At 40.3% G+C, this 424,168-nt stretch overlaps 1 protein-coding gene, 1 non-coding gene and 1 pseudogene across 7 annotated transcripts; all 3 read right to left on the bottom strand.

Annotated features, from left to right (window-relative positions):
* Positions 1-718: 718 nt before the first annotated feature.
* TMTC1 (transmembrane O-mannosyltransferase targeting cadherins 1) lies at positions 719-265,040 on the bottom strand. 6 transcript variants are annotated; one of them, XM_057702301.1, is made up of 20 exons: positions 264,593-265,040; positions 241,655-241,832; positions 231,655-231,728; positions 228,435-228,611; positions 223,917-224,123; positions 146,740-146,821; positions 144,549-144,652; positions 125,674-125,863; positions 97,639-97,760; positions 82,844-83,011; positions 74,904-75,017; positions 61,183-61,326; positions 37,081-37,189; positions 19,834-19,936; positions 17,630-17,765; positions 16,652-16,838; positions 15,639-15,776; positions 13,860-13,982; positions 10,610-10,687; positions 719-6,237 (listed from the first exon to the last, which is right to left on the bottom strand). In XM_057702301.1, exons 1-20 carry the CDS (start codon positions 264,892-264,894, stop codon positions 6,097-6,099), a joined length of 2,877 nt encoding a protein of 958 aa, XP_057558284.1. In that variant the 5' UTR covers positions 264,895-265,040; the 3' UTR covers positions 719-6,096. The 6 variants fall into 6 exon arrangements, with proteins under 6 accessions (XP_057558284.1, XP_057558285.1, XP_057558287.1 ...); XM_057702302.1 differs by having other exon boundaries at positions 16,694-16,838; XM_057702304.1 differs by lacking the exon at positions 223,917-224,123.
* A 73,214-nt stretch (positions 265,041-338,254) lies between these two features.
* LOC130834252 (U6 spliceosomal RNA) lies at positions 338,255-338,361 on the bottom strand. The gene has a single exon (XR_009048635.1). It is a non-coding gene; the product is annotated as a U6 spliceosomal RNA (small nuclear RNA).
* Positions 338,362-391,400: 53,039 nt separating this feature from the next.
* On the bottom strand, positions 391,401-391,845 carry LOC130833997 (zinc finger CCHC domain-containing protein 10-like; annotated as a pseudogene).
* Between the last annotated feature and the right edge of the window lie 32,323 nt (positions 391,846-424,168).

Below are 424,168 nucleotides of genomic sequence, written 5' to 3'. Positions count from 1 at the left end.
ATATTTGTTGCAGAGACAGATTTCACTAGTATGCAGAGAGAATGTGAAGGATGGAAGCAGAAAGAATGAGTAGAGACAATTTATTCAAAAGTTTGTCTGTGAAGGACGTAAAGAGATGCGGTAGCAGCTAGAGATACAAAGCAATAAAGGAAGGATTGTTTTCAAATGATCTTTATGGTACCTACTTGTATCTATGTTTTAAAATAGAACAGAACTGACAGGAGCCAGAAAAGGAAGAAGTTAAGAAAAAGAAAGAGGTTAAAGAATGGAATGAAGTTCTAGAGGAAGCTATCTATCATCCAGGGCTGAGGGCCCTCTTCTTCCATTGTAGCAACAGAAGACAGGGGAGAATTGGGAGCAGGTAAGTTGTTAGACAGAGTGCAGGATCCTGAGGGAGTACCTGTTTTCTACCTTGTATTTACTCTGTGAAGAAAGAGGTGAAGGCATCTCTTTGGTAAGATGAGGGGAGGAGATCTGGAATGGGGAAGTACTGAAATAGTCACTTCGGGATATGAAAAAGAGAGCAGACACAAAGCACACAGAACAATACAATGAATGAATGAGTGAATGAATGGGGAAAGGAACAAGGATGGTCTTTTTTCTTTTTAAAGCAGGCACCTACTGGTGACATGGATTTCAGTGGGTTACTAATCACCGAGCACTTGAGAGATTGAAACGAGACATAATTATTTTCATCATATTTTATATAAAATAGACATTTACATAAATTTTTATTTTGGAAAGATCTAGGCAAAGTGTACATAATCAGACTTAAATGGGAGAAATACTTTATGGGAGATACAATTCTAACTGGCACAGCGAGAGTAACAAAAAATGTATGTTTATATACAGCGGATCAAAGTAGGGAATAAAAGCAGTATGAACAAAGAACACGATGCAGCTATTTCCCTCTGACAAAAGGAGGGATGGGTAAGTCACAGCAAGTCAGATGATTTCCACGTTACAAAAGCAAGCCACGGCTTCTACAGGTATTTTAATTCCTTTGGAGGAAATTTTTAAAAATCTTTTTTTCCCCAGAAACATAACAAGATCACTAATTTTTATGAGTACAGACTGCAAAATAAGAGTAGTTAACCTCCGCCAGTTTAAAGCACTTGGGCAGATCAGTCAGCTTTAGGGTTGTGTGTGTATGTGCTTTGCTGCAATGACTATCATGAGAATTTCTAAAGTGAAGGGCAACACTTAGTTATCTCTTCAGAGGCAGAGGACTTTCCATTTGGATTCAGGGGACTCACAGAGCTTGATAGATCCATATAACTAACCACTTCTCTAATGAACGATGAACGTGACCCAGACACATGGAACTCGTCCTGGGTGAGGAGCTCCGCTGAGGAGAGCGGGGCTAGAATAGAGATCTCCTGATTCTTAGATATCGGTTCTGTTGTGACATTTTATTTTGCTGACAGTAAACCACAGCTTAGATTGAAGTTATTTTATTTCTTCTCTTTAAGTGATATGGCTACCAAAAATAAGGAAGTGCTATTTTTGGAAAAACTGTTCAACATATTTTTCACATCAAGAACTTCAAGAATAATCATAAAAAGTTGTATTTGCCCATATTTTTGGCATTGTAAGTTTTTCTCTTATTCAGTTACAGCCTAAATACAAGATTTGACAGGTATTTACTCTTTTAAAATGTCAAAAGATGCCATTTAGATAGTTAAGTTTTGCTATTATTGGGAGATACCAACATACAATTTAATCAAAGTAAATGTGATTTGGAAACCAAAAAAAAAAAAATTAAAACAAACAAAACACCTATAACTATATTTGCTTTGAGTGTTATTACGAATATCCTATGGATTTATTGATCTAAGGTGCAAATCCATCACAAGTTAGAGAAAAAGTTTTTTTTTTCTTGAAAAAAAAAACTCATTCTAATGAGTACAGTTAAGAAATAACGAAAGCTAACGTGTAACCTAAAGAAAGAGAGAGATAGAGAATACGGCTCTATGTCATGGACTCTTCCATGAGTCATAAAAAATATAAATTTTATATTTGGGGCACCTCATGTGATACGTGCCAATGGCAAGGCAATTCCTCTCCATCTGAAAACCAAGAGTTCTGTAAATATAAGGTCAAATTATCGTCCAGTTGCCACAAATGCAACACTACCTCAGCCAATCCATCTGTTGTCAATCTTGGAATGGCAGCCTCAACCAACCAATTGTGCTGTTAAGTCATTCTTTTGACTTCTTTGGCTGATTTTACTCTAAATTTAAAAGTGAAAACTGTAAAAGATTATAAACATCTCCTTGTAAAAGTCATAAACCCTTATGAAAGTTATTAGCCTGCAGCGGCTGTCCAACCCTGTTGCATATTAGAAGCAACACCTGGGCGGCCGGTGTCCAGGGATTCCCTAAGGTGTGCACACAGGTCATCTTTAAGTCCACTAGGGCCGAGAGTACCTGTGTGTGTGAGGGGCGAAATCTCAGCTCTCGGCGAGATCTCAGCTCTCGGCAAGATCTCAGCTATCCAATCTGAGGGGCCTGGAATGTTTGAGGCAATATGAAACCCACATTTGCTTTTTATTCCCCCTCAAATTAGTTTTTTTCTGTTGGTTTGTGTGGAAAGGTTTGCATTTTCTCATATAGTCTTGTTGAAAAGCGGTTGCACAACTACTGCAAAACCCTGCACCAAAGGAGCTCCCACGTGCTAGGCATGTCAGACTTGTACCCTGGGGGCTGTGAAGTACTGTGGGGAGTTGGAATCAAAGTGCTGAAAATCCTCTTTGTTTTGTGATGGGCTTCAAAATAAGCAGACCTAGAAGAATATATCTCAGGATTCCCTAAAATAAAATTTCTTTTCCTCCAAGGTATCTGAATCTTTGGTTTAGTTCACTTACGTTACATCACCGAACCAAGTTTTACGAATACCGTTAACAGGTTGAAAACATCTGAATCAGTTTAAAACTCCTGAACAATTCTTAAGGTTAACATAAGCTTGTAAAACCACTCTTGTGGTTGTGAAAGGACTGCCACTTACTGGAGAATTTGAAGGCAAGGAGAACTGGTTCTAGGTCGGACAGAAGGACAGGATAGATAGACTAGCAACAGGAGGGGAATATATGTACACAAGGAACTCTTAAGTGTAGCTGAGACGAAACAGCCAATGCTGCTCAGGGTAACAGCCACAAATGGAACTCTGCTCATTAGAGCAGGTGTTCAGCTAGACTGAAGCAACTCCTGGCTTCTCCTCAGCCACCTTCCCTCTTACCCATGACCCAGTGCAACATGGAGGTGCAGGACCCCTTATTCAAAAATTACTAAGAATTTCAAGCAGAGCATTCAACCAAACACAAGGTGCTTCTGAGTGTAGGACCCCAGGGGTCTGCAGAGACTGCACATCCAGGAAGCTGGCCCTGCAATTCCATCTCAGAAAGGGGCTGTCGACTCACAGCCAAGCATGCTTTTGTTAAAGGGAACCTGGGTGCATCTCCACCACCAGCCAGGGCCCCCCATTTTTATTTTGATAAGGATGAATTCCACATATTATTTCCTGTTACAAGGACAAATAAAAATAGTTATAAAATACCCTTAATATCTTTGAAAAATAATATGTGATTTATTTTCTTATAGGCACCACTCAACAATGAAAACTATTTCATTGGCCACATCTAAGTGACAGTATTAACTCAGGACAGAAACATCTGATCCAACAAACAGTACTTTTAATGTTCAAAGAGATGCCAGTGTGTGCAGACAGAATGAGACAGAATGAGAAAGACAGAGAGAGGGAAGGAGAGAGAGACATAGAAGGGACGGGGGAGAGAGAAGAGGAGAGAGACGGGGAGAGAGAGACAGAGAGAAAGCACCCAAAAGAAGGCAGAAAAGGTCTCCTGAAAGCCATGTGACCCTTTTCTCTTAGCAACTTTTAGGCTGTAACAGCCATTTCAATTATTGCAACAAATGTACTCTCCTATCTTCAGCAGCCCTTCAAGTAAGGCATAATTGCTTTTCAAAATTTGGGAATGAATCTTTTCCATTAACTTTCTAAGTATGAGTTTTTGTTACAAATTATTCTAAAAAGTTGTAATTAAAGTCCCACACATTTTTAACTAGGGCTTCATGTTTTTCATTTTGGGATGGAGTAGTTATTTTACAATAAATACATTTCTTGATCTTAGAACTATAGAAGTGTAATTTTGCAGAGGGAAGAAAAATATTTTACATGAAATTTTGGATACATTTATGATATAAAACATTAAAAGACTATTAGAAATGGAAGATCGCAGTGGTAATATATACATCACTGGATTACTGATACATGCAAACAGAGGTATGCTAATTCAAATTCTGTAATCCTTTGCATTTAAAATATTCCTGGCATCATCCCTTTCCAAAGAAGTTTTTCTTCCTTTTATCTAGATTTACCTTGACAAAAAAATAGTATTAACAACAGAGAGAAGCAGTGCTCTCTGATACTGGGGTGGAAAGGAAGCAGAAGGCTTCTTGCTGTGGCCTGAGCATGTGACATACGTGGGCCTTCAGGCTACTACACGTGTCCGACACCTGGCCTAGCACCAGGAACAGCACTGCCCAAAACCAAATTAGAATCACATATTCCAATTTCTTCAATTCCAAAATATAGTCCCACCCAAACACTGAAGGCTGATTCCTAATTTCTTTAGCTGTAGCAAGTGAATAGTCAAGACAAATTTTTTGAGGGGCTGTTAAAACGTAACTACTTTGTAATTTATAATTTTTGTATGATCAGTTGTGAAAGCTGCTATTAAAAGCACTACGTCTAGAGAAAAAAGTGTGTATATATTAAATATTTTATAAGTTATGAAATAAATAACACTAAAATACAAATGTCAAATTGTAAGTTCAACTTTGCCATCCCTAGCTTTTAAATATAAATATATATATTTTTAAATTATGAATTTAGACTTTCTTTCCTAGCTTTTTGAGCATTCTCCATGAAACCTCCAAAATTACAAATACAGAACCAAGAACTGCAGGTTCTATCATTCATGTTTTAAGCACAGAATTCTCATTAAGCCTAGAAAGACAAACCGATAGAGCTCCTTCCTGTCTATTTAGACTCTATGAAGATTTCTGTAGTATACTGTAAAGATTCCTCAATGGTTAAATATATTTTCAAAAAATAATAATCTCAGAACATCTGAATGCTAAGATAATAAAGTAGAACATTTCTCTCAATATCTTTAATATTTCTCCTGTAGAATATACTATTTTTTCTCCACCAAAATACTAATATATTTGGAGGCGGAAACATTTATGATTTTCAAAAGCACTTATGAAATCTTAGAGCAGAACCACCACTCTGGTAATACTTGCAATAAAATTAAAATAATTTAAAACATTTCCATAAAGAATCAGGGATACCAAGATCCTTGGCTTTCCCCTAGGAATAATATCCACATATAATTCCAGAAGCTTCCTTTAGATATAGCAGACAATGGGAAAACAGCTTGTGTCAGAGTGGAAATTAATTTACTTCTCAACAGGGCTCTAGCAATATCCTCAGAGGATATTAGATAAAGCTGGCTTAACAATAGCCCCTTTCCCCATATATTCCAGAAGATTTAACAAAAACTATTAGATACTCAATTCTAGTTCTGGAGAATTAAATCAGCTACCTCCTGGCAGAATTTCCCAACTGGTTTATCCCAGAGGATGTATCCTCTCTGAAATATCTCCTCTCATAAAGAAGAGATGCCATGCCCTCATAGCATTTCAAGCCTCTATTTCTGGGACACAAATGTCTACCTTAGGAAATGGAATTAGATTCCCAGGTTGGAAAAGCGGACAAATGTATGAAAGGAAATCCGGAATTAAAGCAATCAAAAATCTGTACAACATGTAGTTGCTGTTTTCCTTCCCTCTCAGGCCTCCTAGCCCTTGCTCACTCTTTTTGTCTTCTTCCATGGAAATGCGAGTCCCCAGCACAGGGTTCCCAGCAGGTGTCCCAAAATGTGCCACCCTGAACCCGGGGTGAGAGGAAAACTTCATTGGTTGTGCCCCAAGTGATGTGACAGCGAGGCTTCTGTCACACTTCATCCTCTTCCAAAGGCACCAGCACTGTCCCTAGAGACCGGGTCAAATGCTGCTATGTTTGATCCTTTTCTCGAACTTCTTGTAACCTTTTTTCTAGGCGATCCAATTTGGCGAGGTTTTCCTGCAGCAGTTTGCTGTCTGGAACCAGCTGTAAGGCTCTCTCGTAATAAGCTCTTGCAGACACGTAGTTTCCCTGTCGAGAAAAAGAAAGAGAATAATTATACTCTGATCTCTCAGACCACTTGCTTGAAGAACGGGGAGACTAAGAAACAGAACTTCTGGCCCATTTTAACATTAATGTCCTCATGAGGCGACCCTGTCTGCATGGGTAATTTTATCCTTATCTGTGGATGCTTTTGCAGAATTCATTTGTTTTAAGTATCAGACCAGATGGAGAATGTGAAGGATAAGAGTTCTACCATGAGGTTAAATGGCAGCAAAAGATTTTCAATTCTGTTCATACAGGGTATGAAGCCATTATTTCACAGCGTTCTCAGGGTTAGCACGATTCCTTTGTAATCAAATGGAGCCAAGGCCCTGGAAATTCACATTGAGAGGGATGGGGGGAGGGGGGGACTGGGTCAGGGGAAGGAGGAGAGGTGTGTGTGTGTGTGTGTGTGTGTGTGAAGAAGAGGGAGGCATGTTTTTGGAATTACAAGAGTAATGATTAAAAAGTAAATCATTTAGGAATGCACTACACCTATTTAGGGGTATGAAGTGTTTTAATCTTCACATTAAAACATAAAAGCAACTTTTGCCTAATACAGGCTTTAATGAAAATGTAAGTTTTTACAAAATGAAAAGAACTGATAATAAATAATATGGAGTCAGATTTATCCCATACTCAAGACGTGTGACAATATACGTCTGCTGTATCCTCTAAAGGCAGGAGGGAAGGTGTGTCACTCCGAACGTGCTAAGGACCCCTGTCTCCACCCTCTGTTGGCCCCCTTCTGGTTTGTTCAGTGCCTCCCTAACTGGCAACCACACATGCCTGGTCCCAGACGGTCCCTGGCCAACTCGTCAGAATTACTAACGTCTTTACAGCCTCTTTTCTGCCACTAAATGTATCCCCTCTGCCTAGTTGACCCTCTTTCAGAACTGGGTGCTGCCAAGTGTCAGAACCAAGATGGGTAGAGACCCCTCCATTTCAAAACACTGTGAGTTTGCTCTGCTTCGTTCTCAGGTATAGCTCCATGTGGATGAAAACCAGTTACTCTCTAAATTTACATCACAATTTAAAGTAGTAACTCTTGGGGTGAAAGTACTCTGTAGTAAGAGCAGCCAGTATTGGTTGGATGCCTAACGACCTCCCAAGTGAACGAACATGTGTCGAGACCCCAGACACCCCCTGACATACAGTGAGCACTCAATCTGATGCTGTCATTATTATTATTATTAAATGACTATTTATGTGTAAATGAGCAAACACTGTCTATTTCTTATGATATTCGTTTGTCACACTGGTGAAAAGGAGAGTAAAGTGACAGGGATCCGGGGGCCGGCACGTGCACAAATGAAAACATTTCTGATTACTAACACTGATTCTGATAAGAGGCTAAACAGAATTCTGAACAAGTGAGAACCTGGATTTAGCTACATGACTAATATTTTTTAATTCAAGTACCTACCTTCAGAGTGTCTCCTGATGTTTATGAAGCATAGCACGTACATGCAGACAACTGAGCATCTGTGGCTCTTAGATTTTCCTCAAACTGTGTTCCTACTGCGGTTGATTTTGAACTTGTTTTCCCAAGAGGCTCCTCTGAATTCAGGCCTCAGCTTGGCGTTAGGCATCGCCTTCTCTGAGCACTAGCTTTCTCTGTCCATTCACACAAAATCTGGTCATAGAGTTATTTTCTCTCCCTCAAACTGCTCTTTTCTTGATGAAACTGGAAGCCTTATTTTTTTTTTTTTTAAGTTAAATCCCTTAATTCAATGTCCCCAGTTTCTAAATGCTAGGTAGGGAACCTGAATTACCCAGTTTCTGGCAACGTGCTGTCTCCTACGAGAGCCACTAGTCACATGCGGCTATTTAAGTTCAAGTTAACCATGATTAATGAAGAGTCGACTTGCTCAGTTGCACCAACCACATTTCAAGTGCTCAACAGCCACATGGAGCTAGTGGCTAAGGCCTTGGACAGTACAGACGTAGAACATTTCCATTATCGCAGAAAGTTCCATCGGCCAGTTCCATGCTAGAAAATGCATTAATGTCATAAGGCAGGACTGAAGATAGTACTCTGTGATATGGCCCAGTTGATGCAACTCTTTGATTATAAAGCATGTATTGTAGCCTTTTTGGTCCATCCATTTCATTTTATATAAAACTTCATGAAAAACATCATCTTTTATTGCCAAATAGTATGAGCAAGTGTCAAGTCTCTTCTTACGTCTGTTTATGTCATCTCCTTGCAAAGCCTTATTCCAGCTCTCACCCGTGCCACAGCCCTCAGTCCTTCCTAAGCTTCACCAGGGCTCAGGCAAGGAGTGGGGCCCAGGAACGGGATAACACTGCCTGATGCACACACCTCCTGGCCGTGCAAAGGTCACAGAAAGTTCATGGTTGTTCTGGAAGGCCTCATAATGATAATCCTGAATCCTAATGGTGACATCAAAGTGACCACATCCAGCCATGTGCCCGGTCTATATATCTGTACTGGTTTGCATCATATGAATTTACATTTAAAATTAAACATTTTAAAGTTATTAACATGGCAAATTTTACACTGTTCAACCTAATACATGATGTCCACAAAGATGAAAAGAAGATAAACTAATTTTTAATCAGTGTGTTTGTTAAGTTTTGAAAAAATACACTCAATAGATCCTTCTTCAATCCCCATTTACCTTTTCAGGGAAAACACCTCTAAATTTAAAGCAATGAGTTCATTTGTTAATTTGAAAGAGTTCAATAAATATACAATTTTCTTTATTTCCAGACTTTATGAACACTCTTGAGTGTATTTATTGTACTTTGTCTAATTAACAGTTGAACCCATTTCTTTAAATGCAGGTGCACTCCATCTAAAAACATATCGAGCATATTCTTTGAAAGTGCAACTAATATATTATTTAAATATTTAAAGTTATTGTTACTGTTTTTAAAAGTAAATTCATTCTATGTTTCGCAACTAGATGTTGCTAGACACTCTAGAATGTCATTAAGATCAGAGTTCGGGTTATTGGGCTCTGGTAAATGTCATGCTTGGATTGACCATCTATGTTCCTCTTATATCAAGGCTAATAGTTGCAGAGTAACTATCCCATTATCCCCTCCCATCTGTATAGTCATGGGTCACCTTTTTCTTTTGTTGTACTTCTGAAAGTGACCAGTTTCCACTTAATTGTAAGCCCTATTTAGCCTTTGTTTAAATTCTAATCACTATCTCACTATTTTGTCAGGGTAAAGACTGACAGAAGCCTGAAAATAAGTTGGCTAATCAAGAGTGATCCTTTAAAACCAGGTCAGACCATCGCATTTCTCTGTTCAAAATCCTCCAAGGACCCCAACTTGTTTGGCATAAAAGCGGGAGACCTTATAATCCCTTTCAAGGCCTTGCATCATCTGGCCCTGTGACCCCTCTGACCTACCTTCTATTATTTCCTCTCACTTGCCTCCTCCCTAATCCTCAAATACATTGGCACACTCACGCCTCAGGACCTTTGCACATGTACCTTCCCTATTTTGCCATGTGGCTTGCTCCCTTCAGATCTCTGCTCAAATATCACTTTTTAACTGAGGCCTTCCATAACCACCTCAATTAAAAATTCAGCCCTTACCCGCAGCACTCCCTATTTTTTTTCATTCTTTTATTCTCTATAGCACTTATCACCATCTGATATATTTCATGTGTGTATGTGTGTATGTGTGTGTCTATTTATTTGTTGCCTGTTTCCCCTACTAGAATGTCAGCTCCATGAGGACAGGAATTTTTGTCTTACATGTTCGTTGCTGTATTCCAGGTACCTAGAAGGGTACCTGGCACATAGGATGTTCTCTATAAATGCCTGTCAAACGAATGAATGGATGGATGAATGCCAGTGAATCCTTGATTTCATTATAAACAACAGTCCTCCCAAGGGTAATTTCCAATTATTCACTCAGGGGTAGCTTTTTTTTTGAAACCAAACAATCAGCCGTGTTTTTCAGTAGGTTAGGAAATAAAAGATACGTTAAGTATAGGAAATAATAAGACTTTATCTTGACAGTAAGTTAAGCTGCAGGAAAATAAGCTACATTAGTGTAGCTCCAACAAAACTTTAGTTCACACAACAGATTTTATCTGCTCTATGGCAATACTTAAGTACATATGATTTTCTTTATGATAAAACCATAGAATCTAATTTATATAGATTTATTTTTTAAATGGCTTCATGATATTCAGTATCTAGATAATGCAAAATGAACATAAACTATGCTAATGTTACTTTTAAACATCTATGTTTTCAGTATTCAAATAATTCAAAGAAGAAATTAACACGTTTCTCAATCCTTCACGAGAGAAGAAAGAAAAAACACACAAGGAGAACTCAGATGACATGGAAGTGGATTATTTTCTTACCTTGATGTGCTGGATTCCACCCATGTTCATCCAGGCCTGTGCTTGATCTGGATTTAGTTCCACAGCTGCTTTGTAGCTCTAAATATATAAGAAATACCTTCAGGCTGGGAAGTGAGAACCCATCTTTAACACGGCAGGATATGGACAGCATTTTCTTCACATGTGGAAATTTAAATGGTTAATAAAATGAACAGCCACTTCTAGTTCACAGGTGTTCCTTTATTTCTATTATTTTTCAAAGTTGATGATGCCAAAGTGGAGGAAACTGAAAGGTGTAATTTCCTTACAGAGTTAACCTCTGCACTGAAGATGCCTGCCAGGAATCGAGGTGATTTCTATTATAGTGCATCATCTCTTGCTGGCCTCAATCTGCAAGAAAATGGTGCTCTTTGGCCTTTTTCACTATAAATGGAGTTTGTAAGAAAAATTTTTTTGTAATCATAGAATCTTAAGAGTAGTTTCCTAAATAGCTTAACCCTCTCACCATATCACTGATGTGGTTACTCAGCCCATGCTTACATTCTTACAGGGACTGGTGTTCACTGTCTCTTTAAGGACATCTATTTTACTAGGGGACAGCTTTAGTTCTTAGAAAGCCTTTCTTTTTTGCTGCCTTACGAAAGGACTTCAAATGTTTGAAGAGTTACTTATTTCTCAAATACTCTTTTTTCCTGAATAACATGTATCCCATCAAATGTCATATCTTTGAGGTATATTTTTAATATTTTGTATGTTGTTTTGCATCAAAGGGTATGCTTACCACTGAGTCTTGATTTTAAGAGTGGTCACCTTCTGCAGAGCAACTAAGCCTGTGCACCTACTACTGAGCCCATGTGCCACAACTACTGAAGCCCATGCATCTAGAGCCTGTGCTCAGCAACAAGAGAAGCAACTACAATGAGGAGCCTGTGCACAACATCGAGGAGTAGCCCCCGCTCGCAGCAACTAGAGAAAGCACGTGTGCAGCAACGAAGACCCAATGCAGCCAATAACATTAAATAAATAAATTTATATATAAAAAAAGAGTGGTCACCTTCAATAAAACGAAAGGTTAAGAGTACTGCCTTCAGTTACTCTGTGAAGCTAAGTATCCACGTGTGTATATTAATGCTCCTTGCTATTTTCCTTAGCAAGAACCTGCTGGAACAGATTCATGAATAACCAGAATCTGTCCATTGCTCCTCTACTTCAGTTTGAAGAGAAAGAAGCAAATGTTAAGAAACTACATTCTTAAAAAGCTGCTAAAGTAAACTGAAGGGTATGTTTTGTGGACTAAATTTTATCTGCAGAGATGGGATGTCATGTAGAAGTCAAGAGCCTGGATTCAATCCTCCTCCAACCTCCTACCGTCTGAGTGACCTCGAGTAAGTTACATAACCTCGGAGTCTCAGTTTATTCGATTGTAAAACGGAGACAATGACCATGCCTTTCTCATATGATTGTTGTGAAGATTAAATTACGTAATACACGTGAATTATATATAAAAAGCTAATATACTACAGCTGCTATTATTGGCCAATAGCCCTACTCCTACTCTTCACAGATCTAGCTACACTATCATGATTACTTGATTCATTGGTCAAGCGACTAGAAAATACTTTTGTTTTGAATATAGTATATAAAGATACAGATAAAAGTAGACACCATATAAATATTCATAATTAAATGTTAATTGTTAAATTGTCATGTTAGTTATAAAAACTAAAGATATACAGTTCTGAAAGTGTTCACAAGGCAGAGAAGAATGCACAATCTCTGCTTCAAATATGCCATTTCTGTTTTAAGCATTCACATTCAAATGAGTTTTTCCAAAAAACTTTACATGTATCTTCCAATAATATTTTAAAAACCATTTACTATTTATTTTTAGAAACAACTTTATCATCTGAAATTTTACTTTTTCCCACGATACACGTAGTGTAATTTTACGATTTCATTAATTCCAACTTGTGGCTTTACCCAGGAAAATGTATGGTGTTCCTGTAACATTTCTATTCATGTTTATAAATGTCTTTTTTATTTCAAATTGTGTCATCAACTGTACTCCAAAGCTATACACACTGAACACCACTATAATGCAACATACTACGTTTTGGAACACAGAAGGAAATTGTTTCTTTCCACAAGGAAAAGTCCAATCTAATTAAGGAACTAAATCACCTGCAGGCATATGTACCCGGGGAGGGGAGGGAAGGGGGAGAGGTGGAGAGGAGAGAGAGACACCTAACAACACAATGATATAAGACATTTTCAAATGTCTGGAAGAAACAGTGTTTTAGGAGTTCAGTGGAAACAAGGTCACTGGGAGGAAGGATGGTCTGGAGGGCTTCCTGAGGGAGGACACAGGCCTGTGTCGGTAGATGAATGGGAATCTGTAGGGGGTTGGGGGTGGGTGGGGTGGAGACAGTGTTACAGGACACGTGGAACGCCAAAGCTCTTCAGGCACTAGTCCAGCTGAAAGAGAGGGTTACTGAAGGCAAACAGAGAGAAGAGTGAGTGATGGGAGGAGAGAGAGAGGGGGAAGCTGGTTTGAGGGCAAAATGTGGGAATGCTTTAAACATCAAGTTAAAGGTGATAATTCAGAAAAGAATGCATAACAGAGGAGAACAAACCTGACTGCATTTTGAATCTATTTCTTTAGCTCTAACCTTAGTTCTCTGTTGCCTGTGCTTAGTCATGCTGGCCCTGCACCTTTGTAAAAGAATGTTGCCTATAGTCAGAGATATACATGAGAGTCCATTCTCAACCTCTGACCTTTAAAGGTATAACTCTTTTTCATTTATATAGAGATGAAAAGTTACAAAACATAGAATAATATTTGTCTTGCTGGAGGTTTACAGGAACATTGTAACCAGACCTACTGGACAGCTGTAAAACAAAGGATTCTGGCACCAAGAAGTTTCCAATCAGCCCCACCCCTTCCCGTTTTAGTATTAAAAAAAGCCTGAATTCTAACTCAGGCAAGATGGTTCTCTGGGACACTAGTCCACCATCTTCTCAATCTGCTGGATTTCTGCATAAAATTGCTATTTTTTACCCCCCCACCCAAGCCCACCAAAGAAAGAAAAGAATGCAGGGGTATTGTGGAACTCCTAATAGTCAAAACATAACATTATGTCAGTTCATCAGAGAATTCACTCCACAAACATGCCAATGATCTTAGCTTTTATTGTATATGCTTCATTAAAGATTGAGGGAGTATTAATTTTAAACCATGAATTTAATAACAATTTTTTTAAGCATTTTATACCTCAAAAGCTTTGTCAAGAAGGTTCTGCTCTCTTAGTTGATTTCCTTTTGTGAAGAAAAGTTCAGATATAACTTTCGGGTCCTTTGGTTTCAGCTTGAGAGCCTTGTCGATAGCATCAAGTGCCTGTACACGTTGGAAATTAAGACACAATAAATGTAGATTAGATAAAGAAAAACTAACACACGATAACATCTATACTTTTTGTTTCTGATGTATTAGCTAGTGTGGTGAGTGACAATCAAAACACATTCTTTGTTATCTCTGATGTTCTCATCAAGGACTAATGTAGCCCTGACAAAATAATTTCCCTATACTCCCAGCTTCCTATTTATTAGTGACAATGAAATGTCCCGGATCACTTTACAGGGAGGCTGCGTGATCCTGTTAAAAGAAAACAAGATCTGAGGTCGGATGTTTTGCCCTGACCATATGTCCATCTGGCCACTCCAACAGCCTCCTCTTAGGGCCCTGGTGCCCACTCTGCCCCCAGCACCCACTGCCCCACCTCCAGCAGCCAGAGAGCCCTTCAAAGCACAAATCTGATATGTTGTACTTTCCTTAGAACCCCAAAGCTGGGACTCCCCTGGTGGCACAGTGCTTAAGAATCCACCTGCCAATGCAGGAAACATGGGTTCAATCCCTGGTCCAGGAAGATCCCACATGCCACAGAGCAACTAAGCCAGTGCGCCACAACTACTGAGCCCATGTGCTACAACTATTGAAACCCATGTGCCTAGAGCCCATGCTCCACAACAAGAGAAACCACGGCACTGAGAAGCCTGCACACTGAAACAAAGAGTAGCCCCCACTCACTGCAACTAGAGAACAGCCTGTGTGCAGCAACGAAGACCCAACGCAGCCAAAAATAAATAAATAAATAAATTTATATATATATATAATAAAAAACCCCAAAGCTTCTTCCAGGATAAGGAACAAAACCCTTGCCCTGGTCCCAAGCTTTGGGGTTGAGTCTCCAGAAACCTTGATGGCTGCATCTCACGGGCACCCTGCTCCCTCAGGCCCATTCCTCAGACAGGCCACTTATGGTTGACACAGGGCCTTTGCATGTGCTTTTTCTTGCCTGGAATGCTATTCACTGCCCCTTTTTGCTTAAATAACTCCTATTCATCACTCAGCCCTCAACTTCACATCCCTCTGCAGGGACCCTAACCACCCAGACCACGTGGGTCCCTTGATTACATGCTCGTTAGGGACCATGCTGCCCTTCACAACATCACTGGGCACAGCTTTGATTCCACACTGGTTTTGTGATTACTTGTTCAATCTCTGTCTCCTCTTCGACTGTAAACTCCAGTTTACAGGGCAACGTTTTCTTTTTTTTCCATGCCATTTTATTCCCATTGCCCAGCACATTGTCTGGCATATAGCAGGCATTCGATAAATATTTTATTGAATCAGTTCATGTATTTACCAGTTATGTGACTTTTAAAATGGAGAGAAACAGTACAGTTGCAACACAGGGCCACTGACCTGCCTTAAAGGGTTGTTAGCATACAGATGTTAGTCTTTATCTTTGTCGAGTTAGCTGAGAGCAAATGACATAATACCACATAAACTCTTCAGAACAAGGATGAACCAAGAAAATATCCTCTCAAGGGGACATCTTAGGAATCAAGTAGGTATCTGTGAAAAGTGCCCATAAAATAGGACGATGCTCAAGACTGCTCAGCCTTGTGAGCGTGCAGGCTGGAGGGCCATTCAGGTGCAACCTATTTTCTACCCATGAACCCAAACAACTCCAAACAGTGTCCTCTCTACCTTGTCGTGCTGCTCCCTCTTGCTGTGGATGGCGGACAACAGGCGATAGCATTCCAGGCAGCCGGTCTCCTCTGACACAATGTCATTGGTCATCTTTTCAGCTTCTTTTGTCTGACCCATCACGGCCAAAACCTGAGCCTGCAAAACCACAGTGACCTTGGCTTAGAAGGCACTTGGTTATCACCTTATCAAATAAACCATTCAGGAAACACTTCCCACAAAAGTACTCAGCATCTCCTTGTGACCCGCAAAGAGGGCTGACTACCAGAGTTGATAGGCTTTAGCCTTCCGTTGTTTCTGTATTTATTTAGGCACGTGCCTGCATTTGTGTATGAATGGCAGGAACATCAAAGCTATTCAGTGGAATGACTTGTGCCTCTTTTAAAAAGCTGACTATGTCAAAGAGAAATCTTTTCCTATGGTTTCAAAAGAACACTGTATTTATAACAAGATAGCAAGTTTGTTTTACTGCAAATCTAAGGAAAAGGAAGAGTAATGATCCAAAAACTGAAACCAAAAAACATTGTTGATATTAATTTTCCTCAATTTGAAAACTGTACTGTGGTTATGTTAGAGAATGTCCTTGTTCTTAGGAACTATTTGAGAAGTATTTAGAAATAAAGGGTATGAGATCTATAATTCTCACGTCTCAAGAAAAAATATCATGTATGAACAACATGTATGTGCACATACACATATCTAAATATGCACATACATATGTGTACATATACACGTACATACACACACGAGAGGGTGATAAACAAATGCATCAAAGTGCTAAAAATTCATGAATCTGCGTGAAAGACTATATGGGAGTTATTTAAAATTCTTGCAATTCTTGTAAGTTCGAAATTATTTCAAAACAAAAACTTACAAGTGTTTTTAGCATCTGCATCTTTGGTGAACGGCTCTAGCGTTGGCTATATGAATATTCATAAATGGACACAGTACAGCATTCTAGCTCCCGTTTCGCGGCTTACTGACTACAGCTCCCGGTATTCCATGCCATGCACCTGTTCCCTGCTCCATCTTCCTTCTTTTATCTGTCTACGCACCAGTGCCAGGCGGAGTTCCCTTTGGGACGGCTGCAGGGCCACGGCTTCCCGGTAAATCTGCAAAGCCTCTTCGTATCTGCCCGTGTTGTAATAGAGAGCTCCCAACGGTGATAATATCTCAGCTTTGCGTGCCACCTGCAGGGCGCTGAATGTTGAGAAAACAGACACTTTTCTTCTAATGGGTACATTTCCAAAGGTTGAAACTTAGATTTAGGGACCACTCTCCATGATGTGAGACTCTGATCCCATGTGGTCTTTGTTTTTATATCAAGATGAATGTTACAAAAAGATCACGGTGCCACCCTCTGACTATAAGAATATCTCTAAACATACGGACACCGAGGGGGGAAAGTGGGGGGTGGGGTGTGGGGGGAATGAATTGGGAGATTGGAATTGCCATATACACATTACTAACAAGAAAAAAAACATCAAATTTTACACTTTAAATATATGCAATTTATCGTATGTCAATTATATCTCAATAAAAGTTCTTAAAAAAGAAAAGAAAAAAGAAGAACGTCTCTAGTGACCTACCAATACGTAAACTGAGCCCCAAGGATCTTTCCCATTTACAGGGATAGACTCCTTTTGATGTGCACACAGTTCTTCACCTCGATCCATTTCTGAAACTGCTCTTTGTAGTTTGGCTTGTAGTCCTTAGCTTCAGAAAGCAACAGACTAACTGAAATGGGAATTAAATTCCAACCTTGGTTTAGCACGACGTTTTAACCAGCCGGCAAAAAAGTCATTAATTGGGATATCATTTACCCCCAAAGCACCGTTTATTGTACTCTTCTCTTTGGAGAGGAGGATCTGTATTGCCTGCATTGGCAAAATATGCTAGTATTCTGAGAGCATCTGTTCCAACTCACTAATTTGATGGTTAATTGCAGAGGTCTCTGGGTGACTTACAAAGTGGAAAAAAAGGAACTTTACCGTTTGTACCATTCTTCAGCCACACTGTTGTCTCCCAATGACCTGTAGAGTCTCCCCAGGTTCACCATGGCCACATGATGGCTTGCGCTGAGTTTGATGGCCTGTTGGTAATGGGCCACCGCCTTCTCTGGAGAGCCTGCAACCAACCGGTAGGTTGGTAAGAGCAGAACATGCCTTAATTATAAGACACACAAATTCTTTCATTTCTCTTCTGATGATCATTTTTCTTACAGCCACACCACCAATTATTCAGTTTGTAAGTGAGCTCACATTTTGGCTTCTCCTTGCCACTGCCGAACTTTGGACCCTTTCACTATTCATTTTCACTTCCAAAGAAATTAATAATAAAAGAACAATGAAAACTAAAACCTATTTCTTTTATTAAATGTATTATTTTAGTCAACGTGTTTTCTGACCATCGCCCTAGCTAATATGATGCTTTGAGATGATCAGAGATTGTTAGTTATACAAGATATTGTTGCTTCTCGATATACAAAAAGTGGAATGAGCTATTATAGAAAGAAAGCTGTCCTGAAGCAATTGCTGAGGGTCTGTCACAATTATGATTATACTACAATCTAGTGACTGAGGCACTGCTTTAAATAAGCAGGTAGCTGCTGTATTTTGAAAACCTCTTTTTAAATCATATGGTTTTGTTTAGATGGTATTAATTGAATGGGACTTTTAAAATAATAATAATATCACCTTGCATTTGTCCAATGCATTGTATATTTTAAAACACTTTAATTAAATGATCTCATATGGTTTTTGCAGATATGTTGATGTTATTTAGCTTCCTTTTGATAGCATTTAGTTGCCTCTTTGGATTTAAAAGATACTAAAAAATATTATCATTTTACAGATTAAAAACATAGAAGTGCAAAGATATTAAGAAACTTGATAAAAAATCCCAGGGCAAGTGAGGATAAAGGCCAAAACTAGAATCAAGTCTCTCCAGTATGATAAGGTCCCCCAAAGAAGCTTCCTGGTGAAATTACACGTAAGTGAAGGAATTGTGGAACAGTCTGAAGTTCTACATGGTGTGGGATGTTTATTACCTGCCCAGACATCTTCTCAAGTCTATCTTCTTTGAATGCAAGTTTGACTAGGAGGTGCCGAAAGAGACTCTACGTATGTATAAGTCTGTGTACGGGTGACAGGGAGAATTTCACCCAGTATAAAAATGTGAATGCAGTGGGAGTGGTGGGAAGGTATATAGCGTGGTCAGTGAGATTTTTGGGGGCTGGGAGTTGGGATGGGATATTTTGTAGCTGAAGTGAAAGGAAGAGGGCTATACCAGGCCAACAGGAGGTCTCTTCTCCCTTTTTAAAAAATCTTTGACACCTAATTTATTATTATGTTGCTAACGAACCAGCAGGTGGCACTATGAAACAATTTTACCTGCAGAAGGTAAGGGATCTTTCCTAGTTGTGTCGGAATGTAAATTTATGTTCTATGAAACAGAAGGGCTTCAAATATTTTAGAAAATGAAAACCCTTTTCAAGCATTTCATATTGACAAAATAATTAAAATTGACTCTTACTGCAGGGAAGGTAGTCTAATAGTCAATGAGAACAAAGTAGTGTTTTTGTATTAAATTCAAGTATCTTTTCATTCTTTATAAGTATTTGTAACATGCCAACGGTATGTGGGGCACAAATCATAAAGAAAACAGAATCCCTGCCCAGTACAGTTTTACATTACATCAAGTAAGTGTATTTTATATAGCACTTGTCCTACAAGAGTACTCTCAATTATAATGGTACAGTTTCTGTAGTATATATCACATAAAGAACAATTCTGGAGACTTTCTAATCAGCTGTAGAAAAGTATTTACCTTCCGCCAGTAAATAGATTCAGAGGCAGGTTCTGCATCGTGGTAGAGAACAGTTCATCATCACAGATTTATAAACTTCTATAAACGCTTTTTAAGGAGACTGCTACTCATTAAATCATCAGTCCTCTGCCACCTGCGGAGTCTTCCTTAGCGATCTGATTATAAGAACTGGGCGGAATTTGCTGAACTGAGCTTGAAGATTTAGAGAAATGACAGCCCCAAAGTACAATGTGACTGTCAATGGTGCGAGCTTCCTGCCAAGCCCAGTGAGTCCTACTTTTGAGGCATTATTTGGGTGGTTTCCATTTAGCTTGACAGATAGCATTACCTCATTTCAACAGAACAGGTTCTCTGTAATCTCACTTACCAGTATCAACCAAGAAAACTCCATAGTTGTTGTGTAAGTCTGCGCTATCTGGGCAGTTCTTTACTCCAGCCTGGTATATTTCCTCAGCTTCCTTAAATCTCTCCTTTAAAAGAGAACAAAGGAAAATACATGAGAAAGTTTTTTTAAAAAAATCAATAGTAAACTGAATAACCGAAGTGGGAAAAGCAGGAAATAATTTACTGAGCATCTGCTATGTGATAGGCACCAAGATCAAACACGATGTCCTTTGAATTAAAGTCAGTGCCACCTGCGCACATACCGACAATTCACCCTTGTGCTGAGTTCCTTCAGCACAAACCAGCTGATGTTTACTAAGAGGTGACATCTGGAAGGATTTGCCCGACAGGTGGAAAAAGCCTCAAAATGCATGTTTGAATGGGATGCTCTCCACCCCAGTGACTCTCTGGATGAAAACAGATGATGCGTTCACATAGGAATGTCTTCTGAGGTGGCAATCTCGCTGGGGAACAGGGAGGCCTGGCCATGTGCCTAACAGCGTCACTTGTGTAGCTGGCTCCCTTACCTACACTGTATGATTTATTTGGGGAGGTGTTTTGAAGGAAGTGGGGGGCAGGCTGATGTTGATTATGGGAGGGCTTTGCCTTGTCCTTTCTTTACTCTAAATATTTCTATAGCCCACCAAACCATTTGTTACTTTCCTATCCCCCTGCCCTTTCCATCTCTGAGCCGTTCCCTCCAACAGGAATACAGGGCCCCTTAAAGGCACACCTCCAACTCTCCCCTTGGTGGCAGGACCCAGATCAATTGCCACAGCTTCAATGGACTGTTTTCTAATTGCTCTGGTTTTCCACTCTAATGACCCACTCTAACACACTTCGATAATTCTTAATTAGCTTTTAGACACATTTTCCACAGCCATCTGAGATTATCATGTCACACTTTCTTTTACACTATAGAACGTAACACCTAATTAATGAATCAAATGAAATGAAATCACCTAGGTTCTAATAATTACTCACAAGTAAACCATTTCCTAGTCTCCTAGTGCTTCTGTGAAGGTCAAGTGAAAGGCAATGGCTTGGCATAAAACACACAGAAACTTTTCCTTTCATGTGCTCTGATCATGGACACTGTCCACGATTTTACCAGAAGTTACTACTACTAAGCATTCAACCAGACACAGGAAAAGGGAACGCACAGCATCGTTTTTCTCAGATGTGAGATCTTAAGCTTGTGAATAAAAACGCCCCGAGTGTTGAGCAATAAGCCAAGAAGCCTCAATCTGATTTGACCCAGAAAGGTGAAGACATTGAAGTCTCTGTGGAATGACCAATGCCATCTCTTTGAATCCACAGATTTAAGTACCATTTAGGGAACAAGGTGAGGTTTGAATCTGGCAAATTTCTCTTATTTGAATTACAAATCCATAGTCCAGCAAAAATGGATTTCCATGTTTCTAAAAATGTGCTTTCTAATTGCCAAGCTCAACAAATTGTCAAACTCAAAAAATAAAAAATTAAAGATGAATGAAAAAATCTCAAAACATCTCCTTTCAAGCTATTAAAGAAAAGAAAAGCTTTCTGAAGATATCACCCACTGAAGGTCTAGCAAACTGGTGAGTGTGCGTGTTAAATGGAGACAGGCAAGACACAAATTACTTAAGACTCCAGTCGAAATAATAGAGAGTAACACTGGGTATTTATTCATTTACCCATTCATTCAGCACATGTTTTTTGTAATTGCTAAAAAAAGCATGGCACAGTGATTAAGAATTGGGTTGTCATATAGAGTTTCCTCAAAAAACTAAAAATAGAGTTGCCATATGACCCAGCAATCCCACTCCTGGGCATATACCCAGACAAAACTATAATTCAAAAAGATACATGCACCCCTATGTTCATAGCAGCACAGTTTACAATAGCCAAGACATGGAAACAACACAAATGTCCATCAACAGATGGATGGATAAAGATGTGGTATATATGCACAATGGAATATTAGCCTTCAAAAACAAATAATGCCATTTGCAGCCCACATGGATGGACCTAGAGATGATCATACCAAGTGAAGTAAGTCAGAAAGAGAAAGGCAAATACCATATGATATCACTTGTATATGGAATCTAAAATATGACAAAAATGAACATAACTACAAAACAGAAACAGACTCACAGACACTGAGAACAGACTTTTGGTTGCCAAGGTTGGGAAAGAGGGTAGGGAAGGGAAGGAATAGGAGTTTGGGATTGGCAGAGACAAACTATTATAGATAGGATGGATAAATAACAAGGTCCTACCGTACAGCACAGGGAACTATATTCAATATTCTGTGATAAACCATAATGGAAAAGTATATTAAAAAAGAATATATATATGTATAACTGAATCACTTTTCGGTACAGCAGAAATTAACACATTATAAATCAATTACGCTTCAATAAAATTAAAAAAAAAAAAAAAGAATTGGGCTGCCAGTGCTTGGCTACATGGACTGGAATCCCAACCCCACCATTTACTGTCCCTGTGACCTTACACTTCCCCTCTACGTACCCAAGTGTAACAAAGGGATAGCAACAGTCCCTATTTCAGAGGATTGTTCTGAGGATTAAATGGACTTAAAAAGGTGAAGCCCTTTGAACAACGCTTAAAAACAAATAGCACTTTGTCATGTTAGCCTCTACCCTGCTTACTACTACTAGGAGTAGTATTTCATGAGCACATTTAAAAACAAAGACGGCATGAGTGTCAAACACGAAAGCGGGTCAAATGGTGACACAAGAAACTCATGATTTTCAGGAACTGATTACCGAGTTTGGGATCAGCTAGGGTATTTTTTTCTGGTTGCCTCTAAGAAATTGTTCATTGACCTCTGCATCAGAAGATGATTAAGAAAAATTAAAAGGAAGAACACCCAAGTTAGTTATTTTTTTCCCCATATAGAGTTAACTAAAGAGATTTGATGGAAAGGAGTTTGAAACTGTTGGCTAAAATGCCACGTGGACAGGGTCGTGATGCCCGACGTGGTGGCAGGAACAACGCCAGGGCACCTGAGCTCAAGAGCATCTGTACTTACCTCTTTACTACACTGCTCACATTGAGTTGTATTCCTTAATTGATTTGTCTTTGAGCTCCTTAAATGGACGTATTTCGTTTAATTCACCCCCATGTCTTTGGCATCTATCTCCCAGGGATATAAGTAGTATCACCACCCATGAGCCAAGTACATAGTGAAGACAGAAGAGTGGATGAGGGACTTCCCTGGTAGCGCAGTGGTTAAAAATCCGCCTGCCAATGCAGAGACACAGGTTCAATCCCTGGTCCGGGAAGATCCCACATGCCGCAGAGCAACTAAGCCCATGTGCCACAACTACTGAAGCCCACACACCTAGAGCCCATGCTCTGCAACAAGAGAAGCCACCGCAATGAGAAGCCCTCGTACCACAACGAAGAGTAGCTCCCGGTCCCCACAGCTAGAGAAAGCCTGTGCATAGCAACGAAAATCCAACGCAACCAATAAGAAAATAAATAAATTTATTTTAAAAAAAAAGAAATGAAGAGCGGATGAGATAGACAATCCTGTCCACACGGACAGCGGAGTGAGATTCAGGCAAGAAGATGACACTGTGATGTATGGAGACAGTGTCACGAGATGAGAAGCACAACGTGCTTTGGGAGGCAACCAGGAGTGACACCCAGACTGGTGTTTACACAGACAGAGCCTCTACACCTGCCATAACCCGAATGCCCGGGAACACCCGTTACCATGAACACCAGCAGCTGTGTAATATGAAGATGTGCATGAAGAAAATCTGTGGCTACTTGAGGTCTTAAAAACATCCTTATGACTAAACTGTGGGTGAGTTGAAAGGTGTTTTACCTGAAAGGAATAAAAGTGACGTCCTCACATTCTAAGCTGCTTAAGTCAAATACAACAGTTTTCAAGTGCAATTACTCTTGTATATGATTTAATTTTACCTTTTCCCCACATTCTTGCTGCTCCGAAACAGGCAAAGAGTTCACCGTTTTCATCTAAAATCTGTTTTTGGATTTATGATCTGGGTCTCCACTAGAAATGCAATTTTCAAAGTCTAAAGAAGCAATGGGATTTAAAAGACCATCCGTGTCTAGAGCAAGTAATCACAGTCCTGTGCCTTTGGTAACCCCCAAGGGCAGTCTCAAGACTGGCTCTATGACAAATGTTTTCAAAATCTGTCTTTCTTGTCCTTTCATTTGACGGTAAATTTCAAAGAACGATTAACTCCACTTATCAAAAAATGAAAGGGAAACACCACTGCAGGAGAAAAATACCTTCTAGATGTTTACTGAAAACAAATTCCACCTCTCTGGAAGGACAGTGCATTTATCTTAAAAAAGAGGAGTATCCCCTTAATCCCTCAAGTTCAGTTTCATTTACCGCATCTGGGTAGATGTCCTGACCTAAGCTTAACTCCCAGTCTCTACTGACTTGTGAGATCCAGAGGAAATGAATATAAGCTATTTATAGGACAACTTTAATTAAAAATGCTTGTGACCCAGAGAATGGTTCTGACATATAACACCGTCCTCAGAGTCCCCAACCAATGGCTGCCTCAGCATGCAACTGGCCTTCAAGGGCAGTGGTTAAAAATGGGCAGCCCACAGCCGTGGGCTCCTCTCCAAGGCTCAAAAGCATTTTCAGTGAGGTGGCAATCAAATAGACCTGCGGAAGAGAGAAAACACGGTCAACATCTCCGTGTTTTACACACTGTGATTACCGACGTGGCATGTTTTTTACCTCAAGGAAGAGAAAGTGAAAAGCAGATCTGAAAAAGGACCTTTGACTGTAATTTACTCTTTGGGGCCAACTGATACATTTGGAAAAGATTTCTTATATTCAAGTTGCATCAACCAGGAGGACAAACGGACACGGGCTCAGTGCAGCAATCTTCAAACTTCTTGGTTTGCACTCTAAAATTTACTGAGGACCCCAAAGAGCTTTGTTTATGTGGTCTACATCTATCAACATGTACCACAACAGAAATGAAGCTGAGAAATTTTTATTTAATAAACTAATAAACACATTATTTACTTAAAACAATAAACAAACATAATACATTTATAAGAAAATACATTTTCCAAAGCCAAAAAAAATCAGTGAGAATAGTGGCATTATTTTCTACTTCTCCAAGTCTTTTAAATGTCTGTTTTGATAGAAAACAGCTGGGTTCTTGTATCTACTTTTGTACTAATCTGTTTTTATACGTTTTTTAGTTGAAGTGTGTGAAGGAACCCAATCTCACACCCATTTAGCCGGAAAGGGAAGAATATTTTCATACTCTTTTCATGATCGTGAATATATCATGTAACCTCTAAAGAACTACTGTACACTCAGGGGAGAATGAGAGTAAGAAAGGCAAATTACTTGTTAGTATTATAAAAACTGCACAGGCCTTCTTGGACCTCAGGGGTCCCCGGTCAACCCTCTGTGAACCACTGGCATAACGAGTGGCCTATAACACGTTCTTACTATAGGGCATGTAGAGGGTGTGATGTTCCAAAGCAGTGAAAGACCTACAGAGACAGGGCTGGAAGGTTGTGCTCTGACATCACGGCCGTGCATTTGAGCTGCTTTCCAGAGGTACTTTCACTCTGGCCAATGATACAAGCACACAGAGCTGTCAGGTATCTCCCCATTAGCCAAATGACTATTACAAACCTGAGGAGTGTAGGACCACTGGATGTTTAAACTCATGTCAATGACTTCACTAAGCAACTCTCTGAGACACAGTGGCACAGGGCTTCCCTGGTGATGCAGTGGTTAAGAATCCGCCTGCCAATGCAGGGCACATGGGTTCGAGCCCTGGTCCGGAAAGATCCCACATGCCACGGAACAACTAAGCCCATGCACCACAACTACTGAGCCTGCACCCTAGAGCCTGAGAGCTGCAACTACTGAGCCTATGTGCTGCAACCACTGAAGCCCGGGAGCCAAGAGTCTGTGCTCTGTAACAAGAGAAGCCACGGCAATGAGAAGCCTGCACACCGCAATGCACCCGGAGAGAGTCCGTGTGCAGCAATGAAGACCCAATGCAGCCAATAAATAAATAAAAAATAAATAATAAACAATAAATAAATAAATAAAAGACACAGTGGCTTAAAACATTAAGCAGAGATTCGTGCTTTCTCACCCCTTCCTTTGCTTTTACTTTCTTTACAAAACAGTTCTTCCTCCATCAGTCATCGACATGGCCGTTTATGAGAAACGTGCTGTCAGTGTCTGATGTCTAATTCTCTTTTTCATTCAAGTGAAATGAGTCAATTAACTTGGCATTCCTCCTCACCAAGGACATGTCAGGCATTTCTAATCTTGAATGTTCTCATCACCCAGCAGACTGTGAACAACATCACCCTGTGACAACTTAGAAAGAAATGATCACTTTAAAGAGGAAATGCCAAGAATCATAAAATAAAAGTTAAAGTATGAAAAGTGTAAGCAACCACAGGTGTCCAAAGACCAGGAAAAGAGTAGGGGAAGCTACATTTGCAGCTTTCTCCAGCTCCAAACTCTTCTCCTGCCCTTTTGTCCTCATCCTCTGCACTTTCAGGCAACGACTTTCCTCCCATAAGAGGAAGGGATCTCACACTGTTCCCCACCCCATAACCTTCACGTGGTCTATTTCCTGTAGTCAGAAATCTTCTCCTAATAATTTTTATCTTGTTGATATCTGTTGATTTCAGCAATTTCTAATACTTGGTGATACCTAAACGCTCAATAAGTATGTGCTGAATAATTAAATCAATAAGTTATAAAGGTCAGGTCAAGGTGACCTGACCACACATGCAATGGTATATGTGCCTGAATCTACCCGAATGATGGCACTTGTCAAAGAAGAGAAATTGACCCTGGACCGCTCTTATTTTTGATCTATACTCCTAACTTATATTTTATTGTTCCAATTCTCTTTTCATTCTTGTATCAGGTGAAGTCATATTCCAAAATATATAAAAGAAAAATATTTTAAGTGTTATCAGATTAATTAATTGAGTTTTTCAATATGCTATAAACCTGCGGCTAGCAATAATTTACGGTGGATCGAATCATTATGCTAACTTCATTTCCTTTACTGCTAGTGTGATACAAGCTATATAACCTATGGCAAGAGTAGGCTGGTTAAAAATGATGGTGGGCTTGTAAATGTTTACAATCCTATCTGTGAAGCTGGAATACAGCCAGTTCTCAATGCTAACAGAAAACCAAAAGAGGCTAGTGAGCCAGAGACCACCCAGACTTTGAATCTCAAGGTTTATTTTCTATTCTGTTTTGACTTCCATGCTGCAGGAGACACAGAGGGGCGACTTTAGATTCTTTTATGTACCTAACATCTATGACAAGTCATGCTCCTGGGCTTCCTGTATCACTTTTCTTCTCCCCTCCCACTTGACCCCTTGTATACCTAACCTCATTAACTAGATCCCATTCCCACAGTCCAATCATGGGACCCCAGCATCACATGGTGAAAGAGCAGTGCAGGAGAAGTCGAGTTACGGGGCTCCAGTCTTGGTCCTGACACAGTTATCTGTATGACCTTGAGCAGCACTTAAGTCTGTGCACCCCATATTTTTATCTACAAAAGGAGAAGGTTAAAAATTCTTTAAGCTTTCCAGCCCCTTACACTGCTCTTCATTTTCCCGTCAGAGAAATCATCTACTCATAATGTGGACTCATTTATTTGAAGTCCTAAATCTATCTTTCCAGCCCTGATCTCTCCCACTGCTATCTGTCCACATGCTCTTTCCATTTAAATGTTCCAGTAACATTCAAGGTTTCGAGGCTGCACACTGCTGGTGGCACAGGGTACTGGTACCGCTCTTTTAGAAAGCACTTTAGTAACACATCTCAAGAGTCATGAAATATGCTGGTACTCAGGAATCTATCATTAGGAAATGATTCAAAATAGTGTTTTAAAAAAGCCATAAAGAAGGAAAAGTTCACTCACACACACACACACAAAAGAACCCAAACGACCAATGGTTGGGATGTTATGACATAATTCATCATTTTCATAAACGAGTCAGCAGCTATTAAAATGTACTTACGAAGGCCATTTAGCACCATGAAAATATGCATGATATTATACATAACTTAATGGCAAGTGAAAAGAACAGGACATAAACTATATGTGAATGCTAAGCATGAAAACAAAAAACACTAACTTGAAAAGATACCTGCACCCCACGTTCACTGCAGCATTATTTACAATAGCCAAGCTATGGAAACAATCTAAGTGTCCACTGATGGATGAATAGATAAAGAAATGTGAGATTATATATATATATAAAACAGGAATATTATTAAGCCATAAAAAAGAACGAATTCCTGCCATTTGCAACAACATGGGTGGACCTTAAGAACATTACGTTAACTGAAATAAGTCAGGCAGAGAAAGACAACTATTATATGATCACATTTATATTAAAAAAAAACATGAAAAAATCATACTCCCTGACTTTAGAATAGCTACAGTAATCAGAACAGTATGGTACTGGCACAAAAACAGACACATGGATCAATGGAACAGCATAGAGAGCCCAGAAACAAATCCACACACTTATGGCCAATTAATCTACAACAAAGGAGGCAAGAATACACAATGGAGAACTACAATCTCTTCAAATAAGTGATGCTGGGAAAACTGGACAGCTACATGTAAAAGAATGAAATTAGAACACTCCTTAACACCATACATAAAAATAAACTCAAAATGGATTAAAGACCTAAATGTAAGACCAAAACCCATAAAATTCCTAGAGGAGAACATAGGCAGAACACTATTTGACATAAATCTCAGCAATATTGTTTCAGACCTGTCTCCTAAAGCAAAGGAAAGAAAAGCAAAAATAAACAAATTGGGACCTAATGAAACTTAAAAGCTTTTTTGTATGGCAAAGGAAACCAGTGACAAAGTGAAAAGACAACCTACTGAATGGGAGAAAATATGTGCAAATGATATGACCAATAAGGGGTTAATGTCCAAAGTATATAGACAGCTCATACAACTCAGCAGCAAACAAACAAACAAGCAAACAAAGAAATGATTAAAAAATGGGCAGAAGACCTAAATAGACATTTTTCCAAGGAGGGCGTACAGATGGCCAATAGGCATAGGAAAAGATGCTCAACATCATTAATTGTCAGAGAAATACAAATTAAAACCACAGTGAGAGATCACCTCACACCTGTCAGAATAGCTGTTATCAAAAAGAACACAAATGGCAAATGCTGGCGAGGATGTGGAGAAAATGGAACCCCTGGACAGTGTTGGTAGGAATGTAAAATGGTAGCCACTGTGGAAAACAGTATGAAAAAAGCTTAAAATTGGGACTTCCCTGGTGGCACAGTGGTTAAGAATCTGGCTGCCAATGCAGGGGACACAGGTGCGATCCCTGGTCCGACAAGATCCCACATGCCATGGAGCAACTAAGCCTGAGAGCCACAACTACTGAGCCTGCATGCAGCAACTACTGAGCTCATGCTCAGCAACAAGAGAAGCCACTGCAATGAGAAGCCCATGCACCACAACGAAGAGTAGCCCCTGCTCGCCTCAACTAGAGAAAGCCCATGTGCAGCAACAAAGACCCAACGCAGCCAATAAATTAATTATTTTTTAAAAAGTTAAAAAAAACCCTTACCACCCCCAGGATCATAGATACAAAGAACAGATGGCCAGAGGCAAGGGTAAGGGGTAGGTGAAATCTGTGAAGGGGGGCAAAAGACACAAACTTTTAGTTATAAAATAAGTAAGTCTTAGGGGTGTAATGTACTGCATGGTAACTATAGTTAATAATACTATACTGCATATCAGAATAAATCTTAAAAATTCTCATCATACGAAAAAAAAATTTGTAACTGTGTATGATGCTGAATTGTGATGATTTTGCAAAATACACAAATATTGACTCATTGATTATGTTGTGTACTTGAAACTAGTATAATGTTATATGTCAATTATACCTCAATTAAAAAGATAAGTAACAAAACAACGGACAAAGGATTAACCTCCAAAATATACAAGCAGCTCATGCAGCTTAATGCCAAAAAAAGCAAATAACCCAATCCACAAATGGGCGGAAGACCTAAATAGACATTTCTCCAAAGAGGACATACAGATGGGCAACAAACACATGAAAAGATACTCAACATCACTAATCATCAGAGAAATGCAAGTCAAAGCCACAATGAGGTATCACCTCACACCGATCAGAATGGCCATCATCACAAAATCTGGAAACAACAAATGTTGGAAAGGGTGTGGAGAAAAGGGAACTCTCTTGCACTGTTGGTGGGAATGTAAGTTGGTACAGCCACTATGGAAAACAATTTGGAGGTTCCTTAAAAAACTACAAATAGAACTACCATATGATCCAGTAATCCCACTCCTGGGCATATACCCAAAGAAAACCATAATCCCAAAAGAAACATGTACCATAATGTTTATTGCACCACTATTTACAATAGCCAGGACATGGAAGCAACCGAAATGCCCATCAACAAATGAATGGATAAAGATGATGTGGCATATATATACAATGGAATATTACTCAGCTATAAAAAGGGATGAGATGGAGCCATATGTAATGAGGTGGATAGACCTAGAGTCTGTCATACAGAGTGAAGTAAGTCAGAAAGAGAAAGACAAATATTGTATGCTAACTCACATATACGGAATCTAAAAATGGTACTGATGAACTCAGTGACAAGAACAAGGACGCAGATACAGAGAATGGACTGGAGAACTCGAGGTTTGGGAGGGGGTGGGGGGTGAAGGGGAAGCTGAGACGAAGTGAGAGAGTAGCACAGACATATATATACTACCAACTGTAAAATAGATAGCCAGTGGGAAGTTGTTGTGTAACAAAGGGAGTTCAACTCGAGGATGGAAGATGCCTTAGAGGACTGGGGCGGGGAGGGTGGGGGGGCAGTCGAGGGAGGGAGGGAATATGGGGATATGTGTATAAAAACAGATGATTGAACTTGGTGTACCCCCAAAAATAATAAATAAATTTAAAAAAAATAACATAAAGGCTACTACAGAGCAGGAAAAAAAAAAAGATAAGTATATTACAAAAGACTTGCAGGATATTAAAAAATGATGATATTTGTTGTTTCCAGACATTATGGGTGAAAGTGTATTTTATTTTCTCTGATTTTTCCATATTTTCCATTATATTTTCATATTATTTGCATAACTGAAAGAAATGTTGCAGCTGATTTCATTTCTTCCCTTCCTAAATCTGGCTTCTCCCAGCTTCCCCATCTGTCTCAGGGGTCATGCATCTTCTCAGTCCTTTAGGGCTCTGCTCTGGAGTTCTTAATTTTCTATTTTTTTCTCTTTCAGCCTTCACATGCAGACAGTTCCTAAGTACAAAAGGATTCTTATTCCACAATAGAGTCTATCCATTCCCACACGATCTTCCTAAAACATGGCTCTCAACTACTCACACCAGAATGCATTTAAAAGCCACCTGCAAAATACTCCCATATTTCCACAAGATTTTCTTCCTCACATGTTTAAAACACTTTTCTCAGACACTTAACTTTGCTTCCTATTACCTATCAGCGTCAAATCTGTCCTCCACCGTGGGCCTGAATGTGCTCCACCATATAATGTGTTTTCAATTCATTGACCTACTTTTCAAGTTTTCCCTTCTCCAATTCTCTACTGTGTCCGAACAGATTTACCTGCTACCTTTAAGTTCCAACAGAGTAAGGAGCCCAATATTAGTTCCAGGCAAAGTCTAGAAAGGATTGTTACACTCATAGTTTTATTGCCAGTGAGGAGGGGCAATGGTGTCAACAGGTAGCAGCAAGCGTGCAGTAGGGCAGGGGATGCTGAATTAACCTTGTTTCCTTTTTTGACAGAATCACAACCTTCAATCAGGGGAAGGATTTCAGCAGGTGTCAAACAAAGTGTCTCAGAACATCCTTGTAGACAAGACTGAGAGAGAGGCGAGTTAGATGATAATATATTCAATAAATTAATCCAAAGTTAAACAACTGTACTTAGTCTTGGGTAAAATTGAGGTCAACCTCTAGAGAAGACTCTACAGACACAAAGCAGGGCTTCCTACCTGTTACTGATCTCTGCAACATTTTTTTAAATCAAAATAATAACGTAACCAAAAGCTATTCTTATTCATTTGTCAACTGAAATATCTAGAAAGGATAGCTGATAAAATGAATGGTAGCAAAAAAAAAAAAAAAAGACCAAAAAGTCCTAGAACACCTGAAATTGCCGGCTGATATAAAGAACTTGAAATAACAGCTGAAGATGAATCCTTTTATCCAGGCTTATAAAACTTGCCTGCAAACTGAGTGAGACCCAGATTAACAAGCATTCACATTTTTTAGGGATTTGAGTTGACTGTATGTCCAATGTGAGCCAGAGTGTGAGATGCTAAACAGCTAATATTCCTTTTAGGGTGTCATGCGATGGAAACAGAGTCTCTAGCCAAGGAAGTATTTCTCTTCCACCCAAAATTAGTGAACCACAGTTCAAGAAGCCAGTTCCATTTGGGAACCCTTCTGTCATAGAGAAAACGGACAGTACTGAGCCTATGAAAAGCACACAAGCAGAAAAAAAGTATTTGGAAATCAGGGTAAATTAGAAACAAGTTGAAAGAAACAAGTTTAGCATCGAAAAGAGTTGTTCAGAAAAGTGACAAGATAGTTGCGCTCTTAAACTGTGCTCAATAAGCTTTCCATTGCGCCCAGCCCAGAGGGAGCAAATCACAGGATTGTAGATTTCAGCTCCATATACGAAAGGGTTCTCTGACATTAGTTTGGCCCACAACCACAGTGAGCATAGGCTGGGCACGTGTGCAGGTGGTGGCCCTGGAAGTTGACCGGTAAGTCAGGGAAGCGTAACCAGTGTGTTACAGACTGACCAAGGTTTGCAAGCATTGCTTTTATATCCTTCAGGCCCTTGAAATTCTGGAATGCTGTTAAACACGATGGTGCCACCAAGCAAATGAATTCATTTGAGACCAAAGGATGTGAAGCCAGGCGCCTTGCTTGTGCACCTGAAGCATCCTTTCATTAAAGAATTTAAAACATGAAGATGAGATGTTGAAAGTCAGAGAGCGAAAGTGATCCTGAGTTATGTGCAAAAGCAACTAACTCTGATGTGAAAACCAATTGCCCAAAGGAGCAGCAGAACCTTTCAAACTTTCAATCACATTCTCAGAGTTCATAGCATTTTACATTCGAATCTAGAGTAGGAAAGACTGGCAAAAAATGTGACCTCTGTATGTAAGGAAAGATCATGGTCATAGTCATAATTTGTTTTTCTTAAAACTTGTTTATAACGTCAACTGTGTGGCAGGCAATAACTTTACATTAATTTGCCACTGAGGTTCTCAAAAATTAAATTAATCTTGTAACAGATTTTAAATAAGGCATCTGACACTTCTAAAATATAACTGGGGAAAAAGTATATATGTTGTCCTTTTTAAACATATATACTATATGTTTTATAGTATATATGTCTATAAAATTTGTTAATAGTAAGAATGGAGTAAAATAAATTTCAATGTCACCAAACATCATCATCATTTTTTAAAAAGTAACTTTCGTAAACTTGGAGTTCATCAGTTTAGAAAAGGAATACAACTTGAAACTTCTGGATACAGTATTTACCTAGACAAACAGCTTCTCACAATATTAACACGTTAATACTTTGTATAGAAACAATAGCACTAATTAAAGTGGAGTCAAATTATTCATGAAAATATTCATTAGCACTTGGTGTTAAAGGAGGTAGTTTTAGACACTCTTTAAATGTTAGATCCATAAGAGATAGTAAAGGTAATTTAGAATAGTTATCAACTTTCAGATTTGAAAACGGAGGCTCAGAGAGGTAAAGCACTCCTCACCGGAGTCTGCACAGGTGAGGAAGTGGGGTCTGTACGTAGTCTATACTATGAAGTGGGGTCTAGAACCAGGCTGTTCCATTCACTGTCAAATGCTCCTAATAGCACAGCACAGGGGAACTGACCCCCAAAGTGCATTAAGTCCAGAGATGCTGTGTGAATGCCCACCTGCTTTATACAGTGAAGTATCCTAAGCCCTAGAGAAGGAATGGGCATACAAAGAAGACATGGCTTTTCTTTCTTTCTTATTTAATTAATTAAAAAAAATTTTTTATTTATTTTTTATTTATTTTATTTTTTGGCTGCATTGGGTCTTCGTTGCTGTGTGCACGGGCTTTCTCTAGTTGTGGCAAGTGGGGGCTACTCTTCGTTGCAGTGCGCAAGCTTCTCATTGCAGTGGCTTCTCTTGTTGCAGAACATGGGCTCTAGGCACACAGGCTTCAGTAGTTGTGGCACGTGGACTCAGTAGCTGTGGCGCATGGGCTTAGTTGCTCTGCTGCATGTGGGATCCTCCTGGCCCAGGGATAGCATCTGTGTCCCCTGCATTGGCAGGCAGATTCTTAACCACTGCATCACCAGGGAAGTCCCAACGTGGCTTTTCTTAATGAAACTTGCAGTCTTGTGAGGAAAAAGACTGACAAACTGCTTAAATTGTAGTTCAGATATTAATTCAAGAAATAAAAATATATGATTGGTTTGTGAGTTGATGCTGTTCCCAAAGATGTCATAGGAGCTCTGAGGAAGTCTAACTCCCCAGGAGATGGGGAAGTGGATGAGTGTTGGGGGAGGAATGAAAGTTGAATCTTGCAAAATGGGGAGGATTTAGAAGGAGAGAAAGAAAAGACGGCATTACAGGAAGACGGAACTGTGTGAATGTCTGTAAAGAGCTCCCCCAAAACAACACACTGTGTCATCACTGGTATTAGGTGAGTGACTTTTTCATTTACCTTCAAGGTAATTTTTATCAAGAAGAGCACCTAAATGTTTATTACCTGTCCTGGCCAGTTGTAAGAAAAAGATATGACTGGGAACTCTTAGTACAATGCTTTACTTATTCATTTACAGAGAAACTGAGACAGCTTTCAGAAACATATAACACAAATTGAATAAAATAAATTATTAAGGAAAATAATAAACCCAGTAAAAGCAGCACACACAGAAAAGCAGCCTATCCCAGATGCTGGTTAGTCGGAAGTGGGACCAAGGGGGATGACACCAGAATTGATTTCCTTAGCATTTGTAAGGTTCTTCATACATTAGATGAAAAATAAAGCAAAAACTTGTAATTCAGGAGCAGGCTAGCCGATCCTAATACTGAGACATGAGAGAAACCTCTCCCTTGGGCCCTCATCTAGAAGGCACTGAACGCTGTAGCAGGTGCTGGCCTCAACCCCATCCCAACCCTGCGGTTAGAAGGAATAACTTCACCTGGCTGTTCTCACACTGTCCCTCACTGGAGGACAAGAGCATAACGCTGAAGGCACAGTTCAGTGAGGAAACAGCACAGTGGCCCATGTGCCCAGCCCTACTTTATTTTTTTTTTTAATTAATTAATTAATTTATTTATTCAATTGGTTGTGTTGGGTCTTTTTTGCTGTGCGCGGGCTTTCTTTAGTTGTGGCAAGTGGGGGCTACTCCTCATTGTGGTGCACGGGCTCCTCACTGCCGTGGCTCTAGGCGCGTGGGCTTCAGCAGTTGCAGCACATGGGCTAAGTAGTTGTGGCTCACGGGCTCTAAAGCGCAGGCTCAACAGTTGTGGCGCATGGGCCTAGCTGCTCCGTGGCATGTGGGATCTTCCTGGAGCAGGGATCGAACCTATGTCCCGTGCACTGGCAGGTGGATTCTGAACCACTGTATCACCTAGGAAGTCCCTATTCACTCAGTATTTGTTGATTGCATACAATGTGACAGACACAGGGGGAAAGCCTTGAGTAAAAGAGACAGCCATTCTCATGGAGACTGGCTCATGGGAATATTCTAGTGTTGGGAGAAAGATCACAGACACATAAATGTATGTTAGGTGGTGACAAGTGCTCTGGGGAGAAATCAGCCAGGGCTAGGTGACAGAGCACAGGCGGGGCGGTGAGGGAGTTGTTCTGAAAGGGTAATCACAGACGGCCCTCTAGTACGGAAATATTTGGGCAGAAACCAGCGTGAGACGAGGAAAGTACTCTAAGATGTCTGGGAGGAGAGGCTGCAGACAAAGGGCCCAGTTGATGCAAAGGCCCTAACTTCACGTGTGGCTTGTCTGAGTAGCTGCAAGACACCCAACCAGGCAGAGGCAGGGCAGGGTCTTCCTATGAAAATGGAGCTAGGATGTGGTGAGAAAAGGACATAATGATGGAATCAATCTTTCCTTCAGAAAACTCCCACAGGGTCTGCTTCAACATAAGCCGAAGGCAGCTGAGGACTGCCGTGCATACTATAGAACACGACCATCCTCATTTTAGATTAAACATTGTGCTAAAACATGCATTACAATCACCCACTACAGACATGCAGTTTTGTCTAAAGCCCACCTACACTATATGGAGAATATCAGAGCAAGACAACTAGGCTTATCATTTCTGACACTTAAATATCCACTGAAAGTCCTAATTTTGTTTCCTGGTGAAATCTCCAAAGTTTTTGAAATGCAAATTGCACCACTCCATACCTGACAGGCAGCATCAAACCATTCATTATATTTAAGTCAATGCTGCAGGGCATCTTTAGAAGGTGTGACGTTTAATTTATTGGCAATCTGGCAATTGTGTGATAGTAGAATCTACCTTCTATTGAGGGCATTTATGTGTGTCAACAGAACTATACCATCAATTTAGAGAAGACAACTTACATTTGTTTTCCCCACAGCAGGGGGCCTGCACCCAGGACACCAAAAAGTGGGATCAAATGGTTTAGTGAAAAGAGGGAGAGGAATCAAAATACCCCTCTTTTTCAACTCTGTGATCTTCTAACAGGTATCAAGATATAGGATCTATAAGATTACTGGTAATTAGTTGCATGCCGAGTTCAGAGATCTTAGTCCATTAGCAATTCCCCAGAAAAATATGATGTGAGTAGTAATAAAACTAGCAAATGTCATGTATTGTTCTCAACAGATTTTGTCCCAAAGTGATGGAGAAAAGAGCAACGGCCTATAACGGAACCTCTCTGTCTAGAGGCCACCTACATACACAAAGAATACTGGAGTGAGAAAACTAGGTCTGTAATTTCTATCAAGAAGAAAACGGACATACTGATATGTTGACCAATATGAACTTACAAATTAAATGATATAAAAATCTGTGTCATATTAATTGATACATTCAATAGAAACATTTAAAAATATTATGTGAAACTACACAGAAACAATTACCTGCTCAGCCAATAACGACGCTAAGCTTGAATACGCATCTGCGAACTCTGGCCCGTATTTAATGGAATCCTTCAGGAAGGTGATAGCCTCTTCCTTTTTCTCCTGAGACCTACAGATTATAAGAGGGGAAGAAAGAACATATTTTAATAAAACTTTGTTTAAATCCTCTGATGAGACTTGAAAATCTCATTTCTCTTAGCAAAGATTATCGGATTCACTCTGATTTGACTGCAAATAAATTAAACTATACTTCCTCCAGGTGCTAACAAGTTTCTGTCTCCGAATTCTCAATGGAAAGAGATGTTAAGAGGTACGTGCTGCTGCAGGGTATTCCCTGATTTCTCTACCTTCCATTTCCTGTTCTGCACTTTTTGAGTATTTTATTTAAAAATTTACAAGTTTATTAAGCAGAAAGTTTGACCTTCAGAGGAGCAATTTTGGGTGCATGACCTATGGCAGCCAGTTTTCAATGATGTGGAGAACAGTTTGGGCCCTTGCAGTACTAACCGCACCACTGCAGGCTGGGCTCCTAATGGGGGCTGAGCCACCTATCAGCAACGAGCCAGCCAAGCTGCCCATATTCATCGTTGCTTTCATATCTAAGAGAGATACCTTTTACATATAATTTGTGCAGTTAAAAGACACTGTGACTACTGGCTGGCAAAGAATGACCAGCTGTTTTATCCTCATATTTTTATTGAAAACTGGGCTGATGGTCTTCTTCACTTCCATCTTCTCCCAGTGATTACATTTTTGATTTAAAGAGGACTCACGGCTTCAAAGTTATTACTATTATTTTGGATGAAAGTTCTCTTTCCTGTTAGTGCCATGGGTGAGACACTGGGTCATCAGCCTGATATCAGTATCTCTGAAGCCAAAAATGAACACTGGCAGTGATCAACTTAGCCGTCAGTACAATTCCACGAACATGGACCACTTGCTGAATGCTAGACACTGTGGACTTCCCTCGTGGCACAGTGGTTAATAATCCACCTGCCAAAGGGTTCAATCCCTGGTCCAGGAAGATCCCACATGCCATGGAGCAACAAAGTCTGTGTGCCACAACTACTGAGCCTGTGCTCTAAGCCTGTGAGCCACAGCTACGGAAATCCACGTGCCTAGAGTCCATGCTCTGCAACAAGAGAAGCCACAGCAATGAGAAGCCCGTGCACTGCAAGGAAGAGTAGCCCCCACTCACCACAACTAGAGAAAGCCCACGTGCAGCAACAAAGACCCAACACAGCCACAATAAATAAATAAATAAATAAACAATAAATGCTAGACATTGCAATTGGCAAAAGAGGTGGAATGAAGAGTAGCACCCCTGGAACTACAGAGGGCACACAGCCTGAGGGTCCCCCAACTTTCCCAGTTACCAATACTGAATTGTGTGCTTATGTTTTTACTACGTAGGGCCAACAATTATTTATTCAGCCATGAATATGTACCAAATGCTCTGGTCAATTTTCACATAACATCATTAATTTAATTTTCCCAACAATCCCACATGGCAGGTATTATTGTCCTATTATACTCATTTTTCTAATGAGAAAATTTGGACTCAGAAAAGTCAAGTGACTCACCATGTTCACGTAACCAGTGTTCTGAGTCAAGATTCAGTGCTCTTCCATCACACTATACCTGCTTATTCTAACTACTTAGAAATTCACCTCCTATGAGCTTGATGCCCGAAGCGTGACCCACGATGACCCAGTATCATCAACATCACCTAGGAGCTGGTTAGCAATGTAGAGTCTCAGGCCCCTTCTGGATGTAAAGAATCAGACCTGAGTGTTAAAAAGATTCTCAGGTAATTCATACTCACATTGCGATTTCAACAGCACGGCTCCCTGAACTATCAACGGCAGCTGGGAGTAGCTCCTGATACAGAACCCCAGTGTAGGGCTTCAGGCTCTCCAAGCGCTAGAAGCAACATGCTACAAGGCAATTTTACCTAGAAGACAGTCTCCTATCACAGTCCTTGAAAAAAAAGTCATGTTTCCAGCAGAGATACTGCATTTACTACCATTCAACTTAGCAAACATTAAAACATTTATCATTGTGTTAGCTATTTCCCGGGGGAGGAGGCTGTCCAGCTATCCTCTCCTTATTGGGGTCTAGCTAACTTAAACTGAGCTACTCTCGATGCATAGTCCTGCCCTTGATATCAAGGTGTAACACCTATGTCCTTAAGTGGCTCATCTTTGGGATGTGGCTTTAAAGTCGCATGGTTATAAGAAATTTGAATTATAGCTCTCTTAGTGCTGCTTTCTTGTCGATTCATTCACTTAGCTGACAAACATTCAGAGTGTCTATAAGACTCTATGGAAGTCCACTATGTTTACATACACTTGGGTTTCTATTAGAAAATATATTCTTGAAGTAATTCTTCCATGGGCACATGTTTTTAAATGAAAACATCTTTAATCCTGGTAATTTAACTATTGATTTCATGGTTAGAAGAAGCCTTCCTCCAAGGATTTCATAAATCTTTATTAACATTAATTTGGAATTTTTCCCAAAATCCAAAGGAAGATACGGATTTAGGAAATTAAGGTTGAAAATTAAGCCCCTCAGGACATAATTTAGCTTGGATATTCTTCAAGATCATCAGAGAAAAAGCCACAATTGGAAAGCAAAAATTTAATGATTTTCATTTGTTACGACTCACAGCAGTTAGTATTAGAAGGACAGCCTAACCTTTTGCATATAAACTCAGTGAGATTAATTCCCAGTTACTACAGTCCATGAATCTAAATACTTGAGGTTGTCCATTCACATTCATGCGACATCTTGGAAAAGTTAGCATCAAAGTCATTCAGAGGGAACTCAAACTCCTTATGAAAAACTGTACTTTTATTAATTCTCGAGGGACTGACTGACTGATACACTTTCAAAAAGCATCTCATCATTTAACTTCATGTGGTACATAAGCATTACAAGATGCAAAGACTGGGGCACGTGAGACTTTTCCTCTTGGCTCTGCACTCTTGCACTCCTGATTTTCCCCAGGATCCTTTGAAAGTCATTAGACCCCAAGAGGGCTCAGGCACATGCCAAGCTGACAGATATTTTTAAATGTGGACACTAAGTGGGGAAAGTGAGGGGGGTTGGGGGGGATGAATTGGGAGACTGGGATTACCATATATACATTACCAATAAGGAAAAAAAATCAAATTGTACACTTTAGGTATATGCAGTTTATTGTTGTCAATTGTATCCCAATAAAAGTTTTTGAAGAAAAAAAATAATAAAAAAAAGAAAGCCCAAGGAATTGATAAGTGGTAATTTTATTATTGTTGTTTATATTTCTGAAATGGAGAGGAAGAGCAGGGAAGATATATTTCTTCTGTAGTTTCTCTGTTGCTCTCCCTTTGGTAGGAGTTTATGAAATTGGTGTGGTTTTGACACAGGAACTTACAGCAAATAATCACCTAAATAGAGCCTTCCTTGGTCATATAGTAACATAATTACCACGTGAGAACTGAACTTAATTTCAAGCTGTTTCTGAATTCGACAGCATCCTTTTCGCATCTGCATTACGGCCCACATTTCTTTGCTAATTATCCCATATTAAACAAGGGCAACATTCCTACAATTCTACTGGATTATTGCAGCCTAGAGTACATCTTACTCAGTTTTGCTTGCTAACACCTTAGTTCACGTCCTGTTTCTAGTCCTCTCTTTCTCCTCCTTCTACTATAAACAGACAATTAAAAGATACATTTTTTTTTCCTAGAGCACTACTCTCAACACATTCCCTTACATAAAAATGTTCATTAATGCCCTACTGTTTACAGAAGGACTCTTACTTAAACCCTCTATAATATGGCTCTGACCCATGTTCCAAACATACCCAGTGGTGTGGACTAGTGGGTACTAGTCCAACCAGACTGAGTGGCCTTTGGCATCTATTCTACAGAACCTAAGAGATCACCACTCCACTGCTTCTCTGACCTCACTGTAGGTTTAAAATCACTTGAGGTGCTTTTATAAAGGCCGTGGTGTTCCGAGGTTGGGCCTTTTCATAGCTCTCATGATCCCCTCATCAAAGCTCCTAACAATGCAACACAATCAGAAACCATATATATATACTAGTTTTCTTAAATCTTAATTTTCTTTTTGAGTCTCCATTAAGGAAAAAAGAGAGCAGGGGAATTGTTATTAAAAGTTCTGTTCTGGCCTCCAAAGGGGCAGCTGCCCCTTGTTCTTCAGCTCAACATTCAGAGGAGTAACTGGGCTCGAGCCTACTTGGGTTTTGCAAGGTCCTAACACAGCACCTGAAGGGCTCACCCACTGCCTCCAGCTGGAGGCTGGGAATCTATCAGTGAGTGCACCACATGCACAGGTTTTTAAAGCTTCATGCTTCACAGGAGTTTTCTGCTGAACACTTACTCTCTGCTAAAGATAGAGTAAGTGATTCTTTTGCATTATTTAATTCCCATTAAGCATTATGAATTATGCAAAATTATTTTCATTATACCAATTTAGAAAACAATACTAGTGGATTGCCTCATCCACCAGAGGACAGACAGTAGAAGCAAGAAGAATTACAATCCTGCAGCCTATGGAATGAAAACCACAATCACAGAAAGATAGACAAAATGAAAAGGCAGAGGACTACGTACCAGATGAAGGAACAAGATAAAACCCCAGGAAAAACAACTAAATGAAGTGGAGATACGCAATCTTCCAGAAAAAGAATTCAGAATAATGATAGTGAAGATGATCAAGGACCTTGGAAAAAGAATGGAGAAGATACAAGAAATGTTTAACAAAGACCTAGAAGAATTAAAGAACAACCAAACAGAGATGAACAATACAATAACTGAAATGAAAAATACACTAGAAGCAATCAATAGCAGAATAACAGGCAGAGAATGGATAAGTGACCTGGAAGAGAGAATGGTGGAAATCACTGCTGTGGAACAGAATAAAGAAAAAAGAATGAACAGAAATGAAGACAGCCTACAAGACCTCTGGGACAACACTAAATGCACCAACATTTGCATTATAGGGGTCCCAGAAGTAGAAGAGAGAGAGAAAGGACCTAAGAAAATACTGGAAGAGATTATAATCAAAAACTTCCCTCACATGCAAAGGGAAACTGCCACTCAAGTCCAGGAAGCACAGACAGTCCCAGGCAGGATAAACCCAAGGAGAAACACGCCAAGACACATAGTAATCAAATGGACAAAAATTAAAGACAAAGAAAAATTATTAAAAAGAACAAGGGAAAAATGACAAATAACATACAAGGGAACTCCCATAAGGTGAACAGCTGATTTCTCAGCAGAAACTCTGCAAGCCAGAAGGGAGTGGCAAGATATATTTAAAGTGGTGAAAAGGAAGAACCCATAACCAAGAATACTCTACCCAGCAAGGATCTCATTCAGATTCGATGGAGAAATCAAAAGCTTTACAAGCAAACAAAAGCTAAGAGAATTTAGCGCCACCAAACCAGCCCTACAACAAATGCTAAAGGATCTTCTCTAAGTGGGAAACACAAGAGAAGAAAAGGATGTACAAAAACAAACCCCAAACAATTAAGAAAATGGTAATAGGGACATACATATTGATAATTACCTTAAATGTGAATGGATTAAATGTTCCAACCAAAAGACACAGACTGGCTGAAAGAATACGAAAACAAGAACTGTATATATGTTGTCTACAAGACACCCACTTCAGACCTGGGGATGCATACAGACTGAAAGTGAGGGGATGGAAAAAAAAGATACTCCATGCAAATGGATATCAAAAGAAAGCTGGAGTAACAATACTCATATCAGACAAAATAGATTTTAAAATAAAGACTGTTACAAAAGATAAGAAAGGACACTACATAATGATCAAGAGATCAATCCAAGAAGAAGATATAACAATTATAGATATATATGCACCCAACATAGGAGCACTTCAATACATAAGACAAATGCTAACAGCCATAAAAGGGGAAATCAACAGTAACACAATAATACTGGGGGTACTTGAACACCCCACTTACACCAATGGACCGATCATCCAGACTGAAAATAAATAAGGAAACACAAGTTTTAAATGACACATTAGACCAGATGGACTTAATTGATATTTATAGGACATTCCATCCAAAAACAATAGAATATACTTTCTTCTTTTTTTTTTTTTTTTTTTAAGTGCAAATGGAACGTTCTCCAGGATAGATCACATCTCGCGTCACAAATCAAGCCTTGGTAAATTTAAGAAAATTGAAATCATATCAAGCATCTTTTCCAACCATAACTCTATGAGATTAGAAATAAATTACAGGGAAAAAAACCCAAAGAAAACACAAACACATGGAGGCTAAACAATATGCTACTAAATAACCAAGAGAGCAGAAATCAAAGAGGAAATCAAAAAATACCTAGAGACAAACAACAATGAAGACATAATGGTCCAAATCCTATGGGATGCAGCAAAAGCAGTTCTAAGAGGGAAGTTTAAAGTTTATTTCTTGAGGTTCCTACCTCAAGAAACAAGAAAAATCTCAACTAAACAATCTAACTTACACCTAAAAGAACTAGAGAAAAGAACAAACAAAATGCAAAGTTAGTAGAAGGAAAGAAATCATAAAGATCAGAGCAGAAATAAATGAAACAGAAATGAAGAAAATAATAGCAAAGATCAATAAAACTAAAAGCTTGTTCTTTGAGAAGATAAAATTGAAAAACCTTTAGCCAGACTCATCAAGAAAAAGAGAGGATCAAATCAATAAAATTAGAAGTGAAACAGGAGAAGTTAAAACGGACACCACAGAAATAAAAAGCACCGTAAGAGACTACTACAAGCAACTATATGCCAATAAAATGGACAACCTGGATGAAATGGACAGATTCTTAGAAAGGTATAACCTTCTAAGACTGAATCAGGAAGAAATAGAAAATAAGAACAGGCCAATGACAAGTAATGAAACTGAAACTGTGATTAAAAATCTTCCAACAAACAAAAGTCCAGGACCAGATGGATTCCCAGGTGAATTTTATCAAACATTTAAAGAAGAGCTAACATCCATCATTTTCAAACTCTTCCAAAAAATTGCAGAGGAAGAAACACACCCAAACTCTTTCTATGAGGCCACCGTCACTCTGATACCAAAACCAGACAAAGATACTACAAAGAAAGAAAATTACAGACCCATATCACTGATAAATATAGATGCAAAAATCCTCAACAAAATACTAGCAAACAGAATCCAGCAACACAGTAAAAGGATCATATACCAGGCTCAAGTGGGATTTATCCCAGGGATGCAAGGATTCTTCAATATATGCAAATCAATCAATGTGATACATCATATTAACAAATTGAAGAATAAAGACTATATGATCATCTCAATAGATGCAGAAAAAGCTTTGGAGAAAATTCAACACTCATTTATCATAAAAACTCTCTAGAAAGTGGGCATGGAGGGAACCTACCTCAACATAATAAAGGCCATATATGAATAACCCACAGCAAACATCATTCTCAATGGTGAAAAACTGAGAGCATTTCCTCTAAGATCAGGAACAGACAAAGATGTCCACTCTCACCACTGTTATTCAACACAGTTTTGCAAGTCCTAGCCATGGCAATCAGAGAAGAAAAAGAAATAAAAGGAATCCAAATTGGAAAAGAAATAAAACCATCACTGTTTGTAGATGACATGATACTATACATAGATAATCCTAAAGATGACACCAGAAAACTACTAGAGTTTATCAATAAATTTGGTAAAGTTGCAGGATACAATATTAATGCACAGAAATCTTTTGCATTCCTATATGTTAACAATGAAAGATATCAGAAAGAGAAATTAAGGAAACAATCCCATTCACCACTGCAACAAAAAGGATGAAATATCTAGGAATAAACCACCTAAGGGGGTAAAAGCCTTGTATTCAGAAAACTATAAGACACTGATGAAAGAAATCAAAGATGACACAAACAGATGGAGAGATGTACCATGTTCTTGCATTGGAAGAATCAACATTGTGAAAATGAATATACTACCCAAAGCAATTTGCAGATTCAAGGCAATCCCTATCAAATTACCAATGGCATTGTTTTTTATAGAACTAGAACCAAAAAAATTTTTAAATTTGTATGGAGACACAAAAGACCCCTAATAGCCAAAGCTATCAAGAAGAAAAAATAAATAAATAAATAAAACAGAGCCAGAGGAATCAGACTCCCTGACTTCAGACTATACTACAAAGCTACAGTAATCAAGACAGTATGGTACTGGCACAAGAATAGAAATGTAGATCAAGGGAACAGGATAGAAAGCCCAGAGATAAACCCACACACCTATGGTCAACTACTCTATGACAAAGGAGGCAAGAATATACAATGGAGAAAAGGCAGTCTCTTCAATAAGTGGTGCTGGGAAAACTGCATAGCTACATGTAAAAGACTAAAATTTGAACACTTCCTAACACCATACATAAAAGTAAACTCAAAATGGATTAAAGACCTAAATGTAAGACTGGACAGTATAAAACTCTAAAAGGAAAACATAGGAAGAACACTCTTTGACATAAATCAAAGCAAGATCTTTTTTGAATCACCTCCTAGAGTAATGGACATAAAAACAAAAATAAACAAATGGGACCTAACGAAACTTAAAAGCTTCTGCACAGCAAAGGAAACTATAAATAAGACAAAAAGACATCCCTCAGAATGAGAGATAATATTTGCAAATGAATCAACAGACAAAGGATTAATCTCCAAAATATATAAGCAGCTCATACAGGTCAATATCAAAAAAATAAACAACCCAATCAAAAAATGGGAAGAAGATCTAAATAGACATTTCCCCAAAGAAGACAAACAGATGGCCAACAAACACATGAAAAGATGCTCAACATCACTAATTATTAGAGAAATGCAAATCAAAACTACAATGAGGTATGACCTCAACTGGTTAGAATGGGCATCATCAGAAAATCTACAGACAATAAATGTTGGAGAGGGTGTGGAGAAAAGGGAACTCTCTTGCACTATTAGTGGGAATGTAAATCGATATAGCCACTATGGAGAACAGTATGGAGGTTCCTTGAAAAACTAAAAGTAGAATTACCATATGACCCAGCAATCACACTGCTGGGCATATACCCAGAGAAAACCAGAATTCAAAAAGACACATGCACCCCAATGTTCATTGCAGCACTATTTACAATAGACAGGACATGGAAGCAACCTAAGTATCCATCAAAGGATGAATGGATAAAGAAGATGCAGTCCATATATACAACGCAATATGACTCAGGCATAAAAATGAACCATGGGTCATTTGTAGAGACGTGATGGACCTAGAGACTGTCATAAAGAGTGAAGTAAGGCAGAAAGAGAAAAACAAATATTGTATGTTAACACATGTGGAATCTAGAGAAATGGTACAGATGCAAGGCAGAAACAGAGACACACATGGAGAGAACAAACCTATGGACACCAAGGGGGGAAAGCAGGGACTGGGGCGGTGAGATGAATTGGGAGAATTTATATGGATGAAACAGATTAATAAAAATTTATTTTCAAAAAATAAATAAAAATTAAAATTAAAAAATAAATAATGCTAGCAACTACCACCTCAATAAAAATAAAAAACATGAGATTTGGAGAGCTCACACGATTTGCCCCCAGCACATGGCTAATATAACATTAGAATTTGAATTTGGAACTTCCAATTCAGTGCATTCCATCACCAGGCCATGATTGGCATTTCTGCATCTATTCTGTTAAATGTCATGCACTCTGTCTGTGACCATTACTAGGTTGTAAGCTCCTTCATAGGTAGGACTCATGTTTTATTAACCTTACTTACTTCTTTTATCCTAGACACTAGTTAAGTTGATCTGTACAAACAGAAATTCAATAACTGCTAAATTATTTTTTAAACCATGGTTTTACTCTTTTCTTTATTCCTAGATCTTTGTAAATCTCCTTAAATAAGTTGTTTTTTTTTTTTTTAAACAGAAGAGAATGATATAATTATTTATTTTATATCTCTGTTTCTACAACTCTTTCAATATTATAGAAGTGGTGCTAGGAATAGAGAAGCATCCCAAGCCTTAGACTCATAAGAAAATTACGAGTATAGTTTCCACTTACTGAGCACTTCTTATTTACCAGGCACTGCTAAGCAGCTTCTCTACCTTAACTTTGCATGGTAGCTAAAAGCACCAACTCAAAAACCAGAATGACTGGGTTCTGACTCGACCTCCACTGTTTATTTACTAGCTGTGCTTCCTTAGGCAAATTATCTGCTCGCCTTGTGTCTCTAGCACACAGTAGGTACTATATATTTTGGCTTTTATCAGTTTATTCATGTTTCTAAAATTACCCATTAAAACCGATATCCCCCCTTCAAAAAATTAATTTCTAAAATCAAGGAGAATATGGCGTTTTTGAAATTCCTTTCTAAGTAATATACTTCCACATTTCAAATTATTCATAAGAAATTTAAGTTAGAGTGAGTTTTTCCTGTGTCTGGTCTGATACCACAAAGGATTTTCAGTACAATAGTCGTCATTAAATACACAAATGAATATAGCATTGCACTAAATGCAAAATAACCCAGTAACTGAAACAGAGTCAAAACCCCTGGAAACCTCATTGTTAGGCAAACGCCAAGCTGAGGAGGCCTAACTGGCAGATTGAGACAGAATCCACTCAGCTGATGTTTGAGCCACACAAAGGAGTAGGTCTTCATTTTGCAGGGGTGCTCGCTAAAGGTGAATATTTAAGCAAGAAAGGATCAGGAGCAATTGTGAGCCTCTTTTTCAGCCATGCCAGGAAAGCTTCTTAGAAAAGAAAGTTTTAAGCAGTTATTTCCATGTGAAAAAGGAATAACAAGAGAGGCAGAAAATTTCAAATAGACATTACACAATTCTTAATAATGGGAATTACCTATGTATTCTGACAGTACAGATCACCCCTGGGCCAGCATTAGACAGTATTAAAACTCCCTAATGCATTCTTTTTGGCTCTGTAATAGGCAATTTAGGGAAATCCAGAGCCCATTATCAATGTTAGCACCCTTAATATAGGAATACTCTGTTGGCCGTTTAGACTGAATTGACAGGTCGATTCAAAAGGGGGAAAATATGAAAACAACATTTTCCTCTGATTTCACCAAGCATGTGATACAGGTAACCAAGTCCACAGGTTGTTTTTCTCAATTCCAGAGCAAACGCTTGAAGTAAGTAGCTCATAGCAGGTGAATAAATTGACAAAATGAAACCTCAGTACCTCTCCTGTCCAATTCGGCACGGGTACACCTTTCATCTGGAGTCACAGAAAGGAACACGCTGAGTCCCTCTGGAAACTTATGTCACACTGAGGACACTGAGGTCTGTCTGAGCTTCTGGGAAGGGTTCAGCGGGCACCGATGGAACTATTAGAGATTCCTGGGGAGGTGGGAGAAGCAGGGAGGAGTAAACGGCTCCTGGGTAAGGTAATATTTACTGCCTCTCTGCAACCTGAATGTCCTCATCTGCCAAAGAGAGTCACCAGCTGATGACTGACAATCCTCTGTGACCTAGAATATTCTATCTTCACTTTCTCCTTAGATCAATTGTTCTCAAGTTGTAGTGCTGAGGTAAGTCTGCAGTAGGGCCAAGGAATCATTTTTCTTAATAAGCCCCTCAGGTGATTCAGTTGAGGTTGGTCTTCAGCCTATACTTTAAAAACTCTGCCCTGGTTATTATGTGGTCTGCCTGATCAGTGGATCCTTGATAGAAGGCTAAATGTAACAGGATGAGGAAAGCTTAAAAAAAGGAGAAAGAAGACTTTCTGGAACAATCGGAGCCAAAGAGAAGCGTCCCAGTGGCTGGTTGATTTGCCCGGATGAGTGATACTCCTGGATGCCAGGTGATGTGGGGAGGCTGCAGTGGGGGTGCCCAGAAGGTGACACTGCAATTGCAAGAGGCAGTTTTTGCTCTCGTGTAAGCTCTGTGGTGAATGTCCTCTTTTGCGCATCCAAGTCTTAGCTGTTGTGTTATCCATACAGGCATCAACAGAAGTAAAAATCTCCTCATATTCTGCAAGCAAAACTCTGCTCCCTTGTCTCCCCCAGGAACTTCCAAAAGGCTGAAATTCCTGAGAAGGGGTTCCTGGGACCAATAACATCTTCCACATGGATTTCTTAAGAGAAATATTAAGTAGAAATTAGATCTTGTTCATAATGTGCAAATTTTGCCATTAAACATTTGTAGTTTCACAGGGAATTTTCCTTTCGGTTACACTGCAGTGGGACTGTTTTTCTCGTGTGTTAAGCAACAACATTTGCCTCATCTCACTTTCCTGGCTCGGTCTCACTGACAGATATTTAGCAAAAGCAAACGGCTTCAGCACATTTTCTTTCAGTAATTAGGGACCTGTTAAGTTTGTCAATTTAGAGAACTTTTTGGATTCCTGTGTAAAATCTCATGACACATTCGTTTAAACTGAAAGCAGATGCTTGCTTTGAAAAAGTATTGACATTCTGGGAGAATTTAGGAAATGCAATAACAGAAATAAATGGATTTGGCAATTCCCTTGGCAGCAGTAAAGTTTCCTATTAACCACAGTGTGAACTTGGCGTGCTGGGCAGTCTCTTAACTACCATTCCTTTGTTGGGGTGTTGTGTTGATGTTGGATTCAGAAATGATGTCTCTCACAAAGGGAAAAGATTGTGATTTTGAGGGGAGGAAAGGAGTGCTGATAGACCTTTACCAGCTCCTCTGAAAAAGTGAATTGTGAAAGTCGCATTGTGAATGTCTGACTATGGCTCTCTTTTCAGAATACATGCTCTTCTGTGGCTCTACTGTCTTTCCTAGTAGAAGGAAAAGAAGAAAACTGGACCCTACCCCGCGTAGCCTCTTTTATGTTCTAGTTTACTGGGTGATGGAATAGAAATCTAGTTTACAGGCACTTGCCCTAGTTTTTCTGCTCAATTCTTTATGGAAGTCACATAGGAGGACTGTCTGGAGGACAGGTTCATATACGTGGTGGTGAACAATGAAGTTTTTTTCAATTCAAAACCATACTCACGGACTTCCTAGGTGGCGCAGTGGTTAAGAATCCGCCTGCCAATGCAGGGCACACGGGTTCAAGCCCTGCTTTGGGAAGATCCCACATGCTTTGGAACAACTAAGCCCGTGTACCACAACTATTGAGACTGTGCTCTAGAGCCCGTGAGCCACAACTATTGAGCCCATGTGCCACAACTATTGAAGCCCACATGCCTATAGCCCGTGCTCCGCAACAAGAGAAACCACTACAATGAGGAGCGTGTGCACCACACTGAAGAGAAGCCCCCGCTCGCAGCAGCTAGAGAAAGCCCGTGTGCAGCAAAGAAGACCCAACGCAGCCAATAAATAAATAAATTTATATATGAAAAAAACAAAAGAAAACAAAACCATGCTCACTATAGTTAGAATTATGAGAGTAGATCCCCTGCAAACCCCCCCCCTCTCCCAGTGGGTTTGCGGAACAAAGGTCACTGCAGCCACAAAGGGAGGCAGTTGGGTACCCGCCCTGCCCTGTGCGGTGTGGGTGGTCTTTGATTTCTCTCCCCAGCTGAAAGCTGAGGAGGGGAATGATGGACAGTTCTGACGCTGTCTAGTCACAGAGCTGCGGACATGCAGACATGGGTCACACAAAGACCTCACACAGGGGCCCGCACGGAGGAGACCCTGAGGAAAGGCTCTTCCTGGGTCCCCTCCTCCCTTGCTCCTTTGGGTCTCGAGGTCTGTATCGGCTTAGCGAGGTCCCTGCCCTGAATCCCGGCAGCAGAACGCCTGCCCCCACCCCCACCCCGCATGGCCTTGCCCCTGCACGTGTGGAGCCAGTTTTGCACCACGTGTGCTTGGAGGGGGGTTGGAGGGGGAGGGAAGACGAGTCCCAAACCAGCATCTCTTTCAAAGCACATGAAATATTTATGCTCCGTGATTTGAAGGGAAGCGGAGAAGCAATGTTCCAGGGTGGAACCTGGAAGGGAAGGCAGCTGAGACTAGCCTGGTTTGGCCAGGATGCATTTACCCTGTAGATAAAGGGTCATTTTGATGATGCAGAGGAATGCACGTCCCTGGTTTTGGCTCAGGCAGGCTGCTGTCTAAACCCCGGCTCTGCCCTCACCAGCAGCATGACTTGGGTTAGATGCTCCACCTCCTTGAGGCTCGGTGGCCGAATCTGTGAAAGGTGCACGTTACTCTCTAGCTCTCCAGGCCCCGGTACCTGCGCGCATGCGCAGCGCACTTAGCAGAGAGTCGGGCATGCGGGATGATGCAGGAATTGTTGGCTCCATGCCTACCTGCAGCCTCACTGATTTCTCAGCAAAGGCAGGATGCTGACCCAAGGTAGGATGGCCTCTGAAGAGAAAAGGGACTTCCAAATTCCCTTCTGATCTTCCATGTACATTTCAGTAAAGAGATCAGAAACTTGGAATCATGGCTAAAACCATAGATTCTTGCAGCTAAAGAGCTTTACAGAATCACCTGGTCCCATCTCTTATTGTGAAGAGAAGGAAGCTGAGTCTCAGCGAGGTTGAATATTGCCTGAAGCTGTTCTACAGCAGGAATAAAAAATGTATTACCTACTTCTGATTTATTATTAACTTTATACTAAGAATATGAGCTTCAAATTGAAGTGAGAAATTATATCCCTGGGCTAGTAATAATTAATAATAACTGAGGCTTATTTCATCTTTATTGGGGGCTAGGTCCTACATTAAGTACTTACACACATTCTCCTGTTTAGTACTCATGGAGGACCTGGTTACTAGTATTATTTTTGCTTTATAAGTGAGTGATTGGAGGCATTGCAAGATCAAATCGTTTTGCCAAGGTCACACACTACTATGTGGCAGAGCTGAGATCCAAACTCACTAAGCTCTACAGCTCCTAGTCCTGAGGGCAATGGTCAACGAGGCCACGTGATGTAACTGAATGGCTGGCTCTAGAGGTCCCACTTCACAGCTCATGTCATGTGACCCCCCTCACTATCTCCGGGTCTGTAATGGGGCAGAGGTGCCGGGCCTCTGCAAGCCCTCAGTGGGCAGGTTCATGAGACGTGAGGAAGCCCTTTGTAATCTGTCATTCAAGTGTCAGTTCTGGTTCTTTTCCCTTGGAGGAGGAGAGGTGGCAGAAAAGTTGAGGGCAGACAGCCCTGCAACGCTGCCCAGTAGACAGGGGGCACCACAGGAAAGCACCACGGTGGGCTCTGCATGAGGAAGGAGGCTGGCGGAACTAGTAGGATGCCAGCAAGAGGGAGGGAGCTTTAAAGGCCTCCTTCACCCTGCCAAGGTGCTTCCTGGGACAGACCCCCAGAGGCCACCGGCAAGCGTGGGCCCGAGGGGACACAGACAGCACGCATGGTCCTCTTTCTGTCCTTTGCATTTCTCCTCCTGGTCTACACAGAGCATCTGTAGATCTGAAAGTTTTTTGAGTCTCTAACAACTTATATTCCGAATTGAGCCTCTGTGTCTGGGCAAAGTTGATCTCCTCCTGGATTTGTGATAAAAAGTTGATGTGCCTGGTCCCCTAAAGTAAGACACTATAAGTGAGAAGAAATTTTCAGTGAATACCTGCACTTCTAGTAGTCTTTGAATTGAACTCTACCTTCTTTAAACTATGAGTCAAGAGTTGTTCCAAGTCATTCCCCAGCACAGGAGCTTAAGGGCACCAGATTGCAAATCAGGCCGGGAAAGATTATGCGAGTTAAAGTGTTGGGAAACTGATTTTCAGGACAGAAAAGACCACTGAAAACTGCTATGCTTGGCAAAGCAGTCTGGCCTGTTTAATTATCCTGTCAGAAATATTTATGCAAGGAAAGAAAATGATGGCCTTAAAATGCCTTCAAGAGCATATACACAAAACAGGGGTCCTTTAAAGCTTGCTCTTCCTGACAGTACCTCCTGTGCAGAACTGTCTTCTGGCCTCAGGAGTGTTTACTGCAGCCATCACAGCAAAAGAAAGGATTGAGAAAAGGGACCCTTCCTTCTTCCTTGCAAACTACACCATGAATTTAAAACAAATCACTCATGCTGAAGTCATTTGTAATCATGGCATGACTGAGAAGAGTTTTAGTGGGGGAGAGTTACTTACAAAAATATTTTAACAATTAGCAATCTGTTTATATACAAATAACTCCCAAATCTTGAGAAAGTACGTAAACATTCCTATCATTTCCCAGATAACTCAGTTTTGTACAGACATGGAATATAAGATGATAAAATTCAAATGAAACAACATTTTGGGTGAACTAGGAGAGCTGTTACTTTAAAACCTTTGTAATATTCTCTCAAATGTAGTTTGCATGTTTCTATTTCTCAAATAGTGACCGGGGTCAGTTTGGCTGGTGTCTGTGTTCATACAGTGTGAGGGAGCAGCAGAAAATAAGGAAGAAAGTGGCAGGATTATAGGAAATCCTGAATGTTCATACATTTGGACCATCTGTGTGTATGATGGAGAATCAATGAAATTTAGAGGAAGAATGGAAGAGCTGTGGATGGTGGAAATGAAAAAGAAACATGATGTGTTAGAATACAAGAAATGAAATAAAGAGCTTTACAAACAGTGGGAGGGGATCTCCTTGGTGGTGCAGTGGTTAAGAATCGCCTGCCAATTCAGGAGACACGGGTTTGAGCCCTGGTCCGGGAAGATCCCACATGCCACAGAGCAACTGAGCCCACACGTCACAACCACCGAAGCCTGTGCGCCTAGAGCCCGTGCTCCGCAAGAGAAGCCACCGCAATGAGAAGCCCGCGCACCACAATGAAGTGTAGCCCCCGCTCACCACAACTAGAGAAAGCCCATGGAGCAATGAGGACCCAATGCAGCCAATAAAACAAACAAACAGACAAACAAATAATGGGAGGTCAACAGGATCATATTCTTCACTTCAGAGAAATCAAGGGGAGTGAGAACCCAGAGAATCTTTGAATTTCACAGCTGATGTTAAGAGGACAGCTCTACCGGAGGCTGAATGAACAGGTGGGGGTAAGGAGACACACCAAGTGCTAACCATTCTTCTTACCAATTTGATCAGAGAAAGCAAGGAGTGAAGAGAACCACTTGAAGGAGTAGCTGATGGAGACATTCCCCAAGGGGATGTGGAGCATGTAGAAGTTTGTGGAACAGGAAGAATCTGAAGACCTAAGAGAATGCCCATGATAACGGACAGGGAATGGCAGAGAAAGAGAATCAAGAACACGTGGATTTTACACTAATGACTAATGGCTAAAATAAAAGAGACTGATGACACCAGATGTCAGTAAGGATGCGAAGCAAGTGGACCTCTCACCCACGCTGGTGGAGTGAAAAGCAGCACGAGGACTTTGGAGAATTGTTGATTTGGCAGGTTCTTAAAACCTTAAAGATACATCTACCCAGAATTCTACTCCTAGATAGTTATCCAAGAGAAATAAACATACAGAAACTGGGACATGAATAATCACAGCATGAATATTCATGATAATTCAAACCTATCCACAAACCAAGTATCTACCCACAGGAAATGGATAAACAAATTACAGCATATTTATACAATGAAATACTACTCGTCAATTAAAAAAAACATGTAACAATATGGATAAGACTCAAAAAAATCATGCTATGTGAAAATATCCAGATGCCAGAAATATATGAAATGTTCACCTTTAAATGAAGCTCTATGACAAGCTAAAACTAGTTTGTGGTGAAAAAATTTGAACAATGATTGCCTCAGGGAGGGAGAAATTTATTGGAAAGAGGCATGAGGGGTTTTCCAGGGTGACAGAAATGTCCTATATATTATTTTGGGGGTATTTACAAGAGTATATAAAATTGTCAAAACTCACTGTACCAAACACTAAAGACTGTGCATTTGGGGTATTAGTTATGCTTCAATTTTAAGAAAAACATAAACACAGGTGTGAGCAGTAGGCTTATTAGCGAGGCAAGACAATTCTTTCTCCCCAGAAGAGCAAAAGAAGAGGGCATCTATAAATGTGGGAAATGAGGTAGGAAGAAGGGAAGCTGCAAAAATTCACCTTAAATGACTTGAATATTCTTAGTAAAAGTAAAGGATTATGTCATCTTCCGGGTGTGTGTACAAGCACTGAGGAGGGGAACAAAGGGTACATATATTAGGAAAACAGAAAATATTTGGGAGGTATTGTAAGACCATAAGAGACGAGTTTGTAACTGCTCTAACCCCGATCCTATTTTTTCCCCCACAATGCTGTAAGAGTCCCATACTCAGATGTATGTTTTTACCTCCAACACTTGAGAGACTGGATGAAGGTCTAGGACACACATACAGAGACACTGCATCTTGAAGTGGGGGTGGTGCAGTGAAAGATAATGTTAGATTACATATAAAAATAAAATTAGTCATTACAGTGGTTTTCAGTCTCTCAAAGCTTGACACTACCTAACAAATCTTGTACTTGAGTATTTATTTAATTGGGGGAGGGAGTGATTAGCGAAAAATGCTTAAAATGGTTCCTGGGTGGGAAGGGGAGTGATAATGAGAAAAAGCTGAGGTCTTGGTCTGCCTACAACATGCAGGCAATGGGCGGTACCTTGAGTTGGAGGCACAGTTGAGCAAGTAAATGATGGTCAAGGCCTGAGTCTAAGCCGATGTCGCATACATTAATGAAATAGATCAGATAAATGCGAGACGGGATTATACATTACAAACATAAAAATCAGAGAGAACAGAGATTCTAACAGTGGTAAAGAGTAGGGCCACTGGGAATGAAGGAGTAAGAGGGGATTAACACTTGTCCCAAAAGGAAGGCATGTCAATGTCAAGCTCTTAAAAGAAGAGACGTGAGCACAGACAGAGCTCAGAGGTGACAGGTTGTTATCCCACGACCCCCTCCAAGGGTCAGAAGGAGTGACAGAGTGGCGAAGGGAAGGGTGGGAAGAGGTGATAAGTTAAGGGCAAAGAGGAACACTCTGGAATTCAGGCACTAGAGAATGAGAAGGGGTGCACAGTCCAAAAGCCATGGCATGGCCATGGCAGTGAATGGAAAAGGGAGAGCCGCAGTGGCAGGTGCTGGAGGGAAGGCAGCAGAGGAACTGGGGGATGCATATAACTGAATTCACTGAACCGAATTCACTGAAGGAGGCAGCACAGCTTGGAGAGCAAGGCAAACTCATCGCCCTGGTGCCTGAGTCCCGGCAGACGATGGGAGAACGTACAAGACTGTGACACGGCCCCGATGAGGATGGCGATGGTGTTAACAAGCTGTTGGCCTGGGCATCACAAGAGCTGGAGAAGGAGACCTGCAGAGAGACGGGTGAGCTGCATAAAGACAGGGGAGAGAAAGTGCACTGGGGTTAAGACTACAGGTAAGTAAGGTTGGCGGTAACGCGGATGTTAATAGGTCATGTGGGGGAGGGGGGGAGCTAGGGAGGAGGATTTCACTCCAAGAGGTGGATGCAGAAGTTGTCCAGCCAAAGGTGACATCCTAATGTGGTGAGAAGGACCTCAAATAGTTTTTCTTTATCCAGTGGGCCGGCATTTTGGATTCTCTGGAGTTTCAGGTAAAAGGTAGAGAAGGGGAGAACTCCTATCTTGAGTGTATAACCTTCCTTTTTATGAAATAAAATGTAGCGTGGCTAGTGCCAAGGTTATGAGGAAATTTACCCCAAATATTTAAATTTATTTCAAAGTTAACGGTTTTACCCTTCTTTCTGCATCCTTTTATTCTTTAGAAATTCAATTCTCTAAAGGATCAGACTAAAGAAAATAAAACGTATACTGTTATCAAGTTCACCTTCTAAATAGGTCAACTTTGGACACTGTATTTCATTTTGTTCTGACTTTTGATTATAAGATTTACTGTAACACTCACATAACACCCATATCCTGTTATGTGAATGGAAGGTAATTTTGGCAATGGGAGGGACAATGTGATTCTTTAATATTAAAATATTCTGTTTCAGTTACAAACACCAGATACTATTTTACCCAAGCAGTCACAGAAGCATTTTCCCATGCCCTGAATTAAAGTATTCTATTATGTTCTCTTGAGCCATCAGGGACTTCTGCTCTTTTCATCCATAAAAACTTTATGCTAATTCTGCCTGTCTTCTTTTACATTTTAGTTTCCAAGCAAAGCCAACAATAATTAATATAAATTAAGAATGCTGGCATGGAAAGCTGTTCCTTATCAATCTGTCACACTGTAAATGTGCTGCACAGAATCATAACAGATTAGCTTCAAAGTCCAGGGAAATGGTCATGAAAGAGGTCAAATATATTTGGATAAGAGTCAGTGACATGCACTGCTGTGAACAGGTCTAAAGCTGTCTGTCATATAACTCCAAGAATTCAAATGGAATTTGTCCTCAGTGCTCTAAGGTTTCTGGGAGGCTCTGACAGAATCACAGCTTATTTAGAGCTTCTGGCCTGGACAAAGACTCATTTCTCTCAAAGTCAAGGTCATTAATAAAGGTCTGTGATGTCCAATATAGCAGCTGCTAACCACATGTGGCTAGTGAACACCTGAAATATGACTAGTCTCAGGGATGCTGTATGTGCAAGACATACACTGTATGTCAAAGATTAATTATAAAAAAGAATGTATACTATCCCATTAATATTTTTACATGTTCAATTTAAAATTAATTTTTATACTAATTACATGTTAAAATGATAATGTTTTGGATATGCTAGGGTTAAATAAAATTTATTATTATTATTTGTTTCACCTTTTTTTATGTTTTAAAATCTGGCTACCTGAGAAATTTAAATTATACGTTCTGGCTCTCATTCTGTTTCTGTTGAGCAGGGCTGTCCTGGGCTGTATCCCAGTTTTGAGATGAGCTACAAGGAGGCAGTAGAGTGTGGTGATTAAGGGCAAGCGTACTTGGTCAGAAAGTTTGAGGTTCAATTCCCACAGATTCTATTTCCTCGCTAAGGGATCTTGGCACCTAAATTATCTTCTCCAAATTTTAGTTTGCTCCTTTATAAAATAGGAAAAGCGATAATGCCTTCCACTAAGGGATGATCAAATCTAAACTGCTTATATCTAAGGAGATAATCTGGGTTCTTAGAATGACATGAAGTTCTAGGTTACAAAAAAGAACCCAATTTTAAAAAGTTAGCTGCCTAATGAGAAATGGATGGGGTATAAATCTTAAAGAGTAAAATGGATCAAATAAAGACATATTTAAAATATTCTTATCCTCTTTATGCCTTTGACCCATTGCTACTCAGAAGCAAAAATATATTAAGGCAAGCAGAAGTAAACTCCAAGTCTAAACGTGGATTAGTCCTGCTGTTTTCTGGGTCACTTCTCTCTGCTACTAAAGCACATAATGGAAACAAACTTTACTGTTTCCTGATAAAAAACAGGAAGGTCCTTCCTCCCAAAAGGCAATCACGTGCCATTTAATAACTAAATATTAAGTAATGTTTGGATTGGAGAGCTATTTGGGCAGCATGGGTAATGGAAAGAGAGTGGGACAGGGCAGGAGATCAATCCTGGGTCAGTCACAGCCTGGGCCAAGGTCACGTGAAATCTCCCAACCTTGGTCTCTTCATCTGTAAAATGGAGATGAGGATGAATGCCTCTCACAATAGTTTTAAAGATTAAATAATGGATATAAAACCCACTTGTCTGTAAACAGGAAAATATTACATAAATATTAGCTACTATCATGATTTTATTCTACTGGATTCTAAGCCTCATCTATACAGAGAGCCACTTTGCTCTCTGCTTAATGGGAAAGAGCAGAAGGTAAACAAGGGTGACTTTGCACCCGGCCCTTAACCTCTCAGGACCGTGGTTCCTATTCTTCCCTATCTATTTTAAAGAGTCATCAGGAGGGCTTTATTATTATTTCTGTTTAAAAGCACTCAGAGTCTTATACAAATGTGAAGCATTGTTGGTTTGGATAATCACTGAGTTGATTTTACTGAAAAAGAGAGAAAAGCCTTATGCTGAGTATCTAGGAGTCCCTCCTACTGTGAAAAGTAGCCATTGGTATGCTCCAAAAAATATTGCCTTGTACTCTTAGCTCACATACACTAACTCAAGGTAATAGTCAGAGGCAATAATAGGTGAACTGAAAAAAGGACAGCTGCAGCATGCATCTCTCCTTCAGGTCTGGGCAAGATGAAATTTAAAAGCATCTCTGCCATCATTTTCAAGTAAAGGCGCATCCAGCACCGCGTGCTAACCGCAACTGCAGGGTATCATTCCCAACAAGAACTATCATTTCATACCCAGGCCATCAAAGCTGGCTTCAAAAAAAATACTCATCTGCACTATTTTTAAAATCAGTACTGTATAATGCTGGGATCCCAAAAGACATGAACAGGATTTGTCCACCCATCAAGTTATTTGGGCTCTAAGGTGGATGACTTTTAAAAATGAGTCCTTAGAACTTCACATTAACAAATAAGAGCTCATAAAGATCGCGGAGCAACACAGACGCACCCTACTGACCTGTAAATAGTTATCTACAATAACTAGAACGCATTTCCCCACATCTTTTGATCTGCTATTATTTTTGAAGAGAACTTACTAGTACTAAAAGGCTTTTCTGTCACAGTGTGTGCTTCTTCATTTTTAGTTGTTTTTCATCACCCTCAATTTGTATAAAATTTTAACAAGCTATCTAATTTTTTTTTGGCTACATGGCCTGTGGGATCTTAGTTCCCCAAGACCAGGGATCGAAACTGTAACCCCCTGCAGTGGAAGTGTGGAATCCCAACCACTGGTCCATCAGGGAATTCCCTAAACTATCTAATTTAAAAAATTAAGTTCATTTAGTTTTTGCTAATTTGTACTTTTATTTTTTCATTTTAACTGTACTTTCCTTGCATTTACTTATTTTTTGTGTAGTATTTACTTGATTTTGAATTCCAGTATACGGATAAAGCCATTCTTAAACAAAACTTCAGACCTGGGATGGCACCCATCACCTTATGTGATCCTGGACTGTTCTGTGATTACTTTACCCAACGCTTCTGTTCAAATGGGGTTAAATAAAAACATGCATTAACACATGTGCACGCTAAGAAAAAGGACCCATATCGCCACACATGCATAAAATTCAAGGAGTAAAGAGGAAGGTGAAGAAGATGCATCCCCTGAGGTACTGAGGTAATTAAGCCAATCCTGTTGGGGAGAGGATAAAAGAGCAAAGCAAACCATCAGCCCTAAAGGTACCAGATGTGCTCTCAGAAGGTTAGAGGCATGGAAACCAATTCAGTGAGTGCGTGGACGGCCACAATCGAACGAGCACAGATAAATGCCTCACTGCGTTCTGATTCTAACCATGTTCACCCTTCTATTCCCATGTCTGATGTTTCCATCAGTTTCTTTAAGTGTAGAAGTTAAATTCCAGGGCCGCCACCATTTCCACCATGATTATCGCCACAGCTACCACTGCCATCACCGACATGCCTAGACTTTATGTTAATAGAAATACAAGATGCAGAAGTACCCCTTTGTCTTCAGGGAGACTAACTGCACTATCGGTCTCTTCCAGGGCAGGGGGTGAAAAGCAAACACCAGTGATTATGACTGGGAGGTCTTCCCAGAGCAAGAGTCACCGCTGCTAACCGCAAGCAAGCCTCACTTCGTTTCTTACCTACAGCACAAACTGGGCAGGAGCTGTGGTTAGGCCTTCTGGCTACCCTTATAGAGCGCGCTGCTTTTCCTAGACCAGCACGTTCCCCAAGGTATATTCATGAAACTCTTGGGAAATGCCTACCAAAAATGATTGACTTTGGGAAATGCTGTATTCCATATTCCCTTCTTGAATATTCACAGGGCATTTAGCATATTGAAGATTCTTGCAATAAAGGAACTAATTAATCTTTGCTTAATTCAGCATTTCCTAAGTTTATCTGACCATGTAACCATTCCCTCTTTCCAGTCCTCTATAACCTTCGAACATCTCCCAGAACTAATACCTCCAGAGAGACACTCTTTTTGACTGAAAAAGGATAGAATTAATTCAGATGAATACTGCATCCTCCCAAAGCTTGAAAACCCTAACTATTCTGCGCTAGGAAGAGAAGACAACACCACAACCAAATAAGTGTTGAAAAGAGAAGGATTTCTTGAAATTACAAGGTCTTCTGATCAAAGGTACATGTTCTACTTACTTAAGGAGATTCCCGAGATTGAAAAGAGCCCGGTTGTGCTGTGGATTTAGCTGAAGAGCCCTCTGATAGTACATCTTGGCCTCTGCTGTGTCTCTGGTTAGTGTTCCAAGGTTGTTCAGGGCACTTGCATGGCGTGGATACAACCTGAAAAATTAGAAATATTAAGCCCCGACTGTTCAGAAACGTCTAAGTTTTTCACAATTTGCTTGTGATCACCCCCACCCCCCAGGTATGCCACAACCAAAATGAAACAATGAATTCTTCCTTTATTTTAATGGTATGTCTATGTCAAATCTGAATGGTCAACTATTTGTGCAGCTGCAGGCACATAACCATGGCAGGAAAGCACATATGTGACACATGGTAGTATAAGTAAATTACCCACAAAGAATGCACAAATAAACAGTATGCAAATCTACCAGGGTTAAATAAATTTAGCTTGGAGGCTACAGTTACATTCGACTTTCTTCAGTAGAAAATCCTCACTGCCTCAGGTGCTGAGTTTCTGGCCTAGCTGGACGGCGGACCAGCTGCCTGTATAATGCCCACTATTTACACAAGATGTTGGGAGTTCCTTGGATGAGGGATCTTCATGAATATATCTGAACTGGAGTATCAGCAAAACCGCCATTATTGAGAAGGTGATACAAACAGCCCCTCAAAAACTAAATTTTCTCCTTTGGATGGCTGTCCCTCCTGACTCTCTTTTTCCATTTTATCTCATCTCCCCACTACTGTAACTTGGCACCACCTGCTCTGATAGAGTCTGGGAGTGACAATCCTGACAAACACTTAAAAATTTAAAAATGCACAAGGAAGTGAAAATAGCAACCCTAATGTGCAAAAGCAAATATAAAGGAGGATGGCATATACATCGGCAAACCAAATTTATGCTGATTAAAGAAGGAAGAGAATCCATTTACTTCCTTAACTGGAAACTATAAGGAAGGCAAATCAGCGCTGCTGCATAATACATCGCTGAGTTGTTTCTGCAGTGCTCAGAGCGGACATAGTTAGTCATAGAGGGGGTGCGCTCCGTCTCTGTCACCCAGAGGATTTTGAATAAGCCTGTGGAGCTGGCTTCTAATGTGGGAAAGTCAAGATAATGCCCGAGTAATAAAAACAGGATCTGTACTTGTCAAGTCTCTTGACAATCAAATGCCACACTTGGCCCCTCCCGGCCTGTTCCGTACCTTCTAAGATCAACTTAATTTGGGGACAGAAGGGGTTCCTATTAAAAGGCCAAGGAATACAAGCTGCAAAGCTTTTTTTTTTAAATCTCTGCCTAACCCAGAGTTTCCTAAGTTTATTGGACCATGTAATCCTCCCTTCCCCACTGCCTTATGGCTCATCTGTGAGCATCCCTCAGTATTCCAGGAAGACACCCTGTGCAATGCTCCTCTTGACTGACGAGGGACAGAGTCAATTCAGGTGAATGTTACGTCCTCTCAAGGCTTGAAAGCCCTGATTATTCACAATAGTTTTGGAGGCTGCTGGGAGAGATACACTATGAGAGGAAGTTGGGAAACACACACACACACACACACACACAGTTGTTTGCTTCTCTCTGGTCACCTTTAATTAGCAAAGACAACCTGAGGGTACCTGGTACCACTCCCCTAACACGAACCCTCACAGTTCCTGGGGTACACAAGTCCCTGATGCTCTCTCACAGATGCCTCTATAGGACATCAGAGCTAAGAGAAGACACCCTCGTACCACTCATTCCATGCCCAGAACAGCCTCCTGGGAAGCTGTGTCTAAGAATGACTTTGGGAATTGGTTACAGAGAGCATATCACAGCCAGGACTTAAATTCTTTCAATTAAAAAAAAAAAATTTGGATGTTGAGCAAAGCTCTGACTTCCAAAAGATTTAAGGGGGTGTCCAGTGAACATGGTGAGAACAGTTCTTATTTTTTTCTCTGATGACAAACAGCAAGAGAAAGCATCCTGGGGACCTCTGCCTTCCCAGAGGAGGTAATTTCTTAAAAGTTGGTCTTTTCCTTATTTCTTTAGGCACTGGAGCCCTCAAAATAAATGTCTGAGGTGGGGACTTCCCTGGTAGTGCAGTGCTTAAGAATCTGCCTGTAGATGTAGAGAACGGACTTGAGAACACAGGGTGAGGGGGTGAGGGTGAAAGGGAAGCTGGGACGAAGTGAGAGAGTAGCACTGACATATAGATACACTACCAAACATAAAATAGCTAGTGGGAAGCTGCTGCATAACATAGGGAGCTCAACTCGATGATGGGTGATGACTTAGAGGGCCGGGATAGGGAGGGTAGGAGGTAGTCGCGGGAGGGAGGGGATATAGGGATATATGTATAAATACAGCTGATTCACTTTGGTGTACCTCAAAAACTGGTACAACACTGTAAAGCAATTATATTCCAATAAAGAGTTAAAAAAAAAAGAATCTGCCTGCAAATACAGGCAACATGGGTTCAATCCCTGGTCTAGGAAGATCCCACATGCTGCAGAGCAACTAAGTCTGTGCACCACAACTACTGAGCCTGCGCTCTACAGCCCGTGAGCCACAACCACTGAGCCCATGAGCCACAACTACTGAAGCCTGTGCACCTAGAGCCCATGCTCCGCAACAAGAGAGGCCACGGCAATGAGAAGCCCGCACACCGCAACAAAGAGTAGCCCCTGCTCTCCGCAACTAGAGAAAGCCCGTGTGCAGCAACGAAGATCCAATGCAGTCAATAAATAAATAAATAAATAAATTTATTTAAAAAATAAAAAAATAAATGTCTGAGGTGAAAGCACTAAATATAGGAAAGGAAGGACAGTCTAATTCAATGAGAGCTTCTACGATGGGCTCCATCACGACACTGCCCTCTCCTGCTGGTTCTCCAGCCCACCTTTTTGGACTTGATCACCACCCCACCTTTTTGGACTTATCACCACCCCACTGCCACTTAAAGGAATGGCATGCGTTGATATAATAATTTCAAAGTTCACTGAGTACAAAAATGTTTCTCTCTCTCTCTCTTTTTTTTTAAACCAGAAACAGAACATAAGTCCGCACTGAACTCTCAAAAACAGAAACGAGCAGTGAGAAGGGAAGTAAAGAGAAACAAATGTAACTAGTACCAGGGAAACAGAGGTCTTCAGAAAGCCTTGTGCTCCCAGAGGCTCAGGACACGGCTTGGTGTTCCCGCCCAGGCTGTGAAGAAGCTCTGGGTGAACACAGTCCCAACCTGTCCAGGAAGGGGGCTGCTGGCACCTACAGCCCCCTTACTGCATCGATCACCACTCACTGCCCTCCACCTGGAAAACCTGTGATATTGTTTATTTCTGGTAACAGTAAGGATCTGCTAGCAATATCCTCTCTCTCTGATTAGGTTCACCTAATGATGAGCAAGCATTGCATTATTTATGAAACAAAGCTGACTTTCATAAAAAGGATTCTTTAAGCAGGTCAAGAAAAAAATATCACTTTTAATTTTGTTTTTTATATAGATGTAGACATTTTCTTAAAAGATATACTCTTCTCTTGTTTACTTAAGACCTAGGCAAGGACAAAACTTATTTTGTGTGTTTACTTTTTAATAAAATTGTTTAAATGAGCTTGGGTCTAATTCAATCCTGAGGTCTCCAGGAGCGGAATTTTCTATTAGAAAGATGAATAATTTAAGAGATGTCTATGTTGTTACATCAATTGTCAGGATGAATTGTGTCTCGACTTTGATATCTATAGGTGTGTTTTACAAAAGTTCTGGCAGTGATTATTTTCTTCCCTAAAGAGCTCGACAAAAGCATCACTGGACTGGAGGAGAGTGGTGTTTTTTTAAGACCAGTGTGAACAGTCACTGGATTTTCTTTCTCAGTCTCACTCAACATTTATATTGTATATGGGGGCTCTCTTGCTATTTCCTTATTATTATTTTTCTTTTAATTTTACTGAGTTAAATTTTTAAAATTTATTATAGAGAAAATGTGTTATATTGTCAGACAGTTCTGGGGCATAAGAAAGTTTACTCTTTCTCTTTAAAAAAGAAATCTAAGTATAGACATACAGTTCTATGAGCTGAAGAGAATATTTTTCAAGTATTGTAGGATTTATATTCTTGATAAACATACATCCATTTGAGCATTTAAGGGCTTCTTACTTTTTATCTGGTGGCCTTTCCTTAAGTGCTTTCCCATACACTATCTCATTTAACCTTTTAATTCTTCAAGTAGAATTACTGTACCATTTTACAGCTGAATAAAGGGAGGATGGGAGAAATTAAAGAAAAAATAAATTACTTTTTTTTTAAAAAGAAATATTTCAGAAGCAGTTGTGTTCTTAAGTGTTAAAAGTCGGATGGTTCCTGTGAATCTATTTACTTTTCCCAAACAATCCATGGAGTCATTCAACCTTCAGCAAATAAATATACTGCTATCAATTAGAGCTTACATTTAGAATAATTTCCCCTTCTATCCTTTGGCCAATCCATTCAGCTATGATCCTATAGGAACTACTACTCAGCAACAGAAGTGAAATAAAGTCAATACTCAGGAAACGTGGCTGAGCTTCTTGGCTGGGAAAACTTGTCTCCCGCCACACAAAATACTCATGGGATCTCTGAAAGGCATAGTATAATGCAAAGCTATTTGAAACCAACAACATTAAGTAAGTGTATAAGGCACAGATACATACTCTCCGATCTACTGTTCTTAAGCTTCAATCTCAACTAAAGATCCACAGAGATAAGATGTATATGACTAAAGTTTAATTTTATATTTTATTCAGTCATTTACTTTAAATTTTGTACAATCTGTTCAAAAGTTAAGAATGCTGTTACTTTTTCATTGTTTGACTACCTTCTAAGGCATTTCATTGTTTAAGCAAGACTGTATCACGTGCTCCAGATTGTAATTTCCTTTTGGAATATACACACCCTGATTTATTTGCCTGATTTTCATTCCACACATTAATTTATTTGAGGTTAAGTATGCGAAGGTCAGATATTTATTTTCCATTTCCTGTTGAGAAAAAAAATGAATCCAAAAGAAAAACATGACTGGGAAAAAAATTCCACCATGAGACCTAAATTTCACTGAACTAAAACATACCCAAAATAAACTTCATTTTAGGAGTCTAGCTGTGGCATATTTTCCATCATACTAGTCCCTGGCACTTCTCAAGTGACTGGTTTCTTCATGTTATAAAATTTGAATCATCATGCCATTAAATTTCACCAGAATGACACTGATCATTTATCGATCTGCTTCTTTAATTGTCTGAAATCGCCAATGACCCCAGCAGAGAGTTTTGCCACCTTCTTTCGGTACCCTACTCCTTCCCATGCACTAGAGAGCCTTGGGAAAAACTTCAAGTGCAATTTTGGGAAATATGACACACTCTTCAGTGAGGGGCCAGCTAAAGTATCCGACCTCTCACAATGGATGACCTCCAGTAGGGCTTTGCCCGGTTGATTTTTCGAGACAACTTAGAGTAAAACCATGCCCTCAGGAAGTGACTGCTATTAAGTGGCTGAAGTTTCCTGATTCCTGAGAATTTTCCTCTGGAAGTTGGGAAATGTATTGAATTAAATACTTCTCTGCTCTTTCAAATAGAAAATAGTGAACATAATTTAACTTTTCTCAAGGGCTTGGGGTGGCCATGGTGAACTTTGGTTTTTGTGGCAGATGAAGGGGAAACTCCTTTGGTGGAGTGGACAAATACCTGCGTTTGGGGTCAGAAACCATGGCCGACTTTCTTGCTGTGTGACTTTGAACTTAGGTCTGTGCTTCAGTTGCTCTCTCTGTAACAGTAAGGTCCATAACATATCAACCCTCTGTGTGAACAAATGGGGTGGTGGGTATAAGATGCCCACCATCGTATGTGACACACTCCATACAGCTGATGTTCTGGGGTTGGCTACAAGACCTCTGGGTAGGTGTACCTGGCTCCCTCCACAGCCCCGATGAACCCACGCCAGCATGAAGCCTCCAGCTCTCCTTCGCTCCAAAAAATCATTCTCCTCACTGCTGTCAAAGGCCTCTGACTTGCTTCCATCAGTCCAAATAACCTCCGTAATTTCCTCATCGCTAACCCAGTGAACACTCAAGTCACCTTGTATCCATCTGCTTCTCCCGCACTGTGGGTTCTCGGAGGTGAAGGATATCTGGCCCTCTCCATTTTAAGAATACAGCAATGTTGCATGTCAAGCACTCACTCCAACAAAGCCTGTCAATCTCTCATCATCAGAAGCAAACGATCCCCAGAGGCACCAGAGCAATTTCCTCCAAGCCTTTCTGATAGGCTCACCACCAAATGGAATTCCAGACACGTGCAATTTTAAGAGCTACATCCAAGGTTATAAGGAGATTCAAAGTCTTTTGTGACAGATCAATGTGCTCGTAGAATCCTTATTGCAATAACACTTTGTAGCATGAATAGCGCTCTGGCTGTTAGACTGACTTAGGGAAAAAGGCAGTGGAGGGCAGGAAGAGTGTGTCCACGAAACAGGTCATAACTGCCGACCAAGGGCATCACGAGGGGTGGGGAGGGAAAGGTGTGTATATCCTGAAGACCCACCTCGGAAATCAGGGGTCGCCGCTGGCAGGTAATGGACAGCAGCTAGGTGTGTTACATGTGTGTAAGCATTTCAGAGGGTGAAGACTGCAGTGGAGACAAATGAAGCAAAGTAGAGGAACAGACTATGCTGGGGTTGCCAGGGAGAACAGGGAAGGCCTCATGGACAAGATGATATTACCTGGAGAGTCCTGAAGGGAAGGAAGGAGACAGCCATTCAGAGAAGGAGGGAAAGTGTTCTGGGAAGAAGCAAGGACTGGTACAGAGGCCCTGCAAATAGGTGTGAATGAAAAACATCGCCTGCCGTATCAGTACTCTAAGGATGCTGCAGCCATCCAGCCACTGCATCACAGCAGCCCAGGTGGTGAGCCCCCTGGGAATTCGGGACAGAAACAGGATGTCCGTCATCTAGCGGTCAGCAGCTGCAGACACCCCGATGGTGCACCCTGGGAAGACTCAGGGTGAGAAAGCACAGAATACTGGCCCCAGATGCTGAGGTGCATATCAAAGGGGTGATTTCAGTAAGCCCAGGCTCTTGCATCTTCCCATACATAGAAAAGCGCTAAATTCCTTAACTTGAGATGTCTGGTTTTCTTTAATTAGCAGTAATCTTTTGATGTTCCGACTACCTGGTCTTCATTGCAAAAACTCTTATATATCCTGATCCCCTACTTGCATCTGTGGAGCAGTCTCTCAGTTATCTGAGATGCTGTGTCCCAGGCTTAAGTCATCTGTTCTGTCCGCTGAATCAAACATAACTGTCAACTTTCAGTTTGTGCATTTTTTTTCAGTCTACATAGGAACGTGATGACTGGTGTGTGCCTGGAGCCCTGCACGGCTGGAGCTGAGGTGGCAAGAGGTGTGGTAGGAGGTAAGGTCTGAGAGGCCGGGGAGCAGATGGTGCAGGATGTGGAGACCACTGCGGGGGCCCAGATTCTCACCATGACTGAAATGGACTGTTTTGAACTGCCCTAGTTTTCTAAATGACATGTTTATTACTTGGATTTACTGAATAAAACTGCTAAACTTAACACAAAATATACGTAGTGAGAATATAATTTCATCAACAAAAAGGAACAAAAGTAATTTCAGTTGTGCTACTGGAATGCATATTTAGACATTTATAAATGAAAATACCACACCAGCAGGAGAGCCCATCTCCACTTGTGAAACATGGTTAACAAATGGTATTGGAATTTTCATTCTTTCCAGAGATACATGGCAGCGGGTATCTTAAGCCCACCTGTAGTCATGAGGGTTATTTTAAATGTTCATGCAAAATAGCCTGGGTAAAGAAGGACTTTTTAAATAATCATTAAATCCTGACTTAAAAATAAATGTTCAAACTCTACCAGTTTTATAGACAACATTTTTCAAAGGAATTATAATAAGCTTATTGACATACTCAGGACATCAATGAACACTGAGTTAATTAGACATAGCTAGATTTCTTTACACTCTAATGATATGCTTTCTTCAATAATCATTGTCTTATTACTTCCTTTTTCCTGCATACACTTATAATAGTCAAACAGAGTCTCTTTGCAGATTTCCAGTTATCCACACAGGAGGGAATACAAAGAATGATAGCAGTGGGGACCGTTATCATGACACATCTCTATTTTATGCATTAAAAAAATTCCAATCAGAAAGATTTTAGCTTCTCCTTTCCCGTGCGTAAGCCAATTAAATAACAATTGGAGACTTCTTTTGTACAGGAGTTTTAAAAGCACATTCCTTTCCTTTTAGTTATGTCAATAAAAAGAGCCTGGTCAGGGACTTCAACCCCTTCATGAACAGTTTCCTTTCCCTTCAGATTTTCTATTTAAAACGTCAACAACAGATACACTAGGAGAGGACAAGGCTCCTGTAAGGGTACCAAGGCTGCCCAAACACACCTGAGTTCCTTCAGGGCAGGGTAATGCATCTCCTACTCAATAGGACTTATGGGAGGGGGACATCTTAGATGATTTTGGTGTACTTCATGTGAAATCATACCTGTGAAAAGAAAATAAGCTATCTGGGTGACTGAGGATCACAGCCCTTTTATAAGGATGAAATCCTGCACGGGGCTGACATCTAACCACTTGGGACGCGTCAGCTAATCTGGGTGTGGTGGGGGCTCATGATGGGGGCTGCAAGAGGACATCTAAGTGAACAAATGTTCAGTGGAACATGGGGTAATTTCCTGCTGACAGCGGGGGGATTTTTTTGCCCCACCTAACAAAGGTGAACTCTGCTCTCACTCCCAGGTTCAGGGTTCCTGATGGCCAGCCCATATTAACCAACCAGTGAGTGAGTCTTGGAGGGAATCTGAATACAAAACGGAAAAAAAATTTCCATGGGACTCTACCACCTATAATGAAGACTCTTTCAAAACAGTCTCTTAACTGTGTCATCAGATTTCCAGATGTTCTCTACTCTCCGTAAAACACATTGGTAGATGCCTACAACTTAATCAGCTTTCTCCATGAGCCTGAGCCCTTCTGCTGCCTTACGTTAAGCTCTAGGACCGCGAAGAGCCAGCTGTGCTTATTAACAAATTTATTCCAATTGCTTATTGCAATTGCACAATACTTTGCAAACTGATAAAATATAAATGTGAAAAAGAGAGTTGTAATTTCTATGAAAACTAAAAAAATACTCTGGAAATACCCTAAAAAGGGATGTTGCTCAAAAAACTGCTATTGAATTCAACGTAAGGTTAACTGTAAAGGACTGGAGGAGAAAAATCTCAGATAGTCTTTAAATTTTTATTCCATTTTAAAGTATCAACAGTGATCACCACAGAAATGAATTATGGTTGTGTTTTCTGCAGATTCTGGACTCTTACTCAAAGGAAAAAACTTGGTTTGACACTAGAAGAACTGGTGAATGCATATACATGTAAAATTTTAGGGTACAATAAAACGTTAAAGAGTGCATAATTTCTGGGACGTCCCTGGTGGCGCAGTGGTTAAGAATCTGCCTACCAATGCAGGGGACACGGGTTCAATCCCGGGTCTGGGAAGATCCCACACGCCATGGAGCAACTAAGCCCATGCACCACAACTACTGAGCCTGTGCCCTAGAGCCCGTGAGTCACAACCATTGAGCCTACGTGCCACAACTACTGAAGCCCGTGCACCTAGAGCCTGTGCTCCACAGCAAGAGAAGCCATGGCAATGAGAAGCCCGCTCACCACAATGAAGAGTAGCCCCTGCTCACCACAACTAGAGAAAGCCCACGCACAGCAACAAAAGACCCAACGCAGATAAAATAAATTACTTTAAAAAAAAAAAGAGTGCATAATTTTTGATTCACTTTTAACTAACTTCTTAAGGTCATCAACATGCTACTGGCCAAGTACACATTCAATATCTTCTGCACTTTATTTGGGCAGGGTCCCTACCTGGGCTTACTGGGTGAGTCACTGCACGGGAGTTTCTGTATAGGAAGAGCTGAATGGCTGGGTGGACTTTCTGTTACAGAAGGTTGACCAAAACCGCCTGCCCTAGCTTTAGTAAGTGCTTGCGTGTGTTGTCTCACAACAGGAGGTCCCAATAAGGAACAGGGTGCTGCCACCAAAAACTAACCAGGAGAATTCGGGAGGGGCCGAAAGCAAGGAGGAGACACCAGCCCATAATATGTCCTGCCAACCTCCCAGAAACCCTCAGGCTAGACTCTATCTCGGCTGAGAGATACGAACAGCACCAGGAAGGACCCTGAGTCAGACCAAATGTGGGCATGAACAAGATGACTGGCCGGAGACAACCCGGAAACCCACCCCATCACCATAAAACCCCGGACGGGGAGCCACGGGGCAGAGCAGTCCCCCTCGGCTCCCTCACCCTCCTGTTCTCCCCCGGGCGCCCCTTCCCAATAAAGTCTTCTGCTTTGTCAGCAGGTGTGTCTCCTCGGACAATTCACTTCCGAGTGTCAGACAAGAGCCCACTCTCAGGCCCTGGAAGGGGTCCTCCTTGCAGTAACATTTCTACTCCCTTCACATGAGGGAAAAATGGTAGAAACCTCGTCCAGGGTAACCGGACGGTCAGAAAGCTTTGGAGGCACGTGGCAGTTCCACCCGTGCTGTTCTGATTTTCCAGCATATAGAATCCCAAACTTTCTAACACCCCAATAGGTATAAACGTGAGAGCTGCCCCTCACAGAAAGGAAAGCTTGCATTTGTGTTTATGGAGGATTTAAGAAAAGTATTCTGACAGCTTTCTTTGAGGGTCTGGGTCTTAATCTGACTCTATATCCTCAGCTGCAGCATTTTTCAGGGGAGATCTCCCTGTAGTACAGAAATATAACACACCAGGTGCACCCCAGTGGAGGAGGCAGTCAGTGATATTTCCACATTTAAAAAGTAGACTAAAGTTACAAAGCAGAAGAATATTCGTGTCATATATGATTACCAATTCAACAGAGTGCTATTTTTAGAACTGTGAGCCAGCCAAAAAGGTATCCGTATAGATACAGCCCTAAGGACTGATGTCACCATTGCCTTCGGAATCTCTACAGTCATTACAACAGGAATGAACAACAGGTGGGACTGATTTCAGAGACCACCGCCTTTACCCCTGCGTTTCCCTAATCATTCTCTTCCTTGCTGTGTGCAAATCTGGAGAGCATCAGATACACCAAAGCTGAAGCAGGGTGGAGCAGCTGAGAGGGCGAGGAATCCCTGTGTCAGCAACCTCCACAAAGAAAGAGTTATAGCAAAGTGAGGGCAGTCTTCCAGTCACCCAGGAGAAATAAGCATCAAAATGATCAACAGTCCCAGTGTTCTCCTTTTCTAATACAAAGAGTAACAATCTACTTAATTAAAAACAAAAACAAAAAACCACATCCACTGAAAATTCACCATGGAGGTATCCACACAAAAATGATGATACTCTAAATCAGACGTATTTTGAGTCTGGTCTGAGAGGATAACATATTTCACTAGTTACTATGCAGTATATTTTTAGCTTTAATTGTCTTTACTCTGTTTCTCAAGGGACAAGCTTGTTCCACAAGCACAGTTGCTGAAGCAAACATTTATTTTTATTGTTTCATGGGAAGCAAGCGGAAGTCCTAAGTAGCTACTGTAATTCTGTAAAATCAGCTGCCAGAGAATTTTGCTTCAATTATACCTTTGCCCCAAGCTGTGCCTTAGGGTCTGTCTTATTTTTCTGTCTGAACTTGACAGAAAATAGTCTGTTAGAATGAAACAAATTTACAAAGATACCGATATACTTCCCTCCAACCAATATTTTTCAGGCAAACTTACTGCTCTTTTCCCTCCCTTTAAGACTGCCACCTAAAATCCTGAAACACTAATTAATTATTAAAGCCAAAACACACATTACTGCTTAAATGTCCCTTGAAGGAACATGCCTTTTTAAAAAAAATTGTTGTTTTATGTTGAGCACAGTTGATTAACAATGTTGTGTTAGTTTCAGGTGTACAGCAAAATGATTCAGTTATACATATACATGTATCTATTCTTTTTCCACCTGTTTTCCCATTCAGCTTATTACAGAATATTGAGTGGAGTTCCCTGTGCTACATAGTAAATCCTTGCTGGTTTTCTGTTTTAAATACAGCAGCGTGTACATGTCAATCCCCAAACTCCCAGTCCATCCCTCCCCCCACCCTTCCCCCGTAACCCTAGTTCATTATCTAAGTCTGTGAGTCCGTTTCGGTTTTGTAAATATGTTCATTTGTATCACTTGGGGGGGCAGGGCATGCCTTTTTAAAAATGACATTTCCTCATTTCAAAAATAATACATGTTCATCGTGGAATACCTGGAGCACAAAAGAAAGTGTCAAGAAAAAAATTAAACCATAATCTCACCTCCCCGCCCCCGAGATAAGCACTATAAATACCTGCATACGCCGGCCGTTAGTGAAAACAGAGAGTTCGTCATTAAATCTTGAAAAATGTCTTTTGTTTCTTAATAAAAACTTCTTTTCCTCAATAAAAATCCCTGTTACAATTATTCCTCTTGAACTTATATTTCTTGTAATCTTTGGAAAAATATTTCATAGGGAACTTGATGTGTAGAGTTTAAAATCTTTGCCATACTGAACACTAAGTAACAGGTCCTAAAGTCTAGAAGATTTCGATTGATGAACAAATACTTACGCAGAACACTGTTCCAAAGGATAACTTTAAAAATGAGCTGAGTTACTTTAAGGATGACCTTTCCAAACTAAGCCTTGAGAGACTCCTTGCAGGGTACTGCAGTGAAATGTGTGACTTGTTTGGTACACACATTTTAGAGCATGTCCCAAAGGAGAACGGTACCAGAAAATTCAACCAAATATGGGACACACTGTAGAGGCATGAAAACCTCTTCAAAAAACTTCTGTGAGCTTCACATTATTCAATAAAAGGGAGGATCTGCCCACACTGGGAGATTCTGAAGCTGTGATTAGTGATCATGTCTCCACACGTTCCAGGTTAAATACATTTACTATCTGGGACCTTTCAGGGAAGACCATCCTGAAAGTCAGAGCTGCAATTTAAAAGAGCACCGAGGAGCAACACCGACAGCTGGGGGTAATGCAGACCTTAGATCCGAATTCCCTTTAGAAGTCACCTCCAAGGCCATGTCTGGTGTATTCTCTTCCAGTGGATGAGTACAAGGAGAGTGCCAGGGCTGTCCGTCCATATTTTAAATTCTTTACCATTTTTAAAACATTAAAAAAACATATACTGTGTATATATTTATGTATATACATACCTTATTAACATATTTCCAACATGGTAATCAAGGGGCTTCTCATTTTCTTTCTATTTAATACAATTATCAGAGTATTTTATTTCTATACTTAAAAGTCTTTATATAAATCTTCTTAGGTATTTATATAAGGAGGGAAGCCTAGGCTGAGAAGAATTCACTGGAATAAATATTCTGAGAACTTTTGAGTATGTTTTTGAGAACCAACTCCTGTTGGTCTGTCTGTATGTATTCAACTGTCACTTCACTGCATGATGTGTAGCAATGGAAAGTTTTACAAGAAAACACCAAAAGTTAGAAGCAAGGTAGACCTATAACAGACTTGAACTGAGCCAAGAGATTTGGAGTCTCAGATCTATACCACCTCCAAGGAGATGTTCACTGCCCAGAGAAATAAACAGCCTCCCAAATCTGGGAGGGGTGAGTGAAATAAACGAGGGCCTGAAAAACACAACAGCCGACACCCATCTGCTGCTTACTTGAGGGCCGTTCGGTAGTGGTAGATGGCTTCCCTGTTCCGACCCTGGTCCTTCAGGAAATTGGCGTAGTTGTAGTGAACCTTGGCATTGTGGGGCAGAGTCTGAACTCCAGACCTAAAAATTAATAAATTTTAAAGAATGAGTAACAAAGAGTACTGCTTAGGAATGCTGTCAGTTTCTTTCACGTTTTACTCAGTTTCATGACCCTGTATTTGAAATGTCCACTGCATCCATCAAAGCCGAGTCTTCCGAACTTTGTGGATTACGTGAGTTACTAAACACACTTCTGTGGAAAACAGGGAAGGCAGCGCAAAACTGTGCTCAACTAAACAAACACGCTAACTGCACAGGAAGCAGAGGTGGCAGGACGTGGTGGAGATGATTCTTTGGGGGAACAACCCCGCATGCTCAGGTGAATTCAGTTTTTTCCTTCCGTCCTTCACTTACAGCCTTCCTTTTTTTAAGAAACAAAATTGAGGTTGTTTATAAAAATAAATCATTACAAGAGCGATGACTGTAGACTGGCCTTCTTATTTTATTGGAGATAACCCCTTCCCATGTACTAAGCCAGGGCTAATGTTTTAAAAAATAAAGGCAGGTATAATTATTCTACAAGTTGCAGACAAGAAAAGGAGGTTTTGCTCAGAAAGGTTAAAAACTGTGCTTAAGTGGCGAGTGTATTAGTCCGCTTGGGCTGGTAAAACAAAATACCTGTGGAGTCCCCAAGGGTAACACTGAGGCTTTGAAGATGATGCAAGGAGCAAGATCTGTTGTCATTTGCAACTGCCTCGCAAAGCCACTCTGCACAAGATCAGACAGCTGGTAACTGGCAGGGATGGAATTCTGACTCAAGGAGTTTGCTTCTAGAGTCCTTATTCCCTCACCTGCAAGGAGGTGGTAGCAGGGGAGTGATGAAGGGAGATGCGTTTGGGGGCTACTTGGAAAGAAAACTGGAACTTACATGGGCTAAATGTGGGAGGAGGACAGGAGACGAGACAGAAGAAAGAAAGGATAACAACTATAGTTTCTGGGCAACTGTACTTTCAACACACTGCCTCGTCTAGGTGACATATTTTCATTTAATTTTTCAGTTAAAGGTAAGAACTCTAGGGGAATTCCATACAAAGTGTTAAACCTGTTAGAGAAATACGTCAGGGTATTATAACCTTTGCTGAATGCTGTGGAATTAACAGCCCCTAATGTTATAAACCAATAAAAAAATCATTTTTAATTTAAAAAGAAAGAAATAAAAATGTGCAAAGGCAAAAAAAAAAAAAAAAAAGAAAAGAAAACGGAAAAAAGCCCAGTCCCTTAGGACCAGCAAAGACTGTCCTGCTTAAAATGCACTGGCTGAGCGCTTGAGGACCTCTTCTGAGGAGAGAACTTTCAGGGAGTGTGGGAAGCTGGAGGCCAAGCCAAGGGCAACATCATGTGAAAGCAGCAGACTCTGACTTACACAAGCTGCTTCAGGACATCAAAAGCACAGCAGTAGCTCGGATGTTTGTTGTGTGTGAGGTGTGGCTGGAAACGGACTGTAGGTATGCATCAAGGGCAGTCAGACCCCAGATCCCTCTCCCTACCCTGCACATCCAGGTGACTATTTTCTCTGTTCTTTTCCATCCCAGCAAAAGACAGGACGTTTACTCTCTAGAAAAGCTGAATCAGAGAAATGCTGCAGTCAGGAACAACAGGCACAGCGGAGGGCCGGGAGAAGATGGAAATATGCATCTGAACAATGGAATCCTCCTAACCCTGTCGACCCGTGTAAAGCTCTGAACATTGGCAGCCAGGACTGGACTCCCAGGGAAGAAACTGGAGGAATCCTCTCACTGGAAACCGACTGACCCAAGACAAACGATTTACAAACGCTGCTGCATTTGGGCGCTCCAATGAAACCACTGACCTCCTTCACTTACGCTATGGTAAAGCTCACCAGCTAACACACAAAGCTAGAATTTCAATACAACATGTCAAATGGACATTACCCAAAGTACATTTAGTCACGGGGGCAGGACCAAGGTCAGAGTGATAGTAATGGCTTTAAAAAAAAATCCAATTTCTATGGAGGAAAATGTCTGATTTTTCTAACCAGAGCTAAATAGTGCATGGTACGGGGAGACTTTAAAGATAACTTTGATTTCAGCACAGATACAACCGGCATATTTATTGGAAGTGATCCTTCCTTCCGAGTGATTAGCACAGTCGCTCTGTTATGTTTCAGTCGAGCTCAGCCTGTGGAAACGCATCCTTGCTAAGACAAGGGCATTGCTCAGTGATGGCGGAGGAAGTAATAATATTTGTAGCAGGCAGGCAGGCACGGGTGGAGTAACTGAAATCCTAAAACACACTGCTTTTCCCACTGTTGTTTTTGACCTTTACGTTCCGTCTGTGATATTTTATTGCTATGTTTTTCCAGTCTCTCATTTTACAATGAACAGTTTGGGAAAAAAGGAAAATAAACAATTGACCAGAGGCAAAACCTTCCATGTCGCTCTGACTGGCCAGCTTGCCCCTGCTTCCTTGCCTCCTCAGTTTGCTTTTGGGATGCTGTGATTTAGTCATCCCAACTGTCTTAACAGAACGTGCAGCCTTACACATATTTACTCCATAAGGAAATGCAGGATTCATAAGTTACGGGGCTGGATCCCAAACCCTATTAATACCTACAACAAGGACTGTGAATAAAAGTCTCCCTTTGAACCCAGGGTCTTAATTCATACACTTTGCATTTCTCCCTCACACCTCTCATTTGCAGAAGACTTGAAAAATAAGATATCAAGCTACTTCTAGCAGGTATCTCTCCGACTCTGCAGAACATCAGTTTGTTTTGTTGGCATGACTGGAACAATAGGTCAGGAGAATCATCCCCAAACTCCTGATTAGAAAACAAACATTAAAAAAAAAAGAGTAGTGTTCAGCCAGAGGTTAGCAGGAAAGGAAAGTGAGGATGTGTGGCTCTCCTCAACGGGGACCCTGCTTAACCCGAAGTTTCCAACGCCACCCTCGGGATGGCCAGTGCTTCCAGAGGCTCGTTTTGAATCAAGCACTGAGCTAAGCGTCCGTGCCCCTGGGCTATCTCTTTCCACCCCTTCAACAACCTATCAGATGGTAGTATTATTGTACCTCCCATATTGCAGATGAGGAAAATGAAGCTCAGAGAGATTAAGACCATTTTTTAAGGTGACAGACTGAGTAAGTAGTTGAGCAAAGATTTCAGCCAAGGCCGATATAAGGTCAGAATCATTTCTGAAGTTGGTCAACATTGGATAAACCGAAAAGGTACCAGGAGATGCTAGAAACATTAGAATTTCACAGTCACGATGCTTATATTACTGGTAAACAAACTACGGCCTGATGGGCCACAGACACATCAGTGTGTTTACGTTTTCACATGGATGTCTTCAGCCTCTTTCCCGAGACAATGGCAGAGCAGCTGCAAAAGAGACCATAGGGCCCACGAAGCCTCAAATATTTACAGTCTGGCCTTTACAAAGGAATCTGCCAGTCCCTGGTTTATGTTCTCTGCCCTGGGAGGTCTGCTTATCTCTCTGGCTCAGCAATTCAGAGAGGAGGAAAGAAAAATGTGTTTCCTACAGAGAGGAGGAAGATCTAGGCCATAGATCTAGACCACCTTAACTGGTGGTCCATGAATCACGTAAATAAGGTCATGAATGGGATTCAGAGAGACCCCAAACTGGATGCAAAAGAAGATACGCTGAGATACGCTGTCTTTGTCTTTCTAAGCATTTTGAAGATTTGGGGCCATGGGAAGAAAAGATTTCATCAAATTGTGTTTGGTACTATTTACTACAAACACATATAAGCGTCTAGGCTGTCACTAGGCCCAGCTGGAGCCATGCAGTTACCCTCTCCTCAGGTTAGAGAGCAGGACAGTCTCCTGTCCTAAGAACTAAAGAAAATGTATCTTGCAGCTATGATTATGAACACTTCTCACTCTGTCTCTGTCTGTCTCTGTCTCGCTGTCTGTCTTTCTCTGTTTATACTGGGCTGAGCTTAGGTTAGAAAACACAAAGCAAAGGGGCTTCCCTGGTGGCACAGTGGTTAAGAATCCACAGGACTCGGGTTCGATCCCTGGGCCGGGAGGATCCCACATGCCTGTGCGCCACACCTACTGAGCCCACGTGCCACAACTACTGAAGCCCACACACCTAGAGCCTATGCTCTGCAACAAGAGAAGCCACTGCAATGAGACGCCCACGCACCGCAATGAAGAGTAGCCCCCACTGGCTGCAACTACCAGAAAGCCTATGCACAGCAACGAAGACCCAACGCAGCCAATAAATAAATAAATAAATTTATTAAAAAAAAAGAAAGAAAAGAGAACACAAAGCGAAAAACAGGTGTGGTGAAATTATGTATTCTTTGGCTTTTACATCAGGTTTGGATTCAAACCCTGGCTCTTCCTTTTCACAGCTATTTCGGCTTGGACACTCTCTCGCTGAGCCTCTGATGAGACCCAAGTGCTGGGTTCTTATGCTTTTGTGTGTGAGGTTTTTGCCAACAGAGGTACAAAGCTGTGAGGGGAACTTCCATCTGTACCTCCTAAAAATACATCATTCAATGGGATCTTCTTTATGAGAGGAGGCCTCAGCTGGAAACCCTGGAACTTGACTGAAATTTGGATTTTCTCTAACACAAAGGTCTGTCTTAAGATATTCTGTAAGACTGTTCGTAGTATTGCCAAGCAAAACCACTCCATATAATTCGAGAGGCCTCAATGAGACCTAGGACATATGACCTAGGACAGTTGATGGGTTTATAGTTTGGAAGAGAGGAGAAAACAGAAAAAGGGCCTCTGTCAAGGACATCACCTTATTTAGATCTACTGCAACTTTTTCTTACTTAGCTGGCCAGCTGTTGGCTTTGGCCATAATGGCTACTTCAGGTTTTCCTTATCCTTCCATACTAAGCTCAGGTCTCCCAGAGAACAGTCCCTGAAAGCTTGAGTGAGTCCTAGTCACCTGACTGTACTTATAAAGCATCTTGCTCTGTCTCTACCACCTGCTATATCATATTAAAACATGTCCATGCATCTGACTCCTAACAGACTTCAGGCTCCTCTAGTACCTCCCCTCACCACCCCCTTCTCTCTCATGTCCTAGAACACAGTGCAGAGCGATAATCTGAAAACCTTACAGAGTGTTTATCATGCTGCCCTGTGCACCTTTTACATACTCTTTTATTCTTATGGTACACCCAGAAGATAGACATTAGCAGTATTCTAAATTTTAAAAAAATTTTCTTTTTTTCCTTTTCTTAAATTTATTTTTTAATTAAAGTCTAGTTGATTTACAATGTTGTGTTAGTTTCAGGTATACAGCAAAGTGATTCAGTTACACATATATATACGTTCTTTTTCAGATTCTTTTCCATTATCGTTTATCACAGGATATTGAATATGATTCCCTGTACTATACAGTAGATCCTTGTTGGTTATCTATTTTATATATAGTAGTGTGTATATATTAATCCCAAACTCCTAAATTTTAAAATAAAGAAACTAAGGCATGGAGTGGTTAAGTAACTCACCCATGATCACACAGCTATTAAATGGTGGAACTTGAAGCAAAGCCAGAAAGTCTAATTCCAGACCCCCACCAACCGCTAATCCTATCCTGCCTCCAAGATTCTCAGTAAATGTTCAACTGATTTGAACATCACTCAGGAAAGATGAATACATATAAACATCTGGTCTCAAAGGAAAAAGAGTCAACTTAAAGTCTCAGATTCTTAAAAGTTTTCTCAGGACATAAATAAATTACAATAGGCAAAGTTTTCTAAAAACTATTGATAGCTTTGATTTACACATTACACAAAATTCCGTTTGATCACCAAAGGCCTCTCAAGGCACAAAGTCTCTTTAAGCACATATGTGGAATGGCTGTGTTTCAGAAATCAACTGTTCGCTTCCTACGTGCTTCCATCTAAAAAAACAGAAGCCTCTGCAGCCAAGGTCAATGAGCTTTCTGTTTTTCTGTTTTTCTTTTTTTAAATTGCTGGCATCAGCTGCACAGAGTTTGAACACTAACTTGTTATCCTTGAGATGAACCGCTGTCTGCCAAAATCCATCCCCAGAGTTGCACTGTTTAAGCAGTAAACATCATTAGACAACACAATCGCTCTTAGTACCTTTATTCAAGGAACAGATTTAACACAGGGCAGAACCATTTTAAAGCTTCTTATAAAAGCCCTGACTATTTAAAGTGAAAGAAAAAGTGAATCAAGCCAACAGAGACTGCGAGGAAGTTATATTCCTGAACTTCCATGCCCCTGTGGTTACAGAATGACCCCAGCAGTGGGCAGTAAGAGGGAACAAGTCCACTGTGCTCTGTGAGAACTGCACTTAAGCGGGGGCTATGACAGGGACAGAACAGAATCTGAAGCCTAAAAGTGGAAAACAATTCATAGAAAAAAATCCCCAGGGCAACAGGTCTCTACAGTACCCACTGAAGTCATGACGGTGACAGTGATAATGCTAAAGTAATAATAAACTAATAAGACGTGCATGCCAGACTCAACTTTTTCTATTAATTACAGTTCGACTGCCAAACAGCAAATCAGACATATTGTTTTAAAATAGTAGCGGAGTGCAGTGACCACCTGTCTTATTCGTTCATTCATTCATTCCTGGCAGCCCAGAGTCTGTGCCCTTTTCCAGTGCTTGGGTTCCTGTGGGGATGTCCCTCTTGCTGAGACATCCCAGTGGAAGCCCAGGGGCTCTGCCTGCCCTGACTCCCCCCATGGAAGTCAGGGGAGCGTCTCTGGCCAGTTCTGTCTTCTCAGTGCCCTGGTGGGGACAAGGGCAGACACATGACCTAAGCTCAGGCTTAGCCAGAGGGCTCTATTTTCCTAGGACTGTGATGTGAAGAGAGAAAAAACCGGGGTAAGTTTACCCTCCATTCGTCCCTTTGCAGGTGGGCAGGTCCCCTCAGGACAGGCTGTCCAGCACCTGTTTCCTGCCTGCTAACAGGCCAGCTTTTCCTCCCCTGCTCCCCAATGCTGTGTGCTCTCCTATGCTCTTCCCATGGTTTCTCCTTTTTAAAAGTGATTCCAATTCTGTTTCAGTTGTTTGCCTCCTAAGAATAAGTGTTGGGTACCAGCTGATTAGGGAACCAGATAGAAACCACATTGAACTGGCCAACTGAGTCATACGTGAGGACAGAAGCTGGAAGGCGGCAAAGACTGGGGAACCCTGGGAGATGGGGAAATACTGCTGGGAGGCCAAGAGTGGCTGAGCCGGGGAGCCCAGGAGAAGGTCATCAGGGCTAGGACATCAGTGAGACAGACTAAGCCCAGTAACACAGCATGATGAGTAACCCAAAGGATGTTTCTACTTTACACCATTTAGGGCTATAAATTGGCATTGTTATATTCAGAAATAGCTTCTACACCACACACACACAAAAAAACTACCAGGAGATGAAAAAGTCTTTCATTTCCTTGTTCACAATTGATGTTCAAAATAAAGTGACTAGATTACAGATCACAACTTAACATCCTGGAATATCCTAAAGAAGATGTCCTGCATCCCTCTTCCTTCTTGCTGTGTACTCGCCTTTCCCATTCACTCAGCTGATGAAATTAGACTTATTGTTTCAGTTTGTTTATGGCTGATTTTTCAGCCCAGCTCATTATCAAGACTGTTTCCGTCTCAATTCACAGACCCCAAAAACCTTCCCACGAGTCTTATTTTCATTCATTCACTTAGAATAAGCTCCCGTAAAACTTTATATAATACCAATGCAAAAAACTAAAGTTAAAACCCAAAATAAAATGACATTTTCCATTTAAAACTTTACTAAAAAACATTTCTGGGTTAAAAAATAGTGCCAGACCTATGTCACCTCACTTGTTTGGGAAGCAAATACGTAAGCAAAGAAATACATCGGGAGAGGGTCACTTTATCGCTCCAGTCATACCTGAACAGGGACTCTCTCGACAGCCAAACTTCATTGTGTTTCACGGTTTTCCAGGAGAAAAGCAGCAGCAGCAGCACAGTGGACGCGCTCAGGGTGGTGGCCCCACAGCGATTCCCCCACGCGCACAGTTTGCTCAGTCCGTGCACGACGAGGATGCAGTAGCCCATGCTGGAAGACAGGGCGGGGAAGCAGGTGAGTCTGAGGGTGCGGTGGGGGTCCCTGAGCAACCCGTCCCATGTAACTAACTTTCAAACTGAGCTTGTCCCGTGGTAGAAAAACAGACAGGACCCCCGTCTGACGCAACGTGTCCACGTTAGTGTTGAATGGGCTCCAGCAGCACCCTGGCTAGTTCTCCCGCACGAGGGGGAAGAATAACAGGTTCATCTTGCAGGCTCACACTACCTTGGATTTCAGCAGCTCAGGCATCCAGAAAAGTCCATCATGTGTGTTCTTGGGCCCCAAATGGACCCTCTGACCCAGGTTCTCCCGTGTTCCTGACATTGTCTAACTCTATGGACACCACACATGTTCAAATTTGGACCCTGAGGCTTTGTGGGAGACACTCCCCAGGGTCCTGAGAGGGATGTGGTCACCAAGGGGCATTGATCTCAGTCTCTGGAAATGTGCCTCCTAGTGTGTCTCCCGTCAAAGTCCTTATGCTGAAGGAAGATCCTCCCACAGGCCAACTCCTGAGCCTCGCAGCTTGGAGCTCATCACATACAAGCTGCACTGATCAAATTCTAGTGCTGACTCTGGCCCAGCTTTCCCAACAGACACCAAGAATCCCTCATATTATGTGAGGGGGACTTTGGCACGCTGATATCACATCTCTAAAAGCCTCTGACTTGATGGACGGAATGTGGTCCCTCACATCACCTCTGCATCTGCAGAGAGGCTTCCTGCCTGCCGACTGGCCTCACAAAAACACCAACATTTAGTTTGTACTCATTATTGCTCTGTGCATTTGAGTCAAAATGCATTTCTTTCCAAAGATGATAATACGAATTATTACAGAATATTTTAACAACGAAGCAAGCTTGTGTAAGGAAATCCTGTATAGTCAGACACGAATGCTGTAAGAAGCCCTAAATTAAGGTAGCTCATTTACCTGTTCAGTTATTTACTTGCTCTCTCTCTAGTATGTGAGTGGCAGTATGGTGGGCACTAAAAGTACAATTGTGAGTAAAACACAGGCTATGTACCTGCCACTGCTATAGGCACCAAGAACCTATCAGTGGACAGAACAGACCATCACTCCTACCCTCTTGGAAGTCACACAGATGGGAAAACAACCAATAAGCAATAAAACCAGAGTAGGTCATATAGAATATGATACATCAGTCAGAGGAATATCAAGCAGAAAAGTGACAGAAAGAGACCACGGTGGGAGGAAGGTAAGGTTTTCATATGGTGGTCAGGAGAGGCCTCATTGAAAAGGTGACACGTGAACAAGGTGCTGAAATGCAGGGGGTGAGCCCTGCAGGCACCCACGTCCCCAACGCCTGCTCTCTTCTCCCCTGGCCTTCATAAAGCACCACCACCACCGTTTGCTGAGCACATCCTCTACGTGAGCCCAGTTCATCCTCACATCCCTGGGGGTCCCCTGTGAGCAGCGTTGAACTTGTGAAGACACCGAAGGAGAGAAGCGAATGGATTTCTGAACTCAGTCACACAGCTCATGCCCAGTAGAGCAAAGACAAAAACCCAGGAATTCCGGAATCCAGAGCCCACACTCCAGCTGCTGTCCTGACATTGATTGGGCTTCTGCCTTGACTGGCCAACTCCTGCGTTCCTCACACCTTCTCACACAGCTCCACCTACTTCCTTCCCAGTCACTCTGTACACAAAATCGCAGGGGTTTAACCGACTCCTTGTAGGAAACAGAGCTGCCATCTGGCAGAGCAGTGGGGAAGGGAAACACTGGGACTCCAACAACGCCAGAGCTACGGCCACAAAGCAGCAGTAGGAGAGGCTGATGAAGATGACAGCAACCGAATGAGCTATTTCTTACGTTCGCATGTTTGCTAAGTGCTTCCTACGTGTGGGGCACTGTGCTAAGAGCTAGGATTGGAACAAGGATAGTAAATATATTATCTAATTAATGTATTTACATATATTAATCTAATTAATGGCTTTAAATACATTATCTAATTAGTAGTATCTTCCATTTCATCAGTGAAGAAACTAAAGCTTAGAGGACTTACGTAACTTGCGCACAGCTCCAAAGGCTAGGAGCAGAGTCAGATCAGAAGACCCACAGCCCTAACACTAGGCTATAATTCAGGAGTCAGCAGACTTCTTCTGTAAGGGGCCAGAGAGTAAGGATTTCAGGCCATACGGCCTCTGTCCTTCCCACTCAACTCTATCTTTGTAGCAGGAAAGTGGCCATCAACACTTATGTAATAACGAGTGGGCCTGGCTGTGTTCCAACAAAATGTATTTATAAAAACAGGCAGTGGGCCAGATTCCACTCACAGGCCACAGTTGCTGAGCCCCGTTATAGCCGAAATGAAGAACACCATTCCTTCCACTCAGCACAGGCATCGGCATCAAGTAACACGATCATTTTTTTTTCAGAAGTCCTTGTATTGACATATGGTTTAAAGAAATGTTAGGCCATATAAAATAATCTCCACTTAGGTTTGCAAATTTCTTAGAGGGTATCACATTCTTAAAACCTTGAACACAATATCAGAGATTTAGATGCTTCTCTATCATGACATTTCATCTTTCAACATCTGCTTGACTGCAGATCTCAGCCACAGGGGGTAGGACTGCTCTCTCCATCACTGGGGCAGGGCAAGTCCTCATTTTGAAAGTGGAAAATCAAACAAATGAGAAACTACATACTTTTCGCGCCTCCAGGGCAATGAAACCAGACTCCAGTTTGGTCTGGTTAACTTGGTTAAGGAAAATGCGGGCTCTGACCAGCGACCCCCATGCAGAGTACAAAGGAGGCAGCGCAGACCACTGACAATTCACAGCATCATAACCTGGAGAACCAAGAGCCCAGCTGGCTGCTGAAGGGCTGAGCTCAGTATTCACATGCATTTTTCAAAGTATGCAGGAGAAGCACCATGGCTGTCTCTGAGAAAGCAGCACAGAAATGCTCTCTCGTTCATGGGCCACAGGTATCTCCAATTTTGAATGGATTTTATTGATGAGCTGCTCAGCATGCAGTACTTATAATAAGTAAAGAAATTTGCATCTCTCCCTTAAAAGATGCACATCCAAAGGGAATTGAATAGGAAATGTGAATCAAGGTCTGTCCTTTCAAATGAGAATAAAAAGCGTTTAAACCCACGGTTTGAGAACTTTGTCAACTGTTAATCATCGTGTAAACAGTACAAATGTACTTTCAGGAACCTTGGTAGAAGCTCTTAACTGATACAAGAACAACATTTTCCTTTCCCACTTACATCAACCTGGAGAGACGACAATTTTCTATGACCAGGCCAAGCATTTTTATGAAGTTACCTATGGCTTCACGTTTTTTTTGTTTTCTTCAAGAACTTTCACTGAGATACAGTTAACAGACAATAAACTGCATATATTTAAAGTGCACAACTTGATATTTTTTTTCTTATTAGTAATGCATATACGGCAATCCCAATCTCCCAATTCATTCCCCCCCAACACTCCCCACTTTCCCCACTTGGTGTCCATGTTTGTTCTCTACATCTGTGTTTCTATTTCTGCCTTGCAAACTGGTTGATTTGTACCATTTTTCTATATTCTGCATGTGTTAATATATGATATTTGTTTTTCTCTTTCTGACTCACTTCACTCTGTATGACAGTCTCTAGGTTTAGCCATGACTCTACAAATGTCCCAGTTTCATTGCTTTTTACAGCTGAGTAATATTCCATTGTATATATGTACCACATCTTCTTTATCCATTCATCCTTTGATGGACATTTAAGTTGCTTCCATGACCTGGCTATTGTAAATAGTGCTGCAATGAACACTGAGGTGCATGCGTCTTTTTGAATTATGGTGTTCTCTGGGTATGTGCCCACTAGTGGGATTGCTGGGTCATAGGATAACTCCATTTTTAGTTTTTCAAGGAACCTCCAGACTGTTCTCCACAGTGGCTATATCACTTTACATTCCCACCAACAGTGCAAGAGCGTTTCCTTTTCTCCACACCCTCTCCAGCATTTATTGTTTGTAGATTTTCTGATGATGCCCATTCTAACCAGTGTGAGGTGATACCTCATCGTTGTTTTGATTTGCATTTCTCTAATAATTAGTGATGTTGAGCAGCTTTTCATGTGCCTCTTGGCCATCTGTATGTCTTCTCTAAAGAAATACCTATTTAGGTCTTCTGCCCATTTTTTGATTGGGTTTTTTGTTTTTTGGGTTTTTTTGATATTGAGCTGGATCATGTTTTGTTTTAATTATATGCAACAAAGAGAATCTTTTTGCTATTAAATAGAACTGAGATTCTACCTTTTAACTTAACAAGTTCAAAAAACCCACTAAGAGTATCTATAAATAGCATTAATGACACAAGACAGACACCTTCCTCCTGATTTATTACTCTAAAAAATGTCCAACTTTAGACAGTTTAAATGAAAGACATCCCTAGTTAACTTCACAATGATCTACTGAATCCCCATCAGGCAAATTATCTGACCTGCAGATCTTATTCTGGTCTCATGAATGTTGACCCCAAATGGTTAAACAGTGAAGCCCTGGAACCGTAAGCCCCAAATAGGTGTTTGATGCTACAGCACAGGAAGCACCAGGGAGTCAATGGTGGCTCCTCAGATCAGATTGAACCTGGAAGCTGGCAGCTTCTTTGAGCCCAGACTCCTCAGTGTCCCTATTTCTTGCCTTTTCTTTTTTATCTCAAACATTTGATGGATGGGGAAATTTCCCAAAAGATGGAATGTATTTGGATGTGAGAGTTTATTCATATTCCAAGAAAAAGGCATCTCTTTTGCATTATCCTTAGTTCCCCATCCTGGGGTGCTAGGCTAGGTATGAAAAGCTTCTTTGTATTTACTTCTCCATGAACAGATCTGTACTGTTCTTTTCTCGGCATATCTATGGAACAACTGGGAGAAAAATGCCTTTTCTTTCACCTTCTGAGAACCTGCTAATTCTCTTTTACCTCTTTGAAGATGAGATGCTTCCTCTCAACCTCAAAGTTCACGTACCAGTTCTAAAATTTATGAGACCTCCAGGGGTAAGTAAGGCAGGGCTCTGGATCAGAAAAAACCCTGTTTGCATCTCAGTTCTGACAGTGTTGCTTCAAACAATTTCAGACAACTTATTTGTTACCCCGTTCCTAATTTTCTTATTTTGTAAAAGTAAATAATAAGTTTACACTGTATACAATTCATAACACTAAACAATAAATGATAACATTATATTATAATAATAATAATATTAGGGCATTTTTTTCTGCTAGACAGAGTATAAGGCAGGAAATGTGCAAAGTTTACATGTATTCCAGGTGGAAACAGATAACTGTACCTCGCTTCTGTAAATGTGGTTAAGGCCCCTAGCCCACTATTAGGTTCAGTGGAACAAAAGTGTTCTAGTGCAGACTTTAAGTCTGGGGGTTCCCAGTAAGGAAAAGGATTTCATTAGAGAATAAAGAGTGTAGGACTGGGTCAAGAGAGCTGGGTTCTTCTCTGACACTGATGAGTTCTGTGCCACAGGAGATTTACTTACAGAGCCTTATTGGACCTTAGTTGTTTGTATTACAAGGGCTTAAAGTGCCTGCCTTAAAGACAGCTTAAAATACAGCCACCCTGAAAGGCTGTTGCTTGGGGTAAAAGAAAGAATGTATGTGGATGTGTTTTGTGAATTGAATACAAGGTACCAGTGTTCTGGGCAGTGTCTATGTGTTCACATGTGTATTTACAATACTATACTGCACTCTACTACATCAATAAATTATGTGGTAGATCTGTAAATACATCTCAAGAAACCTAGTTTATCAAAGTCCAGACTGACCGAACCTGTCTAATTTACAGGTCAGTTATAAGTCTTTTGAGAGCATTCATAACAAAAACACTCTTCAAACTTCAAGCTACGTTGTTTGCTTCTGAAAGATATGATTCACATGTCACTTTTATAGAACAAAATGCTGCAGAAAGTGAGATATGCTGGCCGTGTGTGAAATACATGTAGCCATGGACTAAGTTAATGAACATTCACAGACCCTAAACACAAAAAGCACTAAGCAAATCTTCCCTTAGAACCATTTCAAATCTTTAGCCTGTCTTTGTGAAAGTGAAGGAAATGCAAACTATAAACTCTTTGGTGAATTAATGCGCAATAAGGAAGATTTTGTATTCCGTTTTGATAAGAAATAAAACATTAACTGTTTGGAAGTTCAGGCCGGTTTTTAAGGATAGAGTACCATTTTATTCCTTTGTGCAGGCTAAGCACTGGGTATGTAACAGGGACTGCTTCAAGAGTGACTGAACACTGCGGATGAAGGTATCAGAAACTAACACGGAAACAAAAGTGAACTTAAAAATGAGTCAATCCAAGTCGGGCCCAAAGGTGACTTATCCCCAGGACTGTCCATACTCAGGGTGCAGTGTCCCCCTCACAGGCGCCTTCACCCGAGCCTGGCTTACTTCCCTCTCAGGCTGGTGCAAGTGGCCACAACCAAATTTTCTATCTGGGCCTGAGAGGCTGTTTGGCCAAAGCCAAACACCCCCCAAAGAACTCTGAAAAGTCAGAAAAAGAACCTTCTCAACCCTCCTACAGCATCCTCAGCTCCAGGACCTGCGTTCTACCACTTCTTCCACAAGCCACCAAGTTCTAGCGTCGAGCATCTTCACCTTTGAAGCAGAGACTTGATGGACTAGTGGCTGTTGTTCCCTGTCTCTTCCACTGCGATAACACAGACCTGACTGCACAGGCTGTGTCATGTGTCCAGTGTTCTTTAATTTTCTATAACACTCTCAAATGAAGCATCTATTGTTCTGGATATTATGAGAAAACAGAGATACAAAATTGGTGGTCCCAACTCTCGTGAGGGCAGGACAATTCAGGTTTCTAAAAGAGTGGGGAGGATATTTTAAGATTACTAAAATTTGTATAAGAAGTCACTGGTTTGAGATGTATTTCCAAGTGTAGACTCCAAGACATAAAAAAAAAAAAAAAAAAAGATTCACTAATAACGGGAGGAGGGTCTCAATGGAAGGGAGGTTGAAATGGCAATACTTAGGTCCACCCACACCCCTCCAGGTAGGTGACTGGCTGTGGGCTCGTCTCTCCTCCACTCCCACAGGCATATTTCATAACCTCCTCCAGTATTCGGTTTCAGAACACTAGCCTGCTAAGCTATGGTTGTTCACTTTTTAAAAAACTGAGATATCAGTGACACGTAACATCGTATCCGTGTCAGGTGTACATCACCATGATTTGATATTTCTATATATTGCAAAATGATCACCACGGATAAGTCTCGTTAACATCCATTAGCTCACAGTTACACAGTCTTTCATTCTTATGATGAGAACTTTTAAGATCTATTCTCTTAGCAACTTTCAATCACACAGTACAGTATTATTAACTATGGTCACCATATTGGACACTTCATCCACAGGACTTATTTAAAACTGGAAGTTTGTGCCTTTTGACACCCTTCACCCATTCTGCCCACCCCCACCCCCTGCCTCTGGCAACCACCAATCCGTTGTCTTTGTCTATGAGCTCAGTTTTTTTGTTTTATTTTTGTTTTTTGTTTTTTTTTTCTTTAGGGTTGTTCACTTTTGAGCACACGAGGCTAGAAAAGAAACAAAGAGGTTTGTTGAACCAAAGAAGGAGGAACAAAAGGGCCAGGAAAGGAGAGGCCTACACTCTGTTGCTTTGAATTCCTTCCACTTTGATTCACCCGGTCTCCTCATTTGTACAAGGTAGATTGAAATAATGACTTACAATTACCTAGCATAGTTTACAACATTTTGCACATATGTTATTCCATTCAGTCTCATCTAAATTCAGATTCCACTCCCCAAATTTTGCTTTCAAATCCTGGTTTCCAAGACATTTGCTGTTCTTCATTTAGGGCTCAGACATAAACATTCATCTTTTATAACTAACGGGGTTAAATAATATTAAGGCCATGATTCCAGTCTAGTAAATAACTGTTCAGGTTTATCCTCACTTTGTGCCATTGGCCGAGCACAATTAATTGAGCACAATAGACTGACCAACTGATCCTCAGCCCCTGAGCACAGACCTGCTCTCAGCTCATTCATTCTCACCACTGCTCTGTTCTATGTGGATCGAGAGATCTACAATCTCCAGTTTTGTAACACAGTCAGTTGAGCCCCTCAGCAGTCCTACTGCTTCCTTCCTGCTCATGAGACTCACACGGCACTCACCCTCACAATGACCTGGCGACCATCACCAACTCCTGTGCAGCCCCAGGACCCTCCCTACCTGGGCCCTGCCCTGGAGAGCAGCCCTCACTGGACAAGGTCTACCTCCTAGATCTCATGCCTCTTCGGAATTCAGGTCTCGAGGGGCTGAACACACTGAAGTCCACTCTTCCTATCCTTACCCCATGGTGTTCTGAAGAACAACTTTTTCTTTTTTTAAATAAATTTATTTATTTATGGGACTTTTTTTTTATTGGCTGTGTTGGGTCTTTCTTGCTGTGCACGGGCTTTCTCTAGTTGCTGAGAGCGAGGGCTACTCTTCATTGTGCTGCACGGGCTTCTCATTGTGGTGGCTTCTCTTGTTGCGGAGCACGGGCTCTAGGTACATTGGCTTCAGTAGTTGCGGCACATGGGCTCAATAGTTGTGACGCATGGGCTTAGTTGCTCCGCGGCAAGTGGTATCTTCCTGGGGCAGGGCTCGAACCTGTGTCCCCTGCATTGGCAGGCAGCTTCTTAAACACTGCGCCTGCAGGGAAGTCCCTGAAGAACAACTTTAATCGACTTTTGAAAACCTGGTGTAGGAGGACAGAGGGACTCAACGCACTGGACTCAGTACTGGCCACCCTGTGAGCAACCTCACCTGTGCTTTGAGCCCGGTTTAGATACTAAGTTCAGCACAATTCCTAAGTCTCTCTCTACGACTTGACACGGATACACAAACGTCTGCCCTGTTCTCATGGCTGCAACCTGTCCCGAGAAGCTGCCTGCACCATCGGCCCCTGCACGGGGCACTTGCCATTGCTCTTGCCGTCCCACCCCAGTGGTCAGGCTCCTGTTTCCTCCTGGCGTGTACTCCTTATTGCCGCCTGCCCACGGGAACTTCTGAGCAACACGTGTTCCTGCTGCTGCTGAGGACACCCCATCAGCTCATGGAGGAGGCCCCGTACCAGTGCTGCCTGGACCATCCCCTAGTGCCCACTGCCAGGCCCTTCAGAGAGCCTGTCCTCCTCCTGCCTCCCCCTAGGGGGACACGTCTCCTCTTCCCTACTTGGGCATTTTGCTGAAACTGAGCAGACACAAGCGGTCCCACTCCAATGCAGGGACAAATACGTGTTTCAGATCTTAAGAGGAAAAATTCATGCTTTCCACAAGGTTATTCGAAGTCACAAAGAGTTGAACTCTGGAGCTGAAAGAGACCATGCAGCACGATGGTAACTGGAGTTTAGATTCCTCAAACCAGCAAAATGTCGAAAAAGGGGGAGTGCGGTGGGGGAGGAGGAACTAATGGAGGGTGATACTCCCCCTCCAGCTCTCATCATGCAGGAAGAGAAAGGATATTTTAATACCAAAAAATATAGGAAACATATCATTTCACAATTTTTAAAATGCATAGATTTAACTTTGTGAAAAACTCACCACGTTATCTTTCTTTCTCTCCTCACCCAGCCCCCAGTTTGGCCACAGGTCAGGGACAACGGTGGCAGGGAGAGCGAAGCAATGTTTGGGGACGACCAGGCAAGGCCGACACTCAGGTTTCACAGAGAGTGATTCCCCAGGACGGACAGGCGGTGCTGGTTCCCAGGTCGGTCTTCCTTCTGCTGGATTTGCTGACGTAAGTTTTTATTGATATCAAGTTACGTCTCTGATGGTTTGAGTATTTGGCAAAACCCTGATTCACTCTCAAATAATCATCATCTCTTCCAGCAGCTGTGAAGGAGCTTATGCGTAGACAGCTCATCAGCAGGGGTCCCCAATGTCAGATAACAGGGGCAGTGTCCCTTCACAGGTGACGTTTCTCACTCTGCATGCTGAGCAATCGATACTGCAGTACTGTTTCAACAGCAACCCCTCTAAGATTAAACATTTCATGTAGAATGACAGCTGTGATTTGAAGGTATTTCTCAAAGCTGAATATGGAAAAGAGTTACCTTCCTTCCATTTCTCCATGTCTGATGCGTCTGTTAGCTTAGGAACTACACAACACAAATGGCATCTCTTTCTAAGAGGAGGGCAATTTACAATTTTTCTTTCTTCCCTCAAACACATGTCATCTAACTTCTCCTTCTGTGGTCCCAGTTATTCTTGATCAGTTCTGTCCACGTTATTGGTTCTGCCTTCACTTAGTCCTATCTGTTCTTCTGCCCTCTCCGCTCATTCATGTTTTCTTAAAGCAGCTTAGGAATTTGCTCTTTGGCACTGAAGTGAATAAATCACCCTTGATCTGGCATGTGACTGGATCTCTGATCACATTCTATGATTCTATTTGAAAGCTCGCAACAACTATTTCTGCTTCATAGATTCTAAGAAATTTCAGTCCTTTGAAGCATTCTAATGTGGTTTTTATAAAATACAAAAAAAAGTAGCCATTAAATTATATGCTTCTCTTGAGATAAGAATAAGAGATCAAAACTTCTGTGAAAGAATGATTTAAGCCCCAAACTCTCCTGCCTGTTCAAAAAGGACATCCATAAAACTGACATTTATCACCAGAAGGAAAGATTATTCCAATCTCTTTTGGTGGTAAAACTCTGACCCTAAAGTCCTGCAGTGCTAAATAGACAGCCCATTTCTTTCCCTTTTATCCACAGATTTCAAAGTGCAAGTGAGACGCAGGTGATATTTTGGGTCTCTGCTAGGTTAGGATGGAGGGAGAACAGAAGCCGAAAGATTTAAGTGGCTCGTTCATTGTTAGGCAGAAAGGCGGAGGATGGAAGAGCACTGTTGGTCCAACTGATTCTAGGCTTTTCTTATAAAATGACCAAACCAGCCCCCTGGGGCTGCTGGGACTCGCCCGGGCTTCAGTGAGGATGGACATGACCTCCGTGGTGTTCACGGATGGGATCCCAAGGCTGGGAACTGGCTCCTTAACCTCAACATTTAATGAGTAGGAAGTTCACCTACCAGTTGAGCTTTTTATTTCATCTTCCTCTTGCTTGCTGAAATTTTCGAGACAACACAGATTTCCAGCATGAAGTTGATGATCCGTATTTTCAAGAAGGTCACCGTGCACACGGTGTACGTTTTCCTCAAGGCACATGGGTACAAAAGCTGTGGACAAATGGCTCTTTCCTGTCAGGGTCAGTAATGGAAGGAGAGCCATGGAGAGAAGACTCCCGTGTGTATAAAAGGCTTGGACACATTCTTCAACCTCGTGGAAGCCAGCATGTAGGTTTATGAAATGCACTGGGCGTCAGCCAGAGAGCTCTGGCACCTTCCAAGGGATGCCTGCAGCATTTGCAACATTCTCGGCAGCCCTGAGGAAGATTCCAACAGCTTCCTACCCAACTGTCTACCGTTCTCCACTGAGATGGGGCAGCGGGTCTCTGCTGGGTAAACTCTTTCTCAGGGAAAGTCCCCATTTACATGAAAATGGTCAACATGTATAAAGTGGCTCCAATAAAGTCGTCAGAAACGCTCTAAAGCCACAGCACAGAAATTTCCACACGTGGGCTTTGATTTCTGACTCAGTTGCACAATTTTACGTAACAACTGAATCCTAAGCCCTAATTAAAATAGCTCCCTTGTGGTGCCAGTTATGACAATGACCGTGAAGGAAGGCTGGAGTTTGTGTCTCTCTCAAAAACTCCTCGGCTTCCTCCGACCCTGGCCTCCCAAAATCTGAGCTAAACTCTCAGGTTTGTGCTCAGACCTGTGTACCTCATCTAGTGACCTACCCTCTTCATTAGCCTCCAGGACCATTTCCAAGGGGCAGGAGACATCGCCACCTCCCTGTCACGTGGCCTTGGCTGGGGAAAGAGGCCTGGCTGGGCACAGTGGTGACATGGACGTGACTCTAGGAGATGCCGGGCAGTAAAGACAGACCGTCAAAAATGCTGGCTTGGCATTAGCACGACGACGCATGGATATGGGAACTCAGAGAGGAAAAGACAGTCATCTTTTTAATGAAGACCAGTTTCCTGAAATTGATTTTGGAGGACTCTACACCAAGTTTGCCAAATGCAGCAAAATCTAAAGAGGTTCTGAGAGGCAGGTACTTGCTCTTGGTAATACTGATGTTTTCTTTATATTTCAAACTTTTATTTTAATCCAAATCAGCTTATTCCTAGTGGAGAAAGGGCAGGGCATGACTCTGTGTATTTTCAAGAACAGAAATGGAGTCAGGGAAAGGTCTACATGAGATACGGCAGCACAGGAAGAGCCAGAGCGGATGTGATTCTGTGGGTGTTTGAAGGACATACCTACCTGGGTAACAGAAATCCTGACTTTAAACAAGACAGCTCACAAATGGCTGACGACAATATTATGGGTTTCTATAATGTTTACCTGAGACTCTTTGCCAGAAGAGTGAAATTTAACCTGTTTAAAATTCCAGCCCTTTATTTCCTCAAAATTTTTCTCTTGTATTTGGATTAGAAAAGTTCACTGCACATGCGCTCAGAACACCAAGCGCCGAGGCTTCAGATCTCAGGACTCTTGAAAGTATCAAGTGTTGGTTTCCAAATGGAGCTGAGCTGAAAGTACTTTACTGTGTTCATATAGTCTCTATCTTTTTCAATTGAGAAGAATGCTAAGATGTTACTATCAGAGAAGCAATGTAACCTGAAAGGAGCCAGATCTGTCAACAGACAAGAATCTATATTCTACTGCTTTGCCACTTACCAGCTATGTCACTTAGGCAAGTTACTTAACCTTGAGCCCAGGTTTTATTTCTGTAAAATGGGTATAACGGTATCAACGACCTCAGAATGTTGATATCAACAATAATAACATATTGAACATGTACCATACAAAGCATTTTATAAGTTTTTATATGACCATCTTACTTAATGCTTACAATATCTCACTGAGTTGGGTGCTATTATCTTCATTTTACACAGATGAGGAAACTGAGGCTTCAGGACTTGACATTCACGTCACACTCTGACTGCAGGAACATGCTGTGACCCACCACATGCAGCACAAATTAATTGATAAAATCAATATAACGTGCTTAGCATAGTGACTGACACATAATAAAAGTTCAATAAAAGCTTTGATACAATTGATGTTTACAGAGTATGATATTATTTTAAAGAACATCTAGACCCATTAAATGTTTAGAGTGAAAGATGCCGTTTTGGTTCTAATCAGCAGTTAATAAACTCTTTGACAGGAAAAAAACTGAGATTCACTTATTTGTGCAGGCTCAGATATAGTACTGCATGCCTGGGATAAGTGCTCTGTGAGCATCTGTGAAGTGAGGAATGAATACAGATTCCACTTGGAATCGTGAAGCCACTCTCAGCTGCTCTAAGCAAAAACCCATCTAGAACAGGCACTGAGGTCCTCCTCTGCCCTCCATATTCCTTCGTGTTGGCAAGGCCTCACAAGCCTGTCATCTTAAGGCAAAGAAACTGTGTTGTATTTCTGTCCTGATCGAACAGTTTTTATCAACAAATAATCTCCTTCCCAAATTGTGCTATAGACGCATAAAGAAAATTAAGGGCCACCCTCTCCCCAACCAAGTCAAAACAAGATGCTATAAAGTCTTAAAAAAGCTGTGAGGTACTTAGCTTGAGGGGAATCAAAGGTTATGAAACTCATTTCTAATTATATGCATTTTAAGCTTCTAACTCTATATCCATAAATGAAATGAAATTTTCTTACTTAATACTTAATTTTATTTAAATTAAATTTAAAATTCACTTACATTTCTAACTCAGTATGAATAAAAATAATTTCCTGATAATATTTTGGTTTAATGTATTTATTTTGTTGCATTTTAGAAAAGTTCACTCTTATGTATAATTCATAAAATTAGGAATTAATTTTAGGAAGCTTCATAAAAATCCCTATTTTAAAAATAAGAAAACATGGGTGCAAAAAAAAAAAATCTTCATGTCCTGCTCAAGGTCACACAATGGATAAATGGCAGGACCATTTCAGGGACATTTTCAGGCTTCTGAAAAGAAACATGGCCTTGGAATGCTGACATTTGAATAAGACAAGAGAACAGACAAGCTTCAGCACAGTTCAAATACTCAGAGCTAAGTGGCATTATGTAATCACACATGTCTGAATGCCCTTTATAACTTTTAACCAATTTTTTTCTCAATGACAAGTTTCCTTGAGATTGTCCCCATTTTTAAATTAAATAGCAAAGAAAGAGAGACAGAGAAATAAGATAGAAGCTAATGAAAATCATGCTACTTAACATAATAATTTTATGCAAATCAACAAATATCTCTAGAAACTTACTATAATTATGTTTAATAAACATAGATACTTGAACAATGAAGTCGTGGTAAATGATTGCTGCTAAAATCCTGAATATACTCTGGTCAATACTCTCATCCAATTTCCTCTGTGGCTGTTTTTAAAGCTGGGATAATAAGCACCTTGGCCCCATAGGGATCCAACTGTCATACGTGCAAAGAACGGTCTCTCTGGAGCCATCAGTGTTGGTCTCGTAAAGAGGAAACCAGGAGCAGTAATTACCTAGGCATGTATAGGACTCTCTCGGCCACCACGAAACCCACCCTGAAGAAGAGGTTGCTGGCTGGGATGAACGGGAAAACCAGGAACAACAAGCCCACCAAAACTTCCCTGTGCTCCAGTCTCTGAAACACACAATAGTGGAGGACAAATTAATCTGGGTTTAATTCCACTTCAGTCAGCATTTAAGCATCTCTTTCATTTCCAAGTTCTCTTTGAAGGAATGAATAAATTAGACCAATGGAAACCTTTTCATCAGTGTGAGGAATTCATCAGAGAAAGCCCTCAGGCTAAAACCTCTGGCTCGTGGAAATATTCACATGTACCCCTGACACACATTTGCCACCCAAAACACCTGCTATTTGCATGACACCATCAGTGACCATTATGCCTGTTCTGGGCCGGCCCTACAGCAACACTACTTCTTGGTCTAGCTCCTTTTAGAGTCCCTGTGCCCCCTGGCAAGTCCTCCAGGGAGCAAAGCAGCTGGGTAGGATCAAGCTCACTAAGGCAACATGGAGAATTATTGTCCTCTCAGAAATAGAACACATTAAAAACAAAACAAAGAAAAAAACCAAGAAAAAAAAAAAAAAAACCCACACAAAGCCCACCAGGAGAGGCAAAACAGGAAATTAAATGCAAATGATGAAACCTGGAGCACCAGTGAGGGAGATCATTTGAGCTGAGGTGTTTTTAGCATCTTTCAAATTAAGCCAGTAAGCATGTATTTATTTCCTGAAAGTTTTTGGAATCAAAATTCATTACAATAATTCATTAAGCTGACAGAACACCTTTCTCTTATATTGTATATGTTAATTTGTAAAGATTTTTGTCACTTATAATTAACATAAAAAATTTCTGTTTATTACTAATAATATGCTGTAATGGGGCACTGTAAAAAGTAGTTTGCATTTCCAAATAGAGACATTTGAAGGGAAGTCTATTTAATACAAACCTAAATGTACTGGATGGTATTATTTTTTCCTTTTAAAAAAAGTTTAGGAAGAAAACCAAATAGAACTCTCCATATTACAGTTTTAAGTTTTTCTTATAAACATATGCAATAGCCTATTACTTTCAATAATTATAAAAGACTAAACAAAAGAATTTCAAAAACAGATAAGACTGCCTAATACAAACTACTAATACTTTTGTAGACAAAGTAAAAGATTTTAAACATCTTAAGACATTTGTCACCTGGATTTTATTGAAATCTTTATTTTGCTGACTACAACATAGTGAATAATAAAACTTCTGAGAGCAATTCCATACGAAAAAATGTGATTTGGACAATTTCCCTTAAACAACTAATGGTTCTGTAAGTAATGATCTCATTTTTCACCTAAAGTAATCACACTCTTTAGAATTAAAAAGTGAAAGAAAAAGAAAACAATTTGCATAACAACTCTTCAACTCAAATGGATGCAATAATATTTTCTATGACCCAATTAAATTCAGGGAAGAAAACAGGTGAGAAGTAGCAAGTTCATTATATTTAAAAGCTGCAAGCTACCTCTGTAATTTAGACCATTCTTGCAGTTTACAAAGCATATTTCAGCCCAAGAACTGAAAGTTTATATAATTTTTAAAAGAACAAACACCCTCATAAGAATTCTGTAATATGAAGAAGGCAAATATTCTTGATGAAGTTGAAAATAAATCCCTGAGAATGAGCGTCTTGTCGAGGGTTCCTCATGAACTCTGAACCTATTACTGATGTTCTCTTTTTACAGGTGCACTTTTATTTTTCAGAGAGTTGACTTTTTTGGACTCTTCAAAAACTGCAAGTTTTGTAAAATTTTTTGCACAAGTGTTAATGTGTCTTCCCAAAGAGATCTGTAAAGAGAAATACCCCCTATTAATTAATCCTGAGAATTGAGACAAGGGCAGGGGTTAATAGAATTCCGACCAGGTCATTACCCATGTCCCTGGATTGTGTTTTACCCAATGAGCCGCCTCCCCGCCCCCCCGCCTCCCCGTGGTTATTCCAGGACAGCCCTCACTGAGGACCTGAAAGAGGCATGGCCTTCGCACCCCCAATGTCACCCCTCCTTGCCTGACCAAAGGCCCTTCCTCACTGTGGTGGCCTATACTTATGTCCTTTACTCAGCAGAACCCCGAGCCTGGGGAGCCAGCAGGTAGGGAGGAGGCGGGTGTCCGGGGAGCTCAGAGCCCCCCTCCTCCGCCTCCCTCCTCAGTCCCGGAGCCCCTGCAGCGAGCAGTCCCCTAAGCGCTGCTGCTTCTGCTGCTGCTGCTGGGGACGCGGAGCTGGGGCTGCAGGCTCCAGGAGCCGCCTGTGCTCCCTTCGTGGCCCTCATCCCAGTGGTAATTACGTATTTATCTGTGTGCTCACCGTCTTTCATTAATGTCTCCACCAGACTCTAAGCTCCATAAGGACCGGGAGCTGGTGAGTTGTGTTCAGTGACGCCTGATGTGTGCTCAGCTCCATGCCTGGCACTTAGTGAGTGTTTAGAAATATGTAATGAATAAATCAATAAATGAATAAATATTCCAGGTGAGAGAGAAACTGGGTGTGAGAAGGGAGAGGAGGCAGAGGGCTTCCTGGTGGAGGGGACAATCCAGGTTTGAAAAATGAATGGATGCTCACTAGGTAAACACGGTGGTGTTGGGAGAGCAGGGAGGTGGTCACAGTGAGATGCATTCCAGGCAGCAGATACAGAATGTGCAAAGCAGGGAATAACCCTGTACATGTTGGCAGGTGACAAATCATGAGGGTCTTGTGTGCCCTGGGGGAGCTGACTTCTACCTACAGGCAAAAACTATGGGGTAAAGCAGCCCACATGCACAGAAAGAAAAGCAAGTCAGTGTCCAGAAGCTGATGTCTACGTTCAAGTTGTGGTCCTGCCAACATCAGTCACCTTGAGCATGCATGTAATTAGCCCTTCCCGGCCTCAACTATCAAATCAGGTAAGTGAGGCTTGTGGCTCAAGCGGGGCTGGACCAGCACAAAGATTTCTTGATCTGAGAAATTCCAAGACATTGGAGTTGTGACTTGTGAGCTTAGAGGCCACCACTCTGCACTGTTACCAGAGGGCTGTCTTACAGGGTGTTTCTCTTTGTTTTCAAAAACATTTGACTGAAGACAGGGGCACAGTGCCCAAACTCAATGAAGTTTCACTATTTATCTCAAGAAAAATAACGTTCATGAAAAAAATTCTTGATTTTCAAATTAAACTGACGATAATCTTCTCTCCTCCCCATTCAGTCAAGAGAGATAGAAAATATTCAAGAATATATTTCTTTAAGCTTCAAGTGGATCAGCCAAAAAGAAAGTTGTAAAGTTAGGGAAAAAATATGTCATGAACGTGGTTGAATTTCCCAGAACGAGAAAGACTGGGAGAGAATCCAATTTTGTATCCTGTGGATCACAGATGTGACAGAGTTGACTAAATAATTTATAGTTTCCTTCAGCCTAATAGATTCAGATGAAACACAAAATAGGAGTGGGGGAAAAAGGGAAAATGTGTGACATTTTCCAAAGTACATAAAGTGCACTTATTACTAGGAAAAGAGGCAAATGGAAATTTATTCCAAATGTACTAAGGGATGAAAAACCATGAGAATTAAACAGCCCATAATACAGCCAACAACAATACACGTTATTTGTCTGGTTAACTGTGCGACTTCAGACAAATTAATTTACTTCTCTGAGTTTTAATTTGATGATCAAAAACAAAAGAAAGGTTCCTGATACCTGCTGTGTCTGTAGGAAAGATGTGTGATAGGTTCACTCTGATAGGCGTTAGGCTTGACTGTTTTCTGGCTCAGGAGGATACAGAAAAGCGTCCTCCTGAGCTGTAAAGAGACAAAAATCCCTTAACACACCTCTCAGGGTGCCCAGAGAATCACTTGGCCACCACTGGCACAGCCACACATCTGAGAAGCTGCTAATGGAAAAGCAGTGATCTTCTCAGAAAAGCAAATTACCTCAGGGGAGCCCCAGCTCCAGAATCTGAGTCTAGCTTGGTGGCTTCTGCTTTATCCCATCCCCTTCCTACTCTCAATCTCCTTTTTAAAGAACGGGTCATAGATGGTTCCCTGGCGGCGCAGTGGTTAAGAATCCGCCTGCCAATGCAGGGCACACGGGTTCAAGCCCTGGTCCGAGAAGGTCCCACATGCCGGGGAGCAACTAAGCCCATCTGCTGCAACGACTGAGCTTGCGCTCTAGCGCCCTCGAGCCACAACTACTGAATCCATGTGCCACAACTACTGAAGCCTGAGCGCCTAGAGCCCATGCCCCACAACAAGGGAAGCCACTGAAATGAGAAGCCCACGCACTGCAATGAAGAGTAGCCTGTGCTCTCTGCAACTACAGAGAGCCTGCACACAGCAATGAAGCCCCAATGCAGCCAATAAATAAAAATAAATAACATTATATATTAGAAAAAGAACAAGTCACAGATGAGGAAACATACACAAGCAGGCACATACACACACACACACACACACACACGTGCACGTGGCCAGCATCCTGTGGGTGGGCGGTCATGAGAAGAGGACCCTCCCTGTCCCATTCAACCCCGAGGACGTCCACTGCAGGCTGCTCCCTTCCATAGCATCAAAGAACAGGCCTCATCATCATTCCTACCATCGTATTTTCTCTCACCTCTGAACAGGTTTCAGGTAAAGAATACAGTGCATTTGGCATGTTCTCACCGTTCTACGTAGAGCGCAGTTATATTTCAATCCTAAAGATGTATCTGGCAGCTCTAGGCCCTGGCTGTCTGCATCTAATTTATCAATTTTCAGGGACGCTGATGACAGTTAAGCTCCCTCCTCAGACCCAGGAGTAAGGCATTTCCAAGCTGACAACTGGCAGGGCTGCATACTTATCAAGCCCTCTTTTCTCATCTGTTGATGGGTCTACTTCCTCCATTAGACTGTGCCTTCCTTGATGGGAGTCACTGTCTCACTTAAATTGATCCAGATACCTGGCACATACACAACTGGCATTCAGCAAACTGGGTTGCAATAAGAAAGATCAGTGATGGAAGCTACATACACATCACTGGGGTTCATTTTAGAGACTTCTCACGAAGGACAACTTGCACTTTTTGTAACCCTCTGAAACAGTATTTGCAACATTAATTTGGGGTGAGAAGTCTTTAGTCCTTGAACATTCAAAGTATCTTATGATGGTCCGACAGAGCTGATGGAGAGCAGTGAGGCACTTTTAATCAGGATACATACATACCTTCTATGTCTCTCTCACCCCATTCATTGCTACTAACTACTACTTGGTCTCGCAAGGCTGTGGGACTTTTGTGCTCAGGAAAAATGACATCTTTCACATTACTGAAATTCAGTTTTAATTTTGTGAATATTTCAATGTATTAAAATATGCAACAATTGATCACTATTATTATTATTATGGAAGTTCTTTTTAATTGAGGAAGACAAGTTATTTAATCAATTGAAATCTCCGTTGCTTTATCTTACTGCACAGTAATGCCTCATGTCCTGTTCTGAATCCCCGTAACCGAGCCAGGGGTGCTGGGGGATGAGCTGGGCTCATTCTCTCACTAAGTGACTCCCAAACAGCCACCCTGTAGCAGGCAACCCAAATTTATGTTATTTTAAAAAGTTCTACTTAATCTTCACAACAATTCTGTGGAGGTGAGGATTATTATCCCTGATGTAAACTCTAACATCTGAGACCTCTGGGTCCCTCACAAATAGCTGCAACTACAGAACAGCAAAACGGTATCACATTATTTCTGTGTCAAATTTTCCTCAAGGCTGCATAGGACTTCAGGTCTCCTGCCTGCAGAAGGGACCCTGGGCTCTTACGGTGCTGCTTCTGTATATTTTAAGAATTTTTTTGAAGCCCAAAATCACTATGACGGTCCAGAGGAAATGCATCGGTGAGTCTCCACTTGAGCAAATCGGAGGCTCAGGTTTATTTAAATTATCATGAGCTTTGAATCTACACAAGCCCTTAGATGCTCTCAAATGATGATAATACAGACTGCATGAAGGGGATGGAGAACTGTCTCAGAACACCAACAAGACCAGCATGGGAAGGGGCCAGCCAGAAGTAGAAGGACAGGAAGAGCTTGGCTGTTTGGGGCAACGGGATTCTGTCTGAGCGCTGCACAAATGTACCTTAGAACTTTTCTTCCCCCTGGGCTGCCCTCTTGTCTATTTGACCTTCACTGTTGTCTGTATTTTCCTTTGAATTTTACAGCCCCTCCCTGCTCCACATCTGTCTGATGGTGGCTCAGTTTGCCTCTCTCCAACCACAGCTCCTGTCTGGGAATACTCTCCATGGTCACAGCTCTTACCTAATGTTGGTGACACTTCCTTTCTTTGACACTTCAGGCCATCTGGTAGGTGCCCCTTGGCATGTTAACTCCACTTTGCCCACATCACTGCCAAAGTTCCTTCATTAACTAACTCTTCAATCACCCCACTGGCAGTGCCCTGTGTACCCTGCCAGGGCTCTGACTAATAGATCAGAGTGAAAAAGCACTGGGATGGAAGCAGAGATGTGGATTCTAAAGAAGAGTCAGGGACTTCCCTGGTGGTGCAGAGGTTAAGAATCCGCTTGCCAATGCAGGGGACACAGGTTCGAGCCCTGGTCTGGGAAGATACCACGTGCCGCGGAACGAAGCCCATGCACCACAACAACTGAGCCTGCATGCTACAACTACTGAAGCCTGCGGGCCTAGAGCCCGTGCTCCTTAACAAGAGAAGCCACCACAATGAGAAGCCCCCACACTGCAATGAAGAGTAGCCCCTGCTCACTGCAATTGGAGAAAGCCCGCACACAGCAACAAAAACCCAACACAGCCAAAATAAATAAATAAATAAATAAATAAATAAAATAATAATAATTTAAAAAAAATAAAGAAGAGTCAGAACTCTGGCTTTCGTGAACTGATAGGAGCTGGCTCAGATCACCCCTGACTTGATCCTATCCTTGCAATGTTGTATTTCCATCATGTTTCAGCCTTGGGTGAAGTACCCTTTTCTGAGGCCACAGAGATTATAGACAGTTTTAAACGTATAACAACAGTAAAGACAGATACCCATCTGAGAGAGTTTTTTCTGGCAAAAGATATTGAGACCACTCTCTCAATAGTTGGAGAAGAGAAAGTTCTGAATTTTTACTGCTATTGTGATATCAAATGCAACAGACCACTTCTTAATGATTCAAACAAGATCTAGAATCTGAATTCCATATCAGTAACACAGCACGCAAGAGGAATCTTGGGACAGTTCTAAGAGTAAAGAGAATAAGCAAAACTGAAAGCTGATTCTCAGAGCCTCAGTCACAGTTGCCAAATGCCTTGGTGATTTTACAGTCCACTGGGCCCCTAAGTTAGGCCCAGTGCCACACTGAGAGAGGCTGGAGGACAGTCTGTCAGCGTCGTGAACACAATTCACATCTCACGTGTAAGTGGGGAAAGGTACCACTTGCAACTTTTTTCTTCCCTGGTCTGAAATCAACAAAATAAGCCAAGCTGGGAGAGAAAATAGCTCTGATTCAGGATCACAGTAGTGTAGCTGCCAAGCCACACTCCACTTGGCTTGAGCTGCTGCTATCACTTCCTGGTTTTCATGTGCTCTGAAATGTACTCATAAATGCACAGGGAAAAAAATTTTTAAAACAGGAAATGAATGAAGAAATTATACCTCCTCAGAGACACACGCAGATTTGTACACTGTCTTCTCTGAGCCAATTTAAACACTCCTTTTCCCACTCCAAGCTTTCTTCACCATGGAGGCCTGCCAGATGCACTAATGAACAGACAGCCAAAGGCAGATTAGAATCAGAGCATTCATAAGCCGACACTGTTGATTTCTGGTCATTGATCCTGGACTTCATCTTTTTGCACTGTTTTGTTTTGTTTTGTTTTTCATCAGTAGCCTGAGTCTTCAGGCCAACACTAGTTCCTGGGATGGAAACTTCTTATCTCCCAAGAGCACACAGTTACGTTGTTTCAGGGTCAAATCAGGTGGAAGAGGGATGCTCTCAGGTGGTTTGACCCAAGTGAGAATAATTCATAACTTTATTTGGAAACGTGTGTTACATTCTGTGTAAGTGTGTTTTTCTTAAATGTTTTTTGTTTTAAAATTATATTTATTTATTTATTAGCTGCATTGGGTCTTCATTGCTGTGCACAGGCTTTCTCTAGTTGCGGAGAGCAGCGGCTACCCTTCGTTGGGATGCGCGGGCTTCTCATTTCCGTGGCTTCTCCTGTGGCAGAGCATGGACTCTAGATGCACGGGCTTCAGTAGTTGCTACACATGGGCTCAGTAGTTGTGGCTCGAGGGCTCTAGAGCACAGGCTCAGTAGTTGTGGCGCACGGGCTTAGCTGCTCCGAGGCATGTGGGGTCTTCCCGGACCAGGGATTGAACCCATGTCCCCTGCATTGGCAGGCAGATTCTTAACCATTGTGCCACCAGGGAAGTCCCCGGATTCTTAACCACTGGGCCACCAGGGAAGCCCTGTGTAATTGTGTTTTAAATGTTTAAAGAAAAATAAAAGCAAAAATCTTGTAAAAGACACTTTAGAAGAGGCATGACTGGAAAATATCAGTCTAGTGCAAAAAACACCATTCATTTTAATAATCAAGCACTAGTAAGGAGTTAAGGGAATTAAGTAAATTAGAAAAAAGTTGTTCAAGAAATCTTTTCCTGGTTTGAATGAACTATTACAAGAATTTATGGAGACATGGGAGAAGTAGAGAGTGAAATTTCTCTCTATCTGTGGTTCCGAACAAAAATGGAAAAAGCACTTGAAAGCTGTGTATTTAAAAAAAAAAGAGTGAGGAAGACTAGAGAGATGAAAGGTAGGGGCAAGACAAGATCTCTTCTAAGGTCATGTTCAACATATAAATTATTACACGTGTGCTATGGGAGAGACCCACGCAGAGGGGGAAATAAAAGCCACCTGGTGAGCTGCAAATGGTAGAGCGTAAGGGAAAAACAAGTGTCTCTCAAGCACATACCATATGCCAGACATTTAACTTAGACGGTCCCACTGACATTTCACGATAATATTACAATGTAGGTAATTATCCCCAGTCTTATAGATGAAGAAATTGAAGCTCAGAGGACTTAAGACACTTATCTAAGTTCATCCAATTAGTGAGAAACAAGGGTTTCAAACTGAGGTCTGATTCACCCTAAAGCTGGTCCTCTCCCCACAGTCCATGTGGCTTTGGGATCCAAAGGCAAGGTCAAGTGTGTGTGCATGGGGGTGATTTCAGCCCTTTCTGCCTCTTAGTTTTGCAGCAGAAACACACAGAGCAGATAAGACCTAGCAATGTGGAGGTTACCTAGTAAGGCACTGCTGAGCTAGTCCAGAAATCTCACCTCTGAAGCCTGTGACAGAGGGCAACACGGAGTCCCTTTGCCAGACAAATGCAGACACAAGTATTCTACAGTCTGCAGGGATGCAGCAGGATACACGGCACGGAAAGTGTGTTCCTTGTCAAGTATTCTGTTTCAATAAATGGTTTCAGGTGGCCACCTACTCACTGACAACCAGCCTCTGGAAGAGCGGACACACCCACGTCCACAGCCACAACAGGGGAAGACACAATTTGCTTGACTGATCTTAGTGTCTGAATTGTAAGTCAAAATTATATTTAAGAAGACTTGAGGGAAGGATAATGATTATTTTTGATATAAAAAAATCAAATACTGTGATGAAACGGCCCTTCTTATTAAGGAAAATAAGAGAACATTCATACTCTAGTGACCACAGAGGCGTAAGGCACAAGCTGAGTGCACAGAGGCCTTCTCAAATTTCAGTCCACACGTGCTCTGTAGTTTATTGCTCTAGCCTCCATTTTTAATATTCAGCTGCTTATCTGTGAACTGTTTAGGTATAAATCTTGCAGGAATGTTATACTGTGAGAACCACTTACTCTTTCCTCATTTGTAACCTCTGAAATTGTTTACATTTATTCTTTAATTGAAGTGTAGTTGATGGTCATAGTCTATAAGTTACAAGTGTACAGCATGGTGATTCAAAATTTCAAAAGTGATACTCCATTTATACTTACAAAATACTGACAATATTCCCAGTGTTGTACAGTATATCCTTGTAGCTTGTTTTATACATAATAGTTTATACCTCTTAATCCCCTACCCCAACGTTGCCCCCTCCCCACTGGTAACCACGAGTTTGTTATATTTTTAGATTCCACATGTGAGTGATATCATACAGTATTTGTTTTTCTCTGATGACCACTCACTCGTAACATCTGTGATATTCATATTTACATCAGGTATTTGCTCAGGAGGGTAGATTTAGAAAAGCAAGAGTGGTGTTACTCTAAGAGATATGTGTACCTATGTGTTGAGACCAAAGCTATCTGGGTGGACTGAGGAGAAAGGAGGAGCTGGGGGCAGGCACGAAGACCCCCATCAGATACCTCTGGCTTCAGGGGAGGCCATGTCCAGAGGAGGGCCAGTGGTGCACTGGACAGGGAGTCTGTGGGACCAAGGAGAGAAAAACTGTCAGCAGAAGCTCAGTCTTGTGCCCAAAGCCTGTCCAGAGCAGAGAAGGGAAAAGGCCATCGCTTAGGGGTCCAGGTTTTCCTTCATGCTCCCTGCATCCAGCTCTGGCTAGGGAAGCAAAGATGACACAGGTGATGCCACCAAATCTTCAACCAGGAACTATAACTTAAAATGACCTCAGGTGGGAGGGAGGCAGGAACAATTAAGCAACGTTTTCTCTCCGTAAGAATTCAATTAAGGGGACTTTCCTGGTGGCGCAGTGGTTAAGAATCCACCTGCCAATGCAGGGGACACTGGTTCGAGCCCTTGTCCGGGAAGATCCCACATGCCATGGGGCAACTAAGCCTGTGCACCACAACTACTGAGCCTGTGCTCTAGAGCCCACGGGCCGCAACTATTGAGCCCTCGAGCCACAACTACTGAAGCCCATGTGCCCACAGCCCATGTTTTGCAACAAGAGAAGCCACTGCAATGAGAAGCCCACGCACCGCAACAATGAGTAGTCCCTGCTCACCACAACTAGAGAAAGCCCGCATGCAGCAATGAAGACCCAACACAGCCAATAAATGCATACATACATACATTCATACAAAGAATTCAGTTAACAACCAGGATGGATTTAACCTTGCTAGTGAAGTCATGTGTAAATTTAGCTTTGATGAAGAGGAAACAGAGGCAGAGGATAAATTAGATGCATTTTCATAAATAGTTTTGTTTCTATGGAAATTACATGCCTGGCAGAAGTGGTCTTCTACCTATGGCTATTGCTCAAATGTTTCTAAGATGTTCCTCTGCCAAAACCTTCCAAAGCAGGATGCTATATAGACTTATTTTCTGTTAAGAAAGAGACAAGAGTTTTACTTTTTCACACAGTGAGTCACACTCACTCAGAAGTCTGGTTCATCTACCCACCTGGGACTGTCACGCAGAGGACAGTCCCATCCCTCTGTAATCTAAAATGAATAAGGAGAAGGAACCACAAAAATACCACATGGTTTCACACAGTAAAGATGCAATATTTTAGAGCAGCGTTTCTTCAAGAAATGCTTCATCATACTTTATCAAACAAATTACAGTTTAGCTTACTTCAAGGTTAGAAGACATGAAAGCAGTAAGAAATTTAGTAGGCTTCTCTCAACAGCTAAAAAAAAAGTGAGTTTTACTTGTCCAATTGAGCTTCTGACCTGCTATTAATAATGGATTTGATTGCTGTTATCCATCAATGTACTTATCCCAAATCTTCTATAATCAAAATATGTTGGATCTCTTGGATAAGACCCACTTTCCTGCTTCTGAAACATATGGCGATAAAAGCCTGATGGATCATTCTGTTTTATCAGAAGTTGTTAAAAGCTCTTTTTCACAAGTAACTGACATGATTCAATAATGCTCTTCCCTTACCTGTACATCTGAACAACCTACCTAGACAGCCTAAAAGGGCAAATTTAATGGACTAATGAATGTATAACAAAGGATGGAAACAAAGGCCCTAGGTTTTTGTTTGTTTTTTTTTTTCAAGCTCTTTATTGGAATATCATGGCTTTACACTGTTGTGCCAGTTTTTAAAATAGTATCAAATACTTGTAATTTTCCAAGCTGAGACATTCCAACAACTATTATCATTGCTTCATTAGGCCTCCCTTTCACCAAACAGCAAGAGCATAAATCTCTGAAGTGTAGATAAGAGAGAAGCAGCATAACATGATCTATATGAGGCCTGACATAAAAGTAAGAATTTAACCACATATCATTAATTGAGAGTCATTTTTCCCTTGGGAAATTCTTACGAGGTAGAAGAAGAAATCTTTTAGACGGAAAAACAAAGGGTAAAAGTCTTTCTCCAACAAGCCATGGCATTGAATTATTCCTCAAGTGAAGACACTGTCTGCGTGAGCACCTAAATCTCATCAGGCAGAAAACTAGAGTTCACTGGCCAAAGTCAGCCACATCAAAAGGGACTGTGGTGCCTTGGAATGAAGAGCATTTCCAAGGCAGTGCCAGGGAGGCTGACGTTAATAAGTGTTCTTCCCAGTTAATCACTTTTTAACACCAAATGCCAGGGGACTGGGTCACAAACAGACTAGGCCAGTTTGGCCATCAAAAGTTGCCAGGTCCTTCTGTAAATACTGCTGGCCTCTGGCAATCGGAGCCAGACAGGACACAAAAATGAAAGCATGTTTTACGTGAAATTCTGCCTAAAATGCAACCATTTATTATCAAACAGTCACACACTGGCTTATCCTGAAGCTCCAGGAAGCCTCCTCCAGCCTTCCTACAAGAATCTTCCATGAAAGGAAGATTCTACTTTCCACTCAGGTAATGCACAGAGTACTCTGTCAAGCACCTTCTTTTTAAATCAACAATGAAGCAAATAAAGATAGAATTTTTAGCTTTCTCCAGGTACGGGGAGTACTACCTGTGCAGAGATACCTGCCATGTCACTTTGGTCTCACCTGGGAAACTGTCACTTCATATATGGACGAATCAGCTACTCATGGTGATCTTCACTTCCCCAAACTCTGGCATTTCATGGATGGCCATGCAGTGTCCTCATCCCATCATGAGCCTTAGCAGTCACTGTCATTGCATCAAATACCCACATCCCAATTTCTAATTACAGCCTCAATCGGATGAAAACCCAGCCTCCAGGAATCTGTTCCAAGGCCCTACCTTCATGTGCTGTTGACTGCTGGAAAGTATAACTCTAAAAGGAATGGTTTCAAAGGAATCCTTTTGCAGGTGGTACTGCTATAGGGATTATAATATGAAAACTGTTCTGTTGATGCTGTGGTGGTGGCTATTGTTTTTCACAGTACAAATATGGCACCAAGAAGTGTTCAAACATGGCCCAAGAATGGACTCTCAAAATTCACTTAGCCACCCACCCTGATATCTCCAAGTCAATCCTTCCCGAAACATGCTACCAGAACACTGATCCTACGAGACGGCCCTAAAAAAGGTTCCAAATTCAAATAAAGTTGAGAAATGCCACTTATTATATACCCCATTTAAAAAGTCAAAAGGCTGCTTAGAGCACGTAAATTTTTGTGAAGTCCCTCAGTAAAGAAAAATGTTAACTTCTCTAAACCTAGTGCTTCTGAAACGCAGAATGTTTTTTATTATTATTATTATTATTAGGCTACATCAGGTCTTAGTTGTGGCATGCAGAATCTTTCGTTGTGGCACATGTGCTCTTCCTTGTGGCACGTGACCTTCTCTCTAGCTGTGGCTCGCAGGCTCCAGAGTGCACGGGCTCAGTAGTTATGGCACACGGGCCTAGTTGCCCCTGCAGCAGGTGGGATCTTAGTTCCCCAACCAGGGATCAAACCCAAGTCTCCTGCATTGGAAGCTGGATTCTTAACCACTGGACCACCAGGGAAGTCCCTGAAATGCAGAATCTTTATTTAGAGTTGCCTTACTTAATGACCTGTAAGATGCCAGAACATATTTTGAGAAATGCTGGTATAAACTGCTCAAGCAGAATGAAGTTAAAAAGAAAAGTTTCCAACTTAGGACTTCCTATAACCTGTCCCCAAAATCATCTCACTGTCTGCCAACAGAAAAATTTCCCCACATCTCTTCTACAGCCTTCATGCTACAGTTGAAATACATTTTCTGTTGTTCATCCTTCAGAGGTGTAGAATAGATGATCTCCATTTTCCATGTAAAAAATCACTATACATTTAGAGAACTTTATCAAGCCTTCCACCAGCATAGCCTTGGCTCCTGCCAGAGCAACTCTTGAGAGCGGGATGGTTTCTAGGCAGGGGAGAGGCATATTTCTGTTTAGAAGGATAATTCTCTCAGAGTTGGGGGGATGGACTGAAAGTGGAGAAAACCAAGCTCTACAAGGTAGCTACTGGGTTTTCTTCTATTTTTATTCTCCATACCCAGCATATTGCTTGGAACCAATGAATGATCAATACCTTAAATATTTAATACTTTTCCTCCAGGCTTTTCCTCTCTAAATCCACCCTCCTGCACCTACAAATTTATTCTGCTTGTCTCTAAATACCTTGTCAAGTTTTAAGCCCAGTCTCCATCTCCAACACACAGCTAACTGCTGCTAACTGCAACTGGTTAAGCTACTCAGACCCCCAGCCTCTGCCTATGAGACACACAAAGGAGAGGAGCGTCAAGGATACTACAGGACACTCCGCCTAATCAGTGTGCTTCCTCAAAGTATTCCTGATAACGTCTCCATCCTCAGCAGTGCGTCCCTTGGTAGTGAACCATCACTGATTACTCATTCATGCAACAAATACGTATCATTGCCTTCTCTTCTCGGTCCCTTTGGGGACTGCGCTTACAGGCCATCAGTTAAAGAATTTTGCAATCAATCACTTCCATCTCCTCTGTGTTTTCCAGGCGCTATTCTAGGCTCTTTGGCATATCTCAGGTAGCAAAACAGATGCAAACACACACAAAACCCTGCCTTTCCAGAGAGGAAAAAAAAAGCGTCTGGCGAGGGGTATCTGAAATATAAGGTAGGTGGACAAGCAGGGGGTTGAAATGCTAAACATGGTGGACAGAGTACACCTCACTGAGAAGGTGGCAATTAAGCAAAGACTTGCAAGAGATGAAGGTGTCAGCCACAGTATTCGTTTCATAGGAAGACATGAGTTCAAGAAGAAACAAGAAAAATAATGGGGACAGAGCATGAAGAACCTTGTAGGCCATTATAAAAGGTATGACTTTTACTTTGAGAGAAATAAGGAGCCACTGAAAAACTTCAAGTGTAAGAAAGCCAGGATCTGATTTACATTTTTAAGAATCATGGTGGTCACTGTATTGAGAATAGTCTGGACCACCGGCACTACGGGAGAAGCAGCCCGACTAGTTCGGAGGCTATGACAATAATCTAGGTGAGACAATGGCTTGGGCCAGGGTGACAGCAGTGAAGGCAGTGAGAAGTGGCCAGATTCTAGATATATTTTGAAATAAGAGTTGACAGGATTTATTGATGGGTTGAATGTTATATCAGAGAGCAAGACAAGGAGGCAACAAGAAAACCCCAAGACTTTTGGCTTGGGCAACGAGGAGAATGCACAACGTGGCAAACACAGTCGGGGAAACAACGAACGGGTAAGTTCAGGAATGAAATTTTAGAATGTAGACCTGAAATATTACATGGAAATGCATTTACACAATACTTTCCTTCCTGAACAACCCCAGGTCCCACATGCATTCTTGCATTTATTCTTATTATATTTTAGGTGAGAAAAAAGTTTGAAGGCTCTATTATCAACATTTTGATGTGTAATAATGTAAATATAGAAACATTAAAGCTCATTGTGACAAACTAGTTTTCTTCCTAATACTGTATCCTGGCTCTTTAGGCAAACCTTGTGTAAAAGTAAGTAAGGCATTTTAGTTTAGTTTTTTTTTTTTTTAAACAGGGGAGTGATTTTCCCCGGATCGCATTTATCACATCTGTCTTCCCTTTACAGGCTCCTTGGGCATTGTACTTGGAGTGAACCACCTAGAGAATCTGGCAATCAGTCACTTCAGTCTCCTTTGCTTTTTCCAATTTGGTAAGCGATCTCCAATGGGTTTTCTGTTTAGAGGAACTTGTTTTAGCTGCTTTTATTTTTGGGCGTCCTAATTACATATTTCATGGTTTTCTTCAAACAACAGGAAAGGCTATGCTCCTTTAAACAGAAATGTCATGTTCTCAGTGGAAATAATAAGGACAGAGTGGCTCCAGGAGTTACAAAAGTGTCTTTTGACCTTTTTAAGAGTTTAAAACAGTCAGAAGCATTGCAAGGCTAAGTGGTAATGAGTTGCTTTTATGAGAATATGAATCACGAAGTTAAAAGAAATAAGTAAAATGTGTTAAAAATTAAGATCATCACTCAAAAGGTGACAATTTTTCTGATAAAAGCAAATAATAATATAGACTATAAAATCTTGCTGAGAATCATAAAGCATTCAATCAAGAAAAATAAATAAAGCTGTTACTGATGTCCAAAAATTCCTTTTTTATCATCATGCATCTATCTAATCCTTCCATTAAAAAATTCAGTGAGTCTTCCAACTAAGGTATAAACATCAGAGGGTAGGTAGGTCATTTTCTTATTAAAGAGTGTGACTTGTGAAAACGTAATTGCCCTGTGAAGGTAAAGAATAAAATAAATTATTTAATGTGCAAAAACTCTGGCCAGAACCAGATCAAGCGCCACGCTGAGCAGTACAAGCGAACTGTGTACCACACAGAGCATGAGAAGGGTCTGCATGAGGTGCAGACGCAGCACAAGGAGACCTGACGTCCCAGGTGAAATACTGGTAACGGACAACAGAGAAAGCCTTCGGGAGACTTGCACAAGGGCCTCTGATTTTCAAGTAGCCACTGAGTAAACTGTTGCATCTCCAATGGCTATTCTGTCCCAATACCCATCATTGAGTGGAAAGGAGAAATCTGGTAATGACAGTAACAGGTTTCAAAAACAACAATAAATAAAAAAATCATTCTTTTCTTATATCTTGCTTATTCTGGTAAACTTTCAAATACCCGTAAAAACATCTATCATATTTCTATAGTTTGGAGGGTAGGTGACAACGCCAGTGTTCTTTTGTAAATAAGTCAGTAATATTTGTCACTAGTCTCTTTCTCTTGATAAACATTCATTTTTCTTAACTAGAGAGTTTTATGTGAGGATTCTGCCCTTCTATCACATGTGAACATATCTACTTCCAAATTCCAAAATATGCTTAAACATTAAAAACCTGCAAGCATGTTACTACTATTAGCTCTTAGGTCACGAATTTAACCCCTGCTACCTAGCATGGGAGAATAAAGGGAGATGGGAGGGCCAGGATCAATCTTTAGAGTATTACAAATATTTTCTGATGTTTGAAAGCCATGACTGTAAGCTGAAATATATGGAATTAAAAAAAAAAAAAAAAGCAGTCAACTGGGTGACGTTTTTTTCAAGACTGGTTATTTCTACCAAATGCAAACAAGAGCCCTTACTGTCTTCCTAACTTTGAGCTGTGACAAATTCTTGATGATGGTGATGGTGACGAACTACAAACACAGCCGCCAGGTACTCAGTGCTTCCCACGTGCCGGCCACTGTGCGGAGGGTCCAGTGTGGCGTGCCGTGGTTCAACCTCACGCTGACTGCGCTGCAAGAACAGGGCTGAACAAGGCGGGCTCACAGGGGTCAGGGGCAGAGCCTGGCCTGACTTGGGCCAGCACTCATCTCTCCACTGTGCAGCCTCCTCTCATGCCAGCCTCGGGACTCTGGATCTGGAACTTGGGGCCGTGCTGCTCCACATCTGGGCTGCCTCCCACTTGAAGCCGGTGGTCATGAATTTAAAGTAGACTACCAAATGAAATGACAGTGACAGAACGTGAGTCACCATTTGGCAAAGCAGTGATGTCAAAGTATGTGAAGAGGCAGTAGCAGTGGATCTTTAAATGTGTTCCACTTTAAAATAAGGTGCAAATTCATCCTTTCTGTTCTCCAACATCACATCTGATGAAGCAGTAAGCTCATTTCCCAACTTTCATCAGAGATATAAACAGGAATCTCAGCTTTTGAGCACGGCCAAAATTGATGACGGGTACTGACTTGGAAAACTGTGACACAGGTAGCAGGACATTATCACCACAGGTAAAAAGTGGCAGGTGGACAAGCCAGCTGAGGGTAATAAGAAGAGGCTGCAACAACTAGGCTGGCCAAATTTGAGACAGAGTGACATCCCAGACAATGGTTCCTCCCAAAGAACTGGGGGTACCAGAGAGATGGGCCATGGCAAGACATCCCAGGGCCTCTGCTATCAGCGATTGCAGGGGTCCCAAAGCAGGACAAACTGGATGGCTTGTAAACAGATGGCTGAAAAGATTGGACCTGTAATAGTATGACGAGGATTCTCAAGAATTGAAGACAGAAAAAGGATGGAGAACATGAAATTTTCAGGGGATGAGAACTGAAAAGAGAAATGTAGGCCAGGAGAAAAGAAAAGAAAAAAACCCATCAATATTGGCACAGAGGCATTCATCATTAAATGCAATCTTCATTCCTCAAGTTCAATTTTATTTTACCATTTGGTATATTAAAACACGATGCTTATTTTTACCAGGTTTCATAATAGCTATTCTGGAATTTAAAAAGAATTATTCCACAGTGATCTATGTGACACAATAATGTCTTAATGTACTATTTGGCTACGCTAAATGCAAAGTAATTTCCAGAAGTCTGAGAGCATGTTCACGTGTATGAATCTATGGTAGTACAATGTTCCACACCAGAGGTCAGCTAATTTCTGTGGCTCTGGGGGAGCTGAATAGTTGTGACAGACTGTGTGACAAAACCGGAAATATTTACTATCTGGTTCTTTGCCAGAAAAAGAGCAAAGTTTGCCATCTCCTAGTCTTCCCTATTGTATTATATTTATTCTCATAAGCTCCTCCTGTTCCAAGTACTTTTGAGAATGAGGTAAGACTGTCAATGAGAAAATAACCACTTTCCAATCTTCTCTCCTTGTTGAGATGTGTGGGTGTTTCAACGAAAGAGAGATCTGAGGCTGACAGTCTCTGTCTCTCCCTCTGCCTGCTCCTTCATCAAGTATGTTGAGGGAGGCTGTGATACACACTAGCATGGAGGCTAATAAGGGCAAGGCCGGGAACAGGCATGAAGGCAGAGCCCAGCGGGGAACGCAGCCGCCTCTCGCAGGAGGAGAGGCAGGACCCCCCCGCCATCCCGCCTCTCTATTCCCAGCAAGCTGCCGCTGGTGGTCCCCTCCACGGGTCAGGCTGCACATTCATTCCCACGCAGACCTGGGAGTTTGACTCTTTTTCCAGGGCCCAGAGGTGGGGCCGATGATCTGTGCTGGTTTCGAGGAAATGAGGTAGAAGACTGTGAGTGAAAGAACTGGAACAAAGCTGTGAAAGTGAAGACAAACCAAACCAAACCAAACCAAACCAACCCTTAAAGCCTCATACCCGGGAGAGGGGACCTCCACTGCTTCATATCTGTTCCCAAAAGACATCTCCTTGCTGAGGTCATTACCAGGAAAGCTGGGTATCATTAACTTCCCTCTTTTTTCCTCAGGTTTTACTTTTACAAGCATGTCCCCATATTATAAAAGATATGAAAAAAAAACTTAACATCTCAAGATAACTTGTGAGAATGTAATACTCAATAACAAATAAATTACTCTTAAGTATAACTTAGTGGTGTTTCCTCTGTAACACAGGAATCACATTAAAGGACACGGGAAAAGGGCAAGAATAAAGAGTAGGACCAATGGAATTAACTCCTTTAAACAGTCCACATGAATCCAAGCATTCCTGACATATGTCACTATTTACTGCAAGTCAACAGTCGGATGCACAGTCTGTAAGAAAAACCCAGGTGCATTTTCGGCTTATGGTTCTCCTGCTTTATGAACACTCGACTATTCACAGAAGAGAATGGAACACCCACCTTCGCGGCTTCAGTGCTCTTCTACTGTACATACATTGTCCCCATCACAAGCGAGAGCAAGTTTGTTCACTTTAAAATTCATTGTTACAAAGAATTCTATCCAATCATGAATTTCTGGATTGTTCTCTACATGAAGTAATATAAGCTCAACTGTATTCCCCATGAATGAAGGGTGTGAATAGGAGGAGGCGATGGAGAGGCACAGAATAAGACAGATTCCACATTTAAATTCTCAAAGATGCAAGTGAGCTCTTTTATGATAAATAATAAACTACTTCCTGAGGTCTTAAATTTCTTATGCCGTGAAAATAGGACAAGGTAGAAACAATCTTTAAATTAATTCTGCAATTATTTCTAGAGAGAGAGAACTCATAGATGTTGAGCCCTAGTTCTCCTACTTAACCCTGGACCAAAGCTTGTCAAAATTTAAACAGCTGCTCTCTGAGCTGCTTATCTAGAGGGAAACTCCAACTGGCTGTGGAAGTGGCCTGGAAGGGCCTGCAATTTATAACAGTATGTAACTCAATCTATTTGTATAAAAGAGAGAATTTGTCTTTGTTTTCAGTAAGTATAAAAATGTACAAAGTACAAATGTTCAAAGAAGGCCTGCAGAGGGTTGGACTTTGGGCAGTGTGGTTGGGGGCTGGGAAGTAACGGCTGGTTGATTTCTTACATGTGGTAATTTGTAGCTTTGTAAAATCAAAATATTCTCCAGAAAAATTCGACTGTCAATATGATTGTATCAGGATAGATTATGCCCCCCCTCCTTCAGTGCCCTGGGGTTGATAACAAGGTAGGATAAGAGAAGTGATTTTGGTAAATTGGAGGAGAAACAAAGATTATAAGCATATATATTGGCCCAAAGTTATGCCCTGCCCCAAAGCTGGGTAATATCAACAAATGAAAGATTTGTGTCTCAAGATGCTTTATGGACTCTAAGGCTTCCCTGTTCCTTCAACCCTCACCTCCTACCTTCCACAAACACACACAGAAACATCTAAATTCTTTACAAAGGATCTGAATTCTTTCCCCATCTTCTTCCCCTCCACGGCCAGGTCTCATCAACAAGAAAATCAGACAAAACCAACTAACTGAACAGAACCAGAGACCTGTGGGAAAGGTATGGCAGAGAAAAGGTAGGCAGAGGCTTCAAAGACCTAGGCTTGATCTTATACACGCGCGCGCACACATACACACACGCGCGCGCGCGCGTGCATGCTCTCCATCATCTCCTGGACATCATTTCATTTGGCTCTACCCTTGGCCCACTCTGCTGCAGCCGTGGCAGCTCCCCTGCTGTTCTGTGAACACTCCCGTACTTTCCTGCCTCAGGGCCTTGGCACCTGCTTTCCTTCTACTTGCAATACTCCTCCCCCAACAGCCAAATGGCTCATTCCTTCACTTCCTGTACGTCTCTGCTCAATATCATAATATCTGTGAAGCCAGCCCTGGCCTCCTCACAGCTCTTATCCACACCTGGCACATGACGACAAATTTTAAGTGTTTAAGTGTAAGCTCCACGTAGGCAAGACCTTCCTTCTCGTCACTGCTGTAACCCTGGCAACAAGTGGACACTCAATCAACATTAAGAGAATTAAAGAGGAAGAAGCAGTGAGGCTCAAGAGAGCATACTCTCCCCCGAAAATAAGCCAGGGGGGCTTTTGTACGAGGGAGAGTCAATCAAAGGTGAAAACAAAAGAAATATTTTCCACGATTCCCTGGATTCAATGCCTATGCTTGTTTATCCAATCATTTTTTCCCCTTGGTAATGTATCCTATGGACTTGCTATCGCAAAATTTAAGAAAAGAGCCAGGGCTTATAGAACAATTTCAATCCAACACATTGATGCAGTACACACATCATTTGGAAACATTCTAGGTAGAGAGAGCTGTGTTTATTTTGCTGACAGTACTGCAAACATTTCATCCACAGTTCCTTTTTAGCACAGAAGAATGTCCATAAAGCAGGACCTCTATTTTTTATAAAATCTTAATTCTACTGTTTATTGTCTTGGAGTCACAGCCCTTAGGATCATGTCCTTAGTAACTAATCACAACATAGAATAAATAGGATTATCCCCACTTCAAGAGGTTACTAGGAGAATCTGACTTTTAAGACCTTCCAATGTGTAAGTAGATCAAGAACAGAGAGGCAAGGCCACATAAACACGAGCTAGATGCCAAACCTCTGTCTCCAAACTCTGAAAGAAGAAAATGTAGGAAGTGTGAGTCACCTCCAAGAATTACCAGAGGCTTTAGTTAATGTTTGCAAAGAATTTTCAAGATGAAAGCCACCACAGAAGAGCTAACTCTTACTATCACCACAGCTGGAATGCCTTGCGAATGTTTTTCCTGATGCAGTACAGTGATTTTGGAACAAGTTCCACAAAAGAAAAGGATTAACAGCCTTCCAAGGAGGAAGATTCCATTCATTCATCACATTATCAAAGACACTCTGGGGAGGGCCACAGCACGCCTGTGAGCAGGGCCTACTGCCATCATGGAGGTCTGTCTTTAACATAACCTGCCCAAGGTGACAGCCTGCGGGGACTCACCACTCCCTTTAATTAGTTGGGAGGGAGTCAAGAAAACCCCTTCCTGACATACCAGTCCAGCACCCTACCACATTTGCTCCTGCAGATCAGTACCAATAGAGCAGTGTCAAACCACACGGAAAGGCCAGATGCTAATAAAACAGATCTCATACTGACCCCCAAACATTTCATACCAGTATTGAGTATGGTCTTTTTATAGGCTTTAAATATAGTTCACTTAAACAAAAGGTTCTGCATACTAAAATCGAAATAGAGTTTCTAACTTTTTATGATTATATTCATTTAGATAACGTATATTGAGTGGCAAACAATAAAATTTAGAAGATAAATACTGGATGTGGCAAACTCCTGATGGGAAATATGGCACTGAACAAAACAAAAAAATAATCTCTGTCCTCATGGGACTTATATGCTCTAGTTGGGGGAAGCAGACATGACATAAAATAACAAAATTATATAGCATTTTAGAAACTGGAAGTACAGTGAAGAAAAAATTCAGTGAAAGGGAGGTAAGATGTGGAGCAGAGGGTATGTGATTGCATTTTAAATAGGGTAGTTACGGTAGGCATTACCAAGACGGCGAAATGTGTGCTCATATGAAAATTAACTCAAAATGGATCAACAACATAAATCACAGAGCTAAAGCTTTAAAACTCTTAGAAGAAAACAGAGTGGGAAATCTTTATGACCTCGAATGTGGCAATGGATTCTCAGATTTGACACCAACAGCAAGGAATAACAAAAGAAAACAATATTTTAGACTTCATTACATTAAAAACTTTTTTGCATTAAAGGACATTTTCAAGAACGTGAAATGACAACCTAAAGAATGGGAGAAAATATTTCCAAATCATCTCTCTGTTGGGAATTTAATATCCTGAATTCTTACAACTCAACAACAAAAAGATAGCCCAATTTAAAACAATGAGCAAAGAACCTGAATAGACATTTCTCCAAAAAAGATACACAGATGGCCAATAGGCACATGAAAAGATGTTCATCACTGATCACTCAGGAAATGCAAATCGAAACCACAATGAGCTACCTCTTCACACCCACCAGAATAGTTTTCAATAAAATAATACAAGATAACAAACATTGGCAAAGATGTAGAGAAACAGGAACCCCTGCACATTCCTGGTGGGAAAATAAAAGGGTGTATCCACTGTGAAAAACAGTTTTTCAAAAAGTTAAACAGAGTTACCATATGACCCAGCAATTTCACTCCTAGGTACATACCCAAGAGAAATGAAGAAGTATGTCCAAGACAGAAACTTGTACAACAACGTGTATAGCAGCATTATTCCTATTAGCCAAAAGGTGGAAACAGCCGTAACGTCTATTAACAGATGGATGGATAAACCAATTACGGTATACATATCCAATGAAATATTATTCAGCCAAAAAAAAGAAGAGTATTGATACACACAACAACTTTGGATGAATTTCAAAAATACTGTGCAAAGTGAGAGAAGTCAGACACAAAAGGTCACATATTGTATCACTGTAACTATTGCATAATTTATTTTATAACCAGAATAGATAAATCCATAGAGACAGAAAGCAGATTAGAGGTTACCAGAGAATGAAGCAGGGAGCGTTTGGGAGTCATTACTTAATGGTATGGGGTGTTTTTAATGAAATTATGAAAGAGCTCTGAAATAGAGGAGGTAAGTACACAACGTTGTGAACACACTAAGGGCCACTAAATTGTACACTTTAGGTGGTTAATTGTGTGTTATGCAAATTTCACCTCAAATGAAAAAACAAAAAAAAAAAATCTTCAGGGTCTCATATTTGTGTTTTATATTCTACTTTAAGTTCTGTATTCATTCTAGCCTTGAATCTATTTGTAACATTTTAATCTTTTTTTTTGAAAACACAGCTTTACTGAGATACATTTCACATACAATAGAATTCACCTATTTTATGTGTATATTCTTGTGAGTTTTGGTAAATGTATACGCAGTTCAGCAACCAAAACCACAATCAAATTTTAGACAACATTCCACACCCCCAAAAGTTCCTTCGAGTCTTTTTTTACAGTCCATTCCCAACCCCTGGTTTTCTGTCATTAAAATCTGCCTTTTCTAGCCATATAAAATCCTAGAAAAGGCAGAATTATAATGACAGATGTTTCATACGAATGGAATTATGCAGTATTCGATCCTATATGCCTGGTTTCCTTCACTTAGAGAGTATTTGAGGTCCATTTATGTTGTTTTACGTATCAGTTTGTTCCTTTAAATTTTTCAATAATTTACCACATTAAGTTTATCCATTTACAAGGTGAGATCACTAGATAATTTTTAATTTTCAGCTACTATAAACAAAGCTGCTATGAATATTTACTTGTAAGACTTTTGTACGGACATAAGTTTCCATCTCTCTTCAGTAGATATTGAGGAATGGCCTTGCTTATTTTTATGTCTAACTTTTTAACAAACTGCTGAATTTTCCAAAGTGGCTGAGCCATTTTCCATTCTCACCAGTAATGTATGAGGGCTCCAGTTGCTCCACATTCTTGGCCAACACTTAGTATTGTGAATTTTTTTAATTACAGTCATTCTATATGGTGTATACTGGTTCTTCGTGTGGTCTTAATTTGAGTTTCCCTAATGACTAATGATGCTCAGCTTCTTTTCATGTATTTATTAAACTTTGTATATCTTCTTTTGTGAACTGTCTATTTGAATCTTTTGTCCATTTTTAATGAGTTGTCTTCCAATTATTGAATTCTAAGAGCTGTTTAAATATTCTTTGTAGGTATATGTTTTGCAAATATTTTCTCCCAATTTGTAGCTTGCCATTTGATTTAATTAATATCATCTTTTGAGAAGCAAAGTTTTTAATCCTGATGATGTCCAATTATCAACATTTGCACTTTCGTATCCTAAGAAATCTTTGCTTAACCCAAGTTTACAAAGATTTTCTTCTACTTCCTTTTAGAATTTTTGATGTTATTTAACTCTTTTGTTTAGGACTATGATCCACTTAGAACTTTCTGTGTATATAATATGAGGTAAGGGTTAATGTTCACATTTTTTTTCCTTATAGATAATTCGTTATTTCAGTATCTTATATTTAAAAGACTATCTTTTCCCCATTGAATTACCTCGGTAACTTTGTCAAAAATCAATTAAGCTTATAAGTGTGAGTTTATCTTTGGAATCTGAATTCTATTCCATTTTCTACTGACTATTTTTTCCTGACTTCGGGTCACACTCTCCTATTTCTTTACATGCCCAGTAATCTAATTAAAAACCAGGCATTGTACGTCATATATTATAGTGACTCTCTATTCTACGAGGGTGAGTCAAAAATTATCCACATTCTGGCTGTAGAATTTATTTTAACTAACTTTTAAGAAAAGACAAATACATCATTTTTCGACATAATCTCCCTGCTTTTCAAAACACCTTGTCCATCTGTCAACAAGCTTTCGTATTCCCTCCTTAAAAAATGAGGGAATTAAAACATTAAAAAATGTTTTAGGCTGAGCTGTGAGCGATGAATGTACCACTGTCTTCACTTCTTCAGAAGTGAATCTTGTCCTTGTAGGGAAGCTTTCAGGGGACCAAACAGGTGAAAGTCTGATGGAGCAAGATCAGCACTATAGGGAGGATGCTTTAAGACCTCAAAATGAAGTAATCCACGACAGACTTAGGTTTCAAAAAGTCTGTGTGAGATGGGTACCGAAACAACTCACGGAAGAGCATAAACAGAAGCGTTTGGATATCTGCACACAAAATTTGGACCGACACTCTAAGGAAGGTAAAACCTTCTTATAAAGAATCATTACTGGTGACGAGACATGGACTCATCACTAGGAGCCTGAGAGTAAAACGGCAGAGTATGAAATGGAAACATCCTCAATCACCAACCAGGAAAAAGTTCAAAAGTCAGACATCAGCTGGAAAATTGATCTTTCTGGGATTCTCAAGGGCCAGTATTGGAACATTATGAGGAAAAAGATTCAACAATCAATAGTGCTCATTACACTGAGATGCTTATTGAAGAGCTGAAGCCTAAACTTTGGATTAAACGCAGAGGACCGCTATCCAAGGCACTGTGATCCTGCACGGCAATGCACGTCCACACACTTCTGCCCACACTGTCGACACTGCAAAATCTTTATTTCGAGGTCTTAAAGCATCTTCCCTATAGTCCTGATCTTGCTCCATCGGACTTTCACCTGTTTGGTCCCCTGAAAGCAGCCCTATGAGGATGAAGTTTCACTTCTGAAGAAGTGAAGACAGTGGTGTATTCGTGGCTCACAGCTCAGCCTAAAACATTTTTCAATGTTTTAATTCCCTCATTTTTTAAGGAGGGAATATGAAAGCTTGTTGACAGATGGACAAAGTGTATTGAAAAGCAGGGAGATTATGTCGAAAAATGATGTATTTGTCTTTTCTAAAAGTTAATTAAAATAAATTCTGCACCTAGAGTATGGATAATTTTTGACTCACCCTTGTATTTTGTTCTTCTGAAATTTGACGGTTTCCTGTTTTAATTTATGATACACTTACTTGCCTGGACACAAGCTGAAAAATCTGTTTCTATGTAGAGAGCTGAAATTTTTGCTCAGTGGGGTTTTATTTGTTTCTTTCTTTTGCGTGGATCTCTGGGGAATCTCTCCTGTTCCTGCATAGCTTTGTGATCGGCCAATGATTTCAACAGAGATTATACCCAACTCAAGTCAGTGAAGCTTCCATCCTCTGATGCCCAACCTGTGAATGGGTTCAAGAATTCATTCAAATTTGCAGCAAATAAAGTCTCCCCAGGCTTTCAGTTTTGCTCGCACTTTCTAGATATCCCATGTGCACAGGTCTTTTTCTCACTCATCCGTGAATGTGCGGAGAGTGTATTATCTCAGCCCTTCTACAGCTCTCTCGCTTTCAAAATCTCCCCCTTAAATTGCTAGCTGCTCTGTACTCTCCTGAACCAAACCAGCCAGTAAACCTGTGAGTTTTTCACACCAGATCTGGGGGGATGGGAACATCTTCAGGCAAGAAACATCTTACCCAAGGCAGGAGCAGTTTTTAATAAGTAAATATTTTCAAGTTCTTTGCCATCTTTGATCATTTTTGAAATGGTTACATTTAACAATTTTTTCCATATCCCAATATTTTTCCAAGTTCCCAATATTAAAACTTTTAATAAAATTTTTGTACTATTACTTTTTTTGAACTGAGAATCATTCAACCAACTTAGGCAGGCATTCATTAGTGTAAGTAGAATCTTAACCATATTTTAAGTACTAATGCATATGTTATCATTATCTCATTTATCATTACATGAAATCAAATGAATTACATCAAAAATGAATCAACAACTGCAGGAAAAAAATTTCTCATTTGCAAACATTGTAGCCTTGGTTTATTAATTCCACTAATACATTACCTTTCTGGAAAATTTTTAAATACATAAAGTTTTTTCGATGAAAGAGCAAATTCAATTTAGACCCACACCCCCTAGCAAAAAAAAAAAAAAAAAGCATTACTGAGTACCTCTCTTGAAATGTAGAGTGCATTTGAATCTTCAGAAAATTACCTTGAAGGCTGCTAAACAATGAAGGCTCAGTAAGGCCATCACGACTGCCAGAAGGACGGTGGCTAAGTTCCGAGCGTCCCATATGGTCTCTACCAGAGGAATACTGCCCACCTGCCAGTCATAGCACAGGGTAACAGGTGCAAGCAGAAGCCACACGTTGAAGGCCAGGAGGTAGGAATACGTAAGGAATCTACAAAGAGAGGAAGAGTCACTGAAACTCAACTCGAGATCCATGACATTTTGCAAACATTCATTCACCACGTTTCTATTAAACAGCATTTCTATAGTATCGATGTTATAGAAAAGACAAGGTAAGATGGAAAGACATTCATTCATTTAGTCTTTCAGTTGATCATTTTGGAATACATCTAATAGCTACTAGTCACTGTGGTATGTGCTGGCCTTTCAATGATGAATAAGACCGAGTTTCCATGACCTATGTTTAAAAATTATCATATAAATAAATATATAACAACTGAGATAAATGGTATAAAAGAAAAGTTTGATGAAAGTATATGACTTGAAATGCTGCCCTGTTGGGTACAATTCCCTGGGGAAGGAACATTTGCGCTGTCCCTTTTTAACAGTGCCCAAAATCCTGTAGTAGACATGAAAATATTAACCATTTTATAGCAGAATTATCCATGTTGAACTATTTCAAAAAAATTGAAATATTTATGGTAGGGAGATGAAGAATCTTATTCACATACCGAGGGGTTAGCCTTTAAGAGGACGGAAGAACAGCTGTCCTTGACAATAAGACAAGAATAGCCAGGTGGACCTAGGGAAGGAAAACTGCGAATGGGGATGTTACCCCTGTTTCCTGGCTGTGTCTAGGCACTAAGGCATTCTAACTTACCCCCTTACTTTCAGCACAGAAGAAACAGAATTTATTTTAATTTTTTCAGTAAACTCAAATTCATTAAGTTGTATTCTAGAACCCTGAAAACTGCAGGACTTACAGCACATAACAAAATCCATCCAAACCTCTGCACTAGGGGATGGCCAAACTCTAGGATGGCTCTAGCAGCATGAGGCCATGGCCCTGGGATGACCCCAGCGCCTCCATTAAAATGCCTGCCTGAGAAAGGTCATCATTGCCAGGAGAATTTACCCTTTTTTTAGCTAATCCCTGACAAAGACCCCTGACCTCCCTTTCTTAAACCATTTACTACCAAGGACTTACAAGTGGGACTATGTATCTCTTACAAGTCAGAAGTCCTTCTCAAGGACCTGGGAGTTGTTCCTCTACTATGTAATCATAAGCAGGACAGAGGGTCTCCCAGACTGTGGGGGTGGGTACAGACGCCTAACTCTCATAACTAGCGGACACAGCCAAAACGCACTTAGACGATCGATCCTTGGTAATTTTTTACTTCTCTGACTACCAAGCCCCATTTTGTGCCCTTCCCCCATTCTCTCTTTAAAATTCCCAGTCCCCGCTGCACAAATCAGAATGGAGCTCAGCTCTTTCCTGAACTCTCAGTAGTTACTGCATAAAGTGTGTTCTTACTGCTCTGATATCCAGCTGTGTTTACCTGTGGCACTCCACATGGGACTAAACCAAAGAACTAAGATAAACCCCCTGTCCTCAAGGAATGTAAAACCCAATAGTGAAAATAAGATATACAGAATTAAAGAGGTAAAAGGAGGTGAGTGCCATGAGGGTTCAGGATGTGAAGAGAAGACTTCCCTCATCGTTAGATCCTTCTGAAGGATATCTTGGATGGGCAAAGAGGTTGGATCAGATAATTTCTATGGATAATTACTTTCCAATGTTAAGAGTCAACTCACCTTGAATTCCTCTCAGTAAGCAGCTCTGGTTTAGAACCCCTTCCCATACCTTTCCAAGTTCTCTCCTTTCCTTTCCTCCTCTCCCTCCAAGGCGGGCAGCAGAAAAACCATCAGCAATGACAGCAGAGGCTCAGCCTCCACTCTGAAGCCCCAACAGAGAAACGGGTCAGAGATTTCAATGGTGTTTCTCAACACTGCCCTCTCTGTTGCTATTTTAAATAAAATATTAATTGTACAGATAATAGATTCAGGCAATGATTATAAATGGCTGCTGAAATTATTAGGGGAAAAGCTGATGGCGTATTTTACAATGGATGGATCAGGCTAAATCAGGTGCCTAGAACTAACTAATTAATTCTAACATCACAGAAAGGGACAGTAACAGCCAGAGTCCTCCTGATGGACACACACACACCACCATCTATGAAGCAGTCTCGTCAAATAAAAAAGAAACTCGAATCTAACCAAGCCCTTTATTACCAGTTTACATCAAATACAGAAAACACCAAAACACGTTCAATAATACCACAGCGAGGCAACGTGTTAACTCCAGCATGTTACAAGTTTCATGGAACAAATGACTGCAGTTTCTTCAACAAATACATTGCAATGGGAGGGGAAAAAAAGGGGAGAGGGCACCTATAAATTGAGACTTAAGAGAGACATCAAACAAAGTGTAGATTTTGTTTTGCTGCTAATTCAAACCACTATTAAAAATAACTTCTTATGAGACAGAAAAAACTGAAATGCTGATTGGATATAAGATAATAGAGAATCATTGTTAATTTCCAAAGTGTGATAACAGCATGGTGGTTCTGTCCTTTAAGGGTCCTTGTCTTTTAGAAGTACGTACAAAAATATACATATTTGAAGTGAGATGATGTCTGGGATTTGCTACAAAATGATGGTTCGAAGTAACAGGGAAGAACTGGGTGAGGGTATGAATAAAACAAGATTGGCCATGAACTATGATTGTTGAAACTGGATAAGGGGCATGTGGGGGTTCTTTATGCCATTTTCTTTACTCTTGTTCATATTCAATATTTTTCATAATAAAAACAATTTTTAAGTAGTGGTAAAGGCAACAGAATTCCACCAGGGATCCTTTCTTGTCTTATGCCTGGTTGCAGCTTGACCATGGAACAGTTGCAAACACTATGCAGAAACTTTTATTTTAATGTTCAGTTCACATTTTGACCTTGCCCTGCAAGTTGTTTTCAGTCTTTTATATCTTCTAGACTTGCAATACCATACTGACAAAAAACAAATATTAAGAATAACATTTTTTTAAAGTTACAATCTCAACGGTGTTACTTACATATTTTTTTAAAAGCTCAACTGTGACTTTTCACATAGATTAAAACCAAAACAGGTTAAAAAAAGAAAAGTAAACCACAGAACTAAAAGAAACTTCCCCCTCCTATAACACTAGGAAGGTCAGAACTATTAACTCAACCCAAGACTATTAACTTAAACCTCCTTAATTTTTGTTGAGGTATAGTTGATTTATAATATTATATTAGTTCATGTGTACAACACAGTGATTCAAAAATTTTATAGATTATACTCCATTTAAAGTTATTATAAAATACTGGCTATAGTCCCTGTGCTGTGCAATGTCTCCCTGTAGCTTATTTATTTTATACACAGTAGTTTGCATCTCTTAATTCACCATCCCTAAATTGCCCCTCCCCCATCTCTCTCCCTACTGGTAACCATTAGTTTGCTCTCTATGTCTGTGAGTCTGTTTCTGTTTTATTTGTTCATTTGTTTTATATTTTAGATATCACATATAAGTGATGATATATAGTATTTGTATTTCTCTGACTTATTTCACCAAGCATAATCCCCTCTAGGACCATCTAAGTTGTTGCAAATGGCAAAATTCTATTCTTTTTTATGACTAAGTAATATTCCATTGTACATATACACCATGGATTCTTTATCCATTCACCTGTTGATGGACACTTAGGTTGCTTCTATATCTTGGTTATTGTAAAAAATACTACCATGAACACTGGGGTGCATGTATCTTTTCAACTTAGTGTTTTTGGTTTTTTTGTGATATTGAATATATGCCTAGGAATGGAACTGCCCTTTTTAATACATATATATTTTCTCCAGAAGCTCAGAGACATCCACCTACCTTTTGTGCATATGAATTCAGATAAATGTTGTAAGTAAACTCTTCAAATACAGTTTGAAATACTGAAAAAGCATTGGAAAATTTTTGCAAATTTAAGCACAAAGAAGCCACTTGGAATCACGCCAAAAGCTAATCACATTTGAGGGGGCTAGTTGAGCTAGCTGTAATCAGCAACTGATGTATTTCTTTTCAACTCACTGACTATGAATTACACATTTCAAACTAATCACTTTATTTCTGCTAAAATTTCAGAAATAAAACAGTCTGTTGAATCTCTCTGTCCTGCTGGGTTTTCTTTTTTAAAACAGGGGCAAAAATAAAATGAATTATTTACCAATTTTCTACCATGAATTCCAACAGGAGGAAAGCTACTAGAATATCTGGCCAACAAAATGGAATATACAGCACAAAAAGCCAGGAGTTCAGCTTAACCAATTTAGTCATGTATTTTCATCGATAAGCCAGGAACGAATGAAGAGGTTTCAGGACAAAACACAGGAGAGGGAAAATGAGGCCGGTGGGGAACTAATCAAATTGTGGTGCTCTTTAAATCTAACTCCTGGGCTTCCCTCGTGGCGCAGTGGTTAAGAATCCTCCTGCCAATGCAGCGGACACGGGTTCTATGCCTGGGCTGGGAAGATTCCACGTGCCGTGGAGCAACTAAGCCTGTGAGCCACAACTATCGAGCCTGCATGCCACAACTACTGAAGCCTGTGCGCCTAGAGCCCATGCTCCTCAACAAAAGAAGCCACCACAATGAGAAGCCACGCACCACAATGAAGAGTAGCCCCCGTTTGCCACAACTAGAGAAAGCCTGTGTGCAGCAACGAAGACCCAATGCAGCCAAAAATATTAATTAATTTTAAAAAATCTAAATCTTGATTTTAATCGAGAAAAAAATTTAGCATTAACTGCTAAAATATACATAGATTCTGTTCTTTGTCTTTGAAAAAACCTTTTTGGCTAAGAAATAACATGAGCCTAACATATTTCCCTGTCCTAGGAAGACGCCTATGATAGGTATATATGAAAAAATCATGCACTGCAAGCAGACACGTGCAGCACTTGTTTTATATTAAAATGTTTTACTTTCCTCTACAAAATCCCCCATCATTTCATAAATACAGGACATTGGGTGCACTGTATACACACTGCACCCTCTAGGGAAGGGCACTGGCTAACCCTGTATAGCCACAGTGTAAGCCACAGTACCTCCAGCATGGAGCACCCCACCTTGCCCTGACTCTACGTCTGTCCACTGGGTTCTGGGGATCTATCTTGCCCCTCCCTAGGCGGTCCCTGATTTCCATTCTCACAACTCCTGTATTCCACTGATGCTTCAAAAGGGTCTCCACAGTCTCACAGCGTCGCAGCAACAATAACAGGCCTTTGTATTTAGAACCTGCTTACGTCATCACCACCGTCTTCTCCTGCTTATGACCCTCTCTGGGACGAGGCAAAGAAAGCCATTTTCTGAACGAAGTTCTCAATGAACAGGAGACCCTCACCTGAATTCAATAAATGTTGAATAATTACTCTGTGCAGTTTTACAGGTGCTGAAGGGTGATGAGAGCTAGCTCCCGGCCTCCACAAGGACATTTCCATGGCATCGGTGGTGAGAAGACTTGCACACATTTCATGGCTAAGTAACAGTGAAATACAGACACCGAATTTCAATGGAGTTCTAAGAAATGACAGACTAATGAAAAACAGAGGATTAAGAAATGCCCTCCTAGAATCTATGCAGAATTTAAATGGGTGGAAAGATGGCAGATAGAGAATCCAGGCAGGATCCCCAAACAAAAATGGCTTCAAATCCTAAATGAACATGACATTTTTTGAGGACAGTTAAAAATACGGGTAAATTAAAGTACAGAATTAAAAGTGTGTAATATACAAATGATAAAATGACTCGCTAAAATGTCTAAAATGACAAATATTATGCCAAGTGTTGGTGAGGATGTGGAGAAACTGGAACTTTGAAACACTACTGTGAATTGATTATAGCATGTTGGAGCAATTCAGGCAGTTTCATTACAGTAGAATAAATGCACACTTCATGATCTAGCAATTCTACTCCTAAGTTCCTACCCAACGGTGCAATACACGTACGTCAACCAAAAGGCATTTACAAGATGGTTCGTAGCTGCACTATTATTTTTTTAATTAATTAATTAACTAATTTATTTATTGGCTGTGTTGGGCCCTCGCTGCTGCATGCAGGCTTTCTCTATTTGCGGTAAGCAGGGGCCACTCTTCGTTGTGGTGCACGGGCTCCTCATTGCCGTGGCTTCTCCCGTTGTGGAGCATGGGCTCCAGGCGCATGAATTTCAGTAGTTGTGGCACACAGGCTCAATAGTTGTGGCTCACGGGCTCTAAAGCACAGGCTCAATAGTTGTGGCGCACTGGCTTAGTTGCTCCGCAGCATGTGGGATCTTCCTGGAGCAGGGATCAAACCCATGTCCCCTGTATTGGCAGGTGGATTCTTAACCATTGCACCACCTAGGAAGTCCCCTGGACTATTATTTTTAAAAAATTTTTATTGAAGTATAGTTGATTTACAATGTTTCAGGTATACATCAAACTGATTTAGTTATATAAATGTATGTGTGTATATGTGTGTGTGTGTATATGTGTATGTGTGTATACGTTCTTTTCCATTATGGTTTATTAGAGGTATTGAATATAGTTCCCTGTGCTACACAGTGGGTCTTTGTTGTTTACCTATTTTGTATATAGGAGTGTGTATCTGTTAATCCCAAATTCCTAATTTATCCCTCCCACCTTTCCCCTTTAGTGGTAACCATAAGTTTGTTTTCCATGTCTGTGAGAGTCTATTTCTCTTTTGTAAATAAGCTCATTTGTATCATTTTTTTACATTTCACATATAAGTGATATTATATGGTATTTGTCCTTCTCTGTCTGACTTTCTTCACTTAGTATGATAATCTCTAGGTCCCTCCACGTTGCTGCAAATGGCATTATTTCATTCTTTTTTACGGCTGAGTAACATTCCAGTGTGTGCGTGTGTGTCCCCTCCTCTGGCAGTGGACGTTTAGGTTGTTTCCATGTCTTGGGCAGCACTATTATTAACAGCTCTAAACTAGAAACAACCCAGATGTCCATCTACAATAACATCAGTCCCTCTATCGTTGTATTTCCATTGACTGGAAATCCACTCAGCAATGAGGACGAATGCAACAACATGGGTGAATGTCACAACGGGTAACGTGGAACAAAAACAGATGACACAAAGGAAAAGGAAACCAAGGAAAAGCACTTATCGACCAGGATGCGGTGACTGGACGTAGGACCTGACCCCCAGCACACGGGGCTGGCACAGAAAGCCACAGGCAGTCCCAGCTGAATGGCTGGTGTGGAAGCTTGTCTACGGCCCTCATCCCTTAGCTCCCTGGTGGCAACAGAGCAGAAGGTGCCCAACAAGTGCTGTGGCCTGCCCTCAGGGCATGCCATCGTGGGGCAAAGGCTCATAAGTAGAACTGAATCCCTGATGCTTTCGTACCTGGGGACAGAGATGGAAGACCATTTCCAACTACTCATGAAATAGCAAGAGACACGCAAGGGGCTCTCCAGCCAGTTTCTCACTGTGTTTTGTTTTTAAAGTTCTTCTGGATTATAAGGAAATGGTCTCATCAAACCAGTTAAAGGAAAAGTTATTTGTTAAATTCCCATAAGAATCAGAAGACAGGAAATTAAGAGTAAAATCAGACTTCTTAGGAACCAGAACCAGGCAGCTACAAGCAAGGTAGGCTTCTCTGCAGGTCCCAGGCTGCCCTGCCGCGCTCAGCCTCTGCTCCCCCTCCTCCCTCTGCCCAGGGGCTCCTCACTGGTGCTTCTTATAATTGCGGCTAAAACACGGCCACCGGGCTGCCCAGCTCTCCTTTCCTCCTGCCTTCACACACCTGTCGCTGTGGTCTTCAGAGCCTCACTCTCAGCTTTCAAGTTCCTGAGAGCAGCCCCTGACTGGCTCACTTCATCTTTTGGAATCAACTCTCACAGGTTGGCCGAACTCCAATTCCTGATCTTTCAGGTCCCAAAGAAGGTGTCACTTCTTCTGGCAGCTTTCCCTGTGCGCCCCCCGCCCCCCCCCCCACACACCGGGCCAGGCTGGGGTCCCCGATATGAGCTTCCGCTGCCTCGGGGATCACACGCTGCCCTGTAACGTCCCATTAATGTGTCTGTCTTCCCACTAAAAAAGAAGCTCCTCAGGGACAGGGTGGAGTCTTAGTTATAGTTATTTCCCCAGCAACCAGCTCTTTAAATAGACAGGTTTTCAGAAATTAACCTGGTAGTAAAATAACGCCTAAAAATCTGGAAATATTTGAATTTGATACTTTTATTTTGCCCTGTGGCAACCATATATTTTTCTAGTCCCATAAAAGATAACTGACTAGGCTTCCGGTTGTCCAGGCTGGTAGCTAAAGGGCACAGACTGAAGACTCTGCCCTCATGCAGCTCCCGTGGCACCTCGTGCAGCCCCCTTGGGCACCTCGTGCGATGCTGGCTCCCGGGACACCGTTCAGCAGTGAGGAGTGTCTGAGTAAAGGCACTCACTCCCCTCACATGTCCCAGAGCATCATTATAAAGCTAGGTCAGGCTTACTTTTTCTTATTTGGCATTAAACTGCAATGAATACAGTTCAAATGAAAACTTGTCACCATGGATAAACTATACAGTGAATCTGAAATGTCACTGAGTCTCTTCGACCTTTTTAATGCACCATTAATACAGTTATCTTATGAACAAAGACAGTCTTCTCAGAGCAGAAAATATGAATTTCAACATCCAAGACAGTCAGCAACAACTTCTTACCCATTTCTCTGTAAGAAGGTAAATAATTCCTTATGCAAAATAAATATTGGGTTCATCTCTTACCTAGAGTCTGTTTCTCTCTATAAAGCATTTAACATCTTTATTTCAAACCAACATACTTTCTTCTCATCAAGCGCAGGTGTAACTTACACTGAGTACACGTACTGACTGCTGACCATACCTCAGGTGCGGTCCAGATTCCACACGGAATCCCGGTGGTCTGCTAACCAACTACATCCAGCGACACTGAACATCCACCCCCTCAGCACGTACAGCATTTTCTAGCTTACAAAATATTTACATGTAGGGATTATTGGAACCCAGCTCAGTCTCTATGAAACAGTGTTACCCTCATTCTTGCAGCAAGGGAAACAGCCTTAGAGAGGCGGACTTGTTCAATGCCCTGCGAGAGGCCCACAGGAGACTGCACACAGGACAGGGTTTTCTGGCTCCACATATAATGTAGATAACTGAAAGGAAACGTTATTGGTCAAATACTGAAATTTCACGGAGAATCACCTGCCTGAGATTCTGACTTATTCCTTGAATAGTGCAACCCGGATAAACTTGAGCTTTTATACAAACAAAAAACACAAAACCTTAAACTTTTAATGGAAGAATAGCTGACAAACTTAAAACCAGTGTGTGATCTGCTCTACAGCAAACAGATGACTGCACTGACGGAAAGGTCTGTTAGAGCAGCAGATAGCAAGAAATAGAATCCTTAAATTAAAAGCTTGGGTTTGGCGTTTTATTCATTGTGAAAAGTAATTTTTGCCTTTATGGTGCATTGTTAGTAAAAAATAAAAGAATCTTCTCTCTGATTTTTATCAGCTTCTCGTGGATTTAATTTTTTTAAGACTTTTTTTGACGTGGATCATTTCTAAAGTCTTTATTGAGTTTGTTAAAATATTGCTTCTGTTTTATGATTTGGTTTTTTGGCCACGAGGCATGTGGGATCTTAGCTCCCCGAGCAGGATGGAAACCACACCTCCTGCACTGGAAGGTGAAGTCTTAACTACTGGACCTCCAGGGACGTCCCTCATGGATTTAATGTTATAATGGAAACATAATAAGTAAGTTTAAAGGATTATATATTTTCTCCAAGCAGTAAAGTATCAATAAGTGATCCAGTCCAGCTCTTTCCAACCCTGCTCCCTAGTCCCGAGGTAGAATTTGCTGCTCCACAGGCTCCCTCTTCTGCCTTCCTTCTCTTTCCTCTTCCTTGTTCTTCTCCCCTTCAGGGTCCATGACCAATGAGAGGAATTATTATTACACAGTGTCATTCCAGGTGGGGAAACTACACTCAGTGACCTTGATCATCTCTTTCATCCCCAAACTATTTTTCTAAGAATATAATGCAAAATACACAATGGGGTTTAAAAATCAGAATAACTTCAGTTTCATTTCATGTATGAAAAGAAAAGGCCCTGCTAGTTGCTGAAGCAAGAACAGAGCAGTGCCTTTTGCCCAGCTCTCTTTAGGCAGAGAGTGGTTTTGTTTGCGTTAAAAAATAAAATAATTTAAATTTGCATTCAATTTGTTCAGAGATATGTTATGTTATGAGATAGCCCCCATGCTAGGGGCTTTAAGGGCTATAAACATTAAGTAAAACAGAGTGCCCTAAGGTTGTAACAATCAAAACCTAAGGTTTTGTGCCTGTGTGAAATTATCAACTGAAAATAGGGACAGAAAAAGAAGCTTCTTTAGAAGGAGGATGTTGAGTTCTATCTTAATCTCATTATTTCATATCTTGATGTCTTCCTAGAGAGTAATACAAGCCTTTGCCTGCATGGCTGAATAGCAGAAATAGATCTACCCCCTTAAGAAGATACATTCCACCTGCTTATCCAGGGTCACATCTCATGAAAAAACATGATTCTGAGAGGAGGCCTTATATTCCTGGAAAAATCCTATTTTATTTATTTCCTGGATTTGAAAGACAATCATTTTCAATATTAGAAAGGCTATACTTCTTCGGTCAAGCATATACTGCTTTATGTTCTGTCCCCTTCGTATCTGGTGAGACAGAAAACCAGTTACCAGGCAGCAGGCAGGCGCCTCAACAGTGAAAACAACGTTCTCTCTCCTGCAGGCTCCAGCCCTATGCCCAAGCCATGCTGAATCCGGGCTTTTGTTTTCACTTTTAATCCAAGATCTACAAAATTGAATGTCAAAGTACCACATTTCTAAAGAGACACGTGTAGACAGACGAGTAAATTCTGGGCTAAGTGAGAAGTCTCTGACAGAACAAGCTGCACACAGACCTCTTCCACCACTCCTCAAGCGCAGGTTCACCAAAACCACCGAAGCAGCATCTTTGGGATTCACAAGTGTTTCTGAGACACAGGCAGGTTTGGCAACCTGGGTGGAGTAAAATCATGAAGCTCGGGGCAGCTGAAGCCAGGGCATCATTTTGGGTGGTAATTTATCAGAAAAGTCAGGAGCACCCCCGGTCTTGGTCCCTAAAGGACATTTTTTTCAGATGGGACTAAGTTAGTCGTCACACCAAAAGGGGGAGTGCAAGAAAAATCCCTCCACCACTCGGAATCAGCTGAGTAAAACACGAGCTGTCAGACTAAAAGAAAGCACCCAAAGCAGAGGCAGAGGAAGGCTGCAGAGTACGCTGGGTCTGCTCACCTGCCAGCCCACCCGCCCTTCTCCTAGAGCCAAGCCAGGAGCCCCTGCGCCTGTTCTAGGCCCGTGCTATCCAACAGAAATATAATAAGGGCATGCATAATTTCAAGGTTTTATTAGCTAAGTTGAAAAGAGGAAAATGAAACACAGTAAATTAATTTAATAATATATTTCGTTTCAAGAATATATACTCAAAATACCACTTCAACATATATATATAATTTATGGGATATAAGCAATATAAAAGTATTAATGAGATATTTTGCATTCTTTTATTCTTACAGAATTTGTCTTCAAAATCCCGTGTATACTTTATTTACACGTACAGAGCACATCTCAATGCAGACTAGCTGGTAGCCTCACGTGGCTTGTGGCCCCCGGAGTGGACACCACATATTCAGACAGTCACTCTGGCCCTCAGCACCCCCCTCCACCTCTCCCGACACACCCTTGTTCTTGGTTTAATCTTTAATTTGGGATTCCCACTCAAAACCCATCCATAATCCTTGGCTCTAGCCCCCTTCTACATTCTAATCCAATTTCAAAATTTTCCAATCTCAGATTTCCCAAATCACTACCCTCTTTTGTTTTGGTTTTCTGTCTCTCTGTTTTAGGACATGGTTTTCATCTCCATTCACTCCCTCCTACCTCTGGTGAAAACTTCTAGCTCTTGTTTCTATAGAAACTCCATGTGAGATGGGAGGGATTTGGACGTATGAGGGCAAAATTTTCTTAAACTTGCTTGTCGAGAAAAAGTTGTGCAATCAAAATACAACATTTCTTCTGTTCTTCAACTTCTAATGAACATTTTCTTCTCAAATCAAAAGCAGAAACATGTACAATTCAACGCCATATCTTTCAGCCGACCCACACAAATCTCAATTACAGATTAAAAAAATCACTGATCGGTCACAAAGAATCAGTATCAGTTAATGCAACCTGAATGTTTGGGGTAAAATGGAAAGGTAAAAGATTAAGGGCTTGCAAATGTTGGAGAGGGTGTGGAGAAAAGGGAACTCTCCTGCACTGTTGGTGGGACTGTAAGTTGGTACAGCCACTATGGAAAACAATTTGGAGGTTCCTTAAAAAACTACAAATAGAACTACCATATGATCCAGTAATCCCACTCCTGGGCATATACCCAAAGAAAACCATAATCCCAAAAGAAATTTGTACCATAATGTTTATTGCAGCACTCTTTACAATAGCCAGGACATGGAAGCAACCGAAATGCCCATCAACAAATGAATGGATACAGAAGATGTGGCATATATATACAATGGAATATTACTCAGCTATAAAAAGGGATGAGATGGAGCTATATGTAATGAGGTGGATAGAACTACAATCTGTCATACAGAGTGAAGTAAGTCAGAAAGAGAAAGACAAATATTGTATGCTAACTCACATATACGGAATCTAAAAATGGTACTGATGAACTCAGTGACAAGAACAGGGAAGCAGATACAGGGAATGGACTGGAGAACTCGAGGTATGGGAGGGGGCGGGGGGTGAAGGGGAAACTGAGAAGAAGCGGGAGAGTAGTACAGACATATATATACTACCAACTGTAAAATAGTCAGTGGGAAGTTGTTGTATAACAAAGGGAGTCCAACTCGAGGATGGAAGATGCCTTAGAGGACTGGGGCAGGGAGGGTGGGGGGGAATCGAGGGGGGGGCGTCAAGGAAGGGAGGGAATATGGGGATATGTGTATAAAAACAGTTGATTGAACCTGGTGTACCCCCCAAAAAAATAAAATAAAATAATAATTAAAAAAAAAAAAAAAAAAAAAAGATTAAGGGCTTGCTGCCAGTGTAACCCGAATAATGATGACCCCCTCACCCCATTCTGTATAGACTGTTGATTGGACATGGCCAATGGACAAAAATTAAAAGCCAAATTATAAATGGCTTCAGAACCACTGTTAACATACACTGTATCAAAGTATAATTTAAACAATATTGAAAACATAATCCTGTACAAATACACAGTGAAGACTAAACATTTAGATAATTTATTAATAAGGGAATCAGACACTTGACAAAGTCAATTTAAAAGAGAATTTAAGTTAGGCAAAACCTTCCTAGATATAACAGCAAAGGCGTAAGTAACAAAAACCAAAACACAGATAAATTGGATTTTAACAAAATTAAAACCTTTTGTGCCTCAAAGGTCACCACCAAGAAAGTGAAACCCACAGGAAAGGTAAAAAATGTTTATAAATCATATCTAGAATATATAAATACTATATGTATAATATATAAAGAACTATTATAACTCAATAATAAAAAGACAAATAACCCAATTAAATACTGGGCAAAGGATCTGAATAGACATTTCTACAAAGAAGATATAGAAAGGGCTACTCAGCACATATAAAGATGCTCAACATCATCAGTCATCAGGGAAATGCAAATGAAAACCACAGGAAGATGTCATTTCACACCCACTTGTATGGCTATAGTTAAAACAACAATGACAACAACAAGACGGTCAGAAAGACACGTGTGGAAGAGGATGTGGAGAAACTGGAACCCTCACAGACCGCTGGCAGAAACGGAATATGGCGACACTGCTTTGGTAAGCAGTCTAGCAGTTCCTCAGAAAGTTAAATACGGAGTTAATATATATGACCTGGCAATTCCACTCCTCAGTACACACGCAAGAGAAATCAAAACAAACAAACAAAAACTTGAACGTGAATGGTCATGGCAGCATTACATGTAATAGCCAAAAAGTGCTACTGCATGGAAGCAGCCCAAATGTCCATCAACAGATGATGGTAAAATAAAAAGTGATGTGACCGCACAACAGCATACTACCGCAGAATAAAAAAGAAATAAATGTTGACATATGTATGCTACGACACGATGAATCTTGAACACATTTTACTAAGGAAAAGAAGCCCATCACTAAAGAAAGTACATGATATGGTTCCATTGATGTAACACGTCCAGAATAAGTAATTCTATACAGATAAAAAGTAGATCAATGGTGGCCTAGGGCCGGGGGACTGCGGTGAAATGGAGAGCAGCTGCTAACGGATGTGAGGTTTCTTTTTGGGGAGGTGTTCTAAATTTGATTGTGATGATGGTTGTTGCATGGCTCTATGAGGATACTAAAAACCACTGAATTGTTCACTTTAAATAGATGAACTGTATGGCGCATAAATTATATCTCAATAAAGCTGTTTTTAAATACTGATACAAATTGAGTATATATAAGAAACATATAAGTATACATATGTATCGATATGTAAATTAAATTTGAAAAACAAGTTTTCATAGTTCATGAAAAAACAAAAAGGAATGAGATTGGCAAATTAGGTACAAATTTGTTCAATATCTTTCAAGGCTATAAAACTAACATTTGAAATTTTATTTTCTACTTGAGAGAAAAGAAATAATCACACCTGTCAGATTTCCATACGTAAAATTCTAACTTGACAGTGATAAAATATAGTAAATGTAGAAAAGTCAAGCAAAGTTGTATTCCTCTAGCTTTGTTAGTCAATGCTCTCTACATGACAATAAATGCCACAGTCATCTTTTGTTTTGTTCTCATGTCTTAGAGAATTTTTCTTAATAAAGGTTTCTCCTGAGCATCACCACAATGATTCGGCATCTCAGATTTGTGAGGCAGAAAATGGCAGGGTACTTCCTGTTAGCTAAACACATGGGAACAGATCATCTAAAGGAGAAGGAATCTCAGAACTAAAGCCACGAGAAGTCACCTGAAACAAACCAAAACACAAAGAGTTGACCAAGCAACTCTTAAAACCTATTAGGATATTTTTAAAACTACAGGTAATTAATAACTCGAACAATTATTAAGGGAAGAGAAAGCTAGTTTGAAAACTCTCACCAGATAATAGTTATTATACCTACCTTAAAAGAAGATATCCTTGCAAAGATGCTATGTAAAAGTTGTTCAGTTTACAAATCCAGTAAAAGAGGTGAAGCAATGGGACTTCCCTGGTGGTCCAGGTGGTAAAGAATCCACCTAGCAATGCAGGGGATGTGGGTTCGATCCCTGGTCAGGGAACTAAGATCCCACACGCCACGGGGCAACTAAGCCAAAGTGCCTCAACTATTGAGCCTGTGCGCCTCAATTAGAGAGTCCAGGTGCCACAACTACAGATACCACACACTCTGGAACCCATGTGCCACAACTAGAGAGAAGCCTGTGCACCACAACGAAAAGCCCATGTGCCACAACTGTGACCCAATGCAGCCAAAAATAAACAAATAAATAAATAAAAAAGAAAACTAACTTACCGACCATATCTGTTAAAAAAAAGGGTGGGGGGGGGGCGCTGAAGCAATAATGAGACCAAGCGACACAGCTGACTGAGAAACCTCTGACTGGTAAAGACAGACTCACAGAGCCAGCCAAATCACAGCTAAACTGTACAGCTGACAAGAAGGAAAAACCAAAAAAAAAAAAAAAAACAGAATTGGAAACAGACTAAGGTAATCCAGTTTAAGAATCATCATTGTACCAGAGGTCAAACAATTATACAAGCAGAGCAGAAGCTTTACTCAGGAAAGGAATTAAGGACAATTTTCTAGATGCTTAAAAGAGTCAGTTGTAATGCAGCTATCTTAGAGGAATGTGAAAAGTCATTTATAGGGACTGTCACTGAAATGTCCCAAGGCATCTGTGTATTTTAAGTATGAAACACAAGAACAGAAAGATATGTGTTTTTGTTGCTGTTGTTAAGAGGAAGAATATAAAAGTGTTAGGATATTCTGTTCTATCACTTTACATTGATTGAATTGCCTAAGAATAGTCACTCAGATGGATTCACAGACAAAAAGTCCTGGATGAAATGTGTATCAGACCCCTCAGAAAAAAAAAATATGTAAATACCTTGGAAGGGAAAGGCAGAACGTGGCAAATGACTGGCCCAGGGTCCTAATTCTGCCAGAGGTTCCACCAAAGAATTTTTTTGACCACCAGCAGGAGTAAAAAAATGCAACCTGACCCCCCTGGCGGCTAAGATGGTACAGACAGGAGGGCAGTGAGCCAGAGACCAAAGGCACCTTGTCCTGACACCAAGGACAGAGGGGCAGGCACGGGTTTGCTGATGACAGAGCTAGGAACGAAACGATTGGTTGGTGAGTTGAGATCAATATGTTCTTGTTCTCCTCTGTCTGTCTCCTTTGTGCAACTTGGCTTTTGGAGACTGTACACTCGGGGAACAGGTTGGATCTAACTATAATGACAAGAATAAACGCTCAAATTCAGCAGACATGAAAGCTTGGAGGGAGACCAACTGAGGGCTAAGGGAAACAGAGCCAGAAGCAAGAACAGGATCTGGCAAAGCTGGCTTTTCCTCTGAAAGGCAGCAAATAGCTATTGAAGGAGCTGCAGAACCTGACACAATTTCTCAATGAGCTAAAAATATCCAGACAAGGAGCCCTGGAGATGTTGAAAGCCAGTGAAAGAAACCCAAAAAGGACAAGCAGATTGCAATATTAACAAAAAGCTGGGCTACAGATGTCAAGCTTAATGAATGGACAAATTAAACAATATTTTGAAAAATATAAAACATAAGCAACAATTTATGTCTCTAGACTACCTCAAAGGGATAAGCCAACACTAGAGGCTGTATACCATATGGTTTCTGAAGCATATTCAAGATTTCTTTTAATTCAAATAGATGTTGCAAGTAATGAAAACAATTGTGGGGACTTCCCTGGTGGCACAGTGGTTGAGAATCTGCCTGCCAATGCAGGGGACAGGGGTTCAATCCCTGGGCCAGGAATATCCTGCATGCCACAGAGCAACTAAGCCCGTACACCACAGCTACTGAGCCTGAACTCTAGAGCCCGCGAGCCACAACTACTGAAGCCCACACACCTAGAGCCCGTGCTCCGCAACAAGAGAAGCCACCGCAATGAGAAGCCCATGCACCACAGCGAAGAGTAGCCCCTGCTCGCTGCAACTAGAGGAAGCCCGCTCACAGCAAAAAAGACCCAATGCAGATAAAAAAAAAATTAATTTAAAAAAAGCAATTGTGACATATTTATTCTAAAAATGGGTCAATCAAATTGGAAGGTATCCTTTTTTTCTTTTTTAAGTTTTTGGCCACACCCCACAGTATGTGGGAATCTCAGTTCCCCGACCAGGGATCAAATCCACACCTCCTACATTGGAAGGCAGAGTCTTTGTTTTATTTGAATCTTTATTGGAGTATAATAGCTTTACACTGTTGTGCCAGTTTCCGCTGTACAACAAAGCAAATCAGCTGTATTTATACACATATCCCATTGACAGATGAATGGATAAAGAAGATGGGGCACATATATACAACGGAATATTACTCAGCCATAAAAAGGAATGAAATGGAGTTATTTGTAGTGAGGTGGATGGACCTAGACTCTGTCATACAGAGTGAAGTAAGCCAGAAACAGAAAAACAAATACTGTATGCTAACACATAAACATGGAATCTAAAGAAGGCAGAGTCTTAACCACTGGACTGCGGGGAAGGCAGAAGGTATCCTTTCTCGGAAATAGTCTTTAAAAAGAAAGAAAACACTAAGAACAAAAAAGAAAAACATACAATGCAAACACAGTAGAAAATCAATTAAAATCAATTAAAACATATCAAGTAAATGAGTGAAATAAAGCAAAGATTATTGCCTGGCTTTATAAAAACAAAATTCAACAATCTCCCGTCCCGAAGAGATACAAGTAAGCTGAAACATAAATGTGCTATCAGTCAAGGTTTAAGATTTATTATGCCTTTGCAAACACAAAAAAGGGATTGTTACTATTACAAAAATATTAGATACTAGAACATAAAACTATGAAAATTTAAGAACAGTACGCCTTAATGTATAAACATTACACAATAATATATCCTAAAGAAAAGTTATGAAAACTGTCAAATATAATTATATCTGAAAGTGTCAGAAGTACATCACAGAAGATTGGATAAGAAATTAAAACCCTCTCAATGAACAAGATCCGCTGGGAAACATCACTTCTTGATCCACTACCCTAAATCTTGCAAGCACAAACGGTAAGATATAATTGACTGAATCTTAGCAAAAATTGTTGTTCATTTCTGTTTGCCACTTTCAACTTCCCCACTGATTTTAATCTTACAAATATCTATAGCGTCCAATCAACCTCTACACACCTCTCAGTGCGCTGTCCTGTAACATCTGCCACATGAGTCACTCAATAGATATTACTAATAAGTGCTCAATAAAATGCCTGTTGAGTAAACAAATATATACCAATATGCGAACAATACCAATAATATTGACAAAACAGCACCATTTGTTGAAAAGAATTCCAAATGTCTAAACAGTAGTTTCTTTTCTTCAAGCACCCTGAATAGAACACAACCTTTCTTTCTTTAAAATGCAAAGCCAACATATCATTTAAGATTATTTAAAACAATCTGATAAATACCAAGTAAAGTTAAAAAAAACTGATTTCTACTGACCTTGTAAGAATGTAAGGCGAAAATGAAGCTGGATTATCCTGCTCTGAGAAGAGGGGCATAGATCCTCCCATTATCCACAAACGGAAGTACAGAACAACAACCACCTTCAGAGAAAAGAAGATTCGGTAAGAAAGTCATTGTTTGTTGGGAGTAAGCCCCACCTTTCCGGAGGATACTTTCAGGTGCTTTACAAATACTTTGTTCTACAAAACTTCTTCTAGTGCGCATGTCTATAAAATCCTAACATTGAAGATAAGTGGGAAAGATGGGAACAGTTGGGGGTAGAGGGAAAAGTAAACAATGACGGTGGTGAGAGAAAGGCAAGCACATCTTAGTGAGAGCTGTCAGTTTCCAGCACTAATGAGCTGTTATCCACTGGTACCCACCAAAGGCCTTCCATCCACCTGAGGCCTCCCAATTTGCCCAGAATCCCACAGCTAGCAAACGCAAGATCCAGGAGTTGGACCATGTCAGTGGTCTCCAATGCCCAGTTTCTTAACCATTCCTCTCACACAGCCTTGTGAAAGTTAACTTAAACAAGGATAGATGATACTTCTGTGTCCTGAATAAAAACATTTGGAAATGCTCCAACTCTCAAGTGCCCTGGAGCAGACCACTCATGCAAGGGTTATTTCAACAATCCCAAGAAATATCTTGTGTCATTCAATGGAATGTTATCACTGAATGGTGCTATCCTGTTGCAAAAGTGCATAAGAAAACCAGAGGCCAGAGACACTTCTGTGAGGATGAGTTTTGTTTATAGAAGAATCCACCCACACAGATCTTATAGATGTAATTCTCATTTCAATAGGACCAACTATGTTGTTTCTGTTGAAGTCAGAGGGAAATCTTTGCTTCAATAAAAGCTAAAAGATTAATTTTGGGAGGTAGTTAAGGCTGGATATTTTCCCATGAATATCACTGACATTTCACGAATGCTTTTTATGTAAATAACCTCAAATCCAAAAACCTAAAATGAATGTATTGTGCAGCCAAAAGCATATCAGCAGTAAATAATGCCTAAGCAGCGATTAAAAATCACCTTAACACTCACACAAACTAAATTTAAATTCTTAAAGATATTGCAATGGAAAATGTCAACTATAAAAGTAACAGGAAAAGTATCCTGAAGGAACATAAATTCCCTAAACTACTGAGAGGGAACAGACTATATCACCCCAAAATATGCCACTTTGGCATGCAGATTGTTTTGAGCTGAAGGCAATTAAGATCCAAGGAACTCAGCCAAAGCTTTTTACCTCCCCCTTAGCTGCCTAAAGGAATGAACTGCCCTGTACCAGGAAGTGTAGGGCATCACAGCAATCATGTCATGTTCTTGCATTCCCAAACAATACTAAGAAAATACATCACTTCTGAAATGAATGTTGACTCATCCTTACTCTATGCAAAGATACTGGGGCATCCTTTAGAAAAATCTTTTGCCTCTTTTGCTAAAATTGTCCACTCAAAGCTCTCACCTCCTTCAGTTTTTGCATACTCATCTTCTTGCATACATGTTTTAATACTGACTAAAAAATAGCATTAATGGCTAACATTATAATCCAAAAACATTTTCATAAATTCTAGGCCTAACCTTTCAGAGGTCCTGCAACTTTTGGTTTGTTCTAGAATCCAGCTGTTCATGTTGTAAAGAGGTCCTGGCCATCCCACTAGAGAGGGCGGCCACAGGGAGAGGCTCTAGAGGTTGAGTTAGTGAGGTGACCTAGTCTGGCTGACAGCTGAACGAACCTGCTTGAGTAACCTCAGCCAAAAATCACGATGAACAGAAGAACCAGCCAGCTGGATACTGCCCAAACAAAAGCATTTAGGGCAGCTCTACGGTGGTTATTATTTTAAGCCACTAGATTTTTGGGGTGGTTTGTTACGCAGCAACAGATAACTGATACAGGCAGGTTTAGTTGCGGAGACAACTCAGCATCAGCACCTTGAAAGGGACTCATAAAATATTATAGTTCCTACTGTTGGTGTCATTGAGTTCACATATCCCTAGAAGGCTTCCATACATACATTCCAAAGCTTTGTAACATTAATGGCATGTAAACTCTTTGATCTTAAGATAAAATTGTTAGATGCTACTGCTAATTCTATAAAACAATCTGGATCATGTCTCTGAGTCAAATTAAGGTGAAATATTTCTTATCAGATATTTCAAAAGCAGTTATGTACTTACATAACTTATGACCAAAATGGCCCTTTTTAAGAAGGGCCTCATGGAAAGCAGGAAGTTTCTATTGCTGCTTGCAGTCAGATACCTGAAACAGAAAAGAGAAAACATCCTAAATAAGTGTCAGAGTCCACACGCATAAAGTTTTCCTTTCAGTGTGAATGCACTAAAGCTCAAAAGAAGGCTGGAAAGGATCACAGCTAAGAGCATGGCTTCTGGAGCCAGACCACATGGTTTCAATCCCCCAGCTCTGCTGCCTACTGCCTGGATGATCTTGGGCAAGTTTTCGATCCTCTCTGTACATCTTTCTCACTTATAAAAGAGGGGATAATAGTGGTATCTACTTCACAGGGAAGTTGTGAAGAATAAGTGTGATAATATATGGAACACAGCCTAGCACAGTCTGCTATAAATATTACTATCCCACCTCATCCCAAATGACCCAGGCATTCTGGCAACTATATTACGCGAGTCACAGGGATGATTTTAAACAAAATAAGAGTTCATTTGCCTACTGAATGTAATTTGAGAGGGACAATATCTTCCACCCACAAAATAGCTCAGAAATGTCCTACTTCTAAAAAGAAAAGGATGCTAAGGTTGTGTAAGGTTAAGTAATTTATCCAAGGTAACAATGCACTGGTGATCAGACCAGAGTTCACCCATATGCAACGGATAATTTCCTCACCTGCCTATGACCTTTGGAACCATACTAGGTTACAAGAATGTCACTTCTAGAGGGGCAGCAACTTATGTGGACCCTGCAGCTGCCACAGCTCACTCACTTGTACAAAGTGGGAGCTCTATATATGCACACAGAAGACACGTGATTGGCTGGTTTTAATAAAGACGATGAAAGGGAAGCAAGAGGAGGCTGTCAACAAACTTCAGGAAAACCTAAAGCAAGTCCTTTTCACCTACAGGCACATTTCTATATTTTAAAGTATAAAGTGTAGGAAAAAAAGTCAAATCAAACCACATAACCCAGTAAACATCTCCCACCTCATCCATATTTCCCTTGCCTTTTTTCATTTTTTTCCTTTATTTTTTTAGGAATAGTTTTTCCTCAAAGGAATCCTCCCCTAGTATCTCTTAAAATCTGTATTTGAATGTGGTATCTTCACACAGCAAGGATGTCCTGTAAGGAGAGAGATCCTTTTGCAAGACCTGAGTGGGTTAGTATCTCACAAAGAAACATCTAACTTGACTGCTTCCAAGACACATGTGGTTCCTGTTTTGTAACAACTAAATGTGTCCAAATGGCACAGCAAGGAGGACTCAGAGGCAGGTCCCTTCCTTCTTGCTTCCCTCTTCTTCTTCCAGAAAACTATACACGCTGTCAGCTCTTAGCAAGCCCTGGACTGGATCCACCACAAGCACACATTTAAATCCTTGCTTCTCCCTTAGCTTCAAAACAGACTTTGGCAAGGAGGAAGGCCAGGGATACTGTCAGCTCTCATGATGCAGGTGCATCGTTTCTGTCCCGAAATGGGCTTTAGGGAGTCCACCACTTCCTGAGACTATACACGAGATTTTCTGTATATTTGCATCTGTGCATTTCTTTGAGGCCAAGTCCTTGGCTTTGATCTCCAGTGTCAGCTAGGTCTGTGATTCCAAAAAGTTAAAGCACTGCTACGTGCATTTTCTCAGCCTTTTCTCTACTATCACTATCATTTTCAGGCCAACTCAACAAAAACCAGCTCTGGATATTCCTGCTATTCCTTTACAGGATGTGGCTAAGTGGCAGCAAGAAGGGAAAGGGGAAGGCAGTGTGGGAAACAAAAGGGTTGCAACACAGCTGAATGAAAAAGTCCTTCTTGGGTTGGTCTGCTTTTAGAAGCTTCACTCCTCAGGTTCCCTCTCTTGCTTATTTATTTCAACACAGTAGAAAAATTAGAAGTGGTTTCCTTTATATAAAACAAATCACAGGGTTTCAGATGTTAAAGTTAGGTTAATTCAATTTTTGTTTCACTGAAAGCTCACTATGATGGTTATTTCAGTGAGATATATTTATAAAGTGTTCCTTCATTTAGAAATTCTGCCTCCATGAGAAATTCTATTTCCTCAAAAAGTTAAATTAAAGGTACCAAATAATTTACTCTTAAAATGTAGCATCCCAAAGCAATGAAAGCCTAGAATGATACAGAGAGCAGTGGTTGAAAAAAATAACCTCCTTTCAAGATTTCAATTTCCAGTTGTTGACCAAAATTACATGAGAAAATAAAACAAAATGATGTGGCTCCCTTTTTCGGTAGACACTAGGTCAGAGGCTGAGATTCCTAAACTCATACAGAGAGAACTCTAAGAGCTGAATTTTCTGCAACTCCTCTTCCTCCCCCGCCTAAAACAAAATCAGACAATGGCATTTTCCCCCCTTAGTCCATAATGTCTGTGAATTAGAACCAAACAACAACAAATAATAACAATAAAAATAGCAAACAATATGTCAGAAACAAATCTAAGTGATGTAAATGTACTAATTTCTTTACAATTTCTTTGTAATTTCAACAATTCCTTGAGGAAAAAAACATTATAATTCCTCTTCAATAGAGGAGGACACTAAGAAACTAGAAGTAACACTTAACCATAATATCAGATTATCTCAGCTACTCATCTCAATCACAAGCTAATATAGCTGAGCATGCTTTATAAACACAAGGAGCTACACAAATGCCATCACTGATAAGTTTCAAATTCAGTCAAATTCTCCATTGTTTTCCCTGCAATGCCAGAGAACATGCCAACAGCAAAACCAAACCACTGAGGAAACCACTAGAATGGGAAGCAAGGGTCCAGGGTTCTATTCTTGTGCTTCCAACTAATTTGTCGCATGACTTGGTACAAATCTACAGGAGCTTCATTTCCTTCCTGTATCAATGATGGTTGGACTAAATGCTTTGATTTTCAGTGGCCTTGGCCTGCAGCAGCCTGAAGCAGGGTTTCAGTTCCCTGCCAGTGATTGAGGTTGGGTCATGGCGGTGGTAGCATGGAATTCTAGCCACTAGACCAGTGGTCAGTGACAAGGCCCTGGCTCTACGGCTTTGCAGAAAAAAAATTCCCACCAGTTTTCCTACGGAAAGTAGTGAAACAAGTAAAGTATTTATTAGGGAAAAAAAAAGATTAGTACATGTGGACAGACACACAGGCAGGCTCAGAGAGAGAGTTGCGCCCTCATGGCAGTTTGAATCACTTTTATGGGGCATTTCGTCCGTTTCCTTTGACCAATCATTTTGATTTGCCTGGTTCAGAGTCCATATTTGGTGTATCTCAGGATTTTCCCACATGTGCATGTACATCTCTTAGCCAAGATGGATTCCACCCAAGAGGCCTATGGGTAGGTTTGGCCACTCCCCTTTTGACCTCCAAGGAGCCTTTCTGCACACGTGTAGTCGGGGGAGGTCTCCTGACTTCAAGGATGAGGAATATGTGGTCTCATCTTCTATCTGGGCAGGGCCCAGCGTCCTCTCTCAATTGTCCTGTTATTCCCATCTTGGAGTATCCCATCAGTCCACATCGTTTGCCCTCGGGGCTCATCTGTCTCCTGCCTCAGTTTCAGGGTCCCTTTCAGGTTCAAAATATTATGATCCTTGGATGTTCTTACCAACTGATGACATCAAAGATGACAAATAAAGGACAACATAGAAAAACCTACTGAAAATTTTAAAAAGGAATATCAAGCAATTAGGGTGAAGTAAATACTAGTTGATCCCTCACTTTTAAGTAGATCCTTGGTAATTTGCTGTTGCACATGAAAAAATATGTGAACAGTAGTTTGGGGTCTTGGCATCTCCAAATTCTGCATTTTTAACAATTTCTGATTTTAGGCAAATAAAAGCAAAAGATCAAGATTATCCAAAACAAATTTCCTAATGAGTGCAACTCACACCCCAAGTTTTCTGACCCCCAATTTTTTAAGTACTAACATCCACCTCCTAAGTTGATCATGTTCAGATATTCAGAGCTAACTGGGACTTCTTCCTGAAGTTACCCTCCCTAGCTACTCAGTCCTCAAATCCCATTGAGAGGTCTTAGCTCTCACCAGCCACCGAAGTTGTAAACAGCTTTTTTCAGGAAAGAGCTCTGCATTTGCAAGGAAGAGCTCTCTGCAGGAGGCCCCTTTTGTCTTGTCACTTTAGCAAAGCTATATTTTAACTAACCTGGGGCCCAAACGCACCTTTGGAATCTTTTGATCACAGGATACTTTGCCTAACCTGTTGGTTCTTTCCTTAGATCAAAGAAATAGAGATGAAGAAGAAGTAATTAACAGACTAGATCTCTTCCCTAGCTTCCCCTTCAGTAATCTCACAAACAAACTGCATGAACAAGGTAGCGTCTAAAGAAAATGCTAAAGAAAGATCACAAGGAGTCCACAAGCCTGCACACGGTGGGGATGGCGATGACTCTGACCCCTTACCTCAGTGATTAACTGAGATTACTTCCCCTTTTTCTCTTTAATAATTTTCATGGCCGCATGGAATCTTCAGAGACTGTTTAGGGACACAACTCCGCCCCAGATTACTGGCTTTCTGATTAAAGCAACTTTTCTGCTTCTACCAGCATTTGTTTCTCTCCTATCCAGATCTGAAATCGGTAACAAATTCACCAATCTTGAGGGTTAAATGAATGCTTATTATTTTAAGTTACTGAACTTTGTTAACACAGAATTATTGTGTTACCAGCTAACGGATACATATAGCAAAATGATCCGTAAATGCTTACTGACCCAAATTGAATTTCAAAAATATTCATCTGCCTCCACTCAACTGCTTTTCCTTATCTGTGTTTTCCTTACTCTCCAGTGCTAGACCAGGTACAAAATAAGAACTCACAGTTTGGGGTCTGGACAGCGAGTTGGAGGATTCCTGGTGGATTAAATGAGAATATTATATTAGACTTTCCAGCCCTTCTCAGAAACCTGATAATTTTTGCCTTAATAACAGTTCCAGTAGCAAACATCTCAGCTGCAAGTTACTACCATTTAACAATGTGCTAATAAATTGGAACTTTCCTGGTGGTCCAGTGAGTAAGACTGCACTCCCAACGCAGGGGGCCTGGGTTTGATCCCTGGTCCGGGAACTGGATCCTACATGCATGCCACAACTAAAGATGCTGCATGCCGCAACTAAGACCTGGTGCAGCCAAAATAAATAAATAAATAAATATTAATTTTTTTTAGAAGAATCTTTTAAAAAAATATATACTAATAAATTATAAAAAGCTATATACAAAATTCCTTCTAGAATACCTGTCATGCCAATTTAATTTCTCCTCTTTCAGTGTAGTAAAGATTAACAAAGGGTCACATACTATGACCAAAAAAAGAAAGAAAGAAAAAGAATTTGAATTCAGAGCTTTTTAGAACAGGAGTTTAGAAATCCTGCTTCTCTTTGAAACGAGAGAGGAAAGATCTTTCAGCTGACCAACATAGCAAAGACACAACTCACATTAGAAAAGATGAAAAGATTAACAAAAACAACAAAAGAAATTAAAGTGTCTTTGGTTTCTCTCTTTGATGAACTCTCCTTGAACCCATAAAGTGTCTCATCTACATCTTAATAAACAATGGCATTCTATAGAGGAGCAGACCTACTTTTGATGTCTTCTTTGATATTCAAATGCAGATTCTAAAGGGAAGGAGCTATTTTAAGACAATAATGAATTTCTAAGTTCAGTCTACTCAGAAACCCAAATTGACTTTCAATGCTCCATTCTGTGGCTGTGGTAAAATTTCTTCTTGAAGAGGGGCCTCAGCACTGTATGACAATGGTACTGTGTCCACACTGAGGTCCATAACAAAGAGCAAAGTGCCCAAAATCCCAAAGGGGGAACAATGGACAAAACTTATTCAGGAAGTTTCTGAGATATCAGATTTAGAAACAGATGGGAGGTTTCCAAGTAGGTGGCGAGACCTGTTCATAAGGATAAATAAGAAAAGTTTGTGTTGTTATATCTATTTAGCAGTATGATTTAGGTGTTAAATTTCTTCTTAATGTACTTTAATTTTATGTTAATTGGTCATTAATTTAGTGCATGTATAAAATCTTTCTACTAACAAGAACATTTAACTTGCCAAAATAACAACTTATTACAAGAAGATGCATATTATGTATTTGTATGGCATTTTCTATGTCAAAGGGCTTTTCAATCCAGTCTAACGTTTAATCCTCGAAAGATCCAAATGAGGTTGGCAGCACAGAGAGCACTGGTACCATCTTGCAGATCTAGACCTAGTGAGCAGTGAATCCAAACCAGAATTGACTTTCTGATGCCAGATTCCATGCCTTTTAGCTGTATCTCTTGGTCTCCTCTCCAATGATGCTGAAAGACAGCATTTGCTACAGGGTTTCCTTTATTCCCATCAGTCCAAACTTGCTGCACACCAGAGTCTCTAAGAAACCCATGGAAATGAAATCACTGTTACTTGCAATACAAATCTGTGCTGATACACAAGTAAACTTTTGCACTAAGAAAAAGATTAAAAACAAACTATAATCATACTTTGTGATTTTATCCCTTTATTGGGATAAACGGACTGATAAATTAAGTACAATTAAGCCAGTGAAAAAGAGTATTTGATAACCTGGTAAACCGAAGAAACACACATGCTGTTAACAATAATAACAAAAAGAGTAGTGAAAGTTTATTGTGCCCCAGGCACAGTTCTTATGTGTACAATCCTTAGCACAGTCCTATAAGATGTACACTCAATATCTTTCTCTTACAAGGAGAAACTGAGGCATTCATGGTCAAGTAACTTGTCCCAAATGCCCACAGGTAGTAAGCAAGAAGAGTCAAAACATAAAACCAGCCTGTGCCCTTAACCACCAATGCTCTGCTATCTTTCAATCACCGCCAACTAAATCTGTTTTCACCCTCCAGGAGGATGCTTAAATTTCAAACACTACTCTCAGAAGTACAAACATATCAATAATACGTTTTAAAGGATGTTAATTCAGGATACCAGAAGATACCCGATCAATTTAGGAAATTAACAAAAAGGCCACTACAATTACATCACTATGAAAAACATCAAGCTATTCCAACAACAATATTTAATTTTTAATTATATAAGTTTCAGGTGGACTGCATTATAGTTCAACATCTGTATACACTGCAGAGTGATCACCACCACAAGCCACATCCATCACCACACAGTTGTCCCCCATCACCCATTTCCCCTACCCTCCAACTCCCCGCCCCGTAACTATTAATCTGTTCTCTGTATCTATAAGTTTGTTTTCGTTTTTTGTTTGTTCGTGGTTTTTTAAAATTCCACATGGTTGAAATCATACCTTACATGTCTATCTCTGTCTGACTTATTTCACTCAGCAAAATACCCTCAAGGTCCAAATGGCAGGATTTCATTCTTTTTAATGACTGAGTAGTATCTGATGAACACTTAGGTTGTTTCCATATTCTGGCTATTGTAAATAATGCTGCAATGAACAGAGGTGTGCATAAATCTTTTTGAATTAGTATTTTTGTGATATTCAGATAAATATCCAGAAGTGGAATAGGTGGGACATATAGTGTTGGGTTGGCCAAAAAGTTCCAAAATATCACGTGGAAAAACCCAAATGAACTTTTTGGCCAACCCAATAGTTCTACTTAATTATTTTGAGGACTCTCCATACTGTTTTGCATAGTGGCTACACCAATTTACACACCCACCAAGAGTGCACAAGGGTTTCCCTTTTCTCCATTTGTTGTATCTTGTCTTTTTGATACGTCATTCGAAGAGGTGTGAGCTGATATCTCCTTGTGGTTTTGATGTGCATTTCCCTGATAATTAGTGATGTTGAACATTTTTCCATGTGCCTGTTGGTCACCTGTAGTCTTCTTGAGCAAAATCTCAATTCAGATCCTCTAATTTTTTAATCGGGTTGTTTGTTTTCTTGCTGTTGAGTTTTATGAGTTCTTAATACTAGCTATATAATTTGCAAGTATCTTCTCCCATTCGGTAGGTTGCCTATTTGTTTTTATGATAGTTTCTTTCACTGTGAAAAAGCTGTTTGTTTGATGTAGTCCTGTTTGGTTTTTATTTTATTTTTTATCTTGCCTTTGGAATCATATCCATAAAATCATGGCTAAGACCAATGTCAATGAAGTTACTACCCATGTTTCCGTCTGGGAATTTGATGGTTTCAGGTCTTACATTCAAGTCTTTAATCCACTTCGACTTAATTTTTGTGCATGGTGTAAGATAATGGTCTAATTTGATCCTTTTGCATGTGACTGTCCAGTTTCCCCAACATTTATTGAAGAGACTGTCCTTTCTCCATTGTATGTTCTTTGCTCTTTGTTGTAGATTAATTTTCCATAGATGAGCGGGTTTATTCCTTGACGCTCAATTCTGTTCCATTGATCTATGTGTCCATATTTGTGCCAGTACCATGCTGTTTTGATTACTATAGCTTTGTAGTATAGCTTGAAATCAGGATGTGTGATACCTACAGCTTCGTTCTTCTTTCTCAAGATTGTTTTGGCTAATAGGGGTCTTTTGTATTTCCATACAAGTTTTAGAATTATTTTTTTCTAGTTCTCTGAAATATGCCATTGGAATGTTGATAGGGATTGCACCAAACCTGCAGATTGCTTTGTGAAGTACAGACACTTCAACAATATTAATTCTTTCAGTTCCTGAACATGAACTATCTTTCCATTTTTTGTATCTTCAATTTCTTTCATCAGTATCTTACAGTTTTCGGTTTACAGGTCTTTTACCTCCTTGGTTAAATTTATACCTCAGTATTTAATTCTTTTTAATGCAATTGTAAATAGAACTGTTTTCTTAATTTCTCTTTCTCATAGTTCATTATTAGTGTATTAAAACTACCATTAGTGTATTAAGAACTATTTTGTATATTGATTTTGCACCCTGTAACTTTACTGAATTCATTTATTAGTTCTAACAATTTTTTGGTGCAGTCTAGGATTTTCTATGTATAGTATCACATCATCTGCAAATAGTGACAGATTTACTTCTTCCTTTCCAAATTGGATGCCTTTTATTTATTTTTTCTTATATAACTGCTCTGTTAGGACTTTCAATACTATGTTGAATAAAAGCAGCAAGAGTGGGCATCCTTGTCTTGTTCCTGATCTTAGAGGCAACACTCTCAGCTTTTCACTGTTGAGTATGATGTTAGCTGTGGGTTTGTCATATATGGCCTTTATTATGTTGAAGTACATTCCCTCTATACTCACTTTGTTGAAAGATTTTATCATAAATGGATGTTGAATTTTGTCAAGCACTTTTTCTTCAACTAATGAGATGATCATATGATTCTTATCCTTCATTTTGTTAAAGTAGTGTATCATGTTGACTGATCTGCAAATGTTGAATGATCCTCACTTCCTTAGAATAAATCCCACTTTATCATGGTGTATGATCCTTCTAATATATTGTTGGATTCGGTTTGTTAATATTTTGTTGAGTTTTCCATCTATGTTCATCAAGGATATTGGCCTGTAATTTTCTTTTTTAGTGATGTCATTGTCTGTTTTTGAAATCAGGATAATGCTAGGTCTGTAAAATGCGTTTGGGAGGTTTTCCACCTTTTAATTTTTTGGAAGAATTTGAGTAAAGGTAATAAATTTTCTTTTAATTTTCCAGTGAAGCTCTCTGGTCCTGGGCTTATGTTTGTTAGAACCTCTTTGATTACTGTTTCAATCTCCTTGTTAGGTAATGGGTCTATTCAGATTTTCTATTTCTTCATGATTCAGTCTTAGAAGACTGTATGTTTCTAGAAATTTATCCATTTTTTCCTACTTTGTTGGTGTATAATTGTTTATAGCAGTCCCTTATGGTCCTCTGTATTTCTGTGATACCAGTTGTACCTTCTCTTTCATTTCTGATTTTATTTTTTTGAGCCCTCTCTCTTTTTCTTGGTTAGTCTAGCTAATGGCTTATTGATTTGGTTTATCTTTTCAAAAACAGCTGTTTTGTTGATCTTTTCTATTTTTTTGTCTTTATTTCCACTCTGATCTTTATTATTTCCTCTCTTATACTAATTTTGGGCTTCATTTGTTCTTCTTTTTCTAGCTCCTTTAGGTGTAAAGTTAGATGGTCTGCTTGGGATTTTTCTTGTTTCCTGAGGTAGGCCTGTATTGCTATGAACTTTTCTCTCAAAACTGCTTTTGCTGCATCCCACAGATCTTGATATGTTGAATTTCTGTTCTCATTTGTCTCTAGGTTTTTTATTTCTCCTTTGATTTCCTTGATGGCCTGTTGGTTATTCAGCAGCATGTTAATCTCCACATTTGTATTTTTTTCTTCTAACTGATTTCTAATTTCATACCACTGTGGTTGGAGAAGATGCTTGATATGATCTCAATCTTCTTGAATTTGCTCAGACTTGTTTTGTTACCTAAAATGTAATCTCTCTTAGAGAATGTTCCATATGCACTTGATAAGAATCTGTACTCTGCTGTTTTTGGATGGAATATTCTCTACATACCTAATTAAGTCAATGTGGTTTAATGTATCATTTAGTTTGATGTTTATTGATTTTCTGTCTGGATGATCTATCTAGAGTGTTAAAGTACCCTACTACTATTGTATTGCTTTCAATTTCTGCATTAAGTCTGTTAATATTAACTTTATGTATCATGGTGTCCTTCTGTTGGGTGCATATACATTTATAAACGTTATATCTTCCCCTTCAAGGGATGTCCCCTATGTGGGCTATGTGTCCTCTAGTTGAGGTGGGACCATGGCAGCTGCTGCAGTGTGCTAGTGGGTGGGGCTGGCCCCCAAAACAGTTGCAGGTCCTGGCAGGCTATGAGGCTTGGCAGAGGTGCAGGTGCAGGGCTCTCAGCAAGATGTATGCACTGGTGCTAACAGGTTAGATGGAGATTTCCAAAATGGCACCTGCGAGCACCAGTATTAGCAAGGTAGCCAGCCTGAGGTCATAAAAACAACCTCTACCATTGTCTCAGTTTCCAGGAGCATCCCTCTCTGGCAGATGCTTCAAGACTAGTAAGTGGGTCCCCTTCACCTATGTCCCAGGCTTTTTTTTTAATCCATTGTTTTTAACTAGAGTGAGTCTATTTGCAAGCCCTTTAAAAGCAGGTTTCCATCCTCTGTAGCATTATGGCTTTCCTGGATGTATTCCCTGTTGGTTTACTTTTTTTTTAATTAATTAATTTATTTATTGGCTGTGTTGGGTTTTTGTTGCTGCACACGGGCTTTCTCTAGTTGCAGTGAGCAGGGGTTACTCTTCGTTGTGGTGCGCGGGCTTCTCATTGTGGTGGCTTCTCTTGTTGCAGAGCATGGACTCTAGGCATGCGGGCTTCAGTAGTTGTGGCACATGGGCTCAATAGTTGTGGCTCATAGGTTCTGGAGCACAGGCTCAGTAGTTGTGGCACACAAGCTTAGCTGTTTCACGGCATGTGGGATCTTCCTGGCCCAGGGATCAAACCTGTATCCCCTGCAGTGGCAGGCAGATTCTTAACCACTGTGCCACCAGGGAAGCCTGCCATTGGTTTTCAAAGCCAGGTGTTTTGGGGCCTCATCTCTCCTGTGCAGAATCTACGGATTGGGGTACCTGATGTGGAGCTTGGATCCCTTGCTCCTCAGCGAAAAGGTCCAAAAACTTTATGATCCTTCTGATTGTGCATTGCCGCAGCTGGGGTGTGGTTTTCCTTTGGCAAGATTGTATCTCTGTTTCTCCTACGCATCTCAACGCTGTCCTTTCACCCTTTATCGTAGAGACTGTTTATCAAGTTTTCTGGTCCCTTTCAGAGGGAATTACTCCCTATGTAGTTATAGACTTGTTGTGTCCATGGGTGGAAGTGAGTTCAGGATCTTCCAATACTGCCATCTTAAACCTTTCCCCGAGCAATATGCAAGTTAACAAGCAAAATATTGAACACTAGAAGCAATATATGAAAGGAATAAATGCACACATTTAACATTTAAATAACAGCTAACATTTATTAGGTGAATAACATAGGCCAGAAACTTTTCTAAATACATGTATTAACTCTTTAAACACACACACACAACAACAATAACAACAAATAACAACTATAAAGCAGGTGTTATATGTATACTCGTTTTATAGATGGGAAAACTGAAGCATAAAGAAGTGAATGAACTTGCCCAAGATCACAAAGCCAGTAATTAGCAAAAGTGGGGCTTGAACCTATGCACCTGGGTGCCCTAGCCCACATCTCAACACTACACCACCCTTTCTGTACTTTCTGCACAGCCCCAGGGACAGGTGCATGTGATAAAGGACTAAAGGAGTTCAGAGAAGGAAGAAATCAACATGGGCTGGAAAAGGAAGGACGGCTGCAGGGAAGAGATGAGACTTGACCTGGGCCCAGAGGGACAAAAGATGGGAGAGCAGGGGAAGGCAGAAGGGGCCAAGAGGAGAGGTGCCCACACAGCTGCACAGGGACTGAAGTGAGCACAGCCTGCCCTGGGCAACGAGGGCTCCCTGAAAACACAGCAGAGCAGGCTCTACTCCTGTACTTGGTGCACTCCTCAGTGTTTCAAAGTCAAGTGTCTGAAATCTGAATAAAGAAAAGCTAAATTGAAACTGTAAAACCCTGATGGCTGAACAGCAGTAGAATATCCCTAAGTATGGTTGATGCTGATTGATGTTGATCCGTCTGCCTCTTGCTCAGCCACCTATGGGCAAAGTGGTCTCACCCAGGCCTCCCTTGCCCCTAAGCTTGCTTACCGGGTGTCACCCTTGTCACCAGGGCTCTTTAAGTACCTAGAGCAGAACTGCCTCTCCCCATGGTCCCAAAGCTGACCTGCTCCCTAGGTACCCAGGACACAGACGGAGCCACCACTGCTGATGGGAGAGGCCATCTTGTGTTTCACGTCAGCATCCTTTCTTGGTCTCTCCTCCACTGTTACATCCATGTAGAACACAGGCCAGGCTGGCCCAGCTAGGTGTCTCTCTCTCTCACTTTCATGCTTGTAACCAGGAGAGTAACTTAGGCTGGGGACTGTGCTACAGAGCCAAGCAGCTTAGATTTAGAGCAGGGAGAGGAGAAAGTCTCACTTAAACTTTTACAAAGCCACTTTCTCCAATCCAGCTTTCAAGCTAAGGTCCTGCATGGCCTACTCCCCCCCACCCACCCCCGCCTCATGCACATGCTCTGTGGCAACTCATAACAGAGAGTAAATCCAGAAGCTCTCAAGCACACATGGTTCCGAGCACTGAGTTCACGCAGCGGCCAAGGAGGACATTTGGCAGCCTGGGCTTCCTGCAGACTATGGCTCCTGAAATAGATCACCTCCCTGCAGCACTGCCCTTGCTGTGGTCAAAGGCCTGCAGCAGAGTAGGTGGCTTAAGAAAACACAACACCATTCACAGGGACATAAACAATGTTGACACAGGAAAAGAGAAACCTATTCTTGGTGAAACAAACATCCAGAGACAGCCCATTTCCCCAACTCCAACCCCTAAAGCCCTTTATATTTGAGGCAGGAGGACTGACTGTCAGAGCTGCAAGGACCAGAAAGCTGGGGTCAGTCATTCCCGCATGATTTTGGCAAACGTCTTTAAAATTCACTATTCCTACAAGAATCTTACTTTGGGGGATTCAAATTTTATTTCCCTTGGAACTCCATTTTTTACATTGAGGAAAACGTAATATGATGTTTATTAAAAATTCAAAAATTTTAATGCTTCAATTCTCAGCAATTTGGTTTTGTTTTTAAATTCCAAAGCTCATGTACACTGAAAGCTCCTGTGACAGCTATAACTAAGATTTCACAGTAAAAATAAGAATCACAGTGGTTCCTAGCACAGAGTACACGTAACACAGAAACAATCATTATTCAGATAACCGTCAGAGTTTTAATGTTTGCATAAAATGCCTACTGCTATTGCATAAGTTAGGAATCTATAATAGTTAAGTCTATATTTTTTCAAATGCATATTTCTTTTGGTTATATAACTTTTGAAACTTTCTCCTAATATCCTTCTAGACCTAAGATTTCCTTTTTAAATCATAATATAAAAAGCCTAAGTAGAAAAGTTGCCAAAGGAACTAGAAATTCCAGTCCCAGTCATATTATTCATACATATATTCATATATTTATATTTATGTTTTGCTTATACTTTCCAAATTAAACATTTAGAAAACAATGTTATAATATCACAGTTTGCTAAGTTTTAATTATCTGTGGATACGATGCCTTGGTTGCCAGGTAAGATCTCTGTGGGTCCTTCATCCTAAGGTGCTCTTGATATCACAGGGGCTGCTGTGCCTGGTGAACCTGGGAGGCGAGGCAAGCCCGTTCATCTCCCTAGGTCTCGGGTACCTCGACCATAAGATGGGCATCATCAATTCTACCCTACAAGGTTGTTGAAAGGATTTCAATGAGGTGAGGGTATATAAGGTGGTCGGCACAGTGCCCAGCTCATAAAGGCACCCAAAGTAGCCGTTATTATAAGAGTGACCACAACTCAGCTGGAAATACTAAAACCCTATTGCTTTTCCTTCATGGCCACAATATAAATGTGAAGAAGCTCTCTCCTTCTTGGAAGGAGAAGGGAAAGAAACAAAATATTTTCCGAGAAGACAAAGCTTTCACTTGGCTTTCAGCATTCTTCTCGTTCACGGGGCTCCTTTAATTCCACTTGAACACTGAAGTCAGATAGTCAAATGCAGGCTGTTTCTTGCACGAAGGAGTTTACTGGAGAGTGGCACTGAGGGGACTGAAAGGGCTGAAGTCCAGCTCACACTCCACTCAACACCCGTGCACCCTGGTGCTGCCTGAACCTGCCGTGAGGAAGGGGGCTTTTCCTAATTCACCCCAAAGAGCAAAAGGTGTCCTGACTCACACACCACCCACCCACCACACCCTGTGCCCAGCTGCGGCCCTGACCCATTATTATTTAATACCCACTAGACAGCTTCATTGTCCTAATGACTTCCAGAGTGACTTGTTTAATCTAATGTTTCCATTTCCTTTGCAGCTAATTTCATTTTCTCACTGACATACTATTACAGTGTTGCTATATTTCCAATCACCAAACCACCTGCAAAGTAACTTAATGTTCAATTAAAGAACAGCGCTTCTTTCTGTCTTAAGGCAGCTGAGTTTCCTTTTGCAGATTCAGCCTGGTGTTTTGCACAGAAGGCATTAAATTCATCAAAATGAAATTTTAAAAATCCTAATCATATAAGTCTTAACACTCCCTTTACAAACCCCACTGATATAAGGGCCCAATGTGACACTGCTATTTTAGCAAATGCATTTTTCCTGTCCTATACTAAACTTAAGCCCAACTAAAAGTTTCCTGAAAATTGTCTAGTCTGGAGTTTCCTGAGCCTAGAGATTTTCATACACAAGGCTGGACTGACATCAAGTGTGACCAACCAGTCCAGTCTTCCTAGCACTGGGGAGCTTGCTGGGACATGGGACTTTCAGTGCTGAAACTGGGAGTGTCCTGGGAAAACCAGGAGGAGGGGGCCACCCTGCGTGCCATCCTCTAGTAGGCTGGTGGAGTACAGTGGAATAAAACGCCAAGGAGCAACCAAACCATACGTCCTGCAAAATTAGTTTTTTTTCCCTCGCTCTAGACACACACACACACACACACACACACACACTCTCTCTCTCTCTTAATCCATGACTCACTGTTCCTTATAAGTAAGAGTTTAATCAAAAACAAGTATTTCTCTGGTGGAAGATATCTACTTATTGGTTGAGCTAACGTTAATTCTGAAAACACGAGAACTAGAATTTTCTCATCCACATTTTGCAGCTGTCAGACAAATCTTTTCTACTTGGATAAACCAATATAAGGTATTCTATATGGTATCATTTTGTTAAAACAACAAAAAGGAAGAGAGAGCGGGAAGAAACAAATGTTTAACAACCACTAAAACTGTACCCAGTCCCCTGTAAGTGCAATCAATGGACTTGTAACAACTGTATTTATGGGACCATAAAGCTGCCTGGTTGGTTGTAGTAGAGGCTGATATTTTAAAGCTAAATTCAAATCAAGCTTATACCAGAAATTACAAAGAATTTGACAATCTTGATTTTAAAATACACCATATCTATAAATGGTACCTAAAATGATCAATCTTAGCTGTAAACAAACAAAAGCAAACATTCTAACAAAACTAAAGTTCCAAATCCTCATAACCTGTAATTTTGATACATTTATTTATACTCTGCTATAAGTAAATGTCATATATCCATCCTTATTTTTAAATATTGGTAAAATTTAGTTTAAAAGTTTATGAAAGTTTTTCTATTTTACATGCCTCTCCTTTTTATTGTCTTTTCCTCATATGCAAGGTTTAATGACTACAGCATTATTCAAAATCATTCTCACTCTCTTTATACACTAAAGTTTCAATTTCCTGGAACCTGCTACTGTCAACAACATGTTAATAAAGCCAAAAGTATCAACAGATTTTCCCACTGTTTGGTGATCTCCTACTCATGTAGAAGAACTACATAATAAAAGTTAAGTAAATACTTTAGACTGACAGAAACAACAGACATTTATCATGAGAAGAAGAAACTCCAGAAGAATCTATTTTGATATGTCTTTTGCCCAAGTTAGGAAACCTGATCCCTGCCACAGTCAGCAACCAACTTCCAGGGGTCTCATCTGCACTCTACCTTCAAACCAAAGAAAGGCCATCTCTCAGGGTGAGAGACTGGGTACAGCCTTTTCAAGATGTGAGGAGGTGGCAAGCAGTGCTAATTCTATGAGGCAGGTTGTGGGAAGACATTCAGGAGCCTTTCTGAAACCCTGAAAATGTTAAAGTATGTGGGCTGAGCGATGGGATTCAGAATGTCCTGCTTGAGCAGTGGAGGAGCTGAGGGTGTGGGGCGTGGAGACTAAAATCACCCTGTTTGGCCCTGAAGGATGGCTGGTTAGCCAGAGACGGGTAAGATTCCTCAAGGGAGGAACAACCTAAGACAGGCACAGTCCCAGAGGGGCCAACAGGGGTGGGGCACAGACCCCCAATATCTGAGAGAGGTCTCCTGCCCCCAGGGCTGTTTTGCTCTCCACCCCCAGCTCAAATCCGCACCTGCTCAACTCCGACCCAGGAAGCAAACAAAGATCATTGCCTCAGTCATGTGAGGCCTTTGATTGTTTATGGGTGTAACCTGAGAATGTTAGCAGAAGAACTCAATAAAAGCCACGGTGGGATGAGTCAGCAGGGCTCTTGATCCCAGAGGTCTTGAGCCCCCCCCCCCCCCACTTTTCTCTTCAGTCTGTGTCTGTGTCTTCTTCAAGCTTGCGGCACCCGTCACTCACCTCGAGTCGCCGAGCTGGTCTCGGCAGCAGGTGATTAAGAATCATGCCTGATCGCAAATTCCCATACCAGCACTTTATGAGAAACTGATAGGTGGGCACCCACAGGAGGCCAAATGAAGCATTTCCTGGACTTGCAGGAAGGAGGCCTAGCTGGGCTCCACCAGCACGGACACCTGGGGGATCAGTAACTCCTGTCAGAGCTGGCTGCTGGGCCACAGTGTGTGAAAAAGAAGAAACATGTTGTCCTCATGTAATATGATTTGGTTGAAGAACAAAATAATACAATTTTAATCTATACTGTATGAGCCACTTTCTCACAACTGGATGATTTAACTTTTCATTTGCCAAAGACAGCTATTTCCATTATTATACTCAAATTTAATAAATACTGCAATACTCAGAAAACCTACGAAACAACCTCATGATGGGATTAGTGCCCTCATCAGGAGAGACACAGGAGAGCTGCTTCTCTCTCTACTTCCTGTTATGTGAGGACACAACAAAAAGACCATCTACAAATCAGTAAGCCAACCCTCACCAAGGACTGAATCTGGACTTCCTGGCCCCCAGGACTGTAAGGAACCAATGTGTCTTATTTAACCCACCTAGTCTATGGTGATTTATTATAACAGCCAAGCAGACCAAAGCAGTACCAAAATATTAACAGAGGCTACCCTTGGGTACTGATATTATGCATATCTTTTAATTTCTTCTTCATAATTTTCTGTAGTTCAAAATTTTTTAGCAGTTAACATGAAATACTTTTATAATCAGAAAAAAAGTCAGTGAATTCTATCATTTAAAAAAGTTTTTTATAAAGAAAGTTAAAAATATGAAAAGATAGAATCTTCAAAAGCCAATATGAGAGTTAAGGGCTGAAGAGCAGACAAAAAATTAAATTACTTGGGCTACTTCAGTAATTCTTAGGAGCTGCTGTACTATAATAACGATTACCCTAATATACGGCTATGGGGTAATCTCTAGGATATATTATTCAGTGAGAAAAAAGCATAAAATATGCTACCACTTATTTAAGATGGGAGGAGGGAGAGTTATTTATTTTAAATTAAAGCTAAACCAAACCGAAAAAGAGAAGGAAAAGCAGAAGATAAATAAGGAAAAAAGAAGAGTTACCTGCAGATGGAGGGAGGCAACAGAGTCGAGAGGACTGGGATAGACCTCTCTGAGTAGCCCTTGTTTTGTAGATTTAGAAGCAGTGTTTATATGATTACAAAACAATATCAAAGCCAAGAAAAAACAAACCCTAAAAATCAAAAGCAGCATGAAGCAAAGGAGCCATAACTATACAGAAAGGAACGATATCAAATCAGTTTAAAACAGAGGAGAGAACAGGTGTTTCCAGGTCTAGGGTAGAAAATGGATAAGATGAACATGGAATATCTGGAATATCAGGGAAGACAACTGTGGCTGCATCAAAAGGACACAGGGATCAGCCTGGAGAAAGCTTCCACTGACCAAAGATGGACATTTGAACATCAACAGAAATGAAACTGGCAAATAAAGCATAAGAATCAGGCACCTGTCCTGTATTGCCTACAAAAACAGTACCCCTAGGGTAACTAAATATTTCATGAAGGAATGTTTCTCTTGGTAGATATTCTAGCTAATGAATGAAGAGAGAATGACAGAATTAGAATAGCACTATTTTCCCATCCCTACTGAAATAACGGATCTAGGCATATGGCAACTCATACTACAAAAAAGAAAAACAAGCAGAATTATTTACTTTCTCCTGGAAGTATACAACACCACCTACAAAATATTCTTGCCCAAAACAGAAAGCCTGAATGCAATCAACCCTCTAGATCTAGCTCTCAATTTACAGGAAATACAGCAGATAGAAGAATACATTAACTGACATCATGGAGATGCACTCCGCGAAACACAGACTGGGAAGCATCACTGAACAAAATGAAGAAAAAAAAAAAAAGAAAGTAAAAAACAGAAACAAAAACAAAAAGCCACAGAAAAAGTGAGAAGGAAAAAGTCTCTGTAAGAGGATAAAATCCTCACTTTAGTAACCGCCAGCTAGCAGACACAACTAGCCTAAGTGCACTTACACTGACCAATCCTTCATAATTGTCCCTTGTCTCCACTCCCTCCCTCTCCCACTACACCTCATCCTCCCTCTGAAATGTCCAATCACCTTTGCACAAACTGAAATGGAGCTCAGCTCTTTCCCCTACCATTAACAGTTACCAAAGAAAATCTGTTTTCACTACTTAAACTAATGCTGGCTGTGTTTATCTTTGAGAAAAGGAGAAGAGAAGAGAAAAGAGGAGAGAAGAGAAGAGGAGAGGAGAGGAGAGAAAAGAGAAGAGAGAGAAGAGAAGAGAAGGGGATAGAAGAGAAGAGAAGAGAAAAAGAAGGAAGGAAGGAAGGGAAAAGAAAAGAAAAGAGAAAAGAAGTGAAAGAGTAGCAACTTATGGATTAATAGGGATTTTAGCAGCAAATCAATCAATTGTAGTGTATAGACACTATTTATATTCTGTTTAGAACAAACACGTGAAAAAAGGGGAAATGTAACCCCTGCCTATTTGATATTAAGAATTAGTGTTCTTTTAGTTATGACAGTCCTATTACAGTTCTGTTTAAGAGTCCTCTTAGAATCCTAGTGACATATGTATGCACTAAATATACAATATCTGTGATTTGCTTCAAAATAATTTCAGGGTGTAAAAGGGACTGATAATTGTTGACGGTGAAAAATGTGTACATGAGGGTCCATTATTCTCTTTCATCTAACTCTGAATTTGTTTGGGAATTTTCCATAATAAACAGGTTTTTTTTTTTTTAAATTAGGATAGTCATTTGACAAAGGACTAGTATCTATATTATATTTCTATATTATATTAAGAACTCTCCAAATTCATCAGTTAAAAAAGTTTTAAATCAACAAGCAATCCAATTAGAAAATGGCAAAGGACATGAAATGATATTACACTATAGAATATATGTGGATGGCCAATAAACACATGAAAAGATGTTCAATGTCACTAGTCATCAGGAAAATGAAAATAAGACCAGAATGAGATAACATTGATACCACTTCACATTTATTACAACAGCTAAAATAAAAAATAGTGACAATACAAAATGCTGGAGAGGGTCCAGAGAACCTGGACCTCTGCATTGCTGGAGGGAATATGAAGTGGTACAGTCAGTCTCCAAAACAGGCTGCAGTTTCTTAAAAATCTAAACATATACTTAGCCTACAAGTTAGCAACTGCACTCTTGGGCAGTTATGCCAGAGAAATGAAAGTTTATGTTGACACGTGTCCTGCACATGAATGTTCATAGTAACTTTATTTGTAACAGCCCAAAACTGAAAAAAAGTCCCTCAGTAGGTAATGGTTAAACAAACGCTACTAAGTCCACATGGTATGTCCATACCCAGCAATACTACACAGCAACAAAAAGAAACAAGCTATTGACACACACACCAACTTGGATGGATCTCAAAGGCAGTATGCTAAAAATAAATCTTCAAAGGCCATATACTATATAATTCCATTAGTATAATGTTCCTAAAATGGCAAAATTATAGAGATGGAAAACCGATTAGTGGTTGCCAGGGTTTAGGGTGATGACAGGGTAGAGGGTAGGTATAAGGTATAACTACAAGAGACAGCATAATGGCCTTCTTTGTGTTGACAGAATAATTCAGTATCTTGATTGTGATGGTGCTTATATGAATCTATAGACATGATAAAATGGCTCAGAACTACACACATACATTGTACCCGTGTCAATATCCTGGATTTAATATTGTACTATAGTGAGGTACAGTATAATCTTTGGGGGTAACTGGGTGAAGGGTGAAAGGGACCTCTCTACCATCTTTGTATCTTCCTGTGAATCTCTCAGGTATTTTAAAATAAAGTTTTTAAAAAATCAAGCTAATCTAATTCTAAAGTCCATGTCCGTTTCCCTGTGTCATGCTGCCTCATCAAAGAACATTAAGCTCAAAGCATGAAAGGTGTTAAAAAAAAATCATAGATTCAGCATCCACAGCTACCTTATTTTGAAAAGCTTAGTACAAGATGGATTTGGTTACTGTTGTCAGCAACTGAATTTTCAGAACTCCTGTCTTCCTTCCTTTAATATATAGAATTGGGATTCAACTGCCCAGATGGTCTACAACTGAAATCAGTGGAAACTCTGACTTTTAAGAAGCAAAGTCAAACTTATTTATATCTCTCTTCCCAAAAGCATCCAGAAACTTAATGTAAGACCCACAAAAATAGAACAGAGAAGGTGTGTAAAATTGGGATAAACATTGTTATACTAAATCAGAGACAAGTAATTTAAAGAAAACCTTCAAACATCTGAACCTAAATTATACTCACCAAAACTCCACATAAACCTCAACAGCTAAACATGTCTATACATATAGTCAATTGTGTGTAACATAAACAAACACTAAATCATGATCTCTCTTGCCAGGGTGTTTCTGAAAAGTACTGCAAAATGTACTGTACAATCTTCTCTTCTAGATAGTTCAAGTTCATGGAAAGCAGAAAGTCCAACAAAAGATGAGAAATAAGAATTTAACATACCTGAAAAAAGCAAACCTTGAAATAGCCTTTCCTAATTATTAAAGAACTACAATGTTTTCGCTAACAGTGCAGCTAGTTAGTAAACTGAAAATAATTTATTTCTTATCACTTTAAATAGAAAAAAGACAGCACTGGTGGGACAGAATGGTAAAAAAAGAAACACCCAGTCTATTTTCCACCTTTATTCTTTTTCTGAATAAAATATGGGATTCCAGTTTTATGCTGTTGACTAGTTAGAGAAAAAGAAGGCTAAAAAGAAAATTTGAACCTCCAATATTTGTGAATGCTTAAAAGTTTGAGCAAAACTAATAGTAAATAATTTCAGCCAGATTTTCTCATATTAGAGGAAATATATGGAGTTTATCTCATTTGTCTATGTACATCACATCCAAAGATAACAATTATGACAACAAAAAAAATGGCCTTGTCTTTCTTTTTAATCCTACGTTAGTCCTAAATTGCTTTGAACACATTCATATCCAGTTCATCTTCTAATGTTAAGATATATCAGACTAGGATCATTGGGAAATGTTTCATTTGTGTATTTTTTTGACCTTCTTTCTCACTCTGCTAGATATACTGCTCAGACCTTGGTGTGAATGGCGTATAGGATCTCTCTTTCTAAAGTCAGATAGATCTGGATTCAAACATTGACTTTGCTATTTCCTAGCTGTGAGCCAGAGAAAATACAGTGAGAGTACTTAGCACATGGCATGCCTCCGCCCCAAACACACACGGTGAGCATCATTTTCCAACACTGTTATTGCAAATGACAGGCTATAGTGAACATAGAGAATTTTCCAACTCACTAGTTACATAGAAAATGTGTTAACAAGTCCCTTTTTATTCAGATATATCATGCCATTTTCAATAAAACTCCAAAAATGCTCTCCTTTCTGTTACAAACAGCGCTTTCCAATGCCATTTGGAGAAACTAGTTTTTAGAAAGAGTAATTGGGCATAGGATGAAAAGACCACCTCTTCCCAATACATATTTTTATTTTTACAACTAAAATGTACTCACAGACATTGTGAATGAAACTTAATTCAACTCAAGGAAAAGATTTTCCTAACTAGATAGCAAGAATATCATTCAGCAGCAGCAAAATAAATCAACTAGTACCATACTGTTGGCACAAAGATCCCGAAAACCAATTCCCAGGCACAGTATAAAATAGTCTATGTTCCAAAATTTAAAACTGCCCTATTTATTTTTATGTAACTTTTCCTGTGCTTGTCTGTTTAAATGCAATGGTATAGTATCTGTTTCCAAATTTACTTTACAAAGAAAAACCTCCCAGAAAGACACAGTATTAAAACTGATATTAAATGCAATGCATGAAGATTTTTGTGTTTCAATATTCATTTTCGCTTTGCTACCTAAATTAAAACTAGTTTTTTTAAAAAAGAAAAAAGTAAAGGAACAAAATCTCATTCTATATAACTATGGTTTCCAAAAAACTTTCACAAACCTGACCACTGATTTTTAAAAGTGCAAGTTACTGTTAAGGATCATTATTTCCTATTGAAAACACACGGTCAACAAGAAAAGACAGAGAAGTCTGGTAGGCAATACAGCAAATAATACTGCTAAGAGGCTTGGTAAATGAGTACAATTATTTATGGAAAACTGCTCTTAATGTTATGCTATACATGCCAACAACCCTGACGGGGAGCCACAGGACCAAGATTACAGTCAAGCACATTCAAACTTTCTAAGCCTGCTCCCTCCTTTATAAACAAAGTAGGATAGCACCTCCAGGAGCTGAACAAACCATTCTTTCAACTCATGTTTATTACAACCTAAAACTGTAGACTATGTTATACAGTAGAATTATTTAAAAAAAAAAAAGGGAGTTCACTTTCCATAGCCCCCAAAGCTCTATTATCATCCATTCACCAATCAACAGCTATTGAATTTTACTAAACTCAATCCACCATCTGCTCAAGTCACTAAGTTAAAACTTCCACTAAGGTCCCCAAACAATCCAATAGCCTAACCCACATGGACATCTTGCGTATATGTGGCACTGTTTATCAGACCTTCTTTCTCAGAAATCTCTACTCTCTTGGGTTCTTTACCTCTTCACCTCTAGTTCCCCCATAAACACTTCTTCATTTCTTCTGAAACTCTTCTGTGCCTTTTCTCTTTCCACCCCAAAAAATGCCATTCCCAGACTTCTTTCATTACCATATTTTATCACATTAATAACCACAATCACTAAATGATCTCATTCAGTTTCAGGACTTCAGCTGTCACAGATATGCCAACACCTCCCAACAGTGGTCTACTGGTAAACTGGCTCTGGTGGGGAGACAAGAAGTGGACAGAAAGACTTGACTCATACCATTTGCTGATTGATGTGGTTAAACACTAAGTCCCTCCATGACTTCAGTGCAAGCCATCCATGTGATGGCACTACAGACAGAGTTGGGAAGAACTGTGCAACCTTGGCTCCCTGAGCCAGCAGGATGCTCCCATCTATGGCACACATCTGCTCTCCAACCCATATCTCCTGCCAGGCACCATCCCTGAGCTTCAGTTTCACACATCAAACCTTTTCTCCCGGGATTAGGCTTTTCACAATTTCAACTTGAGACAGGCTGGGCCCTGGGCCCCTTTGTTGCAATGCTTGCACCTGGACAAACGTATCCTCGAGCAGCAAAATACAAAAAAAAAAAAGCTATAAGGGACTGAATATGGGGCAAATTATAAACAAGACACAAAAAGACCAAAAACCCAGCTACCACTTCTGAGGAGCCAGGAGCAAAGGCAGGGTACTGTGCATGGCCCCTGCACCTGGCACACCAAGGGGGTGGGCAGACCACCTAAGCCTCCTCTCCCGCCCGACTCCTGGACCCACCCCTACCCTCACCCCACGTAAGGAACCAGTTCATTCCGCCTTGGAAGCAAGCAAGGGAGCCTGTTACTTGTTTTCACTGCCTGGTGCTGCAGCATGAGTCCCAGCAAAGCTTTGCCTGAATGTCTTGTCTGTCCTCTTGTCAATTTCTATTGATTAAGGAACCCAAGAACCCCAGTCGGTAACAAACTCATTTCTCCAATTAAATTAGAACAACTGGTGACAAGTCCCATATCACACTCTTGAAACTCCCTCCACCTTTCTGATTCTACCAAGAAACACGGGTCTTAGGTGACCCCCAGAAAAGGGGTTGCCAGACGTCTGCTCCCCACTGGGGAGGGGTCCAGCAATTTGCCAGTTCTCTGGTGCCATCTCTGCCTCTCTGGGCAGCCTGCAGAGGTGCAGGTCCTCTGTCGGAGCAGCCAGCTCTCAGGTGTCCATGTCCCTGCCCAGCCAGGGTGGCCCCTCGTCAGGAAGGGGCGGAGTCTGGACCTTCCCTAAGCCAAGTGCCTCCAGTTACAGGATACAGCACACCTCTGCGGTGCTGTGCACGTGCCTCTCTTTTACTACTTACAACCTCTTGAGGTTAGGACTGTCCTCTTCTCATAGATGAGAACACTAAGACTCAATAACTTGGCAAACCTGCTAAGTCACAACTCAGGAAAATAACATTATATTTTGTGACTGATTACCCCTTCCCTCCAGTACCCATTCTTCCCATTTTTGTAGTAACAGAAACACAATTTTTAGCTGGACTCATCATTGATCAACTGAAAGATTAACACGTCCCAACCTTCCTTATGGCTACATGTGGCATACGACTAATGAGACATAAGCACAAATGTCAGGGGACCTACTAAGAAATCTTCTTAAGGAGTAGAGAAGAATGCTATTTGCGTGCTACCTCGATCCTGTCACCTTGAACTTGGGTGTAATGGCCAGAGGGCTAGCAACTATTTTAGACTTATCATAAGGGTGAGCCCTGAGACCTATAACCTAGCAGTCAAGAAGCAGAGAACTTGACATAACCTGGCAGAACAAAGAGAATTAGACAACTCTGTGAAGCCTATTTCTAGGCTTCATTTAAATGCAAGAAAAATAAGCTACTATCTTGTTTAATCCGTGGGTGTGTGTGTGTGGGGGGGGTGTGTGTGTTGTGTGTGTGTTGTGCGTGTGTCAATGTGTTTGCAACATATGCAGCTGAATTTCTACCAAATACACCCTTTTTCTAGTAAAATATATACAACATGGCTGCCTCTGGACCCTGAGCTTCATTTCTCCGCTCTCTAACTCATAACTTTGACAACGACTTTTAATACTTCCCTGAACAGTGAAAACTTAAATGTAATTGAAGAGGAAAGTTAGAAACTTACACTCAGCTAAAACAACTCCATGCTTGTATTGCTTTTGTGAAATATGTTTGCTGCCCTGAGAAAAACAGAAAAACAGGATGACCTAACAATTCAGTGTAACTTTAAGATGTTTTGCTAAAAAATGGAATGTTCTGCACCTGCTCTTGTAAATTTGTTTGGAAACTTCCATGCTCTGTAAACATGTGCACTATAAAAGTAAAGCTCACTCGGAGTACAGGGCCCAGAACTTTGGAGCGTTAGCTTGTCTGGGGCCTCCAGCTTAATAAATCTGAGTTCTCCAACCCTCCGAGTGTGGTGCTGGGTTTCTCGACGGGCCGATTTTCTGCAACATAATGATGCAAGTCTGGGCATTTTAAAATTAATGATCATCATCTTCCAGGATTGTTATGATGAGTAAGCGAGTACACGTACCCCCTCCCCATGTTCCCATAATCTGTCCTCTCTCATCCGCCATGAAGGAGCCGCTTCTTCCAGAAGCCAGTCATTCACCAACAGTTTGCTCGGTTGCCAAGGTAAATGGCTTGAATCTTCACATCTCTATCGCACAATAACAACTGTGTTCTTGAAAATGTTGTTGACTATGACAGGACAGATCACTGCATATTTATCCAAGTCCTTTACCTGAACAAGACTGCATCTCCCAACAGCCACTCACACACACCAGTGTTGGTCCTGCTTGATTTTCTAATGGATAATGGAATGAATGCATAGCTTGTGAAACCAATTCCTCCCATACGACAATCTGCTAAAGTGTCTACTGTCACAATGCATACTAACTCATCTCATAGCCTCACAGAGAATATTTTTGTAATGGGTGGTAAAAAGGCCTTGGTACTAAATTCTAGTAAAGACAGTAATAGACTCAGAGGAAGTAACTGCTCCAATCAGTGCACTCCTCATTTGAGATATATTGCTTTTCTTAGGAGACCAGATGGAAGGAAAACATGTGTTCACATCTCAAAACAGGCTGAACCAAGCACCAGGCAATATATTAGATAGGAATCTCTTTATAATCTCAATTACTAAGGCATATTGCTTTTGCATCTTATATATGAGGTGTGACAATAAAGTAATGAGGAAAGTTTTTTAATTTGGTTCATAAACTGGCAGTGATGGAAAGTCCAAAATAATATGGAGGAATTGCAAAACGGATGAAATAAGTTTACAGCCAAGATCATTCATTTAAAATATATGACACTCATGGAGATATGTAAGTTCTGGTCTCTTTATTAAAACTACAGTCCCAGTACTTGATCTTCACAGCTCACATATACACACATGTTAATTTGGTGACAAACAAAATTAAACACTGAAGAATAGGTGTGTTTTCCTAGTTTTTGAGTTTTTTAAGAAAGTATTTCAAATGTCAATATACATTTTATTCAACTACGTTTTAGAAAAATCTTTATACTACCCTTACAGACCAGGATTAAGTAGCTGGTTTAGGATGAAAACTCTAAGTTTTGGATTCTCTACCATGACTTTTCAGCTGACCATCACTTGAAGCCAAAACTGAGAAAACTATTCTCAATCCTTCAAGTATTTGCATTCACAGGGGAAACACCTCAGGAGGTTTCATAGGACACTATGATTACGTGTTGTGTGTTAACACTGCCTGAGCCCAAAGGTAAAAAAAAACCCTATGCCCCCCCCCAAATCAGGTACTCGGGTCTTCAATGAAGGCAGCAGAGACCGCGGAAGGGCGAGAGTGAGTGGGCTGCACGGACGCACATGCGTTAGTGGGAAGAAAGGACGTGAACTTCGGGGATATTCAGGCTCAGCACTGTGATGCTCAGATGGACACCAGTGGCCACAGAAGGCCTGACACCGTGTCCAAAAGGTGACAGCTCACTAAAAGAAAGAGCATAACAGAAGAAGGCCTTAATAAATCAAAGAAAGAAGCTATGAATAAATGAGAATGTGCTCTCTTTGCAGAGACTAGACAAGCATAATGGATAATAACTCAAAAGCAGTCTTAGTTCCTGAGCACATTTTGATCTAAATTGATGACACTGCCATTACCGTAGACAGAGAAAGTTAAGATTGTTACCAATAGTTCTAACGTACTTATGTGTTTTTTAGCTTAACTGATACTATTCTAATATGACTCAGCTTTCCAAACAACACAATTTTTTCTTTTTAATACACTCTTCCTTCTCCTGGTCTTTCCCATAATCATGTGTGTAATTTATTATAATTTCTTTCCCTCACCATCCTTTTTATTTCATTTTTTTCTCCTCAATTCCTCTTATACCTTTTGTTTTTCCTATTGTGTGTTCTATGCCATTCTTCATTAGGAAAAAAAAAATTACACAATTGAGTCTTGGAGACCAATGACAGGAGTTAAGAACCAAAGTTCACCTGAACAGCCTTAAAGGACACATTCAATATCGTTAATCATTAGTCAAAATGAGATACCACTTCACAACCACTATAGGAATATTGGTGAAGATGTAGAGTAACTGAAACCTTCTTACATCACTGGTGGGAAATGTAAACAGGCACAATCAGTTTGTAAATCAGTTTTGCAAAAAATGAAAACATGAACTTACTATATATATAACTCAGCCATTTCCCTCCTAGGTATTTATCCACTCCTCCAAAAAGATACAAATAAAAACATATGTCCACACAAATACTTGTATGCAAATGTATACAGCAGGATTATTCATAATGGCCCGAAATGAAACCATTCAAATATCCACTAACTGGTGAGTGGATAAACAAGACGTATAAACAAAACATAATTGAATACTATTCAGAAATAAAAACTAATGAAATAATGAAATATGCTATAACATGGGTAAACCTCAAATATTATGCTAAGTTAAAGAAGTCTGATACGAAAGAAAACATTTTATTATTGTATTTACACAAAATGTCTAGAAAAGGTAAATCTACAAAGACAGAAAGCAGATGAGTGGTTGCCTGGGGCTGGAATTGAACTGACTGCAAATAAACACAAGAGGTCTTTCTGGGGTAGTGGGAATGTTCTAAACTAGATTGTAGTAATGTTTGCACAACTCAATAAATTTGTTTAAAAGATTGTAACTGTATGTTTAAAATAGGTGAATTCCACTGTGTGCAAATTAGGCCTCAATAAAGCTTTAAAAACATAAGTATACCATTTTTCATATGGTAGTGATAAATGTTACTGTGACAAGTATTTATGGAGTGAATTCCATTGTAAAATTAGAGAGAGATTTTCATGAAAAAAAAAAATCTGACAGCCTGAGTTGGAAAAGGTGTTAAAATGCCCAGGCAGATTCATAGCACCTTGGATGTGATACTTTAGTTCTCTTAATATTTATAGAGCAGACTGAATTATCATCTTCATGTAGTATATATACTTCAGCTTATAAATTCATCAAATCTAAGGCTTTAGGTTACTGACTGCATCTTTTTATATTATTAATAGATATAAATAACCTATTTTACAAAAATGCTTTCACTTATACATCAAGCATTGATGGCGGCTGACCTAAATTTGGCATTTTTTCAGAAAACTGGTGGTATTCTTTCCATGTTCCCATTATTCATGTATATTTTTATGCCTCTGTGATAAAGCTTTCACACTGTACTGTCATGGTCCATCGCATGCCTGACTCAGTATAGTTATGTAAGCTTCCTGCAGGCAGAAGCAGTGTCTCCATGGCTTGTGTCACAACTAACACACCACTGCCACTGAGCCTATCCTGTACGTATTAGACTCCTGTGGCTGCTGCAACAAATGATCACAAACGTGCTGGCTCAAACCACAGAAGTTTATTCTCCCACATTCCTGGAGGCTGGAAGTCTGAACTCCAGGTGTGGGCAGGACCACTCTGCTCCTGGAGGCTCCCAGGGAGAACCCTCCGTGCGCCTCCCAGCTTCTGGGTGCTATCAGCATTCCCTGTCTTCCCCGGCTTCTGACCACATCACTCCAAGCTCTGCCGCTCCAATCTCACAGGAGCTTCTCCTCTTCTGTGTCTTATGAGGACACTTCTCTTCGGATTTGCGGCCCACCTGGATAATCCCAGGTGACCTCATCTCAAGGTAACAATTATATTTGCAAAGACTTTTCAGGAATAGAGTCCCACTGACAAGTTCCATGGATTTAAATTAGGACATATTTTCTAGGGAAGCCATCCTCTCTTCATTATACTACACAATCTAAAGAGTAACTGAAAAGTCTTTTAAAGAACTTGACAACACCCACGTTAAAATAAAGCAGCTTTGCCACCCTACTGATTAACTTTTGACTGGAAAATCGTTCCCTTTTTTTTCACCTATGTCTTCAACCTAAATTCTGGTAGTAGATTTTTCGATGGCATTGACTAAAGCAAGCTTTTCCATGACTGAAATAAATATAATTCACTGAAGCATGAGCTAGCTGCATATCATTCTCCCATGCTTTCACTCTTTTCAGATTTTTCCCTGTGATTCATAGCAGTTATTCTCCATGGTTCCTATACCTTTCCAACGGTGTTTTTCAAAGGAGGTGTATTTGAATACATCTTGGACTGAAATGAAGTATTTTCATTAACTGAGGAACAATACAGAAAGAAATTTTGCTCTTTAGTCTCGATATTTTATCATAGTCTTCAGGATCAGAAGCACTGTTATCTCAGTCTTTTATATATGTATTAGTTTGCGTTTGGGGAAAGGATGTGACCAGTTACATCTAGATCTGAGTCACCGCAGTTTAATTGAGTATAGAGTTCTACTGCTTTAATGGGGAAGAAAGGAGGGAACAAAAGAATAACATATTATTAAATGTTTTAAAAATGAGCCAACGGCTTTTTAAACCTAACTTCTGGGTGTGTCTAGAAATCAAAAACAGTCAACTTTGACTTTAAATGAGGAATCTTGCCAATATTGTAATACATTTCTACTCTTTTTCACCTAATCTTTTTTTTTTAATATTATTATTATTATTATTATTAGGCCGTGTTGCAGGACTTGCGAGATCTTAGTTCCCTGGCCAGGGATCGAACCCGTGCCCCCAGCAGTAGAACTGTGGAGTCTTAACCACTGGACCGCCAGGGAAGTCCCCATCTAAACTTTTAAAGATACTGAGAAACTCAAAAGAAATCTTTTGGTCTGCAAAGATTTGAGGCAATTACACCACATCACTTCTCTATTTGCAGATGATCTTGAATCTTCCCATAATACACATTTCCAAGGAAACTAAAAGAAAAAGCCATGGATCTTAAATTTCTTTTAGAGCTCCTGCCTTGTTTTTTTCCAAAGATAGTACACGACTTCTTCCCAATTCACGTGATTCAAATACAACATACATTAAGATGAAAATAAACCTAAGAATTAATCATGTGTTAAAACCTACAATTTTTATTTGCTTACTTTTCTTATTAAAGAGAATGAAAATTTATTATGTTTTATCAAGCTACAGCTTTAATTTTTAAAGCTTATAAACACATATGTTAACGTTTCCCTAGGATCATTACCATGCTAGATTAGATACTTAAGTTCTGCTGAGGTTGGCCAAGATGATAAAAAGAAAAAAAAAAAAAAAAACCCGTAATATATGGAGAAGGTATTTTGTGCAAATTAATGTTACTTATTTTTAAATGTTTAAAATTTTCTTTTTCTTATTTCTAATTTGCATTAGAAGAAACTTGAAGAACTTAACTTTATTAATGAGTGACAGGAAAAATATTACCCTTATTTAAAGAAAGATAAAATGAAAAGATGTAAAAGATAAAAACCACGAGGGTCTAAAGAAGTACACTTTTAAGTTTTCTTAGAAATCACACACATGCACTGTAAAAACTAGAACTAGAAGTTCCATGCAAGCAGGAGACTTCATAGCTTTGATTACCAATTTATTCCCAGGACTACCTGGCAGATGGTAGGTTCTCACCATGTATGTGCCAAGTGAAGGGAGGAAGAAATGAAAGAAACCAAGAGCACAGTCGTGTAGCCCTAAGCCTGAGTACCGGTTCCACTGTCTACGACACACTGAGTTTCACTTCACTCATCACTCTGCACTTGGAATAGCCCCTGTCCGGAAAAGCCTGCCTCCCTGGATTCTATCGTAAGCCTCTCTGCGTTCCCAGCGTCCACCACGGCACCCTCTCACATCTCAGTCAGTGTCCGAGGAAGATGACAGTGAGGGGGGCCTGGAAAGCCTTCCCTATATTTAAGGGGTGCAGTGTCTACACAACCACCTTTACAAATAAGCTGGCATATGTGTTCCACCACATCTCCCCTAGAGATGTTTACACATAAACTGTCCTCTTTCTTCCCATGTTTTTAAGTCATAGAAGAACTTCGTAGAACACCAGGGAGAGACGTTTGTTCTTCAGCTGTTCCAGTGTCTCCACTGGGTGACCCCCACCCCCACCCCCACAAACACAGTCATACTTCAGCATGGAAACTCTTGACTGAAATTAGACCTCTGGTATACATCCTCACCATATTATCAAATCCAAGTCAGCATCTCACAGTCCTGCCAGAGTATGGACAGACCGTTACCATCACAAAAATGTGAATGGTCTCTCTCACTTATCCTTGGAGCCCTGAGGCCTCTCTATAGGATCAAGAGCGAAACTGGGAAGGAAGGGGTTAAAAATCTCATTGCTGGAACCAACCCTCTACTCTCCAGCTGTGAACAATTAGGCAGGTCAGCATTCCCTCCAGGAAACTCCTTTATGAGGATGAATGGGAAACAGAATTTTGACTTTTTGATAGGTGGGGTTATAAATCTACCACCAAGACTGGGAGGAGATGAGAGTTTAAGTGAACAAGTTTGATTTTTAATTCTGGACCCCACAAGATGTTCAACTTAGGAATGCCTTGTTGCCTTCCAAGGCGGAAAGGGGAGGAGATGGAGAAACTAGGTTTGTACTTTCTTTAAACAGAATTATATAAAAAGACAGGTAACAGCTGTGCAAAGCAAGGCCCTTAAATATTCATGCTGTGTCAACCTGGAAGTATTTGCTCATGCACAATTCTGCCTTTTTCATGGTTAGTCACGATTTTATGATTTTCTCTGAATTTTGTATCTAATTTTTGCATAAAAAATTTACTCTTTGACATAAAAATGAGTCATACAGCTCTAAGAAAATGGTAAAGGTGAAAGCAACTTAATTTGAGTTTTTCAAAGGAGGGCATACCAAGAACCTGGATTCAACTACAGATTAATTTAAAATCTTTCCAATCTCTTCTCCATGAGGCAGAATCCTTCTATTTTTCTAATATAAAGTACAATTTTTCTAACATGGGAATTACCTGTGTGCCTTTTTTTTTTCTTTTTGGCTTCTAAGACTTCATCATCTGATGGCAACAATACCCAGAACACAGGACAATGCATTCATTGAAATCAACAACAACAAACATACCAAGCAGTAAGGACTGCAGCCCTTTTTAAATTAAAAAAATAAACAGTCTGAACAGATAGCCAGTACTCTGGATGCACAAGATGCAAACGTGGGAGGAGAAAAACAAAATCAGGAAAAGTGCCTTTTGAAAGCATGAAAAAGTCATGTGAGGGCCTCAGGTAATCAGTGTTTTTTTAGTTAAACGTAGCAACCTAGAAAATCTTTCAAAAGGGAAGAATTTTCTCTTAATTGATTAAGCCCAGAAAAAGCTTGAAGTCTGTCATTATCAGGAGAATGTTTTTTTAAAAAAGCAATTATTTCACTGTAAATTTCCATGATTGGTGTAAGGATTCATACAGCATTTTACTGTTGGCAGCATCCAATTCAGCCTGCAAAATATGGTAAACTTTTCTTTTTATTGACTTAACATAATTTGATGGAGAACCTGGTTAGTTTTTCCAAAGTGTTGCTAACGTGGATTAGATTTTGCTCAACCCCAAGCTGCATTTTTTTGCCAACAAAAACCACAGTGAGACAATGAGAGCTGTACAATCCCCAGAACTTATTCTGCTGAAAAGGACTAGCAATTGTCCAACCCAGTCCCCCATTTTATGCTCCTGGCTGTCAGTCTTCGAGATTTCTTTTAGCGGAGTTTCTCTTGGCATAACTTGCTGTTATATTTTAATAAAGCATGTAAATATTTTCTCATCAAACTGTCATGGTATTACATTACCATAATGAGTGACAGAATCAAAACCCAAAGAGAATCCCAAACAGACAAGAATGAAGCTGAATCTAATACACTGAAATTTAACTGGACAATTTCTTTAGTATCCACATTTAAGGCTTTGTAACAGGTAATGCGCAGAAGTGAAGGAAAATGAAGCTTAACAGGAATGTAAGATCTTGGGGGAGGGTGCTGCTAACAGTGCATTTCCTGTGATCCTCAAGTGGTCTGTCTGTCTGGACCCAAGACTTGACAGTAGGTTATGAAGAACAGCAGAATTTGCACCCCAAGACAGGCCACTTTGGTGTAAGAAATATTTTGAGCTGAAGGCAACGGAGCAGCAGCAGATGTTAGAAAAGCTCCCTGCCCTCCCCCTATTTGCTTAAAAGCAAGACATACACTTTCAAAGGTGTGCTTCCTCCCCTCTCTACCAGGAAGGACAAAAGTTCATCACTGTAGGCAACTTTAGTCCCTTACCAACCTGGAGACGCACAGAGGAATCTACATGACAACCTTTACTAACTGGCCTTTCTTTACCATTAGTTTCCTCTAATATATTTACCTTCCCAGAGTTTGCTGCCCTTGGAACTCTAAAACCGCTTTCCTGTGTCCTATCATTTCTCTCTGAATTTACTGTTCTCTGTTGAAGATGCTATATAAGCCAGAGTTCTAAGTAACTGTTTTGAATTACTCATTTTTCCTTGGGGATCTCCTATGAATACATGAGGTATACGTGTTAATAAACTTCTGTTTGTTTTTCTCTTCTTAATCTGTCTTGTATTATAGGATCTCACTCAAGAACTCAGAAAAGTAGAAGAAAAATTATTTTTCCTCCCACACAGCTGCATGAACAGAACCCCAGCCAGTGAGAAGAGAATGCAAGTTCTACTCCTCTTGGAGTAGAATTCAACTCTGGGCACCTTGCTTCTTAGAAATGTTGATTAATTACAGCATATCTAAGGAAGAGAGACCAGAATAATAAGAACTGGTATATGAAGAAAACTGGTTTATGGAGAATGGCACATGGAATATGGAAAAATGGCATATGAAGAAAAGCTAAAGAATGTGAAGGTGTTTCTCCTTCAAAAGAAATGATATAGGAGGAGAAAAAGCTGCCTGAAGATATCTGCAGAACTGTTGGCAGAGGAAGGATGAAACAAATTTTCCTCACCCCAGAGGAACTGGCAGCCTCAGGAAGTAGTGAGACCAGGGTTGTTCAGAGTTTAGAGTAGAGGCCAAACACAGATGGTGCTACACTGAAGACGGTGCTATGGGAGGGGTCGGCTCTATGACTGCCAAGGTGTCTTCAAATCCTGAGAGTCTACAATTGATCCAATGGCCAAGCTCAGGGAACTCTTCTCCGGTCCCTAGTTGCTAGGTCTAGCCCGCCCTAGAGAAACCTCAGGATGTGTAGGGTTGACCCCAAAGAATCATTGTCATGTGTTCTACTTCTTACATTACTGAAGATTCTAATCCTCAAGATATGTCTGCTTTGGGCCAGAAAAAAAGCATCATATAAACTCTAAAAAGCTGTAAAAAAAAAAACTACTAATTCTCTTTTCCCATTTTCACTGGTTCCCCTGGGGCCCAGGATGTGTTTCCTACAAGTCTCCCTAGGCTTCCCAGAAATAAAAGCAATCTACTAGGGATGCTGGCTCAAAGGCAGGCAGAGAATTTTGTCACCCCACCCATCATGTCAGCATATGGTACCCAAACCACCCACCAGCATTCAGACAGTGCCATGGGTACACAGGGAGCACTTCATGGAGAGGGTGAATCTGACCTGAGCCCTGCAGGAAGAGAAGGGTCCAGAAGAGACGGGGCGTGCATTTCCCAAAGGGCAAGAGCTTCCCAAAGGGCAGCCAGGGACATTAAGGCAGAGACAAGAGTGAAGGTAATACAATCCCCTTTGTGGCTCCCTACATGTTGAGACATAAAGGAATTGCACTTTCCTCCTGCCCAGCCATTACACACTCACTTTACTTCTGCTCTAAAGGAATGAACAGTGTATCTCGGCTCCGGAATGTGTCACACCACCAGCGAGGTCAAGCCATGAGCGCCAGGATTTAGTCTGAAGGAATTAATTTACATTTTTGGCTTCCCCCTTGAAATGTGGGGATGTGAAGAGGTGATTCTGGAAGCACTTTCACAGAGTTTGGAGCTGATGCTTTCATCTGGAACACCAGCTCCAAGAACCGTACACCATGTGGAGGTGACAGCCACAAAAATAACTTTTTCCCACACTGTGTGGCTAGAAGCAGTTCCCATTAATTCTGTTAATTCTGTAGAGGACATTCCACGTAGGTGTTTTTGGTAAACGTTATATTCTGGGCTGAGGTTTCTCTTTCAACGACACAGTTTTGTTGATGATGACACCTGGGTATATGTTTATGTCCAAAAAAAACCAGTGGGCTTTATAAAGAAGGGAACGGTGGAGAGAGAGGCCTGAAAACGGCAGTGGAAAGATATGTTTCATTGCATGTGGGAAACATAGGTGTTAGGGTGAAGGCGGAAGAAGGCAACAGAGCACAAACCCTAAAGAAGAGAACTGGTTCAGCCTGGAGGCTTGGGGTCCTATGGGGACAAACAGACCTGGTGGCAACCATCACTCGGCAGAAGATTCGCTCCCCACAGAATCGCTGCGCTTTACTTCGTGGATCCTGAGAGGTGGCGTGGGAATATGCTGGGGATTGTCTGGTTTTAGAGCCACGCTGCAGCCCACCCCAACCCTGCAGCAGGCGTGGGAATGCCCCTTCCTGCGAGCGCTTCTGCCCCAGCAATCATCACTTTGGTCCTCGTGAAGTCCCCGAGTCATGATGTAGCTTGGGCGACATATATTCTGCATTCCCTTTTAGAAAAAGGCATGCTTAGCTACTCTGTGCAATTCCTTTCAGAATCTTGCCTTATGCTCTCTTCACTCCCACCCCGCGCCTGGACACACAGACACCCCCACCTTGCCCTCCTCTGCTCAGGCTTCCTGTGCTACTAGGCCAGGGTTCAGAGGGCCACTACTACTCCCAGCAATTCCCTTTCTCCTTTTTGAACGCCACTTCCCCAACACAAATCACCAAGAGCTGCGAGCTCTTCTTCACCCAAGCCCTGATTTTAAGAGAGGCAATGGAAGACAGCCCAGCAACTAGGAGAACTCTGCAGACTCCTCTGTTATCCCTGGGCCAGGCTCTGCACCATGTGGCCACCCCACCTTTCCTGCCGGTCCTATTCTTCACTTGGGTCTGAACTGTTCTCTCTGCAATTCTCCCGTCCCCCATGTCCTCCCCTAGTCTCACCTCCGCTGACACACCTTCCCTGTCTGGTGAGCAACCCCCCAATCGCTCACCTCCCACAACACTTGACAACGGAGAGGTTTCAGATACATCCTCTTGCCCCCTCTGCTGCATTACAAGCTTGCTGAGGGTGAGGATCAAACCCCACAGCACACAGAACTGAGTCAAGCTCTCAAATTCCTGGTGATTCTTTATTCACAACAGATATGAAATGAACCCCTGTTCAGACACTGGGCTCTTTGAAGTAACACAACGATGTCTCCGTTCAACAATTACCGCCCCAGGTGCTTTCATCTGCCAGGCCGGTGTCCCCAGCACTGGGGGATACATCCGAGTGGAAAGCAGACACAGGCCCTGACCTCTAGCAGCTTTCAGTCTCCTGAAGGAGACATCAAACAAACACATAATTCTGAACCATGATAACAGCTGAAATGGAAAGACATAGGATTGCATAACTACTGTATACCGAGGTGACCTGATATAAGGGCACATGGCCTTTGCTTTTGTACAGTACCTATACATTAAGGATTTAATGAATAAGTGGATGAATACGTACAGTTAAGGGATGAGAAATTTAAAACAAGAAAGGTAACAAAAATTTAATGTACTTTATTTACTTAATAAATACATATGAAAGGCACAGAGAAAATCCAGTTATAATGGACACTGAAAATCATAGCAACAAACAACTTGGTTGGAAGTTACTTCAGAGACCACCTGAAACCACCAGAAGTGGTTCCTAACCACTGGGCCCCTCTGACAATCTGAAAACAAGCCGAAGTTGCATAGATCTGCAATGGGATGCTCTAAGCCCCTGGAACCAGTTAAGGACCCTTAATTTAATGCTACTTTACCCATAATCCCACTCAGGACAGGACCACACTGCACATTTCCAAGCAGACTCCAGTGGACCCAGATTGGCAGGTCCTTTGGAAGACTTGGGTCAGCAGAATACATTCTAAAGACGAGATACTTTCCAGGTGAGAGCACATGCACACACACACACACACACACACACGCACACACACACACCCCAAACCAAACCAAACATACATCTAGAATCCATGTAAAAAAGTTTTAGTGCAATACCTGGTGTGCTAGGAAAGTACTTTGGGCAAGAGAGTGAAAAGGAATAAAAGAAGAGAAAATATTTCCACATTAGACACGGATAAGGAAGAACAAGTCATTCCCATGTTCTACTTTTTAAAATACAAGTACATTCAAAAACAATTGTGAATGAAATACCTCAACACTTTCAAAAGGGAGAAAAAATGGAAGAGAAATCAGAGAAAATCTGCACCTCCTGGAGACGGCCTCCCGTTCTCTGCCCTTCTTTACTCTGCAAGAACTAAATGCCAGACGAACAAAGCCAGTCATAACTGGAACACATCGTGCCAGATATGCAGGTGCCTTCTAAGATGTGTTTAAAATTTTTACAATGCCTTCACAGTTACATGTTTTTAAAAAAATGCTTCTACTAACGTGTCCTGTTCTTTTCTGCTCACTAACCTGTGTGACAGGCTTCTCGAGGTTTCTGCTCTAGTCTAATGACACAGTGGAGACAGCATCCTGAAAAGCCAGAAGTGTGATCTGATGGCAGAAAAGGAGTCTCCCTGTCATCACAGACAGAGACAATCTACAGCGTGAGGGCAAAATACCTTGAAACTCTGCTAAAGGAAACGTTGCCAGAGGGACAGAGTCAGCCAAGGCTGTCCTGCTACTGCCCCCTGTCTCACTCCGCGCTGAAACACGTCTCTCTTCACCTCCAGTCAGACAGAAGTGAGAGTCTGTTTTCCACTTGTTTCCCCCATTTCTACTCAACAACGTTCTTTACTCCAGCAGCTGCCACACTGCTAGCTGGCTTCCAGGCCGAGCTACTCCACACGCAGCCCGCACCCCCCTGCTGGGGTCTGAGGAGAATCGCCAGGCCCGTTAGGACACAGCGGATGCCTTATAAATCATCTGGCTGCTGGGCTGCCGCTACACGCCAGTTAGTCTGCGGCTGCTCTTTCCGCAGCCATCGAACCACACTCCTATCTCAGGGATGTCTCCGCAACCACGTGACTGAGACGCCAAATGATGCTGATGCCAAGGGTCTGTCACCAACCTGGACCTCAAATGACCTTGGCAAAACCCTGAACCCTTAGAAGACCATTCTGACAGAAGAAAATGTAAAAGTTAAATATTTTACAAGGTAAGAAGGGGACATATTTACACAGGCACTAGTTTTATGTGATGACCTGGAAAGGAACACTATAGAGGATTATGAACGGGTTTCTATGAGTTCCTGTGCAGCAGCACTGTGCTTTCCTTTCCCCTGAGACATGTCAATACTACCTACATTACCCTCTATATTCTAATACCAAAACTCATGCACAGTGAACTGGAATACTGGTGTCACTGGTTTAGCGCAAGCTGTGAACAGCACATAGCAGCGTATTTCTAACGTTGCCGTAATGAAGTGAGGAGGACTGAATAGCTGGAGCAGCAGTGGGAGATATCCAGGGATTTGAGGCTTGGGGGCAGGACCTTCAGAAGCTGTTGGAATTCTGCAAGCACCTGGCAAATGCTCTCAGAGTCACTTTGCAAAGCAGCGCTGTTTTAGTCTGTTCACTGGTATCTGGGAGGCTTCTCATGGGAGGTCACTACTCCCTAGCAGAACATGGACTTCTTCTCAAACAAGTCCTACCTGGAAGGTAGGTAGGTAGGTAGGTAATCCTACCCCCTAATTAACCAGCCTGCCCATCTCGGAGCATTCATTTCACATCAGGCGGCATTACCACCAATACTACTGTGGGACAAGCAAATTGCTTTTACTTCAAGACATTCACTAAACACTCAAGTATTTGGCCAGGTTAGCATCTCAAGAAAAAGTTTAATACTCACATGTGCTGCTGTCTTAATGACAATTATTCTTTTCCCAACCTATCACCTCCTTTTTATTAAAGTACCAATTATCAAACAATTTTCATCTGAGGACACCTTTCATTCAAAAATTACTGAAGAAACCAAAGAATTTTTGCATTTTATATCTAAAAAGAGAAAAAAATTTAATTTTTAAGCCTTAGCAATAACAAAAAACCCACTGCCCATTAACATTTTATTTTAAGAATCTACATTTTCTAAGTCAAAAAAATTAGTGAAAAGAGTAGAATTTTTTAAAATATTTTTGCAAATTTCTTTAAATAGCTGCCTCAATTGAAGAGAACAGAAACTAAATTTCTGTATTTCCTTCCACTTTAAATCTGTTGCTATATGCTGTTTTGGTGGAAGTATCGGAAGAAAATCTGTCCTTCCTCAGTTATAGTTTGGAAAAGGGAGTATTGTCACAGTTTTTTAGGTAATTGTGGGTATCCTTTGATACTATATCACTCAACAAGTGTTAGTTTCTTAGAGCTTAGTTGCAATGTAGAATCCCCTGGTCTATCTTGAACTCTGAATAAATCCTTTACCCATGGTGATGGTTAATTTTATGTGCCAAGTTGGCTAGGCTATGACGTCAAGTTACTTGGTCAAACACCAGTCCAGATGTTGCTGTGACGGTTTCTTTAATATTTAAATGAACAGACACTGAGTAAAGCAGATTAACCTCCATAATGTGGGTAGGTTTCATCCATTCAGTTGAAGACCGTAAGAGAGAAAGACTGAGGTCCCCAGAGAAAAAAGGAATTCTGTTTTCAGACTGCAACATGAAAATCCTTCCTGAGTTTTCCAGCCTTTGCACTCAGAACTACATCAAACTGTTGCCTGAATTTCCAGCCTACTGGCCTGCCTGTAAATTTCAGACTTACCAGCCCCCACAACTGCATGAGCCAATACCTTAAAATAAATCTCTCTAGCTATAGCTACACACACACACACACACACACACACACACACACACACACACACACACACACACACACACACACACATCCTATTTGTTCAGTTCTCTGGAGAACTCTGATTAATATGCCCACGCAAGATTTTGTAACGATATCGTGCACTGGCCATTCGAAAAATATTAGGTTACTGAATTACACAAATTTTCAAAATGTTTACACATTTCACTATATAATATCTTGAAAATTCTATTTGCTAATACCACAATCAATCTCACTGAAAGCATTTTGGTATTGGAAAGTTTGTTAAGCTCACAATGTCAGTTTAAAGTTTTCCAAATTCTACTTTCTCGGGGAAACTTGAATTTTAACACTAGTAATAAATACTGTCAGTAGTTTTCTTTGAAGTATCAGTTTCATTGCTCCTTTTGGAGAAAAATGCCTATTAAAAACCTGAGACCGAATAACCACGGTTTGTCAGTAAATCTTTCTACTAAAAACAATGTTTCATTTTTAAAAAGTGGCTGTATGGCTTTCCACTCAGATGATCACAGGATACTTCTCCTCCAGACATTGCCCTCCAGTGCACAGCAGAAGTGCTTTGTGCAGACTGCCAGTCTCATCACACAGAATATTAAAAAGAGATATCCTCAACTGTTGGGGTGTAATACAAAAATAATTTTCACTGCTTCATCAAGAACATTCTTGAGTGCAAACAGAATTTTTTTTAAACTGCAAGTGTATGGCAGTATATACAATGACCAATAGCACAGTTTGGTGTCACTGTCTTGATCTGTGACAAGAGGCCTGTTGTTTTACAGCCATTTGCACTGTCAAAGCAAATATCAACACAGTAAAAAAGGCAAAGACTTTCTTTTACTATTATGAGAATGGTTTGGACCTCACAGACCCTCTAAAAGAGTCTGGGGCCTCCTGTGCATCTGCAGAGTACAGTTTAAGAGCCATAGAACTGACCTGCCCTATCCCAAGCTCAGATACCAACAAGGTCCAGAGAGGACACTCAAGCTGGCATGTAGATGCTGTGCATGGGAAGTTCGGGTTCACACTGCTCATGGAAAAGGGAGAGCCCCAGGAGCCGTGATCTCTAAACTGGGGTACGTGGACCAGAGTACACAAAGACGCCCTAGAATTGATTCCCTTCAGAAGCCGTGCAGTCCAGATGCCACTTCTAGTTCTGGGTCCACCTTTCCTTTCCCATTAGTCCTGACTCTCTCTTTGTAAAAGAAATGGTATCTGTTTTACAACAGCGCACTGTCTGGATGGTAAATCTTCTCAGGGCACCCAACAAAAGTATAATTAGAAATGTTGGTATTGGTGTTGCAAAAGAAAAGGACTACAAAGACTGGAGAAAAATCATTTTGAAAGTGAAGTGGTTTCCAACTGAATGCTTTCAACGAAACTAAGCAGGATCTAACGGAGTCGTTCACTGCAAGATCATTTTAAATGATATTTGATAAAAGATCAGTAAGAGATTTTTTGGGGCATGTAATCCAAAAGGAGTTCAAGGAATTGAGAAACTTTGTTATACTAAAATTCTTTTCATTCTCATCTATTCATCTGTATAAAAGTTTTCTCATTCTAAGGATATAAATGAAAAATTGAGATAGCCATGATGCCAGATTCTTTCTGGCAACAATTACATTCATCATTTAACACATGAATTGATTGTGAAAAAAATCTTAAAAGATACCTCCATCTCATTAAAAGATGTATTTCCAATAATATTTGAATCTTCATTTTTAATAAAGTATGAACACTACAATATTTATTATGAGCTAGAAATTATTCTAAGAATTTTACATATATTTACTCATTTAATCCTTGTAACATTTGTGTTAGGTTAATATTATACTTAATTCCCATTTTACAAATAAGGCAACAGAAGGTATAAAGCAACAAGAATTGGAACTAGGATTTAAACTCTGGCTCCAGAGTCTGTGCTTTTAACTACTATACTATACTACTTTGATACATTATTTAAAATATTTTAATAAACTGAATATTAATACCTAATCCATAAATTTTAATACTTAGAGATTACGGACATGGAAAAATTTTAAATCATATTAATTTATTTGCAGGTTTTTATTGCAAAGAAATATGAAACAGTGATTAATAAAAACATAAAACTGTATTACATTAGAATGAGATCCTGTAAGTCAAATGGAATGGAAATATGAGTTCAAAGTGGAAAAGAATAATGTAAAATTCCAAATGATAAGAGGGAAGCTTAATGATGTGTTTTAAAAACGTATGATAGTTGGTAACAAATCACTTTTAGCATTTATATTCCATTGGACATATTTAAAATAGGAACATAACAATTTTTTTAAATTGCCAATATATATAACATACAGGAGATTGCAGTCTTTGTAAGTGCCGAAAACTTATGAAGACAAATTTCAGGTGCCAATCTAAATGTAGAGGGAGTCCATGGTTTTTCAAAATTAATTTAGAGAGTATGTGGCTCAAAATGTTAGAATACTGTCCTTGACGAGGGATAAGATTGAAGAATCATCTTCTCGGCCTAAAGAATCTTGGTAGAATGGTTTGCAGTCCACCCACCATGTGTGACGTGAACTCACCAAGGATGCCTCAGCCACAGCTGCCAGCCCTGTCTGTTTATTTACCAACTGTCATTCCACTGGGAATGTGACCAGCTTTCTTTACAAAGTTCAACGCACTTGTGTTCCTAAATAAAAGCTAGATAAATTTAACAATGTCTAAGAGTTTGAAGAGACTTAGCAATTATATTCTTTAGTGTAAATGCTTCATATTAGATACGAAGTAGTACCATCCTGTAATCTTCACTTTCAACTTGATAGCAGCACAATCATGTGGTAGTTATTATGGGATGTTAAAACATTTGTCATATTGAGATTTATAATTCCTTCTATAAGTGGAAGGTTGTGCACTTCATTATAAACTAATGGCCCAATAATCACTCTTCAGTTAGGCAACATGTATGTAGAACTTGCAAGTGATTTATGAGTAAGTGCAATGACAGGCACTTACCAAAAAGAAATACTCTATAATACAATGCAGATCACCTGCAAGAAATTAAACCACTCAAACACTGTTTTCCCAATTACTATGCATGTTCTCAGTTACAATGTCTAAACAAGTACAGGAAAGTTCTGTTTTGCACAATGGTGGAGTACCCTGTATTAGTCCAACCCTCCCACGAAAAACGACTTTAAATTTTGTACTCAATATCAAAAATAAGTGAAGGCACTGGAGAGTGCTCAAAAGCAGGCAGAAACCAGAGGGAAATCAATACTCTGAAGAAGGGACAGCACTGTTGTTTTTATGCTATGTTTTTTTCCTGTTTTTTTTTTTTTTCCTACATTCTTCATCTGAGGGGAGGGAAAATCAGCTCCGCTCTGTAAAGCAGCTAAAACTCTGATAGAAGCCCCTAGCCCTACTAGCTTGAAGAGCTGAAAGACAGAGTCAAGACAACCAAGGTAGCTGTAAAGTGGGGGAGAATCCCATAAAGAAGAGAGCCACAGAAGATTGTCCCAAATTCTTTGTAAAAACTCTGCCCAGACCTCTGGCTGGCATCCAGTATACACATGCAAAGCAGAACTCCAAACAGACCAGTCAAGGCTGTTAGACTGGAACAGAGATTCTAGCTGCCATCCCATCCCAGAAGAAAGGGCTGAGAAGTTTGTTTAGCCATGTTAACTGTCTAATAAAATGAAAAACAAAAAACAAAAAAAGCAAAAAACAGCACTCTTTAGAGGAATATAAAAGAATCTAGAATCTTTATACCATGCCATTAACAATACAGGATACGATCCAAAATCACCAGCCATATGAAAAACAGACCTCAGAACAGAGAAGGATTTTTTTTCTCTATTTCTTCAGAACAGAGAAGGATTTGCATGATAGCTGCAAATCGCAAAGGAAAAGATTGATAAATTCAACTGCAATAAAATCAGCCACCCTATAGAAAAAACTTGGCAAAGTACCTGAAAGGGTACTTCACAGAAAAAAAAAAAGTGGCCAATAATAATCATATAAATATATGAATAATCTCATTAGCATTTAGGGGGAAATGATTAAAACACTGAGACAATATTTTGCAATACACCACTTTGGCAAAATGCTAGTCTGACAATATTAAGTGTCGACAAGAACATGGGGCATTAAGATTATATGTGCTCTGCTGAATGCAGTATCCATTGTTATAATCAGTTTGAAGGAATATGGCCTAATTAATGATGAAGATACACATGCCCTACACCCTGAAAAATGTACTTTGTAGGAATACAACCTACGTGAATCCACATGCATATATATGCGCTAGACATGCAATGAATGTTTATAAAAGCACTATTTGCAATAGAAAAAACTGGGAATCCAAATTTCTTTCCATCATATTCTACATAAATAGTGATAGAGCCATTACACAGTTTATACAGCATTATACACCATATTATACAGTTGTGGAAATGAATATAGCTACCAGTAATAACAAAGATTAATCTTAGGAGCACAATGTTGAGTGGAAAAAGCAAGTTCCCTAATAATATATATTGTATGACACAATTTACACAAATTTGTTGTTTAAGGATATAAATATATGTGATAAAACCATAAAGAAAAGAAAGGGGAAAATAAACACAAAATTCAGGATAATGTTACCTCTGAGGAGGTTGGGAGGAGAATGGGTTGGAGGAAGGATGCCCAACTCAATAGGAACCACTATATTATTAATTCTTTATACTTTCAATAAATTTTAATAAAATTCTTTAATCAAAATTTAACTTTTAAAGTAAAACAAACAGAAAGATTATATAAAAGTGAACCAAAAAACACAAGCTAAAATGCCAGAGTTCACATTTTTTATTACATATGACAACCTTAAATTCATTATAAAACTTGGCTGTATATCTGCCAAGTTCTTAATGTAGTAATTTCTCATTTTGAATTACCAGTCATACAATAAAGGCAGAATTGAAAGACTACCAGTGAATAATTGTGTTTATAAAACAGAAGCCAGATAAACGACAAAAGTACTATAAAATATATATTCTTTATGTCTGGTTCATAATTAGTTATATGCCCTAAAGAGACAAGATGCTCCATTAATAAAGTTTTTGTCATTCCGGGAAAGATATTTATTTGATCTGCTACTTCACAATCGTCTACCATTTGCTGTAGCATTCAATCGTCCATGAATAGCATTTCAAAGTCATCACTGGAGCTGACTTCTGGAGGAAAACATTTAAGACCCCCAATTGTTAAAACCCCATTTTCAAATTCAAAACTTTACTTTTTAATTCTGCCAATGATATTTCAAAGAAGTGCATCTGAAACCAAAAACAGGCTGTCTGCTGGAAGCAGAATTCCATCCTAGCCTCTCAACTTTTTTAAGACTTAAGCCTTTACAAACAGACCCACCTAGGCTCAGAATTCCACAGCTCAACTGAGGTGGTTGCCAAGTATTTGGCCTGAGCGGAACTAAAAAACATACACCGTGTTCTAGTTCCTCTAACACTGTTCTGGGAAACAACAGTGCAGTCCCAGGGGACACCACCCACCCCCGCAAGCCTGGGGGACCTGCAGCCTGCACTTTGGGCTGCGGAATCAGAGATGCGGAGAGTTAAGGAAGGAGGAGGAGGAGCAGCCTGTCTCATGAAAACATCCGAGATTTCTGTCCCCATCTCTGCCTGTTCAATATCTCAAATCAGCTCACCAGCTGTATTTGATATCTTTACCATAAGACACAGCAATTAACATGCAAGCTGCTCTTTATAAACATCAGGGACATTTCAACACAGTATTTACTAAGTAACAGAGATTTTATGCCATCTCCCAATCTTAATATTAACCCAGAGTAGTGCTCCCTAGATTTTTAATAAAGCCGTCTGCCACCTAAGTCTGATTCTTTAAGCTCAAGAGGGAATTAGACAAGTGGCCAACAAGCATATAAACAGAGGTACAGACCAAGTGTGTTCCCCCAGGAGGGCAGCCGGCCGTAGCCTCTCTGCAAGTGTTTCGGAATCCTTCCTGACTTCTCTACACTCATCACAAGCGTTAGAATGATATCTGACACTACTGCACCTCTTATTCTTTAAGGATCCAAAATCCTATCTCTGGTAAAGTGCTGGCTATACCAACACGATGCTCTCCAACCACAACAGGAGTATTTACTAGGTGTCAACAGCACAAAATAAAAACATCCCAGAGAACAGATCAAAAAAAAAAAATTAGAAAGCCAAGTAAAGCAATATCCTCAACACAGAGATTATTCACACATAAAGACTTGTTTATATTGATAAATTAAATGTACACATGATTATCCCTTCCAAATATCTACATGACTTATAAGTAGCACTAGATGCAGTTAAAGAGATAATGAATCATGTAAACATGATAACAGGACAGCAAACATCCTTCTCTACAACCTTCTGGAAGGCACTGCTGAGCACAGCAGGGGGATAACACTGCTGCTCTGCCCTAATTAGTCTGACAGCATCATCAAATGCAAGTAAATCACCCAAAATGTCAAAATATGACGAGGAAACCATACACGTAGTGTTGCAGGAGCTCTGCATCTGGAAAAAGTCAATGCGTGATTTATTGAACGTGTGCTCTAGCACCGCAGGATCAAAGCAAAAAAGGAAGGAAAAGAGAAAAACGCTCAGTACTGTGGTCCCAGACTGATTTTCTGAAGCATGAAGTCTGTGATTTTGCATACTGTATATACAGCTGTGGATCACAGTGAAATGGGAGCCCCAGATCACAGGTAGAAAGCTTGGGAACCAAGACACTGTTGTGAATGTTTGGTCGTGAGAGGGTTTGTCCCTTTCCATCCACAGCAGTGGCATTCTCTAGTTAATGCAAAAGGAAAAAGAGTCGGCAAAGTACGCGTTTTAAGCAGAGCACTGACTCTGCTTAAAATTTAAGACACACAATGTTAAGCGTCTTCTAGGCGTGTCCAACAGTAGACACACTTTTAAAAGAATAAGGAGCTTTATTAAGCTGCTAGAGGCTGCTTTACAAGAATACTACAATTTGGGGCTCTAATTACAGGAGCAACAAAAGTGGCACAATGTGGTACCTTGAGCATCAGGCTCCATTTTCAGATCCAGCCCCCTAATCAGCCGTGACAGACAATGAGAATCCGGAAGGCAGAAGGGAGCGGCACTAGATGCTGGGAGACTGCTCGGTTCTAGAAGGAAACAGCTGATAGCGGAGCACACCTGTTAGGCCAGAAGCTCAAGAGCTATCGCCTGAACTCAGGCCATGGGGAGGAGGCTGCCCACACCAGCTCCCCTCTACGGCCTCCTAGGCCATCACGACCAGGACAGCAGCACCACAACAGCTGGAAGGAGCCTCCAGTCTGAAGTCACGAGATGCCGGGGTTTGCAAGCTTGGCTGGGCCTCCTGTGACACATCAGGAAAAGGAACAGCAGAGACACAACTGAGTGAGAGTCTTACCCTTAGGACGTGGACTCCACTTCTTTAACTGCAGGTCTTCCATCCCTCACTGCACAAAGCAGATCAACAGCACTTGGGAGAAATGCAGATTCTCAGGCCCCATCACAGGCCATCTGAACCCAGAACGGTTTTTAAACAAGCTCCCCCAAAGACTCCCACGCACGTTAAGGTTTGAAAAGCACTGCTGCACACCACACTGCTTAACTCTCTTAAATCCAGCAAAGCACAGACTCTACAAACTGCCTGGGTTCAGATCTCAACTCCTTCACTTACTAGCTGTGTGACCCTGGGTAAACTCCTTAAAGTCTCTCAGTTTCCATCACCTGTCACAATCATTACAAGACCTATCTCATAGGGTTCTTGTGAGGGCACTCAATGATTTTAAATTATTACTCTAACTACGTTAAAATGTCTACCTCCTCCTCTGTCTCTGATGGACTAGGGAGCTCGTTGGTGGCAGGGCATCTCACCCATGTATTGCAAAGCTCTCCCATTCGTCCCCCAGCCACCTTTAGCAGAAGGCTGGCCTGTATGGTCTACAGGGGTGAGCCCTGACCCTCCAGGTCACCGTGGGGAGCAGTGGGGAGCCCTGGACTAAGAGGAAAGTCTATATACTACCCAGACTCCCTCCCTGCAGGACTCTCTCTTCCCAGGTTCTATGTGATAACTGCTCCTCGGCTGTTACTGCCCTCACCTGTGTAAACAGTCCCTTTGCAAATAATTCTTCCCCTGTTGTCCTAATCTGAATGAGCCACCTCTTTGCTGGTGTGACTGACCAATACACCACGTCTCCATGCATTCATCCAATAAATGGTCCTGCATGTCAACCCTGCCAGACCCCATGCCAGTGGCTGAAGATACAGAGGTAAAATGCAAACGACAGCCAGGCACTCGTGGGATTTATATGCTGGACCTCATACCGTGTCTGACACAGAGAAGATACCCTTTTAAATGGATAAATATAATTTCCTCTTTTCATTAAAACTTTTCCTTCATCCTGTATCAGAAGCGCTTGCCACAGGGCACCCCAAGAGGCTGCTGGTTACATACAGCAGACACGCCAGCGCGCACTAAGAGAGGGCAGGGGATCAGCCGGAATCGGGGGGAATCGGAGCTGCACGGAGGCCACAGCTGAAACCAGGGCTACATGGACTCGAATCCAAGTCGACTTATTTTCATTGAATACAATCGAAGGCTGTGAAAGTATTTTACCCAAGAAAGTGAGACAAAAAATAAACACAGGAAGGTGAGTTTTGCAGCTTTTCCCTCAGATCAAATCAGTGCAAGCAGCGTAGCTCCCATCACCTGCCAAAGAGGAATCCCCCGCACAAAGATCCTGGCTGGTGATTTTTTAAAAAATGTATTTCGTGGAAAGCAGCCACATTTCTTAGCAGGCAGATGGATTAAACCAAATGCCTTATTAGGAACATGTGTCACTTAGAATTCTGAGCTTGAGGCTTTGCAAAAATCATCTTTCCAACACCTGCTTGAAAGTTTCATTAAAATAATACCCACTCCTTAGAGAACAGGAGATGCTACTGATTCTTTGCTCCCACTCTTCCCTCCCCCAAATCGTCAGATTTGCTGCAGGCAAGCAGAGACTCTACACTCAGAACCAGCTCTGAGAAGGATCACCAAAGGTTGACAGCATTGCCACCTGCAGCAGAGGTTGGTGGGGATTAGCACTAAGACAATGTAATTATTTCCTGATGACAGCAATAGTTTTCACCTGCTCCTCCTTCAGCTGTTCCCACATTTGAATAAAGGCCAGTAAACCTGTAATAATGCTTCTTAGGGTCTAAAACCTTAAAGGTCCACTTAGTACTGATTCACTTGGGATACAAAAAGGGGAAGAATCGTAATGAGGAATTCCACTTCGCATCTGTGTAAAAAGGGGGGAAGGCTCTCACTTTGTTGGTATCTTGTTAGAATCTTTTAAACGATACGCACGAGTTTTTTATTCCCTGCTTTACGCAAGGGATTTATGCAATGAGTACTGGAGGGCCTCCTGCAAGGACCTTCTCTATGAACACTAGCTGAAATAGGACTGGATTCTACATATTCTTGAGGAAGGTCATGAGTGGAAATTTGGGGGAAGGAGCAATTTGTGAGTAGTAAATTCAAATTAATGAAAATTGATTTTCTGCAGTTTTCTGTCAGGGAACTCTAGCTCTCACTAAAACAGAACTTAATTCAACAAGAAATGGTCTGAATAATAGTCTAAAAGTATAGCAAAGTGGATTTTTTAAACAACATAATAGCAAAGCAATGGAGAGTAAAGTTCACGTCCTTGGAACAAAAAGAAAAAAACAAGAAAAAGGACAGAAAAAACTCTTCAGAAACTGCTCCTTTTTAAGCAAATACTATAAGAAAATATTGTAAAGTCTCTGAATCCAATATTAACTTTATTTTCCTCTCCCATTTACTTGAAAGATAATAACCAAATAATACTCATATATAGAAAACATTCATGCTTGGAATCCATTAAAATACAAAAAATGGAAAATGAATTGTATAGCTATATAATTATACAAATGTACACAGGTTTTCCCAGTCACTTTCGTTTCCACTTTTTGTTATACATTTAAAGATTTGGGGCACACAGTTAATTAATTCTTCTTCTAAACCAGAATATCAATTCCCATGTGGTTGCAGTATATTCTTCCTATTCTATACAGTTTTTCCTGGTTATTACTTTCTTCTTTTCCTCTCTCTTTTTTTTGGCCACACCTCATGGCATGTGGTATCGTAGTTTCCCCGACCAGTAATCAAACCCGTGCCCCCTTCGGTGGAAGTGCAGAGTCTAAACCACTGGAATGCCAGGGAAGTCCCAGCTTGGCTATTATTTTCTTTTGCTCATTCCTTTTAGTCTCCTACATTCAACTTTACTCTAATTCCCATAAACGAGCATATGCACTGTGATTATTTCCTTGGATCAGATTATTCTTTTCTTTGAATTGGTCAAATGAAGAATATTTACTCCATATTGTGTATGCAGAGGGTATGGTATTAAACACTGTTGGGATTAAAAAAAAAAAACTCACACTACAAAAGCTCTGAAATCTTTTTGAAAAGGGCATGTATAACAAAGGTTGCAAATACCTGGTAGCAAGTGATAACTGCAAAATCAGTACATTTCTTCTTTTTTTTTTTTTTTTTTTTATTGTGGCACACAGGCTTAGTTGCTCCGCGGCATGTGGGATCTTCCCGGAGCAAGGATCGAACCCGTGTCCCCTGCATTGGCAGGCGGATTCTTAACCACTGCACCACCTAGGAAGCCCTGCAAAATCAGTACAGCAAAACCAAGTGCAAGGGCCTCGGGACAAGGGGCAACCAGAGGAGGCCGCACAGCTCAGGAAAGGGCATTCGTTCAAAGGCAGGAAGAAACTACCGCGTGATTGGAAAAGGAGAAGGCACGGAGGTGAGTGGCCAGAAAGGAAAATGATGGCAGCCCGCAACACAAGGCGTATTTCAGTGGAAATGAGGAGAGCCATTTGGCTGGAATATACCTTTCCAATAGGAAAGAATCTGGAAATGGCTTCAAGCCCATCAGTTTATCTTCAATCAGTCTATGAACACCAAGGGCAAGGTACTATGGGAGATTCAGGGACTGCCTCCAAGGCCAAGCAGATCCTGTTCTAAACCTGGTTCTGCTGCCTACCACCCTGGGTTTCCACAGCCATAAAATGTTGAAAATAACAGCACCCAACTCAGAGAGATTCTTTAACCAGTAAATTGTAACACTCTTCTCACAGTGCTTAGCACATATCAACAGATTAAAAAAAAATTGTTTTTAAGTATGCTCCTATTATTAGCTACGTTGAGGGGCCTGGATCTCTTTGTGTCACTATTGGTATAGAGTGATGTGATCCATCGCTCATCTGGCGGAAGGGCCATTGTCCCAACCAGAGGGAAGAGGCCACTCTTCCCCCAGGCCCTGTGCACAGCTCTCTTAACAGAGTGTAAAGTCTACCCAACAACAGAGATTTGAACCGACTTCTAACCCAGCTACAATGCTCCATCACACCCAAAGGCCTCCAGAACCAAGATCCTACCTCCGTACCACCGACCTACAGCCAGAGGTTCCCATACACTCCAACATCTGCTAACCTTCACACTGCAGTGAACATGGCCATGTGGCAAGAAAGACCTGGATCCAAATGCCAACCACATGTGTTCCTCCTGACAAGCTATTTCTTCTGAGCTCAATTTTCTCACAAGTAAAACATGGAAATAATAAAACCAACCTGGATATGTTTTTATGAGGCTTAAACAAGATAAGTAAAGCAAAAGCAACTAGTACATTATTTAACACAGACTCCTAGGCACTGATTATTATCAAGTCAACACTGAAAACAACTCTAAGAGGTACATGCTTGTAATTATTCACATTTTACAGGTAAAACTGAGGCTCAAAGAGATTAATTTGCCAAGTCACAGACGGCACGGGTGGCGGAGCTGCATCAGAACCAAGCAGTCTCCAGGCTTCCCTGGTGGCACAGTAGTTAAGAATCCTTCTGCCAATGCAGGGGACACGGGTTCAAGCCCTGGGCCAGGAAGATCCCACATGCCACAGATCAACTAAGCCCCCGTGCCACAACTACTGAGCCTGCGCTCTAGAGCCCGTGAGCCACAACTACTGAGCCCATGTGCCACAACTACTGAAACCCACGCACCTGAGCCCCTGCTCTGCAATAGAAGTCACCACCTGCGCACCACAACGAAGAGTAGCCCCCACTCATCGCAACTAGAGAAAGCCTGTGTGCAGCAAGGAAGACCCAACACAGCCAATAAATAAATAAATAAATAAATATTTTTTTAAAGAAAGAACCAAGCAGTCTGACTCTGCAGCTGCCTCACTCTCTCCCCTCATCTTCTCAGAACCCTAAGAGGGTAACCACACTGACCAGTGTCAACCTCACCAGGCTTGGGACTGCCTTGCCCTCACTCAATCACTGTGAGAATGTCTTTGGTTGACACAAAAGCCACAATCAAAGGGAAATCCTTAATATCCTCTAGGAAGTTGTTTTCTTATTATCACATTTTTTATTCCTAATACAAAAGACTAATAGCCATTTTGATGGTATAGATAGGTCTTAAGAGTTAAGCTAAGGTCCCAGCTGTTACCACACTCATGTCTCTTTTTCTTCCAGAATTAACATATTTTGATAAAAATTTCCATCTTCTGAACACATTCTGCCTTCTCCTCTCCGAGCTGCAACCTGACAAAACTTGCAATCAGGTTGGCTTTATGCCTCAGTGTGAGCTTACATTTCTTGTGAGCTACTTCTCTATTCACTCCTTATCAGTCTCCCCCTCAGTTTCGGTGCCATCAATAATTTTTCTCTACTCAACTCATCATGTTCTTTTCTTCACCTGCTTCAATACCGCTCTGCTCACTCTATTGTTTCTCTTGAGAAGCTTTTCATTCTTTGTTTTGACAACCCAAGGCCATTTTTTTCACTGCAGTTTCCACAGAACACAAATACACATGAAGCTGTTATTTTCCTTTGAAGACATATATCCAACACTTCACTGGGGAAAAGAATTTGCTTCTGATATTACTGCTGTAGTCTTTGTGCCTTTTCATAACGCAAAGATCCCCTGTTCTCTTTCACTTAACCCAGGAACTAACGTGCCCTAAAATATATGTTGGTACATCTGCTTTCTCACCCAGGTGACAAAAGGCATCTATTTAAACTAGGATTCATTCTTTTCCTAATCCAAAACTGCCTTCTGTCTTTTTACGTCTTCACCTGTCTCTTAAACTTTAGGAAGGAACAAGTGTGACATCCACAGGGATGATGTGTTTCTCCTGACACCCTGTTGAGTTTGCCTGTCTCTAATAAGGCCACACGCCTTTTCTAACTTGAAGAAGAGCTGGCAAGCTCTGATTTTTTTCATATGGTTGAAACTCTGACCCCTTCCCACAATGTCAAGCCTTCCCCTGGGTTTCCTCACATTGGGCACGCCCTTCCTTTGAGCTGCCCCAGTAAGCAGATGAGGGCCTGAGCCAAGAGGCCAGAAGACTGTAAGTTATCTTGACAGTTCTACAAACCAAACGGAGAAAAATATATCTATTATGAATCATGTGACAGAGAAATCTGAGCAAAAGACTTCTAGAATATACAACATTTCCCACGCTTTTCATGTTGGACTGCCACTAGCCATTTTTCATTTTTTTAAAAAAAAGCTCATTTTTTTAAAAAGTAACAATTTTACTTTACTTTCCATGATCGGTTACTTGGAGTTTTTACTTTCTTCTTTTGCTTTTTACAGCAGAAGCCATTACAGCAGATATCTTTAGGAGGCATGAATTCCTCTGCCTCAAGGCATCTATTTGCCCTTTAATCTGTGATTAAGGGGATTACCTAGGACCTCAGGGGCAACTCCAAGTTTAAGTAAATAGTCAGAACATAATTTGGTAGATCTGTTTGTGTGAGCTCTGCTTCTCAAAAGTATTTCACTTCTGTCATAAGAATTAGCCTATTCCATGCTACTTAAAAATATCTAATTGTTTAACAACCAATCGGATACCCACTGTGTTCTCATTAAACCCCAGAACTAAGCTGCGTCTGGACTGGCTGAGCAGAAGTAAAGGCCATGAGAGAAAGAAATACCAGCCCCGACCCAGAAGGCTGGATCCTCACGATGGAATGAAGGCATATAGCTCAGCACTCTGCAAGGAGGCACCACCCCTAGACAGACAGCCTGATCACTTTTTTTTTAATTTATTTATTCATTTATTATTTTTGGGGGGGTACACCAAGTTCAATCATCTGTTTTTATACACATATCCCCATATTCCCTCCCTCCCTCGACTCCCCCGCCACCCTCCCCATCCCAGTCCTCTGATCACTTTTTGAAATTAGGAGATTTCTCACCAAAACCAGCTTTCTCTCTGCAGAGGAAAAATGGAGTGAATTGGTTTTAAGAGCAAAGACTCAGAAGCCAGGCTGCAGAAGTGTGATTTCCAGGTTCTGCATGTATTATGTGGGTACGTTATTTATCCTCCCTGTATCCACTATCGCATTGGTAAAATGTGGGTAACAAGGGCGTCAAACAGCACATACAGTTGCTATGTGGATTAGGTGAGTTAATATAAGTAAACCTCTTAAAATAGTGTTTGCATATAGTAAACCAGCTATTATTACTAATTATACTCAGTACACTCTGGAAGGTTAATTATTGGAATTCAGTACTATATCCGATAAGAGAACTGTAACCTCATCATTTAGCAGGTGTTCAATAAATACTTGTGAAATTACACTCATTGAAGCGATGACATTTCATAAAACACTCTAGTATAAAAGTTGACGGGCATGGCAGAAAGTTGACTGTACCTGTAACTCAGGTGCAAAACCTCAAAAGGTGAGATGAATATTGCTCAAGTCACTCCCTGCGTTATCCAGACATTCCAGATAGTCTTCAGGCCTGTCACAGACTATGACTGAAGCAGATCAAGACAAGGTGACACCTGGAGCTTCTAATGTGTATACAGATCTTCTAATTCATTTTCTATGTGGAAACTGTATGACCAGATTAACCAGAGGCTGAAGCATAATTCAGGTGAAATAGATATGGAGATAAAAAAATAGCCTATATACACAAAACATAGGACAGTCATGCCCCTGAGGAGACAGCCAAGAGAATGAAACCAAGGGCAATATTAAGGTAGATTTCAGCTCTACCAATACAGCTTCATTCCTTAGGGAAAGCGGAAAAAGGGCTGGAAATAAATGTGGCCATACACAGTATGCATGTTTGTTATATTATTTTTTCACAGTCACCTTAATATTTTACGTTTCTCAGACCAAAAATAGGGAAAAAATAAAAGCAACATTTAATTACTTAAATTGTCTTTCCTAAAAAATAAAAATAAAAAACTAGTCACCAAAAAAAAGTGAAATGATGGTGTATGTAGAAAATCTGAAAGAACTGGCAAAAAACTGAAACTAATAAGCAATTATGGCAAGGCTGCAGGATGCAAGAGTAATATACAAAAGTCAAATGCTTTCCTATATACCAGTAATGAACAAGTGGAATTTGGGGATTTTAAATTAAAAACACAATACCATTTGCATTAGCACCTAAGAAAATGAAATACTTTGGTACAACTCTAATAACACATGTACGAGAGGTACATGAGGAAAACTGCAAAACTCTGATGAACGAATTTAAAGAAGAACTAAATAAATGGAGAGAGAGCCCACGTTAATGGACAGGAAGACTCAATGTTGGCAAATTTCAGTTCTTCCCAAATTTACCTACAGATTCAATGCGATCCAATCTAAATCCCAGCAAGTTATACTGGGGATACCGACAAACTGATTCTAAAGTTTATATGGAGAGGCAAAAGACCCGGAGTAGCCAACTCAATACTGAAGGAGAAGAATAAAGCTGGAGGACTGACACTACCCAACTTCAGGACTTACTACAAAGCTACAATAGTCAAGACAGTATAGTACTAATAAAAAAAAAATTAAACAGGTAGATCAATGGAATGGAATAGAGAGCTCAGAAACAGACCCACATAAATACTGTCACCTGATCTTTGACAAAAGAGCCAAGGCAATACAATGGAGCAAAGACAATCTTTCCCAAAAATGGTACTGGAACAAGGTAACCTGCATGCAAAAAAAAAACCCCAAAAAACTAGACATAGATATCTTATACCCTTAACAAAAACTGACTCAAAGGGATCACAAATTTAAGTATGAAACACAAAACTATAAAACTCCTGGAAGACAAAATAGGAGAAAACCTAGATTATGGTGATTGGTTATAGTGACGACTTTTTAGATAAAATACCAAAGGTACAATTCATGTAAGAAATAACTGATACACTGAACTTCACTAAAATTAAAAATTTCTGCCCTGTAAAAGATAATGTCAAGAAAATGAGAGAACAAGCCACAGACTGCAAAAAAATATTTGCAAAAGACGTACCTGATAGAGGATTGTTACCCAAAATATACAAAGAACTCTCAAAACTCAACAATTAGAAAACAACCCAATTTAAAAATTGGTCAGAGACCTCACCAAAAAACATACACAAATGGCAAATAAGCTTATGAAAAGATGCTCCACATCATATGTTATCAGGAAAATGAAAATAAAAACAACAAGGAGATACCACTTGTTAGAATGGCCAAAATTCAAGACACTGACAACACCAAATGATGATGGAGGCTGTGGAGCAACAGGAACTCTCATTCATTGCTAGTGGGAATGCAAAATGGTCCAGCCGCTTTGGAAAACAGTTTGGTGATTTCTTACAAAACTAAACATGATTTTACCATCATGACGCACCAAACTGTACTCCTTGGTATTCATCCAGAAGAGTTAAAAACTTATGTCCATACAAAAGCTTGCACACAGATATTACTGCAGCTTTAGTCATTACTGCCAAAACTTGGAAGTGACCAAGATGTGCCTCAGTAGGTGAATGGATAAATAAACTGTGGTATATTGTGACAATAGAATATCATTCAGCACTAAAAAGAAATAAGCTATCAAACGATGAAAAAAAATGGAGCAAACTTAAATGCATATTACTAAGTGAAAAAAGCTAATCTGAAAAGGCTATATACTATTTGATTCCAACTAGATGACATTCTAGAAAAGGTAAAACTGTGGAGACATTAAAAAGATGAATGGGGGAGGGGCTGGGAAGGGGAGATGAATTAACAGGTGGAGCACAGAGGATTTTCAGGGCAGTGAAAATACTCTGTATGATATTATAATGATGGATACATGTAATTACATATTTATTCAAACTCATAGAAGGTACAACACCAAGAATGAGCCTGACATAAACTATGCTTGTGGGTGATACCATATGTCATCCTTGGCCACAGAGGTACCATTCCCATGAGTGATGTTGATAATGGGGGAAACTATATATGAGTGGAGGCAGTGGGTATATGAGGAATCTCTGTATCTTCCTCTCAACTTTGCTGTGAACCTAAAACTGCCCTAAAAATAAAGTTAAAAGTTAAAAAAAAAAATCTAATGACTTACTAGTGTACCACCATGACCACATAAATTTAAATCACTTTGGCTTGTTCACAGTGACTGCTTTCACAGATACACATTAACTTTGAAAAGTCCCGAACAGAATTCCATAATGCAATACTACCTCATGCTCACACACACACACTCTCTCTCTCTCTATCCTTCTTTCAGAAATCCCATAAAAAAGAAGTTTCGCTACAGAGGAACACAACTATCCAATAGAAAACTCGGCAGGTATGATAACCAGGGGCCCAGGATTGCCTCTGTCACTGAACCACTAGCTAATGGTTGCTTCAGAGAGCTTTTGATGGTATTCAATGTCTGCTGACAGATGAAATGACACACCCCACCCGCATTTCATCTTAAGGTGAACAATGTCCACGTAAAAAGTACTGAGCTGCGTGCTCTAAGCAGAGAACTCCTCACTTCCAGGGTGCTGATGACATGGCTGAGAGCCAGGCAGAGCATCAGCGCCCAACATGCAAAATGGGGACAAGCCACTCTGGTTCCAGGAGACACAGAGGAAAGAGAAACAGATTAATGCTCCCAGGACACTTCTGCTTTCCCCACAAGAGTCCTTGCTAGAAGTTTCTCATCAATCCTTGCAGGAAACATTGTACAGGGCTTGAGCTCTCCAGCCTGGGGCAGCCTACACAGAAGAATCGTATGCATGTGGATTCAATGCTAAATCTTCTACTTAACAGTTGAACAATGCTGTGCAAATTATGCAAGCTCCCTTGAGGCTTGTCTTTCACATATGAAAATGTGGTGGGAAGACCTAATTCCCAAGGACACGGTGACAGTTCAGGGAGCTGTTCCATGTTTATCTCCTGGCTTGTACTAGGGTTCCATATTGGCTCCTGTTGCTCTCAACTGGAGAGAGGAAATGAATAATTAAGCCAAACTCAGAAGACATTGAAACAGACAGCTCATCTCCCCCAGGCCCAACTGCAGAAAGACTGGACATCTTCAGATTAGCGCACAATCGTAAGTACAATTGGGTGCTTGTGTCGTACCCAGGCTCTGTGCTGAACTCTTTTCATACTTCCTGCCACTTATAATAATTGTTACTAATTATTCCTATTTTATACATGTGGCAATCAATGAATCTAAATTCATACTGCTACTAAAAGAGAAATCAGGGATGTAAATCCACTTTTTTAACTCTAGGATCCATGCACCTAACCCCTGAACATGCCACTGTTCCATCATTATTAAAGGAAAACAAGGAAATAAACTCTAGAATCACTTTTGGAGAAAACTGCATCAACAGAGGCTTTCAAGTTAGCATACTATTTTCCTCACGTGAAAACTAAACTCTGTTTCTTACATTCAAGCTCCTAGACTAAGAGTCTGACATACAGACTTGGTCAGAATTTATCTCTGCCAAAGTGAATCCTTGACAGCTAACAGCTGCAGTCTGATGCTGAGCTGTGCTTGCTACATCACTTCTGAAAACGCAGTCAACATTAGGTTGCCAGAAAAAGATCCTTATTTTGCATCTGCTCATTTTCTCTGCCAAGTAGAGAAGCAATTATCTGCACCAATACAAAATACAACTGCTTGGGCATAATACACATAAGAAGCAAACATGATTTTAATCAGAAACTGGAAGTCAAAATTACAAACTTAACATACTGAATGTATAATAGAAAGGGATTATCACCTCCGTGAAGTTTCCATTAATTTCAGTTCTTTGGAGGAAAATCATAAATTGAAAAGGCTTAAATCAATTAAGCTGTGGATAAATAGCATAGCTTCTCCCTATCATGAGCAAATGTACTCTTACGTCACCTGTCAATTTTTCTTAAATATGAGAATTCTTCCAAAATTACAAAAATGTGTAAAGAAAATTTTACACAAGATACAATCTTAAAAGACAAAGAGAAAATACTGAGCTTTCACAAATATGCAGGATTCAATTACACTAAAAATCTCAGAACTATTGCTTTTATATTCTCAAAAGTGTATTAATTAATATCAAGTGGTTTGAATTTTTAAATCTTCACACTTTAATAATATGTGCCATCTGGCTTTATGATCAGATTTTTCTTACTTATGAATCTAAAAAAGAGATGAGCCTGCCCTGCATGTGCTGCCCTCTGTTTACAGGAAGGCAGTTCCTTGGCCTCTCTCCCAAGTTTCTCCATGATGGGGCTCCTGCCCACCTTCCTAGCCTCATCTCCACTACCCCTGCCCTGAGCTGCCTGCAGTTACACACACGCACTGTGTGCATGCACACACACACACACACACACACACACACACACTCTGCAGGTACAGGCCTCTCTGTTCTCCCTCCTGCTGTGCTTTATGACTGGAAGACCGCCCTCCCTTTCTTTCGCTCAAATTCTCATCTGTTAAGACTCAGTTGACACCAAGCCAGTTAGAAACTGAGCACTAAAACCACAAGAAACTAAGTTCTATCAACAACCAGTGAGCTTGGAGGAGGAACCTAGGCCTAGAATCAGCTCACAACCCAGGCAGACACTTGACTTCAGCCTTGCAGGACCAGGAACAGAAAACTCAGCTAAGCCACAGCCCAACTTCTGACCTGCAGAAATTGTGAGATGATAAATTATTTAGGGCTTCCCTGGTGACGCAGTGGTTAAGAATCTGCCTGCCAGGAGACAGGATTAAGATGGTGGAGTAGGACGACATGCACTCACTTTCTCTTGCAAGAGTACCGGAATTACAGCTAAATGCTGAACAATCATCGACAGAAAGACACTGGAACTCACCAAAAAAGATACCCCACATTCAGAGAAAAGGAAAAGCCACAATGAGATGGCAGGAGGGGTGCAATCACGTTAAAATCAAATCCCATAAATGCTGAGTGGGTGACTCACAAACTGGAGAACAGTTATACTGCAGAAGTCCACCTACTAAAGTGAGGGTTCTGAGTCCCATCAGGCTTCCCAACCTGGGAGTCCAGCAACAGGAGGAGGAATCCCCAGAGAATCAGACTTGGAAAGCCAGCGAGATTTGATTGCAGGACCTCCACAGGACTGGGGGAAACAGAGACTCCACTCTTGGAGGGCACACAAAACAGTGTGCTCACCAGGACCCACCAGGACCCAGGGGGAAGGAGCAGTGACCCCACAGGAGACTGAACCAGACCTACCTGCTGGTGTTGAAGGGTTGCCTGCAGAGGTGGGGGGCATCTGTGGCTCACTGAGGAGACAGGGGCACTGGCGGCAGGAGTTCTGGGAAGTGCTCATTGGCGTGAACCCTCCCAGAATCCACGATTAGCCACACCAAAGAGCCTGTAAGCTCCAGTGCTAAGCAGCCTCAGGCCAAACAACCAACAAGGTGGGAACACAGCCCTACCCATTAGCAGCCAAGCAGATTAAAGTTTTACTGAGCTCTGCCCACCAAATCAGATTAAAGTCTTACTGAGCTCCATCCACCTAGCCCTACCCACCATCAGTTCCTCCCATCAGGAAGCACGCAGGAGCCTCCTAGATAGCTTCCTCCATAAGAGGGCAGACAGCAGTATCAAGCAGTAGCAGCAGTATTTCGTCTTGTGGAACTGAAAACCACAGCCACAGAAAGAGAGAGAAAATGAAAAAGCAGAGGACTTTGTACCAGATGAAGGGACAGGATAAAACCCTAGGAAAACAACTAAATGAAGAGAAGATAGGCACCCTTCCAGAAAAAGAATTCAGAATAATGACGGTGAAGATGATCCAGGACTTTGAAAAAAGACTGGGTGCAAAGATCGAAAAGTTTACCGAAGACCTAGAAGAAGTAAAGAACAAACAAACAGAGATATGCAACACAATAATGGAAATGAAAAATACACTAGAAGGAACCAATAGCAGATTAATAGAAGCAGAAGGGCGAATAAGTGACCTGGAAGACAGAATGGTGAAAATCACTGATGTGGAAAAGAATAAAGAAGAAAGAATGAAAAGAACTGAAGACAGCCTAAGAGACCTCTGGGACAAAGTTAAACGCACCAACATTTGCATTATAGGGGTCCCAGAAGGAGAAGAGAGAGAGAAAGGACCTGAGAAAATATTGGAAGAGATGATAGTTGAAAAATTCCCTAACATGGGAAAGGAAATAGCTACCCAAGTCCAGGAAGTGCAGAGAAACCCAGGCAGGATAAACCCAAGGAGGAACATGCCAAGACATATAGTAGTCAAATGGACAAAAACTAAAGACAGAGAAAAGTTATTAAAAGCAGCAAGGGAAAAAGGACAAATAACATACAAGGGAACTCCCATCAGGTGAACAGCTGATTTCTCAGCAGAAACTCGGCAAGCCAGAAGGGAGTCGCACGTTATATTTCAAGTGATGAAAGGGAAGAACCTACAACCAAGAATACTCTACCCAGCAAGGATCTCATTCAGATTCGACAGAGAAATCAAAAGCTTTCCAGACAAGCAACAGCTAAGAGAATTCAGCACCACCAAACAAGCCCTACAACAAATGCTAAAGGAATTTCTCTAAGCAGGAAACATAAGAGAAGAAAAGGACCTACAGAAACAAAAACAAAACAATTAAGAAAATGGTAATAGGAACATCCATATCAATAATTACCTTGAATGTAAATGGACTAAATGCACCAACCAAAAGACAGAGACTGGCTGAATGGATACAAAAACAAGACCCATATATATGCTGTCTCCAAGAGACCCACTTGAGACCTAGGGACACATACAGACTGAAAGTGAGGGGATGGAAAAAGATATTCCATGCAAATGAAAATCAAAAGAAAGCTGGAGTAGCAATACTCATATCAGATAAAACAGACCTTAAAATAAAAAGTGTTACAAGAGACAAGAAGGGACATTACATAAAGATCAAGAGATCCATCCAAGAAGAGGAGATAACAATTATAAATACACATGCACCCAATATAGGAGCACCTCAATACATAAGGCAAATGCTAACAACTATGAAAGAGGAAATGCAAGGCAGAAACAGAGACACAGGTGTAGAGAACAAACACATGGACACCAAGTGCAGAAAGCGGGGGGGGTTGGTGGGGGCTGAATTGGGAGATTGGGATACCAAATTGTACACTCTAAATATATTGTCTGTTAACTGTATCTCAATAAAAGTTCTAAAAAAAAAAAAAAGACTCAGTTTGCACCAAACTTCCCAGGCTGGCTAAGGTATCCTCCCCTGTGAATCCCATAATTCAGGGTACATACATCTTCATCACACTTGCCACCCTCAGTGAGATTATCTTTTTATTTGTATGACTTCCCCACTGGGATGTAAACTTATCCATGCTGGGCCAATCAGAGTCTCTGTTTTTGAGAATCTGGAATCAGAACACATTAATTCCAGTCCATCTTTTACAGATGAACTGAGAGACTGCATGAAGCTAGGACTGAGGCAGCCCTGCACTCAACAAATTAAGAAAAGTCAGTCTCTAGGAAGAGGAGGAAAGGAAAACAACATGGATTTTAAAAAAGCAAAAGAGATACCATGAATCCGCAAAAAGATAAAAAATAAATGCTTTGAGTTTGCCAGTTCCTGTGTCCAGAAACCAGGTTCAATACGCAGTTTAGGGTGCCATTAGAATCCAGTGTATCTTTCTAATGAAAACCTCCATCTTCTTAAAGAAGTTCTTTAAATATCTTGTTCTTTATAAGCAAATGATCCCTATGCCATCTGTATGTAGTATTTAATAAATGTTTATTCATTAAATGAATCAACAAACCGTCTCTGAAGAGTCAACAGGTATCAGTTTGCAAATGCACAGCTTTGATGACCTCTATGATGGTTGAAAGTGAAATATGTATAAAGTAAAATTTAACCTTTCTTAATACTGATATTTCTCATCAATACATTTGACTTAATTTCTAAAGTTAAGTAGTCAAGAATTCAAGCTAGAAAAGTAAAAAAAAAAAAAAGGCAAAATGAACACGAGTGAAATGTCCTCCGCGGTCTGCTTAATCACTTACGAAGGTGTCTCATTATCATATCTCACTTTGGGGTCAGCCTCCGACTCTCACACAACTTCCATCTATGTGCAAGCCAGTGGAGTGCAGTAATTAAAAGAGAAAAGAAAAAGTGACAGCATAGTTTCTTAAGAGTTTGACCAAATAGTCAGATACAGCACCAAATGACAAGACCACCTGTCTTCCCTATGTCATTTCACAGATAAGAAAAACAAGCATCCAGGGAAGTGAAATAACTGGCGCAAGGACCGCAGCAAATCACAATCAGAGTAGAACTCAGTTTCCCCCCCATCAAGGCCATGGCTCCTTACATTACTGCCATGTCTTCACGTCCAGCACTGCCTGGGAAACAGCTCTTCTCTTTTGAAGAATTCAGCAATTCCACAATGTTCAGATATTTCAAAAACAGCAATGAGGACAATGATACAAGTTTTATTGTTCAAGACATCATGTACTCTTAGTCATCAACTATTGTTACTATCACACATGTATTTTCTGATTAAAAATACCTGGAGATTGGTACCTAATCTCAACGTATCTTAACGGCTTCCCTATCCATTATGGCTATAAATTATGTGCTGTAAAGAAGAGAGAAACAAGGAACATTCCTACAGCGTTCGTGGAGGACGATGTGCTGTCAATGTGCCGCCACTATGGAGAACAATATGGAGGTTCCTTAAAAATTAAAAATAGAGCTACCATATGATCCTGCAATCCACTCCTGGGCATGTATCTGGAGAAAACCGTAATTCAAAAAGATACATGTACCTCAGTGTTCATTGCAGCACTATTTACAATAGCCAGAACATGGAAGCAACCTAAGTATCCATTGACAGATGAATGGATAAAGAAGATGTAATAGATTTATACAATGGAATATTACACAGCCATAAAAAAAACAAAGAAATATTGCCATTTGCAGCAATATGGATGGATGTAGAGGTTATTATACTAAGTGAAGTAAGCCAGACAGAGAAAGAAAAATATCATATGATATCACTTATATGTGGAATCTTAAAAAAAAAAAAGATACAAATGAATTTATATACAAATCAGAAATAGACCCACAGACATAGAAAACAAACTTATGGTTACCAAAGGGGAAAGAGGGGAAAAGGATAAATTAGGAGTTTGGGATTAACAGATATATGCTACTATATATGAAATAGATAACCAACAAGGACCTACTGTATAGAACAGGGAACTATACTTAATAATTTATAATAACCTATAAGGGAAAAGAAATATAAAAATATATATATATGTATAACTAAATTGCTTTTCTGTACACCTGAAATAAACACAACATTGTTAATCAATTATATTTCAGTTAAAAAAAGTGTTCAATAAAAAAATTTAAAGAAGAGAGAAACAAACTGTATCGAGAATATATGTACAGTCTCTCCCTGACTCTACATGAAAACCAAAAGTGCAGTTTTATAATTAAACAACTTTTTAAACCAAAATTTTTTCATCATAAATGCAGTATGGATCATAATTCCTTTCACAAAGTGACATTCCTTTCACAAAGAAAAATTACTTAAGGGAACCAAAGGTAAAGTACAAGAAGAAATCTATGATAAAGACTTACCTAGCAGGAAATGAAAGCACTACCACTTGAAAACTGAGAGCATGTCTAGCTCTCAGCATAAGACACAAACACTATTCCTTCCTTCCCTCCGTCCAACTCTGGCTGGTTGTTTGCATGCATTTTTTTTTTTTCTGAATTATGATATACTAATTGCCTTCATCCCCTAAAAACCCATACTATGTTCCCTTTAAATACTTCGCAAACACTTTCAGAGGTTAAATCATTAAAAGCAAATCTTTAATGCCAGGCTCCTCATGGAGACCGCTGCTTAGGGTGATTTTAAAATCAATATGCATTTTCTAGATTATATATAAAGTAGTGAAGATCATGGTTTGAATAATGTGAATAGCATTAAAAATTTATAAATCTACAACATGAAACATCTTCCTATATGACTATAAGGTCATCATCTAAAAAACTAGTAAATTGTCTTATTTGATTTTTCAACCTAATGATTTGTTTATTAAAGTGATGTTTTATTCAACAGTAATTCTAAATACATCAAAAATTTTTACTTAAAAAAAGTCTACTGTTAGCCTCAGAAACTAAGAATAATGCTACACATGCAACTTACAAAGACGATGGTATTCACCGGTTAAGAATAAGCATTAACACAAGCATTATGTTTTCCTGCTAAACTTTGAGGAAATCCATCTTCGCAACAAGAATGATTTTTTTTTTACAATCATTTTCCTCTAAAATACGGTAAGCTCATAAAAAGAGAGAAAATAAGTAAATACCATAAACAAGTCAAATCAAGATTATACCACTTCTATAAACAGAGCAAAGGAAAAGTGACCACTATTAAAAGATCTCTAAACAGTAATTCTTAGTGTGCCATAGTGGCTTTGGCATAAAATAAGCATGGTGGTAGGGAAAGGTAAGTCCTAGCCCGACCATTTATGAAAAGCCACAACTAAAAGCCATGTTAAGCTCTTTTCATACATTCATTCATTTGTTCCTCTTAATATGCTCATCAAGCACCTTTTCTGTATTTTTTCAAGCATTTACATTTTCAACATTCTGTCACATTTAATCTAGAAAGCACAGTACCAGTTCAAAACGTGTGGCAGACATTTTTCAGAGCAACAAACTGGAAATCCCACCAAATTATCTGCAACCATCATGATCTACTGCCTGCTGTAGAATAATGTTCCTGTGAAAGAATTATTTATGTATACCCTGAGTGTTTACAATGTTAAGATGAACAGATACTGCTTTTATTGCAATCACTCCACAACTTCTCATCAGGCTACATTAAAAAAGATAAATTTTTAAAAAAATGTAGCTGGATGACAGCAGCATTAACTAAAAGAGCAAAGACATTGGCAGCAAACTCCCTACAACACCCTAAGAGCCCTACCTGTGTTCTGCAAAAGAAGGGAGAGATGTCTGGTGTCCTGGAAGTCACGCAAGCTCTAGCCCACACAGGCCAGAGGTTGAGTATCCGTATGGTAACTGATGAGCTGATGGAAAACCATGAGGCCTGGCATCCTCTTCTAAGAGCCTACTGTGACAGTGACAAAATTGAATGCCAACCAGAAATGCCTACATTCTGATAGTTTTCTCTTTCAACATATGTCCCCATGCATCCAATTGGAAAGCAGATGCCTAAGCTTGATTGCTCTACACTGAGAAAGGAAAGAACTCATCATCTGCTGACTGATATTCACAGGGGATAGAAGATTGCCAAGAATCAGTACCCAGTCAAGATTAAGCAGAATGAACCAGCAGCTGTCAGCAGCCAGGAACTCTACCAACTGCTATCCATAAATTAAAAGGAATTTTGCCTCCTTAGCATGTGATTTATTTGGAAGAAGCTTTTAGTTCTAAGTTCTGAATGAAGCCAAGAAACACTTTACTGAAATGATCCACTTCAGTGCTGAGTTCAGTTCAAGAAGCAAAGCAGATTTCAGTAAGCTTTCAGACAAACTCATCAAAGTAATTCCTGCTTTACCATATACTCTTGGTCTGGTTCAGAAGGAATAACATCACCCTCAACCAATGGAGAGGAAATGGTAAGAGAAAAAACTCTTCACTAATTCTCTAACTTCTCTAACTCTCTTCCAATTCTCTATCCACAGAAGACAATAGCTCCCTGGTAAGTTCCATATTTAAAAAAAGCTATTTTTTTTTAAAGATTTATTTTATTATTTACTTATTTATTTTATTTTTGGCTGCATTGGTTCTTTGTTGCTGCACGCAGGCTTTCTCTATTTGTGGCGAGCGGGGGCTACTCTTCATTGTGGTGCGTGGGTTTCTCATTGTGATGGCTTCTCTTGCTGCAGAGCATGGGCTCTAGGTGTGTGGGCTCCGTAGTTGTGGCTCGTGGGCTCTAGAGCGCAGGCTCAGTAGTTGTGGTGCACGGGCTTAGTTGCTCTCCGGCATGTGGGATCTTCCTGGACCAGGGATCGAACCCGTGTCCCCTGCATTGGCAGGCAGATTCCTTTTTTTAAAAAAAACTTTTATTGAGATACAGTTAACAGACAATAAACAGCATATATTTAGAGTGTACAATTTGGTATCCCAATCTTCCAATTCAGCCCCTCCCAATCCTCCCCGCTTACCCCACTTGGTGTCCATGTGTTTGTTCTCTACATCTGTGTCTCTATTTCTGCCTTGCATTTCCTCTTTCATAGTTGTTAGCATTTGCCTTATGTATTGAGGTGCTCCTATATTGGGTGTATATATATTTATAACTGTTATCTCCTCTTCTTGGATGGATCCCTTGATCTTTATGTAATGCCCTTTCTTGCCTCTTGTAACATTTTTTATTTTAAAGTCTGTTTTATCTGATATGAGTATTGCTACTCCAGCTTTCTTTTGATTTTCATTTGCATGCAATATCTTTTTCCATCCCCTCACTTTCAGTCTGTATGTGTCCCTAGGTCTCAAGTGGGTCTCTTGGAGACAGCATATACATGGGTCTTGTTTTTGTATCCATTCAGCCAGTCTCTGTCTTTTGGTTGGTGCATTTAGTCCATTTACATTCAAGGTAATTATTGATATGGATGTTCCTATTACCATTTTCTTAACTGTTTTGTTTTTGTTTTTGCAGGTCCTTTTCTTCTCTTATGTTTCCTGCTTAGAGAAATTCCTTTAGCATTTGTTGTAGGGCTTGTTTGGTGGTGCTGAATTCTCTTAGCTGTTGCTTGTCTGGAAAGCTTTTGATTTCTCTGTCGAATCTGAATGAGATCCTTGCTGGGTAGAGTATTCTTGGTTGTAGGTTCTTCCCTTTCATCACTTGAAATATATCATGCCACTCCCTTCTGGCTTGCCGAGTTTCTGCTGAGAAATCAGCTGTTCACCTGATGGGAGTTCCCTTGTATGTTATTTGTCCTTTTTCCCTTGCTGCTTTTAATAACTTTTCTCTGTCTTTAGTTTTTGTCCATTTGACTACTATATGTCTTGGCATGTTCCTCCTTGGGTTTATCCTGCCTGGGTTTCTCTGCACTTCCTGGACTTGGGTAGCTATTTCCTTTCCCATGTTAGGGAATTTTTCAACTATCATCTCTTCCAATATTTTCTCAGGTCCTTTCTCTCTCTCTTCTCCTTCTGGGACCCCTATAATGCAAATGTTGGTGCGTTTAACTTTGTCCCAGAGGTCTCTTAGGCTGTCTTCAGTTCTTTTCATTCTTTCTTCTTTATTCTTTTCCACATCAGTGATTTTCACCATTCTGTCTTCCAGGTCACTTATTCGCCCTTCTGCTTCCATTAATCTGCTATTGGTTCCTTCTAGTGTATTTTTCATTTCCATTATTGTGTTGCATATCTCTGTTTGTTTGTTCTTTACTTCTTCTAGGTCTTCGGTAAACTTTTCGATCTTTGCACCCAGTCTTTTTTCAAAGTCCTGGATCATCTTCACCGTCATTATTCTGAATTCTTTTTCTGGAAGGGTGCCTATCTCCTCTCCATTTAGTTGTTTTCCTGGGGTTTTATCCTGTCCCTTCATCTGGTACAAAGTCCTCTGCTTTTTCATTTTCTCTCTTTCTGTGGCTGTGGTTTTCAGTTCCACAAGATGAAATACTGCTGCTACTGCTTGATACTGCTGTCTGCCCTCTTGTCGGCAGGCAGATTCTTAAACACTATGCCACTAGGGAAGCCCCAGAAAAGCTACTTTAAAAGAATTTGGAGCCCAGCTTGGGTAAGTCAACCCAGCAAAGAACATTAAAGGCACATCAATGACACTATCCCAATAAACACAGTTCAAAATTAAGAAGCCTGATGACACTGACAGTTCTTTTCAAAAATAACTTTTTAAAGTTTTTAAAAAGAAATTTCCCGCTATTTCCATCTTTCCTATAGCAAAACAGCAGCATTTGTTCACCTTTCCCAGTAAAATGTGTCCTCCTCCATAGGCTGAAAAATGCCTGCAGCAATCACCCACCTCCCTTGTCCAGTGCCTTCCCAGCCACTGAGCATGTCTGCAGTTCAGTCGCACCAGGAGCCACTACAGGGTCTCAGTAAAAGACAGTTCAGCACATTAGAAAGAAATTGCTAAACTATGAAAAAGCTCAGGCATGTATGGGCCAAAGGTAAGAAAAGGATATCCTTTGGATATTGGGTCCAAAATTTTAGGATCATGGGTGTAAAAAGTTATAAAGTTGTTTAATAAGAAATACCTTTAACAATAATTATGGTTGTTGATTTGGCCAGAGTCTTTATAAAATACAGCCTGAGAGTTACTCCTCCCTTGAGTCCACCACCATAAGGTGTCAAATAAGTTACAGTGATCTGGCTGCAGCTACCTAAGAACTACATCTAAAGACTGGAGTAGTTACACCATTGAAGGAGAGACAGGATTGCATAGCAAAGTGTGGCCCCGCGCATCTTTAAACAAAGCAAAGGAAATGAGGAAAAATGATCAGCAACAATGAAAGAATTTGCAGTTTCTTTAAAATAAGATCTTAATCCATATCTACTTCCATAGGATAGTCTGTGTTCTTAAGGTGGATTCATCACTGAGGTTTACACTTACATTATGAGATTTTAAAGTAGGGGAGGGGGATTTATTAATATGAACCCACAAACTTTACTTTTAACTGTTGGAGGTATTTTCTGTGTAGACCTATTAGTATACTCCACCCCTCTTTCATTCTGTCATTTCATTTTTTAAAGCAGTAACTGAATGAGATTGAAAACAGCTCATCTGAGATCAGTCAACCAAAAAAGGTATGTAAAATGGTGAGGGGAGAACCCAATTATCCATCAGGAATACAAGTTTTCAACACAGATTTTTTCCTGTCACCTGAAAATCTCATTTCACTAGTTTACTAAGTTACTCTCAAAGCTGACACGAGCTGTTAATAATAATCTGAAACACATCTGCCCTACTCACAGGATCATATATGTGCAATGAAAGTTCAAAATCCTACTTCAGGAGTTTGCAAAGCATTTCTTACTTTAGGGAAAAAGAGTACAATGCAAGGTCTACAGAAGTGAAGCATTAAAACGACACTGAAAAGATCAGGGATCCATGCCATCAGTGAAGGTAAAATATTTATATGCTGCCCTAAGTCCCCTGAATTCAATTACCTCACAGTTTCACTTGAGTGCCAACCTGTTCTCGAGTCTTAACCTTGCCTTAAGTTCTCGATTTGCATGCCTCTGTGCAAAGTATACAAGAAAAACTTTTAAGACACACTGAAGTGAAAAACCTAAACACGGTCTTACCCACAAAGATAGAAAATGAGCCCAATTAAAATAAAGATACCATGATCATCATCCAACGAAGCTCCATGAGGGCAGAGCTCTGTCTACTTCACTGCCGTTTATTCACAGCACCCAGAATGGCTCCCGGCATGTAGGAGGCACTCAGTAAATACTGATGGGTGAAGGAAGGAATGACTTATCACAGCTGCTGCAGAGCAGCACAGTGAAGGGGAAAGGAGCAAGAATTCATTGAGCCAAGAACTGTCTTCAACAGCAGTTGTAACCATCGTCATTTATTTTTTTAATGTTTTTTAAAGTTTAATCTTTTAATTTTGACAGTTCTGGTATAATTTTCTTTATTTATTTATTTAATACATTTATTTATTTATTTTATTTTGGCTGTGTTGGGTCTTCATTACTGCGCACAAGCTTCCTCTAGTTGCAGCAAGTGGGATTCATTGTGGCACGTGGGCTCCTCACTGCCATGGCTTCTCTTGTTGCGGAGCATGGGCTCTAAGTGCATGGGCTTCAATAGTTGCAGCACATGGGCTCAATAGTCGTGGCGCATGGGCTTAGTTGCTCTGCAGCATGTGGGAACTTCCTGGAATAGGGATCGAACCCATGTCCCCTGCATTGGCAGGTAGATTCTTAACCACTGCACCGCCAGGGAAGTCCCACCACTGTCATTTAAATATGAAATCAGCCAAGTCTATATATGAAAAATGACTACGTGTAGTTACAGATATAGGTATGACTTACAAGGATAAGAGTTCAAGCAGAACTCACTGAATTTTCTAAGGTGAGAGGGAAAGGGTATCCACGTACGAACGAACTGGATGTAATGAAGAGGGTGGGCGGAAGGAAGGTTTACACACGAAACATGTCTCATATCACACGGAGCAATTGAGGAAAACGTGGTATCCACTGAAATTCCATCTGATTCCAGAGTGTATACCCTAAGTCCCAGGTTCATTGCACTTGCTACCTGTAAGCCAATTACTAAGTCACACAGAAAAACAGGTAACTAAATAAATGACTTACAGTGGGATTTTTCCCTGGGTTGGAATTTTTCCCCTGTGTTTGGTAACTTCTGAAAATATTTTACCTGAGAGTACTTACACCAATTTTTGACAGCCTAATGCCACGCATGCAATATAAATATATACCAGTAAACAGTCTTAAAGTTCAACCAAAAAAAAAAAAATCCCATACAAACTCATTCCTTTGAGTCTGCATACTGCAGGTTCACCAGTTTCAGGATATATCCTGGTTTAGAAACCCACACGGGAATAATAATATTCATAATACTCAACTGCTACTAACAATGCTGCCAGCTGCCACACTGAATGGCCACAGTGCACCACGTACCTGTTTTCAGGTTTATTACCTGTGCTGTAGCTTTGAGTCCTGACAAGCAATCTGAGAGTAAGGTGCTATTAGTTGCCACTTTTGGAAATGAAAAAACTGAGGTTTACAGAGATAAAATAACTTGTCCAGGCTCAAGTAAGTAAAAGAGCCATGATTTAAACACTATCTGCAGAGAGCTGCAGAATGAAAACATCGCCTCTTTGAACTTTTATTTTATTTATCTGATCACCTTCTGACAAAAGGACAAGCATAGTTTTTAAAAATAATTTTAATACTAATCAAATTTATAGTCAAATATATGACATCTTTCCTTTCCAGAGAAGAAAAATATATAACAACTTTGCTCTCCAAAGAGGGATAACGGTCCTTCTTGCCCACAAGCATGTTAACTTAGTAAGAGGCTGAGCCAGTTGCAACTGTGCTATGTACTGCTCTCCAGGCACCGTTCTTTCCAAATTAGGTTGGTGCTCGGAATTTTTTTTTTAAAAAAGCATACCATCTAATTCAATGCATTAGCATCAAAACCCTATACTGAAGCAAGTCAGGAGGTGCCTCATTTGTGGACCCAAGGATGCCTTCAAGAATCCTTCTAGCCCTGAGAGTTCAATAGGGAGGCCAGCTCCACAGAGCCTGAAACAAGTGCCCTGCCTCCTCCCCAAAGCCAGTCCTCGCCTGGGACTCTGGACTTCAGAGCATAGCCAGTGGGCAAAGCACAGGATTAGGGGTCAAACAGCTTGAGTTCCAATCCTGATCTTACCACTTACTAGCTGTGCAAATGTGTCAAATGATGGTTTAACCTCTAAGACCTTCCATTTCCACCTGATAATGCAAACTATAAGATCTACCCTAAACAAATGTTGTGATGGTTGCATGGGATAACACGTGGGAAATACTAGCTCACTTCCCGGTACACAGGAGATGGATAACAGATGCAAAGTTTTCTTCCCCTCCTAAAGGACCCTCTTCACTGGAGTGTTGGAGCTGACGCACATTGGCCTGTAAGATACGGCTATTAAATTTTCAGGAATTTTGCAGGCCCGTTATTAAATACAGCCATTATTGAAAATTAAATTATATAACTCATAATAAATTATATATACTTAAATGTATAGCATATATGTTTATATTATATTAATATATATTATATATCTTATAATGAAATAAATTATATAAACTTAAATCATGCTAAAAACAAAGATAATAAGTACTCAAAGCTCATCACCTCCTAATTAGTTTCCTTCATTTTACCTATGCTCTTGAGGTTGTTTATGTCTATTGCCTGCGAGGCAGTGGAAACGCCTCATGATGGCGGGTGATGGCCCACCTCTCCCAACTCCACGTCCAGCAATGTCACAACTGTAACTTGAAATCAGCCACGGTAGGACTATTTACGTGGCAACTGGCCAACACAGCAACTCAGGATTTACTTTCTCTGGAGAGCCAGTCACCTAGCATTTACCAGCGCGCACTGGTACTCATCCTCATCTTGTTCCTTTCTGCTCCTGCATCTTCCATCTCCCTGCAAGTTATCTACAGGCACACACACACCTGTTACATGTAAAATAAAAATGAAAACAAAAACCTAGCACCCCTCTGGCTAACATCCTTTGCCCCATTCCTTCATTGCCAAATTTACTGAAATGCTCTATTTATGCTCAATTCCAGTACTTTCTTTCCACCCCCTCATTAATCTATTCATTTCACAAATATCTGAGCAACTACTACTGGCCAGAAACTAGGAAAGGACCTGGGATACAAATGTGATCAGAACGGACCTGGTCCCTGCCCTGGTGGAACTCAGTCACACTGCAGCCTGCCTTCTATCCCTCCTTAAAAGTCTCTGATGCGCTATTAATCCTTCTTTCTCCTCCTGTGCCTTCCTTAAAAACATTTACAACTTTCCCCAAATGCTTTGTCTTCTTTACCTTCATGCCCTGTTACAAAAAAACGTTAAGATGTCCTCAAGGTTTGGACTATTTATCCCTCTTCTTTCTTGCTCAGGAATGTCATACATTACTGTGATTTTACCCTTTCCCAAATCTATTTTTCCTCTAGCCTTTCCATCTCAGAAACTGACACTACCACCCACCCAAATGTTGAAGCCAGAAACCCAAACATCCATGTCTTTCCATCACCCATGCACCCCAAACATCAGCAAGTCCTGTTAGATCTGCATCCAAAACTTATCCCAAATCCACCATATCCCTGCATCCCAGTCTCTATCACCCTCAGCCAAGACCCTTTCTCTTCCCCTCAGTCTGTGTGAAAGTCTCCCTGCTTTACTCTTGTCCCTAAATCATGCACTACAAAAACCCAGTGTGAACGCTTTTAATAAAACCATTTCTCTCCATGTTAAACAAACAACAACCAAAACACCTTCCAACGTCTCCCCATTCCACTTGGAATAAAATCCAAACTCGCCTCCATGGACAACAGCTCTTCATCATCTGGGCCTGCCCAGCCCCTGAGCGCGCCCCTTCCCGTCCCCACTTGCTCATTACCCCAAGTCTGGACGCTCTGTGCAGATCTGAGCGGGGCTGGCTCCTCCTCTCATCCATGAGGATGCAGGGGGCCTTCCCTGACCAACCAACTCAGATTCGTCCCAGCCTGGCCGGCCCACCACTCTCCATCACATTGTTCATTCCTCGCTGGTTACTCAGCGCGTGTCCTCCTCTACAGAAGGAAAGCTACACAGGGACAAGGACAACCCTGGTGCCTGGAACACGTCGGGCATGCGGTGCACACTCAACAGGTCTTTGCTGATGAATGAATAAATGGAGCACAATGCAAAAGACAGATAAAAGCAGGAATAATGGGAAGCAAAGACCCCGAAAAGAGGGAGATTTCTGGGACTGTGCAGAAGTACAAGAATAGCAATCTGCTGCTTAACTGCTAATAGTATGAATCAAATTTCCACTTTTATTAAATTCTGACTTGCCCATGGCTTGAGCTATTTTAGCAGCAAGCTAATTTAGTGAGAGTACCTGTTCTGATAAATCTGTTAATTTTCATGGCTAGGTCAAAAGATTTAAAGAAAGAAAGAAAATCTCATGCCTTAAAGAAGATTTTCCTGCACCCTGAAAAACATTTCTGAAAGGCACTGTCCCCTGGGCTCCCTCCCATACTTGTGCTCTAATAAATTCCTATCACACACCAAGAGCAGGGAGAGACAGAGCAAGGGAAGGTAGAGCTCTCCTCCCCCAGAAAACCGAGGGGCCTGCTCTCCGATGCCTAAGGGCGCTTCCACCAGGGAAGCAGCAATATGTTTGCACTTCCTAATTGAGGCGTCAGAGACCACAGCAGACAGAGGGGCTTCTTCTTGCTTCTTCTATCTACTCCTTTCTCACCTGATCTAATAAAGGGAAGGAAGGGAAGCAGGAAGAGAAGGAAGGAGGGAGGAGGGAGGGAGACGGGGAAGGAGAAAGAAAGGAGGAAAGAAACAAGTGCAGGGGGCTTCCTAGGTGGCGCAGTGGTTAAGAATCTGCCTGCCAATGCAGCGGACATGGGTTTGATCCCTGGTCCAGGAAGATCCCACATGCTGCGCAGCAACTAAGCCCGTGCACCACAACTATTGAGCCTGTGCTTTAGAGCCCGTGAGCCACAACTATTGAGCCCATGTGCTGCAACTACTGAAGCCCGTGTGCCTAGAGCCCATGCTCTGCAACAAGAGAAGCCACAGCAATGAGGAGCCCATGCACCACAACGAAGAGCAGCCCCCACTCACCGCAACTAAAAGAAAGCCCACGCACAGCAAAAAAGACCCAACACAGCCAATAAAATAAATAAATAAATAAATATATATATATATATATAAAAAGAAACAAGTGTGGGGGTGTCACAAGGAACCGACTCGGGCTTCACTCCCCCAGTGATCACCCCATGCGACAGCTGACACCGGATGGTGGAAACACGCAAGGTCAAGGAGCCCCGCCCAGTACCTCATCAAGGACCACACAGCTCGAGGAGACACAGGGAATCCACCGCTCTTGGGTTCGGGTGGCAGTGCAGCGTGACAGCCACCCCAAGCTCCTTTGTGAGGGAACCGCGGCTGCTTCCCATTCTCCCGAGGAGGGTGCGCTGGCGGTGCGGTGGGCGGGAAGCTCGCAGGCTGCTGAGCGCTGCGCTGACGGACCACCCCATTGCTCCTAATTGTGCAGGGAATCGAGGGGAAACAGAGTCAGACAGAATGACAAGACTTGCAACAAGGAACAGCAGTCCCCTGTCCCATTCCCAAGGCCTCTTTCCTGGAAGTAACCATTCGCAAGTCCTTTAGCTCTTCTGTTTCTGGTATTTATCACAATATTTTTAAAATAACATTAAACTATAATATTATTTCTAATTTTAGAACTTGGCATATTGACTTGCTACCACAGAAGATGAGGACTCAGTCCCTCTTATGCGGTCACCAATACACACACACACACACACACATACACACACACACACCCCCTCTTCACTTCTCATCCTCCACATATATTTCTCTCAAAATACATATAATTTGAATTCTTGTAACTCAGTTGAAGTGATATTCAAGATTTACATTATTATGATCGTGTAAAATGTTCACAGCTGATCCACCCAATGTATTCTCACATTTTCTTCTGTGAATCCTCTGAGATATACTTCGTAACCACTAGCTGGGCAAAAATTTAAAAGGCTAACACTACCAAGTGCTGGGGAGAACGTGGAACAAAGGGGATTCTCATCCACGCGGCAGTCATTTCAAGAGCAACGTCTCAGCCTCAGCACAATGAATGTGTATCTACCTGTGGTCCCAGCAACCTCACTTCTGTGGTTACGTCCTAGAGAAAGCTGCAGGTGTGTGCACACAAAGGTTTACTGCAGCATGGTATACAAGAGCCAAAAATGCAAAGATAACCTAAATTCAAAAGCCAGAAGGATGGATAAACTGTGACAATTAAATACTATACAACGGTTAAAATGAATGAACTACAGCCACGTGTATCCACACTGATGGGTCTCAAATGTCTAATGTTAAGTGAAAAAAAAAAGCAAGTGACACCACTTACATAAGGTTTGCAAATACGTAAGCAATGCTATTTGATATTTGGTGGCATATACTTATGAAGTAATAACATGCAAACCATCCTAGAAATGAAAAGGGCCAAATTCAGGATCATGGCTATTTCTAGAGAGAGGCGGTAGGGACTGGGGTCAGGGAAATTTTTCAAAAAGAAAGAAAAATTTAACTTTCAGGAGCTGATCTTTCACTGAAAATGTTTCTTCCTAACAGTGATGTCAAATAAAAGAAATCTCACTCCATTTGTGTGGCCCAATCTTAAAATTTAGGAATAAACTGCTCTTCATGTAGGAGAGCGCTTCCAACACTTGTTTCTGTTGTTTCTTTCCTGTTGCCTGAACCACACAAGGAAAAGACCTCAAGAACAACCTAGTGCCATGATGTTTATTCTAAATTAGCACATAAGAATTTGTGTGTATGTTACTCTAGGAAAAGGGGACACAATTATGTGAGATGCTCGAAGGGATCAGGACCCCCCCCAGTACACGCAGATCCTCTGGGCTGGTCTCGGTACGGAGGTGAGCCCAGGCTCTGAGCTGCTGATGTCCGGGAAGGTCTCCAGGTCCCTGCCCTGTGTGCTCCATGGAGGCAGGAGTGCTCAAGGGGAACCCCGTGGCTCTAGAGTCACACAGACAGAAGTGCAAGTCAGGGATGGGTGACTCTGGAGAGGTTACTTTCCATGTCTGCATTTTCTCCTCTGTAAAACAAGGGTAACAATTCTGAGCGATAAGTGACTTGGTACCTGTAAAGGGTAGACCCAGTGCCTGGCACCACACAGCTTGAACTCAAGAGATGCTGTTACCCACCGGGTCTCCCTGTTACCCGCTCTCAGCTCCCTCTCACCACTTTCACAACTCATGTAATTACTTATGTCATGTCTGTCTCCCCTAGTATTGCTTTTTGAGGGAAGGAATCTTATCTGTCTTATTCTTGGCCAGGCACAGAATGAGAATGTGTAAAATGGGTGGATAAAAGGATGAAGGAAAGAATGAATGCCTCCACCTGTACAGAGGTGGTGGTTGTGAGAGCTAAAAGTTACTAAAACAAAACAAAACCTGAGAGCTAAAAACAACAACAGCAAAAAAGCAAACAAAAAACCCCCGCAGGCTATGAGCTATGCAACTTCCAAGCTACATACCAGCAGTATTATTTTTTCATGGAACTTTTAGCAGCTTGATATGATGAAGGTCAAGAACAATTATTAAACGAGTAAAAGAGTCAATTACGCTCTTTCAAAAAAGCCTAGCTCAACAGTGACCAGATGAAGGAAAAAGGAGTGCAGGCCACCATGGGCTGGAGAATCCTAAGACCAGAGGAGATATGACTTCAATGATGAGTGCAGACAACAAATGCTGCCTGCCAACAAGTTATCAGCCACTGCAGCCTCCCTGGAAGGCGCTCCCTGATGGGAATGCAGGATAGAGAAAAGCAGGATAGCGACCCTAGAGAGCTGAGATGCATATCAAAGGAATAATTTTAATGAGCCCAGACTCTTGCATCTTCCTACACATAGAAAAGCACTTATGTCATTAACTTAAGATATCTGATTATATATATATAATATATAGTTGTTGGTTTTTTTTTCCAGCAAAAATTCACACATCCTGGCTCCTCCCTTATCTCTTTGGAACAGTCCCTCAGAGCTATCTGACAGGCTGCCTTCCCGGGCTACAGTCCTTAGTAATGGCCCCAAACAAAACGTAATTCTCAACTTGCAAGCTGTGGGTTCTTTTTTCAGTCGATATGAGGTTAAAATATCTCTGGACTAGACCAAAGGGGAGGGTCTACAGTCACTTGCCACATCCTTCTGCTGTCAGTAAAGCAAAGCAGAAAGATGTCAGGAGGCAGATACAAAAAAGACGCAAGAAGCAAGCGGCAAGCCAGAGGGGTGGATAGGCTGCTCTCTAAACAGGAAGGTCAGCAATGCAATTACTGCCGTGGGTTGAGAGGATGTGGAGGAACGGCATTCTCATATAAGCCTAGGCAAGGTCCTTTGGCTCGCAGCTTTCTTGGCTTGAGCTTGGGTCAAAATGGTAACTGGGCTCCTTCCTTTTACACGCCTTGGAGGTTTACAGGGAGTCGACAGAGCACTAAAATCTATTTAAATTATCTCCAAGTACGCCCAGGCAGGTAGGTGATCAGAATGTAATGACTCATCTCAGCTTGCTGCCATTCAATAGCACTGCTCTTATCTTTATGTCAAGAAGTATAAAGAGGTAGGGAATGGGATAAAAAGGCAGGATTTTTTTTTTTAAGACAAAATTCTTCATTGGACAAGGCCAGAGAATAAATCAGCTACATTTATGGAAAGTTCAAACGTAAGGGCTTATAATTACCGAAAAATGGGGTCTGCATGTCAAATTGTTAGTAATTATGGATTTGATAGTGGAAGAAAATTACAGTTTGTGCTTGAACCTATAATATGTCTTAGTCATTCTTATCTATAATGCACAGGATAAGATGAATATGCCTTAATTTTTTTTTAATGAAAACAGGCCACTAAATAAACTTGTTCTTTAACTTGATTATGATGTGTAATTTTTCCTGTATGGTTTAGACTGGCCATCTGTGGAATTCCAAAAGGCCCCTTCCAACACTCTTTCCATAAAAGCATCACCCCTAGAGCGAGTAAACAGACTGTAATTTAGCAGTGTTCTGTGATGGATAACACTCATTTGAATGCAGAGATCCAAGGCAAGCTGTTAACAAACTGTTACCATTTGTAACCACTCCCCTGTGTGAATCAACACTTCTCATAGTATGCAACCAAAACAATCTAGGGATATAAACTTGCAATTAGCATTGACGCTTTTCAATTCCAAATTTGGGGCTCACAAAAACTTTATAGTCCTCACTGATTTTCATAAAGGTATGAAAAGTCTGAACACATATAATGCATTTATCCTAAGGAAGTAAGCCTTCCTATATTATGGTCTAAGATGAGGTTACATTTAACAAAATGTTATAGCTCTATTTTTTTGTTTGTTTTTTGTTTTCTAAAAATATGTTTTTATTCATTCAGAAAATATTTCTCTTTTTTTTTCCATTTTTTAAGCTCTTTATTGGAGGATAATTGCTTTATGCTATTGTGCCAGTTTCTGCTGTGTGACAAAGTGAATCGACTGTATTTATACGCATATCCCCATATCCCCTCTCTCCCTCGACTCCCTTCCACCCTCCCTATCTCACCCCTCTAAGTCATCACCCATCATTGAGTTGACCTCCCTGTGGTATGCAGCAGCTTCCCACTAGCTATCTCTTTTACATTTGGTAGCATATGTATGTCAATGCTACTCTCTCACTTCGTCCCAGCTATACCTCTATTTTGTTAATGAAAGTTTGAAAACGACTGATTTAAGTAATTCTTCTCTGCACATCATGCACTGCTTGACAGCAAAACTTTAAAATGACTTACGATTTATCATGATTGTGGGATAAAGAAAAGAGATCGTAAACCAAGCACACGCCGAACACCGTGATGCCCGTCTCTTTCACCAGCATCGCGCAGGTCCCCAGAAAGAGACTGAGCAGCAGGAAGAAGGGAGAAGCCGTGGGAGGGAAGCATTCCCCAGCACAACACTGGTCCACACTCCTGAAAAACAAGGGTGAGTTCCATTTACTCTACCAAGAAGTGTGGTTTGAGGATAAGATCTAACGCCAATTTCATTGTATTCTAAGCAAGCAGGTGAGCAAAGATTTTTTCAAGAATGTTTACCATAGTGTAACAGGGAAGAGCTACATCGGACTCCATGTTAGATCTGTTTGTCTTACATTAACCTCTATATTCTATTGCTTTTGCTACAAGTTTAGAATGTTGCTTTACAGCCTGAAATATAGAGGATAGCCCATTCTCCAGCCTCTGACCTTTGAGGGTGTAAGGCTTTTCCATTCATATAAAGTTGCAGAACAGAGAATAACATTTGTCTTGCTGGAGGTTTACAGGAGCATCCTGACCTGACCGACATCCACAGCTGCAAGAACAAAGGATTCTGGCACCAAGAAGTCTGCAACAACCAACAACGCCCACTTTCCTTTTTAGTATAAAAGAAGCCTGAATTCTAACTCAGGCAGGATGGTTTTTTCACAGACACTAGCTTTCCATCTTCTCAGTCTGCCGACTTTCCAAATAAAGTCGTATTCCTTGCCTCAACATCTCGTCTCCGATTCATTGGCCTGTCGTGCAGTTAGCAGAGTGAGCTTGGAATCGGTAATAATAGGATTATTTAAAATGTGCAAAGATGGGAAAAAGTAAATGCTCAACAATACTGAATTTCGTTCATAAATTACGGCATATATAAATTATGGTACATTATAGCATATAACAAAGGAACGCTAAAACCCATTTTAAATGCTACCACAGAGGTATATTTAGGGACATGGAAAGACGTATAGGTGAATATACTTTAAGTGAATAATACAGGTTACTAAGCCACATGCATGAACTCCGGAGCCAGGTTCCCTGAGTTCAAATCACAGCTCTGCTGTTAACTAAGAGGGTAACATGGGACAGGTCAACTGCCTCCCTGTGCCCCAGTTCCCTTATGTGCAACATGGGGTCACAGTGTTGCAGGGAAGATTCAGTAAATGACTTCCTACATGTAAAGATGTAAAGTGTTTATCATCATTATTATTATTTTTTTGTGAAGGTGTTTTACATGCTTCTCTACAAAGAAATCAACGGATATATAACAAAACACGATCATCACTTCTGTGGTGAAAATACAGATATTTTTTCTTTTCTTCTGGCTAATCTATTTTTTTTTAATTGAAGTAGAGCTGACTTACAATGTCATATTAGTTTCTAAACTGTAGTTTTAAATTTATTTTCCATGATAATGTATTTGCTAAAGCTTTTTTCTTCTCAGCATAATTTTCAGCAGGGATTTTCTAAAACCCTCCGGTTGCGGTAGTCTTTTTTCACCTTACAAAACAGAATTGGCCCCACACTAAGCAACCTCGCTGTTCTTTCCACAGGTGACACACCAATTTGCTCGTATTCCTTTGAAAGCCAATATATCTGTAGTTGTGACGTCCTACGCTTACTATTACTTCTTGGAACCATTACCTAAATTATACGTGAAAACTGTAGGAGACAGGCTTTCTCTTTGAAGCTGGTTCATAGCTTAAATTACGCAAAGTACGAGTGGCCTGCACAACAGAAAGCTGTGACAGTGCGACTGCTGATCACACAGGTACGGGTATGCTGCAGGCACACTCACGTTCCCAAATTCATCAGCACACAGGAAAAGCCTGCGAGATCATGTTCAAGCTCAAAAGCGATTACTAACCTTGTTCTAACACCAGAGCAAACAGGAAACAACTGTTGAATTTGGGTTTACATTTTTAATATTTTCACAACACTGTATAACTAGCAACGCAGCAGGAGGTTACAAAGCCAGGACTAGAAGCCTGGTGCTATACTAAGAAGGTGCTATACTAAGAAGTTTTGCTTTAGAGTCTCCGCTCCTAGAGCAAAACTTCCTGAAGCTTAATTCAGTTCATTCTTGATCCAAGGTCTAAACTGGTTTACAACGAAGTTTCTCAATTTCAGCACTACTGGTATTTTTAGGGAAGGTGATTCTTTGCTACAAGGGCTGCCCTGCACCCTGAAGAATCCTTGGCCTCTCCTCACATGCCAGTTGAATTCTCCAGTTGTGACAAGCAAAAATATCTCCAGATATTTGCAAATGTTATTTGCAAATGATATTGCAAATGTCCCCTGGGGCAAGGTGGGCAAATTTGTCCCATATTAAGAACCACTGGCTTAGAACAGTGCTCCTCAGAGTCACTGGGCTTTGTAAGATTACAGGCCAATGAACTGATCCAAAGATCAAGGTGCACAAATCCTTAACTAGGAATCCCTCCACGAAGCAGAGCAACGTGCTTCACTGACCCCCTTTTTCGGGTCACCCTGAGTCACCTGACCCCATTACACTCCTTTTTTGACCCGCCCCTTCCCTGTGTGCATAGGTCACAACTCAGGTGAGAATCTGATGAGCTGGGGGGAGAGGGGGTCATATAATGGGAAACTGTTTTATTGCTTTTGTCTCCCAAAGCCAGAAGCTTCCAAATTTTGATAAAAGAATGTGCAAACTGGAAAATTAGAGCTGAGAAATACTACTTTCAGTTCAGCCTTGCTATTTTAAGCTTCGAGCTACTTTAATGAGGATAATAAAAAGGAATAAAAAAAAAGAAAGTAGGACCAAAATGAAAAGGAGAAATTAAACAAATCATAGTTAAATAGAAGAGAGGACTGTACCCAGTATATTCTGGCTCAGAGCTAAGATTTCAAATTCCATTCTCAGTAAGAAACTACAAGTAAGAGGAAACAACAAGTAAGAAGAATCAAGAAGCAAGAGCTTATCTTCCCAGCACTGGGCGAGCAGTCTTTTTAAAAGGCCATGACACGGTTCAGGACGCAGCTGCAAGAGAGAAGAGCCTAGCCTTCGGTAAGGAGAGGGTTTCCTATCCCTGGTCTCCAGGAACTCATGGGGCATTTCACTGCCAAGAAGCCTCCCTCCTCTCTCAGACAGGAGCTCAGAGTATACACACACACACACACACACACACAGAGCAGAAACTCCCAGGGGAGAGCATAACTGTAAACAGATAAGGGCATTCTCAGCCATACATACCTATTGTAGGAGAGAAAGGCCAACAGAAACAGCAGGCATGCCAGCACATCAGCTCTGCCAACAATTCCAGCCACCTAGAAAGTTTGAAAAAAGAAAAAATGAAAACCTCAGAAAACACTTTCAGAGACCCATAACAGAAAGGTATTTGTTTTTAGAGGAATGAAAGGAATGATAAATTAAAAAATGATATACAACTAACCACTTCTGGTTATATTTAACGATAATTTTAAAGAAGGAGAAAAAAAGGAAAGAAGGGGCAAGATTTTCATGCTTAACTTCATTTTCAACCTTTCATCTATTGAAGATCAATTCACAGCATCAAAGTATATTCATTTATTGGTTTTTTCAAAAATACTTTTTTGAGCAATGACTGAGTACTAGACACTGCTAGTCTCTGGGCACCAGACTTCTAATGGAACAAAGGATGCTTACAGAGCACCAGGAAAAAATAAGACCAGAATGGGGATGAGTATAAACTCGGGACCGCTACACATGAGCGTGTGTGCATGTGTTTCTTAGCAACGCCACCAGAAGGGTCTGAAAGCAAAATACCCCAGTAGCAAAGAGCCACCCTGGCACTAACCACAGGCCATTGCTCTACTGAAGAGAACACGGGCCCCTTGGAGAAGTGGTTGATTCCAGCGCTGAGGCTCAGGAGACACAAGAGGAGCCTGGATCATCTTCTCATGTTAGAAAGTTAGAAAGTGCTCAAAAAATGACAGGTGCATGTCAATAGGACACAGAAGCCAGTAACAATGGGCTCCCATTGACCAAATATGCAACAATTTGAACGTCATAATAAATAAGGACAGTGATAAATTATAAACCATTGTAAAAATAGACATCTATGAGTGCATACTGATAAATATATGGATGGATGAATGAACGAATGTATACATACATACACAAGTACAGACATACATTCAGTAAGCAAGTGAATGGGAAAGAATGGAGAGCTCTTCTCTACATTAAAAAGCCAGTTAATAAATGCAGAGGGAGTAGTACAGTTGGAAAATAGCCATTTTCCTTCCAGAAGAGCAAGAAATATCACAAAATACCAATTCATGTCAAGTCTAAAATGTGAAAGTTTGATGAGGCACAGAGCTTCAAAGCATTTCCTTCCAATTACTTATTATCTGAAAAAATTAAAAGAATGATGATACTATTGAGAAAATGTAATACATAACATTACACTTTGACTGAGCAGTCAAACTTAACCTCACCAATACAGGGCACATGAATGTGGCCTGCATGCCTCTGCAGGGGGTACCCTGGAGTATGTGGTATTGCAGCCAGGGATCCACTACCTGATTTAACCTTGAGAAAACATCAGACAAACCCTGGATGAGGAACATTCTATTAAAATATATAATATATTTAATACAATATAACAATTCTATATTATTTCATGACATTAAAATTTAATACCTTCTAGTTTATATTTTATCATAATTAACTATAGTACAACTTATAATCTATCATAATATATTATTGCATATAACATATTTTCATGTTACATATATTATACCTACAAATATATGCATTATGTATTTCTATTTTATATACTATATTTCATACTTACCCTCACATTATGTACTTACATATATTATTTTATCTATGATATAAAACTTTAATGTAATATACTACACATGTAAATCATGTTATAAATTATATAATATAAATTTTATTATATATTTATATTATAATTACTTAGCATAACAAATATCAATTACAGTATTATGGCAAATATATTAATAACACTGTATATTATATATCCTAATATAAATTTTAAATTACATTTAAAGATATAAATAATATAAGACACTGAAGATGACTGTTCCAAACTTAAGACTAAAGGAGGCTAAAAAGAAACAGTGACTGATGGTCTTGGTTTTAGAAAATATACGACTAAATTATTAAGGTGTAAAGGCACATGAATTATGCAACCTACTCTCAAATGCTTCATAAAACAAATCATATTTTTACATATTGAAGGAGAAAGAGTGGAAGGATGATAAAACAAATGCTGCAAAATGTTAAAAATTGGTGACTGGATAAAGAGTATACGGCCATTACATTTTTTAAGCTTGAAATTATTTTTTTTAATGTGTTATGTCAGAAAGGGACTGAAATGGAAGAGCGGCAGGGGACAGATGGCTATTTATAAATCTTTGTATTATTTTACTACTCAAAACGTGTGTACATTTCTCTTAATTTTTTGAAATCCAAGAAATAAAACTGTAAAGGAAAAAAATGGGGTATGGTTCAAAGAATGCTTCAAAGAACAGGTTACATATGAGGAAGAGTTCCCAAGGGAAACCAGCCGACTTGACATTCAGGCACAGAAAACAGCCTCACCCAGATCACAGAGGACCTGAAGCCCATGGTGTGCCGGAGACTCAATCAACAATCAACAGCAGGACATAGATTTCTGGGAAATATACCTATAAATACCCTCATATAGGGGCTTCCTAGGTGGCGCAGTGGTTGAGAATCCACCTGCCAGTGCAGGGGACACGGGTTCGAGCCCTGCTCCAGGAAGATCCCACATGCCACGGAGCAACTAAGCCCATGCGCCACAACTATTGAGCCTGCGCTTTAGAGCTCGTGAGCCACAACTATTGAGTCCATGTGCTGCAACTAGTGAAGCCCACGTGCCTAGAGCCAGTGCTCCGCAACAAGAGAAGCCACAGCAATGAGGAGCCCGCACACCACAACGAACAAGTAGCCCTCACTCACAACTAAAAAGAAAGCCCACGCACAGCAAGAAAGACCCAACACAGCCACTAAAATAAATAAATAAATAAATAAATAAAATACCCTCATATAGTTAGCAAATTTTGCAGTCATAGAGGAGAGGCAAGGACACACGCATGGAGCTAGACCATTCAAGGCTTGAATATAGGCTCCTCCAGCCATCTGAGGGAGACTCAACTTTGTTATCTTCAAGTTCTGAGATTTGGTTTTGCTGTCTTTAAAATGAGTATTACACCCCGTACTGCAGGGTACTGTTGTAATAAGTGAGATGATATGTATAAAGTGACCACTCAGTGTGGATGCCCTTCTTTCTTCTTTTTCCCTGCAGAGAATGGCAGTGAGACTCAGCACGGAGACAGGTTTTCCTGTGTGACATAAGGAAACCATCTTTTTACTTTAAGGTTTACACATATGATATTTTATGTTAACTTTATTAGATAACCCAATATATCTATTAGTTAAAATTAAATTAAAAGTCATTCAATTATATACCTGCATATGAATTGACAGCAAGTCACATAATTGAGAAAACTTCTAATCTAATCCACACCAAGAGAAACCTGGACGTGGCCAAAGACCCTCACTGGTGGGACAGAACTGAAAGCCCTTCCCTAACGTGGCTGTTCGGACCACACACCGTGCATTGATCCGTTAATCTCTAAGGAACTTGAGTGCCAAACCAGGACGTCTGCATGACTCGAGGGAAGCAGGCAGTGACAGTGTGGTTTCACCTCAGTGTCAAGGCCCAGCTCAGACTCACAGTCTGTAAAGCAGCAACTGCACACGGTTCACTTGTGAAGCCCAGGTCTGCCCAGTCCACACGGCCGCCTCTTCGAGCACTGAGCTCAGCGGCACGTGCAAGGCCTCTGGAAGGCTAAACAGAGAGCCCAGCTCGCCAGCAGCCAAGTCCTGGGATAAGGCCAGGCACCTGGGCCCAGAGGGACACCCACCACAGCACAACTCAGACAACGGCGAGACTCGCGAGCTGATGCTGGGTGCAGCAAGCTGCAGGGAGGCAGTCACAAGCCAGGTGAGCATCACGAATGCCTTGAAGGCGCCTGAAGCCCCACTTCTCGAACTGTAGTCAGTTAGCTGTGCTGGGGAAAAATGGCAGCACGCGCCAGCTGGATGTGCCCAGATGTCCTGAAGGTGGTGTCCCTTGGAGCAGAAGCTCAGAGCGGGTGTTGAAATGTCAGTGCTAACACTGGAAGACTCTACTGCCAGCAGTCACCAAACACCTACTCTATATCCCTGCTAAGCTGGGGTTTCTGGGGCAAGGGGGTTAGTGTCTTAAAAAGAAGGTGCTTCTCAGCAACTCCTCTATGTCCAGACCAGACAAACACTGTGAGTCAATCTGTCAATATTGCCTTGTTCAGCAATTGCATTTTCACTCCAGTCAACAAACATTTCCCAAGTGCCTCCTATTTGCCAGGTATTATGCTAGCTGGAGGGATAAAACCTGCCCCAAGGAGTTAACACCTGGTGGGGAGTCAAAAGAGGGTATTGAGATGATACAAGAAAAATACATGTATCATAAAGAAGAGAAATCACAGCCATGAGAAGATGAAGGGATTAATTTGGGCGGTAGGATCCAGGAAGGCTTTGTGGAAAGGCTGGCCTTATTCACTGAGACTTAAAGGTCAGACAAGGAAGACTTCAGAAAAGCGGGATGTGAATCCTGGGCCAGAGAGGGAATGCAGAAGCATTCCAGGCAGAGGAAAGAGACGTCTGAAAGCATATGGGGTGTTTCTGGCAGGGAAGGCATAAAGTGATGAGAGCATGGAATACATGAAAAGGGGGGGGAGCGGCCAACAGGAAGCAAAGATGAAATGTTAAGTTGGAGCCCCTTGGGCTTGATTCCAAGACAAGGCAGGCTGAACACATGGTGCTGGGAAGTACAAGAGGACTTAGTCAAAAATACGACGAGATGGACAGCATGGATTTCTGCCCTCAGACTGAAGGTTTCCATCACCACCAACCGGGTAGTTGTAACCTGGGAAATGTATTCCTTTAACAAATATTTCAAACATTTGAAAAAAAAATCAGTGGACAAAATTGAGTAGAATTTAGATAATGTGACATTCAGATCTCCTAGTCGGCTTCACAGAATCACAGGTGGAAACTGCCAATTAGGACTTAATTTGCCTCCAAAACTTGTTATTTCTTGGACTATCCCTCTAAGAATTTGTAGAAAGTATACCGTACACATAAAGTTATACTGGTGTCAGACTGAACCAGGAACACACACTTAACACATGGCAGCAGCTGAAAGCCAGACTGGCTGATTAGATCATAACTGATTTTCTCCCAAGTATGCTAACCTTCAACTCCAAGTATCAGCGCTCCTGCTTTTGCTTTTGACTTAAGTGTATTCCTTTAAACAGTAACGTCTCTATGGTGACTGTTAAGTTTTAAGTCTCATAGGAGAATTACAATGATTTTCCCCATTTTCCCAATTTCTCTACTGATTTTTCTCACGATTCAGCATTCAGAAAAACATAAACTTCCCAAGAAGTATACTGTCAGGAAACCCAAGACTCACAAGGCCTTCAGTGAGGAAACTCTGGGTCTGCCTTATTCACTGCTTTATCCCTGTACTGACTGACTATATCAGAGCCACCCAAATATTTGTTGAAAAAGTAAGTAAATAAATGAATTTGTTCCTCTCTACTTAAATTGGAAATAATTTTCCCTTCGCTGGAATTCTAGTTTTATTACAACATATTGCTTTGTCTTGCATGTATTTATGTGTATGCTCTTTGGCATTTCTAAGAGCTTATGAACAAACTGTGGGGAGGGACCCCACTGTCCCTCGCAGAGGGCCTGCACCAAACAAGTATTCATTAACAATTTGTTGATTACATAATTAAGAAAGCAAATCCTTAATCATATCAACATGTTTAAATTAACCCCCCCCCCATTTAAACCCTTCATCCTTCCTGCCATAATTTACGGTTCCATATTTGTTCTTGCGTAACAAAGGGAAGATACATCCTACTACTCCTTCTTTCCCCACACTATGGTCTTTTTTTTTTAAATAATTTATCACTGCGTTTTCATAACACACACTTCTTTTTTTCTATTTCTCTGTCCGTTTTAGAAACCTGAACTAATATCTATAATTAAATAACGGTCCTTGATTTTACCTTCCAGTATAGTTTATTATGTAAGTCAAATTGCTTTGCCTTCTTATGCCTCCCCCCATCTCCTTGTGAATGCAAAGTTTCTTTAACATTTTTCCCTAAATAAACGTCCAGCTCTCAGGCTCCTTTGTCCCCATAATTGTGTTACCATGGATTTTTTTTCGATTAGTACAAAAGCTGGTTGAAACCCTTTCTTAAAGGTCACTTTGCTAACAGGATTTTCCTTTTTCCTTAGAATTCAACCTAACTCTATCAGCTCATGACCACACTGACCAAGGTTACCTGCATTTTATGCTCTCCCTCTCTGCAAGCATAGAATTAGGACTGTTCTTATTCAACTCGTTTGTTCTTTCCTACAAAAATTTTCTCCAAGACACTCTAAGCATGAATTTTTAACTCTACTTAAGAAACTGTCAGTGATAAATGGAATATTTGTAAATGGAATGGAAAATTTATAAATGGAATATTTCCTGTCATATCAATAAACGAAGGATGTCACAGTCATCAACGACTGCAGCCCTCCAACTGCAGCCCTCCAACGGGAGCTTGTGAGTCGCGAAAACTCAGGGCTGAAAAGACTACCTGCCATCTAGCAGCCTTCAGACTGCAGCCACTCCCTGCAGTGAGCCCTCAGCAACTCAGGATGTGCAAATACAGGCCCCAGATAGCTCAGGTGCATATCAGAGGAGTGATTTCAGTGAGCCCAGAGCTTGCACCATCCCATAGTGCTAAATTCCTTAACTTGAGATATCTGATTTTCTTTAATTAACAATAATCTTGGGCTTCCCTGGTGGTGCAGTGGTTAGGAATCCGCCTGCTAATGCAGGGGACACACGTTCATGCCCTAGTCTGGGAAGATCTCACATGGCGCAGAGCAACTAAGCTTGTGCGCCACAACCGCTGATCCTAAGCTCTAAAGCCTGTGAGCCACAACTACTAAGCCCACGTGCCACAACTACTGAAGCCCACTCACCTAGAGCCCATGCTCTAGAAAAGAAGCCACCTCAATGAGAACACTGCAACAGAGAGTAGCCCCCGCTCACCACAACTAGAGAAAGCCTGCCTGCAGCAACAAAAACCCAATACAGCCAAAAATAAATAAAATAAATAAATAAATTTATAAAAAAAGAAAACAATACTCTTTTGTACCTGTCCTTTTCTGCAAAACTCCTATATATCCTGGCTTCTCCCCTCGCCTCCTCAGAACAGTTTCTCAGAGCTATCTGAAATGCTGTCTCCCGGGCTGCAGTCCTCATTTGGCCCCAAATAAAGTTTAACTCACAACTCTCACATTGTGCGTTTATCTTTTTTTTTAAGTCAACAACAGGAACATAACATTGTTGATGGGCTTAGATTAAAACACTGCCCGTGATCCAGTGTCACATATTCTATACGGTGAGGAGCAGGGTCCTTGATTATTTCTCTTCACCTAGCAGTAATATTGAAGCCTTATGTATCGCCCTCATCTTTTAAAACTCATATCTAAAATTTTTCATCATAATTTTAAATACTTCAAAGGATCTAACTTTCTGTGCATTTTAGAAACTGACATTTTAAAATAAGGCCATAATGTTACTGTTTTAAATGTACCAGATGAACCTGAAACATAACACAGCAATTTGAAGCTCATCATCTTCCATTTACACAGATATGAACAGGATCTTCTTTATTTTTTTAATTAATTATTTTATTTATTTATTGGCTGCATTGGGTCTTCATTGCTGCACCCAGGCTTTCTCTAGTTGTGGCAAGTGGGGGCTACCCTGTTGCGGTGTGCAGGCTTCTCATTGTGGTGGCTTCTCTTCTTGCAGAGCACAGGCTCTAGGCATGTGGGTTTCAGTAGCTGTGGCACATTGGCTCAGTGGTTGTGGCTCACGGCTCTAGAACACAGGCTCAGTGGTTGTGGCACATGGGCTTAGTTGCTCCTCAGCATGTGGGATCTTCCCGGACCAGGGATCCAACCCATGTCCTCTGAACTGGCAGGCAGATTCTTAACCACTGCGCCACCAGGGAAGTCCCGAACAGGCTCTTCTTTAAATGACAGACATTTCACATCCTTTCCCCTTGAACTCATATTTCCATCTTATTTCCCCCTCAGCATTTTCTCTTTATGTGTTATACAGTTGCATTTTTAAATATTCTATTTATTATATCTCTTTGTAATACAAATACATATTCAATTAAATTTATTTTTTAAATTTCCTGTGATCAAAAGCACCTAAGTGCTGAATTGTTAAATACATCATAAATTAGAAAAAGTGATAAATTATTAAATATAAAAAAATACACCTCAATAATACAGGTGTAGCAGCTTTCTTTTTAATAAACTCAGTTATCTATGACTGAATATTATTTTTTGTTAGAATAAGAAAGCATACAGCATGAATTCTATTCATAGCTCTTATATTTAAACACTGTTCACATAAATGAGGACAGAAGTAGCCATGTTACAGCAGTGACTTAATTCTTTGAACACCCAAATTATCTGCAGAATCATAGTGATCTATCACCTTGCAAATGTTTAATGATCTACCAGCTGACAACTCTATCAGGTTCTCCTTTCACCTGGTTGAAAGCAAATAAATGAAGTGCACCAATCATTAGAGTTACCCATCACTAGATTCGTTTGTTTTCACAGTTTCTCAGAAGTACAGCAAAAAGGCTTGACCAAGACTTTGCAAAGACGACAGGCACCGTGTTCGGTCCAAAATACTCAGAGAGGGCTGGGAAAATTACCCTTAAGAAAGTAATTTTTTATAAAATAATTTTCTTCTTTCTCATTCACTCTAAATGTCCTTGTGTAAAAACCTGGAGCCTACAGATTTAGAATTTTGTTTGTGGCCAATGTCCATCACATGGCCTGCCAGTCCTCATTATCAAACCACGTGGCCAAATCACGCTTCCTGTGTCAAATCAGGTGAACCTGTTATGCATCCCCATGACAACCATCTCACAGGCCACCAGACCCTACTTCTAATGCCATGCTGCATTCTTCACAGAAATATGTATAGACGGGAAAGGACAGGAAGCCCTACTTGGGCTTTATGATGCCTTAATCAGAGGAGACTTGGCCGACACCAATATAACAAAATGTTTCATTGTGAGGTGCCTGTTTGTACCCCTGGGGCATAGTAAGATTCTGATATATGTGAGATATTCCTTATTTTTCTTTAAATAAGAAAAAGGCAACTGAAAGGGGAACAGGGCAAGGAGAATCAACTTGACACCTTTCCCCCAGGTGTGACCTCAGACCCAGATGTAAACTGTAGGATGTGAACTGTAGGAAAGTATCCGGATGCAGTCTGAGCCTCCGGACACAATTCTTTTAAAACAGTAGTACCCACGTACCCCTTAGAAAGTCTTCATCCACCCTTAGCAATACACATAAAATAAACCAGCTGTGGTCATTGAGATGTGAAACAAGGTAGCTGGATGACACCATCTTGGTGCATGATTAAGTCCATATTTTTTTTTCAAAAATAATTTTTTATTAGTTATCTATTGTACACATATTAGCATATATATGCCAACCACAATAAGTCCATATTTTAAGTAAGACCACAGATCTAAATTATCTGCACTTTGCAAATAAATTTCTCATCATGCACCAAATAACTACAATTCACACTAAATAACTTGGGAAACTGCTGGTAAGGCTCCTAAATGGGTCTACCTTGAAGAATATCAGTTCAACTTTTTGTCGTCTCCCCCTAGCACTTACAGTTCTGCATCATAAGTATTATAAACATAAAGCAGAGTGAGAAAAGGTTAAAAAATTGTAGAGCAGGAGCAATGACAGCATGACACATGCCTCAAAATGCCCCTTGCTGCGTACAACACATTAGGACTTAAATTTTCCGCAAATAAAGAGCTGCGGTCATGTATTACTACCTGTAATAATAACTGTGGTTATTTAGAAAAGCAGTTAAATCCTGGAGGTGCAATAAAGGCCATCTGAACATTCAAAAGGAAAAGTTGTCAAGCAGAATGATTTATATATAAAGATAAACACTAGCAGAGCTTTAAATTCACATTGTTTCGAAAAGGGGAAAAGATCACTTTTTTGCTTCATTATTTCATTGAGTTCCAATGACACTCACCGCCTCTGTGTGAACAGGATGCACAGCAAAAAGCAGCGCCGTAACAAAAGCAAGTCCACGATTCCTAAAGACAGTTTTGTCACAGGTGTACATCAGCATAAGGGTCACTAGGCAGTGTAAAATGACATTCACTGCATGGAAGTAGAACGGGTTCATGCCAGTCAAAAAGATGTTCAGCCTGTAAAAACAAACAAACCAAAACGGAATTAGCTACAAACAGAACACAAGCACAAGGAAGGCAAAGGGAATCCATCATTTTAAAAGATAAGTTATTCGATTAATTATTTTTAAATGATTTCCAATTTCAGGTTACTCTGTATAGACTATAAATTTTTTCCTATCTAAAAATTTTGCTATCTGCATAAATCACCGCAAATGCAATACAATATTACTTCAGAGAACTCTGTGGCCTCACTAAGAAGGCAGGCAGACAGGCGTGCAACCCCTTTTCCCTCACTCCCTGGCTGGTACAAATGCCCCCCCAGTACTCCTGCTTCACTGCCACCCCTTCCCAAGCAGCTGAGTGTTCAGAGGCAAGTCCACAGTGCTGCAGGTTGCAGCCACGGCCACCAGAGGTGAGAAAGACACCAGGAAACGGAGGCTGTGGTCAAGGTTGGGACAAACCAGGCAAGACCGTGTTCTCTCACCCACAGTGCCACCAGGAACCAAATTTCCAGATTATGCACAAGGAATCACTGTTGACTACCACCCCACAAAGGATCTTCAGGGCACCTACCCACTATTACCAGCTGTAGCTGAAATTACAAGGATGAAAAAGAGCATAGCATTTCAGAATTTGAATTAAATGTTTTCTAACACAAATTCCACTCTATCTCAGAATCTGAATTCTAAGTTTATGACAAAGAAACTAAGAAGAGAACCACATGGGGCTTCCCTGGTGGAGCAGTGGTTAAGAATCCGCCTCCCAATGCAGGGGACACGTGCTGGATCCCTGGTCCGGGAAGATCCCACACACCGCAGAGCAACTAAGTCCATATGCCACAACTACTGAGCCTGTGCTCTACAGCCTGTGAGCCACAACTATTGAGCCCATGTGCTGCATCTACTGAAGCCCGTGCGCCTAAAGCCCGTGCTCCACAAGCCCATGCTCCACAACAAGAGAAGCCACTGCAATGAGAAGCCCGTGCACCACAACAAAGAGTAGCCCCTGCTCTCCACAACTAGAGAAAGGCTGTGAGCAGCAATGAAGACCCAATGCAACCAATAAATAAAAAATAAAATAAATTAATTAAAAATGAGAGAGAGAGAACCACAAAGAGAAGGGAAATTTATTGTTCAACATTCAAAAACACTTTCCGGAGAACAGAAATGCACAATAGAGAGACTTCTGAAGGTAATCTTTAATTTAAAAACAGGACATAATGTCCCCAATTGAATCTCTGGGGTTACAGAAAAAATACCATTGCATAGGGAATGGTTCTCTTGGGAGAGCATACACACCGTAAGTGGTATCGCCTATCGTGGCCCAGCCCATTTTGCTGAAACAGTAATCCCACATCTTTATTCTCATGCTCTTGATGGGCTTGTCTTATACAAACACCTCCTCTTTGCCAAAAACAATTCAGAATCTACAAGTCAGCTTTAGGATGGCATGTGCATATTCTAAAGACTGGACTTGGTTCATGCACAGCTTTAACCAACACAATTTTAAACATCTCAGGCTTTATTTGGACACATGAATCTAAATGTCATAGTTACTAATCGACTCAATTTTCATTCGCACTGAAGTACACATGGTCCTAACTAAGCCTAGAAAAATGAATTGCTAAGAGGCACCCAACTTCAGGGCTCCAATGCAAGAGTTAAGACAACCGTGCTGGCAGACCCATGAGTCCGCACACACCCAAGGGGGCATAAGATAGAAGCCCGGGGTGAAATACATCATCCAGAGGGAAGGAGGAGAGGGCAGTGGACGAGGGGGCTGGCAGGTCCAGCGAAAGAAGGGGGGACAACGCCCCTTCCATTCCAGTACAAGAGGGCACACGTATGGCAAGAGAGCCACTAAAAATAAGAAAGCTCGGGATGGCAGAGCTGTGAGAAGGACAAGACCAAGTCCCAATCCTCTGGGAACGTGGGTGCAGTGCCCTGACGACCCATCCCCCTGAGGTTGATTTTATACTGTTTGCCACCTCATCAGACTGAGTTTTCCAGACTAGCTAAGCCATTCATTGAAAATTCACTCACGCCAATTTCAATGAGAGAAAACAGGCCATCTCACATGTGGTAGCTGGGTGTCCAAACTGAAAGGTCTCTAGGTTGTCAACACATATCAAAGGCTTTAAAACTTACACATCCTTTGGCCAAAAATTCCACTTCTAGGATTTTCTGTATGGAAATAACCAGAAAAGTATACAAAGATATATATACATATATGTGATAAGAAATACATATTTTGATCTTTATCCCAACTCCTGGTCAGAGACCCCAAAACCTTTGTAATTTCCTAGGCATGAAGGTGCTGGGAACATCTTTTGTTTTAATATTTGGTTTCTGCCCCCAAGTTCCTGGCACCAGGCTCCTAAATTCCTTGCAATTTCCTAAGAGATAAGAGCACTGGGAGCACCTTTTGTTCTAACACTTGGTCTTTGGCCCTGGTTCCTGACATCGAGGTCCTAAATCCCTTGGCATTCCCTGGGATAGGATGACTTCAGGATGGGGGCTGGTCATGAGAAAGACCACGCAGGGTTGGAAGCTTGGAACTTTCAGCCCCACCCCCATCCTCCGGGAGGGGAGAGGTGAGGGAGGCTGAGTTAATAACTGCGAATGCCTGGACTTCCCCGGTGGCACAGTGGTTAAGAAGCCTCCTGCCAATGCAGGGGACACCGGTAGGATCCCTGCTCCGGGAAGATCCCGCATGCCGTGGAGCAAGTAAGCCCATGCACCACAACTACTGAGCCCACGTGCCGAGAGCCCGTGCTCCACAACAAGAGAAGCCACCACGATGAGGAGCCTGTGCACCACAATGAAGAGTAGCCCCCGCTAGCCACAACTAGAGAATGCAATGAGGATCCAATGCTGCCAATAAATAAATAAATTTATTTTTTTTAAGTAATCAATTATGAACTTTAAAAAAATAATAATCGAGAATGCCTATGTGATGAAGCTTCCATAAAAATCCCTGAACTATGGGGTTCAGAGAGGTTCCAGTTTGGTAAATACATCAAGGTGCCAGGAGAGTGATGCAGCCCAACTCCAAGGGGACAGAAGCTCTCGCACTCAGGACTCTCCAGACCTTGCCCTATGCATCTCCTCATCTGGCCGTTTATCTGTATCCTTTATCATACCCTTCTTTATACAATAAACTGGTAAACATAAGTGTTTCCCTGAGCTCTGTGAGCCATTATAGCAAATTATCAAACCTGAATGGGGGGGGTGGTCATGGGAACCCCCCAACTTGTAGCCAGGTCAGACATAAATGTGGGTAACCTGGGGACCCAGTCCTTACGACTGGTGTCTGAAGTGGGGGAAATCTTGTAGAACTGAGCCTTAACCCTGGAGGATCTCATGCTAACTCCAGGTAGACAGTGTCAGAATGGAGTTCAATTCTGGACACCCAGCAGGTGTCGGAGAATTGTTTGGTGTGGGAGTGAACCCACACATCTAGTGTCAAATGTCCTGTGAATGTGAGTACAGGAAGAAATAGGAACTTTCCTGTCAATGTACAAAGATGCATCTCACTGTGTTAATTATAAAAATGGCAATACAGAAAAAGCAAGACATCTAATTAACTATTCCCACAGATATTATACTTTAGACCATAACTCTGGATTACAAATAATAGCACTGTTTTTAAAAAGAAGACAAAAGACTTGTTATTTTTCCAATGTATTTGTTATTCCACCATTTGAAAAGTAAAAAGCATCATTAAAGATGTTATTACTGTATTAGCACACTTTTATGGGTACTTCACATACATTCCTTTCCCCTCCCAAAATGATATAAAACCGTAGGCATGAGTCACCTTTGTTTCCATATGCATCATATCTGAAAATATGCAGATGTTATCCATATAGATTATTTCTGGAAATTGGTTAGGACAGAGTGCTTGGTGTTTTAAATGAATTCAATTAGATCCCAAAATATAAAAATAAACTGCTGAATGGGAAACCAGTGTAGTGATAAGGTAACAGTGTGAAAGCCCCTCACATGGTACCTGAAACTGGTGAATCTAAGCTTTGAGAAACCACCAAAAATCAAGAGTTAGGAGAATTTCCCAAATGTCTAAAAAGATGGAGCGTGAATTCTCCAAACTATAGATAAGGGAGTTTAAGATGAAACGATGACAAAATTTTAGACTTTATCCTATTTGTATGCACTGGAAGAAGGATCTCTGATTCTGAGAGCCAATATGACTTCACAAAAAGGGGGTTTAGTTGATTAACCACACATGTTAAGAGGAGAGTGGATGTGACAGACATCTCTATTTTAACAAAGGCATTTAATAACAGAATCTCTCAGCATCTCCTCGCATACGAAACAGAATAAAATAGATTTGCACAAACACAAAGAGTGGTGAATAATAAATCAATGTCTCCTTGGATGGAGACCTCCAGGGTATGTCACAGGGCTCTGATAATATCTCTGGTCTGTCCAATATTTTTATCAAAGTCTTAAATGAATCTATAGTGTATGCTAACCAAGTCTGCAGAAGACCTGGGAAGGAGAGTTACTTTACTGGGAGACTGAGTTTCGCAAAGAGTTTAAATGCCTGAAATTGTTAGTTAATTCTAACAGGATTAGATAGAATATGGATAACAGTAAAGACCCACATGTGGACATAAAAGAGAGCAAAATACTTGCAATCCAAATTAAAACTCTGCACATGGTATTGTCTAAGGGCTGTTAGTTTACCGTAAACTCAAAGAGTTACTGTGTCCTGGTTATCAAAACAGACCAAACCACCAACAGAGAGCCCAGGAAGTGCCTAAGTGAATATCCTTCATTTCTATTCACTCCAACAGATATTTATTGAGCACCTACTAGTTGTCAGGTATAATGTAGGGCCTGGAAATACAAACAGAAGACATGGCACCTGCCACCAAAGAGTTGATAGCACAATAGGAGAAAGAAAGAAAGATCATTAACAGTTAGCGAGAGGGACTTCCTAGGTGGCACAGTGGTAAAGAATCCGCCTGCCAATGCGGGGGACATGGGTTCGAGCCCTGCCCTGGGAAGATTCCACATGCCGTGTGCCACAACTATTGAGCCTGTGCTCTAGAGCCCATGAGCCACAACTACTGAGCCCATGTGCTGCAACTACTGAAGCCCACACGCCTAGGGCCTGTGCTCCACAACAAGAGAAGCCACTACAATGATAAGCCTGCGCACCACAATGAAGAGTAGCCCCGCTCGCAGCAACTAGAGAAAGCCCGTGTGCAGCAACGAAGACCCAACGCAATCAATTAATTAATTAGTTAATTAATTTTTAAAAAGAAAAAAAAAGAATGCCTCATTCTTAATAGTTAGTGAGAGAATTCTAGCAGTAGGAGAACCTACCAGGTACAGAGATAAGGAAAGGGAACATGAGTGGTATCCAACGTGGGGCAGCAGCCCCTCAGGGAACTACTTCAATGCTGGAGCATCTTCAAAGGACAGCTCCAGGATGCTGGGGGAGGAAGTCTCAAAGTGATGTCTCAGGGAGGTAGGTTTGAGGAAATGGGGGACACTCAGCCTAGAGAAAATGACAGAGAGAAATGATACCAAGCTCTCCAGAGGAAAGGCTCTCTGGCATATTTATGGCTATATCCTCAGTGTCTAGCACAGTGCCTGGTGCATGCTTCTCACATGAGAAAACAGGTGATTTTATATAAAATTTTCCAGCTTCTCTTCAAATATTAGAAGACCTGGCAACTCTGGACCTCCATGGCTGCATGGAAATACAGGTGCCCATCTACGTGGTTCAGGTGCTCATAATTGGCTGCAGAGTCTGCCCTGGGAGGCAGACTTCAGCTCAAAGAAAGACGTAACATCTAAAACTAGACTCGGTGTTTGGGATAAGCAGGAACGTCCTCACAGAAGCCTACCTTAAATACCGTCGAGAGAGAACAGTCTCTCAGGTTCCACATCGCCCTGAACGTACTTCCACTAGAGCATTTAATCGGTTTTTTGAAACTCTTTTACTGTGTGAAAGGTTATGACTCTCCATGGCAGTGACTCAAGTCTAGTTTTGGGCCCTGAACCTGGAATTTCCCTTGTATATAGAGCAAGTAACATTTAAGAGGGCTGCCCGTCTACTTTATGCCTGGGGACAATGTGAAAATTAGCCACCACCAATGAGCCCATGGGCCAAACTATTCTGATTATCCCCGCGTCCCCGTGCCCGTCAGGTAAAGGCTCTCACCCAGCCTTCAGCAGCGAAGCTCTGCCACTTGGCCTCCGGAACTCCAGGACCCATCACCCCCACTGGAGTCGGAAAGCCCACCTCTGAGACAGCATCTCCCACATCACCCTTGCCCCACAGAAAAGACCCAACGCAGAGCTTCCGAACCTGGCAGGCATGCCCTCACTCGTGCATTTCTCAAGGTCTCGGTGAAGGGAGAAACACCTGGCCCTCCCAGGGAACGCAGTAGAGGGTGGGAGCGAGGTGTGTGCAGACGATGTGATAAATGCACCCCAACATTCCTACGTCGGCGAACTTCTGGACTCCTTTCTCTACCATGCCAGGGAGATTTTGGCAACTCAACATCATTAAGCATAGACTCTCACTGAGTCCCAGGGGTTCCCAGGATTCTCAGTCACCAGTGAGCTAGTTACAATCACTGATCCCTTGATCCCATCCCAAGATATTCTAAGCCAGCAGATCTGAGACGGGGCCCAGAGATCTGCCCTAAGCAACCTAGTGATTCAAGACAGGTGATACCCAGTTGGAATGGCCATCATCAAGAAATCTAGAAAAAATAAATGCTGGAGAGGGTGCAGAGAAAAGGGAACTCTCCTGCACTGTTGGTGGGAATGTAAATTGGTACAGCCACTATGGAAAACAGTTTGGAGCTTCCTTAAAAAACTAAAAATGGAACTGCCATATGATCCAATAATCCCACTACTGGGCATATACCCAAAGAAAACCATAATCCCAAAAGAAATATGTACCATAATGTTCACTGCAGCACTATTTACAATAGCCAGGATATGGAAGCAACCTAAATGCACATGAACAGATGAATGGATAAAGAAGACGTGGCACATATATACAATGGAATATTACTCAGCCATAAAAAGGAATGAAATTGAGCTATATGTAATGTGGAGGATAGACCTAGAGTCTGTCATACAGAGTGAAGTAAGCCAGAAAAACAAATACCGTATGCTAACTCGTATATATGGAATCTAAAAAAATGGTACTGATGAACCCAGTGACAGGTTAAGAATAAAGATGCAGATGTAGAGAATGGACTTGAGGACACAGGGTGGGGTGGGGGGTGAAGGGGAAGCTGGGAGGAAGTGAGAGAGTAGCATAGACATATTTACACTACCAACTGTAAAACAGATAGCTAGGAGGAAGCTGCTGCATACCACAGGGAGATCAACTCGATGATGGGTGATGCCTTAGAGGGCCTGGTCAGGGAGGGTGGGAGGGAGTCGCAGGAGGGAGGGGATATGGGGATATATGTCTAAATACAGCTGATTCACTTTGGTGTACCTCAAAAACTGGTACAAGTGTGTAAAGCAATTATACTCCAATAAGGAGCTTAAAAAAAAAAAGACAGACGACACTCAGAACGATGATACATGGGTCTCAAAGCTTAAGGTAAGGCTGCATGCAGTTGCCACACTTAAGAAAAAAATCCAGCTTTCTCAGCAATAACACAACATACATTCTTTCCGGGTAAGAACTCTAAACCGGAGAAAAGAAAAAATTAAATGTACCCCTCATCTTCTGTTTTTGGAGTCTCAAATGATAGGTTCTCCAACACTTTCCTGGTGACTTTCCACAGCCCAGTACTAATTCTCCTGTCTTCCTCCATCACCATTCATTCTCCTTCTCATCTTCTGCCTTCATGACAGCTCTCAGATGCTTCTAAGCGCTTTCTATGGTCTCTTAGATCATTCAGCCAATAAACAACAACATCTGGTTCTTCTCGTTTTTCCTCTAAGGCGAATCCCTTAGGCCCTTCTTCATTTTGGTTGCTCTTCTTCTGCATTCCCTCCAGTACCAGGAATAAATCAGCAAATCATCACCACTTCATGTATCTAAAGAACCAAAGGATGTGATTCCCAGGCACCAATGCAAACAAAAGTGCAGAGGGGAGATGGTACCCTGAGGCCAAAGCAAAACACATGTTCTCACCCAGCTCTAGCTCCGAGGAAGCTGAAGGGAGGGATCAGGCAAAGGGGGGGTGGTCAGGAGGAGGCGGTTACAGTCACTACTGTCACATACGTACTCTGAGTGGCCACTGCAACAAAGAAAGGGTGAGGAAACTGAGGGCAGAAAGATCAGTAACCACAGAAGGAAGCAAGTCCCAGAAGAAAAACTCTTCCAGAAGTGAGTCAGCAAATAAAAATTAACAGATCAACACCAAATATAATCTATTTAGTTATAACTATAACTGAGCTGTCAATTTTTAGCAAATTCTTTTTCTTTCAAAGATACGTATGTTTGGTGGAGTTCCTAGATGCAATCAAATTCCAACACCGACTACCTGACAGCGTCCCCCACAAGACTCCCCTCACTCCAGACACCAGCGGTCCCCAGGCCGCCTGCACTTCTGACCAACTGGAAACTTGAGTGGTTTAGAAGCTCCCTCCCAGGAACCTGGGAAAAGACCAGACAAATTCTCTCTTGGGCAGCACTTAGGGAGAGGAAGTCGCAGTCACCTTGAGAAAGTATTTTCAGGTCCTTATACTTCATTTAATCCAATATTTCCAAGTATTTCATGTCTATCTCATTGACTGGAAAAAGAAAATGACCTTACCTTACAGATAGCAGGACACTGGCATGGAAGACCTTTTGCTCCCCTGAAAGCAGGGTGCAGAGAGAACCCTGTGTAATTCTGGGGTTTGCCTCAGAAGGTGAGGCTGCTGTGTCCAGCCTTAAAGTGTACAGCAGGCACCCCAACCATTACGCTTCAACACAGCACACAAGCGCGTGGTCCCTAAATGCTAAAGATCTCACTCTCCACAGAGGGTCACAGTCTCAACAGAGCAACACTGCCCCTTTCCGGACCCAAGCTGCCCCTTAACCTCCCAGTAAGCAGGGCCACTGGAACTCTCTGTGTGTGTCCCGCAAATTCCTTGCCTGCTTCCACTTTTCTCTTTGACAGACGAAGAGAAAAGATACATAAGCCAAGAAACAGGTCCAGCAGACGTCTCCCTCTGCATTATAAAGGTGTACCCCTACCTAAATGTTTACCTGAAGCAGTCAGGCATTCACACACATGACTGATTCCTTCATTCTTTAACCAGTAATTCACCTAGCCCCTACGGTACATGCCAGGCACTATGCTAGGTGCTTAAAACTCACCTCGTGGAGTTCACACAGTAGTGAGAAGAGATAAAAAGCCACAATGATAGGTGATGCCAGATAACAACGAGGGCTACCGAGGCAAAGAGGTTAGGAGAGCAGTGTTGTGGTCCGAGCGCGTGTTGGAAAAGAATTTCCAGACACAAGGCAGAATGCAAGGAAGACAGAGTCTATTAGAGAGAAGGGATGCTGCGAGAACAGCCGGCCAACTTCCTGGAAGCCAGGGAAAGTCGACCATGAGCATGGGTTGCCTGCCTGTTTTTATAACCAGGGAACCTGCAGTTATCTGCTGACTGGGCAGAGTAGGTATACTTTTAGTGTGCTGAGCGGGAGAAGAAGGGGGCAAATATCCTTCCATATATGGGATGCGGAAGGGACAGGGCCTGCTGCTCAGGAGGGCTCTGGGACATTGCAGTGGTTACACTGCGACAGAGGGATAGGAGTCCTGTAACTCTCTGTTCGGGCAATACTGGCCCTTTGAGTTTATCTTGTTCTTTGTTCCTTGGAGCACACCACAAGAAGGAGAAGAAGGATAAAACACGGAGAAGCATCCGCTATTTTTAGATCGGATGGCCAGGGAAGGCCATTGTGATGAAGTGACATTTGAGCAGAGACTGAAGGTGGTGAGAGGGGAAGGCATGCACAGAGCAGGGGAAGAGCATTCCAGGGAGAAGAAGCAAGTGCAGAGGCCCCTGGCGGCAGCAGCTGTGGCCTCTACCAGGAACACAGACTCGAGAATGCTGGCATAGGTAGGATGAGGTAGAGACGGACAGACTAGTGGTCAGAGACACGGCGGGGGTCAGATCAAACAGGGCCTCCTACAACAGAAACCATCTCCTATCATTTAGAAAAGGAACCCTGCCATCACTGAGGCATGATCAAGCACTCCTCACCCTCCTCTTTAAGTGGGGTGATTATGTATTTCAAAGTTAGGAAAACCATGAATGTAACTCCAAAGGATGATAGAAAAAAACATTCTTAATTAAAAAAGAAAAAAAAAAAAAAAAAGACTGCTGAAGCAGAAGATGTTTTCCAAGCCTTCACTGATTTGAGGAAATCATCTATAAACACCCTCATGGGGCTTCCCTGGTGGCACAGTGGTTAAGAATCCGCCTGCCAATGCAGGGGATACGGGTTCAATCCCTGGTCAGGAAAGATCCCACATGCCGAGAAGCAACTATGCCTGCGTGCCACAACTACTGAAGCCTGTGTGCCTAGAGACAGCACTCCACAAGAGAAGCCACCGCACTGAGAAGCCCAAGCAACGCAATGAAAAGTAGCCCCCGCTCGCCGCAACTAGAAAAAGCCGGAGCACAACAAAGACCCAACGCAGCCAATAAATATATAAATTAATTAATTCATTAACTTAAAAAAACTCTCTCATAATACAGAAATATGTTCCTCTCATTTTCCATCCCTCTTACACCACCAACCAGACTGTGGTATAAAGGCTATCTCAGTCTAAAGCACATCCTAACAGGCAAGGATCATAATCTCCTCCTCTTTGGGTTTCTAAGATAACTTTAGTTTGGCATGAAATTTTCAGAGGCCTTTTTTTTTTTCTTTCATTTTTCTCTATAAAATCTTTATTGCCTTCAAGTACATTTTTCCTTAGCTACATTCATCACTGAACATCCTAGACAATCTAGTCAAACATCCTAAACAGTCTTCACTTGTCTCCTGTCACAGACTTAGAAAACAAAATTATGAGTCTTGTAGCAACAGACCATGTCAAAATGAACTCCCATAGAGGTCAAATCAAAAGGAACAGAACCAAAAGGAACATGCCTCCACTTCTTTTAGGTTTGGGGCATAGGAGTTAGAGGTGATTTTCATGGCTGACACATCATTTGTGACCAAAAGGTGCAAATTGATGCAAAAAAAAACTCTCAAGATCCAAACATGAAAATGTTGCAAAGCCTTACAGCTACACATATTAAGATAATCTATTTTTTAACTCTTGACATTTTAAACCACCCACCTTCAGTCATCTGATTTATATTACCATCAGAAGCCTTCAATAAAATAAAACTTCATAGCAAGCTAGTAGAATACTATGATTTAATAGCCTAAACATGGAAAGGGAATCAAGGTCATTTAATTTGCCTTCACTTCCCCATCTTTAACATGGAAAAACCACTGGTCCTTTCTTGTTGAAGGAAGCTTCTCCTTGCTTCTTTTTTTTTTGGCTGCATTGGGTCTTCGTTGCTGCACAAGGGCTTTCTCTAGCTGTGGCGAGCAGGGGCTACTATCCATTGTGGTGCAGGGGCTTCCCCTTGCGGTGGCTTCTCTTGTTGCAGAGCATGGGCTCTAGGCGTCACGGGCTTCAGTAGTTGTGGCATGCGGGCCCTAGAGCTCTCGGGCTTCAACAGTTGTGGTTCTCGGGCTCTAGAGCACAGGCTCAATAGTTGTGGTGCACGGGCTTAGTTGCTCGATGGCGTGTGGGAACTTCCCAGACCAGGGATCGAATCCTCATCCTCTGCATTGGCAGGCAGATTCTTAACCACTGCACCACCAGGGAAGTCCCCTCCTTGCTTCTTGATATGGAATGGCACTGCTAACCATCCAGCAGGAGCTTCTTCTCAAGAGAAAGGGGGAGGGAGGAAATAAAATTTAAAAAACTAAGCATCTTTTATATCAAGCAAGACCATTTTTCAAGGTGGGGATTATGGGCATTATGAGGTTTGGTTCTGTGTCAGTTCAGTGTCTACAAAGTGACTTAATGTGCTTCTCCTGGTTCCAGAGTTAAAAACACATCAAGGCCAGTGAAGGGTAAAGAAGGAAAATAAAAAAGGTTACTGCTGCAGATTAAGTTTTCACAGATGTTTTGATCCTGCGCTACAACAGTCCAAAAATATTCCTGTGTGCTCTTGGAAATGAGATTATGAAAAGGCTGAATAGATTTGACTAGAGACAGAAATTCATTAGAATTCTAAATTCACTTCAAGCAACACAAAGAAATGATCATTTGTATCAGTTAAAGTTTGATCAGAGAAGCAGAACCATCAGGAATGATACAGCAGAAGGAATCTGCTACAGAGATGTGACCTTTCACAATCACAGAACTCCTTAAATAGCCTATGCGAGGCTGCGGCTACTGTGTCTACAGCAAGTGGAAAGCCAGCAGGGCAGGCATTCAAGAAGGAAGGATGGGCTTGAAGTAGAGGAAAGGAGGGAGGGGCTGGAACCCCCAAAGATGAACTAGAATACACTTCTGTTTCTTGCAGCCTCATAGGCTCCAACCTGAACGTTGGGAGTGGCTCGCAAATAGGCCAGCAGTCTCCACAGAGCTGCACACACACCTGTACTGTGATTCCAAGTGGCTAAAGGAGAGCTGCAGAATTCCGGAAGAGCTCCAGAATCAACTACTGTTGCACACCACAGCAGGTTACGCAGCAAGCCCGGGACAGCGGTGAGCTGTGACACACGAAAACCTACACCCACCTACTGAGTGGGGACAGGGCTGCTACAGAGCAGGACCCTACGTGGCCTTCCCAGGACAGATCCCCCCCCCGCCCCCATGTCCTCCAGCTGCCTTTTGTCTGCAGAAAACCTTGAGTCAAAGAAAATATTTAATCAGAGAAATGAGAAAATGCAGAAGCAAAGGAAAAGCTGTCAAACAAGACTTAATAATAGTTTAGTCATTAAACAAAGTCAAGGGCCTTTAGTTCCTCCTCAAGGGCTACAGACAACATTCTGAGCCATATCCTTTGAGCTGTTTCGTAAATACTGAAACCCCCACCAGGCGGAAGAAGTTAACTACGTGATGACCAGACCGTAACCATGACATAAACCACCACAATTCCCAGAAATGGCCTCAAAGAAACGGGAACAAACCGACCCTGGAACTGAAGACTAAGTGTATTTAAAGCAAGATGACCCTGATCTGACCACCAGCGCATGACCAATTTCACGGTGACTGTCAGAGCTGACTGTGCTGTTCCTGCACGTAGCCCCCTCCCCGCCGCCTATACATCCCTGAAACACCCCTGTAAAAGCTCTTGTCCGCGGATTGTCAGTGGGCAGTTGGCCTTTGGACATGGGTCCACCTTCTCCTCCAGGTGCCACCTCCAAAATAAAGCAAACTTTCCTTTCCACCAACCTTGCCTCTCAAGTCTTGGCTTTCCAGCAGTGAGCAGCAGGAGTGCACTTGGCGAACATGGCCACTTTGAGGCAGGCTGGGACCTGGGAGCCTTCGCAGAAGCGCTGCAATCCTTGCACCTGGAAACACCTCTCCTTGAGCAACAAAATACAAAGAAGCTATATGGGACTAAAAGTAGCAGCCTGCGTGCTCAGTTAGGGCAAATTCTGGGCAAAAGATACAAAGAGACCAAAAACCCAACTGCCACTTTTGAAGAGCCCTGCGCGTGCCCCCTGCACACACCACTTAACGGAGGGGGGCCACCTAAGCCACCCCTCTGGCCCCACCCCTGGACACACCCTTACCCTCACCCCACCTCCGGGAGTGAGAACAAGCAAGGGAACCTGTTGCTTGTTCTCATTGCCCCCCCACAGAGGAACCCCAATCAAGCCTTGCCTGAATTTGTCTGACCTCTGATCAATTTCTATTGATTAAGGAGGCCAAGAACCCTGGTCAGTAACAACTTCACTTTCACTTTCCAAACCTCAAAGAAATTTCTCCTGTCCAACTCTCGCCCAGTACAACACAGGAAAGGAATTTCTAAGTGGCAGGTCCAGTTAGCTACATTGATATGGTACAAAGCCACCACATCTTCATAAGCTGCCTTCACTTTCCATTGTGCCCTGCCCTCCAAACTGACAAAAACAGACATTCTAATAATCTATTTTCTCACTTCAACTTCAGCCCATTTCTTATGTGAGAAAAACAGTGAATAGTATCTTTCTACCCAAGCAAGGACCTTTATAATAGCAAGTATTACGGTGCCTTCCCTGGCAGTCCAGTGGTTAAGACTTCACTGCAGGGGGCACAGGTTCAATCCCTGGTTGGGGAACTAAGAGCCCACATGCCCTGTGGTGTGGCCAAAAAAATTTTTTAATTAAAAAAAAAAAAAAAGCGTTACACATTTTTTTGAATAAATAAGTTTTTTATTTATTGTTTATTCTTAAGGGAATTTCTAGCAGTCAATATGTGTGACATTCACTCCTTAATCGAAAACAATAAACTACTATTTTTATTTAAAGAACTTTTACTGAGATACAGTTAACAGACAATAAGCAGCATATATTTAGAGTGTACAATTTGGTGTCCCAATCTCTCAATTCATTCCCCACCAACCCTCCCTGCTTTCCCCACTTGGTGTCCATGTGTTTGTTCTCTACATCTGTGTCTCTATTTCTGCCTTGCATTTCCTCTTTCATAGTTGTTAGCATCTGCCTTATGTATTGAGGTGCTCCTATATTGGGTGCATATATATTTATAATTGTTATCTCCTCTTCTTGGATGGATCCCTTGATCTTTATGTAATGTCCTTTCTTGTCTCTTGTAACATTTTTTATTTTAAAGTCTATTTTATCTGATATGAGTATTGCTACTCCAGCTTTCTTTTGATTTTCATTTGCATGGAATATCTTTTTCCATCCCCTCACTTTCAGTCTGTATGTGTCCCTAGGTCTCAAGTGGGTCTCTTGGAGACAGCATATATATGGGTCTTGCTTTTGTATCCATTCAGCCAGTCTGTGTCTTTTGGTTGGTGCATTTAGTCCATTTACATTCAAGGTAATTATTGATATGGATGTTCCTATTACCATTTTCTTAATTGTTTTGTTTTTGTTTCTGTAGGTCCTTTTCTTCTCTTATGTTTCCCGCTGAGAGAAGTTCCTTTAGCATTTGTTGTAAGGCTGGTTTCGTGGTGCTGAATTCTCTTAGCTGTTGCTTGTCTGTAATGCTTTTGATTTCTCTGTCAAATCTGATGGAGATCCTTGCTGGGTAGAGTATTCTTGGCTGTAGGTTCTTCCCTTTCAACACTTGAAATATATCATGCCACTCCCTTCTGGCTTGCCGAGTTTCTGCTGAGAAATCAGCTGTAACCCTTAAGGGAGTTCCCTTGTATGTTATTTGTCCTTTTTCCCTGGTTGCTTTTAATAACTTTTCTCTGTCTTTAATTTTTGTCCATTTGACTACTACACGTCTTGGCGTGTTTCTCCTTGGGTTTATCCTGCCTGGGACTCTCTGCACTTCCTGGACTTGGGTAGCTATTTCCTTTCCCATGTTAGGGAAGTTTTTCAACTATCATCTCTTCCAATATTTTCTTGGGTCCTTTCTCTCTCTCTTCTCCTTCTGGGACCCCTATAATCCAAATGTTGGTGCGTTTAACATTGTCCCAGAGGTCTCTTAGGCTGTCTTCAATTCTTTTCATTCTTTTTTCTTTATTCTTTTCTGCATCAGTGATTATCACCATTCTGTCTTCCAGATCACTTATTCACCCTTCTGCCTCAGTTCATCTGCTATTGGTTCCTTCTAGTGTATTTTTCATTTCAGTTATTGTGTTGCATATCTCTGTTTGTTTGTTCTTTAATTCTTCCAGGTCTTCGGTAAACTTTTTGATCTTTGCACCCAGTCTTTTTTCAAAGTCCTGGATCATGTTCACTATCATTATTCTGAATTCTTTTTCTGGAAGGGTGCCTATCTCCTCTTCATTTAGTTGTTTTTCTGGGGCTTTATCCTGTCCCTTCATCTGGTACAAAGTCCTCTGCTTTTTCATTTTCTCTATCTTTCTGTGGCTGTGGTTTTCAGTTCCACTAGACGAAATACTGCTGATACTGCTTGATACTGCTGTCTGTCCTCTTGTGGAGGAAGCTACCTAGGAGGCTTGTGCATGCTTCCTGATGGGAGGAACTGATGATGGGAGGAATTGATGATGGGTAGGGCTGGGTGGGTGAAGCTCAGTGACACTTTAATCTGCTTGTCTGCCAATGGGTGGGGCTGTGTTCCCACCTTGTTGGTTATTTGGCCTGAGGCTACCCAGCACGGGAGCCTACAGGCTTTTTGGTGGGGCTAATGGTGGACTCTGGAAGGGCTCACACCAATGAGCGCTTCCCAGAACGCCTGCCACCAGTGCTCCCGTCTCCTCAGTGAGCCACAGCTGCCCCCCACCTCTGCAGGCAACCCTCCAAAACCAGCAGGCAGGTCTAGTTCAGTCTCCTATGGGGTCACTGCTCCTTCCCCCTGAGTCCTGGTGAGTACACTGTTTTGTGTGCCCTCCAAGAGTGGAGTCTGTTTCCCCCAGTCCTGTGGAGATCCTGCAATCAAATCCCGCTGGCTTTCAGGGTCTGATTCTCTGGGGATTCCTCCTCCTGTTGCTGGACTCCCAGGTTGGGAAGCCTGACGTGGGGCTCAGAACCCTCACATTAGTGGGTGGACTTCTGCAGTATAACTGTTCTCCAGTTTGTGAGTCACCCACCCAGCATTTATGGGATTTGATTTTAACGTGATTGCGTCCCTCTTACCATCTCATTGCGGCTTCTCCTTTGTCTCTGGATGTGGGGTGTCTTTTTTGGTGAGTTCTAGTGTCTTTCTGTCGATGACTGTTCAGCAGTTAGTTGTAATTCCGGTGCTTTTGCAAGAGGGAGTCACAATAATCTACTTTTAATAAAAATATCAGTTTGAGTTTTGTACTGGGAAAGACCCTGTGAAGAAGGTGAAGAGCCAAGCTATAGAGTAGGAGGAAATATTTACCAACCACATATCTGATGAAGGATTTATATCTAGAATACATAAGGAAATCACAAAACTCAATATTTAAAAAAAAAAAAATCCCTTTAGAAATTGACAAAAAATATGAAGAGAAAGTTTAACAAAAAGGACATACAGAAGACAGACACATGAAAACATATGTAACACCATCAGCCATTAGGGAAACGCCAATTAAAGCCACAATGAGATGTCACTGCACACCTACTAGAATGGCTACAATAAAAAACAGTGACAATACCAAGTCTGGTGAGGAAGTGGAGAAATGATTATACATACACTGCTGACAGGATGGATGCAAAACAGTTTGTCAGTTTCTTAAAAAACTAAACATGCAACTACCATATGACCTAGCAGCTGTACTCCTGAACATTTATCCCAGAGATACAACAAGTGATGCTCAGATAAAAACCTGCAAATGAATGTCTGTTGCAGCTTTATTTCTAACATCTAAAAACTGGAAACAACCCAGATGTCCCTTAACATCTGAATGACTAAACACACTGTGATACACCCATTCAACGGAATATTACTGAGCAATGAAAAGGAACAAACTATTGATACATGCAATGATCTGAATAAACTTCAGAGAATTATTCTGAGTGCAAAAACTCAAAGGTTACACCTGCTATGGTTTTAAATGGAGCATTTCTGAAATGACAAAATTATAGAGATGAAGTACATATTGACTGTTTTTATTGATTAGGTGTCTATAGCTATGATAGGAAAACATGAAGGTTCTCTGTGATAGAACTGTTCTATATCTTGACTGTGATGGTAGGCTCACGTGATAAAACTGCATAGACTAAATATACATTCGACAAAAAGAAAAAGAAAAAGAATATGTGTAAAACTGGTGAAACCTGAATAAAAGCTGTGGATTGTATCAAGGTCAACTCCCTGGTTGTGACTGTGTACTACAGTTAACACAAGATGTTACCACCAGGGAAAATGGATAAAGGAAATGAGGGATTTCTATATTATTATTTACAGCTGAATGGGAATGTACAATTATCTCAAAATTAAAAGTGTTTTTTTAAAAAATGGGTTTGCAAAGCATATAAACATACTACAAGAAAAGAAAAATATAGGCTAATTTCCCTGATGAACACAGATGCAAAAATTCACAACAAAATACTAGCAAACCAAATTCAACAACACATTAAAAATAAAATCATACACCATGAAGTGGGTTTTATCACTGGGATGTATAGATGGTTTAACACACACAATACAGTTAATGTGATACACTACATTAACAAACCAAACAATAAAAATCACATGATCATCATAAATAGATGCAGAAAAAAACACGATGAAATTCAGCACACTTCAATGGTAAAAAACTCTCAACAAACTAAATTTATAGGGAATTTATCTCAACATAATAAAGAAGATTAATGAATAGCCCACAGCTAACATCATACTCAAAAGTGAAAAACTGAAAACTTTCCCGCTAAAGTCAGAAACAAGGCATGAATGCCCACTCTTGTCACTTCTATTCAGCATAGAACTGGAAGTCCTAGGCAGAGCAATTAGGCAAAGAAAAGAAATAGAAGGCACCTAAATCAGAAAGAAAGAAGCCAAATTATCTGTTTACAGATGACATGATCTTCTATGTAGAAAACCCTAAAGACGCCACCAAAAATCTATCAGAACTAATACACAAATTCAGTAAAATTGCAGAATACAAATATCAACAAAGATCAACTATATTTCTATACACAAAGAATGAATCATACAAAATTGAGGAAACAATCTCATTTACTATAGCACCAAAAAGAATAAAATACTTAGGAACAAAGTTAACCAAAGAGATGAAAAACGTATACACTTAAAACTACAAATCACTGATGAGAGAAATTAAAGAACACACAAATAAATGTAAAGACATCCCATGTTCATGAATGCGAAGACTTAATATTGTTAAAATGTCCATATCACCCAAAGCGATCTATAGATTCAATGTACTCCTTATCAAAATCCCAAGGCATTTTTTAAAGAAAAAGAAAAAAATCATAAATTTCATATTGACCACAAAACATCCTGAATAGATCAAGAAGAACAAAGTTGAAAGCACCACACTTCTGACTGCACAATATATTCCAACGTTACAGTAATTAAAACAGTACACTATTGGCATAAAAACAGACATATAGACCAATGAAAAAGAATACAGAAATTAACCCACATATATATGGTCAAATGATCTTTGACAAGGGTTCCAAGAATACCCAATGGGGAAAGGATAGTCTTTTTGACAAATGGTTATCCACATGCAAAAGAATGAAATTAGACCCCTATTTTATAACATACACAGAAATCAGCCCAAATGTATTAAAACTTTAAATGTAAGACCTGAAACTGTAAAACTCCTAAAAGAAAAACATAGAGGAAAAACTTCATGATGTTAGGCTTGGCAATGGTTTCTTAGATATGATAAAAGTACAAACTATAAAATCAAATTAGACAAGTGGGACTATATCAAACTTAAAAGCCTTTGCACAGCAAAGGAAACAAATCAACAGAGTGAAAAGGCAACCTACAGAATAAGAGAAAATATTTGCAAACCAAATATCTGATATGTTATTAATATCTAAGAAGTATAAGGAATTCCTACAACTTAAAAAAAAAGAAATTAAATAACCTGATTTTAAAATGGTCAAAGAACTTGACTGGACATTTTTCCAAAGAAGACATACAAATGGCCAACCGGTACATGGAAAGATGCTTAACGTCACTGATCATCAAAATCTAATTATGCTGTAAAGCAATTATATTCCAATAAAGAGCTTTAAAAAACAAAAAACAAAAAAAACGCAAATCATGTGCTAATCATGCAAATCAAAACCACAATGAGATATAACCTCATTCCTGTTGGGTTGGCTTTTATGGGGAAAAAAAAAAGGTAAGCAATGGCAAGAATGTGAAAAATTTGAAATCCTTGTACACTATTGGCAAGAAAGTAAAATGGGGCAGCCACTATGGAAACCAGGATAGACGCTCCTCAAAAAATTAAAAATACAATTATCATATGATTCAGCAATCCTACTTCTGGATCGAAATCGGGATCTTTAAGAGATATATGCACTCCTGCGTTCATCGCAGCATTATTCACAATAACCAAGATATAAAAACAACTTAAGTGTCCATCGCCAGATGAACGGATAAAGAAAAGTGATATACATATACATGATGTAATACTATTCAGCCTTAAAAAGGAGGAAATCCTTCAATGTGCAACAACATAGAAGAACTTGGAGAGCATTATGCTATGGGAAATAAGCCAGTTGCAGAAGTCCACTTCTGTGAGGTATCTAAAATAGCCAAACTCAGAGAAACAGATAGTAAAACAGTGGTTGCCAAGGGCAGGGTGAAGGGAGAGGGCACCAAGAGTTGCTGTTCAACAGGTATATAGTTTCAACTATACTAGTGTGAGAGAACTGCTGTAGAACACGGTGCCTATAGCTGGCAATACTATACTGGGCGCTTAAAAATTTAAGATGGTAGATCTCATGTTAGGTGTTCTTACAAAATATTAATTAATTAATTATTAATTGAATGTTTTAAATTCTAAACATTTTTGCTCAAACAAGCTTAAGAATACGGTTAAGGCAGTCTGCACATATTTCAAAGGCCACTTTGTTTTCACCAATTATCCAAATAAAAATCATAAAGAGAGGACCTATGTAAAGTTCCCAGACCAATGTTTGGTTCACAGTGAATAGTTAACAAATGTGATTTTCTGTCCCTCCTTGTAACAATTTTCAGAGTTGTGTGGGCCTAGCATTGTTAATGTCATCCCTTATACATGCCCAGCCTCATGCTATTGCACTAGAAGATGCAGTTTCACCTCTGGTGACTGTGATGAGAAAGCCTCCACGTCTTACGCAAATCAATGCCTGTGAGTACAGAAAGATTAGTTAAATTTCCCTTTCCAAAGAGGCACTATTCCTTTCCAGTCAGTGCTCTGTTGCACTCAGGATCTGCAACTCAATCTTCTCAGGAAAAAAAAAAAAAAGTATATCTTACACAGCCCGTAAGATACACTCTACAAAGAGCAATGCCTCTTAGCAACCAGGCTGCTGTTTATAACCAGTGAGCATCACAAGTGAAGAGTGGCCCCCTGCTCCCTCAGTTTTCCTTCCCCTTTGCCCTGTTCTGCCCAACACCTGCTTTCCTCCTCATCAATGGCCTTGCCTCACTGTCTATTCCTTTCCTCCCCTCCTCTCTCTTCTGTCCTTGCCACCTCCTATACGAATTTAAAAACAAAAAAAATTTTTTTTACAAAGTCAAGAAGTGAAGATACTCTTCCCCACCCTCCACCACGTGGGCACAGGCATTTGACCCTGATCTTTGTATACCGAACATGTTCAGAGCAGGGACCTAGATGGTCTCCGTGGCTGTTACAAGCCCAGCACACCTCATGCTATGAGCTTCCACACCTTAAATCAACCAACAAATCTCTCCGTCATAAATGAAAAAGCAGGTCGATTTAGAAGTTACACACATGTTGTGCCACCTAAGAATATGCCATTTTAAGAAACATTTAGGTTAAAAAAACAGGACTGAGCAACTTATTAGCTGAGGTTATCCTTCAGCTGAAAAACAAAACCACTTTCCAATAGGATAAATGTTTATAAAATACTCTCTTCGGAGTTAAATGTGTAATTTCCTCACCCGCCTTAAAACATTCAACTTTCAGTTGAATAATTAAGTCCAATCGCTCTGGTTTCCTTTTCTAAGTCAACAGTCATCTGTCAAGAGCCCTCGGCCTCCAGGTCTGGGCAGGCTTTCCAAGGCTGCCAATACCATAAAGACGAGTTCATATTACACCCGCTGGAAAAGGCTTAAAAAGCTGATGATACTGAACCAATATTACTTCAACAGTTTTGTCCGGCACATTTACAAGCTTAAATGCTGAGCCAAATTATAAGGGGTTGAGTCAAGCTCGCGACGCGCGAGCCAGCACCTCCCTGGAATCAGCCGTTCTCCCCTTCCACCGGAAGGTAGCCCTCTGTTAAATTCAAGAACACACTCCAGCCCGCAAACACCTGGCGTTCTCTCCATTTCCCTTTGCACCTTATTCACACCTAAAATGCTGAATCATGACTCCGAGGTTGTAAAAGAAAAACTACTTCAGCTGGGACGCCAGGATCCCCAGAGGATCCCACGCTTTTCTGCCTTCCTTTGCTCTGCAGCTTTCAAAGCCTCAATCGCGAGCCCTTCCCGCAGACAGCGGAGGCTCACGGAGCAGCCGAGGCTGCGGGTCGGGAGGGCACCTCTGCCAGCGGTCCTGCTCCTCCCCAAACCCACGCAGCCCCGGCAGCCCGCCCCTCCTAAGGAGCTGATGCACTCCGCATCTGCAAAGCTGACCAACAGCCGCCCACGAATCCCCAACTTGGAAGCTTCACCATCGCAGCCACCCGCCCGGAGCTCGCGGGGCCCGCGCCGGTCCCACAGGGGCGAGGTGTGCGGAGGCGGCTCCCCCAGTCCCTTCGCAGCCCTGGCCCCCGAGACCAGCCCGCCAAGAGCGCAGACGCTCGGGAAAGTCGATCCCAACTCGCAGCCCGCGCCTCCCTAACCGCCCCGGGAGCCCGGAGACGCGGGGCCGAGCACCACGGAGCACAGGGGCGCGGGCAGCCTGGGAAGGAGGGAGGCGTGGAGGGGAAGGGGCGGCAAGAAAAGAAACGCCCCCCAAGCCAGTCCCGCAACTTCTCCCAGCCCGGGTTGGGGGTGAGGAGAAGCGGCGGCGGCTGCTGCGAGCTCGGGGGTAGGGACTCACTTGAAGGTGAGGACGCAGAGCGGCCGGTAGGACTTGTGGCTGGTGTTCTCGGCCATGCCCTTGCCCCAGAAGTCGTTGGCGAAGATGCCCCAGCGCAGCGGGGCGCCGGGCCGCACGTCGGGGTTGTGGACGATCGCCCACACGTCGTCGTGCACGAACTCGCCCCGCAGGGAGCGGCCGTAGCACAGGCAGCTCGCCCCGGCCAGCAGCGCCGCGGCCCCGGCCCGCGCGAGTCCGCAGCCCCGCCGCCGGGAGGGCGCGCGGTCCCCGCCGCCGCCTCGGGCAGAGCCGGTCACCACCATCGCGCCGCCGCCGTCGCCGCCTCCGCCCTGGCCTCTCCCGGGCGTCTGGCATCCTCCCCGGCCGGGGCCCGGGCGCGGCGCGGCGGCTGCCCGGAGGCGGGCTCGGGCATGGTCCGCGGCAGCTGGACCGGCCGCCGGCGCCTCGCGCTCCGCCGCCGCCTGAGCCGCCGAGTTGGCCCAGCAGCAAATAAACAGCCGTCCCCCCGCCTCCCGGGGCCATCGCCACCTCCTCCGCCCCACTGCGCATGCCCCGCTCGCGGTCGCCTCCGCCCCCCAATCCCGGGACCGGCGCCACTCCCCCCCACGCCCCGCACCCTCCGCCCGCGCCCCGGCTGGGCGCGCGCTCAGTCCCCCGGCGCCGCGGTCCCGGGCGGCGAGAGTCCGCGCGCAGGTGGGGCGGGGTCGCGGGGCTGCCCGGCGCGGCGGGGAAGGGGCACCCGGGGTCCTGTCCGCTGTGCCCGCGGTGCTCTCCGCCCCCCAGCATCTCCCCCAGCGGGCTCGGAGGAGGGCCTCCTGGCGGCACCTCAGGCCCCGGGCCCGGACGCGCTTAGCAGGGGCGCAGCCTCAACCCGCCGCCCGCCCGGCCTCCGGGAGCGAGCAGTGCGGCCGCCGCCCGGGACGCCCCGGCTTTTCGGCCCCGGGGACCACAGCCGCGGCGGCGCCCGGGCAGAGCTCCCCCGCCCCCTCCGCAGGGTCCTTCCCGGGCTTTCCGTCCCCACCGCCCCCTGTCCCGCGGTGGCAGCCTCGGGGGTGGAGACCGCAGGGAAGTGGCGCTTCCGAAGCGGCTTTCTCAGAGCCGAGAGAGGGTCTCCCTGGCGGGGCTTCCTGCCCGCCCCGCCCCGGTTTGTTCCGAGGAGCCCCGGCTGTCTCCTCTTGCCGGCCGTTACTCTGCTCGCCCTTGTAGAAAGTCTCACGTTCGATTTTTTGGTTTGGGTTTGGGCGCCGAATTGGCTTCTGAAGCATTTCTCCTCGTTTTTTACTACAGCTCTTAAAACAATCCGGGAGATGCTAAGCAAATTACTTTTTCTTCACGTCTAAGTGGATCGCTTGAGTCTGCTTATTTCCTACGCTGTGAATGTGTTTGAACTCTTCCCGCTAAATCAGTACGATTCGAAACAAAAACAAAAGCCAAACTGCTCTAAGGCCTCTGACTTTGGCTCCCCATCATCCTGTTTCTCTAAAAGATTATTTTCTTTTTTAAAAAACACTAATTATATGTAAATAAGCTAAGTGTACCCTTGTGATGATTTTCTCCAGGTTTGGAAAACCTGTTAACTCTTTGAGGGCCGTTGTAAATTTCTGTTGCTGTGTATTATTGAAGTCACCAGGAATTTGACACATCCCGATAGAGAAACTTGAAATATATACAGAATTCGCCATATTCTCATCCTTCCAAAACCCTTAAAAGTTTCGATGATCTAAAATAAATAAATAAATCTTTTTTAAAGTAGGAAAAAAGGCTTATACTAACTGAATGTGTGACTCTTCAGGACACCAATTTATTTTTTTAAAAATTTAAGATCTATCTGAGCGATTGAAAACTCAATGAATTAAGATGAGTATATTCCAAGTCAAGATGTTTTATCCATTTCACTTTGTTTTTTAGTGACTTGGAAATTAATGACTGAGAAATGTGTTCATCCTTGCATCAAAACTTTTTAACGCTGGGTAGCTTTCATAGACAGACCCCGTTAATTTAATAAAAATATGTGAAAGTATAGGTTGTGCTACAATATGCTAAATACTGAGCTGGATGGGCAGAGCTGCTCTAATTGTGTATGTTTGTGTGTGTGTATGTGTGTGTTAGATTAACACCATAAAAGTTTAACAACTTTCTGAGTTAATAGCTGAGTAAAAGAGCGAACTTGTCCTTGCTGAAATAATAGTAGATGTAATAAGCCAATGTATCAGTCCTTACCTACAATTAATAGAGGCTTTGTTGATACAATATCTTAGTCCAAAGAGTGCCTCTAATTGTAGATTTTTATAGAGATCAGACATTTCCTCCCTTAAATCACCCTTGTAGGAGGCACAGCCTGCCCTCCCCATCTTTTCTGAGTTGTTTTCTTTTTTAGAGGAAAACAAGTATCAGAATTCTCCGTAACAATAGAGAGAAATAAAGAAGGACAAAGCTGGACTCCAAAAAGACAATAAAAGGGAGAAAAGATGAAGGAAACTTCTAAGTGGGATTCCAGGTCTCTGAGCACAGAGAGTTTCATCCAGATTTGCTCTAGACTGACTGGCATCTCCATTCTCTTTAGTTCGATGATGAATTTGGATTAACATACTTTAAAATAATGAGATACCTCAAGTCCTCTCAAGAACAAACCAATAAGGAAACACTTTTTAAAAGTAAACAGTACCTTTGCAGCCCCATCATTTCCTGATCCAATACTGTTCTGTGTTACAGAAAAACAGTGTATAAGTGTCGGTGTCAGAGATAGAAGGTCTACACTGATAGGCCAACTCATCATCCCTCTGCTTCTCTCTTAAGGTGTAAAGCACTCATCCTGCCTAATACAAAGGCCCAAAAGCAAATTAACTCTTGTTACTTAGTCTCTGATTATTTTTAAAGGATTTCTAATTAGAGTAATACTACCCTCTAAGACACTCTCTGTCCAGGCAGCACAATTTAAAACAAATTATTACAGAAGTGCCTTTCTGAGGCTTATATACATGGTCATTCTTGAAAATTAAAGTGAACCATAGTTCTGAAAGAAATTAGGACACAAGTGAAAATAAATCAAGGGCAAGTAGATAATTTAATAAAACATTTCAAATTACTGTCCACTGTGCAGTTTCAGCCTAATACACCCTGTTCAGTTACCCAGATATAAAGAAACTGTTGACTGAAGTAAAAACTCACAGTGTGAGAGCTGTGGGTTTTAGTTTTATTTGTGGACTTACTGAGGACTATAGCTCTCAGATAGCTCTGAGGAACTGCTCAGAAGAGCTAGGAGGGAGGTCCACGTACACGTGATTTTTGGCTGAGAAGTACGTGCTGAAGTCAGACAGAGAAAGAGAAATATCATATCATGTCGCTTATATGTGGAATCTACACAAATGGTACAAATACACCTACTTACAAAACAAGTTGAGTCACAGGTGTAGAAAACAAACGTGGTTACCAGGGAGGAAAAGGGGGGAGGGATAAATTGGGAGATTGAGATTGACATATACACACTACTATATATATATTCAATAGAATAGATAACTAATAAGAACTTACTGACTAGCACAGAGAACTCTACTCATTACTCTGTAATGACCTATCTGGGAATAGAATCTAAAAAAGAGAGGATATATGTATATGTTTAACTGACTGACTTTGCTGTACAGCAGAAACTAACACAACATTGTAAATCAACTATACTCCAATAAAATAAATTTAAAAAATTAAAAGTCATCAATTTAAAAAAAGAAGTATGTGCAATCAAGCACAGATCTTTGTAGAAGGCTACTGCTAGTCACAAGGAACAGATTTCTCAATAAATGATTTTAGTGCTTTTCTAAATATGGGAAGATGCGAGAATTTCGGCTCATTGAATGTTCTGAGGGTACCTAACTTTCTGAGGGCTTGTTCTGCCAGTTTTCCCAGAGCACAGAGTGCCTCATCCTGAGATTCACTCTGAATTCCTTTCAAGGTGAATTGTAGGTCAGTGACTATAGTGGCTAATTACTTGATTTTTTTATAGAACTGGATAGTGGGCAACATTCTTTAGTTGGCAGGTCAAATGTAATGTTACAAGACAGAAATTCAGGAAAAGCGCTAGTAACATCATTTATATCAAAAAATAGACTTTAGTTGTTTAATTATTTAACTATTACCTGTTCTTGAAGAAAATACAGAAAAATAGAAGGAAAAAAAAAGGAAACTGAAATATACCTACCCCACCGCCTCTTGGGCTATGGTAGGACAGGCAGCATGCACTCTAAGAAGTTGACCCAGCACCTGGCAGGGTAAATGTGGGACATTCTGGGGTACCACGTGATCTGGGGAACGGCTGTGCCCGGACCTGGGCCCAGACGAGTGACAGCATTGTTGACAGCAGCGGGGGCAGCAGCCCCAGGAGAGAGGAGGGGTTCCGCTGGAGGTAAACTGGCCTTCCCTTCCATCCCTAGAGCGCAGCTCTATGGCATCTGCACAGAATTAAAACTGAAGAATATAAAAAATTATCTGTAATCTTGCAACTTCTGGCTCTCAGGCAATAAATTTTGTTAACAAATTACTACAAGACAAAAGCATACACATGTACATTGCAATAAAGCATATGAAGTACTTCCTAGACTTCAGAGTCTAGAATCCCTAGTTTTGAAAACTACCACAACATTGCAAAGCATATATCCATAGTCTTAGAGGTGGAAATTAAAATGTAAGATTATTGTGCACAACAGAAAAACAGTATTTTGGTATGAATAAAATTTTAATTGCATATATTTTAAATTTACATTTGAATTATATACAAATCAAAAAGTCACTTTTAGTTTCTTGTACAAGTTCCACAACTTACAGGAAATAGAGGAAACACTAAAATGCCATCATATAAATTTATATTTAAAATTAATTTCAGACTTACAACAAACTGATTTGTATGAAGAGTTAATTTTTTTAGAAAAATTATTCCATGAGAATCATCAGCTCTAGAAATACTGCATTTTGAAATAATTTATCAGAAATTTATCCCAATGTTGTCACAGCCTATAAAATATTAATAGCTCTAGTAATAGTAATAGTTAGATCAACAGAAAGATACTTCTCAAAATTAAACAGTACCCAAAAAAGTCTTGATTCATAGCATTTGCTGAATTTCATGGTGCAAATATTCTAACCACAGTTGATTTCATTCTACCAATGCAACAGCACTGAACACAGAGATGGGAAGAGACGCATGACATTCTACAGAATTTTCACCACACGGGTACAGTAGATGTAGATGAGATTACAAGCAGACTAATAGTAAAATGTAGTAAAATCGTTAGAAAATGAGTTCTGAACATTTATTATCTTTGTGTTTAATCTAATTTATATAATTGTAAGTTTATATAACTAAACTTTTTATAATGGCTGCATTTAACAACCAGCTTACAAAATTCCTAAGTATTTAACAATCAGTTTTTGTGAACTAGTATGAGTTGACTCTGGCACAATTTCGGATGAAATAAGATTGGCCGCTATTGGTATCATCATTTTAAATTTTAGTGATAAGTACGGGCCAGGGCAGGGAGTTTATCACACTTGTGTAGTGAGGAATTCACCTAAACAGAGTTCCGGCCTTCTCTCTGGGCTACTAAGAGAGATTTTTAGGTCCCTGGAATATCCTGCCTGCCAGGGGGATCTTTGCTGGGGGCTTTGGGTACCAGACAGCCTAACAATGCAGGTTATGATGAGAGCTGTGGGTCACACAGTATCAGTTCTGACCTCTGGGGGAACCAGAAAGCAAAGATATTAGCCTGACCTCTGGGAGGGGCTGATGCTTATAGGTCAGCCATCCAGGCAGTATGTGATAAGCCCCAATAAAAACTCTGGGTACCAAAGCCTCCAGTGAGCTTCCCTGGTTGGCAGTCAACGTACATATTGTGACACATTAATGCCAGGAGTGTGACATGTCCTGGCTTCTAGAAGAGGAGACAACAGGAGCGCCACTTGGCATTTCTCCTGGACTCTGCCCCGTGCACTTCTTTCCTTGTTTAGTTCCATCTGCATTCTTTCCCTATAATAATTCAGAGCCGTTGAGTATAACAGTTTTCAGTGAATCCTGTGAATATTTCTAGCAAATTATTGAAATTGGGGGTGGTTTTGGGAACCCCCCCTAAACTTGCAATTGGTATCGGAAGTGAGGGCACTGCTGTGGAGACTGTGCCCAAAATGCCCCTTAATACTATTTTTCTACTTTAAAATTTTTCTTTAATACAAAATTTCTTCTTTTCAAAAATGTAATAGCTGTCAGCCAAGAAGGATGGAAGAAACAATAGGTACCCCCAAAGCTGTAACGTTAAACTCTCTTTTTATCCCCACTTAAAATCTTCAAAGCCTATAAAAATAAATGAAAACAAAACGAAAAGAAGGAAGGAAGGAAGGAAGGAAGGAAGGAAGGAAGGAAGGAAGGAGGGAGCAAGGGACTGAGGGAGATAAATGAATAAAGAAAACCATAAAAACCTAGATCCACTGTGTAAATGCTGCTGGGGATTAACTTCAGGAACTCACGTGTGATTGTCAGTTTGTAGGGGATGAGGCTCAAAACTAATGACTATTTTCAAAAAGAGAGAACAAATAACGCAAAGCATCTGAATGTTGGCTGCTCTATATGAAATATTTATTAGTCATCACTATTAAGTGTTTTATGTTCTATGCAGTCCGGTAAAATTTTGTTTAAATGTGTTTAATGTGTAACATTTACTTATGTTTTATTAAATCATAAAAATTATTTTGCTAAGAAATTCCTCACCTCACAGATGGTCCTGAGGTCCACTTCCTGCCCGTCTCTTTAGAGGGTCTGGGCATAATAAAAATTAGTAGGTTCAGGACACAAGGGACTTAATAAAATACCTGCAAAAGCCAATGACTTTGCTTGCATCCTATATTATTAAAGAAGTTGGAGAACCTACCAAGCCAGTTTTTCTTTGCCAAGAAGTAAAGATTATGTCTGGAGATGAACAATTTCCCTTGAGAAATAACAACCTCCTATCTTTCCTCACTGTGCTGCTAAGTCTTATTTCTTGGCCTATTTTTCCACATGTGAATTAATCTAGAGGGATGTGAGTGAATCTTTTCAGGCCCCACTGCAGCTGACAACAAAAATGAAAAATGTCCTTTGGATTTTATTGTTGGCCATGTTTCTATGAATGAGATAACCAGAGGGTTTTGTGGCAGTGGTGGTGATGGTGGTGGTTTTTAAATAATTTTGTCTTCTTTGTACATCTTGGACGAGTGCTGAATATTTTGGCCTTTCCAGTTAGAGAGAAGACAAAGTAGAGGATTCTTGCTTCACAGTCTGTTTCACATACCCTGTCAATTTCATTTCCTCTTATTTCAGTGATTTCATTCTTTCCCTCTTATGTAGTTGGAGGGATTAGGAGAGCGTTTTATCCACCAGACAGACCTTTTTCTAAGAGAATGAGAATTATACCTACCATCTAATCAGAGTGTCTTGGTAATGCTGAATAGCTGACCAGTTTGTATTTACAGAAACACCCAAATGCTGGGTTTTTTTTCCTTCATGCTTGGCCCCAAATTCAGATAACAGCTACTGGGAGGCAGTATCACTAGTGACAGTGATGCCAAACTCAGTAAACTTGCCATAAATCCTCCTGCTTTCTATGCTCGTGAAAAAACATGACTGATCAATTGTGATAGCCTTGCACATGAACTCCAGATGCAGTCTTAGAATCCGTCTCAATACAATCCTCCAGCTGCCACTCTGTGGACAGGTTGGCCTGTGAGTCAAAACCGCTCTATTACCCCTGAGCCAGAGGAATATGGCTGCCTGGAGGCATGGAAACTAAAACAATAATGCAAAAACATAAACATTAAAGTTTGGCATTACTAAGTGTTTTCGTATTTATATACAAATATAAATGTGTTTTATAATATATATAATCTCATACATGAAGTAAATACATATATAATTTTTTAGCTTTAGATGTTATGACTTCCATTTGAATAAATGTATTTCTGCTTAATTTTTAAGTAGGTCTAAGATTATACCTCTTGTATTTTGGGGTGTTTTTTAGGCGGTTTCCATAAGAATTTTCACTATTCTCAAAGTATATTACCAACTAAGTGAAAATTACCACACAAGAATTAAATTGCCACATTAGAGTATTTCTATGAATAAGATGCCTAGAAAATGTGAAAAATCCATGAAAAATGCTATTGAGAGCCATTTATAAAGGAAGTCAATAATTTAGGCACAAATAAGTGTCCTAATGGCTAATCCAGTTTTAGCTATAATTTATCATCTCTAAGTCTAATCCTGAGTTTTATTGTCTGCCCCCAAACTGAGAATTACTTGTTAGTGAATAAAAGAGGATTCCATTTAATCTGTGTCCCCTAGAAGTAGCACAATATTGATGCTCCAGCTACTCACAGCTGTTCTTGAAGGAATCACTCTATTTTGCTTCAAATGGTTTGGTCAGGACATGCACAGAAAACTGGGCCTTTCTCTGTCCAACCAGTAATGTACAGGGTTCCAGCTTCCTAGCCTGTGAAAATGCCTCAGAGGGCGACTGTGAAGATTGAATGAACTCAGTTAAGAGCTTTGCCAAGTGCCCAACATAGTGACACGTAGTAAGCGTGCTCAGTACCAGTTAGCTATGATGAAAGATTATGATAATGGTGGCGGTGGATTTTCTCTCTCTTTTCTCTCAGTGATTTCTTGCTATTTCGATTTTTCTCTGTTATGGACAAATCGAAAATCTGCTGTTAAGCAACTGTTAGATATCTGCTTCCCAATTCCGACCATTCACTCATTCATTCATGCATTTTGGGCATGTGGCACTCAGCCTAGCTTGGGTTTACTCTGGACCACCGCAGTCTTTCTTGCTCACTGTTGCCTCACTGCAGTTGTGGGATCAAGATTATGAACCTTCTCAATTTCTGGTGCCAGAGAATCCCTCCATCACCAATGAGTCACCCAGCTGTTCTGTTGTTTGTAATTTGGCTGCCGGGATCAAATTGCTTCCCAAGGAAACTTTAATCATTTTTCTTTCCAAAACTTTAATCTTTAACATCACAGGACATAAATGTTTAACAGTTACTTCACAGGAAATTTTTTAGATTTCCCCAAGGTTACAAAGGAATTACTAGCAAAGCTATTTGGCTATTTTATCACCAATGCGTATCCCTTTCTTCAATCTGCTTAAAACACATATTTAAATCCTTGTGAAGCTGAGTTTATAGTGAAAATGAATTAGCGAAAAAATAAGAAGGTATTGAAAAGACCTATTTTTCCCAGGATATTCTTTTCTTAGGATTTTCAAGGAAATGTTCGCTTTCTTTCCTTTAAAGTTTCAGGTCTGGAACTTGCGCTCCTTTGCTCTATTGGTTGTAACTCTGAGGTAGGAGACAGTGAACCGATATCCTTGTACTATCCCTGGGAAAGTAGGAGTGTCATGGGGATAAAAAACCATAGACTTTTCCTCCCAATAGTGGAGGACTAGAGCCAAGGATACATAGAAAATCAGACTATACAACAACACTTGCCTCATAGCAGCAGATTTTTAAGAGGAGAGAAGTACGAGGAAAAGACAAAGGATGAGCCCAGCACTTGGGGCCCTTTTTGCCCCAAGGATGAGTGAGAGGCAGAGCCCAGTGTTGACATCCTCTGGGGACCAGGAAGGAGTTCAGTTTCCACCAAGAACAGGTGCGCTGGTGACCCCAGCTATGCATAGGGATGGGGCCCTGTAGAAGGCACCCTGGAAATAAGAGGAACTGGAAGTCTACCGCCACTTCTGACTCCAGTCCAGCTTCTAGGGATCTTGATCATCTCGGTAAAGGTGAAAGAAAAATTTTTACTGACACAACCAGGAAGAGTTTATCACCAGAAGACCGGTATTAAAGAAAACGCTAATGGGTGGTCTTCCAGCAGAATGAAAATGATTCCAGATAAAAGTATAGAGATAGAGGAAGAAAAAGAATGCAATCTAAATGGTAAATGTGGCACTATGTGATTAAATCCAGTTGAAAATTGCCTGCTTACAAATCTGTAAAGACGGAAAGTAGATTACCAGTTGTCAGGGGCTGGGGAGCAGGATGGTGGGGAGAGACTGCTGCTGAGCATAGGATTTCTTTTTAGAGTCATGAAAATGTTCCAAAATTATATTTTGGTGATGCATGCACAGTTCTGAGAGTACACTAAAATCCATCAAACCTTACACTTTAAAATGGTGACTTTTACACTATGTAAATTGTCTCTCAATGAAACTTTTCTTTTTTTAAAAAAGAAAAAATCTATGCCATCAATAGCATGTAAATTAAGAGGGGGTACTTGGAATTGAAGTATTCTGAGATCATTAAATTGGAAAGAGGGTAAATTAGGAATTAGTCATTAGGCTTTATAATTATGTTTTATTCTCATTCTATAGGAGTCTCATGTCATATCACACACAGACACACACACACACACACACACACACACACACAGCACACACCCACATTTTTTAAAAAGAATAAAAGGCAACTAAGCCAAAGAGGTTAGTACTAAGAAACGATCCAGTTTTCCAGTCAGTTTCTTCTTAAAGAAGCCCTAACAAAACAGTGATGTGGATTCCAGGTGGACAGAGTGGAAAGATAAAGTTTTTATGTTTTCTGCCTAAAATGGTATATGTAAGGCAGAGGTACAGGATGAATAACCTTCGTAAACACAGTGGACAGATCACCCCAAACGATGAAAAAATGTCTTAAATAATACAACTGACAGTAGGACGTCTAGAACTTACAAATATTTAAACTTTTATAAATGTTTTACTGTTGTAAACCATTTTCACTGGCTTTAAATTACCAAAAGCTGGACCAGCACTGTTCTATCTGCCCCTGGAGCTTAGTGAATTGCCTGCACACAATAACAAATCAGATATGTGTTAATTGGTGGCATGGCTAAATGTTTGAATACATTCATAAATGGACAGAGAACAGGGTATGCTGAAGCTGGATGTTCAGGGTTTCCTGCAGGTAGGAGGGAAATTTACTTTTTTCTTTTTTTTTTATTACAGTGTATATCATAAATATCTTCAAAGCCTAGAAAAGCAGAAAGTGACATATTTATAGAATTTTATAAATTTCTAAGTGAAATCGAATTGATCCACACTCTGGAGGTAGGCAACAGTTAACACTAGAAAGGCAATGCAATTTCTACACTGTTACTTCTTCTGAGTGATGTAAATCCCGATTTCTGATTTAGAACCACTACTACCTACTTTTTGGAAGGAATCTCCCAAGGTCAGCGCTCTTCCTCCAGACAGCTTTGCCTAAAACTACTGCAAACCTTCTCAAAGCTCCAAAGATTTCTTACTTAAAAGAAGAATTTAGAGAAGAGAAACTTTAATATTAATCAATACCTACAATTTAAGAGCTTTTTTTCTTTACTCTTCAAGTGTGAAAGAGAACAATTCCTAATATACATTTTTTGCTGTTTTCCTAATTATTGTTAAATGGTTTTCTTCTTATATAACAATGTTGCTTGAATGTCAAAATGAACTTGGTCCTTGTAAAATACGATTTTACCAAGCTGTCAGCCCAGCTTCAACTTGAGGAGTTTGAACTCAGTAGAAGCTTTACTGTACCTAAATTACATCTCAGAAGAAGCTAACTCAAAGAATGCCAGTTCTGCCCCATGGGGCTTGGCAGAAATAGAGTCCAGGCCTGGCTGGGGCAGTGGTGGGAGCTGCCGCAAGGCGGGGTCTGCAGCATAGAGAAGAGTGGAGGAATTGAGACAGAGAAAGGGTCTAGAGCCAAGGTTCACAAGAGGAAATGCCAGTGGTTATTTCAATGCAGGAGCCAGAAAATCAGAGTCCTGGAATTAAATGGAATCTTGGAATAGAAAGGGAGTTGGGTGTTTGTGCAGAAAGACAAAAGCAGAGAGAACTCCAGTACCTGCCACCAGGATATACTTTGTCTCCCTAAGGGCTGTGGTGAAACCAGCCTTCACTGACCTGCTAGCTCTGTGCAGGGACTCTGGTCCTGGGACATCTCAAAGATACCCAGTGGCTTCTGATCAGCAATAAGACACTGCTTAGAGACAGATGGGGAAATTGTTCTGGACAGGGAATTCTGCACTAGAAATAAGGGTCATAAAAATGAGATTTCATTCCACTGAGGAATTTGGAATCAGATGGTTGGTCTTAAAAAAATTAAGCAGGGCTTCCTAGGTGGCTCAATGGTTAAGAATCTGCCTGCCAGTGCAGGGAACATAGGTTTGATCCCTGCTCCAGGAAGATCCCACATGCCACAGAGTAACTAAGCCTGTGTGCCACAAAAAAAAAAAAAAAAAAAAAGCAAAAGTGCCTAATTTTATGATTCTTGTGACTAGAATGATATCATCAATGGAGAATGAGCTTTGGCTAGTGATGAGAAAAAGGGTTTAGAAAAACATAAGTAAGGGCTCATTAGAAAAGAGTAATGTTATGTTTACTTAACTTTTTTCTATATTCTGCTTTAGTTTTATTTGTTATAGTATGATGTGTAAATTAATGTTACTTTAAAAATATTTTATGTAAGTAATACTGATATTGTATTAGCCAAAATCTGAAAGGGTTATACCCAGATGTAACATTTAAAATTCCATCTTTAATGACTCATGAGACACGGGCAGTGGCCAACACTGTCCAACCAGAACAGGACCCAGCCTTGGTTATGGGTCCAGCTTCTGGAAGCCCTCCTCCGTACTGGGCATTAACTCCTTATTATTAGAGAGTTAGGAAAGGAGGTCCCAAGAAAGGGGCCAGGCTAAGGCAGTAGAGGGATTCTATTTACCATACCTTATGGAAGTATTTAAATATTTTAACAACCTGCTTTACAGTGCACCCTGATAACATCAGGTCTGGTTACAGGTCACTGGGGATTGAATGCCAGACCAGTCACTAGCTATGTGGCTCTGGGCAGGGTTACATAATCTGTAAAGAGTACTGAGGAGAGGATTACAGGAGCTAATTCCTGTAAAGTGCTAACAGGAGTGTCTGGCACACAGTAAGGGCTCAATTTAACCAATATTATCTATTCTTTTTTACAAATTAATTAATTAATTAATTAGCTGTGTTGGGTCTTCATTGCTGCTCACAGCATTTCTCTAGTTGCAGTGAGCGGGGGCTATTCTCTGTTGTAGTGCGCGGGCTTCTCATTGCGGTGGCTTCTCTTGTGGCGCACAGGCTCTAGGCGCGCAGGTTCAGTAGTTGTGGCTCACGGGCTCTAGCGCACAGGTTCAGTAGTTGTGGTGCACAGGTTTAGTTGCTCCATGGCATGTGGGGTCTTCCCAGACCAGCAATTGAACCCGTGTCCCCTTCATTGGCAGGCGGGTTCTTAACCACTGCACCACCAGGGAAGTCCCTGCCAATATTATCTATTGATAGTGGTTATCTGGAATACTGTCCAGACCAGAAAAAATAAATAAATAAAAGGTTGTGATTGATTAGCAGTGCACTTCACAGGCAGGGAAAGGGTCCTGGCAATAATAAGTGCCACGGGTTTGCCGACTCTATTCTAGCCCAGCCCTAATCCGCCCCCCACCCCCGACCACAGTACATCTCCACAGCATCAGTATATCAACGACAGACAAAAGGGAGAGCTCTCACAAGTCCCTCTAGTTAAGTCCCAAGCAAAACTCAGTGATGTAAACACCGGCCACTCTTTTTCAGTACCGGTTGTGATAACTGACAACTTCAAGCTTTTGTCAGGTCAGCGTCCCTTAGTAAACCTTGTTCCGGGTCACTATTTAGAAACCTTACAAGTTCTATTTGTTTTCCTAACCCATCTTTGTGTTCCTGAGAGTTGATTTGGGAGGTGAAATTTCCCCAAAACTCTACCTACTGGAGGTGACAGTTGTCAGCTCTGAAGTCAGAGATGGCTTGAAGACTGATGGGGGCCTGATGCAAGGGGTGAAGAGGTGACACCTGCGATTAACCTCTGTGGAGTCTGATAGAATCATTTCATGGCCTGTTGACACCTCCCAGGCCAAACGTCTTCATCTGATGTGTATTCTCATTATAACCCAAATTCTTGTGCATATCTTATAGAATGGAGCGATTTCGCTAAAGATAATTTGGGATGTTAGTGGCTACTTTGGTGAACTCTTCTTATGATTAAAATTATTCATCTTAGACATAACTTAGAGCAAAAGGGCAAGACAATTTCTAGTATTCACTGCATTGCCTTTTTTCAGTGGTAAAGACCTTTTAACCAAAATTCTGACTTCAATATAGCTTCATTAAAGGATTTTATCTTTCGTCCAAAGCTAATGAAAGATGTGGAAAAACTTAAGACCTGTTGGTTCAACTAAAATCTTGTCATTTCCTATCCCCACCCTAATTCTTCTTCCTTTGAATACTGCCCCCAGCTGCCAACTCTTATTTCTCACTTCTTCCGGAATGCTTTTCCCTTTCCCCCAAAACCCAATGTCCTAACACATGCTTCCGCTGTGTTTCCATCCCCAAGGTACAAGTTCTTCTAAAAATAAGTTCACCAAAATAGGAGTAGGAAGAGGTAGAATTTAAGCAAAAGGCTTTCCTCAGGTCCCGAGAGAAAAGATTCTACACTGCTGGAAACTAAGAATACCAGCCTCCTGAACTAAATCAACTGGAACGCGTTAGTAGGTTCTTGAGATTCGAACGTTTGGCTCTAAAATGTGGAGTGGAAGGCTCGGAAAAGGTTCTAGCTACTCCTGGTTTCTTCTAACAGAGTAAAAACAGTAGAAAACATAAGATGGGGGACAAGGCTTATTTACTAGGGCCATACTAGTTGCATTTCCAGTAAAAACTGAGTTGATATTAACCTACTTTATTAGCAAAGAAAGGGTAAATCCTTGGGAAATATTGAAAAATATGTTTTCACCTCTCTCTGACAACATTCTGGATAAATACACAGACAGTTGCTTCTGCTGCATTATCCTCAATTTTGTGCATGGCTTCTAGCTAGAGACTGGGAATACCGTATACAAGCAAGGGCTAGAATTGAAAATTGTTTCCTTAATACACCCACCAGATTTGGCCAAACATTTTGAGATGTTCTTAGAACAAAAGCAAAATGGCTTTGTAAATTCAGTAATATGGCACCTGACTTTAATTTTTTCTCTTAAACTTAGAAGAATTACCCTTAACTATTAAGGTCAAACTCAGTTTTATTATAAGTGCTACAGTGCTGATAATACACCCAACTGCTATGTTCATCCTCAAAATCAATCAAAGACTACAACGCTAGGCATTTCTAACTGTCCTCAGACACTCCTCACTCCCATATTATTAACCCTACACTCCAAACACATAAATACCAGACCCTGACCCCAAACAGCAAAATACTGCAAGAATAATTACAGTACTCTTTCTGGAGCTAGAGACAACACGGAAATAAAGGATAAATATTGAGACTCTTCACTTGTTATCCTCAGAGACTTTTTCAACTTTATCAAGAAATCTGCTGTCCTTAAGGGATGTCTATCTAGCTGGCAAATTTCAACCATCTTAAACAACACCTATAACCCCAACAGTATCTAGAACACTATTCTCTAGAGTACCATTCTTATGTAGACATTAAGCCTTTACTTGTTTACTATGCTCAAATCTGGTTTATGACTCTCAGGTAATTTTTGGAGACTTTCACATATTTCAGATCCCTCCACATTCTGTGGACCATATCTCATTGAAGTGTGTATCCAGTAACTTACAAAATGAAGAATGAACTATATACTCCACAGATTTATCAACTTGTTATGCACAGTTCTACACTAGGCTTGATACAATTGGAAAAGTTGTCAGAAATAGATTATTTAACTTGGCCAAGGTTATAAAAGACACTTCACAGCGAAACACATAGTATTGGATAATCCAATTGCTTCTGACTTTCTATTAGCTAATCTAGGCAGCGTCTGTGCCTTTGCCAACAATTTGTGAGGCACTGGTCAGACAGAGCAAGCGACCTCCAAACTAAAGGAGATGGTGTCTGGATGTCCAAGGTGAAACCCAGATGGACGCTGGGAGATGTATTCTTGGCTTGGCTTCACTGGTCTGGGATTGTGTCTTCAAGGTGTTCTACAAAGGCGAATCATCCTCCTGTGTGTTCTTCATGTATGTTACAGCTCCCCAGCACAGAGCAAGCGCTGCCACACAGCTACTGTCATTTGACAAAGGGATTAACAAGGCCAGGTCCTGTTCTACTGCCAAACTTTTATTTTGAGATGCAGAATCATCTAGAGATTCTGACAGTATTATAGATCTTGAGCGAGAATGCTTTTGCGGCCAACCTCTGGACTCCTCGGAGAATGGCTAAGAGGGGTTCTAAGAACTGCAGTACCATCTTTATTAGCTGTGCAATAGCAATCTCAGAATGTCTTATGATTCACATAACACTTCCTTCTTCACCCAGAACCTCATCTCGCCTGCATTAATCCTGGCCTTAAGATATCACCTCAGATTAAGCAGACTCAGCCAGTTTCTGCTATCCTGCCCTGAGACCTTCTCAACTAAACCCGTAAAACAAATTAAGCCCTAAGTCAGCAGATAGAAAAAAATAATAAAGGTAGTAGCAGAAATTAATTAAATAGATTGAAATAAATCAAATTAATTGAATGATTATGTAATTTAAAGCACTTCCATAAAGAAAACTCATGGCCCAGAGGATTTTACTAGTGAACTCTATAAATACTTATGGGTGGCATAGTAGCAACACTGTAAAAAAATCTTTCAGAAAGTAGAAAAGGAAGGAACACTTGTTAGTTTTTTGGGTTTTTCTTTTTTTAAGTCTAGAATAATACTATTATCAAAACCAGACAGATATTGCATGAAAAGAAAACCAGAGACCAAAATTCCACATGTACACAGATTCAAAAGTACTGAATAAAGTATTTTGTCAATTTTATCTATATATAAGAAAGTAAAATATCCTGATTATGCAATGTTTATTCCAGAGTGCAAGGTGGACTTAACATTAGAAATCAATCATGCAGTTAATGTAATTCACTAGATTAAAATAAAAGAAAAAAAAACCTGATCATCTCAAATGTAAGAAATTCTCAATAAATCAGGAAAAGGAGAAAACTCCCTCAAGTTGATAAAGTGTGCCTACATACAAACTATAATCACCACATTCAATAACTAATGATTGACCATTTCCTTCCTAAGATTGGGCACATTTCATGGATAGTCTTTTAATGGCTTCTACTGAACATCATCGTCCCTTCTAGTGCGAAAAGGCAACAAAATGAAGTAGCACAAATACACATTGGAAAGGAAGGAGTAAAAGTGTCTTTGTTAGCAGATTACATGGTTTTGTATACAGAAAATCCTTAGGAAGTTAGAAAAAGCTACTAGAAATAAGTGAATTTAGCAAGTTCACATAATACAAGCCCAAATTAAAAAAAATTATTTCTAAATATTAGCAAAAAAATTAGATAGTAAGTTAAGAAGAAAAACACCAGTTTCGATATCAAAAAATATGAAATAGGGAGAAATTTAACACAATATAATCCAGATTTGCAAAAACAAATAAAGAAAAAGACCCAGAAAATATTGCTGAGAGAAATTAAAGACCTAAATAAATGAAGATATATATCATGTTCATGCTCGTGGATTGATAGATTCAATATGACCTAGTACTAATTCTTTACAAATTAATCAATAGATTCAACACAATTCCAATCAAAATACTACAAGACACTTTTTTGGGGGGGAGGAGTAGATTTGACAAACTGACTCTAAAATTTACATGGAAATAAAAAAGACAGAGAAATCAAACAATTTTGAAAATGATGAACAAAGTTGCAGGAATTCTACTATCTGAATTCAAGACTTCTCATAAAGCAACTGTTAAAAAGATGCAGTGTCATATTGGCCTATATATCAGAGTCCAGAAATAGACCCCCACATATATGGTCAATTGATCTTTGACAAAAGTGCTAAAGTAATTTAATGAGAAAAGATAGTCTTTTCAACAAATAATGCTTGAAGAATTTGATATCCATAGGGAAGAAAAATGAACATCAACTCTTACTTTACACCACATACAAAAATCAATTTCAAATGGATCATAGACCCAAACAGAAAGCTGAAATTGTAAAAGTCTAGGAGAAAAACAAGAGAAAAAATCTTTGTGACCTTGGGTTATGCAAAGATTTCTTAGAACATTAAATAAAGAACTATAAAGAAAAAAGTTGCACAGACATATATATACTACCAGCTGTAAAATAGATAGTCAGTGGGAAGTTGTTGTATAACAAAGGGAGTCCAACTCGAGGATGGAAGATGCCTTAGAGGACTGGGGCGGGGAGGGTGGGGGGGACTCGATGGGGGGGAGTCAAGGAAGGGAGGGAATACGGGGATATGTGTATAAAAACAGATGATTGAACTTGGTGTACCCCCAAAAAAATAATTAAAAAAAAAAAAAGAAAAAAGAAAAAAGTTGATAAATTAGATTTCATCAAAATTAAGAACTCTTACTCTTTCAAAGATACCATTATAAAAATGAAAAGACCACTTACAACTGGGAGAAAACATTTTCAATACATATATTGACCAAGGACTCCTTTGTAAGATATATAAGGAAGTTATGATAAGATAATCATTACAATTAAAAGTTGGAAAAAAGATTTTAGGACACTTCACGAAAAGGTGTTGAGTGGCCAGTAAGCACGTGGAAAAGAATCACGGAATCACTGGAAAGTGCAAATTAAAAACACAATGAAATACCACAACACATTCACTAGAAACTAGAAGGGCTAAAATTAATAAGTGTTTTATCAAGTGTGGCAAGAATATAGAATATGTGAAACTCTCATACACTGCTGATGGGAATGTAAAATGGTACAAGCAATTTTGGAAAATAGTTTGACAGTTTCTTATGAAAAATATGACAGAAGTTCCAGTCCTAGGTATTTACCCAAGTGAAATAAAAATATATAGGCACATAAAAGATTTGTACACAAATATTCATAGCAGCCTTGTTATAGACTGAAACTGGAAGCAATCCAAATGTCTATCAATAAGTTAGTAGGTAAACAAATTGTGGTATATTCATACAATTCAATACCACTTAACAATAAGAAGAAATGAAATACTGATAAATGCAACAGTGTAGATGAATATCAAATATATTATTCTGATTAAAAGAAGCAAGACACAAAAGTACATACATTATCATTCACTTTATATAAAATTTTAGAAGTGACAAACCCAATCTATAGTGATTGAAAAATAAATCAGTGGTTGCCTAGGCGAGGGAGTGGGAAGTAGGGATTAATTGGAAAGGGACATAAAGAAATTTTTAATGAAATGAGTTATATCTTGATTGTAATGAAAGTAATGAAAATGTTTTATATCTTGATTGTAGTGGTAGTTACCTAGATCTGTACATTTGTCTTTGAACTGTCCTCTTAATATGGGTGCATTTTATACTAGGTAACATATCTCAAAAAAGTTTTAAAAATAGTTAGTTGGCTGAACCATATGAAAATTCCAGATACTCAGCCAATTTTGACCTATAAAACAACTTTACAGATAGTACAGTCTAGTTTATAAATGCATGAAGATATTATCTACAATTAATTCAAATTGAATTAAAAATATTTTTATCATAAGTAATATTTGTGTCACAATAGGGAGACTTTCTAAAAATGAACAATATATGGACCCCTCCTTTAAGAATCACTGCTGGAGGCACACTATTTTTGATGAGTAACTGAAACTGATAAGAAAAAGATCATTGAATGCTATTTTTATTGTAAGTTTTAGGATCTCTCATACCTAGTTACTTCTGATCAGCTCTACCTGAGTCATATAGCCCCACCTACTACAATGTAACTCAACAAACATAATACCATCAAGGATATGTCAGAAGACGGTTTAAAAACATACTTTAAGTAAAAAATACATGTTTATTTTCTCCTTAGTAGAAAACTAGAAATACTAATTTCTTTGGATGAAAACAGAAAACTTCTAAACAAGAGTTATAAAAAGCATTTAAAAATCAAATTTCAAGGTACCCTTGTTGACAGCATGTGAAACAACATCACTTGCCTTGTTTGAAACCACGTTTTCAGACACAATTACAACAATGTAGCCAATGTAGTCAATTTCCAATATCAGCATGAAATTCTTGTTTTTCATGTTGTTTTGTCCTTTTGTCTTCATGTTTCTGCATTTTTACTGTGATCAAGAAATCCTTCTGGGTGGTTCAGTGGTAAAGAATCCGCCTTCCAATGTGGGGGATTCAGGTTCAATCCCTGGTCAGGGAACAAAAATCCCACATGCCTCAGGGCAACTAAATTCATGCACTACAACTAAGAGAAGCCTGCATGCCACAGCTAGAGAGCCTGCAAGCCGCAAACAACAGGGCCTGTGAGCCCTGGAGCTCACGTGCCACAACTAGAGAAGAGAAAAACCTGCACACCGCAACTATAGAGAAGCCCACATGTCACAAGGAAAGATCCTGCATGCCGCAACAAAGACCTGGCACAGCCCCCCCCCCCCCAAAAAAAAGAGAAAAGAAATCCTTCTGGAAAAAACTATCAAGGTGCATTATTACAAAAATAGAATAAAGAATTGAGAAGTAAATTACTGTGACAGCCTGGAAAACAATGACTACATAGTCAGCCTTTGCTCTTTTTCAATTCCTTCTTAATATTTTCCTTGCTGACATCCAAGTGGTTATATTAATTGTCAAGGAGTGGTTACTTTCTAAAGGGCAAGCCAACGTATTTGATTACCCTAGAAGCATTTCCTATGAAACTGGTTTCTTGTAGGATTGCCAGGTAAAATATAGTACGGCCAGTTAAATGTGTATTTCAGATCAAATTTTTCCTATAAGTATATCCCATGCAATATTTGTTTATTGTACTAAAAAGTCTTTGTTACTTATCAGAAAAGTAAAATTATCTGGGTGCTGTGTATTTTTATTTGCTTTATCTGTCAACTCTATCTCTTGTTCTTATAATGATTAATTTAATCCAGTGAAATAATAGTTTATAACCCATTAGGGATTTTGGAAAATATACTTAACATATTCCTAAATTAAAACGGGGCGGAACAAGCTAGGAGGGTTCCTTTCTTATCTTTCAGTTATATTGTTGATATTTTTTTCTGGATAACAAAGGTTACTCATTGTATGGATAAAAAGTAAGCAATTAAGTAATAAAACTCATTTGTATATGAAGAAATATCCAATACCCCATTACTTCAGTAAGGGCTGTGATGACTCTGGACTGCACATCCCCCAACTTCCAGAGAAGAAAGAATGTCTTCTCTGAAAAATGTTGACAGGAACTCCATTTTAATTTCCTTTGGAAAATTCCCCACGCATTTGGCTCTGACGCTAGGTACTCTGTTTGTTTCTATTGCAGTAGAGTTCCATGTTACTTTTATCTGAAAGAAGAAATTAGAAGGTAACATCCAGGCATGAAGATCTGGTGTTTACTTGGACTACGTCATTAACATTTCCAACTTGTTGAGTGCTTTCCATGTTTCTCAAAGGTCTTCACCCTCTGAACGCTGATGGATGGCCTGACAAATCCTTCCAGGCTTCAGCTGGTGTAATGTGAGCTCAGTGCCTGGAAACAATACAACAGCAATTTTCTGAGAGATTTACCTGCAAAAGAGCCAGCAACATAAAAGCCGTTTTCAGTTTCCCACCCAAAGCCTCTTCTTTTCTGTCAGTCCAGGAGGGGTTTGGGAGGGCTGGATCCTGTCAGGTTAATCGAGGGTGACGTTAACTGCAATCTCAGCCGCTGCCGCTGTGATGGCTCCAAGGGAGGGACCACTGGAGCAGGAATCAGAGAGCAGGGCTGCGGGCTGACCAGAGTGGAGGCTTCGTGTCATGTCATGAACAGCAGAAGCAAAGGCTGCAGGGGTTGGGAGACGTCAGAGATTTTCTCTTGAAAGCTGGACGGGGTTGTTTAGTCATGATTTGACGAGCAATGGTTCTGGCTGCAGCAGCAGCTACAAACCAAGGGAAGGGTCCTCCCCAGTTAAGCCCATCGCAGCTGAGCCAGACTGTCTGAAGTTCATGCTGGGTGTCCTCCACACTACTGCATCCTCAGAGGGCTGTGCCTCCAAACTGGGTCTCTTTATGTCACAAGCAGGGATGTGCATCCTGGACTCAGTGCCCTAAAGAGAGTCACGCTGAGGAAATCTAGACCAAAGGGATGTGAGGGGTTATTCACCAGTGAGATTTTTGTAACAGTGTTGTAATAGGAATCAATAACTTTAATCCTGAAGAACCTAGGTTCTGGGTCCCCCATCCAAACCCACAGCCCATTGGATACTGTCTGATTTTAAATGCATCAAATGATGACAATTCTGCCTCCCATTGCTATTTCTTCTTTGGTAACCTAACAATTACATAACAGTGTACTTCCAAGTTTCAGCCAGTAATCTGTAACTATTCCAAATGTTAAATAACTATAAACTTAAATAAGGTCTCTGGATGGCCCCAAAAAGTAATGTTGGAAAAGTCTCTTTTAATGGATTTTTGGCTCTCACAAGGAAACAACCTATATTTTCATGATTTAAAAACCTAATATGAGATTAACTTATATGATGCTATGATGTGATAGAGAAATTTGCCGTGCCTTATTACCCCACAGGGGATGGAGACATTATTAAAGATGGAAAAAGGGCTATTAATCCAGGAGGCCTGAACTCCCTTTACGTCAGGGCAAGATTAGGAGCCTGTGTTAAACTCCCACTCAAGATGGGGAAGGAACAAGGAGATGGTGGGGGTGGGTGGCGGGGTGAAGCCAGACCTGAGGACAGAACTGGGTTCTCCTGAGACTGGAGGAAACAGATAATTGAAACCAGGCCTTTAAAAACCATAGATTTTCACTGGTGGACACTGATGTTCTTCAGTCCTGCACGTTGCCCCAGAAGGTCACAGGACAGTGAAGGGATGCACAAGAATCCCGGGAAATGAACTCATCCCGGGAGCCTGGAAGTAGCAAATGCCCCAAGCAAAAGGACCGTGAATAGAACACACATCCATCTTAGCGTGGAGGATGGGCCAGAGAAGACAATTCCCCATCCAAACTGCAGCACTATCCAGTTTTCCATTCTGATGCTCGACCACACCTCTGGCCTTGGCCCAGTCATTGCCCTCAAAGGAACAAAGTGTTGGACACTGTCAACTTTGCCTTGTTGGAAGCAATGCTAGGAAGCCCATCTGGAGCCATCTTTCCAGCCAGAACTAGAAGGCAGAGGACAGGCTGGCCACCGGGCAGCAGCAGACTGGACTTCAGAGGCTGTGGCTCAGTGTCAGGAGCTGTGGGAAGCACCTGGACACTGGCCAGATATCCTGAGGTCTTTCCAGAGAGAAGCTCTGATTGTGCTGGCTCAGCCTCCCATTTCCTGTCTAATCTTCTTCCTGGCATCACCTGCAGGCCTCTGCTGGAAGTGGTGCTTTCTGGACTGATTGGTCCCATTAAATGAGTTTCAGATGGTGATTTTTCTCTTTAAGGGATGAGCGAGCATTTTTATAAGATGTATCTCATTTTACTAACATCACTAATTTCTTTGCTTTCTTGCATTCAATCCATCATTTCACTTCAACTGTGGGCTTCGTTAATGAGCCACTGATTCCATCTTCCAGATCATTAGTGAAGATGTCAGCTTCTGACTGGACCTGATACCAGCTCCCAGGGCTCAGTGCTGGCTGCCCTGAGAGCTCCCCAGAGAGACATTTATCACTCTCATATAGGTGCCTTCACTATTCCAAATCGATTTTAACTTATTTTGCAAAAAACACTTAGGATGTTGTAAAAATTAATGCTTTCCCAAAGAACCCCTAATTTTCATAAGATCAGAACAGATGGCCACATGATACAGCATAATACACACAGCCACAAAATCTCGGCCCCCAGTAACTAGAGAGTACAGGCTCATTTATCCACTCATTTTTGTCTCTGGAAGAACAGAAGGATTATATTCTTCTGCTATAATCCTCTAGGCTTTTTATGCCTTTCCAGCATCACACTTTTCCATTGATTTACCTTTTCTATTTGACAGAAGCTTCTTTTTTTTTTTTAATTAATTTTTATTGGAGTATAGTTGATTTACAATGTTGTGTTAGTTTCAGGTGTACAGTAAAGTGGATCAGTTTGACAGAAGCTTCTAATTTCAGTTTATCTACTTGTTTAGTATTAGGGTGCTTTAGGCAAACCAGTAGGTTACTGGATGGAAGTGAAACTTACATAGGTGGCTAAAATTTAACTTTAGAGAAAATGATGTTCTTAATGGCTTAGAGAGCAGGCATTGTTTCCTGTGGCTTCCTGACTTTACACACTCCCAGTGTAAATCAGGTTCTAATTATATGAACTAAATCAAAGAAAATGATCAAGTAAATGAGGTCAATTTGTTTTTATTGTTATCCCTAGGTGCCTAGTTACACAGAGTATTCAAGTTTCAACACCAACTTTTACTTTTTTGCCTTGGAATTTCCTTCTGAAATTCAGGAAAAGAAAAACATTTTTCTTCCCTCTATTGAGTTTTTTTTTTTTGATTAAAGCAGGATATAAAATTCTATCTCTACCATCACTGTAACTTGCAAAAAATGTTTATGGAGGTACGCTGAAAAGAAAACCATAAAATGAAAGGTTTGGTTTGTCGGAGTGGCAAAATTGAAGATAAATTTTTCTCTATTTTAGTATGATTTTATTTAGTACGATTAGTATAATGTAACCTGTAGTGTACTGTTATATAACCAGATGATAATAAGTGTATTTTCAAAGCTGTGAGGAAGAGTGATGTTTAAAACCTTTGGGGAAATCGTTTCTTTCTGTTTGAAGTCCGAGCTGAAAGTGGATCTCCCATTAGCCAAGTGGTATGTCATTTCCTGAGCAGCACCATTAAGGATTTTCGGGCAATAGGATCTCTGATATTACTGTTTAATCACTTCATGCCAAGTAACATGTGGGTTGTATCATGTAACTCAAAAATTATTTTGGAAGGTAAGATGCCAGTGGATCTTTGGATGCACTTCCAAGTTTTAGTGAGGATTATTTGATTTAGTATTGTAATATAGTATAGCATAGCATTGTAGAATGAATACATATATATAGTAGAACTATATATATATATAGTAAGAGTTGGAGCACTGACTTTGAGAACAGCATAGTTTCAAATCCTGGTCCTGCCACACATTAGCTGCATGATCTTGGGAATATTTATATAATCTCTTTGAGCCTGAGTATCATCATATGAAATTGTGATAATAATACCTACCAATTTTTAAAAAAAATTATTTATTTATTGACTGCTTTGGGTAGGCCCTGCAGCATGCATGATGAGCAGGGCCTACTCTTCATTGCAGTGTGCAGGCTTCTCATTGCAGTGGCTTCTCTTGTTATGGAGCATGGGCTCTAGGCGCACGGGCTTCAGCAGTTGTGGCATGTGGGCTCAGTAGTTGTGGTGCACGGGCTTAGTTGCTCCGTGGCATCTGGGATCTTCCCACACCAGAGCTGGAACCCATGTCCCCTGCATTGGCAGGCAGATTCTTAACCACTGCACTACCAGGGAAGTCCCTATACCTACCAATTTTGAGAATTAAGTGAGCGTATTAGGATTCTCCAAAGGAACAGGAATATCTCTGTATCTATCTATCTATCTACACACAGAGAGAGTCCAAAAATCTGAAAGTGCAGGCAAGTAGACTGGAGACTCGGGGAAGGGATGCAGTTCAAATGCAAAAGCAATCTTCTGGTGGAATTCCTTCTTTCTTGGGAGAGGTCAATGTTTCTTCTGTTAAGGCTGCCAATCAATTGGATGAGGCCAACCCACATTATGGAGGGTAATTTGCTTTACTCAAAATGTACAAAAAAAAAATTTCACTCACAGAAACATCCAGCAGACTGAACAAATATCTGGACACTGTGACCCAGCCAAGCTGACATATTAAAATGAACAACCACAAAATGAGGTAAGCTTTGTAAAGTGGGAGAAGCAGATAGTAATAAACATTCAATACAAACTTCTCATTATTTTATGTATCCCAGTGGCATAAAGGATAAGGACAACATTGCTGGTTTTAAGAGAAGTTTTTTGCTGAAAGTTTCTGATAGGAATCATCTGGTATGTGGCTAAGACGAGGTGGAGCAATGGCCAATTTCCTGTTTAAGACTGGAGTTGTCTGTAACCCAGCAAATTAACTACTCTATTTCACAAAGGAAAAAGAAGACCCTGGAAGGATGTGCAACTACAAATGCTCATATCACTAATATAAAACCAAAGAGAAGGTTTTTAGCAAACCAATGAATAAAACAAAACAGAAACACACTCATAAATGTGGAGAACAGACTAGCGGTAACCAATTGGGAATGGAAGGAGGGAAGGGCGAGATAGAGGTAGGGGATTAAGAGATGCAAACTGCTATGTAAAAAATAAATAAGCACAAGAATATATTACACGGCACAGGGGAATATAGCTATTTCATAAATGGAGTATAATCTATAAAAATATCGAACCACTTTGTTGTACACCTGAAACTAACATAATACTGTAAATCAACTATACTTCAGTTTAAGAAAAGAGAAGGGGTTTATGATGATTCATCAATGAGAAATAGCTGCACTGTCCTAGCTCTGGAGTGAGGCAAGCTCAACACCACAGTGAGACGTAAGTGCGTAGTCTTTGTCTTGTATTTTTCTCTTCCAAACCATACACAAAGTGAACAACCAAAAAGATATTCCAAAAGATATGCCCCCAAATAGTGCAAGTAGAGAAAAGAGTACTAGATAAAAACGTAAATGCACTGATTAATACTGTGGGGAACAAACTTTTATGATGTTAAAGTTTCCTACAAGTAAACTCAACATAAATTTCATTCTGACAGCTACTGGTAATGATCTTGCCTGGATCTGATGTGTTTCAGACTTAGGAGAGCTCAGCAAAGATACTCACATGCTACCTGTGCACCCCTCCCCCCCAAAATAAAACCATCTATAAAAATATAAATGGCAGTCAATAGGATACAAGCAGTAAAAGTAAAAGAGACTACAGGTGTTATAAATGTAGGATTCATTTTTAAAAATTTTAAATGAGCTTTAATGAAAAGTGCATTGACATGGAGACAGAATCAACACTGCTTGGATGTTTCCTTTTAGAAATGTTTTCCTTTTTCTATTGGGAAATGTTATAAGCCAGGTTTCCTATCTTGTTACATAGAGAAAATAATATGACCTGTCCTACTTTCCAGAGGGGTTGTGATTGTCACAGACAGCAAGATATGTGAAAATACTTCTAAAATGAAATGATGCAAGTGGAGTTATTATTTTTAGTATTAAAAAGAAAAGAGACAGTGTAAAGAAATGGGAAGGGTAAGAGCTTAAGAATCCTTTTGGAGGCTGAATATCAACTCTGCCTTTCTATACAGTACTTGCGTGACTGTGAGAAAGTCTCTTAACCTCTTTGAGCAAAACCTATGAAGCTTTATATACTGAAGTTTCCAGGTGTGTGTATGCTTGAGATATACGTGAATGTGTGTGCAAGCACATGTAAAAAGGACGGTGGGGTGGAATGGCTGCACCAGTGGTATAGTGAATGGAACATAGTATTTAACACAGGAATTGCTAAAAAAGAACATTTTCATTTTTCAGGGCCAAGAATAAAACACGTTTGTGGAAGGGAGTTACAATACGTCAGAGATGGTGGGAGGAAAATAAAGGAGGAAAGCTGGGAGGGGCTGAGTTTAGACTAGCAATGAAACTGGACAGAGGGTTCAGGAGGCCAGCTCCCCGCATCTCATTAGGAGGCAGTTATTAGGGCTGAATGAAACCACAGTAGCTGCAAGCATGACAATCTTTCTCAGACAAATCTCAGAATGAGGAAAGCAAAACAGAACAGAAGTAAAGTTCTAATGACTCTTGGGACTCACTCTGAGATCGAAGAGAAGACATGCGTGAGTTTAAACAACCCATAGGTGTACTTCTTGGGTGACTGTTTTTAAAGTATTGTCTCTTGGCCTCAAATGCACCCGTCTGTAGTCAGCCGCGTGATGCTGGGTCTGGGACTCTGCAAACCACGCCTCTGTTTTGCTGGCTGATTCCATGTTAGGCTCTGTTTGCCAGTAGGGGGCACCAGAGGGAGAAGGAAGGTTGAGGAGGAAGCAAGGATTGCTCCTTTCTGTTTGCTTCCCACCAATTTTCCCGTTCCTGTGAGTGTCACCCTCCAAATGCTTCTTCACCTTAATGGTGGCAGTTTCTTCTTGTAAATACTTAATACTTGCAGATCCAGATCCATAAGACCCCTTGGAGACTCCTGGGCCAGTCAGCACCCACCCACCTTTCAGGTCTGGATCCCAGACCCCTTCTCTGAGCTCAGACATCCTAGACCCAACTGAACATGCTTAGTCTCCCCACTTCTCTTCAACATCATCCTGGAGGTCTTGGCCATTGCAATAAGGCAAAACAAAAGAAGAAATAAAAGAAATACAAAAGAAAAATGATCAAGAAGGGAGACATAAAACTCTCTCTCTCTCTTTGAAAATAATGTGATTGTTTCTATAGAAATTCCTAAGAATCTATAAAACAACTACTGGAACTAGAAAATGAACTTGTCAAAGTCACAGGATGAAGGTTAGTATACTAAAAATCAGTTATATCTTTATATACTACAGCAAACAACATGAAAATAAATTTGACTTCCATATACAATAGGGACTTCCCTGGTGGCACAGTGATTGAGAATCCACCTGCCAACATAGGGGACATGGGTTCAAGCCGTGGTCTGGGAAGACCCCACGTGCCACGGAGCAACTAAGCCCATGCGACGCAACTGCTGAGCCAGTGCTCTAGAGCCCACCAGCCACAATTACTGAGCCTGCGTGCCACAACTACTGAATCCCGTGTGCCTAGAGCCCGTGCTCTGCAACAAGAGAAGCCACCACACTGAGAAGCCCACACAGCGCAATGAAGACCCAATGCAAACCCCCCCCCAAAAAAGAGAAGACTTCTACATACAATAACATCAAACCCACAAAACCCTGAGGAGTTATCATTCTGTCATATAGGATTTAGTACATACTTTTGATCAGGGAGAAATAAGGGGTGCTATCTTGCTCAGCCAGAATACATGGGTTGTCTAGGAATCAGTGCGTTGAAAAGGGTATGGTTGAAGATGGCGGAGTAGGAGGACGTTCGCTCACACCCTCTTGCAGCAGCACCAGAGTTACAACTGACTGCTGAACAATCATCGACAGAGGGACACTGGAACTCACCAAAAAAGACACCCCACATCCAGAGACAAAGGAGAAGCCACAATGAGATGGTAGGAGGGGTGCGATCATGTTAAAATCATATCGCATAAATGCTGGGTGGGTGATTCACAAACTGGAGAACAGTTATACTGCAGAAGTCCACCCACTAAAGTGAGGGTTCTGAGCCCCACGTCAGGCTTCCCAACCTGGGAGTCCAGCAACGGGAGGAGGAATCCCCAGAGAATCAGACTTGGAAAGCCAGCAGGATTTGATTGCAGGACCTCCACAGGACTGGGGGAAACAGAGACTCCACTCTTGGAGGGCACACAAAACAGTGTGCTCACCAGGACCCAGGGGGAAGGAGCATTGACCCCATAGGAGACTGAACCAGATGAGCCTGCTGGTGTTGGAGGGTTGCCTGCAGAGGTGGGGGGCAGCTGTGGCTCACCAAGGAGACAGGGGCACTGGCAGCAGGGGTTCTGGGAAGTGCTCATTGGTGTGAACCCTCCCAGAGTCTGCCAGTAGCCCCACCAAAGAGCCTGTAGGCTCCTGTGCTGGGTAGCCTCAGGCCAAACAACCAACAAGGTGGGAACATAGCCCCACCCATTGGCAGACAAGCAGATTAAAGTTTTACTGAGCTCTGCCCACCAAATTGGATTAAAGTCTTACTGAGCTCCTCCCACCCAGCCCTACCCACCATCAGTTCCTCCCATCAGGAAGCACCCACGAGCCTCCTAGATAGCATCCTCCACAAGAGGGCAGACAACAGTATCAAGCAGTATCAGCAGCATTTCGTCTTGTGGAACTGAAAACCACAGCCACAGAAAGATAGAGAAAATGAAAAAGCAGAGGACTTTGTACCAGATGAAGGGAAAGGATAAAACCCCAGAAAAGCAACTAAATGAAGAGGAGATAGGCACCCTTCCAGAAAAAGAATTCAGAATAATGATGGTGAAGATGATCCAGGACTTTGAAAAAAGACTGAATGCAAAGATCGAAAAGTTTACCAAAGACCTAGAAGAAGTAAAGAGCAAACAAACAGAGATATGCAGCACAATAATGGAAATGAAAAATACACTAGAAGGAACCAATAGCAGATGAACTGAGGCAGAAGGGTGAATAAGTGATCTGGAAGACAGAATGGTGAAAATCACTAATGCGGAAAAGAATAAAGAAGAAAGAATGAAAAGAACTGAAGACAGCCTAAGAGACCTCTGGGACAATGTTAAACGCACCAACATTTGCATTATAGGGCTCCCAAAAGGAGAAGAGATAGAGAAATGACCCAAGAAAATATTGGAAGAGATGATGGTTGAAAACTTCCCTAACATGGGAAAGGAAATAGCTACCCAAGTCCAGGAAGCACAAAGAGTCCCAGGCAGGATAAACCCAAGGAGAAACATGCCAAGACATGTAGTAGTCAAACTGACAAAAATTAAAGACAGAGAAAAGTTGTTAAAAGCAACCAGGGAAAAAGGACAAATAACATACAAGGGAACTCCCTTAAGGGTTACAGCTGATTTCTCAGCAGAAACTCGGCAAGCCAGAAGGGAGTGGCATGATATATTTCAAGTGATGAAAGGGAAGAACCTACAACCAAGAATACTCTACCCAGCAAGGATCTCATTCAGATTCGACAGAGAAATCAAAAGCTTTCCAGACAAGCAACAGCTAAGAGAATTCAGCACCACCAAACAAGCCCTACAACAAATGCTAAAGGAATTCGCTAAGCAGGAAACATAAGAGAAGTACCTACAGAAACAAAAACAAAACAGTTAAGAAAATGGTAATAGGAACATCCATATCAATAATTACCTTGAATGTAAATGGACTGAATGCTCCAACCCAAAGACACAGACTGGCTGAATGGATACAAAAACAAGACCTATATATATGCTGTCTACAAGAGACCCACTTGAGACCTAGGGACACATACAGACTGAAAGTGAGGGGATGGAAAAATATATTCCATGCAAATGGAAATCAAAAGAAAGCTGGAGTAGCAATACTCATATCAGATAAAATAGACTTTAAAATAAAAAATGTTACAAGAGACAAGAAAGGACATTACATAAAGATCAAGAGATCCATCCAAGAAGAGGAGATAACAAGTATAAATACATATGCACTCAGTATAGGAGCACCTCAATACATAAGGCAGATGCTAACAACTATGAAAGAGGAAATGCAAGGCAGAAGTAGAGACACAGATGTAGAGAACAAACACATGGACACCAAGTGGGGAAAGCGGGGAGGGTTGAGGGGGAATGAACTGGGAGACTGAGATACCAAACCGTACACTCTAAATATGTGCTGTTAATTGTCTGTTAACTGTATCTCAATAAAAGTTCTTTAAAAAAAAGAAAATAGAAAAGGGTATGGCTCCTTTCATTTTCACACCAAGTAACCCACTTTGCAGAGTTTTTACATCCTTATCTACAACTTCATTTCCAAGATTTGGATGTCTTGATTTCTAAAAGAGAAACTCTTAGAGCAGTGGTGCCATGGAACTGGAGCTTGGCTCCGCTGTTGTATCTTTTTGAGGGCCTCTTACCACTACATCTGCAGGCAAAGAAAAGAGTTGCCCTGCTAGGTGGTTGACCCTGATTACCAAGAGGAAATTCAATTGATGCCAGAAAATGTGAACAGAGAGGACCGTTTCTGGAACACAGGGGGATTCTCTGTGATGACTATTAGTACCATCATGTCCTATAGTAAAAGTTAACTGAGGGCTTCCTTGGTGGTGCAGTGGTTAAGAATCCACCTGCCAGTGCAGGGGACATGGGTTTGAGCCCTGGGCCGGGAAGATCCCATGTGCTGCAGAGCAACTAATCCAGTGGGCCACATCTACTGAGCCTGTACTCTAGAGCCTGCAAGCCACAACCTTTGAGCCTGCAAGCCACAACTATTGAGCCCACGTGCCACAACTACTGAAGCCAGTGCACCTAGAACCCATGCTCCGCAATTAAAGAAGCCACAACAATAAGCCCATGTACCACAATGAAGAGTAGCCCCTACTCACTGCAACCAGAGGAAGCTCATGCACAGCAACGAAGACCCAACTCAGCCATTAAATTAATTAATTAATGTTAAATAAAGGTAACTGAAAACTATTTCAGCCGATAAAGGAAAGAGCCACTGAAGATTCAGACTTTTAGGTAAAGAACCCTGACCTGCCTGGTAAAGGAGGAAACATGAGCTATGTGATGAAAGAAGGAAGTTATAAATATCTTCCACAGCCTGTGCTGAGTTACACAAATGAGTACTGCGCAGCCTCACCTGGGTTCTTCATCATTTGCTACTGTTGTGTGAGTGTGTGTGTGTGTGTGTGTGTGTGTGTGTATGTATCACCCATTTCATTCTACTTTGTCTTTCTTTTCCTTATTATTTAATATGTCTTATTAAGGGTTAAATCTATGACAATATTTAGGAAACAAAATATATAGATGTGAATGGGGTTGAAAGTGAGGTATGATTAATGTACTTCAGAGATGACTAGAAATTATCTGCAGCATGGATTCTACACACCCCGTTATGTGCAGGGAGAAACCATTAGTATCTATGTTTTTTTTTATCTTATCTTTTTAAACTTCAGCTTTGGAAACACATGATGTATTAGCAAAACAAGACACCTGTAATTTTCGAAGTGGATAAATGTGCAAACATTAAGATTCATTTTAAAAAAGCACGGTAAGGTTACATGATCAAAAAAAGTTTGTTGATCATGAGGTTAGAACATAGTTGTTTAGAAATCAGGACTATGGCTTTGCTCCCTACTTAGTTCCGCAGATAGGAACACTCTGTCCCAAAGCCACAGGCTGTGCTCACTCCACCATTCGGTACTATCTTATGATGGTACCAGGTCAGAAACTGAAGGTGCCTCAGTAGAACATGTTTCCTGCTTAAACAGTGAACCTCCATCATTGGCATCCGATCTGATGGCCAGTGCTTACACACGCTGAATGAGTGGGTCTACTGAGGTCACCCACCTTAGTGGGTCAGCTCCTAGGGGGCAGTGCTCTGGTCTGATAATTAACTCTGACTCCCACATTCTATCTAGCAGAAATAATCTACAAATGACACTTCAGAGCTCCATCAGCAGAGTGATGGTGGATGTTCACAAATGTGCTGAAGGATCACACAGCCACACTGCCTCCTCAGTCAAACCAGAAGACTGCAAATAATTTCCACCACTCAGTTTTGTGATTCTTAAAACAATGCAGCACTGTTTTAGAAAACAATTTCATTAACTTGAGTACTTCCTGTAGCCAAGCCTGGCACAGTTTTCTGTATTTTTTTTGTTCCATCCTCCATCCAATTTTTCCATCCTTGTCCTCATTCACTGCATTCACCTATTCAGTGAACATGCAAAGCTTATAAATGAATAGAATGTCAAAGTCCTCACTTCCATAACGTATCTATAAAATGAGAGAATTGAACTAGAGTGGCCTCTAAAATTTCCTAAGAGAGTTAGAGATCTGTTTCAAGTTCTCACCCTGGACATCCTAAATTGCCTTCAGATTGATCAAGTTAGCCAAACTCGCAAGTTAAAAAAAACAAAACTAAACTAAGTCCCTTGTTCTCAACCCATTTCCTTCTTCCTGCCCAACTCTCCTTAAAATGTTACTGGATCTAGATCCTGAAACATCCTCACGGTTATTACCTATTAACAAGCAGGACACCAAGACAACAAGACGCTGCTTTGTGTGCAGAGCTGACCACCAGCTGCCTGGAACAGCCTGTCTGAAGATGAAGGACCCCCTTTATTTCTACAGACAAAAATTTTCTCTCTCAGAAATAATTGATATTGTTGACAGATTGCAACTTGTAAAGGCACTGCTCAGCAGGGAAGCTATTAGGAGAAAAAGCACTTCATTTCTGAATCAATTGGATAACAGAGATCAGAAATTTTTAGAGAAACCAAAAATTGTTTCAGGTGATTCCAAATGACAGAGGAGCTTTCCTTGTTGATGAGAAGAGGCACATTCACCTAAATGGCTGCCAACACGCAAACACATCCACACAGTGTTATATGCCCTAAGATTTATCTTAATAATCAGACAGCAATCTTCCATCCAGGAAGCCACTCAGGAGTGGGACACTTCCCAAATCTCTTAAATAAATCTCACTTGCTAAGACTCTTCTATTTCACATTTCTGAAATAAAAGTTACTACTGTATCTTTGTCACATATCCATTATTTTAATTAGTTTTCAGTCCCCTAGTCCACCGGTTCCAGTATTCTTCCTGGTCTCCAAGCCAGATATAAAACCTCTTAAATCTACTCATCTAATATTAACACCAATACTGGTAACTAATCACTTAATTGTACTCACTGGTTAACCAGTCCTTCCTTAAGCCAATGCTCATTGAAACACTGCAATTACCCATGTAAAGTTCTTCTGTATGTGTCTGTCTGTAGAAAGGATATGCAGTTTCTTCACCAGAGTCAAGAATCAGGGAAAAAAGATTGAGGAGAAAAGGCCATGGATTATGGGGTAAAGCTATTTCAACTGCTGTACTTATTGTGGAGCGGTGATTTTTTTTAAACAGGAGGCTTGTTTTCTTTGACATTTGGAAAGGGAAAGAGTACAGGTGGGATAAGAAGTTAATGGATATTTATGGTTTTCAGTTAAAATGGATTATGTCGTATTGAGACCCCCTGCTTCCTCTAAACCTGCAGTGTCAGAACATCCTTTTGAACAGGGTGGAAAATAAACAGCTGTGTGAGCACCACCATCTGGGTAGGCTCTGGTGATAACTTCCAAACTCCTCTTAGCATCCTCTAAAAGATACTTTAAACACATTCAGGTGCTTCTGAGTAAATGCTGTGGGAGTTTAGAGGATTTCAGCAGCTCCTCCTCTCTCAGTCAGCAAGAATTTTCTGCTAAAGATCTGCGGTTACTTTAGTACTTTGCAAACACTAGCGAATGAAAGCATGTCAGCACTGCTTCCCAAGCAAGCGTCTTTCGGCAAATGTTTTCAGCTAGCGATGGGCTATTTGCTCACTGTGAGCGCAGCGTTGAAGTCTCACAAACGGCCTTGCTGGCTTTTCCAGGAGAACTGGAACTGGAGAGGTTCTGGCTTCCATCACTGATCCAGGGAGTTCAAAGATTGGTTATGGAGATGTCACCCAAATGGGAAAGCAGGTGATTGGCTTAATAGAGAGCTTTTGGTAATTGGAGATCTCCAAAAGCACTAGCAAATCCAGCTCAGTCCACAAAAAAACCCACTGAAATTCACTGGGGGATGCCCTGATTTAAAATACCAAGGATGTTCTGAAGAATTAGGTCCTTTCATATACAGCTGGTAGAAGAGTAAATTGGAACAACTATTCTGATAAAATGTATCAAAAATTTAATTGTGCATATCATTTGACTGAATAATTTCTCTTCTAGGAATTTATTCTAAGAGTATAATCAGAAAAATATGCAGGATATATGTATAGAATTGTTTATTGTGGTATCATCATTAAAAGCAAACGGAATGCTTGCATTAGGTGGTACTTTGTTAAATAAATTATGGTAGCTATCTGCAAGGGTTTATCTGACCATTAGAAATGGATGAGGTAATCACAAGATGGTCATGATACACTTTTAGGTGAAAAAAGTGTAATGTATATGTATGTAAAACATGATTTCATTTTCAAGTGACTAGATAAATAATTGAAAGAGCTTTTCTTGGCTTTCCTACTCCCAGTACCATGTTCTGCATGATTCACTGTTCGACAAGACAGGTAAAATCAGTAGGATATATCTATATCACTATTGATATCTACTTATCTTCTATCTATCTATCTATCTATCTATCTATCTATCTATCTATCTATCTATCTCTCCATCATCCATCTATCTATCCATCCATCATCTATAAGCTATAAATAACGGGGTTTGTTACAGGGCATTGGCTTCTGCTGTTTCAGGGCTTGCTTAAATAGGCATATAGCCTTACAGAGACTGTTGAAGCAATCCCCCAGAGCGGGGCTGGAATTTGATGTTCACAGGACAGACCGTCAGGAAGAGCAGCTCACCGGCAGGCTGGAATCCCACAGGGATGAACTGAAGCCTGTGTCTGTTCTTGTTGCCGCTCCTTGCTGATAAGCATATCCTGCAGAAGGTGGGGACTTTTGTCGTGGAATCGAACACATACACCTTCAGCAAAACTGAAGGACAATTCAGGGGAAGGTGGAGCATCTATAGGCCCAGGAGCTGCTCACTTGAGTGAGAGGAGTCAGCAGGTCAGCAACCATGTGTATCAACTATAAGTGGCTCCAGCTTCCCTTCTGCCTGCTAAAAATCTTGCGAGATTCTCCCTTGTGACCTTCGTTATCCAGAAATACACAAGCAGAATCCTTGGATATGTATCTCATGGAAGCCAAGTGGACACATTGCAAAGCTATCACAGAGGCCAAGTTGGAATGTAGCTCAGGGTGACAACCCAAGGGCTGCCTGCTCACTGATCCCTGACTCAGTTCGGACACACTTGTTCACGCAGCCCTGGGTAGGCAAGAACTGCCCACATAGTAAAAATGGTTTTCTCTCTGCCGGTGACAGGATTGAGCATTCAGAAGTTAAAAACATCTGTGGTGCTTGATAAGACTTCACTGTTTTTGACAATGACAGTACAGATCACAATAAAATAGTGATTGTCCCAAGTGCTTTACATATATTTATTTATTTAATTTTGACATCAAACTTTACATTAAAGATGAAGAAACTGGAACACAAAGTGGCTAAGCAACTGGCCAGAGAGCAGCTATTACGTGGCAGAGTCAGGATTTTAACCTGAGGTTATGCTGTACTATTTCTCCTAGGTAGCTACAAATTGGTGTCTATCATGAAAACCCTGAAACACTGCAAAATCCTTACAAATCTAATACAGTATACTTATTCAAAATAAGTTGTGTTGAAGCATAACTTTCAAAATGGCCAAATCATCATTCTCATAAAAATACAAAATGAGCTCCTGTTAAATATTTTATTCAATTCATTGATAAATGAGGAAACCAGTAAGATATGAAAAATGAGTCAAATGAGAAATTAACTTACAGATATTTATATTCTGTACTGGATATAATTCATTTGCATTGCTAGGAACAGCCATCTTTTGCTTTGCCGTGGACAAGAAATGCTTGCCTTATCATCAGTTTTCTATCCAAGTAAAACTCCATCACTAGAGGTTTGTGAAGAGCCTGGTTAAAGACGAGCAAATGTCCACACCCCGTGGAATCAGATAATCCTTGGAAATTCTGCTAAGCAATTCCAACAAGTACGTCATGGACACAGTAATCCAGTAATCTCTCTTGTCCATTTCCAAGGCTTTGACAACATTTCTGACAAATGAAATAAAACTTCTTCACTGAATTAAAATGAACTATTCATAAAACATTCTAGTTATTCCAAATTGTATTTTAACTGTCAAATTTTCTAGGGCTCCTTCCTATTCTAAAATTCTGTGATTCTAAGACTTCCCTGGTGTTGCAGTGGTTAAGAATCCACCTGCCAATGCAGAGGACACGGGTTTGATCCCTGGTCCAGGAAGATCCCACATGCTGTGGAGCAACTGAGCCCATGCGCCACAACTACTGAACTTGTGCTCTAGAGCCCGTGAGCCGCAACTGCTGAGCTCATGTGCTGCAACTGCTGAGCAGACGCGTGTCTAGAGTCCATGCTCCACAACAAGAGAAGCCACCGCAATAAGAAGCCTGTGCACTGCAACGAGGAGTAGCCTCCACTTGCCACAACTAGAGAAAGCCTGTGAAGACCCAACCTAGCCAAAAATTTTTAAAAAATAGAAATAAAAAAATAATATTCTATGATTTTAAGTAAATGGACATTCCCTGAGTCACATATTATTAGAATAATATGATGGTAATTTTATTTTCCTGTTTTATTATAGTAGGTATTATAATTTTGGAGATAGAGGAAAGTTTCATCAGGGTAAATTGTTAAAAACAGGTGAGGAAACAAGTAAAAGAAAAATTAAAATGAGAAAGTGAGAATAAGAAAGATGGGTGAGGGCGTTGAAACATATGTGAATAATATAAAAAAGTTTTGCAGTGAACCGTGGTCTACAGGTGTTCCAAGAAGACATTGTGATTATATTTATTTCTTTGCCAAGAATTTCAAACTATTGACTCAGTGTTGCTGAGTCTTAGGTAACTGAGCCAGTGAAGTTCACCTGCTGGTATGGGGTCTGTGGGAAATTAAACATTCTAAGATTCCAATTAGGCCACTTAAGAGGAATGTTTTGTGTGATTACAAAATGCAAAGAAGAAGAACATACTATGTTAAAAAAACAAAAGTTCCAAAAGGAAGAATCCCACCATTGGGTTCCTTCGGAAACTTCTGAAAGGACACTGCTGACAGGCTGGAAGAAGCTGAATAGTTAAGTGCATTAGAAAACAGCCTCTGCCCCAGTACAGTGGGATGTGTGCCTGTATTTTGCGATGACTCTGGTTTCACAGGGGCTGTGCCAAGGAAGAGACCAGAAGCCCGATTCTCCATCGGAGCCCCGTGAGTGAGCGGGAAGAGCCCATTTGGAAGTGCTGGGCTGAGTACGCAGAGTACCTGAACTGTATTATCGCAGCCCTAGAATTGCCCAAGGAATAGTTCAATTCTGAGAGTGTTAGATGGTTATTTTAAGAAGACTTTGAACTTCTAGTAAGATGGTCATTAGATAAAATATTAATCGTTTAGGGTGCTTTAATCTCTCTCATTATACAGTGAGCAGGAATTGAAAATGGCTTAGCCCCTAAATCCATTTAACCTTATTTGCAGCAGAAGACATCAGAATTCACTTCCACCTTACCATTCTGGCAGTACATATGTGAGGCTTCTGGCTGAGCTCTGAGCCAACCACCAGAAGAGGGGCCACACACTTAAGTTGCTTTACTTCATATTTCGGGACTATGAATTAATACAGAGTAAATATAGCTGAAGGCATAAAAAACAGTGTTCAGGCTGTTGTGGATTAATCAGGAAAGGCTGGCTTGTCGTGTTAGCAGAGCAGTAATACTGAGACTAACACTGATTGTACTCTTACTATAAGCCTAACACTGAGCTCAACACTTTAAAAGCATCTCATTCAAGCCTTAAAACAATTCTATGAAGCAGGTTCTGTTGTTAGGCTTGCTTTGCAGATAAAGAAACTAGATATGGAGGGTTAAAGTCTTCTCCATAGATTAAAAAGAGTGGTCTGTCATGTATCTAGAAGCAATTTTTAAAAATAGAGCTTGAAGGTAAAAATTTTGGGAGACAACTGCTGAAAGTCACATTCAGTAGGAATAGGGGATGCACACCCCCTAAACAGATTGTAAAACCGATTGTTTCACTCTGTCTCCATTACTGAGATCTGGCTTCAAGCCACCATCACCTCCTTCCGGGGCTCCTGCACTGGCCCACAACAGACAACTCCACGGGGTCCCTTGCCTCCCCCACCCCAAGGCAATTTTCACAGTGTAGCCAGAGCGTCCCTTGCAAAAGACGAGTCTGATGTCGCCAATCCATCGATCAGTATTTGCTAAGTGAATGCATGGAAAGTGCACTAGCGTCCACCCGTGTCAGAGAGCTGATTGTTGGTGAAATGAAACGGGGGAGAGGAAGAGAAAGAGAGAGAGAATAAATAGTGGAGACTGAGCCAGGAAATGACATGGTAAAAACTGAGAAAAAGTAGTTCCAGAACCTTTGTGTCGAATATGCTGGCAAAGAGGGAGGAGGGAGGAACGGGGCTGCCCTCCAGGGTGGGGCCGATGCGAGTGGCCGGGGCTGCGCGGCTTGACAAGGCGGCTGAAGCCAGGAGCGTTCTCTGAGAGACGGTTCCGGGGTTTGGGGAAGCCTGCATGAGAGGGAAAGGGAAACAGAACCGTGCACCACCATCTCATGAGTCTCGCGGACCAGCACTGAGGAGGCAACAAAGCGAAGAGGTCTTGGTGTGTTATTTCTTGAGCACCTTAACTATCAGGCGTTTCAAAGGCAATCTACTTGCAGCCAGCTCCCATTTTATCAAGCTCTTCTACATTTACGCGGTTCCTAAAATAACCCAGACTTTTATCTAGAAATCCTTTCCAGCAATTTTAAAGATAAAATTTCTAAAGCTCATTGATGATGAAAATCACTGAAGCATCCATTTATTATGTTTAATTATTTCAGTAATCTCAGATTTTATCCATCACGTTATATTTGTATTACACATAACCTCAGAGTACAAATCTTTGCTTTGATTTAATCCTCATATTTAATTCTGCCAGTGTGAATGATCACTTCACCTTAACTGCTGAATTTTATAAGAAGTTTTGAAGAAGTACTTCCAATGTATGAAGCATATTTTTTAAACTCCCAACTTGCTGGGTCCAGAAAGGAAATGTATAATGTTGTGTTCACCATGGCTGTCTATTGTAGATCAGGAGATGGCTCAGAAAAACAAATATTACTGGATGCTCACAACTGACCAGGCAAATCTACACGTCCCATATGCATTATTTTTGGTCCAGTGAGTTTTGTTTCAATTCTTTTCCTGCTATGTCTAGTTTCACAATATGATTAATAACTGAACTTTCCTTGTCTTCCCCAAAGTTGCCTTGAGAGTTTTCGGTATCAGGTTTATTCATTTACTGTAAGGGCAAAACAAAAATGAGATCTGCAATGTAAATATTGCTGTTAAAAAATGAGATATTCATCATTAATTATGTTTTAATCGGTTTTTAATGATAGTACATAGGACAGTTCTGTATGGTACACACACTTTTTACCCATACTTTTGAGATAAAAGCATTGCTTGTGAAAAGTATCATATGAACATTACAAACTAAACCCTCTCTCTAGGTTAAAGACACCAAGACGGTATCTGGTATAGAGAGTATCAGTTCTCAGAGGGACCACTCTCAAATGAGAATCATTTTCACCAGGAAAAAAAATATTAACTAGAACTTCAATCTTAAAATAGTCATTTATACAATGAATATTGGCAGCAAGTTGTTTCAAATGATCAACCGGAGAAAACGTTGGACGTTTCCCCTCCAAATTTTCTTACAACCCAATGGAATTTTCTCTAAATCTTAAAGCATGGTTACTTGCGGCACGTCCTAACTTACTGAACTAATAAGCATTATTCAAAAACCCATTCTTGCTTTTTGGAACTTCAGACCTGGGGCTGATGTGGGGCCACACTGCCGTCCTGAGACGAGAAATCCATCTGTGTCTCGCTTTGGGCATGTCTGAAAAGGGCAGTTTAATCCAGACTCTTCATAGGCTTCGGAGGGCTTTGGGGAGAGGAGTCTAAGCGGGTCCTGGTGTGCATCAGGACTAAACGCTTGTCTTGGCTCAGTCACTTGCTGGCCCAGCTGGGCCCATTCTCTCCCTCCAATACAAGATCAAATACACAGAACTTTTTTTATTTCCTTTCATCAGCTAGGTCTGCTCTCATATGCAGGCTTGCTGATGTGGTTTTCAATATATTTGCCTGGAATACTCTTTCTGTCCCCTTTGAACCGAGCTAATACCACTTGTCCTTCGTGTCTCAGCTTAAGTTACTTATTTCATCAGCAAGTCTTTTTCTGCCCCTGATATCTGTCCCATAGGTCCCGGGAACATATATGTTATATGTGTATTGTCAGTAATTTCTTCAGTGTCTGCTTGATTCTGCTTAAGAGTGAAAGCACTGCAAGGGCAGACACTGTCTAACCCTAGAGCCCAGTACGGTGCTTGGGGGGGGCCTGGGTGCTTAATAACTCCTGAGCGAGTGGACGGATGAAAGGTTATCTGTAACCCTAGCTACTCATAACTTTGAGACTCTGTGTAGGTTATTCAAAGAGTTAAAAGAGATAATGTACGTAGAGTGTATCACTCCCCAAATGACAAGATTAATAAATGGAAGCTGTCTTTGTCCAAGTAGCTCACACACTTGGAGTCATGATGAGAATGATAATAGGAAATTTAAGAAATCGTTGGAGCCAAACAAAGACCACCTCAGAATGCCTAGCTTAGAGTCTGAAGTGCACATTTTTCCAGGAAATTCTAAGCTCAGTCGCCATGGCAACTAATGAAAACAAATGTTGCTGCCCCCTTGTTTTAAGGAACACTTTCCAACGTTGTCTTTAGTGTAGAATCCCACTTCTCAGTTAAAAATATTAAGAAGCACAAACCTACACCTAAAACCAAAGGTGTAGGTGATGTGTTTTCTTGTCACATCCCTCCCCCCCCACAACCCCCCCCCCCCCGCCCACTGGAGGGAAATGGCTTAAAAGGCAGAGATTGTGTCTTCTTGTATTGACAAGACACCTAGTCCAGAAGGTACCATTTAGTAAAGACTCAACACATCTTCGTTAAATGAAATTAGCAAGGGACTCCCTTGGCGGTCCAGTGGCTGAGACTCTGCTCTTCCACTGCAGGGGGTACGGGTTTGATCCCTAGTCAGGGAACTAAGATCCCACATGCTTCACTGTATGGCCAAAAAAAAAAAATTATGAAAATAATTTTGGCTTCCTAAAATAAACCTGCAGATTCTACTTGAAATTCAGGGTAGTATTTCCAGCTATCTACTGCTCTTCTCCATTCAGATGCTCTGTCTACTACCTAGGACTCAGCATGTCAGACGTGAAGTGTGTTATTCCCACCAACCCACAGCAGATTGGCTCCCTTCTGTACCATCCAGCACATTCCCATGGTATCATGTTTATTATAGAAACCTTGGACTTATTCTTGTGTTTCCCTTTGCTGAAATAATAGAACATCTACATACAATCTGTCCCAAATTCAGTAATTGTTTCAGGGCGTCACCTCAGGGCTCAATCATTAACTCCCAAATAAACATCTCTGTGACGATCTCCTCACCATCACACCTGTAATTCTTCCTAGATTTGTTTCTGTGTCCCTCCCTTGCTCAAGAACCGACATGGCTCGCTCTTCACTAATACATCCAGAACAGACTCCTCTGTATGTTTCTTGGGGTTCCTATAGTGCGTCTCGAACAATTTCTTCATCTTTATTCAGTACTTCCTCACTGTCCCAGTAAGGCCCACGTGCACCATCATAGCTCTCCTCCACCTCTCACGTGAACACGTATGCTGTGTCCATTTCTATAATGCCTTCTCCCCTCAACCCCACTTTTTTTTTTAAATTGGAGTGTAGTTGCTTTACACTGCTGTGTCAGTTTCTGCTGTACAGCAAAGTGACTCAGGCATACATATATGTATATCCCCTCTTTTTTGGATTTCTTTCCCATGTAGGTCACCACCAAACACCAAGTAGAGTTCCCTGTGCTATACAGCAGGTTCTCATCAGTAATCTATTTGATACATAGTAGTGCATATACATCAACCCCAACCTCCCAGTTCATCCAACTCATCCCTTCTCGCTTGGCAGCCATACGTTTGTTCTCTACGTCTGTGTCTCTATTTCTGCCTTGCAAACAAGATTATCTATGCCATTTTTCTAGATTCCACATAGATGCATTAATGTCCGACATCTGTTTTTCTCCCTCATGCCCACTTAATCACATCTCACTTAAATTGTTCTTGGAGGCCCAATTAAAGTCCTACCCCATCCTTGATCTGTCCAACCTCACACTGTTCTTCCTTTCTCTGAATCTGCATTGGAGTTATAGCCGTCATCCTGTAATTTAGGAATTAATTCTCCTCTGGTTTTTTATTTTATTTTTTTATTATTTATTTATTTACATTAAATTTTTTTAATATTTAATTTTTTAGTTTTTTTTACAGGAGGTCCTTGTTCATTATCTATTTTAAATCTAGCAGTGTGTACATGTCAGTCACAAACTCCCAATCTATCCCTCCTCTGGCTTTTTAATATTCTTCCATTCCACACACACTTACAAGTCCACATATGCCTGTGTCATTGGGCTGGTCGCTAGATGCACGTAGATGAATAAGACCAGCAAGACAAAGGTCCTGCTGTTGAGAAATGCTGACGTGGGCGTGTGGTGTGTTACCAGCCTAGAATACTGATCTCGTCACGCACACCTCTTCTTCTGGGACGTGTCTCTTCACCCACTGAACGAATCACATGGAGGCATCGTTTTCTTTTGGAACCTGCTCTTTCTTCTCAGTAAAGACTCTTAAAACTCTAGCCACAGTTCACTGGAACCAGGTGGAAAGCCTACTTAAGTCTGATCCTTTGGTGTCCTTGGATGTTTTGAATCTCCATAGAGAACCAGTCTCCGTCATTCTGACTGCGGGTTCTGTAAGGGCCTGAGCCACAAGCCAGCAGCGGCCACGTTTCCCTGGGAGGGAGAGAGAATGCGGGCTGAGCCAAGGCTGCTGTTTTCACGGATGTGTCCCCAAGGCCAACTGCAGTTCCTGGGACAAAGTGCTTCATACATGTTGGATGGGTGATGCATGAGATTTACTTAGCGTCCATTGTGTGTGCAGAACCTTACATCACGTGCTGTGGTACGAAAACAGAAGAAGCAGGATTGGGATTAACATACAGTAACATATTTGACAACCATGTGGTGACTGTTTTCTTCATTTCCTGATGAAGAAACAGAGGCTCAGATGGTTAAGTAACCTGCCTGGGTTTAACACAAGTGATAAATCACAGAGCATGGAACACAGCTCACATTCGGGTCTGTCTGTCTCCTAAGTCTATGCTTTTTCCACTACGCTATTCTTGTCTTCTCAAAACTTACAAATTTGTTGGAAAGATGAAACATACAAACATTAATTAACTTGAGAATTGGGTATGCCCTCCGGATGTTCACTGATCAAACAAATGCCGTTTACGTTTAGGGTAACTTGGCTGGAAAGTCCGCATGTCCCAGGACCTACCACAATTGCAGACTGTAACTTGATCAGATTTGGGGTTAGATGATTGGTTTTGGCACTGCTAATTAATAAGGCCTGCCAAAAATATAATTGTAAACAGAAACAATGTCTGACTATAATACGAAAAGAAAGCAAAGCATTCTCTACATTACTTACATTACTATACATTCTATAATAAAGAAAGTAATATATTCTAGCATTCATTCAAAGTGTGGTGTGGCTAGAGAAGTGATAATAAAGAGGTGCTCCTTATCACTGGGGTTTCTGGCAAAACTATCACCTCATTTCTTTCTGGAATATATTATACTGTTTTTGTCTCTTGTGGTCTATTCTTATTTCATTACCGACTTTTGTGTATAGCATGTCTGTTTGTCTAATTTTCTCTCATTTACAAATTCAATTCAATTTCTGTTTAAATGGTTTTCAGGCTTTCTGTTTTCTGTTGTGGCTTAAGCCACAACATGTGAGAGAGGGGCTTGAAGAGAATCAGTGTCAGAGGAGGAACAATTGCTTGAATCCTATCCTCAGAAGAAAGAGAGAGTGTGTGCTCAGGATTTTCTGTTCTCCAGGCTTCCTTAAGGGAAGCGCAAGTTGGGGGATGAAAAAGGAGCTGGTCTACTTCTTGGTGTGGTGTTTGTGTCAATCAGAGTTCTTTGGCTGCAAGCAAAGAACCAACTCTGAGTATCCTGCAGGAAATAAATGTATTAGTGGGACAGTGGGTAGCTCTGGGGTCATCAGAGAGGGTAGAGAGGGAGCCTCAAGAAGGGTCAGGATCTAGGACAACCCCAGAAGTTTGTCACAGCAATGGCTGAGTATCTGCTATTTTTGTTGTTTGTTTGTTCAGTCTTTGCTACACTGCATTCAGGATGCAACATTCCAGGAAAAAAAATCAGACTGTTCTGTATGAGTCACTCTTCCACCCTTGGCTAGATGAAGGCAGGGCAGTTTTAAAGACCATTAGTGTTATTCAGAGGAAAGAATAGATGCTACACAACAGGAAAATGGTAAATACCCACTGCATCCCCTCTCTGACCCAGCCCTCCTAATGCCTCTGCTGAAGCTGCTGTTTCCAGAGGCATCTCCCAGAGACCAGCGCTTATCACGCCAAACCTGCAGTTAGTTGCTCTTTCTCTGCCTTTTCCTTTGTGTACAGATCTGAGAAGTCCTGAGGAGGCTGTATATCTCTCACAGCCTCGCGACTGCCCTAATTCTGCAGAATAAGAGTAAGTTTCTGAATATTTTCTGTCTGTTGCAAGCAATGGAGTCTACTCATTCTGTCAATTACAGGTAGTCAGTGTGAGTAGTAATTCTAGTTTTCCATTTCATTCTCTTGCTATTGGAGACCTGCATGTGATGACCTGGGATGGGTCAGTGTAGCTGCGTACCAAGGACAGATCCACTCAATCTAACAAAGGTGACAGCTTTGAACTGGTGTTGAAGATGTGCAATAATTGTGTCCCATTGTGCTAAAGACTGGGATTAACACTTCTCTCTGCAGTTATCAGAGACACGCTACCAAACACAGTCCTGTTTTCTTAGTGCTCAAATTCTCTGGTCTTTCTGCAACATTTGGCATTGCTGACAATTTTCTGTTTAAAAGTGTTTTCTCTCTTCTTGTAATCTATCCTGCTACCTTTCTGATTGTGTCTTCTTCTGTCTTTTCCACTTACTCATGTTTTTTAGCATGTTTTAAATGAGAGAACAATAATTTCTAATTATGGTTTGAATATAGTTCTCAGTAGAAATATCAAGTATCCCAATAGGAAAAGAATCTCATTGTGGGGCATCGGGGTTGGTTAATGTTCATATATCTTGGCAAGCAGCTGCTGGCATCTTATGGTTTACTGTTGTGTCCTAGGTCTTCTTTCATCAAAAGGAGGATCAGGCTCCAATACCCCCAGAAAGGTCATAGTGAGACAGGCAGGAAAAAACTGAGGCTCTAGGCAAATTCTTGGAACAGACAATAGAACCTAGGCAGAAAACAAGGAACTTGTGCTGCATGGAAGACACTTGGACATGAGGTGGACCTAGAGGGGAGAACAGGTAAGAGTGACTTGCCACCCAGCTCCAGGATGAGATCTTGGAACAGCTTGGGTACCTTCTGTCTCAGAACCCTCAGATGAAAGAAAGATGGTCAGAAGAGGAGGAGGAAATGTATTTGGAGGAAGATAATAGATGAATTTTATAACATACAAAGCTGACAGAGAGCTGCAAAGGAGAGAGGCTCAAGCTGGCGGTCTTGGTCCAAAGTGTCCATTGTTCAATCATGTGATGTAGTGTGGCTTAACAACAGCCTTCTTGACAAAGACTTTGGGGTGTTTGTTGGTGGTAAGCGCAATATAAATTCTTATTATGTTTTGACTTTCCAAAAATATTCATCATAGATGGCCATTCATCACAGTAGAATACCTCCAAGATCAGAGGTAATAATTCTGCTCTTCGTTGCAGTGGCCAAATACCACTCAGAGTACTGCCTTCAGTTCTGATTTGGAGGAATTTAAAGAAAAAAGACATTCAGAAAGGGTTAATAAGGAGAGGGAGATTTCTTAAAACAACATTGTAGGAGAAATTGAAGAAAGCGGGGGTTTTAATCAAGACAAAAGAAGATATAAAAGTAATAACAGTTGCCTTCAAGCATTGCAGAGGCTCCTTCCAGTATTGCAGGGGGTGTCATATGGCAGAAGAATTAAACCTCTTCTGTGTTGCCTAATCTGTAAGTAAGAAATATACGGAATTTTCAGGGAGGTAGATTTCAGTTCAATATTAGAAAGAATTTTCAAAGAGGCATAAATACTGAAACATGAAATGAGTTGTTCAGGAGGACAGCAATTTATGTCACTATTGCTGTTCAGCATGAATATTTGAGTATTTCATGAGTATATTAGGACTCTTGTGGTTGTGACAGAAAACCAATTCAGGCTAGTTCAAGCAAACAAGAAAACGTACAAACATATGGTTTTAGCAAGCATTTCTTGAGTTCCTACCATGTATCAGCAACTGTCCAAAATCCTGGGGATACAGTAGCTAACAAAGCACACAAAAAGCTCAAATATCTCGCATCTCATGCAGTATACATTCTAGTAGGGAAACATAATAAAAATGACACAGGCTGATATACATGTCGATATCCGTGTCTATCTCTGGCTGTATATCCACGACTACACGTTGTGCAGTTTGTATGATGCCCAGTAGAGGGCCCAGAGGAGAGGGCAAGCGGGGCTGAAATCAGATCTGGGCTCCACAGCCACACCCTGAATCCCAATGGGCTGCATTGTTAGACTGGAGGAAAGGTCACTGTTTCCTAATTTGCAGCAAGGCACCAAATATGTCATTTAGGACAAAAAAATAAAATATAGAGTGTATTAGATCATAACAGCACTGTAAAGAAAGTTAAAGCATGAGCAGACACACAAAGAGAATGGCCTGTTGGTGGAGTGCTGAGGATGCAGAGATACAGTGATGAAGGCAGTAATAAGAAGCTATGAGCTTGAGAGAAGAGTGGGTCCAGAGAGGTAGTCTAGAAGAAAGGCAAAGCAGGAGACGGAGGACTGCAGACCCAAGAACTCATCAGAGCCACTGTGGACGTCTACACTTTGGGGTGGCTCCTTTCCACCCCTGACACCTGCCCCAAAGTGGCTGTTGGACCATTAGACCTACAATTGCAAATAAACAAATAAACAGCTATGAATGGATTTCTGGTTCCTGTGTGTGCAGCAGCTTACATGTCTCTCCCTGTTCTTTTCTACAATAAACATGCATAACTGATAGCCTGACCTTGTCTTTCTTCCCAGAAATCTAGAAGAAATCGACACAAGAATAAGGCAAGGAGGAATCTGCCCAGTTAAGACATTAAATGAGAGCTGTCTGGATCAGACCGCAGACAGTACAGGTCATCCCCTTAAAAGATGACGACTGTTTTTCCAGTAGCTCCCTCTCTCATGGCCTGACTCTATGACCTTAAAGAGATTTCTTATATGACCTCACGGCAGCACCAAGCCTGCTTCGGACACTTGGATTTTAGGATGAAAACTGTGAAACACTGTGAACAGAATTAGAACAGAGAGAAGTCAATAGAATAAAAGAAGGAAGGAGGTTTATATACGGAGAAAAAAAAAAAAAGAAAGGAGCATTTAGGACCAAAAGGACTTATGTTTTTTGTGTGCCTGGTGGCCTTACATAGTTTTTTTTAAAGGTAGATTCTAAAGCCTATTGTCATCCACCAAAGCCTTGGAAACAAGGTGATGGGCCTGGAATGAGGCCAGCAGGATTCGTAACCCCACCCTCTTAAGCCAAAACAATACTGACAGGCATGAAATTGCTATTTATGAGGTTATAAGTCCTAAAAGGATATATTGTATATATAAAGAAAAATGCCACCCACAGAGCTGATTCTTTTCCATGTTTAAGTTTAGGTTGAGAAGCTCTGGGGTAAGAAAGCCAAACTTTTTGGTTTTCAAGTCATATTTACAATTTAGCCAGAGTTCAATAACCACCCTTTTTATACAGTGCTTTATAATCTTTTTTTGAATCATGGACCCTTTTGAAAATTTTATGAAAACTACTGACCCTCTCCTCTGAAACACACACCATTTTGCGTAAAATTTCAAGGAACTTACCATGGACACAGATGAACAAAACAAAAGCAAACCTCTAGAATATGAAAGGTTGGGTGTATGCTGTATGCCGAGAGCTATTCAACAGGCTGGCTGATTCCGCCGATACCACTTTCTCTGACCCTTTAGTTTTTGTTCATTTCCTAAAGCTGCTCATAAGCATAATTTGTGCCTTTGGAGAGGTTTTCTAAAAGGACAACGCTGGAAGAGCCTGGCTAGAAATGATTTGCAGGGTGCTTCTCGAGAGGAGGGGCAGAGAAATGCTAGGTGGGAATGAACAGTGCCTTCCATGTATTTCTCTCTGCCATCCTAGCATGGAGGCTGCCTCAATCTAGCTTTTCCTCTGTTTCATTTTAATAAAAACATGGAAGTTTAGATATTTGAGATTATCCATTTCAAAACTTCTCCAACTTTTGTGCATCAGAATCACGAGGAAGTATTGCTTTAAAAAAAAAAAAAAGCTCCATCCCCACAGTTTCAGATTCAGTTAAGTATGAAGTGAAGTGTGGCCTAAGACTTTATTTTACAACAAGCTCTCAGGTGGTCCTGATGCTGCAAGTCCTAGGACTACATTAGAAAGGCACTGATTTCATCTATTTAAAGATGAGGAGCTGAGACTGGCTCCATTTCTACCCTGAAGATGGACAGGTCCCTTAATCTTTTGTGCCTACCTCACAAAACTCCTGGTAGCAGTGAATGAGATGAGATTGGCAAATGCATCAAGCTCATTCCTGCCTTAGAAACTGGTACTCGCTGCTGCTCCTTTAACCAAAAAAAAAAAAAAAAAAAAAAAAAAAAAGAATTGCTCTACTCATATCACCACATGACTTTCTGCCTCACTTCATTCAGATCTCTGCTCAAATTCTCTCTACTCTCCCTTTCCTGACCAGCCTGTGCAAAATAGATCCCATCACCCTCTACTTTCTTACGTCACATTAATTTTATTTCCAGCATTCACCTCGACCTGAATCACATTAGTTCATTGTCCACGAGGATTCACCACTGTGACTCCAGCCAGAACTGGGGGTGGACCGTGAAGGACCCTCAGCAAATATTTTTTGAATTGATGAAGTAAAGTAGTCTATAGCATACATTTTATTCTGCTTTCTGTGTTTATAGCCTTCCTTGAAATTATAACTTTTTCTTTATTTTCCAGACTTCTGCTTCAGCACTATGATTGTAACAATAAAGTTGGGCAACAATGTTCAGACACAAGGGAGGTGAGAAAGTATTTATTTAAAATTATGGAAAAAAATTAACTTAGAGTAATTAATTAATTAAAAGTGATTTATCTTAATGCAATGCAAATGCTGCTCATTAGTCAACGTGATTGGGAGACTACAGTAGTCAAACAGAGAAGTCCATAAATGACAGGGGTATCTCTTTAGAAGCTGAGGGGAAATTGGTATTCTACTTGATTGGTTTCATTCATATATATGCAATAAATACATATTTATGGGTGACCTGCCACATTCCAAGTCCTGTTTTAGGCTAGGGATATAGAAGATAAAAAAGTGGAAAAAAAAAATCACTGCTCTTAGAGAGCCTTCATAGTAGTGAAAGTGAAGAAAAAATATGCAATATAAATATATTATGTAGTACATGAGAAGAAAATAAAGGCATTGGGGAGAAAAGCATGGAAGGAGGGATAAGGAATGTATGTGTGTGAATGTGTGTGTAAAAATTTAAGTAGAATAGTCATGAAAAACCTCATGGAGAAGGTACCATTCAGAGAAGACTTAAGTGAGGGAAGGGAAAGAGCAATGCAAATACTTAGAGGAGAGTATTATGGGTAGAAGGTAGGATGTGCAAAGGCCCTGAGGCAGAACCATGCCTAACCAGTCAAGGGAACATCAAAGAGGCCAGAATGGGAAAGAGGGCAACAAGTAGGAGATGACATTGAAGAGGGGAGGGGACCAAATCACCTGGGCCAGTGTAGGCACTGCAAGGATGCATAGCCACTGGTGTGTTCTGGGGTTAAAACTCAATTGTGAGCTGCCTAAAATTGTGATTTTAACAGCATTAAATGACTGCTGTGTTGAGAAGCTTCCTTGTGTCATATCTAGGCTCTGGACTCCCCAGATAGAAAATCTGACTCCAGAGATATTTTTTAAAAAAATACCTAACTGTTTCAAATTTCTCTCCAGTTCTGCCACAACAATTCTCTATTTAAAAATATTTATTGATCATCTACTAAAAGCCAAACATTGTGGGTGACTTTTTTTAATATAGAAGGACAAAGAAATGAAAACTGCCATTTATCAAAAGCCTTTTGTGTGCCTGCCGGGCGGGGTGCCTGGCGTTTTACCTCTGCTGTCTCAGACTCTGTGCTGTCCTAGAGCTCTGGGTTAGCAGAGAAAATAAACAACGTGCGGCAATAACAGCGAGGACTCTGTAGAAGGACCCCGACCTTACGGATAAAGCCCCTGGGGCTTCCTGAAGCAGAACAGGTCTCTGACAGGGACCCCACCGAGTCCTCACCAAACCCGGAGCGCCGCCGGTGGACCCAGGGCAGCGTCAGGGAGGAACCGGGGGTCAGGGCAGCGCAGGCCAACCTGTGCGGGCACCACGGGGGCCTTCGGGGAGGAGGGGACGACAGGAGGCCAGGGCTGTCGGCTGGATCCAGATCCTGACGGGGTCTTGCAGCCTCAGGGGTGGGCAGGAGGAGCCCCTGAAGACTCCAAGAGGGGACAGCACAGCAAAGCCACACGTGCGTGCCTCCAGGTGGGGAAGTGTCCTGGGCTGCAGACCGGCTCCTGGTTGAAGAAAAACAGAAGAAGGAAGGATGGAGATGCTGTCTATTGGGAGCTCTAGTCTGAAATGAACTTGTGTTGGGACAAAACATTTCAGGCTAACTTTTAGGCATAAGCTAACTTTTCAAGTTTCATCTGTGTACTCTAACGTCTGTCTAGAGAGAGCCAGCCAAGTGGGAATTTTTATGTTGCCATGAAGGCTGTGATCAAGAGAAAATTCCTCAGGGCAGACAATTACATCAACATGTTTTTCTAATTTATATTTTAAAAAGTACAAGTGTTCCCAAAGGTCTGGTGACAGACATGGCTTCTTTAAATATAGTAAAGTCAAACAATCTGCAAACAACTGCCAGCCTCTTGAAGACTCCCACCTTGTTCCAGATTTAATCAATTTTTAAAGGCAATTACGTTTAGAAATTTTAAACTTGCAGCTAATCAATCTAAGGGAAAACAGAGTTTACTGCAAAAACACTGCAAAAATCCACCGCCCATCATACGGCCCCTCCCGCCCCTCCCTCCTCCCCCCCCCGCCCCGTCCTTATTTCTTTAGCATTGAGTCTGGGAGATCCGTTCACATCACCAAGGATGTGGAGGAAAACACCAAGTAGAGGAAGGTGCAGGCAGATGGGAGGGTGCAGGCCCACAGAGGGAGGGAGTGGGGTCTGCAGTCAGAGGCCCAGGTGCAGATCCCAATTCCAATCCTGTCTCTTTCCAGAAGCGCACACACACATACACGTGCACACGCACACAGATATACATAGACACGAAAGCCTATACACACAAGAACACATACACACATATATTTATTTCTGTATCTTTCTATATGTGTGTATATTAAAAACCCTGAGCTCACCTTCTGACATCTGTGATTCTAATCCCACATCATGGGGTCTTACATTTTTTAATCTGTCACTTCTTTCAAAATTTGTGTACCGTTCCTGTGCTTTTCGTTTTTGGCTTTACAGTACACAGTCAAAATACTGTTTTCCAAAGTTGCTTAGGTATTTTTTCCCTACGCCCCTTAGTGGAATTACATTATTCATTTGTAATACAATTAGTTTTTTTTTTATTATTATTTTATTTTTTTGGGGGTACACCAGGTTCAATCATCTGTTTTTATACACATATCCCCATATTCCCTCCCTTCCTTGACTCCCCCCACCTCGAGTCCCCCCCACCCTCCCTGCCCCAGTCCTCTAAGGCATCTTCCATCCTCAAGTTGGACTCCCTTTGTTATACAACAACTTCCCACTGACTATCTATTTTACAGTTGGTAGTATATATATGTCTGTGCTACTCTCTCGCTTCGTCTCAGTTTCCCCTTCACCCCCCGCCCCCTCCCATACCTCGAGTTCTCCAGTCCATTCTCTGTATCTGCATCCTTATTCTTGTCACTGAGTTCATCAGTACCATTTTTAGATTCCGTATATGTGAGTTAGCATACAATATTTGTCCTTCTCTTTCTGACTTACTTCACTCTGTATGACAGATTGTAGTTCTATCCACCTCATTACATATAGCTCCATCTCATCCCTTTTTATAGCTGAGTACTATTCCATTGTATATATATGCCACATCTTCTGTAACCATTCATTTGTTGATGGGCATTTCGGTTGCTTCCATGTCCTGGCTATTGTAAATAGTGCTGCAATAAACATTATGGTACAAGTTTCTTTTGGGATTATGGTTTTCTTTGGGTATATGCCCACTAGTGGGATTACTGGATCATATGGTAGTTCTATTTGTATGGTGCTGGGAAAATTGGACAGCAACATGTAAAAGAATGAAATTAGAACACTTCCTAACACCATACACAAAAATAAACTCCAAATGGATGAAAGACCTACATGGAAGGCCAGACACTATAAAACTCCTAGAGGAAAACATAGGCAGAACACTCTATGACATCCATCAAAGCAACATCCTCTTTGACCCACCTCCTAGAATCATGGAAATAAAATCAAGAATAAACAAATGGGACCTCATGAAACTTAAAAGCTTTTGCACAGCAAAAGAAACCATAAACAAGACTAAAAGGCAACCCTCAGAATGGGAAAAAATAATTGTCTATGAAACAACGGACAAAGGATTAACCTCCAAAATATACAAGCAGCTCATGCAGCTTCATACCAAAAAAGCAAATAACCCAATCCACAAATGGGCAGAAGACCTAAATAGACATTTCTCCAAAGAAGACATCCAGATGGCCAACAAACACATGAAAAGATGCTCAACATCACTCATCATCAGAGAAATGCAAGTCAAAGCCACAATGAGGTATCACCTCACACCGATCAGAATGGCCATCATCACAAAGTCTGGAAACCACAAATGTTGGAGAGGGTGTGGAGAAAACGGAACTCTCCTGCACTGTTGGTGGGACTGTAAGTTGGTACAGCCACTATGGAAAACAATTTGGAGGTTCCTTAAAAAACTACAATTCGTTTTGAGTTTGAGTTTTTACTGTTTGTATTCCATTTTGAGTTCTCCTATATACTCTTTGATTTTTAATTACTTATGTGTTCATTAAGTATGTGAAACACAGTCATGGTTCTAAGAGTCAGAGCTGTGTAGAAACTCAGGATCAGAAAACCCTCTCCCCTGAGTCCCCACTGCTCTGTTCCCATTCCCTCAATTTTGCCACTCCATTCTCTCCTGTTCTCTGTAGGTAATTTCATTAGTTTTCAGTTTTTCCTTTCTGTGTGTCTGTTGTACAAGTGAGCACGTACAGGTGTATAATTTCTCATATCCCTTTTTTTCTTACGTAAAGGGTGGCATACTAGATATACCCTTTGTATTTTAGTCAATGGAATTTTGACAAGCTGCCAGGGTAATTCGGCAGGAAAAGAATAGTCTTTTCAACAAATGGTGATAGAACAACTAGATATACATTAGGAAAATAGAAATGAAACTTGCCCTTTGCCAAACCATACTATGACCTCACACCATACATGAAAATCAACTTAAAAGAAATCATGGATCTAGATATAAAAATGAAAACTATAAAGCTTCTAGAAGAGATCATACGGAAAAACATGTATGACTTCATAGTAGACAAAAAGTTCTTAGATAGGCCAGAAAATCTTTGTTATTTGAAGCTTCTAAAGTTGAACTAATTTGCTACAGCAGCAATAGAAAACTAATGCTGAGGGCATAGCAAACAAACAGAACAATCACCAAAAAATTTTTAAAGAAGCTACTGCTCTTGTTCATGTTGTATCCGTGGGAAACCAATAGATAACAATTTTCCTCACAGGAGTTCAGAGCCAATTGCAAGTTAGACATAGAAGCTGGGCAGTGAAGGCAATATTAATGTAGCATCTTACTTGTGAAGTAGATATTGGAGAATAGGGCTTGGATCTGCTAGTCAAGTGGACTTGCTAATACTCCCTGCTCTCTTTTTGAGACCTTGGAAGAGCCTACCCAAAGAAAAGTTTTTGCTCTTTAGAGCACAGAACAATCTCATGCTAGGAGAAGTCAGAAGAGTTGAGTCAGAAAGGTAAGTCAGAGAGATTGGAATGAGAAAGATTCAACATGCTGGCTCTGAGGTGTAGGGACCTCATGCAGGGACCAGAGAGAAGTCTCCAGAAGCTGAGGGTGGCCCCTGCTTTGTAGCCCTGAGTACAAGTTGACTGCTGACCAATGGAAGACTCAGTAAAGCCTCCAATGAGAGATCACTGCTCAGACGTTCCTCTGCAATGAAATCAAACACTACTTGAAAAGGGTTTTATCAGTGAAAAAACACTCTACTGTGTGAAAATAGAAGTAGCTTCAGGATGGAGAATACTGGGTGATCTTTTCAACTCTGCTACTTGCTCTGGCAGTGAGAACATGAGGAAGTCCTCTCTCTGAGTCCACATCTTAAAACAGGAATTACACTGTATGCCTAAGCCCAGGATTTATGCAATGATCTAATGCAATAATGTGAAAACGCTTGGAAAATTAGAAAATGCTATTTAAAGTTATCATTTTCATTAATATCATTAAAGATAATATCCTACCATTATTAAGCTTCTAGAACACGGTGTAGGTCTTTTAGACACATCTCAGCTCTTCACTGATACTTGAGTGTCATTTATCATATCTGGAGAGCAATTTTCTAAATGAGAGATACTTTCTCTTTTCCCTGGTCACTGGCCATGGCAGGTCTACAGAGAACTCTATTTCAAATACACAGCTGATGTGAAGAGTGACTAAGAAAATGAATGCATCTTAAGGAGGAAAACACTGTCATGTTCAAGACCAAAATGAAATGCAGCAAAAAATCAGAATAGCTGTCTTGATTTCTACCTGTGATCTGTTGCAAACACGTGAAGAAGCTTCAAAGTTTCATTTGCAAGTCTTGTTTTTCAAGCTTCTGAGAACATTGTGCGTTTTACACAAAAGTTAGCAATTATTATCATGCCAACTTTGAGGTGCACAATTGAGACACAGAGAGACTGAGTTCAATGTAGTTAAATCTTTTTGATGAGATTCTGTTCATAATTATCAAGGGCCATGATGCAAGGAGCACACTAAAGTTTAGAACTAGAATTTCAAATTACATATCTCAATTAGAGGAAATGCAGAGATAGAATTAATTTCCTTCTCAACAAGTTGACCTTGAGCCTGGGATGTTGGAGGGAGAAGATACAAAAGCACACAAACATAAGAAAGATAGGCGCTGGGATCCCAGAGACAGCAGCTGACTAATAGAGCATCCTTGAGTTCAAGAACAAAAAGTCACAGAGGGTATATAGCCTGCCAGTTCCCCTGGTCATGGTGGACCCTTTCTAGGAAAATCTGTGTGATTTTTGTGTTCACAAATAAGGAGAGCATTTGCAAAGATGATTATAGTGTTGAGAATTTAAATTATGACAGAAAGATGGAAAGGAGTACTGGAACTCAGTCTAACGTAGAGAGTGATGAAAGAAAATGGGAAAGTAATTCTCTTCATGTGAATAAAGAGCTCTTGCCCTATGAATAGTGCCAAGGGGAGGGGTTCATAGGAAGATATTGAAAGGGAATGGTTTAAATTTTAAAAAATACAGTTTTTTAATGTAATATGCAAATGAAATATTGAATGTAATGTTTTAATGTAACATTTTAATATAATATTTAAAATGTAATAAGGAAGGATGTACATCTGACATTGTAAGCAACAAGCATTTATCAAGTGCCCAGTATGTGACCCCTTTGTTCAAGGTGCTCACCACCTGTGCAGGGAGGTGGTGAGAACTGTGTGGGCAGCGCTAGGGGTGGACTGAACATTCTGCTGTGGAAAGAAAAGGGATCCTAACCCAGGAAAGATGCTATTTTGAAGAATGTGTCAGCCAGGGAAGGGCATTCCAGGCAGAGGGAGTAGCATGAAGGCTTGAGATGACGTGGTGTGTTTGTGGAACTAAAACACAGCTCAAAAAGTGCAGGCAGGTAGGATCCAGGGCAGCATAAAGTTAAAGTAGTATAATTTATTAAGTGTTGATTTGTGTGATCTATGCTATTTGCTTTTGTACATTATCTTGGTTAACCCTATGATAACATTTGGGGGATAGTTTTATTAGTCAAGATAATTAATTCAGCCTGAATATATAAAACCTAAACTCTCAGCTGCTATTGTTTTCTTAGATGGAAAACAGTAAAAGTCTGTTTTCCGTCTCATAAGGTTCAGGGTAGGCCAGGCAGCCTTTTTACTTCTAGTAGCCATGACATCTGGAATGTGTAGCCTCCTGGGCCACCACGGCAGAGGAAAAGAAAGCCAGGGGAGGCACTCTGCTTCCTAGCTGCTTACAGTCACTTCTACTCGCCATCAGTGGGCCAGAGGTCGTCACAAAGCCCCGACCTCACTGCAGGAGAGGCTGGGAAGTGCAGAGAAGCACATGGGTATCTGGTGAGACAAACTGCCCTGCTCTGGGCAAGTACTTGTACTTGTTATTTATCACTGCATAACAATATTCCCACAGATCTGGCCGCTCAAAACCATCCACATCTATCATCTCACTTGCTGTGGGTCAGGGGTCCAGGCACGGTTTAGCGGGATCCTCTGTTGAAGAGTCTCGGCAGGCTGTGATCCACATGTTGGCTGGGATTGGGGTCTCGTCTGTGCCTTGATTAGGGAGGGTCTGTTTCCAAGCTCACATGGTTGTTGGCAGAGTCCACTTGCTGGTGGACTGTTTGACTGAGGTTTTCAGTTTCTTGCTGGCCGTTCAACCGGAGGCCTCCCTTAGTTCCTTGGCACTTGGGCCTTCCCAATACGGCAGCTTCCCTTTTCAAAGTGAGCAAGGGATAGAATCTCCCAGAAAGGCTGATGCTGCAGTCTTATGCAATGTAATCATGGAAGGGGCATCTTGTCACCTTTACAATATTCTATTGGTTAGACGCATTGAGAATCTCCCCTACATCCAAGCGAGTGAATTATACACGGTGGGAGTACCAGGGGGTGAGAACAAATTGGGAGCAATCTTAGTCTATTAGTAATAGACTAAGTACTATTAGTATGTCCCTCTTCATCAGAAAAAGAAATTGGGCCACAGGGTAGTTAAAGGATTTGTCTAAGTCCTCACAAGTAAGGAGAAGAGCTGGAATCCTGGTCCATTTGTTTCTAAAATCCATAATTTTAGCCACTATACTACTGGATTATGAAGAGCTTTCTATTGTGAGAAGAAGGTTGGATTTTATATTCTGCAGATACTGGAAAATAACAGGATCAGATTGTCATTTTAGATAGATCAGTTGACTATTGGATTGGATTTGGGAAGGTAAGACTAACAGCAAGAAGCAATTTAGGAGATTCTTACAAGAGTTTAGATTAGAGATGAGGGCTGAGGGCTTCAAATGGGACAGTGATCAAAGGGATGGAGTAGAGAGGACATACATGAGAACTACTGGGGATGTGGGTAAAATTGGCAGAACTTGTGGATTCAGTTTTGGTGACGAGGCAGAGGGACTACTCAGGGATGAATCCCCAGATACCTATCGGCCAGAATCAAGATCACCTCTCATCCTCCTGTGGTACCACCCTCCTCCTCATCCACCACGCTCCACATGTCTTGCCTTGTTTCTGTTTTTAGGACACATCAGGTTTATTCCACTTCATAGCCTTTGTACTTCCTGGACGATGCTTTCCCTCAATCTCACTGTTAGCTACACCTCCTCTCTTAGGTCTCACCATTCTGGGTTTTACTGTACGCACAGCATAAACCATTATCTGAAAAAGTCTTGATATTTTTGTGTTTGTTTATTTGCTTTCTTTCCTTGTTAGTAACATAAACTCCTGGAGTATGGAGACGTCATTCGTGGTGTTCATCTCCGTGAGCCCAGTGTTAAGAACACTGACCTGTAGTGAGGACTCAATGCCTGAGACTGAGTAAATGAAGGATGGACTAGGAATAAATGAGGAGAAAAGATCATTGAGACCAGTTAGAGGCCCAATGAGGGGTTAAGTGGGAGAAGAACATTAGGAATTTGGGAGAGTAACATGCGGTAGACTGTGAGGGAAGACTGGAATTCAAAGTTTCAGGGGAAAGGGGTTGGGAGTAAAAATGTCCACAGTGTGACCATCGGGATAGGTAGCTGACATACAGCAGAGGTGAAGGTTACCAGAGTGTGAGAGACCAAGGGCCTGTGAGACCAGGCTGCTGGCTCAGAGCTCTGTGTTCTGGGCAAAACATTACAGCAGAGGAGGGTCCTGACAGACTTGGAGCACAGTGCTCAGGTCTGATGATGGAGAGGAAGGCACCTGGACCCGACAGGGAAACAAAGACAACAGTGATTGGGTGGGATGGTAACTGCTCCAGACGGGCAGGGGATTTTTCATTGTGGTAGACCTTGCTGGTGCTTTTAACAATAATCCTACAAGGTAGGCTCTGTTGTTATGCCTCTTTACAGGTGAGGAAAGCGCAGGGTGAAGGAATAAGATAACTTGCCCCAGGTCACAGAGCTGACAAATACTGGGTCCTGGATTCAGGTCAGACAACCTGAGTGCAGAGCCAACCTTTCTAAGCTGAGCGCAGTTCAGAACTCGGGACCCTTGACTGCTCAGTCCCAGATTTATTTCCAAGAATCAGAAAATTGTATACCTTAGAGAGCAACAAGGCTAACCCACTCCTATAATTCATTCATTCATTTGTTCCCAACTGTTTGTTTGTTTATTTATTTACTTATTTATTTTGACCGCACCAGGCAGCTTGTGGGATCTTGGTTCCCCGACCAGGGGTTGAACCTGGGCCCTTGGCAGTGAAAGGGAGGGGTCCTAACCAATGGACCGCCAGGGAATTCCCCTCGATATTTATTGGGCTCCTGCTCTGTATCAGGTACTGTTCTTATCATTTTACATTCATGATCCTTTCTACCTTCGCATCATTGTCAAGAAGTATCATTGTCCCCAGTTTATAAAGAAGAAACTGTCTTAGCCTCTCCCGTAGTGCTGGCTATAAAGTGAATCCTTCACCAACTCTAGCTGAATTTACTTGACTTGAACACATTTACAACAAAACTGGCTGAGTTGAAGGATGCTACCTGCACAAGTCCTCAGCCTAAGGCCTCTGTTCCCTTAGTACTTTCTTCTTTAATTCTAAATGCTTCTGTTTAAGTACCATCTATGAAGAAGCTGCAAAATTTATTCAAATAGAACCAAAAAAATGATGGTTCAGCAGCTTCTAGTCCAAAAAAGTGTACATTTCTCCACCCATCAGATTATAGAGGGACAGATGCCAAACTTTTATAGATTTTTAGTTCAACCAAATTAGTGTCTCTTCTCTCTGCTTGCCAAACGCAAAGCAGACTCTCTTTACCCCAGTGAAAACTTACTTGTCACAGACATCAGCCAACCCCCTAAAGATTCCCAGAAATCACTGTGATCTCAGCAACTCCTGTTCCCTGAAGACCCTCTCTAGCTTGATCCTGTGCCCCTCACTGTCATCCTTCCCTCGAGCCTCTATTGCACCTTCTGGGCCACTGTAAGGCACTACACAGATCACTAAGACACAGGCTTTCAAGGACAGGGACAGATAACCCAATTGTCTCATGTCATTACTAGAGCCCAAGTCCCAGCAGGAACATAACAACTTGCCTGTTTCTCTCCCAGTTATTCTACATGGGGTAGGGTTAAAAGGACGATGTAGGTGAGTGTTTCTAGATTTTCTCTCTGCCAAAGAAATTAGGCTCTGTTTTTGCCACTGCTCATTTCTGTCCCCTCCACCTCCCCTGGAGAAGGATTCACTGACTGGTCCTATGTTTGTTGTGAACCAGAATCAAGATAATGGGCTGAGGGATAAACACCCCCATTCCTATGAAACAGTAGTGAAAGCGAATGCGGGACTTTCTTTTCCAGAGGCTCCTGAGAGTGAGGAGCTGGCACTGTGAAAGTGTGGAGGGATGTGACGGTGATGAAGAGCTTGGGGTAGAGGCTGGGAAGGGGGAGACAGAGGGGTGACTAGGAAGAGTTGTGGAGGACGAAGGCAGGAATGCAGGTGATATGCACTGGGAGGCGTGGGATGTGAAATCATACGAGGAGGGGGAGGGAACTTTGGCAACAGTAACCTTTCAGCTTTACCTGCTTCAAAAAAAGGAGCGAAGGTTTGAGTTCCTGTTGGACTTTTCTTCTTGGATGTGGTGCCTCTCTAATAACCTCTGTGAATCATGGTTAGAACATAATGACATATGCAACAAGCATGTCTGAGACCATACCTGATGGTCTCAAACATTGTAATACAGGACAGGGGATAAAAGTAAATAAGTGACAGTATGAGAGACACTTATGGTTTAGGTAAGGATTGAAATAATAATATCTGCACATAAGTTTAGAACTTACAAAATTGTCCATTATTTTAAATGATTTAAGGGGATGCTATGTATCACTGGCCATATGTAGATTATTTCCACTTTCAAGATGGGAATTTGAAACTCACAGAAGACCTGACAGTGGCTGTCACCTGTAAGCCCCAGATTAGAAATACAGCCCATGTCAGCTTGTCCCCTTCCTGCTTTCTCATACTCCCCATGGTCTGGCAGGGAAAATGGGATGCTGACAGAGGCCCTGAGACAGAGGGATAATTTCTGGTGCACTAGGTGGGGTTTTAAAGATCACGAGAAAGAGAGGTGCTCAGGTTACCTTTGTAATAAGGGTTGAGAGGCAGAGGCATGTTATCACCTCCTCCTTGGCTGTGCAGTCACTCTTGGTCACATGTAAACCTCAGCACTTGGCTGGAAAGCAGGCCTCATGGAGGAAGAACAATAGTTCCATGAGCTTTGGCCTATGTCATCCCTGCACATTCTGGAAATTCCATCTTCAGAAGAAAGAGGATGTGATTGAGTCAGCCTGTCTTATTCCAGATGAAGGGCTCTATGGGTTGGGTTTGGCCAAAGTCCAGCGGAGGTTTCTGGCCTCCCTCATGTCCCACTTGCCCCATTGGTGACTCTGGTTTAGGTACAGTCCTTGGTCAGTCAGTGGTGCCCAGGAGGGCAGGCTGGTATCACTCCCTGAACTTGGCTCATGCTGTAGTAACTTGGTTCACAAAGCGCCCTGGAGCTGTTTTCTTCAGAAGCAGGCGTGGAGTGGCTGTGCAGATGGCCTCTTGGACCTTTCTCTAGGGGCAGACAAGTGAGGGGCAGAGAGGGAAGACTGTGACCCAGAGGCCGAGGGGCACCTGGAAGCCCTGCCATAGTGCTGCGTCTACAAAAGAGATGTGATCTCCTGAGCACTTATCTAAACACAAGAGAAACTCACTACCTCATGTTCACTTAGATTTCCACCTTCTAAGCAGAGCTTACTTTTAGTCTTTATTTCCATTTTTCTGTCCTTCTGTTTTGCAACTCATAATGTGTTGTTGCAGTTTTTGTCTAGTAAGGGAAGAGAGAGATCTATGCTATTTAATTTTCAATGATTATAGATGCAATTGAAAAGCAGCATATGCAGGGTACGACTTGCCATTAAGGAGCGGCAAATTTCCCTGAAAAAAAGCGATATTTAGAAACTGCCCCATTTGCCTCACCAGTGTGTTATTTTATTTCCTGTATTTTAGGTTTATATGAGAAAACATGAAGCAATCTGGTCAGTAGCTCAAAGTTTCGCTGCTTTCAAAATAAAAAAAAATATTTTAATTAATACAGTACAAATGAACAGTAACTAGAACATTCAGGCTAATTTAATATCAGTCAATTCAATTAAATATCATTGTAGTAAAGCAGGATTAAAGGCTCGACAGCTGCAGTCTAAGTATAGCAATTAACGTAGTTGGAACTCAGGAATCTAAAAACACCTCCACTACATTTCACTAAATCAAAGGATCTCAAGAGCAGTTGTTGAATCATTATTGGATTAACAGAGGATTGCTGATGTTACACCACTTAAATCGTAGGTCTTAATCCCTGCAATAGTGTCAAGCATTACAGTGTTTGCAAAGCAGAGCAAGATCCCAGGTCTGGGAGATCCACTTTAGTCTCACTTTCCTGCTGTCACGTTGACTCCTACTCACAGTGGCCCCTGGAATGTGTTAACAGGACATCTAGCCAGGGATGTCAGAGTTATTAGGGATCAGACTTAGAGGCAGAAAGTGAGTGGACAACCACCTAACTATGACCTGGGAGACTCTGGAAATAGTCTCTTAGCCAAAATAATATCCTCTGCCCTCTGACAGGGTTATGGGTCTCTGGATCTTAAGGGTTTTCCAGACTTTTCAACATTTCTGTTGCTAAAGAGACTTGTTGGTTCCTTCTTCAAGGCATAAGACTTGTGTTCTGATTTGTCACTAGGTGGATGGTGACTGAAATAAGCATATAATATATGCTGTTATGTGATGAACATATAACTGAGTAATGCAATGATTTCAGCCTGGATGACCCCGAGGGGTGATGAGGTTAACAGTCCAGGTGGCTAACCCTTTCCCATCATTTGATTAAAAAAAAAAAAAGACATAGTTACTAAATGCAAGAGCTACTTCATTTAGCAAGACAAATGAATAACATGATATCTCTTTATATTAAAAGTGCAGTTTTACTTACCTAGGCTTCCAAAGTTAATGTGAAATTTTTCTTAAAATTCTATGGCTCTGAAATTATATCTCTGAACCAACTTTTATGTAGTGGTTTTTGTCCGAGGGAGACTTTTTTTTTCTGGCTGCACTGAGGTTCAGAACCCAGCCTCCTCTGGCAGCTTTCTTCTCAGTCTATTCTTTTTCACAGGCTTGATGGCAAAATTCTTCTGTGTTCTTTCTCTGCTCCTTTGATTTCTTTTGCCATATTTAATTGAAGAAAATCACCAAGAAATCATGGCAACCGTGTACCAAATTTGGTCCTGGAAAGGCGTTTGCCCATTCATCCCAATATTCCACTTAGCCACGCCCACTCAATTCTTGCCACACCCATGTGCTCCCAAACTCTCAAAAAAACAGTTGGCGAGATGAACACAAGTCAGTCACTATGTCTGCCTCAAACCTCAGGCCAAATTTGCCTTTCACATCTTTCTTTGAAGGATTGAAAATAGATTTTGTAGACAATACAATGGCAGGTTTTTTTTTTTCTTTCTTTTTTAAACACAGTTGTGGAACTTCTGTTAAGGATGTGGTGCCGGCTTAATTTTGAATCTTGTTTCAACTCCTCTTGGAAACCACACAGAGAATTTTTTAAAAAGTCACAAAATTTGTTTACAATGAAGCCAGGAGACAGAGAAAACCTGCCCACTTCATTTACAGGTGAAAAGCTGCCAAGAATAGCTGAGACCAGTACAACATCACAGGAAGTGCCACAGGAAGCCAGGTGAGATAAATCAAGGGACGAGTGGAGGTGCAAAGGGGTTAGTGGAGGGAATCTCAGAAGTCTCCAGAGAAGTGTTCCCTCAGCAGAGGAAAGCTCCACCTTACCAGGGAACTGCTGCAGGTAGGGATTAGATCAAAGAGATTAGAAATGCTGCGAACAGGTGGGGAAGAAAGGTGTGGAAGGCACCTGAGCGATCTGAAGTTGGCACATTTCAGAAAGTGTCAACAAAATAGACGCTCAAAAAGTGCAGGGACCGTCTTGGAAAGTGGAAGGCAGATTCTGTCTCTTGGTTGTGGTAATGGGTGAGGGAACATAGGGGAGTGTAGAGCTGGCTGGAGAAGACACCTTGAACCAGGATAAGTGCAGAGAGGCAGACAAGATGTGGCTACACAACAGTGTCATTGTTGAAAGGAGACATTCCTCACCATACGCAGAGGAGGTAGCGCTCTAAGTTGCTCAGCTCGGAGAGTAACCCTGGCCCTTACTCCTCCTCATCTCTCCCTCCACCTCTCACCTCTCACAGAAGTTGGTTCAGGACAATGCAACAACAGCACAGCATAGCAGCAGCAGCAAACCTTACAGGAAATGTAGACCAGTCACCCAAAAATCCTCTAAGCAAATACATGAGGAAGAACAGCAGGATATTTCTATCGGCAAAGAAAAGTTTTGGGGGAAATTGTCGTAGAGCAGACAAGAATCATAACCAAACAATATATGATTAATTTGAAAAAAAAAATCTCAAATATCAAAGCCAAGATAGATATACTCAAGGAAGAGAGGAACAGACAGCAGACAGTGACGGCAGAACTCAGGAAAGAAAGCAAAGACAAAAAGTTACAGAAATAACAAAAAAAATTAGAAAGGACACAAGGGAGATTTGACAACAGTGAAGGACCCAGAGGATAGAAATGGGAAAAACAAGCAAAATAAAAGAGAAATAAAGAGACAGAATTCACAACAAATCACAGCTAGAGAAGTGAAGAAGTGAAGCAAAGCACAGTCTACATGCTTAGTTGGAATTCCAAAGAAGAATCCCCAAAGAGAGCAATGGCATGAATATTTTAACATATAATTAAAGAAAGTTCGGGGCACACTAAGCAACAGAGAGCTGGCCCAGAACCATCAACATTAAGTCACACTTTGGTGAAACTCTTGTCTAATGATACAGAACAAAGCACTTTTGTAATCCTTTAAAGATGTAGAAAGAATCCTTGCCTTTTGGGAAGCCAGGCAATAGGATGAACTCACTTTTAAGGGAAATAAAAGCAGGAAGGCATCAGACTTCTGCTACAGAAAGATTCAGTACCAAAAACAGTGAAGAAAAATCTATAGTATGTTCAGGAAAAGAAAGTGAGTTGAGAATTCTAACTCCACCAAGCCTTATTTTAAGTAAAAAGGGGGATAATTTTATTTTATTTTGAGGTCATCTTTAGGGAATCTGATTAATCAGAGTTCTTTTATAGTCCCATCAAAGTTCAACACATTGCCTTACACATGTATATATGCATAGATGTATACATCAAATATCTCTGCCTCCCTAGGCCAGAGGTAAGATGTATCCTAAACTGTGTATGTTTTTGTGTGTGTGTTCCTAAAACATATAATTTTATTTGCTTTTAACTTTGTGCAAAAGGTATTTTGTTGTGTATGATCTTCTAAGACTTCAAATCTAATACCTCATGAATTATAAGGGGTACAGTTAGTCTATATACCATTGTATTAGTCAGACAGAAACCACACCAGATACTTGACAAGAGAAATTTGATCTAAAGTACTGGTACCAGGTATAAAGTTGTTTTCCACTGAAAGGGTAAAATGAGAACGCTGAGTTATCATGCAGGTAGAAACTAGGAAGGTGCTACCATCCCCTATGGATGAGAAAACAAAGGAAACTAAGGGACAAACTTAGAAAAGGGGTCATCTGAGCCTGAAATGGAGACCTCTGCGGAGGAAGCACTCCTTGAGTGATGCAGGTCTCTCTGAGCCCAGAGGAGGGGGTCCCCAGCCTCTGAGGAGGGGTGGCTGCCTCTGCTGAGGTGCTGTTATCAAACTGGTTCTGCAAGTGATGGGAAAACTTGGAGAGCCAGATTCAGCTGCGGCTTCGAGATGAATTGCCACTGCTGCTGTGAAGAGAGGTTGCTAGGGGTGAGGTCGCAGGGACAGGAAACAGGAAGCTAACAGGAGGAGGGAGCCCCTTCTTCCTCCTCTAACATTGAAGCCTCATTTTGTTGAAAAAATTTTTGTGGAGACCGCTGGGAAAGCACAGGGTGCTTTGTCGTCTCTCAGCATCTATATCACAAAGCTGATTGTAAAAGAGTGAATTTGGAGCTAAGGAACAACATCTTTACAGCTGGCACAAGCATTAATAAAAAAAAAATTCTGCCAAGTAAGCAAAGATTTCTGACATGTCATGAGAAAAACTGCATGTGTTAAAAGAGATGAAATATGGTGGTACATTGCTGATTGGTTCATATTGTTGGACTTAGCTGTAGATAATTCATTTTGACTGCTATCTAATATTCCACTATGGGAACATAGGGATTTATCCATTCTTCTGTTGGAATGCTTTTGGACTGTTTCCAGGTTTTGCTACTGCAATACTGTTATGAATATTTTTGTGCTTGTCTTCTAATATATTTGTCAAGATTTTCTCTTGGATGTAAATGGTGTGGAATTGCTGGCTCTCAGAATTTGTAAAAGTTCAACCTTAAAATAGTTTACCAAACTACTTTCCACAGTAGTTGGAACAATTTACATTGTAACCTGCAATTGACAGATCCTTTCTCCAAGACTTGGAATTATCAGATAGTTTGAACAGGTAATAACTCAGTGAATATTGCTCATATGAACATGGTACCCAGTGGAAAAATGACTCTTTCAAAGGAAACAGCCAGAAGACATGCTGCAGCCAATGAATAGATGACTGGGAATATTCTGGCAAACAACTGGTGATGAGAACTCCAGTTTCACATATCCGATCATCTCTATGATGTCCTCCTTTGGGTGACTAATAGACATCTGAAACATAGCATGTTTAAAGATGAACTCCTGCTATCCCCACCAAATCTGTTCTTCTTAGATGTCTTCTCCATCTTTGTTAATGCCAACCTCATCTTTGTATTTGCTAAGACAACAAAACTTGAAGTCACCTTGAGTCCTTGTTTTCTCACATTCCTTCTCCAAGTTATCAGCAAAACCTTTTGGATCCACCTTCAGAATGAGTCAAGAGTTCCATCACTTCTCATAATCTCCACAATGCTACCAGCCTTGTCCAAGCCCCCATCATCTTCCATCTGGTTCATGGTGAGAGCCTCCTAACCACTCTCTGATTCTGTCTTAGTCTCCCTTCAGTCTATTTCTCCATCTGGCAGCTTCGGTGATCCTTTAAACCCTCTGATGGGTCCCTGTATAATTTAGGGTTAAATGTGAAAATCCTTATAATCTCAAAGTACTTCCTTTCAACGTCCTACCGGGTCCTGTGTGAGCTGGTCCCCCTTAACTTTTAACCTTATCTACCACTTCCCCCCTTTCTCATTCCATTTCAGCCACATGGCCTCTTTGCTATTTCTCAAATAAGCTGGATGTGCTCCTGCCTGGGGCCTTTGCAGTGGTTGTCCACTCTGCCTGGAATACTCTTCTCAGCTGTGGGCACAGCTCAATCTTTCTTCAAGTCTTATTTAAATATCACTTTCTCAAGGGCTTCCCTGCCTACCCTGATTAAAATTGCCAACTACGCCACTCAGTGACATTCCCTATTCACTTTCCATGACTTAGTGTTCTTTAAAGCACTTATTACCATATAATATAAAAATATTTCCTCACACCAAAGAAGCCATCAATTATAAGAAACACTATAATGTTATGTACCACTATGAAATTAATTAAATTAAAAATTACCACCTGTAATTGCTTTTTTAAATTACTTCAAAATTATTTTACATTCACTAAAGGAACTGTTTCAGACTTACCTACACATTGGTTTTATTATATATCACTATTGTGCAAACCAAACATGAAAACATCAGCAAAATATATTGTTTAAAATATTCCTAAAACTTCATAGTGTTCAGAGTTACGCAGCCCTGGATCATGTAACTTGGACCCATCGAAGCGGCATTTCTCCACAGAACACCTTGTTTTCTGCCGGGGGAGCTTTGGTGCTGCCCCGTTCTTAAGGTGCCCTGCTGGTGTCTCCAGGATTCTGTCCCAAAATGCTGACTTCACTCTTGTAATTTTAGAGGCATGTGAACAGGCAGTAACAGCTACAGCTTGATTGATACCAGGCCAACAGCAGCCGTAAGACACAAACAGGTCTCTGAGGTGTGAAAATGTGCAAAAATGTGTACCTTAAAATAAATTAAATATGGTATTTTAGTTATTTGTTTATTGCCTATCTCCTTGTACGAGATGGTATGCTTGAAAAGAACAGGATTTTTCTCTGTTTTGTTTCCTGCAGGAGCCCCAGGGCCTAGTACAATCCCTGGCACTTAGATGTTAATTTATTCTGCTGTACTAGGAATCATTAAATTAGAATAAGGAATCGTGCTTTTTAGGCGCCACATAACCTCTGTGAGATTAGTGTGAATGAATTAATCCTCCTGCCCTGAGTTACTCTTTGTTTTTAAAATTGGCACTGATTTAGACTTTCTATGGGGTTCTGATTCTAAATTAGACATTTTCCATTCACGCCATTTATAATTTCTAACCAGCATAGGAAAAGTTCTAGTAAAGCTAATGGATAGATGAATGTACTATGCTCCAAGATGGTACAATTTTTTTTCCTTTTAAAAAGAGTTTTTATTGAGATATAATTGACACACAATAAACTTCGTATATTTAAAGTGTACAATTTGATTTTTTTTCTTAGTCATCTATTTTATACATATCAATGCAAGATGGTACAACTTTGAAAACATTCTTTCTGAGCACATCATTGCTTAAACAAGGGGGTCAAAAACATTTGTAAATAGAAACTGTCATTCGTCAGAGCTGTGATAAAAGGAGAAATATTGCTCAGATGAACCCCTGGAAATTTTCTTGTCAGAATCAAACAAACCAAACTCACATGGTGTGACGTCCTCTGATTTTATTTTGTCAAATGAGCACCTAGTTCAAGTTCACCTATGCTACAAAGAAGATAGGGAGACAATTTCTAGCCTGATTCCTTCACTGGGTGCCTTTAATATCCAGGTACATTCAATCGGCATTTACTCAGAGCCCACAGGTTCATGATGGATAAGAAACTGTGGAGTAAGGGAAACAGCTCAGATAAAACCAGCAGGTCTAGAGGGAAGATCATTCCAAGTGCATTAGTTACGTCTCCGCATACAGTCATCCCTTGGTACCTATGGGAGACTGGTTCCTGGAGCCTCCTTGGCTTCCAAAATCTGCGTGTGCTTAAGTGTCTACATGAAATGGCTAGTATGCTGGGCCCTCAGTGTCTGCGGTTCCGCATCTGAATCAGAAGTGCTGAAGGTACTGAGACCAACTTCTTCCCCAAATGGTACAAAGGACCTAATCAAGTACAAAAGAACACTTCATTGCTGAACTTAAAATGTAAAAGCTTTCGTTTTCCAGTGTAATTACACCATTATTATGGTAACCTCACTTTTATTTTTTAACTAAATTAAGCTTCAAGTAGATCTTTTTTGGGCAATTATATCAGTGCTATGAGCTTGATTTACAGAGTCCACCTGAGATCTGAAGTCATGAACATTCTGTTGATTGCTGTCATATCAGTGAATAGAGTTAAGAGGAGAGTGAGCTTCCAAAGGAATAGACGCAGTTTGACTTACGACTTTTTACGATGTTGCCCTCCACACTTCCTGTCATCTGCAAGAGTTAAATTAATAATAAAAAAGAAATCCTGCGGCAGTTCTGGCATGCTCATCATGTACAAAACTCTGCCATACGTTTACCCTCCAGCTTCCCTTCATCTTCAAAAAGAGTGAGGTGCATTAGAAATGGATGAGGCAGTCTATTACATTTTTATGCCCTCCAAGGAAATAGAACTGATCACTTTCTTGGCTGTGTTCTATAGTTACTGAGAAAAGTAAACAGAGAATTAAAGATTCAGAAATCAGCAAGTACTGACTAAACACTGGAGTGTGTGCCCAGCTCAATACTAAATATTGGGGTGGAGTGTGGAGTGAAGGAGAGAAGATTATATATCTTCAAGGAGCTTTAGCATTTAATTCCCAGCATCAGAACCAGTTTCTAATCCCTGCATATCCAATGTTATAAGTCATAATGTAGCATAGCATGCTTGATTTTAGAGCCAAAAACATGCAGAACTTTGGAAACCATTAAAGTTTTTTTTTTTCTTTTTAAAGATTTTGACATTGTTCCCAGTTTCTTATAATGGTGTGTTCATAAATTTTCACCCTGACATCTTTGTTTCCACACTTACTTTTCTCTCTTGATCTTTTCCTAGTTTTATGTCTAAAGTACAAATATTCAGAATGTATGTATCAGATTAAGAAAAATTCCATCTTTAAAGATCTAAGTGGGTGTTTAATAAATTTGGGACAGATAGCTAGTCTGTTAGTACAAACTAAATTTTCAGATAGTGAAGAAAGTTGAAGCAAAGGGGCATCCAAAGATACAGTAGAAATAGGAGGGGAAGAAGATAATGAAGGACTCTGAAGTCTTACCACATATGCTGTTAGTAGCCTTTACAATGGCATGGTGCCGCAGAAATATACTTCTTTCTACAGGCAAGCATGAATATAGTAAGATTTAGAGGCCCATCTAAAGTTTTACAGATTAACAAGAAATATGTGCCAGTAAAAATACTTCATTAAGATGGGGGGACAAGAAAGCAGCTTCCTCTGCCCTGGGTGGATAACAGAATCTGAAGGTGGCCCCTGAAGGTTGAAGGGGAAGCTGGGCCCTTGCCTGTCTACCCACAGGGCACACGGGCACAGGGCAGAATCCAGCACTGGCCAAGCTCACTTCTGTGTTCTTATTTAATAACTTTGGCGCATTCTTCCTTAAGAAATCAATCTCTATATCTGGTGATGTTTGTTCATTTTTCCACACTTGAAAAGAGAGCAAGTTAAACAAAAGTAGGTTTTACTCCAATATACTCCCTGATGACTTGATATTTTCTGTTTAGTAACCAAAAGATTTCAGAAGCCAACACTTAATGTTTGTTAGAAGAGTGTCATGGAGTTACCTTCCCATGGGATCCCATTTATAATCTTATGAAGACATGCAGTAGGAAAATAAATCCATTATAAAGAATTGGACTTTATAGCATTTTCTCATCAATTCATTTATTAAGGGATACAAGGTTATTTGGAGTCTAGATGAAAGCACAATCTATTATTGTAATTTAGTGGTTCTCTGAATGCAGGATAAAATTAATGGTGTCACCAAATAGCTATCACAAAATGACAGCTTAATAAAAGACCTGGGGAGTCAAACGCCTGGTTATTATTTTATACAGACAATCTTGTTCTTATATTTAAACCCGGCCAGCCTATTTTAAACCCAGACATTTATGAAAATTAGATTTCAAGTTGAATATAAACATGACATGTTGAAAATAAATAGAATCCAGAGGCAGAAAGGCATGTCCAGACTCACAAATACTATTGAACCACTCTGGAGGAACAGTTTTGCAGCAACGCAAGAACTCCATGTACTCTACTGAGGAACTGCCCTTGCTCTGCATTTATAAGTGTTTGCAGTTATCAGATTTAGTCACCTGTGGCGATAGAGTTGACCACTGAGTAAAGAGCAAACACATCTATTACTGCAACAAACGAACACATCAACAAGTATGAACTTGCGATAATGTCTGAAAATGTTTAAAAAAGAATCACCCATTTTTCCAAATAGGGCTTTATGGCCATATACACGTAACCTATAAATTTGATGATGACATCTCACTTGTGGAAGGGTTTGAATGTTAAAAATGTAGGAGACTTAAAAAAAGGTGTCAAGGGTGGAGGAGAAGAAGTGTCCTTGAGATCAAAAGCTGAACAGACGTAAACCTGAACGGAAGCTACGAGGCTCACGTCATAGCTATTTTTAAGCATCATAGTTTAAAAGTACACCCGATATACCATTCTAGGAAAATCCAGTTATCATTTACTCTTCGTATCCAACCTCTCACAGTATCTCAGGAGGAGAAACCTTGGAGACAATTTATTTCCTTCTCACGTCTGAGGCTGACTTTCCCTCTCTCGTGCTCCTGTGTGGGCAACACCTACTCTTTTATTAATAGCTTAGGGTTTGTATGTCCTTATTTATGTTCGCAAGTGCAGGAGAGATTATGTGACCCTAATTAAGAAGACGGACTCATTTTCAAGCAATTCAAGCCATCCCTTCTGCATTTTCAAATAAGTAGGATGAAAGGTAACTGCTGCCTTATGTATCAAAATGAAAACCACTCTAGACATACATACAATGTATAACTTATCATTTGTTTTTTGTCCAAGTTCTGTTTCTAATGATCTTTCCACACTTTACTCTTTCAAAAGACAATGATCTGACCCATTGCATTTCTAATACTGACGCCTCCATATTTCTCTCAGATTTCTACATTTCCACAAATTCCTGAAGAAAATGTTGAAGCTTCAGAATTTCATAAGATACTTTTTTTTTTTTAAAATATGGAATGCTTCACGAATTTGCATGTCATCCTTGCGCAGGGGCCATGCTAATCTTCTCTGTATTGTTCCAATTTTAGTATATGTGCTGCCCAAGCGAGCACCATAAGATTCTTCTTGATATGCCACGACTCATTAACACTGAACAGACATCCTTAAAGTAGACCATCTCTAAAAAGAAAAATAAACAGCAGTGATAGAGGCAGAAACATACTTGAAGGCATTTGGACTTTTGTTTACTACAGATTTCTATTCCAGGAAATGGGGGGAAATAGAAGAAGGCGGTTTTTCTAAAACTGGTTCTAGGAAGCAGTCTCACAGGGCGACAGAAGCACCAGCCCTGAGAATTATACCTGCTCCTTGGGACTGTGATTTTTGCAGACTGTGAGAACTGTCTCCTCTGTCCCCACTCTCACTCCTCTCTCCCTGAGGTCACGGCTCAGAGGCAGTTTGAATTTGAACTTCCGAACACTAGCCCTGGTGCACCAGACTAAATCCATTCTGAACTAGGGGAACCTAATTTTCTGTAGGTGCACTGAGATGCAGTGAAAGAGAATGAAATTTGAAGTCATTTCCCATGACATGCTAGTTGCATGATTTTGTGTAAGTACCATTACGTAAGTCTCTGAGCTTCTGTAAAACAAAAATAATAATGCTTAGTTTACACACAAGAGGTAAGGATTTAGGCAGCTATGAGATAATATCTAACAAAGCGCTAGTTTGGTGGTAGGCATTCAGTGAATTCTGGTGCCCTTCTTAAATTGTCACATACACCAGTCTCTGCAGTTAACAGTCTGCCCAACCAAAAGAGAATAATAGGACCCTGTTCTTTACTTTCAGTGTGGCATGCAAAACAAATTGTTCCTCCAGGACTGTGAAAAGGAGAAAACGCTCCTGCCTTGTGTCATCTCAAATTGAGTTTATGAACAGAGAACAATAATTCATCTGGGGCCACCCATCTAGAGGCAAAGTACCAGTTTGTTTCCTGTATCAGTTAGCATGCTTGATTGCAAGCAACAGAAGCCATCGCTGGCTAAGGTAAGTAGAAAAAGGAATTAATTAGAAAGACTGAGATTGCTCACAGAACTGAAAGGAAGGTGGGAAACCAGGCCTGGGAAATGTCTGGAAGAATGAGAGCTGGGCAGCAGGAACCAGCACTGAGATGGAGACACCACCTCCCGTGCTAGCATTGAACCTCATTGCCCAGGGCACTTGATGCTGCCCAGCTCTCCATTCTGCCTTCTCTAGGTTCTGCTGCTTCATCCCTGATGCTGCTGCCAGGAATAATTTCTCATGAGTCTTGAATCTTTGATACATTCCCTTGAGATTCGGATTTCCTGGTTGTCAAAATGGCAAATGTCAGCTACATCCCATCAGTGGCTCTCATAGTCACAGTTAGCCAAGTTTTGATATACTGGTTTTAAGATCTCCTTAGATAAGGAGAAAGCTGCCGTCTTTGCTGTCTCCTCTGAAGAGGAAAGTCACCCGTTTAAACAATCAGCTCTATCAGATTGCTCCGACTGGAACATCTACATCTATTCCCCTGCGTGGTCCCAATTCAGACAGGCTGGACTTGAGAAGAATCTCCTTTTTACCAGACTACAGTGGTTCTCAAACTTGGTTAGGTGGTAGGGCACCTAGATGTGAAATCCCTGAATAGATAAAATGCTTCTGGGTAGGAACAATGTCTGTTTAGTTCACAATGGTACTTGCAGTGTCTAAATGGTGCTTAGCAAAAAGCGGAGACAATAAGTAATTCTTGAATGATATACTGAACTTGAAATAAAACATGACATTTTGCATTAGATATTATTTATACTATTGTAAAAGGTGCATTAAGCAAGTACAACGCACAGTAGATATTCAAAATGCAATTTTAATTTTGTCTTCCAAGGTCTCTTTAGCAGTTATTTATCCCTTTCCATGGGATAAAATTTCTGGCAGCTTCAGTGACTTTCCTGGTCACTCAAGTAGTAGTAAGTCACTTTACATTGCAAAACATCACCTTGATTCAGAAATTTGAATATCTGGTCCAATATATTAATCAGTATTTCAGACTTTACTTAAAGGCAAAGCATCCCATCTCACCCAAAGTCTGTAGTGTAGTAGCCAAACAAAGGATACTGGCTGGTGAGGAGAACTGTGTGGGTAGAATCATGAGAAAGTAGTAAGAGGAAGAACACCACCTTCATTGTGGCTAGTGTAGGGTACCCCAGATTCTGGGTAGAAACCTTGGGTTTCAGGTGGACACATCTGAAAGTGTATAAGTACTCTGTCCATTTGTTTCTACCTTCAGAAATGATGTTCAGCCTCTTAATGATGGAGGGTTTTGAGGTCAACTACAGCCCAGTTATAAGGCTGACCGACTGAGGGGTGGCCTGGGGCACCAGCTAATGAGGAGTCTAAAATCTGTTTTTTTCCTTCACCTTGGAAACATGCTGCTAGGTAAGTCTGGTTTGCCTAGGTACCCCAAATTCAGCGCATTTAAACCCAGATTTAACATTTTACCTACAAAATTGTCTTTTTCTCACCATTTCCATCACTAGTTCTATCATTCTCCCAGTCAACTAATCTAAACTCTTTTCGTCTTCAACAATGTCCTCTCCACAATCATTCATCTTGATCTTTAAAATGTCTTTCTTCTATATGCTTCTTCCCATCAACCATGCTTCCACACCAGGCCCGACCCTTATTGGCTCACTCCTAAATTAGTAAAGTAACCCCCTAGCTATCGGCTCTGAGTCTACTCCCCTTTAGCTCCTCTTGCATACAATTACCTGATAATATTGCTGGTAACACTCACAAGGGCGTAAAGTCACCACCTTTAGGAAAAGCATAGTCAATATTCTCTTGAATATGGCATAAGGTCACCTAAGACAAGAATTTAAGCATGCTACAATTTGTCCTCAGATTACTTTTCCCAACCAATTCCATTCTATTCTTTAACAAGAACCCATTCTTGGCTGACTACCTAAGAAGCACCTGAGGTGTGTTTTTAAAATATACATTTTCAGGCCTCTCCCCAAATCTAAAAACCTCCTGAGTGATTCCAGTGCTTGGAATCCACCATCTTACAGCACACACTCTGAATCCCATATTCATATAAAAGCTTGTCTCACCCCCCACCACGTTCTGAAATATCCTTCCTTTTGCTCTCTGCTTTTATGTGTGTCTGTCCTTCAATGACCAGGTTAAGCCTGACTTGCTTCCTAATCTTCCCCCAATCATCCAAGCTATAAAAATCTCTCTCAGCTTTTGACTCCTGGAGTACATACCCTACTCATTTGTCATTTATATATAACACTACATTTAGCTTCCTTGTCTTCTTTAAAAGGTCTTTTTCTGCTTTTTCCTTCTTTTTTTTCCTCTTCTTTCTTTACTTTCTCCTCCTTCTACCTTTTAATAAACAAAACGTATGATGCAAAGAGGTTTCCTATGTAACCACTTGGTTTCTTTTACATGTGTCTTTTCTTGGGTTTCCAGGTACTGCCTTAGAGTAGAGATTAGGTTCCCTCCTATCCTATCCTCGGTGGTACACTGCACAGAGTAGGTTCTCAATATAAATCGAAAATATTTCACAATGAGATAGTTTTGTGAGATACAATTGAGACAGTGGAAAAGAAAGCCTCTAATGTGAAAGACACAGATCAAGACAAGCAAACAAAAGGATCATAGCTCAGGGAGAAAAACTAGCTTTAAGACATCATTCATGTCCTCAGAGACGTAGGAATAGCTATCATATCCAAGAAACAAGAGGAGACAAGATAAAGGGATTATCAAAGAACCAAGAAAACTTTGGATGTTAAAAACATACTAGCAAAAATTTAAAAGTCAATGTAATAAATAAATTCAACGAAGATAAATTTGAAGAAAATTGTCCAGAAATGACGACAGCCTGAAGATAAAGACATGGAATATACATAAGAAAAACAAAGTATACTGGTAATGGTAAATATATTCTCAAATCCAGAATATTCCAATGCTGTAACGTGGTGTTGTGTTAATCACTTAACTCTAGTATAAAGGTTAAATGACTGAAACATTGAAAATAACTATAATCCCAATAATTTGTTAATAGATACATAATATAAAAAGATTTAGATTGAGCAATCAGACAAGAAAAAGAAATAAAAGGTACTCAAATCATAAAGGAAAAGTAAAATTGTCTCTGCAGATAGCATAATATTATATGTAAAGCTGAAAAACTGTTAGAACTAACAAGCTCAGTAAAGTTGCAGGATAAAAAGTTAATGTACAAACACTGGTTGCATTTCTATACACTAACAATGAACTATCTGAAAAAAGAAAAAAGAACACAATCCACGTACAATAGCATCAAAAACAATGAAATGCTTCAGAATAAATCTGACTAAGGAGATGAAAGATTCATATGATCAAAACTACGACATTGATGAAAGAAATTGAAGAAAATATAAATAAATGGAGAGATATCTCATGTTTATGGATCAGAAGAGTTAATATCATTAAAATGGCCATACTACGTAAAGCCATCTGTAGAGTCAATGCAATCCCTATCAAAATGTTAATGTCATTTTTCACAGAAATAGAAAACTCAGTCCAAAATTTGTATTGAAATGCAAAAGACCCTGAATGGTGAAAGCAATCTTGAGAAAGAAGAACAAAACTGGAGGCATCCTACTTCCTGATTTCAAACTATATCATATAGCTAATCAAATCAGCATAGTAGTGGCATTGAACACACAGACTAATGGAACAGAACTAAGAGCCCAGATATAGGCCCACACATATACAGGCAACTAATGTTTGAGAAGGGAGCCAAAAATACTCGATGTGGAAATGATAGTCTTTTCAATCAATGGTGTTGGGAAAACTGGATATACACAGGCAAAAGAAGAAAACTGCACCCCTATCTTACACCACTCACAAAGATTACTTTGAAATGGATTAAAGACTGAGGTATAAGACCTGAAACTGTAACACTCCTAGAAGAAAACCTAGTGGGAAATCTCCTTAACATTCATCTTAGCAATGACTTTTTGGATATGACACCATAAACACCAGCAACAAAACCAAAAATCAACATCTGGGACTATAACAAACTAAAAACTTCTACACAAGAATAACAACAACAATAAGAAAAAACAAAAAAGAAACAAACAAAACCAATTAGCAAAATGAAAGGTAACTTATGGAATGGGAGAAAATATTTGCAAAGCATATATCTGGGAAATGATTACTATGCAAAATATATAGGGAATTCATACAACTCAAGGAAAAAAACCTGATGAAAAACTGGGCAAAAGGGGACTTCCTTGATGGTCCAGTGGTCGAGACTCCGTGCTTCCACCATGGGGGGAGTGGGTTCAATCCCTGGGAGAGGAACTAGGATCCTGCATGCCACATGATGTAGCCAAAACAAATAAACGAACAAAAAAACTGGGCAAAAGATCTGAATAGACATTTTCCCAAAGACCAACAAGTACATGAAAAGCTGCTCAATATCACTAATTATCAGGGAAATACAAACCAAAACCACAATGTTTTATTACCCACACCTACTAAAGTGGTTATTATCAAAAAGACAAGTGTTGGTGAGGACGTGGAGAAAAGGAAACCCTTGTGCATTGTTGGTGGGAAAGGAAGTTGGTGCAGCCACTATGGAAAACAATAAAGATTCCTCAGAAAATTAGGAATAGATCTATATGAGTATGATCCAGCAATCCCATTTCTAGAGATATATCCAATAGAAATGAAATCACTACCTGGAAGAGATATCTGCACCCACATGTTCATTGCAGTGTTATTTATAATAGCCTAGACATGGAAACAGTTTAAGTGTTCGCCCATGGATAAATGGGTGAAGGAAATGAATAATATATATATGGAATGGAATATTATTTAGCCATTAAAAAGGAAGGAAATCCTGCCATTTGCAATGACATGGATAAACCTTGAGGGAATTATGCTAGGTGAAGTAAGTGAGACAGAGAAAGACAAACACTGTGTGATCTCACTTATATGTAGAATCTAAAAGCACTGAACTTGTAGAAACAGAGAGTAGGTTGATGGTTGTCAGGGTCAGGGGGTGGGGGAAATGAGGTAAGTTTGGTGAAAAGGTACAAAAATTTCCATGCGTAAGATGAATAAGTTCTGGGGATCTAATGGACAGCGTGGTGACTATAGTTAACGACACTGTATTGTATACTTGAAAGTTGCAAAGAGAGCAGATCTTAAATGTTCTCACCACCACCACTGCAAAAAAATGGTAATTGTGTGAGGTGAAGGATTCTGGTAATCACTTGCACTATACATGTGTATCAAATCATCACATTGTACATCCTAAAGTTACACAATGTTATATGTCAATTGTATTTTAATAAAGCTGGAAAAAAGACATATATATATATATTCCATGTCTTTATACATTTTTATATATACTCTATATAAAATATATATCTAGAAATGTTCACTTTATATTCCCTCTCCCCGAAAACTCCATAGGTGACTTCAATGTCATGTCCTTTTCAGGTATCACATCTGAGGATAGACACATCATGTCTACATTTTCCTTATTGGTGATGTAATTTGATCATCTGTCAGCATTGCTGGATGTCTCCAATATATAATTACTTTTTTTTCTCTCTTGTAACTAATAAGAAGTCTGTGGAGAGACACTTTAAGACTATACAAATACACTCATTATCAAAAATTTCCCCTGGGTTTACCATCCACTGATGATTCTTGCCTGATCCAAGCTTTACAATGACAGTTGCAAAATGATGATTTTGGGATTCTAGCACTCTCTCCACATTTGCCATTGACACATGGTATTCTAACATGAACAAGAGTTCCCTATCTCCTCCTCCACCTCCTCTTCCTCCTCCTCCTTCTCCCCCATTCCGCTCTCATTAGTATGGACTCATGAATTTTATTTTTTTAATAGTTTATAACTCATTGCAGTGCCTAATTATTTTGCTATTCAAATTGTTCTATATTTGGCCAGCAAGAGTCTCTTCAAACTGGACCCATTATACTTACAACATTTCCCATCAAGTTATTGAATATTTCTTTATGCTGTGGTATAACAAAATTTTCCCTATCTTATACTTGCCCTTCTCCAGTCTGAAATCAGCCACCTTTAAAAGGAGACCTGAGAGCTAATAGTGTTAAGACACTAAGATCTGAGAAAAACGCTCTTGAATTTGGTGATGGAGAAAACTTCCAAGAAAACAGTTTGAATAGAGGTTTGGAATGAGAGTCAAATTTCATAGGAATAACTAATGAGCAGGTGATTTTTCTCAGCTGACCGGTAAAGGCAATAAGAGCTATCAGTTCCAAAGAGAAAAATTTTGGAGGAAGGGGGTCCCTAAGAAGTCTTATGGAGAAGGAATTTAAGCTAAGCCTACAGAATTGGAGGAATTTAGATCAGTGCCTCCCAGACCATGTAGATTTTTGTTAGACATCACTGTTCCTAGCCCTCGAAGGGTTTTATTCTAGTTTTCCCCATTCCTGTATTTGTAACTGGTTTCCTCAGCAGTGAAGAAGGTATATTCTCCATTGTCAAGGTGTAGTCTTTGATATAAATCCAAAAGATTCGTTCTAAGATTTTAACATTTATATCTATACTTCTTTTTTATCCACCTGCCAAATGATGTTTTCAAGTCTCCTATTATTAGTGCGTGCATTCTGCAACTTTTCCTTTATCATCATTCAACGTCTGAGTAGTTACTATAATTTAGCCCAGCAGTGAGTGATATTACATACAGCTTAACCAACTTTATGTGAAGCATTTGTCTCACATATTCTTAGTTAAAGAAATCATAGCTTTGCTTGCTTTGCAAGTTTACCTTGTCAACCCAAAGGAGGAAGATCAAAATAAAAAGTCCTTCTACCCTCTCTACCTTAATAATATATAAATGAATAACAATAATTCACTTCTCTGTCTTTGGAAAGTGGAGTAGACTATAACAACTAACTGTCCAAATAACTAACATTTCCTCTTGAAGGCAAAAATTCTCCACATATTTCTGAAAGTTATTCATCTAAAATTTATAACAAAAAATGATTTACAACCAAATTAACTTTCTATTCATTGAGACACTTAATTTTTCTGATTCTTTTAACTACTTGTCTAGATGTACTTCTTTTTCATAAAGGTAAAATTAAATTAATATTCTCTATTTTTCAATTAAAAACATTTCCCCATTTTAACACATGGGCTTGCTGATCATTTTAGATTATATAATACTTTAGTAGGTGAATACAAAATATGCTAGGCATTTTCCTTATTGTTAGATCTTTTCACTGCTGTAAACAATGAGCAATGCATATATGAACATTCTTATACATAAAATTTGGAAAAAAAATCATTACCCTATACTAAAGCTCCCAGAATAGAGACTAATGTAATTAGAGGTTGACTGTATTAGAAATTAAGAAAGGCTACAAAGTTAATGAGCTAAAAGTCCAACTCAAGAAGTTAGAACAATAGAATTAACTCAAAGAAATGAGAAATGAAGATGAGAACATAAGTTAATAAAACAGAAAAAATTACACAATAGGATCAAATAAAAGCTAGTTTTTTGAATCAAGATGAGTAAAGACTAATGTCTTATGACAAAATAATTTCGAAAACACAAAGAAGGTCCAAAGAAACAGTATCAGGAATGAAATCAGAGTCATAACTATAGATATAGTTTATAGTATAACATTTTTATTGTATAATTATACCATTTCCTTCTAAAATAATATGTTGGAGGAGAAATATTTATGATCTTAAAACCTCTTTTGAAAACTTAGATGATAAAAAATATTCTAGTGATACTAATAATAAGCCTAAAATAAGTTTAAACTATTCTGTAAAGAATTAGTGGTACTTTGATATTTCCTAGGGGCAAAGACATCCAATTATAACTCTGTAGTTTCCTTCTGATATATTGGGATAATGGAAAAGCTTCTGATGGAGTAGAATTTACTTTACTCCTTAACAGGGCTCTAATAATATACTCCTGTCTCAATTAATACGTCCCCTTTCCCCACATCATCCCACAGAACAAAGGTTCTGCAAAGACTACAGACGCTTTATTTCTGGTGCTGGAGAACTGCATGCACTTCCTCTTGATAGCATTTCCCAAATGACTTATTCCTCGAGGCTCTGCCTTTTTTGAAATATCTCACTCCACAACGAGGAGAGGCTCAAGCCTCCAGAGCCCTCTAAGCTTTTGCATTTTCAGACATAAATTACTCAGAAACAGAATCCCATGTCCCATTTGCAAGGGCAGAGCAATGTCTGATGGTAAACCAGAAGCTAAATCAAGCATCAATCATGCTAAAAGATTTTGTGTTTATTCCTCCCTCATCCTTTATCTTTTCTTGCATTTTATATACTCTGCCATGGAAATGTAAATCTCTCAGCACCAAGGTTATGGGCACATGTTCCAAAATATACCACCCTGAACTCAGTATGAGAAGAAATCTTCATTGCTTTTGCCTTTGGCCATGTCAGAATTAGGTCTTCTAGCCTTTTGTCTCATGGAATTGGGTACAGGAACTGCTATGTCTGACCCTTTTCTTGAATTTCCTCCAATTGTTTTTTTTTTTTTTCCCTTGGCATTCCAGTTTGGCAAGATTTCCCTTTTGTAATTTGCCATCTCAGACCAGTGGTAAGATTTTCTCATAATGATCTCTTGCAGAAACCCAGCGCCCTTGTGAGAGAAGAGGAAGAGAACAGCTGTATCCTGATCCCTCAGACTGCTCTCGCAATGGAATGAGGTGAACCAAGAAAACACTGCCTGTATGAGGTATGTTATCCTGGCCACTTTATGTCTTGAAAAACTCATTGTCAGTTTTAAGTCCCTGGCCAGCTGGAGAATGTGAAGGAAAAGAGTTATACCGCAAGGTTAAACAGCAGAGGAGCAGACTTTTATTCTGCTTATGAAAGGTAGGAGGACATCAGTTGAACCTTCTGGAAGTAATAGCTGGATTAATATTTCATAGTGTTCTCATCAGCTAGTCTTGGCTAGAGATTCATATTATTGGAAGGAAGGAAGGGAGGGAGGGAGTGAGGGAGAGGGAGAGGAAGGGAGGAAGTGAATAGTTTTCTGAAACTGCAAGAGTGAGAATGAACAAGTCTAAGTGTATCATACCTAGAGAGAGGAGTTATTATAATCTACTTAAAAATCTATACATGTAAGTAATTTTCACATGGTATAGCTTAAGTGGAAATGTTAGTTTTTTTAAATGAAAAGAATAGAATAACAGTACCAAATTTACCCAGTCCCCAAGACATGTGGCAGCACATCCCTACTGCACGCTTAATGCAGGAGGGAAGACACGGTGCTCTAGCCCCACCTGTCTGTCCCCTGACCTGCTAAACACACTGTCCCACCCTCTGCTGGCCCCACCTAACTAGCACCCTAACCAGCATCATCAGATCCGCCAGGCCCTAGGTCATTGCCAATCAGCGCCAACTACTAATTTTCTCCAAACCCTTTCCAGCTGTAGATCCATTTTCTCCCTTATCTCATTCACCCTCCGTTTTCTGCAGAGTCTCAAAGTTTTCCTCTTAGTTTTCCCTATTCCAAAAAAAATATGAGTCATCTCCACGTTATTCTCTGTTTAAAGCTCCCCTATGGATGAGAAATGTTAACTTCCTACATTTCAATCATAGATTAAAATAGTATTTCTTGGAGTAAAAGTAGTCTGTGTGATTAAGGACTAGCATCGACTGAAGCGCGTGTTCCACGGGAGGGACCGCACGTGAAGGGCCGGAGCAGAGCCTGACGCACAGAGAGCACACAGTGCTCTGCCGTCATTATTGGTCCTGTCATCACCACCCGGCACTGGGTCAGAGTGTCTGTTCCTCACAGCTTCGCTCGTCAAGAAGGTGAAAAGGAGAGAGGGAAAGAACGGACTAAGAACTGCCCTGTGTTGAGAGAGTCCTCAGCCTCTCTACGTGCCCAAGCACATTTACAGTTTGTTCTCACGTATGTAATAAGGTTGACTCTGAGGAGGAGAATTAACAAAATCCTGAAGAAGTGAGAACTTGGGAAGGCCACGTTTCATTATTTTTTTTCAACCCAAACATTTGTCTTACATGTCTCTCTGATATTTATTAAGGTTCACACACATGAGCTGAGAATGTTCAAAATATATTTCTGCCACAGTTGGTCATCACATTGTTTTTCCAAGAAGTTTCCCTGAAGTGAAGGATCCAGTGTGGGGCCTTGGGATCTCCTCCCATCACCCCAGGATTCTCATTCAAAATCCAGGCTGAATGTGGCATTGCTTAGTTTCCCAAATTTCCCTTTCATTTTTTTCTCCCTGCCAGATTCCCTACAGAAGCCATTGAAAATAGGTTCAGAACCTTTGATTTACTATCTTTAGTCCCTATTTCCTAAGGAATGAAGCCTTTTAGTTTCTAGTTAATATTATTAGTGTTATAGGACACTTTTGTGAAGATAATATCATGATATTAACAGATTGATGCTCCCATTTGTTCATGGAGAATGTTGGTGTTGCTTTTTTGATCCAGTGTTTAATCCCAACCCAATCTGTAAAAGTGCTTCCTTTTATTACCAATTATTTTGAACCAGACACATCAGTGCTTCCTCACCGTTAGCTTCGCTTCATCTCAGGGTGGCATCCCGGCTGCTCCCTCACCCCCTTTCCCTAGCCCTTCGCGCATCCCCAGCCGTGTTCAGTCTCGGGGAGGGAGTGAGGCTGAGGACTGGGACAAGACGACTGAACCTCTAGGTCAGGTAGGAGTGACCGCCCCCGCTGGTGGCATCCGCAGGGCCACATCAGACGCAGTGCTCCTGTCTGGCAGGTTTACTATCACCGAGATGAGGGTTCCGGTCAGCAGGTCTGATGAAGGCTCACCGGCACCCTCCTGCTCTGTGTTTGATCACGGCCTGCCGGTCGCAGGGCCACACCCACATCCCCGCCACACCCACATCCCCCCCGCCCCCAATCCCAGCGCTGTGGATCACCATTCTCACCCGAGGATTTTGTTGTGCCACGTTCTTTAGGGTCCAGTTTCTGCAGATGAATAAGCCCTGTGGGCTGGGGAGCGCTGTCTTCATCACCGCTACAAGCCAAGGCTGGCACGTGAATCGCTGCCCTGCCATGTCATCTGCTTACACTTTTGAATATGGATTTTTTTTTAATTCAATTTAATTTTAAGGTGTTTACAACAAGTGTGTATTCAAGTAAATAAAAGAAATGGAATCAATTTTTATTACAGCAAGCAACATCTTTTTAAAGTATTGAAATTATTCCCACACTGCTCTTAAGCCCTTCAGTCAAGGTTTCTTTTAGCAGGCTGTTAGTTTTTTTTTTTTTCTTTCTGGAGTAAAAAAAGGATTAACTATTGTATAGAGTTGTGGTGTGATATTTGGGATTATATAATGCTGGGTTCTTTTTTATTTTCTGTTAGGTTTTTTCTGTCTACATCAGAGATGGTTCTTGAGCTGGCTAGTTAGTGCCTTATAAAAGATATAAATGAAATAAGGTACATTTGTCCAAGGTTTTTTTTTTTTTTAAGCTCTGTAATGGAGTATAGTTGCTTTACACTGTTGTGCCAGTTTCTGCTGTACAACAAAGTGAATCAGCTGTGTTTACACATATATCCCCATATTGCCTCCCTCCCGCAACTCCTTTGATTGGTGAAGACTTAGAGGGGTGGGATAGGGAGGGTTGAATATGGATTGAAGAGCACAGATGTTGAGAGAGATGAAGGCTGAGAATAGCCCAGTTGAACACAGAGAGGTCCTGCTGAAAGTCCTTTCAAGATCTCCAACTTACCCGGCACAAAAGCAGTTGCCTTCAGGGCCCTTGGTGATCTTGCCTCTGCAATCTCTGACTCACTTTCTACTGTTTCTCTTTATTTGTTCTGTCTCAGCCACATGGCACTTTGCTGTAACACAGGGTCTTTGCACTTGCTGTTTGCTTTGTCTGGAATGCTCTTCTCCTAGGTGGCCGAGTGCCTTGCTCCCTCATGGCCTTTAGGTCTTTACTAAGATGTGCTTTGCACTGAGGCCTTCCTCGACCCTGCTAACTTTAACTGCACCCTCTGTCTCCGTCACTCCCCATCCCCCAGCTCTGCTTCATGTTTCTCTGCAGCATTCATGTCTGTATCTCTATAAGTATGTCTGTCTGTATGTACATAGGTTATATATGTTTTGATCGATGGGTCCTCCTCTATGAAATAAAAGCCCCTTGAAGTCATTTCTGTTTTCTCTATACCTTGAAGAGTACTTGACACTTAGAATGCCTTTTATAAATGTTAGTTGAATAAATGAATCAGGAATCTTGGCTTTTATTAGATATAACCATTGTGGCCCTCCTGTTTTCAGTCCTCCTGGACAGAAGGATTCATTGAGTAGCTTTTACTATCGAATAAAGCAAGATTGTTTACCAGGAAGAACAAGTATTCTATGCATATGAAATGGGAAAATAATATTTGATGGAACACTTAAGTCTTGACATTTAAGAAGTGAAGAAAAGGAACCACATCAAACTCTAACACTTGGTTTCTCAATTTTGGCCACATTAATTCTGGGAGCTGGATAGGTCTATTTTCTGTAATTTAGGATCTTTGATAGCATACCTGACCTCTACACACTAGAGGTCACACACACTAGTTCTCCACTAGAACTCCCAAGTATGACAACCAAAAATGTCTCCAAACCTCGCAAATGTTCCCTGGGGGGCAAAACCCCATTAATTGAGAATTACTGCCCTAAGAGGACTTTAGTTCAATAACTTCCATTTAACTGATATTAAATGATACTTCCCATAAGTACATATAATTCTTTTTATGATCATTAAAATCATGGTACCTGGTACCCAATTTACAAAGACATTAAAAACAAAACAAAACAAGACAAGGAGGTCATGATACTCAGTACCTAGTTAACACTTGACAAAATACAAACTGCACTAAATTCCCTTTTCAAAAATCTCTCTTTTTGTTTTAAAAAAAACTCAAAGAGAAAATAACCTATTGCTTTAAATTATTTGAGAGAAGAAAGATATAAGGAAAGAAACGAGAAAACTCATTCCATATAAAAATTATTTTTCTTGTATCCCTGATATGTTGGAGTCTACCCATGTTCTTCCAGGTTTGTGCTTGATCTTGATTTGTTTCCATGACTACTTTATAGCTCTAAATAAAAATTTTAAAATGTATGTACATGAAGATCATGCCACAAAAGTAGATTCCTGCAGGTTTGTGGAACGCCCTCTCTTCAGGTGCGAAACTTTAAATGATGGATGCAACCATCACCATCATGCAACCAGCCACTACCAGCTCACAAAAGGAACCATTTTCCTTCTATTATTTTCTAAAGTCCCCCACACAGCATACGTTGCTGATTCCAGAGTGGAGGAAGCTGAAATGTGTAATTTCCCTGCAGAGCTAACCTTGCAGATGAAAAGAGGCTGAAGAGGCCTGCCGGGAATGCAGGTGATTTCTGTTACAGTGTATCATTTCCCACTGGCTTTGACCTTTAAGAAGACTGTGGTTTTCAGCTGTTTTCATTATAAATGGGGTTTGTAATAAAAAGTTCTTATTACCATAGAATCTTAGAGCAGTTGCCTAACCCAGCTCAGCATTCAAGGCAGTTATGCCTTTTACAGCGTCACTGACATGGTTATCCAGTCTGTGTGCGAGTATCTCCATGTCCAGATGCTCTTTACTCCCCGGAAGACTGTTTAATAACTGGTGGAAATTTTAGTTACTAGAATAGCTTTATTTTAATGTGAAATTTACTGTTTAGTCTAGAGCAATATACAATGAGTTTTTCCTGTCTTATGAAACATCTTCAAATATTTGAAATATATATCTTCCTCTTAAATTTTTATCTAAAGAACAAATGTCGTATTAAATGCAGTATCTATGAGGATTTTCTTTAAATAGTTGGATTTGCAGTAAAGAAATTCCATGTTCAATTTTAACAGCATGATCACCATAAACATGTTGACACAGATTAAAGCCAAAGGTTAATAGTTGCTGTCAATTGAAATATAGATTATACATTTAAGAAATTAGTAATATGCTTTAATGTTCTTTATTATTTTAATTATCAAAAATACAACTGAACAGATGCATTAAATAAAAACAATCAAGTCCATCCTCTTTCACTTTAGTTTTATGTAAAACAAACAAATGAGAAAATATTCCCTTAAAAGTAACTGTTAAAATAGATTGTGGAGTATGTATCTTTGGATTAACTAATATTGAGCAGGGTGGGGGTAGAATATAGGAGGCAAAATCCTGGATTAAAATCTTGGTTGTGTCATTTATTGTGTGACCTTGAACAAGTTACTTTGTGTGTAAGTTGATTCATCTTTAAGATGGAGTTAAGAGTGGTACCGATTGTATAGGACTGTTGTGAAGATTAGATTAATTAATTTATGTAAAAGTATTTGAATAGTGCCTGAAACACAATACGTGTACTTTATTATGAATAGCCCAATATTCTAACCTTTATATATCTGTCCTCTATATAATGATCATTAATATCTTTGTTTTCAAAATCAATGTATTAATGCACTTAGCAATATACATGTATATGTATATGTATATACATGTTTATAATACATAAAGAGAATTATACTATTAGTTATAGAACATAACTTAAAAGTGTAGGTGTTAAAAAGATTTTTCAGGTAAGGAATATTCAGGTAATTTGTTTCTAGTCTGTCATGGTTTTCTGTCTTGAGCGTTCAAGTTTAAATCCATTTCACCAAAAGTCTTTGTACTTTCTTTTTAATATTATTTTAAAAGTAACTCAGTAATTAATTTTGACATAGTTTTGTCCTTTGGAATTTTACCTTGCATATAATGTAATTGTGTTTTCTTGTGACTTCAATAACTCCAACTAGTTGCTTTACCAGAAAAAAAATAGAAAAGGTGTGGTGTTTTATAATATTTACATTTATTTGTAAATATCACATTAATGTGCAGGTTGTGTATGAGTTTTATTTCAATGCTGTATATATTGAATGCCGAGCTACAAGATGCAAGAACAGTGATGTAAACACGGAAAAAAGCAGTCGGTTTCCTCACGGAACTTTCAGTCCTGTCTAGGGTGTTATACATATTATATTAGGGGATTATATTTAAACATTATATATAGAACCATAGCGTATGTGATTATGCACATAGTCTCCTAAGAGAGAAGTCTCTCTATATTACATACATAATCTACTATATAGAAAATAAATTAGTTGGCATGGTGTGAAATAAATGCAGTGAGGTGAGAATCAAAACATTCATACTGTTCCTGACTTTCTTTTTCTTTTTCTTTTTTAATACTTTAAAAATTAAATAAATAAATAAATAAATAAATAAATTGGTTGCATTGGGTCTTTTTTTTAATTTTATTTATTTATTTTTTTGGGGGGGTACACCAAGTTCAATCGTCTGTTTTTATACACATATCCCCTTATTCCCTCCCTCCCTCGACTCCCCCTACCTTCCCCGTCCCAGTCCTCTAAGGCATCATCCATCCTCGAGTTGAACTACCTTTGTTATACAGCAACTTCCCACTGGCTATCTATTTTACAGTTGGCAGTATATATATGCCTATGCTACTCTCTCACTTCGTCTCCAATTCCCCTTCACCCCCCAACCCCCCCAAACCTCGAGTTCTCCAGTCCATTCTCTGCATCTGCATCCTTGTTCTTGTCTTGTCACTGAGTTCATCAGTACCATTTTTAGATTCCGTATATGTGAGTTAGCATACAATATCTGTCTTTCTCTTTCTGACTTACTTCACTCTGTATGACAGACTCTAGGTCTATCCACCTCATTACATATAGCTCCATCTCATCCCTTTTTATAGCTGAGTAATATTCCATTGTATATATATGCCACATCTTCTGTATCCATTCATTTGTTGATGGGCATTTCGGTTGCTTCCATGTCCTGGCTATTGTAAATAGTGCTGCAATATACATTATGGTACATGTTTCTTTTGGGATTATGGTTTTCTTTGGGTATATGCCCAGTAGTGGGATTACTGGATCATATAGTAGTTCTATTTGTAGTTTTTTAAGGAACCTCCACACTGTTTCCATAGTGGCTGTACCAACTTACATTCCCACCAACAGTGCAAGAGTGTTCCCTTTTCTCCACACCCTCTCCAACATTTGCTGTTTCCAGATTTTGTGATGATGGCCATTCTGACCGGTGTGAGGTGATACCTCATTGTGGCTTTGACTTGCATTTCTCTGATGATTAGTGATGTTGAGCATCTTTTCATGTGTTTGTTGGCCATCTGTATGTCTTCTTTGGAGAAATGTCTATTTAGGTCTTCTGCCCATTTGTGGATAGGGTTACTTGCTTTTTGGGGATTAAGCTGCATGAGCTGTTTATATATTTTGGAGGTTAATCCTTTGTCCGTCGTTTCGTAGGCAACTATTTTTTCCCATTCTGAGGGTTGCCTTCTAGTCTTGTTTATAGTTTCTTTCACTGTGCAAAAGCTTTTAAGTTTCATGAGATCCCATTTGTTTATTCTTGATTTTATTTCCATGATTCTAGGAGGTGGTTCAAAAAGGATCTTGCTTTGATGTATGTCACAGAGTGTTCTGCCTATGTTTTCCTCTAGGAGTTTTATAGTGTCTGGCCTTCCATGTAGGTCTTTCATCCATTTTGAGTTTATTTTTGTGTATGGTGTTAGGAAGTGTTCTCATTTCATTCTTTTACATGTTGCTGTCCAATTTCCCAGCACCACTTATTGAAGAGGCTGTCTTTTTTCCATTGCATACTCGTGCCTCCTTTGTCAAAGATAAGGTGCCCATATGTGTTTGGGCTTACCTCTGAGTTCTCTGTTCTATTCCATTGATCTTCCTTTCTATTTTTGTGCCAGTACCATACTGTCTTGATCACTATGGCCTTGTAGTATAGTTTGAAGTCAGGAAGCCTGATTCCACCAACTCCATTTTTCCTTCTCAAGATTGTTTTGGCTATTCGGGGTCTTTTGCGTTTCCATACAAATCTTAAGATTTCTTGTTCTAGTTCTGTGAAAAATGTCATTGGTAATTTGATTGGGATTGCATTGAATCTGTAAATTGCTTTGGGTAGTACAGTCATTTTCACGATGTTGATTCTTCCAATCCAGGAACATGGTATGTCTCTCCATGTGTTTGTGTCGTCTTTGATTTCTTTCATCAGTGTCTTAAAGTTTTCTGCATACAGATCTTTTGCCTCCTTAGGCAGGTTTATTCCTAGGTATTTTATTCTTTTGGTTGCAAAGGTGAATGGGAGAGTTTCCTTAATTTCTCTTTCTGCTCTCCCATTGTTAGTGTATAGGAATGCAAGAGATTTCTGTGCATTAATTTTGTATCCTGCTACTTTACTAAACTCATCAATTAGTGCTAGCAGTTCTCTGGTAGAGTCTTTAGGGTTTTCTGTATATAATATCATGTCATCTGCAAAGAGCAACAATTTAACTTCTTTTCCAATTTGGATTCCTTTTCTTTCATTTTCTTCTCTGACTGCTGTGGCTAAAACTTCCAAAACTATGTTGAATAATAATGGTGAGAGTGGACACCCTTGTCTTGTTCCTGTTCTTAGAGGGAATTCTTTCAGTTTTTCACCATTTAGAATGATGTTGGCTTTTGGTTTCTCATATATGGCTTTTATTATGTTGAGATAATTTCCTTCTATGCCCATTTTCTGGAGAGCTTTTATCATAAATGGATGTTGAACTTTGTCAAAAGCGTTTTCTGCATCTATTGAGATGATCATATGGTTTTTATCCTTCAATTTGTTGATATGATGTATCATGTTGATTGATTTGCGTATATTGAAGAATCCTTGCATCCCAGGGATAAACCCCAATTGATCATGGTGTATGATTTTTCAATGTGCTGTTGGATTCTGTTAGCTAGTATTTTGTTGAGGATTTTTGCATCTATAATCATCAGTGATATTGGTCTGTAGTTTTCTTTTTTTGTCACATCTTTGCCTGGGTTTGGTATCAGGGTGATGGTGGCCTCGTAGAATGTGTTTGGGAGTGTTCTGCCTTCTGCAATATTTTGGAAGAGTTTGAGAAGGATAGGTGTTAGCTCATCTCTAAATGTTTGATAGAATTCGCCCATGAATCCATCTGGTCCTGGGCTTTTGTGTGTTGGGAGATTTTTAATCACTGCCTCAATTTCTGTACTTGTGACTGATCTGTTCATAGTTTCTATTTCTTCCTGGTTCAGTCTTGGAAGATTGTATTTTTCTAAGAATTTATCCATTTCTTCCAGGTTATCCAATTTATTGGCATATAGTTGCCTTGTAGTAGTCTCTCATGATCTTTTGTATTTCTGTGGTGTCCATTGTTACTCCTTCTTTTTCATTTCTAATTCTGTTGATTTGCATCTTCTCCCTTTTTTTCTTGATGAGTCTGGCTAATGGTTTATCAATTTTGTTAATCTTCTCAAAGAACCAGCTTTTAGTTTTATTTATTTTTGCTATGGTTTCCTTCCTTTCTTTTTTATTTATTTCTGCTCTGATTTTTATGATTTCTTTCCTTCTGCTCACTTTGGGGTTTCTTTGTTCTTCTTTCTCTAATTGTTTTAGGTGTAAGTTTAGGTTGTTTATTCGATATTTTTCTTGTTTCTTGAGGTAGGACTGTATTGCTATAAACTTCCCTCTTAGAACTGCTTTTGCTGCATCCCATAGGTTTTGGCTTGTTGTGTTTTCATTGTCGTTTGTTTCTAGATATTTTTTGATTTCCTCTTTGATTTCTTTAATGATTTCTTGGTTGTTTAATAGTGAATTGTTTAGCCTCCATGTGTTTGTATTTTTTGCAGTTTTTTTCCTGTAATTGATATCTAGTCTTGTGGTGTTGTGGTCAGAGAAGTTGCTTGATATGATTTCAATTTTCTTGAATTTGCTGAGTTTCGATATGTGACCCAAGATGTGATCTATCCTGGAAAATGTTCCGTGTGCACTTGAGAAGAAAGTGTATTCTGTTGTTTTTGGATGGAATGTCCTATAAATATCAATTAAGTTGAGATGGGCTAATATGTTATTTAAAGCTTGTGTGTCTTTATTTTCTGTTTGGATGATCTGTCCATTGATGTAAGTGGGGTGTTCAAGTCTCCCACTATTATTGTGTTACTGTTGATGTCCCCTTTTATGGTTGTTAGCATTTGCCTTATGTATTGAGGTGCTCCTATGTTGGGGGCATAGATATTTACCATTGTGATATGTTCTTTTTGGATGGATCCCTTGATCATTATGTAGTGTCCTTCCTTGTCTCTTGTAACAGTCTTTACTTTCAAGTCTAATTTGTCTGATATGAGTATTGCTACTCCAGCTTTCTTTTGACTTCCATTTGCATGGAATATCTTTTTCTATCCCTTTACTTTCAGTCTATATGTATCCCTTGGTCTGAAGTGGGTTTCTTGTAGGCAGCTTATGTAAGGGTCTTGTTTTTGTATCTATTCAGCCAGTCTGTGTCTTTTGGTTGGAGCATTTAAACCATTCACATTTAAGGTGATTATTGACATGTGTGTTCCAATTACCATTTTCTTAATTGTTTTGGGTTTGTATTTGTAGGTGTTTTCCTTTTCTTGTGTTTCCTACTTAGAGAAGTTCCTTTAGCACTTGTTGTAAGGCTGGTTTGGTGGTGCTAAAGTCTCTTAACTTTTGCTTGTCTGGAAAGCTTTTGATTTCTCCATCGAATCTGAATGACATTCTTGCTGGGTAGAGTATTCTTGGCTGTAGGTTTCTCTCTTTCAGGACTTTCAGTATATCCTGCCATTCCCTTCTGGCCTGCAGAGTTTCTGTAGAAAGGTCAGCTGTTATCCTTATGGATTTTCCTTTATATTTTATTTGTTGCTTTTCTCTTGCTGCTTTTAATATTTTTTCTTTGTGTTTAATTGTTGTTAGTTTGATTAATATGTGCCTTGCTGTATTTCTCCTTGGGTTTATTCTGTATGGGACTCTCTGTGCTTCTTGGACTTGGTTCATTATTTCCTTTCCCATGTTGGGGAAGTTTTCCACTATAACCTCTTCAAATATTTTCTCAAACCCTTTCTTTTTTTCTTCTTCTGGGATGCCTATAATTCGAATGTTGGTACGTTTAAGGTTATCACTGAGGTCTCTGAGACGGTCTTCCATTCTTTTTATTCTTACTTCTTTTTCCTGCTCTGTGGCAGTTATTTCCCCCATTCTATCTTTCAACTCACTTATTCGTTCTTCTGCCTCAGTCATTCTGCTGGTTATAGCATCTAGAGTATTTTTAATTTCAGTTATTTTGTTATCCATTGCTGTTTGTTTTTCTGAGTTCTTATGAACTGTTTCTTGTACTTTATTTTGTTATTGAGATTTTGTATCATTTTTACTATCATTACTCTAAATTCTTTTTCAGGCATTTTTCCTATTTCCTCTTCATTTATTTGGTCTTGTGGGTTTTTTTCCTGCTCCTTTGCCTGCATAGTGTTTCTTTGTTTCCTCATGGTATTCCAAACTTCTGGGGTTGCTTGTCCTGGTGATAGAGGTGTTTATAGAAGACTGTCCAAGCCTCAGACTAATGTCCGAGTGTTGGCTTAAACAAATACTAAGTCTAGGAAACACATACATGTATAAGACACACAATTACTGAATCCATTAGGACATAAGGTTCTGGAAAGACCTGACAGAAGAACCCTAGTATACTATCAGATATTCAAAGAGAAACCCAACAGAAATTGACAACCAAAGCAGAACAAAACAGAAACAAAAGCAAAAACAAACAAACAAACAAATAACACCTTACACATACAAACACTAATCCAGGGAGATTTTGTAAGCTAGCATCAAATATAAAAAAAGAGCTAGAGTACCACCAGACAGAATGGAGATTCTCAGAATGAAATTAGACAATTGTACTAAGAACTAAGATAAAGACAAAAACCTAACATTAAATACCAAGGCGGTGCATCATCTGGAGAATAGAGCAAGGAGTCTGAGCAGATCGATAGTGTTGCTTATAAGTATGTTAAGATAAAATAAACTAAAAATGGATGGAAGACAGGGGAACAGAAGAGTGTAGTGTGATTGGAAATATGCAAATAAAAAGAAAGGAATAGAAATGTATAAAAGATAGGAATGAAAGGAAGGTATGAGAGATATATTGTCCGTACTACCAAAAACTTACCTAGAAATAGAAGTATATAAAAAGGCAAAGAAAATAAAAATAGAATAAAAAATAGCATTAAAAATTGTTATAAAACTTGTAGATCCCTTAGGACTAAGATCGTAATTAATAAAGGAAAAAAAAAAAAATCCAGAACTGATCCCAGAATGGACCAGTTCAATAGGATTGATACAAATATTTCTGTTTCCTTAGAGTCTCAGCTGTAAGTGTCCTTCTACTCGCCTTGGGTTTTTTTGCATTATTCTGTGACCAGCAGAGCTTCCTTTATTGTTGGTCTGTAAGCGTTGGTGTGTGGGGAGGGAGAGGGTACAATAGTGGCTCCTTCCCCTGGGAGTGAGTGAGCAGTGGTGCACTGTTGTTTCAGTCGGGCTTGGAGGTGCCTGTTGTAGAGGGATGCCGGTGGCTCAGGTGTAAACAGAAAGTCTTAGAGTTGGGCCTCTCTCGGATTTTTTTTTTTTCTTCTCGGAAGCTTCCCTGCTGCCGGCATTCCAAGGGTTTTTAATCCAGTCCCGCCCGAGTGCCTGAGGGTGCTTGTTATCCCTGAACGCCTTAGGTGGCCCACAGGGTGTCTCTCCACTGCAGAGGCACCGAAAGAGAGAGAGAGGCTATGCGCGCGGCTCCTCCCCCCGCCCGTGAGCCTGCAGCCTCCAGCCGCCATCATGGCCAGGGAGCTCTCAGGGGCAGGCACTCCTCGCCATGGACCTCTTCCCTCCTGTCCTCTCGGTCCGTCACCTTACTGGCAACGATTTTTCTCACCCTGAACCAGCTCTCCGGTTCCCCATGCTCCCGCTCCCGGACCCTCTGTTGAGCTGTGAATTGAAGTCTCGGTCTGGGAACGCTGAGCTGTGGTGCGGACCCTCCGTGTGTTTCTCACTCCCTCCTGTCTGCCACAGCTCCACCGCTTCACCCTCTTTGAGCCCTCATAGATGCCTCCCTACTGGTTATGTTGGGAACCTTGCGGTCCTTTCTGGTGTCCGAGGTCGTCTGCTGGTGTTCAGTTGGTTCTCTCCAGGCTGTAGGGTGGAGGAGATGGCCAAAAGTGCAGCAAGACAGTCTGGGCTGAGAAAGTGCTCTCATCTTAGTGTTCAAAGTAGCTGCATTGGGTCTTTGTTGCTGCACACAGGCTTTCTGTAGTTGTGGAGAGCAGGGGCTACTCTTCGTTGTGGTGTGTGGGCTTCTCATTGTGCTGGCTTCTCTTATTGCAGAGCATGGCCTCTAGGTGTGGGCTTCAGTAGTTGTAGCACGTGGGCTCAGTAGTTGTGGCTCACAGGCTCTAGAGTGCAGGCTCAGTAGCTGGGGTGCATGGGCTTAGTTGCTCCGTGGCATGTGGGATCTTCCTGGACCGGGGCTCGAACCTGTGTCCCCTGCATTGTCAGGCAGATTCTTAACCACTTCACCACCAGGGAAGTCACTTGACTTTATGTTTGAGAAATAGTGTGGTCACAGATTTTCCATTTATAAATTAGTGACAATGAAATGTCTCTGATAACTTTACCGGGTGGGAGGAGCGGTCATGTCATAAAATTGAAAGAAAATCAGATCTAGGGTTGGACATCCTTCCCTGGCCACGTGTCCATCTGGAACACTCCAGCAGCCTCCTTGGGCATCCTGATGCCCACTCTGCCCCGAGCACCCACTGCCCCACCCCCGGCAGCCAGAGAGCCCTTCAGAGCACAAGTTGCTCACATTTCTCCTCTTAAATCTCCTAAACTTTCCATTGTTCCCAGGATAACAAACATACTCCCTGACCAGCCCTGAATTGGCATTTCACCTCCCTCCCTCTCAGTTCCCCCAAAAGGCCATTGTGTGGACTCTTTCTTTGCCTGGAATGTTCTACCCCTGCCTCTGCTCTTTTGAGACCACATCGTTCTTCCTGTCATGGGTGAGTGGGGTTATAATTCTACATAAGTTACAGTGTGACTCTGGTTGACATCTGTCCTCCCCATCTGGACTGTAACTGCCGCGAGGACAAGTGCGGTGCCTTTTGTTGTTGTTGTTAATGCTACTCTATTCCTATCACTTCTCGCAATGTCTAGTGCACAGCAGAAGGCATTTGTTTAGAAAACATTTGTTGAATTATTTCATGAATTTAATGGTTGTGTGCCTTTGAAAGTGGAGATAATTATAATAGCTGCTACACAAGGTGGTTCACCTACCTCACAAGGTTTTTACAAGTCTTTTTACAAGGAGAAAATGAGACAATATATTTGGAGGAACATGGCAAACGATAAAGCACACAAATAAGAGGATCTCTCATCATGAAAATAGCTGAAAGCAAAGTGAAATAATAACCCATAAAATTTTTATACCAAACATGAGCCAAGAAAATTTTATTTCAAAATGGAAGCCTAAGGAATTAAGCAGGTATTTGCCAGAAGCGCTCATAAAATAGGCTATACCGACTGACGATGCTCAAGACTGCTCAGCCTTGTGAGCGCGTGGGCTGGAGGGTCATTCGGGTGCACTCCATTTTCTACCTGTGAATCCAAACAACTCCAGACAGTGTCCTCTCTTACCGTGTTGTGCTGCTCCGGCTTGCTGTAGATGACGGTCACCGGGCAATAGCATTCAAGGCATCCAGTCTCCTCTGACACACAAAGTGACTGGTCATTTTTCCAGCTTCTTTTGTCTTACCCATCATGGCCAAAACCTGAGCCTACAAAAACCACGCTGACCTTGGCTTAGAAGACATTTGGTATCACCTTATCAAATAAAGCATCCCTGAATAGCGGCATTCAGGAAATACTCCCAACAAAAGAGCTCAGCATCTATTTGTGACTCTAGAGAGGGCTGGATTACCACAGTTTACAGTGTGTATATGTGCGTGTGTGTGTGTGTGTGGGTGTGGGTGTGTGTGGGTGTGTGACTGTAACAATTCCCAAAAGAAACTCAGAGAAATAACTTGTGCTTTTTAATAAAAAATTGGCTAAGTATGTCAAATCACCATCCAGAGCTACACTACCACATGCTTTCACATGCTTTCAAGAGAAGAGCACATTTGTAGGTGAAAAAATTCATAGACTGCATATTCATGAGAAGGAAATGTATGGAACTGAAAACTGAGATTTAAAAGCAATTTTGGTGTCTATGATTTTGGTGAATGGATCTAATACTGGTGTCACATCAATATTTATTAAATAAATGGTAAATATTTTGGTTCCAGCTTTGAGGCTCATCAAGGACTCCCTATATCGCTCATTCTCCCAGCTTTATTTTCTGCAGTCTCTCCACTCACCAGTGCCAGACCACGGTCCTTGTGTGCTGCAACTTCCTAGTAAATCTGCAAAGCTTCTTCATAAGGCCAGTGCTGTGGTAGAGAGCTCCCGGAGAAAGTATCACCCAATTACATACCACCTTCAGTGCAACAAATTTTAAGAATCAATACTTTTCTTTCAAAAAGTTCATTTCTAAAAGCTATTAAAAATTTGGGGAGACTATCTAGAGACAAACTATGCTTTAACATGATGATTGAGTTTATATGAAGAAAAGAGAAAAAAGTAAAATAATTATGGTACTATTCTCTGGATATAAAGATGCCTCCCTCGACTGGGTGACTAATGGGAGCCAAGGCTCATTCCCATCGATGGTGCTAGACTTGCCAGCTAATACACAGTCTTTCATCTACTCCCGTTTTAAACCTTGCTAGTTTTTGTTGAGGATGTAGAAAACAATGGGCTTATATGAAAAACAGACAAATTGCAATGTGAGCTTCATTAACTCCATGTTGTAATCAGCAAGCTGGTCAATCATTATTAATTAGATTGTACTTGTGGTTTTTCTTTTCTTTTTGAGGAAGAGAGTCAGTGTCACCTATATATTTCTGATATTTGCTAAAACTTAAAAAGCTGGTCAAAGTTAATGGGTGATTGTGTAGGTTTCTGAGCAACTTGCAAAATGAAGAAGACAGTCTTCACCATGGTTGGCCATGCTGTTCTCTCCCACTGGTCTGTAGCCTCCCCTGGTCATATAACGACCTTGTGTTATGACTTGAGTAAGGTTGATGGCCCGTTGATAAGGGGCCACTGCCTCCTTTGGAAACTCTGTACCAGTGAAGGCTTGGTAATATCAGAGCTTTCTTAATTATAAAGACAGCCCTTTGATCTTTCTTGTTATAAGATGCTTCCTTCTTGTTAGAGGGTCACACCTAATACCAAGGTGTTTCTTTTCCCTGTTAATGCCTAACTTTGGTCCATTTACTATTTTCTCCAATTATCAAAGAAAATAAAACAAAACAAAACCCCTCTCTTTTTATTTGCGGAAGTTTAATAAAAATGTTTACTCACCGACCTTCTAGCAAAGAATATTTTGAAATTATCCGTGGCCATTATTTATCCAAATCATTTGTCTTACATTAAGATAAATAACAGACTATTCTAGAAAGAAAATCGTCTTGCATCAAATTTTTAGAGTCTGCCTCAATTACTAAGCTGGGGCATAGTAATTGATACATTGCTCTAAATAACTGTATACAAGTGGAAGTTTGAAAATTTCTTCTCCAATCACACATTTTTGTTTTGATGGTGTTTACTTTGATAAGACTTTTAGCCATATGATAGGCCACCTTGCATTTGTCTAGTGAATTATATGGATTAAAAACCTTTCATTTGTGTAATTGCATAAAATCCTAATGTTTTTTTCTTTTCTAAATCACTTAGCTGCCTAAACAAAATTACTATTTTGCAAACACAGAAGCTAAAACATAAAGAGGTTAAATGCCTTGACAAAGATCTCAAGGCAAATGAGGTTCAGGGGAAAGAGTAGAATCAGTTTTCTCCAGTCTAGATAACTTTCTCCAAAGTAGCATCCAAGTGGGATTATACAGAGATAACTGAACTTGGTGTACAATTGCCCTAGTGCAACGTTTATCTTCTCCGTAGTAATTTCAACAGGCTTGCCATTTTAGAATGCAAGTTTGACTGACAAGTGACAAGGAACAAATCTATATACGGATATGCAGTAGGTGGCCAGGGAAGAACTGGGGGAACTTCACAAGTATGGATACACAAGGACAAAGAATATTGTTGGCAAAATAAGTAGAGCAGTTAGTGGACTGTTTGGGGGGTTTGTCTGTCATTGAAGTAGAAGAGGGCTAAGCCCTCCTGAACTCTCCTCTGTTTTTTTGTTAATGTGTTAATTTTGTTAATTTCTTTATGTGTGTATCACCTAATTTGTATCATGTTGCTAACAAGTCAATAGGAAACAGGAATATAGAACAATTTTAAGTGTAAATTAAGCAAACTTCTTAAGTGGGTCAATATTAAATACATTTAAGTTATAAATTTATATTCTTGAAAACAAGAGTTTCAGATTTACCAGAAAATAAAAACCCCTGTGTGCATTTCAGTTTGGAAAAATAGTTAAAAAAAGAATCACACTCCAGGGCAAGGAGTCTACTGGGCAATGTGAATGATGTTATGTTTTTGCATTAAACCTAAATTTTTTCTTTTTATTATTTGTAAGTACTCATTATATGCCATTATTCATGGTCCTGCCCAGATAATAAAGGAAAAAGGATCCCTTTCCATATAGTGTTGCTTTAAAAAAGCTGTAGTAAGAGTATTTTACAGAGTGCCTGCCATTTTAGAGCATTCTGTCAATTATAAATACAGTTATATCATGTATACTAAATAAGGAAAGAAAGAACAGTAATAGAGGCGTGGATCATCTGTAGAAAGCTAGTGTCTATCCTGCATTTTTCTAGTGTAGATGAAATTTCTGTATCACTGTAGAGGAACATTTTCTCTTTGTGGATTTATAAAAGCTTGTATAAATGATGTAGAGAGAAGTCTGCTACTCAATAAATCATCAATAGTACTTCTTGCAGCCTGGAGAATTTTCCTGAGAGATATGATTATAAGCACAGGGCAGATTTCACTGAGCTGAAGTTGGAGAGCTAGAGAAATCATAGTCCCAAGTCCTCTATGGCTGTCAGCATTTCGAGCTTCCTGCCAGGCTCCGTGAATTTGATTTCTGGGGCATTATTTGGCTTACTATCATTTGTCTGATAGGTAGGCCTGATCAGCATGATCTCGTTTGAACATAACAGGCTCTCCTTAATCTCCCTTGCTGGTGTCCACTAAGAGAGCTCCAAATTGTGTAAGTCTGAGCTCTCTCGACAATTCATTATTACAGCCTAATTCATTTCTTCACCTTCCTTAAGTTACTTTTGAAAAAGAGAATCACAAAGAAAATACAGGAGAGATTAAAGATGTAATATAATCTCCACTGAGGGGTGGGAAAAATAAGAAAAGAATTAACCTGGCATCTACTGTACGCCAGGCAAGATGATTCACTCTTTAAGTATTTGGATGCTTTGATGTTAATTTAACCATGCAGAAATATCTACAATTCATATCCATGCTTATTTACTTCATAGTTAGTTAAATCCTTAGGTGGCTTCTGGTTTCAGCTGGACGATGTAGAGAGCTGGAAAGAACATCACTCCCATGTTATAAGGAGAAAAAACCTGGACAAAATGAAAATTAATGACTTTTCTTGAGCCTATCAGATGACTGAGGTCACAGGGCAATCAACCAACCCAAGAGACAGATGCTTGCCGCATCAGGGAAGACGCTACCAAACGCCATGTAAACCAGTAGGAACATTAAACCAGAAATGTTAGCCAATTGCTGAAGGCTGCATGTGGGCTAGCTGGGGGAGTGTGGCGCTTCTGGGGACCACAGACACGGGGAGTGTCCCATGTCCTTGCTGTGTTTCCCTCCAGGAACCCCACCTGGCTCTAGGATGACCAAATGTCCTCTCCAGGTTTACCTGGGGCAGAAGGGCACCCCAGGATGTGAGATTTTTCAGTTTTAAAACTAGGACAAGGTAGTGACCCTACTAGGATTTCACAGGAGAGATGATGGAGAGAAATAGGAGAAAGCTTCTGTGTGCTGCTCTCAGGGGGAGGAGAACAGCAGTCACTGCCCACATCTGCCCAGACCAATTAGGAGAAAGGAACGGGGGTGCCACCAAGCTCCTGGAGAACCATCTCTCTTCTCTCCCACGCACTTATCCCAGCATCATGTGTAATATAAATACCTGCTTTAAAAACTCCATGGACACTTTAGATCTCAAAAATACCCTTATAGATAAACTCAGGGGAAGTGTTTTTCCTGAAAGGATTAAAATCAATTCCCTCACAGGGTAACTTCCTGAGACAATATAACAGTAAACAGTAGTGCAATTGCTTTCCTACCTGAATTAATTTTACTTCCCTGACTTTTTTACTGCTCTGAAATCGTCGAAGAGAGCACAGTTTCTCATCTAAAACTTCTCCTTCCCATACTGAGTTACTCAGCTAGGTTTTAACTAGAAATGCAAATTTTGAAGTCCAAAATTTTAACAAGGGTATTCATATTAGCAAACATATCAATATCACGTAATTAACACCTCTAACTTCCTTAGACCCAAAGAACAGCCTTGCAGTTCTGGGTGTTCCACATTTGTCTTTCTTCTCCTTTCACCCATGACTTTGAATTTCAAGGAGGAATTAAGACTCCACTTTTAAAAATATGAAGAGAAATTACTGCAGGAGGAAAATACATGATATATGATATATATCAATTTATTGCTTTGTACTCTGTACAGGCAGTGCATTTATCCTAAGTAATAGTATTATCTATGCATCAAAGCTTAATTTCAGGCAGTTCTTCTTCCATTTAATTTACCAAGTCAGACATTCCTGAACCAAGCATGTCCATTCTCGGTCTCTACAGACATTGTTAAGTTCACAAGAAAAAGAAGATAAAGTATTTACAAGTCATCTTGAATTAAAAATGCATGTGATGTAGAATCTGGTTCTGACAGTAATACCGTCCACTGATAGCTGTATGCTGGATCCAACCAGGCATATCACTTTCCACTTTGTGTTCAGCGGCAGCACACGGGTAGCTTGAAATTAGCCACAGTGGGAGTGCGCACACCATGGAAACCGGCAGATGCTACACCCAGAAATGTTAACATACAAACATTGCTTAGTGGATAATCTCTGGTAACACATGCTTCCTGCCCAGAAGAGGAGGGGTGATATTTCAGAGTCGTGAAGGAGCTATGAAGGACAGGGAGAGGGACTTGGGGTACCACTACTGGGAAGTTGCTCTAGTGCTGAACCACTTTCTGGAAGTATTCTTCACCCCAGTTGGTGACGAATCATAAAATACCTCCCATAAACGAATTTTTTTCCCTGAAATAATAGACCTCTGGCAAATTAAGGACTGTAGTGGGTTGAACTGTGGCCCCTCAAAAGATAGGTTCACATCCTAATCCCAGGAATCTTTGAATACATCCTTATTTGGAAAAAAGGCTTTTTCAGATTTTATTGGGTAAAGAATTTAGAATGAGATCATCTTGGATTGCCTGGGTCATTTATCAAATTACAAGTGTCCTTATAAGATACAGAAGAGAAAAAGACACAGAGGAGAAGTTCAGGTGAAGATAGAGGCAGAGACTGGAGCCACATGGCCACACGTCCAAGAAGCCCAGAAATGCCTGGAGCTAGCAGAGGTTATGAGAGGCAACAGGGATTCTCCCCTAGGGTCTCCAGTGACAGTATGGCCCTGCTGACACTTGATTTCAGCTCTGGCCTCCAGAACTCTGCAAGAATAAATTGTACTTGCTCAAAGGCACCTGTTTGTTGTATTTGTTGCAGTGGCCACAGGAAACTAGGACAAGGGCCAATGGGAATTAATATTTATTCTAATTTTTTTTTAAGAAACATACTCTCAAGACCCATTAATTCAAAAGATACAACAGACATGCATCCTCTCGTCCTCTACCTTTGCACTTATTTCCTCTACAAAATAGCGCTCACACTCATCTGTGATCAATACAGGCATTCCGTGAGCAGCTCCCTTTCCGGGTCTCCTCTCTAGTTCCTCTTTCACATACAGCTGAAATGAATCATTTAATCTGGCATTCTCCCCCCGACACACATCAAACGTTGGTTCTTTCCTAATCTGGGGTTTTCTCAGCAGCTAGCGGGGTGTGATCAATTTCAAACTGTGACAATGTAAACTCGCGAGACGCATCACTTTATTTTATTTTATTTTTTTTATAAATTTATTTATTTTATTTATTTATTGGCTGTGTTGGGTCTTTGTTGCTGAACACGAGCTTTCTCTAGTTGTTGTGAGTGGGGGCTACTCTTCATTGTGGTGCGTGGGCTCCTCATTGTAGTGGCTTCTCTTGTTGCAGAGCACGGGCTCTAGGTGCGTGGGCTTCAATAGTTGTGGCACACGGGCTCAATAGTTGTGGCTCACAGGCTCTAGAGCACAGGCTCAATAGTTGTGGCACACGGGCTTAGTTGCTCCACGGCATGTGGGATCTTCCCAGAGCAGGGCTTGAACCTGTGTCCTCTGCATCGGCAAGTGGATTCTTAACCACTGTGCCACCTAGGAAGTCCCGAGACGCATCACTTTAAAGAGGAAATGCCAAACATTATCGAATAAAAGCTCAAGAAAAAGTTTGACATGAGGCAGCAGCACAAGACTACAGCACTGTTACGAGTTCATTCACTTTGGTGCACCTCAGAGACAGGTACAAGAGTGTAAAGCACATATATTCCAATAAAGAGTTTAAAAAACAAACAAACAAAAAAACTTTCTGCAGTTTGCCTACAATTGCAGCTTCCTACTTCTCCAGACACATCTCATGGCATTTTCACCCTCATTCTACTTCCAGGCACAGTAACTGTTTATATTCCTGGATACCTTCAGCTAAGAATTAGTTATATTGACCTGGTTACTCACATAATGGTATGAGTGACTATGAAATACCTATTATCTTTTGACCCAGGAATTCAACTAGGAATCTATCTTAAGATGATTATCCCAAATCCTTTTTTTTTTTTTTTTTTTACCAAATCCATTTTTAAGAAGTCATGTGTCAATAAAAATATGTTGCCTGCCATATCAGTAAACAAAGGATGTTGCAGCCATCAAGCCATCACATTACAGCCGCCCAGATGGTGAGCCCTTAGGGAACTCGGGATAGAAACAGGATGCTGGTCATCTGGAGGTCAGCAGCTGCAGCCACCCCCAACAGTGCAGCCCGAAGAGACTCAGGATGAGAAAGCACAGGATACTGGCCTCAGATAACTGAGGTACATATCAAAGGAATGATTTCATTGAGCCCAGACTTTTGCACCTTCCCGTACATAGAAAAGTACTAAATTCTTTAACTTGAGATATCTGATTTTCCTTAATTAACAGTAATCTTCTGATGTCCCGACTACCCAGTCTTTGTTACAAAACCCCCTGTATATCCTGGCTCTTCCCTTACCTCTTTGGAGCAGTCCCTTAGAGCTACCTGAGAGGCTGAGTCCTGGGCCTAAGTCCTCAGTTTTGTCTGCCAAATAAAATATGATCCTCAACTTTTAGTTTGTGCTTTTTTTTCAGTCTACATATGCATGAAGATATTCATTTCCACAAAAAAGAGAAAGAAATCTAAACAATCAACAGTAGGGGAATTATTAAATAATCTCTGATGCATGAATCTGATAACCAGTAAGCAGCTACAAAGATAGTATTTATGAAGGCCATGTAGTAACATGGGACATGCAATAATTTCTATATGATGATAAGTGACTAGAAAAGAATATAAATTTGTAAATCATTTACTATGTGTGTTTGCATATATAGTAAGAGAATATTTGGTTTATATTGCATTGTGACTAATTAGCACACGTTCTGCAGCTGAAAACAACTCATTTCTTATGTCATAGTTCTACCGGTCACAAGTCTGGGGCTCAGCAGGGTTTTCTGCTTAGAGTCTCATGAGGTCAAAGTCAACATATTGGCTGTGTGGGTTCTTATTTAGAGGGTCTGTTTATAGTTCATTCAGGTTTTTGCCAGAATTCAGGTTTTGTGTTTACTTGACCGATGTCACCTTTTCCTTGCTCTCTGCAAACCATCTACATTCCTCCTTATGTAATCCCTTCTATCTTCAAACCAGCAATGGCCCATGGAATCCTGGTCACACGTCAAATCTCTCTGCCTTCGCCTTCTGCCTTTTGAAGGTCTCCTGTGATTAGGTCGGGCTCACCAGATAATCTCTGTATTATAAGGTCAAGAGACTTGGGGACTTTAATTAAATCTGTGACATCCCTTCACAGCAGCAGTGCCTTGATTTGTGTTTGACTAAATAAGTAGGGGCCATCTTTTGAATCCTATCTATCATCTATCTATATCTATCATCTATCTATCATCTATCTATATCTATCTATCTATCTATCTATCTATCTATCTATCTATCTATCTATCATCTATCATCATCTGTTTTTTCCAACCTTTGGAAAAAAGAACAAAGCAAGAGGACTCACACTACTACAAAGCTACAGTAATCAAAAAGAGTGTGGTACTGGCATAAAAACAGACATATAGATCAAGTGAACAAAATAGCCCAGCAAAAAACCCATGCAGGTATGGTCAATTAATCTACAACAAAGGAGGCAAAAATATACAGTAGGGAGAAACACAGTCTCTTTAATAAGTGGAAAAACTGGACAGCTACATATAAAAGAACAAAATTTGAACATTTTCTCACACCATACACAGAAATGAACTTAAAGTGCATTAAAGACCTAAATGTAAGACCTGAACCCTTAAAAATTCTAGGAGAAAACATAGGCAGTACACTCTTTGACACTGGTCTTAGCAATATATTTTTTTCAGACCTGTCTCCTCAGGCCAGGAAACAAAAGCAAAAATAAACAAAGGGGAAATAATCAAACTTAAAAGCTTTTGCACAGGGATGGTTATCATCAACAAAACTAAAAGGCAACCTACTGATTGGAAGAAAATATTTGCAAATGGTATGTCTGGTAATGGGCTAATATTCAAAATATATAAAGAACTCATATGACTCAATATCAAAAACAAATCAACCCAATTAAAAATTGAGCAGAGGACCAGAATAAACATTTTTCCAAAGACACACAGATGGCCAACAGGCAATGAAAAGATGTGCAACATCACTAATCATCATGGAAGCACAAATTGAAACTAAAATGAGTTTCACCTCACAGGAGTCAGAATAGCTACTGTCAAAAAGATAAGAAATAACAAGTGTTAGTGAGGATGTGGGGAAAAGGGAACCTGGTGCACTGTTAGTGGGAGTGTAAATTGGTACAGCCCCTATGGAAAATAGTAAACGATTCTTCCAAAAATTAAAAACAGAACTCCAATATCCAATAATTCCACTCTTGGGTATCTATCCAAGGAAAATAAAAACAATAATTCAAAAAGATACATGCATCCCAGTGTTCATTGCAGCATTATTTACAATGGCTAAGATATAGAGACTACCTGCGGGTCCATTAACAGAAGAATGGATAAGGCAGCTGTGGTGTGTGTATATATATAGAGAGAATGGAATATTACTCACCATGTAAATAAAATTTTGCCATTTATAACAACACGAATGAACCTGGAGGGCATTCTGCTTCTTGAATGAAGTAAGACAGAGAAAGACAAATACCGCATGTTTTCACTTATATGTATGTGGCATCTAAAAAGTAAAACAGCACAACTAACTAAACAGACTTACAGATACAGAAAAAAAAAGGGGATACCAGAGGGAAGAGGCATGGTGAGAAGGGCAAGATGGTGAAGGGGATTAAAAATATACAGGTATAAAATAAATAAGTTACAAAGATGTAATGCACAGCACAGGGAATATAGTCACTATTTTATAATAACTTTATATGGAGTATAATCTATAAACATAAAATCACTATATGGTACACCTGAAACTAATATATTGTAAGTGAACCGTACTTCTATAAAAAAGAAGTTGTTCCAGGAAACCCAAAATTTCAGACTGATAACAAGGAGGTGAAACTAAATACATGTATGGATCCTTTCAGGGTTATATCATTATGAGTGAGACACAACAAATGTTCACATTTAAAAAACAACCATAAGAACAGAGATTTATGTTGACTGCGTCTTCAATCTGAGTCTTAAACTCACGTGAATGTAAAAATATATGTATTATTTCAGGGTGGACTATAGATACATGGGATCAATCCAGTGGTAGGCAAGGAATTATTCTCTTCCCTATCCTGAATGTACTGATCTACAGTTCAAAAGACCATTTCAGATTCTGGGTGCCATGTTTTAATGGGGGTCATAGACAATCTGAAGACTAGGCAAGGCACTGTTATCAGAAACATAAGTGTATGAAAAACCTGGCAAATGAGGATACATAGAGAAAAAACAGGGTGTTTGCTTTAGCAAAGACATGACTAGAGAAGGTCCATGGTAGCCATGGTCATACACTTAAGAGGCCCTCAGGGGGAAAAACAGGGCCCATCGGGGCAAATTACAAAGAGGTCGATTTCAGCTCAGTGTAGATAAGACTTTTCTATCCATTTGATTGTCCCCCAAATAAAATATGTCTTCTTGTATAAGAGTGAGATACATTCTCCTAGAAGTTTTTAGACAGATATTAAGTAATTCCCTTTGGGATGTGTATTATACACGGGGATTCCTGCATTTTGTACGACATTGGGTTGAGAAAGGGCGATAACAGCTAATGTGTGCTGCTGCTTGTATAATCCTCTTTCTTCCCCAGAACTGGATATGTTCACCCACAGGAAACATGGGCCTACCTATGGACAGACGATGTCACTGAAAAGTGACAGGCGATTTGACAGAGCGTTTCAAAACTTGTGGCAGGTTGACAAAGGTTTGTAGACAATAATTTCACACAATGTGGGTGCCTGAAATGCTGGGACAATAAAGTGATGTCATCAAGAAAGGACTTTGTTTGCTACTAAAGAATGTTGAGTCATATGGGTTTTTTGTTAACAGATTCTCTGTACTTTGCATGGGTGTAGGATCAAGCTCTTGTCATTATAAAATTCAAAATATGATAATGAGATCATGAAAGTCAGAGAGGGGACAATCTTGTGTAATGCCCACCAGCTCCTCTGCCTCTTTGATGCTAAAATCAATTACCCAAAAAGCTGAAGAAAGAACCTTTCAAACTTTCAATTTATTTCTCAGATCTCATAGCATTTTAGAACCACATTTAATGTAAGAAAGACTGGCAGAGGACATGCATGACCTTTGGATATAGGACAAGATTGTGATCTTACTTAAACTTTGTGTTTTTTTTAAAAATGGATCACAATCTCAAATATGTGAAATGCAATAACTTCACATCAATTTTCTTTCTTTCTTTTTTTTTTTTTGATCTTTATTGGAGTATAATAGCTTTACACTGTTGTGCCAGTTTGTGCTGTCACATCAATTTTCCATTGTGGTTCCCTGAGATTAAATATATCTATACATATATATAATCTTTTTAAACTTCCATCTCCTATAAAAATTGCTGAAGTAAGAATGAATGGGGGGGGGGAAGGGGAAGCTGGGACAAAGTGAGAGAGTAGCATTGACATATATACACTACCAAATGTAAAATAGATGGCTAGTAAGAAGCTGCTGCATAATACAGGGAGATGCTTGGTGATGACCTAGAGGGCTGGTGTAGGGAGGGTGGGAGGGAGGCTCAAGAGGGAGGGGATGTGGGGATTTATGTATAAATACAGCTGATTCACTTTTTTGTACAGCAGAAACTGGCACAACACTGTAAAGCAACTATACTCCAACAAAGATCTGAAAAAAAAAAAAAAGAATAAATGTAAAGACCAGTAGAAAGATACAAAATTAATTTTGAGTTCACTAAACAATTCAAGCTATTTAAAAATAGTTTACTTTTCATGAATTTGGAGTTGATCGATTTAGAACCTATAATCATTCCAAGACTGAGTGTTCAATTAGAACTTCAGATTGTTATTAAAACATACACTCTATTTTAATATATTAACATATTTGCACTGGGATACTAGTACTGATTATAATGCAGATTTGTTAGTATAATATTGGTTAGTAGTTTGTTGATATTGAAGACAATAGTGCTAGACACTCATGAAATTTTGGAAGAAAATCTGAAGACCACTTAGAATATTTTTAGATCATTTAGATCTAAAGAGAAAAGATCACTTAGACTATATGTTAGCCTTTGGATTTCTAAACTGAGACCCAGAGTGGTCCAGCCCCTGGCAAAGCCCACGCAACTGGTTACTTTGGAGTGAGGTCCAGAACCCAGGATTTCTGGTTCACAGTCAAATGCTCTGTATATCACAGAGCAGGGTAAGTGAAACCCAAACTAAATTAACTCGATAGATACTGATCAGTGAGTGCCTGGTTTATACAGTGAACAGCACCAAGCCCTTGTGGGAGAAGTGGGAATGCCAAAAGGCTTGACATTTTTCTTACAGGAACAGACAGTATTAGTTCAGGAGACAAGCCTGAAAACCTAAAAGTCAACACAAGGCTTGAATCATGGTTCAAGATACTAATACAGGAAATAGAAGTTCATGACTGGTATGCTTGTTGGTATGAATACAGTGTCACAGAAGCACTAAGGAAGATGGGGAGGTGCAAGCATGCTCTTGGGAGAAAGTGGAAGTTGAAGTGGATCTTGGAGAATGGATGTGACTTAAAGAGAGAAATCTGGGAAGATGATATTGTGGGAAGGTGGAACTATATGAGTAAACAGAAATCACATTCACATCTGTAAAGTACTCTCCCCAAATAATGAATGTGTTATTGTTTGTATTGGGTGAGAGATACTGTTCTTAAGGGTGATTTTCATTTAGGGAGAGCAATTACATGTTTATTATCTATCTTGGTTGAATTCTGAGGGAACAAACAGATTAGGAACTATAAGTTCAATGCTTTATTTATTTATTTTTTCACGCTTATGTGAAAATATATACAAAAATTGCATTAAATTATTGAGGGAAATAATAAATCCAGGAGTAAGAGGAAGACTAGCCAACAGAGAAGCATAGTATACAAGACTGAATGTCTGTTCATCAGCGGCACAGATTTGACTAGCAAAGATATTATCCATCGGTTAAAAACAAATAGGTAATTCAGGAGAAGAATTCTGCCCCTGTGTTTGCATAAAGCAGTCACCCATAATGTATAGTGATGGCTTTAAGTCCACATCCAAACCCATAGGTATAAAGAATAATTTCAGATGTTACTATTTCTTATTATGTCCCTTAGTGTAGGACAAGGACATTATGCTGAGGCCTAACCTGCTAAAGCTATTTTTTTTAATCTTTAATGGAGTATAATTGCTTTACAGTATTGTGTTAATTTCTGCTGTACAACAAAGTGAATCAGCCACATGTATACATATATCCCCATATCCCCTCCCTCTGGAGCCTCCCTCCCACCCTCCCCATCCCACCCCTTTAGGTCTTCACAAAGCATCGCACTGATCTCCCTGTGCTCTGTAGCAAATTCCCACTAGCTATCTATTTTACATTTGGTAGTGTGTATATGTCAATGCTACTCTCTCACTACGTCCAGCTTCCCTCCCCACCTCCCCCCGGTGTCCTCAAGTCCGTTCTCTACGTCTGCATCTCTATTCCCGCCCTACCACTAGGTTCATCGGTACCATTTTTCTAGATTCCATATATATGCTTTAGGATACTGTATTTGTTTTTCTCTTTCTGATTTACTTCACTCTGTATGACAGCCTCTAGGGTGTGCCCTGCATGCGGATCTCTGATGATCTACACATCTTGATACAGGAGTAAAATTTCTAACACACACGAGAGTAGATAGACTACATATTCTTTAGTTTACACTCATTCAAGCAGTCCACAAATTTTATTGAGCACATATTGTGTGACAGTCACTAGGTAGATAGGAATGAATAATATGCTATTGAGGGAATGCAGATAACAAATAAATGAACGAATAAGATAAATGCTATGTTATGAAAGCTGTGAAAAAATCTAAACTGGGGGAGGTGATAGAGAACATGATGTGGAGGTGGACATTTCTACACTGGAAAAATTTCTCATGAAAGGCCTTTCTCATCTGATAATATTTGAATGGAGACATGATTGAGATGGGGTAGGAAGCTGTAGGGATATCTGGGAGAAAAGTAGGTATAGGAAACTGCAAAAACCCTAAAATAACAATCTGTTTAAATAATAGCAGGGAGACCAATAGGTTGATCTCTTCATAAACATTTCTCAGAACTGGGCTTTAATGAGAATTTGATAGAAGGGAATTCCTAGGCTATAGTCTCTGGTGAGAACTTACCCTGGAAATAGGCTCATTTCCAAGTTGAAGAACAGTCCACATTCCTGATAATCAGCCAGGTAGAGACAGATAATCAGCCAAAGTGAGGGTCCTTTTTTGAAAATGTAAGAGCAAAGGTTAGGTGGGCCTAGAATACACGGATGCTCAGAGCCAGTAACTTCTTAGGAAAGAAGTTCTGTGTCTGCTTCAATACATGAATGGGGGGGCTTGGGGGGGGGGGCAGTGCCTGGTGCTGTATACCAGAGAGCACAGTCAACATTTTAATTAAAATATTAAAAACAAAACCTCCTCATGCTTTAAAATCACATACACAGCCACAGACAAATATCCTGCAATATCTGCTTCCTGGTGAATCTTCCAGGATTAACTGACCACAAATTGCAGCCCTAGGTAACTGATCTGCAGGATAGGACCATTGACATAAGCAGCTGAGTGCTGTGGGCCTCTGTCAAAATGTTGAGATTGATTTTAAAGATATTCTTTCTGAAAAAAAAAAAAAAAAAAGGATCTGTTGTCTGTTTGGGGACACTTCTAGGTATTAACAAGACTACGTAAGTATATACAGACAACAATGAAGGCAATTTATATTTTTAATTTCATCATCAGGGAACGTATTCAGGACACTGAAAAACAGTGTCAAATTATTTAGATGAAAGTTAAAAAGAAAGAGGAGGGGCAAACTATATCTGTGTTTTATGCCATTAGAAATATTCTGTCTAAAAAAGTCATCATCACAACAGTCCTTGATCTTCTAAAGGGTATTCTGTAAGATTATCAGTAATTGGGCCCATTTGAATTGTAACATCACTAATTCCTAAGTAAAGCCTTAAGAAAAATGAATAAAAGTTGCAAACAATCTCATATTGGTCATGAAATATTTTTACCCCAAGATGATAGAGAATACATCAATATAATGGATTATCCTGGCCTGAAACCCACTTCTCCTGGGGCAGCAAACATGTGTGTAAAAAATCTAGGTTTGTAATTTTTATCAAAAGAAAATAGTCATGTAGATCAGGTGTTTTATGAGCTTACATATTAAAGCTGTTTTATGAAAATTTGTGCAATCTTAAATTATAAATTTGACAGTCAATTTTAAAAAAACAATGTATGAAATTAAATGGAAATAATTACCTGCCCAGCCAATAAAGAAACCAAGCTTGGCTACCATCTGCCAACTCTGGACCATATTTAGTGGAATCCTTCAGTAAGATGATAGCATCTTTTCTCTCCTGGGATCTACAGATTATGAGATGGGGACAAAGAACATCTTTAAAAACACTTTGTCTAAGTACTTTGATTAGATTTCAATATCTAATTTCTTTAGCAAAGATTAAGTGATTTATTCCAGATTTTCACTGAAAGTTGATTAAAGCAGTCTTTCTCAAGGTGCTAATAGATTCTATGTCTCTGAATCCTCATGAGAAAGAGCTGTTAAGATTTCAGTGGAGCTGCAGGTAATTCTCTGGATTGTCTATCTGCCTTCCTACTGTGCTGCTTGGGAGTTTTGTTCAGTACTTTGCAAGCTGTTCCCCATACCTTCACTTGACCTTAGCAGAACAGCAGCCAGGGAAATACGGGTGGCTTGGAGTCAGAGCCATGGTGATCCCAAGGATGCCTTGGGCCCTAAGGAGCTCATCACATCACTGCAGGCTGTACCCCACGGTGGCTGAGCCATCTGCCTGGGACAGGGTGTGGCCATGAATCAAACAAAGGCGGGAGATTTTATAGACAATTTATGTTGAAGAATGTGGAAGATTCGCTCCTCTACTACCATATTTTTATTGGAAAAAGCTGGTCTGTCTCTCACTGTTGACTCAGAGGCGCCTGGAAGTTACCCAGGGCCTCAGAGTTCCTGCTTTCCTGGTGAAGATGCTCTCTGTTGGTGCCACAGGGAGCCACTGTCCAGGTAGGAATGCCTTTACAGGTGTTGGTCGCTCTGCCGTCCCCTGAGCTGAGTAGACGCGCTGCCTGCGCTTCTGCTCGGTGCCGGGCGCTGTCCTGGGCACGTGGGGCGGGTGAGGAGCGGGGTGCTCAGAACCACAGACGGCAGGTGACCTGTGTTTACCGTCCTGTCAGCAAGCACTCACTGAGCCCTGGCTGTGTGTATGGAGCGCGCCCCACGTGCTTATAGTAAGTTACCCATCAGTTCTCACAAATAGTCCATACGGTGTGGGTATTATCGTCCTGTTATTATGGTGTTGCCCTCTTCCCATGAGACAATTTGGATGCAGAAAAGTTAAGTGATTCTTCTGGGGTCATATAACCAGCCTTCAGACTCCAGGTTCAGTGCCTTCCACCACCCATATCTGCTTATTCTGCCTGGCTACTAAGAAATTCGCCCCCTTCCTCTGTGAGTTTGCTGCCCCACGTGTGGCCCGTGGACTACATTTCAGCACCACCTGGGAGCTTGTTAGAAATACTGAGTCTTGGGGCCTGCTCAGAGCTACTGACTCAAACCCTACATTTTAACAAGACCCCAGACAATCTGTCTGCACTGAGATCTCAGCAGAACTGCCCCAGGAATCATCAACCCAGCGGAAACAAGCTCCTGCTATAGAAGCCCTCTGGCTCCAGTCTCTGCAGGATGAAGTTCTGTAGAGGGAAAACTAATCTGACTCCATACATGTTGCTTTGTAAATGCTGAGCAGCTTATTACAAGGTGATAACACCTAGGAGGCAGTTTCCTATCACAGACATTGAAAAATATATATTTCCCACACAGATGTACATTCATGATTCAGTTTAGCAAATATTTATTGCTGTCTGTTATGTGCCAGGCCTGTGTGTGTTGGAGGCCCTAGTGATTTCCCATGGGAGGTGGCCGTACTCCCTGCTTTTGTGATTCAGCCAATTCCTGGTTTTAAAGTTGCCTGTTTATAGTAAAATTGCATATGCAGCTCTTTTAATGTTGCTTTCTTGTTGAGTCATTCATTTATTTAGTCAACAAATATTTAGAGTGTGTGCAAAGCATTGGAGAAATCCATCACGTTTACACACACTCAGCTTTTACAATAAAATAATCCCCTGAAGTAATTCTTCACTGGGCATATCCTTTTTTTGTGAAGTTTTGTTGTTATTGTTTTTAAAGCACTGGTTAATTTATCATGGATTTTATGGCTAATAGATTTTTCCATTTTAAGTATTTTAAAACTTTTTATCATTTTTTTGCCTCAGAAATCTGTCCCAAGGAAGAGCAGACTTAGAAAACAAAGGCTGAAAATTCCTAGGGTTTATTGTCTTCATAATAATGTAACTGGTGTGCTTTTCAAAATTAGCAGATAAAAACCCCAGCAATTTGATAGTAAAGATTTAATAGTGCTTAATTGATTTGATTTTATACAATGACTGACCTTTTATATAATGACTCTACTGGAGTACCTGGCAGTGAACACAGAAGATGGATTTAAATATTTCAGGTCCCCCTTTCACATTCATTTGCCAAATCACAAAATGTCATCAAAGTCATTCACTGGAAACTGCTTTTTCACAGGAAGTGCTGCCTCTAAAAGTTCTGAGGGACTGAACCACCACAAAGAAATGCATCTCATCATGTAATTTAATTTAGTATACGGATTAGTCAGTGTTTTCCAGAGAAACAAACCAATAGTGTGTGCACATATAAAGGAAGATAATTGGCTTATGTGGTAATGAGGCTGGCAACTCCAGTATCTGTAGGGTGGGCCAGGAGAGCTGATATTCCAGTTCAAGTCTTAGGCCAGTTTGCCAGAGAATTACTTCTTGCTTGGGAGAGGCCCGTCTTTTGTTCTGTTCAGACCTTCAACTGATTGGATGAGACCCAACTACGTAAGGGAAGGCAATCTGCTTTACTCAAGGTTCACCACTTTAAATGTTAATCTCATCCAAAAACAGCCTCCTAGTTGACACATAAAATTAACCATCACAGTATAGGAGTGTTGTCAGATGCAGAGTCTTGAGGCGCAGAGTCTTGAGGCACAGAGGCTCTACCCTGCAGGAAGACTCTATCCTTGTGAGCTTTTGAGGGCTCATTAGGTACTGAAGACTCAGGCTAACAAATTTGGTCTATGACACTTTAAAAGTACTTTATAAAAACTTTTTAAAAAGAAGTCATCAAGCCCAAGACATCTGCAAGAGGTAACTGATGATTTTTGAAATCAAAATTAATAGATAATTTACATACAATTAAGGGCAACAAAATGTACAGTTCAATGAGTTTTGATGTATGTGTATACACACACACACATATACACACACACATATATACTTGTAATCATCACCCCAGTCATTTCCAGCACTCCAGAAAGTTCCCTATCCAGTGACCATTTTCTTTCTGCCAGGTATCATGCTTAATGATGCATAATATGTTTTAATTCTCATTTTCTCATTAAGCATACTGAAGTTGGCAATATTATTCTCCTTGTAAAATTAAAAAGAAAATATTTAGGAGGTCACAGCACTTGCCCAGTAACCCAGATAGTTACCCAGTGAAAATGCTGGGATTTGAACCTGGGCGTGCTCGACTGCAAATCCTTGACCACTTCCTGACACTAACTCTCTAAATACTACAGCACCACAATTCTCATTTGCATCATCAAATCTTGCCAATTCTTTGGGCGGACCACACACGGCATCCCCTTCTTTCATTTACTCTCTTATGTTGTTATTACTCATCTGTGATCCTTGCTAGGTTATAAACTCTGACAAGGGGAAGATGCATATCATAGTAATTTCATCTACCTCTTTAATCCAGAGACTATTCCAGTGATCTGCATATAGTGGTAATTCAATAAACATTTGCTAAACAAATAAAACACAGTGTTATAATTTTGTATATTTCTAGCTCTTTATAAACCTCCCTATGTAAGTTTTCCTGGTTTTGAATGCTATTGAGAAACATTTAAATAATTCATGTAGATTGTTGTAGCACTGCAGATCATAGAGACATGTTGTGAAAGAAAATAGAATAATCTCAGGCCTAACATATTAATAACAGTTAACATCTCCAATTTTTGAGCATTCACTACCCAACAGACTCTCCTAAGTAATTTATTTGCCTATTCCCATTCAGTTGTCAAAAGCACTGTCTCTAAAGTCAGACTTCTCGGACTCAAATACCCCCTCTACTTCTTATTAGCTGAGCATCTTGTGTAAATTATTTTATTTGCACATGCTTTAGTTTCCTCATTTTTGAAATGGGTTAACAACAGCACCTGTATAATTCATGAAAATTAAGCAATTGAAAATGCTTAGTAAAGAGCCTGCTACATACAAGGCAATTTTGTCATTATTGTCTTATTTAAATTCTTAAAAATCACCAATCAAAACCTAACATATTCTTAGTTAATTTATAAAATCAAGAAGAATATTGTAGGGAAGGAGTCACAGGAGGGAGGGGATATGGAGATATATGTATAAATACAACTGATTCACTTTGTACAGCAGAAATTGGCACAACAGTGTAAAGAAATTATACTCCAATAAAAAAAAAAAAAAAAGAAGAATATTGTAGCTCATACTACCCCACAGGAAATTTAAGTAAGACTTCAGAATGATTTTTCCCTGAACAGATTTTAGGGATAATCAAGGGAGTAGATCTACATTTTGTGGGATTATTACTAAAGGTGAATATTTAGCTAAGAAAAAACTAAGATGGAGGAGATTGAATGCTTTTCCCCTATGACCAGAAGCAAGACAAAGACATCTGCTTTTACCACTTGTATTCAACCTTTTACTGAAAGATGATAGCCAGGGAAACTAGGCAAGAAAATAAAATAAAATACATTTTTCTATACTAAGGTGACATAATCTTGTACATAAAAAATCCCAAGGAATACACTAAAAACTATTAGAACTAATAAATGAGCTCAGCAAATTTGCAGGATACCAAAATCAATATACAGAAGTCAACTGTATTCCTATACAATAGCAATGAGAAAAACTGAAAATGAAATTAAGAAAACAATACCATTTAAAATGGCATAAAAAAGAATAAACTACTTAGGAATAAAGTCAACAAAAGAAGTGCTAATCTTATACTCTGAAAATCCCAAAACATTGCTGAAAAAATTAAAGAAGACCTAAATAAATGAAAAGATATTCCATGTTCATGAATCAGAGGATTTAACATTCTTAAGATGGCAATACTCTTCAAATTGATTTATGGATTAGTACAGGCTCTATCAAAATTTCAGCTGAATTCTTTGCATAGAATGACAAAATGAACCTAACATTCATGTAAAAATTCAAGAGATCCAAAGTAGCCAAAACAATTATGAACAGGAAGAACAAAGCTGAAGAATTTGCACTTCCCAATTTCAAAACTAACTTTAAAGCAATAGTAATCAAGACAGTGTGGTACTGGCATTAGAATAGACATATAGATCAGTGGCATAGAATCAGGAATCTAGAAATAAATCCTTATGTTACAGTTAATTGATTTTCAACAGCTGCCAAGACAAATAAATGGGGGAAAAAACCATATTTTTAACAAATGTCACTCAAACAACCGGAAAGCCATACAGAAAAGAAAGAAGTTGGACCCTTACCTCACACCGTATATAAAAATTAACTCAAAAAGGAATCAAAGACCTAAAGGTAAAAGTTAAAACAACAGATGATCTGCAAATCATGATGATTTGATTTAAGTTTTCAATTTTACAATGATGAGAAAGTGATACACATTCAGTTGAACCATACTTGGAATTTTGAATTTGGATCTCTACCTGGGCTGATAATAAGTGATGCAATACTCTCCCATGATGCTGAGTAGGGACAGCGAGGCACAGCCCCCGGTCAGCCACAGATCACAAGGGTAAACACTTCACACACTTACAACTATTCTGTACCCATACAACAATTCTGTTCTCACTTTCAGTCCAGTATTCAATACATTATGTGAGACACTCAACCCTTTGCTATAAAGTAGGCTTTGTGTTAGATGATTTTGCACAACTGTAGGCTAATGAACGTGTTCTGAGCACTTTTAAGGTAGGCTAGGTAAAGCTATGATGTTTGGTAGGTTAGATGTGAAACATTTTCAACTTACAATGGAATTACTAGGATATAATCCCATTATAAATCAAGGAAGGTCTGTATAAAACACTAAGAAAGACAATTAAAAATGGGCAACGGAGCTGAACAGATATTTTTTCCAAAGAACATATACAAATAGCCACTAAGCACATGAAATGATGCCCAACATCATTAGTCAACAAGGAAATGTAAATCCAAACCATAAGGAGATACCACTTCCTACCCACTAGGATGCTAGTCAGACACTCCCCCTCAAATTGAGACTTGAATACACTTCTCTCAATAGCTATAGAACAAGCATATACACACAATCAGGAAGAATATAAATAATCAGAATAACTCATTAACAATTTACCAACTGTTTTAGTAATGGCAGAAAACAATCTTTTCAAGTACACAATAGGACATTTACCAAAACTCCCCATATGCCAGGCCATAACGCAAACATTAAGAAATTTTAAAAGCTTGACATCATTTAAAGTATTTTTCTGATGATGATGAAATTAAGATATATATGATTAACTAGGTATCGCATAACTAGAAATCTCCAACTGATTAGAAATTAAGCACACGTCTAAATTTCATAGCTGGTTCAAATAAGAATCATATTGGGAATTAGCAAATATTTTGAAGTCAGTAAAAATAAAGATTGACAGATTAAAATTGTTAAGGTGCAGCTAAAGAAGTGCTTAGAGGGAATTTTGGCTTTCAATGCACATTAGAAAAGAAGAAAGACTGAAAATTGGTGATTTTCATCTCAGGAAAATAAAAAAGGTACAGATAATCAAGCCCAAAGAAAGTAGACAGAAGGAAATAATAAAAATGCCTACATCCTAAAAACGTCCTAAGCATGAAAAAGGTTTGGAGGTAAGATGTTTGGCTCAGACGCCAGAAACATAGTTAAGATACCATAAGCATTAGCTATTTATTATTAACACAGGAATAAGAAGAAAACACCGAATATTCATCCCATTTCAAGAGGACAGCAATTGCATTTCACAGCCTGTCTTTATAGTAATAGCCCCCTCCTTTCGGAGGAGAGGATCAGCTAACGAAGCTTCTGGTGGAAATTTTCAGTGAGAGCTGGTAGAGGGTGGGGGAGGAGCAGATGGAGCTAGCAGTTACTGCATCATCCCGTGTGCCGGGTGCTCTGCTAAGCGCACTGCCTGTGCGTGTTTATTCCACCCTTACAGGAGCCTGGAGAGGTAGAGCGTAATGTGCACCTTTCACAGTTTCGGCCACGGATGCTCATGGAGGTGGAGCATCGAACTCAAATCATGCAGCTGGTGGGGGCAGAGCCGGGATTTAGACAGCAACCTTGCCTGAGCTAAAACCAGGGACGTGCATTCAAATGACCCTTTTCTACAGGGTAAATGAATCCTGGCCAAACCGAGCTAGTCTCAGCTGCCTTCCCTTCCAGGTCTCACCCTGGGACATTGTTTCTCCGCTTTCGTTCAAATCGCGGAAGAGCTTAGCATAAATATTTCATGTGCTTTGAGAGAGATGCTGGCTTGGGACTTGTGCCCCCTCCCCCAAGCCCCTGTCCATGCACACGTGGTGCAGAACTGGCTCCATACGTGCAGGAGCAATGGCCATGCGCGGTGGGGGTGGGGGCAGGCGTTCTGCTGCCGGGATTCACTGAGCAGATAAAGACCTTGAGACCCAAAGCGGCAAGGGAGGAGGGGACTGAGGAAGAGTCTTTCCTCAGGACCGCCCCCGTGCGGGCCCCTGTGTGAGGTCTTTGTGTGGCCCGTGTTTCCATGTCCGCAGCTCTGTGACTAGACGGCGTCAGAACTGTCCACCGTTCCCCTCCTCAGCTTTCAGAGAAGTGAAAGACCACCCACACCACACAGGGCCAGTGCCCAGACAGCCCCTACTGTGGCGACAGTGAGCTGACTCTGGTTCTGCACACCCACTGCGAAATGGAAGGGGGGCCTTGGGCAGGTGAGCTGCTCTCAATGCTCACTCTGGTGAGTGCGGCTTCCGGGTCTTCACCACCACACAGCATGAACCTGTCCTCAAGACAGTTCCATAGAGTCAAGCACAAAAATTTGGGCAAACGCGATAAACTAGAGGCTGTATTTCCATTGCGTCACCCGGAAACACACTCAGTAAACTAGAACCTGAAGGAAGGGACACAGAATGTGACCCAATTTTCCTCTTTCTGAATGCGAGAACATATCCAAACTGCATGGTAGAGTCATCGAAAAACGGATGATTTAGAACGATATTCTTTGTCAGACTACTGAGAATTTAATTCTCAAAACTTAGTATTTTAGAAAAGTGGTAATGTCTAATTCTATGTCACTTAGCTTGTCAGACAAAAGAAAACAATATTCTTTTTCAATTGAGAGAGAGATTGCTTTGAGATCCAACAACAACGATAACACAAACCAACCTGGGTGTAATAATTAAGGGAGTTCCTAGCACACCAGGATCGCTGCTGCAAAGTGAACCACTAAAGCCCTTTATTTCTGCTACTGGGCATTTCTTAAATTTTCCTAGAATGACAATAATTTTACAAAACAAGCATCTGCTTTCACTTTAAATAAACGTGTCAAAAACTTTAGACAGAAAGCTGAAAAGTTGATCTAAATCAAGAAAGTCCTTAATTACTGAAAAAAATGTGGTAAAAGCTTTATTTGCTTTTGCTAAATTTCCTGTCTCTGTGATAGAGCCAGCAACTGAGATGATGCAAATGCTTTTATTCAACACATGGGAAAGATGTGTCACTACTGATAACCAAAGGGAAAATTCCCTTGGAAGCCACGAATGTTCCCTGGGAAAATGTGCACACTTTGAACGTGATCTAATTTCTAGTAAATGTTCCTCCTAAAAAAAAATCTGTGATGAAGCTGTTCCTGGTCCCATGATCCCTCTTTGAGAGATGTGACCTTTTGGAGGTTCCTGGGAGAAATGTAGAGGTGGGTCACAGGGTTTGCTTGCAAAATATTAAACATTTTTGTTCATGTTATGATAGACGTTTGGATCCATGAAAGCTAGGACCTGGTTGCTTCTCACCTAACTCCAAGTGGACAGTCAGGACAAAGAGACATTTACAGCAAAGAGAAAATTCTCCTGTTATTGCAGCGTTTCCCAGTGTCATGTCACGCCCAGCCTCCTCACCTCACTAAGTAACCACGGTTATTATGATAATGGAAAGTGAGCCAGCCACTGTGACCTTGGCTCAAATTGTCCCCGGAAATCTATTTTAATGTGTTTGCTCTTACCATCTTGATACAATTAGAATGATATCAAGCAGTACGTGATAAGGAAATCCCACATACTAGTGTTTCTCAAAATGTAGCCTAAATACCACCTCCAGCCCCACCACCTTTGGTTCTTATTACGAATGCTGATGTCTGGGCCCTGCCCCACACCCACTATATCACTGAAGGACCTGGGGCCATGAACTGTAATAAGTACTCTATGTAATACTTATGGCACTAAAATTTGATAACTACAGATCTAGGGGAAAGGCCATAGAGAGTTAGAGATCGGTATTGGCTAAGGAAGTTCAGGTTCCAGAGGAAAATGATATTTCTTTATCCTGTTGATGGAATACGTTTTTCTTGGCTCACCTCATTTACCTGTGTCTTAGTTAGCCTGGACTGCTGTGACGGAATGCCACAGACTGGGGAGCTTGTAAACCACAGAAATGTATTCCTCACAGTGCTGGACGCTGGAAGTCCGAGGTCAGGGTGCCAATTCTGTGTGGTGAGGGCTCTCATCTGGGTGGCAGACTTCTTGTTATATCATCACATGGTGGAAGGGGCAGGGGAGCTCTCTTGGGTCTCTTTTATAAGGGCATTAATGTCATTTTGACCTAATTACCTCCCAAAGGCCCAGTCTATGTATAGCATCATCCTGGGAACTAGGGTACCAACATATGAATTTTGGGGGAAGACAGACATTCAGATCATAGCAACCAGAATTCCCGAGTTCCCTCCAGTGCCAACTGCACCCCCTTAACAGAAGTTCTTAGAGTATGTTATCCTCAGTATCACATATTTTCACAAGGGACTCAAGCATCCTCTTCTCTGACTTCAGACTAAAGTGGACCCGTGACTAACTGGATAGAATATGTACTGAAGTGTTACCTACTTGTACAGTGGATTCAACCATTTTTATTTTATCCATTTGTTGAACACGTAGGACCTTGGGATTTCAGGCTTCATCAATATAATAAGAAAAAACAACATGCAGACTTTGTTACATTTCACAATTACCAGGCCAATTCAGGGGAAATTATATTTTACTAATTGTTCTTCCTTTCTGAATACACCTGTCTAACCAGTTCACATGGTTCATATGATACTCCTTTATAAATGGAGCCAAAGTCAATACTTGGCTTCTAGTTTCCCTAAGCTATTTATTACCCAGTCAAAATACAGTCATTAGGAAGTTTTAATAATGTTGATGCCACCTCAGGGGTGACATCTGTTGTCAGAGTAAATAGGTCATTCATATTAAGAAAGAGCATAATAATTACCTGAAGTTTCCTGTATGTCTTTTTAGCATCCTCTCCTGTTTTTCATTGCAGTAACTCCTGAAAAAAACTAATGATCTAGGAAGTTTGCTTGTCTCCTTAAACCATTTGTGTGTATGTGGCGGGTGGGTGGTGGTGGGTGAAAACTTTTAAGATCCACTCTCTTAGCAAATTTTAAATATGTAATATTGTTAACTATAGTCACCCTGATGTACATTACATCCCTCAAACTTATTCATCTTAGGACTGAAAGTTTGTATCCTTTGACCAGTATCTCTCCAGTTTCCCCACCCCTGAGCCCCTGGTAACCACCACTCTACTCTCTGTTTCTATGAGTCTGACTTTTTAGATTCCACATGTAAATGAGATTATACAGTATTTGTCTTTCTCTGACATTTCACTTAGCATAATGCCCTCAAGGTTCATCCCTGTTGTCTCAAATGCAAGATTTCCTTCCTTTTTATGGCTGTATTCCATTATATATGGGATGTGTGTGTGTGTGTGTGTGTGTATCTTCCCACTTATTTTTTTTAAGTAAATTTATTTATTCATTTATTTATTGGCTGCAATTGGTGTTTGTTGCTGCACACGGGCTTTCTCTAGTTGTGGCGAGTTGGGGTTACTCTTCATTGCAGTGCATGGGCTTATCATTGCGGTGGCTTCTCTTGTGCGGGCTCTAGGCACCCAGGCTTTGGTAGTTGTGGCCCAAAGCCTCAGTAGTTGTGGCTTGGGGGCTCAGTAGTTGTGGCTCGTGGGCTCTAGAGAACAGGCTTAGTAATTGCGGTGCATGGGCTCAGGTGCTCCGAGGCATGTGCGATCTTCCCGGACCAGGGACAGAACCCATGTCCCCAACATTGACAGACAGATTCTTAACCACTGTGCCACCAGGGAAGTCTCTCTTCCTGCTTTTTGATTTTTGATTTTGTTGTTGGTGCTTTTGGTGTTATATCCAAATAATCATTACCAAAACCAGTGTCAAGGAGCTTTTCCCCTATGTTTTCTTCTGAGAGTTTTATGATTTCAGGTCTTATGTTTAGTTCTCAATCCAGTTCAAGTTAACTTTTGTGAGTGGTGTAAGATGGGGTACAGTTTCATTCTTTCAAATGTGTATATCCAGTTTTCCCAAGATAGTTATTGAAGAGACTATCCTTTTCCCATTGAGTTTTCTTGGTTTCCCTGTCAAATATTAATTGATCATATATGCATGGGTTTGTTTTGAGGCTCTGGTTCTGTTCTATTGATATATGTGTCTGTTTTAATGCTAGTACTCTACTGTTTTGATTACTATAGCTCTGCAAGATTTTGAAATCAGGAAGCATGATGCCTCCAGCTTTGTTCTTTTTTTTCAACACTGCTTTGGCTATTTGGAATCTTCTGTGGTTCCATACACATTTTAGTATTGTTTCTCTATTTCTATAAAAAATGTCATTGAAATTTTGATAGGGTTTGTATTGAATCTATAGATGGTTTTGGCTATTATGGACATTTTAGCAATATTAACTCTTCTAGTCCAAAAACATGGGATATATTTCCATTTATTTGCATTTTCTTCAATTTCATTCATCAATTTTTTATAGTTTTCAGTATACAGATCTTTTATCTCCTTGGTTAAATTTATTCCTAAGTATTTCTATTGTTTTTTATCCTATTGCACGTGCGACTGTTTTCTTTACCTCTTTTTCAAATAGTTTATTAGTGCATAGATGTGCATCTGATTTTTGTATATTGATTTGTATCCTGCAACATTCGTGAATTTGTTTATTAGTTTGAACAGTTTTTTGGTGGCATCTTTGGACTTTTCTATACATAATATCATGTCATCTGCAAACAGAGACAATTTTAGTTCTTCCTTTCTGATTTGAATGTCATTATTTTTTTCTTGCCTAATTGCTCTGGCTAGGATTTCCAGCACTATGTTGAATAACAGTGGTGAAAGTGAGTACCCCAGTCTTGTTCCTGATTTGAGAAGAAAAGCTTTCAACCTTTCATTAGAAATTCATTGATGCACTATCCTGGAAACATGTCTGATACATTCCACTAACATATATACCAAAGTATGGCTTTTGATTAACAGGAAGAAAAGACAACAATTCATCACAAAAACAACTTTTCCAGAATTCAGTTTTAAGTTCTAAAGGTACATTTTAAAGATAAAAAAGACAACCAAGATTCACCCTTAAAATTAAAATTTATATATATATATATATATATATTCCATTATTAACACTTTTTATGCCCTTACAATGCAAAAATTTAGAAACTTTTAAACTCTAGAAATTTTGACCAGTTTACCTATTTTGCCTTAACACATTCTAAATTCCCTTCTAAAAATCACATCAGTGTTCATAGTCCATTAGTCTAATGTGTATGGAGCAATTCTATCTCTTGTTTGGTAGTCTATTCTTGGAGCTGCCATCTGTGCTGGTGCTGCTGCTACTGAAAGAGCTGGAATCTGAGTCTGAATCAGAGGAGAAAGAAGAGCTTGTGGAGGTGGCTGAAGATGAGGAGCTTTCACTGGTGTCACTGTCCTCTGAGGAGAATGAGGTGGGTGTTTCTTGACTATCTGATGAAGAATCACTAAGTGAGCTGTCATTACCATTGCTATGGGGACTGGTTATCCTCTTACCTTTTTTCTTGGTCTTTCTACATTAGTTTTTCCAATGATTTGTTGTAACAATTATTATTTTTTTCTTTTAAAGATCTCTTTAATTCTGTTCTTCTTAAAGGCCTATGTAGGTATACTTTTTCCTGTGCATTCATAAATCCAGTGTCCAAATTCCAAGCATTTTTGATATTTTACATATATTGCTTATTTGCTTCAGTTTGTTTTCAGGCATGCATGTGGTCACCATCTTAGCTCTGCTGAGGCCTGTCATGCTGGTGGAGGATGCAATCTTTCATGACTCAGAGATCAGAGTTGATAGGGGATAGAGAGTGAAGGAAAAGAAGAATGAAAAAGAAAAGATATTGTGGTCAAAGGGAACATTTTGATATTCAGGTATTAAAGGAAGAAAAGATCTCAGTGATGAAGAGGTCAGTGGCTTCGCCATACTGCTGAGTGTCTGAAGAAGACTAGAAATGAAAGGTCCCAGAGTGAAGGGTGCAGAGGAGCTGGGAATCAGTATTGACAGTCACCAAGGACAACAGCATAAGACAGATAGCAACAGGTAATGGTGGCCCTGGAGCTTAAATGCTTTGAGGATATGGGAGAGTTTAGGATGCTGTGAGATGACATTGAGGTAGTTGGTGGGTGTGCTATGAGGCGCTATCGTCAAAAACTTGCGCAAAGAGTCCTGGAAAGGGCCATGTACAACTTGGATAAGGAAGAAATGAGAAGAACACAATGAGGCTGAGAAAAAGGATAAGGAATGTTGGAGGTAATGTCAATATTAATGTGTTACCATCAAGGAGTGGTGTGTGTGTGCAGAACTTGCCAGCCCCAGATTCTAGTTGGAGTATCAGCATCACAACGTGGTCATATTAGTTGGGACTGGAGTTTTAGATTCTTTGAGGCTTTAGGAAGAGAGCTGGAAAAGAGGGATCTGCTATCTTGAGTCTCTGAACATCCATTTTTAAAATGAAAAGTTGTGTTACTTGTTCCAAAGTTATAAAGAAAAATATTCCCCCCAAATATAATGGTTGTCATTCTTTTCTTAATCTTTTATTCTCTTGAAAATCAATTTGCCAAAGAATGAGATTAAGAAACATTAAATATATCTTATTATCAAATCAATTTTCTATACAAGCATACCTTGGAGATACTGTGGATTTGGTTCCAGACCACTGCACTACAGTGAATATCACAATAAAGTGAGTAGGACAAATGTTTTTTTTTTCCCCAGTGCATATCAAAGTTATATTTACACTATACTGTAGTCTATTAAGTGTGCAATTGCATTATGTCTAAAAAAGCAATGTACATACCTTAATTTTAAAATATCTTATTGCTAAAAAATGCTAAACATCATCTGAGCCTTCAGAGAGTAGTAATCTTTTTGCAGATGGAGGGTCTTGCCTCGATATTGATAGCTGCTGACTAATTAGGTGGTGGTTGCTGAAGATTGGGGTGGCTGTGACAATTTCTTAAGATAAGACAACAGTGAAATTGTCTGTATCTATTGATTCTTTCACGAATAATTTCTCTGTAACATGCAATGCTGTTTGATAGCATGTTACCCACAGTAGAATTTCTTTCAAAATTAGAGTCACACTTCTCAAACCCTGCCACTGTTTTATCAACTAAGCTTACATAATATTCTAAGTGCTTTGTTGTCATTCCAACAACCTTCACAGCATCTTCACCAGGAGTAGATTCCATTTCAAGAAACCACTTTCTTTGCTCATTCATTAGAAACAACTTGTCATCCATTCAGATTTTATCATGAGATTGCAGGAATTCAGTCCCATCTTCAGGCTCCACTTCTAATTCTAGTTCTCTTGCTATTTCTACCACATCTGCAGTTACTTCCTTAACTAAAGTCTTAACCCACTCAAAGTCATCCTTAAGGATTGAAATTAACTTCTTCCAAACTCCTGTGAATGTTGATATTTTAACTTATTCCTATGAATCACGAATTGTTCCAAATGACATCTAGAATGGTGAATACTTTCCAGGTTTTCTATTTTCTTTGTCCAGATCCATCACAGGAATCACTATCTGTGACAGCTTTAGCCTTATGAAATGTATTTCTTAAGTCATAAGGCTTGAAATCAAAATTTTTCCTTGATCCACGGGCTGCAGAATGGATGTTGTGTTAGCAGACATGAAAACAACATAAATCTCATCTCCAACAGGGCTCTGGAGAGACCAGGTGCATTGTCAGTAAGCAGTATTATTTTGAAAGTAATCTTTTTTTCTGAGGAGTAGGTCTCAAGGGTGGACTGAAAATATTCAGTAAAGTATGTTGTGAACAGGTGTGCTGTCATCCAGGCTTTGTTGTTCCATTTATAGAGCACAGGAAAGTAGAATTAACATAATTATGAAAGGCCCTAGGAGTTCCAGGATGGTAAATGAGCTTTGGCTTCAACTCCAAGTCACCAGCTGCAGAAGCCTCTAATGAAAGAGTTACACTGTCTTTTGAAGCTTTGAAGATAGGCATTGACTTCTCCTCTCTAGCTATGAAAGTCCTAGATGGCCTCATCTTTCTTTCTTTTTTTTTTCTGGGGTGTTTTTTGTTTTCTTTTTTTTTAACTTCTTATTTTTTATTTTTTACAATAAACTGCATATATTTAGAGTGTACAACTTGGTACCCCAATCTCCCAATTCATCCCCCCCCAACCCTCCTCACTTTCCCCACTTGGTATCCATATGTTTGTTCTCTCTACATCTGTGTCTCTATTTCTGCCTTGCAAACCAGTTGATTTGTACCATTTTTCTATAGTCCACATATATGTGTTAATATACAATATTTGTTTTTCTCTTTCTGACTCACTTCACTCTGTATGACAGTCTCTAGGTCCATCCACGTCTCTAAAAATGTCCCAGTTTCATTGCTTTTTACAGCTGAGTAATATTCCATTGTATGTATGTACCACATCTTCTTTATCCATTCATCTGTTGATGGACATTTAGGTTGCTTCCATGTCCTGGCTATTGTAGTCCTGCAATGAACATTGGAGTGCATGTGTCTTTTTGAATGATGGTGTTCTCTGGGTATATGCCCAGTAGTGGGATTGCTGGGTCATATGGTACTTCTATTTTTAGTTTTGCAAGGAACCTCCATACTGTTCTCCATAGTGGCTGTATCAATTTACATTCCCACCAGCAATACAAGAGCGTTCCTTTTTCTCCACACCATCTCCAGCATTTATTGTTTGTAGATTTTCTGATGATGCCCATTCTAACCGGTGTGAAGTGATACCTCATTGTAGTTTTGGTTTGCATTTCTCTAATAATTAGTGATGTTGAGCAGCTTTTCATGTGCCTCTTGGCCATCTGTATGTCTTCTTTGGAGAAATGCCTATTTAGGTCTTCTGCCCATTTTTTGATTGGGTTGTTTGTTTTTTGATATTGAGCTGGATAAACTGTTTATATATTTTAGAGATTAATCCTTTGTCTGTTGATTCTTTTGCAAATATTTTCTCCCATTCTGAGGGTTGTCTTTTCGTCTTGCTTATAGTTTCCTTTGCTGTGCAGAAGCTTTGAAGTTTCATTAGGTCCCACTTATTTATTTTTATTTCCATTATTCTAGGGGGAGGATCAAAAAAGATCTTGCTGTTATTTATGTCGAAGTGTGTTCTTCCAATGTTTTCCTCTAGGAGTTTTATAGTGTCTGGCATTACATTTAGGTCTTTAATCCATTTTGAGTTTGTTTTTGTGTATGGTGTTAGGGAGTGTTCTAATTTCATTCTTTTCCATGTAGCTGTCCAGTTTTCCCAGCACCACTTATTGAAGAGGCTGCCTTTTCTCCAATGTATATCCTTGCCTCCTTTGTCATAGATTGGTTGACCATAGTTTATCTCCGGGCTTTCTATCCTGTTCCATTGATCTATATTTCTGTTTTTGTGCCAGTACCATACTGTCTTGATCACTGTAGCCTTGTAGTATATTTTGAAGTCAGGAAGCCTGATTCCACCAACTCCATCTTTCCTTCTCAAGATTGCTTTGGCTATTCAGGGTCTTGTGCATTTCCATACAAATTGTAAAATTCTTGTTCTAGTTCTGTGAAAAATTCCATTGGTCATTTGATTGGGATTGTGTTGAATCTGTAAATTGCTTTTGGTAGTATAGTCATTTTCACAATGTTGATTCTTCCAATCCAAGAACATGGTATGTCCCTCCATCTGTTTGTGTTGTCTTTGATTTCTTTCATTTGTGTCTTATAGTTTTCTGAGTACAGGTCTTTTACCTCCTTGGTTAAGTTTATTCCTAGGTATTTTATTCTTTTTGTTGCAATGGTGAATGGGATTGTTTCCTTAATTTCTCTTTCTGATCTTTCATTGTTGGTGTATGGAAATGCAAGAGATTTCTGTGTGTTAATTTTATATCCTGCAACTTTACCAATTCATTGATTAGCTCGAGTAGTTTTCTGGTGGCATCTTTAAGATTTTCTATGTATAGTATCATGTCATCTGCAAACAGTGACAGTTTGGCTTCTTCTTTTCCAATTAGGATTCCTTTGATTTCTTTTTCTTCTCTGATTGCTGTGGCAAGGACTTCCAAAACTATGCTGAATAGTAGTGGTGAGAGTGGACATCCATGTCTTGTTCCTGATCTTAGAGGGAATGCTTCCAGTTTTTCACCATTGAGAAGGATGTTTGCTGTGGGTTTGTCATATATGGCCTTTACTATGTTGAGGCAGGTTCCCTCTATGCCCACCTTCTGGAGAGTTTTTATCATAAATGGGTGTTGAATTTTGTCAAAAGCTTTTCCTGCATCTATTGAGTTGACCATGTGGATTTATTCTTCAGTTTGTTAATATGGTGTATCACATTGATTGATTTGTGTATATTGAAGAATCCTTGCATTCCAGGGATAAACCCCACTTGATCATGGTGTATGATCCTTTGAATGTGTTGTTGGATTCTGTTGGCTAGTATTTTGTTGAGGATTTTTGCATCTAAATTCATCAGCAATATTGGTCTGTAGTTTTCTTTTTTTGTAGTATCTTTGTCTGGTTTTGGTATCAGGGTGATGGTGGCTTCATAAAATGAGTTTGGGAGTGTTCCTTCCTCTGCAATGTTTTGGAAGAGTTTGAGAAGGATGGGTGTTTGCTCTTCTCTAAATGTTTGATAAAATTCACCTATGAATCCATCTGGTCCTGGGCTTTTGCTTGTTGGGAGATTTTTAATCACAGTTTCAATTTCATTACTTGTGATTGGTCTGTTCCTATTTGCTATGTCTTTCTGATTCAGTCTTGGAAGGTTATACCTTTCTAAGAATCTGTCCATTTCATCCAGGTTGTCCATTTTATTGGCATATAGTTGCTTGTAGTAATCTCTTATGGTGCTTTTTATTTCTGTGGTGTCCATTGTAACTTCTCCTGTTTAATTTCTAATTTTATTGATTTGAGTCCTCTCCCTCTTTTTCTTGATGTGTCTTGCTAGAGGTTAATAAATTTTATTTATCTTCTCAAAGGACCAGCTTTTAGTTTTATTGATTTTTGCTATTGTTTTCTTTTTCTCTATTTCATTTATTTCTGCTCTGATCTTTATGACTTCTCTCTGTCTACTAACTTGGGGTTTTGTTTGCTCTTCTTTCTCTAGTTTCTTTAGGTGTAAGGTTAGATTGTTTATTTGGGATTTTTCTTGTTGCTTGAGGTAGGGTTGTATTGCTATAAACTTCCCTCTTAGAACTGTCTTTGCTGCATCCCATAGGTTTTGGATCATTGTGTTTTCATTGTTATTTTTCTCTAGGTATTTTTTGATTTCCTCTTTGATTTCTTCAGTGATCTCTTGGTTATTTAGTAGCATATTGTTTAGCCTCCATGTATTTGTGTTTTTTACAGTTTTTTTCCTGTAATTGATTTCTAATCTCATAGTGTTGTGGTCAAAAAAGATGCTTGATACGATTTCAATTTTCTTGAATTTACCAAGGCTTGATTTATGACCCAAAATGTGATCTATCCTGGAGAATGTTCCATGTGCACTTGAGAAGCACCTGTAATCTGCTGTTTTGGGATGTAATGTCCTATAGATATCTATTAAATCCAGCTGATTTATTGTGTCATTTAAAGCCTATGTTTCCCTATTAATTTTCGGTGTGGATGATCTGTCCATTGGTGTAAGTGGGGTGTTAAAGTCCCCCACTACGATTGTGTTACTGTCAATTTCCTCTTTCATAGTTGTTTGTATTAGCCTTATGTATTGAGGTGCTCCTATATTGGGTGCATATATATTTATAATTGTTATCTCTTCTTCTTGGATTGATCCTTCAATCTTCATGTAGTGTCCTTTCTTGTCTCTTGTAACATTTTTTATTTTAAAGTCTATTTTATCTGATTTGAGTATTGCTACTCCAGCTTTCTTTTGATTTCCATTTGCATGGAATATCTATTTCCATCCCCTCACTTTCAGTCTGTATGTCTGCCTAGGTCTGAAGTGGGTGTCTTGTAGACAGCATATATGTGGGTCTTGTTTTTGTATCCATTCAGCCAGTCTCTGTCTTTTGGTTGGTGCATTTAGTCCATTTACATTCAACGTAATTATCAATATGTATGTTCCTATTACCATTTTCTTAATTGTTTTGTTTTTGTTCCTGTAGGTCCTTTCCTTCTCTTATGTTTCCTGCTTAGAGAAGTTCCTTTAGCATTTGTTGTAAGGCTGGTTTTGTGGTGCTGAATTCTCTTAGCTGTTGCTTCTCTGTAAAGCTTTTGATTTCTCCATCAAATCTGAATGAGATCCTTGCTGGGTGGAGTATTCTTGGTTGTAGGGTCTTCCCTTTCATCACTTGAAATATATCATGACACTCCCTTCTGGCTTGCAGAGTTTCTGCTGAGAAATCAGCTGTTCACCTGATGGGAGTTCCCTTGTATGTTATTTGTCATTTTTCCCTGGTTGCTTTTAATAACTTTTCTCTGTCTTTAATTTTTTCCATTTGACTACTATATGCCTTGGTGTGTTTCTCTTTGGGTTTATCCTGCCTGGGACTCTCTGCGCTTCCTGCACTTCAGTTGTTATTTCCTTTCCCATGTTAGGGAAGTTTTCAACCATCATCTCTTCCAGGATTTTCTCAGGTCCTTTATCTCTCTCTTTTCCTTCTGGGACCCCTATAATGCGAATGTTGGTGTCTTTAATGTTGTCCCAGAGGTCTCTTTGGTTGTGTTCAGTTATTTTCATTCTTTTTTCTTTATTCTTTTCTGCATCAGTGATTTTCACCATTTGGTCTTCCAGGTCACTTATTCGTCTTTCTGCCTCAGTTCACCTGCTATTGGTTCCTTCTAGTGTATTTTTCATTTCAGTTATTGTGTTGCATATCTCTGTTTGTTTGTTCTTTAATTCTTCTAGGTCTTTGGTAGACTTTTATTGCAACTTTTTGATCTTTGCACCCATTCTTTTCTCAAAGTCATGGATCATGTTCACCATCATTATTCTGAATTCTTTTTCTGGAAGGGTGCCTATCTCCTCTTCATTTAGTTGTTTTTCTGGTATTTTATCTTGTCCCTTCATCTGGTACAAAGTCTTTTGCCTTTTCATTTTCTCTGTCTTTCTGTGGCTGTGATTTTCAGTTCCACAAGATGAAATACTGCTGATACTGCTTGATTCTGCTGTCTGCCCTCTTGTGGAGGAAGCTGTCTAGGAGGCTCATGGGTGCTTCCTGATGGGAGGGACTGATGGTGGGTTGGACTGGGTGGGTGGAGCTTAGTAAAACTTTAATCTGATTTGGTGGGTGGAGCTCAGTGACACTTTAATCTGCTTGTCTGCCAAAGGGTGGGGCTGTGTTCCCACCCTGGTGGTCGTTTGGCCTGAGGCAACCCAGCACTGGAGCTTACAGGCTCTTTGGTGGACTCTGGAAGGGCTCACACCAATGAGCACTTCTCAGAACCCCTGCTGCCAGTGCCCCTGTCTCCTCGGTGAGCCACAGCTATCCCCCACCTCTGCAGGCAACTCTCCAACACCAGCGGGTAGGTCTGGTTCAGTCTCCTGTGTGGTCACTGCCCCTTCCCCCTGAGTCCTGGTGAGCACACTTTTTTGTGTGCCCTCCAAGAATGAAGTCTCCACTTCTCCCAGTCCTGTGGAGGTCCTGCAATCAAATCCTGCTGGCTTTCAAAGTCTGATTCTCTAGGGATTCCTCCTCCCATTGCTGGACCCCCAGGTTAGGAAGCCTGACGTGTGGCTCAGAACCCTCAGGACTTCTGTGGTATAACTGTTCTCCAGCTTGTGAGTCACTCACCCAGCATTTATGGGATTTGATTTTAATGTGATTGCGCCCCTCCTAGCGTCTCATTGCAGCTTCTCCTTTGTCTCTGGATGTGGGGTGGTTTTTTTTGGTGATTTCCAGTGTCTTTCTGTTGATGGTTGTTCAGCAGTTAGTTGTAATTCCAATGCTCTTGCAAGAGGGAGTGAGCGCACGTCCTCCTACTCCGCCATCTTGATTCTTCCCTCTCATCTTTCAATAGAAGGCTGTTTTGTCTACATTGAAAATCTGCTGTTTAGTGTAGCCACCTTCATTAATGATCTTACCTATAACAGATCATCTGAATAACTTGCTGCAGCTTCTACATCAGCACTTGCTGCTTCATCTTGCAGTGTTACATTATGGAGGGGGCCTCTTTCCTTAAACCTCAAGAACCAGTCTCTGCTAGCTTCAAACTTTAATTCTGCAGCTTCCTCACCTCTCTCAGCCTTCATAGAATTGAAGAGAGTCAGGACCTTGCTCTGGATTAGGCTTTGGTTCAAGGGAATACTGTGTTTGGTCTTCTATCCAGACCACTACAACTTTCTCCATATGAGCAATAAAGCTTTTTAATTTTTTTATTATTCCTGTGTTTACTGAAGTAGCAATTTTAATTTCCTTCAAGAACTTTTCCTTTGCATTCACACATAGGCTAACTGTTTGGTGAAAGAGGCCTCACTTTCGGCCTATCTCAGCTTTTGACATGACTTCCTCACTAAGCTTAGTCATTTCCAGTTTTTGATTTAAAATGGGGGAATGTGTTGGACTTTCCTGGTGGCGCAGTGGTTAAGAATCCACCTGCTAATGCAGGGGACACGGGTTCAATCCCTGGTCCAGGAAGATCCCACATGCCGCGGAGCAACTAAGCCCGTGCACAACTACTGAGCCTGTGCTCTACAGCCCATGAGCCACAACTATTGAGCCCGTGTGCCATAACTACTGAAGCCTGCACGCCTAGAGCCTATGCTTCACAACAAGAGATGCCCATGCATCACAACAAAGAGTAGCCCCTGCTCACTGCAACTAGAGAAAGCCCATGTGCAGCAACAAAGCCCCAATGCAATAAATAAATAAATAAATAAATAAATAAATATATTATAAAATAAAATGGGGGATGTGCAACTCCTCCTTTCACTCGAACACTTAGAGGCCATTGTAGGGTTATTAATTGGCCTAATCTCAATACTGTGTCTCAGGGAATAGGGAGGCCTGAGGAGAGGGAGAGGGACAGGGGAGTGGCTAGTTGGTGGAGCAGGCAAAACACACACAACATTTATCGATTGGTTCCCACCTGATATGGGTCTGGTTCAGGGTGCCCCCCCAAAAAAATTATAATAGTAACATCAAAGATCATTGATCATGGATCACCATAACAAATTTAATAATAATAAAAAAGTTTGAAATATTATAAGAATTATGAGTATGTGACACAGAGACACTAAGTGAGCAGATGCAATTGGAAAAATGGTGCCAATGGACTTGCTTGATGCCGGGTTGCCACAAACCTCCAATTTGTATAAAACTCAATATCTACAACACAATGAAGTGAAGCACAGTAAAATGAGGTATGCCTGCACTTTTCAATTATTAAACTACTACATTTTCTTCTGAGTTTTGCTTCTAAGTTTTATTATAGCAACCACATTTTATGTAGTGGAAAGGTAGTGTTAGGGACGGAGAACGATATGCTTTTATCATGAACTCTTCATCTTTGATTTCAAAAACAAGCATCAAGACTTTAATCCAAGGATCCACAACCATACTTTCCCAACATCCCAATTTGCAGTATTCTCTTACATTAACCTGGGCATTTATGGACTTCTCATCTGCAAAAAGTAATTCTAATTTTGCCTATTTTCAGGAAAAAATCATTTCTTTATGTTTTAATTTCTAAGCAAAGCCAATGACAATGTAAATTAAGAATACCATATGAAAGCTGTTCCTTCTCAGTCTCTCCACTGGAGCTATGCTGTACGGAATCTTGCCAGATCTAGGTTCATGGAAGAGCACAATGTTTGTAGAAGAAGTAAAAGTACGAGAACAATACTCAGAGAGTTCTTTGGATGTGAAAAGGCTCAAACATAGTGAACTGTCTTATAGGTCCAAGGATCCAAACACAATGTGTCCCCAGCATTACAGCACTTTCCCCACAGGCATGGAATGTTCTGTTAGGCTCTCATTTTTTGAGCATTTAGGCTGGTCAAAAATCTCACGTTTATTTCAGTGAGAGTCATTAATAAAGGATTCTGGGAGATAGTTCAGCTCTGAGGGGGCTCCCGGGAAGCCATGGAATGAGGTGGTGAGGAGTGAGTCCTCAGACCAAACAGTTCTGGGTTCCATTCCCAGGTCTTCTTCCTGGGAATTCACAGAACAGGAATATAAAGACAGTTTCTACCTTGTAGAGGTGCCCACATCTAATCCAGTTTGGTCACATCAAAAGAATTAACTTCGGTTCTTGGAATGAACATTAAGTTTCAAAACTTTTTAAAAAAAGAACAATGATTTTAAAGGACATACTTTAAAGAAAAAACAAAACAAACAAACAAACAAAAACCCCCAACAGAACCAGAATGGTGTTGTAAGGTAGAGAGACAAAACACATCTAAAACAAATCAAGTCAAAGTCAAAGCTAAAATAGTATTCCCTGCTTCCAGACTTTGACCCACTGCTACTTAGAAATATAAATAACTCAGGGAAAGTGGAAGTAATGGGTCACTTCTCCCTGCACTTAGAGATACTGGCTTAGGGGAATATAGACCAAATTTAATATCTCCTTCAGAAGGACCCAGGAGTGTGCTTTTGTCCAATGTGGGAAATACAAATCATTAAATATGAACACAGGCACTTTTTGGATTGCTGAGCTACTGGCCAGCATGGGGAATGGAAAGTGACTGGAAGTTTAAGGGCAGGAATTCAACCCTGGCTCTGCTCCAGCCTAGGCTGAGGTCATATGAGATCTCTGAACATTGGTTTCCTCATCTATGAAATGGGGATGAGGATGATAAAAACATCTATGGCTAAAGTTAAGCTGAAAATTAAATAAGACAAACTCTAAAGTAGAAGGTATTATACAGATAATATAATATACAGATAATATATTATACAGTTAACTATTATAATTATTTTAAACTACTGAATTGAATTATCTACCTTAAAATATAGCCATTCTGCTTGCAACAAACAAGCAAGCAAGCAAGCAAGCAAGCAAACAAACAAACAAGCAAAAACCCCACAGACATTAAACCAGGGTGATAATCCAGGTCTTGTCATCAGTTAGTTGTGTGGCCTTCTACCAGTCATTTCATGTCTCAGGACCTCGCTTTCTCTTATTCTGATCTTCTCCACGCACTCGTAGTGCAGTTCTCATGAAATAAAAGACCAGACTTTGAAAACAAAGTACCTCACAAATATCAGACACAGTCATTAGCTGGGATAGTCATCAGGAGTGGACTTTACTGGAGTGGGACTGGAGCAAAGAATTCCTTTGTTGGTTTTTCTTGAACCTCTTTTATTGGAAAAGGAGTCATTTCCACCCTTCAAAATAATTTTATTTTTCTGAAGTGAACTCATATGTACTAATTCAAGAAAACAGTTACTGGAAATTTATGTGACTTGAAAAGGGAAGATTATAGTACCATCTCTTTCTTAGGTCTTGGAAAATTAAATTTAAAAGAATCCCTGCTATCTTTCCTGTGTGGAGTCACACTCAACACAAGGTTAGAACATAACTGCAGGGTATGGTTCATAAGAATGAAATATCGTTTTGTAGCCAGGCCACTGAAGCTTACTTTCTTGAAAAAAATTAGCCAAGAAAAAAATTACACATCTACATAATACTTGAAATAATTTTTTTTTATTGTATTATGTGATCCAGGGACCCAAAAATGTGTAAGAAGGAATTTTCCCAGCCTTTCTGTTATTTCAGCTTTAAGTAAAACAGGTTGAAAAACAGTAATAACTTTAAAAAATGAGACCTTAGAACTACACATGAAGAAATAAGTGGCTGTAGAAATCCCAAAGTAGTAGAATAAAATAATAAATACCATCTAGTCCTGAATTCTAAATAAATACAATAATAACTACACTCATTTTTCTTTCATTTTTTGATTTTCTCTTATTTTCTTGAGGAGCTTCATGGTGCTAAAATGGCATTTCTGTCTCAGTATCTACTTCTTCAATCATCCTCAGTGTTCATCTTTCTCAATTTCAATTAAATAGTACCTGGTGTTCAAATTAAGTTTAATTTTTTTTTTTACTGATTTATACATTTAAAATGTTCTTCAATAAAACAATTATGGTATTCACTTTCCGTGTTGTATATCCCCTTTATTTTGTATTCCATCATTTTGAGCATGCAACTTACTTCATACCATGATGAATGTTACCACAATATACTAGACTATAATTATCCCATAATTGACCAACACCAATGCTTCCATTCAATAGGATTAAAGAAAAATATGAACACACATACACACGTAAAAATGCACAAGTCTCTCTGTAAATATGACCCCAAGATTCAGAGGGTAAATTGGCAGATGGATTATATTGCAGTTACCCAGTTCTGTTACAGAGAAGCTAGAAGAACACAAGCAACCTATTAACTTTAAGGGCTATTTGGAGAGAGCCCTTGACAAAGCATTCATGAAAGACAGAATGGAAAGCAACCATGTCAGTCAATGGGCAACTATGACTTTACAAGAAAGAATGAGATAGGATTATGTCTGTTTAGAATAACCAGAATATTTAGGATTATGACTCATGCTGATGGGACAAAAACATTTATAAACAAAAAAATAAAATGTAATATTATTTCATTAAAATTAGTTTCGTAAATTTCAAATTTAAAAGAAAATCTTTCAAAATGCTTTCATTTTTATTTCTGAAATTTAAACTCAAAATATTTTAGAGAAAATTTAATTTTAGTTTTTCATCTTTGTAAATAGAGCAGAGCATTCCAACAACATGATGTGTGATCACTGAATTTCTGATAAGATGTTTTAATTCAGTTAAAAGCATCGTCAATTACCTAGTAAATACAAGGGACCAGGACAAGCACCATAGGATGTACAAATACGAGTAAGAATATTCTTTGCCCTCCAGAAGTTTATAAATTCAGAAGCTATTCCGTCATTTGTGTGAATTCTTGGCTTCTCAAGAAGACGTATATAAAAAGATTTCATCACTTTTCTTTGATTCTAACCATTTTTAAAAGTTTCTATTTTTTGTTGCTGTTTTCTTCTGACTAGTATGGAAGTAAAACACCATCACCACCACTGCCATCGCTAACATCACCCAGGTATCTAAGGTTTGTATTAATAAATACAAAAGATTCATCCAATTCTGATCCAGTCTTCAAAGACCTAATTGCATTCACAACTCGTAATACGGCAGTAAGCAAAAACCAGACATTATTCACAAGAGCCAAGGTCACCACTATTAATCCCAGCTCACTCTGTTTCTTATTTATGGGATAAACTAGGCATTATAGCTGAGTTATAATACTGCATGTTTTTCCCCAAATGGAATGCTGGTCTTGAGAAGTGCTTTTCCTTAAAAATCACTCTTAGAAAATGCTGTGTCCATATTTCTTAAAGTTTCACAGAGTTTATTAGCATGCTAAAGTCTCCTACAATAAAGAAGTCTATTTATCTTTGCTTAACCCAGCATTTTCTAAGTTGCCTTGACTAGGGAACTCCCCACTCCCACTCCACCCACTTAAGAACAGCTATGGAAATCCCTCAAAACTAGTAATTTCAGGAAGACGTTTTGAGAAATGCTGTTGACTCACAAGGGAAAGAATCAATTCAGATGGACATCACATCCTCCTAAAGCTGAAAAACCTGAATTATTCTGCCCTAGGAAGAGGCTGTGGTACCGTAACTAAAATGGTGTTTAAATTACACTGCCCCTTGACCTTCTTCTTGCTGAAGGATGTTTCGAAGATGTAAAATAGCCTGGACATGCGATGGATCTAGCTGGGGGACTCTCTGATGGTACCTCCTTTCCTCTAAGGTGCCCGAGGTTGTTCAGGACACTTGCATGGGGAGGCATACCCTGAAACAGTAAATACGGTAAGTCATTTGATTGTACAAAAAGCTCAAAGTTAGGCACAGTAAATTTTCCCTCAATAAGAAAACCATAGACACAGTATTAAAATAAATAACCAACCAATAATACATGATTTGGAGCTACTGGGCAAAAGCTACCAGTATTAAATAAATTTTAGTTCCCTTGGGCTAAAATTACTATCAAATTCTTACATTAGAAAGTCCTCCTAGCCTCGGACTCTGAGTTTCTGGTTTTTTGGGGCTGCTGGCCGCCTGCTCATACAGGGCTCACTGTTTGCACAAGATGGCAGAAATTCCTTGGGTAAAGGATCTACATTACGAAGAAAAGAAAGTGACCAAAATTTCTGCCAAAATGGTTCTTTCTCTTGATTTCTTATTCTGTTTTGTTTTATTTCCCTCTTTTTCTGCCAGCAGACTCTGCCTGGCATGATATACTTTTTAGCATTGAAATCCTGGCAAACACTATTAAAAATGTTTAAGCAATGCACAGTTATATAGAAACAAATTAAAACCAAAAAAATAAAAACAAAAACAAAACTAAGCCAACATTCCCCAAGTTCAGAAGCAGTTGCCAAGAAGGACTGATTGTATGTAATCAGTAAAGAAAGTTTGTACCAATTAGAGGGAAGAGAATTATCTTATTTCCTCAACTGCAAATGATAAAAAAGCCAAATCAGCACTCCTACATGACTTAGCTGTTTTGCTACCTTTAGGGTAAATGTATTTGGCATTTACTGGCTTCTCTCCATCTCTCTCACTCAAGGTACCAGAAATAAGGCTTTTAATGTAGACAAGCCAATATAGACAATGCCCAAGTAATAAAAACACGATCAGTTCTTGTCAAGTCTCTGGACAATTAAATGCCAAGCTTGCTCCCTTGTACTGCCCCATCTAAGAAGATAAATTTAATAAGGAGTAGAAGCAGTTTCTATTGAAAGGCCAAGAAAGACAAGTTGCATTAGTTTAAAAGGCTCACACAAAAGCTTAGGAAGCTGTTTTGAGAGACTTATGAGAGGTAGCCGGACAAAGAAAATACAGTGAACCTCAGAAGGCCCCTCTGCTTCTCTCTGGACATCTTTAACTAGCAAAGAAAGTTCAAGAGCCATCTTGGGGCTTCCCTGGTGGTGCAGTGGTTAAGAATCTGCCTGTCAATGCAGCGGACACGGGTTTGAGCCCTGGTCGGGAAAGATCCCACATGCTGTGGAGCAACTAAGCCTATGCACCACAACTACTGAGCCCGCATGCCACAACTAGTGAAGCCTAGAGCCCATGCTCTGCAACAAGAGAAGCCACCGCACCGAGAAGCCCATGCACTGCAATGAAGTGTAGCCCCCACTCGCTGCAACTAGAGAAAGCCTGAGCACGGCAGCGAACATCCAACACAGCCAAAAATAAATAAATAAGTTTTTTTTGTTTTTTTTAAAGAGCCTTCTTATCCCCTCAACCATATTGTAGGCAGTAACTAAGGGACAGCAAATCCCAGGTGCTGTCTCTGAGAGGCAGCTAGTGGATACCATAGCTGTGACTGTAGCACAAAATACCCTTGTGCTAAACCACTCAAGCCTTGCCCTGGAAACTCTCCTGGATAGCTTATGTCTAAGAATTACTTCGCTGTTATCTTGGAAGTGGTTATAAGAACACAGCACAGCTAGGAATGTAATTCAAAACTTTGTCCAATCTATCATCTATCTATCTATCTAGCTAGCTAGCTATCTAGCTAGCTATCTATCATCTATCATCATCTATCTATCATCTATATCAGTCTACCTAGCTAGCTAGGCTAAGCCCTCTGACCACTGACAGATTTAAGAAATGTCCAGTGAACACAGTGAGGCTATTCCCATGCTGACAGCTTCCTTGATGACAAGCAGTAATAGAAGCATACCTGGGACCTTTTGCTCCCTCATCACAGAATTTATTTCTTAAAGCATGATCCTTTCCTTAGGGGAAGGAAACATATGTAAACTCTGAGAGCAGGGAAGGCCTTTCATGTATCCTGTGCACAAAGACTCTATGTGCAGCTGCAGAATCAAGAAATTTACAGGAAGAGGACTTCAGGATGGCCACAGTGAAGGAAAGACTTTGTTTCAATAAATAGCCTCAAACTTGTGGATGAATGGGATTGCTAGTATTTATAGCAACTTTCTGATTCTATTACCAAGTGTAGCTCTCCATATGGATAATGTGCAGATACTTTTTGTTCCTGGTAATTGTAAATGTCTGGAAGAAATGGCTTCTTACCAGGCATCTGATTAGGTGAAAATTCCTTTGGGGTTCATCTAATCATGAGAAAGCATTGCATTAGTTATGAAACCAAGTTCAATTTCATTAAAAGAATTCTTAACTATCAGGTTAGGAAAAGTATCACTTTTTTATTGATTTTCTATAAAGTAATGTTTTCTTAAAACATATGAATACACACCCTTCCTTCCTTCCTTCCTTCCTGCCTGCCTGCCTGCCTTCCTTTTCTTCCTTTCTTTTTCTTTCTTCCTTTCTTCCTTTCTTCCTTTCTTCCTTTCTTCTTTTCTTCCTTTCTTCCTTTCTTCCTTTCTTCCTTTCTTTCTTTCTTTCTTTCTCACAGACTCAGGCAGAAAAAATCCCTTTAAACATGTATTTGAGCCGGAATAGAGCTTGAGGTCTCTAAGAAGAGTCAAGTAAGGGTATTTTCTTTTGGAACAATTAATAAGTCAAGAGATGTCTTTTTGAGTAAATTTAAGCTCATCTTGATTTTGATTTCTAGAGGTATGTCATACAAAACTTCCTGTTGTTAACTATTCCCTACCCTATCACAAAAAACACAGTCCTGATGATATAACTCAACACAAGCTTCACCAAACTGCAGCAAATTGGTGATTTTCGGCCCCTCTTTTGAAGACTGGTGTGAATAGCCACTGTATTTTCCTTCTTAAGGTCTTATTCAACATCTGTATTGTTTATGGGGACTCTCTTGCTATTGTTTTTTCACTTTTTTCTGTGAATTGAATTTTTAAAATTCATTATTCGGTGCTGTGTTTGATGTTTTCAGTAGTGCTGAGGTGAAAAAAAGTTAATTTTCATTTAAAAGACAGAATAAATACAGAAATATAGTTTAATGTGCTGAAGGGAAAAGGAAGAAATTAGTTGTCATGGAAATAATCTCTAGTCCACTAAGAATTTTAACTCTTTTAATTGAAACATTAGAAAACTTAAATGCATAATAAATACAACTATTTGATCATTTAAGGGGGGTCTCAATTTCTATCAAACATAACTGCTAAAATTGGTAGGCTGTCCATGACTTAGGACAGTCTCTGGGAGGAAGTATGTGTCAAGGGGAAAAACACAAGACAAGAACAATGACAATAAAATAGGTCCAAATAACCTATGTTAGTAGAGCCGATACTTCATATTTTTACTACATTTTATAGTTCATGAAGTGTCTTCCATTCAGTAGATTACGTAATCTTCACAGTTCTTTAAGGTAAAATTGTATTGTTCCTGCTGTGCCCTTGAGGAAACCACAGCTGGGAGAAATTAAGTAAACTATGGATTATTAAAAGTCCTGATAGATAATTATTTCTTCAATTATATTGTTAAGAACTGATGTTCTTAAAAGAAAATGCAAGAAGGCCAATGTCTCCTGTCAATCTATGAATTTTCAAAAAAAAAAAAAATCAGTTAAACTTTCAGGGATAAAAGCCCACTAAGGAAAAGGTAAACATGTAGCTGCTAATTAGATCTTCCACTGGGATAATTGCTTCATTTTGTTTCACTGGCCAATGTATTTGGCTTTTAAAGACAAGTTCTCAAACATAGAAGTCAAACTCAATTTTCAGAAAACTGGGCTACTGAGTTTTTTTTTTTTAAGTAAAACATTTCCTTCCTATTATATGAAATGAAGATCACGTTTCTGGAAAGTATGACATTATGGAAAGCCATTTAAAATAGATGACATTCAGAAAGTATATAAAACTTAGCTTCCTAAGTATTATAGAAAATATGAAATGAAATATAACATGAGTCCAACTCTACTATTCTCAACTTCAACCGGAAGTCCAAAGGCCGAAGTCTGGAAAGCAATAAAATTGGTCTATAATTCAGATAACAGAAAAAGATTATTTAGTGGTGAAATTTATATGACTAAATTTTAATTATATGTTTTATTTCAGTCATTTCCTTTAGATTTTTTTTATCCTCTGTTCAAAATGCAAAGATTTTAGCCAATTTTTTATTGTTTTAGTAATTTTCTTATTGTAGCATGTGCACTTCTTTGCACTTCTCTTTCTGAATATATAGGCCATTATCATTTGTCTAACTGCCGTTCTTACACATTAATTTATTTGAAATTTACTACATGTAAGATATATTTATTTTGTTTCATTTTTTCTAATCAAAGACAAAATATGGCTGGAAATTCATAAACCTGACTTTCATAGGACTAAAAAACTTCCAAAGAAATCCTATCTCACCCATGTCCGTCTCTGCCATTTATTAAGTGCCTACATCTTTCCTTACCCCTGGGAAACATTTGATCTGTGACTTTAACCTGAACTCGATTCCTGTCATACCATTTGAATTATCGTGTCTATTGATAAGCATAGCTAATCCTACTGGCTTGCTTCTTTCACTATTTGGAATTTTTATGAGAAATTCAAATAGTCATTTTCAACTCTAATATACTTCTTGTCCATAATGGATAAACTTGAAAGAACTGTCAGGTGACTTAGGAAAACATGGCATATTCTCAAATGAGGAGTCTGCTAACCTCTCATGTACAGATGACTTCTAGGAATGACCTAGCAGAACTCTTCCCTGTTTATTTCCCTAGGCAACTTACAGTAAGACCATGCAATCTATGTCCTCAGGAAATGATTCCTGATAAATAACTGAATTGGCTGAGAACTGAGGGATTAAGTATCAATGGGTAGAGATTTTATTGGAATGAAACTCTTTCTACATTGCACCATGACATTTCTCTGCTCTTGTAAGCAGATGACAGTGACCACAATTTAATCTTGGTGGCGTGGGTGAGGATAAGCCTCAGTTTTTGCAATGGGATGATGGGAAACTGCTTTGGCAAAATAGTAAAATGGAAATTGGTCTTGGATTCTGAAGCCCTAAGTGAGTTTTCTGACTGACATTTTATAGCTGCATGATTTGGGTTTATGTCTGTGATTTAGACTCTTTCCCTAAAAAAGAGGGCCAATGATCTCTCATTGGGCTGCTATGTGAACAAATTAAATGATTTATGTAAAACCACCCCCTCTTACACATTTACAGTGTGTGCATTAGATGTCATTATCTTCATCTCGAACCTGCCTCCCAGGAGTGGGGGCATGGGGGGGACCCTTGGCTGTGTCACCTGGACGACTGCAGGACCTCTGGGCACTGGTGCTCAGCTGGCTCTGCATCCTGATGGGCCCACGTCAGACTGATGCACCCGGCTCTGCTTCTCTCCCAGCTTTTATTCATTTTCCCCCAAACTGCTTTCTTCACTGCTCTCAACAACTTTCTACTTGCTGCCATCAGTCAAGATATCATCCATTATTTCTTCAATACTAACCCAGTGACACTCAAGACAACTTTCTCTTATAATGAGCGCTTTTTGGGTGTGAAGGATGAGTGACTATCTCTATTTCAAGGCAGTGAGAAAGTGCATGTTGAGAGCTCACTCCAAAGGTTGTCATCCTTCAAGATCCAGAGCAGATGATCTTACAGACACCTGAGTGGTTTTTCTTAAAGCCTCTCTGAAATGCCAACATCAAGTGGAATTCCAGGCCTGCTCAATCTAAATGTTTACATCTAAGGTTATAATAACATGGTGAGATGCCTGTATGACAGATCAAGGTGCTCATGGAATCCCCGTTATACTTCATAGCGTGACTAACTCTCTGGTTGATGGATAGACTGAGGGAAGAGACAAGGCCCGATTAATCACAGATGCTTTTTCTGAGACCAGGCCTCATAAAGTATTTTTTTTTTAAATACATTTCTTTCTTTCTTTCTTTATTGGCTACATAAAGTCTTCATTGCTGCATGTGGGCTTTCTCTAGTCGCAGAGAGCAAGGGCTACTCTTCATTGAGGTGCACGGGCTTCTCGCTGCAATGGCTTCTTTTGCTGTGGAGCACAGGCTCTAAGCATGCGAGCTTCAGTAGTTGTGGCACCTGGGCTCAATAGTTGTGGCTTGAGGGCTCTAAAGTACATTCTTAGTAGTTGTGGTGCATGGGCTTATTTGCTCCGCGGCATGTGGGATCTTCCTGGACCAGGGCTCCAACCCGTGTCCCCTGCATTGGCAGGTGGATTCTTTTCTTTCTTTCTTTTTTTTCCTTTAAAAAAATTTTTTTGGGGGTATAGTTGATATACAATATTGTGTTAGTTTCAGGTGTACAGCACAGTGAATCAGTTATACATATACATATATCCACTCTTTTTTTTTAAGAATCTTTTCCCATATAGGCCATTACAATGTACTGAGTAGAGTTCTCTGTGCTATACAGCAGCTTCTTAGTTATCTATTTTATATATATAGTAGTGTGTATATGTTAATTCGAAACTCCCAGTTTATCCCTCCCCCCATAACCTGGTAACCATGTTTGCTTTCTACATCTGTGACTCTACTTCTGTTTTGTAAATAAGTTCATTTGTATCCTTTTTTTTTTTTAGATTCCACATATAAGCAATATCATATGATATTTGTCTTTTTGTGTCTGACTTACTTCATTCAAGGTTCTTATGGCAGAGTGGTATTTGAGAGTCAGCTGTATTAAATTAAAGATGCATATTGTAAATCCTGGAGCAACCGCTAAAAACAAGCACACAAAAACAAAAAAGTGGTATATCTAATAAACCAACAAAGGACAAACACTGTCAGTCATTCTGTGTGTGGTGCGAATTCACCCTCTGCCATTGGCTTGCATTATACAAAATTCCCTGTGCGCTAAGCCCAGAGTGATAAGAAGTGAGACAGGTGATGACCTTCAGATTAAAAACCTAAATGAAGCTTTAAACACTAAAGCACTTGGAAGTGGAAATTTCCATCGGGATCAGCCTAAAGAAGTAAGTGAAATCTGTCTCTCACCTTTGTTATTACTGGTGGAGAGAAACTTTTGAAAAATAATAATTAAAAAATTTAACTTCTCGTTGCATTCCCACCTGCCCCCCAGAGCCCTCACACACCTCTTCTCATGGCCTTTCAGCTCCTTCAGCCCGTGCTTTATACTGTGGTTAGTGTAGTGGGCACCTGTTCATTCAACCAAGTTTTCAAATGCACACTATTTAGCATATAGAGTTCTTAAAGGGAGGTTATTTTCCTTTGCTGTGTATACATTTTCCATTGATTCCCCAGGCTCAACTTCAAACATGTTCTTTTGTAAGACTTTTCCCTGGTCACACAAATCCTCCCTTAAAAACTCCCTTCCCCTGAAGTCCACAATACACTGTCCCTTTCTTACAGCACCTCACAGTCTACCTTGTAGTATCACGATCTGTGTCCATACCTCTGTCTTACTCATTGAGATGTGTATTGTCCAAGTTTTGTATTTGCTTCCCTCTGCAGGGCAGAGGCTTAGACATAAGGGGGAAGGAAACAGGCTTTTTTTCCTTTTTCTTGAATTGTACATTCTTTATTAGCAAAAGAAGAGACTGATCTCATACACACAACCAGTTACTGGAATTATGAGTTTTTAATAGCAAACTTGTTACTATTTCCACCCAGTTCATTCAAATACTTTTGCTATATTACTGTACAGCAGACTCAAGTGGAGTTGTTTAAGGTATTTCCTTGCATGATTAAGAAGCAATCAGGACTAAAACAAGTGAATCTGAGATCACAGTACACAGCTCTCAGTTGAAACTGCCAATCTTAGCTCTGATCACTCAAGGACGTATGCACATTTATACCTCTAGGCTTTCAGTTTTATTTATTTATTTATTAAAAAAGTTTTTTTTATAAACGGTAGATTTATTTATTGTTCTCCATAGCAAGGATACTTGCAAGGCATTATAGGGATTTATTTGAAGTGTAATGACATCATTGAAGGTCAGTGGCTTTTCCTCATTCATAATTATTATTATTATTTTTTTTACACCAAAGTGAATCAGCTGTATTTATACATATATCCCCACACATCCTCACTCCCGCGACTCCCTCCCACCCTCCCTGTCCTGGCCCTCTAAGGCATCACCCATCATCGAGTTGATCTCCCTTTGTTATACAGCAACTTCCCACTAGCTATCAATTTTATAGTTGGTAGTGTAAATATGTCTATGCTGCTCTCTCACTTCATCAGTTCATCACTTCATTCAGCTTCGGTTTCGCCCACCCCCCACCCAACCCTGTGTCCTCCAGTTCATTCTCTGCATCTGCATCTTTATTCTTGCCCTGTCACTGGGTTCATCAGCACCTTTTTGTTTTTTTAGATTCCATATATATGAGTTAGCATACAGTATTTGTTTTTCTCTTTCTGGCTTACTTCACTCTGTATGACAGTCTCTAAGTCTATCCACCTCATTACATGTAGTTCCATTTCATTCTTTTTTATAGCTGAGTAATATTCCATTGTATATATATGCCACATCTTCTTTATCCATTCATCTGTTGATGGGCATTTAGGTTGCTTCCATGTCCTGGCTATTGTAGATAGTGCTGCAATGAACACTATGGTACAAGTTTCTTTTTGGATTATGGTTTTCTCTGGGTATATGCCCAGGAGTGTGATTACCGGATCATATGGTAGTTCTATTTGTAGTTTTTTAAGGAACTTCCAAACTGTTTTCCATAGTGGCTGTACCAACTTACATTCCCACCAACAGTGCAGGAGAGTTCCCTTTTCTCCACACCCTCTCCAACATTTGTTGTTTCCAGATTTTGTGATGATGGCCATTCTGATTGGTGTGAGGTGATACCTCATTGTGGCTTTGACTTGCATTTCTCTGATGATTAGTGATGTTGAGCACCTTTTCATGTGTTTGTTGGCCATCTGGATGTCTTCTTTGGAGAAATGTCTATTTAGGTCTTCTGCCCATTTGTGGATTGGGTTATTTGCTTTTTTGGCATTAAGCTGCATGAGCTGCTTGTATGTTTTGGAGATTAATCCTTTGTCTCTTTTTTCATTGGCAAGTATTATCTCCCATTCTGAGGGTTGTCTTCTTGTCTTGTTTATGGTTTCTTTCACTGTGCAAGAGCTTTGAAGTTTCATGAGGTCCCATTTGTTTCTTCTTGATTTTATTTCCATGATTCTAGGAGGTGGGTCAAAAAGGCTCTTGCTTTGATGTATGTCATAGAGTGTTCTGCCTATGTTTTCCTCGAGGAGTTTTATAGTGTCTGGCCTTCCATGTAGGTCTTTAATCCATTTGGAGTTTATTTTTGTGTATGGTGTTAGGAAGTGTTCTAATTTCATTCTTTTCCATGTTGCTGTCCAATTTTCCCAGCACCACTTATTGAAGAGGCTGTCTTCTTTCCATTGTATATTCTTGCATCCTTTGTCAAAGATAAGGTGCCCATATGTGCTTGGGTTTACCTCTGAGTTCTCTATTCTGTTACATTGATCTTCCTTTCTATTTTTGTCCCAGTGCCATACTGTCTTGATCACTGTAGCCTTGTAGTATAGCCTGAAGTCAGGAAGCCTAATTCCACCAACTCCGTCTTTCCTTCTCAAGATTGCTTTGCTATTCGGGGTCTTTTGCGTTTCCATACAAATCGTAAGATTTCTTGTTCTAGTTCTGTGAAAAATGCCATTGGTAATTTGATCAGGATTGCATTGAATCTGTAAATTGCCTCGGGTAGTATAGTCATTTTCACAATGTTGATTCTTCCAATCCAAGAACATAGTATGTCTCTCCATCTGTTTGTATCGTCTTTGATTTCTTTCATCAGCATCTTATTGTTTTCTGCATACAGGTCTTTTGCCTCCTTAGTTAGGTTTATTCCTAGGTATTTTATTCTTTTGGTTGCAATGGTAAATGGGAGAGTTTCCTTAATTTCTCTTTCTGCTTTTTCATTGTTAGTATGTAGGACCACAAGAGATTTCTGTGCATTAATTTTGTATCCTGCTACTTTACTAAATTTGTCGATTAGTGCTAGCAGTTTTCTGGTAGACTCTTTAGGGTTTCTATGTATAATATCATGTCATCTGCAAAGAGTGACAATTTTACTTCTTCTTTTCCAATTTGTATTCCTTTTCTTTCATTTTCTTCTCTGATTGCTGTGGCTAACACTTCCAAAACTATGTTGAATAATAATGGTGAGAGTGGACACCCTTGTCTTGCTCCTGTTCTTAGAGGTAATGCGTTCAGTTTTCCCCCATTTAGAACGATGTTAGCTTTTGGTTTCTCATATATGGCTTTTATTCTTTTGAGGTAATTTCCTTCTATGCCCATTTTCTGGAGAGTTTTTATCATAAATGGATGTTGAATTTTGTCAAAAGCTTTTTCTGCATCTGTTGATGTTATCATATGGTTTTTACCCTTCAATTTGTTGATATGATGCATCACATTGATTGAATTGCCTATACTGAAGAATCCTTGCATTCCTGAGATAAACCCCACTTGATCATGGTGTATGATCTTTTTAATGTGCTGTTGGATTCTGTTAGCTAGTATTTTGTTGAGGATTTTTGCATCTATATTCATTTTTGCATCTATATACAGGGATATTGGCCTGTAATTTTCTTTTTTTGTGACATCTTTGCCTGGGTTTGGTATCAGGGTGATGGTGGCCTCATAGAATGAGTTTGGGAGTGTTCCTCCTTCTGCTACATTTTGGAAGAGCTTGAGAAGGATATGTGTTAGCTCTTCTCTAAATGTTTGATTTAATTTGCCTGTGAAGCCATCTGGCCCTGGGCTTTGTTTGTATGGGAATTGAGACTGAGATTTTAAATCACAGTCTCAATTTCCATACTTGTGATTGTCCTGTTCATATTTTCTACTTCTTCCTGGTTCAGTCTTGGAAGTTTGTACTTTTCTAAGAATTTATCCATTTCTTTCAGGTTATCCAATTTATTGGCATATAGTTGCTTGTAGTAGTCTCTCATGATCTTTTGTATTTCTGTGGTGTCAGTTGCTACTTCTCCTTTTTCATTTCTAAGTCTGTTAATTTTTGTCTTCTCCCTTTTTTTCCTGATGAGTCTGGCTAATGGTTTATCAATTTTGTTTATCGTCTCAAAGAACCAGCTTTTAGTTTCATTGGTCTTTGCTATTGTTTCCTTCCTTTCTTTTTCATTTATTTCTGACCTGATCTTTATGATTTCTTTCCTTCTGCTCACTTTGGGGTTTCTTTGTTCTTCTTTCTCTAATTGTTTTAGGTGTAAGTTTAGGTTGTTTATTCGATATTTTTTTGTTTCTTGAGGTAGGACTGTATTGCTATAAACTTCCCTCTTAGAACTGCTTTTGCTGCATCCCATAGATTTTGGGTTGTTGTGTTTTCAGTGTCATTTGTTTCTAGATATTTTTTGATTTCCTCTTTGATTTCTTTAGTGATTTATTGGTTGCTTAATAGCATATTGTTTAGCCTCCATGTGTTTGTGTTTTTTACATTTTTTTCCCTGTAATTGATATCTAGTCTCATGGTGTTGTGGTCAGAGAAGATGCTTGATATGATTTCAATTTTCTTGAATTTACTGAGGCTTGATTTATGACCCAAGATGTGATCTATCCTGGAAAACGTTCCGTGTGCACTTGGGAGGGAAGTGTATTCTGTAGTTTTTGAATGGAGTGTCCTATAAATGTCAATTAAGTAGAGATGGCCTAATGTGTCTTTTAAAACTTGTGTGTCCTTATTTATTTTCTGTTTGGATGATCTGTCCATTGATGTAAGTGGGGTGTTAAAGTCTCCTACTATTACTGTGTTACTGTCGGTTTCCCCTTTTATGGCTGTTAGCATTTGCCTTATGTATTGAGGTGCTCCTATGTTGGGGGCATAGATGTTTACAATTGTTTTATGTTCTTTTTGGATGGATCCCTTGATCATTATGTAGTGTCCTTCCTTGTCTCTTGTAATAGTCTTTACTTTCAAGTCTAATTTGTCTGATATGAGTATTGCTACTCCAGCTTTCTTTTGACTTCCATTTTCAGGGAATATCTTTTTCCATTCCTTGACTTTCAGTCTATATGTATCCCTTGGTCTGAAGTGGGTTTCTTGTAGGCAGCATATAGAAGGGTCTTGTTTTTGTATCCATTCAGCCAGTCTGTGTCTTTGTTTGGAGCATCTAAACCATTCGCATTTAAGTTGATTATTGACATGTATGTTCCTATTACCATTTTCTTAATTGTTTTGGGTTTGTATTTGTAGGTGTTTTCCTTCTCTTGTGTTTCCTGCTTAGAGAAGTTCCTTAAGCAATTTTGTAAGGCTGGTTTGGTGGTGCTGAAGTCTCTTAACTTTTGCTTGTCTGGAAAGCTTTTGATTTCTCCATTGAATCTGAATGAGATTCTTTCTGGGTAGAGAATTCTGGGCTGTAGGTTTTTCTCTTTCAGGACTTTCAGTATATCCTGCCATTCCCTTCTGGCCTGCAGAGTTTCTGCAGGAAGATCAACTGTTATCCTTATGGGTTTTCCCTTATATGTTATTTGTTGCTTTTCTCTTGCTGCTTTTAATATGTTTTCTTTGTGTTTAATTTTCGTTAGTTTGATTAATATGTGCCTCAGTGTATTTCTCCTTGGGTTTATTCTCTGTGGGACTTTCTGAGCTTCTTGGACTTGATTAATTATATCCTTTCCCATGTTGGGGAAGTTTTCCACTATAACTTCTTGAAACATTTTCTCAGACCTTTTCTCTTTTTCTTCTTCTTCTTGGATGCCTATGATTTGAATGTTGATGCACTTAGTGTTTTCACCAAGGTCTCTGAGACTGTCTTCCATTCTTTTTATTCTTTTTTCTTTTTCCTGTTCTGTGGCAGTTATTTCCCCCATTCTATCTTTCAACTCACTTATTGTTCGTGTGCCTCAGTTATTCTGCTGTTTATATCATCTAGAGTATTTTTAATTTCGGTTATTTTGTTTTCCATTGCTGTTTGTTTGCTCTTTAGTTCTTCTGAGTTCTTATTAATTGTTTTTTGTATTTTCTCTATTTTGTTGTCGAGATTTTGGATCACCTTTACTATCATTACTCTGAATTCTTTTTCAGGCAATTTTCCTATTTCCTCTTCATTTATTTGGTCTTGTGGGTTTTTTTCCTGCTCCTTTGCCTGCATGGTATTTCTTTGTTTTCTCATTTTGTTTAATTTATAGGATTTGCTGTCTCCTTTCCCTATGCTGCCTAGTAGTAATTCCTCTTGATTCCACCCTCTGACCCTTGTGATGGGGTTTATCCAGTGTCTTGAGTAGGCTTCCTGGTGGGGGGTCATGTCTGCTTTCCAGTGTGTGGCTCTGTGTCTTTTCTCTCTGATGAGCAGGGCCTTGTCAGGTGGTGTGTTTTAGGGTATTTGTGAGGTTAATATGGCCTTAGGTAGTCTGTGTATTGACGAGTAGGTTTGTGTTCCTGTCTTGTTTGTAGTTTGGTGTGAGGTGTCCAGCACTGGCAGTTGCAGACAGTCAGACAAAGCTGGGTCTTAGACTCTGATACAGGGCTCCATGAGAGTTCTCTGCATTTAATATTCCCTGTGTCTGAGGACTCCCTATTAGTGTAGCCTCCTGGATTCAGTGCTCCCTCCCCAGAACCTTCTACTTGACTTCTGATGGAGTAGTCCAGAGTTCAGAGGTTGCTTGTCCCAGCAATAAAGGGGTTTAAAGAAGACTGTCCAAGCCCCAGACTAATGGCAGAGTGTTGAGTCAAACAAATACTAAATCAGGGAAACACATACATGTATAAGATACACAAATACTGAATCCAGTAGAACATAAGGCATGAGAAAGACCTGACAGAACCCCAGTATGTAATCAGACAGTCAAAGAGAAAACCAGTGGAAATTCAAAACCAAATAAATAAATATATAAATAAACCACCACACACACACAAATACAAATCCTGGGAGATTTTTAAAGCTAGGATCAAATATAATAAAGAGCAAGTGTACCACCAGACAGACTGAATGTTCTCAGAAAGAAATCAGACAATTATACTTAGAACTAAGATAAAGACAAAACCTAATAATAAAAACCAAAGCAGTGTGTCATCTGGAGAATAAAGCAAGGAAACAGAGCAGACTGATAATATTGCTTAAAAGTATATTAAGATAAAATAAACTAAGAAAGGATAGAAGACAGGGCAACAGAAGAGCATAGTGTGACTGGAAATATGAAAATAAGAAAAGAGAGAAAAAAATAGAAATATATAAAAGATAGAGAAGGAAAGAAGGTAGGAGAGATAAAGTTAGCACTATAAAAAACTTAGCTAGAAATAGAAATATGTAAAAATTTTAAAAATAAAAATAGAAGAAAAAATAGAATAAAAGAATAAAAAATATGTTATAATATGTGTAGATCCCTTAGGACTAAGATCGTAGTTAATTTAAAACACACACACACACACAAACACATATCCAGGGAAATTTTGAAAGCTAGGATCAAACATAATAAAGAGCAAGAGTACAATCAGACAGACTGAAGATTCCCAAAACAAAATCAGACAATTATAATCAGAACTAAGATAAAGACCAAACCTAATAATAAAAACCAAAGCAGTGTGTCATCTGGAGAATAAAGCCAGGAAAAAAAGCTGAGTGATAATATTGATTGTAAGTATTTTAAGATAAAATAAACTGAAAAAGGATAGAAGACAGGGCAACAGAAGAGTGTAGTGTGACTGGAAATATGAAAAGGAAAAGAAGAAAATAGAAATGTGTAAAAGATAGAGGTGAAAAGAAGGTAGGAGAGATACAGTCAGCACTACAAAAAGCTTAGCTAGAAACAGAAATATATAAAAAGGCTAAAAATAAAAATAGATTAATAAACATAAAAAATATGTTGTAAAACATGTACATCCCTTAGGACTAAGGTCATAATTAATTAAAAAAAAAAAAAAAAAAAAAAAAAAAGCTAGAACTGACCCCAGAATGGACCAGATCAATAGAGTTAATAATAATATTTCTGTTTCCTTGGGGTCTCAGCTGCAAGTGTCCTTCTACCTGCCTTGGGCTTTTTGTATTAATCTGCAACCAGCAGAGCTTCCTTTATTGTTTGTCTGTAAGTGCTGGTTTATGGGGAGAGAGAGGGTACAATAGTGGCTCCTTCCCCTGGGAGTAAGTCAGCAAGTGGCACCCCGCCTGGGTCGCAGTGGCTCGGGCAGCTGGGGCAGTGCCTGTTGCAGAGGGACACCAGTGGTTCAGGTGTAAACAGAGTGTCTCCAGAGCTGGGCCTCTCTGAGGACTTTTGGCTCTCAGCTCAGGCACTCTAGGCCAGCCCCACCTGGGGGCCTTTGTTATCTGTGACTGCATTAGCCAGGCCCAGAGAGGTCCTTCCTTTGTCTGTTGCTGGCGACGAGAGAGGCTACACCTGCGGCTCCTCCCCTCAGCTTGTGAGTCAGCAGTATCCAGCCACTGCCATGGCCACCCAGCTTTCTGCAGTAGGCATTCTCCACTCCGGATTTCCTCCCTCCTGTCCTCTCAGTCTGTCTATCCACTGCCAACAACGTTTCTTACCCTGAACCAGTTCTCCAGTTCCCACGTTCCAGCTCCGAGACCCCCTGTTCAGCTGTGAACCCACGTATCAGTCCAGACACGCTGAGCCATGGTGCAGACCCTGCGTGTGTTTCTTACTCTTTCCCATCTGCCCCAGATCGGCTGCTTCACCCTCTGAACAGTCCCAAATGCCACCCTTCTGACCCAGGGAAATTCCCCATTGGAGAAGGGGTTTCCCCATAAGGTAAGGGACGTTTCCCTGAATTTGGCAATCTCCCCTCTGTTTCAGATCCTCCCACCCTGAGGTGTGGGACCTGTCCCTTTCCTTTCTTCTCCTCTTTATCCTTTCTTTTTTCCCTCTGTCCTACCCAGTTATGCTGGGATCTTTGCAGTCCTTTTTGGTGTCTGAGGTCTTCTGCTGGTGTTCAGCTGGTTCTCTGTGGGATTTGTTGCATCTTTTGATGTATTCTGGATGTATCTGTGGAGAGGGATGCATTCCATGTCCTTCTACTTTGCCGCCATATTTATTCTCCTTTTTTTTTAAGAACTTTTATTGAGGTATAATTGACATACAATAAACTACATGTATTTAAAGTGTACAGTTTGATTTTTTTTCTTATTAGTAATGTATATATGGCGATCCCAATCTGCCAATTCATCCAGCAGGCAGATTCTTAACCACTGTGCCACAAGGGAAGCCCAGGCCTCATAAAATTAATATGTGCTAATAACTAACTGATTCTGTGATAGTTTAATGCCCTCATCAATTTCTAGTGGAGACCTACATTTTTTTCTTTAAGCATCCACCTTCTGATGTCTGGCAGAGCAGTTGAAACCTATACAATCTGATAGTTTCAATGTGGGGCCTAATTCTTTTTGATTCTCCAAGTATTTCCATTCCACCATTCAGGGTACAATCTTAGAGATTCCCGCCCAAGGCATGCTGTCTCCATAAGAAACATCTAGAAATGTGTAGGGGCATTTCTGGTTTCCCAGCAATTGGGTGCATGACTAGCATAGCATGGGCAGGAGCCTACGGTGGTAACCATCCTGCTATGCTAAGGATGGGGCCAGGCTCTGAGGAGAGGGGTGACTGGAACAGTCTCAGCAAACAAAGAGTTGTTCCACCCAAAATGTCAGCAGGTCTCTCATTGAGACACTGCTTAACATGACCAAGTTGTCCTCTGTCCTAAGGGCCGTGTGGCCCTGATGCTTTCATGCACATTCAGTCTTTCTTTCAATAAACAATTATCAAGCACCTACAAAGTGGTGGACCTCTGCTAGGTGCAGAGGACAGAGAAGGAAAAAGAATGCAGTCCTTGCCCTCAAGAAGTGCCCATAGTGGAAGAAAAACCAGAAAACTAATTTATTTCAATACAGCATGATGAAGGCTGAAACAGAGAGGAACACACGGGAGGACCAGGCACTCGCTGAGGTCTTTGCAGAGGAGATGATGCTGGACCAGGAGAGGCAGAAGAGCTGGGGCTGGGGTGGGTCAGGGATTACAAGGAGGAGGAGGAGGAGGAGGTGGAGGAGGAGGAGGAGGAAGGCTTTCCAAAGAGAAAGCAACACCCAAGCAAAACTCAGGCACCTGAAAACATTTCACTCTGATGAGGCACAGGGTAGGTGTGAGGAGAAGAAAGGACAAAGAGCCAGCTTTGGAGAGAAGACAATGAGCTTAGTTTTAGATATTCTGGGTTGAAGTGCAGAGGGCAAAATTTAGATGGATACATGGCTCTGACATTTGGGGAAAGACATGGAGTGAAAAATAGAGATTTGAAAGTTGGTCATCACATAAATTGTAACTGAAGCTGTTGAAACTAAAGAGATCTCTTAAGAAAAATAAGCTTGAGAAGAAGGAGTTTAGAGTGAGAGAAGACAGTTGACAAAGCAACTGAGAAAGAGGGTAAAGAGTAGTTGAAAAAAAGACATACAGCTGGCCAATAGGCACATGAAAAGATGCTCAACATTGCTAATTATTAGAGAAATGCAAATCAAAACTACAATGAGGTATCATCTCACAGCTGTCAGAATGGTCATCATTAAAAAGTCTACAAATAACAAATGCTGGGGAGGGTGTGGAGAAAAGGGAGCCCTCCTGCACTGTGGCTGGGAATATAAATTGGGGCAGCCACTATGGATTCCTTAAAAAACTCAAAATAGAGCTGCCATACAACCCAGTGACCCCATTCCTGAGCATAAATCTGAAGATAACTCTAATTCAAAAAGATACATGCACTTCAGTGTTCATGGTAGCACTATTTACAACAGCCAAGACATGGAAGTAACCTAAGTGTTCATCTACAGGTGAATGGATAAAGAGGATGTGGTATACACATTTGATGGAATATTACTCATCCATATAAAAGAATGAAATAATGCCATTTGCAGCAACATGGATGGACCTAGAAATTATCATACTAAGAGAAATAAGTCAGACCAAGACAAATATCACATGATATCACATATATATGGAATCTAAAATGATATAAATAACTTATTTACAAAACAGAAACAAACTTGCAGACATATAAAACAAACATAATTATGAAAGGGGAGGGGGTGGAGAAGGGATAAATTAGGAGTTTGGGATTAATAGATACAAACTACTATGTATAAAATAGATAAATAGTAAGGTGTTACTGTATAGCACAGGGGACTATATTCAGTATCTTGTAATACACTATAATGGAAAGGGAAAAAAAAAAAAGAG

Source organism: Hippopotamus amphibius, chromosome 12 (genome assembly GCF_030028045.1).
Source record: "Hippopotamus amphibius kiboko isolate mHipAmp2 chromosome 12, mHipAmp2.hap2, whole genome shotgun sequence".
Classification (NCBI taxonomy): Eukaryota; Metazoa; Chordata; class Mammalia; order Artiodactyla; family Hippopotamidae; genus Hippopotamus; species Hippopotamus amphibius.
The sequence above is the reverse complement of the archived record's forward strand: the minus strand, read 5'-3'. Positions and strand labels throughout refer to the sequence as shown.

Coding starts and splice junctions, on each gene's coding strand:
- TMTC1 (XM_057702301.1), bottom strand. CDS start 264,894: ATGGTGGTGACCGGCTCTGCCCGAGGCGGCGGCGGGGACCGCGCGCCC. Junction 75,018..82,843: donor TCGAGAGAGTCCCTGTTCAG/GTATGACTGGAG, acceptor ATTAATTTTTAG/GTCTGGAGTTCAGACTCTGC. Junction 6,238..10,609: donor GTGGAATCCAGCACATCAAG/GTAAGAAAATAA, acceptor TTTTCTCGACAG/GGAAACTACGTGTCTGCAAG.